Genomic DNA, 576716 nt, shown 5'->3' on the forward strand with positions numbered 1-576716 from the left:
TAGCCCCACTGCCTGGGGTGGCAGGCCTGGAGCTGCTGCTTGTCAAGAGGGAGAGCTGGATGAGCTGAAACCTACCAGGTACTTCTGCACGGGTCACCACATCTGACCACAATGACCTTCAGAGAAGAATAGCAGCTGCTCTTTCGCCTCTGCCTACAAAATCTTGTACAAGTTCCTCTTTTGCTCAACTCTGGCCTGGGACCAGAGTTAGTTCCCAACTAAACCAAGTTGACATAGCAAACTCCAGGACACACCCTTGAGAAGTAAAAGGCAGAAGTAAGGGTTCAGTAACATGGGAAGAGATGTCCCATTAGAGTGGCCTTGACTCCTCTCATAACTCCCACATGCCCAGTTTGTCATCAGATTCTACAGCTTTGATCTCCACAATGACAGTCACTTATCACGTCTTCTCTATCACCATGGTCATTACGCTAGTTCTAATTCTCCTTACCTTTTTTATTAAAAGTTGAACTCCTTTCAAAAACCCCATTCACACTGCTGTCTCTGGCCTATATGCGTCCTTTGCACTTGCTACTTCTCCCTAGAATATTCTTCTCCTCTTTTGTATCTCAAATTTCCATTTAAATATTACATCCTGTTGGAAGAATTTTTAGATTCCTCCTAAACCTGAGTTAGATACTTTTTATTCGAGCACTTATTACACTTTAGGTATTATTTAATTATCTGCCTTTCTCTGCATCTTCACCAACTAGTACCTGATATATAGGGGCTCAATCATTGTTAGATGATTGACAGGATGAGTGAATAAATGAGTGATTGAATGAACGAATGAAAAGTCTCTCCAGTATATCTTCTCTTCAATATCTTCTATAGTCTACATTGAAATTAATAGTTTTGATAGCCTGACCTTCTTCAGTGGTTTGTCATTGCCAGTGGAATAAGATCCAAACTCCTCATCTGAGTATTCAAGAACCACCACATCTGTTCCCAATCTATCTTTTCTAAACATCTCAGGATTTCTGTACATTTCCCTGCATACCAACCAAACTGATCTATAGGCTCTCCTCTGAAGAAATTATTCACAAGAATAATTTTAAATAAGCAGCTTTTATTTATTAAGCGTATATTATATATCAGGCACTGTGGTAAACATTTTATACACTGTATCTTATGGAATCATCGCAATAATCACGTCACAATTAGAGATGAGAACTCATCCCTCATTCTGGACATGAGAACAGTAAAGTTCAGAAAGAATGAGTCACCTGCCCAAGGTCACACAGCTAGAAAATGATGAAACCAGTATTTAAACTCATGTATTACCTGACTCCAGAGTCAGGAATGTAACCACTCCATCATAATACATCCTTCTGTAAGTGCTTCTCAATAACTGTTTAATTAATTAAGTAGGTGCTTACCATAACCTAGACACTTTGAATAGCTTATCATTTGAATGCTCAAAAGAGCTTGATGCAGGAAGAACTATTATTCCTGGATTATAGATGACAAAAATGAGGCCCAAAGAGGTGAAGTGACTTACCCGAGGTCACACAGAGGTTAAGGACAAACTCGACTTGAACACTGGTCTGTCTGCCTTCAGAGCTGGAGCAGCTAATCACTGTCAGAATCACCATAGCTGGAGCCGCCCCTAGCTACCCTCCTGTCTAAGTGCCAGTGCTTTACGGGGACAATTCCCAGGGAGGCTAAGTGACAGCCCCTGATGATAGGAAATTAGGACTCTGGCTTGCTGTCCAGTGTTTTCCCAATACAAGATCTGTCTCCTTTCCTGACTTGAAATTGATCCTAGGCCATAGCATGATGAGAGCCAAGCCCTGACCACCAGACGACGGGGAGCACACCCAACCACTCAGTTTGTGCTCATTCTGAACCCTCTGCCTATTAAAATTCAACTGCACTGTGCTGGTCCTCAGGCCATCTGTTTCCTGTTACAGGGAAGAGTGAGTCAGAGAGATATTGTGCCTGCCTTCTAGGAGCTTCAAAATAAATAGTGACCATACTGATAGGAACACTCAGTGACCGTTAGACAAAGTTCCCATGAAAATAAGCACTCAAGACTTTCCATTCATACAAGCTATGGAGCCAGTGAGTCCAGAAAGCTGCATGTTTATCCTGGGAAGATTCCAGGGGAAATTATCACCCTCCTGGAGGAATTTTAAGAAGAGTTGAAAAGCTGCAAGAGATGGAGTCTATCTACCCAGAAACGGGACGAGATGACGTGGAGGTGGGAAACACATTTCAGAATGAAGGGACAGTGAATGTTCTCGATTATTCAATCACTTTGAAAAAAAACAAAAACATACTTATGGTGAGTCAGCAATTGTATGAAGGCTTCAAACAGAGGGGCTTAACATAGACTAGTGCTGGGAGAGGACTTACATGTTGAGATCTGAAGCTAGGAGTTTGGGTAAAGACAGGGAAAGCATTCCAGGTGGGTGCAAACAGCAGATGCAATAGTCCTGAGGTGAGAGAAAACAGTACATTGGAGGAACTGAAAGAAGGCAGTGTTATCATGAAATCATGAAATGCCATAATGGATTGGTTAACTAGTACCAAATCATGGAAAGCCCTTCGGTTCATTTTATGGATTTCTTAAATTAAGATGTGGCACTTTAAAAAAATTGACCCCCCAAATTATATGTTACTCCTCCCATTGAGAGGAACTGTAGGTCACTCACCTCAAATCTAGGCTCTGTGAGGCTGTGCCAGATTCTGGGCTCGGGTCTTAAGAAGCGGCAGCTTCTTCTACTTCCTGTCTTTTGGAACCCAGCCGCCATGTTGTGAGGAAGCCCAAGCAGACAGCAGAGAGACCCACATGGGGAGGCCATATGGACAGGAACTGAGGGCCCCAACACTTAGCCCCAGCTGAGTTGTAGGCAACAATAGCCAGCACTGACTTGCCAGCCACATGAGTGAGCGATCTCGGAAATGGATTCTCCATCCCCACGTCAACCCACTTCAGCTGATGCTGCAAGAAGAGATGAGCCTTCCCTGCTGAGCCCTGGCCATATTGTAGATTTTTCATGTAAACAAATAGTTGTTATTGTTTTTAAAGTTTGGGTCACGCATCACTTAATGACGGGGGTATGTTTTGAGAAATGCACTGTGAGGCAATGATTTCATCCTTGTGCGAACGTCACAGAGGGCACGTACCCAGACCTAGATGGTACAGCCTGCTACTCACCTGGCATATAGTACAGCCTATTACTCCTAGGCTAGAAGCTGGCACAGCATGTCATGGTACAGAATACTAAAGGCAAGTGGAACACAGTTGGTATTTGGGTATCTAAACATAGAAAAGGTACAGTAAAAATATGATATAAAAGAGAAAAAATGGTACGCGTGTATAGGACAATTACCATACATGGAGCTCGCAGGACTGGAAAGCGGCTCTGAGTGAGTCAGTGAGTGAGTGGTGAGGGAATGTGAAGGCCTGGGACATTCCTGTACATGGCTGTAGACTTTATAAACACTGTCCCACTGGCCCTCCCCCTGCTCCCTTCTGACAGGGTCAAAAATAGAACATCGAAGCTGTCAATGGACTCCGTGAACAGGGATGTGTGCTGGATTGATTGACATTATCAAGGAAAAACTGGCTGGGTAACAGTGACTGCCAGGAGGGAGTGAAAGGTGGCCTGAGGGTCAGTAGGAAGAAGTCATCAAGATGGAGAAATAAAGGAACACAGGGGATTCAATAACAATGTGGTTTTGGCTGTTGCCTATTGGGGCAGTGGTCAGATTAAGGAATTTTGTGGTACTCATTAGAAAAAAAAAAGAGGACACTTAACATGGAAAGAGTGTAAAACTGAAGACTCAATATTTTGATTTTGGAAATTTGTTTTTGGTTCCATTAACTCTATCTGGCACAAAATGCTGTCTCTGGCATTGAATTCATGGGAGAAATAAAATTTACCTATGCTTTACAACATTACAACCTGAAAATATTTCCAAAGTACAGGGACAGGCTGGCTCCATACTAGCACAGAAAGCGTTCACTACAGTGACAGTGGCACTTAATACTTGTGAAGGTGCCTCCTGAGAACCTGTGTCCTCGTACAGGATCTTAGATCCTCCACAAAGAATGTACATCAATGTGCTCTGAGGACCATTAAGCTAGACCTGGGAGAGCTGCGGCACCCTCTGAATAAGTAGCGTTGCGGGGACAGGCTCCTCTGAGCCGAAACGGGTCCAGGGCTGACTGACTGGGATGTAATTTGTGTACTCAAAATTAGGGTGCTATGAATGAGGGAATCTATGCAATCACTTTGGAAAACTCATAAGCAGTATCTTCTAAAGCTGGATGTGTGCGTACCCTACGGTCCTAGACATATACCTAACAGAAATGCACACGTACTCGTATGTACGCCGTAAGACACATACAGGAATCTTCATAGCAGCTCTATGCATAATAGCTTCAAACTGGAAACTACTCAAATCCCTTTTAACCAGAATAAAAAAACTGGTGCTTTCTCTCAACGAAATACTCTACACCAATGAAAAGACTTGAATGACCAAGATCAAAACCAGGTAGAACAAATCTACGGTGCTATAAGGCAGGATATTAATTAGCTTTTGGGAGGGTAGTGCCGGGAAGGAGCCCGAGGGGCGCTTGTGGGATGCTGGCAAGTTTCTATTTTTTAAGCTGGGTGCTCTTTATACAAGTGTGTTCATTTTGTGAAAAATAACAATTTGTGTACTTTTCAGAATATTTGCCATTAAAAGTTCAAAAAATACAAGTGTAGGTGTGAGGTGTCATTAGCACTGGAGTAAAGTTGGAAAGGGGGCTGGAGATCTGAAAGGGGGTGATATGATTGGTTTCGTGTCTTGTATCTCTAAATCTTAGAACCCCAGAAATGGGAGGGACTAAATTAACCTAGAAAAGGGTGGTCTTCAGTGTTCGCTCATGAAGAAATGGCGGTTCTGGGTGTTGGGAAGCACAATGTGGGGCCTCCCTGACTGGGGCAAAGCAAGAACAATTCAGTGAAGCTGCCCGCTGCCCTCCCTAGGAGTCAGACCTTTGTGCTACCACTGGGGACCCGTGGAGCTGCGTTGTCACTGCGGCCTTGGTGGTGCCATCAGCTAGGATTCCTGCTGGCACTGGAGACTGCCTTTTAGGAATCGTTTCAGTGAACTTAGGAGAGTCTTGCTGGGAAAAAGCCCGAGGCACTGGGGGGCTTCAGACCTAGGCCTTGGAAGCTTTCTAATCAAGTCTTACTGCCTCTCAAGAATAAGCGGGCTCCCATTACTCTGCTGTAGAATTACTAGACGGAAGGAGCCCACAGGGCCGTGTGGATTCCAAGACTGGGTGCCTAAGGTCCAGTTTCTTCCCATCTTCTTCAGTTCTACTGTCCACGTGATAGAGTCAGTTCAGCCTCCCTTCCCCTCCTTCCTGAGTCCCTAGCCTCCCAGCTTCATGCCTGACTACTCTCCATGCACAGGGGAGTCAGAAGGATCCTTCTAACATGCAAATCCGGCCGTGCCGCTCTCCTGCCTGTAACCTTACATGGATCCTGCGGTCTTGGGTTTCAGTCCAAACTTCATCAAGGGGCACAAGGCCCCATGACCTGGCACTTGGTGACCTGTCCAATATCATCTCTGGCCTCCTTGCTTCCCTCACAGTCCAATCACACGAGCCCTGATCAACACCCCAGACAGCGTGTAGGGTGCTGGATGCAGCTGTTTCATACCTTTGTGCCTTTAGTCCAAACAGCCTTCCTCCTCTGTGTATTTAATACTCAGTTATCTTTTATTTATTTTTATTAGTTTCAGATGCACCAAACAATGTAATAGTTAGACATTTATCGTTTATACCCCTCACACAGTGACAACCCCCCTCCCCCCATCCACTACCCCTCTGACATCGCACACAGCCATTACATTTCCGCTGTCTCTATTCCTAATGCTGTACTCCACTTCTTGTAACTATATATATAAATAAATATATATAAATAAATATTTGTATATATATATAAATAAAATTGTAGTTGACATTCATTATTGTTCAGCTTCAGCTTCAGGCGTACAGTGCAGTGATCAGGCATCTACATCATCCCTGAGGTGGTCTCCCTAACGAGACAAGTGTCCATCGGATACCCTACAAAATCTTTACAACATTATTGATTACATTCCCCAAATTGATTTTCGTAACCCTGTGGCCATCTTGTGGTTACTGACTGTGCTTTCTAATCCCCTCACCTTCCCCCTTATCCTCAGCCCCCCTCCCATCTAGCAACCCTCAGTTTTTCCTCTATGTCTCTGAGACTGTTTCTGATTAGTTCATTCATTTACTCAGTTATCTTTTAAAGCCATACCCAGGCATCACTTCTCCTGGGAAGCTTTCCCTGAGAGCCCTTACTCCTTCTTGTTCTGACGTTGTACTTTTTTCACTGTATACATATGTCACACGGTGCTGTATTTATTCATTGTGTTTCAGGCGCTGAGTGGCTGGGGATGTGCCTCATTCATCTCCACCCCTACCTCTCACCAAGGCATTTGGTATATGGTGGGTTCTCTGTAAGGTTTTAACCAGTAGACCCTTCAAAGTGTAGCTCTATTGTTATCATTGAACTATAACTTTCAGGAGACTTTAGTATCATTATTATTTATGTGCACATGAGGGAACCAACTATAGTGACGAGCATAACGAAAGTCCTGTAATTGCTTGCTGAAGGATGCCATTTCCTATCCGCTTACAACAGGAAGCCTGACAGAATGGTTCCCTCGAGCCACCAGGCCCACCCACAGACCAGCACAGAACTCTCTAAAAAAGGGAGGAAATCGTAGAGCTTCTCTTGATATTTGTTTTTATCTCAGTTTTTTTTAAAGTTTAATTTTATGTTGCCTAAAGTACTTGAAAGTACATTAGTGCCTGTATGCCATTTATAAATAAGTAAATATACATGTATTGCAGGGGAATACTTAAAAATATCTCCCTGAGCGAGTGCATGATGAGAAGAGTTTGGAGGTACAGAGCTGTGGGAAAGAACATGTGCTTCACCTTCCAGCGATTGGGCAAGGAAGGTAACATGATCTGCCAGCTAAGTTACAGGGAGCATGTTTTATAGTTTGGTGACAAATCCCTGGCTGGTTTACAGGCCTGCATTCAATTCCCGTCTCCCCATTTTTCCTCTTCCTGTTTCCCAATTACTAGTAGTGGTGGCAGGAGTGGTTAAACATGTATGAGTCCTTGCTCTGTGCGAAGCACCGTGTTAAGGATTTTTATGCATTATCTCACTTAATACTCATAACTATGAGGTAGGCACTATTATCCTTGGTTGACAAATGAGGAAACAAAAGTGAAAAACTTGCCCAAGGTCACAGTGGCGGAGCCAGGACTCAGCTCCATCTGAAGGGACTCCTTGAATAAGTAGGGTGGGGTTGAAGGGTTCTTCTGGATTCAGACACCGACTTTGGCATTTATCAGGAGGGCAAAACAACAGTATTGTTGCTACTTACAGATCAGTGACATGTTGTTTCAACGTCTAGTCCAAACCCTGCAATGCCTCCCAGCCAGAGGCAAATGAAACAAACAAGATACTGCATTTCTGAACGATGTTGCATGCCTCATGGTACCAATGGGAAACCGCTCTTATAAACAGCATAGTCCTTCACCAGCACTACCTCGCCGCCACCCCATCATGGCAAACGCCCAAAGTCATCAGCAGTAAGTACATCAGTGTTTAAAGTGAGTCTCAAATGAAAAGCGCAGCAAACCAGCATGTGTTGCCTCTGATGGCGTGACCACACCACATTGTTTACTTGAAGCTGGCAACTGAGAGAAAGCAGGGAGGGTGAAAGATCTCCCAAAGCAGGTAACAAAACAAGCACCAGAGCAGCTGACAAGGCCTCCAACCAGCTGCTCCTCCAGCAGCCCCCGTGCTTATGGGATTGATCTAACCGAGAGAAAAAATGGAGGTATAAAGATAAAAGGAATAATTGGGGGGGGGGGGAATTCTTGAGAAGTGAGGAATAGATAGAGTCCAGATTGTGAGTGGAAGGGGCTCATTTTTCCTTAATGGAAAAATAATATTTGGGGCAAATAAATTTCACTTTGTGCAGGACTGCTCCAAGCCTCCCTGGCCATAGTATTTCTTCAAATCATTGTGGCAACAAAATAAAAAATAAAAAAATCCCACATGTCTCCAAGTACTCCATGTGGGGCCCAATACCCCTCTATTGAGAACCAACTAACACCTTCTTCCATACCTGCCCCCACCACTGGAGACCCAAATCTCCAAGGTAATAAGGTTTTTAAACAGAGGAAGGGCCAAGATAGTTTGAGGAAGGGTGATGCAGCAAAGCTCTGGGCACCCTGGAATTAGAACCAGCAGCTGGCAAAGCCCAGTGGGTAAGCTACTCTGCAGACTGCCTGAAAACCATGGCAACCTCTTAGAGTAGCTTCAGGATTTAATGGCCCATTGCCCCACTTCTGTGATAGAATAGCTTGCAGCTTCCACAAGAACAACCAGGAAACTGGATAAAATACAAGATTAAAACAAACAAACAAACAAACAAACAAACATCTGTTTAAAGCCATCAGGGAGGAACTAGGATTTGATGGACCAAGATTCTAAAGAGATAAGGGTTTTTCAGTCAAGATGGCAGCAGAGTAGGTAAACACTCCTCTTAAGACCACATCAATTACAACTAAACCACAGAACCATTATTGAGAATTACCTGAAATCTAGCAACTGAAGCCCTCCAGCTATGGACATACAGAAGAAGCCAACTTGAGACTGGTAGGAGGGGCAGAGACACAGGACCAGCCCTCCAAAACCCATGTGTGACCATTAAAAACCAGGAGGGCTATCTCAGCTGCAGACGTAGCTCCTGAGAAGCAAGGGGTCCCAGCTCCTTCTCAGCTCAGAGTTTCAGAGCTGGGGAGAGTAGTCCCCATAATTTCTGGCAGTGAAAACCAGCAGAGATTGTGAGTGAGACAGAGGGCGACTGCACTCCCAACTGCTCCTCTTATATGGGCCGCGTACAGACTTACTTGCTGATGGACTCACTCACTCTTGCTCTGAGCGCCAGCTTTGGGGCAGCGTCTTGAAAGGCGACAGGGACATACGGGGAGGAACTGAATTGTCTAGCTGCAGGTTGAGGGCTGGAGGGGCAGCTCTCTCCAGGACAGAGGAGCTGGCAGAAGCCATTGTTTCTTCGTTGAGCCCTCCCCCTCCCAGCGTGCAGATGCACGCACGCAGATGCCGATCTGAGTCTCCATCAAACTGTCTTTCACCTTTTGTATGCCCCGCCCTACTGATTCCCTGAGACCACAGCCCACCCAATTTTCCAGCATGCCCAAGCCACTTCCAGTGGCTTTTCTGTATAAACAGCCTGCCTTGAGTTATGCTGCAGACATTTCTAAAATCTCTCAAATGTTCACAAAACCCAAACAAGCAGCATCTGGCTTCAGCATGTCCCGTACCTCTGGCTGAGCAGCCACAAGCCCGTATTTGCAACAGCAGGCCTTGGTTTGCAGTTTGCAGTTTGCCCTCTCGAGGTGCCTCCAAGCCCAAGCAGGTGGAGGCCATCTCTGGATTGTTTTGTGGCTCATATCAGGTGGATTGTTTTGTGGCTCATATCAGGTGGTCCTGGGCAGAGAACAAGCTGCAGCTGAACTTGGCCTGCAGCAGGTCCCCTCCCAGGTGGCCCTGGAGCTGGCACACCCAGGGGCCAGCTTCAGGCCCAGTCCAAGCACCACCCACCACCTCCAGGATTGACAGACCCAAAAGGCACTGGGCATGTACCAGAGCCCTGCTAAAGCAAATCCTGCTCTGTAGGGTCAGTCCCTGCACCACATCTCCTTTGCTGTAGTCATGGTCAGTCCTCACAACCAATCAGCCTGAGGGTCAATCCCTCCTAGTGATATGTAAACAGCAATCAAAGCTCAACTACAACAGGAGGGTACACACAACCCACACAAGTGACACACCTAGAGCACCCAGCTCTGGTGATGAGGGAGACTGCACCACTGGGTCCCACAGGACACCTACTGCATAAGGCCACTCCACTAAGACCAGGAGGCATAGCAGCCCTATATAGAAGCAAACACAGGGAAGCAGCCAAAATGGGGAGACAGAGAAATAGTTCACAAATGAAAGAACAGAACAAGACTCCAGAAAAAGAATAAACAAAATGGAGACAAGTAATCTACCAGACGCAGAGTTCCAAACACTGGTTATAAGGATGCTCAGTGATCTCAGGGAGAACTTCAACAGATAGGAAACATAAAAATGGAGCTAGACAACATAAAAAAGAACCAGTCGTAAATAAAGACTATAATAACTAAAATGAAGACTACATAATAGGGAATCAACAGTAGATTAGATGAAGCAGAGGATTGAATCAATGATTTAGAAGATAAGGTAGCAGAAAACACCCAATCAGAACAGCAAAAAGAAAAAAGACTCCAAAAAAATGAAGGGAGTTTAAGGGGCCTCTGGGACAACACCAAGCATACCAATATTCACATCATAGGGGTACCAGAAGGAGAAAAGAGAGAACAAGGAAATGAAAAACTATTGGAAGAAATAATGACTAAAAACTTTCCTAACCTGGAAAAGGAAGAGGATATTGAAGCCTAGGAACCATAGAGTCCCAAACAAGATGAACGCAAAGAGGCCAACACCAAGACACATCATAATTAAAATGCCAAAGGTGAAAGACAGAGAGAATCTTAAAAGCAGCAAGAGAAAAGCTGTTAGTTACCTACTGGGGAGCTCCTATAAGCCTATCAGCTAATTTCTTTCTTTCTTTTTTTTTTTTTTTTTTTTATAGATTTTATTGGGGAAGGGGAACAGAACTTTATTGGGGAAGAGTGTGTACTTCCAAGATTTTTTTTTTCCAAGTCAAGTTGTTGTCCTTTCAATCTTAGTTGTGGAGGGTGCCGTTCAGCTTCAAATTGTTGTCCTTTCAGTTTTAGTTGTAGAGGGTGCAGCTCAGCTCCAGGTCCAGTTGCTGTTGCTATCTGCAAGGGGCACAGCCCGCCATCCCTTGCGGGACTTGAGGAATTGAACTGTCAACCTTGTGGTTGAGAGCCCACTGGACCATGTGAGAATTGAACCGGCAGCCTTCAGAGTTAGGAGCATGGAGCTCTAACCGCCTGAGCCACTGGGCTGGCCCTCAGCTAATTTCTTAACAGAAACTTTGCAGGCCAGAAGGGATTGGCAGGTTAATATTCAAAGTAATGGCGAGCAAGGATCTACAACCAATTTTACTTTATCCAGTAATGCTATTGTTTAGAATCAAAGGACAGATAAAGAGCTTCCCAGATAAGAAAAAGCTAAAGGAGTTCCTCACCACCAAACCAGTATTAAAAGGAATGTTAGAGGGACTTCTTTAAGACAAAAAAAAACGAAGAAGAAGAAGAAGAAGAAAAAAATGACAGTAACTACATATCTATTAACAATTATTTTAAATGTAAATGGATTAAAAGCTCCAATCAAAAGATAGGGTGGCTGAATTGATAAGAAAACAAGACCCTTACATATGCTGCCTACAAGAGACTCACGAGATCAAAAGACACACGCAGACTGCAAGTAAAGGGATGGGGAAAAAGATTTCATAAAAATGTAAGCAAACAAACAAATAAAAGAGCTGTGGTAGCAATACTTATAACAGACAAAATAGACTTTAAAACAAAGGCTAAAGCAAGTGACAAAGAAGGAGCCAGTAATCACACTTCTGGGTAATTATCCAAAGAAACCCCAAATGCTACTTCCAGGGACATGTGCATCCATATGTTCATTACAGCATTGTTTACAATGGCCAAGGTGTGGAGGCAGCCTGGGTGTCCGACAATGGATGAATGGATAAAGAGGAGGTGGTACATATATACAGTGGAATATTGCTCAGCCATGGAAGGGAATGAGTTCTTGCCATCTGCGGCAGCATGGATGGACCTGGAGGGTATTGTGCTGAGTGAAGTGTCAGAGAGAAAGACAGATGCGATGTGGTTTCACGTATATGTGGAATCTAAAGAACAAAATAAACAAACGAAACAGAAACAAACTCATAGATACAGAGAACATTTTGATGGGTGCCAGATGGGAGGAGGGTTGCAAATGGGTGAAAAAGGGGAAGGAATTAAGTACAAATCGGTTGTTACAAAGTAGTCACAGTAATGTAAAGTAAAGCATAGGGAATATAGTCAATACTATGGTAATAACTATGTGAAATGCCATGTGGGTAGTAGACTAGTCAGGGGGATCACTTTTAAATTATATAAATGTCTAACCACTATGCTGTACACCTGAAATTAATATATAATAATATTGAATGTCAACTATAATTGAAAAATTTAGAAAGGGGAGGGTGAAGGAGAATAAGAGGTTTGAATTTCCAGATATGAAACAAATAAGTCATGGGGATATAATGTACAGCACTAAAAATATATCAGTGATATTGTGATAGCATGGTACAGTGTCAGATGGTTGCTGGACTTACGGTGATCACTTCTTTAGGTATATAAATGTTGAATAACTATTGTGTACGCCTGAAACTAAAACAATATTGTATGTTACTATATTTTAATACAAATATTTTTTTAAAAAGAGATGATGAGCCCCCTTCTGTGTTTCCCCTTGGGGGCATTTGCCGAATCTTAAGCTATCACAGCAAGAGGCTAAAAAGCCAAGCAGGTGTTTGAAAAGCTTAGCAGAGGTTGTAGCATTCTCAGGTGCTGGGGAAACAAAAATCGGTGTCCAGGAGCAAGCAAGGCGGGCGGGGTCCTGGTGAACACCTTGAGGTCTCACTCAGAACCCCCGGAGGGCATATCCTAGAGATGGAGGTGAGGGAGCTGGCAAGCAAACCTAACAAGGGCTCTAACACAGCCTGGACTCAGCTGAATTCCTAACTGGATTGAATTCCGCTAACCACCTGCCAGGACAACATACACTGAATACACCTTGCATATCAAGACACAGGACCGAGAGGGGGAAAAAGACACTAATGATGTAGTCAAACAAACCCAGGGGTGACGCAGACGTCACAACGATCAAACACAGACGTTCAAATAATGAATGAATGTGTTCCAGAAAGGAGATGGCAAGCAGGAGAATGTCACCAGAGAACTGCAATCTATAAAGAAATCAAAAGCATCTTCTGGGAACGGAAATGTCCAATAACAGAAAGATGCTCACTGACCTGCGACATGCCCTCAATGTCTAGTTTGGGCAGGGGTATCCACTCCCGGTTTGGGGTGAGCGGGGAGAAAAAAAAAGAAAAATTGGCCCAGGTTCACAAGGGGCTCCAAATTCTGGCTTTCTCTTCTGCTCGTTAAATATGACATTGGTGTCCTGGTAACGAGGCCTCCAAGTTTACTTCAGCAGTGGTTTTCCAACGCATGTCCAAAAAGCCTTGGGATTTCATGGACATGAACCAGGAGCCACTGAGGGAGATAAGATGCTCAAGGGCTCTATTCACCTGCCAGCCTTGCAGGACGTTCACCTGGGTTCTTTATATCCAACACCCAAATCTTTTTAACCTTCACAATGAGCAGGCAGGTAGCCTTGCCTGCAGCCCCTCAGTTTATGAGGCAGCTCATTTTTCTCTCTCTGAGACGCCACCTACTAACACTTCCCTGGGGCTCTTGTCTTCAAGCGTCCAAACCCGCTGTCCAGGTGGTGGTTCGTGGTCTGGTCACGTCTGCCCGTCCAGCCTCGTCTCTGCCCAGCCCTCACACTCCACATCGCAGCCACACCAAATTTCCTCCCCTTCCTCACCGTACCAGGCACTGGTCTCCAAGCCCTTGCATGTGCCATCTTCCCACCCAGAACGCTCTTACGCACCCAACCTTGGCTCACATAATTCCGATTTGGCCTCTGGTCTTCTCTTTGATCCTTTGGTGGGGGGAGCTTTTAGTGATTCCCCTCCCCTCCATCTAGACTAATGCCTCTTATGTTCTCAGTGGCACCCTATATGTCCCCCATGATAACAAGTCCCACCCTGGGTGGTAACTGCCCAATTGCTTGTCTGTCTGCAGCAATGTGGAGGTAGGGACCACTGCTCGTGCTATTCCCTGGGGGCGTAGAAGCTGCAAGTACCTGGTGGATGCTAGGAGCTTAGTAAGTCTGACTGGCGAAGCACTTAGCACAATACCTGTCACATAGGAGGCGTTTATTCATGATTTCTCTATTGGAGCACAGAATTAGGAGTCCAGAAGCCGGGACAACTCCCAGATGTGTCATTAACTCTGGGATTACTGGTGACAAGAAAGTCACCTCCCTTTCTTGGGCCAGTTTCTTTGTCTGTAAAAGGAGAGAGAGCATCGTGCTAGCTCCTGAACGGCACTTCCAGGTCTCCTTTCTGTCGTGCACTCTGGAGCCTTTGGTGTCAGCTAGGGCCCCTGCAGCGAGAATGAGAGAGACCTGGAGCTCTGGACCACGGTGCTGGGCTGGCAGCACCAGCACATCCAGCTGCTGGCTGCCGGCCTCTCACTCTGAGTCCACTGTCTGCAGCCAGCTGTGAGACGGGCTGGTAACTTGCAGGAACATCCGGAGAAAATGCCACCTTCACTCTTCAGCAAAGGGGGCCTGTGTGCAGAAAGGAAGCTTGAGGTGAGGCCTGGGGACACACACCTTAAGCCAAGTCCCAGATACAGAAATAGCACTTCAGTTCTCTGAGCTTATGGCTCCTGTTCTTCCCAAGGAGACGCCGCATGTCTTAAAGACACAGCCACTGACTCCAAGCACAGCATTTCCCGTGTCTTCTCTGCTGGATCCCATAGTCATCCAAACAAGTTTAGAATAAGCTTCCTGCCATCAGGCCTGGACATTTAAGCAGGCTATTTGGGGTGGTAGATGGAAATGCATCCCTCTGGGAGATACGAAGCCGAATCGACCTCTGTCTCTGCAAATTAACCTATAATGCACCCCTAAGGGTAGCCCTATCCCTCTCTGGGCCTCAGTTTCCCCACATATGAAATGGGGGTGTTCTCCATCTGCCTTTCGGCTCTAACATTTTCAAATTCAACTTGGAAGGTGGTCCCTGGCTACTTTCCACACAAAACCCAGAGGGACATAACAATGGTCACGTTTCCATCCCCACCTTCCTTTACAGCCATTTGACAGGGCTGTTTCACCCCGGTCTGAGTTGAGTCTCCAAATAGTCCTATGGAATCGATTAAGGGGTACATGGAATCAACAATTTACATGTCTTATAAAATATTTGGCTCCCAGGCTTATAAGACAGGGTCAAAGACCATAACTTTATTTAATAAGTACAATGTACTAAAAATATCCTTTACGGAGACAGATGGGGGAAATTAAAAGGGCAGCAACTTAAGCATCAAGGAGCTCCAGACGCTGATCCTTGCTCAGTCACAGCCTCAGTCATATGGCCTTGGACAGGCACCCCTTCAGCTTGACCTCGGTTTTGCCATCTGTACAATGGTATCACTAAGTTCTTAACTCTTCTGGATTTCTGGGAGGTAGACAAGTCTTCCCAAAGCTGTGTGTGGCTTTCCCTGGTAGATGTGGGTGGTCTTTTGTTTGTTTTATGGTCTGTTGCTGTTGTCAGTGTAATTGTTTTGCTTATCTTGCTACTGCCAGTGTGCTCACTACTTCATGCAGATAGTAAGTGAGGAAACATTTCTCATCAGTCAGGTCGGACACTCACGTCTTAGTAGGAGCTTCAGACGCTCACTGTTATTGTCAGCAGGGTGTGAGACCCTGTTGCTCTACCCCCAGGTCAGAGTACACGTTCACACCCTGCTCACAACCCCTGACCGACCAGCAGTCCCATCTTCCGAACTGGAGATGGATGCCACAGATAGTCTGAGATTTAGATGGTGTCCCCCAAACACTTACCAGGAAAGTCATCACCTATTACCCCATTTTCTAAGTCCTGCGAGTGGAAAATAAGTCCCAGAGGCATGTGGGTTTTATTAAAACACATTCAAAGTTCCCTCAGAATGATGGGAACATGCTTGCTGAGGTTCCCTGAGGGTCCCTAGAGGGTCTCTTTCTGCAGGTATAGCTTTTAAAAACTGCAGGGAGTGACAGTGTCCTAAATATGATTAATGTACCAGGTGAGTGAAAATAGCCAGACATCCAACGGTACCTTCTGGAGGATCTCATGTATGCAACATTCTAGAAGAAGCCAAACCAAGCTGTAGAAATAAAAAGCAGGTAAGTTACTGCCTGTGCCTTCCGGCGGAAGTGGGGATTAACTGCCAAGGAGCCTAAGGGACGAGCACAACAGAACTTTCTAGGTGACGGAATTGGTTTTTATCTTAACTGGGGTGGTGAACTAACAAATGTCTTCACTGTCAAAAATCCCTCAAATGATACACTGAAAATCACTGTACTGTAATGCATGGAATTTATATTTCAGTAAAGTGATTTGAACATTTTTTTAAATTACCAAGCTAAACAGAAAAAAAAAAAGCGCTTTAGTGAAAGAAGGCCAATAGTGATTTGAAATAGGAGTGCCAAATTTAATGTTAAAAGGGCAGATGTTCTGAATTGCTGGTACTTTTTTTGAAGCAAGCTGCTTCTTACATGAATACTCTGGAGAGCTGTGCTCCAAGGAGAGAGACAGAAGGAATTGATTTGAACCCTTGATGGGTTGATTGATTGAAAAAGCAACTCCAGAGCTGCCACTAGGTAGCAGGGAACTCATAAGGGACTGCGCTGAGGGGCGAGATTTGTTTGTGGGTGAGACCCCCTAGGGCAGTGCTTCTCAAATCATCTGGGGTGAAGGACCAGGTGTTTTTGTCGGTGTTGTTGCTTGTTTTGTAAAATTTAAAAAAAAAAAAAAAAAAAAAACCTATGCCAGAGGTCACAGCACATCAAATTGCTACGCAAGTCTCTAAACACTTCTGCTCGGTGTGTGTGCTGGCCTGCTCACAGACCGTTAGCAAACATGCACAGACAGGACCCAATGCTCAGAGCACTGTCCTGGGGGTTCCCACAACTACTTGGGGTGCACTTTGGAAGAGACCGAGCTCCCATGTAAGCAGAGAGACGGGAGCCAAAGTCAATTAGGTTATGAATATGAACGTGGCCTTGTTTGTACACAGCGGATGGTGAGGTCTGAGGAAATGTGCTCACGAAGATTTCAGAACAGGTACACGAGGTCAACAAAACACTGTTATGGAAAGATTCGCCTGGCAGCACACACAGGATGGGGGGAAACAGAGAGGCCTGAATCACTGGATTGACGAGGAGGCTGTTGCAACCAACCAAGTGGGAGATGACCGGGATGTGAACCATCGTAGTTACTGCGGGACTGGAAAAGAGGGAGCAGAGACCAGAGGGCTGGGAAGGGACTGCCAGGGACTGTGACAGCCTGGAGGGGGCCTGGGGGATGCAGCCAGGTCAGAGTGGGTGCTTTGACAGGAGGAAGCTGTGAACTAGGGAACTAGGAAGGAGGCTCCCGGATGTACCCGGGCTCCCTGGGCCTAGCAGCCTCCGGAGGCCTGACTCTGCCTGCCTTGGCCTCTAGCCCAACAATCCTTGACCCACTGCCACCCACAGTTGGTGACAAAGGGAGACAGCCAGCGGGGGTGGGAGAAAGCTCCCAGCTTTGTGTGCCATTTTCGATGCTTGGCACGCCGGCTTCTTCCCACTCACACTCCACCTGCCGCTCCTCCTCACCTCCCAGGCCCAGCACAGGTGTCACCCAGGCAGAATGAATTACCCTGCTTTTTGCTGCCATGGCACTCAGATGGGTGTGAGCAGACAAGTCACATCACAGAGAGCTGCGCGGATGTTGGTTGGCCCGCCCACACCGCAGCGTCATCGGAGGGGCTGGCTCCAGGGTCTGCTTCACCAACTTTTAGCGCTCATCCGAAGCTGAGCACACAGCCCAAATGAGAGAGCACACCGAAGGCAGGCCCAAAACAGGCAGGGAGGTCACGTGCAATGGGCTCGACAGCTGTGGAGGTGGAGGAGAGCCAAATGTCACATGAGCTTGCTTTCCTCCGCCCTTGGATACATGTGTGGTAACCATTATTCGAAACTTTCAACTTCCTCAATCCCAAATACTGTAGGGGCTCCTCTCTAACTGAGAAAACAATTGGCAGCCCATCAGGGTAGGTCTTCTCGGGGTTTAGTCAGCAGCGCCCGGAGCAGTCTCACCTTTACATTCTGTAAGAAGCTGGACTAAGGCTGATCTGACCGGTGAACTGGGGAGTCACCACCTTTGCTGTGAGAACAAGAATTGAGAGGGAAGCTGGTTAGTCCTTCAGATCTGCTGGTCCTGAAGTCAGTGTTGGGACCACAGAAAGGTGGAATTATCCCAGACCTGGAGAGGGAAGCCCAGTTTCAGTGTGGGGCTACCTGGGGGTGGGGCGTAGCCGGCCAGAACAGCATGATGGGTTGGGGCCTTGCCACAGAGAATGTTACATGTTTGGAGTATCATGCCCACACCCCTTTAGGAGAAGAACTTACCCCCATGATTTTCTAATCCAGAGAAGAGGCTTCTATGGCACAGGGTGGAAAGGGTTTGAGACCCCAGAGGGAAATTACAAGAATAATCAGGGAGTAGAGATTTTAGTTAGAAGTAGGAATTCCTGGGCGTGAAATGTCCAACTGTAAAACCACCATGGCCCTGGGCAAACTGGGGTGGTTGGTCAGCCTAGTTGGAAGGGACCTTACAGATCATTGCCTAACCCTCTTTCATAAAATTTAGTCCCAGAGAAGGCAAGCCACTTGGCCAAGTTCACGCAGAAGCAGTGGCAGGGCTGGGCCTGGAGCCCAGGTCTCCAACTCACCCTACAGGCCTTGCCCCCAATGGCGTTTTCTGTCAGCATCTCCTGGCCACTTGCCTTCTTCACTTCCATGACTACAGCTACCTACCTGGTGCCACGCTAAGCAGGGGATTTTGCAACAGCCAGTTAACTGCTCATTGTTAGACAGGCAGGATATCAATATCCCCCATGACAGGAGAGGAATCAAAGCGAGGAGACCTCTGAGAGAGTTGTCATGAGCCCCGCAGCCCCTCCACCTTACAGGAGGCAGGCAGTGACTCTGGAACTCTTTTAACTCGTTCCATGGCAGCCTCTGTAGGGTAAGGAATGAAACTTGCTTGCCCCAAGCCTGGACCAGTGGGTCTGCTTCTCTCTCTCCCCCTTAGGTCCCCACCTAGACACAGACCAAAAAAAATCTCAACATAAATAAAATCCCCTTCGCGTGCCACCCTTAGCACAACTGGGCAAGAAGAGAAAGAATAAATGCACAAATGGAAAAACTCGGTGACAAATGGTCCAGAGCTCCTCTGGACCTTTGGTTTTCATCTCCTCTCATTCCTTGAAGGGCTGAGTGGTTAAGTCAGCAAGTTGTCCCACTATCCAACCCGAATGGAATCTGTGGTCCGGGAGTGGAGCCCTGGGGTGAGGTGGTCTGCAGGCATGTGGCAATGCGTGCTTCCCGAAGGATGATAAGGTCCAGTGATGGATGGTAGGGAACTACACCTCCACAGACTTCCCAAACAAGTGTACAGAAAACAAGCAACGTCTTCTCCCACCTCTCCTCAGCCCCAGGCTGTCTGTTTACAAAGGTTGTGTTTTGCACTTCTCTCTCCTCATGCCTGAATCTGTTCAGGAATGTCACATCCCAGCCTTTCTGGGCCGACCACATGTTACAGCGCCAGCATCGTAACGCCACATGTCCTGGAATGTGGCGTTTCTGAATGAGTCAGGCAGGAGCGCTGGCCCTTTGAGAGCAAACCCTGCCTCAGACAGCTTCATCGTGGGACCCCAATGTTTGTACCATTAGATGGCGTATCTCCAGATTCTTGAAGGCCACGCTCACTTTACTGGTCAGTGTGGTAAGTGACAAATTCAGAGAAGTAGGGCCGCAGTAATAATGAGTCTGCTTTCATCACTTTCCAATTTACAAAGTCCTTTCATAGCTGCACTCTCCATTGATTCTTACAATATCCTTATGAGGAAAGCAAGGCTGGTAAAGTTCAGAGAGTAGAAATGCCTCAGGTCAAATGGGGGCGAGCCTCAGGTCTAGAGGCTGAGTCATTGGAATCAGACATACTGCTGGCTTTTCCCACTGCACCGTCCAGCGTCTGTCGACTCCATCCTTTTTCAGAAGTGGACATGCTTGTTAATCTAGGATGTGGACAGGCCAACTCTTAGGGGCTTTTCTGAAGCAGTGAGGTGGAAACTTTGCAATAAAGCCAATGAGGATTTAAATGAGGATTAAATAAAATAAGGTTTGGGAGGCGGCAGAGTACAGTGGTTGAGAGCCAGAGTTTGGAGTCAGGAGACCTGGATTGGAGCCCCACGTTTGCCACTTGCTAGCTGTGTGACCTAGGATACTTCATAGCACCTCTCAGTTTCCTCAGTTTCGGTTTCCTCATCCAAAAAGTGGGGATAAAGTTAGTACCTACTTTATAGAGTCGTGAGGATTAAAAGTTATCATGTATGCAAAATAGCTTAGTCCCTGGCACAAAATAGGCACTTGATAAATTTGCTGAATAATGAGTTGAAATGATTGGCAAGCCTGGACTACGAGGGAAGAGCTGGCTAAGTCTGAAGCCAGGGCTGTTAACTTTTATGAAATGCTGGTACCCAAACATGCCAAGCACCTCCCCCCAGACAACTGGAGTAAGAGGCATTCTTGAAATAGCTGGGAGATTCTCCTTGAAGCCCCTTCCAAGCCTCAAATACCCATGCAGCTCACCTGCTTTCTTGGAGGCATCCCAAAGGCCTTCCGAGAACAGGAGGCTGGGAAGGGAATATAAACTCCACACCAGCGCTGTGTCTCCACACGAGGGAAGAAGCGGACTGGTAAAAGATTAGGGTACATATTTAGTGACAGAAGGGAGACTAAACTTTGATTGATGAGCACACAATGCAATACACAGATGACGTATTATAAGACGGTACATTTGAAACTTCCAGAACCTTAGTAACCAATGTCACCCAATACATTTAATTTTTTTAAAAATTGGTAGGTCTGACCCCAAGTTCTACACCTGAGATGGAACGTTCCTGTCTTCGGAGCTGTCGTGGTGTGTCAGGACAGGAAGAAACCATGGAGAGATGCTGCTTTACGAGAACATTGAGGCCCAGAGAGATGAAGCAACTTGCTGGAGACTAGACAGCCAGGTAGTGGCAGAGCCAGGGCTAGAATCCCTGTCTCCTGACTTCCAGCCCCAGACTCCCTGCCACCACTTTCCTGATTACATGATGGGCTTTCAAAATCATTTAGGCCCAGAATTAGTTCAGCACTAAGTTTTAAAAATCTCCCTAGGCCCTCCCACAGTTCCTTCGAGGACAAAATCACTCAGGGAGAAAACTGTATTAAAAAGTCTTTCGAAATGGCAGAGGCAGGCGTTCCCTCAGCCCGGAGCTTCTAAGAGAGAGTTGACATACTGATTTGATCAGCGGATCATGTGGGTTCCACCTCTTGGGCAATTTTCATCTTTTTCGGTATTTGGTCAAGTGTCAGGTATATGAGCCCGATGGTCTCTGATAAGTGCATTCTCTATGTACTTGCAACAACGCCAAAGACCTGGCAGGCCTCATTCAGCCACACCAGAGGTTTGGACAAACAGGTTGCTCCAATCCCCAGTCAAGTATGTTATTGGGAGGTACCCCACCCACCCCACCCATGAATTCCAAACAGCGGCTCTCCCTTCTCACTGTCCTTCACAATTAGGTCACAGGCAACGGATTCTGGAGGATTCTGGAACAGGGAGGGGGGGGGGCTCACAAATGTTCCAATGAAACTCTTTACCTCTTGGCTGAGGGGACGAAGGCCAAGAGAGATGGGACTTTGGGGTCAAGGTGAGAGTTTTGGTTGTTTGATCCACAATCTTCTTTGACCTGAGTGCAGTGGCCTGAGTCATTCAGATAACACAACATCTGACAAAGAAGCCAGGGCTCCAGGGCAGCGAGGAGCAAGGAGAAGCACCAGCAGACCCCTAGTGACTTAGCTTCCAGGAACACTTGGCATTGCAGGAGGCCTGTCTCCTGAGAGCCAGGTAGCAGGGCAAATAGCCAGGTGCTTGCATAAGGTGAAGCCACACCTACTTCAGGTACTTACCAAACAGAGAAGTGAGCTTTACCCCATTCACGTCTCCCTGCATCCCTGGAGCTGGGCTTCCTGAGCAGGTGTATCACCTGGAGAAGGGACACCTTAGTTTACAATAAGAGATGTGTAAGTTAGATACATAGAAAGACAATCCCAAATTTGGGAGCTGAGTGGCATTACCGGGGAATTTCCTCCTTTTGACATAACTTAATTAAACAGTCAGCATGGTTCCTTGAGCACAATATAGTTCTGGAATTGAATAATCTATAGTTTAAGTGTGGAAAACTTGCTTATAGTGAATCACTCGCTTTTGCTGGGATTTGAGTTTGGGGTTAGGGGGACTTTCTTCTTCATTTGTTTTGGTCTGGGTTGCAAGGGGTAGGTTCTTTCTCAAACAGTCCTAGACCTGGTTAACAAACAGACAAAACAGACCCCCCAACAAACAAAACAACAACTACCTCCCTAAAAAATTCATACATGGACATGAGTAGAAGCCATGTACAGAATCACAAAACAAATGCTGGTTCCTAACGCCACTTTCAGAAGTTGCTGATACAGGAAAACATTTTGTCTCAAAGATCAACAGCACGGGTACCTCTATGAATCAGGTTCTAGAAATGACCTTCATGCATCAAGGTACAAAACCTCGAGACTTTCGTGAGAAATGGTTCGTAGCAAATCCTTGAAGTTGGAACAGAAAAACAGGTGTGTTCTCCAGAGAACTGAGTGATGTTCTCAACTGCAACGGGCAGGAAGGTTTTACCCTCCCCTGGGCCGCCAGCCTCTTTACTGTAGTCTCCACGACAGGTGAGGGACCAACCAGGAAGGAGACCGGTAAACAGAAGGCACTCAATAAATGCTTGTTTTACAAGTAAGGGCAAGAAAGAGAATTTTTGTGAAAATGGAAAGTAACAAAAGCTTTGGGCAGTGGAAGGGAGATGAATGCTTGATATATTTCACTTTGAACAAAGAATGAGAGGAGCCAATACTGGTCCTGATGGCCATAGTGCAACTGACATTTACTGAGTGCTTTCTGTATGCCAGGCACCATGCTAAGCGTTTCATATTAACTTCCTCATTTAGTTCTCACCGTAACCCAATTAGCGAGTAACTGTCATTTGCCCCATTTTACTAGTTGGCTCACTGAGGATTATGGAAATTGAAGAACTTGCCTAGCAAGTGGCAGAGCTGGAATCAGAACATAGGCCATCTTACTTCAGAGTCTGTCTCTTAAATCATTACGATCTACTGCCTGCCATCCAAAGAGCTTCTTGTAATTTAGTTAATTAGGGCCCTGGGAGGAGGGTATTTTCTTCTCATAAATTAGCAGGATATAAGCCGCAAGCTCAGCATGTGTTATCGAGTGCTGATGTTTGGCGCTTGACCTGGTTCAGGGAGGGCTGGGATTCTTCATTCAGCAAACACCGGTTCATTCATTCAAACCCATGTCAGCGCCTATACCATGACAGGTTCTGTACTCAATACAGGAAAAGCAGAAAGAAGAGACACGGGGCCTGCCCTCAGGGAGCTCCCAGTCTGCGGGAACAGACTTGTGAGTAAATTCCAAGGTTCAGTTTGTAGGTGCCGCAGTAGGTGCACTGGACCTGTGAGCACCAGAGCCGGAGGCTGAGTGACAGGTGGTTACGGACATCCCTGCGTTACACAGGGGAAGAGGCCTGAGGTTGAACCCTGGGTCCTCCTCCATTTAACGAGTTGGATGCCAGGGACACGTACCTTAACTTTCCGAGCTTCAGTTTTTATCACTTTCAAAATGCTAAAACAGGAGGTGGCTGGTTAGCTCAGTTGGTTAGAACGTGGTACTAATAACACCAAGGTTGCCGGTTCAATCCCCACATGGGCCACTGTGAGCTGCGCCCTCCTTAAAAAATAATAATAATAAAATGTGGTTTAAAAAAAAATGCTAAAACAATATAATCCATACCTCACCCTCCTGTTACAGGAAGGAATGATATAATGTCTGCTCCAGCACACAGTAAGTGCTACCTAAAATTAGGGAAGACAGGTCTAGGGAATTAGGGATGGTTCTGCACAAGGCTTGGGCAGGAAGCGTGAGTAGGAAGTGGTTATTTCAGGAGCAGAGATTTGGAACAGAAACAAGAAGGGGTGACATGCATTGGGTGCTCAGGGAAAAGAGAGGTTTCTTATGGCAGAAGAGAACCAAGACAGAAGCTGAAGATTCAAGAAGTGTCAACACAGAGAGTGATGAGCAAGTGACCAATATTCTGAGCACAAGTGTGCAAAGATACACGAGTACGTGGAAGGAGCTCATTGCAGCATTGTTTGTAATAGGAATGAGTGCATGCATGAATGAATGTAGAAATAAATAACAAGTAGAAATAACCTCAGTACCCATCCAAAGAATAGTGGCTAAATAAATTATGGTATAGCCATATAATGGAACACTGGCCATTTTTTAAATGATATGTATTATATATACTCGCATGGAAAGACGTGCAGCATCGTATTAAGTGCAAAAGCAATTACAGAAGATATGTTGAAATGACGCAACGTTGTAAATTCATAAGCAACTGTATAGAGGAATTTTTACCAAATTATTTATAGTGGTTACCTCTGGGGAATGGCATGGGGCGCGTGGGGTGGGTGATGCTTCTCTTTCTACTCTATGATAAAAGGTATTATTTGTGGGTATCATTTTTATAATAAATTTCTAAATTAAATTTTAATGCCCCAAAGGAGTAGAATAGGATAAAAAAGGAACAGAGGTTATTGGGAGGACACGGGCTATCCAGGAAAGCAGGTTCAGGGGCAGAGTCATAGCACAGAAGACATTAACAAAGGTACAGAGGAAAGGGGTGGACAGTGGGGTCAGCAGGTGGCTGCACTGTGCCTGTTTGACAGATGGAGAAGAAGGAGCCAGACAAGAGAAGAAACTGGGGGTGCTGCAGAAGCCCTGAAGGAAGGTCCAGCGAGGGACAAAGGAAGAATGAGATCAATCTGGTAAAAGGGACACATTTAGTGGGGAAGGAAGGAAAGAAAGGAAGGAAGGAAAGAGGGAGGGAGTGAGGGATGGAGGAGAGAGGTGGTGATTGACAGTTTTAAAGTTCTGAGAAAGTGGTGAGTGCCTCAGACTTAGTAAAGGAGCAGGAAGTGGTTTCCTGATGAGGAGAGAGAGGCGCAGTGGGGCAGTGGTGAGCTCAGGTTGGAGGCTGACGGAGATGAGAGGACTCATCTCTGACTGTATCAGAAGGGATGGGAGCGACTTCCTCCGCCTCATTACCCCCAGCGCAGGGGCTCCCAGCTGGTAGAACTGACTGGCCCTCCCATTCCTGGACTCCCCGTTCCAGGTTTCCAGGCTTCCTTGTGCCAGCCCACCCTTGGCTCTCTCAGCTACAACTCTTTGTTTTCTATAGTGTCCCTGGGGATGTGAAGGTGAGGAAGGGCAGAGGGTGGGTGGCCTGTGGCTACAGCGACTAACAATGCTGCTTCCGTGTATTTTGTCCCTGGTGGAATAGGACTTTTTTGTTGTTAAGGGAGAGAGAATGGTCGAGGTTCTCCAGAGTACACTAGAAGTGCCTGAAGGTTCTCAGAGCCAAAAAGTCTTTCCTCACACCCTGGGTCAGCTGGGGATTATCAGACCACATGTCCTGATTTTTCTGTCTGAGACCATAACCAGCCACTCATCAGGACTGATGGTGGCATCATTGCTGAACTCGTCCTCAGCAAATGGTACCCGGAATGTGAAAGGACACATTCCGGAGGAGGAAAAAGAGGAGGAGAGAAAGGAGAACAAGGTAGGAGTCTCCAGATTTCAGAACGAGGTAAAAGGGACAGGTGATGAAGCAGAATAAGTGTCCTACAGCCAAACGACAGGGAGGATTTAGGCTCCTGAGTGAAGAATTTGAGTTACTGTCTTTAGGCCTTGAGAAGTGCTAGGAGCCTGAAGTTTCCATGAGGGGAGGCAGCCTTTTCCTCTTATAGTTGGAGGCTGGCTTAGGAGAATGAATGACACGCAGAGTTTCTACTCCACTGTGGCCACACTGTCTGTGGTAGACTTGTGTTCAGGAGGTGCATTGATTCCTACTTGGGGGTGTGGGGCAGACGCTGAGCTAAGGCGAGGTCGACGTCAGATCAAGGGTAGTCAGCTGACAGTCAGCTAGCACCCAATGACGGTGATATTGGACCTTCTCTGCTGTTTTGAGAATCAGATGGCTTTGGGCCAACTGAAACAAGAAGAAAAGATCCTGAAGGCACAGTATCTAAGAATACCAGCGCTGGAGGAAATCTCTAATATTGTATAGACAGAATTCATCACTTCCTCCTCCCTGTCTCTGTAGCACTTCTTACAGAGAGCATGCTATATTATAATTTATTGGCATGCTTCTATCAAACAAACAAACAACAAAAAAACAAAACCCTTATTTCATCCTGTTGCATTACCAAAGCATGACATCTAGCTCAGGGTAGATTCAGTGAATGTTTGTGAGTGTGTGATGCACCCGGTCTTACCCCCTTGTTTTACCAATGGGGAAAAAAAAAATTGAGTCCAAAAAGCTGGAGAGACATTCTAAGCTATTAACTTGCTCACGCTAATGCCATACTGGCCGAAGGTTTAGCTCCAGCCGGTGTTCAGGCCAAAGCATGAAGGCTTTCCACAGTGTCCAGTGAGATGGAGAGAAAGGAGGGCCAACAAGCAGTGTGTCCTGTGCTGCAGCAGCCTGGCAGCTACATTTTGGAAACAGCCTTGTAAGCAAATAATACGAGTATCTGGCTGAGGAGGTAAGTCCTGAGAAAATGCTCTCACTCTAAGGTAGGGTGTATAAGACACTGGCTTTCCTTCTTGCATGAAGGAGGGGCCCCATCTGCTCCCCAAGGAGAGTGAGTGGCCCTGTGAACCTTCTTAGATATGTTCAGAAAGCACCGTAAGTAGAGTTAGGTGTCCAGGTGAGTGGATGAGTTGTGTATCAGGGACTACAAAGGGTCAGTTTTTGGATTAACCCTTTGTATACACAGCCTTTAAACTGCTCAAATAAAAAGAGAGAAGGTGAAATCTTTCTGGAAGAATACCTACCAAAGTCTCCTCAGAACCCTGGTCCCTACGTATGCTCTTAGAAAGAAACACATGGCTCTGTGACCAGGAAGGATGGGTAAATGCTGCATTCTAAACCTGTTCTGGGGGAGTTACCATAGATATTAGCATACTGAGGCGCTGAGAAATCCTGCAGCAAGGAAGCAGGTCGAACTCTGTTCAACACTATTGCACAAAATTATGTCACCAGGGAACACTTTGTTCCATGTCACACTTAGAACAATGGCTCTCAAGCTTTTTTGTTCACAGTACACTTTCCAATTCTGGAATCTGGGGCAGCACACTTGAAATCAGTAACACGGGCAATGTACATGGGCGGGTCTAGTGTTTCAAAAGGTCTTTCCATGGGACGGTCAAGATGGCATGGTTCACTCAGGGCCCCTCAGTCCTGAGTGGAAGGTTGACTAGACCTTGGCTCTGCCCTGATCATGCGTTCGTATATTCCCCAAGCCAAGTCGCCACCTATTCCAGAAAAGTCTTCCTTGAAATGCCTTGGCATCACACCACACCTTTTGTGTAGTCAGTTGACCCCACTCTGCAGGACATCACGCCCACTCACTTAGCTCAGCGTTCTCCCCACCAGGCATCATTACAATAGTATGAGGCGCAGCTGAAGCAAAAATAAATTTTACACACACTGGAAAAAGTTTGGCAGCACATCCATTAATGATTGAAGGCACACAGGCTGAGCGCATGGGCTTTGGAACTGGTGTTCCAAGAAGCAAACTAGGAGGACTGTTGGGAAGCGGCATCCATACGACGTTATCTCCAGCCAGCCGTGGCTTCTCAAGAGGCATGTAGGGCTGGGGAGTTGGGGGGGGGGGGCTGCTGGACCCCTAGAAGCCACCAAAACCCTCTGAACACAGAAACAGAAAATAGCATATAAATCCTGTCCAAACCTGTAGAGAATTTTCATGAGTTTATTTTGAGCCAAACTGATGACAATTGCCTGGAAGCAAAATCTCAATGGATTGAGAAAATGCTCTGGAGAACGCCAGTTTTGCCTCTTGTTTTATACATTAGCATTAAAGGAGGAGATGTACAGAGGGTTACATGAAATCCATTGGTGGTAGATGAAGGGGGCTGGAAGAAAGCAAAGTGTGTGTGGGGGGTAATCTCTGGGATTGGATAAAAAGGCCAAATAGAGTAATACATCCTTCTTTTAAACTGGTGGGTACAGGATCATTAACATTGACAGCACACAGAGATGGCCTGTGAGCAACAAGATAGCAATGAGAGGCTCTGCAGCCTCCTGCATGCCTACCTTGGTGCCTTGAGCAGTCTGCAACAGAAGAGTACTCTGACATTTCAAAGGTATGTTATCTGAGATGTAAAACAGACAATAGACAGGCTCACCTAAGGTAAGACTGACCTTTGTCAAGGAAGCTACAGGCCCAGGATGTGACTACCTGCCATGACCCGCTTTTAAATTAGGGATTTTTATGTTCAGAGCACCCTACGGGGTTCATTTCAGTCTCTCAGTTCGTAGGGTCCACCACATTGACCACCTCTGAGCTTGTCAGGTTTAGTGGGTGGCCCCCTTTTTTGTCCACCACCCCATTTTCCTCTTTCCAATTATTTAAATAACAAATTTCATGGAAAAGGTTTTCGGTGGTTATTTATTTAATTATGTGCTTGCAGTTTGTTATTTTTTAAAAGCCACCTGCCAGAAAAATATGGTAACCCTTAATTAATTCTCGTTAGGGAAATCATGCTGTGTGCAGGGTATCAGTCAAGAGCAAAAACCCCTGTATCCTCTTCCTGGCTCTGCCACTGGATGAGCAAATAGCTTCACCCCTCTGACGCTCAATTTCCTTAGCACAGCATAAAGTTAGATTGGATTAAGAAGCGTCTAGAACCTTTTCAATGCCAACATGATTCTGATTTCTAAAGGGTGCAAGAAATAATTCGAAAATTAATACATAAAAAGGAAATGAAGGATTGCAAACTCTTAAACGAAAAAAAAGGGAGGCCAAAATGGAGTGATTTTTGCTAAGCCAAGTCACCAAACCAAAACTTAATAATTAACCTAATTAACTAACTTAATTACAGTTTCAGCCAGGAGTGGAATTTTCAATTACTCAGCCTGGAGTCTTCTGACCAATACTGGTGGCATAATCTGCTAAAACTCCCTGCCATGCCCTTCCCCCCAGAAGATGACCTGGCCACAACATAATCCTTTTTTTTTCTAATAACACCCCTGCCCCACCCTTCTGCTTATAAAAACGATCCATTTTGTACAACACCTTGGAGCGCCCTTCTAGTTGCTAGATGGGATGCTGCCCGATTCATGAATCTCTAAATAAAGCCAATTAGATCTGCAAATTTACTCGGTTGAGTTTTGTTCTACAACAGAACAAAACAATTATGTAGTGATTATTTTATTCATTTTCATTGGATAAATTTCACTGGATAAATGAATTATTGGAAATAACGTGTCGGGCATTGTTCTGAGTTTTTTTGCATGTTATTATCTGTCTAGTCCTATAGCATCCCTGTGAGCTAGATGTTGTCATTACCTAGCTTTACAGATATTAAGATATGAATAGTCTTGCAGACAGTAAGAGCTGAGCCAGGACAACATTGATAGCAAGTAATGGAGAGGGGATTTGAATCCAGACTCTAGAGCTGATGGAGTTTCCAAAATATCAAGCTTAAGCGTAGAGTAATAGATGCTTGTGTGTGTATCTTTTTGCCACATGGTGTGTGAAAGATAAATTTAAGAAAGAAAATATAAATACTTACAGGGGGAAGGTTTCTAAAAGGAGCTGATATGATAACAAAACTAAATTGTCTAGCCAGAGCACAGTCTGGAAACCATATTGCACATGCCCCAGCAGCATGACGTGTTGGACCGGGCGTTGGTAAGCTGCCATGGTGGTGGGGAGATTCCGGAGCTAGGTTCAGGAAGGAGTAAAGAAAGCTGCAGGGAGAGCCCCAGAGGGAGGGAGCTGGCGAGCATCCAAGGGAAGGTGGTATGAGCCTGACCATGGAAACAGAATCCTCGCATCCCCGGGCTACTTGGAAGCCTAGAGGTCATCTCATCACACCTCCCACCCAAAGCAGGCATTTCTTTTACAACAGCCTGGTGGGTGTTTATCCAGCCTTGCCTGAGCATTCCCAGAGTTGGAGCTTGCTTTGCTTATCAGACAGCCTTTTCTATTGCTGGACACCCAAAGATATTACAAAGCTGTGTTTCTTTAAACGAGACCAAATACGCCTTATGGTGATTTCTACCTCGTGTCCTGGTTCTGCCTCCAGGGAAACCTTTCCTGGGACAGGCTTCGGAAATTAGGAGACTCACTGAGTCTTTTGCCACCAAGCTAGAGAGACTGGCTCCTGCAGACATTCCTTGTGGGACAGGTCTTATCCCATGACCATCTCAGTTACTATCCTGTCGGTGTTACTAGACTGGCCAAGACCCACACCTCACTCACTCATGTTGGTGTCCTGTGGAGGACCTGGCTCAAGGCCTGCCATGTGGTAGTAGGCACACTCTGATCGATTATTTGAATGGAACTGAACAAGAAAAGTGCAAGAGGAAAAGAAAGCAAAAACTGAAAGCCTGGCCCTTGGAAGCATTGCATAGACAGCATCTAGATCCATCTCTAGATCTGGGGGCATTTTTCAGACCCTCCCTGGGAGGAACCACTTTTCCCACATGCCGTAGTTGGGGTCAGGGGACACTGATCCCTGCCCAACACTTGAAAGGGCTGTTTTTAGGGATCAGCATTATGACCCCAGTGCCAAGTCCAGGGCCTGGCCCACAGTAGCTACCAGATAAACACCAAACAAATGAATGAACAATAGTAGTTTATTGCATACTTACTATGTACCATGTTCTTATGCGTATTAAACATGTTGCCTGATTTAAACCTTACAACTCCATGATTAAAATATTAATATACCCATTTTACAGATGAGGAAACTGAGAATCTAAGAAGTTAAGAAACTTGCCCAAAGTTACTCGACTGGCAAGTGGAAAAGCCACGATTCAAACCCAAACTTGCTTATCTCTAAAGCCCATAGTTTTCACTGCATCTTATTGCCTCCTGAGGGAAAAAAAGGAAAGACAGACAGATAAGCAGGCAGATAAGAAGACACAGAGACAGGAAAAAGAGCATGTAAAATAGCTTTGTGAACCATAAAACTGTGAAAGGAAGCACTGGCATCAGGGTGAGAGAAGGGCCCTCTCTCATCCAGTCACACCCAGGTTTACAAACTAGAAATCAGGGTGGAAAATTCCAGATTCTGATGTGCCTGCTTGGCATGCAGAGACTGTTTGGGGCAGTCTGGAGCTCCCTGCCTTCACAGGCACTTGAAGACACGCATCTCTTTCTCCAACTTCAGGTTGGCAAGCCCAGCTTTGCCCCCATCCAGGTCAAGAGTCCTAGGCCGGCCAGCCACCCAAGTCCACCAGCTTGCACCCTGGGCCTTGGCAGCCCCTCCTCCACCACAGGCATTTCCTCCAGGCCCTGCCAGCTTCCACTGTGTCTCTTGAACACCAGCAAGGACACCATTGTCTGGCTTTTGTCCCATTCAGGCTACAAGGGGTTTACAGGGCATGTGTCCTGTGCCGGGCTTAGTGTTTAACACTTACTCTGAAACAAATCTCTTATCCCAGCTGTGCAAACACTAATGGCGGTGCTAGGGCATGGAGCCCACTTTGCACAGGGTAGGGAGTTGGTCTCTCTATCAAGAGACCGGAGCTCGCCAGCCCATTCCCTCTTATGCAGAGAACGGATCTGACTTACAAAGCAAACCGACCCTCAGGACTTCCCCATTCTGCATGACTTTCATTGCTTCTCCACTGTGTTTAGAATGTGCACTAAAGTCCCACCAGGCCTGCCATAGCTCCTGCCCCCGGCCCCAGCCTCACCTTGCCCCTCGTTCTTGCAGTGGCCAGTTTGCAGAGCCTCGCCTGTCTCCAGTACCTGCTGCTCCTTCTGCCCCCAAGAAGCTCTCTCCTACTGCTCCAAGCACGAAGTCTCCTCCTCTTTGTAAATTTCAGGGCCTCAAGGCAGCCATCCCTCAACCCTCGGCCAGGCTATGCCCATTGTTATAAGCCCTGAAAGCACCTCTACTCTTTCAGTGCACATTTTTATTATTTGTTTAAAATCCATCTCCCCGGATAGACTCGAAGTTCCATGAAGCCGCAGACTGTATCTGCTGTGTCCACTGTTATTTCCCCAGAGCTATACAATCATGGAAGAAATATTTGAGAGTATGGAGGCATTCTGGCTCACGCATCGGGTCTAGCTGGCTATACGCCTCCAGCGAATTGTTCCCAATCTCTAGGCCTCAGCTTCACCAACTATAAGAGCAGGCAGAGGGCTGGGTAACCTCCGAGACCTCTCGCCATGCCAATGTTCTAGGTTCAACAACTGGAGAACACCGAGAGTGTAGCATCAGCTACAAAATAATTTTAGAGAAATCCCACCCGTGAAGGAAGACCCTGGGAATGTAACTCCCTCCCATGGTAGGAGCTGTGTTTACAAAATAAACCCAAATCATCATAAATCATTCCAAGTGGAGCTGCCTGGGTTGAAGCAACAAGACAAAAATACCTCTGGGCACAGCTCCTCTGGGCCCCCACCCAGCTGAGGGGGAGCGGGGCCGGCCAGCGCTGTGCCTTCTGGATCGTCCGTGGCCAGATTTTCCTTTGCACTCTGGGCCCTTCAGTGGAGATTCTCTCCTACTGGTCAGACTTCTAATCCTCTCTTACCCCTTCCAAGTTCTAGGACGTTGCAAAGAGGAAAGCACCTGAAAAGACAAGAGACCTAGTTCTAGGTCAGCCGCTTCTGAGATGTGTGTCATCTTCCATAAATGTTTCCTTCCTTCTGATCCGAGGTTTAGGTTCTGTCAAATAGGGGTTATGACATCTGCTCGAATGAGCTTGAAGAAACACAGAGGGGAACTATTTGGAAAAGTTGAAAGGGCTGTACAAAGGCAGGGATTACTTTTGGCCATCGTTTCCTGCTTGCTTACTGACTAATCGGAAAACTCAGCCCAGGTCAAGGCATCTGAGGCATCCAAGTAGCAGGTGGCTGAATCACCCTAGTCTGGCTCAGTTGGCCGTAAAGGTGTCTAATTCAAGCCTTCCACAGTGTCCATGAGTTGAGAGGTCAGGGGCCCTCGCTCTGAGCCAAACCTAGTCCCAAGAGATGCTGCTGTAAGAATGTCTGGGTCCCTGTGATTCTGGGGGTTTGGGTTGGAGGGTGGCTGAGGGGTTCAGAGCAAGTACTTTGATGCCAGACAGGTTGAGTTTCTCTCTGCTGCTTAGCAGCTCTGTGAGCTTCTGTTTCCTCTTCAGGAAACAAGGAGAGATGCTGGACCTCCATATTAAAAGTGGTCATGCGTATAAAGCCTTCAACTATGTGAGCGTGCCCCGTGTTAGGCAATCAAAAAATAACGTCATTGTTAGTGTTCTTGCTGTTGCCATTTTTACTCCAGGGCAGAAGCCTACCTACGTTGCCATATCCTCACCTGTACCCCACCCCCTGTACATACCTGGTCATCGCTGAATTCCCTGAGTGCTCTTGCCGCTTCCTGCCTTCCTGGTTCCCTCTCTCTAACAACTCTGCGAGACAAAGATTTCTAAATTTACCTTATCACATAACTTTTTTTACTCAGGATTGCTCAGGTCATACCTCTGGAAATAAAAGTTCGGGACAAAGAAATCTTGGCCAATGGGTGTATCAAATTCAAGTGTCATTATGGAGACACTGGGGCATTCGGGCAACATGGCATAGGAAGCAGACTCCTGGACTATTTGGAGTTGAGATTTCTAGACTTGGCTTGGCCACTGATGGCGATTGCCAAAAGATTTCACATCCTTGCAATCTTAGTCTTCCTGTCTGTAAAACTGAAATATCTATTTTTTAAAAATGAATAAGCCTTTTCCCCATTCCTCTATGAAATCTTTTGCAGAAGCCCAACATATAAAATATCTAACAGATAACTGCTCTGGATATAGGAGGGGATATATATATATATATATATATATATATATATATATATATATATATATATATATAAACATATGTATGTATATATGTATTAACATATGTATGTATATATACACTCACACATATACATATATATCAGACTCGTGCCAAATTGCCTTCCTGGACTTCACACGGTCTTGCCTCTTCCCCTCATGCCCAGGGCAGCCTAGAAGCTCCTGCTCACACCCAACAGGTGTCACAGAGTCTTGCTTTCATAACTTTGTGCCTCAGTTTCCTCATCTGTTGAATGGAGATAATATCTAGCCTCTTCACAGGGCTGGTTGTAAGAATTAAATGAAGGACTACAGATAAAAGCCCCTGGCACAGCACCGGGACTAAAATCAGCGCTCAGACGTGGTTAAACCTCACGGTCATACTACTCCTGGCACTTGATGGTTACGGCGTCCGTCAGCCACAAGTGTTAGGAATCTGTGAGCCTGTCGAGGCATCACACACATGTGCCCACGTATCGAGACTGTAAATTATTCTCACCACCCACCATCCCACCTCCACTGTGTCTTCATGGACATAGGAGGAGATAAGATGTTATTTCACAAGATGGAAAAATTCTGTTTCTCCTGAAAGCTGTGTTTTATAAAACAGTGTTTCAATATTTCTTTCACTCCTTGATTCATTTGACAAGAATTTACAGGGCTCCCATTCTGTGTGCAAGGGTTGGTGTTAGGAACACAAATAGAAGAGACAAGTATGGGAAGAGAGAACTCGAATTAACAATGCCAGCCAGTCTGTGTTTAGCGGCTGGTGACCCAGACGACAGTCATTCATCCGACAGATATTTATTGTGCAACTAGTATATGAACCAGGCAGCCTACTGAGGAATGACAACAATGAAGAAAAACCAGTCCCTGTCCTTGTGGAGCTTGCTTTCTAAGGGGTATGAATCGGAAGGGCTAGAGGAATTATACGGAAAGAAAGAAGCACAGGCGCTGAGGGAGTGGGAGGTAGGTGGAGCGCGGGAAGGAAAGGCAACCAGAGAGCAGAGAACAAGAGAGTCTGTTTCAAGAGAGGAACAAGGGTGTAGCCCCAGGTGAAGTGCGGCTAAAAGGCACAGCGTGTACAAAATGAGTTATCCCGGGGATTTCCAAGAACACTACTGTTTGCTTCTACTAATTGGCTCCTATGAGGACGGGACACACACTACTTTTTTTGGAAACGAACTTTTTGTGTTTTAAATAAGCTCTTCTATAAACAAGTATTGAGGGGACATTTGGCATGAGCACTATGACTTGAAACGGATGCTAACATTAATCTTCCTGTCACGAGTAACAGGCGAGGGTCTTGTCCCACAGAACTTTTCATTCTGGTAAGCTCATCGGGAAAAAAATGCATTGCATTGAAGGGAACCCGAGCACGACTGCCATACAGTGCCCAGGAAAGCACTGAAGATTTGGAGAAGACCTGAGTTTGGATCCTTGATTCTTATTAACTGAACGTCCTCTCTCCAAACCTGTTTTATCACAAAACGGGACTAGCACATGATGACATAGCGGATGTGAAAGTGACCTGCAGATGTCAACACATAGAGAAGCCATTGGTATTTATGTCAATAACTTCCTTTCTTTGTTTTATGTTTTCCTTGCCCCCAAGCATGGTGAAATTGGATTACTTGTGTGGCTCCTGTGTGTTTCGTGTTCAGAAGGAAGGATCCATCTCTAACAATGGCACTACAGTTCTCTTGGGCTCACTTGTCACCAAGGAATCTCCAGTACAATCTATCAGGGAAGCCCATTCAAGCAGAGCCTCGGAGGGCTGGCTGCTCCTAAGATCCCAGGCCCGTAGGCTGCGCTCTCGCCTGCGCCTCTCTGATCCAGTCTAGGTTCCAGGACCCTCCTGTCTGCCCCCCTACACCCTGGCACTTCTACGCCTGTAGACCCCATCTCCAGCCTTCTTCCCACATCCTCTCCTTCTCCATCCCAACCACCATACCTGCTCTTCCCTTCTTTTTCCATGTCTGATTCTAACACTTACTACCTGTGTGTCCTTAGATTGTATAAGATCTCTGTGCCTTGTACGTATTCTTTATCCATAAAAAGGACCTGATGAAAGAACCTACCCCATAGGGTTGTTTTCAGGATTAAATATGATAATGCATTTTAAGGATTTCATATAATTGAAGGCAATTGTCACTACTCAGTATTTCTCATTGTTACTATTTCCCATATTTCCTTCCTCCCTGCTTCCCTCTTGTTCCCTTCTTCCCCATCCTGTCACTAACCCTGTTCCCTTCTTCCCTTCCACTCGCCCTTTCCTTCTGCCTTGCACACTTTCCCTTCACTGTCCTCCTGTGCCCCGTCCTCCCCTCACCCTGACAGCTTCCCCAGCCATGAGTCATGGGAGTTTGCCCCCACACTGGCTCCCGAAAGGCTCTGGCTACAGGCTGCAGAGGCAGACACAGGCCCCAGGCAGGAGGGGCCTGCTGCCAGGGCCACTATTTGCCAGACGGAGCGGCCTGGTACTTGACTTTAGGGTACTTTTAGGACCCGAACATGCATTTGTGGAGCCACCAGCCACTATTTTGGGGAACTGTAAGAGGCCTAACGTCCCTGAGGAGTGGAAGAGGATAAACGTTGCATTGCCCATCTTTGCTAAAAGGGGAGAAAGATTGTTTCTCGTCATTTTAAGCTGTTCTTTTAATATCTGGGAAACTCTCCACTAAGTCTTCTCCCAACCTGTGAGTGCCAGGATTCTTGGCCACGCCCAGACGTTCTTCCCATCTCCTTCTTCCATCCCTCATTTCTTTCCCAGTTTGAATCTGACATCGGACCCTGACACCCATGACTTTTTCTCTCTTCTCTGCTGGACAATTAGCTCCTGGAAGATAATCCTCTGTCCCATTACACTGAATTGTCTTAACTGTGTGCATGGGGGTTAGGGGCATGGCCCCTTGGGGACAGGAACTGGCTCGGAATCTTGTCTAGGTCCCCAGCCCACAGCACAGAAGCCAGGAGTCCTTACACACCTGGAGAACCTCCGCAGCGTGCATCTAAACAGTCCCCACACACAGACACGACAGGGGATAATCAAGGCCACGTCAATGACTCTGGCTTTGATTTGATCTCAGGTAGCTCCAGTTGGCACTGATTTGATACCTGATAAGTGAGGCTTTTTTCAGTGAAGAGTGAGGCGGCGCCTCCCTGCCCTGCTAAGAGAAGGCTGTACTCTGTGCAAAGCTCATTCCCCCGCAGGGAGTAGCTGATGAGAGATAATATTGCCTTTGGTCTTCCTCTTCTCCCTGAAACAATTGAAGGGGCCTTTCCTTTTCCCCTCCCGCGGGCGTGAAGCCCCTGATATGCTTGTGCGCTCGGATCGCGCCTCTGCTCAGGCTTTGTGGCTCAGCCAGTGGACCCAGAGGCAGTTATTTTCAGATTTCCATGCCAATCTGGGGTGAAGGGGTTGGCATCTTGTTGCCTCTCCTGTTCTTCCTGAGCACTTTGTGGACGGGTCTCCATCTCCACAGAACTGGACCCAATGTTCACAAGGTCCTTAAAAGTGGGAGACAGGCAAGGAGGTGAGAGTGATACGATGTGAGAAGGACGCAGCCTGCCTTGCTGACTTGGAAGATGGAAAAAGAGGCCACGAGCCAAGGAATGCAGACCAGCCTCTGGAGAGAAATGCAGCCCTCTGGCATCTTGACATTAGTCCAGCAAGGCCCGTGTTGGACTTCTAAGCGACAGAGCCATAAGATAATAAATTGTGTTGTTTCAAGCCACTACTTTTGTGGTAAAGGGTACAGCAGCAGCAATAGGAACTAACACGTCTTGCACCTGTTTGTGAAATGGGTGGGGTGGGCTTGAAGCTGATTTCTGAGGCTATTCTACCTCTGACATCCCTGAGTTTGGGCTCTGCACTAATAAACAGTTCTTTCTAAAACATGGGAAGGGACACAGAAATAAGTGACAAGAAGTTACTTGTCACTAGAACATACCATGTTTCCCTGAAAATAAGACCGAGCTGGACCATCAGCTCTAATGCATCTTTTGGAGCAAAAATTAATATAAGACCCGGTCTCATTTTACTATAATATAAGACCCAGTCTAATGTAATATAATGTAATGTAATACAATACGATACGATACGACACGACACGACACAACACATTATAATACTGGGTCTTATATTAACTTTTGCTCCAAAAGACTCATTAGAACTGATGGTCCGGCTACGTCTTATTTTCAGGGAAACACGGTGATCGGGAACCAGCTCAGGGCCAGAGCCTCGGCTCACGCCTGCCCCTCCTTACCCATTGCTCTTCCTGACCCACCCCCAGCAGGCAGCGCCCTCACCGCCCCAGCCCCAGGCTCCTCTTCTCAGGCTGACAGACAGCTCCGTGGGTCTGGAGCCAAGAGCTGGATGGAACAGCCATGCATTGATACTCACACTTTTAGCCCCTGCAAAGCTGCCTTGTTCCTGCTGCTTGACAGACATTGGTCCAAAGTGACCATTTATTCTAAAATATGAGGAATGAGAAGAAATATGAGGAACTGAGAGCAAGAGGCCAGGATTCTCCCCCACTACCTCCCTCCTTCTCTCTCCGCCCTCCCCCTGCAGCTGCTCCACATTCTGGCTGCTTTCCCAAACGCCTTGAAACAGAACCCTGCCAAAACAACACACAGGCCTCTTCAGTCCAAAGCGTGGTCCCATATCATATTTTCAGAAGCCGTGGGAGACTTAGGTGGGAAGGAGTCGGGGTGGGGGATGAGGTTTCTGAGCAGAGAGGAGAGGGGAGATGAGGCCAGCATCCCTCCAGGCTGAACCTCCTGGAAAACTTCTGGGGGGTGGGGGGTGGGGGTGGGGGGACACCTGGCAGCAGCAGTGGGCTTGGAGCTCCCTACAAAAAAACACCTACAGCCTTTGTCACTAAACCTGACAGTTCCAGAGGAGCAGATGGGCAAGTTCATTCTCGGCCTACCTTCTCTTTTTTGCCATAAGCATATTCTCTATACCATTCTTCACATCAATTTTTTTCTTTAAATGACTCCACAAGAAATTCATTTTTTAAAAAGACGGGTTTTTTTTATCACTCTCTGTGGTAGAAACGTCAAGAGCTCACCCTTTTCAGTCTTCCTCTCTTCCCAGTCACATGGGGCAAATAATAATCCCCCCTCCACGCACACTGCCTTAGGAAGCCTCGTGATGTTTCTGGCCAATGGACTGTGGAGGAAGTGACATATGTTGATTTTTTATTTCTATTTTTTTATTTTAAATTCTTTCATTATATGTTTCAGGTGTATAGCATTATAATTTGACATCTGTATACACTGCACAGTGATCACCACCACCGTTCTAGATGCCACCCATCACCATACAGTGGACCCCCTTCACCCATTTTGCCCACCCCTTCCTCTCTGATAACTATTAAGATGGGTGCTTATTAAAGACATATGAAATGATTCTTTATATTTCCTACAGTTTTATATACTCTTTAGGTGTATCCATAAATCTATAGATTTTAGAGATGTCTGAAAGGTGTCACAGCAAATCAGCTGCCTATTACCTCTGGGAGGCAGCTGAGATAGAGATGGGGAAGGGGGGACAGTGGCAAAAATTACTTGACATTTACTTGTATTGTTTTAAGTTTTCATAAGGAAAATATATCCCTGTATTACTTGCAGAAGTAATAATTAATTTTACAGTGAACGGCAAAATGACAAAAGGAAATAAAACTGGAAAGTTATGCCAGATCTCTATTTTGAAGCATGTAAAACGTCAAGCTAAGAGTGTGTGCCTCATGCTGCGGCAGCAAGAAGTTAAGGGAGAGTGTGGATGGTCGTGACACAGCCTCCTCCTCGGGTGGGCGTGAGAACTGGGTGAGGAGACAGGCACGTAGTACCCAGAAGAGCGTCTGACATCAAGTGAATGCTTTGTAAGTGTTCGCTGCTTCCGCTTCCCCTTCCCAGCGTAGCCACGTCGGCCCTTCCCTTCTCATGAACGGACCAAGTTGCTTCTGCCTCAAGGTTTTCATACATGCTGCTCCTTATTGCCACTATTCCTTTCTTCCCTCTCCTTCTCATCCTTCAGAGTTCAACCTAAATATTAACAACTCAGTGAGGCCTTCTGGGACCTGCCCGGCTAAGGAGTCTCCTCAGCCCACTGTGTGTCTGTCAAAGCATCACGTTGGTCTTCTCCAGAATACCTGTCACAATTTGTAACCACATCTGTGGTTTAAACAAATTTTTTTATCTGTTTATTATTTTTCTCCCCTGCTCACAAGTATGTAAACTTCACAAGGGCAGGGACAGAATGCGTCATGGTCACTGCCATTTCCTCAATGCCTGGTGGGGTTCCTGGCACAAACTAGAGGTAGAAGTAGCAGTAGTAATTATAATAATAGTAAGACCTACTATTCACTGAGCACTTGCTATGTGTCAGGCATGTTTTACATGCTTTACACACATTAACTCATTCAATGTCTTAATAAGCCTTTTGAATGGATTTTAATACAGTCCCCATTTTGCAGATGAAGAAACTGAGGTATAAGAGAGATTAAGAGATTTAACACAGCTGGTTAAGTATCAGAGCTGGGAGTCTATCCTTTAGTATACCATAATATTTTAGTGACTGATGAATGCATTAACACAGTGCTGGTTTGTGGTATTCCTGATGGCCTTATACTCCAAGTATAAACAGTGTGATTTGTTGGAGAATAAATGAGAAGGATTAGCCTAATTTATAAAGTGTCTGTAGGGAGGTCATAGCCTAGAGGAGGAGAAGGCAGCTATTTTCCACTGAGAGGCAATAAATCAAGATTTGTGTGACAGGAGCAATGCAGGGCTGCAAATGAGCAGCAGGGGATGCTGGCAGGAACATGGGGAGCGCACCCAGCTCCACATCCCATCACCTGGTTCTACAGAGAATGCCCTGCCAAGCCCAGTCATGGCCAGAGCTCCGAGAAAGGAGTTCTGGGAGTGGCGGAGAGAGCTGGCCGCCCTGAGGGCGATGCCAAGGAAATAAGAGAAACCAGCCTCGGAGTCAGGTGAGAGATTTCTGTTCTATCCTGGCCTTTAGAGGCAAGACCTTCCTGGAAGCCACACCTTACCTAGTCTTATTAGATGGATCCCAACAGCTGCCAGCCATGACTCTGGGTGTGCAGATGTCAGAGGAAAAATAATCATAGGATAAGGCAGCTAAATTCACTGCCTTCTCATCAGTGCCAGGGACTGTGTCAGGGGCCTTCAGAGAAATGATCTCCTTTCATTCTCGTAACAAACCTAAAGTTTCCTTCAACATTCATTTTGTAGATTAATATTTATCAAGCTCCTGCTATGTTGATGAGGTACGTGCTATTTTTAATTCTGTTTTACAGATGAGGAAAGATACTTGGAAAGATTAAGTAATTTCCCCAAGTCGAATATTGGCAACATTAGAACTTGAAGTCTGGTCTGCCTGATGCCAAAACCTTCCTTCATTACCTCTACTCTAAATTCTCGCTAAATGTGAAACCACAATGTATTTCTAGCTGTGTGTCAGGTACTGTACTATAATCAGGATTAGGAATTATTCAATGAGATCATGTTGCCTGGCCCATAAGTGGTCAGTAAATATTACTTTGTTATTCTATAGATATATTTATACGTTGCAGTGGTTAATTTTATGTGCCAACTTGGCTAAGCCTCAGTACCCAACTATTTGGTTAGACACATCTGGATATTACTGTGAAGGTTACCTTTTAGATTGGATTAACATTTAAATTAGTAGACTTTGAGTAAAGCAGATTACCCTCCATGATATGGGGGTGGGCCTCATCCAATCAGTTGAAGGCCTGACTAGGGAAAAACTGAACTCCCACAGGGAGAGGGAATTCTGCCTCCAGATGGCCTTGACTCAAGCTGCAACTCAACTCTGGCCTAGATCTTCATCTTGGCCTGCCCTGTAGATTTTGGACTTGGCCACCTCCACCATCACATGAGTCAATTTCTTAAAATAAATCTCTCTCTCTCTCTCTCTCTCTCTCTCTTTCTCTCTCTCTTCTCTCTCTCAATGCACAACCTCTCTCTATACATATACTGACATCTTCTATACGTGTGTGTGTGTGTGTGTATCACATCCCAGCGGTTCTGTTTCTCAGGAGAAGCCTGACTACCGCAGATACATACAATAATGACAATAACGGGATAAGCAGGTAAAAGCTGGGGAGATCTATATTAGAGGGAAAGAATGTAAACTGCTTGAATTCTAGAAATCCAGCTTCTAATGAAGAACACAGCCTATAACTGCCACAAACATTTTTAATTGTACAAAAAGAGCTGACATTCCTAATCTGGTTATGTATTAATTAGACATTAATTCTACTTCTGCCCGTTCTCTTCTCCCTGTAGGCCTGTTTCCTATCCATAAAACAAGAGCCTCAAGACACCTTCATGACAAAGGTGGGAATGAATGGACAAAAGCCCTGACAGTCGGGGTCCTCCCTTTGCCACCCCGGTAGCTCAGTGCAGGACGGGTGGTGGCAGTGCAGGTGTCCCGTTCTGGGAGCCGGAAATCCTGCGGGCTGGTCCCAGCATCACTACACCAGCCGGGTGACCTGGGGCACATCTCTTTCTCAGGCCCCAGCTTTAGTTCCTCTTTACCAAAACCGTAATGAGAAGAATTACGCTGAGGATCATTGCCCAAATCAACATGAAACCCTGTATGTGACATTATTTTATGAGTGGCAGTTTTTCACTCTCAAAAAGAGCCATCCCTCCATGTGCGCTGTGTGGTGTGAGCAGTGTCTGGGCTCCACGACAGCGTAGGGTCAGCCCTGGGCAGCACTCTGGAGTCGGCAGGATGGTGTACGGTCACCACTCCAGTGCCCTATAGCTTCTGGCAGGGTCATAACAGCCCCTTCAATGGCACAGTCATCTCAACTCTGGAGGCTCTGTCTTATTTTCCTTCCTAACAGCCCCGTGAGGTAGGCAGCCCAAGGAGGAAGGGGTTAAACTGGTGGCCACACACCAAAGTAGAGGCCAGGCTGGGCTCCAGCCCCATCAGACTTGAAATCCAGGGTCTGTCCCTCCCCTTCACCAGAAAGCCCAGCTGACAGTCAGAGCTTACCTAATGGTTCAGGGGCCAGGAGATCCCAGTGACTCAGTCACAAACCCTCCCTCTGAAGCCAAGGCCTTCTCACTATGGCAGAGGAGCCGGGAGACAGATGAAGACTGGAAAGAGAAATTGATTTGGGGGGAAAAAAAAGCAAAACAGGGAAAGCATCAGCAAGATTCTAATAAGAGAATCTGGCCGCCAGCAGAACTAAGAATCGTTTGTCAAATGTCCCCTAGAACTCGAAGTTGATGTATCACTTTTCCTGTTATCTTAGGATTTGGGGGAAATGAAACACATTTTCATATAACTCAACTTGGTCACTAACTCATTCAGTGACATGGAGCGAGGCATTTAGTATTTCTGAGTCTCAGTGTTCTCTTCTATTTAAAAAAAACCGAAAAGTGATACAAAATCAGTTTCCCCATCTTCAGGCACTAAGTTTTCCAGGGTCCTGATTTTTGCTGTTCCTAAGCACCACAGCTACTATGTTTACCTAATATTTTTCTCTATGTGTACTTATATATTCAAAAAGGACCTCATAAATGTAAACACAGAGCCCCTTGCATGAATAACTTATAATGAATACATAATTATTAAGATTTTTAAAATTCTCACATGCCAGATCCCGAGAACATTCCTCATGCTGTCTTTGAAAGTCACTGGCCTCCAGCTCTGGCATTCTGCCAGTGAAAGCCCTTCATTCTTTGCAGCATTGCTAATGCTCAGGGAAGCCTTCCTGATCCCCTGTATTCGGCTGGTTCCCTCTGCGCGTCCCCATCCCCCATCAGGCGTTTCCTGTGCTTTTCTGTTATCATCAGAGTCTGTCTTCCCGGCTGAGAGGCAGTGGCTGAGCCTATGGGCTGCAGTGCCAGACGACCGAGTCACGCGTGGTGCTGGCACCACGACACGTATCGGCTTGGTCACCTTACGGAACAGGGCTGCTTCACATCTCCAAGGCTCAGTTTCTTTATCCACCAAATGACGTTAATGTTTTCTTCACTGAAGGGAATCTGAAAAAACAAAAAGGAAAGAAATGTTAAAAGTAATTTGCATGAGACAGGCAGAGAGACTTAAGATGGTAGCTCAGAGGGTTGAAATCGAGGGAAGAATTTGTCAATTGGATGACATAATTCTCTCCATTCATGTTATTCAAGATAATTATCATGACCACAGCTGATATTTATGTAGTGGTTAGTATTGGGGTAAGTGCTTTTTAAGCATGCTTTCATTTAATCCACAATCATTATCATTCCCATTTTACAGATGAAGAAATTAAGGTTCAGTGAGATTGCATGCCTGGTCCCAAGACACAAGAAGAAAAGTGGCAGAGACTTGAACTCGAGTCTGTCTGACTCCAGGGTCCATGTTCCCATCCTCAGTGGCAGGGGTTTCTGAACTAGGCATCGTGGTCACTTCTCCCCCAGACCCAGAGCGGACCACCACTCCCCTCCATAGGTTCTGTTTCTCGTCCTATAACCAACTGAGTGTGATTCCTGATAAGATACTGCAGCACATGCCTATCTCTTTTGTAACTGTCAACTTCCTTTTGGGTGGTCTCCCTTCCTATCTTTTCCTTTCTGATCTTTCCTGCACGAATCAGCAGATTAAAGTACCCTAAGCACAGCCCTTCATCATACTGTAGGAAGCCAGCACCCCACCCCTTGCCAAGGAGTGACCTATGCCACAAAGCTCCAGCAAATCTAAACGCAGTTCCCTGGAAGGGCCTCAAGGAGAAAGCATCTGAGAGAGGGCGGGTTGGCTTCCTCTTTGTTATATAATTGCTCCCTGCATAAAGTGCCATTTGAATGAGGCTAAACTTGGGAAACTTACTAACAGAACCGCCTTTAAGCACAGAGTTGGGAGACCCAGCCTTTCTCCTGACCATGACACTAAGTAGATGTCTCTGGGCCCCAGGCTTCTCGTTCGTAATACGGACATCACCAGCCTGTCTTACAGCACTGGTGGGAGACCCAAGGAGAGACAGCGGACACCACTCGTGTACACACATGAAGCGAACATGAAGTGTACATGTCAACAAACCCATGTGAAGAATTGTGATTAAAAGCAATGCTTCTCTCTCGCATTTGAACCCACCTCTTCCTTTTTCTCCCTTCCATGGATCCTAGCTTCCATTAATGCTGCTCTCCTGTTTGTGCTGTTTTTATCTCATCTTTTCAGCCCCTCCGATGCCATCTCCACCCTCTCCATCAATGCAAATTATAGGAGGTCTTTGGGCCCCAAATCCAACCGATTGTCCTCTCTGATCCAACAGCCTGGGCTGCTGATTGGGCGTGACCTGCAGTAGCCACCAGCTTAACAAGACCAACTGCCTGTGGGCTTGTTTACGCTGTCATGACCCTCATCAGCCCCTCTATCTTTTCCCCAGAGATTTCTGGCCATCCTGGGACAGGTGAAAGCTGAATCGGTCAACTTCTCCATTGTTAGTCCTCTCTGCTCACAAGATCTCAGATGAAGTAGCCCCGTGAGGGTGGCTGCAGCTCTCAGGACTGCTGCCCTTGACAGCCTAGCCACCTGCTACAAATGCCCCCCACAAATGGGAGAATGATGGACAAGCCCAGGACTGGACTGACAAGGTCAACGAGAAAGGGTTCTAATTGTAATATTCCTTGTCAAGAGCCAAGACATTCGTCTGATGCAAGACTTCTCTGCCTGAGCTGCGTCTCAGCCCAGAACGAGGGAATCAGATCGGACTGGAGCATTCCCTGATTGTCCCAGGCAGGAGCCATGGGACTATAGCTTCTTTAGCAATAGCGAATTCAAGGTCATCAGGATTTTAGCCGCATTCAGGGGACACTGGGGCAGGGCTCACCTGTCCCAGGTGGGGAGTGATTACAAAGCTGACAATAAATAAGTGCTTAACCTGGAGGAGCTTAACTCTCAGCTTTGAAACCTAATTCTTTGTGCCTCTGGCCACGCCACAAATGTTCCCCATTTCCCTGCCTCCTGGAAATTAAGACTGCCGGTCTTCCACAAAGCTGAATTCTAGGTTTCTGATTAATGAATGAATTGGTCTGTGAAGCATAAATAGGCGTAACCCTTATTTAGGAAAATTAGCACACATGAAAGAACTCCACTGAAGTGAAAATTCACATCCCAAATGGTTGACTCTTTAAAGTGAGATCCCCATATGTGTTGATATCATTTGAGTCACAAAAATTGAGTTTAGCCACAACTTTTCTGGAACACACATAATAGAACATAAATCAAGGTCAACCGGAAGCCCGAGTCATAAACTCTTGGTACAGAAAGATCAAGGGTAATGACTTCCAGACTTTCGTGTGCATCAAAATCACTTGGAGACCTCCTGAGCATGCAGATTCTGGGGACTTCCTCCAAATCTACCGTGTCACTGTCCCTGGGGGTGGGGCCCAGGAATCTGTATACTTACCCAGCTCCCAGAAGCTTGGAAGCAGGCAGTCTGGGCCACACAGTGGGAGCCTCTGCTGGGTCTGAAGGCAGCAGTCCTCCACTGCCTGAGCTTGTAAGCCTTGGAGGTTCAGCCCAGGACCCACTGCTGAGTGGGAGCCCATCAATGCACCTAAGAGGGGGACCTCAGACTCCTACGACTGAGAGCCACGCCCACGAGCACCCCAGATATCTAAGGCACAAATCCCTCCTAATCGAAAGCTCAGATTTGAAATGCTTGTACAATTATACAAATGGGAGAACAAAAGACAATGAGGGAATAGGACCTGCCCAACAGTACCTGGCACCCACGTGGGCATGAGGACAGAAGGCCTGGTCTTCTGATCCCTCTGCCAGTGGCTGCTGCTCAGCCTCCGGGTCTCTGCTAAGTGGCTCTCATTACTCCTCTCAGGGTGAGCTCAGGAGACAATCAGCCTGGCCTTTCTCCTCACTAATCACTCTTGGTAACTACATTATTTCTCCATGTTTGTCTTCCCAAGCAGACAGCAGACTCCATGAGACAGCACCTAACCCAGTGCTCAGCCCGTAGTAGAAAGTCAGTAAATACTTTTAGGATGAATGGACAGACGGGAAAATAAGAATATTGAAAAAGAGAGAGGTTGCCCAGGGCTAGGAAAGAGTCTGTGCCGTGGGGCCAGTGAAGACAGAGGGAACTCACTCTCTTAGGTCTCAGAGTCCGGGATTGGACCAAACATACTCGGCAGGCCTTCCAACTCACAACACTCTATATATTTTTTAAATTTTATTCAATGAGTCTAGGGAATGGATAGAATAGAAAGTGACTCCACATTAGACTTCCACTTCTCAATAAGGGGCCGGGGTCCCTGAGGTCACCTGGCTTTATGGTTTCACATCGCCCTCTAGTGACCAGCATATGTCACTATGGTTTGTGATGTTCTGTGAAAAACTCAGCTTACATAAATTTATAGGCTTGACGAGCATAATTAATAACTTACTTATGTATGAAATGTATTAAATCCATTGAGATGTCATTTCGCCATTCAACAACTAACTGCCCAGAGCCTAATATGTGCCTGGGACAGTGCTAAGTGAAAAGGTGTAGTAATGAGCATGTCAGATCTGTCCCCTGACCTGCACACATCTTAGAGGGCGAGTGGGGCATCCAGCAGTCACACAACACTGCGACATGTGTCAGGAATGCGATCTGCAGAGCATTAATACAGAACATAACACGTGGTGGACCCTCTTTAGGAAGGCTTCTCTGAGGAAATCATGCTCAAGCTTGGGTCTGAAAGATGAGGAAGAATTAGCCAAAGTGGGGAGGGTATGAGAGGGAAGGAAGAGGCCACGGATTCTAGAAAGAAAAAGCTCTGTGAGCTCGAGGTAGAGAGAGAAGGCCAGGTGGCTTGGCTTGGAGACGGGCACAAGAAGAGGCTGAAGAAGAACGTGGCATTAGCACCCCCATTACTTTCTAATTAATGTAGAAACTGAGGCTCATAGATGTGACATGAGTTGCTCGTAGTGACACAGCTTCTGGGTAGTGATACAGAAAACGAGGCCGGGGTGGCCAGGGGGGATGCTGCAGGATAGAAAGAGCTGCGGGGGACAAACTGGGGGCAGAGACACAGAGGGGGAGAGAGGGAAGCACACAGTTCATCCAGCCCGACGAGAGTTCAAGTGGCAGCTGCGGGAAGGCACTTAAAAGGTCCCCGAGGCCTCCCTGTCGAAGTGACAGGTGAGAATGGAGGGCCGTGTGGGTGAGTGACACAGCTCCTCCTCTCTCATCCCATAATCCCATACGCTCATGTGTGAAGGCCCTCACTGCCCCTGAGAAGCACCAACCTGCCTGTCTCTCCACACCCCCCACCCCCGCCTCAGACAAAGCTCCCCTTTCTTTGAAGGACCCCACCTCTCTTCAGAATGATTCTCTCTTAGCCTATGAGTACTCCCGTCCTGGGCTCCACCTGCCATCACCCGGGGGTGGGGCTTCGAGGTCCACATAGACAAGCTGGGCATCCCGCTGCACCCTGCTCTCCAGGCCACTCCACCCCGGATCCACAGCTGCTGCCATTGTTCTTGGCGTGCTGTGCCCTCTCTCCCTTTGGGGCCTGCACACCAACTCTCCTCCCCCTTCAAACCCCTCTTTCTCCTTTCTCCTTGCCTGGCCAACTGCAGCCCATTCGCCAGGCCTTAGCTTAGCCATCCTCCTCTCCAGAAGCCGTCTCCCAGGATGCGCTCTCAGGCACATGCCCGCTGGATGCTGATCTCATTGCACATTCATTGCCTGTTTCCTTGTCCGCCTCTCCAGCACCCTTGAGTACCCAGAGGTCCAGGACTATGGAGATCTCCTTTCTCCTGTAGCCCCAGTAGCTAGAAGGTGCCCAGAACTATTCTTTAAATAAATAAATGAAGTAAAAGAGATTACGGATTCCCCTTGACTTACGATGGGGTTAAGTACGATAAAACCATTGTAAGTCGAAAATGTATTTACTACACCTAACCTAACGCACATCATAGCTGTAGCCTAGCCTACCTTACACGTGTTCAGAACACTTACATTTTTGGGACATAATCCCATCATAAGTGGAGAAGCATCTGTAATTGCCATCCTCTTCTTGTTCTAACCAAAAGCAGGAGACACAGATAGGTATTCTGTAGACATGATGGGATGCAAAAACAAAACATAATATCCAAAAAACACTGGCAACACAGTATACTGTAGAGTATCGGTTGTTTCCCCTTCTGATCGGGTGGCGGTCGCCGACTAGCATCATAAAAGAGCATTGTACTGCATACCGTTAGCTTCCGAAAAGATCAAAATTCAAATTACAGTTTCTCCTGAGTGCATATCACTTTTGTACCATGACGAAGTCAAAAAATCATAAGCCGAACCATTATAAGTCGGGAACCATCTATTCTCTAACCCAAATCACCGTTTTTTCACTGCCCGGCACCGCATTTCTCATTTCCATCACTCCATCATCCCCTGCCCTGTTGATGTCTAAAGGGGCCTGCTTACTGCTATTATCTGGCCTGAGAGAAAGAAAACAGTTCTGTGCCAGCCCAGGCAATGACTCGTCAACCTTCTTACTTGTGGCAGTTTCTGGTGTCCTCTAACCTCCCTGGGGAAAGCAGAGCAAGAAGCAGTAGGGAGCTGTCTGCGTTTCAGACTTATTAGAAATTCTATCCACCACCAACACTTGTTTTCCTGGTGGCTAGGAATGCATTTGGAAGTAGGGTTTTCTTTCTTGCCAACTTCCACAGCATTCTGAAGCTTGGCTCTCTCGGGGTGAGCCTCCGAACCATCACAGAGCCCCAGGCCCCAAATCCTATACAAGGTAGCCCCTCTATGAATCAGCTTGTTCCCCAGCCTGCACGCAAAAGGGATCCTGCTGGTTCTGTTCAAACTAAGGCGCAAATCTATCAAAGGCCTGTTATGTGCCTGGCTGTGTGAGGTGCTTTCCATCAGGGGAGGATAGTCAGGCTTTGTCCCTGAGCTCTGCAGAGCTAACATTCTAGCAGGAAATGCAGAATTAAGCAATTTAGTACATGATTATTCAACAACAATTGAGATGCAAACAGAGGAGGCCAAGCGCAAGGTGCCAAAAGAGCACAGCCTGAGTGGCCTGGCCTCACCTGGGAGGTCAGGGCGGCTGCCCTGAGCCTGTGACCTTTGGGTTGAGAGCTGAAGGATGAGCGCGTGTTAACTAGGCAAAGAAGGGGAGGGAGCGTGCACGTAAAATGTGTGTGTGTGTGTGTGTGTGTGTGTGTGTGCGCACGCGCACATATGTGTGGGAACATACTAACGTGTGTGAGTACAGCCATAGATGTCTCGTGTGTGTGCCTGTGTGTACATGCATGAGTGACCATATATATGTCACATATGTTAAGTGTGCATGTGTGTGTACATATGCACATGTGCACCTGTGTGTTACATCCAGGTGTGCAGGTACGTGTCCCCCAAGGGCATGTGTCTCTCTGACAGAGTGACATTCTTCAGCCTCTGGGCCTCTGTCCCATCGTAATAAGTCATCACTGTGAAGCAGATTTCAGGGCTTCTCTATATGGAGCAATGGTTCTCAAACCTCTTTTGGCTGGTGGATTATTTCAATAGCAATAACAGTTACTCCATGTTAACTGCGCTGTCCTGTGGTCATTGTGTGTGTTTTTACTCCTCCAGCAACCCCAGGAGGCAAGCATGGTTACTGTCCCATTTTACAGAAGAGGAAACAGAGACTCTGGGAGAGGGACGGCCTTTCCCAAGATCACCCAGCGAGTTAGTTTTGGAATTGTGATTTGAACACAGGTCTGTGACTCCAAAGCATGTACTCTAACTCACGGAGCTCTTTTTCCTGTCACTAGGACAAGGGACATGGAGGACCAGCCATGTGGCAGGCCTCCCCTCCCCCTATTGCTGCAACAATACCCTCCCAGCAGTAAATTGAAAAGGTCTTCAGTGAAGCCTTGTCCCAATGCAGAGTCACAGTGTGACCTTGGTGACGTCCCTCCCTCTTTGTGGCCCTTGAGAGTTTCCTGAGCTCTGGCACCACCCACACACTGCAGGCAGATTACATCGTCTCTCCAAAGCTCTGCTTCCTCATCTCCAAAAGGAGCTAATAATGGTGGCACACGACAGACAGTGCTGCTGTCAGGATTAACTGAGTTCTTGCATGTAAAATGCTCAGCCCCGTGACCGCCTCATAATGCAGGCTCAGTAAACTGCAGCTGCCATTGATACTGAGGAATCCCTCTGCCCTGGGTTCAAATGTCTGCTCTGCCTCCTAGTGGTCCTGTGACCCTGACGAATGTTACTTGTCTGTCAATCGTTCCCCACATGTAAAAAAGGAATAAAAATAGGACCTACTTCATAGGTTTGTTTGAGGAATAAATGAGATAATGCAATTAGCACAAAGTGATTGCCCTGCAGTGTCAGCTCGCGTTATTAGTATCTGCATGTATTGTGCAATATTACAAACCAGGATTACTTAGGGTCTAATTTTGTTCCAGTTCAGGGTTTTAAAAGCAAACGCAAGAAAGCATTTTGTTTGACCAGGTTTGCTAGATACTGGATTGTTTGTAAATTTTTTTTTTTTTTTTTTTAACCAGACCTGGCTCATGGGTCAATGGAAAATCAGTTTCCCTCTGGCTCTGAAGCTGGCAGTTCAATGCAGTTTATTCTGGTGCTGGCTCACAGTTTGGTTAAGTTCAAGGCCATGACCATGAGTAAGTGATTCCCCTTGCCAAAAACTACAATCATGGTCATATTCTAAATATTTATATTACAAGAAAACAAACCTGCCCAAACTTCAGGAGTCCCAGGTAACACTCATTCACTCAGTGGAGTTCATTCATTCACCCAGCTCAGAATTATTGACCATGCACCTCATGCAGGCACTGGGCACTGGGCACTGGGCTTGCTGGTGGCTGAGGAGATGGAAACCCATGGGCAGCCTTGGTAGATTTGGGAGGAAACTGAACCAGGGTCCTCAGGGAGGCTAACTGCTCCCAAGCTGTGCAAAGTCCTAGAGAGAATGCAGGTCCACCTGTTTGGTGCAGCTCACACTGTGGCCTGTCTGAGCTGGTCATCTCAACCAACACACGCATTGGACAGGTGCGGAAATGGGAGCCCAGAGAGAGAAAAGGAGCCACTGAGATCACAAAGTTGGGTTGGCATCCTGCCTGCTGACTCCTAGGTCACTGTCTCTCACAGTGAGCCCGCTCTTACCCCCAAGATTTCAGGTCCATCTCATACAGAATAGAGGGTTCCCAAGAAATGTTAGCCCCCAAACAGCCCCAAACATAGTGACAGTGAAGAAGAAAAAAGCAACCTCACTAAGAATGGTACTCACCATTTACGAGGTGATTACTTGGTGACAGGCACTTTGTTAAGCGTTTTATATGCCTATTATGTTAATACTCAAAATTACCTCATTGTGTAGGTCATTATTATTCCATTTTACAGAGGAGGACACTGAGGCTCAGAGCGGGGAAAGGATTTTCCCATGGTAACAAAGCTAGAAGTTGCAGAGCCACAATTAAATTTAACTCTGTCTGACCACAAACCCAGTAACGATGGCCTCCAGGCAATGTCCCTCAGTAAGATACAGGGCGCAGGGTACCAGCCCTGCTACACCATCCTCTTGAGCTCACCCAGGTTGGCAATTGTTTGATGCCTGCAGCTGGTAAGAAGACAGGAAGAGCAGCAGGTGAGCAACAAAGAGATTTGAAATCTAGTCCTAAGATGGAGCACAAGCTAAGATCCAGGACTGTGACCAGCTTGAGGGTGACGAAGATGGAGCGTGATGGAGAGCTCACTGTCTGGTGAGGAGGTAGATGGACAGGTGTAGAGACTCTTCTGGTGCCTGTCAAGCTAAGGGTGGTGCCACACTGTGTCATGTGACATAGAGCAAACCATTTCCTCTCTTCTAGAGAGGAAACACAGTACAGTGATTACGCCCATGGCCCTCTGGAGCCAGACTGCCCAGGGTTAAATCCTAGCTCTGCCTTACAAGGGGTGTGACGTCATGCAGGATTAGCATTTATTGCATGTCACTTCTCACTTCTGTAAAATCAGGATAATTGTACCTGTTTTCCACTGTCATTATGCAGACTAAATGAGTTAACTATCTGAAAGCATTCAGAACACTAACACATAGTAAGAACTGTATATATTTTTGCTACTTTTTGAAAATGACGTAAACTAGAGTTAATAGTACCTGATTTTTTGAATTAAGATACTTTGGGCCATAAAATAACAGAATACCTAACCCAAAGTAGCTTTAATAAGAAAGTTTTACTAGCATCTCCCGCAATGAGAACCACCTGAAGGGTAATGGTTCCGGGTTCAAGGATATCCCCAGGAACACAGGATTTTCTCATCTGTTCTCCTAATGTCCTCTGCATAACATTGATGCTTTCCCTCATGTCCCAAGATGGCTGCAACAGCTCCAAGCATCACATCCTCACAAAGCCACCCTCAGAAACATAAAGGATGGACACAGGAATCTCTCTTGAACATACTGTTTTCTTATAAGATAGGAAAATATGTCCTAGGAGCCTCCCAGAAGACTTCTTTTATCTGTTATTAGCCAGAATAGGATCACGTGCTCACCCAGCCATTATAAAAAGCTAGAAAAGCAAGATTCTGGCATTTTTAGTCACTACCTAGAGCTGGGCTTCACAGCAAGGAAGATGGGAGGAAAAAGAGCTGTTGAATGGGCGATCAACCTGCCTTGCAGGATATTCTTGAGAAGGAAATGTAAGAAAAGATACAGGAATATTGTGAAAGACATAACTACTTCTATGACACATATGTCAGATATTGTTCTCAAAAATAACAATGCTAATAACATTGCATTGCAGTAAATGACAACAGCAATGCTGATCCCCGTGGATTCGAGGTAGGGCCTAGAGTAAAGCAGGATGCCAATAATTCTGGATATTTCCCCAGAGACATGGCAGGCAAGGGAAAAATGGAAGGAAGCCAAGTGCCTGCTGGCCCTGACCACTAAAACTGACATTGTACAACCTTGTAATAGCCCAGACCCAGGGAACAATTGGTCACCAACTTCCCCTCTCAGTTTGGTAGGTTATAAATAAAGCCAGGAGAGAAAGAAAGTGAAGCTAGTTTAAGAACACTGGTAGAATTCCTCAGAGAGGAAAAAGCTTTTGTTTGAAAAACACTCTGATGGGCTGTTTTGTGGTGAAAAGTCAGCCCTCTGGCCACGGCCTACATCAGGGGTCTGCCAACTTTTTCTATAGAAAGCCAAATAGTAAATATTTTAGGATTTGCATACAATATGATCTCTCTAGCAACTACTGCACTCTAAGTAATGTGAAAGCAGCCATGGACAATCTGTCAACAAATAAGAGTGGCTGTGTTCCAATAAAACTTTATTTATATAATACAAACAGGTGGCGGACCAGATTTGGCCCACAGGCCGTAATTTGCCAACCCCTGTTCCACATGTCAAATTACATAAGACAACAACCTAGGCCAAGGGTCTCAAACTCAAGTGCACACGGGGCCGTGAAGGTGATGTAAAGAAGCGAAGCAGGCTGGGTGGGGTCTGTGACAACGTGGAGAACACATGACTCATGGACACGGGACAGTTACAAAAACAAGTGTTGTCAAATCCTCCAATTTTTTCAAGAAAACCAGGAATGCAGATAGCTTCCAATTTTTAAATGTGAGTGGCCAATTCAAAAATGTAAACCTGATGCGGACCAAACAAAACCCATGTGGGGCCAGCCAGTTTGTGACCTTTGGCCTTAAAGATCGTCCTTCTTGAGCAACATGCTATGACAACCAAGTACACATGACACATTTGAGTGACACGATCCAGGAAACTTAAAGCCAGTCTGATCTATTGGGAATGGAATGCATAACCGCTACTGTCCTGCCTGGTGGCCGGGCATATGTGGGAGGCCAAACACTGAGAATATGGCAATTAGCCTGTCTGCACCATATTTCTCTTCTTACCTCATCAGTGCCCTGCTTCCTCTCATTGGGGGCATCCGCAGTGTTCTGTGACATAATGCACAGGGTAACATTCCTCATGCCGACCTTCCCTCATACCTCAGAGGAACCTTGAGGTCACATGTAGAAAGGTACTTTGCAAACCATAAAACCACATATACATCAACTTGACTGGTTTCTGGGCCACAGCCCCAAACACTAACTCAAAGGCTCGGATAATGAGTATATTCTCTAGAGAGGTTGAAAACCCCTCCCCTCGCGGCATGGCAAGCAGGACAGACACAAAGCAAAATGAGTCGACAGACTTTCCTGCTGGTACAAGGCGCTCTCGCTGTGCCCACCCGACACCACTCTGAGGAAACCCAGGCACCACCGAAATGCCCCGGGCTGCAGACAGCTCAGCCTGTGACATGCTGTCCTTGACCTTCTTTTAGCTGCCATCCTCACCTACTCACCCACTGCTTTGCTCTCCCCACCAGTTCCTGTAAATCTGTGTGGTGTCCCAAGTACCTGCCGGGAGCAAGCCTGGTGCTCAGCCTCCATCTTCCCGTCTCCTGCCTGTTCTCTGCCTGCAGCCTCAGCTTTAAAGAATACACTGGCCTGCCTTTTCTCACCTCTCTGTAAATCACCCTCTCGATTCTCTCAGCCATAAAAGGGTGGGGGGTGAGAGGAGGCAAGGAGAGACAGAGAAGAGAGAAAAAGAAACAATGCAAACGTTCTAGCTCAGCGTTGTTTCAGTGCCACGTCCACTGAATCCAATTCAGTTCAAACGAGATGCCAGGCCAGCACCTTTCCCACCCACCCTCACCCCTGTGCCTCTTCAGAGACGCCTTGGGGACTCAGGTAGGAGGATGGAGGGAATGCCACAGGGCAGGGGTGACTTCCGAGGAGCAGCTCCATCTTATTTCTTTTGTATATTATAGTCCTGCTGTGATTGAAAACATCATCCCACTGCTAAAAAATAAAAAGTCTGAAAACTCTCGTGCCAGCCACTGTGCCCAGATGGAAGCTCCTGCACTGAAGAAATACGTAGGACAGCTTCAGGGAAGCAATATGATTTGGCAAAGGGCAACTCAGGAACAATTGGACTAAATTTTTGTTCAAAATAAAAATAGCTTTCCTGAGTCTCATTTGGGAATAAAGTGTTCACACAATTCAAATGATCTACTTTGTTGAATGAAGGGTACCGTTGAGGAAATGGGTATTACTTTTTAGCCACTGAAAGATGACTATCTGTTCATATCTGCCCAGTGGCTACGGGGGAACATTTCTAATCTTTCACACTACAAGTAGATTGTGAAGCATTTCTCGAATTTCCTATGAGGCTCTGCTTTTCACTGCTTACTGGACAGGCTACCCCTGGCACTCCCAGGGGATTGTCGAGGGGGCAGAAACTCTTAAGAGGTGTCTTCACCTTGTGCTCAGCTTCAGATTACTCCTAGGGGATGGTAGACTCTAGGTCTCATGGACAAGCCAGGGGACTAGGCTGGCACCACCTTACAATGTGAAGCCTGCAGGGAGAGGCCAGCGTGAGTCAAGGGATGTGTCTGTCAGCTGCGCTCAAGGCTCAAAGCTCTCACACACCCTACTGCTGACTCAGCCAACAGCTCAAGCTGTGGGATTTGCATGCGTGAACCCTAACCAGCTCGGAGAGAACAGAAAAGGAATCCATCATATCATATCGTTTTAGAAGCATATATTCTCAGACTTTCAGAAGCAGAGCCTCTTAGAACCTTGCACCTAGGTGGAAACACAGAGGCTTCAGCCTTGTATGATGGTTGACGCCATGGGCTCTGGAGGCAGACAGACCCGAATTCAGGACCCCTCAAAGGCGCTGTCTAAAAGGAAATTCACTGGAGGGTGAGAGACAGCTCTCACAAGAGGGAAGAGAAGGTTTAGGACGAACTGAGAGCAGGTGGCAGAAGTTACCTGGCATCTGGCCCGGAACTGGAGCTGGAAGCAGCAAGTCCTGAGCATTTCTTCTGCTCTCCAACGATAAGCTCGGGATTCCAAGGCCTGGAAGACAGAAATTCCAGTTGGACTTTCCCTTCCCTCGCCAGCGTGATTTGAAGAAAACTTCAGGCACCATGGTGACAGAGGAAGACATCTGATTTAATATTCCGACAACACTGAGGGAACTCTAAAGGGAAATCAGGCGTTCTTGGGAAGTGGGAATGCTGCCTGGGACCATAAACAATGAACGTTTACGACCACGCGCCTGCCACAGGGCTGCTCAGAGGACTGGCAGAGATGAGCCACATAAAGGGCCAAGTGTGTTGCCTGGCACAGAGTAAGTCCTCCAGAACCATCAGTGCCTTTCATTATGACTCACGTTCTGGTACAGCATGCCTGTCCAACAATTCTCTCTAACTGAGACCCCTGCCCCTTGGGAATCATGGTTCTAAAGCACCTTGAATGTAAAGACCATTCAGCTGGGAAACTTTAGAAGATTGACTGACCACAAGTACAACCCACGCCTTTGGGAGTCCAACAATATCCACATGGGACAGATGTGGCTCAGAAAGAGACGTTCGCAAAGATTTTCTCTGCATTATTCCTATCAGGTCCGATCTGCTGTCCCCCTCTACTCCAGTCAGTCTGAGTCAAGTTTGGGGTGCTGGCAGCTTAGCTTCATCATACCCTTAGGTCAGGAGAGGAGAGACAGAAATTCTTAACAGAGACACAGCGTCAGAGATCTTATCTCTCCTCTTTAGCATTTCACTAAGTCAGGAGCAGACTCTTTGGATCTTCACGCCAAACCTCAAAAACTCTAAAAGCATGTACCAAGCATGAAACACTCACCTGCTTCACTGCCCTCAACTACTGCTCTGTTAAAGGGCAGCTGCAAAACCCTGGTGTCTGAAGGCGTGTTGGCTTAATATGAGGCACATTCTAACTTCTAAATACAGAAAGGCAAGAATACATGGAGAGTCATTCTGAAGTTGTCTGGCCAATCAAAGCCACCCTGCCCTGAAGGCCATCAGCTCAACTGACAAGTGGCAGATCTAAAGCATTTTCTCTGAGCTCACGGTCATTTCTTTGGTATTTGATGGGAATATCAATACCCTAAGGCAGTAACACACATATTTGGCTTGGACACCCCTAGCTTTCTCCCTGTAAGACCGCCAGTTCCATCATTTGCTCACTCCACAAACATATTCTAAAACCCACTAGGAGCCACTTACTGCATGAGGAATTAAACAATAATCGTAGCTATTCTTTGTGGGGTGCCAGTGACGAGTCAGACATAGTCCCAATGCATTACCCACATTGTTTCAATTCATCACCACCACAGCCCTGTGCCGTATACCACCTTATTATTATTTTTTGTAATAACTATTTCTGTTTCTTGAGCACAAGAAAGTTTTGCCGTACATTGCAATAATTGCGCTTCCATTTCCGTCACCCTTGGTGCTCCTTGGTCCTCAGAAATGGCTAATTAATGAAACCAAGTGCCTGGAGTTGGGCTGCGAGAGCAGGGATGGCCCTACGAGGAAAATGATCTCAAACCCTCTGTCTTTCCCACATACAGGGACAAGCCTTCACCTGAAATAAGAGATGGGGCTGATGATAAAGTCCTGTCTCTCTGTTCCACTAACTCTGGACCAGAGACAGCAGCTTCTAATGAGTACTGGAAATCAGAGCGAACTGCAACTCCGTGGGGAGAAGTACAGAGAAAACAGAGGTGGGTGAGGGGCAGCGATGGCTCCCCTAAATCCAGTGGTCTCCCTTGGACCCCTCAGAGCCTCCTGCAGGGCCCAGGGCATTGTTTCTGTGGAATCTTCCCACCAACGGCTCTCCCAGCAGGACCAGCTGCTTGGCTGTGTTTGAACTGTCACCCAGCCAAAGCCTTGGTGGCACGCCCAAACTGCAACCCAGCAAACACACCGGGTCTGTAGCTCACGCCAAAACTTTTTTAAAACAGAATTTGAACCAAACAGCCAGTCAATTTAAAAATACTCCAAGAAGAGAGCCAATGAGATTTGGAAACAAGGAAAATTGAAAGTAAAAGGTAAATGTATTTGTTTATGTAGTCACTCACTCATTCTTTAAGCTTTGCCTTTTTGCCAGGGAGGAGCTGAGATGTTGAGAGTCAAATGATTTAAAACAAAAAAAACAATATTCCATATAGTCTTCAAATGTCAATGTTATCACAAAAAGTCAACTTGGTTTAACATTCGAAACAAAGTGTGCTTGTGTGTGTGTGTGTGTGTGTGTGTGTGTGTGTGTCCACCTGTGCCTTTCGCTACTCCACAGGGTCTACAATGCAAGTTTCCTACTCTTGCTTCCAAACGAAAAAAAGATGTCACATCCCGGTATTTTCCACCTGAGCTGTACATCCATTCCTTCAGAATCATTTGTTGAAATCCGACTATGTCCACCCACTAAACCAGATGTTGCAGATGCAGTGGCCCAAAAGCCACATGCAATCGCTTACACAAAGCTTACATTTAAGCCACACAAAGCTTACATTTGAGACAGCTGGAGACCAACAATGTGTGCTCTGGGGCATTCACAGCCATGGAGCCTCAGAGCCGGAAAGCACGTCAGGTCATCTAAAGCAGGGTTTCCCAAAGTGCAGCCATTCATGTACCAACCTCACAGTTCTTGCCACATGCCAATACCACCTTCATAGATTTCTTTTAATGTCCTCATCTACAGAAACACATGTATTTTAAGGGAAAACTCTATACCACTGCTGTAAATGGAAAGCCAAAAGCACCTGTCATAAAAAAAGTAACCATCAAAATAAATAAAATGGACACAAAACAACATGATTAACTTTTCATCTAGATAGATACATGCAGTCTAAGGAAGACAGCCTGAAGTCTGCTCTCACTTTGTAAAAAAGTATGACCAACAGGTGTTTAAAGGTGTTAAAAATATATTAACACTACTCTGAGACATTCTCCTTTAATCAGGAGGATTAAAGGATTCAATTGTGTACAATTTTCCACTGTGTGACTTAATTGTTTTTAATGTTGTGAGAATTAGTCACAGGATTTAGGAAATCACCATCTAATGCAGCCCTCTCATTTTCCAGCGACAGCTGGAGCCCAGAGACAGGTGGGACTTGACCAGAGACACACAGCAAGTGAATGGCAGAGCGGATACCAAACCCCAAAGTACATTTTGCTGCAGCAGCCTGCAGAGGACCTCACTACCATCTAAATACATTCTTGTGTTTGCTCTTCACCATGATTGAAGACCAGTCTTGATCCGCCGTATTTTGGATGAAGAAACCGAAATCCATATCAAACTGGCAGACATGGCGAGCCCCCTCATTAGCAAAGAGGGAAATGTTGCCTGTTCTGTTTTCACTACCCATCCATTTTGCGTGTATTACAGGAGTTCTTGTAGCAGAAATATACACCAAGATCCCAGATTAAAACCTAGAAAGTTTGTAGAGACTTCTGAACATTTAAAAGTTGAAATAGGATCCTTAGACAACCTGCTACAATAAGGAATTGGGGGTAGGAGATACCCAGCCCCACCCCTTAAGGACCCTTTGTCCTATAAAACCCTCAGCGTGCACAGCCTGGACTCAGCAGCATTCACATATTGACTGTTAGCACTTTACATCAGGCCTAAGAGAGAGAGGAGGGGAAAAGACTCTCTCCACCAAGAAGGTCACCGGCAATTTGCTAGTGCCCAATGCACCTCGCAGAGCAGCTTTTAGCAGTGGTCCCAGGGAAGTAACCAGACAGACGTCACACAGAAGCCATCAGTCTGCAGAGGAGGTGCATTCCGGCAGCCTTGCTCATGCCGCTTGTCTGAGAAGGTGCGGCCAGGGTTTCAAAGTTCCTATCGCAGGACAGGTGGGAGGGAAAGGGGTTGTGACAGTTCGTGAAATCTGGCCCCCTTTTCCTCTTTCCTTTGAAGCTGGCACAGGAAAACTTCAGACCCCTCAGAGGGACTGAAATCTACGTTTTAGGGTGACAAGTATCAAGTGCCGCTTTTCCCTGCCTGAAGGACGGAAGCCTGCTCAGCTCCCAGGGGACACGGTACCAATCTACCTAATGTGAGCAGCACGGTAACCATGTGCCCTCCAGGTGCCAAGTGAGCACCCAAAAGCAAAGAGAAGTGTCCCTTGTCCCTAATGTGGAAAGAGCAGGACTTCCGATGATGCAGCTGGTGTTTCCTGAAATAGAACAGGATTTGAGCAAATGTTTTCTACAAGGCAGGCAGGAAAGGCTGAGTGTGGCTAATGCTTCGTTATGATGACTCAGACCCTTGCTCCTCGGCACTCGCTCGTCCTGGTTGGGTCTGACTTCTTTCCAGTTATATCATGCTCAGCTGTCAGATGCCTTCTTTGTCAAGGCTCATTGTCTGCCAGCCTAACTGATTTTCTGTCCTTCCTCTTATGTCACTTGTACTCAGTTCCAGTTTCTATTTTGACATTGATTAGGTCTTGATCAACCACTCAGGTTTGTCTCCAGAACACCTCCTGCTCAGCGCTGCCGCCAGCTGGGAGAGATGGTGATTTGTGTTTCTCTCAACCAGAGGCAGCGCTTCTTCAGGAGCTGTTTTCAAAGTGGGGGCATAGGCCCAGTTACTACCGGAATGAGATGGGGAAAAGGGCACTGAGGGTGCTGATTCATCAAAGACTGCCTCAGACGTGCTGCGTCACCCAGACTCCATTCCCAGACTCTCCATCCCTGTCTCAAATTGGGCCTCATTCGATCAAGAGTTAGTGAGTCCTGACTATGAACCAGGCACTGTTCAGGGACACCGGACATGAAAAAGCCTGGGCCCTGATGCCCCGATTACACGCCAGCATGGACAGGACTTCGCAGAGTTCTTATCAAAGCACTGTGGGAGTCGGAGAGTCGGCGTGATGTACTCCCTGCCTGCCTTTCCTCCTCGGCTCACAGCACTCTTACTCTCCTCCTTCTGCTTTGGCCTCTTGCCCTTTGTTCGGTTGCTGGCTGCCCTTCACTTCGCTTTTGCCCATCTCTTCACTCGGTCAGCCCCTCATCATCAGTCAGCCTCGGCTTCAACAACCTCCCCAAAGAGGTCCTCCCAGCCCTCTTATCATCTCCTGCAGCCGCCACACACCCCCCAACCGTCGCTATCACATTACCTCTTTCCCCTTGGATGCATTTGTCACCATCTGACATTACCTTGCTTACTCATTTGTATAGTGCACATTGTCTGTTTCCCCAAATAAAAAGTAATCTCTGCCAGGTCGGGGACTTTGAACCGTGTGTCCATCACTCTATCTTCAATGTGTAGAACAGACTTGGCACAGATTAGATGTGTCAATAGTAAATACCTGGTGATTGAGTGAATGCCATCAGGAAGGGCTTCAGAAGGACAGCACTTGGAGAGGTTGCCAGGTGAACAGTTATGCAGGTGAGCATTTCCCAAACAAAGACAGGAAGCGTTAGGGGAAAGTGGGAGTGGGCAGGCAGTGGGAATAGCAGGCAGAAGGGTCCCTTATAAAGTAGGCAGGGACCCTTTGGATGCCACCCTCAGGAATGTTTTTTCCTCGAGGTCAGTGAAGAGTTCACTCATCAACTAAACCTGAAGCAGGCAGCTAATCATATTTCACAAAGTGTCTTCCACCTAAATGAGTCAAAGAACCAGAGTTCATGCTGTGAAACGGCCCGGGCTCTGCCAGCACCGTATTAAAGCTGTCACTACGACTGCTGAATACTCACGGGATGCCAGGCAGTGGCTCAGCACTTCACAGCCATTTTCTTGTTTAATCCTCACAACCACCTTAGGAGAGACCCCATCTTCTCCACTTGGCGGGTGAAGAAATGGAGATGGAAAGGACAGTGGCTTGCGTAGAATCTGCCACGCGGCACAGCTGGGCTTTGAACCCAGGCAGGATGATTTATCTTACTGCCTTCCATTCCCTGGGACTGGAGAGGGCTTCCCAACTTTGCATGAAAGGGTAGTAGAGAAGCAGTGTTCAGATCCTTGGCTGTCCCCATTTTCCAGCATGGACTCGGGTGCTCTGAATATAGCCCACCATCCTGCCTATTTATAATGGTGGCATTTTGCCTTTAGTTCCCTGCCGCCTGCATTTTGCAGACACTCACTGAGGATGACGTGTGTGACCGTGGTCTTGACTGAGTCACCCAGCTCAAACAGAATCTCGTTGGGTCTCTCTCCACTAAGGACCCGATCTCTACCTTCAAGGACGTCCCAGGGAAGTAAGAGAATAGGGCAAGATTAAAAAGGCAGAATAGGATTAGTGCTGAGGGAGTCGCCATGAAAATCGCACATCTGACCTATCACTGCTCCCCAAACCCTTCAGTGGCTAGATAGTACTCTCAGGATAAAGTCCAAGGTCCTCGTCAGACCCCATCCTTCAAATCTCAGCCCGGGGCCACATCTTCAGGGCAGCCTCCCATTTTATGTCGGATCCCCCTCTATGAAGCACTCATGGTGACATGTGCCTCTCCTCCATATCTTTTACCAGAGCAGTATTGTATTTGTCAGCATGATTATCTATGTGACAGTGGTCTCCCTCATAGAATGTGAGCTCCGTGAAGGCAAGGACTTGTCTATTTTCCTCAATATTGCATTCCCAGGCCCGGCACAGGACCTATTCATACTGGCTGCTCTGTAAATATTGGTCGAATAAATGAATTCAGAATTGGAAGGCAGTTACCACACAAGTGATTGTGGATGAATTACTTAAACTCTCTAATATTCTCATTTGCAAATTGCATAATATCTGTTCTGTGTCCTTCTCAAGGTGATAAACTAAAAGGAAGAGATCTATAAATTATTGAGTGCTATACAGATTGTTTGTATTAAGGAACGACTGGCAGAATATATCCCCAGGATTTTAGAGCACTTTTAGAAATGTCAGTAGCTGAAACTGAAGCTGAGAGGTTAGTGAAAGGAGCCATGACCTGCTCTCGGAGATAGCCTCTTTGTTTAAATGAGATGGCCACGGAAGACTTGCTTGAGACCAGCCGGGGATCAGGGCAGCTCCTCAAGAAGCCATGCCTGGAATAGGACACGGTGCTGAGATCTTTGCAACTGAACTGGGACAGGTTTGATCTTGGCTATTGTCAGGACAGGCTGTGAGCATGTGGTCTAGAGGGGAAAAAAGAAGAGCCCAAAAGATATGTATGTGTGTGCAGCACAGCTTGAAGAAGGGGTGCTTCTAATGGGTAACCAGCTCCAAATGCACAAATATCCTCAGAGAGGAGAAGTGAAGCTGTCACACTTCCCTGGGAATGCCACCAGCCGACTCCATCCACATTCAATTATTGCTAAACAATTTAAATCCTAACCTCATCTGCTAGCTGCGCCAAACTCTGGTTTCTACTAACCTGATGGACCGAACCCCAGCTTTCGAGTCGGAAAAGCTGGACGCAAGTCCCAGAAAAATGTTTTACCAGCTGCCAAATCTTGAGCCCTCGCTGTGTGCCAAGCATTATGCTAAGCACATGACATGCTTCGTTTCATTTACTCTTCCAAGAAATTCTCTGATGCAGGCAGCAGTACCAGCGGCCTCATTTTACGGATGAAGAAAATGAGCTGAGGTTCTACAGCTCAGTTTTAAGCTCTATAAAGTCTGTTTCCTGATCTACGGAATGTAAATAAACATCTCACGACAGCGTGATCATGAAAACCCAGTGGACTAATGTGCTGAGTGCCATGCAAGCTTCTGTGCAGCTTGGGCCAGCGGCATCAGCTTAACACTCGGTAGAACTGCAGCACCTGGGGTCCCACTCCAAGCTTATTGAATCAGAATCTGCATTTTAACAAGAATCCCAGGTGACGTGTATGCACGTCAAAGTTTTAAGAAGCACTGATGTAAGAGGTGATTAGCCTCCCTGCACCCCACTCCCCCCAACCCTCCACCCCCCACACACACACCCTCAGGTATTAACTGCTGAGCTGGCATCTGACTCATTGCTGTCTTCTCAGATCGGTTAGGTGGTCTGTCACTCGGTACCTTGATTACTTCCAGGCCAGTCCCTCCAACTTTCATGGGAATACAAATCCACTGGGCATAGAGATTCTGATTGTGTCCATCTGGTGTTGGCCCCCGGAGTCTGCATTTCTAACATGCTCCCAGTAATGCAGCAGGGGCTCACAGAGGCCACTCTCAATGACAAGGGGCGAGAGGAACCTGGCAGATCAATATCTGAATCAGCAAAGAGGAAAAGCAGACCTCGCACGTGGAATGACTATTCCGGGCAGGCCCCTCCGCTCCACATACACGTTTGGGCGGCGGGCACGTCTCCAGTCCTTGGGTTCCCAGCTCCTAGTTCTGCGTCTGTCACAAAGGAGGCACGAGTCATCGCTAAATGAATGAATGAATGGACAACAGTCAGTTCTCTCCGCTCCCCTGCTGAGCCCTGTCCAGCCGCTTCCTACATCTAGGGAACCCCATGACGCTCACCATGGCCCATGAGGCTGGATTGACCTGGGTCCTGCCACCTTCTGACCCTTCCCTTCTCACCCCCTCCCACGCACACACACTCGTTTCAACAACACTGGCACTTTGCCTATTTCTCAAACACACCAAGCTTTTCCTTGCCTCAGGGTCTTGGCACTTGCCCTTCCCCTCGACCTGGAATGCCCTTCCTCCAGCTCTTTCCGTAGCTGGCTGCTTCTTGTCATTCATACTGCAGCTCAAATTTCACCTCCCCAGTGGCTGTCCCTGGTTGACCTGTCTGACCTGATATACACACACTCCACCCCAAAAATCTCTAGCGTGCGTTTTCTTTTTTTCCTAGTAGTCTTTACCCACCTGAAAACATTTCATTTTGTTTATTTGCTTTGTCTTTCTGATTCTTCTATCAGAAAGCAAACTTGATGAAAGCAGAGACCTTGCCTACAACCCCTAGCCCATAGTAGGTTCTCAATAAATTGTTATGGAATGAAGGGATGAATGATCCAACACACCCAAAGGACCCATAATTTGCTTCTGCGATGGCAGCAAGGGAGGGAGAGACGGAGCGCTATGTGAGGCTAGAAAAGGGAGATATCAACTGGGGTGGGAATCAGGACAGGCTCCCTGAAGGAGGTGGTATTTAAACTTCACCTTGAAGGGTGGAAAGGATTTTAAAAGGCAATGAAAGGCAGAAGTGGCCATGCCAGGTAGAAAGAACATCTTGGGCAGAGGCTGACAGTGTGGGAGGGCTTAGGGAACAAAGTAGACAGCTGATGGGTGGAGACTCACTGCCTGCCCGTCCCTGCCTAGCCCAGGGCCCCAGGAAGAGACAGCTTCACTATAGATATGACAGAGCCTGGCAGGAGTCCTGCAGCTGAGCAACTGAGGTCACTGCCTGTCCCTCAGACAGGCCTTAGCCACACCCTTAAGCAAGACAACAAATTAGGAGGGAAAAGGTGGGCCTGCAGGTTGAGCCAACACCTCACTCCCGTGGGCAGCTCTGAGGCCTGCCTGGCTCCTGCCCTCTTGCCCATAAAGGGCCATAGAGTTGTGATTATTTCATTAACATCCTGTAATCATTGTATCGGGTCCGAGTCCTTGTGTATCTCTATGCTCTGTAAAAGAAGGAACCACATTGGTCAGCCTCATTCTCAGCTCTTCCCAGAGCTAAGAAGGGCAGGGAGCCTGGTACAAAAAAAGCTCCTCCAATAAGACTTGTTCATTCGCTCACCACTCTTGACCAAGCACCTACAATGTGCCAGACCTTGAACTACACATTGAGGATACAGGAGTGACACCTGGCAGTGAAGATCTGTACACTCTCAAGGGTACAATTCACTTTCTATGTGGGGGCCACACATTCTGGAGACTGTGCTCTGCCAGCCTCACTGTGTGACCTTACCAAGCCACTTCATGTTCTGGGCTGCATAGAGAATAGAAGGGGATAGGCTAGACCACACAGTCCAGAATTTGGAACCAACTTTTGAGGAATTCTAGGGTTCTTTGGTGCTTCCTAGATTCAGCAAATAATGATATGCTTCTCTTAAGGAAGATTGAATTAGCTTAAGTAAGCTGGATTTTCTTTTTCTATAGAGGGGTTCCACTTAAAAGTTCATGTGTAAAGTAAGTTCGTCTGCTAAAGTTGGTTGGAAGCCACAACCTTCGTCCAGCCTTGCTCTGGCCATGGCATAGGCCACAGTGGAAGAAGGTAGAAACTAGACATGCTTCCAGGCGGGGGGCAGCTGAAGGTGGTGGCAGGACACTTAAGGAAATGCAGTGGTGGGTGCTAGCCAGGGAGAGGGCAGCCAGATAAAAGTCCCTCAAGATAAGGTCCAGCACACCGCAGGTCTTGGGGACATGGAACTGCATACCTGGTAGCTCACTTTGGCCAGAGGATTTTCTGCGAGATCTAAGAGCAGGTAACAGGACCACGAATGGCCTCAAGGAGAGACAGGTGGGAGCTAAACCAGGTCTCCATCTGAGAGAAGCTGGGACCTAAATACAAAGACACAAGACTCATATCAGCACCAAAGTCCAAGGTGGGGACCTAGCTGGCGTCTGAAAAGGGAACCATGACCCATGGCTGAGGTCAGAGTCAGAACTGCAGGAAGCTGACTCTGTGCTTCGGATCCAGCTACCCGTCCAGAAGTCTTGAAGTCTCGCTCCAAGGCTAGTCCAAAGTCACGGACACAAGGGGTAGAAATCGAAAGCACAGCTCCCGTGACCTGGTCCTCTGAGCAGGGCACTTCTTACTGCTGAATCCATGTGATGCAACTGGGCTAGAGCCCAAATCCAAATGGGATTTTCTAAACCTATAGCAGACAATGAGTTGTTTATTGCGTGTGATGAAAAGGAGGAGATGGTTTCCTCTTAACTGAGGCCCGGCTCATGTCCTTGGGAATTTGACTGACATTTGGGTTTTTAGCACCAACCCATTAGGGGAACTGAAATGGTTTTTTTCTGTCTCTAGCTCAGCGCCTCTGGAGCAGTCTTAATGGGGATCAGGAAACAATTATTGTGGAGGGCAATTCAGCAGCATCTATCAAAGCAACAAATGCACATACCCTTAGGATCCTGCTCTTTCATTTTTTTGGAATTTATCTTACATAAATAATCACAAACATATGAAATGACATATGTATCAAGTGATTTGTTGCAGTGGTGTTTGTAATAGCAAAATGTTGGGAATCATCAAAATTGCTGTAAAGATGAATGAGGATGCTTTTATTTAATCATACGGAAAGTTTTCCAAGCTAAGCACGCGAGTGAAAAAAGCAAAATGTAAGGCAGAGTATATAGTATGCTCTAATTTGTAAAGTGGAGAGGAGGTCATTAAATTGTTTGTATATGCACAAAATATTCCTGGGAGAATACACAAGAAACTAAAATTGTTCCCTCTGGCCAGGGGAAATGTGGCCAGGGGAGAGAGGAAGGCTTTTTATACCATTCCCTGTCTAATTTTTGATTTGGGATCCATGAGAACTCATTATCTGTTCATACAAATTGCTTTAATTTAAAAAAAAAAAAAAAAAAAAAAGAGCTATTTCAACATTTTAGGAGATTGGAGCATGACATCTGGAAACAGCTGGACCAGGGAAAGGGAAAGATGTTGGTGCCGGGCCAGCTCTGACACTGACATGACATTGACGAGGTTAACTTTCAGGAAGTTGCTCACATCCAGGCCCCCGTGCCCCCATCTATAGGATAATTAGGGTGAACTAGTTACTGCTCTGGGATCTAATCTATGACTTGGCTTTACCTAATTTGAATTAAACTACATGCTCTGTAACATATGTCCTGTTAAAGTATTTCAAGTACTGTATTTTGTTTTGATTCATTTATTTCCTCTTTTTAATTGTCACTTACCTTTTTTTAAAATTTAATTGGGGAATATTGGGGAACAGTGTGCTTCTCCAGGGCCCATCCGCTCCAAGTCGTTGTCCTTCAATCTAGTTGTGGAGGGCGCAGCTCAGCTCCAAGTTCAGTTGCCATTTTCAATCTTTGGTGGCAAGGGGCACAGCCCTCCATCCCATGCAGGAATTGAACCCGGCAACCTTGTGGGGGCTCAGGCTCTAACCAACTAAGCCATCTGGCCACCCCTCTAGCAGCTCAGTGGGAGCTTGTTGTCTTCAGTCTAGTTGTGGAGGGCGCAGCTCACTGGCCCATGTGGGAATTGAACTGGCAACCCTGTTGTTCAGAGCTCACACTCCAACCAACTTGAGCCATCCAGCTGCCCAACCACTTACCTTTTTTAGAAGGAGTTCCTTTTGAGAAGCTACCATCTTGTCTCTGCTGAAAAAGGTCAACTGGGCCATGAAGATGACTATGGCCTGGGATACAGTGGAGGAGACAGGCCAGGTCCTGAGTGGAAGATGAGGCAAAAAGACACAGAGAGCAAGGAGTACCAAGGAACAAATTCACTGGGGTGGGATGGCCTCTCAGATGCATGCTGAATCCCTGGACTCAGTTTACCTGGCTGGATGTTACAAGAAACCAAATGCAGCTCCCTTCTCTCCACTTCCGCATACCTGGGAGCTAAATTGCTCTGAGTAAGCAGACTTTAGATGAGGTAACAAACACTGGTTTCGTCTCACTCAAGTGAACATTCCCCTTCCAGTAACAACATTCTACATTCCTATTTGGGGAGTTTCCTGACCCTTCCCAATGTCCCCCGTCCATGTGCTTCATCCTGGGTCCAGGTGTCTCAAGCTGGCCCAACAGTGGAAATCTACCCTGTCACAGTAACCATCAGGCTCAGGGCCTTTGTGCAAAGCATTGGGAAATAAGATGTTCCCTTTGCTATCTCAATCAAACCTGGGGGAGGAGGAATGTGAGATGCAGAGCTGCTGGTCACCACGCTGAAACTGCACGAGCTTAGGAATGGAGGAGGAAGGGAGGGAAGCAGAGACAAGAGATGGTGACATCTTTGAGGTACTGTCAACCTGCTCTTGGAGCTGGTTTGATTTTTAAGTCACAGGAACCAACCCATTTCTTTTCTTTTCACGTAATTATTTAAGCCAGTTTAGATGGCAACTTCTGTGTCTTGCGGTCAAAAGGACCTGCATACACACGCCACCTCCAGTGGACTGACAGTGACTGCCTGAAAAACTATGTTAGGAAGAACCCTGGGGTCTTGTCTGGGCTTGTGACTCAGGAGGAAGGTATGACAGGAAAGAGAGAAGGAGAAGATGGGTACATCGGTGCATCCCTTTGACTAACATGAAACAAACCTCTGACTCAGTCCTCTGCCTCACTCTGGACTGGGCAGTGTTTCATATTTGTCCAAGGCTTGGTCCTCCATGTTGGGATATGGGAAGGAATTTGTCAGCATGTGTCCCAGAGGGTCAATATCCACATTTGCATAGAGGCTTAGTGGGTGTTCCTGTCCTCAAAAAACTGTGCTTGGTGCCGTAAGGAAATTTGTTCCTACTACCGGCCCTCAAATAACTTGTATTCAGAAGGAAAAACCTGCTTCCTCTGTGACCTGCTGTGCTTTGGTTTCCACTCACTTCTCTGACCTCAGTTTGCAATCTATGTGTGGTCAAAATGAGTGATGATGCTGAAAGCATCATGGATTATAGAGGTAGCAATTTAAAAGTTTACAAAAAGGAAGACAGGAAGTGCATCTTAGGGACGGAAGCCATGAAAGGTTACTCGATTATTTCTATACTATTATTTTTCACGATTCCCCAACGTGGGCAAGCTGACCTGGTTAAAACAGAAATTCTTCTTGATGGGGCTATTATTAATTTGGACCCCTCTTGACAGCAGCAAAAAATAGACACGGCATAAGTAGGGGGTGTTTTTCTGACAGAAAGCTTACACTCTAAATGTTTTAAAATCAAAACACACACCGACATATATTATGACTTTTTTCTGAGGCAGTCAGGTTAGGAAGGTATAATTTACATATAGTAAAACAATGGAGACTTAATTTCTAGCAAATTTCCAGCATACAGTACAGCATCGGTAACTGTGGTCACCATGCTGTATATTAGATCTCCTGCACTTATTCATCCTGCAAGTCTAAAACTTGGTACAATTTGACAAACAGCTTCTCATTTCCCAAACCCCCAAGCTCCTGGTAACCACTGTTCTCTCTGCTCTTAAAAGTTCAACTTTTTCAAGTTTCACCTATAAGGGACATCATGCAATATTTGTTTTTCTGTGTCTGGCTTATTTCACTTAGCATAATGTCCTCTAGGTTCACCCACATTATAGTAAAGGGCAGAAGTTTCTTTGGGTTCATTGAGGCATTATTCACAATAGCCAAGATATGGAAACAACCTAAGAGTCCATCGACGAATGAATGGATAAAGAAAATGTGAGGTTACATATGTATAAACACACAACGGAATATTATTCAGCCTTAAAAAAGAAGAAAATCTTGTCATGCGAGTAGGGCTGTTTTGACCCAATTGTAATCACCTGTCATTCCTTAAGGCCCTGCTCAATGGACCCCACTTAACTGCCAATGTGAAATGGGGTATGTTACTTAGCTGCTTTAATCCTGTTTCTTCATCACTACCAAGTTTCTGTGAGGATGGCAAGAACAACATATGGGAAAGAGCTCTGGAATCCGAAAGCAATGAAACATTAAGTATTAATAAGACGATAGACGTGGCTACTGAAATTAAATTTCTATGGGCAACCTTACCAAGCCCAGGTGTTCTTAAAACCATGGGTCACGTGATGATTAAATGTTAGAACTAAAAGAAACTCTGCAATCTTCCAGCAAGTCCTGCCTCTTAACTATAGCCTTACTAAGGAAACGGAGGTCCTGAAAGTCCAAGGCCACACAAAGTGACCAGCCGCAAAGCCAGTTAGAGAACTCAGAACCTCTGACCCTGTACCCCGCACTCATTAGCCTGCACATTCTTCTTCTAGAGGCTGGTTTGAATAGCAATCAGACACAGCCAACTTTTAGGCCAGTCCCCACCACAATGGAATAAGCACCTAACTGAAAGTAACCCCCAATCGTTCCCTATCATGTGTCACAGTCTTACTTGACTCATAGCACTAATTCCCACCTTCACTCATTTGTTTTCCTGTGTCTCTGCCACACTGGAAGTTAAGCGCTGCCAGGGTAGCGACCTCCATTAGCTCTCCTGCCTGGTACTTAATAAGCCCTCAATAAGTGTTCTTTGAATGATTAGAAAAATGGACTTTAATCAAATTATGCATGATTACATCAGTCCTGAGTAAACAGGACTTCTTCTTTGAGACAGATATCTTCTTTGAGAACTTTTTAATCCATTTGTTTGGGTGAATTGTACGGTCACTGGCCAAATCGGAGGACAAGAACGGCTTCAGGCAACCAGGCGCCAGGGGCCTAAATCCCATTCCCATGCTGTAATTGCCCAGTCCTGCTCTGTCTTGCTCCTCTAAAGGACACGTTGTCTAAACAGTATCGAGTGTTAACTTGTTAAATCAGTTACACCCAAAAGGGTTGAGATTATTTAACAATGCAATAAGATGAGGTCATATCAAGAATTCTGAGGAGAAGCAGAGTTTTCAAAGACTCCAGTTCCACACCAGGGAGCTATTGTTTACAAAACGATTTTTGGAAAATTAAGAATTAACTCAGTAACTAATCTCTTTCATGGGAATTCATTATGCTTCGTTCTCTAATTCGAAATTCTTTATTTTAGATCCATTCCATAATCATCTTATTAGTCTCACTTTTTAGAAGAAACGTGTAAAGCAAATGCCTGGAAATTTAATTTAAATTAAATTTTAATCATTGTAACTCATCTGCCTGGAGGAAAAAAACACATGATTGCCAGCCATCTTTGTTCTGAACAAAGATTGGTTCCACTTGCCACCATTGGGAATGTTCAGGAATATCCTCACTGAACTGTAAATTCCTAGAGGTCGGGGACGGTGTGAGTTGTGTTCATTGGTATATTTCTAGAGCCTCGAGCAGTGCTAGGCTCATAGAAGGAATCTAATAACTATTTGCTGAGTACATATATAAATGTGGGGTTATTTACCCAAGTTGAAACCTTTCCATGGCTTGCTTATTCAGGGAGAGGTCAGACTGGGCCTAGAGTTCTCAGCCCGGCCCCAGAACAGACCTGTGTTCTGGTCTCAGGCTAATTTATGTTACTTTTCTGAGTCTCACTGTATACGAGCACTAAAATAACTAGGTGCCAGGAACAAAGGGAAACCTTACAGCAAAGGAAGTGGAGAGATTTGGTAAGGATCACCAGATAAGACTTAGATGAACAAACTTCCGGTCGCTTCCACCCTACCTAACTAGTGTGTAAAGCTCACCAAGTCACGTCTTCACTCTAGACATCACCCCAAACTTGAGGCGGTTCTCTAGATCATGGGTTTTCTCATTCAAAAATCTCCACTCTGTGGCCCAGAGCAAGTTTTTATACTGAGTGCACCCAAAGGTGAGCCCAGCTCCACTTCTGCCACTCCTCGAGATGCCCACAAGAAAGGCCTGAGAATGCCACTGCACCTGCCTCTGGCCAGGGACAGGGTCAGGCCTGCTCATTTGGGGACAGAGAAGGTGACTTGCCTAATATCCTTCCTGCATCTTTTAGTGATAAGACCCAGCAGATAATAAACCTACCTGTACATGCATGTGAGGAGCTACACGTGGAAAGTTCAAGAAAACCAGCTGGATTTTATGAGAAACAGGCAATAAAGCATCTTTCTTCTTTTTCCATGGAAATGAAAATAATTTTCAAAGATCCTACCCCAGATGGGAGTGCTATCTGGTCTCGTAAAGCCCATTTGGTATCTAGTCTTCAAAGATGGCCCCTAAAGAACCATACATCCCAATGTTCATGCCACTGAATAGCCCTGTCCCACACCAAATCTAGGTTAGACCTGTGTAACCAACAGAATGCAGCAGAAGTGACAGTGTGTGACTTCTGAAGCTAAGTCATAAGAAATTTTACAGCTTCCTCTTTAATCTCCTGGAATGCGAGTTCTTGGAACGCTCACTCCTGGATCCCAGCCACCATGCTGTAAGAAGCCCAGGCCACATAGACAAACATGTCTTGGCACTTCAGTTGACCACAGCCCCAGCTGAGCTCCCAGCTAACAGCCAGCATCAGCTGCCAGCTCCATGAGGGCGCCATCTTGGATGCCTGGCCCAGTTGAGTCTTTGGTTGACTCCAGCCCCAGCCACCATCTGACTATAACCACATGAGAGACCCCCAAGAGAGAACTGCCCAGATGAACCCGGTCAACCCACCAGACCAAGAGAGATAACAAGGTACTGTTTTAAGTCACACAGTGTTTTGTTAGGTACAATTAATAACTGGAAAACGGCCTCAAATTCCTTTACAAGTTTCTCTAACCCTGAGCTGCTGTCACAAGTCATTTATACTCAGTCCTAGGTCAGGTCACATGTTCCCTCTTATGGTTCAACAAACATAATCCTTATAACTAATTTTCAAGGGTTGTCACTTTGCTTTCTTCTTTGGATTTGGGATGCTCATTTATCTGGTCCACTTGTGCCCAACTGAGGTAAATCATAAGGGAATAAAAACACCCCCTAACCACACAAACAAAACAATGTCTTGGGTCATAGAAGTACTTGCTACTGTTTTGTAAATTATTTTCCTTCTATTTCTCTGGGTTCCTTTTGTAGTCACTAAATTCTCTTTATGAAAAAAATTTTTTTTTTTCCAGATGAAGGCATAGGCTTAAAAACAGCCATAATGTAGTAAGTATCTCCTGTATTCCAGGCACTGTATTGAGTGCTTTAGACATATTAATTCATTAATTATAGAACCTTGTAATACAGGTATTTATTATCCCTACTTTATAGTCGAAAGAACCATGGCTCAGCACAGTGATGTCATTTGTTAACACCTCACAGACACTCAGTGCCCTGAGTTGAGATCTGAACCTAGATCCGCCTCTCAGGCAGCAGAAGCATAGCTGGGACTCTCTCTGAATTCCCACACACCCAGAAGTCGCACCGTCGTTGAATCATTAGGTAGGAGTCATAGCTTGCCAACAAACTGTGTACCCTTGGGCATCACCCTGAGGGAAGGGCTTACATCTGAGTTTGGGGGACTGCAAAGTGCTGACATTTTCAGATGCTTATTGTTATCAGTAGGTTCATTGGCATAATTCTGTATTTCCCAGGTTGCACTGGTGGTTTCCCTGTCTGATAAGAGTTTGTGCCATCCTTCCAGTGCGTAGAGGCGAGGGATTACCCTTCAGGGGGCTTTGGGAAGGGCCCAACGGGCAGTCTCAGAGACCCAAGAGATTCAACAATCTGGAACTCAGAAGCAGGTGGAATGGGCTACAGCGGGAGAGTTAAGTAGCAATCAGGATATTTAGGAACTGTCACTAGGAGTCAATCCATGTGCATTGGGGAGAGATGGGCTACATGACAGAAAGGAACGGGTTCCTGGGGTGGGTGTGTGGGTATGTGTATGTGTTGGATTGAATAGGGGCTGCTTTTCCTGCCTGAGTCATTTCCAAGCAACCTTTCCTCTCACTCAATCTGCGCCCCCTTTAAACCCATTTTCTCTGCATTCTCTGATAAAAGAACCATCCTGGGGAAACAGAGACAGCCTCAAAAGTAGACTTCATGGCAGGACACTCAGGGGTGGGGTGGGTTGCTCTGTTTGTTCTTTTTCTCTGATTTATTCCTGTCTCCAGCCACACCTGCCATCCCTCTTTCCCTCTAGGACATTGGCCATTTAAACTGTATTCACATGAAGATGGTCACCAGCTCCTCTTTGGAAATACAAACATGTGACTCTCTGAGCCTCGGTTTCTTCACCTGTAAATGTCCATCCTTCCCCATACAAGTGGATCGGCCCTTGTCAACACACACACACACACACACACACACACACACACACACACACACTACTGTCGAGTGACTGAAAGGAGGAGATCTGCGTGTGATCAGGTTTACCTAGAGACCAGTCTGCTTAAGAAGCTACGTCAAGGGCAAAAGGGATCCAAGCAGCCTGGGGGGAAGGGCCTGGGCCCTGGAGTGAGACCAGCCAAGGCCAAACCCTGCCCGTGACTCACAGGTATGAGGTCTCAGCAAATTGTTGAACTGCTCCAAGTCCTGGTTTCCCCATCTGTAAAATGGAGTTATTCATAGTACCTGCCCCTTGGGTTCTTCAGAGCAGGAAATGAGCCAGTGCATGCAAGGTGCTTAGCCCCATGCCCGATATGCAAGTGCTTAGTGAAGATTAGCTGTTGTTATTCACTGTAGAGTACACGGGTAAAAATTATAATAGCTATTATTTATCGCCTGTTGTATGCTACTCTTCTTTTTAGACAGTAGCAGCACACGCCGTTCTAGCAGTTCTAAAATCGACAGTTCCTTCAACAGCAAAGCTAACCCCTGTCTTTATGGGGTCACCCTGTGTTCCCCAGTACCTGGTAGAATTCAGGAGCTTCTCAAGCGGGCTTCCACCTTAGTGTTTGCCTTGAGTCAGGTAAGAAGGTAATTGTGTCAGAAGGGCTTCCCCTAGCGGCTCCAGTTCTTTCAGTGGTGGGGACATTAAACAGCCTCCAGACATTGCAGTTGGGGGGATGAAATGCCTGCTCTGTGATAGGTGGCCAGTCTTGGGAGCTGAAGTCACAGAGGCCTTGCAATTAGAACCGGGGTGACTAATTTCCAGGTACAGTCAGAGGCTTTTGCAAATTGGTTTTGTAGAATCATCCCTCTTGGTGTCCCACCTGCCCTGATTCATTCTATCCTCACACACAGAAACAGCTGATGTCAGAGAACCCCACAAACACAGCCAATAATCACAGGGGACCTGGTCCGAGGGGGCGGGCCCCCTCCTGCATGGGAAAAGCTATGGCAATGATGTCATGTCAGTTGCCAGATTTTCCAGGTGTCTAAGGAAAGAGTCAGATGGCAACCCTGACACGGGTGTGTGGGGTGACCTCAGGTGAGGCCCTTCCCTTTTCTGGTTCCCTCTTTCTAAGATGAAAGAGCTGAATTATATGGTCTCCAACACCCACTGGCTGTAACAGCTACCACTTATGTAATAGAAAATTATCTGACCATTTGTTCATTTAAGAGGTCAGAGGCGGTGACTTAATTGAATGTCTAGCTGTTTCCTACAACAGCCCTATGACGTTGGTACCATTAATAGTCCCATATTACAGATGCAGAAACTGAGGTCCAGAACGGTTAAGTGCCTTGCCCAAGATCATGCATGGGACTGGGATTAGCCAAGCAGCATAACCCCAAGGCCTATGCTCTTAACCATTAATAATATTAATGAAAATACTAATGAACCAGCCATGCATACTAAGGGTTCCAGATTCTTTTGACATATATATACAGTTTCACGTACCTAAGTCCTGGCATGTCAATCCTGGACAGGTCCTGTCAGATCACCTGGGCTGCGTGTTCTGAACTCATCATCTTTGGGCATACGTTAAAGGGTCCATGAACTCTGAAGTTATTTGCAAAATGTGGGTTTGTGTACAAAATTCTGAGGGTAGATTTCATAGATTTCTTCAGATTTTCAAAGGTTTCTATGAACTTTTAGAGACCAACCCATCTTTTGACAGTTGGTAAAACCAAGACCGGGGGAGGGAAATGGATTTGCCCAAGTACACAGATCAAGGAGGGACAGAGCTGGGTTCAGATCACCTGGCCGGGAGCCCATGGTTCTTCGGCTGCATCTCACTGATCTAACTCAGTTCTCTCCAACATGCACCAAGGGCCTTCCAGGGTCGAGATGCCACAGTGGGAATTATATGCACAGCTTACGGGCTTTGGGTATGGTTTTGAAAATTGTCATGTTTCATGTATATCTTTGAATTTAAGCTTGGGCCTTTGCATCTCTCCATTTCTCTAAAGTTCTTATCATTGATAACTACCCCTGATCTGCCCGTCTGTTCGTCTGCTATGGATGAAAACTTAACTCACAGCATTTCACTCAGATCTGGTCCAGTCTGCCTTTACCTGGCCCCACGCCTGGTCTCCATAGATGCTTAAGGTGCTTGGATATTTTTATCTTATTTAGGAGTTGAAACAATCAATCCAAAATAAAACGGACAACAGCTAAATGACACAATGCAAAATGTGTTAATGACCAAACACTTGACAGAAGAATCAAATTGTCCTGACAAAGTTCAGATCAACCAAATGGGAACCAGGAAAATTGGACTTAGAAATCAAGTCACCATAGAAAATTCACTCTGGCAGATGCTAAAATTGACAGGATTAAATTTGATATAAAGAAGTCACCATCGATACATAAGCCTTCCTTATAAAAATTTACATGCAGAAGCATTAACCTCTTTAAAAGTGATTTTGACAAAATAAAAGGGAAATGGCAAAAAGTAGAAATGGTTTCACTGCACTATATTGAACATTGATCTTGAAATTAAAACGGCTTAATGAGAGTTAATTAAGAAAAACACTTTCCTGACAGAAACTCAGCTTTACATGTTGGTAGTTATAACCATGGATTGATCCAAAGCTTCCTCGGGGCCAAACCACAGAGGCCAAAATGTCTGACACATTAAACAGGAGGGTCCAAATGAAAGCAGCCGTATAGGGAGGGCAAACCTTTCTATAGCTGTTTGGTAAGTGAGGAGACAATCATCTCCAGGCGATGCTCTGACAAGGCAGGCAAACTGGGATAATCACTGCCTTTGCAAAGCTCACCTGGCCCGCCAAGCAACTAGCACAGACCACGTTCCTCTAGGTATGCTTTAACCCTACGAGGCCAACCAACAAGTGACACACCAAGGGGTAAATGTTATAGGACAGGTGAATGAAGAATTTCCCCAACCCACAGGAAGGTTACTGGGGAATCTCTTTCTTCTTGAACAACAGGGGTCTCTTACCTCTTTGCCTTCCTTTCCAGTTGCCCCATGTCATCTCCACTGGCCCATCCACCAGACCTCGGAGCTGCACGCCCACTCACTCTCTCCCCTCCTCATCTTCTTTGGCAGAGCTCGGGTCTGTGGTGTGCTAGAGCTGCTCTGAAGCTGCTCCTGAGAGCCGACTGGTAAATTTCAGGGACCTCGTGAGCGGTTGTTAAACACAGCCATTATTAAAAGTTAAATTATATAAAAAATATAAACTTATGATGAAATAGATCACGTTAAAAAGAGGTAATAAGTACTTGGAACTCATCCCTTCCTAATTAGTAACGGTTGCTATTCTCTGTGCTCTTGAGGTTGTACACACCTCCCACATCTGTATGGTGGAAATACTGCAGAGAGGTATACAACTCTTCCCCAGCCCCATTCTCAGTGACATCGCAGCAGGAGCTTGAAACCTGCCAAGGGGAAAGTATTTACAACACAGAAATTTGCAAATGCTATAAGTCAGGGCTTAATGTAGGGCTCTGGTGATTATACAGACTTAAGAAAGAGATACTGGTGATGCTGAGTCTACTTAGAGCTGTTACAGTGTAAAAAACTGAGGGAATGTTCTTTTCGGATTCAGCAAAAGACTCACTGGCACCACTGACAAATGGGAGCTTTTCTAACCTCTTTGCTGTTTCACTTTCATCTTACTTGTTAATAAAAATATCAACCAGCATTCCTGTCAAAACTATGCTTGGTACCCAGTGGTAGCCACAGTTGACTCTTACAGAAAAGTTCCACATAAATCAATGAGTGAGGTGTCTGAGTATCCATTGGCTATATGGAATTTACAATAAAAGCCTTTCTACTTTATTGTGATTTATGAATTGTGTGCCGCACCTCCTTTACAAAAGTAAAACTTACGATAAACCTGAGTATGCATACACATATGCACATTTTCTGTTTCAGAGAGTCTGAAGAGTTAGACACTGACCTCTGGCTTCCCTCAGAAGCCCCCTCATTTCTCCCCACAAGACCACCAGGGCCTGCTGCAAAGCAGGACATCAGGCCAAGTAAGGTCACAGTGGGCCCAGGGAAGTGCCTGGAAGCTGCAGGCCAGAGGAAAGGAAGACCAGTGTTTACAGTCAGGGCTGGCTTCAGAAAGGCCTTTGTGTGCTCAGGGCCTTTATTTATTTTCACACCAGCCTAAGGCCTTTGACCCCAGTTTAAAGTCAAAGAACAGGAAGAAAGGTCCCTTTTATTCCACAGGGATTGGCCACACAGTTTGGCGGAGAGAGAACTTCGGGATGCTGTGAAGGCCTGGCCCGGGTCCTCCCAGAGCCCTGAAATGACAGCTCATGTTAGAACTGAAAAGAGAATGATCCCATTTCTTCCTAAAGGCCCCACATCCTACAGAATCTCTTCAGGAAGCCCACACTCATTCAGGTACCTCTGCCCACTTAGGCCCAAAAATACCCTAAACGTGTCATGTGTCCCCTGGCGCTCTTTAATCCATGGAACACTCTGCATTGAAGGGACTTCCTGTGATGCATGATGGAATAATGCTTCTGTAAACCAAGTTTCCTGCCGCTAGGTTTCACGGTCATCCCTCCTCCTTAAGACAAAGGGGAACCATCAAATGTTTCTAAGGTAAATATTTCCCTTCAAGATGCTAAGTTCTAAAAGAGAAAGTGTGACACCAGAATTACATAGCTATTAAAAGCACTGATTTTTCAGGTCAGATAGAACTGGTTTTGAATCTCTGCAAGTGTCTTAACTACTGCAAGCCTCGATTCCTTCATCTGGAAAGTGGGGGTAACGACACCTTCTTTGTAGGGACTTTCAGAGGATCAAGTCATGCACTGCAGGTAGGTCACTTAGCACAGGTGCTCAGTGAAATACCATGTCCTAACTGCTCATAAGGTGTCATCACTGCTACTGCCTCTGAAAATCAGGAAGAGGCCAGCACATCTTTAGCAACTCAATCTAAACAAATGAAAATTATGCTTCTTGTTGTTCTTAATAGACTTGTACTGAGCACCTGCAATGAGTGTGCATAGCCCTGTCACCCAATTCCCTAGTCACTTGTGAGCAAAACGCAGGTAGGGTATGGTTTGCATACTTTCTCCCTCCCATACGTGATAAAAGGGGTCACAACCTGAGTCCAAAATTTCATTCATTTGGTTTTTTCTATGAACTGATTCGCCAAATCTTTCCTGCAAATCTACCATGTGTCAGACACTGGGCTCGACTCTGGAAATACAGAGGTGAGTGCCCCAGACAAGGTCCCTGCTTCCATGTAGCTTCCAATGTCGGTGGTATACAGAGATTATCCTTTTAAGAGCCACACAGATAGTATAACTACACACTGTGCTATCCGGCCTCAAGGAAAAGTACAGGGACCTGCAAGCACATGCAAAAGGGAGACCCTAATCTAAGGACACCAAGAGAAAGAAAGACAGACTTTATTAGCTGAAAGAAGAGAAAGGAATGCCACAGGACTTGGCGGAGGGGGAGAATATCAGCCTCTACAATCCCTTAGGAGTTTCAAACAAGCAAAAATACAGATCCTCCCAGTCAGCTCTCTGCTTGGCCATCCTTTCCTCCACCCACCGGACTCCCAAAGCTACATGTGCCAGGACAGACAAAAGCCCATTTTGTTTTGTTTCATGAATAAGTAGCTGTTTGATCACCAGGATTACCACACAGCTGTGATTTCAGTCTGGCCCACGGCTGCTTCCCTGGGAGGAAAGCAGATGTAGCTAATGTCACCGCTGTCTGGTACAACGTCCAGGGAAGTCAGAGACACTCCTATGAGCATCTCCATGAAGCAGATGTCCAATACATCCCCAGATGAACAAACATCACAAGTTCTCAATTTACAAGAAAGTTCAAGAACAACAACAACAAAAACCCTTCACACACAATATTTGGCCTATGCAAGAAAGGTGAAGTAGTTGAGAGTCATTTCCATCATGTTTAAATATCACATTCTACATCTGAAAGGTTAGAATCAAGAACAGGAGAGAGTACCTATTTTAAAAACCCTTTCCATAGATCGTGGTAAAAATGTGCAACTCCAAATAAAAATAAAATGGAAGATTCAGAGAATAAATAAGCATTTCTGAATACTGTAAGTGCAAAATTGTTTGTAACATTATTTGTGCAAAAGAATTAAGGCATCTCAACCTAAGCATGGGCTTCTCCCAGGCTATTTGTTTCCCAGGACACATTTGGAGGATGTGGTGTCCTTATCAGTTGTCCCATGAAATCCAAAGTAGGTAATTCTCTCCCATCTGCGACCTCCATTCAAGCCACAGTGCTACGATGAGTGAGACCCACAGAGCTCCACCTGGCTGCCTCAATGGCTCAGGTATCCACAGTCTTCTATTATTGGCTCTGGGTCTCTTGCAAATTCCCTTTACTCACCCCATTCCTCAGCTGGCATTTTCAAAATCTAATTTATAGCTTGTTTTTCACCTATCACCACTATGCCATTATATGAATATTCTGTTCCTCCTTTCATTTTCCATTGGGGAAAGATGTTTATCATTTCTTCTCGACTGAGTTACCTGACTGTGGTCAACACTAACCTCCATGTTTTTCTCAAGACCTCCTACAAAAATCAGGTCTCTCCAATCCTGTCTGGAGTAATTAATTCTTTTGACTCACCAGAATCAGAGTGTTGCTTTCAGCCCAATATTCCAGACTGCTGAAACAAGTTTTAATCTTGCTTCTATCTATGATCACATTAGTGATAATATCTGCCCCAGAGATGTGGCACCTGACAGACCCACATATAATATAATAGGTTAGTGCTCTAGTTCCGACATCATGAGGACATAAGTTCAACTCTCACCTCCACCACTTACTAACTGGACAGCAACTTACTCGTACATTCTCTAAACCTCAATGGAAATAAAAACAATAATTATCTTCCTAAAAATGTTGTTGGATTACGTAAGAGAGTCCTTCTCAGAAAAATTTTGCATCGAGCCTGCTACTTAATATTCATTCAACAATGTCAACTGTTATTTTTATTTTGATACGTACATGTTCCCTGGTCTCAACAAAGTTTCCCAGCAAATGATATGTAAGAAGGAACAAAGGCCAGAGCCCTCCTGTGCGTTTTGAGAGAACTCCTTCCAGATCAGTGCTTTTCAAACTGCAGCTTAGTGAATCTAGAAATCAATTTAGCATGTTATAAACTGGGTAGTTTAAAATTACAATAGAATGTAAAAAAATGAATAGAAACGAAATCAAAGTACCTTTCATGTTGTAGGAAGTACGTGGTGTTTTGTGAAACGTATATGTATGTCTGTGCATATGCATACTAGGATACAATGTCAAATGCATTTCTTACTGTCACAGTAAGGAAAGAAAAAGGGTTTGAAAGTCACTGCCATAGACTGATTTAACATAGAATGTTAAATACTTTCTTTAGGAGAGACATTACTGCCCCCTACTGGACCTATTCTTGATTTCTCACAGAGAGGGACGCCATAGATGAGCATAAGCCTTGCTTTTGGTTGCCCTGGTGACCTCAGCCATCCTCCCCTCCCCTGTCTGGAAGCTCACCTAAAGGGGACTCACCCCTCGAGCTATGCGGATGCCCTGAGCAATGAGGCAAAGGCAGCCGAGAAGTGGGAGCTGGCATTCTCACCATTAAAACAAGCACAGCATCCGTTCCCCCCACGTGCCTCCCAGTCTCTCCTGGGAAACTAAGCTAAGAGGCCCCATGAGCGAGTCTCAGCCACACTCGTTTTCCTTGGTCCCACCTCTACCCCATCCCACGTCCCAGCTGGGCAGAGCGTCCCCAGCCCCTATGCTTCTCTGGGGAGACTACACCCCTTAGAGGAATGCGAACCAACTGCATGTTCTCAGAGCCAGGACTGCCTGCAGCGTCCATCCTCTAATCCCCAGGTTCTGAAATAACTGACTGGGGTTGGGGCATCAAAGAGGCACACACTGAGAAAGATATGCTGTCCCACCCAAGAGGTCTCATCGAGCGGTAAAGGCCCAAAGAAAACAGCACTGCAAACACACACCCCGTCAACAGATGTAGGGCCCAGGACTAGATCTGCTTACTAAGAATCTGCTTACTCCTGCTTCATCACGATGCCTACCATGAATAGAGCGCTCATCCCAAGCCATCCACATGGGAGGTCTCCAGTACAAGGCCAAACAGAGTTAACATGGAGGCTAAGGGGGTAGAGTAACTTGCCCAGGTCCCTTGGTGGGGAGAGGTGGAGGCCGGCTTCAGACACAAGTGTCCCCGACGGCAATAGCAGCGTTCCACCCATCACTCTAGGTTTGGCTGCACTTTTTAACTCCAAGGCTTTCATCAAGAAACAAAGAAAATGTGATTACATTGCAAAGGGGCAAATAAAACCTAGCATGAAAAAGAGTTTAAATCTTAAATCTTAACTTTAAAATAAATAAATTCATGGGTGGGGATACTAAGTTTTTTGGAGAATATAAACCATTATATTAGCTCCCTTTAAAAATAGCCTCATTTGTTTTGAGTCTTGAATCAGGTTTCTTTCGTCCTTGGGTAAAGCTCTGTCCCTAAAGATAGATATGCTTCAGCCATTTCCTCGTCTATGAAAGAAGGTAAACAAGTCTATCAGGTCGTCTAATGTTTAAACTATGTGCCAAGCACTGTCTGTGCTCGGTATTTTTCACGTGTGCCGACTGATATAATTCTGACAATAGGCGCAGAGAAGTTAATTCATTTGCTAAAGGTCACACAGCTAGTAAGAGACAGATTCTAACCCAGGTATGCCTGATTCCCTTGCCAGACTCTACCTGAAACTACTACTAAGTGAGTGCAGGGCACACCCCTTGAATTTCTCCTTCCCCTCTTCCCCTCGTCCACACATCCCAATGGGCACAATTATCAAAAGGGACAGAGATCAAAATGGTTAAGTTCATGAAAACAAAGAGAAGACTGAGAAAGCACCACAGACCAGAGATGACTAGGGAAACGTGATAGCTAAATGCAATGGGGCTCTGGATTACAAAAAGGACTTTAGTGAGGAAACTGGTGAAATCCAAATAGAGGCTGTAGTTTGTTGTTGCAATAGCTGGGTTCTAATGGGTCTCCCATTTTCCTTCCTGCTGCCTTGTAACCCATTCTCATGCTGCTTCCTGGACCATCTTTCCAACGCACGAATCTGACCATGGCTCTCTCTCCTGCTTATTACCTTTCTGTGGCTTCCCCTCACCCTCAGGGTAAAGACCAAGCCCTCAGGGTCTCTTTCCAGCTCCCCTGTCCAGCCTCTCCTCTCACTGCCCCTCCCTGCCTCCTTGTCTCTGCTCCAACTTTGCTGAATGTGTGACTGTTCTCAGAAAATGCCAGGCCCTCTCCTGCATCTGGACCTTTGCTTGACACATGTCAACTTCACACCCCCTGGCCTGCAGATAGAATTGTAGATCTCTCTCTCTCAGGACTCAGCTGAGATGCATTTTTGCCAGGAAGCCCTGCCTGCTGCCCTCACTCCCATGCCTGAGCTCCCGTAACACCCTGTCTGGACTCAGCTCCCATCATCGCGTTTCTCATCCTGAATCAGATTCATATTATATAATGCGCCCTTCCTTCTCACACAAGTGAGTCCTCACTTCCCGGAGGGACGTACGAAGCACGTGCCCAGACACGGCATTGAATAGCATTGACTCCCATTGTGGGGAGGTTAGTCTTTTGCAGCTGCTTTCTCTGATTCTCTGATTGCTCAAGAACAATGTTAGTCTGTTTTCAACACTCCCTGCCACTTGTTAAATCTATTTTCAAATAACGCCAAAGCAAGCCTAAGCTGGGCACTTGCCATGGGCAACAGGACTTAGCTTGAATTTAGTGCATTGTTTGGCTTCCATTGTATTTATTTATGAAATACTATTTAGGGAAAGCAACACAAGTCCTGCTTGTACAAACCAGTCATCTTTTATAAAATTAGTTTATATGAGTAAGGGAAATAAATCAATTCAGAAAAAGTGTGTTAATGGCTGCTCAGGAGGTGTGTATGCAGGAGAAAAACCCTGTCATTACTGCAGCTCAGTCCTGGGGTCACGAAATGCAGGGCACCGCTGTATTTGCCACTAACTACCTGCATGACTGGGAGAAAATGACTTTTCCATTTCTTAGTTTACTCACCTATATAAAAAGACGAGAACAAAATTGGGCCATAAGACTATATGATTTCGTCTCTCTGATACAAATCTCTCCTCTTGCTCATACGATATGGAAATAACTTTGCTGAAAAGAAACCCAGAGGTGATCACACTTTCTATATGGGAGACCTAAGGTATACCGAGGTTGTGACTTACGCAAGGTCACTTTGCAATGTAAGGAAGGTCAAATTCAAGACCAAAATCCAAGCTTCCCTGCTCCCTGGTGATCTGCTTCTTCCCTGCATTCTGAAAGCCTCTACCCCCTTACAAAGCACAAGCAAACGCGCGCGCACACACACACACACACACACACACACACACCTCTTAAAATACTGGAAAAGTAAATAAGAAAAGGATAAAGACAATGTTGGATTTCAGAGTATTAACAATGGTAAGTAGGAAGTAACATACCTGAAAGCTGAGAAAACATGTCCCAGGGTTTTCCACAATGTTGTAATTCGCTCCTTGTTCGCTATTTAGGTTAGATACAAAGGGCCAGGAGCCAGGCAGGTCATGTAAGTTCTGGGGAATGATTAGCATAACGAGGCTGACTGATGCATCTTTGGCTGCTACACACGTATAATAAAACCTGCTTAAATAGAGAGCAGATCCAATCACCACTTCACCCTCTGTGGATCATGAAAAACTAGCTTCAGCACGATTCCAAGGGGAAGTCACCCACATTTTTAAATGGGATTTTTAAATACTTTTAAAGACTATGTTAGCAAACCAATTTGCATACAGGATGTAGTCATGGCGAGGATACAGCACAACGCTTTTCCTCATTAAAAAACCTTGTCCTACCTTTGTCTTTGGAACTGTGCGGAACATTTTTATAACTGACCTGTTAGAGGCAGATTTACCAGATTTAGAGGTGAACCAAAGTGCGCAGAATCAAAACATTTTAAACAAAATTCCCAATGAAATGTAAAATGAGTAGATATAATGCCCTTCACTTAAAAATGTATGTATATACATATACGTGCATACACATATATACATACATATACATATATATAAATTTTACATATAAATTATATATATAAATTATATATATGTAATTCATTGGTAGCAATTGAGAAAGATCTGGCCAAACAGAAGCTCATGTGTGAAGAGGTTTCACTGGGAGCATAAGCTCAATGTGAGCCGATGGTGAGACGAGGCCGCTATGGATGGGGGGAGGAAGACAAATTGTAATGCAACGTTAAAATACAATATTAAACAACATTAAGTACCGTAACATGCCTCTGTCCTCTCCACCCACCTGCCAACACCGAAAGCCGGGTGCAGTCATGGGAACCACACTGTCAGAGACAGAAACTGGCATCTGTCCAGGAGAGGCATAGGTCAGCGGGGAAGGGAGAGGGTCTGTAACTTGAGTCAAATGGGGAATGGGTCACGGCTCTGCTTCCAGGGCCAAGCACGCCTTCTTCAAATACCAGATGCGTAACTGTCCTGGGACGCACGTGCCCCTGACCCTCCCAGGAATGTTGTTGAAAGAACTCCGCAACATCCCTCCCTGCTCAGATTTTAGGGTTTGTGGTGGGAGCAAAATGACATCTATTTTACATGCTAGTGAGTTAGGTCACTTCACTTCCTTCCTGGAGAATACTCTGCAGAGTTGGTTCTGACAACCAACCAAGCTCCTGAGAGAAAACAAGATGTACTGGTGTGTAGACCAGCTTCTGACTACTCATAGAAGACGCAATGCTGGTGCAACGCACCACCCGCTTCCCACCCCGCCACACTGCCAACCCCCAGGTTGGGCCAAGGAGCTAGAAATTAAGGGTCTGACAGTAAAACTGAAGCCATAGGCATCAGGTGGCAAGCCCTGTGGCTAGATCTTCTTGTATCTTCTCTCAGTTCAGAGCAAGGCTGAGCCTTCATCAGAATCACTTGAGTTGCTCCTTAAAAATGCACGTTGCAGGGGTGTCTCCCAGACCTACTGAATCAGAATTATTGGGATAGGCAGCTTCTGACATGGCCCCCATTTCAAACCGTTGGGACTACCCTCCCTTTTTGTGCTGGCTGGACCTAGTGACTCACTTACAAAGAATAGAAGAGGCAAAACTAATTGGATGTCATTTCTGAGAGTGGGTGATGAGAAGCCTGTGACTTCTTTCTCTCACTCTGCTCACTTGCTCATTCTGATGAAGCAGGGAACTTGGGCAACCTCTGGCCAACAGCCGAGCAAGGAACGGACCCCTGCCCACACGATGTGAGCGAGTCTGAAAGCGGATCCTTCCCTTGCTGAGCTTGGGAAGACTGCAGCCACGGCTGACACTTGGATCGCAGGCTTCTGAGCCACCCTGAGCCGGAGGACCCAGCTAGGTCACACTTGGATGCCTCTTTCCTACAGAAACCGTGAGATAACAAATGGGCCAATTCCTGTGTGTGCTACGTAGTGATGGAGAACTAACAGAAATGCCTTGTCAAGGAGCTGCCCTGAAATCAACACGATACCCATCCTCCAAGTCTCCCATCCCGTCTCTCCCTGTTATAAAGGAGACAAATGTCTGTGTAGATGTAAATGGGCAATATTTAATAATAGATACTATTTACACGTAATTTACTATTACGTATGTATATTATTATATATACTAATAGGAAACTAGTTTATATAATAATATATACTATTTACACATCATAGTTTTCTTAGGACTCCATTTTTATGCCCTAGCCCTTGGGAAGCTTTCCCAGGGTTTCTGGCAGATTATGTGGGAGCAGAGCCTCAGGAAAGGATGGAGACGGTGACCCCAGGTCAGACCTCACGCCCGGTGCCTTCCAGCTGGCCATTCTGAGACTGCGTCTTTCGGGGTAAGAGCATGGTGAATTCCCCACCCCTCTTGCCCCCCAGGCCCTGTGAGCAGGAAAAGCAGCCCCTCCTTTGGTCCTAGCTGAAAAGAGAGAAGAAAGAAGCTACCAGTGTCTTCACTGGTTAGGGGAGGGTCTATCCCTGAGCAAAGTCCGTGAGGGAACAAAGTCCAGTCTGCTGTCTTCTCTCCAGTGCAGTTCCTGATTTCCCCACTGGGGGATGAGCTAGGTTTCCCCGGCGGCAACGTATCTCGTTTTCTCTAGAATTGTGTGTCAAGAAAGTGCATTTCCAAGGCCATATGTGTGGAAGAGCCACGGTCTGCTGGTGAGGCTCCAGACACAAAGCCAGGCCTTCGAATGCCTGCTGTGTCATCCACGGCTCATGTGGTCAGCCCAGAATGAGCTGCTCTCACTCTGGGCTGTGTTCTTTCCACTGTGAAATGAGGGGGCTGGGTCAGGTGAGGACTTGAACCCTCCAATTAGTGTCTAGAAGCCTAGGGCAGCGGGGCAGCTTCTGGCCATGCCAACTGGTCAGAGAAGGGGCAGCTTTCCTCAGAGGGCCAGGCCCCCCCCACTCAGCCACCGCGACCGCTCTGAGGAGCGTCCGGAGGGGCTGCTGTGCCACAGGGGGCTCTGGCAGATGTTGTCCAGCCTGTTCCTAATGGTATCCTGCAGCTCCTCGTCACCCAGCAGGACCGCTGCTGCCAGGGCCAGCCAGAAGTATTCAGTGGCATCGTGGGCATCCTAACCCCGTGGCAAGGGGGCAAAGAAGACACAGCATTAGCGAACATTCCCAGGACAGGCTGGTGGCAGTGCTGGGAGCCCTAGCTTTTGTCTGCCTGACATATTTTCCCGTCCCTTCTCCGGGTTCCTCCGGGGAGCTCCTCCCCCACTCCACTGCAGCCCCAGGACATTGCTAACCCCCAGTGGCCCTCATCCCCAGGCACAGGAGTGGCATCTTACCCAGGCTCTGCCAGTCATGAAGCAGCATCCCCCTGGGTACAGTGCTTCAGGGGTGCTGAAATGGCTCAAGCTGACCTATCCCGGCCCCTCCCAGGAAACTTTCTGTGTGACCGAGCAGGGTACCCTGTTAGGGGTGGGCTTGAGCTTGCCAATAGTGAGAGGGGAAGGAGACCAAGAAACAGAAGTAGAAGCACACAGAGCCGAGAGATACAGAGAGAGATGGGGAGATGCATGATGGTATTGGAGCACCAGCATCCAGAACTACCTGAAACTAAATTTACACCTGAACTTCCCTGTTAGTTAAGCCAATCAATTGCCCGTTTTTGCTTAAGCTAGTTTGAGTTGAGTTCTTCTCCTTGCAACCCTAGAGCCTTTAGTTGATACAATCCAATCACACACACTCTGTCCCTGAACGGCTCCCTGGGAGCTGTGGGACAGAGGGAAGATGGCTGTGGAGTCCTTCCCAACCCGTTACCCCTCCCTCTGTGGCAGAAATGAGGAACAGATGCTCCTTTGGGCGAGACTCAAAAAGGAATGTCTGGTTCCCATTAACCCTCCTAAGTCAATAATTAATTCAGGCCAGAAGCAATAATTAATTCTGGCAAATAAGACAAGGACAGCCAGTTGCTCTGAGGATCCCCTGAGGGCCAGACACAGACGTGACTCCCTCAGAAGCCCCTGAATGAAGAGACGGAGGCTTGTGCGGGAGCCGACAGGGACCTCTGGTAAAAGGAAGCCAAGGCCTGGGATGAGACTGGAGGGCCAGAATCGTAACAGAATCTCACACCAACACAGTTCTCCAAGGGGCTGGGAAATAAGATGTTCTGGATTCTACTCCAGCAGAGCAAACAGGAGGATCACAGCTAAGGCCCTGGGAGCTGCACGTGCTGACATTCGAAGACCCCACACCTCATTATCTCAAACATACTAACATACGCCCAGATTTCTCCTAAAGTACAGTTTCGTATAACTTTATCATAAAGTGAGTTTCAAGTGACTAGTTAATCTATAACATTCTGTAGACATACAGTTAAGCATTACTTTTTATTTTCATTGTGGAGTTCTGAGTTCTTTTGTTTTGGGTCTCATATATTTTCATAGGCCCTTCAGATGCTCGCAGGTACCAGGCAACGTGCCCATAGTGCTTGATAGATAAAATGGCCACAGAAACGAGAGCAGAGCAAGGAGAAGGAAAAGCTGTGATCTATCTCCTAGCAGAGCTGGGAACACCTTGGAAGCTTCCAATGGGGCTAAGTGGAAAGAATCACTGGGTCCTCAGTGGGGCCACTCCCCACCCTATGAGACGAGACTCCCCATCTGGGCCACCTCAACTCTACCCTGAGGGCTCAGGGTCAGGGGAAGGATACGGTTGGATGGCAACTGTCACACACACGACACTGCAAGTAAGGCTCTTACCTTCAGCTGGTGGAAGGTGAGTTGGCCCAGGCGATAATATACCTTCGCATAGTACAGCGCCTCCTTGGGACTCTGCAGCCAAGCTGGACAGAGGGACAGTGTCTTTAGGTAGCAGTCTTCAGCCATCTCACACATGTTCAGGGAGTAGTACACCGAAGCCAGACGGTGAAAGGCCACCAGCTGCTGCCTCTGATCTCCTAGGAGAGGACGACGGAGAGAGCTATCCTGCAGCCAACGCTTCCCATCATTCACCCATTCATTCTGGACAATGTTGTGAAGGTCTGTTAGGTGCCGGGGATTGTGCTTGGGACATAGAGAACAAGGTAGAAGAGGTCCGCACCCTCGTGAGGCTTACTGTCTCATAGGACACAGACATTCCTTAAAGAATCCCACGAACAAAGGTAAAATTACACCTGTGGTAAGTGCTGCAACAGAAAACAGAGCTCTGTGAGCGTGACTAATTAGAGTACACGTGCTGGTCAGGATTTGCTGGGAGGATTCTTGAAAAACAACTTCCTCCTCACTACAGATGTCACTGTAACTGGGAAATGATTATTTCCAAATCCCTGTGATGGGACATAGTGACAAGACTAATTTAATGGAGTAGCTAAGAATTCTTCACAATGAATAACTATATAACTAATGTCTTCACATAAAGACTCTCTCCAGAGCGCTCTGGGGCTGCCATCAGCAGGGGTCGTCAGCACTGCTCCTTTACCAGCTCGCAGTCTCAGCTAAGCTAGAGCCTGTTTACTTTTAACCCACACTGTAGAACCTTCGTTCTAATGAGTCTATGGCATGTTGTTTTGGGTTTGGGTGCATTTGTTGCTTTAATAACTAACTCCTTTAGTACAAAGTGGTCTTTTAAAGAGAACAAAGGCTTCCAATAGTTTTGGGGGGCTATTTGCAAGATGGCTGCTTGATGCAATCTAACAACATCACTTTTAAGGTTCAAAGGGCCAAAGCCCAAATTAAAAGAGAAAATCCACAGGAGAGAAAATTCTCTGATATGGAAAAATCCAGTCACGGGGAAGTACACGAAAGGGTGGATACAGCCTCCTGTCAGCTTCTGTCCAGGAAAGGATGAAGAGTGCCCGAGAGGAAGCTGCCTGGGGCCCCCAAGGCCTTTCCTGAGATTAGCCAGACAGTCGCAGAGATAAGAGTTTTTGCAGTACAGAAAAAGGGAGGAAGAGGAGAGTGCTCTGAAGTGCAATTAGACACAATAAAGTCCAGGACCATCCACATCTAATGTCATTGAGAATGCCCAAAAGTCCTTCCAGAATCATTACAGAAGATTCCATTTGCCTCTGCATCTAATCAAGCCTCCTCTAATCAAAACTGCTTTCCCTCAAGCACCAACTTTTGAGATGAGTTTTTTTTTTTAATCTTTTTAAAAGTCTGCCTTCTTTCTATTTTAATGACTTGTTTTGTGTCCCACTAGCTTTTGTAGTAAATGCAAACTATTTCAGATACACAGTGAGTTAATTAAATGGGAATCTGACCTTCACCTACATTTTAATTCCATGGGGAAAATATGCGTTTGATTAACAATCAATCCATTAAAAATTTAGGGCACAGGTTTTTTGGAAGGGGCATTGCCTATGCATAGGATAAAACACTATTTGCCCTGTACTCAGAGGAATACCAACTGTAATATAATAATTAGTGGGTATAGGTAACACTTACCAAGGACTTATTATGTACTAAGCACTATAGATTTTACATGGTTAATCAATAGTCTTCATACCAGCTGCATGAGTTGGGTGTTATTTTTAATCCTGATTTGCCGAAGACAAACTTGAAGCTGTTAGACTTAAGCAGCTTGTTTAATTAAGGGCTCCCTGTAGTTGGACCCAGAATTGAATCTGTGCAGTCTGACTCCAGAGCCTGTGCTGTGACCGCTTTGTTGTACCTCCTGGGGGAGTGTTTACCACTCCCGTTCAATACAGGGCCACCTACCTGTGACTGTGCTGAGCCTGGCCGCCAGGGTGGCAAATTCCAAAGCCTTGTCATAGCCTTCCACACTGATCTGCAGCTCCGTCAGCTTGTTGAAGACCCGGAGCTCGGTTCTCACTGCCTTCATCCTCCTTGCTAAAGGGACAGCCCCAGCCTGAGAAGAGAGGCACAAAGAACCGTCGTCTCCCAAGAAGCACTGGTACTTAACATAGGGGCTCACACTCCACTGACGGGTTGGGGGATGGTAGCGACGAAAACCAAGGGGATGGGTCATGTTTCCATGCATAGCTTTTCTCTGCTCATTTTCCTGGTCCTTGCTCTTGGTTGCTACGCCCAGATCTTAGCGGGGGAAGAACTAGAGGTCATCAGGCCTCTAAAGATTGGGGAAACTAAGAGCAGGAAAGTTATTCACCTTCCATCCATGTGCTCCCTCAGCACTTACAGTGCTAATCTATAAAGCACATATACAGCGCATGTGGCGTGTCTGAGTGTCCAGTAAATGGTCATTCCTATTGTTTTTATTATGATAGAATTTTAGGCAGGTCACTTCATGTTGCCTTACTTTTCTCATTTATAAAATGCCCATGACAATGCGCATCCCAATAGGGACGTGTTTCTTGTTCTCCCCACCCCAGCTCAGTGCCTGGCACATGCTGGCTGCTTGATAAATGTTTGATGACTGAATAAACAACTGAACAAGCAAATGAATGAATATCTGAATAAGTAAAATTTTAGGATAAGATAGTGATGTTTCCCTAAATTCAGTCAATGATAACAATTATGATTTTCTGACATATCTGCTTAACATCATCTGGACACTTATTTAATTAGTATTATTTCTTAAATCAACAGTCTTTTGTTATCTTGCCTCATCGTGACTTTGATAAGCTGTTATTATACATTTTTAATTTTTAAAAATATTTTCTAGTGCATACTTATTAAAAACTAGCAAAACAAAAGTGTTTGTCCATGGACCAGACATCTCCCACCATGCCATCAGTGGTACATGGAAACGTTAACATAAAAGTGTGATACAAACAGTAAAGTACCATGCACCCAAGAGATGTCATTGTTATGGGTTGTTTTCCCAGGAAGAATAATTTATCCAGCCTGAGAATGACAGAGTTTATCAGCACCTTCTTTTAGAGCCTGCTAAATTGAACAAAGAGAGGAAAAAATAAATACCCGTAAGAGAGGGGGAGAGGGGTCCAGGCTGAAGTTTATGTGGCCACGCACCCTTCTGTACCAGGGTCTGGCTGGGAGCGCTGTGTAGCTCGGACTTACTCGGTAATACTCCACTGCGCGATGCCTGTGGCGGGTTCCATTGAAGAACACGTCACCTGCTTCTTCGTAGAGCTTGAGAGCCAAGGAGGGCTCCTCTGACTTCAGGGCTTTCTGGATGGCTGCCTGGGTGAGACAGAAACGGCTGTCAAAGATGGAGGGAAGGAGGGGCCGGCCTGGTGGCTCAGGCGGTTGGAGCTCCGTGCTCCTAACAACGAAGGCTGCCTGTTCGATTCCCACATGGGCCAGTGGCCTCTCAACCACAAGGTTGCCAATTCAACTCCTTGAGTCCCGCAAGGGATGGTGGGCTGTGCCCCCTGCAACTAGAAAACGGCAACTGGACCTGGAGCTGAGCTGCACCCTCCACAACTAAGATTGAAAGGACAACAACTTGACTTGGAAAAAAGTCCTGGAAGTACACACTGTTCCCCAATAAAGTCCTGTTCCCCTTCCCCAGTAAAATCTAAAAAGAAAAAAAAAAAGATGGAGGGAAGGACCTCAAAGGTTCACAGGACTGGCAGGAGAGAGACCCTGACCACCTAGTTTAAGCCTCTGCTAAAGTGTCCAGAATTCTGAATTGTCCTCCACCCTCACAGAGCTGGTAAGAAGGCTTTGAGATTCTCTAGTCCAGCATTTCCCCATCATGTTATGAGTGATTACACTGTATGGCCCTAGAGTGATTTTTAGCAGTACACGAATATTTTAGGTTTCCATAGCTAAGTATTTACTTCAATGTGTTTTAAGAATAAAAGATTAATAATACATCAAAACCTGTGATTTCAGCTAGCATTAGTTTAGTGTAAAAAGCTAAGCTGATTTGAAATTGAGTCAAAAATAAGTAAATAGTAGTACACGGTACACAGATATGGCAAAACTGTGAACTTGACGTACAAATAACTGAAGTGTGGAAAGCAGTGGACTAGTCCAACACCTGCACTTTCCAGATGGAGAAACCGAGGCTCAGAAAGATTAAGAAACCGCTCCACGTTCACATCGGTAGCGAGTGGCAAACTAATGCTAGTGTCCTCCAGCCTAGTACCCTTGCTTCTCCTAGCCACCATGACCTCGTTCTCTCCAGCAAACTACTTCATATTGCATCAACACAAGAGGTGGTGAGAAGTTGAAGAGTGAAGAATGCACAGCATCAGCTGTGCAGCTACAGCACCTCAAACCGCCTCAGGGAGAGAATGATTCCTGTCAGTGGGAAAGACCTGCAGAATTTCAAGTTAGGTGGTACTCGGGGGTTGGCTGGGCCTGGGACCAGTTCTGGCCAGTGAGTCATTGGTGCAAGACCCCACAATTATCATTATTGCATATGCAGCTACACGCAGGGAGAGGCAGTGAGATGGAATCCTGGAGACAGAGGCTCTGCCACAAGCCATGAACCCAAAACAGCTCCTTCTGGCCTCCAGCTCATGGAAAGTCAAGGCAAAACGGAACTGTCTGCTCTCTAAAAATCCTTCCAGCTCTAAAATCCCAAGGCAGAATAGAGTCTGAGAGTGAAAGCTTTAAGTCTCACTGCCAGCGGGCAGTTTTCACCACTTAACTAGCTATTTCACCTTGGGCAAGTCACTTGTCCTCATTCAGTAGAAACTACTGCTGTATTTGTAACAAGGATTAAACTACATTACATGTGTGATGTGTTTCCCTAAGTTTCCTGCGTAGAGTAAACATTTGATCAACATTACACAAGCATTATTAAGTCTCAGTGGAAGAAAGTTTTTGCAAGTGTAGGGGAATAACAAGGGAGAAAGCAAGAAATGGGAAGGAAGGTGCATATTTTTGATGGAACAAATCCTCTTATATACCATTATAATATCAGCATTGTGCAGATAATAGTAATAACAATAATGGTGATGATGATGATGATGAAATACCATTTCTTAAGCATTTACTAAGTCCCAAGCACTTGGTAAATGCTTCCTATGCATATGTGTTTACTATGTAAGTCATATTCCCAATCCTTACTAAGAGAGGGCTCACCCATGAAGAAACTGAGGCCCAGAGAGCTCACGTGGCAAGCCCGAGGTCACGCAGTTCATAATAACAGCCCTGTGATTTGATTCCAGGACTGTCTTTCTCCAAAGCTCAGGCTTTAAGTCACTACTCTACGCCCTATCTCAGATATTAAAGGTACGCAAACAAAAAATCATAAGAGAACAATAACGTTAACACCCTACACACATCAACCTCAAATTGCAGCAAAACCCCGAAGTCGAATTACATGTCCAGCTTTGGAAAGATGGATATATTTGACGTGACAAGTGAGAGAGTCTCCCACCGGGTTCTTTGAGAGCTCACAGGTGTATATGGGCTCAGGGACTGTCCCTTTTCCATCTGTATTCAGCCTGCCAGGCTGCCCTGGTTTCCATCTGTGTGCAGGGAGCGGCCCCGAGTTGACCTACCCTCTCTCTCTCCAGATGGTCACTGTGGAGGGTCCAGCTGCCTCCCACAAATGGCCCGAGTCAGCAGATGAGCTCTGCGGGAGGCCTACCTGCAGGTACAGCTCCACCAGCTCGTCTTCCTGCAGGAGGTAGTGGAGTCGCCCAGCCGCAAGCCAGGCCTCGGTGGCCTTGTCTCTCGCCCCCAGGTCGATGAAGATCCGCAGACTCTCCTTGATGCAGGTGAGAGACTTTCGGAGGGACCTGAGGGGGCAGACATGGACTCGTAAGGTGTGAGGGCTCCAAGGGGCCTGAGTTCCTCAGCACCAGAGGAAACTGAGGCTCTGGGAGGGAACAACGTTGTTTCAGATCACATCGGCTGGTTGGGGCCTGGTTTGAATCCCAGCGCTGCCCCACCCAGCTGTGTGACCTTGAGAAAGTACAGGACTTCTCTGTGCCTTGGTTTCCGCATCTCTAATAGGGGGATATAACTGTACCTGTGTCAGAGGACTGCTGTGAAGAGTAAATGTGATAATGAAACCAGCGTGCTTAGTCAGTGCCTACCAGAGAGTAAGCACTTGATGAATATTTAAATGTTAGTTGTCATTATTATTATTACTTAGTTGCCATTATTATTATTACTTAGTTGCCATTATTATTATTATTACTAATCCATGATCCATCCATTTTTTGACTACTCTATGACATTTTTTTAATAAACATCTAACACACGGCAGAGGTCAAATGCATATCTATTGAATAACTGCACAAATGAATGACTATAGTGACTTTATATCATCAGAAGCATTTTGCTGTTTTAAGAAGAAAAATCAAAGAAGAGTGAAAGTTTTAAAAGATTGGTGTTTAATGGAGTCCTCTTAATTATCTGGGAAAACTGTCTTCTGTAGAATCCTCTTCCCCCATGACAGGGAATAATGAAGAAAGGGGTGATACAACGTTGCCCAGATTCAGAATTCTAGAACAAGAGGAACACTGGGCATCATCTAGATTCTAGATGGTAATTTTCAACTCCAGCAGTAATTAGAATCACCTGGAAGTTTTTTAAACACACATACACACACAAAGTCACCTCAGTGTGTTGGCATGGATGCTAGCCTGGGACACAGTGTGTGGCTCAGGCACCAGCAGTTTGTCAAAGCTTCCCAGCAGACTCTGTTGTACAGCTTGGGTTGAGACTTGCTGACTGAGTCTAATCCCCTTATTTTATAGAGGAAACAGGCCCAGAGATGGGAAGTTACTTGCACAAGGTTGCACAGTACATTAGGGGAAGACAGAGGCCAGAGCTCCTTGCTCCTGAATCCCAGTCCAGGACTCATCCCATAACACCCACATTCATAAAAGCTTGACTCATAACCCACCTGTATCGTCATTACCTGGAGAGCTTGTTAAGGAGCCGACTCCCAGAACTATCCCCAACGGACTCCATCTGAATCATCATGGTTGCAAGCCAGGCTTCTTTACTTCTCAATTCCTACAACTCTTTCTACCTCATACGGATATCCTGAGATTACACATTGCTTGGTAAGCAGTGCAGCTCACTGAATGCTTTCTGTTACTATGGTGACCACCACTTTCACTACGGATGCTCACTGGGCAATTTCAGAGCCCCACGGCAAACCCTCCCTGCCAAGCTCCACATCCCTTCCTAGGGGACAGACAGGAGTCCTCTCTCTCCCTCCGCACCCATATCCAGATGAACACCAAGCCCTGTCTGTTCAACCTACAAAATGTCTTTCAAATGTGTCCCCGCCTTCCCATTGCTACTGTTCTTCCTTCTGCCCAAAATGCTATTTTCTTGCCCTTCTTCACTGTTCAAAACCTTACTTATCCCTTGAGGGCATCCTTACATGCTACCACCTTCGTGAAGTCTTCCCACCCTTCAGCTGATGGCGTTCCTTCCTTCCCCTCCCAACCTTGCCCTGCAGATGTCGCCATCCTATCCATGAACAAACACTTCCTGCCTTTGCCTGCTGTGGCTTTGAGCTCTGTGAGAATGGATCCCTTGAGGGAAGTTCGGTTGAAGAAATGTGTCCATTACATCAAAAACCACTTAATAAATTCCTCCTAGAAATTGGTGCCAGGAAAAAAATTGGCTCCCGCAGTTACATTTGTTTGTTATTTTATGAGACAGTGAGAACGTCATATGACTTTGCCCCTTTTTACCTCAGCTACCCGGAAGCTTAGAGCTAAATTACAGTGACCACTCCTAGGTGCATGGAAACACCTGTTTTTCTATATCTGTTAGCAGATCTTTGTTCTTTTTTTTTTTTCCTGAATGCTCTGTAGGAGTGGGTGATTTCCACATGCTAAGTAGATATAGTATTACAGCATGTTCTCCTTGATGAACTGAGCATTCTGTAAAGGGATAATGAACTTATGTTTGCAGAGGTTTCCTCTGACACATAAGGTACTTCACAATCTTCCCCTCTGTATCACTCATATTGGTGGTAAAGCAGGAGAAGTAGATTGTTTATTTCCTCCCAATTACACAAATAAGAATCTCAGAGCATAGAATTATCGAATGTTAAAATTAAAAGATCCCCATCTGGATCAGCTTCCAGAACGATGGAATCAGGACCTCAAAAAATCCATTCCCCCATAAAAGCAATGAGAACTTTGGCAAAAATTGTCACAGTCCAATTTTTCAGAATTCTGGAAGTTAACCAAAGACTTTCAACAATTTGAGGAGAGTTTTTTCAAGAAACACAGCTGAATCGTGTTAAGATTGTGAGTTTCGTTGCTTTTTAACTTGCTCTAGAGCAGGGGTGTCCAAACTGCGGCCCACGGGCCAACTGCGGCCCACGATTCATTTTTTTATTGGCCCGCAGCAAATTCCAAAAATATATTTAGTTTACTTAAATAAACCAGGTGAGGCAATACATACTTCACCTCGAGTGAGTGGCCTGGCTGTCTGTGTATTTTACTGCATACGGCCCTTGGTGAAAAACGTTGAAAAAAGTTTGGACACCCCTGCTCTAGAGGCATTTCCTCTCCACAACTCTGTGGCAACCTTAAAAACCAAAAGCTTCACAACCACAGTTGCTGGGAAAAGCAGCAGCCTAATAGCCACTGGAAGGGGTACCCTAAATTTGGAATTCCCCAGCATTCTATCCCCTGGGAACTGTCACTATTTGACCTGTCTGGAAGTTCCCTGAAAGCATCCACTCACAGGGCTTGTTTTTACTTAACCTGACTCAGAGCTCACTCTGTGTAGAATATCCTTTCCCTGGGGTGTTTGTCCAAACATATCAGCAGCAGTTGTTTAATTTTGCTGCTGCCTGAGGTGGTGAAAACATTTGGAACAAAGAAGATAAATAAATAAATAAATAAATAAATAAATAAATAAATAAATAAATAAATGGGAAAGTTAGGGAACGAGATATCCCTAGGAGGCTCTGAAAAGCACCAGCATGTTCCCAGAAATTTAGAAGGCCACATGCAAGTGTAAAACTTGTGTATGCCCAGGACACCTATAACAGATTGTTATAAATTAAGATGTTAATTATAATCCCCATCATAAACATGTAAGAAAATAGCTGAAAGCAATAAAGTAAATGACAAGAAAGTTAAAATGGTACACAAGAAAATATCTATTTAACACAGAAAAAGGCCATAACAGAGGAATTTTTAAAAGATATGATATACAGAAAACAAACAGCAAAATGGCAGACATAAATCCTACCTTACCAGTAATTACATTACATACAAATGGATTGAATTCTCTGGTCAAAAGACAGAGATAGGCAGAAGGTTTTTTTTAAAAAGTGAAAAAAACCCACAAAAAACCATGATTGAACTCTATGCTTTCTACAAGAGATACACTTTAGATTCAAAGATACGTATAGATTATAAGTATGAAAAAAGATAGATCATCCACAGAGAGCTGAAGTGGTTATACTAATATCAGATAAAACAGTCAAAATTGTCACTAAAGACAATGAAGAACATTTTATGATGACAAAAGTCATTCCATCAGGAAGACATAACGGTTAGAAACATAATGCACCTAAAAACAGAGAGAGCCCCAAACTACATGAAGTAAATGATGATAGAATTGGAGAGAGAAATAGACAATTCATCAAATATATGGTGATGGAAGAAAAACTGACTCTGGGTGGTGAACACACAATGGGATTTATAGATGATGTAATACAGAATTGTACACGTGAAATCTATGTAACTTTACTAACAATTGTCACCTCAATAAACTTTAATTTTTAAAAAAAGAGAAATAGGCAATTCAACAATAATTGGAGATTTCAGTACCCCACTTTCAATAATGGATAGAACAACTACACATAAGAACAAAAAGAAATAGAAGAGTTTAAGTATGAATCAATTAGACCTAACAGACATCTATAGCACACTACAATGAATGGCAAAATACACATTCTTCTTAAGTGTATATGGAACATCCTCCAGAATCAACCACATGTTAGGGCTTTCTTAATAAGTTAATCCTTCTCAATAAATTTAAAAGAAATGAAATCATGCAAACTATGTTCTCCCAACACAATGGAATGTAATCAGAAATTGGTAACGGAAGGAAATTTGGGGAATTAAAAAATATGTGAAAATTAAACAATATACTCCTAAACAATGAAGGGGTCAAAAAAAATCACAAAGAATATTTAAAAATACTTTGAGATGAATGAAAACAAAAATACAACATACCAAAATTGGAGTGAGTGGAGTGTAGGCAGTGCTCCAAGAGAAATTTATACCTGTAAATATTGATATTAAAAAAGAATAAAGATCTCAAATCAATAAACTAACATTCCACTTTAACACACTTGAAAAAGAAGAGCAAAGTAAACCCAAAGCAAGCAGAACAGGGAAAATAATAAATGTTAAATCAGAAATAAATGATATAGAGAATAGAAAAACAATAGAGAATCAACAATATCAAAAGTTGATTTTTTAAAAAAGGCAAATCTTTGGTTAGTCTGATCAAGAAAAATAAGAGAAAAACACTAGGAATCCAAGTTGGGACATTACTACTAACAGAAATAACTACAGAAATAAAAAGGGTTATAAGGAATAGTATGAACAATTGTATACCAACAAATTAGATAACCTAGATGAAACAGACAAATTCCTAGAAACATAAAAACTATCAAACTGCTCAAGAAGAAATACTTGTAAATAATCTAAATAGACCTTTAACAGTTAAAGAGACTGAATTATTAATTTAAAAAAAAAATCCTCTTACCCTGATACCAAAACCTGGTAAGGATAACACAAAAAAAAGAAAATTACAGACCATATCTCTGATGAATACAGATGCAAAAATCCTAAACAAAATTCTAGCAAATCGAATACAACAATGCATTAAAGATATTATATATCATGACCAAGTAGGGTTCATCCCAGGGGCATCAGGATGGTTCAATGTAGACAAATTGATCGATGTGGTATACCACATAAACAAAATAAAGGACAAAAATCATGATTATATCAATAGATGCAGAAAAAGCATTTGCCAAGATACAACATACATCTGTGATTAAAATACTTAATAAAATGAGTATAGAAGGAAAATACCTCAACATAATAAAGGCCATATATGCCAAACCTTCAGCTACTATCATAATTAATGCTGAAAAACTGAAGCCCTTTGCTCTACGTTCAGGAACACGACAGAGCTGTCTCCTATCACTTCTGCTTTTCAACATAGTGTTGGAAGTCCTCGCCAGAGCAATCAGGCAAGAGAAAGAAATAAAAGGCATCCAAATTGGGAATGAAGAAGTTAAATTGTCACTTTTTACAGATGACATGATACTACTATATGTAAAAAACCCTAAAGACTCCACCAAAAAGCTATTACTAGAAACAATAAATGAATACTTTAAAGTTGCCGGCTATAAAATTAGTACAAAAGTCCATTACATTCCTATATATACTAACAATTAAATCTCAGAAAAAGAAATTTAAAAAAAATTCCTTTTGCAATTGCAACAAAAAGAGTAAAATACCTAGGAATAAACTTAACCAAGGATGTGAAAGACTTATATACTGAAAACTATAAGACATTTTTTAAAGAAATTGAAGAAGACACAAAGAAATGGAAAGACATTCTGTGTTCATGGATTGGAAGAATCAACATAGTTAAAATGGCCATATTTCCCAAAGCAATATACAGATTTAATGCAATCCCCATCAAAATCCCAATGGCATTTTTTTTAAAAATTGAACAAAAAAATCATCAGATTTGTATGGAACCACAAAAGACCCCGAATAGCCAAAGCAAAAAGGACAATGCTGGAGGTATCACACTCCCTGACTTTAGCTTGTACTACAGGGCAACAATAATCAAAACATTATGGTATTGCAGAAAAACAGACACACAGACCAGTGGAATAGAATTGAGAACCCAGAAATAAACCCACATAAATATGGACAGATAATTTTTGACAAAGAAGCCAAAAACATACAATAGAGAAAAGACAGCCTCTTCAATAAATGCTGCTGAGAGAATTGGAAAGCCACATGCAAAAGAATGAAACTAGACTGCTATCTGCCACCATGTACCAAAATTAAGTCAAAATGGATCAAAGACCTAAACATAAGACCTGAAACAATAAAATGCATAGAAGAAAATAGAGGTACTAAACTTATGGATCTTGGGTTCAAAGAGCATTTTATGAATTTGACTCCAAAGGCAATGGAAGTAAAAGCTAAGATAAATAAATGGGACTATATCAAACTAAAAAGCTTCTGCACAGCAAAAGAAACCATCGACAAATTAAAGAGGCAATCAACCAATGGGAGAAGATTTTTGCAAACAGTGCCTCCGATAAGGGGCTAATATCCAAAATATACAAGGAACTCATGCAACTCGACAACAAAAAACCAAACAACCCAATTGAAAAATGGGCAGAGGACCTGAAGAGACATTTCTCCAAAGAGGACATACAAATGGCAAATAGACATATGAGAAAATGCTCAACATCACTAATCATCAGAGAAATGCAAATAAAAACCACAATGAGATATCACCTCACTCCAGTTAGAATGGCTATCATCAACAAGACAAATAGTAACAAGTGTTGGAGAGGCTGTGGAAAAAAAGGAACCCTCTTACATTGTTGGTGGGAATGCAGACTGGTGCAGCCACTATGGAAGGCTTTGTGGAGGTTCCTCAAAAAATTACCAATAGAATTACCCTATGACCCAGCAATCTCTCTCCTGGGTGTCTACCCAAAAAATCTGAAAACATTTATCCATAAAGATATATGTGCTCCAATGTTCATTGCATCTTTATTTATGATGGCCAAGACATGGAAACAACCAAAGTGTCCTTCAATAGATGATTGGATAAAGAAGATGTGGTATATATACACAATGGAATACTATTCTGTCATAAGAAAAGATGAAATAGTACCACTTGTGACAACATGGGTGGATCTTGAGATTATTATGCTGAGCTAAATAAGTCAGAAAAAATCAAGAACCATATGATTTGACTGAAATGTGGTATATAAAACTGAAAACAACAAAAGAACAAGAAAAACAAATGAAGAAACAAAAACTCATAGACACAGACAATAGTTTGGTGGTTATCAGAGGGTAAGGGGGATAGTGGATGGCAGATGAGGAGAAACGGGGTCTAATGTAGGGTGATGGAAAGAAAACCAAACTCTGGGTGGTGAACACACAGTGTGATATATAGATGATGTATTACAGAATTGTAAACCTGAAATCTATGTAACTTTACTAACAATTGTCACCCCCAATAAACTTTAATTAAAAAAAAAAAAATTCTCCTTACGATGAAAAGACCAAGCCCAGATGGCTTCACTGGTGAATTCTACCAAATGTTTTAAGAAGAATTAACACTAATCTTTCACAAACTCTTTCAAAAGATAAAAGAGGAGGAAACATTTCCGAACTGATTTTGAGGCCAGTATTACCCTGATAGCAAAACTAGACAAAGACATCACCAGAAAAGAAAAATACAGACCAATATCTCTTATGAATATAGGTGTAAAAATACTCAACCAAATACTAGCAAACTGAACCCAGCAGCATATAAAAAAGATTATATACCATGACCAAATGGAATTTATCCCAGGAATGCAAGATCAATTTAACATACTAAATTTAAACAATTCAATCACCTTATTAATAGAACAAAAGAAAAACCACATGATCAGCTCAATAGATGCATAAAAATAATTGAAAAAGTAAACACCCTTTAATAATAAAAATACATTAAAAAAACTAAAAATAAAAGGGAAATTCTTCAACCTAATAAAGGGCATTTATGAAACATTCACAGCTAATTTTATATTTAATGGTGAAAGACTAAAAGCTTTTCCCGTCATATCAGGAATGAGAGAAGGATGTCTACTCTCACCACCTCTACGAGTATTAAATATTTTCCTAGAAAAAACATTGTACAGGGTGATTAGGAAAAAAAATGAAATAAAATACATCTGGGTAGAAAAGGAAGAAGTAAAACTATATTTGCATGTGACATGATCTTATATATAGAAAGTGTTGAGGAATAAACACACACACACAATTAGAACTAATAAACAGAATTGCAGTATGAAGGATTAACATACAAAATCAACTGTATTTCTATAAACTGTTAATGAATAATCTGAAAGTAAAATTAAGACAATTCCATTTGTAACAGCATGAAAAGCTACTTCAGAATATATTTAATTAAAAAAAAGTGCAAAATTTATATTCTAAAAATGACAACAGTACGTCGAAAGGGATTAAAGAAGATCTAAGTAAATGGAAAGCCATCCCATGTTCATCAATTGGAAGGCATGATATTGTTAAAATGGCAACACCACCCAAATTGATCTACAGATTCAACATCCTCCCTACCAACATCCCAGCTGGCTTCTTTGCAGAAGTTGAAAAGCTGATGCTAAATTTCATATGGAAAGGCAAGGGACCCAAATAACCAAAACAATATTGAAAAGCATATCTGAAGGACACACTTCCCAATTTAAACGTTACCACAAGCTATAGTAAACACAATGGTGTAATCGGGCATAGGCTAGATACATCAATCAATAGCCTAGAATTTAGAGTTCAGAAATAAACACTTATGTTTATAGTCAATTGATTTTAAACAAGGATGCCAAAAACATTCAATGTGGAAAAATAATTTTTCAACAGGTGGTACTTGGACAACTGAATATTCATGCAAAAAAGTGAAACTGGATCCCTACCTCACACCATATACAAAAATTAACACAAAATGACTGATTGACTTAAATGTAAGAGCTAAAACTAGTAGAATAGTGGACCAAATAACTATGGTAGTCCCCCACTTCTTCACAGGGGATAAGTTCCAAGACTCCCAGTGGATGCCAGAAACTATGGATAGTACCTAAACCTATAAATATGTACTATTTCATTTGGGGTGGGGGGCTATACATACCCCGAAAATAAGACCTAGCTGGACAATCAGCTCTAATGCATTTTTAGAGCAAAAATTAATATAAGACCCAGTCTTTTATATTATATCATATTATATTATATTATATTATATTATACCTGGTCTTATTTTACTATATATTAATTTTTGCTCCAAAAGACGCATTAGAGCTGACTGTCTGGCCAGGTCTTATTTTTGGGGAAACACGGTACACACCTTTTCACTTAAAGGAAGCACTTACGGGTTTTCTTTAGTATATCCACATTGCCAGCATCACTACTTTTGTGCTTTGGGGCCATTATTAAGTAAAATAAGGAGAACTTTAACAGAAACACTGTGATACCTCAACAGTCTACCTGGTAACCAAGACAGCTACTGAGTGACTAGTCGGCAGGTGGCATGTATTACATGGATACGGTGGACAAACAATGATACATGTCGTGGGAAGGATGGAGCAGGATGGCATGAGATTTCATCATGCTACTCAGAATGGCATACAATTTAAAACTTATGAATTGTTCATTTCTGGAATCTTCCATTTAATATTTTCAGGTCCCAGTTGACCACAGGTAACTCATACTATGGACAGCAAAACCGCAGCTAATGGGGGAACTACTATAATTAATCAACTACTGGGCTGACCTGCACAAACATGTATTGTGTGTCTCCTCTGTGCCAAGTTCTGTGCTAGAAATGATGTCTGTCCACGTGGAGTTTATGGCCACTACATCAAGACTTCTGAACCTACTGCAGTCTTTCAAATCCCCAAAAGCTTAGGCTTCTGATCTAAAAGGTCCTCTGTGAAGGCCCACAACTTTAAAAATCTGTCCCCCAAATTCACGAGTCTCCAGAAGCAGCAGGAATGGCCCTACCATGCCTCTGACCAATAAGGAGCAGCTGGTACTAAGAGGGCTACTGCCAGTGTCAGAACAGTAGAGCTGGCTGGTCCTAGGCTTAACACGTTAGAACTGGAAGGCACCTCTTTCCATTTAACTTTATAAATGGGGCAACCAAGAGGAGAAATGATTTAAGGACACGTTGCCAGCTCTTGGCAGGACCAGACTTCCTGACTCCTCATCCAGTTTTGGTTGCTCCTCTACCAGCTCTGTGGCTTCTGACTTCCTCCAGTCAGTTCTTGGACCAACTGCGGCCTCACTTCTTACCTCCTCTCTATCACCTCCATCACCTAAAAAGTACCATGATCCTTTACATTGGTTTGAATAAGGCCTCCATGGTCTGTGTTGACAGCACCCAGGGCTTTTTCTTTGGCTTTCCCCTTAGGATCTCAGTGGTGTTTAACAACTGGAGGTGGGAAGAGGGCTGGTGAGCCAAGGATGGCCGTGGGGTAAGTAGGTGATGGTGAGAACTAATCTGAGACTGAGCTTATACATAGTGAGAGGTGCAAATAAACCTGACACGTTATTTGCCCTAGGAGCTTGGAAGGTTCCCTTACTCCAGTCCCTTAAAATCCAACTTTCTCAAAGCCCATTCCCATGATGCCTCTCCATGAGCATGACTCTTTCATCTCTAAGGTTAATTCAAGCCTGCCTTCTGGGGCTGCTCCAGAACCATCCAAGCTCCTACAGTATCCTGGAATAGAAGCAAGGACGGGGCTGGGACCAGGTCTCCCGTCCCCTCACATGCTGCAAGGATTGAAAACTCCCCTCCTGGGACTGAAAGCAAAGATAATGGGAGATTTGCAGGACACCTGATTCTTGTAAGAGAGGGAAAGAGAGAGAGAGAGAGAGAGAGAGAGAGAGAGAGAGAGAGAGAGAGAGAGAGAGAGAGAGAGAGAACGTGATCTGATTGTCCAGGTACTTAAGGTTACCAGATTACCATGTTGCCTAGAAAAGAAAAATTGTCATTTAATTAGCTTCTCCTCAATCACCTCTCTGCTCAACACTAGCAAGTATCCCTGCTCTATTTTAGAAGTCATTCATAATTATGAATTCAATGTTACGATGCTAATCTGTAGCAAAATGAAATTGAATATCTTGCAAACCATGCAGAATTTAATAGAATGAATTAAAGGTTTGTTACAGAACAGAACTGCAGGCCATGCCACTGACAAATGAGGCTCAAGCAGATGAGACTAGTAAAGAGAGAGAAGAGAAAATAAGCAGGAAATGGCAGGATACTTTGAGAATAATTTAAATACCAAAGGTTTAAAAGAAACTTTGGGGTAAACAATTAGATTTTGGTCTATTTTTGCAAAAAGAGTGAGGCTCTTTAGGAGAGTGCTGAAAAGTCAATAAAACAAAGAACGTCTCATTGTGCCATTGTACCATTTTGCCAACACAATTAAGCTAAAAAGTCAACACTTCTTTTGTTATTTATTCCAAGACTTAGTGCATAGTTGCAATTTATAACCTAAAAACTAAAAAGTGAAAATAAACTTAATTTTACAATTACAATTTCAGTTCATTTTAAAGGTCAAGTCCCAAACTTTTTTTACCATGCAATTTTTCACCCGTGCTTTCAGTGCATTGATTCACTTTAAGTATCCTTCCTCTAATACCAATTGGCTTCTTGGTGTAACTGCAACGTCTCTGAATTATGTACCCTTGGCCATGGTCACGTGATGGGTTGTTAGGGAAACACACAAGTCATTGTAACATAGCCAACATTACTAAACCCTTTCTATACACCAGGCACTGTTCCAAATGTTCCATGTGCATTAACTCATTTATTCCTCACAATACCATCATTACGCTCCTCCTTTGGCAGATAAGGAAGCTGAGGCATGCAGAAATTCAATAACTTGTCCCGAGCCACACCGCTAATGGGTGATGGATGACGCTGGGTTTGCACTGTGTGGTGGCTGCAAAACCCATGCTCTTTTTCATAATGCCATAAACCTACCATGGGCATTTGGACTTGACTTCCTGAGGGAAAGAATATTGTTTCTCCTTCAGGAAGAAAAGATGTTTCTAGGACTGTCCCTAAGCCCAGACTCACCTGGCCGTGTTTAGGTTCCGATAGAGCTGCCCGAGGGACTCCAGCAGACGCCCCTCCATCTCCCGGTCCCTGAGTTGCTGAGCCAGGGTCAACCAGTGCTCGTGGTAGGTGATGCATGCCTCGGGGTTTGGGGACACAGAGCTGTAGAAATGGCAGAGGGATTTGGTGACCTGAAGCTGACCTGAACATAAAGCAGGGACATGAATGAGATGATCTGAGATAGGACAAGAGCAAAATGTGCCCTAATACTTCTCTCAAAAGCTTCCCAACAGCAGGGGACATACTCACTCTTTAGGTGTCGATGCCTTAAGCCATACAACAATGCCACTTCATAGCAAAGACGGCCACCGGCCAGCTGGCGCCCAGACACGAGGACTTGGGCCAACCAGAGAAGCACCTGTACTAGTTCCATGTCTGTCTCTACACTGGCCTGGAGTTCACAGTAGAGTCGGACGGCCTGCAGGAGGTAGTCCCTGGTTGGCTGCTGAGCCCAGGACGCAAGGGTCAGGTGGCCCAGATTGGCCAAAGTCACCGCCTGGTTACGCACATCCCCCGTCTCCCGGGCGCTGTTCAAGGCCCGGAGATAGTTCTTGGCTGCCCTGTGCACCCGGCCTTCACCTTGAAATGCAAGTCCCAAAAGGTTATGCACCACCCCCTTTTGGGTAACACTCTCCGTCTCCCTCAGGGAATGTAAGAGAGGATTGAGGATTTCCAAAGCCTTCTTGGCCTGGCTGGCTAAGAGGTAGGCCCAGGCCAGGCAGAGGGAAGACTCCAAGGCTTCCTGCTCACTCAGCAGCCTCGCGAGCATCAGGGCTTGGCTCAGGTAGTGGATGGCCCCATCAGGAGACCTGTGTTGGAGGTACACTTTGGACAGGATGAGACACAGGGCCCTCTGCGTGCGCAGATCTGCCTGTTCCTCACAGGCAGCCAGAGCCTGCCTGAGTGCTGGGCAGGCCATGGTGGAAACTTCATTCCAGCTTGGGGAGGGAACACCAAGGAGCTTGGTAGCATTCTGGAGGACAAGGTGGGCCTGCCAAATCGGAAGGGATGTCCCTTGGGCACTCTGGGGACCATGCTGCCGGACAGAGGCCACTGCAAGGTGTGGAAGATATTTCTTATCATACAGAAAACTCAGGATGGTGGCGACAGCGTCTACGGCAGGAGGGTGTCCAGACAGAAGCTGCAAACGTTCCGCAAAGGGCAGGACCTCCTCGTACCGGCCGAGGCTCAGGAGCAATCGAATGGCCAGGAAGCAGGCCCTGGCCTCCAGGGGACAGCTGCCCGCTGCAATGCCCTGGCGCAGCACGTAGGCCACCACGTCGAGCTCGTACTTGGCACTCAACTCCCGGTCAGGCAAGCAGGCCAACAGGGCTCCTGCCTTCTCCAGCAGGGCCGAGCCTTTGTGCCTCAGCCTCTGCCGCAGGTAGATGGCAGCCAAATTGATGTACAGTGCAGCCACCAAGCACAGGTCCGCAAATGCCCCACTGAGAATGCGGATGGCCTCCTCAAAGTACACCCTGGCCTGAGAGAGCTTGACCTTCCTGACACTCAGCCGGCCCAGGAGGAAGCAAAGCCGGGCATGGGCCCAGGTCATGTGGCTCCGCTTGGCCCATTTCCTCGAGGCCTCCAGGTAGGCCACTAGCTCGTCCTCCTCAGAGAAGTTATAAAAGGAAGACGTGAGGAAAGAGAAGGAGAAATCGTAGAGGCTCTTGAAGTGCTCAGCATAACCCTCGTGATCCAGAAAAGCCAATATGGGGGCGAAATTCTCAGCCTCCTCCTCCTCCTGACCAGTGTTGAGGTCCATGAGCAGTTCCGGGTCATCGAGGTCATCAGGCTCTGGCAGGTGATAACTGTCTGAGGCGGCGGAGAGGAGCTCGTCCTCCAGGTGGGAGTCCTCAGAGCTGCTGGAGTGCCTGGAGCCCCCGGCCTGCGGCTCCTCCCAGGCTCCACCAGGCCGAGCCTCCCTGAAGCCTTCGGGCTGCGACTCTGTAAGGGACAGGCAGAGTTGAGCAACCCTGAGCACCCGGAACTGTGGTGGCCAGCTCTTGGCAAGAGGACAGGGTGCTGTCCTGAAGGACGGAAGGTACAACATGATCTCTACTCACCGCTCAGATCGTTTGGAAGATTCTGGATGGATTCAAACCCACCTGAGTAAAGATGAAGGACAGACCTGTGTTAGATCATCAGGGGCCACCACTCCTATGCCTGCAGGTGTGCCCTTAAGTTTGTGTTTCAGACCATCATCCATCTCTAAGGAACCGGGCAGAATTCTCATCATCAGTTTAGAGTTGCGGGAACCTGAAGATTATCTTACTTAACCCACTCACTTTACAGATGGGAACTGAAATAGACCCAGAATCAGAGAAGAAAAGCTAGAAACATAAGCTCTATGCCAAGAGGAGGCCTGGGGGTGGGTGAATGATGGAATCTGAAGCCCCCAATCTCTCAGCAATTTTATAACAGAGCCGTAAACAGAACGCCAAGTGCAGTGCACTCTGTGGCAGGCGGCATTGCCTCCCGTTCCTGTGTGGCCCAGGTCCTTCTGTCTTCCTTCCTCCTTCCATTCATCATCCATCCACTCCACAGACACTGATGTAGTGTGTGCAAAGTGTTTGGACAGGACAAGGTGACCAAAGGTGAATAATGAAGAAAAGAAAGTCAGGAGGCATCTGAGGGTCCTAGTTGGCTGCCTGAAGTAACTTAGTGGGATGAGGCAGATGAAAGGACAGTCTTGAGCCCAGTTTTAGACATTTTGAGTTTGCAGTACTTGCAGGAGCTCTCGGTAGAGAGTGAAATAGATCCGGCAGGAGGAAAGTTGGCAGAAGGGAGCCAGTGAAGGAGACTGAAAAGGCAGCATCAGCAAGAAAAGGGGAGACACGGAGACCGGGGTGCCTTATGGTGCAGCCACGTAATGTCACAGAGTGAAACAAGGCTCGGTGAGAACCAAGAAGACCCCGCGACTTTGGCAGCAAAGAAGCGAACCCTCTTGGCTGGAGCAGACCCAGCTCCAGCAGATTGTACTCCACAGGGCAGCGGCTGCTCTGGAGAAGATCCTACCTCTTCCTGACCTGAAGCAGCCCCCTCCCACCTCCACCCCACCCCACCCCACCCCACTACCCCTCCCTGGCTCTCCAGTGACCTTGGAGGACAGCAGGGCCCTCAGGGTGAAGCCCCTGCCCTCTATTCTCTGGGGAAGGCTTTTTCTGTGAGTGCCATCGCAGGTGACTGAGCTCTGCAGCCCCCAAATGGTAGAAGGCCCTGAAGCCAAACACAGGCGTGCTAGCGTGCTGGGCTCTGCAGGGCTGTTCATGAGCCTGGCCCTCACTGACTCTGAGGAATGAGCCATTCTTACTGCAGCCGTGTTTCTCCAGGCCAGCGCAGAAGCTACAAAATGGTGCTCCTTCTGGAGGAAGAATTACAGAGAGGCCCTCCTTCCCCGGGGCATAGGCCTTGGGGGTGGGGTGAGGGGCTGGAATTTACCAATAGGATGCCCCCCCCTGCTGGTTGCCTTGGTACCAGGGGCAGCCTGCACAACCATAAGGCACAGCTCTGCATCCAGCAGAATTGCACTCCTGGTCTTTAGATAAGAGGCAACGGCTGCCTGGGACCTGCTCCTGCATCCTCTCAACCACTGGATCAAGAGTTGGCAGATATGTTACATCCAAGTCTGCAGCCCACTCTTGCCCCAAGGCACACCCCAAGTAGTCCTGGATTTTCAGACCTCAGCTCCCACCTACCAGGCAGCACCCATAGTTTCGGCTTCCTGGCTCAGCCTGGTGGGGCAGTATGAGCTGCTTCTGGTAAGAAAGCTCTTCTAGGGCTGGTGCTGATATCTGAGAACATGTGGTGCTCCTTACAAATGCTCCTTGTGCTGGAGAAAGACTGAAGCTCCCACCTCGGCTCCCGGGAGTTGACCTGAGGGTCCCTCCTGCAGAATCTCTGGCTGTACCCATGAAATATGCCCCATTTAATCTGGCCACACAGGAGTGGGCACAATATCACCATCACTGAAGAGATATGAGAAACAAGAACCCTTCCTCAAACCACTGTCAGTGGGAGAATGTCCTTCCTGACACAGAGCATGGGCCCTTCCCAAAGTAAGGGAAAGTAGTGTCACTCATTCACTCTACCCGTTACCTTGACACTACTGAAAACTGAGACCCCTCACCTCCCCCAAGTTAATGTACCCAACAGTCAGTCCACTGTCATTGTGTGTTGAGGCAGTGTGGTAAAGTACGGATTGTCCTGACTAGAAAATGGAGGAGGGCAGTTCTTATTCTGGCTCAGGCACAAATTCACTTGTGCCTCATTTTCCCCATCTGTGAAATGGGAGGAGAAATCATCTCTTGGAGTCCTTCCAGCTCTAACATTCTCTGCCCCCACCTTTATCACGGGGTACCCAGATGAACTTCAGTCCTAGAAGGAGGGACCACAGCCACAACTCAGGACATTTTTCTTGTCTAGGATTAGAATAGAAGGTTCAATATGGCGGCGCTCCCACGCTATAGTTGAGGTGGTTTCAACATATCTCACAGTTTCTAGGCAACAAGTTCCACACAACCCCAGAAATGTCTGAAATCTAAAGTGCTGATCAACAAATATGATCCAGGTCATCAACTGAATAGTGGCCACAACCCCCAATTCATGGATGGGATTAGACTTTAGAGGTATTCCATTCCTGGCTAGGGACACTCTCTTCCTTGTGAGGAGCCCGGGCTTTCAAAGGGGTCTGAGGGGCAAACACTCACTGAGCCGGTAGACAGACGTTATGTCCGTATGAGCAAGTGTGTGGAGGAAGCTGGCACTCTCAGCTTTCCTGTCACTTCCCAGGACCCACAGAGAGCATCTTTCCTCATCACTGAAAAAAGCGGAGTTCTTGCTCCTGCATTGAGACAAAAGACACGGACACATATCAGTGCAACATTCCAGACACGACCCCTTCTCCCTCCACCAGACGTAGTCAAGGACATAGAGAAGCCATCAACCATGTGGCCACAGCTGAACTCAGACTCCTTGTCCAACTGTTCTATGATGTATTTATTAATCACAGAACAGTTAGGAAGAAGCGCATTTAGCGTCGCATCCGTCCATGAAGAACAGAGCTATACGGTAGCCGAATAAGTCAAAGTGGGGAGAAAACAGCCCTCCTGAGAAAACTCCATCTCCCAAGGAAAACGAAGCCCCTTCGCTTGACCCCGACCCATTCGTCAAGAGCATGTGGTGCCCATTTGTAACGGAAAAGATAGGAATTGGCTTTTCCTATCTTTTCTGGAAAGGTACCATTAAAAGAAGTTTCTTTGTCAGGTTATTGCAAGAAAACACACAGGTCACGTGACAATTTAGAGGAACAATGAAGGAAGTTTGACTATGGTCAGAAAGAACCTTTCATAACTGTGGCCATTGGGTCCCATGACCCAGAGCAGTGTTATGTAGCATCGAGAGAGACAGCACGCTAAAGGATCGGACGTGGGGAGAAGGAGGGTAGGGAACTAAAAGAAATTACTATAAATAATGAGGATCTTTATATTCACCCTGTTTTATAAACTAATTTTTAAAACAAACTTGCTTGCTAGAGATCTGTCATAGACTCAAAGAATTTGAGTACTAGAAGTGCCTTAGAAAGTATACAAGCCAGCATCTACCTGAACAATTTTTAAGATCTCTTTCACTTGTAAATAAAGTTGTTTCTTTTTAACCTCGGAATCCATTTTTTAGACAAAAATAACTTGGAAGACCAAGAGTTAATAATAGTTAACCCTTTGGGTGGGGGGCTTATTATGAATCAGACACTTTTATCTCACTTAATATACATAATTTCCCTATGAGGCAGGTACTATTCTCATCCCCTTTGTAGAGAGGAAGAAAGTGAGGCACCGAAAAATGAAGTCGGTGGTGAGGACGTGGTAGAACAGAGTATAAGAAGCACTTCCCTAGTTCGAGCAGGGTTGAGAGACGGGTGGGGCTGGAGTGCCATGGCCTGCCACCTACCCTTTGTCCCCACCGCTCAGATAAATGCAGTTTGAAAGCCAGTGATGTGAAAATGAGCAGCTAATATGAATGACTCACACCACTAGTTAGTGGCAGAAATGGCACTGAAGCTGTGCCCTGACATCTGGCCCAGGGTTCTTTCCACAACAGTTACTGAACCCCCACCTCTCTGGCCTGACCTCCAAATTCTCCATGAAAGCATCCATCCTCAAAAGAGCATGCAATTGAAATCTACAACTAAACTCATTTGAGGTAAAAAGAATTATACGATCCCAAATTGCTGTAGAACTCTTCAAGTTTACAAAGCAGTCTGGAATTCACTATTTCATTTACTCTTCATAACAACCCTGTGATGTGGTATTTTTACCCACATTTGTAAATGAAGATTCAGAAAGTTTCAGTGATAAGCTCAGAATGGCACAGATAGTAAGTGGTAACACTGAGACTGAAGGCGAGGTCTTCTGTCTCTCGTCCACTGCCTTACAGCTGCTCTGCTAACATCCTGAGTCCCAGGTAGTCAGACAAGAGTCCAAGAAGCTTGACAAATTACTTAAGGGCTTTCCTAGCCTGAGGATGGGGTTAAAGGAGTGTGGTGGGGCTTCCAGAAATATCGCAGGCTGAAGTGCCCCCGACAGGGCTATTCTCACCCACATGCACAGACAAATACTGGATAAAATATGACAAAGATAAATATTTGAATAGATACTTTAACTTTGAAGAAGAAAGGGAATATCCTGGGAGCCAGAAACAAAAGAAAACAAAGACAAGTTGGTAAGGAGAACAGATGGGCCAGAGTCCCTCGGGCTTCTCAGCAGGGACCTGTAATGCCACCAGAGCTGGAGCTGACCTTGTAATGCCACCCAGGGACAGAAGTGACTGCAGACTTGTGTGAAGCAGGGAAGCTGAGAGCTCCCTATAGCCTGAAATCTGGAAGGGCTGCAACTTTTGTAAAGAGGGGATTGAAAAACCTGCCTGCCAAGAACACACACTGTGTCTATCTGAGTCCCTAGAAAAAATTTTAAAAACCTAGGTTTACACCATTAGAAGGTGTGGGATCTGAATTTACACTGCACAGTGTAGATACGACAATCAGAAAACTTAACATTAAAACACCAGGCCTTGGACCATTCAGTGCCTAAGTTTTCAGAGAAAGCAAATGCCAGAAACTGCTCTGCTGGGATGCTTTCTTCAGTCCAGGTTTCATGCAAAGACCGTCTTGTAAAATATTGAAAATTCATTCACATAACCAAAAATACTAACCATGAAAGAAAATGAACCTACTGACAAAGAGAGTCAGCAGATGCACAAATAGGTAAATTAACATGACAAAAACTATATAAAATAATAACCTGAAGATGAATTTATTAAATGCTGAAATAAACAGAGCAAATGGAAGTTATAATAAAAATATGGAACATTGTGAGTGGAAACAAGCATATGTGAAAATGAGCAAAATACAACTTCTAGAAATAAAAATAAAGGCATGGAAATTCAGGACTACATCAGTGCGTTAAACAATGGGTTTAGTCACAGCAGAGGGGAAAATGAGTGAAACTAAAGATTGTTCTGAGGAACTCATCCAGAATGCAGCCTAGAGTGAACAAAAGATAAAAAACATAAAAGAACTGATTAAGCAAGATGTGGAAAGAACGACAAGTCCAACACACCTCTAGCAGGCATTCCAGAAGAGAGACTGAAAACAATGAGAGAGGCAATATTCAAAGGGAGAATGACTGAGAATTTTCCTGTTTTTGGAGAAAGACATGAGTCTTCAAAATGAAGAACCACACCAAGTCCTGGGCAAAATAAATAAAAATAATATTTTTAAACATGATTTTCATTTCTTTAAGATTATAGGTCTTTTCATGTTTTCTACTTCTCCTAATCCTTCTTTCTGAGTTCAATTAGCTTAATTACTTAATTGTTCAATTTATGAGATAAAAGAGTCAAATATAAAGGATAAGAACACAAATTAATGAAATAAAAACAGAGAAAGTAATAAAGGTAAATATGAAATTCATGAAATAGGAAAGAAATAATAAAGGTGGTCAACAAAAGAAGAAGTGGTTCTCTGAAAAGACTAATAGACAAAACCCTGGCGAAATGGATTTGAAATTTTATATTAATAGTTATTTTTCCCTCTACACTTTGAAGATGCTATTCTGCAACTAGCTAAATTATCATTCAAGAGTATATTTTAAGTACATTTCAGACCAACAAGGATTAAATACAGAGTATTTACAACTCACAGGTCTCCACTGAAATAACTACTAGAAGACATACCACATGAAGAAGTGGACAACTTGCTATAAATATATAATAGAATATACCACATCGAGATGAATAGCAAATTGCAAAACATCAATAACAGAAAAGAAACCTTAAAAAAAAAAATCAACCAGTGAGGAAAAAACTGCCTACCTGCCAAGAAATGCTATGAGACTAGAAGCAAACTTCTCATCAGCAAAATTAGATGCCACAAGGAAAGGAATTACAAAGAAGACATTGATAAACAATATGAAGGACAAAAAAGGGGATGTAAGAGAAATAAATTTTTTTAATGTTTAATACTATGAAATACTGGCTTTTCTCCTATGTTCTTTTTTTCTGGTTTTGAGTGCATTAATTTTTCAATCTTAAATTTAGGCATTTAAGTATATAAATTTCCTTTAAGTAACACTTTATTAAAGTGAACTACAACTGCTACAATGGGAATAAATCCTAAATTTATAAAGTCAACTGAGAAAAAGGCCAGTTGCAGTGAAAACATTTAAATACACAGAACTATAGTATTTTTCGTGTATGGAACAATACCTATTTTTAAAATGTATCAGAATAAGGACTGGAAACATACATATTACCCCCAAATAGAGTTTGCCTCTGGGGTGGGAATCGGGGCCAGAGGATGAGAGTAGGAAGAGGGAAAAAAGTGTCTTCGGTTATATGCAAAGATATTTTTCCTTTAAAATACATACACACATGCACACTCACACACACTGATCAATTTAAAAAAAATAAAACTTTTTTTTAAGACACGAAGGGTGTGGAATTCTGTCCTTCTCAAAAGCTCTGAGGTCCCTGAAGTCACTTTGGCCAAATAGAAATACGATGCCTGTTAAGAAAGAATGCCTGCCTCAAGTTTTAAGAGCTGGTCTTCCAGATTCTGTTGCTGTGAAACTAGCTGATGTTGAAATCTGTGCTCTAAAAAAAGAAAACCACAAATTTGCTTCTGTGGACTAGCAGGATCCCTTTCCCACGTGTCAGAGGCACAGAGTAAATCTGAATCAGAAAATAGCTTCTGAGGAATTTCACTCTCAATATACTTCCTGTTTGGTTGCATGAATGAATGAATGAATGAATGAATGAATGAATGAATGAATGAATGAATACACACACACACACACACACACACTTTAAGAAGTAGTATACCAGACAGGGAACCTGTGGGAAGAGGATGGAGGCTTCGGCAAGTGCTGGACCATCTTCAGAAACCTGACACCAAACAAACATAGGCTAAGAGTGACACCCAGTGGCCACACAGCGGCATAGCACACAGGAATGATTCCCAGGACTTCCGCACGCTGGCTGGGGCGTGTGTCCAGGTTGTTGGTGGGGTTTTCCTGATCGTTGTGTTTCAGGAATGTCTGTAATTTAGAGAGCGCTTTGTGGGGATGCAATGAGCCAGTTCTCTCCTCTCCTCTTCGCTGCCTGTCTCCTGGCTCACTTTCTTCTTTCCTACCGTGTGCCATCTGGTGCATTGGGTCCCTTAGGTGACATTGTGGAAATAGGAGAAGGCCTCATGCCACCACTGCAGTACCGGGGCTGATGGCCTTCAGGGTGAGAGCGTATCCCTTACAACCAAGCCCGCTAAAATGGGATAAATTAATTTAGTGGTACTGAGTTATTGTCATTTGGGGTGAGGTATGAGGTGCTGAAGTCCAAATATAATTTATGAAATGCGACGCCTGCCCATGATATCCTATTAAAACGGCCTCTCAAAGATTACCACCCACAGCGGTAACAGCAATAACAAGAGCCAATATATATTCATCACACAAAGACACACCCACACACGGTTCCAGGCACCACTGTAAGTACCTTACATGTATTAGCTCCTTGAAACTCGCAACAATCCTATGGGCAAATACGAATATTGCATACACTTTACAGATGAAAATTGAGACATAGAGAGACAAATCCAAAGTCACACAGCGACTAAGCTAATGGAGACACACGATGTGCTCACATGCCCAGAAACGCCTTTCCGGCAGTTTTGCTCTAGAACTCACTCTTGATTACTAAGCTGTGCTGCCTCCCAATGACCAGTGACCTCTCAATGACCAGTGGCCTCCCAGAGGCCAATCCCAAAGGACTCTGACAGTGTTAAGCATCCCCCTTCTTCCCCTGTGCTGGTCGCTCCCTCTCAGAGGACGCCCCTGTCTCCTTTGCTATATTCTTTCTTCCTCTTCTCTGTAAATGGTTCTTTCCCGCCAAGGCTCTGTTCTCTTTAGTCTCCCTTTTTCTCCAGGACCCCGGCTGCAGCACTTATTGGATTTAAGGTCAGGATTCTGGGGTTCCAGACCCAAGGCCCTGAGTCCCGCCCTTTCACTCCTGTGTTGTCACTCCACTTCCACTTTGAGCAGTGGTCTCATCTTGGCCAAGCACTGGCCCCGTCTGGGGAGCTTTCATAACCACCACTGCCCAGGCCTCACCCAGCCCAATGAGATAGAACATCTGGGGGTTGAACGCAGGTACGTTTGCAAAACTCCCAGAATCTTTAAATTCTCCTTGATTGGTCCTCCGCAGTGCCCTCTCCTCTGCCTTCCTTCTGCCGCTTCGCAAGTGCCCTTGGTCTTGGCCTTTTCACTGCTCTCCTGCTCCAGGTTCTCTCCCTCACACGCACACCTCCCCCAAAGCCAGGGTCAGCTTCCAAGAGAGAAGTTCCAGCCACATCATGTCACCCCTGCTCAGAGACACTCAGTGGCTCCCCATTCTCTGCAGGACAGAGACAGGCCCTGGCACAGGCCTTCCCTGTCTTCCATATCATGGCCCCACTGAGACTTTGCCACACCAGTGCCCTCCTGGTGATACCCTGCTTCTCAAAAAACATGAGTCGTTACTCTACATCCCCTCACTTTCCCACTTGTCACCGCCTCTGCCCATTTACATCTGTTGAAATGTCTTACATGGTGCAGAGCTAAACTCCAATGTCACCTTGTTCATGAAAGTTCTCTTGATACCCTTTTCCTTATAAACTCCTACAGGACCCCACCCCCTCCCGGAGCTCAGTGAGTGATCTTCCTTGTTGAGAGCTACTTGGGTCCCCACATTTCTGTGGGAAAAAGGACCTATCGTCTCCTCCCCCTACAAAAGATAGGGCTTAGAGCTCTGCGCTCGGTCCACTCTCCTCAGTGGCTCTTTCCCACAAGAGAAGGGTTTCCAGTCTGAGTGTTGGGAGCCTTAGATATTCCGCGGGCATTTTCCTGGTGTGGAGGGTTATGGCGCCAGCGTTAGCAGCCAGCGCTGCATTCCCTCTCGTAGTCCTTCCTGGGCCCAGGCTTCCTGCCATTTCCAATCCCTGTGCAGGAAGCCCACCCCAGAGAGATTGCACAGTGCTGGGGAGCTCTGGCCCTCCGTGACAGGGTGTGTGGGGCAGGCTGGCTGTCTGGGCTCCTCAGAACCAGCTCTTCTGGAATCAAGGCAGAAAAGAGTAAAAGCTGCACTCTACCCTCCGGGCCAACACCGACTTCACACACTAAGGTTGCAGCAGACACACCTAATGGGAGGGACTCTCCATTGACTAAGCTGTAACCTACAGGCTCCACATGTGTTCTTGCCTAGATGGGCCCCTTCATCAGATAGGATGAGTGGCAGAACGCAAACACCAACACTGCATACTCAGTGCCCAACAGCAAGCCTTTGTCTTGGGCTGTGCTTCTCTCCTCACACAGAGGAGGGCCCCCATAACCACCTGTTGAAACGAACTGAATTGCCTTGCGCCTGTCACTCATGTGTCAGCTTTGCATGTCAGAATGTGCTCCTCTGGCTCCATGGTACCAGGGAGCCCTGAAGTTCCTCTGCAAACCTGCTCAGATGGGGCGGGAGCACTGGGGAAGGCAGCCCAGCTCCACAACTTCTCAGAGGGTCTCTCTAGCATACTCACATTGGGGAATACGAATCAGGGTCTACGTTCCTGGTGGGGACAAAGCCCACTTCTCCTGAGCACACAGACTTGCCAATGAACCACGGAAGCCCAGGGATGACAAAGCCGATGATTTCGATGCTTTCTCCCTGGTGGAAATTCAGTTCATCCTTTTCTGCCCTCTCATATTCCTTCCAGGCCTTACATTTTCCTCTGCCTGTGGGGAAATAGCACACAGGTCAACTAAATAAGGCAGAAAGAGCTGAGACTTCCACAAGCTTTCAATGTATATAATACAAAACGAGGGGCACCCACACTTTAGAATTTCAAGGACCAGTAAAATTTCCCTACTCGCCCCAAAAAAGAAATTGGCAGGGAAGACACAGGGTCATTGCCTTTTCATTTTCCCAAACTAGGACACTCAACAATACCATCCACTTTCACCATCATTTTATAAAACAAAAGATGTTTTCATAAATATAGGAAAGATCATCTTAGAATACTGGATATACCTTAAAACTGAATAAATTTAGCTTACGGAAAACTAGAAAGTTCATTCCCGTGTTTCCCTGAAAATAAGACCTAGCCGGACCATCAGCTCTAATGCGTCTTTTGGAGCAAAAATTAGTATAAGACCCAGTCTTATATTAATATAAGACTGAGTATAATATAATAATATAATATAATATAATAAATATAATATAATATAATATAATATAATATAATATAATATAATATAATATAATATAATATAATATAATATAATATAATATAATATAATATAATACCGGGTCTGGAGCTGATGGTCCGTCTAGGTCTTATTTTCGGGGAAACACAGTATATTGTCCTACTTAGTCTGACTCTGGCCATTATCATGTAAACACTTCATCGTGGTTTGCACAAATCCACAGGCCAGGGTGAGAACCATTGTAGGATCTCTCCATCTCCTTCCAGCTCCTTTGGCCACTATGACCCTCAATCTCCCCAACTGTAAAATGGGGATAATTAAGAACACTTGTCTTTCATAAATGTTAGGAAGAGTCAAAGAGATAAAGTGTAGAATGCCTGGTACCCAGTCAACCCTCAATAAATGTTAGCCTCATATCACTGGTGAACAGAAAACTGCAGATGACCCAAAGGGATCTTGAAGTCTCCCCTTCCGGTTATGGTCATTACCCAGCTTGATAAGTTGCCTAGCTAGGATCTAGCAATGACATATTTATGAGCATTGTAATGTCCAACATGTATGTTTGTTTATTCAGATTTCCCCCGGATCCCCAAAAGTTCAGGAGAACAGCTATCAGAATCCCCTTTTTATAGATTAAAAAGTGGGAGAGGCACAGAGAGGGTCTAGAATTAGAAGTATCCCTTCTTTCTACAAATCCTCCTTTTGTTGAGCTAATGGTTGTTTGTTTGTTTGTTCGTTTGTTTAATGTGCCTTGGTTTCCAGATTTGCTTTAGATCCTCTGCTAAAATTACTGGCCTTCTTGTTTTTCTGACATTATTTATCAAGTTTTTATTGATCATGTCTTCAAGATCAGAAATTCCCACCACTTTGCGGGCTAATAGAATCTACAATGTGTTAAATACTTACAATGTGACAAAACTGTACTAAGTGATTTACAGATGTCATTTAGTTTAGTTCTCATGACAATATTTGAAGTTGGTTTTATGGTAAAACTTACTAATGAGGAAGTTTTGGCATTAGTGAGGCATGTGAATTGGCCGAGCTCACACTGGTTTTAAGTTGTGGAGTCAGAATCTGAGCCCAGAACAGATTTCGCAGCCCCATGTTCCTATCTACAAGGCCATATTGCCTCAGATAGCTTAAAATCTTATTTACTGCCGACCATTAATTAGATGTAATGTCTGGACTCCATAATTCCCTCTACTTATTTTTTTAAGTTTTATTTGGGCTTAGAACTTACAAAATTGTACTTTGTGCTGGGAGACTCTAAGAATGACGATGAAAGGAATGTATATTCTAGATGACTTGAAAATATTGAAATTTATTATCTACTAGATACATATATATTTACAAGTCTATGTGAGTGTGTGTGTGTGTGTGTGTGTGTGTGTGTGTGCGTGTGTATTTCATTCATTTATTCAACAAATATTTACTGAGTACCCACTATGTGCCAGGCATTCTTACTCTTCCTAAATTCAAGATGAATTTCATAAAACACTAAGGGAAATTAAAAACACTTTTTTCAGAGATAGAAAACAGGCAGCCTGCACGCCCACACCAGGCTTCTTGTTCACCCATACACCTTTAAATCCCTGTTCCCTACCCATCTCTAACATCTTCCATCCAGGCTTTCACGCTTCTGTGTGTTCTGCCTGCCCCTTTAGGCATTTGTATCTATAGCTCTGGATTAAGACCTCTCCTTTCATAGGCAAGGAAACCCAGAGGTGAGACAGGAATTCAGATCAACTGACTCCAGACCTGTGGACAAAAGGAGGAGGCAGGGCAATGTTATCTCCCTGACAATATAGACTCTTCAATGTAGCCGTACCGATCTGATAGGAGCCTGTACCATCCCTCTTCCTGGAAAGGCCACAGCTTCCTGGATAATTCTTTAGGAACCATCTGTCAATGGAAACATGGGGTTTGTAAACATGGATTTCAAAAAATTAGAACAGTGAGCAGAATAGTCCATTTAAATAACAATTACGATGATGATGATAAGTATTATTCTTAATACTCTTATTCTAACGATGGCAGGCATTTACTGAAAATTTACTTTATATCGGGCACTGTGAAAAGGGGCGTTCAGATGGCCTGTCATGTTTCTGGCTCTGCAATTAGATTGTCAGTTAACTCACAAAGGATCCCTTCCATTCTCACTGTCAAATTCTCTGCCAGAGGCACGCACAGGCCCCCAGCCTGTGTAAGTTTTGTTGTTACTCTGTATGTTTGAGTTCCCAGTGTCTTCCAGCAGGATTTCTCACATTTTAGTGTGAAAAAACTTCCCTTATGTTTAAGGGGAGCTTATATAAAATTCCTGGATCCAATTCCAAGAAAGTCTGAGAAGAGCCAGGGGGTCTAAATTTGTGGTAAAATCCCCAATGATTCTGATACAAATGGTCCCCAGTCCTTACACTGATAAATACTACACTGGAGACCAGGCCGTATATTTCCTCTTAGGTACAATATCCAACGAAATTTAGAGTTGTCTCCCATTTCATCAAATGGTGCAAATGTTGACTAATAAAAAAAATAATAACAAAAGAAAAAAAGCTACCCAGATTTCCTTCCCTCCCTGGCGCCGTGGATGCCTGTGTCTGCAAGCATGCTTATTCTGTTCTGCAGATATCAGTATGCTCGGGACCCTCTCTCAGGAGGCGGGTGGCTACTCACTGGTGGAAAGGGAGCGGCAGGGGTTCCAGGGCTGACACCTGCACCAGGCCCCGCTGGCCAGTCACCAAAGACACGCCTTCCCACTCCGACCCGCCTTCAGCTATCTTCACTGAGATTAACTCGTTCTCACAAAGGGTCAAACACTCGCCTTCCTTCTCGGCTGGCTGAACCATGGAGCACGTGGCCCGGCAGAAGAAGTGGCCTGTAGAGAATGAGAAAAGCCCTTCCAAGGAGTAGCAGCAGGAAGTGAAAAGCGATTATCAAAGGATGAGAACGCTCTCCAGAGCCCAGACACGTTCCTTCCTGGGAGTAAAGTACAGTCAGACGAGGGGGAGGCACTACAGGAGATTCTTGCCATCCCGGGAAAGCTGGTACCAGGAAAAGAGCCACTGAGAGGGAAGTCACTTAAAATAGACACCAAAGGTTCTGAGTAATTCATGACACTAAAGCTTAATTGGGACTTCACCTTGAAAAAAAATGAAACAAAAACTTATGAAAATATATTTCACAGAACTTCAGTCCTAATTGTAATTTTACACTTAAATCTTAGGACCAACAAAGGATAAATAACGTTGATTTGTGTGAATGTGATTTCTCCGACTATATTTTACAGGAGCACAGTATGACATTCTTTCCTTCATGTATGATTTGTGCAATGCAGTCATAAAGAGAACCGTTTTGCAAAAGATCCTATGCAAATTGGGCTCTCTGCTGAGTCTACGACACCATCAGCTATTGACTGGTCAGATGGAGACGTGATCAGATCCTCCCTTGCAAACAGATTGGTGGGTGCTTCCAGCAGTCCCCCATTATCCCTTTCTGCAATCTCATGAAATCTTTTGGGTTTTGCAAGATTTGCAATTTTATATTACAATCAAGTTATATCAGATGTTTAGAAAAGTGATTCTCAGTCTTGGATGCACATTGGAATTACCTGGGCAACTTTCAGAAAATACAAAAGCGTGGGCCCCCACTTCTGGAGGTCTAACTGGCCAGGAGCCCTAGCACAGACACTTCTGGAAACTCCCCAAGTGATTCTCACATCGGACCAGCAGTGAGACTGGCCAGCATAGCTGTTTATATGATGCCCACGTCAAACTGAGAGAAAAGTCTGGAATACTGTAATAACAACTTGGTCATTTGTGACTATTATGATGTTTGAATGGCTTTTGCATCTCTTCGTACCCTAATTATCTCATGGACCCCGATAATAAATATCCAGATAAGACCCCCATCCTCACCCCTCCTCCATGCTCACCTTCATGTGTCAGGAGTCCCAGGAACATTGTTTCCAGGTGTTTATCATCTACTGACACTTGGATCTCTGTATCCTCCACCAACCTGCAGTTGAGCCAGTACTTGTGGTCAAAGAGAAGATGCTCCAGACATGCAGATACGAAGCCTAAGAAGTGAAGCCAACAATTTGCTGATCGACACGATCGCTGCCCTTAGCTGAGCACAGAGGAGGTGAGCAAACTCCCTCCTGACGTTCCCTCCCAGATCTCCATCCTCAACTCGTCCCCACTGAACTGGAATTAGACCAATGCGAAAGGGGTAGCTACAACATTTCCAGAATGAACTGACTCTTCTCAGCACCTGTTGGGAAATGCCAGTCGTATTAAGTGATATTTACTATTTTTAACATATTATGGGTCTCCATAAACGCATAATGAGATGACCAAACCCAATTCCTTTTTCTAAAATACATCCATGGAGGAATCTCCAAGATTACAACTTGACTCCGGGAGTTCCTGGCTCCCCCTTAAAGTTCTCCCGACGTGAGGCTCAAATTCCTGTACCTCTGACAATGCAGGGGCTGGGACAGGGGTTCTCCATGGCCCACAAAGGAGTCAGGATTTATTTCATCCTCCCCACTCTAACCCTCTGTCTCACCCATGCCCAGTAAGCTCTCCCTTGTTAAAACCAGACTAGAAACTATGCAAATTACAAAAGTTTAACAATTATGAATAGTATTGTAAACATGCCTATACATCTAAACTATTTGTATTAAAATTTTGCTTCTTTTTTATCATCTATAAATCCCATTGTGTGTTCATCACCCAGAGTCAGTTCTCCTTCCATCACCATATTTTAATAAAAAAATAAAATAAATAAAAATAAAAATTTTGCTTCTTTTGAGACTCCCTCTACTTCTTAAGTGGCAAAAACCCATCTCTTTCCATTCTGACTCTCCATTATATCGATTAGGCCTTGTGTGTCTTCTTTCCTTGTGCTTCTCGTACTTTAATGCACACAAATCACTTGAGGACCTTATTACAGTACAGATGCTGGGTCCGTAGGTGTGGGGGGAGGCCCAGCATTCTATTTTTCTACCATGTGCCCATGTGATGCTGGCATGGAACACAATGAATAGTGAGGGTTTCTAATGTTCACAGCAGAAGATGTGTGGCGTGGAGAGCAGAAAGCCGCCATGCTGACGGAAGGAGAACTTACACCTCCTAGCTGTGAGCCCTTGCACCAGATTGCTTCCTGTGTAAGTCTGTGTGGAGTCCAACATTTTCTGGGAGGTGTACAAGGTGCAGCAAGTCAGGTGGTCTCCTCTTGCTTGACCTGCTTTTGCTTAGTAACCTTACCTTTGCTGTCACACGTTATTCTCCATGGAGCAGGTAGGTGAACCATTTCCCACCACAGCGGTACTGGTGCTGTGTCCAATACCCTCCTTTGTTTTCTAGAAACCCTCCAACCTGAGGCCCCTGTAACAGATAACTCCCCATCACTATCTCTGACTCTTTCCCAAAAACATGGAATAAAATATCCAGAATTTTAGCATTTTAAGCAGCTACTTTGATCTTACTCAAGACTGATGCCTTATTGTTTTTTAAACCAAGTGCACATCCGTCTCAGTACTTTGAATTTAGTTGGTGACCAATAACTATTTGCTAATTGATTGGTGGTCTAGTAAAGAAGTCTCTCCATCAATACAAAAAAGCGTTGCACACGGCATTTTAGAGTAATAGTTAATATTTGCTTTAGATTTAGTTCTAGGCAGGTTGGGCTATTTCCAAAGTTAACTACCCAAGTTAGAGCTCTACTTCTTTTAATTATCTGAGCCAAACCAATTCCTTAATGTCAAGCCATCCAAATTGGCTGAACTGTGACCTAGGTGCTCTTGCACCTGTCAGCTCCGTGTCGTACCTAAGTTTAGGTAGGTGGAGAACCTCCAGATTTCCTCCATGGTCTTGAAGGTGATGAGGAACTGGGCCTCCTGGGACTGGATGTCCACCAACCTGGCTGAGAGGTCCTGAGGAAAGAGGACAGTGAGTCAGCCTGGGATGACAGTGTCCTGTTAAGACGCTCACATAGGTACAAAATGCTTTGTATAGATTTCTTGATTGTGGTGTTGAATTTTACATCACACACACCAAACAAGGAAACAACCTAAATGTCCGTCAATAGGAGTCTGGTTAAAATGAATCAGATATATTCTGGTATCATGCAGCCATAAAAATTTAAAAAATGAAGAAACCCTCAGGCACTGACATAGCCTCCAAATACACACTGCTCAGTGGAACAATGGCAGTGACAAAAAGAAACCAGAGTGTAGAACTGTGTGCAGGGAATGCTACATTTTGTGTAAAAAAGAAAAAAGGTGTATAGGGAAGGGTGGAAGATAAATCACAGGAGGCACCTTGGAGGCAAATTGGACTGTGAATCTATGGCTATAATTATTTTTATGAAGCTGGCAAACGGAAACACCAACACACAAAAGTAAAAATCAATCCCTCCTCCTACTACAGATGATCAATGTTAACACTTTTGTGAATTAACTTTGCATCTTTTTTCCTATATGTGAGTTTCTATGTAACTATTTTTATGTAAATAGCATCACATACATAAATTATTTTGTAATCTTTTGTCACTAAACAATATTTTGGGAACCCCCTCCCATGTCATTAAATGATCTACATTATTTTTAACGGTGACATATACCATTGTTGCTGTCACATAATTTATTCTTAACATTTCCTTGTGGATGAATATTTGAGTTGTTTTAATTTTTTTACTCCCCTAAACAGTACTGTGATAAACATCCTATACCTAAATCTTTGTACACATCTTTGATTGTTTTGACACAAGTAATTCCAAGAAGTGTAATTGGAAATGCAAGGATATGCTCATTTTCAATCCTAAAATGCAGGAGCCAAACTGCCTTCCAGAAAGGTTGCACCAATTTACATGTTCACAAGCAGAGCAAGAGGAGGCTTACAAGCCCTCCCCACCTTTTTCTTCCTTAAAACCCGAAAAACAGGCCTGAGTCACTGCCCAGATTTGGTTTTCCCCTAGAATCTTTCTCTGCCGCTTGCCCAAGCCTCTGGAGTTGACTGTAAAGAGTGTTTGATCAGAAAGTCCCTCTCCCCCACAGGCCAGGTCTCGCCATCAAAGATCAACCCCTGGAATCCTGAACTGGGAGAACCTTGGGGAAAGAAGAAGAGGGTAGGAGGATCTTCCTTTGGAGAAGTCAGAACTTGAATGCTCTGCCATGTCCCAGGATGCCGAGCTCCTTGGAGAATATAGATTCTGGTAACCAGGCAAGGGGTTCTAAGCAAAAACTGATTTACAGAGAATTTACTAATTGCCGAGCACTTCACCAAGAGCTTTTATGAGCAATACCTCCCTTAACTCTCACAATAACCCTAGGAAAAGAGTACCACGACAGTACTTCATCTACTCTAACATGCACTTTTACTACATTTAACCATTTCTGAAAAAAAAAAAAAAAGAAAAAATAAGGAAACATGGCGTCATACTTAATTGGCAGCATTTATTTACTTTCTTAGAGGTAAACAAAATAATGGTGCAATTTATAATCAAATGGCATTTCAGGTTTAATAGAAAACGGCATTATCCTTGTTTTAAAATCAAGAGACTGGCGCAGAGACCGGTTAAGCAATTGCTCGAGTCCCCTGTGAGCACGCTGCGGCACGCTGACGGGTCACAGGTCCAGCTGACTTCTGGGCCTCAGCTTTCCCCGCAAGCTTGCTGGGCTCCAGACTCAGCCCAGCCGCCAGCGTGCTCAACCAAACCAAGCTCCTGCCCACGCCAACAGTGACCCAAATTAAAAGCAACCCTGTGGTGACAGTTAGCAGCCAGTGCCCAGGTCCTGCATCCTGGAAATTTAAAAACAAAAACACTTCCCTATTTGTCATGTATCTACTATGTATGGAGCGCATACCACCACCCGTGCATGTGTCAAGCTCTCTACAGACACTGTCTCATTTACTCCTCCCAACGAACCAGACGTGAGCTTTTCTGTTCCATGACAGATTAATAGAGCACGTTTCTATTTTTCAAGTGTATCAAATGAATGCAGAGACTGTAAAAATAACTAGGACATAGTAGTGTATTATGCAAAGTAATATTCTCCTCCCCCCACTTCTCGGTGCAACAACTTTTAACCAATTTTGACTTTAGTTCTCCTAGTTAATACCTCCTAAACTGTCAACTATTTGATTACACTCTCTTCTTCCTTGGTTTAATAATTGAAGATACTATCTTCCCACTATGAAAGATAAGGAATTGGTTTATTCACTTTATTGCCTTTTCCTCCTCTCATTCTACTATGTATAGTTATTAATTTTTGATTGGTAATTTTGGTATTTGGGAAAAAAGTATACTTAGCGATCACCAGTGTCTGAGGGGAGTTATTGTTTAGTGGGTACAGTTTCAGTTTGGGATGATGAAACAGTTCTGGACTAGATAGTGGCGATGGTTGCACGACAATGTGAGTGCACTTAATGCCAGTGAGATGTACACTTAAAATGATTAAAATTGAAATTTTACATTAGGTACATTTCATCACAATAAAATTCAAATTCACCACATTTAAAAAAAAATCTGCTTAATGAGGAAGGTATCATAATGACTCCCATTCTACAGAGACTAAGTAACTGGGAGAAGATCATACAGCTAAGAGTGGCAGATTGGAACCCACATTTTCCCTGACTCTGCCACTCCACAGCGTGCCCCATTCCGAGTTCCTGCCTGTTCCTGTTGAGCAGAGAATGTGTCTATTTCCCTTTGTTCAGTCCGATGCTTTCAGAGGGCCTACTTTGTTCCGGGCGCTGTCCTCGGTGCTGCAGAGCCTGCCCCAGACAGACACAAGGCAGGGGCAGCGTTTGCATGGCCTGACACACACTCACCTTAAACAGAGCACACACCTCCTCGTCCTGATTCTCCAGCGCCCAGAGCCGCCTCCTGGCTGCTTCCTGCAAGGGGCCATTGACACATCTCCTAGAGCGGCTCTTCACACTGAAGGAGAGTGTCAGGTCTTAAAGAGAACAGAGGCAGAAGGATGAGGCTAGAAGTGCAATATAAGGGAAGAAGGAATTAGATAAGACCCCGTGCTTCCCACACCTAAACCCTAAATGGATTGTCCTCGTGAATTAGAGATTCCAAGAGCCTTCTTTAAATTGTCCCCCCAGGGGGAAAAACAAAAAAGATGAAGCTCGGGAATGTTCTGGAATCCCAAAAGTTGCTGCACTTGGGCTGGTGATTTCTGCTTGAGCGAGGTTTATTCCTACAGTGCCTGATACTGTGGCAACAGTGCTGACACAGAACTAGGACATGTATTTCCCCCTGTGGATAGTTTGTGACAGTTTTGAACAAATGCTATTTATATATTTATGGAAATGTGTTTATATGGCAAATTTATGAAATGTCATCGGTATTATATACTTTATGCATTATATATGCAGACACATACATTTTTTCTAACCTGTTTCTAATAATGCATTTATTAATCTTTGTCAGGGTTATTGGTTAATGCAGTAAAGTCTATCTTTAATGTCTTCAAAATGCACATTCATTCAACCAACACTTGAGCGGAAGCTGTTTTAAGTGCTGGGATACAGCAGGAAACAAACTAGATATGGTCCCTGTTCTCATGGCGCTTGTATTCTTGGCAAGTAACCAGTTCCATGAGCACAATAATTTCAGGTGGAGAAAAGTGCTGTGAAAAAAATCTAACAGGGTAAAGAGAAGAGCGATGGAGCAGCTGGAGGGTGGGGTACGACTTTGGCGAGTGTGTCAGGAAAAGCCACACTTGGAAGGTTCACCTTATAATCACACTTTGCCGTGTGTCTTCTTTGGACAATAAGTAGCAATGCTGTCAATAATTACCAAACGCAATAAACCAAGAAGGTGTTGAAATGGATAATCAGAGAAGTCTCTCTTCTAGTCCCAACTTGCCAGGGCCTTCTCAAACTCCTGAGCACATTAGAGACGGCCCGTCTCACGCTGGCCTGGGCCCACAAGGTACTTCGGGACTCCTGCCTTTGAAAGGCCTGTCTCTAACCTAGAAGTCCTGAGAATGCTGTGAGACTGCTGCAGAGCGGCTCCAATAGGACATGCGCCACTGACCTGCCATTGGTGTGAACTTTGGCTGGATGTGTGTTCCCGTCCATTCCTCCCTGGCCTGTGCTCTAATCGCACCTGAGCCCTCCATGTTCAGTCGTCCAGGTCCAACCCTCATCTGGCAGCCTCCCTGCAGGCTGATATCTAGGAGGAGGGGAAGCCCTGGGGGAGGAGTCACGCAGACCTGGGCTCAAGGCCTGGCTCTGCCCTGGTGAACTGTGCCACCTGGAGCAGTTAATTGCCACTCTATGCTTGACATTTCTCATTAGCAAAATGCCTTTTACAGTACCTATCCCACAGGGGTTTTAGAGGCTTACTAAATGACATTATGCATGTAAAGATTTTGTTTGCTGCCTAGTACCTACTAAATGTTCAATAAAAATTAGCTGTGCCCCTTGCAAATTCCCCACTCCCGCCCTAGTACTCCAGCAATTACTGCTCTCACTGCCCTCATTTTGTCACGCTGTAATTAACCTTGACTTTGGGTCTGTGATTCCTTTTCACCAAACTTGCCTCTCCTGCCATTCTAAAACATGATCCCAAATCCCCTCTAGAATCTCTCTCGGAATAGCCGCCGATGAATGACAGCCCCTTCGGTATAAATCCCATTGCCACACACGTGAATCCATGGATGTGGAACTCAAAATAGCTGGATTTCATAAGCAAACTTCTTTTGAGACCTCAACCAATGACGGCTAATACTCAGAGCCAAGCCTCCTCGGGGCTCACTGAGGGATCCACTCTGCCCTCTGCATCACCAGACGGAATAAATCAAGTTCACTCTAGTTTTAGCGTAAACTGTATTTGATCTTCTTTTTTTTTTTAATCCTTCTGAAAACTGGTTTTTCAATCATGATAATGTATCTGATTAATTCCGTCTGCGACTCTTCCGCATACAGGAGAGGTTGGCAGCAGGAGCTGAGTCTCCCCTTCTCACTCGCATGACCTTCCTGGAAACAAACAGCACCATGGAGGAAAACGCTGAAAGAGGAACAAGTTCAGCCTCGGTCGATTAAGTTTCACCTCCACATGCCCCTTGCTCATTGGCCTTCACGCACTGATAAAGCAAAATGCTGACTCCACTGTGTTCATGAAACAACAGATGGTGATTCAGCTTTTTGCGGGGCTGGCCCAAGCTGACAGACAGATAAGTAGATTGACACAATAGAAAGAAAGGAAGGGCAAGATTTTTCTCATTGTCAGCCAAGCAGTTTGACAGAATTTGAAGTTGGGAAAAGAAAGAACCCAGTGTGACATTTATGCGATATCTATTTAAACGATGTATGTCTTTGAAAACATTCATAATGTACATTTCTTTCACACATCTATATTTTATCTGCTGGAGAGAAGTCCAAGTCTGGACGGAGCATCGTGGTCTGAATGAGAACTGGGGTTTGAGTCCCTTTCTCCTCACGTATTAACTGTGGGGCAGTGGGGAGGTTGCCTCCCTCTCTGAGACTCTGTTTGCCACTTTTGAAATGGGCAATGTAGTGCCATGTCCTAGAGGTGAGCACGGGAGGGTGAGAATCACTTAGCATATGTTTGGCACATAGTTTGCCCTTGAAAATGGTGCCTGTTACTATACAACAGAAATTGAGTCTTCTCAGAGTTTCTGGTACCAGGTTCTGCCCAGGTGTAGCGCTCTCTGATGACAACTCTCCCTGTGCCAACTTCACGGAGGTCTCTTAAGGGGAAACCTTGGGAGAGGCGTGTATTGAGAATACAATCTTTTTTTCACATTAATTTCAAAATCTTTTTCTGCTTCTGAAAGATCATACAGATGCCCTTTTAATCAGCCAATGTCACCTCACATATTCAAGCTTTTATTCACTTATTCACTTATTCAACAAGTATTTATTGAGACCTACTATGTACAAGGTACAGTTAGGTATGATATAGAACACAAATGTGAATGTTCCATACGTGTATTTATTCAACGATGTATGTAAGTATTTATTTACCAAACATTTTCTGAACACAAGCTATGTACAAATAATTATTTTAGGTGCTACATAGAATACACAATTATTCAAAAGAAATGTATCCCTGCCCTCTGGCACCTTAAAATCTAATCTATGATATACTTTCCCTAATACAGGAAATACGTATGGTGCTCCTACTATGTGCCAAATTGTGAAGAGCTTTGAGTGTCAGCCTAAGAAGGTTTAAATGAATCTCGCAGGCAATGGAGAGCATTAGAAGATTTGTGAGCAAGAGAATATCGTAGTCAAGGTCATGCCTCCGAAGATGCATTTGGTGGTGGTCCTAGAAAGGATACGGGGGGAGGGAGGCTGCAGATGGGAAAGATAAAGGGGTTACTGCAATATTCTACACGGGAAAAAATTATTTAATAGAGTTTGTCTTTGGGGCTTAGATACCTGGAATCATGTTCTGTGGCAGGAAACATTTTTCCTTCTCTTCAGGTGAGGATGTGGCTGGATCCTTGGAAGGAGTTTCTTTACCTGGAGGAGATCGAATGAAAACTCATTTGTGGAAGTATAAGCAAGTTATAAGTAAGAACTGCAAGTTTTGGTCAAGTGATCATTTTTCTCCAGGGCTGGTGGCATGGATGAATTCTAATTGTTATCACCATTGCCTTATAATTATTTAGTACTCAACTGTTATCAAAAAACTGTCATACATGTTATCTCAATCCTAAAGCAGTCGGCGTGTCTCCATTTGATTAAAATAAAAACAGATTCCTACCCAGAGATCAGACTGAGTCCCATGGCTTAGTACACTGAAGGTGCTCAATACATGTTGAGCCTACAAGGTCATTATAGATCTGACTACAGCAAGGTTTAAGGTCAATGGGTGGATATCGGAAGTGCTGCACCAGAGCAAAGGAGAGTGGCATCATTAGAGAGATGGCTGGGGCATAGCTGTAGTGACCCTGAACTATATGATTGTCCCCAGACTGTCCTTCTGTCTGCTCACTAAATACCGTCCTGTATGGGACTTCTCTCATCCCTGGGTTTCCAAAATATTCCTCTTTGCAGCTATAGAACTGGAGTGAAAAGGAGAAAAAAGATTAGGGAGGAGAAAAGATGGCAAAGAGTTGAAAAGAGTAGAGTGTTACTATAAAACATGGGACAATAGATATAAAGGAAGGGAATTTCACATGTATTACTATGGATTGTAGGCCTCTTTCATGGTATCCCCAAAATACAACAAGAGAATGCAAGTCCTTAATACATTACGGTTGCTTACTCTGTTCTTTTGACTATGAAACTGCTCAAGGACTATACTATGGGGTCAGAATATGATATTGTCTGGTCCCGAAAAGAGGGATAAGCAATCTTGGCTCAACCCCTCATTTAATCCTCCCATTTTCTTCACTTGTACAATGGTGGTGGGTCAAAGTCAAGCAGGCCCACCAGGTGTGCATTCTGGACCTGTGCTTCTGTTGATGCAGCCCAAGCTGCATGTGCTAAGTGACAGAGCAATCGTGTTCCGTGCAATCACTGCCGGTTCGTGCTGAACCCAAATCCTCCTCTTGTTGCGTGGTGGCTACGCCTCCTCTGTGCCTATGCAGCTCGATTTTGAGATCCAAGTGGAAGACCTCCCATTTCGTCATAGCAAACACAGTACGTTTTGGTGATGAACAGGGAGAATAAAGTGGTTTTGGCTTAAATAGGCAGAAGGAGGGGCCCATCAGCTCACAGCTCTTCATCCAGTAAATCTCGTTAGGGTTCAGTGCTGAAAGCTAAGCAGCTTAGCTGGAAAGCTGGCAGTAATGAGCTCTAGTTGAACAGGATCTTTTCGTAGTTCTGCCCCCAGGAACTAAAAGTAACTGTAGCAAAAAGACACTGGCTTGGGAATCGTGAGATACGAGTTTGAGAACAATCAGATTCTCCCACACATTAGTTAAGTGACCTTGGGCAAGACATTTCATGTGTCCATTTTCTCAGATTTCACTTTTCCCACCCATAAAGGAGGGATTGCTCTAAATGAGTGCTTCTTAATCCTAGCTGCCTATTTGAATCATCCAGGTTGCTTTTTGAAAATACCAGTGCCTGGGTCTTATTTCCAGAAACGCTGATTTATGAGGTTTGTAATACAGCCCAGCCACAGGGAATTTTTTTTAAGTTCCCCAAATGCTTCTAATTTTAGTCAGTGTTAAGAACCACGTGTCTACATTGGTGGTGCTCAAACTCTAATGTGCAGGGACATTACCTGGAAATATTGATAAAAATGCAGATTCTGCCTCAGTAGCTAAGCCTGACGTCCTACGTTTCTAATGTGGTCCCAGGCGATATCCCTGCTGGTCCCAGGATCACACCTGGAGTGGCAGCCTGCTCCTCTACTCTAGCACAGAATTTGGAAACTGGTAGACCAGAAGCCACAGGCCATAGAAAACTCACAAACATTTCTTTTTTCTTTTTTTTTGCCCACACAGTGAAGTTTTAAAGTTTGAATTGCTTGATATTATTTAGAAATCAGGATGTTTTGCACAAGCCGGATGCTTGGCTGTGCTTTGAGAACTGGAAGATCTGGGGGCCTTCATTCTCACGTGGCAACAACAATCAGCGGAGGCTGAATGGTTGCTGCCCCTGTACAGCGCATTTGTTCTCTGGCCATCACGATGCCCACACTGACAGGTCACCCATTTACACTCAGCCTTGGCAAGTTTTGAGAGTGTGTCCCTTATGTAGGACTGCATAAGAAGGACAACAACCTGAGGATGATGAGGGCCCATGAAGTGAGTCCACCTTGAAGAAGGAAGTCCAGGATGACGACCCTGATTGTGGGGAGAGGTTGGGTACACAGCTCTGAAAGGATGGGTGAGGTTTACAGCAGAAAATCGCAGAGTTTCACAGAACATGATCTGTGGACTGTCTGTATCAGAGTTACTTACTTGTAGGTACTTGTTTTGTAAAAGATACCGATACAAAAAACTTATAGAAAAATATAGAATAACATCTGCATGACTTGGAGTAGCCAGTGATTTCTTAAAACAGAATGGAAAAAACACTACCCACAAAGAAAAAAAATGGATAAATTGGAATACATTAAAATTAGAAACTCCTGTCAATCAAAAGATGCAATTAAGAGAGTGAAAGGAGACAGAGTAAAAGAAAATGTAAAAAAGACGTATATTTATCAAAGAGCTAGAATCCAGACTATATGAAAACAATGCTAAAAGTCTTTAAGCAATAGATAGGCAACCTTCTACAAAAATGGGCAAAAGGCTTGAATAGGCATTTTATCAAAGATAATATTCAAATGGCCAATAAATTTATGAAAATTTTCTCACACTCATCAGGAAAATGAAAGTTAAACTCTCAATGGAACACCATTACATAGACTGGCTAAAATGAAAAAGACACAGAAAACCAAGTGTTTGTAAGGATACACAGCAACTAGAACTCCTATAATAGATATGGCAAGTGTGAGAATAAGTTTGAAATTTTTCACTTCGCAAAACTGTTTGACCGTATCAATTCAGGCTGAACAAATGCATACATACATACATGTATATGCATAAGATTCAGCAATTACCCTCCTAGGTACATACCCAAAATAGTACATACATATATTCACCAAAAAACATCTACTAAAACATTCAGAGCAGCAGTATTCATGGCAGCCAAAACCTGGCAACAATGCAAATGTCCATCTACACTAGAATGGATAAGTAAATGATAGTAGGTACAATTAAATATAATACAGCAATGAGAATAAACGAATTGCTGCCACAGGAAGCATCATAGATGGGCATTTTCATCTTGTAAAAATTCTGTACCAAGCTGTGCCCATATAATTCAGTGCATAATTGTGTGAATCGTAAATTTTTATAAAAATTTGCCCTTCTCTACCTATTCTACCTCAGAATACTTAGAAGTAGCGTCTAGAGGTGTATGTTTTTAATTAGCACCTTGGGGATTTCTGATGTCCTCTCCAGTGTGAGAGTCTCAGGCATAGAGAGAGCCAATTCACCAGATGTCCTGGGACCCATGAGCCAGAAACCAGCTCCTTGAGAAACAATAAGGAATCTGGAACATGAGCATGAGCTCTGCAATAGGAAAAGCAGTTAATAGTTGCACAGCGATTTACATTTTACAAAGCATTTTTACACATGGAATTATATTTCGACATGGAATTTGAACACTTGAGCTGGGCCTTGAAAAAGAACCAGAGACGATTCCAAGCAACAAAAACTGTCATACAGAATGAAGTACTGTAGGAAAAATACATGATGTTTTGGAAGTAACCCAAAAGGTCCATGGTGGCTATTGCTTAGCCATTTTAAATTATCTTTCCTATATTTTTGTCTACTTTCCAAATATTCTGTAATGGTCATGCCTTTGCTTTCTAACCCTAGAGGCAAGTAGAGAAATGGCTAGAAACAAAGACTTTGGAGTCCATCTGACTGTCCTGGCTAGGAACAGATGGACTTTGGAGTCCATCTGACTGTCCTGGACTCCACCCCTTGTTAGGCATGGGACCCATGTGAACCCAGTCTGTGTGGTTCAGATGGGGCTAACTCCACCCCTAGCTCCAAGAGTGGGCACATGACTGAGACACACGCCAATCAAGTTATGCTGTGCCATAGCCATGCAAACAATGGTAAGCCAATGAAATTTGGTCCTAGGACCCTCATCAGCACTTTTCAGGAAGAAAAGAAGTCTTTCCACTGCACGTGCAACTGTGATGATGACAGCCCGGAGCTGTGGGGCCCAACACAGGGAGAAAGCCTACCTGAGGTTGAGGCCAACCCAGTACAAACAGAGCTTAGGAAAGATAACTTCATGATAACATCATTTGAATATCTTGATCTAGCCAACCTGAAGCAAACAATCCCTGGACTTTTCCTTTTATGAGTCAATAAATTACTTTCTGGAAACTAGTTTCATTAGTAGTAGTAGTAGTAGTAGTCAGAAAAAGTTACTAACAATTCAAAAAACTCTGAAATTTATTTAAAAACTGCCAAACTACTTTTCAACGTGGCTGTACCATTTTTTATTCTCATTAGCAATGTGTGAGAGTTCCAGTTGCTCCACATCTGCACCAACATTTGATAGTATCAGTCTTCTCATTTTAATCATTCTATAGGTGCTCGGTTGTATCTCATTGCTTCAATTTGCATTTCCTTAATAACTGATGATACTGAGCATTTTTTTCATGTGCTTATTTGTCATTCGTATATTTTCTAAATAAAAGTGTCTATACAAACGTGTTGCCCCATTTTAACTGTTACATTTTCATTACTGAGTTACAAGAGGTGTTGTTTGTTTTCTTTTAATGTTCTGTATACAAGCATCAGATATATGGTTTACAAATATTATCCCCTAGTCTGTGGCTCCCTTTTTCTTTTCTTGGTAAAATTATATGGGGCGGGAAGCAGGATTACCAGTAAAGAGTTCAGTAGGATAGGAGTAAATGAGTTTTGGATGCACGTGAGATGGCAAAGGCCAACCTGTATGTTCCAAAGAGGTGGGTGACCATGGGGCTAAACTTGATAAATATGGTAAAGCCAGGACAGGGAGAGTATAGTAAGGAAGGCAGAGAAATTAGAATGGATACAGCAAGCAAAAGGGAGTCATGAAACATTCTTGAGCTTGGGAGTAGCATAATAAAAGTGGAAATTCTACCTGGAGTGGCACAAGAAGGACAGAACAAGGCAAGAAAGCCAATGGAAAAACTTATGGCAATCCATGTGGACTGTGATCTTGGCAAATGAGAGGTGAGGGAATGGAGTGAATGATATATTTTAATGTAAGAAAAGAGAAGGCATCTTGACATATTGAATATGAGAGATAAAAATAAGAGGCAATAATCAAAGAAAACGAATGTTAGAAGGAATTTAAGAGATCACTTTTTTTCCCTCCTAATTTTACTGTTGAGAAACTAAGGCCCAGAGAAGAGTAATGATTTTTACCAAAGTCAAACAGAGTTAGAAAGAGACTCAGGGGCCATACAGATCACTGGATGCAGACCTTGCTGTTTCCACTACACTAACCTGACCTCAGAAATCTGAGATCTAGAATCTTAATCTGGGAAACACCTAATCCACAGAAACTTGGTGGAAATGAGAATTCACTCCCATTTCTCCTCTCTGTTTCTTTTTGCTCCTACCCACCCACCTACCCCAACTTTAAGAGGAAAACTAAACAGTAAACATTTCCCTGCATGCTTTTTTTCTCCATCCACATATTTGCCTTCTTTGACCTGACAAGCATACCACCAACAGTTTTTATGATGTAAACCCACGCTGTTCTTATTGGGACAAATATCAAATAAAAATTATAGCTACACCTATCTACATGGAAATAGCTTAGATAATAATATTGGGGGGAGAAGCAAGTGGCATAATGATATGATTTTGTTTAATTTTTAAAATCTTCAAGATAAATTTTTTGCAATGAATATGTAATAAAAGCCCAAAACCACTGAATTCATGAAAGTGATTAACTTTGGGAAGGGAAAAAAGAAAACCAAATTGGGAAGAACTACGAGGAGACCCTTAATTGTATCTGTAATGCTTTATTTTTTCAAAAAGTAGGAGAAAAATAAAGAAGTTCTGAAGCTAATATGGTGTAAAATAGAAATTTACTAATGCTAGATGGTAGTTTTCTTGTTCTAATATTATCTATTATCAGTGTGTTCAAAATGCCTCACAAGTTTTCAAAAATTCAAATGTGAAGCATCATTTACTATTGCCAGCACTCACCTTCAATCTCCTATTATTATACTAATGGTTCATATTTACCTAAAAGGTTGAAAGGGAAGTTACAAACACTAACAATTGATGTAGGTAGGCGATTTGACAAGTATCTCTCCCACATCCTCTGTTTAAGGGTATAAGTCTGTCAAATTTCTTCAAGAATGTGTTGAAGATAAAGGGAAAGTGCTAGAAGCTTTTAAGCTGACAAACTTTTTTTTTTAAATTTTATTAGTTTCAGGTGCACAAGACAAAGCAAAACTTAGACGTTTATCATTTATATCCCTCACACTGTGTGAACCCCTCTCCCCCTATCCACTATCCCTCTGACATCGCACAGAGCTATTCCATTTCCACTGTCTCTATTCCTAATGCTGTACTCCGCTTCCTGTAACAATATACATACAAATATATAAATATACATACTATATATATTTATATAAAATTATAGTTGGCATTCAGTATTGTTCAGCTTCAGGTGTACTGTTAAGCTGACAAACTTTGACATGACTCATTCTATAATCGTAAGTGAGCAACTACACTTTATTAAACAATGGCAAGAACATTTAAGTCTGGGAAGTCAGAGATGATGGCAACTGACCAGAAATTCACCATCTCACCTCATGCAATTGGGAGATTTCCTTTTTTTTCTATGAACAAGCATGTTTATTGAAGAAATTTTATGGGACTACAAAGATGGACTTAACCTGAATGTCCACCGATATAGGACTAGTTGAATACATTAGAACTATACAAGGAGATATTAGACAGCTATTAAACCACATTGGCTCTATAATTATTGATTCAGAGGGATATTATGAAATAAGCAAATTACAGAGCCTTGTGTACAGTATGTGTGGCAGAGATTGCTAAATGTCCCCCAAGATCCATTCTCCCACTTTTCCCTTCCTTTTTTCCCCAAGTACCTCCAAATTTTAACCAGGCACATGACTGGCTAGCTAAAGTCTATTGCTAAGCTTCCTTTGCAGTGAGTTGTGTGCATGGTTCCAAAATCTGACCAAGGGGAAATGAACATTTGTGATCTGCTCTTTTTTTTTACTGGATCCCTTTCAGGTTTTTATTTATTTTATTCTATTTTATTTTTTATTATTAGATTCAGGTGTACAAAACAATGTAATAGTTAGACATTTATATCCCTCACAAAGTGATAACCCCCTCCCCCAATCTACTGCCCCTCTGACATCGTACATAGCTGTTACAGTTCCACTGACTCTATTCCTCATGCTGAAGCTGAAGGGGTACAGCAATTGGGAGAGTTATGTAAGCAAATAAGAACTAGCAAAGGGAGCAAACGCTGCTGGCCACATCCATGTGTAAGAATGTAGCATGCCTGGTGTCGTCAGAACCAACATTAATCATTGCGTCACACAGCAGCAAACCAGCTGGGCAGCTAGCGGTCCAGGGCTCAGTTTCATCAAGAACCTTCTCCTTTCCTGCTTCCCTTGCCCCTGAGGACTGTTGATCCTCGCTGTTTACTCCGACTTAGACAGACAGCAGCAGCCAAAGAAACATGAGCACAGACTCCTATTCCAATGGAGTCAGGACTTAGGAAGAAGGAATGTGAGAATGGTCCCTGTTTGCTAACAATAAAACAGCCCACATTTACTGAGAGGTTATCGGAAGCCAGAGCCTGTGCTAAACCCATGAGATGAATTATCTGAATTAATCCTCACAAAAGCTCCAGGTAATAGATACTACCATTAGATCCAGTTTACAGACAGGAAAACTGAGTTTTGAGGAATAGAGTAAAGAAATAAAATAAAGTCACTAGAGTCAAGCTGCTAAATTACTATTAGGTTGGTGCAAAAGTAATTGTAGTTTTTGCCATTGTTTTTAACCTTTTAAATCGCAACGACTTTTGCACCAACCTAATAAAATCAAGTCTGTGGAGGGATGAGGAAACAATTCTGTTGTTCTAATGAACCTGAGAACTTACACCTTTGGACTTCCCAGTCTTGTGTCATTACCTGAATATCCACGGAATCTCCAGATAATATCCTAATTATCCCCTGAAGTGCTAAGGAAAGAATCTTCCTGCATCCGAGTCAGCTGACTTCCATCATCTAGACCACTAGAGGATCACGGGAGCCTAAGGATGCAGGACTGGTTCTTCTCAAGAATGTCCTCTTTACTATAAGAACACTTGGCTTTTCTTCCTGCTCTGGAACCCTCTGGCTATTGCCTAGTTGTGTTTACAGTTTGCAAACCCTAAGGCCCTTGAATAAATCTTTATCATTTATTTCTAGCCAAAGCCTCATGTTGCATTTACGCTCAGTTGAAAGATTCAAAGAATATCAGAGATAGGCCCAAAGTCACAAAACTATTAAGTGACCCCAGGATGTATCTCGTACTTTGTTCCATTTCTCTAAGATAAATAGGGGCACTTAGAAGGGGATGTTTATATCACGTAGCCTCAGACCTACACCGCCTACATCAACAGCCCTAGGCAAAGGCCCTGACAAGTATGCAGAACAAAATGGAAGGATCTCATGAGAAGCCTCAATAGAAATAAACAGCAAGCTAACGCTTGGTGAAAAAGTGAATCTCAGATGCCAACCAATTATTAACAGCAAAGTGAGGTGAAACAATAAAATAATTGAGTGATAGAGTTGAAGAACTTTAACAATGTCTTTTTCAATGTTTGTTTGTTTGTTTGTTTGTTCGTTCGTTTGTTTGTTTGTTTGTTTTGAGCTATGGAATTCTTTTACATGAAATCTTGGGCTGAAGGACAGATGTTAAACAGAAGCAGAGCTGCTCCATTTGAAGCTGGGGTTCAGGGAGCAGGAGCAGAGGTCCCAAGACACCTCCAAAGGCCAAGTTAATTACCCCCTCATTTTATAGATGAGCAAAGAGAGGCCTAGAGAGAGAGTGTGTATAATATGCTAGAGCCATAGAAATGTACTTAATATGGCTAATATTTATTGTGCTTAATTAACTGTGTGCCAGGTTGTTTCAAGTGTTTCAGGGGAGTCTTAAGCCCCACCACAACCCTCTGAGGAAGACACAATTATATCACAAAATCCACAGAGGAGGAAACTGAAACTTAGAAAGGTTAAATAAATTGTTCAAGGCAAGTCAAAGAACCAAGATCAAACCCAGACATGATGGCCTCAAAGGCCAGGTGATTAACCGGGAGATGCCTGCTTCATGGTATTGTTTGGGGGGGTTGTTTACTTATAATTTTAGGTCCAAGGCAGCCTCAGTCTGGGAGCCTCTCCCTGTTGGACGTTCCAAAGTGCCCAGGCTGGGACTTCAAGGGGCGGAAGCAGAACATGGCTGCTTCCAGTTCGCTTTGAAGACCTCTAGTGTTTCCACATTGCTGAGCCCAGGTAACAAGACTCCCGGGGAAGGTCATCTGTCAGTGATCCGAAAGCCTTGTCTAGGGGTTCTCCTGGGCTCCCCTCCAAGGAACTATGGCAGTGCTCCAGGAAGACATGGAATGCTAACAAAGGTTGGGAGTGCTTCCTTGGTGTAATGCTCTTCTATCTCTCCACTAGTCCTTCCCCAACCCACTCTCTCCCCCAAACCCCCAAAGCTGCCAATCACTCTGATAAATGCCATTTGTGTGACGACAGGGCCCTACCTTGGTCTTGCTCTGAAAAGAAGCAAGGAGCAAGGGTGACCAACCATCTTGATTTGCCTGGGACTGGCCCAATTTTAGCACTGACCGCATCCTGGGAAAGTCATCGGTCCCAGGCAAACCCAGATGGTTGGTCACCCGATGTCAAGTTTCTATGACTTGACAATTTCTTAGAGCAACAACCCTCTGTGGCCTCAAGTTGACGTACCAAAAAAATACATCACATTGTTAACAGGTAGGAGGCAGGAAACTGCCTGTTTTTCTCCAATAACAGCAACCCTGACAAAAATAGAGTTTAGGGACTGAGGCCAAGTTTATGACCACCTATGGGCCCCAGAGGAACTCAAAGCCTGAGCTTTCTTCCTGACCTAGGGAATCCTGGGAAAAAAGGAAGGAAGGGCTTAGTTACACCCTGGGAGTGGCAGCCAAGCAGCACCGCTCCTTGCAAAGCCAGCTCTAAGCTGCTCTCTCAGGAAAGTAGATGTTGCCCAGGCTTTACTCCCTTTTCACAAAGCCAGAATGACAAATACTAACCTAGGAAGAGAAGAGGGAGCCAGAAAGCACAACCATCTCCCCGTCTTTGGGAGAGCCCTTTCCCCAAACCAGCAGACCCCTGAACCCTCACTGGACCTACCGAATCGGGCAAGACATAGGCCAGGGCCCCCCAGGAAACTCACCTGGGCCCAAGGACAGTCTCAGCTCCCCGGGGATGCAGAAGCAGCCACCCATGTGTGCACCATCCTCCCCGGGCCGAGAGCCCTGGGAACACCAGCCAGAAGAGCCCTGGGAGGGGACAGCCTCCCCACGGTGTACCTCCTCCCGCCTCCTCCCTGGCACACAGGGACCAAGGCCCCGCTGCAATGCACAAAGCAGCCTTTGAAATCCCGGCTGCAGCGGGAGGCCCAGGGAGGATGGGAGGGGCTGCCCAGCCCTCAGGCCCCATAGCCTTTGCACGGCCAGGCCTCTGGCTGGGAGCAGAGCTCCTCCCTGCCTCTCTGCAGATTGCTTCATGCCTATCAGGCTGTGGCACATTCCTGGCATTCTAGGATTGAGAGACACAGTTTGGTTCCTGTGGGGGCAGCCAGAGCGGGGGAGGAGGGCAGAGAGCATCCCAGGAATCAGACTGCTGTTCTTGCCCCCTCCCTGACTGACTTGGCCGGCTGACTCGCTGACTCCTGACTCCGGGTGCAGCAGCGGAGAAAGTGATCCCCACCCAGCCTCTCTCTCTGCAAACACCTCCTTTGGAGATCTGCATGAAGCCAGGAAGCTGAAGCTGGAGCTGTGAGCGCTGCATCTGACCTCAACCCCACCAGCATCAATGAGCCAGCTTCTTGCTGGGGAAGGTGCAAAGCCCCAGCACTGGCTCCCAAGGTTTTGGTCAGAAGGGTTCCGGGAAATCACCTGATGTAGCCCAACATCTTACAGGTGAGAAGGTGAAGGACCAGGTATGTTCAGGCTACAAGTATGCACAAAAAACTCGTCACACAGGCCAACCTCTTTTCCATTTTGAATAGTCAGCAGAGCAGGGAAATACAGTTGACACCGCGTGGCTGAATCTCAGAAAACTTCCCATGACATCTCGCAAAGAAAATGGAGATAATACGGCTGAATGCCAACAAAATTAGACAGAGGCATGAGTTGTCTAACAACCAAGCTCAAGGGCTAATTACTTAATGTTTCTTTAATGCCAAGAGCAAAGGTCCATGGTGAGTGATCCAAAGAGTGAGGCGGTGTGGGCCGAGAGAAGGCAGGGTCCTGACGGCTACTTAGAGGCTGAACTTGAGGTCACTCTCACAAGCATTTTAAGGAGGGAAGTGGCCTAGTGAAGTTGAAATGCTGGGAGCAGCACTGGGGTGACAGTGCAAAGGATGGCTCAGGGTCAGTCTCACTGGGCTGGTCAGGAGCATCCACCACACACCTCATCAGCTCAGCCCCAGGTGACAGCATCTCAACCATGTCTCTGAGGTCTGTCTTCAGTTTCAAACCTGACTCATCTTGATTCCCAGTTACGGAATGTTTACTACAGGCCAGGCACTCTTTACCCATGACTTCATTTAAATCCCAGAATATAGGCATTATCATCTCTATTTTGTAAGTGAGAAAATTAATGAAGAGGGTTGTGTAATGTGTCTAAGGACCTACCATCTACAAATGTCAGATTCAGGACTTGCACCAGGTCTAGTTGATGCCACAGCCCAGGAGCTTCACTTTTCTGATTACGGGCTCTTTCCATGAGCACAGTGAGGAAGGATCGGGCTGGAGCAGGGGCAGGGGACACCGGGGGCACAGACTCTCTCTGATCGCAGTGCCACCAAGGAGGATGTTTAAAGTATGCACTTCCCATAACATGTCCCCTGCCTTTTCCTTCACCAAAGCACAGTGTTTTAAGTATGAATTAAGATGTTTTCTTGGGCCCAAGATAAAAGGGGAAGGTTATCTTTAGAAAGCAGCCACTCAAAACTTTGGGAGGTACGTGAGAATCAGACAGTGTAGAGAAACCATGGTGTACCTTGCGACAACACGACAACAAATGCTCAGATTTACCATTCATCCCTGACTTGCCTGCACACCACTATTTTACAGGTGCAGCAACAGAGATCAGACACTGTAAATGATCAAGACCAATCAATGGAAGGTCATAGATGACACCCTGAGGCAGTTGGTTGAGACACACATTTTGGCAAATCTGAAATGAATGGTCCATACTGGATAAAGTCATCTCTTCTGAGATGCAAGAAACCAGTGCTGTTCTGCTTCCGGGTAGTTCAGATGAATTAGCCAGAACAGAGAGCTTTCTGGACAAGAGACAAGCAGTAGGTGCAAAAGCCCTGAGGCTGGAACATGCATGGCACATGAAAGGAAAAGCATGTGTGCTTGGAGTCCAGTGCGGAGCGATGCGATCAGAGAAAGCAGCAGGAGGTCAGATTGTGTACAACCTTGAAAGCCACGTAAGGACGTCATCTTTTACTCTCAGTGAGATGGGTGCCAATGAAGGATGCTAAAGAGAGGAGTCACATGACTGACTTATGGTTTTAAAGGGTCAGCTGGCATTTCAGGAATGCAGCCATTGTAACATCCAGGAGAGAGATGATAACGGCTTGAACCAGAGTGGTAGCGGTGGAGGTGGTAAGAAAGGCTTAGGTATTAGATATATATGTATTTCAATGAAGAGTGTATTAGTCAACGTTCTCCAGAGAGACAGAACCGAAAGGCTATATATGTGGTACAAGGAAGGCACTGTCCAGTCTAAGGAGAAGCCCTGCTAGGCTTCAGGCAATGAGGAACTTGGTGTAATGTCCCCTGGAGAGCTGACCAGACATTCGGAGTTGTCATGGAAACCAGACATCCAGATTTCCAGCTGAAGTTTCCCAACTTTTAACTATTTACAAACTAATTCAGGAAATCTTCCCAAGCACTTTGTGGGACAATGCTCCAGGGCAGAAAAACATGCCTGCTGACCAAATCCAGCCAAAAAGCGGCGGGATTGCCCCTTCAGATATACAATTAAATTGTTTTCTTGGAAATTTTATAATCTAATTGGGATATAAGATATGCTTGGGTACTATAATTCAAGGGAAAAACTGAAAGACTATGTTACGGGTAAAATTGTGGCCCCCAAAAATGATACATTGAAGACTTAACCCACAGTATCTCAGAATGTGACTTTATTTGGAAATAGGATTGTTGTAGATATAATTATTTAAGTTAAGATGAGTTCATACTGGAGTAGGGTTGGCCCCTAAACAACAGACCTTGTGTTCTTATTAAAACAAACAAACAAACAAACAAACAAAAAACCACCGTGTGAAGAAATAGAGACCTAGAGAAGCCATGTGACAATGAAGGGAAAGAGTAGAGAGAGGTACCTGCCAGCCAGCCAAGGACGGGCAGAACTGCCTGCAAACCACCGGAAACTAGGGAGACACAGCGAAGGGTTCCCCTTACAGATGTCAGAGGCACCGTCGCCAGGAAGACACCTTGATTTTGGACTTCTAGCCTCCAAAATTATGACACAATAAATTTCTGTTGTTTCAAGCCACACCATTGATAGGACTTTGGAAGGGCAGACCTAGGAAACAAATGCAGACGCCGTGAAAGATAAGAACAACGCATCACTTATTCACCTTCTGCTGGAAACGTTAACTTGTGAATCATCAGTAGATAGAGCTAATATCGCAGCCATGAGGAGAAAGCGAGCACATCCCAAGAGGAAAAGCAAAGAGAGCTTCATGGAGGAGGTGGCATGTGACGAGGGGCCTTGAAGCACTTTTGACAGGCAGAAATAGGCTGGGAAGAACATCCCAGATCGAGGAAAAGCCATTAGCAAAAGTGCTAGGATTACACTGTAAACAAGTGTAGGGCACAGTCATTGCATCTGAATGAGCTGTAGGAATTATGTTTAATGGAACCAGTAGCAGAAATGTAAGCCTCTTAATTTCTGGTTCATTCATCATTTGTCCATTTTTTCCCTCAAGCATTTATAATAAAATAACAATAAATGTTTACTGAGCTTTGATTATGTGCTCATGTGAAAAGTGTACATTTAATCTTCACCCACCTACTTAAAGATACGGAAACTAAATGTGAGTGACTTGCCCCACTCACTCAGCTGACAGCGCACAGGAGAGTCCGGGTTCCAGCCCGGGCAGGGTGACTCCAGGGCCATGGTCCCCACCACTCGGGTCAGTGCCTGACGCTCTCTCTGTCAGGAGGACCATCCAGCACCTGCGGCCCTATTGCCTGGCAGCCATGAGAAGGTGCAGAGGACCAGACCTCGAGTGAGGTGTTCTCCAGATTTTTCTCTGCAAGGGACGGGAAATGTGCCCTTGCCAAGGGCCGCTGAGGAACTGGCCCAGCAGCAACAGGGGAGAAGTTGCCGCAGACTGGGGCAGAAATCACCAAGCTGCTGGCTCTGACCTCACCCAGGAACTCTCACTGTTCTCTCCAAAATGTCGGTCTCCCAATAGTTTAGTGGTTGCCAGAGGGTAAGGGGGGTGGGGGGTGGGGGGTGGGAGATGAGGGTAAGGGGAATCGAATATATGGTGATGGAAGGAGAACTGACTCTGGGTGATGAACACACAATGGGATTTATAGATGATGTAATACAGAATTGTACACCTGAAATCTATGTAATTTTACTAACAATTGTCACCCCAATAAATTAAAAAAAAAAAAAAAAATGTCAGTCTCCCACTTCTTGGCTCCCACAGCAAACCTGGGGACAACAGCAAGCAGCCGAAGCCTCAGCTGGGAAGGTGAGCAGTAAAAGTGTCCTTAAACAAGTGATGTGTCCACTCCTCACACATCGCTCTCCTCCCGACCCATTTAAAGGTAAAGAAACAGGCTCAGAAAGACGAAGTCCTCTGTGCTACAATTTTAGGCAATTTTGTGGCAAAGCGTCTATTAGAAGTCAAACCTCAGGAAGCTCAGTTCCACGTGCTTCTCAAAACACGCTTCCACTAATCAGCTCACGTTCCACAATGAAACTCCCTAGTGAGAGCCTGGGATAGTGTGTGTGTGTGTGTGTGTGTGTGTGTGTGTGTGTGTGTGTGTGTGTGTCTTTGCCAAGTACAGGAGGCAAGCCCAGGACTGACACTCCCCACCACTCCCAGGGAAAGGAATGTCTCCCAGCCCAGCTTATCTTTCAGAGAAATTGAGGTTTCCAGCATCTGACCCAGTGAATGGGATGGGAAGGAGGAACCCTTCCATCCACCCAGCGAGTCCACCTCTGCTCTTTCCTCTCACCTGGGCAACAAGAGGCCTGGGCAAGCAGCATGGCTGGAAATAGTGAGAAATGGAAGCAACTTAAATGCCCATCAACATGGGAGGGGTCAAGTAATGATGGTGTATTTAGTCAGCAGTGAAAAAGAGTGAAGCTGGTCTCCATACAGAGCCAGGAGAGAGCTCTAAGGCATATTATGAAGCAAAATTAAAGAAATTTGCATACAGTACATACACTATGTACGCATCACATTTATGGACAAAAGTAAACTATGTGGATGCCTTTGAATGTACAGAAAAAGGATCATATCAGCCTGATGATGGAGACCCATTTATTCGCTCCACAAAATGGGAGCCCTCTCTGCGCTGCCAGCACTGGGCTGGGTGAGGGCATCAGCAGAGGGCAGAGCCGACACAGGTAAGAGATGGTGTAGGAGCAGGGTAAGGGGAAAAGGGACATGGCGTCTTTTTATTATATGTGCTTATGTGTTATGACAAGTTGTTCACCCAGAACGTTTAATGATGGTGTCATAATAAATACAAAAATACGTGAACAAAGGGAAGAAAGTGGAAGAAGATAAAAAGGAGGGGAAATGTACATGTAAACACAACATGTCGGAATCCGGTGGGAGGTTGCCACGGGCGCCTTTCAAGCTGTTACTCTTGGCCTAACGTGCAGGATGAGCTCTCGTGCTATTACCAGCTGGAGAAGGTCAGACACAATGTCCCCAGTATCTGAGAAGGAAGAAGGTGTACTCCAGTAACAGAAGGTCCCACAGCTCCCACAGTGTTTGACGGCCCTCCCTCAGAGGGCACTGCCTAGAGCTGAAAGAGGCTGCTTCTCTCCTCCCCTGCTCAAGTGTCTCCATCTGACCAGTGACCTGTTTAGAGGGCCTTCACTCTTGCTGGGAATCCTGGGTAATACCGTGTTTCCCTGAAAATAAGACCTAACCGGACCATCAGCTCTAATGCGTCTTTTGGAGCAAAAATTAATATAAGACCCAGAATTATATTATATTATATTATATTATATTATATTATATTATACCAGGTATTATAATATTATATTATATTATACTATACTATACTATACTATACTATACTATACTATATTATATTATATTATATAAGACCCAGTCTTATTTTTATTATATTAAAATATAATAATATAATTAAGTATCAAAATTCAGATACCTAATTTTTATTATATTAAAATAAGACCGGGTCTTATATTAATTTTTGCTCCAAAAGACTCATTAGAGCTGATGGTCCAGGTAGGTCTTATTTTGGGGGGAAAAAGGTAGCAGAGAAAGCCTCTTCTCTTCTCGAAAACGCTGCATCTCTGCTCAGTCTAAACAAGGGCTTGCACAGTTGTTCACCTGGATTACACCAGAGGACACACCCTTCCCTACCCCAGCACTTCCCAATCCTTGGGCTTGTCTTTTTCTCTGGGCAAAAGGATCAGAAGCTATTGGCTAAGAGGGTAACAGAAATCTTACCACCACTCTGATATGTCTCTGCCTCTCAGTGGTCTATTGGGGCATAGATTTGTGGTCAGAAGATCAGAGTTCAAACCTTGGCTCTGCCATTCTCAAATTGTATACTTTTTCACCTATTTCCTCTTTAGTAAATAACAATAATAATTATCATTATTAAATGAAGATAACAAAAAAGTTCTATGTCACAAAATGGTTGTGAGGATTTAACAAGTTTTTATAGGTGTTAGTTTTTCACTTGTGTAAATCTTGCAAATGTGTGTGCACATGCGTGCACGTGCTATCACTGTTCCACTAGTCTTCTCCGTGCATCTGAAGCTTGCAGAATTCTGAGGAGGAAGGGGCATCCTAGGCGAACAGAATGTGCCTGTTGGCTGTGACAGAGACAAAATCGCAGTTCCAACCAGAAAGCCTACAAGGAAATGCATCCAAGAAAAACCAGACCCTCCTGTCCTCGGAGATAGTCAGCAAGAACCCTTTAGGTCACCTCAGGCCAAGGCATCCCGCCTAGGCCGCCCTAACTGCATTTCTGTCCTTACTCCTCGACTGGCCAACAGTTTCAAAGACATGAGTTTTACAAGCTGTTTACTCAAGAAAGAAAGATAAAATCGTGTGCTCAACTGTTTTCATCGTTATGGTATTTGACTTTGTGATCTAACAAATCTGTTTAAAGCAAAAAGAAATGTTTTGTGTCTCTCTCTCTCTTTTCTTTCCTAGGTATTTTCATTGTTAAATGTCACTGGACGACCTTGAGCAAGTGAGCCATATCCCCTTCAATGCTTCCCCCTCTTCCTTATGTAATGAAATGTTGAGTCCCCACACCATTTGTGTCTTGCTCCTGTGAAGACTTTGTCCAAGTTCCTCTGGAAGTGAGGTACCCAGACCTGCATCCAACTGTCCAATACAGCTGTGCAATTTGTTCACAGCTCTGAGGCACTGTCCCCTCCTTTGTTCTACTTACTGTATTTCTGCTAATGGATCCCAAGCTTACATCAGCCTGAGGAGTCAGGAGATAGCTCACATTCTATTCACCTAGAGAGATTTATCAAAATTCAGATACCTAGATCTTGCCCAGGCCCAGTGAATCAGAATCTCTGGAGGCAGAATCCTTGGAGGTCTTCTTTTAGACCCTTTCTACATGATTCTAATGTGCATCCAGATTTCAGCAAGTAATGTCACAGTGGTTTCCTTCGCAAGGATGAGGGACAGGCCCAGGTGTAGATTTCAGGGGTCCATTCGCCCAGCTCTCATTTCTTAAATCTTCTGATCCATACCGTTAATTAAAAGCCTTAACCACAAGGGGGAAGCACACGCAGGGACACTCAAGCTTTCTCAGTGAAAGGAATCTGAGGATCCCTTTCATTCCTCAAGGTTCAGCATCCACAAATAACCAAATAACAACTTATTATTTGACAGGCGTTCCCTGTTGATAAAATCCTTCATCCCACGACATCTTCACCCCATATCCATGACAGAGGCGTTGTACCCACCATTTTGTAAGGGATGAAGGGTTGGCTGAGAGAAATCAAGCGACTTCCCTAAGGTCTTATTGCCAGTAATTGGCAGAGATGGATTTTCACAAACGTTCCAGCCTGTACCGGCACACACAGTAACTTTCACCACTTAAGACATCCAAGAGGACATGAAATAGATACATAAACACAGTACCCCAACGTCTCCCTCGAGCAATATCTGTCTAATAATAAAGATCAGAATTATTTCAACCTACACAGAACCACATATGTGCAGGTGTCAAGCAAATGAGCAAAACAAGTTTATCATATAGGCACTTAATTTTAGAGGTTTCAACAGGACATGAGCATCCAGGGAAAGTAGAAAAGAAAAACCATTTACATACAGTGGGCCACGGCTTCTCAAACTGTAATATGCATGGGAATTATCTGGTGTGGTAGGCAGAATATGGCCCCCCAAGTATGTGCTAACCCCCAGAACCTGTGAATATGTTACTTTACATGCTAAAGGGACTCTTGATATAATTCAGTTAAGGAATTTGAGAAGGGGAGATTGTTGGGATTATCTAGATATAATCACAAGTGCCCTTACAAGTGGGAGGCAGGAGGGTCTGAGTCAGAAGATGTGATGACAGAACTAGAAGCAGAGGTCAGAATCAGAGACAGAAATTTGAAAATGCTACTACTACAATGTTGGCTTTAGATGGGAGAAGGCACCATGAGCCAAGCCATTTGGGAAGCCTCTAAAAGCCAGAAAAATCAAGGAATGAATGGATTCTCCCCTAGAATTTCCAAAAGGAACACAGCTCTGCCAACCGACACTTTGATCACAGCCCAGTAAGAGCCACTGACTTCCAGAAGTATAAAATAGCAAATGTGTGTTGTTTGAAGCCAGTAAATTTGTAATTGGTTACAGCAGCCATAGGAAACAAATACACCTGGGACCAGTAAAACGCAGATCCTAACCTGGGTCTAGGGGGAGGGGTAAGAGGCTCCCACGGGAGCCTGCTGGGGGTGCCTGCGTGCTTGTCCTTGAACTACACTTTGAGCACTGAGGCCGCCAACGATTCTCCCGGCAGCCGTTCCTTCAATGTCTGGAGGCCTCCAGTTAGCATGGGATGGGATCAGTGACTCTGCAGACCTCTGAGTCCCTTATTTCTGACTGTACCCCAGCTTCTGTACAAGAAAACTGTGCAGATCTCTCATCAGTCTTACTTTCAATGTCACCTATGCTGAGAGGTGCCCCTTTTATTCCCTGTTTCTGCCCCCTCTTTATTTAGTTCACAGCCATCATAGTCTGGCTGTTTATCATCTTCCTCCTCATGTTTCTGCTGCCCCCGCCCCCCAAGGGGTGGGACAATGCCTGATGTACAATAGGTACTCCTACGTGAATGAATGAATGAATGAATGAACTACAAAATTAAGGAATCCCTTAGTTCTTTTTCAAATAAATGCCTGCCAAACTATCTTACATCTTGTATTTGTACAAATGAATTTTTTAAGCTATATAATCCAAGTTTACATTGATCCAAAAAGCTTTATCCTCTCAGACTGGGCTCTACATTCCAAGCAGATGAAATCAATCTGAACATTGATCTTTCCCATTCATGTTTCAGATTTCTTCCCAAATTTAGAAAGCCTGCGATAGTGGGTCAGTTCCCGAGAAGCAGACTCTGAGATGAAGATTGGTAGGCAGGAAGCTTACGGAGACACGCTCACAGGATCCATTGGGGTGGGGATGAGGGAAATAGGACTGGGCAGAGGGAGGAGTGGGATGCAAGGCAGACCCAAGAGAGTCCTCAGCTGGTTCCCAGGGGGCTCGGCAGTAGGCATGGCCCTTCAGAGGTGCCCTGGCACAGGGGCAACAGGTAACAACCCGTCACTGGACTGGTTGCTTCCCTGTAATGAGCAGCCATGAGGGCAGTGTGGCCCAGAGGAAGCATGACTTGGGGATGGCACGCTGCAGGTACAGGCAAGCCCCAGAAAAAGACTCAGCTGAGAGCTGCCCACCTGAAAGCTTCCAGGAGGGGGAAGGAGTGGGCAAGTCATGGTAGGTGGGAATCTCGGCAGCCTCTACAACACTCACCACGTATGCCTTGTTTCTCAGTCATCGGGGAAAAGAAACTATTAAATCAAGCTAAGCCCAGGAGAGAGCTCTGTGTCACAGCAACATGAGCTAGAGCAGAATATGAGGTCAGACAATTAAGGTCGCAGACTCATCCTAGGAAAAGTGCTACATACCTCATGGCTGAATATCACTGCAGTCACTTTTGAAGTACTCCTCTTGGAAAGCTATGCACCGATGCCAGCACCTAGTCCACCCTTCAAAGTGATTTTGGAACTCTTTCTGGAATGGCCATCAGAGCTGTCGTCATATTACCCTTGAAGACCTGAAGGTCATCAAATTGTCTTCCTTTCAATATTTCCTTTATCTTTCGGTAAAGAAAGAAGTCACTGGGGGTCAGATCAGGTGAGTAGGGAAGGTGTTCCAATACACTTATTTGTTTACTGGCTAAAAACTCCCTCACAGACAGTGCCGTGTGAGCTGGTGCATTGTCTGATTCAAGAGCCACAAATTGTTGGCGAAAAGTTCAGGTCATCTAACTCTTTATGCAGCCTTTTCAGCACTTCCAAATAGTAAGCTTGGTTGACTGTTTGTCCCATTGGTACAAATTCATAATGAATAATCCCTGTGATATCAAAAAAGGTTAGCAACATCGCTGCAACAAGTTCACGAACTGAATTGTCAGACCTCTATACACATATTAATTTACTCACTGCTTCACTCTCGGCACCAGAATTGCCACACATTGTGAGAATGACAATTCTGACTTGGCCCGTTTCACTTGACGGGTAGCTGGATCTTCAAGTTAGAAAGATGGGGGCTTTGGGGGAGAAGAGAGCCCTAGTGAGGGCAGCCCCGGCAGCCTGGGACAGGTGAGGTTACAGCCACAGGGGAAGTTGGCCTAGAAACCTTTCCTCGTTCCCCTTGATAAAGGCAGAACAAGTGTGGCCCAAAGCTGTCACCATGTGGTTTTCCAATATCTAGAAAATGCTTCCTGTTTCTGGGTGAGCGTTCTTAATCTCCCTTCCTGGAATCTAAGCGAAGTTCAAAACCAACTTGTAAACAAAGAGGTCCTCTGCTCCCCAGGTCTCCAGTCCATTCCCTTGAAAGGAGCTCTTTCTCTTCTGACTACTTTTCCAGCTGAACCCCACAGAAAATCCCCCGCCCCCCAGGCTGCCTCTTGCACCTTCCCGGTGGCCACCAACTGTTGTGGGCATTCTCAGGGGTGCAGCATTTTATTTCTCTCACCCTTTTCATCGTGTCCTATAATGGCGCAGGGAAAGGAAGATCGTTTTCCCAATAGAAGTTATCTGGGGCTTTTAAATGGCCCAGGGTTCAATGGTCTCCCCTAAGAACCTAATTCATCAGCATCCAGCTGGTGTAGGTGGAAAGAATTTTAGACAAAGAGAGATGAGGGCCCCACCTCCAAGCCTGAGGCTGCCCCTGCCTCCATGTGAGGCTGAGAGGCTGAGCAGCTGGTCCAAGGGTGGAGCTCATCAGCTATCAAATGGGAATGGAACCCTGCCTGGTAGGCTTTCCAGAATGATTGCCAGGGGAAAAATCAGAACTACTGTGTCTCCCTGAAAATAAGACCCAGCTGGACAATCAGCTCTAATACGTCTTTTGGAGCAAAAATTAATATAAGACCCGGTCTTACTGTACAATAAGACCGGGTCTTATATAAGACCGGGTTTTATATTAATTTTTGCTCCAAAAGATGCATTAGAGCTCATTGTCTGGCTAGGTCTTATTTTCAGGGAAACACAGTATCCCTGGGAGAATTTTGTTAGTTGTGAGGTGCTGGGAGGTACTGGGAGTGTGTCATTAAACAGTTCACACAACTGTTTGGGAAAAATGTTTGGTCAGAGAGAAGAAAATTAATCTCAGCCCGGAATAAAGGAAAAGGATTCAAGACCCTGTTGCCTTCGTGTATGAATTTCATGCTGCTTTGAAAATACTTTCATTCAGATCCTTACAAGCCTTTAGAAGGTCCTAGGAACAGACAGCATCAGCGCAAGGCCTTAGACCTGCCTGCCACTTTCTGCACTGCACCCTAGGACGTGGTAGGAGACCATCAACCCTCATTGCTCATGGCTGAATCTCATTGGTTCATAATGTAGCCATGCTCCCAAGTAAGACGAGCTGTCACTTGCTCATCGGTGCAGACCTGGGTTGAATTAAGAAGAGATGAAAATGCCCCTCCCCACAGTACCTTCTCTCCTTAAACAAAGCAAGGCCCTTCCCTTCACCGCATCCTTTCCTTGAGACAACATGATTCCCAACTTCAAGAGAAATGTAGGAGAGGTTACCATAAATGTAAAGGTTAGGAAGGAAAGGACCATCCAGTAAAATTGCTTTATAGTTAGGTGATTTAGACAAAAATCTAAGAAGAGGTGACACAATGTTGAGAAATCATGAAGCAAGTCTGACTCTAGTCAGAAGGAAGCTTGTACAACCGACAACAAGTTCATTGAATCATTGAGAAAAGAATAGAATTGCTAAGGAGTGGGAAGTGGGGTTGAAGGAATGTCAGGGCTGGAAGAAAACGATCACAAACAACAGAGATCTTTATGCCCACCCAAGCTTGGCTGAAACTAACTTTCCTACCGTAGAGTTGACATGGGAGTAAAGAATTTTCAAACTAGAAGTTCTTTTAGAAAGTATCACATCTAGAATGTATCTAGATAGTCTTTAGCCCCAGAACTGAACCATTTTGTTTTTTTAAAGAATTTTAACTTGGAGCTCAGTAATTAACAACAAAGGTCACTTACTGAGCCCTTATTGTGAACCAGGCACTGACCGAGTGTTTTCTGTATGTTATCTCATTTAATCCTCAGAACAGTCCTGGGAGGCAGCACTATTATTATTCCCTTTTCACAGATGGAGAAACTGAGGCACCAAATGATGAAGTCCTTGCCACACAGCTAGGCTGTTACAGAGCAGGACACAAGAGCTCCCACGTTTAAAGCAGGGTAGAGGGCAGGCTGTAGAGCGGGGAAGGTATCAGTAGCCTTCTCACTTATCCTTCTCTCCTACAGCTCAGATGACCCTGTTTGAAAATTCTCTGATCAGAAAACCAGAAGATAAACTGAATTACTCAAAAACAAGGTGGGATAAGAATGTGACAAAGGGAAATATATTAATATATGTTTATTAGGTTGGTGCAAAAGTAATTGGGTTTTTGCAATTATTTTTAACCTTCTAAACCACAATTACTTTTGCACCAACCTAATAGCTTTAAAGAAAGAAAGGGAAATCCCTGGGGTCCAGAAACAAGCACAGAGATCAAAGTTCTATGGGAGAATGGGAGCAGGTGCCGTGAACTCAGCCAAAACATTGGTCCTTGGAGCTGGGGCTGGTCCTCTAATGCTCACCCCACCTCTCTTACTAGAGGGAAGGGCCTATGGGAAATAGAGCTGAAAAGCTGATCCCTGCATAAAGCTTGAAGCCTGGAAGTGCTGCCATTCTAGCAAAAAGGAATTAGAACACTTCATTCCACCTTCCAAGGACACCCTGAAGAAGCTACACATTTGTCTGTCAAACACCCAGGCCAGCCCCGTGAGACAATATAGGACCTGCACTGACCATGCACTCTGCGGGAATCCCAGCCAGGGGAGTTTGTGATACTAATTCTCTAGAAAGACAACAAACAATTGCAAAAACTACTCTATACGGATAATTTAACAGTGTACACTTCATGAGAAGCTCATTTATTTTTTATATTGAAGCGTAGTTCAGAGTAGTTTATAGTTAAAAAGATACAGATCACACAATGAAAAGAATTACCGAAAGCAAAAACCAGCAGATGCAACCAGCCAGTGAATGAGCATTGCGATCATGGGAAATAAAAGAACTGGAAATGAAGGAGAACTAGAATAAGCAAGGTGAAGTGATTGAAAAGAATTAAAAAATTAGGAACCATAATGAAGGAATAGTGCATTATGGGGAAAGGAACAGATAAATTTGATAAATAACCAAATAAAACTCCTAAAAACAAGGCAACTGCAATTAAGGATCACTGGGAAGGATAAACTAAAGAGTCAACATAGCAGAGGGAAAGACAGTGAACCTGAACACACATGTGCAGAAATCACCCAGAATGCAGCAGAGAGAAACAAGAATTAACCAACCACGATGCAGGATAGAATGAGATGCCCAAGTAATCTAATATGAACTTCCAGGAGGAGAGACTGAGAGTCAATATTCACAGGAAATATGACTGAGAATATTCCAGAATTGAAGATACGAATATTCACATTTTTCAAAAAGCACACCAAGTTCTGAAAAAGCTAAATAAAAATAACATATTTTTACAAACATAATTTCTATTTCTTTAAAGATTTTATCTGTTCAGGTCTTTCTCCTAATCCTTTCTGGATTTAATTTCTATTTCATCTAACTGTTCAGTTTTACAGAATGAAATAATTAAATAAAAATATAAGAACCTAAATTGAAAAAATAAAAAACAAAGAATATAAAAAGAAGGAAATAACAATGCTGAATGACAAAATCAATGAAATATTTCTATGTTTTAAGAGCTTGTTTTCGCGCTGCTGCTGTACAATTAGTGACTGATGCTGGCCTCTGTTTGCTTCCATGACAAACGGGCTACTTTCCCATGTGCAGGTCAGAAGTCCGCGTCTGGGGTAATTTCATTCTCAGTATACTGCCTCTGGAGTCAGTAAAGCCTTCAGACAGGGAGGGAACCGGTGGGAAGAGGATGGAGACTTCAGCAAGTGCTGGACCATCTTCAGAAACCTGACACCAAACAAACATAGGCTAAGAGTGACACCCAGTGGCCACACAGCGGCATAGCACACAGGAATGATTCCCAGGCCTTCCGCACGCTGGCTGGGGCGGGTGTCCAGGTTGTTGGTGGGGTTTTCCTGATCGCTGTTTCAGGGATGTCTGTAATCTAGAGGGCGCTTTGTGGGGATGCAATGAGCCAGTTCTCTCCTCTCCTCTTCGCTGCCTGTCTCCTGGCTCACTTTCCTCTTTCCTACTGAGTGTGCCATCTGGTGCATTGGGTCCCTCAGGTGACACTGTGGAAACAGGAGAAGGTCTCATGCCACTCCTGCAATACAGGGGCTGATGGCCTTCAGGGTAAGAGCGTATCCCCTACAACCAAGCCCGCTAAAATGGGATAAATTAACTAGGCTACCTGGAGAAGGTAGGAGAACCACTTCCCACAATAGCCGTTCTGTGCTGTGTATACAGCATGTGCCCCAACACCCCTCTGGATAAACCTGCAGCCAGAGCCTGCTGGGAGCAGATAAATTCCCTCTCTCCTTCCCAGAGCTGTGGCATAGGGTCTCTGGGATTTTTATAGTTTGAACTGCTTCTTTGCTCTTATTTTTTAAAATCCATCAATTGTACATCTACCTCAGTGCCTTGCATTTAGTAAGTGATCAATAATTGTTTACCAGTTTTGTCTGGTTAGCTAATAAAGAAGGGTCTCCTTGGAGACAAGAAGCCACATTTTCACATGGCAGTTCAGAGGAATGGTTAACATTTACTTTAGGTTTATTTACAGGCAATTCAAGATCTTTCAAAAGCCAACTCTCCACATCCTCTTCAGGAATTTAATTCTTGCGATTTTTAGAGCCAGATTAATTCCTCCATGTCAAATCCCACGGATTGGCTGAGCTGGGAAGTGGCTGTCTCTGCCTGCCTGCTCCATGCTTGCCCAAACTTCTGCGTTTGACTGTAACTAGCCATAGTCCAAATGTCCTTTCTCCTCAAGGCCAGATCATTTCATCAACAATCACCTAACAGAACCAGCATGTCATAGGTGACACAGGAACCCAATTCAGTGGGGCTCAGGAGAGAGGAGGAGAGAGAGAGAGAGAAAGAGAGAGAGAGATCCTCAGCCTTAGCAATCAGAGGATATACACCACGAAGGAAAACATAGCTGAGCTGAACCTAGGAAGATTCAGGAGATACTGAAGATGTGGGAGGTAGGGATGGGGCATAGAAAGCAGTGGGAAAGAAATGGATGAAGCCTTGGCAGTCAAACATGCAATGTATGTTTGGCAAATCATACAGAGTCCATGTCCACTATGGCGCCCCGAAACCATATGGAGTATAATATTGTGAGTCATGACGATGGGCCGTGGTGAAAAAATGGCAGCCAGATTAGGAAGCATTTTTGTGGTCAGAGATTTAAATTAACTGTGTAGTTAATTTAACTACAAGGTTAGTTAATGAGTGAGGAGCATGATGGAAGATTTGTAACCAAGTAAATGTCATAGTCATTTGTCATAGACATAAAGTTAATGTCCTTACAAAGATGTATTTGGATGTGGTATCTAGACAGCAGATGGCAGATGAGGTATGAGTTTGCGCATGGGTCATATTCTTCCACACATTTGGTCTAGCTTGGTAAATGTACCGCATGCAGAGAAAAAATGGCCATAATTATAGGACATCATGTTCGATAAATATCAATTACGTCAAGATGATTGAGAGTCTTCAGATCATCTTTATTTATACTGACTTTTTCTGTTCTTTCAGTTGTGTGTGATTTTTTTGTTCTTTTAATTGCTGAGAGATGTTAAAATCCCCAGCTGGGATTATAGAATTTCTGTTTCTCCCTTTAATTCTCTCAGTTTCTCAATTTCTTCTTTGTGTATTTTAAATCTCTATTATTCAGCACACCCAGGAATGACTGTATGTCTTCTGTGTGCTGTTGTAGCCACTGCAGGCTTCTTGTCATTCGTTTTCACATCTTTTTCAATCCATTTGAAAAATATTAACCTATCTTAATATTTAAAGTATATATCTAGGGAATAGTGTATCATTGGGTCTCACTATTTTAAAAATCAACTCTGACAATCTCTCCCTTTTAATTAAAGTGTGGTTTTACAGTCTTCTGGCCCCCACGATTTGTGATGAGAAGTCAGAGGTCTTTAGACTTGATTATTTTTTAAACAAAAATTATTCATGATACTTGTTAAACCTTATCAAGAAGATTTTATTCAAATAGGACTGCAGTGGGGTTTTGCAATAGGGGAGAGAGAGCAGGCTCAACTCTGAATATAACCAGGATGAGTGGAGCTTTATTGAAGGCGCAGAATGGGGGTCAGCAAATGGAAAATTGCTAAGAGGAAACTTCAGGGATGGTTGCTAGACCTGCTCAAGAGGATTCTTGCTGAAGGCAAGCAAGAGTCCGCTAGGAAGAATTGGATCTGATAGGAAGGGTGATCAGATACTGTGGGGGCTTTTTGCTAAACTGACTCAGCAGGATTCTTGCTAAAACTGGACTAAGTGGACCCCGGACAGAGCCCAAGGGTGGGGTCTACTCAGAAAGAAGACTCAGAGGAGCTTCATTCCAGTTTGGTCCTACAGGTGAGAAGGTGCAGGACCAGGTATAAGGCTACAAGCATACACAAAAACGGTCGCACACACCAGCCTCTTTTCCATTTGGGACGGTCAGCAGAGCAGGGAAATGCAGTTGATATAGTGAGCCTCCCTAGAAAAGCCTCCCATGAGATCTCGCCAATGAGATGGAAAAACTATGGACTGAATGCAAATAAGGTTAGACAGATTTATGACTGATAATGACCACTAATAAGTTACTTAGTGCTTCCTTGGATGCGATTTTCTGAGCAACTTCTCAGTCTCAGCATTCATTCCATTTCAGGTCAAAATTTATTAAAGTCTTGGATGAAGTCTCAAATTCAGTCCTTTAAATAATATTGAATGAGTACCTACTCTGTACTGAGCACTAGTAAGACTGGGTGCAAACAGAGCTGCTGCCCTCACAGAACCCACAATTAAAGTGTCCTACAAATGACTGTGCAATAAGGGCTGCGCCAGGGAGGAAGGTAAATGCTACAAGAGCATATAAAAGAGGAGTTTCCTCTCGGCAGGGAAATTAGGAAAGGCTTCCCTATAGAAGTGACACTTAAGCTAATCTCTGAAAGATAAATCGGAGTTATATGGACAAAGAAAGGAGGAAAAAGAATTCCAGAGAGAGGGCCCAGCGTGCCCCTCAGCGGTCCTGTGCCAGGAGGGACAGTGACTAGTGTAAGGGAATGAAAGGCCAACGAGCAGAGGGTGCAAGAAGCCATGAGGAGCTGCGTTCATATGCTAGAATGGAAGCTCCATGAGGACACAGAATTTCTTAGGCGTTTGCTCACAGCTGTATCCCCAGTGCCTAGAACTGTGCCTAGCACATAGTAGGTACTGAGAAATAGTGAATGAATGAATGAATGAATGAATGAATGAATGAATGAATGAGGATGTATGAAGCTGGTGGAGTACACAGGGGCTATAAGCAATAGAAATGTTGAATGGGTTTAGGCAATGGGATGTTGTGAATGATTTCTCTGTTTTGCAGAGATTAGCCTGGCTTTGGTGTAGTGAAAAAACTGGAGGGGACAGGAATAGATGTAGGACCAGCTAAGATTCCATGAAGGCAGCTCAAACAAGCTGTGGTCGTGCAGGGAGAGCAAAGTGAAGAGTCTTGAGAGACGTTTAGGGGACTTGGTGAGGGAGTCCTGGACACAAACTAATCAAAGTTATTGGTGAGGGAGGATAGAGGACACATGAAAAAACAGAATCAGAATTCACCATGATCTCAAAAAGCTTGAAGGAAATGTCACAGGAAGATAAGCAAATGAAATAAATACAAAAATCTTAACTCAAAAGACACTCAAAAATACTACGATACAAGTACAAGTAGGGAAAATGGCTAAAAAAAACACCTAAAAGAAACATGTCAGAGTATTAGGAGCCTCAAGTTTCAAGCATGAATATTCCGTAAGAGAGGCTACTGCACACCAATGCAATTTAGACCCCACAGGGAGAACTACTGAGTAAGAAAACAAGATGGCAAATCCTGTTGTACTCTGAACCGGCTGATGGGACCACACATTCAGCTCTAGGGGACAGATATTAAAATAGACATTTATTGACTAGAACCCAATAAATGTCTGGAAGGGGCAACTAATAACATAGTAGAGCAAGTCAGTAATGAAGGAATATCAAAGTTAACAGAGGACGTTTAGCAAACATGAGAAAAAACTCGGAGGGATTAGTCACAGTTAAGTGTTTAAAGGCTCTCATGAGAGTGAGAGATTTACTTTGTGCTTTCTGGGAGCCTAATCCATGGTGGGTGTTACAGGAACAAAGATTTCCACTCAGTGGCAGAAAGAGTTTTCTAAATCAATCTGTCCCAAAATAGAAGCCTCAGCAAGCCTTGAGCCTCCCTTGGGGAGAATGCGCAGATGAAGGCCAAGAGAAGTCAGGGCGGGGTCACGAAACACAAGGCCTGTGTTTCCGGCTGCTTGGAGACTGACCTTGATCCTCAGAGCCACCCAGAAGCCTATGAGCATTTCAAGGAGGGCAGCAGCCTGATTCCATTTATATTCTGGAAGGACCTCTCCAGTGTTGAGAATGGTCTGGGCATCAGCCTCAACACAGTGGTTAGGAGTGTCCGGAGCAGGCACCAACCAGCTGAAGTTACAAGAGAAAAGGCTAGAAGAAGCAGCAGAAATGCGAGCCTTATTTCTCCATCATCAGTATCATCATCACCATCATCATCATCATCATCATCAAACATTTATTGCTTCCCTGGTACATACTTAACATCAGGGGTCGCAAAGTCCTAAGTCAACAAGGGCCAAGCAGGTGAGTAACGAGGCGGAGTTGGCTGGGTAACACCCGCTTTCACTTGCTTTCGCGGGTGTCAGGGGAAACAACAGGAAGAGGTACAGCGCTGATGCCCAGGGGAGGACAAGCCCGGCCTAAGGAGGAAGGCCCTGCCCTGCTCGGGGGTTGGAGAATGAGATGTAAAGCATGACCAGACCGTCTGATGTGGCACGAAAACAGACATCCACCCCTTCGAGTGAGACATCCTCATTTTTCAAGGCTGGACAGGTAAATCAAAAAACTGTCTGACACCCAGTGTCGGCCACGACTTCAGTGCAAACCAACTTGCCTCCAGGCCAAGTGCAGCCCAAAGGCCTCTGCTTTGCAACTGCAGGTATAAACGCTAAGTCCTCCTCCTGCAGAGCTCACAGTTTACTTGGAATAATAAGATAAGCAGTGGGGTTACACATTTCAAGGGAAAACATGGTGGGATCCATTGACAGATAAGAACAAAGGGGGATATATTCACACTTTTACTCATTCAACGTACACTTATCACCTACCATAGGCCAGTCATTATTCTAGGGAGTAGAGGTTCATCAGTGAAAAAACAGAGGAAATCTTTGTCCTCGAGGCTATTACAGTCCAGTAAAAGGATAAAGATAATAAGTACTATTTAAAAAAAAAAGATTGCAACTGCCGGGGTGTAATTTTTATTAGGGCAGAGAGAGATGTGGTCACTGAGAAGGTGACAACTGAGCAAGACTTAAGGACAGGAGGGAGGGATCCACGGACATCCAGGAGAAGGGCATGCTGGGAAAACGGAAGAGCCAGCGCAAAGGCCCTGAAGCAGGAGTGTGCCCAGCATGCTACAGGAAGGCTAGAGTGGGAAGTGTTGCTTGAACAGAATGAGCCAGGGTGAGAGATCGATGAAGGTTGGGCAGGAAGCAGAGAGCACCTTAAAAAAGGAGACATTGAAGCGTGTTAACTAAAGATACTACATAAAGCTGTGGACAGAGTTAAGGGAACCCCACAAGCACAGGCCCTGGCGAGTCAGCAATGGCTGGATGTCCTTAGCACTCCTAGGCCAGCAGGGCCCAGCAGAGGGCAGGATTGCTGGAACCTGGAGAGAGCTGGCTGAAGGTCTGCTGACAGGAGAAGGGGTCTTGGGTGAAGGAACACAGTCATGAATAGTCAGGCTTAGCGGAGACGACAACAGAGGACCAAGTACCCCAGCCTCCCTCAGCTCCATCTCTCCATCCTGTACCAGTGCCTGCCATCAACGGACCCAACTACAAGCCAAAAGGCAGAGGAGCATGTTTGGAGACTCCTGCAGCAAGTGTCCTGAGGAAGAGAGCAGGGTGGACAAGGCTGGAGCGCGCATCTGGAGGAACAAAGGAGAATGTCCAGGATGGAGAGAGTGCTGAGAGATGAGGTCAGAGAGGTGTGTGGTTTTGTAAAGACTGGTACACCCTTTGGAGAACATTGGCTTTTCCTCTAAGTGAAATGTGGGGCCCCTGCAGGATGTTTACCAGAAGATCGATATGATTGACCTATATTTTACAAAGAACCACTCTGGCTGCTCTGTAGAAATGGTCTGTGGGTGAGGGAAAGGCAAGGGTGGAGGCCATTGGCCTGACTTGGCCCACGGTGTTAGCAGAGGAGATGGTGAGAAGTGTTCTGGTTCTGGTATGTCCAGCTAGAGACTATGGGACTCTGGATGCATTGAGTGTAGGAGATAAGAGGAAGGGAAGCATCGAGGGTGACTAATGTTTGGACCTGAGCCCCTGATAAGATGAAGTTGCCTTTAGCTAAGAAGAGAGAGCCTACAAGTGAAGCTAACTTAGCTGAGTGGGTGGGTGGGTGGGTGGGTGGTGAACTCATGTTAAATATGGTCTATCAGACATCCAAATGGAGATATTAAGCACCGAGTTGGATCTACTAGCTTGGATTTCATAATATTTGGACTGATAATATACATTTGGGGATCATCAATAGAGAAATACGTTGGAAATAAGAGAAGGAAGAAGCACTTCCAAGTGGGGAAACACAGAAAGCTCCATGGAGGAGGTGGCCTGGACTTTGCATGTTGAAAGATGGAATTTTGACAGCAGAAATGTGAGAAGAGCATTCCAGCTGGAGGAAAGGTCACTAGTACAAATGCGAGGATAGGAAAGCGGAGACAAGTGGAGGAGCCAGTGGAGCCAGTGAAGTTGGAGGGGCTGTGGGCTTGCTGTTAAGGGAAATGAGAGGCAGAAGCGGAACTAGAACATGGGTCCTCAGTTCCGCTTCATTCGTGCACTTGTCATTTACTCATCAAACATTAAGTGACCACCTATTGGTCTAGAACAGGGCTGTGCTCTGTTCTGAACATTAATCATACACCACTTATTGAGCCCTAATTATACACTCAATGAAAAAAACTTCACCATCAACAAAATGAAAGGCAACCTATGGCATGGGAGAAAATGTTTGTAAATCATGCATCTGATAAGGGGTTGATATCAGGCAAAATATATAAAAAGCTCAATAGTAAAAAAAAAAATCCAATTTTAAAAACATGCAGAAGAACTGAATAGACATTTTTCCAAAGAAAACTGGGCCAATGTGAAAGGTGAAAGGTGCTCAACATCACTAGTCACCAGGGAAACGCAAATCAAAACCACGAGACCACCTCACACCTGTCAGAATGGCTGTCAGCAAAAAGGCAAGAAACAGGTGTTAGAGAGGATGTGGCAAAAAGGGAGCCCTTGTGCACTGTAAGTGAGAATGTAAACTGGTGCAGCCACTATGGAACACAGTATGGAGGTTCCTCAAAAAACTAAAACTAGAACTACCTTATGACCCAGCAATTCCACTTTTGGGTATATAGCTAAAGTAAACAAAATCACTGTCTCCCATGTTCATTGCAGCATTACTTACAATAGCCAAGACATGGAAACAACTCAGGGTCCACTGACAGATGAGTGAATAAAGTTGTGGAACGTATATACAATGGAATATGATATAGTCATAATAAAGAAGGAAATCCTGCCACTTGTGACAACATGGATGGACTTCAAGGGCATTTTGCTAAGTGAAATAAGTCAGACAGCGAAAGACAAATACCATGTCATCTCACTTATATGTGGGATCTAAAAAACAAGAAAAAAACCTCACAGAAACAAAGAACAGATAGCACAGATTGGTGGTTGCCGGTGGTGGGGGATGGCGGTGGGCTAAATGGATGAATGTAGTCAAAAGGTGCAAACTTCCAGTTAAGATGAATTACGTCTTAGGAATGTAATATGCAGCGTGGTGACTATAGTTAACAATACCATTGTATACGTGAAAGTTCTCATCACTAGTAAAAAATGTTGCAACTATGTCAGGTGATAGCTGTTAACTACTTATTGTGGTAATCATTTTCCAATGTATACATGTATCAAATAATTATGTTATACACCTTAAACTAATACAACGTTGTATGTCAATTATATCTCAATAAAACTGAAAATAAAAGTAATTTAAAAAGTGGGAAAAGCATAAGGACAGGGAAACAACAACAAAAGCAAATATTGCTATAAACACTGACTTGGTGTTTGACACTATTCCAGACACTAGCGTTAGAACAATGAGTGAAACAGGCTGAGATTCCTACTCATGTGGAACTTTCAGAATGAAGTTTGTCCAGTTAGCAAAGACCCGCCCGGCAGGTAAGGTTACTTTCTGGAGACTCCCCTACCACCCTAGTCCAAGAGGCTCTTATTCTCACCCTATTTTCTGCTCTACCATCTACCTCAAGACTCCCAGATGCCATCCTTTGACTTTTAATAACTAATGCTTTATTCCAAGTGTTACATTTTCACAATGAGTCTTCTTTTTATAATATGTATATCTCTAAAATAAATTTTATGTTAACAAAATAAAAACAAAAGTAAAAGAACTTCATTTAATCCTTACAACACCACATAAGAGCTAAACTAACATTATCCCCAGTTTAAAGATACGGAAACTAAATGTGAGTGACTTGCCCCACCCACTCAGCTGACAGCGCACAGGAGAGTCCAGCCCGGGCAGGGTGACTCCAGGCCCATGGTCCCCACCACTCGGGTCAGTGCCTGACGCTCTCTCTGTCAGAAGGACCATCTAGCATCTGCGGCCCTATCGCCTGGCAGCCATGAGAAGGTACAGAGGACCAGGCCTCGAGCGAGGTGTTCTCCAGACTTTTCTCGGCAAGGGACGGGAAACGCGCCCTCGCCAAGGGCCGCTGAGGAACTGGCCCAGCAACTCCAGGGGAGAAGGCAGGGCTGCTGACCTGCCCGCCGACCGGGGCAGAAATCACCAAGCTGCTGGCTCTGACCTCACCCGGGAAGGCTCACTGTTCTCTCCAAAATGTCGGTCTCCCACTTCTTGGCTCCCACAGCAAACCTGGGGACAGGAGCGGGCAGCCGAAGCCGCAGCTGGGAAGGTGAGCAGTAAAAGTGTCCTTAAACAAGTGATGTGTCCACTCCTCACACATCGCTCTCCTCCCGACCCATTCAAAGGTAAAGAAACAGGCTCAGAAAGACGAAGTCCTCTGTGCTACACTTTAGGCAATTTTGTGGCAGAGCCTCTATTAGAAGTCAAACCTCAGGAAGCTCAGTTCCACGTGCTTCTCAAAACACGTTTCCACTAATCAGCTCACGTTCCACAATGAAACTCCCTAATGAGAGCCTGGGATAGTGTGTGTGTGTGTGTGTGTGTGTGTGTGTGTGTGTGTGTGTGTGTCTGTGTGTGTCTGTGTTTGCCAAGTACAGGAGGCAAGCCCAGGACTGACACTCCCCACCACTCCCAGGGAAAGGAATGTCTCCAGCCCAGCTTATCTTTCAGAGAAATTGAGGTTTCCAGCATCTGACCCAGTGAATGGGATGGGAAGAAGGAACCCTTCCATCCACCCAGCGAGTCCACCTCCGCTCTTTCCTCTCACCTGGGCAACAAGAGGCCTGGGCAAGCAGCATGGCTGGAAATAGTGAGAAATGGAAGCAACTTAAACGCCCATCAACATGGGAGGGGTCAAGTAATGATGGTGTATTTAGTCAGCAGTGAAAAAGAATGAAGCTGGTCTCCATATAGAGCAAGGAGAGAGCTCTAAGACATATTATGAAGCAAAAATTAAAGAAATTTGCATACAGTACATACACTATGTACGCATCACATTTATGGACAAAAGTAAACTATGTGGATGCCTTTGAATGTACAGAAAAAGGATCATATCAGCCTGATGATGGCGACCCATTTATTCAGTCCACAAAATGGGAGCCCTCTCTGCGCTGCCAGCACTGGGCTGGGTGAGGGCATCAGCAGAGGGCAGAGCAGACGGCATCCCTGTCCTACTGTAGCCAGGTAAGTGATGGGGTAAGGGAGCGGGTGGGGGAAAGGAACTGTCTCTTCATTTAATGTTCTCTGTATTATCTGAAGGTTTTAACAATAATAAGTTTTGTGTGAATGTGTCCTTATAAATACATAAATACATGAAGAAGAACGAGAGGGAGATGAGAAGGAGGAGCGATTCGTGACTTAGTTTGGTGTGCCCAGGTAAACAGAGGAAGGAGGCCTGGGTGTGTCCTTAGGCTGCTACATTGCAAAGGCAACACTAGTTCCTAAGCAAGACGTCCACAGTGTCTTGGAAGGGAAAGGAAGCCAATGAAGTCATATTATATTTTCTGCAACAGGCGTCTCCCCGCCCACTGTGGTCTCCTGGGGCCCCACACAGAGCTCCACCTGGAGCTGGGGACAACCCTGGACGGGCTCTGTGGACCGAGCTCATGAAACTCTGCGTTGTCTTCTGTTAATGTGTTCACCTGGAGACATGGTTTCCATACTGTCCTCTCCCTGGTCATGCATCTCCTTCTGGACTCTGGCCTCTGTATGGAACCAGCCACTTAGGGAGCCGCCTCCTCGCTCTGCTGCCCACACAGACCAGTCAGGAGCAGGTGACAGAGGGTAACACAGATTCATGGAGGGACACACGCTTCCAATCTGACTCCCACCCTGTCCCTGTACTGGTCTACACCGAAAAAACCAGGAACATAAGCATTGGCCAATAGGGCAGCAAACATCTTGCTCCTCATTTGATGCTCTTACCTCTCAGCACCAAATTGGATCGTCAGAGTCCTCAGTTTGAATCCTGGCTCTGTCAGCGTCAAGCTGTATTCTCTTAGGCATATTTACTCCTATGTAAAAAAAAAAAAAAAAAAAAAAAAAATTATTAGTTAGTATTATTACCCAATGGGGATAATAAAAAGGCTTACCTCACAGAATAGCTGTTCAGAGTAAAAGCAGGATTGAAAGTGTCTTTTACTTGTACAGAGCTTGTACACATATGTGCGTGAATGTCTCAGTCCTGGTTCTGCCTGTTTTAGGCACTTTCCATGCACCTGGAATGTGGGGGCTGGAGGAAAAGGTGCTCAAGTGAGCAGAATGTGCCTGGCAGGCCTGAGAGAGACAAAATCTCAGTTCCAACTAAAAAGCCTATAAGGAAACGCATCCAAGTAAAACCAGACTTGCCTGTCCTCAGAGATAATCAGAAGATTCCATTTGGTTGCCTCTGACCAAGAGCACCCTCACGGCATTTCTCTCTCGCGCACCTCACTGACTGGCATCCCCGATGGACTTGAGTTTCGAAAGCTATTTACTTAGGAACAAAAAATAAAGTCACGGGCCAGCCTGGTGGCTCAGGCGGTTAGAGCTCTGTGCTCCTAACTCCGAAGGCTGCCGGTTCGATTCCCACATGGGCCAGTGGGCTCTCAACCACAAGGCTGCCAGTTCGATTCCTCGACTCCCGCAAGGGATGGTGGGCAGCGCCCCCTGCAACTAAGATTGAACACAGCACCTTGAGCTGAGCTGCCGCTGAGCTCCCGGATGGCTCAGTTGGTTGGAGCATGTCCTCTTAACCACAAGGTTGCTGGTTCGACTCCCGCAAGGGATGGTGGGCTGTGCCCCCTGCAATCTAGCAACGGCAACTGGACCTGGAGCTGAGCTGCACCCTCCACAACTAAGACTGAAAGAACAACAACTTGAAGCTGAACAGAACCCTCCACAACTAAGACTGAAAGGACAACAACTTGACTTGGAGAAAAGTCCTGGAAGTGCACACTGTTCCCCAATAAAGTCCTGTTCCCCTTCCCCAATTAAAAAAAAAAAGAAGAAGAAGAAATTAAAATTCTGGCCCTTTAAAAATAAATAAATAAATAAAAATTTAAAAAATAAAGTCACATACTCCATTCTTTTTATCATTATGATTTTTGGCTTCCTAGTCTAACGGATCTGTTTTACAGATAGGTGGCTCTGTCTTGTTCTTTTTCTGAGTTTTATTGATAAATTTCAGAGCATGACCTTGAACAAATCAAACATTTCCTCTTTCAGTCGCTTCCCCCCTCCCTTACCTGACGTAGCTGAGTCCCCACACTGTGCAGGTCTTGCTTCCTTTGGACTTTCACCAAGTTCATTTGAAAAAGGTGGGCCCAGATCTGCACCCAGGGGTCCCCATGTGTCCTGCCCTTACGCACTGGCCCCTTTGTCATTTCACTCACTATACTTCTACTGTAGCCACGTTTACATCAGTCAGGGATTCGAGAGATTGTCCTAGAATCACACTTTGAGCAACATGCCACAGACCAGTGCTTCTCCAGACTGGGACAGGTTTATTCAAATGCAGATGCCCAGACCTCACTCTATCCGGGGAATCATCAAAGCCTCTGGAAAGAGGATCCCTGGAAAAATGTTATATACTTCCTAGGTGATTCTGACTAGCTGAAATTTTGGTAACTACTGCTCCAGGGTTCCTTTCACAGGGACGAGGGACAGGGAACAGACGTCAGAGGTCTTCAATGCTAGCCAGGCTCTCCTTTCTTAACCGGATCCACAGCAAAATCAATTTAAAGTCTTCACCAGCAGGGAGCAGCCCAGGCAGGACATTTGCGCTGCAGAGAAAAACTGGTGAGCTGTTTGATTCTTCACGGGTACGGTGATCACAAATGACAACCTATAATGGTACAGGAGGTCCCTGCTTATGAAGCTCCTCCACAGTCATTGGCTCGTTTACAATCTTGTTCCGTGCCTGTGAAGCTGCAGGCCTTTGTGTAAGCCAAAGAAGTCAGGTGATTCCTCTATGACCTTATTTCTAACAATTGGTAGAAGTGGGTTTTCACACACATTCGCTGGGGGAGAAAGGGAATGACAGGGAAAGAACCATATACAGTAGGTTCATCGTTTAGAACTTATAAGAGATCATGTACCAGACACACACACATGCACACGGCACAACCTTCACTCCTAAACCTCACCCCTACCTTTAGCAATTCTGCTTCACAATAAGGTCCACATGCTTCTCACCTACACAAACTACATTCCTATCACAGTTAAGCAAACAAGGGTAACAAACTTATCCATATACTTACATATGCAGTCAGCAAAAGAGAGAGTGAGTGAGAGGGAACCATTTAAATACATAGGCTAGCTCTTCTCAATTCTAAAAGTATATTTTAATACCATATAGACCACTGCTTCTCAACCATTAAAGTGAAAACAAGCCACCTGGCAAGCTTATTAAAAATGCAGATTCAGATTCTGTAGGATTGAAGCAGGGCCTGAGTCTCGCATTTTCTAAAAAGCTCCCAGGCCACCGGTGTGATGGCTGCTAGTCCATCGACCACACTTTAGGTACTAGCAGCAGCCTATGTCACCCACTGCCACTCCTTTCCATGGGTGGAGCCCTCACGTGAGCATGAGATGGGAGCAATGGAACTGCCACCCCCCAGTTGCTTGCCTTTCACTGGGTGAGGATCTCTCCCCACTGAGAGTAACTCAGGTGTTTAAAGACATATAAGTATTGTTCACGTGGGGTCCGGGGTTCCTAAATCAAGCCCACCAATGAACCTGAAAGTCACCTGAACAAACTATGATCATACCATAGCTCCAGGCTTCTAAGTCGTTCCAAGGATGATTTCAACTAAGTGAGATTTTCAGGTGCTAACCTCGGATGTGATGTGAGTCCCACGTAGGCAACACTAATTGGCTTGGAGTCAAGTCTGTGAGTGTTTTATTTTGTTCTAATGTTTCATCACTCAATTCCAGTTATTCTTAACCAGGGGCAATTTTGCCTCCATTGGGACATTTGACAACATCTGGAGACATTTTTGGTTGTCACAACCAGCTACTCCATGCTAGTGGGGAGAGGCCAGAAATGCTGCTAAACATCCTACACTGCATAGGACAGCAGCCACGACAAACAATTATCCAGCCCCAAATTTCAGTGGTGCCACCATCAAGAAATTGTGCTCTATATAACTCATACCGATCCAAACTTTTGGCAACTTATTGAATGATTATTCAAATACTTCCACAGATGAGGGGAAAGGAAAATATTATAGGCAGCCATTCAAACTGGATACCTTGCTTTCCACTGGGCAGGAAAGTTTAGTGGCCAAGGGGTCCAGTGATGGGGTTTGAATGCCAGTTCTTCTACCAACAAGCTAAATGGAATTGGACAGGTTAGACAAAATCTCTCAACTTTAATTTCCTCAGACGTCAAATAACCTAAGCCTCCCAAGGACAGGGACCATCTCTATTTGGGGCAGCAAAGTATATACTTTCTCCTGGCACATAGTAAGTGCTTGTGTGTTTATTGAAGAAATGCATGGGACCTGACTTCCTTATAACAATCATTTTCTTAATCTGATGCTGGTTGCTACTTTTAAAATTTTGATTAGAGACTTGAATGTTAGGGATTCCTATTATCTGCTGTACCTTCTCCTAGCAGAGCCAGACTTGCATTCCAGGATATACGTATATAGGGTCCCGTACTATGTATGTCCAGGATTGGTACTGGGAAAAACTGGAGGCTCTAGCATCAGACCACCTGGGTTCAAATTTTAGCTCCATCACTCTGTGAGCTTAGACATGTGACTTACTCTCTCCAAACCTCAGTTTCTTCATTTGAAAAAACAGGGGTAATAACAATGGGATTGTAATAGCTATCTATGGTATCAGATGGGTAGTAAACCTGTTGGGGTTATCCCTTTGTGAAGTTGGTAAGTGTCTAATCACTATGTCGTTTTGTACACCTGAGACTAAAAAGAAAATGTAACACGGGGTCGTAACAATTCCTATCGCACAGGGCTCTTGGAAGATTTAAAGTTAAATGAGAGAATGGATGCAAAGTTCCTAGCACAGCGCCTGGCACACAAGTATCCAGTAAAAGGAGGCTTCATCATTCTTTTGGCCTCCAGCTTCCAAATGAACAGCACCTGCCCAGTGATCTCTCCAAAGAGAAGCAGAGGCACAGAACTGAAATCAGAACCAGGCCCCAGAGACCAAGCTGACCAGGCTCCCTTCTGCTGATGGAAAGTGGGGCACTCACCCCTCTCACTTCCCACTCCATATGCCTGAACGAGGGGTTTTGGAACAAATATCCCATACTCTTCTGCAGGCCCACTTAGTCATATTCAGAAGACAGCCCCCGTGACTAGCTACGCAGCATTCTCATTCTGCTATAGGGCCAAAGGACACCAATAAAGATGTCAAAGCTGAAAATGTTTGGAGAGCAAAGAAACAAATGAGGGGAGAAAGCTGCAGCCTTTGATTCAATAATGAATTTTGCATAAAGGCTCCGTGTTACGTGCACAAGAGAGTATACTGCCACATGCTCTGTTTCCATTTTTCATGAGAAGGAGGAAAATGGGGGGCAAAAAGCAAACTGATATTAGGAACATATTAAAGAAAGTGTATTCAAGCTTCTATCTGCATTTGAGCACATGGACCCAAACCATTTCTATTTTATAATGTAGTAAAAGCGTGGAGCTGAAAGGAAGCATCAGGTCCAATCCTTTCGTCTTTGAGATGAACAAAGTGAAGCATCTGGGCATTAAGGAAAAGGCCCCACACCTTCAGCCTCATGGTGGCCGACGTGGCATGAGGAGCCATGGGGCTTGTCCCTTCCTCCAATTCTGCCTGACTCAGGATTGAGCCCTGACTGTAAGGGACTCGTAGGAAACTCAGAGTCCTTCTTCTCCAAGAGCACACTTTTCACTAGCTTGTGAAGTTCACACATTTATTCCAATAATTTTTGCCGAGCACGTACTATGTGCCAGATGCCACTCTTGGTACTTGGGCTACAGAGGAGAACAGGACAGGGGCCTGCTCCTGCTGCACCTGCCTTCCAGTGGGCAACACCGTCGATAAAAGTGCACAAATAAAGTGTCCAGCATACTTTCTGGTGGTGTCCCACGCTCTCTGGGAAATAAAAATGCTTGCTGTGACAGAGGAGCTCATGGGGGAAGGGCAGCTTGGAAGGCCTCACGAGGAGATGAGATCTGAGCCATGAGAAGGAGCCAGTCCCATGGAAGTTAGAGGGAAGAGGGTTCAGGTCAGAAGGAAGAGCAGCCACGAACAGCCAAGCAAGCACGGGACGCAGAATGAACAGAAAGGAAGCCTGTGTGGCCGGAACAGAGTAGGCAAGGCGGAGATGCCAGGAGAGGAGGTCATAGCCGTGGGCAAGGCAGCATGCTGAGAAGGCAGGCACTTGCCTGAGGTCCCCAGGAGGCAAAAGCAGGACTAAGATTCAAACTACAGCCTCCAGGCTCACAGTTGCTATGGTTGTGTATCAGCTTTGCTGTGCAGGCCCTTCCCTCACGGAGCCTCACCAGGTCAGTCCCAGGAGGACCCTGCCACGCTGGACCTGACCTCACCACTCACAATCAGAACCTACCACAGACAGGCGTCCAAAGGCCCAAGGAGCCCCCGGGAGCAGAGTGGTTGGATGGCCGTGAAATGGAAAGTGGACCTCTCCCTTCCCTTTCGTCACTGTGACTCACGCAGGGCTCATGAATGAGCCCTGCCAGCCCAGAGGAAGGGCTCAATAAGTCTATGGCTAATTTTTTTTATCATTATTAATAATTTTTAATTACACAAAAACTCATAAATACAGAATGAAATAAAACATGATCCCTAAGGCTTCAACTCCTCTGTTCCAATTCTGGTCATCTTGCCAGTCCCCTACCTCCATCCCATCGAGAGCTCAATAGTATTATTATCAGTAAGTGTATAGTGTTCCAGACCATTTCTTAGGCCTTAAAATGCATATGTGTGTATTCCTAGAAAAGACAGTGTAATTGTTATGGGTTCGTTTTCATAAACTGTAGCATACTATATGTAACGGCTCTGCAGCTTCTCTTTGCCCTCATCAGACACTAATAGGACTTGAGTAGCTTTCCAGGTTATTACATAAGCACCCACCTCATTTAGCTAATTGCTGCACAATATTCCTATCATAATATGCTACTGTTTTTCTCCCTATGAATTGTACTTTAAACTATTTCCAATTTTCTTTGTATTACAAAATAACACTGCAATGAAATCTGCTCTCCGTCCATTTTGTGAGTGTTCCTCTACGGTACATGGAGGACTTTGCTCTCCGATGCAATTGCCAAATGGAAGCAGAATCAGTCGTGGGAACTTCGAAGCACCTAGTGGTTGTCTAGACTCCAAAGACCTTTCCGTACCATTACTACCCTCACCATTAACTCACTGCATGATGCTAGGCAGTTCCCAGTGCCCGTCGGACTTATTTCTGATGAACTCTAAGAACTCTCACAGTGCTAGCAATCTAGAACTGTATGATTCCAGGTAGTAAGCCTAGGGTGCGCTCTCCCAAGTACTGGTTCAGTTCCCATTCGGTGGTTACAAGGCACTTGCAGGAGGCGTGTGGATTGCAGTGAGTCACTCCAAGCAGTGGAACGCCCTTTACTGGTGTTCCTGGAGAAGTAACTAGTGCACACATTCCGCTGACTTCTGTTTGCCCTTTTCCATGGCCTTCCTGAATATCAGGGGATATGATGTCACCTTCTGCAAATTCTGTGTAAATGCCTGAGTTTGAATCTCTAATTTATAATGAGGGAAAAATAATCAACACCTACTTTGCATAGACTTTAGTTTTACAAAGCACACGGTTCATTTCATTCCTGGAACAACCCCGAGATATACACAGGAAAGGGATAATTGTAATACATATTATAATGATGTTTAATTGACACCGTTATTCATTACAGCTGAGTAGATTGAGCCAACAAGAATTAATTGGTTACCCAAGGTCACATAGCTAGGAAGTGAGGGCGAACCCAGAAACCAGGTCTCTTCTGATTCCCAGTGCTTTTCTCTTGCACAGGACAACACTGGACTTCCCAGCTGTGTGGCTGTGAAAACTCATTTGTAATCCTAACAACTAGGAAAAACACACATTCTCAGAAGATTCTAAAGGACTTTGTGGAAGACCATATTCAGAGATAGAATTTAGGTTTTCAAGAGCCAAGTGAATAAAGAGAGAAGAGAGCCAAGTTTAGGGGAAGAGGGCATGGGAGTTAATTTAACTAAACTCTAAGAAGAAATGAATAAATCCATGTTGTCTAAGGGGCTTTTACCCCACCCATGAATTAAAGATACTCTCTGGGATACTTTAGTTAGCTGGTCATGGAAGGCCTCCCTAAGTAGGTGGCAATTACGCTAAGACTTGGAGAGAGATCCAAGATGGTAGAGTAGACAAACACACTGTGCCTGCCTCCTCCCGTGAACACATTAAAATTACAACTAAATTATAGAACAATCACCCTGGAGAACCATCTGAAGTCTAGCTGAACAGTTTTATAACTAAGGATATAAAGAAGAAGGCTCGTCGAGACTCGTAGAAGGGGTAGAGACACAAAACAGGCCGGGTTCAAAACCTCTGTGTGACAGTTTAGAATCAGGAGGGATAGCTCAGCCATGGAGGTTCCCCTCAGGGGAGCGAGGGACCCCAGCCTCGCACCAGGCTCCCCAGCCCAGAGTACTGGTGCTAGGAGGAGCCCCCACAACACGTGGCTGTGAAAAACAGTGGGGATTTGCCCCATCCTGGTGGGATGGAAGGCTGCAGGAAACCCAGACATCCTCCTAAGGGGCCCGCACACAAACTCTCTTGCAGACACTCACCCTGGGCTCTGGCAGCGAAACAGCGACTTAGAGGACATTGGAGACATGAAAAGAGACTGAGTTGTGTGGCTTCTGGGAGTGAACTGGAGGAACTGTCACCATTTTACCCGTGAGGGGTCCTCTTCTGTGTAGTCAGCAGGCAGACGCCATCTTTCCTGAGTTGAGCCCTCCCTCACAGGCCAAATCTGAATCTGATTGGTCTGCTGAGCTCTGCTGCTCCACGCTGCTAACTCTGATGGGACTCCAACCCACCCAATTCCCCCAACTCCAGAGGCACTTTCTCCTGAGCAGCCAGCCCCGCCCACATCGCACTCTTTCTTAGAAAACTATCAGGGTTCATGAGCCCCAGGCAGGCAGTGTGCTCTGAGACATTTGCTGAGTAGCTCCAAGCTCAGCATGAACACCAAACTATAATCTATATTAACCTGGTGACCACAACTCTTCCCACTCTAGTGACTTCCTGAGTCACTGTCTCACCCAACTTGTTTATCACACATGGCTTTATCAGCAGCTGAACCTTAAGGGAGCTGGCAGGTAGCAGCAGGCCTCAGGGTATCCTAGCTTGTTGCAGAGCTACCCTAGGCCCAGTACTGGTGGCAGCCGTCCTCAGTTCACAGTATGGCCTCTCCCATGTGCCTCTAGGTTTAGCACAGGCAGTGAACAACTCTAAATCGCTTTGTACCTCCTACCAGGTAGTCCTTGGCTGCTCAGAGGCAGTCGGTGACCTGGGCCTGCACTGGAGCCCCTCCCAAGAGGCCCCGGAACCAACACACCTGGAGGTTGGCTTCAGAGCACAGCAGAACACTACCCAATTAGCCCCACAAGCAGCATACACATAGGGTGGTCTCAACAGGCACCAGAGCCTGCTGTGGCAAATCCTACTTAGTGAGGTAAGACCCCCACACAGCAGCTTGTGAGCTGTGGATGTAGCCAAATCCCAGAGCCAGTCAGCCTACTGACATGTCAATAGCAATCAAGGCTCAAGTACAACAGAAGAGCACACACGAACCACACAAGGGACACTCCAGGTGGGGAAATGAGAGCCTAGAGAGAGAAAAGGAGCCCAGCACAAGTGACCAGGGAGACTGTGTCACTGGGCATCACAGGACATAAGGCCAAGGGGCCAAGACTAGGAGATGTAGCAGATCTACTTAATACATAGAAACAAACGCGGAGAGGCAGCCAAAATGAGGGAACAAAGAAATACATCCCAAATGAAAGAACAAGAGGAAACTCCAGAACAAGAACTAAACAAAATGGAGGCAAGCAACCTACCAGAGATATAGTTTAAAACAATGGTTATAAGAATGTTCAAGGAACTTAATGAGAACTTCAACAGAGAGATAGCAAGCATTAAAAAAGGACATAAAACCCATTAAGAAGAACCAGTCAGAAGTGAAGAATACAATAACTGAAAGGAAGAATGCACTAGAAGAAATTACCCGCAGACCTGATGAAGCAGAGGATCAAATCAGTGATTTGGAAGACAAGGTAGCAGAAAACGTCCAATTGGAACAGCAAAAAGAAAAAAGAATCCCAAAAAAAATGGCATAGTTTAAGAGACCTCTGGGACAACATCAAGCATAACAACATTCACACCAGAAGGAGAGAAGAGAGGGCAAGGGATTGAGAACCTATTTGAAGAAATAATGACTGAAAACTTTCCTAACCTGGTGAAGGAAGTAGACATAAATGTCCAGAAAGTGCAGAGTCCCAAACAAGATGAACCCAAACAGGCCCACACCAACACACATTATAATTAAAATGGCAAAGGTTAAAGACAAAGAGAGAATCCTAAAAGCAGCGAGAGAAAGGCAACTAGTAACTTATAAGGCAGCTCCCATAAGATTGTCAGCTGATTTCTCAGCAGACACTTTCAGGCCATAGGGGATTAGCACAAAATATTCAATGTGATGAAAAACAAGGGCCTACAACCAAGACTTCTCTACCCAGCAAGGCATCATTTAAAATCAAAGGAGAGATAAAGAGCTTCCGAAACAAGAAAAAGGTAAAGGGGTTCATCACCACCAAACCAGTATTACAAGGAATGTTAAAGGGACTTCTTTAAGATGGGGGGGGGAAAAAGATCAAAATTACGAATAATAAAATGGCAATAGCTACATATCTACCAACAATTACTTCAATGTAAATGGATTAAATGCGCCAATCAAAAGACATAGGCGGGCTAAATGGATAAGAAAATAAAACCCTTACATGTGCTGAAAGACACACACACAGAGACTGAAAGTAAAGGGATGGAAAAAGATATTTGATAAAAATGGAAACAAAAACAAAAGCTGCGGTAGCAATACTTATACCAGACAAAATAAACTTTAAAACAAAGGCTATGACAAGAGACAAAGAAGGACCCAGTAATCCCACTTCTGGGTATTTATACAAAGAAATCCAAAATGCTACTTCGAGGGGACGTGTGCCACCATGTGTTCATTGCAGCATTGTTTGCAGTGGCCAACACGTGGAGGCAGCCTGTGTATCCATTGATAGAAGAATGAATAAAGAGGAGGTGGTACATATATACAATGGAATATTGTGTAGCCCGGGAAGGGAATGGGTTCTTGCCATCTGCGGTAGCATGCATGGGCCTGGAGGGTATTGTGCTGAGTGGAGTATGTCAGACAGAGAAAGACAGATGCAATGGGATTTCACTTATATGTAGAATCTAAAGAAGAAAATAAATGAACAAACAAAAGAGAAACAAACTCATAGATACAGAGAATATTTTGATGGTTGTCAGATGGGAGGGGGATTGGGGTGGCTGAAAAAAAGATAAGGGATTAAGAAGCAGAAATTGGTTGTCGCAAAGTAGTCATGGGGATATAGGGTACAGCATAAGGAATACAGTCAATAATATTGTAATAACTATGTATGGTGTCAGATGGGTACTAGATTTATGTGGGTGATCGATGGGAGGGAGATTGGGGGACAGGATGAAAAAGGTGAAGGGATTAAGAAGTACAAATTGGCAGTTACAAAATAGTCATGGGGATGTAAAGTAAAACATAGGGGATATAGTCAATGATATGGTAATAACTATGTGTAATGCCAGGTGGGAACTAGACTAGTCAGGGGATCACTTCTTAAACTATGTAAATGGCTAACCACTATGCTGTACACCTGAAATTAATATGAATAATATTAAATTTCAACTGTCATTGAAAAAATTTAAAAGGGGACAAAAAAGATGAAGGGGAATAAAAGGTCCAAATTCCCAGGTATAAAACAAATAAGTCACGGGGATGTAATGTACAGCATGGGGAATAGAGTCAATTATATTGTGATAGCGTGGTACAGTGCCAGATGGTTGCCGGACTTAGCATAGTGATCACTTCCTTAGGTATATAAATGTTGGATAACTCTGGTGTACCCTTGAAACTAATATAATATTGTATGTTAGCTATATTTTTAATAAAAATCTTTTAAAAAGCTAAGACTTGGAGGATGAGATTCCAGCTTTGCAAAGAAAAAGGAGAAGAGCAAACCAGATGTAGGGACCAGTGTGTGACAAATTCCCGAGATGGGCAAACTCACTGGGAGACCAGGGAGTCCCTCTGTGCAGGGAGCCAAAGGGAGAGGGGGTATGAGTTGAGGTGGGCCCCCTATGACTGACCTGGGAAGTCAGTGCTAGGGGAGTTCAGAGGATGGCTGCCAGGAGAGGATGGGCCTTGAGGGTAACTCGAGGAAATGATTGGCTTTATTCAAAGGAGGAGGGCACTACCAGCAGAACCGTAGGCAGAAGAGACATTATTGGTGGATAAGGAGTAAGACACAGTCTCTTCATCTGCAAAATGGGAAAGTAGGATAGAAGGCTCACTGAGGTCCCTTTTAGATACCAAGACGGAAACTGAGCCAAGAGCAGCTTGGCCAAGGGAATGGCAGGGCTGAGTCCAGCTCTCAGATCTCCCAGATTCCCATCCGGAGCTGGCTCCACCCCAGCTCCTGGCTTCCGCTGGCAGGGAGACTGGCAGGAAGGAGGCTCGGGCTGTGGTCGGATGTGAGCGCAAAGCCCCAGCAGAACCCCGTGGTGGGACTGTCTGCCCAGAGCTCCCTTGCAAACCCCCAACACTCTGATCTCAAAGCCAGTTCCTTTGTTTCCCCCAGAAGCTTCCCAAAGACCTCAGGAACCCCTTTGATTTTTTTTTTTTTTTAAATATTTCTCCACAAAACAATGTGAGGAACAGAGGAAAAGCATGGCCCCATCACAAAGCTGTTACAGCCAGAAAAACAGGCCTGTGTTCTGCTAATTCCATCTAGGTTTCAGGGCTTCCCAGAGAAGAAAAGGGGCGCAGACATGGAGTTAGGCAGCACCACACAAAGCACCATCTCCTGGTGGGAAGTCCACTGTTTGTCCAGGGCCTGGGTCTCAATGCAAACCAGTGGTGCCCCTGACGGAGCAAAGGTCCTTGCAGCAGCCTAGTATGTGCTCAGACTTTCTGCCAAACTCCAACCACAGGACACTTAGAAGCAAGAACATTAGAGTGAAAGGAACCTCAAGGCTCATCTGGTCCAATCCTCCATTATAAATGTTGAAACTCAGGCCCACAGTGGATCAACTTAGAAGTCAGTCAGGTTGTTCCAAGGCGCAGAATAGCTCAAGCGTATGAGCACTTCTGGCTTCCTGATACTGTGCTAAGCTGTTATCTCTGTCATTGTTGGCGACACTCATAGTGATGTAGGTACTGCTGTGATCCCTGCTTTACATGAGGAATCTATGGCCCAGAGAGGTTAAGTCACTTGCCTGAGGTCACACAGCTATAAAGAGTGGAGCCAGGACTCTAATCCAGACCATTTCATCCCACTGTTTCCAGCCTTCTTCACACCCTGCTGCATCCGAACTGTCAGCAGGACTGCTAACCTCCCGGCCCAGTACAGCCACTTCCATCCTGGGCCCGTTAATCCCGAACATGGTTTTGACTACCTGCAACCCACTGAGCATTTCCACAAAGAAGCCATGAGACCCATCACTGGTGTCCGGTCCTGCCTGCCCTTCCACATGATTCTCTCTTTGGCCACTTAGTTCTGTACCTCTCCTTTTCCCCCTCTCCCCCGATCCCACACTAACTCAGAATGGCTGTTCTTTCTTCTTCAGCCTCAGTTCAAATGTCACTTGTTGAGGGAGACATCTCTCTTTCAGTGTCTGTTACTGCCCTCTCTTCACTAACTTTACAGATTGTCATCAGACATCTATGTGTTTGTTTATGTATTGTCTCTTCCCCCATGTTTCTGCCAGGCACTGTGCTTGGCACGAAATAAACACTCAATTAGAAGTTGTTGAATAAATGAGCTAATGGAAGAATGAACTAAAAAAACCTTAGTTCTTTTTCAAATAAATGCTTGCCAAAATCTTGTACTTATTCAAATGATTTTGTTAAACCAACATAATCCAAACATTCACCATGACCCAAGGTAATTAGAAGTGTGTCATTCCAGATCTTTTCTATGCATTAGAGATATATGTATATGTAGTACCTATAGGAATCCCATTTGTAGAAAATGGTTTAAGTATTTTACATAGCATATTATATTATATGTATTCTATTGTGTTCTCTATATTATATATTATATGGATTATGTTATATAAATCCATGTGCCCACAAATATACAGGATCCTAAAGAACATACTGTGTATGTATTTTTTTGCTTTCCTTTTCTTATTTAATCACATACCATGAAAATCTCCCCCCACCACCACCACATGTAGATCCGCCTCACGTTGTTAACTACATATTATTTTCCAAATATAAAAGTACTCACTCTTGGTGAGATATTCATATAGTCTAGGGATGGCATGTAGAAACTGCGGAGACACAGCAGCGCTTCCCACCATTCCCACGCTTCATAGCTCAGAAAGATCTTGTATTCAAGATGAGCATGCATGAGAGCGTATTCTGGAACAGGTGAGAGCAACACAGGGGTGAGGTGTGGAGGGGCAGGCAATGTGCAGGACAGAGTGTAGGATGGAGCTGGATGGAAATGAGAGAACGGCCACTGGAAACAAAAGTTGGGGACTGAGGCCTGTGTTTCAGTCAATAATAGCAATGAGGGGGGCAGAGAGCGGGCAGGAGAGCTAGAGACAAGGCTGGTTAGGGACAGGAAAGCAGGAAAGATGGGGACTCTTTGAGGAGAAGACAGGCATCATGGGGTCAGCCCCACAGTAGCCTGGGTGAAGCTGGCCCTCAAAGGTTTCCTCTTTCCCCTTGAAGAAGGTGGAAAATTTGTCTTCCAATGGTTTTGCCACCTGTTTTTCCAACATCTAGGAGCATTTGCCTATTTCCAGGTGGGACTTGTTTATCTCCATTCTGGAGTCTTAAAGTTCAAAACAAACTTCCAAACAAAGGGGCCCTCTGCTCTGTGCTTCTCAGCTCCATTCTCCTGCAAAGGCAGAGCCAAGATTCTGCTTTCCTGATGACTTCCACAGCCGATTCCACCGAGAATCCCACCCCCAGCTTCCTCCTGCGTCTTTCCCGCCTGCTCCCAATTGTTGTGCACATCCTCGCGGGGACAGCTGTTTTGGCTTCTTTTAACCCTTTTCTACCTGTCCTCATAATTACGCAGATTGTGTCCCCAACAGAATCTATTTGGGGCCCTTAGAGTGGTCCAAGGCTCAATGGTTTCTCCAAAGAGCTGAATTCATCAGCAGACAGCTGGATTTATTATGAAAAAGAAACCTAGACAAAGAGAACTGGTCAATTAAGTTCCCCATAGTTAGAAAATTCTGAGGCAGATTTTCATGGCCGCCACTCTATGGAAAGGTCCACAGGTCTACCTACATGAATAGAAAATGACAGAACAGTCTCTGAGGGCAGGTATAAGTGAGGGATGATACTACTAATTAGCATACATCATTTTCACTCACGATGTATTACACTGAGTATTTTAATACATCCAACAATCCATGAGTTACCGTACTATATACTAGTTACCATACTATACCCATTTCCCATTTTACAGATGAAGAATTTGAGGTTCAGAGAGGCTCTTGCCCAAGGTCACACAGCTAGGAAGTGATGGAGCTGCGGTTGAAAATCAGCTAGGCTGGAAACTGTCCCTGGCCTCTTAACCAAACCACGATCAGATTTATCTAATATTCATGTTTTGCTTAGTTGGTTATTGTCTACCTTCTCCCCCGCAAAGAAAACTTATGCTCCAGGAAGGCATGGTCCTTTTCTGTCCCATTCACCACTATATCCCCAGGGGCCAGCACAGGGCTTAGCACAAAGTAGATATTCAATAAATGATGGCTGAGTGAATGAGTTAATGAATGAATACCAAGCATATATTGGACTATGTCCTGTAATCTGAACACTTCTAAGCACGGAAGCTTTGAGTGAGAACTAAATATGTTCCATGAACAGTCTTGTTAATTTTACATATTTAACTTACCTGAACTTTCTCCCAGAAAAAAAGTATCTTTTCCCAAGCATTAGAGCCTAGTAAGTTGCATGCAACAGGGTAATCGAATAAGGAACCCCAGTCTGAAAATGGAGGGGGCCTCTAAAGAGACCTTTTGGAATTATTTATATATTTCTTAATCACTCGCTATGTTTTCAAAGCTATTCTAGGCCTCTGCCTTTTTCAGTAGCAAAGAGTCGTCTCTGAATCACCTGGCATACTTGTTTAAAATGCAGAGACCAAGGAATCAGAAGCCTGGGAATCTGCATTTTTGCAGATACCGCAGGTGATTTTTACACAAACAAAACTTTGAGAACCACCGTGAGGAGATTAGCGTTATTCCTCCTCCAGGGGAAACAAATCCTATTAAGCTATCAAAATGTGTTTCAAATCCACTAACCCTTTGGTTTCTCTAAAGATTCTTTACTTTCTATCACGTCTTGAGATCATGGCCATATCAATTGTTTTAACCCAGTGTAAGGCAGAAACATTGTATTTACCTACAGGTGTTCTTTCCAAGTTTTAAGAGGGCGGCTACCTACTCTTACCCTGCCATCCCAGACTCCAGTGCATTGAGTCACTCTTACATGGGACCAAGCTAGAAATAAGGAGATCTGGTCCAGTTCTGCCATGAGATGCTGTGTGTCTTAGGGCAGGTAGCTCAGCCTCTCTGACCCACTGTTTCCTTGTCTATAAGTTGGGGGTGTGAGTGTTCACAGCTTTTTGATTCAACACATGCTCTAACCGAAGTCATTCTGTGGACAGGGATCATGTGTCCTTTCTTGTTTTTCCACACTCAAAAGTCATGCTTCTGTGGTCATGAATTAGGTTCAAAAGATGACAGGGTAAGTAATCAGGGGACTGTAAAGAACCCCACCCCACTGACTTAATCATGACAAAAATAAATAAATAAGAATATAGGTTTCTATAATACACACGTACAAGAACCAATCATAAAAACAAAACTAAACAAAACACTTTTGGACAAGAGCTAGTTGCCCGTACAAAAACTGGATGGACCTGTGAGATTGAGTCATGAGGCCACATACCTGCTGTTTGCCTCAGAAGGGGAAGTGTTTCAAGGTGGGAGTTCCCAGACCTTCCACTCTGAGTGCTACACAATAGTAGATCTAGAAAAAAACCTGGGGCATCTGTCAACAAATATTTACTGATACCTACCGTGTGCCAGGCACTCTTCTAAGTATTGGGGGCTCAGTGGTGAACCCTACTGACAAGACCCGTATTTTCATGGAGCGAACATTCTAGTGGGGAAGAGAGATGATAAACAATTGTCACACATGCATCAGTGATAAGGGGCGTAAAGGGGTAGGTAAGGGCATACATTAGGAGACTGAGAGAATCCCCCAATGTCCCATTCACTTGACCACCCGCTCCCTTCTACACATGAGGCAGAAAGCATGACTTGGTTAAGACCAAGCTGGTTGGGAGGAGGGTTGGAAGTCTTCCTACAAAGCCAATCCTTTCTTCACAGCCTCTCCCAATATTACTTTATTTCCCTGTCATTGTCTAGCCCTTAGGCCCCCAAACCGTGGAAGGGAAACAAGAGCTCAAGCACCCCATTGTTGGCCCCAAGACACAGACTCTCCTCCATTCGCCGCATCACACCCCAGGATCCAAGGAGAACCCCAGGCGGGGCGGGGCCAGGACACGCGCTGGCGCTTCCAGCAGGTGGCAGCAGTGAGCGGCCGCGCCCCCCGCGCTGGCAGCCCGCGAGCCCGCATCATGGATGTCGAGCTCTCCTATTTCGTTTTGCTCGCCCTGGAATTCGAGACCCCAGACGAGGACCAGGATTCATGAACCGGTCGCAGGGGCCCGGGCAGGGGCCTCTGGCTCCCGATGCTGGCCGAGAGGTGGGTCCCGGGGCGGGTCGCTGCTTCCCCAAGCCGGGCGGGGACGCGCTGCCCAGCAGAGCTGGCGCCCCGCGCACTGCCCCCGCCCTGCCTCCCTGTGGTCCACACCCCCTTTGGGCTCCTGAGCCTCTGGGCTGGAGTAGTTGAGGGTGCGTCCGAGCAGGCGCTGCCAGCCCCACTTCTGCCCCGGATTCGGGTCCGAGGGGCAGCAGGACCGGGGCGCCCGTGTCCTCTCCACCGCCTCTTCCTCCTTCCTCCTCTCACCTGCGCCTATTAGTCCACTAGCCTTCAAGGCCAGTGGCTACAGCCAAGGCTGAAAGGGGACAGCAGGGGGAGAGCGAGCACCTGAGGATACAGAACTGGCACTAGCCTGCCTTTTCACCCCTCAGGTGATGAGTGAGGTCGGAAGATCGGAAGATTTTAAAGGCAGCTGGGGCCTCCGTATTGAATGAAAGACCCAGTGCAGAGGCATCACCATGAACACGAGCAGTAAGTGGGTCCTCCTCTCCTTTGCCGTGGGAACAGGGTGGGGGCGGGAGGTGCAGGAGGCTGCGTCGCGCTGCCTGGAAGGAAGAAGGACGCCTGTCATCTGGGGGGACACATGGCCCCCAGACTCCTTCTTGATCCTTTCTGCGCTTCCCCGCAGAGGAGTATGAGACCAGCTTTTCATAATAATTTTGCTAATGTTTTACCGGCAGCGCCACTTGCCTCTGCAAGGAAGGCTGCCTGTCTCCTTCTGGCAATGCCTGGGAAGGCCTCGGAAGCAGCTGTGTGGCCATTGTCTGACTGTGGGGGCTCAGAGGACACCTCTCTGCACACAGCTGGAAAGCCGTGGAGGGCTCCCCTTGTCCTGGAGCTGGGAGGAGCGGGGAGTCTGGTCCTCAGTGAGTGGCTGGGTGGGTGTGGGCAGGCAGTGGGATGGGAACCAGCAGTTTGATAAACAAATCATCACGAAGCCACCTTGGGTCTGGAAATTGTAAAATATCCTCTTCTGAGTGCCTGCAGCCCCATGGGCCCAGAGCTAATTTCTCCACACAGCTATAGGCTGGTTAGCCATCCCCAGAAGGAGAGAAAAGAGACAAGCCTTTTGGCCAAGGTCTCTAACGTGCCAGAGGCAACAACTGCTTTGCAGAGCCAGGACCAGACATTTTGCTACTGGGCTGGGCCCCAGCTGTTGAGAAATGCAGTCAGGAATACAAGGAGGCCCCATCCATTTCTCTTCAATGTAGTCCCTTTGACGATGGGCACCTGCTGGGGCAAGTGGCCTGGGTGTCACCCTGGAAAGGAGCTCTGGGTCAAGGCCCCCCGGCCCTCCTCCCTTATCCGCTGAGTTTGTCTGGGTCATTCCAGCAGCAGGTGGGGTTACTGAACTGAGGAACCCCAAGGAATATTCACTTCCTTGGGTCTATGACTTTCCCATCAGCCTCCTCTCTGGATCCCAGATTGTTCCTCGGTAAAATAAGAGGAATTGAATTAGAGACTCTTCTGATCTAAGAATCGACAAGTTTCTTCTAAAAAAGCTAGAGCTGAGCAGCAAGGCCAGAAAAATCAGTACTTTCTGAGGCTATGTCCAGACCAAACCCACTATTTCCTCACCTTTCCTCCATTTCAAAGCTGCTGGCATGGAGGAAAGGAAAACAGAGCAAAAGCCACTGAGATAGAAATGAAATATATTTATTTACTACGCATTTGTATGACTCATCTCTCTGCTGCCTTCCTTTGTGTATTACATAGCTATGCTAAGCAAGCGAGGGAGGCTGGACTCCCTCTGCCTCTCACAGCCAAAGAATTTGCTACTTGATTTTGCCAGTCTGGAATGGTGCTTTGGCTTCTCACCAGGCTCAGGGAAAGAGCAAAATTCTGTAGCCCAGGTCACTTAGTGGTCCACATGTTTGCGTCTGGTGCTTTCAGACAAATAAAGATGTGAACGGCCTCTCACTTCTCTCTATCTCTAGGAAAAATTGCTTTTATCTGAGTCCTTTCTCACTAAATGACAGAAGAGAAAGATAGCTCATCTATTTTTCAAGGAACTAAGGAATAAGGAAACAAGCAACTGGGCCTGCCCATTTCTTCTCTGAAATCATAAGGGACTCTTGTCCTGTTAGTAACACTGAGTTTTCTTGAAAGAAAAAACAGAAATTTTACTTGCTGTTTTTGTTTTTGTTTTTGTTTTTTTGTTAAGAAAAAATGACCAATAGAGTTAAATACTGTAGAAGATGAGGACCGACAACGTCATTCCAGCCTCATATACTTTTTCAAACCAGGGAGAGTCTGTTTATCTTCCAGGAGTGGTGGAAAATAGAGTAGCATGACTTGGGCAGACTTGGGGGCCCCATAAGAGGAAGTGCTTCTCTAAAGGGCTGCCTTGGGGAACACTGTGGAGAGACTTGCTCAGGGCTCGGGGGCAGGGCTCCACCATCACTTAATCACTTAGACTCCTCCCACCCTGGGAGTCTACAAATGGAGAGAGAAGAAATCAGATCTCATTGGAGTGAAGGAGTGACAGGGTCATAAGGGCATGAGGACAGGGCGTTGGCAGGACATCCCTGGGGTTACCTGATCTAATAAGCAAAAATGCTTTCCTCTTCCTCTTCACTTAATCCTCGTGTCTGCAATGAACCTAAGAAAAATTCTTACTCAGCTTTTCTTTCACTCCCATTGATTGGGTCCTCATACTCTAAGCCACCGTGCTAAGCACTTCACCTGCACGCTCTCCCTACGCTCTCACGCCTAACCTGTGAAATGGGCATGATGCCTCCAATTGTACAGGGGAAACCTTGTAGCTAATGTTCACTAACTTTTTCAAGTCATGGAGCTAATTGTTGGACTAAATAAGGTTCGTGGATGCATACCACGTTGAGAGTGTGCCATGCCTAATCCACAGCTGAAATGTCACCATTGAAGTGGGGGCAAAGCGTGGGTTTGTTATTAACTTCCTAATTCCTTCATCTGGAGACAGGGAGTGAGGGGCTGCAGTCATGGGACAGTATGGAAGAGCTGATGGCGCTCGGGCCCTGGAACCAGGTGGGCCCCGGTTCTCGTGCTCCTTTTTTCACTTATTGGCTGCATGGTCCTCAGCATAAGGACCTCATCTACAAAATGGCAATGAGGGGACCTCCCTCAGCATGGAATGGAGACATGTGTCAATGTGCTGTGTAAAATATGGAGTGTGCTACCTCGGAGGTAGCTGGCATCGCGTGGTAGGGATGTCATCATTACTGCTGTGGTCATTTTGATTGGTGTCATCGTTGACTTTATGACATTAGCAAGCAGGTCGCAACCTCTCGGATGTCATACTTGGTCATAAATTGAGAGGAATTCCAGAAGTGTGATTTTTGAGGATTAAGTGGGATTATGAGAAAATGCTTTACAAACATATGTAAATGGTTTTTGTTAATAAGAAACACGTCTCAGATGGCAAAAACAAGGGCGTGTTCAGTCGGAGACGCCTCAGTGTGCATTTTAGTTTCATCAGAATCCTTGTTTCTGAAATCTAGCCGAGCTTCAGGACACCACAAAGCAGAAATTGGAGAGAAAGGGGTAATTTGGGAGATGAGGGAGTGGGGGTGGTTCAGACGTGGCAGAACGTGACAGGTGGGGTCTGGCCCTCGGAAGCAATAAGGGAGGGGAAGGAGGGCTGCTTTAGAGAGAAGAAGACATCAAAGGCATGAGCAGGACACACAGAGTTCAGGAACCCTGAGCTGACACTGAGATGGTTCACTCCTATGGGCGAAGAGCTTCAGGGGAAACTTGGCCTCTTTGGGGGTGGTCTACCATCCAGCCTTTCCTTCCCCCTGCCTACACCCAACTTAATTCCAAGGATCGATCATCTGTCTGCTGAGCTGCTGAGGCAGCCCCCTAACTGGCTCCCTCCATTCTCTCCCATCCACCCTCTGCATCACGCTATGCTTAAAATGTGGATGCCACTGCTCATAAAATGAGAGAGGAAGCCCCTCAGCAAGGCCTGCAGGAGCCCATGTGACCTGGCTCGGCCTTACTTACAGCCCATCTCCTCCACACACACTGCGCCATTCTCCATGTTCCCATCACATTGCCTCCTTCCATTCCCTCTAAGGGCCTGCTCCTGCCAACTCTGCATGTGCTGTTCCTTGCTCTTAGAAAGCCCTCTCCGTCCAGCACCAGACCCTCTGCCAAGCCTCACTCCCTTCACCCAGGCTGGCCTCCTCACCCTCAGGAGCTGCAGAAGCCCTCTCGGCCCCCAGTCCAGCTGACACACCCCTGATGTGTGCTGTCCATGTGCCTTGGCCCTGTTCCCCCACCGCTTTATCTCTGCCATCACACACTCATCCGTGAGATTGATCGCAGGCGAACGCAGGCAGGAAGGAGCTGACCCCAGACATTCGCCCTCACACAGTCGTCAGAGGCATGACAATGCAACCCCCTGATGTGCATGTTCTTAGGCAACAATACGTTTTTGGTTGTTCCCTGTCAGTGTCTCCCATTCTCATATTGATCCCAAGGTCTCCCAAGCCCTGGTCCAAAGCCAGGGCAGACTGGGTTGACCCAAGGATGCCAGAGGCCCTGAGCACCAGAGTCAGTTCTGCGCCCCATAAACGCTGTGCGCCTCACTCGGGGCGGAGCTCCCAGAGCTCCTGAAAGCTATGGCTTTCCTTGGCACAAAGCCCAGTGCTAGCTCATCCTTGAGGCCGGGGGCATCATGCACACCACGTACAGTGGTGCCAAAAGCCACCCTCCCTCATTTCATCGGCTTCCTCCTACCCACGGGCCCCTTCCTGGGTCTCTGTCACGGACTGGCTCGCCAACAATTCACTGGTTTGGAGGAAACTTTGTTTTGTTGAAGAGAGCATTCAGGGGTCATTCAACCCCCACCAAGGTGGCATGGGGTAAGCAACCCCACACTGGGGTGGTAAGAACCTGAGCTTTGGGGGGTGGATTCCTGAGTTCAGACGCCAGCTCTGTGGTGTACTCTGTCTGTGCCCTTGAACCCGATAGATCACGTGTCTGAGCCTGAATTTTATCATGTACCAACTGTGAGCAGTGCTGCCGGTGTGCAGGCTTGTTGGGAGGATTAAGTGAAATAACAGGAGAAACTCACTGGCAGTGCACCTCCGTGGATGGAAAGGACCCTGAAGTTGAGTTGACAACTGAGTAGAACAAAGTTCTGGAATGATTGGTATCATAAGAGCCAAACCCTCTGGTTGAAAATGAGCCTGTTTTTACTCATAGATACAGAGAACTAATGGTTGCCAAAGGGGAGGGGAATTGAGGAGCTGAGTGGAATAGGCGAAGGGATTAAGAAATACAAATTGGTAGTTTCAAAATAGTCACAGGGATGTAAAGTACAGCATAGAGAATATAGTCAATAATACTGTAACAACTGTCGTATTTCCCCCAAAATAAGACCTAGCTGGACCATCAGCTCTAATGCATCTTTTGGAACAAAATTAATATAAGACCAGGTCTTATTTTACTATAATATAAGACCCAGTCTTATATACTATACTATAATATACTATACTATACTGTAATACCAGGTCTTATATTAATTTTTGCTCCAAAAGACGCATTAGAGCTGATTGTCCGGCTAGGTCTTATTTTCGGGAAAACAGGGTATGTATAGTGCCAGGTGGGTACTAGACTAGTCAGGGGGATCACTGCATAAATTATATAAATGTCTAACCATTATGCTGTACACTTGAGACTAACACAAAATAATATTGAAAGTCAACTGTAACTGAAAAAATAAATAATTTTTCTAAAAAAGAAAAAAAAGCTGCCACTGAGAAGTTCCAAAAAAAAGTTAGAAAAACTAATCAGAAACAGTCTCAGAGACATAGAGGAAAAACTGAGAGTTGCTAGATGGGAGGGGGAGTGGGGATAAGGGGGAAGGTGAGGGGATTAGAAAGCATAATCGGTAACCACAAGATTGCCACGGGGAAACGAAAATCAATTTGGGGAATGTAATCAATAATGTTGTAAACATTTTGTAGGGTATCCGATGGACACTTGTCTCGTTAGGGAGACCACCTCAGGGATGATGTAGATACCTGATCACTGCACTGTACACCTGAAGCTGAACAATAATGAATGTCAACTACAATTTATATATATATATATATATATATATATATATATATATATATATATGTATATGTATATGTATATATATATATGTTACAAGAAGTGGAGTGCAGCGTTAGGAATAGAGACAGCGGAAATGTCATGGCTGTGTGTGATGTCAGAGGGGTAGTGGATGGGGGGAGGGGGTTGTCACGGTGTGAGGGATATAAATGATAAATGTCTATTACATTGTTTTGTACACCTGAAACTAATATAAATAAATAAATAAATAATAGGTCAAGTGGAAGCGTGTTAGGTTATGATCCTTAGGTATTTAAAAAAAACTCTTGTGACGATTGCTTACATTTGATCCTATTTATAAGTAGTCTAATTACAGTGTCTTTGTAATTGCTAATAAATTCACTGAAATAACCCAGAAAAAAAAAAAAAACAAGAAAGAAAACGAGCCTGTTTTGCTGGTATTGTAGCCCGCACTGGGTTCTGCGCATGGGTAAGCCGTTGCTTTCAGGAAAATGGTGAACCTGCTGATGTTTATGACATGGGTCGAGAGGTGAGACATAATTACCCTAGTTCAGAAAAAGTCTCAAGGCCAGGGCTTTGATGGTGGTAAGAATAGCAATAAGGGGAAAGATCCTTTAGGAAACGAAGTGCATGATCTAGCACCTGATTGCGTTATAGGGTAAAGGAGAAAAGGAGTCTATCAGTTAGAGTCCTAGCAGATGGGCAATTTGAGGGGAGTTAAATAGGAGTCTGCGAGCAAGTGTGTGAGAAAGGTATAGAGAAACCAACAAGGTGTAGAGAAACAAACAAGGAGACGCCAGGATGGCCCAGCACTAGGAGACTAGTAACCATGCCTCCAGGCCTGCTGGGGCAAAAAAAAAAAAGAAAAAGGAACACAGAGACCCAGTAAGCTGTAGGGTAAGGACTGCCTGATGGTTCCAGAAAGGTAACCAGCTCACCTGGCAAAACCCCAAGAAAGGAACCAGGGGAATAAATACCCTGACCTCTCTCTACTCCCTCCCCGGCATCTCCCATAGTGCTCCCCACTGGCCCAGTGCAACCAAGCGCCAGAGAGCAAGGGAGGCAGTTCATGGGCCTATCCTGGTCAGTCTCCCAGGACACACTGCAGGGCAGAGAAGCGGAGCAGAGTGGATCTGGAGAGGCCGGGAGTTCAGAACGAAGACACCCAGCAAGAGGAGCATGATGACCTTTCTCTGCTAACGTCATTGCCCCGTCAGGAACTCTAAGAATTCCTTGAGAAAAGTTTCCATTACAAACACAAGCACAGTAGGATGCCTCCTAAAGAAATTCTAATTTGAAAAATAGAGAAAATAGAGATGATTGTATACTTCATAAGGATAGAGATTTTAAAACAACAACAACAACAACAACAGTATTTCCCAAATGAAGGAAGCAGTTGCTGACAAAGGTTACTTGAGGTTAAGGGGGGGGGGGGGTTAGAGGAATAATGGAAGGAACAATTTAAAAACCATATAACAATATAATGACTATAACACATTTCTGCAAATCACAATGTGATTTCAAGAGTACTTGTATTGCATAAAGGAAGTGATATCAATTCTGAACTCCAACTTTCCTATCTGGCAAAAGCTTTATCTCGCTGGAAATAACATCTGCTGTGGTGAATGGTCGACAACTGGCTGAGACCCAGCATTAGCCAGATACTATTGTGAAAGAACAGAAAACAACCAGAAGTGTGTGAGCACCTTTTACTTTGTGGGTATTTCACCAATTGAATTGTTCTCCTGTAGTTCTTAAGGGTACAGAATGGAACCAAAGAGCTGGATTCCAATTCCAGCCCCGCCCTTTCCTTGCTGTGTGTCCTTGGGCCAGTCACTTAGCTTCTCTGTGCCTCAGCTCCTCCTCTCAAATGATAATCACAGGGAGGATAATAATAGCGCCTCTCTCATAGAGTTGTGATAAAGAATAAGTAAGTTAATAGTTGAAACAGTGCCCAGCATATAACGAGTGTCTATAAAACTAATAAAAATTGTGTAGATTCGTTTGCCAGAGCTTCCATAACAAAGTATGGCAACCTGGGGAGCTTAAACAACAGAAATATATTGCCTCACAGTTCTGGAAACTAAAAGTCCAAAAACAAGGTTTTGGCAGGACTGGTTCCCTCTAAGGGCCTTGAAGAAATGATCTGTTCCAGGCCTCTCTCCTTGGTCCATGGGAGACTGAGTTGACCCAATGATGCCAGAGGCCCTGGGTGTCAGAGTCAGTTCTGCGCCCCATAAACGCTGTGCGCCTCACTTGGGGCGGAGCTCCCAGAGCTCCTGAAAGCTATGGCTTTCCTTGGCACAAAACCCAGTGGTAGCTCATCCTTGAGGCCGGGGGCATCATGCACACCATGTACAGTGGTGCCAAGAGCCACCCTCCCTCATTTCATCAGCTTCTTCCTGCCCTCGGGCCCCTTCCTTGATCTTCTCCCTGTATCTCTTCACATTATCTTCCCTCTATGCATGTCTGTGTCCAAATTTCCCCTTTTGATAAGGACATCAGTCATATTGGATGAGAGCCCACCTCATGGCCTTGTTTTAACTTGCTTACCTCTGTGAAGACCATATTTCCAAGGTCACATGCTAGGGTGCTGGGGGTTAGGACTCCAACATATAAATTGGGACGGACACAATCAATCCATAACATAGGGTTTGTTAAGTAACACCCCTCCCCAAGAAGACTTCCCTGCGGATTGGTTTCCCCCGAACATCACACACTCTCCAGGGCGAGTGTAGGGTGCTGAGAGTTGATTATTAAACACACATGTCACAAAGGTTATCTGCCTAGTCTTGATGTTTAAACCCCAGTGTCACCGCCTCTGACCAGCGGAGATGGAGCCCCTCGCTGAGAACATGAAGGGAAGAGTTCATGCGTAGGAGGGCCCCAGAGGGGAGAACCGCAGTGGCTTAGTCGTCCACTCCGTCTGTCTGCAGAAAACACACTCCCCACCCAACCCTCCATTCAGGTTCTTAGGCACAGCTGTCACATTTCAGTCACGTACCAGAATTTACAGTCATGGTGTTGGTTGTCAATCTGCTTAGTTCCTGGGAATGTCCGACATAGGGAAGAAGAATTGGATTGTTCATTTGTTCACTTAACAAATATTTACTGGCCAAAAACTGCACTCGGCCTGATCCCAGGCGCACAGCAGTAAATATAACAGACATGGATGGGATGGCCCTTGCCTTCATGGATCAAACAGGCCCAGCAAAATGGGCCAGCTGGTGGCCAGCACCATAGGACATGTTTTATCTGCCCTACACAAGGTTTTCAATGAATTTGAATTTACCAACATTGAGAAACTGGAAAATCAAAATTGGGATTTAAAGCTTCTGTTTAAAAAAAAAAAAAAACAATTAGAAGATCTTGCATGCCTGGCCCTACTTCCCTATGTGGCAACAGTCAGTAGGAGTGCCTGCTGTCAGTGGGCACGTACGGGTCTCCGGTGTGCCATGGTTGCCACCACTTCCCATTAAGGTGCCCAGGGGCAGCTTAATATTTTTATGTTACCTTCCTACGGTAAGCATTTGAATTTTTAAACCCCTGTCTAGTAGATGACCAGTACAACATCGAACATGGAGAAGTGTATTTTCACACAGAGATCTGGAAACTGCAGCATACCTGTTAATTATTATGCCAGGAAGTCCTGTCTGGAGCTAGCAATCGATTAACATTGCCATGCTGTGAAAGTCCTCGAAGTGAGCGAAACTCTACTGCTTGTCCTTATTTCCCCAGCTGAGTCATTCCCAGAAGGGAGATATCATATCCTGTTGGATACAGTTGGGCAAACAATGGCCCACCCCCATCTCCTAGAGGTCGTTTTGTTGCCAGGGGAATGTAGTAATGGGGGGTGAGGCACAGACCAAAGAAAGGAAATTCTGGATAGCTAGTTCTAGTTCTGGGCACCTTTCCAGTCCGAAGGAAGGGACCCTGGGAGGCTAAACTATTCCAGAGATTGTTCTAGCAGAGGGGCCATGCCTGGCCCACTAGAGGATATCTGGTCAGCAGCATGAGCTCCATAACAGTAAGGTCAGTTTATACACCCCCTGAGCTAAGGAGTGATTACTGAAAGACCATGCATTTGACCCTCTATGGCTACTCAAGACCTCTCCTCTGTCCATATGGGATTCTCCTGCTTGAGAAAGACAGGTGAGAACATGGGTCAGGCCAATACCATTTCTTCAGTGGAGGGCAAATTCTCTTCATTCCTCTGGAAGAATTCAGGGTAGCAAAGAATTCATAGAAAGCAAACCACACAGTACCTAGTACATAGTAGGTGCTCAAAATATATTTGATAATTTATTGACGAAAAGCTCACTGTCTTTTTCTCTATGATAAAGACCTCTCTGCTAAGCTCCAGGTTCATCTTTCTATCTGCTAAGTTGCCTGTCTGAATATCCCAAAGAATTTAAAAATTCAACCTAAAATTTAATAAACTCATTCTCTTTAAAGAGAATAAAGGAAACACACGGCTTCAACTTTGTGGTTCCAGCTGATTCCTAAAACCTCCATCTATGCAGTCACCTAATTAGTAACTGGATGGTAGTCTTTGTCTGCGTTTCCCTTTCCATCACTCTCCCATAAGTCTGTGTCCACCTCTGGCCAGTCATACCTCCCAAGCATGACTTGAACTCTTCCCCTCCTCAACTGCCACGATTTCCCTACGTCTGCGACTTCAGGCATGACAGCCATTGGAGTAAAAGTTTGGGGGAGGGGGAGGTTGCTCTCGAGTGCAGTGGGAAGCAGTACAGCCATGTAGGCCGCTGGGCAATGTGATTCCAGGTTGCACGGACAAGAAGAGGTCGTAGCACCGCTCTGCAGGACCCTGATGAGGTGTGTGTGAAGCTTTGTGTTCAGCGTGGACAGTGATCGAGTGGAGCTTGCTCAGGAAAGAGCAGCCAGAATGGTGGAAGGACTTGAGTGTGCCAGGGAGAGGGCATTGAGGGAGCAGTGGGGAGATGCCAGAGTCAGCCCCACATGTGGGTTTTGTGTTCTCCTGAGAGCATGAGTGATCCCTTGGCAATTTCACACGATGCTAGTCTCTAGCCTCTTTTCTACGTGCATCCAGGCCGACAAGGGGTCCAGACAGGCTCCACTTTGCCTTCCTGTTGCTCCCAGTGCTGTGGTTACTGCTGTGTGCTCCTGTGACAGCCCTACCCCCTCTCCTGGCAGAATTCCACTCTCTCCTGCCTGTATCATTTCCAAAGCTTCTTCCTCGCATCTGCTTAATTTTGTGCAAAGCACAGGTCTTTCTTCATGGGCTGTTATCTCTTGCCCTCACCAGCACCAGCAGGGCCAATGAAACGACTGCGTTACAAGAGTCTAATGACACAGTTGATCTATTTTAAGCACCTGAAGCACCCTCCACCAAGTGCCAATCTTCTCACAGCAGGCTGCTCTCAGCATGTAGGAGCAGGGGCAGCCGGAGGCCTAGCCCTGCTTTTTGAAATCTGGAGAAACAGCCCAGGGATCCGGACCCTGCCTGTCCAAGGACAATCTAAGACAACCATAAAATTAGATATTTTCACAGTCTGCATGTATTGTTCTGGAAGGAAAATTGCCTGCGATGCCAGGATTATATGGCACAGGAACCTCAAGTGACCATAAGTCCCTCTTTGGAAAGGCAGAGACAGAGCCTGGGCCCATTACATGTCGCTGCCTACATGTGGGAGAGAGCATTTTAAGAACAAAGGGAAGCCCAACCCCCGTCCCAGATGCCTTAGCCTCAGATCAATTTTTTTCTGCTCCTAATCAAGAGACATTCTTTTCTAACGATAGCCTATCTGAGTATAAATGTTTTACATGTATTATTTTTTAACCCTTGCAACAATGCTTCCAGGGCCTTGCCTGCATTCCGTAGCTGAGGAAGGTCCCCATGTTATATTGACTCACACCATCCTCCACAGAACTTGCCAGTTTTAGCCAGTAGCTTGTTTTCTGCATCTCTGTATCTTATACCCTTTGACTATAAGCCACGTGATAGCTCTGTGACAGGCCTGTCTGTCAGTTCACTGCTGAGCCCGCCGAAAACATTCCAGCGCTTGACCCAGTGATGATCGATCGCTGATGACAGGTCACGTTTGTTGAGCATTTACTGTGTCCCAGGCACAGTGCTAAGCTCTTCACAGACATAAACTCACTGAACCCTCACCCAAGTCCTAGGAGGGAGACACTAATATTCTCTCCATTTTACAAAGGAGGAAACTGAGGCTCAGAGAAGAGGTCGTTGGTCCCAAATCTCACATTTAATAAGTAATGAAACCTTGAATGAATATATGAGTGGGTGAATTTAACGAGGAGTATTTACATCCCCATTTTGCAGAAAAGGGAAATGAGTTTCAAAGGTGAAGTCAACTGGCCACGGTCATACGAGCTAGGAAGTAGTGGGGCAGATGGTTGAATCCGTGTCAATCTGACTCTGAGGCTTCCTTTCACCCCTACCTGCTTCCTCTTTTTCACTGTCTCCCCATGTTACTGTGACGAAGGTCATGGGAGTTAGGGGGGAAGTGTGGGTTGGGGTGGCCGATCTTCTAGTCTCCTGTTGGCTGTCCCAGCACTGCTCTCCCATTCAGTGGGGCAAAGACACAAATCCCTGTGCTGTGCACGGCAACGTGCCAGGCACTGTGACAGCGGAGACGCACAGGACAGGGAGCGTGAGCTCAGACTGCCTCCTTCCAGCATCACCGAGGCATGGACACAAGTATGTGTGACTGAAATACGGGGGCAGCCATCATCGTGTTGGAAGGGAAAGGAAGAGTGAGAGGAAGACAGGCCAAATTCCTCTGGAAGAGCTAGGGAATCTATGTGGAGAATACCTTGAGACATGCACAGACTTTTGTTAGGTAGAGTGGAAGGGAAGGACAGAGCATTCCAGATGGGCTTATTCACTCATTCTCCCAGGCAGGCATTCCACAAACCCTTGTTGCACAACTTCTGCATCCTGGGCTCTTGGCTCGGGTGGAGGGCAAAATAAACAGATACAGAGTGTTTGGGGAACTGTCAGGAAGTCCAGCTTGTCTACACTCTCTAGAGCATGAGTAGGTGGACAGTGAGGAAATAAGGCTGGGCAGTGGGGGAGTATCAGATCTTCGAGAGTTTTAAATGCCAGGCTAGAGAGTATTTGTTACAGTGTACGGCCAATGGGAGGTTTTGAGCTGAGCAGTGACCCGACCAGATCTGTGCATTATTTAGGCCGATCTCCCCGGCAACACATACCTGATGGATTGGAGAGCCCAGAGGCAGCGAGAGGCGGGCTCCGTGCAGCGGTGCAGGTGTGAGCGGAAGAGACGGGGAGGCGTGGGGTGCAGAGAGGATGGATGGCAATGGTGCTGCAGCCCACTGTGCATTACTGGCAGCATTACTGCTCTGATGCCCACGGGTGGACCTGTTATCTGATGCGGATTTCTGAGACTGTGCGAACTGATACTTTGAAAACTAGGTTACGGACCAAATCGAGACGCCTAGGTAGTGTATTTGATAAGCACTGCAGCTATGGAGTCAGACTGCCTGGGTTCAAATTCCAGCTTGGCCACTTACTAGCTCTGCAGCCTTCAGTGACTTGATTTACCCCCAAAGCTTCAGGTTCCTCTCAAGATGGGGCTATTCAGGGAGCACTGAGTGAGGGAATGGACATAGATGCTTAGCGCAGTGCCTGGCACATGCAAAACACTCAACAATGATCAGTAGTGGTAAAGTAATGAAATACATTTGAATGTGTTGGGAAAACCTCTTTGAAAGATACACGTTAATTAACACATTGATTGTTAAGATACGGTTACCTCTTGATCATTCCGTTGGGAGAGGGGGAACAGAGCTATGTACCGATAACCCAGGACTTTTGTGTAGCTAACATTTCGGGGGTGCTTATTATACATCAGACTATATTCTAAACTTTCCATGAATTGTCTCTTTTGATCCCGGGCATGAGTCAGAGGTGAAATTAATGTTGTAGAGGACATTCCTAATTCAGTAGGGAGCATGTCATACTAGACCAGGGTTGCCTTTTTCTGTAAAGGGTCAGGTAGTAAATATTTTGAGATTTCTAAGCCATGTGGACTCCATAGCATGCAAGCAGCCCTAGAGAGTGTGTCATGAATTGGATGAGGCTACAGTCCAAACAAAATGTACTTACACAAATAAAGGTGGAAAGTGTTTTGGCCCGTGGGCCCGAGCTTGTTAACCTCTATACTACATGACCTCTAAGACCTCTCCCAACCTTGACGTTCCATCCAAAATGATGACACAGAAATGCTTCATCCTTCTTATTTAGTTCATCTTTGTAACTACAAGGGGAGTTGACCTCAAATATGATAGAGAAGATGCACTGAAAAGACAGACATAGAAAGGATTGTACAAAGCTGTCTGCTCTCTGTGTTGCCTTCATATTCAGCACACCCCATAATTCACACGCTGGTGTTATTGACTCTTCTCAAGTGGCCACTAAACGCCAGGCTGCTCAGCCTGCCCTGGGATCTGTTCAGTAGACAGCTCTTGGGCTGCAGGGAATGATACTCAGGCCAGAGACTCTACCAACTGGGAACATACAGAATTCCAGGCCTGTGCTTCAAGGTCCAGAGCAAAGTCTCCTCCTGCTTAGCACCCCATTCACATTTCCTACTCAAAGCCCACATTCCCGTGTAACGAAAGACAGCAGCCATACTGTCTGTCAAGGATCTTTTATCCCTCCTTCTGATTCTTTTGCAAGAACTAACCACCCCCCTTCCATGTAATACTAATGAGCTGTCAACTGTGGTGTTCTCTGCCTCCCGGGGGGGCGGGGCGAGTGGCCTAGACTAGCCAATCAGAGTGTCCTATCTACCTTTGCCACGTGGATTTGTTCATCAGTGGACATTAGATCCAAGGGCGGCCAGCCAGAGTGTTTCCTGAAATTGGATAGGGAGATATTGGGAAGGAGAAGGGTTCATTCGATTGAGGTTGCTGAGCTGTGGAGGTTACTAGTGACCACTCTTGTCTAATATGTGAGAAGAAGCTGTCTGAAAACAAAAAGTCAGAGCTCTGACCATATAGGAAAGCCCCTGCATCCAGCCCAACCTGAAGCCAGAGGCTACCCACCACACCACACCCCCAGATTTCCCAGTTGCAAGAAGCAAAAAATTTCCGTTTTGCCTAAACTAGTTTCAGTTGGATTCTAAGGTACTTACATATTTTTAACCATTCTTCCCATTGGCGATTACTTCCTACAGTTACCCCCACTTATCAAAATCCTGGACATCTTTAGGCTAAAAGCTCCTCCATTCTAGCTCTCGAAGAGATTGTATTCCTTCTTCTGAAGTCCCTGGCCCTTGGTTTGAAACATTCTTATGGTTACGGGTCATTTGCTCTAGTCCACGTGGTTTATTCATGTGCATTTCCGAGCACTCCTCTTAGATTATAAGCTCCTGGAGGACAGGAACCATGTGTCTGTAGGGTATAGTGTATTTGCTCCCCAACTGTAAGCCACAGATCACTGAGGAGCCAGCAGAGTATTGCTGGAGCTTACGAATCCATGTGGGCACCAAACTTCAAATGCATAATACGCGTATTCTGTCAAATGCACGCATTTGAGAAAATTCAACATGGCAAAAAGCTACTATTACTTAAATATAATACTAATATAGAGAGGTTAACAAATATTTCTGACATTAAAAAGGAGTCTTCCAATGATCTGAATGTAGCTACAAGGATATATACATATGTAAAAATTTTGAGTTTTACCCTTAAGATTTGTGCACTTGACTCTATGCAAGTTATGCCACAATAAAAAGTTAAAACTAAAATAAAAATAAAGGAGTCCTCATACTTGACAAACCTATTCATCACTAGTCAGTACACAAACATTAACTTGAAATAGATCATAGCTTAAATAAACTAAAGCTAAGACTATACAGCTTCTAGAAGAAAATACAGGAGACTATCTTATGATCTTGATCCCTCAAGATGACTTTTTGAAAACTTAGAGCACTTCTTAGAACACTTAAAGCAGCAAAAATGGGCAAGTGATTCTATCAGACACTTCACAAAAGAACATATACGAATGGTCAGTAAGCATGCAAAACAGTGCTCAATGTCATTAGTCATCAGGGAAACGCAAATTAAAACCACCTCTTATACCCACCAAAATGGCTAAAATTCCTCAGACAATGTGGTGGGAATGTAAAATGACACAACTTTGGAAAGCTCTCATAAAAACTCAACATACACCTACCCATGATCCAGCAATTCTACTCCTCAGTATTTACCCATGAGAGATGAAAACATATACCAGAGCGGGGGGGGGGGGGGGGTGCCAAAAAATGTATACAAGTGGACACTTTGGTCAGCGTTGCTCAAGCAGTAGTTCGCCATAATCAGAAGTGTCTGGACGCTGATGGTAACCACTTTGAGCACCTCTTGGAATTGCAGAAGTCAAGCGTGACTTGTATTCATTTTTTGTTATCGGAATACATTGAGTATTACAATTTTAATACAGTTTTCCTTTCTTAAAATGTGTATACATTTTTTTTGGCACCCTCTGTATCTGCAAAAAGATTTGTGCGTGAATGTTCCTGGCAGTTTAATTCATAATCTCCCAAAGCTGGAAACAACCCAGATATTCATTCATAGACATATAGATAAACAAATAGTGGTACATTTATACAATGGAATACTGCTCAGCAAAAAAATGAACCAACTGTTGATACAAGCCACTTCATGAATGACTCTCAGAAGCATGCTGAGCGAAAGGAGCCAACCATAAAAGAGCACATACTGCATGATTCCATCACATGAAGATCAAGAACAGGCAAAACTAATCTATGTGGATGGAAATCATAACAGAGTTTGCCTCCAGTTGGGAGGAGGAGTGATTGATTGCAAAAGATGGCAGCAAATTACCTGGAATGACGGAAATGTACCCTATCTTGATTGAAATGTTGTTTACATGAGTTGATATATGTGTCAAAACTCATTGTATTTAAGATCTATATATTTCATTATTTGTAAATTATATATATGTATATGTGTGTGTGTATGTGTGTACACACACACACAGACATATATATATATATATATATATACATACACATACCGTGTTTCCCTGAAAATAAGACCTAGCTGAACAATCAGCTCTAATGCGTCTTTTGGAGCAAAAATTAACATAAGACCCGATATGATATGATATGATATGATATGATATGATATGATATGATATGATATGATAGACCCGGACTTATATTATAGTAAAATAACACAGGGTCTTATATTAATTTTTGCTCCAAAAGACGCATTAGAGCTGATTGTCTGGCTAGGTCTTATTTTCAGGGAAACATGGTGTATATATACGAGAGAAAGAGAGAGAGAGGACAGAGAGACCTTTAGAAGATTCCTAGGCTTAGGAATAGAACTGACTCAGAATCTCAGCTCTCCTATTAACTCCGTCACATCTGCAGAGTTAACTCTGTAGTGTCGCCATTGATTCAACGGGCCCATCCTAACAGCCTTGTTTACCTAAAGGGCTGTTTTCCACTATAATAACACCTGGGAAAGTGCTTGGTACACTTTTAAGCATTGTACATTTCAAGAGCCTCCTCTCCAACTTCTTTTGTTCACTCTCTCCAAGGCCCTGACATTCCAGCAACACCGGCCTCCTTGAACTCACCATGTGCTTTACGGCCTCAGGCCCCTTGCACATGCTGTTTTTCCACCTGCATTCTTCTTGGCCCTAGGCTTCCATGGCTGGCTTCCCTGACTCTGCAGTTTCAGCTGAAATGTTTTACTTTCAGATTGCCTGTTCCCACCCCCACTCTGTTCCTTCATTCTATTTGTCACAGTTTGTAAATATCTATTTATTTGTTTATTTACTTACTCTGTATCTGTCCCATGGAATTGTAAATGCCAAAGGACAGAAAACATGCTTGTTTTATTTACCAGTGTATCTGCAGTCCTTAGCACATAGAAATTACCCAGTAAATATTGCCAAATAAATAACCACACCAACGAACATGAGCTTTAGTGCATGGACTTCGTTATCTGTTGGTGCTGACTTGGTACTTTCTGCTTGGAACCAGGTCTTCCCTAGGGCTTGGTGGGTGCCAGAAGAGTGACAGCAGGATGATGCTGGTGTCGCCGTAGTGTGCTCACTCAGGAAAAGCTTTTGTGTCAAGGGCCTCAGGGAAACCTCAGGATACCTTGTCTTTAGAAAGGCTGGGACACTTTCTATGTATAGCTAGCTTCATGGTCCCTCTGTCGGGCTGTAACCTGGTGGCTCTACATCTGTCTCCGGGATGCGAAGAATCGAAAGCACAAACAGGGTATCCAACATGCAGGAGCTGTCCTCCATCTCTAGAGCCCTCCAGAGCCCATGCCCAGCACTCAAGAGCATGTGGAATGAATGCCTGTGTCCATATCCATCTTATTGGGCACTTTTCAGACCTCTGGCTCATCGTGGGGGCTTTTAGCCCCAATCCCCTCCCTTTCTCTGCATCTAATAATCAAACCACCTTCTTTTTTGGGTTTTCTGGATCGGAATGCCATTGCCCACACCAAGCCCGTTTCTCTCCTTGGAGTCAAGCCCAGGCCAAGCAGCTGCTTACTAGCCCAGGGCACCCGGGCATCACCCACCACTAATCCGCCTACAGGAACATGCTGAAACCTTCTGTTTTACAACTGGAACGTGTTGGCTGACGCGGATTATTTTGGCTTCCAGGACATCAGTGCTGTGGGGAAATGCTCTGGGCCAGTAGCAAAGTCCACTGGAGGGTACGAACTTAGGGAATGCTCTGGTGAAAATGGTAAGGGGCTTTAAAACAGGGGAGACATGTACCCCTTCCCCTGCCTACTTCCTCCCTAGCCAAAATTCTGCTTTCTCTCCGCCTTGCTGTCTCCCTTGAAATCCGTATTCTTTTCAACAGATAATGTCAATAAGCCCTTTATGTGAGTGGGATTTGGGGCTTCTCTGTTTCTCATCTGAGAATCTGTCCTGTGCCAATGAGTTTGGCCTCTGGCCCACATGTTAATTATTGTACCAGGGTTCCTGGAGTCGGCTGGGGACAGAATGCCTCTTTGGCTAGAAGAGAGGTATTCTGGTAGGATTTTTTTTTTTTTTTTTTTTTTTTTTTTTTTTTTTTTGAAGTATTAATCTAGCTTAGAGAGGCTGAGAGTGAAAATGCTTGTATGCTTCACTGCTGTTTGCTCCTTTTTGTCTGGGCTCCATACTTAACCAGGGTTTGGGGATCACACGTTAATGAATCTCTTGGGATTTCTTGAACATATATTGGCAGTAATCATTTTTTGCTGACATTAGTGCCAGGAAATAAAAACAATATTTTAGGATGCAGAATGGTGGGAAGGAAGTCTTGTGGTGTGTTTCTGTGTGTGCACACGCATAGCAAAGAAAGCTCGCTGAACTAGGTGTCAAAAGGCAGGTGCTGGAGGCTGGGCACATGGCTTCAGTTCCCTAAGCCTCAGTGTTTTCATCTATAAAACGGGAAGCATGATCCTCGTCTTGCCTGCCTCATATGGTTAGTGACGATCAAATGAGGTAATGAATGAGAAGGCCTTTGAGTTAGGCTCTGCTTTGCTAGTTATTAAGTCGATGCCTTCCTATCTTGGCTGTTCTTTGAAAGAGAAGCCAGAAAATCCTTGAATTGGTTTTTTGTTGCTTTTGGTTTGCTGGCTGTTTCTTTTCATCATTAGAATGTAATACAATTCTGCACAGAAATTGTGCACAAGGCCAATCCAGCTTTATGTGGGTTATAGGTAAATGGGGCAAGGGAGAGTCAGTTCATTATAAGTTTAGTGTCTTTATGTACAATTGTCCTAATTTCCAATATTTCACCCCATTGTTAGGCTATGCGTTCAACCATGCATTTCAGTATCTCATTCAGAAACTGTGGTCTCTGTAATTAAATGATGATTTTAAAAAAGAGACGGAGGACAGTGGCCATAGGATAGAGGCTTTGCTCTTTTCTTTGTGTCTGGAAGTGCAGTCAGCAACCCAGACCCAAAAGAAAGGATCCTTTCATCATGCCCAGCAGAGCAGGTGACTCGTTTTGGCCGACAGGCCCACAATTTCACCCTTCAGCTCCTTTTACAATTCCCAGGTGAATATGCCTGTCACCAAGATCCACGCAGGTCTCGTTTGGGAAGAACATCCTGCATCCAGCTCGGCAGGCCTCACTTTGTACAACTCCCCTCGCTCAATGCCCTGACACTTTTCAGCTGCTCCTTAGTTCCTACCGGTGGCTAACCTGACAAAGGCAGTGAGGCATGAGCAGTCCAAACTTCTTCCTGCTGAAAGCCATCTGCCTCGAGATGCATTTTCCAGGACGTGTAACACATCTGCACATGGAAGGACCTCTGGCATGTCTGTTTTGGAGTGAGAGTCTCCCAATGTTAGTAAGACGGAGGGGGATGTGTTTGACGGAATAGAAAAAAAGCCAGTGTGGCTGTTATCTACTGCCGAAGGGGACATAGGTCTGGGATGAAATTGGGAAGGCTGGCCGGGCACAGGCCATGCAGCGCCTCAGAGACCATGGCAAGAAGTCTGGCTTTGTCCCAAGAGCACAGTGAAACCACTGAACGGTGTTAAATGCCGCTGGAGGAGGTAGGATCAGGGTTAAGCATCACTGGATTTGCGTTTTGAAAGCATCACTCTGGCAACTGTGTAGAAAATGAGGGAGAAAAGGAGGCCAGTTAGGACGTGTTGGGATCCTCCAGGCAGGAGATAATGGGGCTGAGGCTAGAGTGGATGGTACAAGGCATCTTCTATTCCAAAGGCATTGCATGGTCTTGATTCCTTGGCAGCTTTTATACCCTTTATACTATTTAAAATATTGATTTGGCATCTATAGCAGAGCTACCGTTACACAATACCACAGACTGGGTGGCTTAAACAACAGAAGTGTATTTTCTGATAGTTCTGGAGGCTGGAAGTCTGAGATCAGGTATCAGCAGGGTTGGTTTCTCCTGAGGCCTCTCTCCTTGGCGTGCAGATGGCCGTCTTCGCCTTGTGTCTTCACGTGGTCTTCTGTCTGCATGTCTGTGTCTTGATCTCCTCTTCTAAGGACACCAGTTATATTGGATTGGAATTCACCCCAATGACCTCATTTCTAACTTAATCCTTTCTTTAAAGACCCTATCTCCAAATACAGTCACATTCTGATTGCCAACATATGTTTTTCTTGGATTCCCTATAAAGGGTATTTAGATAACCGTAAGAGTTTCTGTTATTTGTTATTGTCCATCACACACACACACACACACACAGTGACCACATTATGTATAGGAAAAGTTGCATAACCGTTTGATGGATTTCATTTGGGTTTTGTTTGGTCTTCCACCAGAATGTTGAACTTGACTGTTGTGATTTCTAGTACAGCTTGGTTTAGCCACTGAAATTTCCTATACTGGTTATTTCTTGGGAACAAATCTATTGCATATGCCTTCCTTCTGGGCTCAAGAAATATCTGTTGTAGGAAACAGCTGTCAAGTTTATCCTGACCAAAAACTTAACTCCTCATCTCATCCCATGGGTGTGTCTCAATGTTTGCTGAGTTGCCCACAATACTCCAGGGTATACAGCCATGATTAGCATCCCTCCTTGAGCAATTTACAATCTGCTAGGGAAACAAAGGAAGCAGAGAAGTGACAGTATTATACGGTAGACTACGTCCTAGGTCCACAGCTTCAGAAATGTAGTCTCCAGACCAACCAGCAGTATTAGCATCGCCTGGAAATTCAGCCCCCACCACGACCTACTGAATCAGAAACCCTGGAAGTTGGAATCAGCAATCTGTGTTTTGACAAGACACTCAGGAATTCTGATGCATGCTCAAGTTCGAGAAACACTGCTTAATCATAAGAAGTATGTGCCATGAGGTTTTACAGAAAGAGCGCTCATATTTGGATGGGAGTGAGGGGAGAATCTGGAAATACTTCTAGACGTATGTTGCATATGAGATAGGCCTTGAGGAGTGGGTTGGATTCTGATATTTATATGTAGATGATCGTATTTACTACAATTACCATCTGCATGTTTATGTATTTATTTTAGAAAAGTAATTAACAGCCTGGACTCTTACTCGAAAGATCTGCTAGCTGTCCCTTCCTTGCATTTTAACTGGCTCACTATGAATTGTGGCTTCCACCAACATATGCTCAGTTCTAGAACTGGTAATTATGACTGAAGGCGTTTTGTTGGAGGATACTTGCCATTCAAAACATGGCTGGAATTGGAGGTGGAGATTCTGCCTCTATAGCCTGAGACAAAATCAGGCCAAAGCATCCTTGAATCTAAGGGTGGGTAGGGATCATCTAGTCTCATACCCCTGCTATATAACCTCAGCTGACCTTCAGAGCTGGGTGGCATCCGACGCTCAGCATAGACGCACACCTCTGCTAGCCCAGTGAATAATTCTAAAGCAGGAGTGGGCAAACTATGTCTCAAAGGCCAGTTCCGCCTCGCTGCCTATCTTCGTTTCAAAGTTTTATTGACAACAGCCATGGCCATTCATTTACATATTGTCTATGGCTGTGTTTGTACTACAATAGCACAAAATTTTAATCCCCACCTTAAGACTTTGCATTTGTAAGAACTTTCAAATTGCAAGTGACCACAACTCAGTTCAAACTGGCTCAAGGTAAGCAGGGATCTACTGGATCCTGGGCCTTTGAAGTCAAAGGACAGTCTGGGTGGAGTAGACCTTCCACCCAGGCCTTCCCCTGAGATCTAAGTGGACTGTCTTCTCTCTGTCTGCTGCTCCAGTCGTGTTACCTCCTGCTACTGAGCTCTCTCCCTGCTCACTTAGTCTGATTAACTCTACTGCCTCGCTGCCCGTTTCCATTTCATTCCACCCAGTCCACTCGGCTAAGTTCAGATCTTTTTTCTGGTGCAGTGGATCCTGCAGCCATAACATAAACACTAGACTTGGCACCAGAAATCCTGGGTTCTCGTCCTTACTGTGCTATTGAATAGAAAAACATGAGATAAGATGTCAAGACACTGAAAATCAAAAAGCCCTCAAGTAATATAAGGGATTGCTTTTACTCTCTTAGAATTAAAGCATATTTAAGCTGGCTAAGACACGAAAATTCATCTTATCTTGGTAGTCTGAGTGACAAAATGATCCATAAATGTGTTTTATTTGACTCACATGTGTTCTTTTATTATTTGTTTAATATTGGAGCCAAGCTATAAACACCGGGCGATTTTACTTTAAAATCCAGATTTCTGGTTTCACTGAGCTCATGACCCCACATGGCAGGAATCAGCTGAAACCAAGTAAGGGCCATGCCTCTTCGGCCATATCTCCCACTCCCTTTATCTCACCCCAGCCGCTTGCTCATATGCATGACCCACCTACCCCTTTAAGCACCGAGTTTGTGCTCCCTCATTTAATGCAGTTATCCATCCATTTCCAAAAGATCTGATTCCTATCTGTTGAGCCTGGTGACCACGCAGCCCCAGCCAGATTCCCACAGTGGGGAGCTCACTACCTAGAAAGGCAGCCCATTTCATCTCTGGGCAGCTCTGACTGTTGGGAAAGTTTTCCCTATAGAATCCATCCTCCTTAGCATCTCAAAATGAGTCAGTGACCTGCCCCAAGTGTCCCACTGTGTTAGAAGTCAAAGGTGTCAGTATGGCTGACCAAGCTAATGGTCTTTTTACTGCACCTGATGGAGGCTCTTTCTTTCCTACCTTCCTTACCCACTCACTAACCTCTAGTCCCATGTAGGGGTGAGGAGGTCCATTTTTTTAAGTCATTCATCACCAGGTTTGTTTTTGACTGAAACATTCACCTCTCCTTTGAAAATATTCTAAAGAACAGGAGTTGACAATGTTTTCCTGGGAAGGGGCAGATAGTGAGTATCTTAGGCTTTGGAAGTTCTGCAGGTCTCCATTGTAACGATAAGGGAATGTGTGCTTCTGGTTTTTGTTTTTTTAAAAGTTCTCATAGATGATTTCTAATACGATAAATATCAATCGATGCAACTTGCCTAAACAAAGGCTCTTTCATGTTCGCGATAAAGTTTCAGTGTGTAGAACAGTCCTGAGACCAGACAGTTTTAGAACTGCTGTCACTGTGCTTTTTTACACTACAAAAAGCTTATCTTGTAATATGGATTTTTCTGATCGTCCCCACAAGAATGTGATTTTTTTTGTAGACGTGAACTCTGCTAACTATTGTGTTTTATGATTGCACTTGAATTTGCAGTGAACTTAAAAACATTTTTTTTTAATTTTTATGAGTTTATTTGAACCAACTGACAACATGCCTAGAAGCAAGATTTCAAATGGTCCCTAAAAATGTTTATAGTAAACCTGCTATGGGCCAGATATTACGCTGGCATTAGGACTAGAGAAGGGAGCTCAGTAGATACCATCCCTGCCCTCATCGAGCTTAGGGGCCAATGAAGGAAACAGAAATTAAGGAAATGATCACAACTGATTCTATCCGTACATACTGAAAAATGCAGTCAAGGGATAGTATCTGGGACTGAGAACAGTAACGTAGGGAAGTCAGTGAAAGGCCCTTGACATGAGATCTGTGGGATGGAGGGGTCCATCTGAAGCAGGATTTGTCCACCTTGGCACTACTGACATCTTGGACCAGATAATTCTTTGTAGGGAGTGGGAAGAGCGATTTTGTGCATTGTAAGATGTCTGGCGGCATCCCTGGCCTCCACCCACTAGATGCCAATAACACACACACACACACACACACACACACACACAACCTCAGTTTTGACAACCCAAACTGTCTCCAGGCAATGTCAAAATGTCAAATGACCCCTGGTGGGTGGGATTAGGGGAGATGGGAAAATGGCCCCTAGTGGAGAGCCGCTGACCTCGCAAGGATGTGAGCTAGCAGGGCCACTGTGGTAGTCCAGGTGAGAGATGCTTGTCGCTGGGACAGGGCTAGTGGAGATGGAGAGAAAAGGCTAAATTTTAGAAGAGAAGAACCACGTGCCAGAGCTGAGTGACTTAAATGTATGTTTAACCTGCCTGTATTCCGGACATTATTCCATTGCCAGTTGACCTTTTAAAACATTTGTGAAGGTGGGCAAACACATCGGGATCGGGGAAAATATACTTTATAATACTCAGAAGAACGTTAGTAGGTTATCTACGACAGTACTTTTGATATGCATTCATATCAGACGCCAAGATTTCTAAAATTGCCACCTCAGTGCCAAAGACTGTGTGAGCCTGCTAGTCACTAAGCCAACCTTCCCAGCCTTTAGTGAACAACAGACTCTCCATAGGAGCTTATTTACAATGTAAAGACTGATGCCATGATAGGTCTGGGGCAGGGCCCAGGAACCTGCACTTTGACAATGCACGCCTCCTCCCCAGGTGATTCAGAAGCCGATGACTTTGAGAAACACTCATGCAGCAAAAAGCACCGTCATGAAGGGATTTGTTCCCGTTTCATTTCTGCTAATCGACCACTCCTCACCGCCCTCTTCCTTGGCTCATCTCCAGAGTGGCTCCAGGAAGGCTTCCCTGACGGCTTGGATGCGCCCATAGCATAGCACCCTTGGTTCCCTAGACCGCCTGCAGCAACTAGTGACTACGAGTGGCTTAAACATTTTAGACGCGTCAATTTTACTGAACAGAAAGTCCAAAGAGCGGCAGATCCAAGGCAGGTTAATTCAGAGGCTCAGCATCAGCCTAAGCACCTGGATTCTTTCTGGCTCAGGTGGCTCCCCTTAGAGTCCATCATGGGCAGCAGGGCTGCATTCCCAGCATCCCAGGTGGACAGCAACCTCCAGAGGCTGAAAAGAGCGAAGAACTGCCTCCCTCACCCCTCCCCTTGTGTCTCATCGGCCAGGAGTATATCACATGCTTTTACCTAAGTCAATCAACTGGCAAAGAATGAGATTGTTAGAATCAGTTTCCCCAATAAAGATGCCCTCCCCAAGTGTGGGAAAGGTCACAACCTTTGCTGAAAGACATGGCTGCTCAGGGGACGATAAACAAGAATGGGTTCCCTCCGAGAGAGAGGCTGTGTTAGCAGATGAAGCGATGAATGGCTGCTGGGAAGGCAGCAGTAGTGCCTGCTACCATTCTCCTCTCCTTGCACTTTCCCCGCCATTTCCCCTGATGCAATGCGAGCCCAAGAGCCCTTGTCATCACTGTATCCTCAGCTAGATGCTATGGGGCATGTTAGATACATGAAGTCCAGCATGAAGTAGTCCTAGAATATTTGTTTAATTTAAATTGATAGCAGATTATGATTTAGATGGAAAGCTGTGTTCAATTAGGACATAAAGTAGTTGCTCGCACGTGATAAGACCCCAACTCAAGCTAACTCATTTTTTTAGAAAGGGACCATCCTATGTTGGTTAGTATCATTGGAAAGTTCAGAAGTGCTGGGGCTGCAGGCCCATCTGGATCCACAGACTCAAACAATGCATTCAGGAACCTGTTCATTCTTTCTGTCCATCTGTAGTAGGCTCTCTCAACGTGGGGGGCATGATTGCACCAGACACCCCAGACTACCTCCTCCCAGATGGCTTGTCTAAGAGCTGCTGTAGAAAAACCCCAGAGAGGACTAGGTCATGTGCCTGACAATCACATGGAAAGGGGGTTGGGGTTCTCTGATTGGCCAGGCCTCGGCTACTTTCACATCCTGTGTTGGAATAGGGTCAGCCCACCCAAACCCCGTGGAATGGGTTCCCCACGGGAAAGACAGGTTCTCTTGCCAGGAGAAGCAGAGAGCAGATGCTGAACAGGCAAAACAACAGATGTCCACTGCATTTATGGATGAAAAAAAAAAAAGCTGTTTACAGGGCATTATACGTGGGCTAAACAATAATTGAGGTCTATTTGCTGATATACACAGAAAGTAAACATATTCCCCTACTCCCCCAGACTATACAAATTCAGTTTGAAACTGAATGATGCTTTGTTTCCTAAAGATAAAAAAGCAACTTCTTTTGATTTTTGGAGGGAGGATCTTTTTTTATAAAATCTTTTATTTCAAAAGGAAGTGTATTCTTTATCTTTCCTCCTATTTGAGTCTTTTTATTCTTTTTCTTGGTTCCTTATCATGTCTTGACTTCTTCATTCCACATATCATATATCAAAAACCTACTAAAAATATTAAAATGCCATCTCTCCTTGGTGTTTTCCCCAATTGTTTTTCTTTCTCCCTCTTCCCCTTCCCAACCAGATATGATTCAAAAAAATTTTAGTACTCCATGTTTAGACCTCTCTGATTCCTTTACCAAATTCTACCTTAGACTGTAGCATTAAGAGGTATATTTTCATCATTCCTGGTTTGGCAAGTATGAATTGAGTGCTTACTAGTACCTAGTATTGGGTTCAGCATTAGAGATACAATAAAAAACAATCTCCCCTAATCCATCTTAGAATTCCTTTGGAGTAGGAGATGTTTATTTTATTTTTACATCTCCACAATATTTAGCTTCATTTTATTATTGTTATTATTATCATTATTATTATAGCGAACTTTGGCAAAGCACTTACAATATACCAAACAATGTGCTAGGTGCTTTATGTATATTACTTCTACTCCTTCCAAAACTTCTGACAGGTAAATACTATTATCCCCATTTTACAGATGGGGAAACTAAGGCTCAGTGACACAGCACCTTGCTCAATCTCATACAGCCTGTGAGAGGAAGAGTCTAGATTTGAACCCATGTCTGACAGGTTCCATAGCCTATCCTCTCTCCAGCTCACAGAACTTACTCCATAAATACCCCTAGAGGGGTGGCCGGTTAGCTCAGTTGGTTAGAGCGCCATGCAAGATCTTAACAAGGTTGCCAGTTCGATCCCCACATGGGCCACTGTGAGCTGTGCCCTCCACAACTAGACGGAAACAACTACTTGACTTGTAGCTGATGGGTCCTGGAAAAACACACTTAAAATAAATAAAAGTTTTTAAAAAAAATACCCCTAGAGCAATGAAAATTGGCTTCTGTTCTTCTGTGAAGGTTAAGGTTCTGATCCACCACCTTGCAGGTTGAATGCAGGGTGTGGACTCTGAGTTGTGAATTCTGAGTGAGGATAAATCCGCCTCACTACACTCTCCATCCTGATTCCTTTTGTGGCCACTGGCAGGTATCGTTGAGGCTACATCCATTTGTCCCCAACCCACACATCCACAATTTCAAATGCATCTCTTTGAAGGGCCTTGGGCCTTGTTTTCTTCATTTCTTCAAAACTGTGAGGCTTGTTATAATACATCAGGGACATCACATAGAACTTTCTAGAGTGATGAAGGTGTTCTGTTTCTGTGCTATCCAGTGCCACTAGCCACATGTGGCTACTGAGTATTTGAAACGTGGTTAGGGTGACTGAGGAACTGAATTTTAAGTTTTATTTAATATTAATTAATTTTCATTTAAATAGCCACATATGACTCATGGCTACATTCTGTTCACCTCTGATCTTATATATATTATTGGGTTGCAAACGACAGTTTTTCATGAAATGGCATTAAAGTACTACAGTGGAATGTCATAGAAAAAAATATCAGAACATATCATGTGTACTAAGAGTAAGTTTTGCTTGTGAAGCTTTTGTTTCACATATTTATGTCCTGGATTATTTTGCAAAATTAATTTCTTCCACTGGGTCATGGTCCAAAAAAAGTTTAAAAGCCTCTGCCTGTCCCTGAGTAATATCACTGAGACCTTGAGAGTGACACACTTATATGGTGTTCTCTTATCCAGCCTGCGGCTTTGTAAGACCTCATTTCAGGAGTACTGTGTTCTTCCAGGCCCTACAGGCAGGCGGTAAGCATGTGACTTCTCTCAGATGGTAATTGGAAGTGACTTTCTGGTCATCTGTCAGGATGCAGAGATCCCAAACGGGTGGCTCACAGGCAGAATCCAGCCCCCAGAGATCACAACCCCCGTCCCTGCAAGGCCTTTTTTGGACCTTGAGGTGTTTTTGCAGGACAATCCGTTGGGGCCCAGTAGCTTCCTTCCCTTGAGGTGAGCCAGTCTTACCGGTCTGGTCCCCTTTGGTTGATTTTTCCACTGATATTACCTGCCTGGCCCCTGAAAGTATTTTGTGTTGCAACCATGTTTAATACGTATAGAATATTAGATCTGAAAGCAAGCTGAAAGATCACAGAATGCAACCTTTTACTTTACTGATGGGAAAACAGTGACCCAGAAACGGGGAGTGCCCTGCCTGAAGCCTCACAAAAAGTTAATGGCAGAGTAAAGCCTAGAAGGAACTGTTCCCTCTCAGGAAACAGGGAAGAACCAGATATCAACAGAAATCTTAGTAAGACAAAGGAGAGAAGAAGGAAGGAAGGGAAGGAGGGAGGGAGGAGAGGAAGGAGATGGGAGGTAGTGGAATGCTGGTAAACTATCCTCTCAGTCCTGGCCCAGCAAGGGGGCGCAGCTGGCAGGTCAGATTTCTGTGAGGGGGACCCCTAGTGTGGTATAATCACCTACTGTGGTAGGAGCTTCCAGTGAGTGGCTGACTGACTAAGAGGCATCGAGGCGAGCCCTGCAGAACTTTGAGCAATGGGGCAATCACTTGAAACACCAACAGGGGCCTCCAGCAGACCTCTGCCCTCTGGGAATTGAGGCGGCTTGGGAAGGCTTGGGAATTCCCTGACTGTGTCACCCCCACCTCATTTTGACCTGCCCTCAGGCAAACACCCGTGATCTGAAAGGAGGTATTTTCCTGCTGGTCCTGGTTATGGCCAGCATGATGGGGACCCTGAGCCATTGTTCCCCTCACTGAGCCTCAGGGCTGCATCCATAAAGGTGGGAATGTGGCTGACATGGGAAAGAAGGTGCCCTGATTGCTCCTTTGAGGAGAGGGGGCCATATGTAGGTGGCAGGCCAGGCCCTACCCCACTTCAGTCATAGCATCTCAACTGGCTCTAGGCAGGGATCACAGCCCCCGTGCCTGCAAGCACCTGGCATGCAGGAGAAAAGTTGGTCAGGGCTAAGGCCAAAGGAAGAGGCAGGAACCCTGGTGATCTGGAAGAACTGAAAAACAAACACCAGGCCACCCAAATAAAGCATGTCTGGGAGCCACATCCAATGCAAGCAACCCCTGTCTCGGGGATTTCCCGGAATGACCACCAGGTCATCGCGTATTTGCATTGCACGCAGGTTGGCAGCAGAATCAGTATAAGCTGGTGGTTATAATGTATAATCTGGAATCAATAGAACCTAAAGCCATTTCATTTCAAGAAAGGGTTCATAGCTTTAAAAAGAAAAAAAGAAATGGAAACCTCTAGACGAGATGTTTTCTATGTGCGTTCCGCTCTGATACTGAAAACCTGAAAGTCAAGGGGAGCCTGGGTGACAGCTGATGTTCGTGGATTTCCCCCCAATATATCAGAGCTTGATGACCTGCCAGAGTCTCAGGAAGCAAACATTGTATAAGTATTAAAACCTCTGGCTCAGAGGCCAGGAGACTGAGTCACTCCCAGCACACAGACAATTGCTGGCTTCCTGAAGTTCCTCTATTTCCAGCATGGTTTCCAGGGCCCCAGACGAAACCCAAATAGCATTTTTCAGATAAGCTATAGAGGTGCTGGAAAGGGTGCCCCAAGGTGCGCCGAGGGTGAGGCAGTCCTGTCCTCCCTGTGGGGGATACTCAGGGAGGCCCTCCTCTTCCCCTCAGGATACACTGGGCAGCGGAAGGCCCTGCTGGGGAGGTCCCGTAGGAGAGGGCGGGGAGGAGAGAAAACTAAGCCTCTCCTAGACCTCCTGAAGCCTGTCTGAACCCCAGCTCTAAAAGTTACATATGGTGTGACTTCAGGCAAATTAATTAACCTGTTTGTGCTTCAGATCCCTCGTATCTAAAATAGGGATCAGATGGTGTCTGCCTCATGGAGTTATTGTGAGAATCAAATGAAACAATAGGTACAAAGCGCGGACTTAGCACAGAGCCTGGCACATAGTAATTGCCCAATTAACGTTAGCTATTTTCACTTGTACAGCTCCTGTAAGGTGCTATCTGGAGGCTTTGTAAAGATAGTGAGGGACACAGCAGTGACGAGAGAATTGGTGTTGATTGACAGGAGCCACTCCAAAGTAGAAAAAGTACTAAGGCTGGCAGATACCCTGGGGATTTCCCCCTTCTCCATCAAATCTTGTCTATTCCTTGACCATTCTTACACAGCTCTGTATATCATATTCTTAAAATCCCTGGACCAACTGTAGCAAGATGATATTTTTGAAATATTTCATTGGTATTTCCCTCACCCACCCCTCTTGCCTCCTTCCCTCTATTCAGTGAGTGAGGCCTCAGGGCCCCGACCGGCAGCAGAAGACAGAGATAAAAGGGGTCACTTCCTGGCTTTTGAGTTTCAAAAGTCTGTGCCCTCAGAACAAGAAGGATTTATTACAAAGCTAAATATTCTGGAGAAAGCATAAATTAGAGGAAGCAGAAAGGGCTCCTTTACCCCCAGCTAACAAAAATGATTCCCTGGCCCAGAGGTGGGGAGGAGAACCTCAGAGAAAGAAATGAGAACATGGTCTATTTGAGTCCTTAGAAAGACACAACCCCAGTGAACAGCAGAGGGGCCGGGGCAGTGAGGCAAACTGGCTGAAACTTAGTTTCTGCTTGTCTTGAAATAGAAATCAAGTTGAGTTATAAGAAAGACATGAGGTTTTGTTTTTTAAATAATCCTAGTCTTTCATTGATTGTAATCAAAAGTATACAGTTGTTTTTTTCACATTGTGAGATTAATATAGAAATAGGTGAAAAGTTAATGCTATGACATTGTATCTGGACCAGCTTTCTGAATTTGCCAAATGAATTAAGTATGCAGTTCTCATGTTATCAGATGACTTCACTAACAAGTGACAAATACATCCTTTCTTTCGTGGATGGCAATTCAGGCCTCCTTGCCCAGGACACCCACTGTGATACCCATTTGGGTCTAGATCCTTCCTGCTGTAGTTAGAGCGTGGCAGCTGGCTGTCAGGCAAGCGCAGTCTGTCTCTGGCCAAGAGCGTGCTGTTCTGACACATGTCCGGACAACACATTTCTGGAGAAGGCGGCACAAGCCATGTTGCCAGCTACACGCCATGACCATGGAACAGGCTGATGAGTCTGCCAGAGAGAGAGAGGCTGTGGAGGAGTTTCTGCTGCAGCAAAGGCTTTACAATCTCGTCTTGGGTGACAGACTGTGTTACTGACCTGCTGACATGGGAAACTGGGGCCAGGCCAGGCCCATCTGTGCAGGGCACAGGGATTCCCAGGGTAGTCCTACCTCTGCTTTGCTGCAGCTGCCAGCACCTGCAGAGCCTGCCTCTCTCAGAGACCAAGCAGGCACACCTGTCAGGCTGTACCTGTCCACACCAGGGAAGATACTCAAGGCTGACATCCCTGGGCTCTGGCGGGCAGCAGTCACGGCTTCTTCATTATCTGCCTTAGATGCTGAATTCGTGTTCCCAGTTTCCTGGTCTGTACTCTGTTACCCTCCATCATTATTCTTAAATCTTTGTGAAATTGATAAACACACACACACACACACACTCACACACACTTTAAATCGGCTGGATAACTAACGGATGGATGATTACTGTTGGCAGAAAAAGGAGACATCCCTTTCAGCCTCCCCCAAGCCCAGTTCCTCGCTAGAGACACCACTATGGGTAGTTGTGTGTGGCAGGCAGTAGGACTTAGCGGTGAGCACGCAGGTTCTAGAGTCAGACGGCCTGGGTTCAGACCCTACCTCTGCCATTTACTAACTGTGCAACCGTGGACAAGTGACTCCAGCTCTCGGGGCCTCAGTTTCCTTATCTGTAAAATAAGGATAATAATATCCCCTCGCGAGTCATAGAAACTCAATGAAATGACATATGTAAATTGCTGAGCACCATTCCTGACTGAGTAACCACTATCTAAATTCTATGTCTTATCCTTCCAGACCTTTCCTTATGCATTTCCCCCCTCCTATTTCTTCCTGCATGGTTTCCTTAAACTCGACTATGCTTCTGCATCTTGGAACACTGACCCCCCAGCCCACCTACTCTAAGGCCGAACCTCAGCATGACTCCAGCTCTATGGTAATGCAGTCTTCTGTGAATTCTCTCTCACCTTTCCCTGATCCTGGGGCTTTGTACCAGCCCAGCCCACCCTCTAGGTCTGCTCTCTCTTTCATCCTGTTATTCTAGAACAGACACCCTCATGCACTGATGCAAGCAGAAGTTGCTGTGTGAGCTCAGGTGAATCCTTTCTCCCTCTGGGCCTCAGCTTTCTCATTCGTTAAGGGATGCTATTGGACTCGCTTTCTTCATTCTTTTATTTATTCATCAAGTACTTATTGAGCACTGATTCTATGCCGGGTCCTGAGGGTACAATGGCAAACAAGACAAACACGGTCCCTGCCCCGTGTTGTTCACAGTCTAGTGTGTGGATAACCTCCCACTTCCTTCCTGCGCTAAAAGTCTGGTTTTCGGTATTCACACCCTGAACATAGATATAATGACACGAGATCCACATGCATGATCCTTAGGGGTTACCAAACGCAGCTCTCACAATCTCCCTATCAGAGTTTTCAGAACAAATTACTCACTTATTCTAAGTAAGCACACACACCACACAACAAACGTGTCCCCTGGAAACAGCAGATGTGCCCAAAATACACTGCCCCAGGATAACATAAATCATAGCCTCTCATTCCCACAACAGGAAACACCCAATTCACGCATTCCTCTGCAGGATATATCAAAAATATGTCAGCCACCCACCTCTGGAGCCCACAGAAACCCATAAACAGAGGCGCAGAGATAGGGGAAGAAAGATGAGGCTGCTTAAGGTGATGAATGGGCTGGAGCCCAGGGTTTTATCCTAGACAATCAGCAAGGAGGGAGAACTGGAAAACCTTTGCCTCGGCTGGGCTGGTCCAAAAATGCATGTGACAGTGTTCGAGCCAAGCTCAGTGGCAAGTGCTAGGGATTATTTAGCAAGAATTCCAACACTGCCTTGGAGGTGGGGATGCATGGCTTCAGAGATCCTTTAATTTAATTATCACTTATATTTCAGCCCACGTTACATGCCAAGCAGTGTACTAAGCACTTTTATATAATTTCGGTAATTTAATGCTCACAAATGACCTGAGTTATTCCCGCTCTAGGGATGCTCAAACTGGATGGAACGGGTGCCATGCACTTAACTTGCCCGAGGTTGCATAGCCAGCAAGTGGCAGGGGTGGACCACAAACCCAGCTCTCCTGACTCAGCGTCCACACCACTAACCTCTGTCTGCACTTGTGACCCCTTCCGGTCCGGGGTCCCACCTCTCTGTGCTCTTATGACAGGAAACAGGATCAGTGTTATGGGGCTGCTTCAACTCCAAAATCAAACACAAGACCCTGTTGGTAACTACCAGATACTTTTATATACAGATCCCACCCTAACCTTTCAGGCAGACGGCTTTCTACCTGCGAGAGGCCTGGATCCACATTTGGGTCTCTTCCCGGGGGGCTATGGAATCCCTGTGAATACACCCAGAGTACTTTGGGCTCTAATGAAGCGGTGAGGAAGCTGACTTGCGACAGCTGCTGCACCCGCTTGTTTTCCTGGGCCCCGGGGTTTTGCGAGCTCATTGCTGAATCGGTTGATTCTCTGCTTGATGTTTCACTGTTCAACCAGAAACCCCACTGTTTTTATTACACTTCCAGCCAATTATTCACAGTTGTTATACTGTCTCCAAATCAGTTTTGTCACTCTTTTAATTATACCCCAGCATAATATAGGTGCTTCTACCTTTTAAAGACCATTTAAAGACAACTCTATTTGAATGAAGGAACATTTTTATCTACAAGGTCAAGTGACTCTCAGGGAAGGAAAAAATATTGTGCAGGCACCACCTCAGTAAAGAGAACATACCTTAGGTCATGTTGCTTTGAGAGAGGAAGCATGCCGTTATGTGCTTTTAAAAGTTATTAATAAATCTGATAACATACAACCGTCTAGTTTAAAAGGGAGATCAATTAGCGGAGAGAAGAGAGTGTGGAGAGAGAGAATGAACCTCAGAAAAGGACTCACAGAGCCAGAATCAGTTTTTAATTGGAGGGAATTTTATAAATCATTGTGTCCAAGCTCCTCCCTGACTCAAGTGGGAATTGAGGCCAGAAGTTAGATGATTTGCCCAAGACTATAAAGCTGGGAGACAGCAGAAAGGGAATCAGAACCCAGACTTACCCCAGTGCTACTACCAGAGAGAAACCCAGAAGATGAAGAAGAGAGAGAGAGAGGAACAGCCAGATGGGGGAAGTAGACGCTGACTTCACCTCTTGCTATGTTCAACTCACATGCTCCTTATAACTCACCAGGAGGCCAGTCACCCCACCCCTTCCAGTACTGTTGTGCTCCAACAATTTTAAATGATCTTTGTAGCACTTGGGAAGAGCTTTACTTGCATATTTATTTACGGAATTAAGATGTATTTGCTTTAAGTATGCTAAAGATGAGGTATGTGTATACAAAAGGACAATGTTTCAGACCCTTAATTTTTAATCTCATAGGCATGGACCAGCTGATTTTCTGCCTTAACACATCATACTGACAGCCATTACTAACTGATTTTCTTGCTTTTGTTGTTGGAAAGATTAAGATTGTTCGGTCTTGCAGTGCCTGAAAATTTGTGACTTTTTTTTAAATCAGTATTTATTTCACTGCTCAGAATTTTTTGTTTCCAGATCAAATTTAGGATGGGTGAATGCGTGTGTAATTGGTTCCTATTGTAAATTATTTTTTAAATACTTCTTTAAAACACTGCAGGGATAAAAAAAATTATTAATTTACATCTGAATTGGCATTTCTGAATTAATTTGTACATGTTATTTTTATATAAGGAGGTGTCAACCAGGTTTAGTTTCTTGCTCCTTATTCTCAATGCCCAGTGTTCCGTTTGTGAAACTATAGAATTTCAGTGTCCAATGTGGCAGCCACTAACTAGCCCCATGTGGCTATTTAAATGTAAATTTATATTAATTAAAATTAAATCAATTTAAAATGAAGTACCTCCGTCACACTAGCCATATTTCAAGTGCCCAATGGCCACATATGGCTCGTGATTATTATATTGGACAGCGTGAATAGAGAACATTTCCATAACTCAGAAAGTCCTGTTGGAAAGCACAGCCTAAGGACTAGTAACTAGCATTGTCTCTCCTGAATGAATGCCCTTTATTGGCCAAATAACATTAAACAGAAGCTAGAGACTCCCTACGTGAATTGTAGAAACATATCACATGATCCAGCTGTCTAAACTTTTTAAGTTTATAGATTATTTCATAAGAGCAGAGCTAATGTCCTTTGAGGCTTACGGCTGCTCTCAAATGTTGTTCTCAAGGATAGGAGGTTCCTAAAATATGAGGCAGTTCAAAAATTCATGTGTAAGTCAATTTAGAATTCAAAAGACGTTTGCCCATAAGACAAATGTTATAAATCATATGACTGAAACTTGGTACTTTCGGAGATAAAAATTAGTGGAAATCATAACCAGCAGGAAATAAAAAATAAAATGTCAGTGTTTCAGGGGGATTATAGATTGGTGGGAAGAAATGACACGTCTATACACACACAGAATAAGATTAAGTTGATGGTTTAATCAGCCATGGAAACGGAATCTTTTTGGAAATGAGGTGGCTTCCAGGGCGGAGCAGAGGTGACATATCTCAGCATAGCTTCCCTTGACCCCCAGAGTTCCTGATGGTACTGTCCGGATAAGGAAAGGTCTTCACATGTCTGAAAGCTCAAATGTTGCTACACCATGGCCCTTTTATAATCAGCACTCTGGAAGAACTCATACCAACAATGCATGCATTTCTGCTTATGGGACTACAAAGGGTAGCAAAAAAAGTATACACATTTTAAGAAAGGAAAAAACTATCAAAATGGTAATACTCAATATATACCGATAACAAAAGATGAATACAAGTCACATTTGACTTCTGCAATTACAAGAGGTGCTCAAAGTGGTTACCATCAGCATCCAGACACTTCTGATTACGGTGAACTACTGCTTGTGCAACGTTGACCAAAGTGTGTACTTGTATATATATTTTTGGCACCCCCGGTATATACAAACATCAGACATTTGGTGGATTTTCAGCCACAGTTAGCATCACGAAAGCAGCACCCTCAGCCTGAGGGAAGCAACACAGTCAGGGCTGAGGACCCATCACTAAATGGCCCAGGAAAGCCCATTTTCCCAATCCATCCTCTCACTCTGACTTTATGCCTTTTAATCTGAGTGGCTCAAAGACTGAGTTTTGACCGAAGACCATGATTACAAATTGCTTTCCCCAGAAAATCAAATAAGAAAAAAATCTAATTGGTCTTACAAGTTGGTTCTTCAGCAATAAGGAAGATTGAGTTAGAAGAGGTATATGAAAATTTGTGCAGTGATTCTGGAGGGACTTTCAGATACTTTTGGGAACTCTAATTGTTGATGGTGACAATTATACTACTTGTTCTTATTTTCAGACTCACAGCTTTGTTTCCCTCAGCAATAGTAGATCACCTCACTGCTCATATATACAGGATCTATATTTTTCTCACAAGTTGAAGGGAGAGGAGGGAAAACATATTTTCCAGGGACATTGAGCAGGAATCAGAAAAAGAAGAAAAGGAGACAGAATTACAGACAATGTTTGTGGACATTTCGGGGGTTAGGGAAGAATTGCTCTGAACTGTGGAGAGGATGTGAAGGTCATTATACCAGTGAATATTTGTGAAGTACGTAATGCAATTTTTCAAATGCTTTATATGTATTAGTCCATTTAATAAGTTAATTCATGATTTAGTTAACTAGCTAACTCACTCAACTTTTGTCTTCAATTAAGACAGGAAAAAAAGAGTTGAATTAGAGGCATGAACTCCATGAAAGAAAGATTGTGAGAATATTATTCTCGCATTTCAGATAGCAAAGTTGTCAGAAGCAACAGTCTTGGGGCTAAAGAAGCAGTTCTTTGCCCTGGAGCATGGGATCCATATAAGTGGAAGATAATCAAAAATCCTGATTTCCTGTTTCTTGTCTTTAAAAAGAGAAAGGTGTAGGAAATCAGTTACAGAGATCATCTCTGAAACTCTGAAGAAAACTATAGGGTAATGTATGTAACACCAAATTTTATATTTAGAGATAAGTATTAGACCCCAGATGTATCAGTCAGGACACGCTACAGTAACAAAAAAATCTTAGCGGCTATGACAACAAAACTTCTTCCTTCCCCAGGATAGATGTTCGTCAGGGGTGAGATGCTCTATGATTCCTTAGTCAGGGATCCAAGCTGATGCATCCTGCACACCATATGGGGTATCACCAGAAGCTGGGCTATGGGAACGGCAACATGGCAGATCACATACTGGCTCCTAGGGCTTCCAATCGGAAGTGACACACAATTTCCATTTACATTTCATTGCCAAGCAAGGCACCATGTGTAATACTTCATGTGCCTAGAATAAAAGATTCAAATTTCAGTGAACAGACATAGCAACTACTACACTAAGTCAAGAACCCTCGAATTAGGGGATCTCTAAGTTCCTTTGCAGTTCAAGCTCCTTTAAGACCAGAGTAACTTATAAGACGCTTATTCAAAGTTTAGTCAGTAAGTCTACATGTCTAAATGAGAGACACCAATTCCCCTTCAATCAGGTGCTCACCTTTATAGCCAGGATAAGAATGAGCCTTCTAATAGAGTAGAGCAGAAGTTTCTGGGAGTGAGAATGGAGGAACTGAGTGATTCTCTCCCTGGTGCCAGTGGGGGCTTCCTACAAGAGAGGAGGCGTGGTTCCTCACTGGCAGAGTTATCTCAAATGAGAAAAGCGTACACAAATGAGGTTGAATCAGACAGCTGCTAACATCCCTTCTAATCCTGAGATTTTGAGTACTAGACAGTGCGTACTGTTATTAAATACCAATGACCAGACTTTAGAATGGTCAAGCAAAGTATAGCTCAGGGAAGGGAGATTTTGAAAAGCAGCCATGAGAATGTCGAAGCAAGAGAGCAATAGACTCAACAGGCCAGTAGGGCTCTTAAGCTTCGTCACATGCTGACCGCTGAGCTCCCACCCCCAGTGACTTCAGCCCCTACAGATTTCCACCAACTCTTTTTTCTTAATTATGCACCTTTGATATTTTCTCAATGTTATGCAAAATGCTGTTCAAGGGCAGCTTTAAGATGAGCCCCATTGTCAATCTCCTTCCAACCAAAGTGCCCCCCTCCCTTTGTGCCTCTTTTATAGTCTGTGCTGCTATTGACCATGCTCATTTTATAGATGTGGAAACCGAGGTGCAGATAAGGCTATAACTTGCTTAACAAAAAAAGCCAGTTGGAGGCAAGGTCAGCCACCCATTTCTTTGAGACCCATGAGTCAACTGCAAGACCTAAATTCCCTTTGAAAAGTGTGGGGCCTGGTTTGGATCCAGAGATCACTCAAGAAATGGCATTTCTGGATTGTTTACCTTGAAATACTCTACTGCCTCTTTTATTTGTTTTCATTTGTGAATTTGGCCTCTATTATTACAAGGAAAGTGTATGCTTACTCATAAGTGTCTGCCTGCTTCAGGAGATTTATGGCCGTCCATCTTACTGCCACGCCCCTTTCTAATGCTGCCTTTGATAGGCATATTCAGCCTGACGATGTATTGAAGGTACTTTGCTAATCAGTTCCACCCTTTCTGCGTTTTAATTCCAGTTAAGATTGTAAGAATGTCTATGGCAGGCTTTTTAAAGAGTGAGGGCCTTTTGCATGCTGATCTCTCTGTTTCTTTCTACAGTTCCTTATCAGCAGAATCCTTACAATCCCAGAGGCAGCTCCAATGTCATCCAGTGCTACCGATGTGGAGACACCTGCAAAGGGGAAGTGGTTCGTGTCCACAATAACCACTTCCACATCAGATGCTTCACCTGTCAAGGTAGGAGGCCCCATTTCCCAACTTCCTGCTCAGATTCTTGGCCATGCTCTCACTCCCAGGACATGCCACAGAAGTAGGCAGAACAAACACAGGCAGATGAGCTACCTACAAAGGCCTAAAGAGACTTCCCTAGAGCCTGTTATGAGAACTCCACTTTAAGCAACGTGAAGAGGGAAGGCAGAGTGAGACAAGTGTGGGGATCTGGGGGAGAGAAGGAGCCTGGTGACTCCAGAGTGGTAGTGCTGACCCAGAAGGAAAGCCGCATTCCTGCAAGCGTAACTTACACCTCTCTAAAGACGCCTGCCTTGTGCCTTTAAGTCAATTGTGAGTGAAAGAAAGAACAAGCTGTCCTGCCTAAAATTCAGCGTGGCTCTGAGATGAGCACCTGCTCTATAGACGACAGTGTGACAATCCTCAGAGGTGAAGTTTAACAATGGAGAAGGTACATCTTGACTTCAGTAAGGTTTGTAATTTGGGAGCAGATGGATGTTGGTTTACAGCGAATTGTTACAGCTTATCTGTGGCTCATTTCTAGAACCCTAGACTTGACGGAGCTAAGAGTTCCTTAAAAGAAGATAGCTACCCTGTTTCCCCAAAAATAAGACCTAGCCGGAAAATCAGCTCTAAATCGTCTTTTGGAGCAAAAATTAATACAAGACCCGGTCTTATAGTATACTATATGAGACCTGGTCTTATAGTCAAATACATTAATTATATTACACTATTTAAGATCCGGTCTTATAGTAATATATATTAATTTTTGCTCCAAAAGACGCATCAGAGCTGATTGTACAGCTAGGTCTTATTTTCGGGGAAACACGGTAGCAGCTGGAAGGAAGAGGGACTCAGCTGGAAGAGTCTGAGAACCCTCTGGCCCAAACAGGGCAACGCTCCCTTCCCCAGTGCCCCTTACAAATGCCTCTCCAGCTCCACGTCTTGAACTCCTCTTTGAAGCTTCCTGTTCCACAGAGCAGCCATTCTGATGTTGGGTTGCCCTGCGGGTTTGGAAAATGATTGACTCAAACCCTGTAACATCCACCTGTTGGTTTTAGGTTTGTCCTCATGAAGTTGGATGAGTACTTTGTATTTGCTTTTCCCGGTGGCTGCCCTTCACATACGTGTAGCCAGGTCTTCCCCAAGCCCAGTTATATCGCAGGTCCTTAAATTCGGCCTCATGTCAAATGCTTCCCACTTGTATCATCTTCCTGAAGTCTTCCTCCTTGATCCATCTGGTTTATCACTATCGTTCTTAGAGCATAATGACCAGAACAGACCACAGTTCTCAAGGTCTGCCAAACACAGCAAGGAATTGCATTTCTGTTAATGTGACTGATATTGAATGGATTTCCCGAGAAGCCACTTCACACCATTGACGGGTATTGACCTTAAGGTCAATTGAAACCCCCAGATCTTTTCATTTTAGTAACTTCTTCCAACCTCAGCCTGGTGTATCTGAGATTGACTTCCTCTGCCATTGCAGAAAAATCCTAGATTTCTTTCCTCAAGACCTAACTGGACTCTGCACTGAGCAAGAAACTACGTATTCCCTAATTTGTTTATGAAAGCATATATGGGATATATTTTAATTAAACGTGATTTAAATTTTATCTTGAGAATTTGCAAACTCCTTAAATGCAAGTTGACCTGCAAGACTATCTTTGTGAGTGGCCATTTTTACATCCCCAGAAGTAGAAATAGGATAAAGGGTAAAGGTAATAAAATTGTTATAAGGAGGTCTGAACGATGACTCTGCAATTATAGTCTTAAGAGAGTATATTTGTTACCTTATGCCAAAATCTAATAGTTTAAAACAATCTTTTACTTAGCTCCCGACCCTCTGGGTTGGCTGGGCAGTTCGTTCAGTCTGAGCTGACTCTGCTTATATCTGTCTGCCTCGCCATGATGACACGGTGGGTCAGCTGGCTGTGGTTGGCAGGCTGTTGACTTGTGTGGCTCCATATGGCTTCTCATTTTCCAGCAGGCTGGCGTGAACCATTTGCATGGTAGTCTCAGAGTTCAAGTACAAGAGAGCAAGCTTCAATGAGCAAGACCTTTCAAGCCTCAGCTTGGGTCACACTTGTTAATGTCCCGTTGGTGAAAACAAGTCAGATGGCCAACCTAGATTCAAGATCATGGAGAAATAAACTTTACCTTTTGTGGGAGGCTCTGCAACATCAGATTTCATGGGTGCGAATGCAGAGAAGGGAAGAATCGGACCATGTTGACAGTCTACCACAGGGAAGTTGAATCTTTTTTAATGTAGCTTTTAAGGGGGGAAAAAAAAACTAGTCTTTTCAATGTCAACTTGCTTAGCAATGAAACCAATGAGAGGATTTTGTTTCCAGGGATTAGTTACCCTAAACAGGCTTGTCATTTGAAAAATCTAAAATCTCTATGAATTTCTTTTACAACTCTTTTACCATGCACAACTGTGCTGACATGAAAGGAAGGAATCTGAAGAGGTGAAAAACAAAAGTAAAAGCAGAAATCCTGCTGTGACTGTCAATGTCAGATTTAACCCCCATGGTTTATCTAAATCTTGAAGACCTTGACTTTTTACCTTGCTGGCCATATGGATCATGGAGAGTGGGAAGGAGGCAAAGCCTGGAGCCTGGGCCAAGTAGGAACCTAATAGGAGGCCTCTGACTGAAGCTGAGATTCCCCCTGCAGAAGTCTTATTCTCAGTGTATAGATGGATCAGAAATAAACTGGCTCTGGAGAAGGAGTCAGTGCTGACACATGCCTGCACCCACTTTGGCACTAGTTAGAGGAGAACAAAATTCGTATCAAATTGTCTGTTCATAATCCACCCCATATTGCTTGTGGATACATCACAAGTAGTAAAACTATAAAGAAAAGCAAAGGAATGATAAACACACTTGGGGACACTGTGGGAAGGGAATGCTTTAGGGAGAGGCGAACAGACTTCCCAGGTGCTGGCAATGTTCTATTTTGTAAACTTGGCAATGGATACCTGGGAGTGTGTTTTTTATTCTTCTTTAAACTGTACATACATATTTTACACATTTTCTGCGTGCATCATATATTTCACAATTTAAATATTTAAAATAATGAGCTAGATCACGCCCAGGGGCCCTTCTAACTCTTTGATTTTGAAATTTCGTAGTACTCGGTCTTGTTTGAAATGTTTGAAAACCAACAGAATGATACGACAGGAACCTGATCTCTCAGATCTGGATGTGTCCTCAGTTACCACCTCGCCCTCTCATTTTACAAATGAGGCATCTGAGCTCCAGAGAGGGGAGGTAACTTTCTCAAAGTCACACAGCACCTCAGAGGCAGAATAAGAACATGGACAAAGGTCCAGTGAGCTGCAAAACAGCACCTTTTCCACTGAAACATGCTAGGGCCGTGGGCAAGTCCTTCTAGGCATTATGTTTATCGTGAGCATTCATTCTGGAGTTTCTCAAAGCAGTGCTAACTTTTCATATTCTGTCCCATTGTCAAACCACATAACTACTTTTCTTTTAAATGAGTAGGCTTTATATTTTGGAGTCACAGAATAATGTCTGCCCCCAGTGTGTTGATTCCACAAGAGCTCCACATGCAGAGCCTTTCCATGGCCTTTCCTAGTATGTGAATGTCAAGCTCTGCTCAGCCGCAGATACATCTATCATGGGTGTAGCTCACCTTCCATCCCCGTGCTCCCCACTGTATTTCCAGGAGCCCCTGAGATTCTCATCAACCTTAGTACCCTTTCTAACAAAAACTTCCTCCTTCAGCTCCTTGGGGGGAAAGGAGGAACTGACTGTTCTAAGTTTTCTTGTGGCCTCCTGGTTTTCTCCACTGGGAGAGGTGGCTCTGGGGGTGGAGTTGGCAGGGGAAACAAAGGAGAGAAAAGAAGGGAAACAACAGGAGCTGTTTCCAATGAGGTCGTAGGCCATGACCTCACTAATTCCACAGCCATGAAGTCAATTGATCCACCACCTGCACAGCCCAGAACAGCCTGTACTCTGGTCTTGCCTAACCTCTAGCCCCGGCATTGTTTGATGTGATGAGTTTTCATGAAGCCTGAGGGAAGAAGAACCCTTCCCCACCTCCCACCACCACCACCACTTCCACCCATTCTCCCTGCCTCTCCGCAGGGCGGGTCTCCAGGGGCTTCCAGCTCTGCCTCACACAGTTTAAAATGTTTGGCACGTGGTGAGCCCTGAAGGAAGCTCTCCTTCTCCTAGACTCACAGGATAGCAGTGTCAGAAGAAGAGCTTAGGTCATTTTACATACAAGTGAACAGAGGCCCCAAATGAGAGAGGGCCAAGTTCATTGTCACCCAGAGAGTTAGTGGCAGGTGGTCTGATTCCCAGACCACTACATCTCCCACCGTGCTCACTAATCCCCCTGGTTCTATGACATCTGGGGCTGCCCTCCTCACTCAGCCTGACCCTTTAAGCCTGCCTCTGACTTGCAAAGTGAACAAACACTTGTGCAAAATTTCTTGCATTCACCTGGAAGTCCCTCCTATTTTTAACCTGGCTGCTTTTGCAGAACTTTCCTATCCAAGATGAGGTAGTATTTACTGGGGTGATGTCACCTGGTACAGGCCAGGTCCTCACACTTAACAGGCGTGGAAACTGTGCCTCATCGGTTTCCCCACCATTGGTCACGCTTGAGAAAGCTGACTCGTGCTAACAAAGTCCTTAGGAAACCGATGCAGAAAACCAGAGTGCCTGTTGATTAATGTAAACAAGAGCTGTCACTCTGCGTTGTACTAGTTCACCTCCTCGTGAGCAGCTGTTTCTCTCCCAGAGGCGATCCGTGTAGAAAGTCAAACTATCAGACCATCGCTTGGTGAATGCAGACTGAGACCAAGGACCTGGTCAGAGGGTCTGAACGGGCTCTCCGGCAGCCTTCCTTTGGTGACTGACCACCCCCTTCCTGGCTGGCCCATCCTTGCTTTAGCTGGATGGATACACTTAGCGGTTCTGGTGGCCTCAGAGCCATTCGATCTCTTGGAAGAAACTTGGCCTCTTTCTAGTCAGCCCATTATGTGTTGCTTCCGTAATTCATTCTCAGAGGGAAATCTCATTTCCCACATTTCTGTGTCCTTTGGGGAAGGATGGTCCCCCGTGATTCAGTTGCTCACACACCTATAATTATATCACACCCACTCTTCTATCTGTCTTACACATCTTTGTATTGTCCACAAGGATATCCCAAAAGACCTAATGAAATACCTCATCAAACCGCATTGTCTCTATTCAAAAGCTATCAAGGCAATGGATCAATTTTACAGCTGAGTGACAGACTCACTGTAATCTTCTCTCTACATTTATATATGTCTGAGTTTTTCGAAATAAATTTTTTTTAACTTTATAAAAACTAGAGCAGAAACCATTCATGGCCTTTCAGTATCCCACAAAACCTAAACTTCTTAAGTTAGACTTGAGCTGTCCTCTAACTGGCCTGTCAATGTTTTCCTTTATTACTGCCGTCCACTCCCTAAAAACACCACCCCTACCCCAGCTCCATCTCCATACAAATATCACTTGCAACTCCCTGCCTCTGTGATTTAGCATATTCTGTTCCTTTGACAGTCAACTCAAGTGCTGCCTCCTCCAAGAAGCCTCCCATGATCTCTCCCCTGCTGACAGCGTTCCCTTTTCCTCCCCACTCACAGTACTTGCTGCCTGCACCAGCCCGTGGTCTGTCAGCCGGGATATGTGATCTATACGGTCTTCTCTCTGCGCACATTATTAGCTCTTCACCATTTGGGGATTGTGTTTTATCATTCATGCCTGGGAACAGATGCACCCTTTATGCTTATGATGAGAATAATCTGTAAATCATCCATCCCACTGCCATCCTCAGTTGTCTCCAGTTTGGGATTCAGAACACACGCGCCCCATTCTGCCCTTCAGCTGGCAGAGAGTCATGCATGTAGGAAATGCCCAGAAACGTTTTAACTGAACGATTCTTTTACCAAATTCATGATACCTACCACCAGCTATACAGCACTGTGTGAGCCACAGAGCCTTCAACTTTTCATCCATGTATTGAGAGGGTGGTACGACCTCCGTGGGTGTGCATTACCATCAGCTGGGGAGTGTGGTAAAGTGCAGATGCCTGGGTCCCAGCCTCAGGGAGTCTGACTCAGACGCAAGCACCTGCATTGGAAGCCCACCAGGTGATTCTCACATAAGCGGTCTTCAGGCTATACTTTAAGGAACGCTGGCCCCAAAGGCCCAGGGGTCTGATGTCCACCATTCTCTAGCCACTCATTGCCAAGTCAGATGCCGGCCTTGTCCCCAGTGAGAACCCTGGGCTTGCAGACCCTCCCAGGACTCAGCCTGCTCTTGCTTCCCTCCTTGCTTCCCCAGTGTGTGGCTGCGGCCTGGCCCAGTCGGGCTTCTTCTTCAAGAACCAAGAGTACATCTGTACCCATGACTACCAGCAACTCTATGGCACCCGCTGTGACAGCTGCCGAGACTTCATCACCGGTGAGGTCATCTCTGCCCTGGGCCGCACCTACCACCCCAAGTGCTTTGTGTGCAGCTTGTGCAGGTGAGTCAGGGGCCAGCAGAGGCCAGGACCCTCGTCCTTAGCCTCTAGGGAAGGGAAGCAATGGCCTTTCTCGGGTTGATCTGGGGCTATACAGGGCTTTATACTGGACGCTTGGATTTTAGAATCTCAGGGGTGGGAGGATCCAATAGGCCAGTGGTTTTCAAACCTTTTAGCACCTGAACCCTTTCTGTCAAACGTGACCTAGTGTTAAACACTAGTTTGTCCTGCACTGAAGGCAGAGTGAGAACCCGAGCCCCCGCACTCAGCCTCCCATTTCCCATCACAAGGCCCAAAGGAACCACTGAGCATCCTGGCCCCTCAGGACTCAGTTTGGAAACCATGCCTCTGGCCCAGGCCCTCACGTCTCAGCTACGCATGCTGCAGGCATACCTGTGTATAGCCTTCCTCCATGACCCTGGCACGTGACCTCCCCTCTGTAAGTCTCAGCTTCTTCATCAGTAAAATGGGCATCAAAACCATTCCAAGCTCACTGGGTTTTCATGAAGATCAATGACACAATGCATGCAAAGACCTTACTTAGCTCAGTGACTGGTACATAATTGTGTCTGCTTCTATTATTCTTTCTATTACCATAATGATAACCATGTAGCCTCTCAGGACATCTGTAAGGTCATGGAATGCTTACCCCATCCTTCCTCCCCACCCCAGCATCCCAATCACTTGTTATCTTAGCAGATGTTCATTAAGGGTCCACTATATGCCAAGCACCACATGAAGGATGAAAAATAAACCTCAACCTTGCCCCCAAATACGTTAAAATTTAATGGACCGCTCTGATTAAGTCATAAGTAAAGCATGATTGGAAATGCATTTTTTAATTGGGAACGGAATTTATAGATAAATTATTCTCCCCATAAAATAACCACCTGTTAGTTACCAGTTAGAGTAACTAACCAATTAGAGTTTCTGATTGGGGCCAATGGTATAGTGTGTAAAAAGTGGAATCCATTCATTCTTTCATCTCTTAAAACCTGGGCCCTGGGTCCTGGAATCTCAGACCCACTGAAAGCTAACAAGTAGGGTCCATATGGTCTAAGATTTTATTAAAGCCCAACAGAGATGTAGCACCTCCCCGAGGTCACGCCGTGTCCTTTTACCGTGAGTCAGTGCCTGAACCATGAGGAAAACACAGCTCCCCGACTCTGGCCCCCACACTCCCTCCATCGACCCCCACTGCTAACGCAGGGGCAGTGGAGACACTGGCAGCCTATGTCAGGGGTTATGCTCAGAGTCTGTGGTGTCCCCAACTTCCTGTGCAAGAGTAGCTGCGTGATGGGACAGACAGTGTGAGGACGCTGGAGATGGTTTATATTTAGTTAGGGAGGCAGGCCATGGACGAGCTTGAGAGCTCCGAGCTGTGGAACTCAAAACTGCACAGATGCAGAGGAGGGGAGGAAGAGGTTATCTGCGGACTTCTAAACTTCCTGGAGGTGAAAGAAAGAAATTTGGTAAGTCTGGAGTGGAATGAGTTCTTCTTCTTGATAGATCGAGTTGGGATGGAAAAAGTCCTTCGAGGAAGAAGGAACAAGTCTCAGAGGAGTTACTAACCTCTTCATTTTACAGATGTGATATGTAAGTTCAACTAAGTGTCATGAGGTGCCCAGTGTTAAATTCAAGTAACTAGCCTAGTGGGCCTCCAGTTTCCAGTCCTGGCCCTAACTGAGTGGTTTCGCCAGCCTGGCGCTGTGAACGGCGCTTGAATTTATCTGGTGCTCTAGAAGGCAAGCTGTGTGTGTTCCCAAAGAGCTTTCGGCGCGTGTGTTGTCAGGTCAGCAGTAGACACAGAATCCCTCCAAAGAAGAGGCATTGAATTTCTCTCTCGTCCCCCTTGCAGGAAGCCTTTCCCCATTGGAGACAAGGTGACCTTCAGCGGGAAGGAATGTGTGTGTCAGACGTGCTCCCAGTCCATGACCAGCAGTAAGCCCATCAAGATCCGAGGACCAAGCCGTGAGTCTTCCCCACTGGGTGCCTCCCCGTCCACAGCGCTGTGTCCCAGGGCTCCCCCGTCCCAGCAACATTAACGGCTCCTGCAGGCCTGGAGGGAAGTGGAGGAGGTTCCCCCCCTCCGCCCCGGAGGACTCCTGAATCATGACCCAGTTGGCATACAGCCCAGACTCACAAGCTTCCCTAAGTACAAATGCAGGGAAAGCAGCGGCCCAACTCAAGCAGGGATGGCCTGTGCAGTCGGGCGGGGCTTCTCTGAGATGAGCTGGGCTCCTGACCTGATTCCCCTCTGCATCCACACTCCCAAGGGCACCCCAACAGAACTGGTCAAGTGCTTTGCCACCAGAGCTTCTCAATTTTGATCGACTCCACTGAAAAAGAATACTCAGGCACGTCTTACAAAAGAGAAACTATGGGTGCAAACCACAGGGCTGTGCTAGCGTCTCAGAGTGTGTCCCAGGGACTGATGCATCAGCGTCACTGCAGAACTGATAACAATACAGATTTCTAGGACCCCTTTGGCCTTCTAGGAATGGGACCTAGAAAGCTTCATTCAGAAGAAGCTTCCCGGGTGATTCATTTGCTGCCCTGAGATTGAGGAGCACCATCTGGGGTGAGGGGCTATCTGTCAGGCTATAGTAGATGTTATGTTTTATCACTGAACCATAGATTTGGGGGGCAAATTAAGGAGCAAGAATATACCTTGGAACAGTCATTCTAATTTGTGGCATGTCCATTCCACTCCGGTGTGTCTGGCAGTAAGACGTCTAAATCAGCGTTTCCAGACCCCTTGTTAGGCTGCTAATGGTATGTGCCCTCGCGGGGGAGCTGGCGGCTGCTACATGCGGTCCTGGCGCCCAGGGACTCCGGGAGCCGTGCTAGGCTCCACGGTGTTCTTTCATGGTTCATGATACTCGCTGGCCTCGTCGACAGAATCGATGAAAACCCATTAGCCTCCTGTGCTGCAACCCTGCGCCAGTGCGGGGGGCTGTCACAGTCAGCGTGCTGGGGCTGCATCCTGCTGAGGTGGCTGAGCATGGAGCACCCTAAGTCAGCAGGGCTTGGCTCCCAGTGTTCCAGGAGAGTCCAGCCAGCGCGGTGAGCCAGGGAAAAGACGATGGGAAGGCGCCCTCCCTCGCCCTTCCTTCCTTTCAGTCAAATCAGATCTGCTGGCGGAATGTGTACAGCCCTTCCTTCGGTATCCTTGGGGCTGCTCAAGAAGAGTGTGCTGCTCTGAGCAGGTTTCCATCTACAGGTGGCTGAGTGCATACACTGTTATCTTTCCTAACTCCTTGAAAACACTGTGCAGAATGAGCAAGGGTGAGATGCTGAGATGCAGGACCATGGCCCTGCGACAGATGCCACTGAGGTGGCGAGAGTCCAGCGGGACCATGTGTGAGGCAGTAGAGAGAGGGCAGCTGGGAGTCAGGAGCCTGCCAACCTTCTGCGGGATGCAGAGCAGTGGTGTAGAGGCCCTGAGACTCAGTCTACCCAGCTTTGTAGGAAGCAAATGCATTAGCATACAGGAGCCAGACTAACACATGGGAGTGTGTACAGCGCTCTCTACATATAAAGCGAGGGATTCTGTTGGCTTGGAGGTTTAATCTAGAAAGCGCACCAAAGGAGAACTAAGAGGAAGATTCCTGGATCTGTTGCTACTTCTCTCTGCTTCTGTTGCGTGTTACTGTGTGCACCAGGTCTCACACAGGTGAAAGATTCCTCAGCTAGTGTGGGAGTCTTGCGTGTGACTGTGTCCTTGAGGAGAGGCTACTCAATGTCTCCACCATAATTTCGTGAATCAGGAGGTAGAGGAAGGTGAGAAAGAATGAACAATGAGAAGCAAATGAGCACGTGGGCAGTATGCCGGGGTGGGAGGGTCCCCCAGGATCATGGCTCATCTTGTTACTCACTAAGTAAAGACATCAATCTGTGGATCTACAGGGCATGTGTTTCATAGAAATGTTTTCTCCCCAGAGGGGGTCACTGTCCCTACTACAAACGACTAGAGGAGATGATGGAAGGTCTGTTGAGTTCCCAAAGGATAGAGAGAACCAAAACCAGATTCTAGAGAATCTAAGATGGAAAAGGAAAAAGAAGGAGAAAAAAAATATGGTGTATTTTTAATCTATGGGAGTGTGAAGTTTCATCCCTGGAGGGTGAATAAACACTTTCTGGAAAAGCAGGAGGAGTATCTACTCAAAAAAGATCAAGAATAATACTCAGGAACTGTTAAAAGAATCGTGTTAGTTGGCACAGGAAGGAGAAATGTTTCCTCACAGACTTCACTGAGAAGAATCAGCAGCAGTAGCAGCGTCACCATCAACGCCACCATTTGTCACCACCATCACCATCACTACCACCGTCACCGTCACCCCCACTATCACCATCACAGCCACAACCATCACCATCACCACAATAGCTACCAACACCACCATCACCACCTGGTGCTACCACCATCGCCGCCACCATCACCGCTGCTAACGTTGATTGACTGTCACTACTGTCAGGCAATACACTAAGTTTTCTATATATAATACCTCGTTTAATCATTATAACTCTATAAGGGAGATAAGAGTAACTTATCTTTTAGATGAGTTTTATAGATGAGAAAACTGAGACTCAGAGAGCTTAAATGACTTGCCCAAAGTCACACAGATAGTAAGTAATGGAACTGAGATGTGAGCCTAGGCAACCTGGCCCTGGAGCCTATTCCCTTAAAACCCTATGCCAAAGGCATGATTTGCTCATTGAGAAGGGGCCTGTCTTCCTGGATCAGTTGCCCAAAACAAGGTGGGGAACTTGCTATGACGCACAAAACCCACTCATTTTTGCTGATCTAAATGGAATGAGTGACACAGTCAAGAAAACCTAAAAATGGCTGTCTGGGGTCTTTAAAGACCTCATAAACTGAAGGATTTGGGAGGAACAGGTGGCAGCCGCATAGTTTCTGCCAGCTGAAGGTTGTAATTTTGGAATAGAGAGGAACATATGAGGAGGAGACAACTGGCCCTACAGAAATCAACTCGGGACAGGGTGTGGTTTTCCTGACCTTGCTGATGACACAAGACTCATGGGCTCTTGGATGGGTGCCTGAGACTCCAACGGTGGCCAAGAGTAAAAGGAAGAAGAAGAGGGTGAAAAAAGGTCCTGATAAATATGAAGCAGGACAATGCAGGACCAAGCAGCTTAACATGAAAAGAAAAGCCACGTGGAGCTGGTGTCCCCGAGTTCTCAGGAAGGGTCAGCAGGCCTTCCCTGGTGCTTCTGGCCTCAGATCAGAGACTGGAGAATGCAGAGACTGTGGGTTGCAAACAGAAGAACGGAAAACAACTATGACAGTGACCACTGAGTGGGCACCAGTGCCAAGCACGGTGCTAAGTCCTTACAGACCTGATTTCAGTTCATCTCCACACCAGTGTTATAAGGAAGATATTCAGATAAGGAAGCTGGGGCCTACCGGTCATATAACTCGCCAGTGGGGGAGCTGGGATCCTCCCCTCAGCCAGCCTCTGACCTCTCAACCCAACCTCTCCCCACTGCACTACCTCCTAAAGTTTAACTCCAGGTGCTCAACTCATTCCAGATAGATCACTACAACTTAGAGAGATGGGATTCATTACTAGAATGTGGCCCTGAAAGAACGCAGCTCTTCAAATATGTTTTATTAGCGAGGTAGAGAACTGGGTGGTTGGCCGATTTCCGTGCCTGTCTCCATGGAATCCACAGTGAATTTGATCAGTGGAGGGATGGCCACTTCAAGCAAGGAAAAGCGAGTGTACAACAGGAAGCAGAAGAGAGACACTGCAGCTGTCTTGAAATATTGGAAGGAAATGCCAGGTGGGAAAAGAGGTAGATTATTCTTGGATGCATGAACTAGGGGGCGTCAGCAGGAGTTGGGTCTCGGCTCCGTATGAAGAAGCCCATCCTGACGATCTGGCCTATCCAGAGGTAGAGTGGACTTCCTCCAAAGACGTGAGCTGCCCACCCCTGCAGGTGACTAAGCAGAGGATGGTGCCCACCTGTTGAGAACGCTATAGATTCCAGCTTTGGGTGGGACAGTCACCAAATGCTCTGTGAATTCTGAACCCCTATGGAATCATTTAACCCTATTTGGGAGGCCCACAGAGACACAAGTGCAGTTATTTGTGGCCTGGAAAGCCAGACCAGACACCTGAACCCTCAGGTTCTGCTCTGCCGAGCATGGGCAAGTCGCCTCAGACTCCTGTCTGTCTATAAAAGGGGAGGGAGTGCCTGACCTCTCTAAATTATTACATTCTGAAGCCTATGATTACTGGGATGGGGGGAGCGGTAAGGGGAGGTAGACTTATCCCAGGAGAAAAATAAGGAAAATAAATAAACCCCAAACTATTTTCCCAGCCCCCCATCTGAAGGTCTGGGGCTTAAAGCGTTTTACAATCAGAGACCTGGCTGCCCCCAGCCTGTGCTCAGAGATGTTAGAAAGGTGCTGAGGGGCCGGCCCGGTGGCTCAGGCGGTTAGAGCTCCATGCTCCTAACTCCGAAGGCTGCCGGTTCGATTCCCACATGGGCCAGTGGGCTCTCAACCACAAGGTTGCCAGTTCAACTCCTCGAGTCCCGCAAGGGATGGTGGGCTCTGCCCCCTGCAACTAAGGTTGAACACGGCACCTTGAGCTGAGCTGCCTCCCGGATGGCTCAGTTGGTTGGAGCATGGGCTCTCAACCACAAGGTTGCCAGTTCAATTCCTCGACTGCCGCAAGGGATGGTGGGCAGAGCCCCCTGCAAATAAAATTGAACATGGCACCTTGAGCTGGGCTGCCGCTGAGCTCCCAGATGGCTCAGTTGGTTGAAGTGCATCCTCTCAACCACAAGGTTGCCGGTTCGACTCCCACAAGGGATGGTGGGCTGTGCCCCCTGCAACTAGCAACGGCAACTGGACCTGGAGCTGAGCTGTGCCCTCCACAACTAAGACTGAAAGAACAACAACTTGAAGCTGAACAGCACCCTCCACAACTAAGATTGAAAGGACAACAAATTGACTTGGAAAAAAAAGGCCTGGAAGTACACACTGTTCCCCAATAAAGTCCTGTATAAAAAAAAAAAAAAAAAAAGAAAGAAAGAAAGGTGCTGAGTAGCCAAGAGGCGGGTACTATGGGAGTCGCGTCGTACAGCTCCTCATCAGGGCCCAGACCCTTCCCACAGCCTGCGCAGGCACACCCCATTTCCTAGACATGCAGACTTTCCTCCTCTCTCAGGACTGGCTCCCAGCTGGATGGGAGGGCTTCCAGCCAGGCTCTCCCAACGCGATGTGCGTTTCTTTCTCCCTACTGCTTCAGTGTGTATTTGTCTTGTGGCGCCAAGAGTGAGGCTTGTCCTCTGGTAAACTTTGCCCCATGACCCTTTCTTCCTCCAGAGTGGGCCATCCGGTTGGCCAGGCCTCAATTCCCAACATCTCCCAAGTCCCTTGGACTCTGGCTCCATTTCCTGCCCCTCCCCGGATGTTGACTGAGCAGTAGGCAGCTGGCCCCGCATTCTGTGGCCCCTGCGTGTGTCCCAGGGTGAGGGGGATGGAGCGTGAGGGCACCTTTCTTGTTTGGGACAGTCTTATCAGACTCTAATCCTTGCTGCTTTGGGAGGCAAATGTTTGGTATAGAAGCACACTGTGGAGGGGCGGGCCTGGTACATTTTATCCTTTGCCTGGGTACCTCTAAGGCCCACTCATTCATACTTACTCAGCAAATATGCTTTGAGTTCCTGCTATGTGCCGAGCACAGGCGCTACGCGAGAGAATAGATTTAACCACAAAACACAGACCCACTCTTTGCCATTGAGCATCCCACCTAAGGGTGAGAAAAAATGGAGACTAAGCTAGAGCAGTGCTTCTCAGACTTGACTGTGGGCCGAGCTCTTGATAAAATTTGGTGGGTCTGGGTGGGGCCTGCGCTGCTGCATGTGTGCCAGTTCCCGGGTGGTGCTGACGCTGCAGGTTCCCAGGTCATGGAGAGTGGCATGAGCTTAGTGGCATGAGCTACTGAAGGGCAGGCCAGAAGCAATGCAAGGTCTGCTTTGGAGGAACAGTGGTCAAGATGACAAGCAGGGAACTTTCTGGAGGAATCCTGGGAAATCTTTCTTACTCCCTCAGGCCAAGACCCCTTGCTGAGAGGCCGAGGCTCCGGTGGCCTTTTCTCTCCCCTGGTAGAGCTCCAGATGGGTGCCAGTGCCAGGGTGCGAGCAGCTGTGGGAAAACTGGTGTTCGCAAAGGGGTGTCCTTGACTTGGGCATGAGATGATGGCAGTGTCAAGGGGCCCAGAATCCTTTGCTCAGTGGTGTCTTCTTGTCTTTGCAGACTGTGCTGGGTGCAAGGAGGAGATCAAGCATGGCCAGTCGCTCCTGGCACTGGACAAGCAGTGGCACGTCAGCTGCTTCAAATGCCAGACCTGCAGCGTCATCCTCACCGGAGAGTACATCAGCAAGTGGGTCGCTCTCCCTCCCCACCCCGGCTCCCCGGGCCTCTGCATTCTACCAGGCTGTCCCCTCTGGCCCTCACCTGACTGTCCAGCACCATGTCCCTTTATTTCCATCCAGCTACCGTACTTCTGCCACGAACAGCGTCTCACCCACCCTGGGTCCCTCCCACCGTGTTGCCTTTGCCTGAGATGCTCTTCTCCCTTCTTCACATGCTCCTTCCCTTCCCTCTGGTCTCAGGTCCCACACCCTCTCCTCGGAGGTAGCCTCATACCACCTCTTACCACCTCCAGTCCCCCAATACTGGCCCTCATAGTACCCGGTTTGTCCCTTCATCCAGACTAACACCGTTTGCAATTCTATAGTAGTATTTATCCATGTTCATGTTTTAATAATGGTAATATGACTATTTACTGAGTTTGTATTATGTACAAGGAACATACTAACTGCTGTATATGGATTATCACAGTAAACCCCGTAACGACCCCCATGAGGTATTTATACCCATTTTAAAAGCTGTGGAAACTGAGGCTCGGGGGGTAAATAACTTGCTTCAGTGATAATATTTCATGTCTGTCCTCGCCAGGGCAGGGACTTTGTTTTATTCGCTGCTGCCTTTAGCACAGTGCCTGACCTATAGTCGATAATATAGTTGCTGAATGAATCTCATCGAGAGGAGAGGACAGGAGAGGATTGGCACACACGATTATCAGCAGAGAGGGCCCAGCGTCCAGAGCCCTGCACACTGCAGCACCACACAAGCCCCCCTTGCTGCTAAGCCAGTGACCACAGTTATATACTCACGTAGATGGCCACAGACCCTCACAGCTTTGACTCTTTCTCACCCCAGACACTTCCCAGGTACCACTCTGTGGCCCGATGCTAGGACACAACAAGCACTAAAATGTAGCATCCATGGTTTCTGCTGTCAAGAGAGTTCTAGTCTAATAAGGGAGATAAGGCATATGGATGAAGAATTAGGACACCAGGGGATATGTGATAGAGAGCTCAAGACAAGTTTTATTCCTTCAGATCTTTTTGATCACAAGTGACAGAAAACCCAACTCCAACTCATTTAAAAGCAAAACTGGGAGTTTGCTGACTCATAGGAATGGGAAGGCCAGAGGCATGCGGGCTTCCAGCATGTCTGAATCCAGGGGCTCAAGATGTCATCAGCACCTGAGGTGTGTGTGTGTGTGTGTGTGTCTCTCAGCTCTGCTTCCCTCGGTGTTGAATTCCTTCTCAAGCAGGCCCTCCCCAAGTGGTAAGAGGAGTACCAGCAACTCCAGGCTAGTGAGCCCAGCAGGGGGGTCTCCTTTCCCAAGAACTCCAGCACAAGTCTCACGGCTTGGCCACCGCTGGGTCACATGCCCATTTCTGATCAATCACTGGCCAGGAGGAAGTGACCCCTAGAGCCAGAGAACAGCCCTCTATGGCTCAAAGTAACTGAGAGTAGAGAGGGTGACTCCCTAAGGAAAGCCCAGATGAGGTGCTGCTACTAGCAGAGGGGGAGATGGATGCCAGCCAGACAACACAGGCCAGGAATATTCAGAAAAAGGAGGGATTTTCTAACTAGCAGGAAGTGGAATCTGCAACCTGGGAGAGCTTCATGGAAGATGTGGTATTTGAGCTGGACCTTGGAAACAGGGACAAGATTTGAAAAATGCAAAGAAGGAAAGCTTCTAGGCAGAACGCCCAGACTGGGCAAGGGCAGGGAGGTGCTGGACGCATCCATCCTGTTTGCTGGAGCTCAGGTGTGTGCACAGGTGCAGCGGGGTCCAAGGCTGCAGAGGTGAACTGAGGTCGCGTCTCTGAGAACTTTGAAAGCCATGCTAGTAGGATTTTAGTGTTCTCCTCTGTACCTGCCAAGTAAGGAGTGCCCCTAGTGATTCATCAGCCAGGAGTCCTTGAGTCTGGGAGCCAAAGTCAGAATTCTCTGGGGGAGTAACGGTTTGCTCAGAACTCCTCTCAAGGAGCCCCGCCCAGACTGCCCACCACAACTTGGGCCTCTACAGCCTGGCTCTGGGCTCTGCATCTGTCTGCCAGCAGACGGGCAGGGGCTTAGAGGCACTGGCCCGGCATCGATGCCCAAATTACAATCCCAGCGTGCAAGTCTCAGTTTGCTCATTTATAAAAATAGGGGTAAGAAGGTGGCCTATCTCATGGGTAAAGGCCCAGTGATCTGTGCTTCATACCTAAGAAATACCTAGTAAATATTGATTTTACCATCTGCCTTCTTTTTAGAATCACGTATCCTACAAATTTCCCAAGGCTTACCAACCCATGGATCCAAATAACGTGGTGTTAGCATTTATACCCAAATTTTGCTGGCTCATTGTCCCCACCTTCTGACACACGACTTTATGCCCCTCAGAGTCACCCTCCCAAACCCAGAGTATAGAAGGGTTGGACAGGGTTATCGGTCTCAGGGGCCCACTTTGCTGGGCGTTGGTCCTCACTGTTGCCTCTCCTTCAGGAAAACCCTGACTGCCCTGCCGCCCAGCGTGGGCCCCTAGCAATCCCAACATGGCGGCAACTTGGAGGCGGAGCAATGACGTGCCTGACCCTTAGGCTTTCTGTGTGTGAGTCAGTTCTGTTAAACCCAGAGGTGGGGGGAATGGTCCTCTCTCCTCAGAGCTGTCATCAGCACTCCTGAGAGATACATCTCATCAGATAAGTCCTTAGAGCTAGGCCAGGCCCCAGGCTGGGCTGAGCTCTCTGATGACCCCAAATACCTCCACATGGGCACGTGACAGCTGGGCCCAAGTGGCCTCCTTAAAGACCCCTCTCCGCAGTCATGGGGGTTCACCTGGCAGCCCTAGGACACCCTAGAACCATGTCCGTTAATGCTCACAGCAACCTGAGTGAGAAACCAGGCTGCCTGGGTGTGAATCCAGCGCTAGGTCAACCGAGCTGGGTTTTCTCATGCACACAATGGAGGGACTGATAGTTCTGACCTCATAGGGACGCCATAAAGAGGAAATGAAATAATCTGTTTAAAATACCATCAGAGAGCCTGACACACACCCAGCAATAAATGTCCGTGGCAAGTAGTAGGGGGCAGGGTAGGAATAATAACAACCATCGTATTACTGCCTGGTAAGTGGTAAGTGCTAGGCAAAAACGGAGCTCAGAGGCGGTAGCCAGGAGGTTCCCGTGCTACTGACCCGGGAGCAGTCAGACGATTCTTTCACTACAGGTGAAATTTTTAATTAGAAGAGGAGCCCTAAAGAGATGCAAAAAAATTGATCACATTGATTACCTCCTGGTTTTCCTGGAAGAGAAACTGGGAGGCGCAGAGAGGAGGGTGAAGACTTTTTTTTCCCTTTATACCTTTGTAATTTGCCAAATGCAAATATTACCTCTGCTATAAATAAAAATAACTATTAATAAACTTAAAATAAAAAAAATTTTAAGAGCCTTTCGGGTAAAGGGAAGAGAAGGGGTCTGGCGATCACGTGGGGAGAGGGAAGGAGAGTGGAAAAGTGGTAGCTGGACAGCAGCAGACCAGTGGTTCCCAGGCAGGCTCAAAGAGTGTGTCAAAATGTGGGTTCCTGGGCCCCGCGCCCAGGGCTTCTCCTATTCCACAGATCTGAGGGCTGCCTAGGGAGTTTGCGTTTTTAACGAGCTTCCCCAGTGCTTCTAATTCTGGCCCAGACCCCATCCGTTGCAGGTCCTGGAACCTCCACATTTTACCCCCACAAACCCCCCAACTTCCTCTTCCTGTGTGGATTTCCTCTTGCAGGGATGGTGTTCCGTACTGCGAGTCCGACTACCATTCCCAGTTTGGCATTAAATGCGAGACGTGTGACCGATACATCAGCGGCAGGGTCTTGGAGGTGAGTGGGTACAAGTCACTGCGAAGATGTTTGAGCAGGATGGCCTGTGACTCCAAAAAGTCATCACTGAGGATGGAGAAAGTCACCACACCCCCTTTCTTCCACAGCCTCCACCTCCCACACTTCTTCTGCCCTAGCTTAGCTTGTTACTTGACCTTGAGCAGACAACCTTGCCTCTCTGGGCACCCCCAAAATGAGCAGCTGGATAAAATTATTCCTGGTTCAAAAATGCTATGATGGGAACATCGTTACTTCTCTGGATTCCGATCCAGATAAATCACAGAGGAGTAACAATTATGATTTTCTTCCTAACCCTGCTAGAGGATGGGAGCCCTTCTTTTTGTTTTGTTTTGTTTTTTTAAGCATTTGGTAAATGTGCTGATTTAAGAACCAGCTTGTCTAGCAGCCTGCTCCCTAAGCCCTTCTCTGGCTAGTACGTCGCCATGGCAACAGCTCTCCTCTGCCTTCCATGCACAGCTTGTTCTGCCAGGGAGAGACATCCTGCAGCACCCTTCCTGAGACCCTGTCCACAGGCCTTCCTGGCCTTCCTTCCCACACCTATGGGCCCAGGAAGCCATCTATGCTTTGGGAGCACCCACCTGGAGCATTAGAAACAGAAAGAGTTTGGTGTTAAGGAAAAACAATAGCCTAAGTGTAGGAACAACTGGATTCTAATATTGACTCAACGGCTAACTCATTCTCAGATTTGGCGTGAGTATCTTTGCCTGTCAAGGCCTCACTTTTCCCACTGACAAAGGCTGGGGGATGGCAAACTGCGTCAGCTCTTTCAAGCAGAATCATTCATTCTGACAAATCTGGAAAGTTGGTTGTGGTTACTGGAGTCAGCAGGTGCTGAGAAGGATTCTGTAGCCACATCTGGACTCAGCAGGAGAGAATGTGGCAACCAGGAAAGGAATCTCTGAGGAGATGCATTGAAAGAGCCCTGAGGATGAGGAGGCTGTCATGTGAAGAGCTAGAGGAAGAATGAGCTTGACCCATTCCAGGAACAGAGAAAAAGGCCAGGGTGGCTGAATTACGTAAATCGGGGCCAGGGGGAATGGAGTATATCGTACAGGGCATCCCACAGAGGGCTTTGTAAAAGACCGGATTTTATAGTAAGTGCAATGGGGAGCCACTGGAGAGCTTTAAACCAAGGAGCAACATGATCAAATTATGTTTTTAAAAGATTGTAGGGAGTTAGAAAAAGGTAAACAAATGCACAGAGTTGATAAACTATCAAGCATTTCCGGGGAGCAGTAAGAGTGCAATGTGGAGGATAAGGCGTGAAACAGGAGCACAGGAAGAGTACGGGGCCCAGGTTTCCGAGGGCCCAATACCAGGGCGAGGAGTTTGTGATTCACTGGGCCACGGGGGGGTTGTGGAAAGACCTAGCAGAAGTGACCTTGCTTAGCGCTGCACCTTAGAGAGGATAACACCTTAGTACACGGGCTAAATTTAGAGGCAAGAAACTGGAAGTGAGGAGACCATGACCTCAGAGGAAGGACTACAGTGGCAGTGGAAAGGACAACCACTGTGTCTCCAGGATTATGGAATTGGAATTGCCGTAGCTTTGCAAATGTGGGGCAACTTGTAGACATGAAGACTGAAAGACAAGAGGCCAATAGTTGGTCTAAAGTGTCAAGCCCGGGTGAGAGGAAGTCTGGTGTTGCCATCTGCAGAACTGGGAGTGGCAGGGAAAGAAGCTGGTCTGGGCGGAAACACAGTGAGTTCCTTTTGGGAGGGGTTGTGATTGAAATTCCAGGATAGTTTCAAGAAGGCTGTCAAAAATGTGGATCAGAGCTCAGAGACAAAGCTCAGGCCTGAAGGGACCAATTTTAATGATGCTAGGATTTGAATGATAGTCAGCATCGTGGATGTCATTAGGATTTCTGAGGGGGGCGGGGAGAGAGGTGATGGGGGGAGTGGGCTGAAGGCAGCCTTGTGGGGCAGCTGCTTAGAGGTGGCAGGAAGAAACTGGGCGTTATCACAGAAAGAGGAAGAGCAGTCAGGGGGTCAGGGGTGTTGGGGGAGAACGGGGGAGATGAGAAGCTAGACCTTCAGAAAAGATGGTGGGGTCAGTCAGTGTGGGTCAGATTCTGCAGAGCAGGTAAAGTCTGCTCGGGCTGAGAAAAAGCTGTGAGGTGTGGAGAATGTCGCCTGCCGGAGAACCATGTGTGGGGTCTGCAGGACTGTGGGGGAGAGGCATCAGGATTGTAGGGGGGTAAAGGGTCAGTTGGATGGGAGATCATAAAAGCTTACTTTTCTTTCAAGGAAAAGCTTTGATTACATGCAGAGCTGCAAATGGGAATCTGCCCCAGCATTTCCAAGCTGCTCTGAATGGATGTCAATGGGGTTGTCTTTTCTTGCCTGTTACTGTCTGTTAGCATTGTGGGAGCCTCCTTTTCGTGGGCAGCTGTGGTGACTGCATTTCAATTGATTCCGTTTGTACGAGGCTCCATTAGCATCTTGGACATATTGATTTTTGTTTTCTTAGAGCTGGGAGAGACTTTTAGCAATCAACTAGTTCACCCTCCTCATTTTACAGATGAGAAAAGTGAGCCCCAAGACATGTGATGCTTTTCCAAGGTCACACGCAGTGTTTCTGGTAGAGACAGAGCAAATTCTAGGACTCTGGGCTCCTATATCCCCACACCGCTGCCCATAGCTCTCATCCACTGAGGGGGTCTTTGAGGTAGTGGGGATGTCATGAAACATACATGGTTGGAGTGAAACAGACTTGGATCCCAATTTTATCACGTCAAGCCATGAAACCTTAAGCGAGTAACTTTCTCTGAGTCTTAGAGTCTTTATCTATCAATGGAGAATACTACTGTTATTTAACCCCGAATGGACATGTTAGAAAATATGTATATTGGTCCCTGCCCCTGGTTCCTGGCACAGAGCTCCCCAAACCCTTGTAATTTCCTAAGTGATAAGAGCACTAAGAGCATCTTTTGTTTTAATATTTGACCCTGATTCCTGACACCAAACTCCTACATCCCTTCGAATTGCCTGGGTGATAGGAGGGTCTTTTGTTCTAATGAAGCGACCCTTGGTGGGTTCCTGGATGGGGGCCAGTCACGAAAAGACCAGGCCATGATTAGATGCTGAGAATTTTCCGTCCTATGCCACATCCTCCTGGAAGGGGAGAGGGTCTGGAGACTGAGTGAATGATGGATCACGCCTATGTAATGAAGCCTCCAATATCCCAAAGTACAGGGTCTGGAGAGCTTCCAGGTCGGCGAACACAGGGAGGTGCTGGGAGAGGGGTGCTGTGCGAGAGGGCAAAGAGCTCCGCACCCCTGCCTCCCAACCTGGTCCTGTGCACCTCTCCATCTGGATGTTTATCTGCATCCTTTATCACATCCTTTTATAATAAACTGGTAAACATAAGTGTTTCCTGAGTTCTATGAGCCATTCCAACAAATTATCAAACCCAAGTTGGGGGTCGTGGGAACCCCGATTTATAGCCAGTTGGTCAGATGTACAGGAGACAACCTGGGCCTTGAGATTGGAATCTGAAGTGTGTGTGTATGGGGGGTGGGGGGGGACAATCTTGTGGAACTGAGCCTTTAACTTGTGGGGCCTGATGCTCTCGCCAGGTAAATAGTGTCAGAACTTAGTTAAATTGTAGGACATCCAGCTGGTGTCCCAAAGAATTGTTTGGTGTAGGGGAAAAAACTCACATGTCTGGTGTCAGGAGTGCAATGAATGTGGTAGGAGTGTGAAAGTAAAGGAGACACACAGGACTGTGGTTTTCCTTTATAGTTAGTCGGGAGTCTTTTCATTGCAAGTACAGAACCTATATTTAAATGGCTCAGGCCAAAACGGAAATTTATCAGTTCCCATAATAAAGAGCCCAGGGGTAGTTCTAGCTTCAGGCACAGCTGAATCCAGTGCTCAAACAAATGCTTTTAGACTATCTCGCCATCTTGGCTCCACTTTCTTCTGTGTCGCTTTATTGTCAGGAAATCTCTCCTTCATGGTGGGGAAGTTGGACACCTGTCACTCCAAGCTAACATCCTGGCTCTCAGGCAGCAATGGAAGGAGAGCGTCTCTCTTCTAATAGTTCAGCAAACATCCTGGGACTGACTCTTACTGGCCTCTCTCAGGCCCATCTCTGAACCAGTATCTGTGACCAGAGTGGGAATACGTTTATTGGTGGGGTTAGCCCTACTTACCCACATGGCCTGACGTGGGGAATGGGAAGTCCCCCCCATGAAAGGCTTGGTGCTATTTCTGGAAGAAGGAGGAAGGATGTTGGCCAGGCAAAAACTACAGCTGCCCACTACAGGGCCCACCCAGCACATAGCCAGGTACACAATAGGCACTTCATTAAATTCCATTTCCCCAGGACACCCTACAGTCCCTTCCTCAGTGACAGAGATGAATCTGTGTCCTCGCCAAGGAGAACCACAAACCTGGTGCCCTATGCTGCTTTTCCTAACCTTGTGTGTGGTTCTCAGTCGTCTCCGATATGGCCCCATTTTTCAGGTACTAATTCTTTGCCATTGTTCTTCACTATTTTCTTGATTTCAGTTTGTGAACGGACAGAATGTCTCATCTTGTCTCGCTGACTTGGTTTCCCTTACGCTGGTGCCAGCGGCTCTGAGAGCCTCCCTCCCTCCCTCCCTTTAGTTGTTTTCAATGCCATCTGTGGCCAGGGTGCTGAGGTGGGCGCGGAGCTTCTTTCAGCTGGTGCTGGGTGGTGGGGCATGACATTTAGGAAGATGCCAAGTTTAAGTTTTGCCAATGTGCTGTTGCCACCCTGGAAAACAGGTCTATAATTCAAATGATAAAGAGACACGAAGTAGGGAGAGACTGCTAATTAAACCAATTCTCCCTGTCATGGTACAGGAGAACCAGGGCCACGATATCTCAGCTGGGGAAAAGAGCAGGCTCCTTCCGAAGTGTGAACACAGTTTGCTTTGATGGCGGGAAAGACATTTTATCATCGGTGGGGGCCACGCAAACAACCAAGACTAAAAGCAAGGGATAGATAGTGGAGGTTTTTGAGGGGTTTTTTTCCTGTTTAAAAATCTGCCCTTTCCACATTCTTGCTAAGTTTTTAGAGTAAATCAAGTATTCCCAAACAGGCAAACCCATACTCAACCTCCCCCACCCCACCCCCACCACAAAAAGGCTTAGAAATCGGCCTTCAGCATTATGCAATTATAATTTTTGAATTTGAAGGAAACCAATAGCATCAGGCCAAGTGATAGCTTGGGGGTCGGGGAGGGGCTTTAACAACCCCCTATATCCTTCAGGATCCCCCAGGCATATTGCCCCCCAACACCTTGCCCTAACATGTAACATAGACCCTGAAAACAAGCCCCCCTTCTCACCTAGTCACAGCACCACGCTCCTCCCATATAGAAAAGCTGGAGCCACCCCGACACATCACGTCCTCTAGGTTGGGGCTGTAGTGTCAGACACAGCATGGAAGTGACGCTGGGCTGCTGGCTGCCCCTGCCAGGCCCAGCGCCAGCACTGCCACCGCCTTCCGGTGGCCCCTGAGTCACAAACTCTCTGAAGCTGTCTCTTCTCCTAAAGAAGAATTTGCAGCTACAAATCACGTCCATTTTTACTTTAAATAATGGTAGAACAGGAAAGCGGGTATAGGGAAGGGGCCAGCTAGGCCAGACTGGGTGAGCTGGGGAGAGGGGTGGAGGCACCCACGTAACCATCATGGGAGTGGCCTGGAGGTCAGAGGCTCCCCACAGGTCGTGGCTTTGTGCGTCTATTTGTCCCTTCCTGTACCACTCACAGTTTTTGCCATGTCTGTGAACCTTGTGTACGTGTTCTTAACTAACACTTTAAATTGTCTTAAGTTGGCTCACTGACATATACGAAAACTTATATAACATAACAGGAAAACTAAGATCACGTGCCATATTCCCAGTAACCAAAAAATAAACATAGTTCTAGCTAGATTCTATTGCTTGTGGAGGCTCCAAGCCTCACACCTGTTCTCCTTCTTAAAAAGGTAGATTAGTAAGTTTTGAATAGGTGTTAAAGACACACCGCACCAAACTTGTACTTTCTCCTTGAAAAAAATCAGAAGAATTGATAGAGGATTGAAAAGGAGATCATTTTTTTTTCATTGATCCAATGTTATTAAACCCTGGGTCCATGTACCACTTAAAATCATCTCCTGGACCACTAATGGTAAGGGCCCCATTCTTGGGGGATGCTGGGATATCCTCCAAGCAAGGCTGTTTCCTCATCTGGAAATGAGGAGGTGAGATCAGTGGCCTCCCAAGGGCCCTTATACTGCCAAAATGGAAGTGCAGGTGTCCAGAGAAATCCCCTGAACTGCCACCAGGGATCCATGGTTTGGAATCACCAAGCTTCCTGGGGGGACTTTTAGATGGCTCTAGACTCCCCTGGGTAGACTCCCATCAAACCTCAGGGCCGTGAACACACCAACCACACTAATGTGCCCGGAAAATGTTCAAACTCAACCCCACTGGGCAGTAGCCCCAGCTCTGACCTCCTGTTTCTTCCTTTTATTTCCGTAGGCAGGAGGGAAGCACTACCACCCAACCTGTGCCAGATGTGTACGCTGCCACCAGATGTTCACCGAAGGGGAGGAGATGTACCTCACAGGTAAGCAAACCTGACCCTCCGTAAGGCATTCCAAGCCACCCGTGACGGAAAAGAAGACACAGTCTCCTTTTAGTTCAGTGTTAATCTTTGCTTTTGGCTTCTCCTCAAAGTTGCTATTAATTCGCCCCTCTCTGGGTGGTTTGGGAAAGTTGCTGGTGTGGCTAATAGGAAGTGACATGTAATCTGCCTTCCATGCCTGTGCGCCTCCACCCGCTGCTCGGCTGGCCTGCTTCCCTGGCAGTGCTCTGAGCAGGCTCCCCGGCTCTGCCTGGCCATGGGAGGTGGAGCTGAACAAGGCTAAGGGGTCAGAGAACCTCAGAGGGACGCCTGGGTGGCAGTGTGTCTGAGCATCACAGCCTCTACCCCACCCCCCGTCCCCTCCTTTCTCCCACATCTCAAAGCATCACATCAAGATACCGCTCAGGTCTTCCCTAGACTCTCAAGAGGCACAAAAAGGAATGGGAGGGAACCAGCAGTCTCTAAGAAGCAAAGCAGGGCTGCTTTCCCTCCCCTTCCCAGGGTCCAGCCCTCTGGCTCCAGGATTCTTGCAACAGTCTCCCAATCAGCCTCTAGGCTGGGTCCAATCCCCATCCTCAGCCCAGCCACATCCCCAAGCATCGCAGTTCCCGACACAGCCCTGTTGAGAGGTGTCCCTGCCCACCAGTGTGGCCTAGCATTTAAGACCCTCTCACTAAAGTCTCAAACTGCCTTTCCAGCCTTGAACCAGCCCAACACTTCAGCTGCCAGCTTTCAATTGTTCCTTCTTCCATTCAACAACTATTTCTTGAGCCCCGACCATGTGCGGGCTCTGTGCTGGGTCCACAGGGAGTTCCAACCTCAGCCCTTCCCCCATTTCCCTACAGTGCAGTGCGGGAGATGGACTATCGTCCATAAGTCCATAATCACACAAATAACTGTCAACTGTGATGTTTTATGAGGGAGAGAAGGGTGGGACTGTGAGAGCACATAATGGGGTGGGGAGGGGCACCGGGGAAGCTTCTCTGAGGAAGGGCTGGGAGCTGGGATACAAAGCGTGAGTGGGCGTTCTGGGCAACGACAGGAGAGCTGGGCTGCGCCAACCTGAGGGGACAGAAACTGCAGGGTTCTGAGGTGGGCAAAGAAATGGCAAGTGTGGGAGACAGAGGGGAGCCCGTGTGGCTGGGGTGCAGAGGTCAGTGGGCAGGGCAGACCCTGTGACTAGAATGGTGTTCGGCCCCTCAAAAGAACTTGTGGCCCTCGTGCGTCTGGGTTTTGCTTGCGTACCTTGTCTTCAATAAGAACACTTGTCTTCCCGTGCCCTCCTTTGCAAAGCCCATCACTCTAGGCCCAGTTTAGTCACTACCACTTCATAACCCCCTTTGAGATCCCCCCAAACCCACCCACAACTTACACGCCCTCCTCCCTGAATCCCCACAGCCCTTTGCGCCTGGGCCCCTCCAGCTCGCACTGCAGTCTTGGGCTGCTCCCTGAGGACCCTTGCTCCCCGCATTGGCCCCACAAGTTTCACTCTACAGGAGACCCTTGTTAGCTGAATTGCTATGATTAGCTGTCCCCAGATGTTTGAAGAGCTGTCTTAGGGAGGAGTGAAGGCGGTTCCTTCCAGTTTCCTACCAGGTAGAACTAAGGGAGGCAGTGCCAGGGAGTGTGTCTTCTTATCAAGCCGCTGTAGCCACAAATGCCCAGGGCCAGGAGCTCCCGCAAGCTGAAGTGAGTCCCTGTGCCTACAGCAGGGTTTCTCCACCCTGGCACGACTGACATTTTGGGCCACACAGTTCTTTGCTGTGGGGACTGTCCTGTGCATTGCAGGGTGTTTAGTAGCCTCCCTGACCTCTACCAATGAGATGCCAATAGCGTCCCCCTTCCCACTGTGACAATCAAAAATATCTCAGACAGTGCAAAGTGTCCCCTGGAAGCAAAATCATCCTTGGTGAAGAACCACAGGCCTAGAGCTATTCAACAGAATTTCTTACCATCTGCTCAAATGCTGGAGCAGGACTCCTATGTTGGATTAGGCTAGATGACCATTTCTAAGATGCTGTGACTCTACAAATACTTTATGTATAGTCGCACAGGGGTTAGAGGTGGAAGGATCCTAGAGGTCATTCTGAACTGTAGAGTAACAGCCCCCATTATACAGGTGGGAAAAGTGAGGCCCAGAGAGGAGAGACGTGTGAGAACCAGAACATGCAGGGGCAGAGCAGGCCTGGACTATGACTCCCACTCCAGGGCTCTCTGCACCTCACCTCCTGGGACCCAGGTCCCGCCTGCCACACAGGTCCCTGCAAAGACCAGAACCCCCCCTTCACGGGAGCATCCATTGCTCGGTGCCTGGGCTCCGAAGCGGTTCCTGTGACGCACAGGGAAGCCCATGGGTATCTCCACCAACCACACAATGTCTTCACGGACCCTGACCACCTTGGGAATCTAGACTTTGCACTTGGTTTGAAAATGCGTTGCATGGTGTTCGTCTCCCCGTTTGTTCCCTGGTGAACACATTTTCTTGTGTTGAAACTGCCCTTACCTTCCCATCTCCAGAATCATCAACCTCTTTCCCTTCCTGCCTGAATTCCCAATCCTAATCTTTCCCCATTTGCTACTTTCAATCCTGGCTCCACTGCTTACTCAGTTTTGACCTTGGGTGAGTTCTCTTCACTCTCTGACCCTCAGTTGCCTAGCCTGTCAAATGGGCTTTTAACAGTCCCTGTAATACAGAACTATAGTAAGCTCCAGACACAAGGTACGTTTTCAGTTCATTCATTTAACAAATACCCATGGAGCATTGCCTGTGTGCCTGGTGCTTTCCTAACAACTAGAGACGCTGTGGTAAGCAAGTCAGAGAGGTGCGCTGCCTTCGTGGGGCTCCCATCCTCAAGTCTCAGTAGCTGCTGAGCCCTGCTTCTGACCAGAACGTCACAGAATGCTGCAAGAGTTCAGCGACGGAGTGAACAGCTCTGTGATCAGGAGAGAACCCACAATCAAACCTAGCGCACAAATGCCTCCGGGAGCTGGGAGATATTCTTGGTGATGAAGAAGGGCCTGTCGCCCTTCCCCCTAATTATCCCCATCCCTACCCTCCTGGCTCCTGGGAGAGTGGGAGTAATTGCAGGCCCTTCGAGGACCTGCCTTGAGAGACGCTGAGTGATCCTGGAATGAGGGGACCAAGCCCAATGTTAGTCATGCTGACTCGGGCTGTAGGCGTCTTGGGGTGGCAGCCAACCGGGGGCTTCCGCTACCACTGAGAGTGGGCCTGTGGATGCCTTGGTCACCTTCCCTGGGCGGGGGCACCAGAACTCAAGTGATATTCCCCAGGAATGGCAGGAAAACTGTCCTCCCAGGCAGCACAGGAGTGGTGAGAACTGGCTTACCGCCCGGAGTGCTGGGTTCAAGGGTCAGCACTTCCACTAATGAGCTGTGACCTTGAGAAGCGATGTCCTTCTCTGGGTCTCTTCCTTCACCTATAAAACGAGGATAACTACGCTGTCTTTCACTCATCCATTCACACGGAGGCGCGGCTCTATGGATCTCTGATGTGCAGAGCAGTCAGAAATGAACGAGGCAGGGGTGCTTGCTTCTGGGGTGGAGTTTACTATCAGGAGTGGGAGAGCGACAGAAGTGCAGAGATTCAATGACAAGCTGTGAAGGGGAAGTTTGGGAACAGTGGAGCGTGTTATAAGGCTCCTGATCTAGTCAAGATCTTGAAAGTGAGGAGGAGGTGGGAGGGTGAAGAGGGAGGGAGGATTGTGGAGGCAGAGAGAATGGCAGGTGCAAAGGCCCACGGCAGGAGGAAGCAATGCGTGGTGGAGAGACTGAGGCAGGCCCCCATACCTGGCGCTCAGAGAGCAAGCATGCTCCACAAGGTCCTCAGAATATTCAGGGGAGATGAAAGTGAGGGTGCTAAGTGCCCCACAAAGCAACATACCCGAGAGAGTGTGAGGAAGCCTGCAAAGTGTATAACCCAGCCTCACTGGACAGAATGCATGGTACTGACAGCGGGGGTCTCGGGAGGTCCTTTGGGCCAGTTTGTGTTCTAATTGCTGTGTGATGGCTTTCTGATGGGCTCTAATTGAGAGAAGTCTGACGTCTGTCTGGATGAGAACTTCCAAAGCCCCAGGAGACAAGGGCAAGTTTTCTTTTATTTCAGTTCTGTTGTGCATTCAGCCTTTTCACTGTTTTTACAAAGCTGCCAGATTTGTAATCTGTTTGTTGTCCAAACCCTTCATTTGGGCTGCACCAGGGATTTAGGTCACTGATTTTGTGTAGCAAAATGACAGCCAAATGCTGCTAGTGCAGGGCAAAACTTACACTGAAATGACAAAGGTTACAGTTGCTGGGCCAGTGGGAGTTTTTCTAAATCCAAAATGTGTTTCATGAGATAGATTTTGCCCTTGTTCTAAATGTGCCTGTACCCAGGAAAAAGGAAAGATAAGACTTTTTTTCCCTCTCCTTCTGTCTACAATAAATACCCCCCTGTTGTGAGAACCTGAGACAACGAATACCACTGGAAACACAGGACTTCAGCTGCACACTTTTACACAGGTCCCTGTCGTCACTTGTATACTCGTGTTTAACTAAACCCACCAGACAGGAAATCATTTATGAAATCCTAAGACAAACTGCCTGCTAAGGAATTACAGGTCCTGCTCATAGTAATAATAAGTAACAACAACAAATTATAGGTCCTGCCAAGAATAATAATAGACATATAAATAAAATGTCATCAGCTGATGTTTACTGAGTACTTACTATGTGCCAAGCACGGTACTAAAAGTTTTAAATGCAATATCCCTTCTTATCGTCACAACCTTATGAACCAAAAGTCATTGATATCTGCATTTTAGGGAAAAAGAAAGTTTAGAGAGGTTATGTCCCTGGGCCACGGTTAGCTAGTCTGTCTTGCTAGGGTTTGTTTAAGGCAGTGTTCTTTCATTTATTGTTTGAATTCTTAACCTGAGGTTGGTTCAAAGTGGCCTTCTGAATTCATGTATCCCCTGAAATTGCTTGCCAAAGTTTGCATGTAGGTATGTTTCTTTAAGGAGAGGGTCTGTAGTTTTCATCAAATTTTCAGCGGTGTCCATGGCCCAAAATAAATTGAAAGGCCTTAATTCTGTGTTAATGCAATCCAAAACAGAGCCCTGCAAGCTTGCTTTGATAATTACACCACACCCTTCTCTTGTATAACAGAGTCTATTTCAGATCCCTTTTTTCTTTTTTTTTCTTTTTGTAGTTCAGATGCTACAAGGTCTTGGTACCAGGAGGTGTATCTTCCTGGCACAGCTGGGACTGCATTGAGCTGAGGCCTCACTGTCCTCTGACAAGTACCGTATAAGAGGTGCCCTGAGCTACGTAATAGCTGTTCAGGAAAGGTGCCCCTCATTGTTTTGGATTGTGGGACACCAGCCATCAGTGGTAATTGACACATTTCATCAAACCACACTTTAAAAGGCACCAACATAATATTGGTTGCTATAATTTAGTAGTTTAACGTTATTTTAAATTGGCTCACTCTACTGACAGCTTAGGTTGTAGGAGTTATGCTTAAAAACTTTAAATCTTATGTTTCCCCAATCCTGCTACATAATTTTAGATTTTTCAAACATATCCTGCTACTGTGCTAAATTGATATTTCCTAAAGTCTGACTCTACTAAGCGTATTTCATTTTAAATAGAGTGCGTGTTAATGTTTGATGAGCTGCAATTTTTTTTAGATTTTTAGGGTTACCAAACATCTTGAATCCTATAGACAGTACAGCGTAGTTAGTAGTTTCAAGTTTGTATTTTAGATTCTGTTCCCAACTTGCTCCTCTCAAGTCGCCACCAACTCAAGACAATGTGGCCATTTTCTCCCTAGTTACATGTCACATCCACTTCACCAGCCAATCTGTCCATGTTGGTCAGAATTAGGTCCAGAGTAGCAATTTCCCTGGTTGCTTCCTCTATTTTCTGGCAAACAAAATTGCCCGCCAGGCAAGTCAAGAACTTGTCAGATGCTCATATTTTTAGCTCAATGAGATGTTTTATTAGTCTGGACTTTTTAGGTGGCAGAAACTCAACTCAAACTACATTACGCAAAAGAGGATTGATCAGCTCACAGAACTGAAGCGCGTCTGGGAACAGCACAGCTGGGTTGAGGGGCCCACAGGCGGACGGCAGTGGGTGGTTCTTCTCCCTGCTGCTTTCTGTGTGTGGCCTCACCCTCTCCCACCCCAGACTGGCTGCCTCCGTGTCAGGGAAAGGAGATCACAGCCAGCCCCTGGCAACCACAGGCACGGAGGGGCAGCATTCCCGCCAAGGGTCAGCAGAGAAGTCCTGGAGCCACTCCAAGGAGCCTGACTTTGTCACATGCCCAACACACCCAGGTCAGGGTGGGGAGACAGCAACAGACAGGTGGGCAAGACATCTAAGCTCCCTAAACCCCAATTTCCCCATCTGAAAACAGGGATAACAATGGGCCCCACCTCACCCAGCTGTTGTGAGGATTAAAAGTGTGAATGCATGGTATAGGCTTAGCGCAGATCCTGGCCCCGCCAGCTCTGCCAGTCTGAGCTCATGATCAACACCCAGGAATGTAGAAAGGGCTATTCCCCATGACGCCATGCACTAATAAATGCTGCCTATTGTCAAGATTATCATCTTTATTAATAACACTTAGCAGAGGGCTCAGCATATGCGCATGTGCTCATAAATGTTATCGTTATTAATCATTTTTTACTCTCATTATTAGTTATCATTATTATTTTTTAGTTAATTACTATTGTTATAAAGTGTGTAGCATTAGGCCTGGCACACGCACTCTCTATATATTAGTTATAAGAATAATTAAAATGCTTAGTGTCTAACACATACTAAGCACTCAACCCATTTTAATTACTGGCCTGTTATTCAGCAGTTATTATTTCCTGTGAATTACTCTGTACCTCAGTTCTGCCATTCTCCATTCCTCACCCCACTTGATACCCTCCGTGGTAACCAGCTTCATGATCGCTAAGCACATTGGTCCCTCAACCTCTTTATTAAGCTTCAAGCCCACTTGACCATGTCAGCTCCAGGCAAATTGGTCTTCTCCACTTCTCCTGAGCTGCTTTTGTCCCTGGGCACAAGCCCAGCCTCCCAGAAGGGCACGCTGGCAGCCAAGCCAGGCTTCTGCTTCGTGGCTCCACCTGTACAGCCAGCCCTCTGCTTACTGCATGCCCCTCGCTCACCCGGACCCCAGCGCCCGGGGTAGAAGAGTAAACACTACCCGCCCCCCTGCAAGTCTCTCCTTACTCCTTTCCCCTAACCCAGACTGCACCCTGGCAAACAGATTTTCTTTCTGGTGGGGAGGGAGAAAATAACAACTACTCCAGGCAGACACTCGCCTAAGTGCTCTACGTGTACAGTGGCCCCCCCTTGTCTGCGGAGCATACGTTCCCCGATGCCCAGCGGATGCCTGCAATCGCAAATACTACTGAACCCTATATATGCTATGTTTTTTCCTATACGTGCAAACCTATGATAAACTTTATATAGTAAACATAGTAAGAGATTAATCACAATAAGTAAAAAATAAAAGAGAACAATTATAACAACAATATACTGTAATACAAGTTATGTGAATGTGGTCTCTCCCTGTGCTGTACTCACCCTTCTTATTTTTGAGACAATGCAAGGTGACAAAAGGCCTTATTAAGTAGAGCACTTTCCCCTTTTCACTTAAAGGAAGCACTTGACGGCTTCTCTGTGGCATATCTGAATTGCCAGTATCACTACTCTTGTGCTTTGGGGCCGTTATGAAGTAAAATAGGGTGACCTGAACACAAGCACTGAATTACTATGACACTTGATCTGATAACCAAGACGGCTACTAAGTGACTAATGGGCATGTAGTGTATACAACGTAGATATGCTGGACAAAGGGATGATTCACGTTCTGAGCGGGATTGAGTGGGACAGCACGAGATTTCATCACAAGACTCAGAATGACACGCAATTTAAAACGTACGCATTGTTTATTTCTGGAATTTTACACTTAATATTTTCGGAGCATGGTTGAACTCAGGTAACTGAAACTGCAGAAAGTAAAACCACAGATAAGGGGGTACTACTGTATTAACTCATTAATCTTCACAACAAACCTGTGAGGCAAGTACTATTATTATCATCCCCATTTTATAGATGGGGAAAGTGAGGCACAGAGAGGTAACTGACTTGCGCTAGATGATGTGGCTAATAAGTGATGTGCCCAGGATTCGAACCCCATAAGAATATTACATTAAGTAATGCATAGGTGGCCTGATACGTGGTGAAGATTTCCGAGTGCCCAAGACTATACCAATGATGACATTGTTGTTATTACATGTCAGATTCAACAGCAGGGCTCACTCTTCCCCCTCCTACTGAGAGGGGAACCTTTAGTAACAAGTGAAGGGTACCCCCATGGTCTACAGAACTGGTCTACCTTCTAGTGGGGGGAGTGTAGCAGAGATCTTTTTATTGAAGTAAAATTCATGTAACATAAAATTAACCATCTTTAAATATACAACCGAGTAGCTTTTAGTACATTCACACTGCTGTGCAACCACCACCTCTATCTACTTCCAAAGCATCTTCATCACCCCAAAAGGACACCCCATACCCAGTAAGCATTTGCTTCCCATTCCCCCTCCCCGAGGCTCCAGCAACCACCAGTCTGCTTTCTCTAGATGTACCTATTTGGGGTATTTCATATAGATGGAACCATATACTATGTGGCCTTTTGTGTCTGGCTTCTTCCACTTAGTGTAATGTTTTCTGGATTCCTGTTGTACCATGTACCAGTGCTTCCTTCCTTTTCAGGGCTGAGTAACACTCCGTTCTGCAGATATACCCTACTTGTTTATCTGCGGGATTTTAAAGGAGCCATTCCTTCCAAGGTCCTAGCAAGTCTGTGTCACAAGGTAGCGCTGCCAACATCAAGGCAGAATTCAGAAACCGCACCCTACTGTGGTCAAGAGAAATTTGGAGAAGAAACTCCCATAAGAGAACACTCTGGCTGGGATCAGGGGTTGAAAACTGGCGGGTTAAACTGCTTAAATGCGTGAGAAGGGCTGGGTGGCAGGCAGCAGGGAGGGTCATTGCCACCTGCGGGGCTTAAAGCATTCCTATTCAAAAATACTTAAGAAAACGCTGTGCTGCCCAAACAGAATGTTTGGTGGGGCAGCTTCTGTCACTGCTCTATTCGTAACCCCGGCTGGGTATTCTGGAAGATTATGCCGCAGCTCTGGCTTTGGCATTCAAATCTCCACCAATGCAAAACAAAAAAAGAGTTGGAAAATTGAATTTCAAGGTCCAGCAGAGAGGTGGGTGGGTTCCCAAACATTAAATAAGTCCAAAATATTACAGGCGTGGGGAGTGCGATGACCATTCAGTTATGACTAAATGCTGACTCTGCTAAGGATTAAAAACAGCCTTAACACCCGGCTGAGGGACAGTTTGGGAGATTTAGATCTGTCTCTGAGTCAGCTGATACAGAAATCGGTGATCCTTCACTTCCATAACCTTTACAGGAGGTTGTAACGCAGAACCTGGAATTCTAGGTGACAGTCTCAGAGGATGAGAGTATGACTTGTGGAAACCAGGAGTGTAACAAGCAAAATATGTTGAATTTTTACAAGAAGTTAAAGAGTCCTGTCTTACAAACTTTACTTCTTTATCCCATGACGTTCCAAGGGAACAAAATTGGAGTGTTAACTGGTATTTAGCCCTGCGGTTCTCCAATTTAGAGTCAGAAATCACTTCGGAGCTTGTTAAAATCACAGATTCCCAGGCCTCATCTCCAGGAAATTGACTTCAGGGGCTCTTCTGGGGACCCAGGAATCTGCATTTTACCAGATTGCGACACAAGTGACCCACAAGTCACACTTCAACAAACCTCAATCCAGTGAATATTCTTATAACGCCCAATCTGAAACTGTACCATAGCTGTCAAATCAATCTAGATTCTACCACTTGTCCTAATCTCTGAGCCCAGCTTACAGAATTCAACTGGCCTAAAATAGAATATCATGTTTCTTTTGTTGATTCATTTACTCAGTGAGTATTAATTAAGAATCTGCAGTCCCTGCAGTTATATCTGTAGATAAGACAGATAATGAATCCCACTCCTTAAAGAACTTACGTTCTAGTCCAGATCATTGGACAGAGGCAAATAATTATTTTTTTACACAGAGAAGACTATTAAGACGGAAACATAGAATCTCCATCGTTGGGTGGGATAGTAAATGTCCGTGAGTGTAACTACCACGTGATGCATCTCCTCGACAATATCCCCAGTGAGCATTTACCCACCCGATGTGCACTTAAATACTTCCAGGGACAGGGAGCTCACTTGCAGAATGAGCCAATTCAATCTTTGGAAGTTAAATTTTCCTTCCCTGCAACTTCTGCCTTTGGTCCATATTCTACTTTATAAGACGTGATGCATGTGTTAACCCTTCTTCCCACAGAGACATATTAATATATTTTTTTTTAAAAACCCTCTTCACCCTTCTGTTATGTCTTCTCTTCTCCATGGTGAGGACTCTGCCTTATGTCCTAATTTGGGTCCCCTCTCCATCCTGGTTACCATCATCCTCTGCGTACATATCGCTCTGGGTCTTTTTTTTTTAATACAAAGGTGGGATCCAACCAGTCATTCATTCAATTCTTTATTAAACACACATGAGCCAGATGTGTCTTCGGCTCTGGGGATAATGCCACAGAACAGCATAACCTCCTTCCCTCTGGATGTTGCCTTTCTGTCAATGTCACGTTGTTGAGCTATTGACTAATGGCAGAGGCTCAGCAACCCATATTTCAGAGGGGTCTTCATGAACAAATCATCTTCTCTTATCTTCATTTATCTAAATTTATTGCTAACGACCAACAAATTCCTTCCCTCTTTAATGTAAATGATATAATGCCATCTCCAAACTTCTGATTTCTTTCCTTTCTAGTTATATTTTCTTTCTCCCTTTTGATCCTCCCCCCTCACTTCTTATATAAATCTACTTTCTTGCATGCAGCGTGCGGAAGCCATTTGTAGCTCAGCTTGATTTCAGAACAGATACGTCAATGGCATGGAGAGACCATCTCATCTGACCCCCTCCCTATGCACATCATTTCCCCCCATGACAACTTCTGACCGACCTTTTTTACCTTTCCTATGCCTCTTTCACTTAATCTCATGACCTTCTTAAACATCTGTGTCTATCTCACCCATTTCATTTCCTACAGTGACCTGTAACATGTGTTTCCTGCCAGAACCACAGTGGTAAACAACTCCCTGTGGATTCGGCAGCAACTCAGAGAGAACCCGGAAATGCTCTCTCTAAGGTTCCCCAAAGCAAGGATCCCCACCCACCACTTGGTGGTGGACACACCCTGAGGTTGCTGGATCGACCCACAGACCCAGAGTCCCTCTGCTGGGCTCTGCGAGCCATTGCACTTCACAGAGAAGGAATTACATTCCTGTGGCATCGTTAGGGACACCCTCGTCATTCAGATGAAGCAACTGGGACCCACCGAGAGGAGGTGTTAGGGGCCGGCCGAGCAGAGACCAGAACCCAGGGCTCTGTTCTCCAGGCCCATCCGCTCTTCAACGTGCTTTCTGCCTAACTGTCCAACCTTCCACGACCCCGTCGCTTAGCCAGGACTCCCGTCCCACGGGTTCCAGGCAACAAACCATAATGGCAAGTAGATCCTAAAAACAAAGTCAGACAAACAGATGCCATCTGGGTGCACAGGAATCCAGCCATTTGCTGGCTCCTTTCCTTTTAGGGATGCTTACAAGAGGAATGGCACCAGAGGGATAATATGGTCCTATTTTTTCTTCTAATCCAAGACACCTGTCCCTTCTTTGGGGAATGTGCACTAGATGGGGCTCCTTTTCAACATGTGACCAGCCACCTGTTGCTCATGCCTTTCCAAATTGGCCTCTCAGTTAGGGGTGGGCCAACTGGATTCCCACCCACACGAAAATGTGGGCATTCACAGTATACGAGATTGGAAGAGTCTGTAGTCTCGTAGGAATTAGCAGGTCAGGACAGTGCTCTTAGGCAGAATATATATCGTGACACTTCCTCCCCTTAAATGTGATAGCTCTGATGACTGTCGTAAGTCTTTGAAGAGAAAGGAAGGCTGGCGTTCACCACGGTTTGTCACTCGATTTCACCTCCACTGCCACTCATTCAACATATATTTATTGACCACCTGCTATGTGTCACTCACCGCCAATCATCCACTCATCTATTCACCCCACAAATGTGTACGGAGCCTCCACTAAGAGCAAAGTCCCACGCTGGATGCGGAGGGAGATCCAGCCATGAATAAAGCTCGGCTCCTGCCCAGAAGGAGCTCTTAATTCACATGGGGTCATCAATCCACAAGCTACTGTGATTTAAGGCTGTATGTATTGAGAGAGATACAAAGAACTATGGATCACAGAGGAGAGAGAAGTCACTCCCAGCCGGAAGGTAAGGAAGTTTGCAAGAAGATGTCATGTGAGACATGGACCTTGAGGAACGGGTCGGATTTGGACAGGCAGGAAGAATGTGTGGCTGATGGAATCGATGTAGCAGCAGCAGAGAGCTGGGAAAAGCAGGGGGTCCTCCTGGTTGTACAAAGGACAGCACGTAAGCTGTGGGGGGGAGTAAGTGGTGGGTGGTGGGGAGACTCGGAATGCTGGGCGGTGTGAGAGGTCTGAGCCTTTGTTCTCTTCCTGGCCCCTTAGGTTCTGAGGTTTGGCACCCCATCTGCAAACAGGCAGCCCGGGCAGAGAAGAAGTTAAAGGTAAGCAAGCTGGTAGTGACACCAGCCCAGCTACTTTCTGCCACAGGTTGGGGGCCCTGTGCTTTAGCAGAGAGTCATTCCTTAGTGTGCACGTGCCCAAATGTGTGCCTGTATGCTTGGATTTCCTTAATGGTGACACCCATCTGAGGAGATTAAGACGTTGCATGTGAGAGCACGTTCAAAACTACGTACAACAATGTATTATTGTGAGTGTTTAAGTGTTGCTGGGGCAAGGCTGTTCCCTAACCATTGCTTACCAAGATGGCAGCCTCTCGGACGCACTCCGGCCTGAAGTCATTACTTAATAAGAGTCAGTGCTGTCATAGGAATTGAGAGTTTGCAAAGCATCTTCACAGCCACTGTCTGGTTTGATTTCTTTAATTCCATGGGGCAGGTGGGGCAAGGACCTTTATCTTTGCTTTGCTTATGAAAAAACCAAGATCTAAAGAGGGCGGTGATTTGCCCACAGTAATGCAGCCAGGCAGAAGAAGCACAGCCAGTCTCCAGGCACACGCTGGACCAGCTGAAGCCCTGTGTCCCTCTGCGTTCCTGTGCTCTGACAAGTACCAGGAAGTCATGTGACTCAGGGTTCTTGATCCAAGGACTGCACTCCTGGGTGCTTGATGCTTTGGAGGGGATACCTGGGGTGTGTGTTGAGGGTACTCAATGATCTCCAGTGTGCCTCCACACTCTGGCACGCTAGGTATCAACTTGGTCCCTTAGGACTCTATTAAAATTTACCTGCTAGCATTTCAACAACAAAAACCCATGTGTACGGTTTCTGACCAGCTGGTTAAAGGTTATCTCCTGTGCCATATCCTTCACCTAATGCAAATTTTGCGAAAAAGCTGGTCTATTGATGCATAATTATTTTTGAGCCGTAATGTGTTTTTTCCCCCCTTGTTTCTTCCAAGGCCTCTCCCTTTTAAGGTGTTAAGACCTTACTTGTCCTTTTCTTCCTCAACTTCCTCTCGGCGGCCTTTCCCAAATTTCAGTTATCTTTCTACAACCCTGATGCTTTCTGCCATGTCTGTGTGCCACCTGTATCGTTAGACACAGAATGTTTCTTTTTCTTTAAATCAGCTCGCTACTTTTTACTTAACTAATTTTAAAATAAAACTGTATGCAACCAAGTAGAAAACCAGTATTACTTGCTGTAAATAGAAAGTAACCATAAAATAAATTTGATGAAAATGAAATCATTCTTAAGAGTAAATCTTAGAAATTCTAGCTAGATCATGTTGCCTGCACTCTCCTTGTTTAAAGGGAAGGAGGGCATGATGTTGGGTAATTAACAATTGTCAAGAAAGTTGCTGAAATGTATTAGCACCAAATTAAGACTTCGTCCTTGATCTAAGAGGGTTAAAACAGAATTGTGTATTTTACTCTCTCACTCTACGTCTCAGTATCATCAAATGTGCCGCCTAAATTCATCTCCTCAGAGCCACACTGACTCACAAACCACAGTGTTGGAAACACTGCTATACAGCCCCACGTAGAATGCTTTCAATTGTCGGATGAGCGATCTGAAAGGGAGGTTAGCAATCCCTAAGAACAGCCCTTTCATTTTACAGATCGCGAATTCGAGATCCCTAAAATCACATCGTTCACTAGCGGTTCTAGGTTCCCAGTATGTTTTCGTTTTAGCCACAACGTGCTGCCACTCTCTGAGCTGCACCAACGTTGGCACACTTGTTCTCTAAGGGAGCCACGGATCCATCACTGCTGCTGTTTAGAGATTGTTTTTTTTAAGTTCATCACTTAGGTTGATGTCAATTTGCAATGGACATACTATAAAGAATCAGTATATTGTACAATTACATGAAGTGTAACCAAGTTTTATATTTTGTATAAACAAACTGCTAAGAAATGAGTTCTAACCAATGTTATTTGTTTAAAGCAAATGCATTATTGACCAAGGTGACCGAAAATGAAGTTTTATGAGTAACTTCCAATCTAAAGGGCCAATTGCAAATATGTAAAAAACAAATCCATATCCACTCCAACAGCCTGAAGTCCTGTGCATTTTTTATTTCGTTCACACGCAGACAATGATTTAAAAGGCAGAAAATAAAGTACAGAAATAGCCAGAGAGTGCTTTTAATACTATTGCTAATGTTCCCTGAAGAGCTGCATTCTATACCCGTCTCCCTCTCCCCACCACATCAGAGATGCAGCTCCTCACCCCTTCTGTCTTTGTCTCTCCCACAGCACCGGCGTACGTCTGAAACGTCCATCTCACCCCCTGGATCCAGCATTGGGTCACCCAACCGAGTCATCTGCGTATGTATCACTTTTCAGATACCAAGAGGACTTTCTTGTCCCCCAGCCTGGAATCTAAAGAGTTTCTAAGGACAGCCAAAGACAGCTGTCAGGTTGTCATCCAACTGATATCTGCTGATATCGAGTGTGGCCTGTCATGTGCTAGGCTCTGTGCTAGGTCCTGAGGATACAGGGGGAGGGCTGTGCGGGGAGGACAGGGAGGACCTGGGCCCTGCCCTCAGGGAGCACACAGATTAGTAAACACAGAGTAACAGGGACAATATGGAGTTTAGTGGGAGCACAAGAAAGAAAGTGCAACCACGGCAAGTGCCCTTGATAACCTCTGAAACCAGTGCAATGCACATCCTTCCCCATTACATAACTGAGATAAGGGCAAGATACAAATGTGGAATCAGAGTGGTGTTCAGAGTGGTATTGGGTGGGATGTCAATGTGGAGACAGTGGTATGTGATGAAGAGGGAGAAAGGAGGAAGAAGCCATGTGAAAGTGGAAACACGGCCATAAAGAACTTGCAAACTTAGAGAACTTTCTAATCACATGAGAAGTCCGGGGATGGAGTCAGCCTCGTGCATGTGTCTGAGCGCCCGTTCCCAGAGGCATTCAAATACAGAGACACTCATCATTGCCAGGCATGTGGCAGAAGGGACAGGAGTTGAGTCAGATGACCCCAGAGGTCCCTTGGATTTGTACTTGACTCACTCGTTCATTCAGTCAACAAGCGCTTGCTGAGCGTCCACACGGCCAGCGCTCTGCTCTGCTCTGCTCTGCTCTGGAGAGATGATGGTGAGCGGCACCAGCTGCTGCATAGCGTGGACGACATAATCCCATGGCTCCTCGGTTGCACTTCTGTTACGTGCTAGGGAGAAACAGTTCAGGGCGCTGTGACGATACTGCAGGTGAACAGAGGGACCTGACCGTCTAGGACCAAGTTGGAGGAGAATCTGATGAAGAAACATTTAAGCTGAAACCTGAGCGATACACACAAGTGATAAATGAGGTGGGGAGGACCAGAGAGGACCACGAGGAGCCGAGGAGAGGACGGGCAGGAAGCAAACCTCCACCTGGCTCCCTCAGACTGTTCCAGCCCTTCCTCAAGTCAAAGGAGCGAAAAGACCAGAAACATCGGGGGAATGGTCTAGAGCTTGAAACCCTAATAAGAAGCTCTAGAGACCGGCCTCCAACCAGCCAGCCCTGAGTGGGCCCTGCCCATCGTGACGAGATCACTATTTTACTCCAAACCCGCATCCAGTTTCTTCCTTGAGCTCTGGATAATGCCCATGGACAGGACTGTTGCCGTCCCTCTCTTCCTCTGGGCAAATGAAGAAAGTGAAGTAAGAGTAATCACTGACTGCCACTTCAATGTCGGTCTGTACTGCCACGTGGCTCCCGCAAAAGACAGCGACTCGGCTGTACTGGCCAGAACAGGAGAATGACAGTCCCCCTGGTGTCATTCTCTTGGGGCCGGACCACAGCAGGATTAATGAGCTTAGTTTCAGGGCCTGCACCACGAGAAGATGACCGACGAGAGTGAGCCTGTCTCCAGGCGAGCGTTACCCAGGTATCAACTCCGGACACACAGAGCAGCAGTGGGTGATGCCCTTCATCCCTGCTGGTCTCCCCGGTGCCACTACGGGGCCTTGCTAACCTTTGTGAAACTAGGAGGCCTGGCGATGTTCACCCCGAATCCTGGAGGCAGCTCGTGGAGTTGCCCCTGTGAGAAGCAGCTCGACTACACGTGAGCAACAGCAGCTGGGACACCTGCCATTGTGCCCTCTAGCTGGCGGCTTCGGCACTGAGATCACTTCCCCCCACATTCTAGAATAGGCAAGTGTCTCCCCTTCTGTATCCTCCTGCTCTCCCCTTAATGGGACCTCTCCTTCAGCTGCTTCGAGGAATGGCTGCACATGTCATGTGAGCCATTCCAAACATGGCTGCCAAATTCAGGGAAGAATCCATCCAAACGCTTTGGGGACAGGCAGTAACAAGCAGAAAGATAGAGTATTGGTTTAATTTTCATAAATACTGAGGTTTGGTATTAAAATAGACTTGTCAGTGAACCTGGAGGGGACAGGTTCTTTCAAACTTTCAAACTTTGCTTCATCCCCCACTGACTGCTACACTCATCTTCAGGTGCCTTGACTTGGAACAGTCCTACGTGGTCTCTCCCTTCCTTCCTGGCTAATTATGTTAGGATGTCTCTGTCCAATCACTAGAAACCCTTTTGTAACCTGTGAACAAGGCAGTTACAGGAAGAAATATAAATTTAGTGTTTCTGAGGTTTGGAGTAGTGCTGAGATGAGTACTGATGAGTCGAGACAAGTTTGCAAGATGCCAAGAGCTCTCAAGGTCAAGGTCGAACACCCCAAGACAAAAGGCAGCAGTTACTTCAGCAAGTGGACTCTCCTAATAAGGTTCCCTTTGCCCACACTCGCCAAAATTGGTACAGATATGGGTGTCTGACCCAGGCAGGGTCTGGCAGACATGAGAGGCACACCTCAAAGGGTTTACCTGAGGGGAGTTTTGAAAAGGGAGCATTTGCAGAGGTGTGAGCAGCGTGAGGGGACCCACATCGTGCAGTATCCGGGGACTACAAGAACAGGAAGTTGTCACCAATCTCGGCCTGAAGGGAAGGGCTGCTAAGAGCTGGAGCAGTGGACGAGCAGCCCCAGACAGGAGCCGTGCCCAACCGCAGCCAGGCAGGGCAGGTGCAAGAGGGACAAGTACACAGCCTCTCTCTGCAGTCACCTCCCACTCTGCAGGTGTCCCCCACTGGCCAGGGAGCCTGTGACACAGTCCGTGGGGCCGCAGAGCCCCAGTCGGGCCAAGGAGGAGTGGACAGAGTCTAGAGTCCAAGGGAATGAACAGCACAGTGCCCAGACAGCCGGGGGAGGGACAGAGATGGCACAGTCTACAGTCGCTCTGTCTATAGTCTTGGCCGGAGACTCACCTGGCTGCAAGGCATTGGGAGGATGTTATGAGTATAACACAGTCTCCTTGGAGCCCATCTAGTGGCCTCTCTCTTAATTTGCCTCACCTCAGGACCTTGTGAGCCACAGTAGTTACGGGGGCAGATCCTGGTCAACCATCGCAGAAACCGGGTCACAGGAGGAACAGCTGGGGAACGCAGACCTAGAGAGGACGTGGCTGCAGGAAACATGACACATGGGCTGTGCCACGAAGGGGACGCTGTCTCCTCAGGGAGTAATTAGAGGCTTGGTTCAGTTCGATTAAGGAACAGCTTTCTGAGTGCAGCCCTTGACAGCTGTAAGCCAGTGAATGCCAAACCCTGGGGAACTAGGAGAGGTCACTGGAGAGGGCAGGCTGGCAGGTTAGACTTGGCTGGGTTTGAATTCTGGTTTTGCTGCTTATTAGCTGTATGACCTTGGGCGAGTTAATTGATTTCTCTGTACCTGTTTCCTTATTCAAAAATGAGGATAATATTAGTACCTACTATTAGAGTTGCGAGTTGGATGCATTGCCTAAGTTAATCCATATAAGGGACTTAGGATAAAATCTGGTTCATAAGTCCTCACCAAATATTAGCTAGTGTTTTCTATCATGATTATTTCTGTCTTTACCATCTTCATCATCTTCTTCAAGGATGCTGTGAGAATGGGGTGTCCTCACTCTGGGGGACCAGACGGCACTCAGCGCCCAGGCTGTATAGTTCAGGCTGGATTCAAACCTACTGGCTACATGGTACAAGTGGAAGAATGTTCTGAGTCTCGGTTTCCTCATCTGGAAATGGGAATAATACTGACACTTCACAGAGGCATCCTGACATGTGGAGGAGATAAATCCTATAAAGCATAGGGCCTCACACATCATATGCGCTCAGCCAGTGTTGGCCCTGTTGGAAGGGATGGCCTCTAAGACAGGTCTTATTCTAACCTGCTGTGAGTCTTCCATCCTCAAGTTTTGTTTTTAGTGGAAACGAGAAGCTCGTTCCCTCTGTGCCTGGATTTTGTCTCCTCTCTCCTTTCCCTCTTATCTTTCTACCTCTGTTTCTGTCCATTTCCCTCTTCCCCAGGCTAAAGTGGAGAATGAGATCCTTAATTACAAAGACCTGGCAGCTCTCCCCAAGGTTAAGTCCATCTATGAGGTACAACGCCCCGACCTCATTTCCTACGAGCCCCATTCCAGATACACGTCTGACGAGATGCTGGAGAGATGTGGCTATGGAGAGGTATGGCGTCTCGCTCCTCTCTCTGTGGCTGTTGGAGGAGAGCAGGGCCCGTGAGGTCTCCAGTCTCCTCCTTCACAGACACCTTGGCCCCTACGGTGATGGCCCCCAGGCTCTTTTAAACTGGAATTTATAGTCGACATTTAAAAATCAAGTGATTTCATCCAAAAATCTGGCATTTCTCGAAAAATTACAGCTGACAACACTGCACCAGTATTTCCACCATCTGGAGATGGGGAGCAATGCCCCACTGTAGACTGGACGTGGGCTTCCCCTTCTCCTGAGTCCCCCCCTGTCCCTGAGAACCCCAACATTGAAGCTGCGGACCAATAACTACTATCACTGGACCTGCTGTGTTTTCCTTCCAGTAGAGACACCGTATCCACAGCCCACGGCCATCATTCCCTGCCATGATGAATGGCCATTCGGGTCTACAATCCCTGGTTAGCAGGTTCTTTGGCTTTCGCATCCCAAACTCCTGACGTCAGGTCATTTGGAGAAGGATCCTTGGCCTGGGGGGCACAGACCCGAGTGCTTATCCCTGCTCCGCCGCAGTCCCCTTCCTCTCTAAAGGGATGGGGCTCCATTTGGTTTGACAGTCTAGTGCTGAGACTCTGTGGGTTCTGGCCCCTGAAATGGATCAGGAAAAAGGGACCAAATGTTTGCTGGAAGCTGATTCTCCTGAAGGCAGAGATGGCACACTGGGGCCCACAAGTCACAGCCAGCCCCCAGCTCACAAAATATCTTTTAAAAACGTAAAATAGTTTTCCACATTTAACCACTGGGAGATTTCACGTAAGAATCTGCATTTGTGACTTGTCTTGGAAAGTCAGAAAGCTGTGTTAACATTGGGCAGGCGTCCCAGCCTGGCGCTGATGTGCTGGGCCCAGCAGCCCTCTGAGACGGGACATTCCATCTCCAGCTTGCCGCACCACCCACTCGCCCAGCCCCCACAATGACGGCTTCAGCCTGGCCCTTGCTTGGCCCTACCTTTGGGTCCCCTGCCCTGGGCACTGTCCTCATGAACCACACAGGGGTCGGGAGCTGGTAGAGAGACAGGGAAATGACTCTGAGCTTGTGTTGGAGAAGCCCGGGTCCAGGTGAAGACCCTTCCACTTCCTCCGTAAGAGGCCCAAGCCATCCGTTCCCTCTCTGGGCCTTGGGTTTCCCGTTTTCAAAAAGAGCATAATCTCAAGGTTTCCTACTACCTGTTCACACTGCTGACATTCTGGAACTCTGAGTGAGGCTATTATCTGGAGGGAGGCGAGGGGCAGCTGAGGCCCTCTCTTTGCTGAACCATTTAACTGCTCTCCGTTCCTCTCTCTCACCCTCCTCTCTCTCCTTTCGCTCCTTCCACGACTGCCTTCAAACTCTTCGCTTCTAAGTCGCTGGGAACGTTATCTCCCTACTCCCAGGTAATTCAGCTGCTTTGGGAGACCTTTTATATAATTGTGTCCCTTTATGCTGACCAAGCAGACTCCTGATTTCACCCCCACCCCCACCCCCAGCCTCCCAAGGGGCCTGAGCCCTTGCCCCAGGTGCTCCCCCTACGAGGACAGCATTAGGGAGACAGGAGCATGACGTGGAGGAAGTGGGGGTGGCATAAAGGACAGCAGCGGCTGGGGGTAAAGCTGACGCACCCTTTCTACCCAGAGATAACCTCCAATGCTTCAGTGATCCTTAGCCAGGGTTCCAGGGGCCTGACCCACAGGTTCCATTCAGGGGCCTGTGAGTGATGGGTGGAGGCCCTGAAAATTCTCTGCAGCCTTCCTCGCGCTGTGCTGTGTGTGGGATTCAGGGAGGGGGTCCCTGTATTCAGAAGGGCAGCACCATGCTTCAGCCCCTGGGATCCCGGATTCCGTCACTCACCACCGGCCTACTAGACCCGTGGCCACAGGCCCCCCTAACTGCTGGCCTTATTCACAGCCCCACTTCTTCCCCCAGGACATCTACGAGAACCTGGACCTCCGGCAGAGACGGGCCTCCAGCCCGGGATACATCGATTCCCCCACCTACAGCCGGCAGGGCATGTCCCCCACCTTCTCCCGCTCACCTCACCACTACTACCGCTCTGGTAAGGAAGAGGGAAGACCCCAAAGGGACGGGAAGAGCCAAGGAACGACACAGTGGCTTGGTGTCTCCAGCTGCCGAGGCAGAACAGGGCTTCCCTGAGACACCCATCACAGCATGGCCCTCTGCAGGCCTGCGGCCACTCAGGTGACTGGCTAGCTGGGCCTCCCTGAGCCCCTGCAGATGCCCTTGGCAGGAGAGAGGAAGAGAAGTCATGGAAGATGGGTGGTGAGCTGCTAGGAGGCGGAAGTGACAGGCAGCCCGGTGGCCCTGGCTGGAAGACACTGCAGGCCTCATAGTTAGGCCTGCGCTGCCCAGAGGATAGAACCAGAGGACCGGAAATGGGCTGTGGCCTGGCCTCCACCCATAGCCCAGCCCCAGCCAAATTAGGTTGTCCATGGCAGCCCTGAGGTTAGGGGTAAAGGCGGCACGAGCAGTTAAGGGAAGGGCCAGGTGGGCAGGGGTGGGGCGAAGCCGTCTTCCTGAGGCTTGTGGAGTTGATTCTTACAACGCACAGAATCTGACTTTGCTGTGAAGCAATAAAACAGCGTCAAGCCTGTTTCTGCAGACACGGTGCATGAACGCACAGCTGCCTCCCCACCTTCCCTGCTGTCATCACCTCACTGCTGCCGTAACTGCTATCGCGTTAATGCCTCTTTTCTCTGTGCCTCTGTTCTCTCTGGGGACCACTGCCTGCGTGCTCCAGGGCCCGAGAGTGGCCGGAGCTCTCCATACCATAGCCAGTTAGATGTGAGGTCCTCCACTCCAACCTCTTACCAGGCTCCCAAGCACTTTCACATCCCAGGTAGGCTGCCAGCCCGGAATTCCCGGCATGGGTGCATGCTCCATGGGGCGGCCAGGCACCCTGCACCGGCACAGAGCAGAAGCCGGTTCTTGGGGACCCTCCCTAACCAGTCACCTGCACTAACCCACCCTCCAGCCCTGACACGTCTGTGGGCTTTAGTCCACCCATTGACAGGACCAGCCTTGGTCAGGACCACCAGGAAGCAGCCCGGGGAAGTGCCTCAAATGTCTAGGGGCCCTGATGGGATGTGGCAGAAACAAGGCTGAAAGTCAGGCGCTTTTACAACAAAACTCTTGGGATTGAATCCCAATCCTGCTGATTATAAGCTCGTAACCTCAGGCCAATTACTTAGCTTCTCTGAGCCTCTGTTAGTCCTTCTCTACAGCCGGGCACTGTTTGGGGCCATGAGGTTGCAACTGTGCTCAAACCAGCCCAGATCCTGCCTTCATGGTGTTTATGTTCTAAACACAGAGCTCATCAATGAGTAAACAAATAAGTAAATGGTTAATTTCAGGTAACCTTTTATTACCTGAATAAATATAATAAAATAGCGCATGTGATAGAGTGGGGTGGGAGAGGCTAGACGAGGTGAGGTGGTCACTGAGGGCTTCTTGGAGGCGGTGACATTGAGGCCAAAAGATGAGAAGGAACCAGACTTGTGGAGACCCCGGGGGAAAACATCCTGGCAGAGCAAACAGCAAGTACAAAGGCCCTGAAACAATGAACTGGCAGCAGGCCAGTGTGCCTAGAGGTGGTAAGCATGAGGGGGCATGATAGGTGACCTTGCAGGTATGATTTGGACAAGAACTCACCCTGAGTTACAGCAGAGCTGGGCCTGGACCAGTCTCCCACCTCTGAGCTCAGGTTTTCACTCCCCACTCACTTTTCCCCAGGAGCTTGTCCTGCTGTTTCATCTACACCTTTCTCAGCTGCCCCCAAATGGTCCCATCCTGTCTGTTTTTGAGGGAGGGGGAGGGAGGTAATGCTGAACCATGGCTGCAGCATTTTGGGGACTCTCCCGTGGGATGAGGAGTGGCCGCTGGGTGGAGGCAGAAGCCACCTTCCTGCATGGGGCCCTGCTGAGCACGTGCCCACCTTGTGCTTGCATGCCCGCCATTCAAGCCCCAGGTCCCTTCCTCAGCACCATTTGAATCTATCCATTCCTCTCCCCTCCCCTTTCTTGGAACCTGATGGTATGAGGTTGGTAGTTCAGTGTGGAAGAGGAAGGCCACCAGGGGAAAGAACGGGGACCCTTGGAAAAACTTGCTGACCATCTCTCTCTTCTGAGATCAACTGACCGACTCCGTCTCCTTTTCTCCTGTCTCTCTCTCCTCCCCGCTGTCCCTTCTGGGTCTGTCTGGCAGCTGGAGAAAGTAACATCTACCGGAAACCCCCGATCTACAAACGGCATGGTACGGTCAGAGGCAGAGAGAGCACGGCCAGGCAAGGGGAGGTGGCAGTTAACGTCTGTGCAGAGGGCTCTGCATGACTCACCAAGAGGGACACATGCAAGGCTGCACCTGGGTCCTTGTTGACTGCCCCTCCCCCACATCACTCCAGGTGACATTGGAGAGGAATCTGGTGTCATGTCAAAAGAGCAAAGAAGGCCTCGTATCCCCTAAATCCTTTGCCACCATCTCCCCAACTCCGCCTTCCCTGCTGCCTGGTGTCCTAAGTTCCATGGTCAAAGGAACCCTTGTGAAATGAACGCACCCAAGAGAGGCGCTCCAGGGCCTGATACTCAGTCACTCATCCCCGAGGCCTCTGCATTCTCGCCAAGCACTTACGGAGCCTCAGTTGAATGAGCACATCCCTTAGCTGGGCACACAGAGGCACAGCTGCCACCCTGTCAGCCTCACATGCCTAGGGTCTAGTTGGCTAACAGGAGAGCACAGAATTGGTGGGATGTGGAGCCGGCAGAAGCAGCCCTGAGCTGGCGGAGTGGGGGGGTACAAGTATGAACAGTGGCTCTGGGAGCTTAAGACCCAATAATTTAGACAAATGTCCTCAATTTTGGAGGGGGCTGGGCTGGGGTCCAGGTGAGTCTGAGCACAGGCGCATCTATGTGTGGCTGTAGAGGACACGCCACGTGCCCCATGTAGCCACAGAAAGTCACCAACCTGACAAAGGTAGTTTGACTTTATACCCAGAAAAGGCCCCCAGGTTTCAAGCCCCTCGGGACTGCGTGGGACATTGCAGAAGGCTGAGAGAGGCAGCACCAAGCAGGGAGTCGGGGGTGGAGGTGGACTGAGTGGATAAGAGGGCAGACGAAGGCTGAATGAGGTTGGCAGGGCTGGCAGGCGCTGCCCAGGACCCATCAAAGAGAACCGGAAAGCTTGGCCGTGCTGCTGGGGGAGGGGCACAGCCTGGAGCTGGCCGAGAGCCACCCTAGGACCCTCTGCCGCCCTGACTGCACGGCCTATAAGTTTGTCGCTATGGCTTCTCTCCTCAGAACTTACCTTGAAGCCCTGCACATTTCCCCAGCCCTCTCTCTGCCCTCATCAGCCTCTTCCAGTCTTTGGGACGTGCTCAAGTTAGCTCCCTGGGAGGTTTCGTGCCTGCAATAGGTTTGATGGTCACCCCATATTGTGGGCCTTACATGGAAGCTTGAAGCTGGATGGCAGCTGAGCCAACAGACCAATGCTGATACAGATGAGGAAACTGAGGCAGAAAGGGCAGGATCTGCCCAGTGTTACAACTGCGTCAAGTGGCAGGGCTGGGAGCAGCACCCAGGCCCTTTGGGTCATGGGGTCTCCCCACACGGGATGTGGCATTGCAGTGCGAGGCTGACCTGACTCGGCATGCAGCATGACCCTGCTTGCCAATTCCCACCTAGACGTGGCTCGAGTCCACAACAACGCAGGCGTCTAGCGGGCGAGGAAGGTAAGGGCAGGGGCACGTCTGATCTTACTTGGAGGAGCCACGGCCTCAGTGTTCACTTAGTCCGTGGGACGTGGCAGAAGGAACCCTGAGCAGGGCTCTGATCCAGTTCTGGTCTAACTTGCTGTGTGGTCCTGAGCAAGCCCCTTCCCTCTCTAGTGTTCAGATTCCCAGCTGTCAAATGTGGGCCCTGGGCTCAGTGTTTTTCCATCTCCCATGCTCCGTGTCCCAGACCCTCGCCTCGAAGTGGCCTCACTCCCCTGGGCTGCAGCCTGGCTGAGACGGGAAGGAGTGTATAGGACACTCTGCTGGGGCCCTCTGCCTCCCTAGAGCTTTCGCTTTGGGTCCTTTACAGGTGATCTGTCGACCGCAACCAAGAGCAAAACAAGTGAAGACATCAGCCAGGCCTCCAAGTACAGTCCAGCCTACTCGCCAGACCCCTACTATGCTGCAGAGTCTGAGTACTGGACCTACCATGGGTCCCCCAAAGGTAGTGTACCTTACAGGGGAGCCAAGGCCAGAGCCCTATCACCTGCACCAGAGACACGGGGGGCCAGGACAGTCACCCACCCCTTCACACGTTCATTTATTCATTTGGCCAACGTGTTGAGGACCAGCCATCAGCCCCAGGGAGACACTGGGAAGCACACTAGACCAGGTCCTTGCCCCTGTGGAGGAGACATAGATCCTAACTGGAAAGGGAGGTGATACACAGGAGGTAGGAGAGCTGATGACAGGGGCATGCTGTCCAACCTAGAAGATGACACAAACTTCTCAGATGCAGAGACTCGGCTGCCATAGGAAGGGTAGGGAGGAAGTAGCCAACGGAGTATAGAAACACATCTGCCAAGACTCAGGATGGGAGTGGGTTTCATTGGAGGAAAGGAAAGGCTGGCAGCTTAACCTTGAGCTCAGGGGGCAGGGGGTGGGGCAAGAAGGATGAGGGCCCAGATCCCATGGGGCCCTGTGGGGTAAAGTAAGGATTTGGGTGTTTATCCTAAATAGTAGGAAGCCATTAAAAGTGGTGACCTGATCAGATTTGTGTTTTTAAGAGACCACTGGGCTGTATGGTAGAAAATGGTTTGGAGGATTGAAAAGATAGGACGTAGGGAGATGGAAGGCTCTTGCAAGCACGCTAGCAAGAGGTCTTAGTGGTCCTCAAGGGGCCGTGCCACCCAATCGGGCATCCCCGGCTGTTTTTCTTCAAGTATGTAGAGGACTTTTCACCAAGTACCATTTTGATTCAGTACACACTTCTACTAATTAAATGTCCATTCTGAGGAGCTGAGATGACCTCCTTCCCCATCCTCAAAGAATTCTCTATTTAAAAAGGAGACAAGACACCAGCACAACTATAACCCAAAGTGGACAGTGATCAGTGTCCACGAGAGAGACGTTTACGGAGGCTGCACAGGCAGAGAGACCATTCATGAGGGGAGAGGCTGACTCTTAGATGAGACTGTTTCAATCACACACACATACACACACACACACACACGCACACACACAAGAAAAGAAATGGATCTAGAGGTGAATGGATGTCAACAGGACTTGTCCCTGGGTTAGGTGGTGCCCCATTCTCAGGCCTAACGCTGCCCTCATCATGGCAAGATGGGCTCCAGCAGTTCCAGGCTTACCTCCTCCGCTTGACAGAGGAGGACTTGTCTCTGCCACCAACACCAGGCTAAGCCCCAAGGCCGCGGCTTGTTAGCTCTGTTGGGCAGTCAGTGTCACGTGTACCTCACAGCCCAAGAATGGGCGGGATGCTGGGCATCTCCACACAGGGGGACCCGTAGTGGGGTGGCAGTTCACCACGTGCCCTTGTGCGGGTCACTCAGCTAGAAAGTGGTGACGCCAAAAGGAAGCCCCCACCCGTCTGGGCTCTACTGCCCCTCGCACCCTCTCCCCAGAGCAGGCGGAGTGGGGAGCACAGGCCCACGCTGATCCTAGCTGCCTTTTGACAGTGCCCCGAGCCAGAAGGTTCTCGTCTGGAGGAGAGGAGGACGATTTTGACCGCAGCATGCACAAGGTGAGCGAGCCACAGCACTGAACGAGATGCTTAGATGGTATGTTACTGAGGATATTTTCACGTGCAAGTGACAGAAACCAAACTCAAACTCACTTATGAAAGAAAAAAAAGGAATGTACAGTTTGGCATAACTGAAAAGTCCAATGGGAGGATTAATTCAGGTTTAACGAGATCCAACTGCTCAAAAAACGGGACTAGGGCGATTCTTCTCTCTCGGCCCTGTGCCGCTTGCCTCTGCATGGCCTCATGCCTGGGCAGGTTCTTCCCATGAAGTGGCAAGTGAGTGCCAGCAATGCTCATGCATGGCTGGTGGGAATGGAAAGTGGTGCCATTGCCGGGGAAAACAATTTGGTGATTCCTCAAAGAGTGAAATGTGGAATTACCCTGTGACCCAGCACTTTCACCTCTAGTTATATACCCAGAAGAATTGAAAACTGGCACCCAAACAAAGACAGATACACACATATCCATATCAGTACTATTCCCAATAGCCAAATGGTGGAAACAGCCCCAATGCCCACCAACTCACAAGTGGATAAAAAATGTGGCCTATCCATACAATGGAATATTATTCAGCCATCAAAAGGAATGGAGTTCCGATACGAGCCCCAATGTGGATAAACCTCGAAAACAGGATGCTTGGTGAAAGAAGCCAGACATGAAAGCCCACAAATTGTATGGTTCCATTTACACAAAATAACCACACTAGGTAAATCCATAAAGACAGAACATAAATGGGTGATTCCCAGGGACTGGGAGGTAAGGGATATAGGGAGTGACTGCTGAAAGGGTACAAAGTCTTTCTGAGGGTGGAACTAGATAAAGGTGGTGCCACTGAACTGCTCACTTTAAAATGGTTAAGTCTATGTTATGTGAATTTCACCTCTCTAAAAACAATTTGAGGGGAAAAAGATGGGTGCCAGCGACTCCAGCAAGAGTCCCGTGGAAGGCTGTCACTGGCCCAGCTGGAGCCCCTTGCCCGTCATGGAGCCAATCACCGTGGCCAGGGCAGTGCAGGCCTGTCACGTGCCAGGCCTGACTTTTGGGCCCAGCATCAGCCCCACCCAGACCACAGGAGCACTTGTGAAAGAGAGATGAAGTCCCAGAGGAAAATGCCGGTGCTTCCGGAGGGAGGGCACTGGCAAGGCGGGAGCGAGAGGCCGATTACTCAGCTTTCCCCAGCCTGGCCCATCGCATGCTCCAGCTTCCTCCTGACTTCATCTTGCTTCTCCCCCACCCCCAGCTCCAGAGTGGAATTGGCCGGCTGATTCTGAAGGAGGAGATGAAGGCCCGGTCCAGCTCCTACGCAGATCCCTGGACCCCACCCAGGAGCTCCACCAGCAGCCGGGAGGCCCTGCACACTGCCGGATATGAGATGTCCCTCAATGGCTGTAAGCACTGCTCTGGAGGCGTGCCGGGGTGGGCACTCTTCGCTCCCCATCCATCAGTGACTCTGAACTCCTACAGCCTCGCCAGGGTCTAGAAGGCAGGCTTGGTGAGGGGCTGTGTGGGGCACTGAGTAAGCCCACGCTCTGCCTGAGCAGTCACGTCTGCTGCTTTGGGGCATCTGAAGCCCAAAATGTGAACAAAAAATGTCTTCTAGTCGTAGGAAGGGCTCAAAGATATAAGGGGCTGCCTCTTGAGGTAGTGAGCCTCCCGTCACTGGAGGAACACAAACAGAGGCTTGGTTCAAGCCTTTGGCCCTGAGAGGCTCTCGCTGTAAGCTCCTCCCCATTCCTAGATGCAAACATGCTCCGTCTGCCTCCTCTCTTGCTTACCCCTGTGGGAGTCAGTCCTGCCAGGAAATTCTAGCTCAAGTCAATACTTAATGGATAATGACCTTGTCAAGGAAAATCCCCTTGACATACCTGCCAATACTTGATGGATAGTAACCTAGTTGAGAATAACCACCCTGACTCTAGGTGAGGCTGAAGGAGATGGTGATGGTGATGTTGATAAAGCCAGTTTTAGTCAGCATTTTGTGTGTGTCAGGCACTGTACTAGTACTTTTCTGTATTCTATCATGTATGCTCTACAATCACCCTAGAAAGGAGACACTCTCCCTCCCCATTTTACAGATAAGAATACCAAAGCATGATTAAGTAGCTGGTAGAAGTTAGGTATCTACGGATGGCAATAAGCCTGGTTCCCTGTTTGACCACTGAGAGGCAGTTTTTAACGCCTGCCTCTGGGCTCCGTGCAATGCACCACCAATGCTGCTCAAAATTCAATTGCATTCAATGGTATCTATGCAGCAAGTGTCACAGGGCACCTGCTGTGTGCCAGGTGCTGGGCTGAGAGCTGGGAGGGGAGGGAGGATGGGGTGCAGGTGCAGCAACTGGAAACTGGCCAATGGGAAAGGAGGCAGCGAAAGAGGCCCCTCCTCCCCACCAGCCAGGGTGGTCTGGATACGGAGTCTTGTCTATGTGTCCCCATGAACTGTCCACCATGTCTGTCTGTCCCCATGCACACTGATCTGGCCTCTTCTCTCTTGCAGCCCCTCGGTCCCACTACCTGGCTGACAGTGGTACGTTCTGCCCACCCCACCTTGAGTCCATGGTGTCCTGTGAGGGCCACAGCTGAGTCAGCTGCAGGTCCCCCACGGCTGTGATGCCCATACAACATGGATGGCCCAGCGCAGCCTCACGTAGTCTGCCCCGTTTGTTTGTCACATAGTGGACCTGCTTTTGGTCTGGAACCAGGGTTGCCACGCCCAGTAGCTCCCAGAGAGAAGGAAGAGCATGCGTCTCTTCCACCCCGGTGGGAGCTTGTCTGTCTAGGTTCTGAGCTGAACTCCAGTTCCAGGGCCTTTGTCCAGAGCCACCCTGTGGTCCGGACAGGAGCTCATGGTAGGAGACTAGACGTGTGCAGGAGCCCATGTGAGTGGGGGCTTTGGAGAGGCCTAGGATTCTCCCAGGGTGAGGCACACCTAAGATGGCCATTTGCAAGCCTGAAAAGCCATGGGAGGAGCTGGTGGTTTCCGGCTACAGCCCCTGCCCCGAGGTTGGGGACTCATATTGGCCATTTGCTGCCAGATGACCACATGGAGAGGGGCCTCCAGCTTGGGGCTCCTCGTGATTGTTTTGCTCCTTCTTTTCAGATCCCCTCATCTCCAAGTCCGCTTCCCTGCCCGCCTACAGAAGAAACGGGCTGCACAGGGTAAGAGAGGCTGTGTGGGGATATTGTCCCCTTGTGCAGTAGCTCACTGTCGTGGTGCTTATGGCGATTACTTAGGGGTGAAACCTGGGCAAAGGCCTTGGAGCTAGAGGAGGGTTAACGGAAGGAACCCAAAGGCAATGCTTGCTCTCCTCCCATGGCAGGGGCTGGCGAAAGCCGGGCACTGTGCTAAGCACTTTACAAGCACTAACTCATTTACCCTGCAAGATAGTTACTATTATTATCCCTATTTTGTGGATGAAGAAATGGAGGCACAGAGACGTGAGGTGCCTTGCTCAAGTTCTCACACCCGTAAGTGTAGAGCCAGGACTCGAGCTGACAGCCCACACCCGATTGCCTGCTCCACCCACCTGACATGGCTGGGAGCCCTCTGAGTTCTTTGACAGCCTGCAACATAAAACCTTCACAGAGGCAGTGAGTTGGTTTAAGGACCAAAGGGGAATGCAAACTACATCTTGTTAGCAAGAGGAGAGCTGCACACCTAATGGGGAAAAGCAGGGAAATTGAGGCAGATGTTTACTAACTGAGCATGTACTAAGTGCCAGGCACTGCTCTAGATGCCAGGGGTGCTACAGTGAATGAAGGTGCTGCTCCCAGGGAGCTCAAGTCCTAGCTGGGGAGACAGACAACCAACATGTAAAGGTATGATCTGACATCAGGTGACAGACCACAAAGCTAGATGGGAGGGGCAGAAGGAGGTCAGAGCGGGGTGGATTTAAGCAACAGCCTGAGTGCACAGAGGACCTCACTGCTCGAAGACCAGCAAGAGCCATCCAGATGGAGGGAAGCACAGTGTCAGAGCCCCTGGGCAGGGAGGAGGCATGGCCGGCATGGAGGGAGCATGGAGAGGAAGCCAGACGGGGACATCACTTGGGCCCTGCACCCTGGTCAGGACCTCGGAGGGTCTCCCGTAGCTGCGCTGGATGACCTAACTCGGAATCTAATGGGATCCCTCCAGCCGCTGTATGGAGTAGAGACCACGAAGGGAGGGGCAGAAGTGGAAGCCGTACACCTGTCAGGAGCACACAAAAGGGATCTGAGCCCCACTGGGGAATGGCGGTCGGTGCTAAGAAGCCTGTCCTCAGCACACTCAGAGCCTGGACATTCATTCACATCACTTAGTTATCGAAAGCTTTTGATATATGCCAGGCACGGCTGTGGGTGCTTGGAATACATCAGTGACCAGGCGCGACAGACCCTGCCCCTTGGAGCATCTGTTCTTATAGGGAGAAACAGAAAGCAAGTAGTAAATAGCAAACATGCCAAATTATATAGACTGTGGAAGGTAGTAAGTGCTACGGGGGGACAAGGGGAAAGGTAAGTAGGATTAGGGGTTGGGGTTTCAGGGAGGGGGCAACCTTCCTTTCCAGACAGCGTTGCCAGGGTAGATCAGATGAAAGAAAGGATGAGATGAATTCACCAGTAAATGAGTATTTGAGTGCCTACTATGTGCCGGGCCTGGGCACTAGGGTTATGGCAGTGAGTTCAATCGTCCCAACATGGGTCTGAGGCTGTGTGAGGCCCTGAGCTCCCCAGCCCCAGGGCATTTTCAGGAGCTGGGTGAGAACTTGGGGGAGGCAGAGGTGAGCGTGCCTCAGGCCAGCCTGGCTCTGTCGCCCCTGCAGACACCCAGCGCAGACCTCTTCCACTACGACAGCATGAACGCCGTCAACTGGGGCATGCGAGGTGAGTGCGGCCTCCTGGGGACACGCGGGGACTGTGCACAGCTGTGGCCTGACCCTCAGCAAACGATGGCCCCTCGCTGGGCTCTGTCCAAACCCAAGTTCCCACTGCCTTTCGTTTCCCATTCACTCCCTCCCCCCACTTCCCTCATCTTCCCAAGTCCCTGGCCTTGGGTGGTCGCCAAGCCATCCGTCCCATCTGGGCCCCCAGAGCCACCAGCGAGTACTGTGGTCCCGCTACTGCTGAGCTGGACTTGCCTGCCAGCCCCGGAGGCAGGAAAAACCCACTCCGAGCCAAATGCACGTTGTTCCCAGCAAAAATTCCATGAGCGTTGGGTTGTCTGCCAGCGATGTTCTCCCGGCAGCTTCCACCGCCCCTACGTGCAGGCTCAGGCAGGAGGGCAGCCCACATCAGAACTTGGAGACTCACCCCTGAGATGGCGGGGGTAGCCCATGTGCTTCACGATCTCAGACTCGTTTCTGTTATAAATATCTCAAAAGTCAGTTTTTCCCCTAAAAACTGGATCAGCTCCACCCCTCTCTCCAGCCAGCCAAGGTGCTCATCCTGGCCTTGATTTGAGATGATGTCAGCAGGAACAGGGTCTTTAAGACAGAGACCAGTGTGGTGATGCAAAGCGAAGACTGACGGGTTCCCATTTTGTGTATGTCTTTTCTCTCTACAGAGTACAAGGTACAGGAGATACATAGACCCGGGGGTCTCTGAGACACTGGGGGCCACTACATTGGGGACCAGCCAGAGGATGACAGCACTGTCTGGACAGGAAAGGGGACACTGATAAATCACCCAACGGTCCTCTTCAGGCCAGCATTTCCAGTCGCTCCTTGGTCCACTCTCCCTGAACCCTTCCCATCTCTTGCCTCCTGAAATCAGAGAGGCCCCCATGGGCCTCAGAGACTTTCTGGGGGCTTCCCAATCAGCAGATATGAGACATGTACATTCAGGAGGTCGTGTGCCCACATTAATGCCAAGTGCCACCAAGCTTATTCCTAAGCAGTATTAGGGGACTCTGGGCCTTGCCCTTTGGGAAAAGGTAGCTTAAGGCTAACTCCAAGGAGGGCAGACCCAGCCCTTCATCCGGATTTTAATCTCTGGCCCTTTTTGGGTAGAGGAGGGAGCCCAGACCCAAAATGTGGCTGAAGGGACAGCCCATCACCTCATCCAACCTGCAAAGCCCCACTCCTGTTCTTTCCGCTTAGATCTACCCTTATGAACTGCTGCTGGTGACCACAAGGGGAAGAAACCGACTGCCCAAGGACGTGGACCGGACCCGTTTAGAGGTAAGTATAGAAAACTGAGCAGGAGGGATCCCAGAAACTGCCTGGCCTCCCCCAGCTCTGGGGGAGGTGGAATGAATGGCTTTAACGTCACACAGCTTGTTGCAAGAGCAGAGCCTAGCCCAGTTTCCTTAGCCCCAGTCTGTTGCCTGATGTTCTATGCTGATTCCTCAATTCAATTAGAATCGGTGCATGTCCCACCTGGGGCTGATGCTTCTGCAGATGTAAGAGCACTAGATTTGGTGCCTGCTCTCTGAAGTCTGTAGTCTGCTTGGTAAGAAGAAACGCAGAGCTGGTTTTACGCAGGATTGTACGGAGAACCAGTGCTGTGAGCAGAAGGGTAGGGAGGCAGAACTGTGCAGAAAGTAACAGCACAGTAAGTCTTGAGTCAGACTCCCCAGGTTCCAGTCCCGATCCTGCCATCCTAGGTGGGCGTCTTGGCCAAGCAACAAACTCTCTGAATTTTAGTTCTCTCCTCTGTGAATTGGGGTGGTTGTCTTGCTTCCCTCAAGTTGCCAACCGACATAATGATACACAAAGCGTCCTTGGCATCGAGCCTGGCAGCGTCCTGGGTATAAGTACGTAGTTGTTATTCAGTACTTAGTGTGATTGCTGTGATTCAGAGAAGACCACCAAGGCTTGGTTGGATGACACAGGCTTCCAGCAAGAGGAAGGATTTGGCGGGACTTTGAAGATGGGAAGGTTTGGATGGATGGAGAGAAGTAAGAGAACGTCATGAGCTGGGAGACCCACATAGAGAAAGCCGCAGAGGTGGCCTGCACATGGCATTGGGCTTTCAAGAAGCCCAGTCCACTTGGCGTGCAGTTCCATTCCCTAGTTATCTCTGATCCAAGAGCTCGCTCTGCCCTTTCCACCCCAGGGTCTCTCCCTGCCACTCCCTCTCCCAGGAATGCCCCTTCCATCTCGCCAGCTCCCTCACTCCTCAGGGTTCCATTCTAGTGATGCCGGTGCTCCAAACCTCCCCGAACATTCCCCAGGATGTGTCATTCACCCCTTCCTCCAGCCTCCCCCAGCCCTCTGTCCCGAGTGCAGGTCCATTTCCGTTTCCTCCCAAAGACTGTGTACTGTCGACCACATGGCCTGCACTGGGAGAGGTGGCAGGAAATGTGTGTGCATTGAATGAAGGCTTCTGTGAGAGGAGGCTCTGACGCCTTGGGACGAACGTGTCTCCCACCCCTGACATGACCGCTGAGGAATTCACGCAGAGTAGGGGGTGGGGGCAGTAGGAGGGGGATGCACGTGGCCCCGGGAGCTCTGTGAGTCCTTCCAGCTCTAGCGTGCTGGAGTAGCACAGAGGAAGAGGACGATTCTCCCCTCATTTGTAACAAGGGCCTCCTTTCCCTGTCTAGCAGGGAGAGTGTCTTCCAGTGCTGAAGGGGACAGCTCCCATAGCAGCTCAGTGGAGCACCAGCATTTAAGGGATGGAAATACTCGGGAACCTGACTCGCCTGGGAGGACCAATTGCCCTCCTACATCCTCCAGGACACCCAGAAGCTCAGACCAGGGAGGCTCAACCTTCCCTAAGCATCAGAATCACCCAGGGAGCTTTATAAAAATACCAGTACAGGGCTCCACACTAGACCAATTAAATTGCAATCTGGGGAAGTTGCTCAGGCATCAGCATTTTTCAGAGACTCATAGGAATGTCTAATGTGTAACCTGAGCTGAGACCACTGGGCTAGAGACACTGCCCTAGCCCTGCACCAGTTCAGTTACGGGACTGAACTGACTCAATTAGCTGATATAATTGCTACCAACAGGTCATCTCAAGGATTCCAGTAAGTTTTCAGGCAGGATATATATCATATAGTTTTCTTTTATAACAAAATTTTAAATTTCATTCTATAAAATTTCAGAACTCCAGAAAAGTTGCAAGAAGAATAAAATGAATATCCATCTACCCATCACCTAAATGCACCAGTTGTTAACATTTTGCCACATTTTAAGTGCCATATATTTCTAACTCTAAAAGCATTTGGCAATGTATCAACTTTCAGGACTGCATGGAAGGGAGAGAGGGAGGGAAGTCAGAAGGGGTAGGGGGCACCCTGCTCTGGAATGCAGAACAATGTTTCATTATATGGCATATTGGGTTTCATATAAGAAAGAGATGAATGGACACTGCAGTGGGTGGAGAAAATGAACACTAATTCTTTTCACTGGCCGGAGGAGCAGCATCTAGATCATTTGTAAAAATAGGAACAAGAGGAAATATACCCTAACGTCTTAGCCATGCCTCCTTTTACTCACAAAGGAGTGTGTAACCCATACACACTCCTGAACACAGGATGAACGCACGGAGCAGGGAGGCAGAAAGGTCAGGTCAACTAGGACACACGAGGGGCACTTAGGGGAACTCAGGTCCCACCTGAAACTTGAGCGGAGGCAGTCTGTCCAGCCAGACCGGCTACAGAGGTCCATCCAAGGAAACATTCATTCATGCACTCATCCATTCAACAAACGTTCCTCTCACACCTTCTGTGGGCCAGACGCCATGCCAGGCACACTGCATCCAGAGGAAACATACAGTGACTATTCCTGCCTACACCTGCTCCCAGTCTACACCTCACATCTTCAAGCTCTTTCCTCTCTGTCCCCTCCCACCTTTCAGCGCCACCTGTCCCAGGAAGAGTTCTACCAAGTCTTTGGCATGACCATCTCTGAGTTTGACCGGCTGGCACTCTGGAAGAGGAATGAACTGAAGAAGCAAGCCCGGCTGTTCTAGGCAGAGGCTCTATAAATATATATGCATTTATATAAAGATATATGTAAAATCTCTATACTGAAGCTCGGTATAATCCTCTTGTGTAATGGGACACGCTGCCTGCCATGAGACTTGCTTTTCTGTACTGTCAGGCAAGCCCACGTCATCCAGATATTTTTATGCTCCCTACTTTATCTTTTCTAAGTGCAATGGGGTTTGGGAAGGGATTTGAGGGGACTCCCATCCTTTTACTGGGGATCCTTTTTATACTGAAACATCTGTCCTAACTTGAGTCCCCCAAGGTCCAACCCTCTTTCGAGGTGCTTGAAGAAGTCTCTTCTCTCTGCTTCCTCGCTCTTTCCCCAGTCTCCAGGGCGGATACTGACCCTGCAGTTTTCACATCTTACTGGTCCCACAGGGGCCTCCCATGGGAGGGTCCACGCGCGATCTCCCAGAGTCACCGAGTACCTTCGAAAGCCCCCCACTTAGGAGCTGGTGCTCTGGGGTGATGCAGGTAGCAGTGCGGGCCTCAGACCGAGTCCTGATAGCAGTAAACAGTGGTGGACATGGCCTTGGCCTCTCCTCAGCTCTTCAGTCCTCTCCTGTCCTTGATCCTAACCTCTCCCTGGTCCAAATCTGCAACTCCAGGTAGGAAAAGAAACGGCACTTCCTTTCCCTGCTCCCTTCCGACTGATCCCCTTGCCGGGCCATGTGGGGAACCAGAGAGAGGGAGTGGGAGCCAGAGGCAGGAGACAGAGCAGGGCACCGGTTAGAGCTGGAGCTGCAGGACCTCCCGGGATGCTCTTCTCCCCGTCGTGCTCCCCGCACCTCCTGACCCTGCCCCGTTTGGAGGAGAGGCCCATTGCTGCAGCCGGTATTCTTCAGCCTTACTACAATCTATGTGCCTGACAACTCAACACCCCACAGGGCTAACGTTCCCACCATAGCTCCAACGGAACAAGTGGACAGACAACTCCTAACACCCCTCTGAAGGCAAGATTGGCCATGTTCCAAAGAAGGGTCCCTGGTCCATGCCTGCTGCCCCCTGGCCGGCAGAGCAACCTAACCAGTCCCCGACTCCCACCGCATAGTTAGCCAGGTTTTGTAGGGAAAACTTTCTGAAGAATGGCTGCTTAGGAGATTCCAAAGTGAAGCGTTGGCCAGCACCACTCATGATGACCCTGGATTTCCCCAGTGGCTGCTTTTCCTGCCTCCGTTCCTTCCGGAACAGGGGTGAAAGCTTAACCTTCTCTCCCTCCTCCCCTTTCCAAACCTTCTACCCTGAGTTGGCAATGTGTGGTGGGGTCTGTTCCTCCCTGGAGACGACTTGACGTCTTGGAGGTAAGATGAAGAGGCAGAAATGAGAATGAGGACCCTCAGGAGGCGAGAGACGTGACACGGCAAGTGGAGAGCAGACTTCCACACTCCCTCACTGAGCACCTGCTGATGTGTCCTGAGCACTGGGTGTGGGAGGGCACGGGACACCGGCACGACCACCGTGGGCCCTGGTCTGGGGGGCATGCCTGCCACCAGTGGTGTCACCAACATGGATGCAAACATGATGGATGCAAGACAGTTGGGGGGATGGCACGAGAAAGTGGGTGCGACATTACTAAAAAGCATGTGCGTGGTGCAGATGAAGGAGAGCTTGGTGGAAGAGATCTCAGTGGAGCAAAGTTCAGGGAGGGTCCTGGTGAACTGGGCGGAGACTGTAACTTGAAAGGGTTCTAGGCTGAGGGGCTGGGAGGGAGGACTAATATGCTCTCGTTTAAAATGCCACCCCTCTCTGTAACTTCTCTTTTTGGCCAATGTCTTTCAACTCTCCTGACCCTTTAGGAAATGCCCCCAGCCAGTCACAATCGTTGAAACTGCCTCATTATCACCCGTTAAGAACTTGGCGAAATTTGAAGGGCTTTTGTTATTGTTGTTGGATATTTTTGTTTCCCATAAAAGCACATGATTTCAACCCAGACCTGTGTCCTTCTGTTGTTTGTAGTGTGAGTGGAAATGAGGGACAGGGGAAGAGACTAAATCAGATACATTTTTTCAAAATAAGAGTCTAGAGAGCAGCTGTCCCTTGGCCTCAATTTCTCCTGTAAAATAAGAAAACTTCACGAGGTGAGTATCACCCAGGTTGGTTCCTGCAGAACACGGGGGTCCTGCAAAATGGTGAGGTTGGTGCAGCCACAAATAAGATTCTGTGATCAGGGATTTGGTCTCTTTGACTCATCCCCAAAAAGCAACTAGGTTGGCCAGCTTTATTTATGAAGCAAGGAAATAAAGGCTTCTCTTAAAAAAGGAAATCAGTGATCAAAAAATAATAACAAGGATAGTAATAGCTCCTCATTATTAAGTACCCACAATGAGCCAAGTTCTGTGCTGAGGACTTTACACCCCCCCATTTCATTTCAGCTTCTGTAACAACCCAAGAGGTAGCCATATTCTTATCTCTGTCTCATAGATGAGGAAACAGCTTTGAAGAGGCTGCATAATTACTGTGGTGGAGCCAGGAACAAATTCCAGCCTGTCAGACTAGAGAGATCAGCTTATCCACTCTTACCGGTGGGTGTTTTCAGCTCCACGTAAAGAGCGCCATCTGAAAAGTGGCTGAAACAATGAGAACACGGATTATCCTGCACAACCAAGAGGCCAAGGGACAGAACTAGGCAACTAAGCAGCTCAGTGATGCTGTCAGGAGCCCAGGTGTTTTGCATCTCCTCACTCCACTGTCCTCAGTACCCTGGCTTGTGTCCTCAGCTGTGACTCCTCACATTCACGAACGGCTGCTGTGGCTCCAGCCATCATGTCCTCACACCACCACACCAAAAAACAGGAGAGAAATTTCCCTTTCGGTATCTCTTCTGATCAGAAAAAACGTTTCCAAAAGCCCTCAACAGACTTCTCCACAGGTCCTACTGGACAGAACTAGGGAATAGGCCCATGACCTTGCTGCAAAGAAGGTGGGAAACTGAGTGGCATTTTCAGCCTCAACAGTGGGAGGCAGGAGCCCTGCTGTTAAAGAAGAGAAATGGGGCAGACAAGCACTAGCCTCTGGGTAAGTGAATCCTAGTGTCTGCCACAGCCGCCGGGCCTCCTACTAGAGACTCACAATGCATATTGCCAAAACTCCTGCAAAGCCCTGCAGTACCTTTGTTTAATCCATTGTTTCATAAACTACTTTGACAAAACTGTTTTAGAAATATTAGACTTACTGGATTTCCTCTATTCTAAAACATACACGTTTTTCACATTTTGACATCTCTGGAGAGGAGATGTCACTCAAAAGTAGCTCCTTTCCTGACCTCTCCTTCTGTTTCTTCTAAGTATCATCTCCACTACAGCCCCTCCAGACGGGCGGCTCAAACGTGGAAAAGGAAACTCAAGAATGTTCCTTTGCTCTCTGCCTACACACGCACCCAACAAACATTTACTTCTTAAGCATGTGCCGCCAGGCAGGAGCCTGAGGATCCAGCACGTGTAAGGCAGGTGTGAGCGCTCACGTAGCTCTGGTCTAGAGGGGAACACAGACTGCACACAAGTAAGCAGAAAAGAGATGGCAGATGAAGATAAGTGCTACAGAGACAACAGATCGGGTGCTGGAGAGAGGAGCAGAAAGGAACTCACTACATACACTCACTGAGCGATGAAAACAAAGTACCCAAGGGGCAAGTGTGGGCGGGAGCATTCTAGGCGCCGAGAACAGCATATGCAAAGGCCCTGGGGTGGGTAAGAGCTTGGTGTCTTTGAGGAACTAAAAGTGAAGACAGAGTGAAGCAAGGGAAGGGGAGAGTGGGATTAGAGGAGGTGGGAAGGCAGGCAGGGACCAGAACACACAGAGGGGCTAAAGGACACCTCTTATGCATTCAGACTTTGCGGACATCGTCCGGCTTGCACTGTGGTTGTTGACGTACTGGATGCAGGGAGAATCTCCCTAAGCCTTGCTTCTGAAGTGAGGTCGGTCCCAGCCAGCTGCACTGGAGTGACCTGGGAGCATACGAGAAATGCCCCACTCCCAGCCTAACTCAGTGCACATCAGGATTTTAGTAAAACAACCAGGCAATGCACACCCACAGGGAAGTGTGAGAAGCACTGCTCCAAACCATTGTCTTTTTATGGACAGACACAACATTTTGTGTCAGACTTTCTCAAGTTCTAGAAAGGAGCCAGCCCTTTCCCCATGCACATAACCTTTTTGGACACTGGGGGGCAACCTTACATTAATAAAACAGAACACCACTGGGGGTGGGGCACAGAAATCACAGAGGGTTAGAGCATGATGCCAATACAATGGCCAGTTTGCAGCCGAGGAAACAGGCCCACTGAGCGTTTGAGTGATAAGGACACGCAGCCAGCTCTCCTGCACCCGGAACCATTCGTCCTCACTAGACACCTGGCGCAGAAACATGGGACCGGCTGTGGAAGGTGTCAGCAGCTGCAGCTGGCCACTGAACAGAGCCAAACGTGGAGCAGAAGGGCTTAAAATTCGAGGGGAACAAAACACTGCTAAAATTCATTGCAATTAACATCGCGAAATTTTGCCAACTCTGTTAATGCCCCATGTAAAATTAAGTTTCAAACGCTTCATTCCACATCAGACTTTGAGCTGCTGAAAACCTTGACTGCACACTGATAAACACCTGCTTTTATAGACACGGCTCTGAACTGCTGCCGACCCATTCCAAAGCCCTGGAGCGAGACTCTAAATAAATAAAATCCAAAAGCCGTGAAGATGAGGGCCAGCCTCTCATTACCACCCAAGAGCCCACTTGCCTCGTCACAGGGCCTGGTCCTATTGTCACAGGGGCACAGGCAGGAGAAACCAAAGGCCAGCTGTCACCCCCATGGCTAGTCCCTGGAGCAAACTGGGGCCAAGTGGGCAGATGAATCAGGTCCAAAAAGTAAGGTAACATTTATGCCCATGACCAAAAGTGTTTCCATCTCGGGGGGGAACTATCCCAGTGTTTCCCAAATTTCAGTCCCTCAAACACCACCTTCACAATTTGCATAAGATTATTTACTCATTCAGTGCTAGTCACATAAATTTTTTTCAATTAACTCATACTTGATGTTTCTTTTTTAAGCAGTATCAGTGAAATTACGTGTTTGTAAAGACTGGTTTTATGTTTTAAATACAAATTCAAACAAATTCATCACTCTTTAAATATGTTGGCCTGTGTAACATCTGAGTGTAACCCACATATTCACCAACATATTCCCAAGAGTTCCACACTTTGGGAAACACTGCTCTGTTTGAGAGAAGTGGTAAGGGAGGAGGAGATGTATATTCCCTCAATTGCTTCATGGTGACTGGTCTTTGGGGAACCAAAGGGGAAACTAGCTGAAGAGGCTAGAGAGAGAAGAAAGTGCAAGCTACTCTGTCAATCAAGCAAGGCCTGGTTCACCCCGCCCATCTGGTTGGTTGCTGGGGCATCATGCCAACAGTAAGTCCCCGGGCCTTGCTCAGGTGCCTTCCCTGCTGCTCTGGGCTGTAAAGCCTTTGCCTTCGTGGGCACCGCCCTGAGCTACGGCGGAGTCACAACAGCGCTGTGTCTAAACCCAGTCTCACTGTTTACCAGGCATGAGCTATGGGCTGAATTGTGTCCACCCCCCACCCCCCAAGAAATCCATGCCGAAGCCCTAACTCCCACTACCTTGGAATGAGGCTGGATTTGGAAATAGGGCCTTTAAAGAGGTGATCAAGTTAAAATGAGGTCAGTAGGGTGGGCTTAGCCCAATCTGACAGGTGTCCTTATCAGAGGAGGAGATTAGGAAACAGAGAGAGAGAGAGAGACCAGGGCGGCCTGCGCACAGAGGAAAGACCACATGAAGAGGCAGCAAGACGGCAGCCAAGCCAAGGGAGAGGCCTCCAAGGAAACCGACCCTGCTAATGTCTTGATCTTGAACTTCCAGCCTCCAGAACTGTGAGAAAATACATTTCCATTGTTTAATCATGCAGTCTGTGGTATTTTATTATGACAACCCTAACAAGCTCATACACCAGGTGCAAGTAGACTTTCAAAATAGGAATAAGAGCAGTTTCATAGGGTGGTGAGGACAGGTGCTTCAGGGACAGTACCTGGCTGCAGGGGAGGTGTGCATTTGACCCCTCAGCATCTCCCTCATTCTTCCATCTGGTGGTTTCCCCAGCCCATCAGTGCCTCCTGTGGGCCAGTGCTGGAACTACAGGGACAGAGGCTCTCCAGTCTGGCATCTCCACTGGAAGGGCAGGGAGGCCGGGAGCGGGGTGGCCCCTCTTTCCCACAGACTGGGAGAGACCACATGAAGATGCAAACTCAACAGAGGAAAGCGGAGTCAGAGAGGAGATGGAGAGAAAGTACTGACTGCTCTGTTTGCATTTCTGGGGCTCTGAGCTGGCCTTAAAGCCAGCTTCACCCCTTCAACTCCCCATTAACCTCAGGACAAATAAATTCCCTTTCTGTTTAAGGTGCTTTGAGTTGTGATTCTGTCACTTGCAACCAAGGAGGCGTGACAGAGTGGCTCTCAGAGTGAATTAACATGGACAGTGGAGTCTCGCATGTGTACCTTTGCTCTCCGAGTGAAGAAGAGTGATGACAGTTTAAATAGTGCAGACATCTGCCCCTGAGGGGGCGTGCAATGGGGCGTGGGACTTACCAGGGCAGCCGAGCGAACACATATGAAGGGGCCAAAATCTGCCCTGGTTAGTCACTGCAAAGTGCTTGCAGGGCCTGGACCCAAAAGCTTTTTTGTTCCCAAAGCCCTCTTGTGGATGAAGAACTGATTGTCATACAAAAGAAGTGTGACTGCCTGTCTAACACACGGGTCTTGCCCACCTGGATCAGGAGAAATCGTCCCAAGCAATGCGCCCTTCTGACAAAATAATAGCATTATTACACACACACACACACACACACACACACACACACACAATACCACCCCTTAACAGACTAGGTAACAGGAACTGGAAACAGGGGAGTCCTCGCATCTAACAGTACCAGGTGTCCCTGCAGAGGAGGAACCTGGCAGAGCCTCAGGGTGTGATTTACACAAAGCTCCCTGCAGAGGGCAGCCTGGGTGCGTGGCTGCAATGTCAGTAACCTTTAATATTCCCATACGCATCTGATGTCCCCAGAGGAAACCCACATTGACTAGCATAACTCACACTTCTGAGGGGGGGGGGGGGTCAGGCCCTGCACTAAGTGCTTTGCGTGTCTCATTTAATCCTCTGGGCACTACTTTTATCCTCATTTTACAGATGAGAAAGCTGGACCTTTGATAAGCAGTTCATTCAAGGTTTTCTAGCTGTCTGTGGTACAGCCTGAACCTGAACTCAGGGATGTCTCACCCCAAAGCCCATGCCCTTGGCCACTGCACAACAACTACCTACCTCAACAGAGGGATTTGGGGAGTGCTTCCTCTGCGCCGGGCAAGGCACCAGCCACGCTACGTACAACCACTGTGTGAGGGAAGTGTTATTAGCCCCGATTTTTAGATGAGGAATCTGGGGTTCAGAGGGATTGACTATCATGCCCTTGACTGGGCATGAAACTCAGGTCTATCTCGTTGTAAAGTTGTACTCTTGCCTCATGTGTCCCACAAACTAAGAGAGTGACACTTGTGGAAGCCGGAGGAGTGCGGTTCTGGTGTCATCAAGTCTGGAGCCCCGGGCACCACGCCTGTTTCCATCCCTAAGGTACTGCGTCGTTTCAGGCAAGACTTCTTCCCCTCGCTTCACTTAGTTTCCTCATCTGACAGATGAAGGGAGCAGGCTGGCTAATCTCTCGGGCTCCTCTCAGCAATAAAGTTTTTCTGGTTTTAGGTTTAAGAAATTCACTTTGGACCTCTGCAGCCTGGCGTCAGCCTGCAGCCTAGATAGATAGAGGTAAAGACGGAGCATGCAGCCAGCCTTCCAGAATAGAGCCCATGCTGCAGGATTAAGGGTTGGGCATCACCTCAGCCCTCTGGGTGGAGGCACCCAGCTGCACCGACTCCCCAGAAGTCTTCATGGGTCCTTAATTTCTCTCAGGTTTCCACATGGGTAACCGTAGGCCAGACTAAGCCCACGGGGGTGTTTTGCAATGTTTAAAACAATTGAAATTAGTTACCAGTATTTTTAAATCAAAAGAGATTTTCACTAAATCTGGAGTTATGGGCTCTCCTGAACATCTGGCCACGCCAGGCCCATGTTCCTATGGGCCACACTGGCCCAGGTTGCTGGCTACTGGCCTTTCAGTTGGGACAAGAGCACCCTGCTTTGTCACTGCCCTCGGGGTCCCCATGGCCAGCTCACACCACCTCCCCTGCCTGGCCCTGTAGACACTTCAGCCTGTGAGCCTCACTTAAGGAGCCAAGGGTGCTCTTTCCTTGAGGAAGGACCGAAAGGGAGGGAGGGCTTCACGCAGCATTTGGGCGTAAAAGCAAAAGCTCCTCTTCCTTCACACACGACCAGCGACCAGCGCACTGGGCTCTGCTGACTGTTGCAGCGAAGCCCTGCAGCCTGGGTGCAGGTAGGAGCCCTGCGCCCTGGAACAGAAACTGAAGGTGCGACAAAAGGAGGGGTTCACATCCATCTGTGAAACTCTCTCTCCCAGCAGCGGCCACTCAGATCTCTATCTGCTTTCCGGGGTCCAGGGTAGACCAGCGGGCATGTGTCACTTCCCTGGAGAGGGGCTATAATGGTAACATTGTGCTGAGTGGAACAAGAGAGGTTTTCATTCAGCGACCAGCATTGAGCAGACAGACATTCAAGCAAGGGGCTCTGGGGCTCACCCTGCACAAAGGAGCTCGGGAGAGGGGCCCTGAACCAAGAAGCAGTCCAGTGGGCCGGGCTGCATATCCACAGCGGAACGCAGCGGGGGTGGGAAGTACAGGGCATCATTCACAGAAACCTCATTGCCATCTCATGTCCCTCTGCAAACAGACGATCCCAGAGACTCAAAGGGACCCCCCAGGACATGTGCATTCCTAGAAGCCTCCTGAGTGCTTCAGCATATACCCACTGACTCTCCGTAAGACTTATTACCACTTACTAGGTGCCCGGCAGGGCACTAAGGATCAAGCAAGGAGTAAAGCACTGTACCCACCCTCATAGTTCCTGCAATCCGGGAGGCCAGGGAGAAGCAAGGGGGAGAGGTAAGTAGGAAATGCTGCATTGTCCACCCAATGGAAGAACAGTCACACAGTAACAGAGACAGCTCAAGAACCCAGATCTGAACCCCCATCTGTGGTTCCTCTTACTCTAGCCAAGGTCTCCTGAGATCACTGCCTGTCTTCTCTGAGGAATGATGGGTTGGGGATCAGTGAAGAAGGCACCACAAATACCATAATAAGGAATTTAGACTCTGTACTGAAGGCAAAGGGGGAGCCATCACATAGTTTTAAAAGGGATCTCATTGGGATCATGGAATGGTCACTCTGGTAGCCAGGGTGGAAGCAGACCTGGGGTCAAGGTGACAAGAGGCTAGAGGTATGTTTCTCCCACTGGGACAAAGAACCTTTAGCCTCCAAATTTTTCTTTCCCAGGGCTTCCCAGTTCCACCTGATAAGCTAAGAATGAGACAAGGGAGTATCATTTGTTTTCACAAGACTGGGAGCTTGAGGGAGTTGAAAGCTTTCTTCCTGGTATTGTTCACTGGGACCGAATTTGATATCTTTTTACAGAGCTAAAGCTCTTCACACAGAATTCTTTAGACAAGCACCAGGCAAACATGGAAGGCTGAGTCCTGATCATGGAGGAAAGGGAAGATATGCGGCAGGTCCTAAAAATCCTTTCCAGAGACCTGCACTCTCACCGGGAAATGGAAAGTGGAGGAGCAAACCAGGCATCCACAGTCTCCCTCCCACCCTCTCCCCGGGGCTTCCCACCCAAAGAGTCCGCGGTGCAGCCAAACCAAACGCGGTGCAGACACTTCCTGCACTCCTCTATCTCTGTGCCTCTGCTCTCACTGTTTTCTCTGCCTGTAAGGTTATCTCCTCATGGCAGGCTCACCCAAATATCTGTCATCCAGTGCTGTCTCCACGATAGGGAAGACATTCTTGCTTTGTCTTGATGAACCCCACGAATCCTTTATTTTTTCCATGATGATTTTCACATAATAATTTGTAATTAAATTATTCTGTATATACCTATCTCCTCTGCTAGATTGTAGATTCCTTGAAGACAGAGATTATTCTACTTTAGCATTTGTCCTCCCAACAGGAACTTGCACAGAGTGCAATAAATATTGCTAAGTGAACTAATGAAAAGTGGAGATAGCTTTTGGGTAACCATAGACCTCATTAAAGGAAAAATACATTTAAAATATATATAATTATTCCTTGTCCAAAACCCACAAGTAGCCTCCTCATCCATCAAATCAGTTATGGTAACAACCAAGCTGTAGTCAATTTAGTCAACAGTGCCACCTAGAGGACATCATGGATACTTATCTAAACCATAACCACTACACCTTCACAGCAACTTTTTTGTTAATCCTTAGAACTGTGCACAGACCGGGTTCGCCCATTTTTCCACCTTTCCCAAACTACAGCTCAGTTAATCCATTCCACAAATTCTTCTATAGATACATATAAATCCTCCTTAGCCCTTTTGACTTTTCTGTTCCAACTCTCTGACAAATCTCCAAAGTCCTTGATGGTTTCTGAAAGTGTATCTACCCAAGCCTCCCTCTGTTTTTGCAGTAGTTATGTTCTCTATTTTTTTAATTATTTCAAATGAAATATTATGTTTTTAAAAGTATTACTGGGCTAGCCTGGGCACTTAACTACAATTTATAGCCTCGACTCCCAGTGTCTCAGAGTTCAAACAGTGAGCTTTTGGAACTACATCCACTTTGTAAATTGTGGGTTGTCTGCTTTAGAATTTAAACTGACCTTTTCAAATTGGAAAAGTGGGCAGGAACAAAGAGGAACTTGGAAAATAATAATGGCTCACATTTCTATAGCTATTTACGGTTTATAAAGTGGGTTTGTATCATTATTTCATTTGCCCTCCGAACAGCCCTGTGAGGTCAGCATGAGGTTTCCGCCAGCGCAGACGAACAAGTAAGCTTCATAGGTTGAATATGATAAACTTAGTAAGTAGAGGAGCAAGAGTGACACACAAGTTTGACTCCAATCCCATTGTTTTTTTCACTCTACCACATTTCCTCCGAGTGCTCATACACAGGCACACTAAACAAACTACCCATGCAATTTTGCAAAGCCAGCGTTAATTTCTACCTGTCCATAATAGCAATGGAGAAAACATTCCCAATCCAGGAAAGTGCCGGATGCTCTTTCCCAGGCCTTTCTTTGCCTCTTTGCCTTTGCATGGGTGTTCTTCCCAGTGCCAGAGTTCTGAGTAAATGAGTGGCCTCGTCCAAACAAAACCCAGACCCGGCCCATCTGGGGAGGAGGGGCATCTAGGAGAATTGGGCCTGAACTGAACTTTATGAACGCTCTTATATTTAGACACTTCACATTGTCTATAAATTAATTAGACCTAGTTCACAGAGATACACTAATAGGATGAAAGAAGTTGACATGCTTCATACAACTTAAAACTTAAATTCCATTCCTGGACCATACTGGCTGTAGCAAAATTTTTTTCTACATCCTGTAATTATTTTAGGAAGAGCACACTTGTATCGCACTGTATTTTGTATGCTAACAGTGTTCACGTCCACAAATTTAACACTCCGTTTTGGCATTCGTGTTTTAGTACACAGGGAATCTCAAAAGCTGGAATTGTCCAAAGCTATTGCCCACCTATTGTCTGTTTCTCCTTTTCCTAGGCGGTTTTCTTTTTTTAAGATTATTATTATTATTATTATTATTATTATTATTATTATTACTTCTCTCCTCTTTCACACCATTACTGACATCTCCATAGCACCGGGTCCACTGTCTGGCACTAGAAGGTGTTCAGGAAAGACCTGTCAGATGGAGACGATAAACCCAAAGTCAGGAAACGAGTGGCAGCTGCAGGGTGAGAGGTTTTGATTACATGGGAGGAAAACACGTTCCAACAGTCTGGGAAATCTGAAGATGGAGTGGGTTGGGAGATGCGATAGTGAGCCCCCCATCACTAGCAGAGTGCAAGCAGAGCTGAACATCGTTTTGGTCCGGGCTGGGGTGGGAGGCGCGGGCGCGGGGACGAAACAGTGCGAACCGGGAAGTGGGTCCTCCGGGCCCCAGCGGGAGGGGCGTACAGGGCACGCGGAAGGCAGGGCGTGGCGCGGGCGTGTGCGGGACATGGGACACCGGTCCGCGGCCCAGGGGGCGAGGCGTACTCCGGGTCTATTCCGGGAGCGGCGTGGAGGGGCGGGCGGGGGCGCAGGGCGAGCATCCTGTCTGGGGGAGGGGACGTGCGGAGGGAGCTCCCGTGGGGCGGACTGGAGAGCGCGGCGCGCCCGCCCGCTGCCAGCCCCGTCGGAGCCACCGCGCCCTGAGCCGCGCGCCCCGGGGATCGGCCGGCGCCATGGACCGAGGCCGGGGTAAGAGGAGCCTCTGCGGCCGCACTTGTTGCTGCCCGGGGTGGGGAAGGGAGAACCGGGCGATCTAGAGGCCGGAGAGGAGAAAGAGGGGGACGGTGGGGCGGAGGGGGGGAGTGCAAGGCCCAGGGCTGTGTGTGCAGGTGCCTCCGGCTGCTGGGACAGCCCAGTGTCTGTTAGTCCCTCATGTCCTGGGGCTGAGTGGCCTCCTGTGTGTAAAACCAGAGTTTCATACACTCAGAGTCTTAACTTCATAAAAGAATCCCTCACAGGATTCCTGAGTCGGGCGAGCTCTCCCACCCCATTCCCCTGAGGAAGGGCAAAATAGGGTTGACATGTTACAGTCTCAAAACACCCCCACATGTGAAGCCCCCACTGTGCTCCTGGCGAGAAGCCCCGTTAGACTGAAGTCTGCAGCTGCCTAGAGCGTTGGGAGGAGGAGGCGCAGGCGTGGGTGCGTGTGTGTGTGTGTGTGTGTGCACGCGTGCGTGTGTGGGTGTCTGAGCCCTGGCTCTGTTCCTGACAAACTATGTGACCTTAGCCCAGTCCCTTCTGCTCTCTGGGCTAGTGACAAAGTTGGACTAGATGGTCTCCCAGGCCCCTTCCCGCTGGAACTCTCAGGAGATGAGTGTGTTTGATAGAAATTTCACAGAAGAGGTGGGGGCTTGCCAAAATTGGAACTGACAGAGAAAGGAGAGCAGCATGCATAGGGGCTGGGCTTAAGAAAAGGCCTGGACATCTCAAAGGGCACCTGTCTGTAAAGAAGGGGCCTGCTTGAACATGGGGATGGTGTCAGGCTGGGCCGCCAGGGTCCTAACCCTCCACCCTGGGATCCAAAGAGATCACAAGTGTGAATGCACTTGGTAAACGTGAGTGTTGTGCCAACACAAGAAACATTATTATTATTATTAAGATGAATATTAATGGAAAATTCCTCCCCCTCCCTACAAGAATCTTACACCTTTCCTCCATCTCCCTGTTTGCTGTGTTGAGGCCCCAGAGGGGAAAAAGGGAGTGACCACGGATGTGGAAGCAAGCAGGAGGGCACTGGGAGCAGAGATGAGTGCCTGAGCAGGTGTCAGGGTAAGCCCCCCGACACCCCCATTATAGATAAAGCCAGAGTTCAGAGGGCTACAGGGGAGTTCAAGATGCTACGGACAAGCTCCCCACACACCCCAACCCCATCCGCATCACAAAGTACTGCATACACCCTCTCCTTTCAGGGCCCAGAAGGGCAGGCAGCAAATGGAGGGGGCTTCTGTTTGGCTCTTTGGGGATTGAGACTGTGATTGTAAAGCAGTTGCCACCTGTTAACTGACTCCTGGACAAGTTTGCCAAGAGTCCACACACTCACCCGGGAGGGAACAAAGAAAGAGAAAAGAGGGACCTCCAATGTCCCTCAGACCTCGGTCCCCAACTCCTGCATCATATTTCTAAAGCAGAGCGCCACCCCCTACGCCATTCCCCCCCACACACACACAGGTTGTCACATTCCACCCTGCCTGGTCCCCAGGACAAAAATCCATACCTAGCTTACCCAGAATTATGGAAAGCAGACTATGTCCTCCTTAGACACACCAAAGGTGACAATAATTCACTTAGTTTTAAATACGTAAATACTTAATAACGGACACCTCACTTTAGAAAGCTGCTTCCAGAGCACTCTTCCTAGGAAGCCGGACTTCCCGGGAATCTATTAGGACTCGGAATGTTCTAGGGCTCTGGCTCTCTCCCCTACTGTAGGCTTTCCAAGCCTCCTTTCCTTTTCCTTCACACTTCTTGTCACAATGTGCCATTACTCTAAGAGTTAGTTACCCAACTACCTGTTAGTGTCTACCTCCCCTTCCCCAGTGCAAGCTTCTAGAAGGCTGGGAATGGATCTGTGTGGTCACTGCTGACACAAGGCCTGGCACACAGTAGGAGCTCACTAATAGTGGTTCGATTAGTTCATTAGTAATATGAAGCATACTTTATAGTATACCTCAGGTTAATTGTAATGCTGATTTTAAAAAAAAATAAGATGTTACTAAATCCTTACGTCAGAACAGCCCTTTGTGACTTGCAAAAGCTTTCCCAAATGGGAGCAAAATGGATGGGGCGCACAGGACCAGTTTATCTGTCTCGATTCTTAGGTGTAGTTGTCTACTATGATAGATTATTGAAAGCACTTTATGAATTAAAACATGACTAAACTCTGAATTAGAATGTAAAATCTGTATGTGTTTTTAAGATAAAACATGGCACCTGAAAAATCATTCCAGCAGAACTTTCTGGTTGTGCCCTTGTCCCCGGGGGGGGGTGCACACTCCTCCGTTGTCATGAAAGGATTCAGAAGGACAGGACGGGTCTCATTGCCACCCCCTACTACCCTGTGGTCCGTGGGACCGTCCGGCCCAGGACACTGGGGAGGAAAGCACACAGGTATAATAACAGTAGCATCTGGAATCATCCAGCTCGTCCCGTCCCATGCACCAGGCACCATGCTCAGCTTTTGACATGGCTTCTCTCGGAACGAGCGACGGGATGGGGGCTACAGCAGGAACTGTCACTAGTCCTCACCTCACAGGGAAGCAGCCTCGCCAGGTGGATTAGGTGCATTGGCCATAACAGTTCCCTAGGCTGGATGGCTTAAACAGCAAACATTGACTTGCTCACAGTTCAGGAGGCTGGAAGTCCACGATCAAGGTGGCATCAGGCTTGGTGTCTGGTGAGGCCTCTCTTCTGAGCTTGTAGACAGCAGCGTCTCACTGTGTCCTCACGTGGCCTCAACGTGGAGCGAGACAGCTCCAGTGTCTCTTCCTCTTCTTAAACGGACCCATCCGAGGGGATTAGGGCTCAGCCTTATGACCTCATTTAACCTCACATACCTCCCTACAGGCCCTGCCTCCAAATCCAGTCACACTGGAGGGCAGGGCTTCAGCATGTGAACCTGGGGGGATACAATTCAGTCCCTAACATCAGGGTTAGGTCTGAATTTAACTTGCACCTCCATGGTGGCAGGTGACCTGCCCAAGCCCTGCAGGTGACCTGCAGGGCGTGGACGCGGAATCTTCCTGCTCCAAGCTGCCACCCCCGTCACACGGCAGCTCACTGTTCAGGTCTTCAGTAGCAATTACGGCATCAAAGCCGACTGAGTGCAGAGTGGAAACAAACCTGGGAAGTAGGATTGCTTTCCTGACAGGATATGTGTCTTCCCGTGAATAAAGGAGGATTCATGGGATGCAGTAACGGACTTAGAAACCACTGATGTATTATAGTGAAATTCCTTCTAGCGGGAATTCCCGATCATGAATATCATACAAAGAGAATCAGCCATTGGTGAAGGTAACACTTTCACTACAGACTAACGTGGCTAATACACCACGTTCTACAGGACAAGGAATTAACTATCCTCATCTGAGGATAAAATATGGATACTGATCATTCCTATTTTGGGGGGGTTGTTGTAAATATGAAGTGCATGGAAAATACTTTAAACATCACCGAGCCACTCAATAAATGCTGGCTCCCGTAATAATTACAGTCTTTTAAAATCAGATTCAACACAATAAAATTGCTTTATAGAACTTTGCTTGGTCCCTCCACAAGCTGGTCTGACTCTGATGACACTTAGTGAGTCCCTCCTCTGTTTTAAATACTAAGCTAGAGAGCTGCTATACAACTCCAAGATGGGGCCATGTCAGAATCTTCTCTGTATCCCAGACCTCCTTCGTGGTGCTTGCCTCTTGGAAATCCATCTCTGAGCTTCAATAACTGGACCCCTGTCTGACTGACATTTCTGAGTGACTGAGAAAATACTAATACATAGGCCAATGTGTCCATTTGCTCTTAATTTATTCTATTTATTTGTGCCTGCTGACTGGCTGTGTCTTCACAATTTTGCTTTTGTGAACTTTGCAGTCTTCTCAAGCCATCTTGTTTTTAAAGTCTTTGCTCTATATTTTCTCTGATTTTTTTTTTTTAACATGCCTTCTTCATGGCCAAGGTTATGTCTGTCTAGCTCATATGAAGTCATTTATTTCCCTAAGATTCCCTTTCTTTCCACCTCACAACTCGTTCTTTTTCAACTAATTGGATTCATCCCAAGATGGGACTTTCTTTTGCTGCGTTCTAGAATCTTTTGGCGATCATATTGTCTATTGGGCAACTCAAGAAATAATTTGAAGCCCTTCTTTTCATTAAATGAAATTTTTATTGTTCAAGAGATGGTAGAAGAACGTATTCTGTGTCTTGCTCTCCGTTGGACCAGCTTTGAGATCCCTATCAGGAAAGCCACATCTTCTCAATCCATAGCTTCTTCCATTGACGAGCGGCGTGTAGCTATACCTACAACGAGCCTGTCCCATGGCTATGAATTCCCATACCTCTTCCCTGACATCCAAGTTCATTCTCTACTCCTTCTATCAGTCACTGACCTTCTAAAAGGAATACTCATCCATACTCATCTTTTCCATCCAAACATGTTCCATGAGGTCTCCTTCGCCAGCCTGGAAACTCAGTACAGCTGCCTGATTCAGAGAATAGACAAATTGGGTTTTGCAGTTTGACTGAAACTTCCTAGCTGTGTGGCCTTGCACTGTATGATTTGGGTACATTACTTAATTTCTCTGAACTTCAGTTTCATTTCATTTGGAGTATCATGGGAAAAGCTAGCTCTTAGGAAGCATTCAATAAATGCTAGATGTTATATTTTTCAAATATAATTACTTGGATTTTAGCCACACTCTGCAATGGGTGTATATAGTCATATGGGGCCATGGTATTGAACCTCACCCTCTTCCCTGGAGAGGCTTCTGCTGGTCACTGGGCCCCACTTCCATTTCCTTGTCCCACTCAGCCGCCTTAGTGTTTGGCTCTCCAGTTTGTCAGGGTTTTTTCTGCCTCTCCCTCAAATATCAGTTTCAAACACCCCTTCTCACGTGGGTGAGCACACTGCCAAGTAAGTTCCTCCCTCCCCACCCACTGCCAAGAGCCTCTCATTATTCCATTCTGATCTTTGTTTCAGAAAAACAATCCTGTTTTGGGATACCATCAGCTTCTCATACCCTTCTTACCCTTAAAAAAAAATCTTGCAACTGAACGAAAAATTAAACACACAGATACACACACCCCTGCCACCCCTAAGCATTCTCCTCCTTCCTTCCCTGGCCAAATCTCTCAAATAAATGGTCAGCACTCACAGCTTCCCTTTCCTTACCACACATTTCTCCCACTCCCTGAAGTCTCTCTTCCAATGACACCTTCTGCTGAAAGCGCAAACTTAAGGGTTGCAAATGGCTTCCATTTTGTCTAATCTTTCACCTCTTCAAGTCCTCAATAGAGACTTCTCTGTAGCTCTGTTGACCCTCTACTTTTTTCTAAATATATTCTACCTTGCAGAGGTGGGGAAAGCATGGATTTTGGAATCAAGTAAGTCTAGCTTAAATGACCACTGCTCCATCCCTCCAGGAAGCCTCTCCCATTGCCCAATCCCATTGTTATACATGTCACAGCCTCTGCTTCTCCTGCCCTAAAGCAAGTGACCCAACTAAGTTTTGTTCCTTCAGTCTGCAAAGCAGCAAGAATGACACCCAGCATTGACAGACTGAAATATGGTAAATTTGCCCAGCACACAGTGCCTGGCCCATAGTGGGTGCTTACTAATTGCTATGTCCCATCTCCCCCTATGGCTCACTTGTTTCTTCTTTTATGGCTCTTGCTCCTCTCGCCCTGTATCTCCCCCCCACCTCAGCCCACTCTCGACACTCACTCCTGTAGAGAAGCAAGCCCCTCTAGGACTCTCAATGTCCATCTTCAGCCATGAGTCGGGCTCCACTCCTGCAGGACCTCCTTCCTGCCTGTGGTACGTTTCCATTCAGAGGTCAACCCAAGCTCTCAGTGACCCAGTTTTGAACTCATCTTATTCACCACCAAATCAGATGACCCTTCCTGTTTCTCTTTTTCTGTTAACGACACAACCACGTGAAGAGCTGCTGAAGGAAATGGGGGTTTGTGAATGAGACTAAATCTGAAGGGGGACATGGGATGAGTTCTGTAGAAGAGGTAATAGAAAGACTCTCCAGAAGGCTGTATAAGAGGTTAAACAGGTCTAGCTAGGCTCCATCTAGAAGCACACAGATGAAAGAGGTATTCCATAATAGAGTTGGAGTTGCCCAGCATATCATGAAGCACAGGTTGAACGTCCACAGATCAGAGAAACCACGCAATGGCTCCTATGGGGACCACAGTAATATATAACTAAAGAACAACTGTCACTTAATACTCAAGATGTTTCCACAGACATGACTCTCTTGCAAATTATAGAGAACAGGACATCTAGGAGTGTACACTTCAACCTAAAGCATTGGTCTTTGATTTAAATACGCATCTACACTATAGCATAGATTTTAACGGAATTTAGGAATATCTCTGCCTGTGGATGAAATTTGGGAAAAGGGCCTGATGCAATTAAAGACAGTTTTTTAAAACTATAGAGCTGATGATGCTTAAACCCTTCAGTAGGTTCCTACTGTTCTTAAGAAATAGACTACAATCCTTGTGGTGGCCCTCACAGCCCTGCCCTGTCTGTCACCAACTTACTTTGGGCCCTTGTCCATTTCTGACTGTGGGCCCTCCTCACACTGACCTTTGTACCTTCACTGGTGAACTCCTGCTCATCCTTAGCAATCTGCTTCAACATTGCTTCTTCAGTGCAGTCTTTCCCAGTCTGCAAGCTGCATCTCCCTTTTAAGGTGTTCCTACCACCCTGTACTTCTCATCGGTTGCCATAATTAACTGTGTAATTGAAATAGCTATTAATGTGAGCTCTTGGAGGGCGCGGCCCTTCTCACCTGTTCATACCTCTTTCCCCAGCACCTAGTCACATAGTAGGTACTCAAAAAATGTCTGTTGAGATGATGAATAAATGAAAGGAAAAAAGCACATAATTCACAGAATGGAAGATGGATATGGCCACTTTCAGCTCCAGAGTTCTCCATTTCAATGATTCTCATTTCAGGAACAGAAACGTAGACTTCATTGTTATTCATCATTTCCTCTGCCTTCATCCTTTATACAATAAGACTCCAAATCCTATTGGCTATGATTGAAAACTATATCATGGTTGGCTTCTTCCCCTATATCCTGTCATCTCCTAGGAGCTTCCTCTTTCTACTCTCGCCTTCTCCGGCCTGCCTTAGGGACCCCTCCTAATTTCTCTAAAGCAGTGGTTCTCAAATCCAGCAGGGCTCACAGTCCTCTCCTATGGAGCCTACAGAAAATATACCCCCAGAGATCTGATCAATGGGCCTGCAGTGTCGTTTGGGAACGCGTCTTTTTTGCAAAGCTCCCAGGGGAGTCTGATGTGCTCCCTGTTCTAATGCACTGCTTTTAGCATGACCCTTGACCTGCCCAAACACTTCTGGGATTCCCTGTCGCTTATTCTAGCACTGCCTTCACACCTTTCAACCAAGTGGGACTCTAGGGTGTGGCTCTGTTACCCAACGCAGCCTTCTGAAATGTGTCATTTTATCTTCAAAAGCCCAAGCAAGTTTTCCTATTATAGTTCATAATACATCTGCACACACTCCTGCCCTCCAAAACTCTTTGTGCAGTGGACCTCCAGAGATGCACTGTGTTTTTCTGGGGGCTTTTCCTTCCCTACCCCACCCTGCCCCCCACCCCAGCCATGGATCCCAGGATATGTGAACTCTAGCCTGAGAAGACGAACCTCCAACAAATGTCCCAGCACACGGTGCTAGAGTGGAGATGGATTTGGACATGGAAGCAGAAATCCCACACCCTAGCTCTAGCTCAGACATGTACTTCTGCAATAAGAGAATATACGTTTTTATAAAGCTTTTAATTTTTAGAAGCATTTTCACATTCTCCAGTTGTGTCCATTTCGGCTTAGTGTCAGGGATGTTGAGCACCATGGCATGCTTCGTTCAGAGCCTGGCAACCTCTGGTATCGTACATGCTCTCCCTCAGCAGTCGTTCACGGAGGGCGTCACTATGGGCAAGAAGGAACCGGGGTTCCCTCCTTCTAGGAGGGATCTTTAGACAGAGAATTACCACTAAAATCCTTTCTCGGGGGACCCTTCCAGCCCTGAGTTTCTCTTCTGTGGCTTCTCTCAACTCTGGCAAAATCCCTGTAAAGTGGACAGCTGAGACATTCTCCCCATTGGACAGATGCAAAAACTGAGGTTCAAAAGGATGACTCTGCTATTCCTCCCCCCTGAAAGAGACCACTCAACATCACCTCTTGTGAAAACTCCCCTGCCACGTCCCCCCTTCGACCTTCTCTCTGACTTTGGGTTACCTCCACTGTTCTCAGTCTTGGCTTTTAGAAGATTTTACTGCACTAACTTAAATGCCTCCTCTATGTATACGTGAGTCCTGTGGTTGGAGACTGTCTTTTCATCTCATTTCCAGTGTCTAACACATAGCAGATGTTTAATAATAATCGCCAACGAGCGCTCACCATGACTTAGGCAGTTTCCATGTGGACACTGAGCCATTTAACCCTCTCAACAAGCCTGAAGTTGATGCAGTTTAGCCTTTATGTCCATAAAATAGGACATTAATTTTATTGGGGGAGAAAGTCCACCCAAAAATGTTGCCTACAGCTAGGAATTCAGTGTCTGTACAGTGTGTAGCTTCTATTTTCTAAAATCACAGGTAGGACATGTGAATTATAAATATATAAACATGACTTTGTATTAAAAGTTTTATAATTTATGGCAAAATCTGGTTCTATGGTAGGCTAGGGAGTACAGTCCCTGCGGAGGAGTGTTTGTGGCTCCTGCCAGTGTGTGAATGCATAGACTTTGTGAAGTTTTTTATATATTCGTGATATTTATCTTCCTTCAGCACTGCAATCTCACCCCCCAAGGGAATTCAATGGGAAAGTTTATTGTGACTTTGTCCTCTGTTGCATTTTAAAGTTATTTAAAGTTATTTCCTGTTATTTTCATTACATAATTACAAATTTGCCATATATATGTGTGTGTATATATATCCCCATTTTAGAGATGAAGAAACTGAGAGTTAGAAAGGTGGATTTATTTACCCAGCCCTGCCCGCCTCCAACCCTAAGTTCTTTACCATTGCTCTCCACTGCACCTCCATGAATGTTGGAGAGTCGGTCCCAGATCGGTTATGTGAAGGACTTACTGGGTAAGCCACCAGGTGGGGGCAGGAAGGCTGCAGAGAAACAGGACAGAAAAGGGATGGGAACAATTCCCTGCATCACTTAATGGTGTGGCCAGGCAGCTGACTTGAGATTTGATTTCTTACACTCCTCCTGCTGTGGCCCTTGGAGTTCTGGTGTTTAGCTTTCAAGAAGCTCTCATCTTCCTGGAATTAACAAAGAGGCTGCCCCAGGAGGGCCCAGGCAGGGTTTGTTCACCATCTAAAATTCCATTCAGGGAATCCCAGCCACACCCCGAGTGGGGGCGGAGGTGCAGAGCTGGTAGGCAGGAGCCGTCTCCCTGACGCAGCTGTCAGGCTGCAGAAGGGGCAGAATGTGGCACCGCATTGCAGTCATTCCAGCTCTGGGGAATTTGCGGACAGCATGTCCCGCAGGAGGCAAGCTCGGGGCTTTTTATAGCCCTCTAAGAACGAAGGGGAAAACTGATCTCCTGAGGGAGGAGTGGGGCACGTGTCTTTTCCAGGCACCATTCCCTCAACCCTGCAGTCCCAGGGAAAGAGTCATGGCTAAGTGAGCAGTGTGCAGGGGTGAAAGTGTGCTTGCTGTCTGGGAGACTGGGATCCCAACCAAACCCAGCTCTTTGAATCCCCTCCTTGGGCTTTAGTTTCTTCACCTGTCAGCCCGAAATATTGTAGTGTAGGGATGTGCACACCTCAGCCCATGGACCAAACCCATCTCTTTGTAAGTAAAATTGTATTGGAACACAGCCACGCCCATTCATATGCATTGTCTGGGGCTGCTTTCTCTCTACAAGGGCAGAGGTGACTAGTTGCAACAGACGTCATATATGGCCTGCAAAGCCTAAAATATGCACTATCTAGTCCTTTACAGAAGGAGTTTGCCAAGCCCTGGATTAGACAGCAGAGTTGGGAGTGTCTGCTCGTAGCACTGTGGTGAGAAGGAGTCTGAGGGTGTGTCCAGACCGAGGAATGGAGCAATGTCTTTAGACCATACAAGAGTATGTATTCAAGAGTAGCATTGGACAAATGCCATTTACCAGTGTTTTTCAAACTACTTTTAGCCCCAGAACCCTTTTGCAAACAAAATCTTAAGCAATAGAGCTGCTTCGGGTGCAGTAAGAGTGAGAACACTGAGTACAGCCCACTCCGTCCTTCCTACGCCCAAGGCGGCCTGTAAGGAAGCTACACACATCCCACACCTCCACTAGAGCAGCACTTGAAAACCACCTATCTAATCCTATGCCCCCCCATTTTACAACTGGGGAAACTGAGGCTCAAAGAGCGGCATCTTGCCTAAGGTCATATGATCAACTCCCAGGTGGTTTTCCACAGAACGACTATGTGGTCATGAGGTACCAGCAGAAGACAGACAGACAGACTCCCCTGCTGGGGAGGAAGCCTGTCCATTGGCTTTGAGGGCCTCAGGGCTGCCATTAGTGTATGGGTGGCCACGCCGTGTCTGCACTGAGCCAGCAGCCCACTGGGCTCTCAGGGCTCGGACTTGGCCAGAACACATTGCTGAGGCCCGTTCATGCTTCACAGCGGTTTGGTCAAGGCTTGGGAGCCTTTTATCTGAGACCAGAGCCAAAAGAAGAAAATAAAAATTAAATTGGACCCTGTTTTTAAAATTTCATTGATACCAAGACACATTTTTTAAAAATCAAAACATATCTTACCATTGCTACATTAATTTGTTCCTTGTTCTCTGTTTCTTTTTTTCAAAAAGCTATTTTTTATTAGATAAAACATCTTAAAATCAGTGACACTTTAGAATGGAGAAATTATGATAATTTATACTAAAGCTTTCTTTTGAAGATGGGATCAGATTTATTCATTTGTAGAATAAATATTTATTCTTCCTGCCCATTCTTGTTGAAGGGTTTGCTGAGAGCAGATCCAGCTGATATGAAACCAAAGGGAATTTTTTTTTTTTAGCTCCAGTTGAACCAAGAAGAAAACTAATCTAGGAGTCTGCTGGGAAGCCAGAGAGACAGGTTGCATTTTCTCACCTCCAGCCAGCAACCAGGTGCATAGGAGAAGCTCAGGGTCCCTGCACCCTGGAATCTCCTAGGGAGGCAAGAAGTGAGACTTGGTCACCAGTGCCTGTGACATGAGGTCATATCTGGTCATTGTCCATCAAAGAGAATATATAAAGGACCAGAGGGCTCCAGGGACACTTTCTAGCCAGGAACCTCAAACACGGGGGCAGGGGGGGACACAGCACTCCAGGTGGAGAAGATGGGAGAGTAGAAGGAAGAAAGAGGCTCAGAAATGTGCTCAGGCGCAAATTGGGACAGCCTACCTACAACAGAGAAGCAGGTAGAGGTTAAATGGAACCTCGATCCTTCTCAAGAAAGGGGCCTTATCGTCCAGGTCCCTAACTGGATGTGTCCCAGTCCCTGAGAGACTGTGTTGCTCGAGATTTGTAACTAATAATAGAGGCAGCATAATGTAGGAGCTGAGTGCACTGGCTGTGGTGTCAGGTTGCCCGGCTTTGAATTCCAGCTCTACTCCTTCCACTTAATCCCAAGTCTGAATTTCTTCAACTAAAAATGGAGATAACAGTCTCCTGTCCGCCCATGGGGAATAATTGAATTCATGCAAGGAAAGCACTCAGCACGCAGGAAGCATTCAATTGAAAAAAAAAAAAAAAAAGCTAATGCTTAAAGTACAGGTTTGTAAATGATCGCCTTTCTTAATGAATTACAATGGAATCCAAGTTCTCTGTAACACTTTCCCTGGGCTTCTCTCCTCTCCTCCCCATCCCGGGAAGGGATGGAATTACAGAGGAACTGGGGATAAAACACAGGGAGTGCATGCAGCATATGGGGCTCTTTCATCCTCTATGTCACAAAGGAAACTGGTGCTCAGCCCTGGGGAGCTCTTGATGGGGTGTGAGCAGGAGGGGGTTATGCTAAGTTGTTGCCATTTGGGGGAACTGTTCAAGCCAGCAGTGAGCTCACTGTAAGAGTGAGAAGGGGAGATTGCAAAGAGGTGACCTATTAGGAGCTGCAGCAGATACTACAGGTGAGCAGAAGGCTGTGTAACATTAACTCACCTTCATGTTTCAGTTAAGAACAGGGAGACATAAAACTTCAAACTCTGTCCATTTTCAGTAAAGTTAATTGTGTACAATTGTTGGTCGAATGGGGGAGCACAGAAGACATTTGTCTGGGGCTCTTCGAGACTCAAGAGATTCATTCCCAGGACCTTTGACCATCATTTCCTTGATCCCCACCCCTAGTCTTGGAGGCAGGAATCACCCCTGGTCTTCCAAAGCCTGCCCCAGGGTGGCTGAGCTCCCTGAGGGGCTGGATTTCTGGGCACCTGGCCTAGAACCAAATCCAGGGTTAGCACCAGGCAGCTTTTGCAGGCGAGGGTAAGGAAAGAGGAGGGACTTCCTACCTGGGCAGAAATCAGGGCAGCCATTCTGAGCCTGACCTTCAGCCTCCCCCCTACAACATCTGGGCTAACCTCTGGGCAATGCTTGATCCCCCGCAATGCTAACATCAGTAGTAATAACCATCCTTTACAAAAGGACTCTGTGTGCTTGGCCCAAAGCTTAGCTCTCCATACATGATCTCCCTTTCTGCTCACCACAACCTTCTGAGGTGAGTGTTCTCATGATCTGTCTCACAGATGAGAAAACCGAGTGGACATCACCTGCCTGGGGTCACTGGGCTAGGGGGGCGCAAATCCAAGTTTTGATTCTAGTCGCCTAGTGTCTCAATTACCGACTCTACTGATTCACGTCTTAGAAGGGACATCTGCCTCTCTTCTTAGTTCAGATTCCTGGAACATTCTTCTATACGATGAACCTAATACTGTGGTCTTGGAGCTGCCACTCCCTGGTCCAGGTCTGCCCTGCAGGGCCCCCAGTGGCCCAGGGAACAAGTCTGCCCACCCTCCCTCTCCCCACACCCATTTGAGCCCTTCTGCTCTTGGAGACAGTTGTCATGGGCAGGATTTACAGCCTCCTCCCTGGTCTGTGGACCTTCCTCTGAATTCTGGGTTGTCTGTTAATCCCTCCGCAATCACCATGCTATGTACCCATTATTGTGCTAGGGACTGGGCAACAGTGGCAGATATTAAATCAGGCAACATCTCTGCCCTCATGGGTTCACAGTTTAATGAAGGATTTTGAACAAGTCCTCTGTTCTCGAGGGTGTAACAGGATGACTTCGCATGTCCAGGAAGGCAGGACTGACCTCCGGGAGGAAGCAGCTTCTAAACTAACTCTCCAAGGATAAGTGGGCAATATCTGGGGAGTAGGGGGGATTTTAAATAACAGTCAACTCGATATGCATCAGAAATTGCTCTGAGCACGCTATGTAATACCTTACTGGATCTGCACAACAACCCTATAAAGTCGGTATCATTATCCCCATTTTACAAGTGAGGAGACACAGAGAAGTTAAGTAACTTGCCCTAGGTCACACAGCTAGTAATGGGTAGCAGTTGGAGGAAAACAAGCCTGCAGAGGAAATACCATGAACAAAGAGTGCTGGGGTAGGGTCTCAGATATCGAAAATAGGTAAGAAATAATAACAATAATAATTGAACATAACACAGATAAATACATACTATGTTCCTATCAGTGTAGCCTGAGGCATCTATTGATGATTTTTCTGGGGTGTTTTTTTTTGTTGTTGTTGTTGTTGTTTTGGGGTTGTTGTTGTTGTTTTTTTATCACACTGAGGTTTCTGTGGGCTGACTGTCAACGTAACTTCGGTCTCATCTCCTGAATCCTACACAGGTTCTGTTGTTTGGGGAGAGGACGAACAGATGGCACATACACTGCTAATAAAAATTTACCCATTTACAAAACTTCAGGGGACAGAGTGCTCTCGCGTTTCACAGACATTGTCAGATTTGAGTCTCACAACAGGCCTGAGAAGCAGGTAGGGGAGTTATCATCACCCTGCTTTCATGTTAAGGACATTGAGGCTCAGGGATGTGAAGCAATTTGCCCAAGGCCACACGGCCAGTAAGTCTGCAGCTGGGGCTTAAGCCCCAGGCTTTTGACTCTAGCTCCTGTGTTCTCTCCTCTACACAGAAACACAGTGTACAGTCGGAGGCCAGAAAGATTCAAACATGGCACCTTTGACCTCCAGAAAGTTCTCAGCCTCTCTAGGCCCCTGTTCCTTGTCAGTAAAACGGGGACAAGAAGAGCTCCTGCCATATAGAGGTGATACAAAGATTAAATTATTATTATTATTTTTTTTAAAGATTTTATTGGGGAAGGGGAACAGGACTTTATTGGGGAACAGTGCACTTTCAGGACTTTTCTCCAAGTCAAGTTGCCGTCCCTTCAATCTTAGTTGTGGCTTAGTTGTGGAGGGCGCAGCTCAGCTCCAGGTCCAGGTCCAGTTGCCGTTGAACTGGCAACCTTGTGGTTGGGAGCCCACTGGCCCATGTGGGAATCGAACCCTCAGCCCTCGGAGTTAGGAGCACGGAGCTCTAACCGCCTGAGCCACCGGGCCGGCCCACAAAGATTAAATTAATAGGCACAGAGAATGTTCCCCAGTGGACTGTCACACAACACAGTGAATAAACACAATGACAGGCAATGATATGGCTAAATCTTAGCAACATAATAGTAAAGACAAAAGCCACAAAACATTACCTATAGCACTACACCCTTTTAATGAAAAGAACTGGAAAAAGTTGTATGGGTACATCTAGTTGCAATGACACTGTATACAAGGGAAAGGAAGCAAGGATGTGACGAATACAGCCTTCAAGATGGCAGTTAGGTTAGGTAAGGGAGGCGGCAGTGTGGGATCGTAGTGGGATGTAAAATAGGGCCCAGATCCTGGCTTTTGCTTTGAATGGTAGACTCACGGGTACTTGCTACAGTAGCAAGCATAACTGATTACATAAATAAATAAGTGAAAGTGGAGCATGTATGGGCCAATGATGACAGTGTCGCATGAAGCAAGGGTGAGGATTAACCCAAGTTTTGTCTGCCTGAAATCCTGTATGTAAAAAGAAATTAAAGTGCCAGGCACAGCGCCCAGCTTGCAGGAAGTGTTCAATAAACGTTCTGTTTCATTCTTGGATACCTTTACTATTATCTGCATTATCCATATACCCCTAGCCAGCCCTTCTCAATGTCTGCCCCAGGCTATCCGTGAGATGGGTCCTGAAACTCAAATTTCTCAGAAGCAGGAAGCCCAGCCCCCTCTAGGCCTCTAGGCCAGGCACCCATCCTGTGAATGGACACCAGTGGGAAATGGCCATGAGGTGCTCACAGCTGGTTCCAGCAAGCTTTGGGGGTATGGAACCCCTGTTAGAAGAAGGCCAGAAGGTATTACAATGCAGCAATGGGAAGCTTAGGCTCTAAAGTTAGGTCTACATTTGACTCTTGGTTCTGTTCGCTACATGCCTTTAGACAAACGACTGTGAGCCTCTCTGCGCCTCACTTGGTTCGTGTGTAAAACAGAAGGTAAAAACAGTGTCTACCTCACATAGTCATTGAGGATTAAATGAGGTAATCCATGCAAAACGCTTAGCACAACATCTGGAACCTCACTTACGAGCTCAACAATACTACCTGCTTTTATCATCGGGTATCCCAGGCTACTCCCTGAGACTGCTTCTATTTCCTCAAGCTTTGGGTGAAGGAGATGGTGCAGACTACTAAAGACGGAAACAGCTGCCATCTTGTGTGTGGGGGGTGAATGTATGTGTCACAGTTTTCCACTTCCTCCTGGAACCATTTCCTTTGTGAGCTAAACAGGGAGGAATCTGTAGACAAAGGAACAATTCTGGGAGAGCCCAGTCCCACAGCCAAAAGTTATTTCCTTAGAAGTCAGTGGCTTGCCCCACCCCCTCCTGTCTGGAAATGGCTTGTTGAGGGGGACCTATGGCTTCCCTGGTGGCCCAGGGCTGAGAAACAATGTGCCCAGAAAGAACAAGTGCTCTGCTGACGATGACAGACCTGTGCAGAACTTCTGCCAGGGACGCCATTCAGATGCAAAGCTTCACTGAGCTTGACTCCTGGGAAGAGAATCACCTAGAAACAACCCCATGACCTGCTTCCCCACTGACCTATGACCTCCTTGACCTCTGGCCTCCCTGTCTTCCGGAAATAACAGTAGATCACAGAATTGTGCTACTCTACCATCCCTAATAATAATCCCCACGGTTTACAAACTTCCCAACCATTCCCCATTTCCACTGACACAAACCTACACATGGGCATTCCAACCCCCTCATCACAGAAGAAGAAAATGACACTCAGAGGGGTGAAAGGACTTACCCCAAATTCTACATTAGTAAGTGGGAGGAGTTAGAACCCAAACCAGAGCCTCTCGTGCCAAATCCCAAATCTTGCCACTCTTCTTTCCCACCTCCCTTCCTCAGGATTCTACGTTTCTGTCCCATGGAGTCGTACTATTCTCTTCAGCATAAAGGATGTCCAGTTTCCTGCCAGAGCTGTACTCAACACACACAAAAGCCTTCCAAGGTGACCTCACTCCCCCTCGGCCTCCTCACACCAGGGCTAAATTTAACTCCTGGAAAGCGGTCCGCACTGAGGCTTTGGCTTTGCAGCTGGGGATTCTTTGCTCCTCTTTTTTCATTCTTTTCTAAGCCGCATGAACCATGGTCTTCCCTGTACATTCTGGGACAACAGGAAGTGTTTGTTTTGGTGACCGACAATGCTGTCCGACCAGTGTGGTCCCCTCCGACGTTCTGCACACTGGCCTTCACTTGGATACAGATAGAAGTGCTTGTAAATGCAGAGGAAGGAAGTGGGACATGCCCATGGCCCCCGATGAGTAGATATGCAGCAAGTTGGAAGAGAAGGTGGGCAGGGGAAGGGGAGAAGGGGCCATTCTACTGGCCTCACCTGGGTTGCTGGGGGCCTCTCTGCTGGTTCACCCAGAGCTGGCCTTAGACAGAAGCCGCACCCTGCAGGAGCACTGCAGGAGGCCTCACCGAGGAGCTCCTCAGATTCTCCCCATTCTGAAATCCTTCGTTCCCACACTTGCAAAATGGGGCTAGCCCACCTTGTCATAAGAATTATGGAAACAAAAATGATGTAAAGAATACATGTCAATCTCTTAAAGCAGGATGTGACTTACATAAGAGTAATGGAAGAGGAATGGAAATAGCTAACACTTATTGAGCACTTAGTACGTGCCACTGTTCTAGGCACATTCGCATCTAGTGGTGCCCGTTCCCACTGGTGAGGTGGATGTGCCCATAGGTCCCCACCGATGAAGTGTATGAGGCATGCGGCGCTTATGCAAGTGTCCCAAAGGAGCACAGCTAGGAAATGGGGCAACAGGACTTGAACTCAAGTAGTTTGGGTTGCTCGATATGTCAGTTATCATTTCCCAACTTGTATGTTCAGAGTAAAGGCCAACAACCACAAAATGGGCATCACTAAGGAGATGCCATATTCACACGCGGAATCCAAGTTCGATCAAGCAGGGTTTGGGGAGCTTAGCCCAGTGAGAAATTGGGCTTCTGGTTCCTTTTATTCCCCGGGGCCTTTTGATCCCTCTTTTTTTCTTTTCCTTAAGCGTTTTTTTTACTATGCTGAGCCACTTTACTTTGCTGAGCCATCGTTCTAAAATCACATTAGCTGTTGCACATTCTCAACTCGGAAGAAAAGTTTGCTTCCAGAATTCATTCATTCCACAAATACTTAAGCACTTATCTGTGTCAGGCACTAGCAAAAGCTGGCATTTTTCCTGCCCTCAGGGAGTTCAGGCTCCTGTGCGGGGGCAACTGATGTTCATCAAAGAAATGCTTAACTAAGTCTAACATTTCACCGTGATAAGTACCACGAGGAGAATGATGCTCTGAAAGCATACATGGGGGGTGGGGGGCGATGTGGTCAAGAGGACAAGGAAAGTTTCCCTGAGGAAGTCACAAGTGAATTGAGAGCTGAAGGGGGGGCATTACTGGTGTCAGGAGAAGGGCATTCGGATAAGCAGAGGGAACAGTATATGCAAAAGCCCCCGGGTTAAGAGCCTAAGGAACTGAGCAAGGAGGCCTGAAAAGAGGTGTCTTTGGAAGGGCCTGCAGGGTGGGAAGGCCACAAGGAAGGTTCCTCTTCCTATGTTCCCCCCACACAAACACTGAGGTAACACCTGCTAGGTATACTGCTTTTCTTTCAGGGTGACGTGCCTCCCCACTGCTGTCTTGGGTCATACCTCATTACTGTGCTAGCTTGTTGAAACACAATATACAGAAAGCCATCTCTAAACCCATGATCAAAACATTTTAAAGTCATATGCTGGTTGTGTCTCCAGGTCAGGCGCCTTTACAAAATGGAAATGAGGTTATTTTGCTGTTTGGAAATGAGAAAGGAAATTTGAGTCAACCAAAAGAAAAATTGTAGGCTCTTCATAAAACCACATTCTGACAACGCTTCCTATTTTCCATCTTTAAATCGTGCGGGTTGCATTCCCTCTGACTTCGAAAACAAAGAAGGATGAGTTCTCTTTGTCCTAAAGAGGCTTGTCTAATGGTGAGATGGGGAAAGGAAGCATTGTGCTTCCTCCTACTGCTTTGCAGTTAATGAAATTGTAACTTTCAAGCTGTTTTCAAGCATTTATTTTAATTCCAGAGTCTAAAAGGTGACCAGAAATGAGATCAAAAGCCAAAGTGCCCAAGGGGCTGACCTGGTAGGAGCCAAAAAAAGGGTTGTTATTCCTGTGGTTTGCTGAAGTTTAATTTATTCACTTCTCTTTTGTCATGGAAATTAGACTCATTACCTTTGAAAACTCTAAATATATCCGACCTTCCCTGCACTAGAACCCCGACTGGCTGCGCAAAAACACCTTCTGTTTGAAGGTTTCACTCAGGCCCTGTCAGGGGTGTGGGCTAGAGATGTGGTCCTGGGCTTAATGTTTTCCTGTGGCTTCACTTCTGCTCTCCACTTTTTTATTTCAATTAGGTGGGGAGGGTGGGGGAGCAGAGAAAAAATTGATCTTAGTCTCAGTTGGGTATTTACCAGGAACAATAAGCACTTTGTGCTCTAATCTTAGATATATTTTTAAATCGGTTTCTAATTTTATTTTGCAAACGTTTTGTGCATCCCAGAGAACAATTATCGCCCATCTTGGGTTTCTGTGCCTGTCTGTCCCACACAGTGAAAGATTGAAGAGTTATAAACAATGATTAAACCATTTCTTCCTGTTTTTTTCCCCTCATTGGAATTCACTGTACCTCCCGGAGGCTCAACTAAACCAAACAAGATCAATGAAATGTATTCATGGTTCTAAATAAACGTTAGATGTCCTGCTGCCCCAGCCTGTTCTCACAAAGCAGGAATGAACTGGACCAGGAGCGAAGATGGGAGGGGGTGGGTTAGGAATTGGTGTAGGAGATCTCTCCTGACTGGGGATGGCAGGACCGGGGTTTTTGAGTTGTATTCCTGCCCTTCCGACTGGACGATGTTGTCCCTTCACCTGACATGGAGCGGTTCCTTAGAATGTGAACACCTGGAGGGAGGGGATCCACTACCTCCACTGACAGAAGCACCCCAAGCTTATGTGTTGGCCCCGAACCGTGAACAGTCCACGTGATGGGCTTACAAAGTCCATGAGTCGTCTTGCCCCCAGATCCCCACCTCCCTGTTCCGACCACTGCACCTGGAACTGGAGGGCAGTCACATAGGAAGAGGGTACCTGTCAAGTGCACTGAGGGCCAAGTACACTGAGCGCTGCATTTCATCTTCACAATGACCATGTGAAGCAGCTACTGTTAGAACCCACGCTGTTTGCAGATAAAGAGCTGGAAGCTTGGCATTTCCCCAGGAGCCCATAGCTGGACCATGGCAGAGCTGGGAGGGGGGCCCAGCCGTGCGCAGCCGGTGCTTTTCTGTGACTCATCTATGCATCACGTTTTGTGTGAATTTAATACTAGATACTTTGATTTTCAGTTGGTTGTGTGGCCGTAGCTGAGTCAAATAACCTCCTTAACCGTCACTTTCCACATCTTTAAATTGGAGAGTTAGAATCCTGTGCATTGAATAAATGCTCGCTGGGCTTCTACATGATTGAGACACAGTTCCTGTCTTCAGGGAGCTTGTTACAAATACAGCAAATCAGTTGCTAAACCCTAGCCGTCAATACTCTGGCGTCTGCATAGTTCTGGGAAGTGTTAGGAGCAGTAGCAGCAGCACTGCGACCTCCCTGAGTGACTGCAGGCCTCAGGCACAGCCCCAAGTGCTTCCCAAGCAGGACCTGACTGACTTCTCCCACCCTCGGAGGTTGGGATGCTATTATTCGCATTTCACAGAGGAGAAAACAGTTCTCTGACGTGCCCATCTTTGTACCGCTCGCTCGGAAGTGGCGGCACGGGAATTCTGCTTCGCCCAGGTCTGACCCCAAAGCCTAATCACTGTGCTCTTCTGTGTCTTCCGTAGGGCCCTTATTCCCACCGCAACTCTCAGGTATCTCAGAAGGGGTGTCTAATGATAATTTGTTGAAAAATGAGGACGGTTTTCCCGAGGTCCTTACGTTCACAGACGTGCCCCGGAGTGTGTTTTCTGGTGGAGTGTTTTTCAAAGTGTGAACTTTGGACTGGCTACATCAGAATCAAATGCAGATTCCTGCGTCCCTGTACAGGGTCCTACCGAATGAGACTTTCTGGGCAGGAGGTCCAGGAATCTGCATTTTCAACAAAACCCCTGGGAGAGTTTTATTCTTGCTAAAATTTGAGGCTGCTGTCCTAGGACGACATATGAGCCTTGGCAGAACCATCCGTCATATGTTTTACATGCACATGATTGCTCTCCAAATTAAATGTTCTGATGGTTTAAATCCCTGTGGTTTGAATTCACTGGAGTTAAAAACAAAACTGCCATCAGAGGCACTTCTGTCTTCACTCCACCTGAAAGCTAGCTTTTGGGGGGAGTTCTGTATTGTCCTTGAAGAGCCGAGCGCTGGCTGAAAGCTATCCTGCACCCATGTGTGAGTGTCTCTCTGGGCTGAGGTCCCGCGGTTGTTAAGTCAGGTACTCATACATGCTTTGGGGCGCCTGTTTTTAAGATCGTCAGAATTAGGACTATGAAGTTCAAAGGGGTCGGTGGGCGGAGGCCCACTGAGCAGGAACTTCAGCTTCATAATTTCAGTCTCCCACCCATCAAGTGGGGGACCCGCCCCCAGGTCAGCAGCCCCAGTGAAGTCATAGCCCAGAGCCCTCAGCAGGAAAGCTTTGAGGAGCTGCCCGCCTGCTCCCGCCCTGGCCTGGCCTCTGCCGCTGTGAGCCAAAGTCTTCTGATGGAAGATTCAGGGGCAGGGGGTAAAGCTTTGAAGTCAGACAGACCGTGGCTCATGGCCCAGCCTTACTGCTTGCTGGCTGAGGGACCTCACTTCTCCAAGCCTCTGTTTCCTCCCCTGTAGGTCACAGAGAGCTTGTGCGGTGTATGAAGAGGCAGTGAGATGATGCACGAGGACTGCCCAGCACACTGTACCTGCTCAGTTCTGGGGAAGTGTCCTTGCTCGTTCGCTGCTACACGCTGAGCTTTCCCCCATGGCTCCCTCTCCCTCTGCCCCCGCTGCCTGCCAGCGCCTTCCAGGCTGCAGAAACCACCACCAGCATTGGGCAGTGCCTCACGCCCATCTGCCCATCTGCTACACTCAGATTCCCTCAGTTCCCTCCTTCTCCTCTGTACTGTTTGGACTTCTGTGATCACACCTCAGTGAAACAAAAACACTTAGAAGTCAAGTTCCTGTGTTAGAAACCCCATCAAGGACCAGGGAAAAAACAAAAGGGGAAAAAGTGTTACAAAGCTTGTATACTATATAGCATAGCTCATGTTTTTAAACTGCAGAGAACTCACTCACAACCTAGTTGTTCTTACTTTAGAAACAATTATAACAAACCTTAAATTAGAAACAGAAGAGTTTTAGAAGCAGGAATGCTGCCACACGGGGCACTTGCTGATAGCAGCAAGAAGAAATCTTTGGAACATCACAACATAGAGAAAGAGAGGACAAAAAAGGAAGGGAGAGGCAGGGAGAGAAAAAGGGAGAGACTGAGGGGACAACTGGTAGGAATGTTATTTATTAATTAAAAGGAATAAAATACTGATTCACACTATAACCCAGACGAAAACTTGATGCTACCTAAAAGAAACCAGTCACAGAAAGCCACATAGCATTTTTTTTCTTTAACTTATATGAAATGGTCAGAATAGGCAAATCCATATAGACAATAAATAGATTAGTGGCTGCTTAGGGCTGAAGATGAAATAGGGAGTTGGGGATAATGAAATGGTTTTAAAATTGATTATGGTGATGGTCTCACAACTCCGCAAACATAAGAACCAATGAATGTACACTATTGTAAAAAATCCAAAAAGTTTAGCAATCTGAGGTCTTTCATTGAAGATCAGTAATTCTCAGAAAGGTGTGGTTGGGAATAGGGGATGCCTGGAGGTCCCCAAAATGTTTTCAGAGGGTCCACGAGGTAAAAACTATGTAGCACTAAGGCCTTCCCTGCCTTTGCACTTTTCCTGTCTCACTGGTGTACAGTGGAGTCTTTCCAGAGGCTGCATGACATGTGATGACGTGTAGCTCTGAAGGCTAATGTAATGTGTGCCTGTGCATTCTTGTGTTTTAAATTTTTCTCAGTCTTAATTCTTAACATAGTATTAGTAGACGTATCTCACATAACACAAAAGCTCTTTGGGGTCCTCAATAAATTTTAAAAGTGTAAAGGAGTCCTGAGGCCAAAGTTTCGGGACCACTGGTAGAGGGATAAACAGCATTGCACCCAGAGCCTTGACATTCCTGCATGACAGCAGAGCACTGTCATGAAGTTTCAGGGATGAACCATGGCTGCAGGCCACAAGAAAGCCTCCATGGTCCCCTGTCTGCAGTGCCTTCCAGGCAGCATTTAGCACGGCCTCCCTTGTGAGGAATTACCTGTGGGAGGGCAGGGGGTGGAGAACACCCACAGGAATGGTATTCATTTCCTCATTCCTCCAAGTGGCACCAAATTAGTGTCCGGTAAGCATTAAGCATTTTGGAATTGAGTTAACTGACTTTTGGTGTCTCTGCTGAGGGTGCCAGAGAGGTTTGTGATTCCATTTGAAAACATTTCCTTCACGACAGCTAAAATTTGGCTAAAATGATTTAAAATGATTTCCTACTTCAAAGAAGGACACCCCCCCCCCCCACACACACACACACACCCTATCCAGAAGCCTCCATCGCATGGCGTTGCAAGGGTTCAGGCCCTGGAGGCAGCAGGGCCGCCAGGCACCATTCACTTGGGCTCTGAGGTGAGCGGTGCCCCCTCAGTTGTGTAACTCAGCAGCTCTAGGAATCACACAAACCAGCAGTCAACCTGGCTCCTCTTTCAAGCTGTGCGACCATCTCATCGCTTCTGTGTCATCTAGAACATAGGTATCCCAATAGGACCTACTCACAGATGTGCTGTGGGGATTAGACGAGACATTGCAGAGAAAGCCTCCTCCCTCAGTGCCCCAAGGCAGAGAGAGCTCATGAGGTGGTAGCTGTCAGTATCAGCCCTGCGCTCATGTCCAACAAATTGGAGGTGATGATGGAATGCCACAGAGAGACTGCAATGTCACATTTTCCCTTCAAGTGCCACTATACCTAAGATTTCTATTTTCAAAACAGTCCTGTATGGTCATCTGTTTGTTCTCTCTCTCATCAACCCCATAGAGAGCACCCACACTGAGCAGGCCCCAGACTGGATGCCCAGGAAGCTGAGATTCACAGTACAGTCTACAACTTCTAGAACCCCACAGCCTGCTGAGGGAGACAGACGCTCACACAGACCCACACAGCACAGACCAGCGTGTACATGACAGTGATAATAGCTGGCTTGGGGTGAGCCTTTACTATGTACGGGGCAAGGCACTTTTTAGGCATGGCATACTTCTTTCCAACAACCCTATCAGGCAGGTGCTGTTATTACCCTCCTTTACAGAGGAGGAAACTGAGTCACAGGCTAAGTAACTTGCCAAAGGTCCCACAGCTAATGAATGATGGAGCCTGAACTTGAACCCAGGTGGTCTGGCTCCAGGGCCGGTTCTCTTCTGCACAATGTTATACCTCTCTTAGTCATCCAGACCCTGTATCTATAAGTGAGAGTCTCACCATTTCTTCAGAGGGGCCAGTGTGGGGAGAGTCAAGAGACTGGAACTGACATCCTGGCTCTTCTGCTTGCCTCTGTAACTTCAAGCAAGTTCCTTACCTTCTCTGAGCCTTAGTTTCTTCATCTAAAGCATAGGGATGATGATGGGACCTATCTCAAAACGTGCTGGTAGGACCGTATAAAATATTGCAAGGCAATGTGGTGCTATGGTGAAAGGTGCAGGGTGAGGGAGCCGGATCCAATCTCTGCTGGCTGTGTGACCCTGGAGAAGTTATTTAACCGCTCTGAGCCATAGTTTCATCCTCCAGATAATAGAGATGATAAAATGCTTGATATGAGATTTAAATAAGACTCTAAGTAGGAAGGGGCTTAGCACAGCTCACAATAACTGTTCAGCACAGGTGAGCTTTTATTATTATGCACAAGTGACTGGGGAGTTGCAGAGCAGGACAATACTAGCACTGCTGAAATGAGGCTGGTCCTCAGCCCTGAGGCAGACCAAGTCCCTGTTACTGTTTGGGACAGGGAGACATCATGACATCATGGTCTTGGCACGCTTGTCTTGAACGGATTCTGTGCTCTAGGATTTGGCGACTTCCTGGGGTCTCAACCAGCAGCAGCAGCAGCCGCTGAGAGCTGGTCAGAAATGCAGACTCTCAGGTCCCACCTCGACCTCCTGAGTCAGAATCTGCATTTTGACAAGATCTCCAGCTAATTGCTATATACACTCAAGTTTGAAAAACACTGGGATAGCATGGAAAAAAAGAAAGGTGAGGATAGTTTTGGGCCTGGGGTGAGAAGGGTTAATGTTTAGTTTGGCTCCCACCAAGGCACCGGAAACAGAAGGTTCCAGAGATTGAAGCATATGAACTGATGGACAGGAAGGCTCCCTTCCTGCCTGTGTCCTGGATGGCCGGGGGCTTCAGCCTGGGCCCTGCGCTGAGCCTGGAGCTGCAGTGAGGAAGGAGCCCTGGGCCTGCGAAGCAGAGGGCATCCTGGGACAGGGCAGCCTAAGTGCCTCTGCTCGGGATACCTGGGCCCCGAGTGGCCGGGGTGAGCCCGGGAGGTTCAGTCCTCAGGCCAAGGCTATATGAGACCTGAGGCAGAATGGGAAGGCCCAGAGGAATGTCACGGTTAAGTGAGCAGGGCTCTCCCAAGGGAGGCTGGGAAGCCAGCACTGGGACAGCTGTGTGAGGGCCTCTGAGGTCTCCCGTGGCGCCCGGCCCTGCCCTCTGCTCCCTGCTTCTCTGGCCTCTGGTGGGTGGGGGCAGGGCCAGGAGCCCAGATGCAGAGCCAAGATCCTGCTTCCTCCTCAGTGCTGGAGCAGCTGCTCCCCGAGCTCACGGGGCTGCTCAGCCTCCTGGACCAGGAGTACCTCAGCGACACCACCCTGGAGAAGAAGATGGCCGTGGCTTCCATCCTGCAGAACCTACAGCCGCTCCCAGGTCAGCCATCAGCACTCTGCCTGGGGCTCCGCGAGAGCCTTCCGTAACTCCCCAGGCCTGCGGGCAGGGGAAGCACAGCCTCAGAGCATGGCGTCCAGCGCTTTGCACGGCCGAGCCACAGTCACGTCCACTTCGGCCCTTCCCCATCACAACCCTGGCTGTGCTCTGTGCGTCCTCCATCCTCAGCCCACTACAAACACACACACAACGCACATGCCACACACACTCAGGTACCTAGCACATACCACACTCACATACACCACACATTCTCACATGCATAGTACTTCCTTCCATAGCAAATATACACTACATGACACACACCACATACAACATATAGCATGCCCTCACGTACATGCCAGCACGCACTCACGTACACAGCACACGACACACATCTCAAACCCACACTCTCACATCACACACACTAACATACGCATCATATCCACATAGCACACGTGCGCCCATGCCCACCCACATGCAGTCTAACATACATCAGATAGACACACAGCACACACATCACACACTCCTTTACACAGATGCACACAGACACACACTCACACCCGCCCCACATCGTTACTCATGCCCTTCCCTCTACTTCCCGCGGCTTCTCTGCCTCACTGTGTGCCCAGCAGCAAGCTCCTCACCTGCCCCAGCCTTTCCTCACCCTAAGTCAGCCCGTGAAATCATATGTGTAAATCAAGAGCTCAGGGAACTCTCGTGCGCTGTACCCACGTCCCACTCTGTGGGAGGGGTCTGAGTGATGTGGTGGGAAATCGCTACTGGGTGACTCTCTGGGCCTCCCTCACAGACTGTGGGAGGCGGAACGGGGTGGCGCTTGCCCGAGCCTGGCTGTCTCCAGAGCACCCCCATGTTGTTTTCCATACTGGGCTCTGGGCACCCTTTCACTTGAAGACAGAGATCTTCCGTAACAATGTAAAAATGAAAACAAAGTTGGAAAACCAGGGAAGTCATTGCAGTTGTGCATGTGCTCTGCAAACCGAGTGCTGTACCTATGGGTGTAAGACGGATGTCTGAGTGGGGGTGGGGAGACCTGGCCCCTCCTCAGTCAGCAGCCGCAGGTCTCCTCCTTCCTCACAGCAAAAGAAGTGTCCTACCTGTATGTGAACACAGCCGACCTCCACTCTGGGCCCAGCTTCGTGGAGTCCCTCTTTGAAGAATTTGGTAAGTGACCCTCTCCCAACCTCAGTCTGTGGAAGAGAATTACCTGCACCGACCGGGGCCTGACTCCAACATTACAACATGGAGTCATTTTAGGTAAGTCCCTGGGCCTCTCTGGGCCCTGTCAGGTCTGACAGTCTAGTCAAAATCTGTACGGTTATGGGAAATGATCCCCAAGATTTGAGGAAAGGGAGGCATGAACACACAGGCCAAAGAAGGGATGGCACACAGGGCGCTGTCTTGCCTGCTCCTCGCTTCCATGGGTTGTGGCACCGGGGGCCCTGGGTTGAGCAGTCCAGCAGGTCAGCAGAAAATGGAGCTGTGGTGGGCCAGCAGTGGCACCACGGGTGTGGGAGCAGCTAAGCTGGGCTGCGTGCAGGGTGCGTGCGATGCCTGCTCTGTCTCGAGGGAGGACAGCACTACTCCACACAGCGAGAAAGTGGTGGGTCAGGTGGGAGAGTGTGAGGGGCTGACAGACTGGGAAGGTACTGCACTGTCATAACATAACCTGGAAACATTTCCAACGCACTGGACCAAAAATTATCTCATTTGATCTGCTCGATAACCTTGGGAGACAGACAAGTCCAGTTTACAGATGAGAAGACTGAGTCTGAGAGGGAGGAAGTCATTTGCTCAGGGTACTAATGGAGGAGGTGGTAGAGGCCTTCTGACGCCAAATCCAGCCCTCTTCCTGCTCTGCCATGCTCATCCTCGGCTTTCTCTACCCAATGGCCTGACACTGCATAGACTGTGACCTGAGCGACCTTCGGGACATGCCAGAGGATGATGGGGAGCCTGGCAAAGGAGCCAGCCCTGAGCCAGCCAAGAGCCCGTCTCTGAAACATGTGAGTCATGGCCTGGGTTCCCACACCCTCAGGCTCTCTGTCCCTCTGGAAGGGGCAAGGGAAGCTCTCGCCCTGACGCAGGGGACACTCCTGGCTGTACAGGACCCTGATCTCTCTTCTATGCGTGGTTAAGGGCGGAAACACCACGAGAACATTTCAATGACTCATGCTCACTGTCCTGTGCTGAGTAGGGATAATGTGGTGAACTGACCTGTCCCTTCAGGCCCAAAGGACGTCCCCACCCAAACTTCTGATTGCAGTAATACAGGTGGAGTGATGGGGAAAACTCTGGACCACAAGTTGGGTGACCTCTGCTCTCCTCCCTGCTGCTGTGTGGCCTTAGGAAAATCACTTCCCCTCTCTGAGCCTGAGTTTTTCACCTACAAAATGACAGTATGGATCTAGGGTTCCCAGGCTTGGGGCCGTGGAATCAGGGCCCATAATCACATCAAGCATTTTCTGTTAATTGCATAATTCACCGTCAACATCACCATCAACAGGACTAACTGTTGACCACTTATTGTGTCCTTTACATGCTCATAGCAACTGAGTGAGGTTGGTAGAATTGTTATCCCCATTTAACAAGTAAGGAAACTAAGGCTCAGAGAGAGTAAGTGACATGTCAATGTCCCACCACTAGCAAGTGACAGAGCTTAGCTGGAGAGCCAGGGCTCCCTGCCTTCAGAGTATAAGCTCGCAGCCACAAGGTGATACAGCCTCGCTAAATAACATCTCCCAGCTCCTTGTCCTGCTGTTCCTCACATGTACATGGATGTGGTTGCAGTGGATTGCGGAGCTCATGGTAGCTTTGCCGATTCTGCATGTGGTCATCAAGTGTATAACTACTTCTGTGTGGCAGCCCACATACAACTGTCAGACATCACAGAGGAGCCCTGATGCTTAAATCATTTCGATCAGAAATGTAAGACCAAGTAAACTCCCAAGGTTTCCCACTCTGCCCTTCCGCAAGCCTGTTAGAAGCTATGGCTTCACGTTCAGACGCTGCGTCCTGCCTTGTAGGAGCTCCCGTGTCCCTCTCCCCTCCCAGCCTCCTGGCCTTCGTGGTCTCACACGCCTCCTTCGTCCCCTCCAGGCGGCCGACCTGCCCCCACCGCTTCCCAACAGGCCTCCGCCAGAAGACTACTATGAGGAGGCCCTTCCCCTGGGGCCAGGCAAGTCCCCCGAGTACATCAGCTCCCACAGTAAGTTCCGGGGCCCCTGGGAGTCAGGGCCAGGGGTAGGAGGCTCCTCTCCTGAAGCTCCAAGCTCAGCACCCACACAGCCACGCCCACCTCCTAAGGAGGAGCCACCTGAGCACCTGGCCTCTTTCGTGACAAGCTGGGTGGGCCAGCGGGTGTGGTGCTGGGGTTCAGGGACTTGGTTCTAGTCCCAGTTCTGTGTGGCCTTGGACAACCCCCTTGCCCTGAAAGCAGCTTTTTGTATGTGGAGCAGGTGACTCTATTTTATCCACCTGAGAACAGGGGAGGAAGGAGGAGATAAAGTGCTGCTGGGCCATGAATCCCCGGTCAAGACCCTCAGCTGGATGAGGCTCGTCCTGCTCCCCGGAGAGCTCACTCCCAGAGACTGAGAAGCTGCCTCCGGGGCACAGCTGGGGTCCTGGGCAGGAGGGAAGGGAGGGCCGCAGGAAGGGCCAGGGGCCTGTCCAGGGCGAGCGCGCCAAGCCCACCAGGAAGCATCCTTCCTCCCACACGCAGTGTCCAGCCCTGCCAAGTGTTTGAGCACTTTGCCCAGTGCCCCCGCCCCCTTCCCCATCACCCTCCTCCTCCAGCCCGCCTCTGGCCCTGACTCCCCGGCCACCTCACCGGGCATGTCACCAGCCTCTGAGGCCTCAGAGAGCCTGCTGGGAAAGGCAGGCTCTGAACCTCGCTGGGGAGATAGACCTGGATGTCCCAGGCGCAGAGAATTGCAGCGCTGCCATCCTCCGGAAACAGATGGACGGTAGGGGCTGGAAGCCCAGAGCAGTGCTCTGGAGAACAGTGTGATATGCGAGCAAGTTGGACTGGGTGAAGGAAGGCTTCCTGGAGGGGGCATGGTCTCTATTCCCTAAGCTGGCAACCTCGGTTCTCATCCAGGCTCTGTCACTAGTGAATTGTGTCTGGCCTCAGTTGCCCCATCTATAAAATGAGGCTGATACCTACATCCCTGTATTATGGAAATCGAAGGAGACAATAATAATAATACTTGGCGTTTTTCTAGCACATTCTGTGTCATGCACTGTGCTAAGAGTTTATATGCATTATATCACTAATCCGAGGTAGGAACTGTTCATGTCACTTTAAGATGAAGAATCTGAAACTCAGAGAAACTTCTTTCCAAGGTCACTCAGCAAATGGTGGAGATAGATTTGAACCCAAATCTGATCAACCCCAAAGCACATACCCTTAGTCCACTGAACTTCAGAATATGCTCCAGAGACCGTCTACATCAAAAGAACCTTATTTTTTAAAAATCCGATTCCTTGGAGTTCAGTTTATTTTCTATTTTTACGTATGTGTTTAAATGTCCTATTAAATAGTTGGGTTTTTTTAACGCACATTCCTCAGCCCAGCCCACACCAGTGAATCAGAATCTCTGGGGATACAGCCCAGAGATCTATATTTTAAAAAGACCCTTCGTAATTCTGATGCAGGATAAAATGTGAGATACCCCCCAACCCCTGTACTATGCCGCCCCCTGAATGGGAATGTGTTGTGAAAATTCAGCATAGGCAGCTGTTGTATTCACTTTTATTTGTGTTCTGATTACCTCCTCTGGTCCATTTCCTCCTTTGTAGTTGCAGAGGCTTAAGAGAAACAGTTTGACAAACAGAGGGAGATGTGTTAGGAATAAACGGAAAGGCCGAGGTAGCAGAAAATGAGGCAGAGGCAGCGCAGGAAGGGGGTCTGAGCCCAGGTGCTGGGACACCACTCTGCGCAGTACAGGGACCAAGCTGTGACCAAGACACACATACACACACACCAATGCTCTGGGGACACTGAGGAGGGCTGACCACTTTTTGCCTGGGAAGGTCAGACGAAAGATCTCTGAGCTGGGTCTAGGAGGGTGAGTAGGAGTTCTCTGGGAGAAAATAAAAGAGCAAAGGAATAGCGTGAACGAGGCCTGGAGGTGTGACAGGGCCCATCAGGGCAGTTCCTGGTGACAGGAACACAGAGGGCATGTGGGGCACCAGAGCAGAAGAGATGAGAGGGAGACCCCACACCCTGACCAAGGGGCTACAGGAGTGCCACCCTCTCTTCCCTGAGGAGGGCACGGTAGGGAGGGTCTTCCCCAGCCCTGCCTCCGGGAGTCTGCCTGCATCTGTTCAGAGCACGGCTCTTTCTGCCAAACCCACAGATGGCTGCAGCCCAGCCCACTCCGTTGTGGACGGCTACTACGAGGACGCAGACAGCAGTTACCCTGCGACCACGATGAACGGGGAGCTGAAGAACTCCTGTAAGTGCCTAACGGGACTTCAGTCAGGTTCTGTCCTCGAAGGGCAGGCCTGGGCACGCACGTGCCCGCCAGCCCCTCACCCCGCAGGGTCACCATGGAGGCCCTGAAGCCCTTGTTCTCCATGGGCCTGGGGTTCAGGAGTCAGGAGTTCCTGACAGAGCCCTTGCCCTGACTCGTGGTGACTGACCTTAGACAGTTGTTTATTCTCGTTGAGCCTCGTTTCCTTATGTATAAAATGGGCATTTGCTGGAGTGCTGTGAGAGTGACCTGAGACAATGGATGTAAACACGCTGGGACAGTGACAGTTGCTGATGTTTACTGAACACTCACTGAGTGCCAGACACTTGGCTAAACACTCTGCATCACTGATCCTTACAACAACCCGATTAGGTAGATACTATTATTCATTATGCCCATTTCCTAGATGAGGAAACTGAAGCTCAGAGGAGTGAAGTCACCAAGGTCACAAAGCTAGTGGGAAATCTGTAAAACACAGCACCCATGTGGGGGTTTAGTCCTTTCCACAATCACGCCTCACCCCTTCATGGTCCCGGGAGCCCAGAGCAGGGATGCCTGCAGAGGGGTGAGGAGGTGCCCCCGGGGTAACGGCACAGTGACGGGTCCTTTCCCATGGTGCCTGCAGACAATGACTCTGACGCAATGAGCAGCTCCTATGAGTCCTACGACGAGGAGGAGGAGGAGGAAGGGAAGGGGCTGCGGCCCAGGCACCAGTGGCCCTCAGAGGAGGCCTCCATGCACCTGGTGAGGGACTGCAGGATATGTGCCTTCCTGCTGCGGAAAAAGCGCTTCGGGCAGTGGGCCAAGCAGCTGACGGTCATCAAGGAGGACCAGCTCCTGGTGAGTGGGTGCGGCCATGTTCCTCTGGGCCTCACGTGGACTTGTGCGCGTGTGTGTCAGTCTGTGTGTGTGTGCAGGCGTGTCTGCGTCAGTTCCTCTGGGCTTGCTTTGTGCACAGAGGCTCAAAGCCTCTGCTTTGAAGATCGGTGCTCTCCCACTAGAGCATAATTTTTAAAAAAAACAAAATAAAAAAACTTGAAGCCCTGATATAGACTTTACCAAGTTTTTGTTTTGCCAAAGATAAATTTATCACCTTAAAACAATGTTTATTGTTTTTCATTATGCAAGTAAATGTGTTTATGTATAAAGCTAGAGAAAAACAAAATTAAAAATTGATTTTTAAAAACACCACCTATAATCCTACTGACCAAGAGCTAACAACTATTAATAGACATACGCGTATTTCTACCCTCACTTTCATACATCTGTCTTTTCCAAAACTAAGCCCACTCAGCACTTGCTTTCTTAAAGCTTTTTTTCTTCAATTCGCCATCTCTCATCACTACTATTTCATAAAAGAAAATGTAGCCTTAATTCCAAAGTAGGAGGATGGACATAATTTCAGAAAAAAATAAGAGCTAAACTTTACCCAGAAATCTATTGACAAGGCTTGCCTAACATATATCCATTTGCAACATGACCTTTTCTCACCCTGGAGCAGTGAAAAGCTAATCCCAGGCCAGAATGAGTCCAGGGGCATGACTTACTCTTCCCACTCCTCATGCCCTCTGTTATTCTCGACTTACTGTACCGGCGAGGACCCCCAGCACAATGGAGACAGAAGTGCTGAGTGCAGCCTTCCTTGTCTCGGTCCGGAACTCAAAGGAAAAGTTTCAGGGATTCCCCATCAAGGCTGTTATTTGCTGTGGATTATTTGTAGATGCTCCTTATCACATTAAGGAGGTCCCCTTCTATTCTTAGTTTGCTAAGAGTCTATGTTACAAATGCGAGGCGTGATCTAAAAATACAGTGAATGATTAAATTTTAAAAACTATCACAGTAAAAGACACATTGCCACGAATCCCCCTCAAAATACTCCCCCTTGCTTCTAACACACTTATCCCATCATTCTTGCCACTTTCTGGAGCAGTTCTGGAAGTCCTCTTTTGTGAGTGTCTTTACTTCATCCTCTATCATGACAACACTCTGTGTCACACATCACTTCTGGTGTGGCAATTTCTGTCAAATAAAAACATTACAGTGTGTCCTCATCCACCTTATTCACTGGATCTGACACTCACAACTTCTGGCTCTTCCCCAAAGTCAAAATGACCATGAAAGGTAAATGTTTTGAATCGATTCAGGACATTGAGGCAGCCATGACAGCGTAACTAAAGATACTCACAAAAGAGGACTTCCAGAACTGCTTCAGAAAGTGGCAAGAACAATGGGATAAGTATGTTTGAAGTGAGGGGGAATATTTTGAGGGGATTAATGACAATGTTTCTTTTACTGTAATAAATTTTTTTATTTAAACATTCACAGTACTTTTGATCACATCTTATAGGTACAGAATTTTATCAAATACTTTTTCTGCTTCTATTGAAATAAGTGGTCTGTCTCCTTTTTTTCTGTTATCCTGTTTCCCCGAAAACAAGACCTAGCCGGACAATCAGCTCTAATGCATCTTTTGGAGCAAAAATTAATGTAAGACCTGGTAGTGTAGTGTAGTGTAGTATATAAGACCCGGTCTTATAGTAAAATAATACCAGGTCTTACAGTAATTTTTGCTCCAAAAGATGCACTGGAGCTGATTGTCCGGCTAGGTCTTATTTTTGGGGAAACACGGTAGTATGATGAATGACATGGTTGGTTTTGGTTGCTAACCCCCTCTTACATTCCTAGAACAAACACCACTTGGTCTGATGCACTATGCTTTACGTGTCTGGATTCTATGTGTTAGTATTTTGTTTAGGGACTTTGCAACTGTTATAAGAGAGATTAGCCTATAAATTTCCTTTTTTGTAATGTCATTGTCAGTTTCTGGTCTCAAGGTAATGCTGGCCTCATAACAAGAACTGGGAAGTGAGAATCATTATTGATAAACTATTGACTTCCCAAGCCCAACCCTCTGTCTCTGCCAGAATTCTCACTCCCATGTTCCTGCCAGTAGCCCATTAGTAGCAGGGAGCTGACTTCCTCCCAAGCCAGCCTGTTTCTTCTCTTTAAGAGTTCTTTACAGTAGAATGTCTCTCTAGACTAGAATAGTCTTCCTAGTGTTGTGCTAAAATCTACCTTTTCCTAATAGGTAGTTGTGCCCCGCAGGGCCCTCAGTAACGCTGGAGATCTGAAGATTACTCAAAGATACCCCCTCCCAGGCTTCTCTTCTCTGGGGTGAACAGCCACAGCGCCTGTCTTCGTGCAGTGCCCACAGTTGAGCTGGGTGGGGGAGGTCTCTGTGGGATAAGTCGAGCTCCCCCAAGCCTTTGTGTAAAGGTGTCCCCTCCTCACCCTCTACTCCAGGAAGCCCTGACCTCTTCTCTCCCTCCCCAGTGTTATAAAAGCTCCAAGGACCGGCAGCCACATCTGAGGCTGATGCTGGATGTCTGCAACGTCATCTACGTGCCCAAGGACAGCCGGCACAAGAGGCATGAGCTGCGCTTCTCCCAGGGGGCTACTGAGGTCTTGGTGCTAGCACTGCAGAGCCGGGAGCAGGCCGAGGAGTGGCTGAAGGTACAGGGGCCTGAGCTCGCCTCCCTGCCCTTCCTCCCTTTCCCGGGCCCAGCACTAAGGCCTCCTGTCCCTGGAAGAATAGGCTTTGTTCAAGGGAGTGGGATCAAGGCCTGTGCATGGCTAAGGCTTATGTGTGGAAATGGGCCTCGGACATCTCCAGGAGACAGACAGACCTCAGGCTGTACCTCCTCATGATTTGAATCTCCTTTCTAACATCCCGACTGTGGGCTTGTCCAGCCTGCATTTGTACACCGCTTAGAAAGGGGAGCTTAATATCTACCAAGGAAGCTGATTTTATCATTAGATAAACTAATCCTTTTTTTTTTTCATTTAAAAAAGGAAAAATCCTTCCTTGTAACATCCACCTGTGGTCGAACTTCTGCATCTTGAAGCTACACAGCACAGTTAGTTACTGCATATTGAACACTTACTTTGTGCCATGCATTGTGCTAAGGGGTTACGTATATTACCTCATTTACTCTTCGCAATGGGACTATTATTGTTCCCGTTTTACAGATGAGGAAACTGAGGCACAGAGAACATATGTGACTTGCCAAAGGTCATGTAACCAAGTGATCGGGGCCTGGATTAGAGGCTAATAAGGAAATCTACTCCAAAAGCCATAGGCAGGGTGACATAATGAAAATGAGGGAGGCCTTTGGTGAAATAGACTTCAGTTCAAGTCCCAGGCCTAAATGGCTGTGTGACCTTTTGCGAATGACTTCGCCTCTCTGTGTCTGTTTCCTCCCCTATGAAATGCTTCTTGTCAGGATTCTAGAGACAGTGGACATAGTGCCTGCCAGGCAGTAAGTGCTTAGTAGTCATCAGTGATTGCTGTGCAATGACGGTGAAGCCCCCACCTCCAGTCCCTTATAGGGGGCCCTCCAGCCCTGCACCCTGCCTCCATTTCACTGTGATACCTTTCTCTCTCCAACTATGGTCTTCCTGCTGGAACAAAGAAACCAAGTCTCTCCCTCTCCATCCTCCCTCCCTTCCTGTGATAACCAGCTCTCCCACTGGAATGTTTAGTGTTCTCATTACTGCCTTTGTCTCAGGAAGGGAAGGAAGGGAGAGAACCTGCTTGCTGGGGAGCCTCTGTCCTTCAAGGGGCCAGGTGGGTCTGAGAAAGGAGCCCTAGACGCTGCTGTTAAGAGGCCTGTCCTGACATCCAGTCCCGGGAGGCTCTTAGCCCCGAGGTTAAGGCCCGGCAACCACGGCTCCACCTCCTGGAGCCTCATCGTCCTAATCTGTGCCTTAGGGGCCACAGTCACCCCTGCCCCACAAGGTTGCTGTGGGGATACAATGGGATATTTCATGGAAAGCCACCTGACAGGTGAACCACAAATGGTGGCTGTTGTTATTTCGTGATCTGGATGCTTATGCTGTGTGACCTTGGATGAGTGAGTTAATGCCTTGGAGTCTCAGTTTTCACATCTCTGAAATGGACGGGATAAACTTGGCTGCCCCACAGGCTGTTGTTAAGGCCCAATACACTCATAGAAGCGAGTGGCTCACCCCTGTGCAGGGTATCCCAGTTTACGTGGCCCTTCATACCTATCATCTCATTGGTCCTCAGACAACCCACTAAAGTTATAACCCATGTTACAGACGGGGAAATTGAGGCCCAGAGAAGGGAAGTGGCTTTCCTCAAGGCCACACAACTAATCAGCAATGGAGCCAGGTCTAGAAGCCAAGCCTCTTGGTTCCCAGCCCCACATCTTTTCAATTCAAGGGCCTACAAGAGAAAGCCTTTTTCAAATGCAGTTGTGCCCCCACACACGTGGCAGGAGGCCACATCAAGCCATGTCTTCCGTCCAGTGGCCTAACCCCTCTGCTCAATGGCCCTGACAGCACAGACTACTCTTCCTTCTGCGTCCACAGCATCCTCGCCCACCTGCTCACACCTGTGCATGCTCTCCACAGGTCATCCGAGAGGTGAGCAAGCCCATCATGGGGGCTGAGGGGACGGACGTGCCCAGATCCCCAGTCCTCCTGTGCAAACTGGACCTGGACAAGGTACGACTGTCTCCATGAGGTCTCCCTGGGCCAGGCAGCGGGGACTCAGCACAGGCTCTGCCCTGGGTGGGGGGGTTGGGGGTCTCAGACTGGTGGTGAAGTGGGCACGCGCAGTGGTGTCGCAGAAGCCATGAGTGGCCAGCAGAGTTAGTTGGTACAACAGTAGGCACTCAATACATTTCTGTTGAATGAATGCCCATGTCCATGGTGCAGTACAAGCCAGAATTGGGCATGAATAACACTGCCAGGTCAGGAGTGGTCCTGTTTATATGGAGCCATGAAAATTAAATTACATTTGTCAATCAGAAAAAGAGTGAGCCCCACTGGGACATGAGCGAAGCACTCATTTAGCAGTTGGTCAGGCCGTCGGCAGACATGTGCTGGTATCTACGCTTTGCCTGGTGCTGTGGGTGAGATGGGGACGCAGCCCCAAATCCTAGGGCAGGTCTGAGAGTCCCAGACATGGGTTCTGCAGGATATAATAAAGGCCGGCAGTTACAGAATACGGCTGTGTGGCCAGCACTGTTGGAAGTGCTTCACAGGTCTTTACCTGGTTTAATTTCTACAACTCTTGGATGAATTATATTTTCAAATGAGGAAGCCAGGCACAGAGAGATTTACAAAGTCACAAAGTTAATAAGAAACAGAGTTAGGATTTACGTCGGGCAGCCTGATTCTCAATGACTCTGCAACCTGGCCCCTCAAGGGGCATCCTGAGCTCTACTCAAGGAGTAGTGAGTGAGCATCAAGCGCTGTGCTGGGCCCCAGGTGCGATCTTAACACAAACAGATGCGCGCCGCCCACAGCTTAGCTCCCTAAAGGGAGAGGGCAGCATGCTATGCAGATGCTAGAAATGACAGTTTGCTGCCTGCGTAATTCCACGTGGGCTCCCTGGGGCCCACGGCAGCCCACTGAAAAGAGTGTGATTTGGAAGAGAAAACCAAGCCTTGGGGAGATGAAAGGATTCTCCCACATTCCTGCAGTCACAGAAGCGAGTCCCTCGCCCTTGGGCAGCGTGTCCCCGTCCCATCCGACAACTCCGCACCACCTCCCACAGGACCTAGTAGGCACTTAATTGACCTGGCGTGACTATTTTGAAAATGCCAACTCATCTCTTTTTCTCCATCCTCACTATCATCCTGGTTCATCTCGTTTCTGAGTCTCGTCTTACCCAGGATGACACTCTCTTAAGTAGGTCCTTTGCTTCCAGTCTCGCTCCCTCCTGTCTGCCCTCCATGGTGCCACTGGAGGCACCTCCCTAAACTGGTTGCAGAACGGCAGTTTCCCACTGAAATATCTTCCCAGCTCCCTGTCGCATGCTGAATATGGTCCAAACTACTAAGTCATTTATCTCAATGTGTGATAATTAATTGCCTCGCTCTCTAAATCGACTGTAACTCGAAGACACAACCATCCTAAGTCATCTTCGTCCCCCCGCCCCCATACCTGGTACTTAATAGTTGCTGACAAATATTTGTTAGTTAGTCCTCACGTGCAAGGGTCAGGGGGAGACTGAACCAACAAAGGGGACTTCTGAGCGTGCCCTCTGATGTGGGCTGTCTGTGTTCCCCCCAGAGACTGTCTCAAGAGAAGCAGACCTCAGATTCCCACAGCCTGGGCATGGGCGACAGCTGTTCCACCCTTGGCCGCCGGGAGACCTGCGAACAGGGTAGGAACCGCTGGGGGCTCAGGCAAAGGATTCCAGAGCTGGGACAGGCCTTGGCACAGGCCCACAGGCACACAGTGCAGAGCAGGTCCTGAGGGAAGGGGTGTGGCCCATCCACCCCGGGAGCTGCAGGCTCCTGTGTGCGGGCTGAAAGGACCAGTGGGAGGGCTAGGACCGGGTGCACCTGGGCCTCAGGGCGCCCTCCCCTCCCCGACCCATCTCTGCAACAACAGGCAAAGGGAAGAAGAGCAGCCTGGCTGAGCTGAAGGGCTCCATGAGCAGGGCCGCGGGCCGCAAGATCACGCGCATCATCAGCTTCTCCAAGAGGAAGGCGCTGGCGGATGACCTGCAAACGCCCTGCACCGAGGAGGAGGTCCCGTGCTGCGGTGGGTACCAGGCCTGCACTGGACGAGAACTCAGACCCTGTCGACGGAGGGCCCTAGGGCCAAGCCAGGAGGCCCTCCAGGCCCATCTGCCGGCCCCCAGAGCAGAGGAGAGAACCCTCCCACTGGATAGCTAACCCCCATGCCACCAACAATCCATGCCCTTCCATCACTTCTCTACCATAAGGCCCCCAGGCTCAGCAGAAGGAAAAGCCAACTGACTCCCATATTTCTGTGCTTCCTATGATTCTAACTTCAACCTCAACCCTACTTGTCTCTCAGCCTCAATCTCTTCCACTATGATGAGAGAAGGGTATCTTATTTCCCAGCACACATCGGGTAGGTGTGGAGCTTACCACCCAGTCTTATAAGGAAATTCATTGTATAAAAATATTTTAGTACTTTTCATTATAAATGCATTCAATGTGAGTTAAAAGTGGTTTGGAAGGGAAAACATATTATCCTGTTCATTTAAACGCGTGTTCCATGTACTGGAATTCAACAATCATATATTTCAGACATGCAGTAATACTCTCACCCTGAAAGAATATTATAAAGGCACATGGCTATACAGAAATATTTTATAAGCAGTGGATCAGGTCATATTATGGCAAAAAATAAATTTAAATCTAAAATGTTAAGAGGGAATTCTAAACCCATCAGTCATTAGACTGGACCTCACTCATTTTATAGTTCTTTATGTTGGTTGGATGGCATTGTTCTTACATGCTGCCACCAGGTGTCAGCATCATCCATTACCTTCTGACTTTCAGTAAGAGTTTGGTATTTTAAGGGGAAGAAAGGCGAAAGCCATGAGGGAGAGTTACGTCTTTTATTCATTCTATATAGTAGTTCCGGCCCTTTTCATCAAGCTTGGTATGGTCCAAAGGCTGTGTGGCGATGTAGAAATGGGATTATCAGTCCCCATTTCATTGATAGGAAACTGAAACTTAGAGAGAAAAGAGGATGCATGAGCTCACAGGCCAGGAGAGAGCTGATCCGGGGCCCACAGGCCTTGTCTAGCTAGAGTCTAAGGGCTGTCCAGGAGCTTTGTCCCTGGGTATAGACCCATGCACCCCAGCTCGCATCCACCACCTGGGTTTTCCTCAGGGCTGGGCTGCCGGGAAATCACATTGCTGGTCTGCCCCTCCCAGGCTATCTGAACGTGCTGGTGAACCACAGCTGGAAGGAACGCTGGTGCCGCCTGAAGTGCAACACTCTGTATTTCCACAAGGACCGCACAGACCTCAAGACCCACGTGAATGCCATTGCCCTCCGAGGCTGTGAGGTGGTCCCAGGCTTTGGGCCCAGACACCCCTTTGCCTTCAGGATCCTGCGCAACCGGCAGGAGGTGACCATCTTGGAGGTGAGAGGAGAGAATCCAGGTTATCCTTGGAGGTGGGAGCTGAGGCGAGGTCTGGCCCGGATGTTGGCTTTTGTCTTAGGGGCCTTGCTACTGATAATACAGGGACTGAGAAAAAAGGGAAAGTAAGCCAACTGCTGCCGAGTGATGTAAGATTGCCAGTTAAAATACAGACCATCCACTTAAATTTGAATTTCAGATAAAAAACAAATAATGCTTTTAAAACAAGTATATCCCATGCAACATGTGGGACATACCTATGCTAGAAAATGTTTTATTGTCTATTTGAAATTCAGATGTAACAGAGCATTCTGCTTTTTATTTGCTAAGTCTGGCAACCCTAGAGCCAAAGTTTATTTATTTTTCTCCCTTATCTTAAAATCCAAAGCCTGAAGGTGTCTAGTCTAATCTAACCCAGACCTGATTCTAAAATCCCCTCTACCTTTCCCACCAGTGGCCGTCCACCTCAAATAAACCACTGCCCTTCAGTGTAGCTGGCTCCTTCCACTGAGCAACTCAAATTTTTAGAAAAACTTTCTCTATGTTGAGATGAAATCTTTAAAGCTGGTAAGCCTGTTCTGCATACCTTTGTTTCTCCAGAACCCAGTATGATGTCCAGCACAGACTAAGGCCTCAATTAACATTTGTCGAAGAAATGGCTGAATGAATATGTGACTTCATTTCAACCATTCATTGTCAGCCCTACATGGTGGCGCATGCCATCCTCTCTGAGATCATACAGAATATGCTGACTCTCTCTTCTACATGTCAGTCCCTTGGCTATTAGACTTTACAATGTTAACACCGGAAGAAAACCTAAATAACTACCCCCCCCACGTTATAGATAAGGAAACTGAGGCCAGGGCAGTCAAGTGCTTTGTTCAAAGCTCCACAGAGGGTCAGTGGCCTCTTGGTCTTATCCTAAAACTAAAACCCAGCCTCTTGGTCTTGTTTTCTTTGCCCAGTACCTACTGCCTCTCTCGGTTCTTAAATTTCAAGAAATATTAACCCCAGTAACTCACTTTTATTTTTGATAGTTTGAGATGGGTCTATTACTTCTCTTAAATTATACACAGAGCTTTCTGGCAAAAAGTATACTGCCTTTATTCAAGTTTAGCATTTGCAGGCTAAGTTGATTTTCTAATAATGCTCTTCAAATGACAACTAACATAAGCATGTTTAGTTGACCAACAATTTCTTGGAGATTTTCCTACAAAAAATACTATAAATAATTAGCAATTATAATACAAGAAAAAATTATTGAGTTATGTGAGAAATAGCCTCCTCTCATAAAAAGTACATATTTTTGAAGAATTTTCTGGGAACACCCAAACGTTTTCACACCTGAGGTTCAGGAAGGCTGTGATGACAGTGAGCAGAGACTTGAACAGAGGGGAGTGGCAGCCACGTGGGTTTCTGGATGTGTATTCTTGTTCCTTGTGGATCCCTAAGTATCGGCTCCATAACGGGTCCCACATGAATACGGGTTTGGCTGAAGGAGGCAGGTAGCCAGACCTGACAGTGCCAAAGTGAAATGGCTTGTGCCTCCTCTCCGTCAGGCAAGCTGCTCAGAGGACATGGGCCGCTGGCTTGGGCTGCTGTTGGTGGAGACCGGCTCCAAAGTCACCCCCGAGGCGCTGCACTATGATTACGTGGACGTGGAGACCTTAACCAGCATCGTCAGCGCGGGGCGCAACTCCTTCCTGTAAGAGACGCTGCCCAGCACCTTCCTGTCTCAGCTCCTCTCAGAGGCTGAGTCTGAGCAATGGGAGGGACGGGAGGAAGGGCTGCGGCGGCCTCTACCAGCTCGGGAGGTCAGAGTGTGTGCCTTCCTCTTCCACCCGGCAGCAGTGAGCTGTCTAAAGGAGGCAGCCCACACCAGGGTCAGGGGAAGCTGTGGGTGAAAGGAACAAACGTGGAGCAGCCCTTTTGCACAGTGCCCTGGGTTTTGCTCTCATGCTACGGGACCTTGAGTATCTGGGCGGATACAGGGCTGGTTTGTGGAGTTCAGCACTAGAAGAGCTGGGTTCCAGTCACAGCTCTTTCACCACCAACAACCTGGGCTGGGTGCTTACCAGCTGGGAGCCTCTGATTTCTCACGTATAACATGGAGGTGATGAATGACCTGTTTCCTGTGTTGTGAGAATCACATGGGTCCCTGCCTATAAAGCCCTTACCACAGCAATGGCCCAGTGTTGCCTGGAACGGTTGCTATTACTAAGCTTCCAACGTGCATTATGAACTGCTGCCAGAATCCAGTGCGAAACTGGACAGGAAAGCACTGTAAGCTGCGAAGTGGCATCGTCATTGTACCTTGTATTTTCCAGATATGCAAGATCCTACCAGGATCAGTGGCCTGAGCCCCGTGTCTACGATGATGTTCCTTATGAAAAGATGCAGGTATGGTCTCTTGGCACTGCCCAGGAAGGTGGCAAAGGCCCCTTCTTAGCTCGCCCTCTCTGTCTCCCTCGCTACAGTCATGCACCGTTTAACAGCAGGAATACGCTCTGAGAAATGCGCCGTTGGGCGATCTCGTCATGGTGCGAGCATCCCAGAGGGCACTTACACAAACCTGGATGCTACAGCCTACCACACACCTGGCTGGATGGCGTAGTTATTGATCCTAGGCTGCAAACCTGTATGCGAGTTAATGTACAAAATGACACGACATTACATCAAGCACAAGAGAAAATGATGCAACCGAGAGACGCGGTAAACACGAGATGTATGAGGCTGCTGCCGGTGTAACACGGCGACCAGTTTTACAGCAAACTTTTTCTTATAAGTAGGAGTACACTCTAAAAGAATGATAAAAAGTGTAGCAATAGTATAGTATAGTAAGTATAGTATAGTATATACATACACAAGCAACAGTCGATTATTATCAAGTACGATGTACGTGCTGTACTTTTATACGACGGGCAGTGCAGTAGGTTTCTTCACACCAGCATCACCACAGAACCGTAAGTAACGCGTCGCTCTACAACAGTAAGACAGCTACGACACCACTAGGCGATAGGAATTTTTCAGGTCTGTTATAATCTTAGGGGCCACTGCTGTACGTGCCTTGACAGAAACATCACTACGGAGCACACGACTCTCCTCCTCTTTCCCTTTGCCTCAGAGAGATCATTCTCACTTACCCAGCGGCTGGCAGGGGAGAGAGGACCCTTCTTCTCACAGACTGTGGCATAGGAGGTTGAACGGTACAGCAGAAAGCTCCCAGATTAGGAAGAAGAAGGGCTCCGTAAACTGCAAAGCACAATTCCAGTAGGAGGAAGACGCTGGATTCTGTGCCCATTGAAGGCTCTGTGAATTAATGCTGCTGATTCAGTGGTATCTTGGGGTTTCAGAGGGGACACTAACAGAAGGCCAACCCCGTAGGCCTTCACCTGGTGGCATCTACAGTCAGGACTTCATGTCCCAGGACACAGTCTCCCTGTCGTGCGCACGAAACCAAGGAGAGGCCAGCTCCTGAATTTACAGTGAAACCTCTATAGCCATCACACGACCTGGACTGCTCCTGGTGTGTCCTATGCCTTCTCCTCCCACAGGAGAGCCAGAGAACCACCCTGGGATCAGACATTGGTGGGTGAGTCAGGCCTCACAACTAGAGGACAGAGAGGGAATCAAGCTGCCAAGGAAAGCCTGCCTTGAACGGTGCTAGATGATATTCTGAGCTTGCACCTCTAGGACCCCCTGTTAGAAATTTCCCCAGCCGTCCTTCTTCTGTTTACATGGTCTTTCTTCAGACACAGATGAACCCGTGGATGCAGCTTGAGATCTTTCTCAATTGCAGAGCTTAGTAGCAAGATAACTTGTACTTACGGACGCAAACTTTGGCCTCAGAGCTCAATCTGAGCTACCTTGGGCTTCACTTCTCTGGTCCTCACTTCCTGGCTTCAAATGGTTATGTTAAAACCTACCTGGTTGGCCTACTGCAAGAACTAAATGAAATATTTTATGGAAGGAACTTAGCACAGGACCTGGACATTGGAAGGTCACACATAGAAAAGTACGAGTACATTGTACTGCTCTTATTAATATCATTATTATATAACATTATTATCATATTCCACTCACAGTTTTCTGACCTTTGACAGGATTTTGTGTGTTCTTAATACTGTCCATGCACAAATGCATAGTAAGTCTAAATTATGTAACTTCTACCATTGGCTGATCTCAAACACAACTTTTTTTTTTTTTTTAATAATTCAGAAATGTGAAGGATACTTTGAAATGAGGCGAGGACAGACATATCTATGACAAATCAAGTATGGTCATCCACAATCTTTTACGTCTTAATTTTCCTCTTAGCAAATATTCCAATTTAGGGTTGCCTTCTGCTGCCCCCCACAGGAAGGTATGAGGATCAAATGGATAATACTGCTAGTGAAAATGGTATATAAACTTTTGAGTGCTGCGCAAGTCTAAAAATACAAGGCCAGTATCTCAGAGGGCCCACAGCACTCTCCCACCGGCACAGACCAGACCACACCGCTGCACTGGTAACTCTGCGCCTACCTGCACTTCATCTCCTTCCTCCGTCTCCCACCCAGGACGAGGAGCCGGAACGTCCCACGGGGGCCCAGGTGAAGCGCCACGCCTCCTCCTGCAGTGAGAAGTCCCACCGAGTAGATCCGCAGGTCAAAGTGAAGCGCCATGCCTCCAGTGAGTTCTGTGGGGGAGGAAGGAAGAGAAGGAAACAGTCCATTAGGGGAGGGAGGCCCAAAAGCAGATTCTTCCCAGGGATCAGGCAGGTAAATAAATGAGTGAAGTGAGGGGTAAGAAAATACTCTCCCAGGAGAAAATAACATCACGGGCACCCTGATAAAGGGCAGCTGGCATGTGGCCTCCGAGGACAAACGACAGGAGTGGGGTGTGGGACATGGTAGGAAGCTGCGTGCTCAGGCTCCCACTTGGAGGAATGGCCACTGCTCAGCTCCACTGATGGCCCCCACGCTGCAGTGCCGCCCAGATTTGCACTTATTCAAGAGAGACCAGAATTCTAGATTTTATATGAAATCTACTTATGTGTTTAATATTAGCAACTAATTTTTTAAAAATTTAAGGCCAAATATACATACATATATACATACATACACATGTATTTAAATATTTATAAAGTTCACCCTCAAGCTGTGTCTGTTCCAGTGGCTAACAATTTATCATTTCTGATCTGGGATAGTAAGTGGAAAACTGAACACCTCCAAATACCCTTGAGGCAGCTGCCACCCAAAGTGTGTGGTTCACCTCTGTCCCAGCCCAAGCTCTGCCTAGCAAGGGGCTTAGTTAATTGCCTAATGGCCACACGGCACAATAATGTCTAAGTATGCCAGACAGCTCTCTGGTAAGTTCTGTTCGATTTCCAATGCTAATCTCTGCTCCTGTGTGATTTATCTTTATGAGCAAGCCAGCTTCCTGTTGACAGCATGTTCCAAGAGTCTTATTTGTGGTTGTACATTTCTTCCCCCTGCACCTGACCAAAGTCAAATTCTATTCTTTGCTTCTGGAAGATTTATTTTTTAAAACACTTTTTAAAATTACAGCTCTATTTCATCAGTATAGATAATCTCTTCTGGGGGTCAGGAGACCTGTATTCCATTCCTAACTTGATCAGTAAATTACTACGTATCTTTGGAGAAGTCCCTTCCCCTTTCTGCATCCGAGTTTTTCCCTCTGAAAAATTAGAGGATTGTTATGTAACACTCCTTACACTCTACTCTCAAGGGCACTGGAAATACAGGGCCTTACCGAATGCCCATTTTAAAGTGGAAAACAAAACTGAAAGAAGCATGTAAGAGTCAAGAAATCACAAAATGTGTTTTTAAAAAGCCTAACAACAAAGATAACAAAAAACAGACTATTTTCTTCAAATCAAATCTTATGTTGAAGCCCAGTTGTAAAAGATATGAAAGTGGAGCTTCTCTGGTTGGCGTCAGGAGACCCACCTGACCTACGCGTTGCCCCCTAGAACAGGAGCCTGTTAGCTGTCCCTGTGAAATCGCAGGGCTCCTCGTAGCTGGAAACCACAGATCTCTTCCAACCACGTTTTTCAGAGGAATAAACTGAAGAAAACGAAAGGGAAGGGTCTTCCCCATGATCATGTATGAATTACCTACTGCTATCTAATAAATGACCCAAAATTGAATAGCTCAAAAAGAAGTGTGTGTTATGTCACAGACTGGATAGGGCAGGAATCCTGGAGCAGCTAGTTAGGTAGTTCCGGCTTAAGGTCTCTAGTAAGGTAGCAGTCAAGATGTCACGGTCATCTGAAGTCATCTGAAGGCTTACGATGCTGGAGGCTCGGCGCCCAGGGTGGCCCGCCCACAGGCCTGGCAAGTCTGCACTGCTTGTAGGAAGCCTCAGTGCCTTGCCATGGGGACCACTCCATTGGACTGTTTGTCCTCATGACAAGACAGCTGGCTTCCCCCAGAGCAAGTGACCCAGGAGGGAGGAACAGGGCAGAAGCTGCAATGTTTTTGTAACCTAGCTTTGAAAGTGACACTCTGTCATTTCTGCCGTATCCTAATGGTTACACAGGTCAGCCTGATCTAGTGTAGGAGGAGACTACAAAAGGACCTAAATACCGGAAATGAAAAGTCATGGGAGCCAAGCAGATGGCTGAGAAAAATGGTGGCGTGAGAAGCTCCACAGACCCACTCCCCAGCAAAACTACCATAACTGGTGACTGTTACTAAAACAAACAATCATCTAAAGACTCTGGAAAATTTCTAGGGCATATAGCAAATGAAGAAAGGCTTTTTCTAGAAAATGTACTAAATTTTAGTAAGAACAGGACTTTGTGGTGTGTGAGCCACACCCCACTCCTTTACTTAGTGGACAGAATCTCCACTCCAGGTAGGTGTGGCCAGGAAAACAGGGCTCCCTTTCCGCCCAGCTACCAGTCAATGGCTGTGACATCTCCCCAGTGAGGGCAGGCCAAGAATATGGAGGCTCCAGTTGCCCTCACCTCAGCTCACTCATAAAACACAGGTTCCATGCTAGGAGAAGCAGATTAAGAAGACCAGAGGTTACCCCCATGCAGCACCCTGCTCATAAAGCAGAACTGTCACTCCAAGAGAAGCAGGCCGTTGTTTCTACCCCTAGATCCAGAGCAGTGCCTCAGAGATTTTGCCCAGGGTGAAGGCAGGCAGGCCATAGAACAGAGAACTCCAACATTCTTCCTCGGAAGAACTTTAGTTGGAACAGAATGTGGGGCAGTTCAAGCCTCAGGTACTTTAAAAAACAATGGGGATTTGGCGGTAACCAAGTAAGGAGGCTAGTATTCCCACAAGCAAACTAAACCATAGGTCAGCTAATTCACGAGAGAGAACCAGCGAAACAGACAACTAAGAACAGCCCTCCTGGGGTCAGAACAAGACTGACCATAGAAGACTGGCCTCATAAAGGGGCTGAATTACCCCATCAAGGGGCTGAATTACTTTGATCAGACCCTGGAGTGACGGGTACTGCAGGGCATTGTCAAAAACAACAGAGCAATCCAGACAGAGGAGACTAACAGCTCTGAGTGATACCGACAGAGGCAGACAGTTGAACAGAGAGATCAGGGACAGAGTCCGAGCCCTGTTAAGACCACTATCCTCTCAGGGTGACTGTACACAGGCCCAAGGTTGCACCACTAAGAAGCAACATCAGAAGCTTCACACTATAGGGGGAAATGGACGTCACTGAACAAGCCAGCTAAGTCACTAAACAAACAACCCAGGGATGGGGGGATCAGTATCCAGAGATGCTACAATGTATTTATATAAAATGTCTCATTTTCAACCAAAAAATATCAAACAGGAAAGTGTGACCCATACAGCGGGGAAAAAAAAGAATAAAGAAAAATAAACAGAGCCTCAGAGAAATGTAGCACCCCGGTAGCGCAGTAACATGTGCACAAATGGAGTACCAGGAGAGGACAAAAAGAAGTGTAAAAAATATGACAAGACATAATGGCTGAACACTTGCCAAATGTATTGAAAAATATTAATTTATACATCCAGGATACCAGTGAAGTTCAAGTAGGATGAAAGCAAAGAGATCCACAAAAGACACATCATGGTCAGAATTCTAAAAGCCGACAAGGAGGAAAACCTTGAAACCAGAAGAGAAAATAGATTCATCACTTATAAAAGATCCCCAATAAGATTAAAGGCTGGCTTATCAGAACAACGGCGGCTTTTCCCCTAACGTCACCTGGAATACTATTCAGCAATCAAAAGGCATGATGTACTGATATATATGCTACATTAGTAACTTGGACACTAAACAGTCCTTCTTCACCCCCTCCCCCCCACCCCCACTATGGAAGCCCAGATTTTTCTGGAAGGTGCTTGGGCAGTTCTGAAGCAAATATTTTATCACTAATACTATGAGACCCACAGACTTATAGCTCCTTAAAACAATCTAGCTTGCTTCTTCACCACCATTTGAGTGACTCAAGTGTTATGGCTCTGTGTGTGTGTGTGTGTGTGTGTGTGTGTGTGTGTGTGTGTGTGCGCGCGTGCGTGTAAAATATGCTGCTCTCCATGGTGCTGACAGACTAAGGAAAACCAGGGCAGTGGCTCCCAAAGGTGAGTCCACTCCCTGGTTCAGTCCCTAAGTTTTTGTTTATCTGCAGTGAAATGAGACAAATAAGCATGGTGCATGAAGTTTTTCATAAAGCTAAATCTATTCAATGTAAATGACTATTCTATTCTGCATCTGTGTCCTTCCAATTCTGGGGATGTTAAATATTGTTTATTTTATAAATTATTGGGAATAATAGATGGGAGTTGGGGTTTTTAAGGTCGTTATCTGATATAATATGTTGGCACCCTTTGCTGGTCTATGCTTTTTTTTTTTTTTTTTTTAACGAGTCAACAAAGTCCAAAAGTCTGGGAGCCAACTCCCCTGAGATGCCACTGTATATCTGGGAAATTGGGGGAGACAGGGGTCCCCTTCTCTGCCTTCCATGCTTCATTTATTATCTGGCTTGAATGGCAGGGTAGCTGTGGCAGGAACTGATTTTTGCCTGGTCACTGGGTAACTACTTGTAATCCATACAAGAACTGGAGACCCACAGTTATCAGTAAATCATGGGAATCACTCCATGCCCCACCAACTTAAAAAGACTGCCGGTAGTAACAAAATAAATAAAACGTTCCCTGAGAGGCTGGACTATGGCCTTGCCCCAGCTAGAGCAGCACTGCATGGCATGGACCCTGAAGCTGGATGTACATGGGTTCAAACCTACGCTCTGCCATCGCTAGCAGTAAGACCTAATCTCTCTGTGCCTCTTTCCTCAACAATAAAATAGAGCTAATAATAGTAAGTTTTTATGAGGATTAAATAGAAATGCATATAAGTGGCCTAGCATGTAACAAATACTCAGCCATTATTTTTGCTATAACGCCTTGCTGTTTTTGTCCATCATAATGGTGTAGAGCCCACAGTACGAGCAGATTAATAGGTCTCTCTCTTCCCCCACCCATTGCCCAGTCATGAAATGGGCAGTGCCTGACTTTAGCCCAAGGTCTCAGTTCTCTATGGATCTGAGGTATATTTACCTGTCTCTTTGTTTTATATATACCTGAGAGTTGACAATAAAACAAGCCCTTTTAAAACCAAAGTGTGTTATACATCACAAAATGTGTTTTACAATTTTATTATAATCTAACATTTGCTAAGCACTAACTATTTTCCAGGTGCTATATATTATACTAAGTACTTTTCATGAATTATCTCATTTAAACCCTACCACAATGCTAAGAGGTAAATTTGATCAATAGCCACATTTACAAATTTACAAACTAGGGCTGAGGAGGAAGGCACAAAAACACAACCATTCACTTTTGCCTGAAGTCACACAACCAGTAAAAGGCCAAAGAGAATGCAAACCTTGGTCTTCCTGGTTCCAAGGCCCTTGCTCCTCGTCTCTGTGCTCTACTACCTCCCTTTTGCTCCTTGTTTCCTTAGGGGAGTCACACTAAATATGTCTAGGGATATAGATCGAAATATCCCCATTTTGTGGATGGAGAAGCTGAGGCTGAGAGAGAAGCTAGCACGACCCAAGTACCCTTCTCAGAGGTAAGAACTGAGGGCCTTTTCCTGCCTCGCATCTCCACAGGTGCCAATCAATACAAGTACGGTAAGAACCGAGCTGAGGAGGATGCCCGGAGGTACCTGGTAGAAAAAGAGAAGCTGGAGAAAGAGAAAGAGATGATCCGGACAGAGCTGATGGCACTGCGGCAGGAAAAGAGGGAGCTGAAGGATGCCATTCGGAACAACCCAGGTACCTGCGTGAGTGTGGTCCTAGCGCTTGTGTGGCTCACACATTCCCTAGCTTTGCTCACCTGGTTTCTTACCAGGACAGGGGAGCTTCTCCTTCCCTGCCTCTTTCCTCTTCCTCCTCCTCATCATCCCTCCTGACTAATGGAAGTGCCATCAATGTAATAACTGCTTTTGGGGTAAAGGGATGAAAAAGCATCACAAAAACGTGGTAAGATGCAATCTGATTTTAGAAATGTTAAAATGGGGAGAACAGAGTGTGTCTTAGAATCAAGGGCATAACAAATCATTGTGAACTTCACATTAATTCAGTCACGGACAGATGCTGAGCACCTGATTGTGTGAGACACTGGTCCAGGGGCTGGGAATGATGAACAAGTGACACTCTGCCAGGATCTTCTTCTGAAATCCAGGGCCATGACCTCCCTAGGCCCTGCCTGCTCTGGGCTCCTCTGCGCCCACTCTCTGCTGTTTCCTTTGAATTCTCTCTGTCGTTGCAGTTCAGCATGCTTTTGGTCCTGTGTGAGACAGGTGCTGGGAATGGTGGACAGTGCCTGGTACATAGCAAGCATTCAAGAAGCATTTGCTGAATGAAAAAAAGTGAATGAATCAAAAGAGTCTATGATTATTAAAAACCCTCCAGTGCAACCTCCCTCAGAGCAAACAATGGAACTAATGTTCAAACTTACTAAGGCCCAACACAGCTCTTGGCACAAAAAAGGTTCTACTATAGGTTTGCTGGGTTACACTGAATAAACAGCAAACTCCTAGTAGGAAACCCTGGTCAATGTAAAGCCCTGTGTTATGAGTCTTGATTATAAGTAACAGAAGCCAAAGTTAAACTGGCTTAGAAATGCAAAAAAGAAAAATGTAATTAAAAAAAAATTAAACTATCAGGTATAGTGAAGTCCAGGGACTTAAGTGATATCATCAGGAAGCATATTTCTCTAATTTTTGCTTCTGCCTTCCTCTACATTGGTTTAATTCTCTGTCCCTCATGGTGGCAAAATGGCTGCATAGCTCCAGCCCTCAACCAACCCTCTCAGCCACCCCCGCAGAGAGAACTGCTCTTCCCAATGGCCCCTACAGATGGCCACCCCAGCATCTCAGATTCACTCTGACCAACTTTGATCCCTAAACAAATCACTGTGACCAGAAAATGAGATATGATTATGGGCCACGACTAAGTTAAGTGCCAACCCTTTGAACTAGGAGTGAGGTCAGCCCCATCCAAATTATAGAGAATGAGAGAGGAAAGGTGTTTTCCCAGGGGAAAATCAGGGTTCTGTATTCAGACGATGGGACAATGGGTATTGGGCAGGTAAAAACCACACTACCAGCATGGAGCTAGAACCCCAGGCCCAAAGTCCATCTCTTATCCAGGACTGAGGACCAGAAAGGGCGTCCAGGAGGGGCCCACGAGGGCCCATGGCCCTGCCAACCTCCTGGATGTTTCAGGCCAGGTCCAGCTGTTTCTCATCAGTGTCTTTGAACACAGGAGCAAAGTTAAAGGCTCTAGAGGAGGCCGTGGCCACGCTGGAAGCTCAGTGTCGGACAAAGGAGGAGCGCCGGATCGACCTGGAGCTGAGGCTAGTGGCTGTGAAGGAGCGCTTACAGCAGTCCCTGGCGGGGGGCCCGGCCCTGGGACTCTCCGTGAGCAGCAAGAACAAGAGTGTGGTGAGTCCACTCTCTGCTGCTCCTTTATGCCCTCACATGCTACCGGTCTTGAGCATATTTGGGGCTAGGAGTTATGGTCATTGACAGATGACAAAACAGGCCCTAAGGGACATGCCATAGGTGGGACAACTAGAAAGCGGACTCTTGGAGCAAGTTCTCTGCCTATGTTCTCTCCCCTGACGCACCACCATTTGACTTTGGATCCTAAATGTGATCTTAGAAGTGACCTTGTGATTATGGATAATAATAACTACCATATGTTCAATAACAAACTTGTGTGGACCGATTACCACAGACCAGTACAGAATCTTAACCTGTATTATCTCACATGCTCCTCACAGCAGTCCTGTGAGGTAGTGCTATGTGTATTCACCCCATTTGACAGACCATTTGACAGACTGAGGTTCAGAGATGTTGAGTGACGTGCTCAACATCAAGGTCACTCAGTTAAATGGGAGACAGGATCCCAAATCCAGGAAGTCTGACTCCAGAGCCCTGCTTTCACCACCTTGCACATGCCCTCTCCTAGGATGCCCAGTGTACCAGGCCCTGTCCCCGGGGCTTTGCATCCATTGTTCTAACATTCCCAGCAACCCTGCAAGGTAGATCCTACCTTGAATGAGATTTCCTCAGGGAGAACTTAGTTAACCTCAGTCTATGTCAGTGTCTCAACCTCAGCGCTATTGACATTTGGGAATAATACCATGTTTCCCCAGAAGGAAGACCGAACTGGACCATCAGCTCTAATGTGTCTTTTGGAGCAAAAACTAATATAAGACCCGGTCTTATATTAAAATAAGACCTATATTAAAATTTTTGCTCCAAATGATGCATTAAAGCTGATGGTCCGGCTAGGTCTTATTTCCGGGGAAACATGGTAATTCTTGTTTATAGGGGATCGTCGTGCGCACTGTAGGATGTCTAGCAGCGTCCCTGGCCTCTACCCACTGGATGCTATTAGCTCCACGCCCCCATTATGTCTCCAAAAATTTCCAAATGTCTCTGGAAAGGCAAAATCGCCCCCATTTGGGAACCACCAATGGCCCCATCTGTTATTCTTCCTCTTTAACACTGAACCACAATTTGCCCATATATATTTGTATCATTACTTGTCTAATGTCTATCTCCTCAACTAAATGATATTTTTATTAAGAATTGGACTATATGTATTTTATCATTATAGCTTTTCACAGAGTTTGAAAAATAGGAATGCAATAAAATGTTTGTCAAATGAATGTTATGCTTTCTTTCAGACAAGGAAATTGAGACTCAGAGAGATAAAATAACTTGTTTCACAAGTGTGAGTTCTCATTGAGAACTGTGATCTTATTGTTTGTTGTCCCAGTTCCCTGTGGCCTGGTCAGACCACACCCCATGACTGGGAAGCTAGAGCTGTTTCTCCCACCTACATTTCCTCTCCAGAGGGTGGTTCCAACCTCATTTACAGATGAAGAGCTTAAGGGCCAGGGACAGAACAACTTCACAGTCACAGAGGGCTGGTGGCCACAGCTGCTGCTTCCTCCCACCAGCATACCCTGATGTTCACATTCTAGAAGACTTTTCCCTCTACTCCTCATCCTTTTCATGGCCTTTGGAGAGAAAGAGACGTCGTCTCTGAATTTCCTGCAGGCTTAGCTGTTAATAGGTCATACTTAGGAACTACATCCAATAAGGTCCTAAAAAATGATCTGGAAACTTTAAGGGGTGAGGGCAGTACGGAAATGAGAAGGAATACAGGAGAGAGGGTAAGAGATAGCACTGTGGGGTCTGAATCCCAGCTCTCCCACTCACCAGCTGTGTGACCTTGAGCAGTGACTTGACCTTCCCATTTTTTGTATTTGGAAAATAAGATAACTGATAGTACCTACTTCACAGGCTTGTTAAGGCTAAATGAGCTACCATGTTTCCCCGAAAATAAGATCTCACGGGAAAATAAGCCCTAGCATGATTTTTCAGGGTGACATCCCCTGAACGTAAGCCCTAATGGGTCTTTTGAAGCAAAAATTAATACAAGACCCGGTCTTATTTTCAGGGAAACACCGTAATCCACACAATGCCAGTACATAGTGAGGGTTCAGTAATTTTAGCTGTCATTACCCTTATTCCAAAGGCCCTCGAGGGTCTCCCTCCCCTCACCCTATCTGATGCTGGCATGTTTGCGTAGTGCCTTCTATTTGCATTCTTTTGAGGGCACGCCAGGTGTGGGTAGCCAGCACTGACTTCCCTGTGTAATTATTTCTCATAATCAACAGGAAACTGCAAATAAACCCCAGAACAATGCCTCAGAACAACCTCTCCCTGTCAACTGTGTTTCTGAGCTGAGGAAGAGGAGCCCATCCATCGTAACCTCCAGCCAAGGAAGGGTGCTACAAAAAGCCAAGGTAAGCAATAGCTCAGCTAATCAAAATTCATAGATCTGGCAGCTTCCTTTCTGTGGAAACTCACTAAGAACCAAAAAAGTCAGCTAATGAGAAAGGCAAAGAATTGCCAATATATCCATGCAATAAAGCTCATGAACTTTGCTCAGAGGGGAAGACTCTCAAATTTCATTCAGAACCTATTTACTCTTTCTTAACACATACTCCCAACAAGCTCTGGTTTCTGAGCCTACACCGTGTTTTGAGAAAAGAAAGGCCCAAGTCATAGGTAAGGAAACTGAAGATCAGGGAGTGAAGAGACTCACCCAAGGTTATACAGGGCACCAGTGCAAGAGCTGCCTTGAAAACCCGCCTCTTCCCATTCTAAGTGCAGGGCTCACTCCATGATACTGGTCCACAGTTCTGGCTCTGAAACTCCTGGAGCCAGCTGTGCTTCAGAACTTTTTGAATTTTAGAAAGGTAATACGGTGCATATACTATATATGATGAAAAACCCCAACAAGTTCTCAGGAGGTACCCTGTAAGCAAACACATTAATAACTCTATAGCAAGATACATGAGTATTCACACCACGTGGACTAAATAGATGATAAACAGCCTCATATCAGTTCAGGTCAGGTTTACCACCAAATGAATTTGTGCCAAAACCCTTGAGAAAAATTTGGTTTCAGAGCTTTCTGGATTTCAGAATTGCAGACGAGAAAGTGTGGTCCCAAAAAACAAATACCTGAACATTACAGAAGTCACCAGCCAGAAGCCAGATCATCTAGACCAGATATCCGCAAACTTTTTCTGTAAAGGGCCAGACAGTGAATATTTGAGGTTCGAGAACCCCATGGTCTCTTTCACGACCACTTCACTCTGTGACTGTAGCAGGAAAGCAGCCATAGACAATGTGTAAGCAAACGATGGACATGACTATGTCCCACAGACCCAGAGATTTATGGACACTGAGATTTGAATTTCATATAATTTTCATGTCACAAAAACATTATTCTTTTGATGTTTTTTCCAAGCATTTAAGAATGTGGAAAACATTCTTAGCTGATGGAGCATACACATCTGGCCCCCTGCATGTTTTCATACAAATATGATCCTTGATCCTTGTGGGCCATTGGAAGAACTTTGGATATTTTTCTAATGGAAAGTTATTGTCAAGTTCTGAGCAAGGAATTTGGGGACATGAATTACATTTTTAAAAGACCATTCTGGCTACTATGTTGAGATTGTACGAGGGGATAAGAGAGACCAGTGAGAAATAGATGAGAAAGGTTTAATGGAGGGGATATGAAGTGGCTGGCTACGGAGGTAGAGCCAAAGGATTTGCTGATGAGAATGTGGAGAATGAGGAAAAGAAAGGGATCAAGGATGACTCCTAGGTCCCTGCCCTGAGCAACTGTGATTCAGGTGGCGAAGACTGGGAGATAAGTAGGCTGGGACTGGAGAATCCTCCCACCAACAATTTTCTTACCGCCACGTTCTACCCTGGTTCACACCATCACCTCCAGGGCTGGCTAGAATCCCATGCATCGTTTATGGGTGAAGAGCCATCCCCTGCTGGCCATGACTTCAGTATACCTCTCAGATGAATTCCTAGACAGCCCCGAGAGAAGGGAAGGACCGTGTGGGCTGCCTGCTCACGCCTCCTTACCAGACTGCTTTGGCTTCTCTCCCATCAGGCTCCTCCTCCACCCCAAGGTCCTGTGGAAGTCCCCACTCCCCTCCTCCTTCTGGGCCTCAGTTTTCTTGTCTGAGAAAGGTAAATGTTGTGAGGTTTGAGCCCCCTTGGAGATGAGACCCATTGCAGAGAAATGATTTACCCACAGCCTAAGAAACAGAGGAGGACCAGGAAGGACCTATGGTCTCTAACATGGTCAGTGGGAGCTTTCTATGAGGTACAGTGGAATGTGTTTATCCTACAAGTCACAACAGACTACTCAACAAACTGATTTGTCTTCTCTTTCTGTACTTCAGGAATGGGAAATGAAGAAGACCTAGAAACAGGATGAGGATTTTATCCAAAGAAAACATCAGCTTGTCCATCTAAAGCGGAAATGCTTTTTTCACAAAGAGACATCAGAAGACTGGAAGTAGCCCCCACTTTCTGGGGCACCCAGAAGACCAGCCTTTATTGTCTGCATGAGAGGGGGTATAGGGAGGGAAGAAGGAGGAAGAAGGAAATGTAGGACATCCTCATATAACTTTACAGAGGGTGGAAAATGGGGGTGGAGGGAGACAGAAATCTGCACAGTTGTAAAGGTTTTGTTAAATGTCTTTGTCTTCCCTTCTGAAGAAGAAATGAAAGCATATGTGAATAAGCCATTCCATCCCATTCTCAGCATCCCATTCCCAGTCCTTCAGGCAAAGGAAGGCAGTGCTAAAGCATCAGTGGTGCAGTATGGAGACAAGACTTGATCCTCTGATGACATTTGCGCCAGCTGGATTCATGTCGGGCATTACTGAGAGCCCTGGGCACGATAAACAGGCTGAAACATCAATAGAACTACCCCTGCTTGCATAAGAGGGAATGAAAGCTACAGAGAACATGCAAACTCGACAAGCATTCCTCATCTGCTTTAGGCAGATGCCGCTACCAGAACCTCAGATTTGAACTGTTTTCAAATCAGAGATCTGCATATGGAACAGGCAAGGAGGTTCAGCCAATGACATATTTTTAGCTCAGAGTGATACTCAATGACAGGAGCATGGATTTCTAATGTCCACAAGATTTTGCAGGCTTTGTTGGGTGGGGTCATTTGCTGTCAATCAAGTCCTGTACCTATTTTTATGACACTCCAGCTCCAGGAGCTATAGTTAAAAATCTAATTGACACTCCGTGTTTATCCTTATCTTGCACTCAGAGGCCCAGCAGCCCTTCCATATCTGCTATCAAGTAAAACTATCAGGGAGAACTAAGAGGACAGTGGCTCATTTATGCAACATGAGTGCCTTTTACAAACACTTGATACTTTTATAGGAGAGCAAGGACGTCAAATCCTGGACAGTCTCCTTACTGCGCCACATACTACTTTCTCAACATTGCAGGCACTTTATAAATCTTTCCCACATTCCCCTCCAATAAAGACAAAACCATTTAACTGTATAAGCTTATAAGTTAGCTCAAGGGCAGAGAAGGGAAGTCCCAGAATAACCTCTGGACACTTTGCTAGAGGCTTCACATACTTTACCCTGTCTAAGGCTTTACATACTTGAGCCTCATCCAAGAGTTTCCACCCTTTGAGACAGCTGGAGAACAGAACAAGAAAAATAACCTGCCCAAAAGCACCTAGCTGGTCAGTGGCAGAGCATAAGGCTTAGGGCTTATGAGCCTGGATCCAGGCAGGGCTGGGTTTGAGCCCTGCTTCTGCCACTTAACAGCTGTGACTTTGGGAAAGTCACTTGACCTCTCTCATTCTTATTTTCCTTACCTATGAAAACCTGGTTAACAATTGTACCTTCCTCCCAAAACTGTCAGGGGAACTCAATGAGATAACAATACGTGGGAAGCATCTTGTGCGGTATCCAAGAAATAGTAAATGCCCGGTCAATAGTGGTTCTTTTTACTAACTAGATAAGATAGGTCTGACTCAAAATCCTGTGTCCTTTCTACTGGAGAAGAAATGACTTTTATATGGTAATTACAACCACCAAAAGCTATAAGGCAACCAATCGGTAACTGACAGTTTTCATCCAGATTCTACCTGTCTTCAATGACAAAGGTGCTCACATAATCTGGATGGTCAATGTTCTTTTTTAAATGTGGATCCTGGAATGTCACCTAACAACCCAACTGTGTCTTCATTCTTTCTCATGCCGTTATTTTGAGGCTGTCTTTTTCTACCAACAGATCTTAGACCCTTTGAGAGGTGGGGCCCTAGAACATTAATAACTAACATTTATTGAGCACTCACCATGTATCAGGCACTATGTTAGCCAGGGCCAGCTTCACAGGCAGGCAACCTGTACAGTCACGCTTAGTAGGGCCCTCTGCTTAGTTGATTTCTCTGCTGTTGCCCTATTAATAAGTTTAGAACAAGGGATTCCACGTTTTCCTTTTTCCTTTTAAATTACATAGCAGGTCCTGGTGCTAATCACATTTCTAGGCATTAGCCCTTTAGTTTTCATTAAAACCCTGTGAGATTGGTTCTATGATCCTACTTTTCAAAGTTTAGGAAATGGAAGCCCAGAGAGGTCAGGTAACCTGCCAAAGCCCACAGTGAAAGTGGTGGAGCCAGTACTTGAATATAGTAAGTGTGACCCTAGAGCCCTTCTCAGGTCTAAGCCTGTTTCATCCCCTCGCACTCAACATTCAGAAGCACACTACCACTTAATAAAAGATGAATGAATGGATGGATGCACGTATGCAGCACATTTGGTAAGTTAGACAGCTAAGAGAGGTGGAGAGAAAATAGCTAAAGCATGGATGCCAGTTCTTGCTTGTTAAAATGCCTTGTTTGGTTGTTTTTCAAAGTATAGGCTCATGGATCTAAGGTAGTCCTGAAGTTCCATCCTTCCCAACACTACCAGATGTTTTGACTATGGGATTTGTAGTGTCACTGGATCCTCAGTGGGGGACCTTAAGCAGGGTCACCAACCTCAGCTTCAATGTTCTCATATGTAAAAGGGTATCATAATCCCTCCTTAAATCATGTTGCTCTTCTCCTAAGGCCAAAAAGAAACATAAGGCATTTGTTGGCTATAAGCCATAAGGCAACCAACACATAACTGACAGTTTTCATCCAGATTCTACAACACATCTGAGCTGGGCCTTGGATAGAATATAGACACGCAAAAGACTTCCAGCTCTGGCCTCGTGGAATTCATAGACAAGCAGAGAGAAAATCTTATCCAAATAGCTACAAGTAAGTCATGTTATGGTGAAGATTCAGAATGATGAAGGCACATTTCCCATCCCTTAAAAAACATTTTTTTTTTTAACCTTAGAGACTATCCAGAACTAGTCTGGCAACTCCAAGTAACCTCAACCCCAATCACCAGTCCATCCTCCTATCCTGTCAGCTTTCCATACTAAATCTCTCTAAAATTCATCCTCTTCTTCCCATCTCCACTGATTCCATCCAACTTCATTAATTCATTCAACAAACTTTATTGAGCACCTACTATGTGCAGCTACTGTACTAGATATCAGAAATCATAGCTGTGAGCAAGACAGACCCTCATGAAACACACTGTAGCTGGGAGAACAAACAAAAAGAAAACGAAACGAAACAAAATAGTTAAGATGAAAACAAAAATGTGCTGGACACACCTAAAATAGTACCTACCTCAATTAGGGTGGTTACAAAAATCTCTATGGAAGTGACCCCAGGACACTTGGCATGGACTTTTCCAACAGCTTGTCTCCCTATTTCCATTCATCAATCTCTTCCCTGTAGCAAAATGACTCCCTTAAACATTTGAAGGCTTTGAAACACATTCCCAATTCAACCAAAGTGAGACTCAAGTTCATTCAACAACAAAAATTTAAACTGTATCAGAGCACTGGTCATTGAAAATGAAGACCTGTCCCCCCCCAAAAAAAAAAAAAAAAAAAATATCTCCCCTAATGGAACTCCCGTTTTAGTGAGGGAAAATAAGAAAATTGGAGGGAAAAAAGCAGGGAAGTGATTGGGGGAGGAGGGGGGTCAGGCTCCTATTTTTCAAAAATCCCTGTGATCTGGCCCTGCCTAACCGTAGTCTTATGTTGCCCCTCTGCTTCCTCTAATATTTCAGTCCCTTACTCGCAATACTCTCCCTCTTCACTGGGTCTTTGCAGATGCTTACTTCTACCTGAACTACTTTCCTGCTCTTTTCATCTACTCATTCTTCAGCTTTCAGTTCAAATATAATTTCCTTTAGGAAAATTCCCCACACGGCCATACTGTATTCTAGGCTTCCGCAGTACCATGCCCCTCGCCTTTAAACCTCGGTCCTATTTTACTTTTATATTGTGTTTGCATTTGTTTGTTGTTTATAACTTCATATAAGCTCCGTGAGGGTACAGCTGGGATCCCCTTTGTTCACCGCATATTCCAAAACTAGCAACGAACCTATATCGTTATGACAGAAACACATCTTACGCGTGGAATACGCCGCGGACCGGAAATGTCGCACTCCGGAACACAAGCACGGAGCACAAGGAAAACCAGAAGCGGAGCGTTCGTAGCCCTGAGGAGGAGACGCCCGCGAAGGCTGCCGGGAAGCGTGGTTTTTCAAGTGAGGGTATCTCGGCCTTGGAGCAAGTGCGCGTGCGCTGCCTCCGTCAGCCTAGGTCCTGAACATGGCGGCGCGTGCCTTGTGGGCGGTCCGGCAGCCGGTGCAGCGCTTCTTGGCCTCGAATGCAGCGTCCGATGGCAGGTAAGAAACCAAGGCAAGCCGCCGGGACGTGAGGACAATGCCGGACGAGCAGGCTGGGGCCGTTGTGGGCGAGAGGCCCCATTAAGCCTCGGCGGCTAGGATCAGGCGCTCATGGCCCCATTCTACAGTGGGGCAAACTGAGGCCGACAGCGGCGCATCTTTGCCAGGCGGGGGAAGGTGGGAAGGTCCGAGGTCACGTCCTCGGAGGTGGGAAGGCTCTTAAGACCCGAACAGAGATCCAATTGGGGAGGTACCTCTTCCCGCCTCTTCTTCCCAGCTGTGGTGTCCGCCGGTAAATTAGATTCTCTCACCTGATTCCTGTGTTAGTTTAGACCAGTCCCTTCCCAAATATCCGGGTTCCACTTTACCTGTCGGAAAAGGAGGGCATGGACTTGGTCTCTCCCCAAACGACCCTTTCACCTACTTTTGGGATTCTGTGAAGTTGTATTTGCTGCTTTTGCCCATCGGCCGCGGCAATTTTTATTGATCACTTGTAATGCCAATTGCAGAACTGTGGGTAGTTCTTTTTATTATCCCCCGTTTAATTGAGGGAACTGAGGTTTGGAAAAGTTGGGTAACTTCTTGGGATAATAACTGGGGTAATGGTGAAACCCAGATTGAAACCAGTCAGAGCTGCAGGATGGGCGCTTTTAATTAGTGAGCGATGTTAATTCACAGGAACAATTCCCTGTTGACTATTTCTTCCTGGGAAAGAATAAAATGGCTGAGTACACTGGTGGGTCAAATTCGACCTCTGAAATGTAAATTATGCTGCTGGAATCCGAGAATTTCTGTATGCATAACTGTCACCTTTTTATCTTACACCTGACCCAGCACCCCGCTCTAACACCTAGATGAGAGGGTGAATTCAGGGATTTCCGCCTTTTTTTAACAATCACAATTACTTTATTGTAAATCTTTTTGGCAGTTTGTGATGTAGGGAAATGACCAGAAGAAAAATTGCTCCTTCTGATAAAATTTCCCTCCACTCCAGTTGTGAAGCAGTAGGAATTGAAGGGATAGTCCATTATTCTCATCTGTTTCACGACGTGGGCTTTGGCCATTATCCCTTTAAACTGGCTTTGATAATATTATGACTTAATTTCTATTGTATAAATGTGTGGGTTTTTTTAGGAGGAAGGAGATATTTCACCCCATGTGATTTGCTCCAGATCTGTAGTGACCCTATTTTCTAAACCAAAAATTTAGAACCATATGTATTTCAAGACTGGCCTGGAAAGGCAGAGATAAAAGTTGTCTTGCCCACACCTTATTCTTGTTGTTCCTGCTTCCCTTTCTTGAGGCAAACTCCTTTACCCTCTTTAAACCTTTGCTCAGATGTCACCTCAATAAGCATTCTTCAATATATGCCAGTTTATATAAATAAACTATTTTTTAAAGAGCGTTTATACTCACAAATTGATTTTCTTGATGACTTTACATCAAATTATGAGGATCCAGGAGGTGTATTTGAAACTTCATTGAAGGGAAGGGGTCAGAACTGCAATCCAAGATCTACAAAACTAGCCCCTACTCCAAATGTCTTTCTATGTAAACTGAACTAAATGTTAAACATTTTAGCTGTACAGAAATTGCAGATTATAAACATAAGTGAATACAAAGATCTGTTTTATTCACCTGGTTATAATTCACCATCCATATACAAAGTGTTTCATACGTATTTAATTGACTTGATTTTACATATTGGCGAGTTACGATCTTAGAAGTTTCTTTTTCAGCACAGGTTCTCTTCTCTAAAAGCCTTACTTATAGCTTGCAATCAAGAAGATTTAGAATTCTAGGCCTAACTCCAGTTTGATAAAGTCCCTTTATTTGGCTTTATTTTCCCCACCTGTAGAATGAAGGATTGAACTAGAACTGTATGGCTTTGTGTTTTGAATTCTGCCTGCTGATATTGACCCGCTGGTTCTGGGTATCAGAACTTGGTTTTTTCTCTTGCTGACTTTTGTGTCCCCACTTCTGGCTATTTATTGCCTCATGATCAGTATCCTGGCTCAGTCGAATACTAGCTGTGTGATTTGAACAAGTCTTAAGCCTCTCTGAGCCTCAGTTTTCTCATCTATCAAATAGGGATGATATTTATCTCAAACATTGTTGTGAAATGAAAAGATAATTTACGTAAAATCCTGAAAACAGTGTCTGGTACTTAAAAAGCACTTTAACTGTTCATATTATTACTGTGACTGAAAGTCCTTTGTCTAAAGTTCAATCTGGAAACTTCCCAGTCTCTGAACTTTGTTGTCACTTTGGCGGTTGACAATGGCATTTCTTCATCATGTGCCACCTCCCTCCCACTTTAGGGGATGTCTGCATTCTTTCAGCACTGCCACCCAGAGAACTGCTGGTGAGGATTGCGGTTCTGAGGACCCTCCTGACGAGCTTGGGCCCTCTCTTGCAGAAAGAGCCTTAAAGCTAAAAGCTGTTAAGCTAGAGAAGGAAGTCCAGGACTTAACAGTGAGTGGATTTTATATTATCTATTCTTCACATATTCTCTCTGGTTTAAATATCCAAGTAAAGGTTTTTATGTCAAGTTTTTAAAGTAAGTTTCTTCTAATGGGCTGTTAACCTCTCCACTTCCACTCTCTTGCTAGGTGTACTAGGCAAAATCTGTAGTAGTTCAAAAATTTCACTGAGTAAGAATAGTTATCTCTTTCAGTTCCCTGTTGTGTTACAGTACTTAGATATCTGATATTTTGGTACCTTCAAAGGAGGTGCAGTGAGTGTCTGGCATGTGGTAGGCACTCAGTAAATATTTGGTGAATGAATGAGATCATTTATCATTTTTTTCTGCTGATCAGATTCCATTTGGCAAACTGTCCTGTACTGGGTTGATAGACACACTTTGAGGAAGATAGATGTTAGAGTAATTACAAAGCAAGACCACCCAGAGTGGTAGAGAAGTTGGAAAGCATGTTTTATGAGAAAAGTTAAAACAACCAGGGATTATAAGAACGAAAGAGAAAAAGACTAAAGGGGCTGAAATAATTGCCTTCAAATAGATGACGCACTTTTAAAACATACTCTTGGTTGTCCTAGAGTTCAATTCAATGAACAAAACCTGGAGGGTGGCAGTGTTGGCTGAATGTGAAAAAGAAAGCTTTTTCTCAAGATGAGCTTGAAAACTGTTGTTAAAGTGTTCAAACTAGCAGGCTAAATGACAGCCGTTTGGGGCTGCGGTAAAGGGGATTTGGAGTAGCTAATGTAAGATTCTTACAACTCTACTAATTTTTTTCAAATTAAAAACCTATCACAAGGGTAAAATTTGTAAAGTAAGCAAAAACATTCTTTCCTACCAAAAGGCGTTTGTTGTCTCATCATTTTGACTTTGCTTTTGATGGTCAGGTGAGATACCAGAGAGCTGTAGCTGATGGTGAAAACTTAAGAAGGCGAACCCAGAGATGTGTAGAAGACGCTAAGATATTTGGTGAGAGATTTAGTTACAATAAAAAATACCTTTGACTTCAAGGCCATCTCCTAACAGTTCTTCAAACTGAACATGTTGAAAACGCATCTGGATCCTTAACTGATCCCTTCAATTATTCCCATAGGCTTTCCATGCTGCTTATAGGGAATGTTCTCAAGTGAACCATTTGCTAAAATAATGCTTCTCTTTATTTTGACCAAACCATTGTTATTTTATTTTTCAAACATGTATATTTAATATTCTAGTGCTTATACAGACAGTTCTGTTTAACTCGTTAACCAACAAGTGAATCATTAAGATGTTCAGAGGAGACTCCAAAGAACAGATACACACAGGCAATAAGGAATGCTAATATTTGCTTCCTAGGAGCAAAATTGGCCTGTCTCTATAGTGCAATAATCAATTGTATCTCCAGCAGACAATTTTTGCTACCATGGACAAGAACTATTTGCATCATTTTCAGTATTCTAGAACTTGCTAAGTTATAAAATAACTCAAAGACAAAAGCATGGACCATATGGAAACAGATTTCCCTGAAGGCTGTGCTAAATCACATCTATTTTTGCACTGATGACACAGAATAATCTTTTTGGTCTGTTTCAAAGTCTTTCAGAAATTTTTCTCTATATGCACCACATCCTGTTCCAAATGTGTTCATGAAAATATTAGTTGAGTAACGGATTCATGGGTAAAGGGCAAATCTATGATTATTTGCTGTGCTCTCAATTTAATATGGAACATGGTACTTTTGCTACACTTAGAAGGAAAATGCCCAAAAAAGTGAATTTGTGATAGATATAGAATGAGTCCATTGTCTCCTGACCCTTTATCTATTATTCTTTCCCTGTATCACACTACTTCCTGTTCTCTGGATTTTATTTGTTTGTGTACAGATTCATTTCATTCCTATCCTGTCCAACCCCAGTGCTTTGGTATAGCCTTCTGCTTTTCATTCAGTGCTGTAGACGTCATGTTTCAAAGCTTCAAGTATCAGCTAAGTAATGACCTCCAAATTGTATCCCTGATCATTTCATCCAAGTTTTAGTCTCTTACTTCCAGCTATCAGGGCCTAGCAAACTACAGCCTGCGAGCCAAGCCTGCTGTCTCTTAATCCATAAATACAGTTCTGTATTTCGTCATTAAAAATAAGTGGAAAATTATTTTCTCTTTTGTTATATAAAATCTTTGATTTTGCTTCTTGTCCCACAAAACCTCAAATAATTTACTTACAGCCCTTTACAGAAAAAGTTGGCTGACCTCTGAGCTACAGGGAATTTTTGTAGCAGATAAACCAGTTGTGATAAGTGGGGAAGAGTTCCTGCCTGCTTGAGGGAGCAGGGTGAATTGGCTTTGAGTTAGGAACTGGCTTATGTCAGTTTCCTTAAGAATTAAAAAGGTCCCCAGAAATAAGTACATATTAAACAAGTACATATTAAACTCAAAAGAATTTAATAGATTATCTAATTTATTTGTTTACAGAGCAAGATGTGTCTAGCAAAACATGCCATATAAGTCCTTTCCTTAGGTCATTTCTTCCTGTGGCCAGGAATACTTAGAAAAGTGAAGACTGCTCAGTGAGCAGGGAGGTATGAAAAAAGTAGAATGTTTTTAAAGGGCACAGCATGATGACTGTTCTCCTGTCTGTCAGTCACTCCTTCCTTGGTCATCTCTTTTATTGCTTGCCGGTAGCTGGTCTTTTTACCTCTGAGAGCAGTTGAGATGGTGTCTGTTTTGGGACAGGGCCTTAAAGCTGTCCCTGGATCAATGCCAGATGAAGAAAGTCCTGTGACCCCACCAGCCCCTACCAGGGCACTGGTGTTATCATAGACATCTGTAATAGTGACGTCCCTTCTCATAATTTTTGTCGGAAAAATCAAAGTGCAGCTTTTGGGAATCATGAGATGTCTCAACAACCAAGTTAGCTTTTATCTTGTCACAGTTCTTGTGATTCTAAAAAGGTAAGTTTTGGCCCAGCTCCAGCAGTTATGTGTAACTTCATAGCAGGCAGTTGGAGACTCATTTGTGGATGTGTCTTACTTTCCCGTTCCTATTTAGCCAGTCCTCAAAGTAAACCACTCTTTTGACTCCCCCTTAGCACAGTCTTGTCAACCATTTTTTTTTATTATTGCCCGCGCCCCCCCCCCCCCGCCATGAAATACTAATATCTTGTCCCTATTGAGAACGTATGCCTCAGCAAACTGAGACAGGCAGGAATTTTCAAAATGTACATAACTCAGTGCTAAAAATAACCAACAAAAGTACCAGAAGCATAAAAATGGTCAAGTTTTTAAAGAACAGGTTCCTGAGCCTATTGTACAGTCTTTCGTAGTTCTTGGTTCTGACCATCTTCCCCGTTTCCTCGTAGGTTTCCTACAGATTCCGAAAGTATCTGGCTTGTCAGTTGGGTTGGGGTGGTAATCATTGATCATGGTCCCCGGGTCCTGTGTGGCAATCTTCCCTCTTCCTGGGGTACCCAGTATACTAGCTACCTATCTGGGCCTTCCCCAAATGCAGAGTGATTTCCTCACAAACAATAAAAGTATCTGGCTTTTCTGTAGGAATTCAGAGTTTCTGTAAGGACTTGGTAGAGGTGGCAGACATTTTGGAGAAGACAACAGAATGCATTTCTGAAGAGACGGAGCCTGGGGACCAGAAACTCACTCTGGAGAAGATCTTCCGAGGGTTGTCACTTTTAGAAGCAAAGCTGAAAAGTGTGTTTGCCAAGCATGGCCTGGAGAAGATGACACCCATTGGTGACAAATATGACCCTCATGAGCACGAACTCATCTGTCATGTGCCAGCCGATGTTGGGGTGCAGCCTGGCACCGTGGCATTAGTAAGGCAAGATGGCTACAAGCTTCATGGCCGTACCATTAGACTTGCCCAGGTGGAAGTGGCGGTGGAATCTCAGAGAAGACTGTGAACGGGCCATGAGGAACTGAAGGTTCTTCCGGAGTGCAGTCCCCTGTGTTTTCTTTATTTATTAAACTAGGTTTATATTGTACATGAGGTACTTCATGTGACCTGTTTTGGATTTAGTCATATTGGCTTTATTTCTCAGATACTCTGTTGATTTAATGTGACCTGTTTGGTCTCATCAAAAGTCTTGCCACTGGGCATTTGAACAATGTGACAAGTGTTCCTATGGCCTTTATCAAAATACGTTTAAGAAAATTATTTTTAAATTAGTATTCTGATGACTTTCAATCCAAAATCTTTTTAAAAGGTGGAAATTAGTATATGTTTATGTATTTTCAACTAATTGTTCCTTTCGAATAGTCTATAACAGGAATTGTATAGGATCTTGTGTTTTGTGCGGAAAGGGGTTGGTTCAACATTTTGGTGCTTAGATGATAAAGCTTTATAACTATGAATTTAGATCATTTGGGTTGATTTTTATATACACTGATTTTTCAGGACTTTGCCTTTTTATTTTATTTTCCATATAGCCATTTTTTTGTCCTTTTAGTCCCTGCCAGGTAGATTTTATATTCATACTCAATGTCCTATTCCAGTTCCCATTTATGAGGGATGAAGGCCCAGGTAAGACTTGGGAGGCAGGGAATATCGAGAAATTTGAGATACCCAAGTCCCTTTCAAGTAAGGATGGCCTAGAAACCACGTGCTTTCTTTGCTGAGTTATCGTCAACTTATTTTCAGCCTCCTAGGTATATAATCATTTCAGGGAAACTGAGGCAGCTAATGACCCAAATTGGTCTATATTGGTGATTTACTTACAACTTCTCTTTCTAACAGCCCTGAAATTCTCTGCCACTTGGTCAAATTTGCCTTATGTTCCTTTGTTAGATTATTGGGGGATGTGGTCTGGACAAAAAAAAGGTGTTAAGTTCCCATGATTTCTCATTTCATTAAGTTGAATTTTTTTTCTTTAATTGGAACTCACAAATCACTACCTCTCTTACATTGACAAACTTTGTTTCCTAGTTTTTATATCTGTCTTAATATCACGTGTGTGTAAACATCTCACTCCCCTTTTATGTATTGACGACCTAGAGATAATGAGCCTATGTGTTTATTTTGTATTCTTTCAGTCTTATTTCTTATAGCTGGTGTTCTATAAAAGATTTGTTCAATAAATGAGTTAGTGAATGAATGATGCATCAGACTTTAGAAACTAGGTCACTTACGGCTATTTTAATGTTAGAAGAGGCCTTAAAGATGGTTTAATCTCACCCATTTTGCTTCTTCTGAAGTATGAAAACAGTCTTTTTAGAATTGAACTCAAAGAAAAAAGAATCTCTAAAACTAGTGAACTAAATTTCAGTGAGAACTTGAATAAGGAACAACTAGATATTAACTTCAATCAATTAAGACTGAACAGTACTTTAAGGAACATACAAAGATGTCCCCAGCAGACAAATGTTCGCTGTCCAGATCGCATAAGTTTAGGTTTAAGTTAGTTACTCATAAGTCCATTTCTACTGGAACTCTGTCAGCCTTTCAGTGGAATGCTGAAAGTTATTCTCTTAGACATTGTATATAATTCTGGGACACTACACAGATCTATATCAATAAAGCCATCCCCCAATGGGCCCTACCACCTCCATCAAATGTAGACTCTTAAAAAACACATATATATATATGCTTTTCAAATGCAAACAAAACACTGGTAAGATTTTTAAACCAGAACCTCTTTTGTCATTCCACTAAGTGCATACTGTAAGTTTAATGAGCAGCTTTCACAATAGGAATTTGTCTTTTGTTGCCTGGATTACTTTGAGATTGACAGATGGTGACAATGAGAAAATGAGCCAGTTCTAATTACCCATGTGTTCTTGGATTACTAGCTATCATTACCAGTGTATTAGAATAACCATAATTTTAGATATGGAATGTTCTGATTACTTTTAAGTTTTCTAATATTCCTTGCAACCTCCTGTTTTAGCAAATAGGTTGAGAATAATTTTAGGTTATTTTATTCAGTAGTTTTGCAGACTTAAAATTGTAAATTTAGAGGATGGAGCTATAACAGTAACAATCTCAAAAAAGTGAAGGGCTTTGTGGAGTTAGAGCACCATAATAGAGCATAAGATTGGTAGGCAGAAACTTGAACATGAATCCTAGCTCAGTCACCTATGTAACCTTGGGTCCCAGTCATTTCACCCTTCTGAGCCTGCTTCCTTGTTTGTAAAATGGTTATAATTCTCTCACAATATTGTGAGGATTAAATGAAATGTGTAAATTGCCTATTACATTAGGCCGTCCAATATTTTTGTTGCTTTTTATTATACACATTTTTCCTATGTTTTTATAGCTGCCTAAAGTCTAGGAAAAGGGTTAAGAGGTGCTTAGCTATTAAAACTTAAAAGCTAATCAGAGTTACTTATTTTCCTTCCAGTTTCTGGTTGTTTGGGTTTTGTTTTCTAACCATACACAAGGAATACACATTTTTAGACTGAAAGAGCAAGAAAATTGTGTCAGTGCTCTGAATTTTCATCTTGGTGGTAAAATGAAAAGACATTGGCTTGCAGAGGATATGTAAGGAAGGTTTGCCTCACTTGAAGAGGGGATCTTCCTGTTTTAGTACTTGGATTCTACAAATCTTATGGATTTTCCTCACTGCCATAAAGGAACCAGTTGGTAATTATTTGGTGCTTTCGTGGCAAAGGATTTGATAAGTGACTAAGGGTTCTTAAACACTAAAGCAAAATCAAATAGGGAAAACTAAAGAAGATACACGATATTCAGAAATAATAAAACCCTACTTGAAATTACTGCAGTTCACTTGTTGAGTGTCTTTGTTTGCCTAATTCATACTGTATGTTGACATGCATTGACTGCTGAGTCACCTTGTTGATGCTCAGTAGAGATGGCTTGAGATTTCACAGCAGCCCAGCCAAATGGATGTAGTATAGGCATTCCACACCCTAACCCCGTGTTGAAGTCTTTGTTTCTCTTTCGTCTGATTCCTATGTATTTCTTAGATCTGGACTCCTGTTTTTGCCTTCCTTTCTGGAATTGCCTTATTTTCTTGTGCTTATTTCCTGGTTCTAATTGTCTTATCTGTTTTAACCACTTTACTTGAACTGCTGAACTTCTGACCGTCCTCTCCACCAGATGACTGACACATGACGTTGTTCTCACATGTCCTTCCCAATCTTTGCCTGGCTTCCTTTACCTCTGCTCAGCTGGCTTCTACATACCCAGCAGCCTGGCTGATTGGCCCTCTTTGGAGCCAGCCTTTCCTGCAGTTTAGCCTCGCATTTGCATTATTCTTCCAATCTTGCCTATACACCCTGGCTCCATAACCCATTGTTTCCATATGCTCAGTGATAGTCGGTAAATACATTCCTGTTCCTATGCACTCAGACTTCGTCCACATTGTCAACTTCACTGTGGAGGTTTTAAAACATGGCTCCAAATCTTGAATCTGTACTTTGAGATTGACTCACAGAATATCGTGGACGTGACACTGCCAGTTTCTGAACACACACCTTCCTGTCTCTGGATGCTTACTTTTGGAACCTAGCCACCAAACCCAGAGCAAGCTGAAGCAGCTTGTGAAGTGAAACAGGGCTCTGGCTACACTTTCAGCTAACAGCATCACCTTGCCTGCTATCTCAATGAGACATCTTGAAGGTGGATCCTTCAGCCCCCGGTGGAGCAGCCCCACCTGACACCACGTGGAACAGAGATAGCTGATCTCAACCCTGCCCAAAGTGCAGATTTTGGAACAAATAAATGATTATTGCTTTTAGCCACTAAGTTTTGGGGTAGTTTGTTTTGCAGTAATAGATAACTGAAAAGTCACGCAACCTCACTCCCAATCTTACTAGTAAGTTGTTTTGTACCTCAGCCACTAGAGTTATGCCTCTGCCTCTCACAGTTCTTCTGAACGCATCCTACAACTTTGATGTACTCAAACACTGCCAATGTGTTAGTAGGATTGAAAGAACTTCCTAACAAGAAAACAGCTCTAGATTCTAGAGTTACCAAGGACCTTAAAATTAAACGCAAAGTAGAGTCAAGAAGCTGAATTTTAAGGTTAACATAATTTACTCTACCAAAAAAAAAAAAAAAACCTGCACTATTGAATTAAGTCAGCACATGAGAGAACTTTGCACAGTTATCAATGAATGTTGTTTTTTGTTTTGTTTTGTTTTTAAAAAGGAATATTTTTGAGTCTTAGGAAGTGACCTTAAAAGGCTTTGCATTCTAACGTAAACATCATCAAAAAATTTTGGTTTTTGTTTTTTGGTGTTTTTTCTTTTAAAGATGAGGAGTGCATGTTCATCTACCACTTCACTACTAATCCAGTTTGGCCCTGTTAGGAGTAACAAAACTGATTTAGGACTCCACTATATGCTCTTTTACTATTTTCTGAATCCCTTCAGTTTCTTAGCCACAATCTGACTGAATAAATATGGATTTTACTTATCTATCCTGAAACTCATCCCCCAACTTTATTTTCTGCTAGAGGAAATCTGTCTTGCAGTGTGGTAAACTAGCGACACTAACTAGTCTTGTTTTCTTAGTGAAAATGGGAGTTTATCCCTTCTTATCTTTCCTCCCGCTGAGTAAAGTGTGGATGAAACTCTTCCCTTTCGTTTTTTAAGTACAAAGCCGAGGTATAAAATGTATGTAGAAACTGCAAATAAACGAAAGTAACAGCAGTGTCGGAAGCACCTTGTTTCAGCATGTACATAGGGTAACCCTGGCTGCATGGTTGGTCAGCAATTTCCAGCACTTGGGAAGCACTGCCAAGCGTTTTCACATTCCGTATCTCCTGTGATTGTCATCACCACCTAAAGAGGTAGAGCAGGGAAATTGAATGAGACACAGAGTAGGCACGTTACAGAGCTAGTAACTCAGAGGCTGGACTTGATTCGAGGTCGTCAAAGCTTCATTTCTCTTCCATCAATCTCCCTGCTGCTGGGCCCTGGTCCTGATGCTGAGCCCCGAAGCGCGCACACCTCCGCGGGAGCAGGACAAGCCAGCCAATGAAGAGCCCGTATCTAGGAGGCGGGACGGGGGAGCTGCCAGTGACAGAGCCTGCCCAGAAAGAGATGCAGCTAATGGGGGCCTGGGGCTGGAGAGAGACGGTTACTCGTCCAATGAGAGGCGGTGAGCAGCCAGGCTGGAAGGCGGAACGGCCAGTGGAGCTCCGGGGCGGGGCGGTTAGCCTAGCGCCAACGCGCGAGCACCCGGTCCGCGGCGTGCTACCCCTGTCGCCGCCCGTCATGGCCTGTGCAGCCCGGCTCCTGGCCTCGCTGGCCGCGCTCCTCGCCGCCACCGCTACAGGCGGAGACGCCCGGCCCAGCAAAATCGGTGCGGGAAGGACGGGGTGGGGTTCTGAGCTGGGGAGGGCTGCGCGGGAAAAGGGTTCTCAGCCGGCAGCTGCTGAGTGGGGGATGGGGAAAGCAGCTGGGCGAGGGAGGGGTCCTCGGGAGTGGAACTGGATGGAGAAGAGACGAGGGACTGCGACTGGGCCCAGAAGGGGACCACAGTACGCAAGGTGCTGATGCGGAGGGTGGTAGGGGCCTGGGTCGAGGACTACTTGGGGCGGAACGGGGCTTGGGACAGAAATGGCCACTGTCCCAATCTCTTACTGAAAGATCCATCCGGAAGCATTGAGCATCTGCCATGGACCTGGCTCTTTGCCAGGTACCCCGATGATAGAACAGGGTCTGGGCAATTGTCGTTCGCAAAGGTTTATTGAGGGCTGTCTGGGTAGCAGGCATGGTGCTCTGTACTTCCTGTATGGAGAAGACTGCACAATACAGGGGAAGTTAGTGCTAAGGCTGTAAGTATCCTGATACAGAGGAAGGGCACTTCACCCCAACCTTTGATGGCTCTGGGAGGGCCTTGGAGGGTTTCCTGGAAGTGCCACTAAGCCAGAACCTCAGGGAGAGGAGGAAACAGTCCTAGTGGAGACAGAACCCATGGTAGGTCTGCTGGAGATAGGTTTGCTGAGTGACAGAGTGGGGAACTTTTAACAGCAGTTGTTTTGTTTGTTGTTGTTCATTCCAATATTTTATTCTGAAAATTTTTAAACTTACACCAAAGTTGAAAGAATTATGCAGTGATCACCTACATGCCTACAACCTGGATTTTGCCATTAACAAACTGCTACTGTACTTGCCTTATCATATATGTGTCACACCTCCATTAATCCATCTTACTTTTAATGGATTTGCAAATAAATCGCAGACGTCAGGACCCTTGGCTAAGTACTTCATCGTGCATATTAGTTTTCTTCTCAATTGTCAATTTAACTCAACATGACTCAAAGATGTTCACGTCCCTCACATATAAAATTCCCATAGGCAGAGGTGTTGGGCTTCTAGTGTAAGGAAGTAGGAGTCCCTACTTCACTCCTCTGCCCTCTGTGCACCCCACATGGCAGGGAGGAATGTCCCATGGGGACACCACAGACTTATTAGGGTCAGTGCAATGCTAAGGCTTCTTGGGTTACAAAACCACAGCTTGGGCCACAAAGGGTTAAGACAGACTGAAGCGTGCCAAAAATCAGTTTGGGACTGAGAGTTGAGGGTTTTCAGAGGGCAGAGATTCTCGGCCAGAGTGGTCAGAGAAGCCCTCATGAAGTCATAAGGTGGACTTCAAGCCAGGCTTTGAAGGATGGGGAAGAATTAGGCAGACAGTGTGTGGAAGTGCCAGGCACTCCCCAATCTCTTGGGAATGGGCAACAGAGCAGGATACTTCCCACTGATCACTGGAGAAGGCTCAGGGCCTCCCAGCCCTACTATTTCTGATAATGCAGAGCTTGCTGCCTGCCTCATCCCAGCTAGTCCTGCCTACCTTACCCCACAGGTCATCTAGAGCAGGACACTTGGCAATGCCAAGCTGTCCTGTAGCTTCCTGATTGTCCTCAGCCCTCTGACAAGAGCCTCTGTCTGCCCTTGGTGGTTTGGACTCTCCCCACAATGAGAATGAAGAGCTTCCTGTTAGGATGGCTTAACCCTCAGACTGCTGCAGGATCAAATCTGAACACCTCCGTGTGGCATTGGACCCTTTAAATCCCCCATAGTTCCACACGCTGCCCTGTTCATGCTCTTCTCTCTATGGAGAATGTGTCTCTGCTCACAGACAGGGCCGATTATCCTCCAGGGTTCTGACCAAATGTTCCCTCTCCTGTGAAACCTGTGTTACCCCACCCTCAGGCAGAACTCATTGCTTCCTCCTCAAGATTCCCTGGAATGCTCTTGTCACATTTAGTCACACATTGTCATAGCTGATTGTGCGTGAGTCCGTCTGCCCACTCCCCGCCTGGGCTCAGGAGGACAGAGACCTGGTTTGATTCCTTGTGCCCCAGCAAATCTTACCATAGACCAGAGAGTGGGTGTCAGTTCTTGGGTGTTGCGTGAGCTGGTTCTCAGTGAGGTGAGGTCTTCTGCTTCCCCATAGCCCGTGGGCAGCTTCCAGGCCTTGTGATACCAATTTCTCTGGAAAAATGGGTAACTGGGGGCTCTCACAAATGGAGGGGAGGGGAGCACACTGGTTTAAAAAGGTTAATGGCATTCTTGGAAGTGGCTTTGTAAACACTGAGAAGGAGGAAGTGGTTTGTTTTCTCAAGGTGCAACAAATACCTAATGAATCTACTGCCTGCTGGGATCTGGGGGCAGAGTGACCTGCTGTCAGTCCTTAAACAGACCGTTTGAGTAGAATGTGCTGAGGACCAGGCCAGGGGTAAGGAGAATGCGATGTGGAAATATGCAGGAGGGACACTTGAGTCGTCTTATGTGGGTCAGACAAGACAAGCAATGACATGAGGGCCACAGAAGTCAGGGAGTGAGGCAAAGGGTGACAGCACATTCCTGACAAAGGGAACAACGCGGGCCAAGGTACAGGCATGAGAGAGCAAAGTCACGTGCTCCACAGGAGAAGCAGTCGAGATAAAAAAGTGGAGTATTGTGAGGGTAGGGCAGGGAGTGGAATAAGTAAGTGGAGGTCAGATCATAAACAACCTTGTCTTTTTGCCTTCTTGACAGGAGTTGGTGGTCTTAGGGTCCAGTATGGGTCCAGGAAGGGCAAATCACACCAGATTTATCTCGTTTTCTTTTTGGATAGGGTTACTAGACTGTTAGATGAGAGGACGCCATTACTCAGGTACACGGTGGACAACAATGGGTGGTGTGGCAGGCCAGTTCAGCAGCTTCACCGCTGCTTTACTGTCCTCTCACAGTCTTATTTAGTATTAGTGTCTAGAATGCTATCTGTCTGGACAATGGCTTCCTGCAGCCTCTCACAGCCCTGTGCAGTCAAATGTGTTTATCAGTGACTTGGATGAGAACACTGATGGCATAGGAACCAAGTTTGCAAATAACAGGAAGACGGAAAGTGTAGGAAAGACAGTGGATGATAAGACCCAAAAAGACCTCAACAAGCTGAAACTTCATAATAAGAGTTCAAACTGGAGTAGAGTGCCCTATATGGTAATGAGCAACCTGTCACGGTGCATTCCAGTGTCGACAAACAGAGATGTGGAAACGATTTAAGTGTCTGGTGATAGGTTGGACTGGACCAAGAGTTGGCTGACGAGTAAAGGATAGGAGGGTAAATATTTTCGACTTCAAGGGCCATACAGTCTCTGTTGCAATTACTCGACTCTTCCTCACATGAAAGCAGCCAGTGACAATAAGCTAAAGAAAGGGTTTGGCTTCGTCACAATAAAACTTTGTTTGCAAAGATAGGCATCTGCCTCGATTTGGCCCATGGACTGTAGTTTGCCAACCCGAGGATGAAGGAGTGGTTTCCAAACGCTGATCTACCTAACATTACCTGTCAGTGACCAGGTTTTCACAGAGTTCTGTATCAAACGAAATGCATTCTCTTTGAATGATCATCCTGAATTTTGAGATTCCAGCTTTTGTGCTGCTAATGTGTCTTTTTCTTTATAAAATGAGGGTTACTGTAGATGGACAATTTTCAAATTGTCCTTTGCTCTTTATTAAGAGCTTTAATAAAATCCAGTCTGCAGATTTCCTTTTGAGATGTTATAAGCCTATGAAATGCAAGTGCCTGGGAACCACCAGCCCAGGCGGCTGCCAAGGTGAGACCCACAGTCTGATGCCCGTGCTCTGTCTCTCTCCTTGCCGGCCTCCTGGGCCTGCTGACAGCCGTGGTTGGGGCTGGAATCGGGGGCTCTGCCGTGACCCATTTCCTCCAGCAGCACTTCGGCCCCCGAGTACAGATCGATGTGTTCGAGAAGGGGACGGTGGGCGGCCGCTTGGCCACCATCTCGGTCAACAAGCAGCACTACGAGAGCGGGGCCGCCTCCTTCCACTCCCTGAGCCTGCACATGCAGGGCTTCGTCAAGCATCTGGGTGAGTGCACCTTCCTCACTCCCTGTCGTCCAGCCCCCAGAGCTGGCGGCAGCCATCCGCCCTTCCCAGACTACCCTGATGGTCAAGGCCGGAAGGTCATGGAGCCCAATCTCCTTTTACAGATGGAGCAGCTGAGATCAGAGAGGGGAAGGAACTTGCCTGAGGTTACACAGTGAGTTAGTCGCAGAGCCGGGATTAGAACTCAGGTTTGACTCCCAAGCCAGTTTCTTTCTCTTTCAATTCGGTGCCTCTTAGTAATTGGAATCGTAATGGCTTCCACATGCTGTGTGTGCTTGCCAGGTACCTGGCATCCTTGTAGGTGGTATGTAGACCTTCCCTCTAATTCTCCCTACAAGCAGGCAGGATGGGCAGTTATATTTCCTCCTGGGGACATTGAGGCTCAGAAAATGTATGCACCTTGGCTAAGGCCAAGCAGCTAATAAGTGAAAGAGCAGGGATGCCACCCCAGCAGCATTTATCAGAACCACAAATATGCAGACTGTTTGACCCAGAGATTGCACTTCTCAGAAGTGATCCTACAGGTGTATTTGCACATGTGCAAAGGGGCACACACACAGGGTTCCTCATTATAGCATCATTTGTAATAGCAAAAGGCTGAAAATACTCTACGTGCCCACCCACTAGGATCTGAGATTAAATAAGTTATTGTTTAAATACACAGACTGCACAGCAGCCAGATGAGGACGTCCTTTACGCCCAGGTATAGGACAACCTCCAAGACACAGCATGTCAGTGAGGTGCAGACCAGTGTATAGCATGTGGAGGTGGGGAAGGAATAACACAGAGAGATATACACACTTATGGGTGTTTGTACAAAATATCTGTGGAAAGATGCTAAAGGAAGGCACTTACTGGGTAGGGGAACTTAGTGGCTCAGGGACAGGAATGGGAGGGAAAGAAACAAAACCCAATGACTCGAGATAGGTCCTATAACCTCTAAGCCTCAGTTTCCACGTCTTTGGGGGTGCTAACACCTATCCTGCCTCTTCCCAGGCTATGAGAGGATGGAGTGAGATACACAAGTCCCAGCGCTCTGTAAGTCGTAGAGTGGATAGTTACAAGGACTGTGATTCTTTACATGTGGTCCTAGTGCCCGGGCCTGCCATCCCAGAGCAGGCCGTGCAGCTGTCCCCCCCGGCACATTCTGGGATGACATGTGAATTTCCCTCACTATGGCTGAGTGGATCCCTGTTGGAAAAAAATGTAAAATGGTACATTATTTCCATTTTCATCTCCTTATTGATTAACCAAGTCAGACACTGCCCCAGTGCCTTTGTTTACTGCTCTAAACGAACAGCACAGATGAACACACCATAGTATTTATATTCCCTTTAATGGAGCCAGTCCATTTGCATCCTTCAGGAAGGCCCTGAATTTCAGCTTCAGGCAGCTAAGTCTCATGGGGGGCCCTCCGCAGGGAACCTGAGGGGTTCCTCCTTTTCTCCTCAGGACTGAAACACCGGCGAGAGGTGGTGGGCAGGAGCGCCATCTTCGGCGGGGAGAATTTCGTGCTGGAGGAGACTGACTGGTACCTGCTGAACCTCTTCCGCCTCTGGTGGCACTACGGCATCAGCTTCCTGAGACTGCAGATGTGGGTGGAGGAGGTCATGGAGAAGTTCATGAGGTAGGGTTAGGCGGAGCTGTGGGGTTTCCAGAGGGAGACAGAAAAAGAGGTGGGGAAGGAACCAGCTTGACTGTAAATTGTCGAAAAGGAACCGGTACTTACTGGGTGTGAAAACCCAGCACGATTCAGCCCAGGTCACTCAGCCAGCACTCTGCTAGAGCCAACGGTGGCCATGTGGGAATGCCAGTGTCATGTGGCTAGATCTTCCAGATTTTCCAGAAGAAGCCAGAGATCCAGAGTTACATGTGAAATCTCCCAGTTTTTCAAAGTATGCAACCAACTCATAAGCCAAGTGAAACACATCTGTAGGCCACATGCAGCCTGTGGGTCATCGCTTTATAAACTGCTGCTCCCCCAGCTTCCCCATCTAGAACAAACACCTTCATCCTTCTCTCCTCCTTAGCTCCCGGCCCCTGCCCCATCACCTCCAAATAGTGACACGTGGCCTATTGTCACTCTGTCTGCTTCTCACAACCTACTCACTTGCCAGGCTGGCACCCCAACTCCCCCAAAGTTCCTCCTGAAGGTTCTCCCTGCTTCCTGGCCCAGATGCAGAGGCTTCAGTGTCAGGCACTCAAGGATGGCCTCCAGGTCTTCCTGGTCTCTGGTGCTTTTCCACTCTTTGTACTTTCATAACTCTGCTTCTTATGGCACTTCCTCATATTCTCCAGCTGCCCCAAAGGTGATGTCCTTACCACGCCTCCCTTATATTTTCCTCCCTTGTCGATTATATCCAACCGACAATGCTGAATTCTCCCATTTGTGGGAGATGATTTCTACCTGTCAGCCTGTTTCCCCTTAAGTTCCAGACCCACATTCCTAACTGCTTTCTGGACACCTCCATTGGGGTGCTCCATTGATAACCAAACTCAACCTATTTACAGCAGCCCAAGCAGAGGCACCATTTCAAAGGCCAGCACATCCACCAATCCGTCAGCACATGGTTGCAGGCAAATGCGAGTGCCTGAGATTGGGGGAGCTGTGGAGGGAAGGACAAGACGTGAGCTTGCTGGGCGCCCCGTTGGATCAAGCAGAGGAGCAGACAGGCTGGGCGAGCAGAGAGGACAACGACCCTCGCATGAGGCAGCTGCTCTCGGGCCCAACACAGTCCTCTCAGCCAGGACAGAGCCAAAGCTGCTGGAGAGGGGGATGTGTCAGGGGTGTCGTGGACTACTGCCTGGCAGTCCCTGCTGGATGAGAAGAGGACCGTGCCCTCAGGCAGGGAGTGTGGCTCAGAGGGCTTTTGTAACTCATTCAGTAGAGCCACAATGTGAAGCCAGGTCTAATGAGATTCTGTGTATTTGCCCTTCCCCTCTGCACCATTCATGTAGGTGGGACAGGCCCACCACAGCCAGCAAACAGGCCCAGGGGAGAGTAACCAGCCTCCCCTCCACACGTCTACATGGAGAGGAGGGTGGATCCCCACTGGGCCTCCCAGGTGCAATGACCCAGGTGCAGGTGGTCAGCCCACAGGCCTTTCTGCACAAGGGCTCTAGCTCCGCGTGTCTCCCAGGATCTATAAGTACCAGGCCCACGGTTATGCCTTCTCTGGCGTGGAGGAGCTGCTCTACTCACTGGGGGAGTCCAGTTTCATCAACATGACCCAGCGCTCCGTGGCCGAGTCCCTGCTTCAGGTGGGCGTCACACAGCGCTTTATCGACGACATAGTCTCCGCCGTCCTGCGGTCCAGCTATGGCCAGTCGGCAGTGATGCCCGCCTTTGCTGGTGAGCCTGCAGCCCTCGGCCTGCCCACCCGCCTTCCCCTGGCCCATGGTGCCCAGAATGGGCTGAGCTCCCCATAAGAACCTCACATTTACCTGGCTCAGTACAGAGCATTTTGTTGCCCCAGGCTTGTTTGATTCTGGAATCAGTCCTCCGAACTGGCAAGAGATAGAATTGACCCCACTTCACAGGTGGTGCAAGTGAGGCTCAGATATCAGGTCCAGTGTGTTTCTACCACCCCTGACTGGGTTGGTTTCAGGAACTGCCCCGTGGGGGCCTCTGGACCCTGGGTGTCCCTCGCCTGGATTACTCCCACCAGGTCTGTCCACCCCACCCCCACCCCTTACCCCCTATAGGCTATTCTCAATACATCTGCTGTATGATCCTTTTAAAACAAAAGATAGATCACGTCAGGCCTGAGTGTAAAGCTCTATAAGGGCTCCCGCTTTCCTTCAAGTGAAACCCAGAGTCCTCCCAGTGTCCTGCAAGGCCCTACATGGTCCAGGCTCCCCCCTCTCCCCATTCACCCACCCCAGTCCAGCCACTCTGGCCTCCTTGCCGTGTCTCCAATGTTCCAGGTGTGTCCCCACTTTAGGGCTTTTGTGCGGCCACGCTCGGCCTGGAACATTCTTCCCTGCGACGCAGTCATGGTAAACTCTCCATATTGTGTCTTTGTGCAGTTACCTTTTCATGGAAGCTACCCTACCTGCCAGTTTTAAATTACACCCTCCCTCTCCTCTTGCCCTCAACAGCCCCAGTATCCCTACTCTGCAGATACCATCTTCTAACCGACTGTTAAATTGACTTATTTTATCTCCTCCCACTAGAATGTATGCTTCCCAAGGGCAGGAATCGCTGTCTCCCTTGTTTACTGATGTGTCCCAAACACTTAGAATGGTGCCTGGGCCATTGTAGGCACCCGGGCCATTTTTGTTGAATAAATGAATGAAAAGGTTGATAATTAACAAGCATCTCCCACGTACCCAGGCTACTGTTGTTCTGGCTCTCGGCACAGCGAGCGCCTTTCCAGCCTTCAGATTCTGCCAGGTGTCTCCTCAATGGGGCTTCCCTGATCACCCTTTAGGATGTTGTGTGTATTCTTCAAGATATACTTCATATATCACACAATTCACCCATTTAAAGTGCACACTTCAGTGGTTTTGAGTATATTCAGAGTTGTGCATCTGTCACCACAATTTTAGAACATTTCCATTGCCCCCAAAAGAAACCACATATCTTTAGCCATCACCTCCCCAAAACCTCCCAGCTCTCCAGCCCTAGGAAACCACACATCTGCTCTGTGTTCCTATGGACTTGCTCATTCTGGACAGCCAGTAGAAGCAGAATCATACAATCTGTGGTCTTTTGTAACTGGCTCTTCCATTGAGCCTGTTTTCACTTCATAGGATTGTGAATTTCGTTTTATTTATTTGCGTGTGTGTCGTCTCTCTGTGCCTGTGGGTGGGAGGAGTCTTGGTCTGGAAGGAGGCCCAGGTACTATAGTAGTGGACTCTCCAGCCCCACTGCCCACTAGTTCTGAGAGCCCGCTGGCTACCTTTCCCCTTTGCCTAGGAGCCATGGCACTAGCTGGGGCCCAAGGCATCCTGTGGTCTGTGGAAGGAGGCAACAAGCTGGTTTGCTCCGGTCTGCTGAAGCTCACCAAGGCCAACGTGATCCATGCCACAGTGACCTCTGTGACCCTGCAGCAGACAGGTGAGTGGACAGAGCAGGGGGCATGGCCACTCCCAGACAGTGAGCACTTCCACCTCTTCTGTCCCTAAAACCCAGTCTGGGATCCTCCTGGGAGGATTCCAAAAAACCAATGGGAAGCCCCAGCACTGCGGAGTGACACCAGAGGGCACTGTTGTCCCAATTCAAATGTCAGAGCCAGAAACCTGAGATTTGCATTAACCTAGCCCCGTTTATTTGACCAGTGAGGATTTTGAGCCACCGTCAGCAGCAGAGGCGCTCGCTCTCCTAACTCCCAGTGCAGTGCCCACCCTGCAGCCACAGCAGCATGGAAAGATGAGGACCCAGCATCCGGACAGCCCAGCTACCCTGAATACTGGGCCCCAGACGGGAGGTCAGTGGGTAGAAGCCAGGAAATAACTTGACTGTTATGCTACCTTCTCTCTCCTTCCAGAAGGGAAACCCTTGTACCTGGTGGAGTATGAGAACGAGGTGGGCACTGGCTCCGACGTCTACGACATAGTGGTCATCGCCACGCCCCTGCACCTGGACAACAGCAGCACCATCACCTTTGAGGGCTTCGACCCGCCCCTTGATGTCACCCAGGACTCTTTCCAGCCCACCGTCGTCTCCTTGGTCCACGGCTACCTCAACTCTTCCCACTTTGGTTTCCCCGACCCAAAGCTTTTCCCCTTCGCCAATATCCTTACCACAGATTTCCCCACCTTCTTCTGTGCCCTGGACAACATCTGTCCTGTCAACATCTCCGCCAACTTCCGGAGGAAACAGCCTCAGGACGCAGCCGTTTGGCGAGTCCAGTCCCCCAAGCCCCTCCTTCGGTCCCAGCTGAAGACCCTCTTCCGCTCTTATTATTCCGTGCAGACCGCCGAGTGGCAGGCCCACCCTGTGCACGGTTCCCGCACCACCCTCCCACGGTTCGCGCTCCACGACCAACTCTTCCACCTCAATGCCCTGGAGTGGGCGGCCAGTTCTGTGGAGGTGATGGCTGTCGCTGCCAAAAACGTGGCCCTGCTGGCTTACAACCGCTGGTACCAGGACCTAGACAAAATTGACCAAAAGGATTTGATGCACAAGGTGAAGACTGAACTGTGAGGGCTCCAAGGCAAGGCTCAGAACGTCCATCCCCTCCTAAAAATGGGTCACCCCTGCAACGGCCAAGGCTATGAAAGCTGCACTCATTTGCCAAGCCTCTTTCTGACCCCTCGTGTGTCGAGTGTCATCTCCCTCCAGTGTAGGTCCAAGTGGTCTGCTCTTTGCCTCTTTATCTTAAAGATTCTCAGAGTGGTTGTTTCTTTTTAAGGGGGAGAGTCAGAGAAGGGAAAGAAATTCAAGCCAGTGTATTCATTTTATTTATTTTTTTTAAAGAAGAAATAAAAATCGTCAGCTGCTTCTGACTTGGTTTTCTAACTAGGAGACAGGAATCATTAGGGAGGGAATATAAGACTCCGAATCTAATTTTGTTATTGTTTTTTACTACCTACTCCCAAAATGTACCTGAAGCAACACCAACAATGGAACATGTAGCCAGATGGTTACAAAGAAAGCAGAAGGGAAGATCAGAAAACAGAAGACATGGTAATAGCTCCTGCTTACTGTCAGCTTGCTGGATGTGTGGTACCTAGTTAAGAACTTATTAGATACTATCCAAGCTTAACAACACCACATGCTGGGGGAGATGACAGGTAGGACCCATGGAGGAGAGGACTGGTAAGACCCCAGCGAGCTTTCAGTATAGCTCTGAGCTTCCTGGCAACCAGTAGAAAAAGGGAAACATGCCAGGCTATTGGAAGAGGAAAGCTTTTCCTTGGAACTTGGAGAAATTGACCCTTCTGCCGTTATGCCAGGGTTCAGGAGTACTATGATGATCTGTCTTGCGAAGAGACAAGTTCCCAGATGGGGAGGGCTGTCATATCGCACCCCAGACATTCACCCCAGCGGAGTAATGGAAGGAAATAAGGTGTCGGGATAGAGTTCTTTAGAGGTTAACCTGATTGAGGTGTCCAAGTCTCACCTAGACCTGCTAAATCCGGCTCTGGGGTTGGGCCCAGGAGGACACAACACTGCCCAATGACACCGATATTGTGACTTTCCTAACATGAACAGCCCCAGAAGTCATTCAGCTAATGTCTGTCCGTTTGCAGAGATGGAGATAAAAGCCCAAAGTGAGGAAGTAACTTGCCCAAGGTCTTTTGGTGAATTCATAGAACAGAACTTAAATCTGGAGTTTCTCCTTAAAATGAATTGAATTCAGCATGGGACAAAATACCCTTCAAGTAGGAGGAGGCCCAAATTGGCTTTGAAGTTGTTTTTACCATGCCAAGGTGATAGTAATGGGAGTGGAAGACACGGTGGCTTTGAAGTGCAAGAAGCATGTACTTGTTGGTTATTACGGGAATTATGAAGCTGACACGTCAGTAAGAATGCTTTTGGTTTAAGTCATAGAAAACCAAACTCAGACTGGCTTAAGCGATAAAAGTGTTTTATTGTTTATCATAAAAGTCCAGGCACAGGACACTGTGCAATGCTAGCGCCATTACTTCTCATGGTCAAGGAGGGCTTCCAACAGCTCCCAGGGTGAGAGGCTTCTCCCATGACCTCTGAACCATATTTGGGCTCTGGGCCAGTTAGGTCCCTGCTGAACCAATTCCTGTGGCCAAGTAATGCCACATACTGATTGGCTTAGCACACAGCTAGACCAGGGATGAGATGAGGCTGATTGGCTTAGAACAGTCAGGCCCCACCCCTGGAACAGAGGCGGTCTCATCCAAACTACAAGGTCCGGGGGTGGAAAGGGTGTTGGTAGAGACAATGTCAAACACACTCAGGATGGGGGTGGTACCTCCCCCTCCTCTCAAGTCCAGTGAAATCAATGTGTAATAGTATCTTTTCGTGGTCTGTGTTAGAAATGACGCTACAGGTTGTCATGACGTAACTGATGATCATTGGTATTGGGCCATAGGACCAAGGCCAATACCAAATTTGTCCCTGATGACCAGCCTTCCTTTGTGTGCCTAAGGATGTGCGCAGGAGAGGCAAACCAACGCAGTCACACTTGCTCCCTAGTCGTTGGCCGGGGCTTTGGCTCCATGCCACAGCCTGACTGCAGTGGAGCTGGCTGGTTCTTCAGAAACGTCCTTTATCTGGATAGGCAGGCCTGAACAGCTCAGAACCACATCGGGCCAAAATGCCCACACTGCCTGCTTCCCCAAGCCCACACCTGATAGTGAGATCTCACCACTTCCCCACCTGCAAGAAAAGGCCACAGATTCCTGAAGACAACGGAGGGGAGCATGGAAACCAGCAGGAAGCCTTTGCCCCCAGGCCCACCCTAGCCTTCTTAGGCTCCAACAGAAGCCCCCATGGGCCCACAGTCCTCTGGGAGAAGAGCAAGTGCTTGCAGAGACAGAGAGCCCTACAATCTGCCAGACAAAACAGGGAAGAGGCCACACTCATCCTCATTAGTCCTGGGGGCACTGTAGTACACATTTAGAACTCGCAGGTACTCCACCCGTAGAGCACATGACCCAAGCAAGATGTCAGCACTTTGCGAGGAGGGGGGCTGTGGAGGGTAGAGTTAAGAGTGGGTGAGGAATGGTGGGGAGGGAAGAATGCCTTGCTCCTGACCCACTTTTGAAGAAGCAACAGAGGGAGCTGGAGCAGATCTTGAATTCCCCCTAGAGGCCTCTATGCATGAATGTATGTATTCATTCATTCATCAAGCCCTGCACCCCTTTTTTTGCACCTGACACTGTGCTACGTGCTGGGGATACAGCACTGAAGGGTGCAGATGAGGCCCCTATTCTTAGGGAATGGGGGTTTCTCACCAGACAGTGGAAAACATGAAGCATATTTAAACTCAGACCAAAGGGAGTTCTGCTGCTGCTGCCTATAAAGCCAGAGACAGGGAAGGGCCAGCTGCCAGCCAGCCCAGGCTCACAAGACCAAGCTCCTGAGTCGCAGAATGGTAAAACTGCAAAAGACCCTGAAGAGCCCTAAACCTGTCTGCTTATTTCACAGATAAGAAAACTGAAGCCCAGAAAGAGGAAAGGGCAACATGTCTATAAAACTAGTAATAAACTAACCGGCGTTTATTGAGGATCTGTCTGTCTGACGCTCTGGCAGAAGTAGGATAACCCATCCAAACAGATGAGGAGTTGCCACATCCAATCTCTATGCCCCAGGGCACCCGGGGTCTCCACCCGGGACTAGAGCACCCCTTGTGCTGCTAGAATCTTCCCACGCCCTAACCCCACAAAAAGGCCTGGGAGGCTGTGGGTCCCTCATGTGTGGCTGAAGTCTTAAGGCCTGGAGAGCAGGCTGTGAGGGCCTCAGAGACAAGCAACCCCCAGGGAGGAAAAGTGGCTGCTGAAGGCAGCTTGGGCTGGCACAAGAAGTCTATTTTCCATGTATCTGGAACCAGGCCGAAGCTTTCTGGGGTAATTTTAACCAGTATCCACTCTAGAACAATACCAAAAAAGGTAAGTTACTTACCATCCCAGACAGACACATACCTAACCAATGCCCTTTCATGAATTAGACCCTTAAAACATTCAGAGCTAAAGCTGCTTTAAGCACTGAAGTTAGAGGAGCCAAGTAAAGTATTCCTATACTGGCTGTTGGCCCTCTTATTGAAATTAACTCTAAAGTGACAGCTATTCTTACCCTCAGAAAATAGCTTGAGCCCCTCAGCTGTCCTGGGGGAGGGAAGGTATTTTTAGACCTAAGAGCAGCTGATTTAGGATTTGTTGCAGGGGCTAGGAGGGTAGGGGGAGGATTAAATTGCAAGGGGCAGATGGGGGGTAGGGAATTAGCATCCAGGAGGCCGGAATCAGCAGAAGCTTTGACAAGTCAGTCACACTGCCTTTTTGATCAATAAAGCGTCTTGATATAAGCCAGAGGTTCTCAAAGTGTGGTTCCCAAATGAGAAGCAGCACCACCTGGGAGCCCCTGTATCAAAAACGCGAGTCTCAGCCCCCATCTCAAACCTCCTGAATCAGAACCACTGCATGGAGGCACCTAGCAATCTGTGTTTTAAGAAGCCCTATGGATGATTCTGGTGCTAACTCAAGTTTGAGAATCACTGATGTTCAGCAAACCTCACCAGACCCTCTTGTGGATAAGGTTGGATAAAAAACGATCTATCTTGATGCTTCTCAGCTCTTGAGTGTGTGTTCAAAGCCAGGGATCCCCAGCCCAGAAAAATGTATCCCATGTGAAAATTTCAGGGGCTTGCTGCCCCAGATTAAAAACCCCTGTTCTTTGGCAACCCAGAGACTCTTCTCTGGGTCTAAGACTGACCTGCAGAGAATCTCAGAGTTGAAAGAGACTTTATAGATTTTCTAATCCACCCAAAGCAGGAATCTGCTCCCCGGTATTCTTAAGAGGCTCAGCCTTAGCTGGACCCTTCAGAGACAGAGAGCTCACTGCTTCCAAAGAGCTTATTTGCAATGGTCGTTGACTTAATTGGGGAGAGTTACAGTCTGGTCACTCCTATATAGGTTTATGCCAACCAAGCTCCAATAACATGGCTAAAATAAAGCTTATAAACCCAAAATAGAGGAAGTATGTGATTGTCCTAAACATAGAAATGAATGCAGTATTTTTAAAAATAACCCATCTCAGCGTTGGAGAACTCTGAGTGATGGAAAATCGTCCTTTATATTGATCTGAAATCTCCCTGCCAGGAACCGCCTAGCCCCACCCTGGTTTTGGCTCTGGAGCCACAAGGACCAAACCCAGAGTCTTGCTTTAGGAAAGACAGCGTTTACTTTTCATTGGCCTTGCGTGGCTTGGGAGTGCAGGGAGGGCGGTCTCCCGCTGCCCGCAGGCTCTAGGCCCGGGCCCTTCAGAAGATGCACGTGCAGCCCACAGCGATCGTCTCCATGACCGCGCGCTGGCGACAGGGCCCGGTGCGCGGCGGCAGCGGGCAGAGGCGGCGGCGCACAGGCACCTGGCTGAACACCGGAACGCTCACCATGCTGCGGTCCTCCTGCATGGTGAAGGGGTTCACACAGCCCAGACACAAGCATCGCGCCTCCGGCAGGTCGGCCGGGATGCGGCTGGGATCGTGGTTGATGCTGCGGGAAAGCAGGAGAGAACGCAGGGCAGAAGGTGATGGGCAAAGAGCCACTCAGTGTCCGCGCCCCACACCCCAGCTTATCCTAACCCGGGATTTCATTCCCACTGCAAGACTGTGCTAGGCTGGAGGAAGGGCCGTACTCAACTCCGTGTTTTCGGAGAGAACACAGATCTTGGAAGGCAAGGCAGGTGCCCCAAGGTTATCCAGGTTCAAGGTCACAGGTCAGTAACCCAGTTTTCCTTTTTCATCCAGGGAGATGCCCGTCCTAGAAACTAGATGGTTCTGTGCATTGCAAAGGAGCTACAGACCCTGTTTCCCCCACCCATCCCCCTTCTTTACAGTCTTGAGACACTACATCCAGGGGAAATAATACATGAGTACATTGATGCCCATCCCCCCCTGGAAGGGGCGTCAGGAGGCCTGCGGTCTGTTCTGACTTAGTTTCTATTCATGCAACAAATATTTTCCACACGCCACCATGTGAGTGGGTCTGTCCCGGACATGTGGTGCTCACTGACGGACAACACAGAGGAGTTCCCGCCCAGAGCAGAGAGTATAGGGACTTGCTTGGTGACCTTTCCTTGGCTGTGCCTCCGTTTTCTCATCTGCTAAATGTGGGGAGTGAACTGAACTTGTGGACGTGCAGCGTCAGCATCACCTGGGAACTTGTTAGAAATGCGGCATCTGTCCCTCCCCGCAACCTCCTGAATCAGAACCTGCATTTTTATAAGATCGCCAAGAAAGTCGAGGGTGCAATAAAGTGAGAAGCCCAGCTTTGGAGGATTTTTAGGGAACCTTCCAATTGCCACATTCCACATATGATAGCCACTAGCCACATGTGGCTATTTAAATTTAAATTAATCAAAATTAGCTCCTCGGTTGCTCTAACCCCATTTCAGGAGCTCAATAGCCACATGAAGCTAACGGCTCCCTTGTTGGACTTTATAGCATCACAGTAAGTTCTACTGAACATGCTGTTCTTGAGTCTCAGGACATAAGTTGTGTGGCTAAAAAAAATCTTTGGTCTGGGTTTGTGAGTGAAGACCCTTCAGAGTTAGTTTATTTCTTCATGATTCATTCAACACATATACATGTGGCCCCTTCTGTGTGCCAGGTTCTGTGCTAGGAAGGGGAGCTACAACCAAGGTAAGACACCTGTCCTGTCACCTAGGGGCAGCAGGTTGTGACTCCCAAACCTGGCTGTGCATTCTTAACGTGGAGCTGGGCCTCAGCCTTGGAGGTTTGGATTGGGTGGGCCCTAGAAGCCTTAGATGATTGTGATACAGACATTGGGAAGGTCCTAGTCTGGCGTGAGACAGATTTAGACACAGCTGACTCAATACTGCCTGCAAGTACTGTAACTGAGAGGTAAAGGCAGTGACATTCAGGGATGGCCTTGCAGGCACTTCAGCAGGGACTTGGAGAACAATAACAACAGTGCTCTACGTGGATGTGTCATTTAACAACAAGCCTATGAAGTAGGTACTGGTATCACCTCCATTTACAGTTGAGGAAACTGAGGCTCAGAGAGGCTAAGCAACTTGCCCAAAGCCACACAGCAAGTAAGCAGAGTCAGGATTCAAACTCAGGCATTCAGGCCTCTGCATAACAAGGTTTTAACTATTACAATGACAAGCTGTGTGATTGTCATTGTGTGTCCCCCACACTCCCAGAATGCAGCTTGCCCATGGCTGCCGAGCCTGGCCTACCTGTAGCCCCAGGGTGACAGGCTCCTCTTGTTAGACAGCCATAGCTGCAGGTTGACCTCACACTTCCTCCTTGCTGGCTCGGAGCTGTTTCTCAGCTGGGCCACCATCTCCCCAAGGTTCCTTTCGTATTCCTCCATGCGCGCATATGGCTTCGCCCGCGATACTAGGTCCAGCGGCACCTGATGAGGCCCAAGGGCCAGGGTCCCAGGCCGCCCTTGCCCCTTCCTCTTGCTTTTGGGGTTCCTGGGCTGGCCCAGCCCCAGGAAGATGCAGATGGTGAGAAGAAACAGCTGGGGAGGAAGGCCACAGGTCGAAGGTGAGAGCACCAGATCTCCCTCTGGACCAAGACTCGAGCCCAGGGAGGGAGAAGGAAGAGGAAAGGCTTTATGGGGGTGACCCTCACCTGCTACATCCTGGCCTGTTCCCACCAGCCCCACACATGTACCAGCACTTGTGTATACCATGCTCATCACTAAGTCCTGTCTGTCGCATCTCTTAGAAATCTCCCCACCCATCCACTTTGCTCTCTCTGCACCACCATCCTCACTTCCCTAGACAGCTCAACAGCCTCCTACCTGGTCTCCCCAAATCCCCCCTGGCTCCTTCCAATCAATTCTCCACACCAGGGCTCAGGACAGCTGTTTGAAATGCAAACCTGATCACGTCATCTTTCCCTGGGCCTGAGCTCTCCCTCCTCAAATCATTCCTGCCGTCCTCTCATACCTGTGCTTCAGCCTCTGGCCTTCTTTCAATCCCTTCCTCTCACCATGCTCCTTCCTGCCACAGAGACTTTTAACAGGCTGCTACCTGCAGAGTCCTGCCTCTCCTCACCTTCTAACCTCCTCTCACCCCTCCGGTGACACTTCCCTAGGGATGCCTTTGTGGACCTTCTTGGGCTCACAACACCACATGCCTCTTGCGTGACTACAGTCTTACAGTTCGTATGTGTGATTCCTTTATAGGTCTGTCCCCAGCTAAGCACAGACTCCATGAAGGCAGGCAGACTCCAGTGCGTCAGTTTCCACACACTGTCTTATCCCGTGTCTGAGTGAATGAAGGAATGGCTGTCACCATCCCTGCCTTCTGTAGCTTATAGTCTGGGAGAAAGAGCAGATGGTGAACAAGAAAACAAGCACCTAATCTCACTAGAGACAAGTGTAATGATGGGACCATGCAGCTCATTGTTAGAGAAGAGCAGGGCCACCCACTTAGCCAGGACTGGCCCCTCCAAGTCTTTCTGGGAAGCAGACGTGTCTGGTGAGGTTTGAAGGATAAGAAGGAGACAGATGTGGGCAGAAGGAGTCTAAACCTCTTACAGGGAGGGGGAACAGCGTGAGTGGAGGTTTGATTTGGTTAAGAGCTTGGCTGAAAGGAAACAGGCTGAAATAGAGTGTGCAGGAAGAGAGGGCATGCGATGAAGTTGGGGAGATGGGCAGGTCTCGGCCAAGGATCCTTGTTGGACTCCATGACACCTGTGCTCCCCTCTTCAACACCGTACACCCCCTGCCTGCCCCACTCCTCGTCCATTCCTCACCCAATCCTGTCCACCCTCCCCCGCCGCCGTCCACTTCTCTCCCCAGAACTAGAAGTGTCAGGAAACCCTCTGGCTCACACAGGAGAGGACCCAGGGGCCTGGCAAAACCCAGACTTCTCAGGAAGCCAGAGAGAGAAGGGCCAGGACTTGGGTGAGGGCCAGGGCTGGCCAGAAGGGAGGAAACTTCAGGGGGAGTTTCAGCGCCTAGTTGAATCTAGCCAGGCTCCTACCTGCCCTGTGTTCCTCATCCCCCCACCCGCATGGAATGTGCCTGACTTATCCAAGCTACCCAGCAAGTCTTGACCCTTGGAAACAAGTTTCAGCATAGCCCCTCCTGGCAGAGCCATTTCCTGGCGCAAAATCTGTGACAGAGATTCAAGTCGCTAAACTCTTCCATTTAGAAAATGTCTCCCTAACAATAGGCTTTCTCATCTCATCGGAGCTCCTCACTTGGTATCTTAAATTCTGGTTCTTCACTCACAGAAACCCAGAATGGAATTAAAGCCCCCCTTCTCTCATGTTACAGATGGCGAACAGAGACACAGAAGGACTTGCCCAAGGTCACACAGCGTGGCTCTCAGGACCCAGGGACTCTTTGGAAAAACCCCGATGATTGAGTTTGCCAGAATCTCCCCAGATGCCTTTGGCCTGAAAAGACTTCACTGGGGATGGGCCGAGCCCAGTTCAGAAGTCTGAGCTACTGGCCATGGCTGCAGGATCTGAGGCCAGTCTGTTTCTCTCTAGTCCTGGGGGAGAGGACAGAGGGAGAATTTGCTTCTGCAGATTCCAAGGCAAACAGAGCCAGCCATTAATCAATAGGAAAGAAGTAAGGAAACACTCAGGCCCCCAAAAGGGGTGGGGGTGGGGTGGGGAAGCACCACGTACCAGGTTGTACGGCCAGTCCATCCCGATGAGCCAGGCAGTAGGCCTGCAGCTGCCGCCCGCCTGGAACCCCAGATGCTTCCGCCAAGAGAATGGCAGCAACAGGATGGAGCAAAGCAATTATAGCTCATCAGGGGGCTGCTGGGGATGGGTGGGCTCGTCATCGGCTGGGAGCCTTGGGCCCCCAGCTGGCTGGGCCTGGCGCAGTGGCAGGCGGTGAGGGGCGTGGGGGCAGGCCAGGAGCTGGGCCGAGGTGCCCAGGGGCTGTTGACTGAGGGACAATGCCCTGTGTGTCTGGTGGGGCTCTGGCGGGTGGCACCTCCGCCTGTGGCCTGCGGCCTGCTGGCCGGCCAGCACCCACAGAGCCAGCTAAGACAATCAGCTTCGTTTGCTTTGGGGATGGCAAGGGGGTGAGGGCAGAGGAGGGACAGGCTGTCCGTTGGTCAGGAGAGCAAATGTTCTCAGAGTGTACTGGCCAGGAGCAGGATATAGGCCCCATCTCCCAGGGAAACAGCCTCAGGCACGCCGGCCTCAGCCAGTCTCAGGTGAGCTCAACCGCCCTTAATGACGAGAGTCCCACTTCTTAGTATGCAGGCAGGGAAACTGAGGCTGGAGCAGAAAGAGACTTGTCCAAGATTACATAGTGAGTTACAGATGACAGACCTGGGCTTCATACCTGGTCCTGTGCAGGGCTTTATCCACCAGCCCAGGCTGTTTTCCTTGGGATATTTTCTGTGCAATTCTGTCCTGCTGGGAACATCTTTCTGAATCTCTATTCTCACGTGGGCCAAGTCTCAGATCCATGAGGACTTCATAGTTGGTTGCTTTGGCCTTCCTGGTGCAATGCTCCCCCCTCACGTAAAGAAGATTTCCATTCCAGGAGTCTGGCCCTGTGGGACTGTCTGTGACTTTGATTCTCTTTCAGCCTCAGTTTCCATCTCTGTAAAATGGATGTCGTGTCCAGGAAGCACCAGCGGCCTGGCCCATTTCTCCCCGAAATCTTTCTGAGCCTCAGTTCCCACATCTCTAGAATGGGGATCATCAGAGCACCCACCTTTGGGGGCTGTTATAAGGAGTAAAGGAAATAGCCCATGTTAGACAGCTGGCACAGTGCCTGGCACATAGTAACTGCTCAATAAACATTTAACTGTTTATTATGAAAATTATTATAAAATAATTTTATAATTGTTTTTATAAACATAGCTGTTCTAATTAGCCTTAGAGCTAGCACAGTTGGCATTGCTCAACCAAGTCTCCTTTCTGCCCTCTCGGGCCCACCCTCCTGGCTGAGAGAGAGTTCTGGGCTTCACAGGCTCCGGCAACAATTTTGTGAGCTCAGGTGACCCCGAGGTCTACATGTCCTGGAATCACATGCTGAACTGACCAACCCCACTGGTCGAGGTCTCTCACTCGAATGAACAGCCCAGCTGATTGTGAGTGAGCGTGTCTACCCAGGAAGGTGGAGAAGGGTGTGGAAGGGAGTCTGAGGAAGGACACTGTGAACAGACGCCCAGGACTGCACTGTCTTGCTAAGGGCCACTCTTGGCCATTTACAGGAATCGGCCGAGGGGAATAATACGGGGTGCGAGGCACTCCTGAATGTCACAAGATTAATCTGTCCGGGGCAGGTTTCCACAGCATAACCGAGAAGCTGGCTGAGGCTCGAGCTCATTGAGAGATACCACCATATTTGGTCAAATACTAGACAGGGCTCTATTCTATCGCTGGAAACTCCAGAGGGAGGGGAACTCTGAAAATACCTCCTCAGGCAACCAGGGCCCCCACTCCAACCCCAGGCTGTCCCAGCTCCACTGCCACTGTCCCTTGAACCAGTGAAACAGCCAGTATGAGGGGGCGAAGGAGGGGCAGCCTGGTTGTATTCCGGCAGCCTCATTGCTACCCCTCAGCTGTTGCTGGCAGTGGAGTCTGACAGACATGCAGCTGAGGTGATCCTTCCACAGAAAGGTGGGGAAATTAAAGATGGGGACTGGGCTGCAGGGGGTGCCTCTGCGTTTCAGGACCCCTGAAAGCACCAGACTTTCCTCATCGTTCCTTTCTCCCAAAGACAGGAATTATCAGCTTCCCCAGCTTCTATCCTCAGTGCTTGTTGATATAAATCCCACCATTCTGGCCCCAGCGTTCTGATGCAGCAGGCCCCGGAATCTGTACTTTAATAAGACCCATCTGGTAAAGTACAGCATTGGGAATATAGTCAACAATATTGTAATAACTATGTATAGTGTCTGGTGGGAACTAGACTTATCAGGGGGGATCACTTCCTAAGTTATATACATGTCTAACCAGTACGCTGTACCAGTGAAACTAATATAACATTGAATTACATTGTAATTGAAAAATTAAAAAATAACTGACCCAGTCTGGGAGCCACAGGGTTGTCACCCATCATCTACCTCAGTCCTCCATTGTACTCCAAGGAGACCAAGGTCCAGTTAGGGACAAGCCTTACCCAAGCTCACACAACACGTTAGTGCCAGAGCTGGGTAAACCTGATCTGTGCACAACTCAGTCTCCTTATTCTTGCTACACTTCCCCAAAACTTTATACAGATAGCTGTGGGCTGGGCTGGGCCTCTGTGCTGGTCTGGAGGGGGCCCAGAAGCCAGGCCTGTCCTTCTGCGGACCCCAGTCCCCTCCCAATGAGGAGGGTGATCTGTGGGGTACCCAGGCAAGTGCTGTGGGGAGGCAAGTATGGGCTCAGTGATCATCACTGGATTTCCCATCTCGGCCAGCTCAGACTGGGAAGGAGGCCCCTTTTTTCAGCCTTGGTTTCTACTAGGTTGGTGCAAAAGTAATTGCAGTTTTGGCGATTATTTTTAACCTTTTAAACCGCCTTTACTTTTGCACCAACCTAATAGAAAGCACTGAAGGACCACCTGCCTTCAGGAACATACTAAATGCAAATTCTGACTGACCTCCATGGGACTCAACCCTTACAGCCATCAGAGCCCTGGCTTCCGGCCTGACCTGGAGCAGTGACTGCATTCACCGCCAGGTGGCACCACCAGAAAGCCAGACATCCCTGAAGACCTTGACAAATTGATGGGACTTCGACGCCAGCCACTTCTTTTCTCTGGAATGGGTCCTGGGGCTGAAAATGAGGGGTCTGGGTAAGTGGGTGCAGGTCCTGTGCCTGCCCTTGGCTGCCCAAGTGACCCTATTATTAATGAGGGCCAGTGCCCAGGACATCTTCCACAGATAGGAATGGCACAGCCAGCCATGAGTTGTGGGGTGGGGCAGGAAGATGGCTGCTATCTGCTGTGTGAGTAATTCCCTTTACTTGGAGCACCGACTATGAGCTGTTGGGCACCTGGACATGGTAATTTTCAGAAAATTCGTAATAATAATAGCTGTTACTTAATATCTACTTACTGACTGCCAGACATTGGGCTAAGTCCTTCGTGTGCATTGCTTCATTAAATCCTCCCAACCACCCTGTGGTGAGGTCCTAATTTATCCCAAATCTAGAATGTGGGAAACTGAGGTTTAGGGAGCCAAAGCCATAGAGGAGTCAAAGCAAGTTTCCCTGGTTCCCGCACATGCTGTTCCCTGCAGTGGGGGAAGGAGAGGAACATTGTAACCAGGACAGGAAGGGGAATATCCAGCTGTTCACTTGGTCATCGAGGGGGGCCTATACTTGCATCAGCCCCACCCTGATATCCTCAAAGAAACTGGACCCTGCATATTGTGGAGGTCACTGAACCCAATCCCAAACAAGAGTCCTCAAGGGGATCTGAGAGCTCCCAGGGTGTGAGCACAGCACCCAGCAATGTTTCTGACACACAGTAGGCATTCACTAAATATTTGATGCATTGAATCAAACCGGCTGTCTGCCATATTGGGTGACAATGCTGGGAGGCCGGATAATAATGGGAGGCCAGCAGCAGGGACCCGGAGGAGGAGATGCAGCCCACAGGCTAAGAGCTCAGGCTCCAGAGATCTACAGATCTAAGTTTTAATCCTCCTTCTACCAGTTCACAGCTGTGTGACCTTGAGAAAGTTACTTGACTTCCCTGAGCTTTAGTTTCTTCTGCACAGTGAGATGATAATAACTTGGCTCTCAGTGGATTGTTGTGAGGATCAAATGAGATGATGCATGTTCATGCACTTAGCAGGGTGCCTGACAAAAGTAAGTGCTCAATGAATGGTAGCTGCAATTGTCACTGTTCTTGTTAAAACAAGTTTTGAGTTGGACCTTCAGAGATGTTTCAGGAGTATTTCTAGGCATTGCTAGGTGAAGACAAGAACCAGCAGAAGAATGCAGAGGCCCTATTCCCAGTGGGCCCACCCTGGGAGCCTCCGCTAGGACAAAAGGACCTACGGGATCTAGGTTAAAGGCCTGTCCAAGCGGACCCAGTAAGGTTGGGGGAGGCAGGAGGAGGCTGGCTGGCGCCTCTGCTGCCAGATGGAGGGGGCTGTGGCCAGGAGGGCGCATCCTCCACAGGAGGTCTTGGCTCTCCTGCCATGCTGCCCACCCCACCCTCCACCCTCCCGGGTAGGAGTCCTTCTCCCAGGCCCATATTTGCACAAATGCCTGCCTCACTGCTCACTCCAGAGCCCCAGCCAAGAGGCACTATTTTAAGCTCCCTGGACGGGAACACTGTTGGTGGGAACAGACCCAGCCAGCAAGCTCCCAGTTCTCAAAAAAGGGAAAGGCCTGGGTGAATGGGCGGCCCCTGGGATGTGCAGAGGGGCTGCCACATCCACATGACCCTCTGCCCAGGCTAGGTGCCAATGCCTCCTCCCCCACGGGGGGTTAGTCAAGGAAGTGTGAGTTGGGGTAGGAATCCAAGAGTTACACTTGTGCTCTGGGATGGGGTGATTGAGGCCTCCCTTCTGCCCAGCATCCAGCCTTGAAAACACCGAGTTTGTTTCTGGGTTGCGTATTAACTGTACACTGTACCGAGTCTCCTGTTAGCGCTTGCCATCCACAGAACTTCAGAGTTGGGGGTTATCTTGTGTAGCTTCTACCAGAGTAGGAACCCCTTCTAAAGCACATTTGCTGGATACTTCCAATATGGAGAGATCATTTCTCTCTGAGGACACACATCTCACGTGTTAACGCTCTAGTTGTTGAACACTGTAATTATAAAAGTTGTTTCTTTCATTATGTTCAAGTTCCCTCCTGTGATGCAATATGGTATGGTGGGAGACTGCAGACTATAAAAATGGTGGTTGGACACTTGCTATGCCCCTACTTATGTGACCATGTCCACTTTTTCTAACCTCAGTCAGCCTCAGTTTCCTCACAGTGTTGTTAAAATGGATTTATCATAAAAATTATGATTTGCCTGGCACACAACTGGTACTTAATATTTGGCAAGGTTAGGCTGTTTTTATTGTAATTTGGTTGGTTTTGTGTGTATCTATTTATTGCATGGTGTTTTTGTGGGTGTGTGTGCTATTTTTGCTTTTGATTGTGAAGACTAAGATTTAAAGTACAGGCTTTAAACACAATAATTGGGTGTTCAAAGTGACCTAATTGCTCTGAACCCCTGTCCTCTTTAAAAGGAAGGGGGATTTAACAAGATAATGCATGTAAAGTGCCTGTCACATACTGGTACTCACTGAATGGCCCTGCTATTATTTTGTTGTACACGTTGTTTTTAGCTCTGCTCGATCAGGTCACACAGAACAAGTCTAGGCAGCTCTCTTCTAGAACTTTCTAACTGCAAGATCTCAGTAATAGAATGGAATGCCCTGGGAAAGAGTGAGCTCCCCATCAGCCAAGGTGTTTCAGCAGAGGCCAGACCAGTTGGCAGTGCTGTGAGGGAGATTCAAGAAGAGGAAAGGGTTGGGTTTGTTGGGCTTTAATAAATAGTTCCCTTGCAGCCCTGAGAAGTTCAAATCATGTCCAATGCCTCAGACCCCCATATGGGGCTGTCCTGCCTGCCTTGACTTGCCTAGACCTGCGGCAGGAAGGAGCCCAAGAGAGCCCGTGAGAGACAAGGAATAAACAGCCTGTCCCCAGGGCAGACAGAGGCCTGCAGTGGTGCGGGGGGAGGTCTGTTCACCGGCATATCCTTCCCTCAGTCCCTGGGGATGTTTATACTCTGGTCAGAGTTTACAGGACGTCTGGATTTACAAGCTCCAGAGTCCTGGCTTTCCCCCCAGAGCTGTCAGCCCCTCCATTTGCAGGGTGGGTCTGCATCTATTTTGGGTGGGAGGCTCCATCCTCCATCAGAAGCAGGAAGAAGGTACAGAATGAGAAATGTTCTCTTCAGACCCCCAGAGTGTAGATCCTGGTGGAGTAAGCCTGGGCTTTGGAGGATGGGAAAAGAAGGGGGTTGATGTCTTCTGACTATTTATAGGAGCGAATTCCTGGGAGGGGGAGAGGAGTAGGGGGCAGGGGAGAAGGGACTTCCTTTGCAGCTTGGGTTCAAAGGCCTGTTCCCCTGAAAAAAGCTAAAAATGGATGGTACTTATCAGTCTGCCTTACGTATTGGTTTCAGTCATTGCCTCAGACAGCGCTGTTTTTATTACGCTTGCTTTGGTGTATATTTGCGTGAGTGTGAATTTGTTGACGGTGTCTTGTATGTGCGTGTTTTATTATGGTTTTGAAGTAATCAGGCAGAAGCTTTTACAGGCAGCAAACATGTCTTATTCAGATGTGTGTTTCTCCGTACATGGCTCAGGGGCCTGTGACCAGACCGGACTTGCGAAGGAACAAGAGAAATCCTATGAGCTTCTCACTACCCACCCCTTGGGGGACAAGCAGGGATTCTGAGATGCATCAAGTCACACTTCAGCAAGGAGCCTTGATGGCCATAGCCAAGGCCTATGACCCATCTTGCCTCCCCCCAGAAAATGGCCTCAAAAACACAGGTTCTTAGGGCTACAGTGCATCCCAACCCTGGCCTCCCTGCAGAAGCTTGTCTCTGTGGCCTGAACGTGTTGGGAGGTGATCCTGAGAAACTGCCCCAGGTGGTGATTTAAATATCTTGCCTAGGATGCGCTGTAAGTTTCTATGAACTGTGACCTTCAAGGTATGGGCAGTGAGAAGCCTTGAGAGTTTTTGAGGAGGGTTCATTCACCTCATTTGACAAATATACATTGAGCATCTACTATGTGCCAGGCACTGAGCATAAATCAGTGAACAGCTGAAACAGTTCCTGAGCTTATGTTCTTATAGTGGATGGCAGCTATAACAATATTGACATTTGAGGACCAGCATACAGTTTAGGGACTCTTACTGGGCCCCTCTCCTCTCAGTTTCTTACACCTCCTGCATCCGTGGGAACTGCCTCATTTCCTGGGAAGCCCATGACCTCAGCCCTCGGGGGCATGTGGAAGAAGGTACAATGTCTCCAGAATGTGATATCTTGCCAAATTTCTATTGGAAGTTTTGTTCTCATAAATATTGCATTTGTAAAGAAAGGAAGAAAGGCAAATGTGGAATCTGACCATTTCCAAAGCCTGGTTCCCAGGAAAGAAGCCTCTATAATTGTCCTCATGTGAGAAGACAGTGTCAAGGTTTCTGGCCCTGGGAGACAGAGGTGGTCCAGTCCAAGGACTCAGGCAGAGGCTGCTGAGCATTACCTGTTGGTAAGAGTGATACCTCTTGCATGTGTACAGCATGCTACAATTCTCAAAGCACTTTTATATCTGTGGCTTTATTTACTCCCTGCATCAACCCCATGTGAATATAAAGCTTTTTACAAAAGAGTAAATTGAGGTCCGGAGAAGGAAAACAACCTTCCCGTGGTCATATAGTGCAGAAAAGGGAGTAGAGTTTAGGATGAAAGCCTGGGTCCCTGAGACCACCACCCACCTAACCTTTGCCCCAGATTAGGGAATGAGCATTGGAACTAGGCAATGATTAGAGGTGAGCACACCTCTCATTAGGCAGCATACACAGAGTGCCAAAAGTCATCCAAATGATTTCTGAAATGGCCTGGCTGTGCTCTATGGACAAACCTATACTGGAGGGAACTATGTCTGGTGAGAGGACTTGGTGCCAGGAGGACATGTTTTCTGAGTCAGCTCTAGAGAGAATTCAAGAGTTGGGCTGACCCCAATCTCCCTCTCCCCAGTAGTATGCTCTTGAAAAGTTGGGATGGTTTGGCTCTTCAGTCTGGTGATCACATAGCTATGTCCATAATTTTTTGTCTTCCATATTGGGATTCCCTTGCATGCTATCCTATTATCTCAACCACAGAGCTAGCTCTGACTTTGTCATTTTAGAATTACACACAAATCTTCTCATGTTTTATAGCATTTCTTAGAGTCTGAGGCCCAATGGGACCTTACTGGCCATTTTACTAGCTTCTCAGTGATACTCCTATTAAATATTCCTGAGTCTCTTATTAGTCTCTACCTGTTTTAAATATCCAGCTTCTGGCTCCTTCCATCGGCTGATGACGAATTTGCTCTTTGAGAATACACAGAGCAAAGCTGCTCCCTCTGCCCTATGACAAGGAGTATCAGTCAGGATGGGCTGCAGTAACAAACAGCCCCCAGATCTTGGAGGCTTAGCCCAGCAAAGACATCTTTCTCATAAGTCCTCTATAGGCTGCCAAGAAATGCTCTGTTCATCAGAGTCACTCAGGGACACAGAGTGATGGAAGCTTCATCGCAACACTCGCTTCCACAAACACCACAACAGGATCAGAGATTTGTAGGCAGTGGATTTGCAGAGGCCAAGAATGGGTTCTGGAATCTCTGTTCCAACCATTTATTTCCTTTGGGCAAATTCTTTCATCTCTTTAAGTGTCAGTTTCTTATCTGTAAAATGAGGATAATGAGATGTGCTGTGAGGTTAACTGAGACGATGGATGTGAGCCGTGAGCACAGAGTCTGGTTCATAGAAAGACCTCAATAAATGTCAGCTATTATGATGTTAACATAATGTTAATATTATGATGTTAACTTAATAGTGGCTACTGTCTCCAGACAGCACAACCCTGGCTCTTTCCACTGCCCCTCATGTTGACCAGTTTGAATTCCTTCAAAGAGTTAAGGGGTTCTTTTTCTTTTTTCCACAAGTCATTTGCACATTAGTTTGTGTGCATTTTATCTCATAAGAGAGGCCCTTAAGGGTTCAAAGCTGAGGGAGAAAAAGGTATATATCTGTGTGTCTTGCCAACCCCAAGTCCTTTTGTGGAGTCCAGAGAAGGGAGGTCAAATTTGGAGAAGAATCCTTGCTTGATACAAAACCCAATCGTAGAGAGACATAGAAGTCAAACTGCAGAATGTCAGAGCAACTTTTAGAACAAGCAAGTCTCATCATCTCCTCTTTTTCCAGATGGAGAAACACAAGTCCAGGGAGGGAAAGAGACTGATACAATGGTACACAGCAATTCAGTGTCAGAGTTGGGGCAGAACCCACTTCTTGGGGCTTTCCACACACCACATAAGGTGACGTGTGGGATAGGGTGAGGCAGGGTAGGGGGGAATCTCCTTGGAATTACGGCTTGTCCTCAATTCATAGAGTTGTATTCTAGCAGAGTTGTAAAGTTAAGAACTTTATAAACATTACCTTATTAAGGCTTCTTGGAAACCCAAAGTCACAGCTCCTCTGGGTCATGGGACATGCGTTGATCATCTAATGAACAAACAGAGGGTAACATTACATTTTTTCACTTCGTTTAGGAAACCTGGCTTCTAATTATAGGATTTGTTTAACAATCCTGGGTGGTTTACAAAGGCTTGGAGTCAGCCTGCAGTCCTTAGGGCTGGCTGAGGAGTGTCAGATGGGAAGACACGAGCAGGGGTGGGGGCAGGGAGGCGGGGAGGGGGGCCTCAGCAACAAAGGGGAGAGATGGGCAAGCAAAAATCAGTTTAAACCAAGGCCTAGAGGGGACATGACTTTCCCTAATCCCACCAACCAGGTTTCTCCCAGTTGAAAATTATCCCCAATAACACCCCTCTGTTACCATAACCCTCTCACACATTGGCAATGAATATGAATTTGCTCCACGCAAGCAGACAAAACAGTGATCACATTACTCTTGGGTTCTCTGTCGAATTGAATCCCCTGCAATTGCAGTCATTATTAGCATATCCCCCCTTCCCCTTCCTGGGGTAAAATGGACTAGGGGCTGGCTAGATCTCCATGTTTATTTAAATAAATAAATTTTAAGTAAGTTATTTTTAAAAATATATTACCTTAACACACACACACACACACACACACACACACAAAGGAAATTAGAAGAGATACAAGTAAAAATAAAGGTCCCTAATATTATATATAACTAAGTCCCTATAGTTAAGCTCATTATCTTAAGAGGCAAGGGGCTTATCTAAGGGGACTCTGGGGGTGGGGAATGGGATCATGATGAGGCTGAAAGGCCCCCGCCACTCATGCAGCCCAAATTGGGGTGCAGGTATCTTGCCAAGCTGCTCCCAAGCCAAGACATTTAAGGTCCAGCCCATCTACCATACAGCCAGGCCCTCTCCTCACTCAGGGTTCCAGTGCAAGCTCAGCCCAAGCCCCTGCCACTCAAGGAAACCCCCACCCCAAAACCTTCCCCATGCCTCAAGTCTCCCAAATCTCCCAGCACCTCCATTCCTGAATTAGCACATGTGCTCGGGCACACACATGAGCACGCTCACACACATATACACACACACACACACACACACACACACACAGCCCTCTAAGTCCCTGGGACAACCCGGCTTTGTGCTTTCTTGAAGCTAGGTCCGTGGTTTCCAAAGTGGCGTGTGATTCCAGGCTTAGGAAAAATATTCGGGACTTCTATTTTTACTTCTATCTTTTCTAATTTCTATTTTTTATTTGTGTATCTGCTCTCCTCCGCCCTGTACTCCTCCCAGGTTCTCCTCCTCCTCCTCTCTCTGCCCCCAGGCTTCCTGGAGAGACTAAAAGGCCTCTCATTCCTGGCTGATGGGAGGACATATGGGTTACAGCCTCTGTGGGGGAATAGGGGACAATATGTATCAGAATTACAAATGCCTAAGACCTGTGATACAACAACTGCTCCTCTAGGCCTTCATCCCACAGAGACACCCCCACGTGGAAATGACACAGGTAGCAGGACAGGCTTGGCAGCGTTGTTGATAATAGGGAAGGAGAAGAAACCCACTAAGGGCTCATCCATACATTCATGCGGAACTGGTGGCCTGAATCGTGGTATCAATGGGACACAGCCCTCTTTATAATGATAGGCTGCAATAGCTGAGAGACATGAGTAAGTACATGAAGGAAGGTTCAGAACAGTGTGAACAATATGCTCCTATGTGTAAAAAAAGAAAAAGAAAGAAAGAAAAGAAATGTGGGGGCCGTGTATGTGCATATGCTAGCATTTGCCTGGACTATCTCTGGAAGTAGACACAAAAAATTGGTAACAGAGATTTCCTCTGGGGAGGGGAAGTAGGTGAATAAGGGGGTGGGTTTGGGAGGAAACTTACTGTTCATCGTACGCCATTTATACCTTTTGGATGGTGACAGTGTGCAGATACTATCGATTCAAATAATAAATACTATTTTTAAATACAAAAATGAATACATAAATGCTTGTCACTGTATGATGTGGATCACTTCGTTCCTTCTCTTTCTCTCTCCTCTGGGCTGGGCCCTGGAGACCTCACCTTTATGAGTCAACAAAGTCACCTAGAAGCGAGTCAGTTCTCACCCCTCCAGATGGGAGCCGTCACCTCGGAGTGTGTGATTGTTTTCTCCATCCCCTCCTCAGTAGCAAGCTGTCCAACCCATTATTGTACAAATGGAAAAACCGGGGCCCAGTTTGGAGAAATCGGTTACCCAATGTCCCTCAGTAAGTAGGGGCAGGAAATTGGTCATGGTTGGGAGAAGACAATTAACTTTTTAAAAAATCCCAGGGTAGCAAGAGAAAAATAAACAAATTTGGGTGGGACAGCCTCATGGAAAAAAGTTATGAGATTAGTTACCAGCATGTGGCACAAGGTTCCAGAACGTGGTAACAACTGTGAGCACCACAGTATATGAATGATGGATGGTGAGACTTTCTGCCATTGGGTTTTGATTAGGTGTGGCTGTCGCCACATGAGTAAAGGAGAGGTCAGGGCTCTGACTCCCGTCTCCTGAGGGCAACGCCGTTTCTAGTCCCCCAGTTCATGTGCTCAGGGGTATGGATTTTTCCCAGCTGCAAAATGACCAGGGGTGGGGCAGTAGGTGGAGGGTGTTGGATTTAGGTGGGGCATTTGGTGGATTGGCAGAGCATCCATTCCAACCTACTTCTAGAGTGTCTTCATTACTGCAGAGTCTAACAAGCTAAAAATATTTCCCAGACCTCCTAAGGCCCTGGATGGAGGTGACAGACCTGCTTCTTCCCTGCAGCTGACATCAGGCACCACCATATTGGTTTTTCCTCAGCAATGTTCCACTACTCATATTATAGGCTGGATTGCATCTCCCCCCCCCAAATTCATATGTTGAAGTTCTAACCCCAACACCTCAGAAGTTGACCTTATTTGGAAATAAGGCTATTGCAGATGTGATTAGTTAAGATGAGGTCATACTGAAGTAGGGTGGACCACAATCCAATACGACTGGTATCCTTATAGAAGAGGGAAATTTGGAGACAGACACACAGGTTGTGAGCAGAAAGGGAGACAGCACGAGAATGCATCTACAAGCCAAGGAGTGCCAAAGACTGCCAGCAAACCACCAGAAGCTACAAGAGAGTCCCCCTCACAGATGGAACAGATGCCCCCTCACAGCCTCAGAAGGAACACAACCTACCAACACCTTGATCTTGGACTTCTCGCCTCCAGAACTGGGAGACAATACATTGCTATTGTTTAAGACACCCAGGCTGCGATACTTTGTCACGGCAGCCCTAAGACTAATATAGAGCCTTTGCTGATTTTGTGGGTATCCGAGGGCCAGAGGTGAGAGAGGCTTCTTGACCCCTGCACTCAACACGGTGGTGTGCTCTCAGAGTCAACAGCGGAACTGCCCTTTGTGATTCTGGCACTTCTGGTGACAACAGAGGCAGCAGCTGCCTTGGAGGGACAGCTCTGTGATGTTGTCAATCGAGGCATTTCCGGGGCCCTGCTTAGAGCTTCTCCAGCCTTCCCAACAATTGTGTAAGCACCTAATTCGCTATAGTAAATCCCTTTCTGCTTAAATAACAGGAATGGTTTCCTACAACTGAACCCTGACTGGTCCCGCTTCATGGAACATTTAACACTGCGTTACGTTTTCAATTTTGCATGCCCGGCATATGCACGTTCTAACACAAAGTAAATTGTCAAGGACCTGTTATTTGTCCTTTTTAAAGTGATGTGAAAACAACACATGCCCAGTGTAAATCAGCAAAAAAACAAATGCAGAAAACGATAACGAAGTAAGCCAGAATCATCCAAATTCCCACATTCTTTCAAACATCTCACAGTACAGTTTCACATATGTGCGCAATCACACGCGCACACACATGTGTTACTGGGGTGATCCTTGGCAGAGCTCAGGGTGCGATTACTGTGGCCCAGTTGGCCCCAAGAGCTTCGATATTCAAGGCCCATATGCTGGTAACAAGCGGAGGTCAGACATGCAATGTAGCGGCTCTTTCCAAACCTCGCACCAGCTCCATCTTCTGCATCCAAGGGTCTTGGGTGAGGGCCAGTGTCCGGTCCCATCTGGTGCTGTATCAATGCACTGACTGTGGGAGGATATGAACGTCCAAGCAGAAGCTGGTTTTGCTGAGTCATATCCCAGGTGGTGGGTCAAGTTCACAACTCCCAAAGCAGCAATCGAGGTAGAAGTTAATAGTCTTCCTTAATAGGGAAGGGCTCCAAGCCAACCACCCAGGGTCCTTCAAAGCAAGCAGTCCCACTTCCTATTAGCATTCGTATGCCAGGGGGGTCACAGAGATTTGAACTGTGCACCCCATTTTTCCCTTATTCACCGACATTCTTCCCTGGTGATCAGTACAAAAGTTTTGTTACATCCTTCGCACTGGACTACAGAAAAGTTGCCCTCCCTGCCTTCCTCAGACATATTCCCTTCAGGCATTCCACAGTGACCTGGCCTGGCCTGTCTGTGCAGTAGACTAAGCGTCAGACACACTCAACCTTCAGCAGGGTACCTGGCTCCATTCACACTTAACCCCACACACAGACACATCATTTTTTTTAAATTATGGTAAAACATACATAACATAAATTAACCAGTTTAACCACTTTTAAGTGTGCGATTAAGTGGCATTAATACATAGTGTTGTGCAACCATCATTACTACCCATTCCCAGAACTTTTTCATCATCCCAAATAGGAACTTTTTCCCTATTAAACAGCAACTCCCGTCCCCCCCCTTCCCCTAGCGCCTGGCAACCACCATTCTACTTCCTGGCTCTGAATTTGTCTGTTCTAGCTACCTCATATAAGTGGAATCGTGCGGTATTTGTCCTTTTGTGTCTGACTTATTTCACTTAGCATGTTTTCAAGGTTCATACAGGTTTTTGTATGTACCAGAATTTAATTTCTTTTTAAGGCTGAATAATATTCTATTGTATATATGTACCACATGTTGTTTATCCATTCATTCACTGATGGACCCTTGGGTGTTTTCACCTTTTAGCTATTGTGAGCAATGCTGCTATGAACATCAGCATACAGGTGTCTAAGTATCTAGGAGGTTCTTCTTTTTTCTTCTTCTTCTGTTATTATTATTAGTTATTATTATTATCATCCTAATGGGTTTGAAGTGGCATCTCATTGTAGTTTTGCAGACACATCATTTTACTTAAAGAAGATTATACCATATACTTTCTTCTGTAACACGATTTTTAATCTCATTAATATGTTGTGAACAGCTTTCTGTAGAACGACGTTTTTGAGAAATTGGTTTGATAACAGTTATAAGCATTTCTTCCCTAATTGACTATTACCTCTCAGAATCAAAAATTAAATCAATGAAACAAAGGTCTCATGCTCATTGAAAAAAATATATGGAGCTTAATTTGCAACTCAGGGTTGTATGGTCCTTTCCAATACATAATTATCTCCCACTGATCACGTCTGAGCTGTACCTTTTGGGTTAAATCAGTGTGAAGTCAGGGCTGGGGTTGGGGACAGGTTGGGGGTGAGAACATGAAGTGTGAGACAAAAGTTTATAGGCTCTCAGTGCCAGAAGGAACCCGCAAGTTGTCTCCAGCCTCTGCTTGCAATCCTCTAATAACAAGAGCTCACAACTTCACCAAGACAGCCCTTCAGCCCATTTCATCCTTGAGGAGCTCCACTGACTTACAAATCCCTTTTTATTTTTGAGAGTTACAAATTTCTTTTTGATTTGATTAAATGTATTGAGGTAACATAGGTTAATCACATTATGTGAAAGTTTCAGGTGTATAATTCTAAATACAACGTCTATACATTGCGCTGTGTGCTCACCACCCTCAGAGTCCTTCTTAGGTAGATCTAAACTCTATCTCCTTGAAGGTTCCAACTCAGCCTCTTCCTTGATCACCTGCAGAGGTGAGGCGGCTCTCCCAGGCCCCATGAGACCCCATTTCCCAGGCCCCCTCACCCTCCTGGGTTCCTTGGCCCCGACTGCACACACCCTCCAAGGACACAGAACTCAATTAAATACTCTCATACCCAACTCCTAATGAAAGCTCCCCCAAGATGCCTTACTCACGCATACTAAGCCCGAGTATCAATGACCTGTTTCCTCTGGGAGTGGGGGGATTGCAAGGCTGCTTGCCACAGTCTGGAAAGAAAAGCCACTTCACATAGCGATTAATAAACATAAAGCTCTCATAACTCCCAAGAGATGGTATGGGAGGAAACAGAAACGACTTTGAAAATGTTTGAGACAGATTTATGGAGACTGAGTCACAAATGGCTACCATGGAGTTAGCCTTTTGAGATATTTTGGTGCCAGGACACCTCCTCCCCTCCGATGTGCTAGGACCTGTGTGCAGATCACTTCAGTTCTTTGTCTTGGCCTCTGGTAATGAACTTCCTGATGACTTGGCCTACTGCTGCTTAGCCAGGCTCAGACTTCTCGGGCATTTAAGTGCTGGCTCTCACCACAACTGACACTGGTAGTTTTTCTGTTTTTCTTTTCCGTCTTGATGAAAAATCTCTGATGCGTATAGAGTAGGAGAACTAACGGAAGCATAATTTAAGTTTCACTGTCTCCAGAGTGGATTTTCCATAATGTTGATGGTTCTGTTGGGCTGGCTTTATCGTTGCCCTGGGACTGTTGGTGGTGCTTGGAACCCTGAGCATGGGTGGGGAGTGAGGGTTACAAGCCTTCCCTGCTCACCCTCTTACACCCCAGGCGTGGGTTTATGAATGGAATCCACCTTCTTGGTTCAGGAAGGAAGGGGATGACATGAATGGTGAGTCTGCTATATGTCAGCTCTGGCATCATAACACTGAATAATATCTATCATTCACTGAGCACTTCCTCTGAAGCTGGCCCTGGGCTAACCGCTTCATAAGCGTGGTCTCACTACATCTTCACAACAATCCTGGGAGGCTGTTTCTCATTCTGTTCTACAAAAGAGGAAAGTGAGGTTCACCGACATTAAGTACCCTTCTCAAGTCCCCCCTCTACCCCGTGGGCAGTAGCAGAGCCCCTGCCTGACCCAACCCCACGACAGCAGGGGCATTCCCACCTGACTTTATTATCCCCATTTCACGGAGGAGGAAGGTGAGGCTCAGAGTGGCAGTTAAATAACTGCGCCCAGACCTCAAAGCCAGGAAGCAGCAGGGCTGTAACAAGTGCACAGGCATCCTGACATCAAGAACATTATTGCCTCAGAAAGAAGGAAGCGTGGGTGAAGGTGGTCCTGTCGGACTGGGAACCTGGTAAGGTCAGGGGTGGTGTTGGGTTCAGCATCCCACACTCCTCAGCGCCACCCACCAGCCCCACACAGGATGGGACAAGGCCTTGTGCTAAAGGGAATCCTGGAGAGGCATGGGGCCACCAGGGGCCTGGGGGACTGTGAATGAGAATGAACGGAGGTCACTACAGTCTAGCCAGCCTGGCCACAGAAAGGAGGGAGGCTCAGAGCAACAAAAGGCAGGGATCAGGTAGCAGCTCTGGGCGCAGGGCACAGCTGGCCACTGGGCGGAGCCCTCTGCTGGCCTCAGAGCAACCACTCCAATGCTGGTGGCTGCCCCTCGGCAAACACTACGTCCTTCTGGCCATTCGACAACAGCATTGAGGAAGGCCTGGGGAGACAGACCCGGCCCAGGGGAGTCACCTTTCCTGGAAGAGGTAGACAATGAGCAACAAACCAGTAGATACATAAAATAAGTACAGTGTGTGGAAGTCCTGGAGGGCAGTAATCACGGGGAGTGGTAGAGAATAATACAGTGGCCAGGCAAGGCCTCTCCCAGAGTGACTTTTGAACTGAGACCAGAAGGAGCTGACTGTGGGAAGCTCTGGGAGAAGGGCACTTTTGGCAGAAAGAACTGCAAGTGCAAAGGCCCTGAGGTATGAAAAGTGCTGAAGTATCTACAGGAGGACAGTATGGCAAGAGACAGGCATTTCACAACTGGGACTGCAGGGGAAAGCGACTGCCAGTGGGGAATCTGGGGATTTAAGCTCCTGCCCCGTAGTAGCCCCCGGTCTGACTGAGGCAGGCCCATGCCTCCGCCTCCTTTGCACAATGACGGGGTTGGCCTCCTAGGGTCCCCACTTTCTGGAGAGACGATTTGCTTCCTCACTGTCCCTGTCCCTTGCCATTCCCGCCACCCCCTGGGCCCCAGGAGCCAGGACCGGTGGCTTTCCTGAAAAGCCAGAAGTTTCCCAGAACATCTCAGAACTCCCACTCCAGTCTTGGGATACAGTGGCTGGAGAAGAGGAAGGAAATTCTCACACACAGCTTGCTCCCAGGGATGTGCTCATGTTCCCAGGCTGACAACTGGCAACCCTCAGAACGCTCCTCCACCCCCTTCCTCCTCCTCTCCCTGCCTCCCTCTCTCCCCCAGCCCCCCTTCTTGGGCTTAATGACTTCCACATGGGCCTCTGGCAGCTGGAGCCAAGCCTCCCAGCATTGTCTGAAATCTCCAAATTTAGAAGAAATATGAAAATTGTCAACCACTCCTTCCTTAGGGGGTAAAAGCAACATTCGGCACCGGGGGCAGGTCAAGGCGAGGCGGTCACGTGGCAAGCGCCTGGGCCAATGGGGGGCCCTAAGAGGACTCAGCACCCGCCTCACCCCAACACTGGGCTTGCCTCTTCAGCTCTTATAAGGTAAAAGGCAGAGGGGCCTCTGTGGCCAGGGAGCAGCAAGCAAGGGGCTAAGGGGAGGGGAGCCCAGTGCCAGCTGTTTAAAAATGCCCCTGTGGCAGTGACGGGTGCCAGAGGCCCAGTCAAGTGAGTTGAGAATCAGTGACACCCCCAACCATCCCCCAAATGGGCTGGCCCCTATTTCCAGGCTGCAAGGAGCCACAGCTGGACCAGACACCAGGAGAGGTAAGAACCAGTGACAGACATGGGGTCTGCGATTGGGGGTCCTCGGTGGCATCCTCCCCAGGCGGATGCTGTGCTGTGTCCGGAGGTCTGGGCCTTGTTCTCTTGCTGACCCACTCTGTGCCTTCTGCCTGTCTGGGCCTCAGTTTCCCCATTTGTGCAGGGGCTGGATGCAATAATCTCTAAGCACCCTCTCTTCCCTGACCAGAGGCGCAGAATCCAGGGTCCTGTTGGCTCGAGGACTTCTTGCGGCTGTGATTAAATGGGGGGTGGGGACAGAGGGAGTGGACAGAGTTAATGTCCTGCCAGTGTGAGCTTTACCCTGTGCCCTAGTCTGGCCCGCCTCCCTGGCTTCTCTGTAGACAGTCCTTCTTGCATGTTCTGTGAGGTTTGATTTCACAGTTCCAAGAGCCTGGGGCTCCTGGCAAGGAAAACTGTTTTCAAATAATGGTTTTAAGAAGCAAAGCTGGAGGAAAAGCAATGTCAGCTTAGGCTCCAGCACACAAGCAGGCAGGCGGGAAGGCCGGGGTATTGGCTGGGCCCGGGGCAGTGGGATGGGCACACTGGTTGGGGGATGGGGCCTGGGCTCCAGCCTCAGCTCCACCTCTCACTGCTTGGCCCTGTGACCTTGCGCAGGCACCCTGCCCTGTCTGGCCTACAGTTTCCCACCTGTATCATGAAGCTGTTGAACAACATAGTCTCCACGCAGGATGTGGTTTCTGAGCCTAAAGGGCAGCCGGTGTCGGGAACTTCCCCAGAAGTCTCTGGGCTGAGTCTGCCCTTTGACGATAGGCTTAGAGTCCAAGCAGATACATGGAGCCCGTGGGAGCTTTTGGAGGTTGAGCCTCAAGTCATGCAAAGGAGCTGAAGGGGCTTTGACTGCAGGCTTGGCCAGGGCACAAGGGCCAGCCCACACTACTGAGGCCTCAGGACAAGCCTGGCCCAACTACACAGCCTCTGGTGGGGAAGGGGCTGATCTCTGGATCAGGACCTCAGAGTGGGACAGGGATGGAAGAGACAGCACAGGGCTTCAAGGGGGTGAAGTGGTGGGGCTGGGGGCTCAAAGGAAGGCAGGAGGCTCTGGACGAGCATCATGGGAGACAGGGCTGGGATCAGGGCTGGAAGATGTGCAGGCCACATCGCTCTTCTGAGCAAGCTCCGGCCACATCTGTGGTCCAGAACGGACACAATTGCCCAGCACCGGCCTGCCCAGCACCCGCACCTCCTTACTTCTGGTCACACATGACCCAAGGCCATAATGGTCCAAAAGGAGACTCTGGAGTCCAACGGCCTGGGTCCAATCCTGGTTTGTTTTCTTACTGGACCAGTGACCCTGGGCAAATCACTTGCCATCTCTCAGCTTCAGCTTTCTCTTCTATCAAATGGGTATGGTTTTGGCTCTGACCTCATTTGGATGAGGTACATATGCACGTAAGAGCAGGATGCATGGCGCTGGTGTGACATGACAGTGAGGCCCTACTTCTCTTGTGGGGCTGGATGACCTTAACAGTGTTTAGAGAGAAGTGGGAATGAGACCCGGCCAGGGAGCACCCAAAGTTGCTGAAGAGAGAACAGGATCTGGAAAGAGGCAGAGGGAGTGAGTTCAGAGGTCGGCCATTTAGGGGCACAGAAGAAGGATCAATTTGAGAAACTTAGAGGGCTCGGTAAGGTCTCCTTTCCTGCATCCATAGGGCACTGTGTGGGCATCATGGCCCAAAGAGTGGTGCCTGAACCACTGCATGCTTATCTACTGATAGGAAATCAGAGGTGGGGCCCAGGAATCTGCATTATAAACTCCCAGAAAATTCCCACGCACATGGAGTTTTGAGAACCTTGTTCTGTCAAGCAGCCTGGGACTCTTGCAAACACAGCCAAGGCAACTGAATCCCCAGAAAGAGAGCCCTGCTCTAGGTCACAGAGAGAGCTGGTGGCAGAGCTGAAATAGAACGAACCTCTCTGCCCAGCCTGGGGCTCCCTACAGTGGTGTGAACAGGAGAATTAGATTGTGATTATGATGGTTCAGGCACCATCATAAGGTGAATTAATTAACCTAATCCTCACAACAACCCTGTGAGATAGATGCATTTGTTCTCCCCATTGTACAGATAAGGAAACTGAGACGCAGAGAGGTTAAGTATCTTGCCTAAGGTCACACAGCTCATGAACTGTTAAGCCTGGACATTTTATGTGTGCCAGCTGCCCCAGCTTCTCTTTCCCATGGGGTCTCTCACCTCCTGTCCTGCCCCTCTTCTACCCCACCCTGGAATTCCCTGGGGACCCCCAAAGTTCCTCTAGAATATGTGTGGGAGATTTCCTGGGAGCCAGGTCCTGGGCTGAATCTCTTGCATTATCATTTAATCCTCCCAGGATTATCATGAGACAGGAGTCAGCATCATTCCATCATCCCCAATTTAGAGGGCAGGAAATCACTGGAGCTCACCCCAGGTCCCACAACTAGAAAGTGGCAGAGGAGACTGCAGCCCAGTCGGCGACTCCAAAACACATGCTCTCAGCCTGCCCCCCACTGCCTGTCTGAGAGCAGTGACAAGTAATGACACTTCGTAGATGAGACTGTGGCTAAGAGAGTGGCCATGTCTGAGCTTGAACCCAAGTCTTTTAGTTCCAAGGGCACTGCTCTCGTTCAGTCCCACTGCTGCCCCAGGATGAGAAAGGAGTCTGCTTGTCACCACTGGTCCATAGGATCCATCCTGCAGCTCTTTGGGCAAAGTCAGCCCTTTCCCAGCCTGAGGGAGAGCTGATTTATATACGGCTCTGAGGAATAGAAAGTTTTAGGTCCAGTGCTGCTACAGACCCTCAGACTACGTCTGAGTCACCACGTGAGCCCTGCGGGGCCAGAGGAGATGGTCTCTGAGGTGCTCACCTCTGGGCTGTGTCTGGGCTCTGCCTCAACTGCCATTTTCCAACTAAACAATCCCTGGGGCTCAGGGCCACGGGCTCATGCAAAGAACTGTGATAACAGCTTTTTCCGATCATTGTTATTATGACCATTTTTCATCCACCTCTCCTGGTGCACATGAGCCAGAGTTTCTCCAGGGTTTATACCTAGAGAGGGATTATGGAGTCCTGGGGTCCATGCCTGACAACTTCACAGGGGAGTACCAGATGGTTTTCCAAAGTGGCTGAACTAAGTTACACTCCCACCGGCAGTGCAGGACCGTCCTCTGCCTTGACAGCACTCGAAATCATCAGATTTCTTAAAGCGTCCATGTTACACACTATACATTGTATCTATCAAATTTGTATAAATAAAAAATGTAAGGAAGAAACAAAAATGCTGCTATGCTCCAGTCCACAAGGGTATCGGGAAATCGGCCCTACATGCACCACATGCAGACTACCCCGCAGGCCCTGGGGAGGCAGTGGGCACTGGCTGTGTGGCCCTCCCCCCACCCAGCAGCATGCTGTGGCCATGGTCCAATCAGAGGTCGCCTGTGGGATGATTCTGCAGGAATTCAGGGGAAAGAGCCCAGGGCTGCCGCCTCCTAAGGGCCTGTCTAGACAGGCCCCGTGGGGCTTCACCACATATTACCAGAACCAGACCCCTCCCCTCTTGCAAAAGAGGCTTGTTGGTGGCAATGCTTCACCACCAGAAACCTTTCTCCAATTCAAAACATGCTTTAATGCACAGCATGAATCACCCTCTATCGTGGCCCATGGAGACCAACTCATTCAGGCCCCTTTTGTTCGGGTGAGGAAATGGAGGCTGACTTCAGAGCCCGGGGGCTTTCAGATGTGGGGTGCATCCCTGTGCCCAGATGATGAGGTGACCAGGCAGGGGTCAGACTGCCGCTAGAGTGGGCCGAAGGTGCAATAGGCTGGCGGTTAAAGGTGCCAGATGGGAGTCAGGCTGCCCGGGTTTGAACCTCAGATCTGCCTCGTAGCAACTGTGTGACTCTGAACATGATAAGAATACCTGTCTTGTTAGGTTAGTGAGCTGCCTGGATTAAATGAGTTAAATTCATAAGGCCCTCAGAACAGTGACTGGCCCATAGTAAGCTCTCCATGAAAAATTAGTGCAAAAATGGGATGACTAAAGGAGTGGGGTAGGTTCTAGACCGGGCTTCAACTCCCCTTTCCATGTGGAGGGATAAACTGTTCCTTCAAAATAACGATCACCACCTATCACCTCTTCCCAAGTGCCCTGCCTTTTGCCCAGCACTCTCTGAGGTAAGTACCATTATCCTTCTGGGAATCCAGAGGCTCAGAGAAGTTTCATCTTTTGCCCAAAGTCACAGAGTTTGTAAGAGGCCAAGCTGGGGCTCAAACCCAAGTCTAGCTGACTCCAGAAGCCATGTGCTTGCCCTCTGGCACCACCCCAATGAGTCTGTGAGCAAGAACTAGCTCTGGTTCTGCCCTGCCTAGTAGTAGGACCAACTCTTGGTATTTGGCGGGGGGGGGGCATTGAAACCTGATGCTTCCTTCTAGATTAGGCATTCTTACGGTAAGGGAATAGACAGAGCACCCCTCCACCCACATACCTGCTCAGGGGTAAAAATTCAGATGCTGGCAAAACAACCCGCACCAATGAGCAGCGCTTAGTGCAGCTGAGAACCCCGAGGGCCTCATCAATCCTGAGCTGCCCCTTGCCTGGCACAGCCCATTGGAGATTTAAGGAACGGGCAGTCAGCTCGGCCAAGGATGGAGGCAGCAGCCGCACCCTGGCTCCTCCCCAAGAGCTTATACCAGCCACAAGCCTAGGTCTCCCCCTCAAAGACCCTCCTCTGACCCAAGCCATATCCCAAGGGAAATGGAAAGGCCCCAAACTAGAAAACACACTGGACTCTGCAAGCTTCCCGGAGACACTGCGCAGTTGCCACTAGCTTTGGCCCCATACCCTCCATGTGCTCCCTCAGAGAAACAGGGCTGGGGCGAAGTGTCCAGAGGGAGGCTGTCACCTCTGCATGGCATCCATAGTGGCCATGACACCACCCCTGTCTGGGCTGCCGGACTCAGAGGCCACTGGTCAGTCTGCCTGGAGCCTGCCAGACCTCAGGCATGTGACCCAATAACCCTGCTGAGTCCAAGGGCGTCTGCTAAAATAAGCGGAACAATCCTGTTTCCCCGAAAATAAGACCTAGGCAGACAATCAGCTCTAATGCGTCTTTTGGAGCAAAAATTAATATAAGATCTGGTATTATATATTATATTATATTATATTATATTATATTATATTATATTATATTATATTATATTATATTATATTATATTATATTATATTATATTATATTATACAAGACCTGGTCTTATAGTAAAACAAGACTGGGTCTCATATTCATTTTTGCTCCACAAGACGCATTAGAGCTGATTATCCGGCTCTTATTTTTGGGGAAACATGGAAGATGGGGATAAAGGGAAAGAATAGACGTAGACTCACTCTGGGCCTAGCTCTGCAGCCAGTATCCTCAGGTCAGTGCCTTCATTCCTCTGAGCCCTTCAGGCTGAGCTGTTGCATGATTTGGGATGGAAGGTGGACGGCTCAGGTCATCCAAGTATGACAGTTGATGCCCAGACTCCCAGGGGGGAAAAACCTGGCGTTGGGGTGGTCAGAGTAGCAGGGGGCACACTTTGGATGGACAGAGAAGAAAGGAGAAGCCATTCCAGGTGCAGAGCTCTGTGCACAAAGGTACAGAGGCAGGACTGAGAACACGGTTTCAGGAGAACAGCAAATAAAGCCTATTTGGCTGGAACTGCCAGTAGGTCTAGAAACTCGGTGAGGTTTGCGGCTGGAAAAATGGGGAAGGCCTGGTCGTTGAGTGGCTTTAATAGCCAGAAACTAAAGCACCAGAAGGTGAGAAAGGTCTTCCTGTGTATCTGTCTCTGGGAGAGAGTCCCTTTCTTGAGCCTGTTTGCCCCCTTTCCCAAAACACCAAGAGGCTGAGAGCATAGGAGACCTGGGAATTTGGGCACTGCTGACTGATATGTCACGTAAGGGCACAGGAGAGCTTGGGTAGGATCAGGAGGGGTAGGAAGCAGCAAGGCTGCAGTCACCATCTTCAAGCCTCTGAAGAGATTTCTGAAGAATAAGAACTTGTGTTTACAGCCCCAAATGACAGGGAGTGCAGCCGCAGAGAGGCAGATGTCAACAGGATGTTAAGAAGGCGTCCCCCCGCCCCAGGAGTCATCTAAAAAGAGGCAGGGGATTGGGAAGCAGTGAGCTCCTCATCACCAGAGATATGCAAGCTTAGTAACTACACTGTAGAAAGAAGTCAAACATTAGAGGAGGTTGGGCTTCAGGCCTTTCCCACAACCAGTCTGGAACTTTACATCACAGCCTTAGATGCCTTGGGACAATCTTATGGGGCTGAACCCCCCTGCTGCCTGGATGTCAGATTCCCAGCGAGGCATGACATCAGCTCTGCCCCGACTTCACATAAGGGCCTCTAGGGACACCCCCCTCCCTCCTACTTCCTTTCACCCTACTGTTGCCTCTGCCCTTCTCAGGGAACACCAGGCCTGACCAGAGAGACCTAGAGCCTTGTTGTGAGACTGGGCCCCTGGGGAACATTCTCCTGATGGCCTTCCAACCAGCAGGAATGAGGCAGAGGGGACCAGGACCCCTGGGAGCCCTGTTCACACGCCCCTGAGAGTCTACATGGAAATTCCAGGAGGGTCACAGGGAAGCTTCCAATTTAGAACCACATGCTTTATTTTTGTCCCCCTTTCTTTTGTCCCTCCTTGCCCCCAGCAGTGGGTGCGGGTGTCACAGGAGGCTGGAAGAGGAAAGCAAGCCTTTTCATTGAGCTGACTCACAAAAAGACTGCGAATGGAGAAAGGGGGGAGCAGGGAAGACGGGGAGGAGAACCAGGCAGGGCCTGGGGAGGTGGGCAGCCATGTCGGATAGGGCAGAGGGACGGGCAAAGTCAAGGGGATAGCCACGCCTGGGCAGGGTCCTAGAGAGTGGGCATGAACTTCGACCAGGTCAACAGGCATTCCTGGACACTCAAGACCAGAGCTACTGAAGCTCTGGATTCAAGCTGGGGACAGAAATAGCCCAGGTTCCCAGGAGTGACAGAGGGTCTTGCATTGGGGCTGCCAGGAACCTTGGGCATTGGTCCCCTCCTCAGAGAACTGTAAAGCTACAGAGTACGACTAGATCCATCTCGCCCACTCTGGTGAACCTGGTACCTGCTCTATAAACTTCCCTGAAGTTGAATCGTGAACTCACAGTGTCGGTCCTGTTAGAGTGAAGGGACCTGCAGAGCACCGCCATCTCCTCACGATGTAAATGTAGAACCCAAGGCTGACAACAGGGAGAGACTTGCCCGAGACCACGCTGCCTGAGTGGCCGGCCAGCCATGCACCCCTCTTTGCCTCTTCCCTGCCTTCTAGCCAGAGAGGGAGACTATGTATGGTATGGTCCTCGCAGCCAAGAGCGGGGACAGAGGACAGGTGGTTGCCCTGCCTGGACATAACTATCTTTAAGAGGTAGTCAGAAGATGAAGGCATATCTTGAGTTCTGGCGGCTCTGCCCAGGAAGGTCCTTTTCCTGGCCAGAGATGGTCCCCAAAGTTGTCAACTGCTGCGGATGGGAGGCATCCTGTAGAGGCAGGGAGGGAAAGGCCTGGATTCTATCCTGGCTCTGCCCCATCTCTCCACGTGACCTGGAGCTCGATCTTGAGCCTAAGGTCTTCTCTTGCTTCAGGGTCCAGGGAGGGGCAGGGCCCAGTCAGCTTGGACAGTTGGAGATTCCATCCATGATCTACCTCAGTCTCCTAGGGGGCCTCCTCTCTCTCTGTCTTGGTTCATCTCAGCTTTTGCCTCAGCACAGGAAGTAGGCCGGACACCGGAAGAAAGCAGCAGCCTGCAGATCCCCCTCTGCCTGGCAGCAGCATCCTCTATGCCCTAGCTTTGCTTTCCAGCCTGGAATTCCCAGAGAGGCAAAAATCTGGGAAGGCCCTTAAGATCATCCCAGTGAGGGAATCTGAGACCAGAGAAGTTCAGCAATTGCTCAAGGTCACACAGAAAATCCTGCGCACACTGGGGGTGGCCTTGGGTCTCCTCGCTTTCTCCACTGACCACACTGCCCTCCAAAGTAACAGGCACGTAAGCCATGCTCATGTGGAACTGGGCACCGATTTACCTTCACACCTCTAACTCGCACCTGGGGAGCCCATAATCTCTTCCACTCTTTGGGACTCAGTTTCTTCTCCTGTAAAACAAGGAAATGGGCGGACCTGATGTTTCTCAGGAGCCCTTCCATCCCTACACTGGGGCTCCAGTGTTGCCACCTCGGCCCTTTCTTCACAGGACGTGGGGCCACCCAGGCCAGGAAATCCAACCAAGTCACAACCACCACCCAGCAAGTCCCATCCCAGACCCCAGGGCTGGGCTTCATCCAGAACTACAAGCTCCAGCCCAGCTCCCTCTTGAGGATCTGGAATTTTCTTACCATAAAAGGGCAAGCGTGCCTCTCTCAGCCCCTGCTGCCAGCCCTGCTGGGGGAAAGGCTGAGCTATTTTTAGAAAACTGAAGGGTTTGCTCCTGGACTCAAGATGGAGCCTGTACCCAGGAGCCCCGTCCCCATCCCCTGCACCCACCTTCTTTTCCTCTTCCTCCCTCTTCACCCACCGCCCGTTCTTCCCTCCCTTTCCTTGCCTCTCTCTGCTTCTCTCTGTCTTGCTCTCACTATCACGCCGTCAATCTCTCTTTGTCCTCTCCCTCTTTTCACTTCTCTCCTCTCCTCTCTCTTCCTTCCCCCTTGCTTCTCCCTTCTCCCCAAATCTTCTCAGAGTCAGCTTCCCTCCCACATTCCCTCCCCAGATCTTGTTTTTGGTGGTTGTTTTTGGAGAAAGTCACACATCTGCACCCCCACTCTCTTCTTAAACACTATTTACAACATAAATTCCAAACATCCGCCATCTGGTTCTAGGAAGGGCCAAAAGATATTTGGAAAAGGAAGTCCTGATTATTCCTTGTTCAAAGCCAAAGGAACTTAAAGGCTCTCCCCTCTCCCGCCTTCCTCTGGGGCCTCTTTGTCAAGATCTGACCTATTAGGATCACTCAGTGAGGAGAAGGGATCGCTCCCAGCTGGACCGCTGACTGACTGCATCACTTTGAGCTCCTTGCTTCTCCTCTCCTTGCCTCAGTCTCCTCATCTGAACAATGGGTGAGAAACCAGGGTGCCTCCAGCACTAATGCTCTGAGACTTCAAGTCCTGCTATAGAAAATCCACCTGGTCCAGGTCTCTGAGACCTGCTTTGGGCTGAGCTGTAGGGGTGGGATGGGGTCAAGAGAGTGAGAGGCAGCTGGGGAAGCTCCAGACCCTACACTTGCTGCCCCGTTTCTCTCTCTCTCTCTCTCTCTATCCACGCAGATCTATGCAGATCAATCAACTTCCTTCACACTGATACTCATACCAGGGGGATGAGGTGGGATCCAACCATAACCCCTTATCTGACCCTGGGAGGACTCCGGACACCATAGAGTCCATTCCTCTCCCCACCACCAAGGTGAGGCACAGAGAGGGGAAGACACTTGTCTATAATCGCACAGCATGTCTACAGGAGACCTGGTGCCTAACCTGCTGCTCTTCCCATTCAACGCATTTCAAAAGAAACCAACATTTGTGTTATCCAGAAGGCATCACCCAGCCTCAGTTAACTGGGACCCTGAAGTTCCCAGTCCTGTGCCAAGAGGACAGTGCAGAGGGAAAACAAACTCCATTATCATGGCATTTTTTGGTTTAGGGTTTTGTTTTTTTAACAAACAAACAGCATGTGAGGGAGAAATACTGTGGGAAAGAGGCATAGCAACAATTAAGATGAGAAGTGCCCTGGCTTCTGGAGACACGTGGCCCTTGCCAGGGCCCACATGGCCTCCACTGATGCTGACAACACTTTCTCTGTTGACAAACCGCTTTCCATACAGACTAGCACACGCCTGACAAAATGCCATGAGATACTGACTCAGGTTGTCCCTCTATAAAAATAGTGCCAGAAGAGTTTGGTCTCACAGGGGTGCCATGAAGATGCATGGTTTGCCGCCTGGAGCCAATCCTGATCCCAACACTTAGTAGCTGTGAGACCTGGAGGGAGCCTGTTTCCTCAGCTGTAAAGTGGGGATAAGAATGGTACCTAACTCGTAAGCGACTGTGAGGATCAGATAAGAAAAATGATGTGAAATAAAGCACTGAGCAAGTGGGGAGCACATGGAAAGCACCCAATGAGTTAGTTGTCACACCCAATGTTACCTACAGCTTAATCACAACACGCCCCAGTGTAAGCCTGACACAGGTCACTGTTTCCCCAGTTTTTGTTCTCACAGGAAGGACAGGGTGATACGGAGTCATGGAGATTCTGGCACTACCCCCCACCATCCCGGAGCCCCAGCTACTCCAAGCAGGGCTTTGGAGTCTAGGCTGGGCAGGTCTGAGCCCCCTTTCTTGCCCTCTCTGCCCTTTTTCCTGCATCACTCCTATTTCCGCCTCAAACTGTGTTCCCAGGGCTTGCTCAAAAGTCCCAGGCAGCAACCCTCCCTGGGGAGGAAGTGGGGATCGTGTGAGGCTGGTGAACTCAGCTGGGGTATCAAGTCGGTGGGAGGGCACTCTGGGAACAGAGGCCCAAAGAAGCCACGTACAGAGGGGACATGGAAAGGGCCCCACTCAGTGGCTCCCTGCCCAGCTTCCACGTCTTCTCTGTGTGGCTCTTTGGGCCTTTGCTTCATCCTTCCTGCTTCTCCTCCTCCTGTGTCTGGTCCTCACTGTGGGCCCAGCCTCGTGCTTATGGTGGAAAGGGCAGCCATTTATTGTGGGTTTACTATGTTCCAGCAACTGTGCTTACACTTGACATTTGACCTTCACACACAACTGTGAGGTCGGAAGCCAAGGTTCAGAGAGGTGAAGCCATCAGCTCTGGATCACACAGCTAGAAAGTGCTAGGGTGAGATTCCAATGCAGGTCTGCCTGGCTCCAGGGCCTGTGTCTTCTCTATTCTTTCCAAACATGGTGGAAACCCTAGAGCCCTAGAGCCCAAAGAGAGCATAGGCTATCATAGGTGCACATGTGTCAGGAAGCTGAGGAAGGAGTACAGTCGGCAAGGAAGCCCCTCCAGAAAGAACGAGTGTGGGCGTGGATTCGCCAGTCGGCCGCGAGCCCAAGCCTCACCCCTCTTCCACTGCAGTGCCATCTGGCTCGCAGATGTGGCCCAGTCCCTGGCCCTTGTGTTTCTTGGAAATGAGCAAGGCCAGGAGAGGGCACAGGGGCTTTTGCAATGACCACGACGATGTGAGCTTTGTTTAGCAGTCGTCCAGCCGGCCGCTGCCCAAGTTCAGGAGACAGCTGGATTAAGCATGAGCAGCCCTGGTTCAAGCTGGCTTTTGATACACACCAGCAGATGAGCCTGGGCACCTATAAGAGCCTGTGCACATGAAGCTCAGTAAGTGGGGACGTTATCCCTACCTCCAGCGGTGGTTGGGCGTGTATCTGGAGTTATAGCAGGGAGCTTTTTGCAAGCTGAAAACCTTGTGTGCCCCACGGCTGTCCCTTCAGTCTTGGCTACCATATCAACCCCAGGTTTTGATCTACTCCAACATGGCTGTTTTCCCATGTGTGAGGCTAGAGGTCGGATCAGAGGAGCCTCTGGGAAATTTCCTTCCAGAACTGTTCTTTTGCTGATAGGGCTTGGGTGGGCTTGGGGCAGCCCCTGTATCTCATGGAGCTTGGAGCAGCGCAAAAGACCCCTTTTGAAAGCCAGGCAGGCAAAGCCTGAATAATGGCTGCCTAAGGGCCTGAGGTGCAGGCCCTTTGAGGCCTGGAAAATCTCAGCAGGTTCAGCCTGAGGCTTCCGAAGATCCAGGAGGCCCCCAGGTCCATCCTCAACTCTTGGAGCCTGGCAGCCCAGTCAGGACCTACAAAGGCCCGGGCCCTGGCCCCAGGGCACCCCAGCATTCTCTGATAGGTAGTATCTTTGTTCCTTTCAGGCAAGGGCACTAGCTGGTGGGAGCCATCCCTACCACCCTGACGCTGGAGGAGCAAGCACCCCAGAGAGGGGCTCCTGAGGACCAGAGGAGGGCAAACAGCAGGGGCCCTGGAAACAACTGTGTGTGTCTCCCACCTCCACTCATCCAGCAGCAGCTGGAAGTTCCTGCACTAACTCCAGTCTCACAGGACGCACTCCCAATCCCAACCCTCAGAACAACCAAGAAACCGGACCTCAGAACGGGAAGAGTTGAAGGAAGGCCCCTGCTGATTGAAGGGGTGCGGGCAATTCGGGGCTGATGGATCTCGGTAGGCGAAAACAGGTGAGGCCAAAGGAGGGAAAACCAACCAGGGGCCAAGAATCCACCCCACCCCATGCTCCCTACAAACTAGCAATGCAAAGGAAGGAATAAACAGGATCCGACTCTACGAACAGGCATCCCGGGGGTTGTGGGGGCCTGGTGATAATGGAACCTGCTCGCAGGGCTTTGAGAGGGTTTGTGAGGTCAGACGTGCGCCCAGGTGCTCAGTTCTTGGTGCACGGTAAAACTCAAGAAACCGTAGCAGTTGTTTTTACCATCTCGTTCTCCCCACTTTTGCCAGTTTTCAGTTCCCTGCATGTGGAGCAGGCAGGATGACGTAATGGCTCCATAAGACAGGTGAAGAAACTGAGGCCCAGGGAGGTGAAGAAACTCAGAGTGGCGCGGACAGGCAGTTGCAGAGGGGGGTCCTGGCACCTGGTCTCACGAGGATGGAAAAAGTGGAGGAAGACTTGGAGGTGAACAGAGGAGGCAGGACTCCAGCAAGGAGCTGTCACTCTGGGAACATGTGATGAAGCCCAGGCCTGGTTTACATAATGCAGCACACCTGTTCACCTCTGCATGCCCCACACGTGAGTGCAAACGTGCACCCCAGCACAGAGCACACATCCAACCCCCTCTCTCTAGCCAGTGAGCCTCAGAGACTGGGTCTAAACAAATTGGATTAGGAGGCTGCAGGCGCCTCCTCCCTGCGACTGCCCCGCTCAGACACTGAGCAGGCCCACAGAGCTGCCAGCTGTGGTGTCTCGGCCATGCTGACAGTCAGTCCTCGGCCCCCCTCGACCTGCCCCCGGGCCCCAGGAAGACAGCCAGGGTCCGAGAGGATGCCACAATGATGGATGAGCTGAGGAGGTTCCAGGGCTAACTCAAGAGCACACAGGATGTTAGTGCTTGTGCGAGGCTCATTTCTGAGCTGTTCCCAGCAACCTACCCCCACCTCCCATCCCCTCGAAGCCTCTCCCACGGTCACTGCTGCCAGAGCCTAGAGTCCAGGCCCTGAGCCGATCCATCCTCATCTAAGTCGCACAGCTGGGCTAAGTTGGAACTAGTGAGCTCAGGGGACAATGGCCTTGAGATGAGACACAGGCAGGCACTTGAGAGGGAAGAAGGAACTTGTGAACAGAAAAACAATGCGACCATGAAGGCAGCATTTCAGTGCTTTCACATCTATTTGTTGTGTTTAATCCTCAAAATGTGCCTGGGAGTTAGGAGATTGTACCCATAGCACAGATATGACTACTGAGGTTCATTTAGTCAGTGATTCTACAACTCCCCTTTCCTGAGCCCTGAGCCTGTATGGAGTGCTAGGAACATGGAGATAGATGAATGTCTTAGAGCCTCTGCCCCTGTTCCTCTGCCTTCTTTGGGCTGGGCCACTGCGCACTGGGGACTCCCTGTTCTTCTAGGGAAGCAGCTCCAACAGAATCCCTTTTCCATACTACACACGTGAGTGGTTGAATATTATCACCAAGAGGAGCCTTAGCAATTTTCCCATTCAAATCACAGACCCCGAAGTCAGACAGCCCCAAGTTCAACTACTGCTTTGCTCCCTGTTTGCTGGATAACTGTGGTCCAATTAACCTCTCCAAGCCTGCTTTCCCTTCTATGAAATTGGGATACAAAAGCTCCGACCTAAGGGGGCTGACCGTGAAGCTTAGTTAGGGTTTTACATATCCTTTTTTTTTTTTTTTTTTTAACTTTTTTACTTATGTAAGTGTGTTTTTCCAGTACCCATCAGCTCCAACTCAAGTAGTTGTTTCAATCTAATTGTGGAGGGTGCAGCTCACAGTGGCCCATGTGGAGATTGAACCAGCAACCTTGTTGTTAAGAGCACAGGGAGAAATAGAGGCTAGAAGAAGGGGCATGGCCAGGGTCACACCATGAGTTGGGGGTTAAGTCAGGACCAGGTGGATCCCCTTTCTCCTCATGCCTTGTCCCAACATTAAATCCCCCACCTGCTCTAGCCCAAGCAGCCCAGAGGCCACGACAGTAGACCAGGTTGTACAGGGGATGACAGGCCCATGTCCTGGGTCCTGCTGTCCACCTTCAGCCCTCCTGCAAGCTCTGCAGCCCCAAAGTCCCAGCTGACCAGCAGTGGCCCCCAGATTTCAGTGGCAGTGGAGGGTGGGGAGTGTAGCCCCGGCTCCCAGCCCAGAGCGGCCTGGCCATATAAGGGAAGGAAGCAGGGAGGCCTCCTGGCGAGAAAACCCAGACAGCCACTGTTTATTTTCTCCGTCCCAGCCCCCCTGGAGCTTACCGACAGAAGACAGAGGTTCCCCCAGGCTCAGTGACATTTCCTGAGGAGAGTGGGGAGCAGGGAAAGGAAAACAGCCCATCCTCAGGGAGTTACCACCGAGACTGCCGACAGTCAGCACCAGGTAAGGTTCTGCCAGGTAAGATCCTGAGGCCACCTGCTCAACGGACTCCTTTGACAGGAAGGGAAATGGAGCCGGGCAGCAGAGGAGGGAAGCACCTGTGAGAAGTGATGGCACCAGTTGGTGATAGAACCGGAGTCTCCCAAGTGGCCCCCTGTCCCCTGACAGGACCCAGAGTGAGAAGGAGCCTGTTGTGGGGTAATGGAACAGGAGGGCTACCAAACCCCTTCTCTGTGAGGCCCTCGTTTGAAGGGGACCAGGGGTCGGGGCCAGCACAGCAGCTACTCAAGACTCAAGGGAAGAGTTCCTGGGCCAGAGAGCCAGGTCCTCCCAGCCCAGCCGCACCACCACCTCAAGGAAGCCCTCCCAGCTTTTGCCAAGGGCAGGAACCTTTGTCCTCTAAGCCCTTGGCAGTCCTTTCTGGGGCTCTCTGTGCCACCTGGGTCTGTCCCCTATATGCCTTGCCAGGGGCATTTTCCTTCCATTTCAGCCTGACTGCACGTCTCCAGGGCAAGGATCACATAAGGTTCAGTCCCCTCTCCTCAGCACGTACGTAGAAGAGGCACTCAGTTTGCTGAATGGACGGGTGAAAGGATAAGATCCTGCCTCAAACCCAAAGGATTGGTAAATTGGTCAGGGGATGAGGCTTTGGGCATAGAGGCTAAAACTGAGGGCCCTGGGGCCAGCTGTTCCAAGTTAGGAGTCCCAGCTTGGCTCCTACCGGTAGCTCCCTGCCCTTGGAAAATTCCTGTCCTGTGGTACCTTGGGGATGCATGGGGGTTAGCACAATTAAAACCTTTAGTACCTGACTGTTCTTAGTACAGTCAGCACCACTGTGATTCTTCTAGATAGAAAGGAAAAGAATTAGGCAGCCTGTTGCCACAGAGGAGATGGAGTCAAAACCCCTCCCGTGGTCAGAGGCTGCGCCTCAACCCTCTGTCCCTGCGTCAGAGTTTCTCCCACAGGAGCGTGGGACTGCTCCCATCTACTTCCTGTTTCTACACCCAGGAGATCTTTGAGGCCATATTCTGAGCCCAGTGGAACAGGGAGCTGTGCTGGAAATAGCCTTTGACTCCCCCCAGTTCAAGCTGGGCTGTGCCAGCCTTCACCAGCTGTTCTGATGATATGACATGGGCTGTAGCCCCTCAGATACCCCCTTTTTTATTTTTGCCATATCTGCAAACAATCATAAGTTTAAAATTTAAGATGAGTTATTGTTAATACCTCAATGTAAATCATTACTGTAAATGCAAAACTATAACACTGTCCGTAATTGGGAGACAAAGGTAAGAACACAGACAGTAAAAATGAAACAGGGTTATTACACTTTATCCTGGTATTGTGGCCTGAGAGGCCCTGGGCCTGAGGCCTGAGGGAGATAAGCAGGATGTAGAAAACTGTCAGAGACAGGAGAGCACCAAACGGGAGCTTTCTCCCCGCTGATAAATAGGACTGAGAGCAAACTGACAGACTTGAGATACCCTGTCTTCCAAAGTTAGTGCTGAGGCCTTGGACTCCCCCCAGATCACCACTGCCTGGGCTGCTCTCGGGAAGTCAAAGATGGGTAGGGTAACAGGGCTTTGGAAACAGCAACACACCAAGGAACACAGGGGCTGGCCTTATCCGCCAGGTTCCAGACAGCCCACCATCACTTTAGCGGGACAATCCTCCCTGGCTCCTTACTGAGACCATCACATGGGCCAGGCAAGCGTTTTCTCTCGCAGCGCTGGTGGGAGCCATCGAGAGAGGAGACAGGCCCTGGGCTGTCCAGGGCAGGGGTGATGTTGGAATCTCTCCCTAGCCAAATGCAGTTTAGAAAAAGTTCCTACGAGAGGCCAATGTTAGAAGATGGCAGTTCTTTGGTTGAGAAAGTCTCAGGAAGGGGCTGCCCCCTCAATGGGCCATTGGGACTAACCTGCCCCAAGTGACAGACCAGGGGGAAAGACTCTGGATAAGAGCCTCATTTCAGATTTCCGCTACAGGTATAGGAGACACTTTATTTTTAAGAAGGTGTGTGTTTTTTCCTGCTCTCCTAGCCCTGAGGAAGGGCTGCTGCACCCCTTCACCCTTCAGACATCCCTGAAAGTATGTGTTATCTGACATCAAGGCCACCACAGCAGGCATCCAACAAAGCAGGAGGGTCCTCTGGGGGTGCCCTGAGGTCGTGAGGAGCAGGAGGGAAGGGAGACTTTGCCTGCTCACTCAGGTCTAAAGAGGAGAATGAATTAACTACATGGCCATTCAATCGTCCACCAAATCGCACACCATGCACCCATCATCATGTACAAAGGTGTCAGCAGGGCCCAGGGACACCCCCAAGTTAACATGATGTGGGTGCTGTCCCCAGGGAGCTGGAGATCCAGCCCGGTCAAACCAGATGCAAACAGCTCTGAGAATAGAGAGAATGTGATTGAGGAATGTGATTCAGCCATTCAGTCAATGCTTTGGAGGCATCTACACGGCCTGGCCCTGCTTTCAGTGGGAGTACAGTCAATAGGGTCCCTTCCTTGTGGGGGGGTCATGCAGTTCACAAGTGGAAGTGGACTTAAATGAAAATGGCTGTGGTAAAGGATTAGAAAGAGGGCATGGGATATTTGAGGACGAGACCAGGGTGTTCTGATGTCTAAGGAAGTCGGGGAGCGCCTTCCAGAAGAAGTGGCCATTTGAATGGACACTAAGTACATGAAGGGGAGCGGCATGGCACCTGGGAGCTTGAGGGGGTGGGTGCAGGGCTCCCAGGGGAGTGGAAGGACTGGGCAGTGGCCCAAGAGGAAGAGGTTGGCTGTGGCCAAATGGGGCTGGCGCCACAGGCTTCAGTGAGGGTTTCAGAGTCTAGCTGGAGGGCAATGGGAGCCGTTTCAGGATTTAAAGAGGAGAGAGATGAACATATTTGCATTTTGAGAAATCACTCTGGGAGGATGTCTGGGAGGGGTGGGTGGGAAGTCCAGGGATGGGGGGAGGGTGGAAGAAGGGAAACCAGGTAGGAGGCCAAGGCAAATGTTTGATGGCATAAAATATCAAGTTCCATGAATGTGTTGTTTGGCTGGGATGCACCGAGCATCCCAGGGCATGGGATCAATATACTGGATGACTCTCATTATTGAAATGTCGAGAATAGGCAGCTCTATAGAGACAGAACATGGTCCGCTCAGAGCTAGGACTGATGGGGGGCTGGGAGGGGCTGAATGGTAAGAGGTTTCTTTTTGGAGGGATGAAATATTCTAAAATTGACCGTACTAATGGTTGCATAATTTTGTGAATATAGTAAAATCCACTTCATTGTACACGTTAAATGGGAGGGGGTGGGGGTGGATTTTATCTTCATAAAGCTCTTTCTTTAAAAAAGAAAAAAGGAAGGTTGAGGTTTGGTCCTAGAGGGCTCAAATGCCAGGCTGAGGATGGGACACACAGAGGGGTACTTACAGCCATCTCTGGGGCAGGAGCTGGACGGTGGAGCCAAGGTCCCCCTAATGCCCCTTTCCTGCCTAGGCTGGACTCCCTGCCATCGGGCCCTGGTGCAGAGCCACGTGGCACCCTGTCTCCCAGCCTGAGGTGCAGTGCTGCATCTCTGGTCAGTTGGGAGTCTGAGATGAAGCACTGTAGCTCAGGAAGGGAGAAGTTGTTCTGCGGCCGTCAGCCTGGAAGCGGTAAGTGGTGGTGGTGCTCGTGGGCACTGGGATACTTGGGAGCATTTCCACTTTCCACACTGTCAGCTGCTTCTGCTGAAGAAGTTCCTGGACTCAAGGCCTACCCGTGCCACCCTGTACTTCGTGATTCTGGGCAAGTCCTGACTCCTCTGGGCCCTGCCATTTGTCCATCTGTAAAATGAAGTGCTGGAGCATTCACTGGTGGCCATTACCCAGCACCCTTCCTCTGCTTTCTCTTTCTAAGCCCACAGTGGACGCTGGTAATCTGTCAAGGTGTCCATTCTTGAAGCACACAGATGCAGCTTCAGGATCCTTCTCAACACTGAGTCCTGGATAGCGACTATCAATGATTCAGGGCTAAAACCCATTCATCATTTGTGGATTGGACAAAATCTTTCAGTCCTAAAGATAAAAGTCCCGGGCTTTGAGTCAGTCTCTTCAGTCTTCAAGCTCCTAACCTTAGCTCCAGGCTATTGCCTAAACCAGTGCAAGCATCTCACAAATTTCTGACCTCTCACAGAGTCTTCTGTGACAGACAAGTAAAGAACAGCAGAGGAGAATCACTTGGCTAAGCACAATAAGCTTGGGAGGTGGGCAATGTAATTGACCCATTTTATAGATGAGAAAACTGAGGCTCAGTTAAACAACCTGCCCAAGGTCACAAATTGATTGTGTTGAGCTAGGGTTATAATCTAATCTGCTTTCAGATCCATATTCTTACCCACTGCCTGTGACTTTGAAACCTGGGGATGGAGAAGCAGGAGGAGAACAGAATAAATTCTGCTCTGGTCTTGTCCTTACCTCCTGAGTCACTTTTAGCAAAGACAGGCCCAGATACTTTCTATCAATCCGATGGACTTCCTTCTTCCTACCCCACCCCCCAATTGTATTTATTTCACTGTACCCTCTAGGTCCTATACTATCCCATTTTACAGTTGAGGAAAGCTGAGGTAAAGTGACTTGCTGGAGGTCACCAGCGAGGAAATTGCCAGAGACAGGGATCTGGATCTGCCCCGTCTGACTGGAGACTCAGGAACACACATGACCCACGCTGTCACAGGAAGGGGGGACTGGACTGCTGGCTGGTTGCTGGTCGACAACCTGGCCTTTGACTTCAGGGAAGGCCCTTTCCAGAGCACTTGAAGTTCCAGTCACTCCTCCTCCTGGAGCAATCAGCCACATCCTGCGTTCCATGGCACCCACGCTGGCTTCTGCAGACGGGGCTGGATGCAGAAGACAACGCCCGCTGGTGCCTAGGGACATGGCAGGGCCTTGGTGCCGAAGGCCTCTCTCTTACCTTGTCCTCACGGTCCAGTTTTCCCAGGAATCCCTTAGATGCTAAGATGGGGATTCCTGGAAATACTGTTCTTGAGGTCATGGTTTAACTGCTGGACTCGCCTCCTTCCCATCCCCAAGTTGTCCCTGTGGGGCCTTGGCTCAGGCACGGCATGAGGGTCAAGTGCAATGCCTTGTACTGGAGGTAAGAGGGCTTGCGGTCCGCGTGCTTGACCTTTCAGTTGCTTTTCTTTCCATCCTGTTCATTTCGTAACATCCTGTGAGGCTGGCTATGGGAACTTCACCACTGTTGGGCTCTTGGGAAACTTGTCCAGGCGCTCAGCTGAGCAGTGGTTGAACCGAGACACAGTGCAACACAAGTGTCTTCCCATCTCCTCCCACCCTCACCCTCCTTCCCAGCACGCCATATGGTAGGGGCCACAGTACAGTATCTGTATCACAGATACCCCAATAAATGCACCTGAATTTACTTTAAAAGTTTCTTAAAGCAGTTAGGTGAACTGAAAACTGTAAGTCTTAGTTCAATTTGGAATGCTGCCATAGAGAAATGAAAACATTTTTCATCAAGATAGAGAAGACCAAAAAGTTTCAAGTGCCCTCTTGTGGTGATGTTTGCCTCTGTCCACTCCAGGAGCACTGGGGCTCTACACACACACGCTGAGATTCCTTTTGCCCCAATCACTTTTGAGCCAGTGACTACTTAAGACCCATCCATCATGTCACCAGGGATGCCTCCCTCCCTTACAGTGTACTTTTCTTTCCATAGCTTGGCTTCTTCAAAGCTCCCTGAAGGTCAGTGTAACTGAGGAGGCTCAGAGAGGAGAAGTGACCAGCCTAAAGTCACCCAGACTGCAAAAGGCAGAGCTACAACTGATTCCAAAGGCAGTGGCCTGTGGCAATGCCTTAGCCAAAAGCAGAAATGACAAAAGACAAAGACTCCGTGAATAGACATAGGGAAAGCTAATGACTTCATGCCAAAGACCGGGAGTGGGCCAGTTGCAAAATGAGAACTTTTCACAAACTCTTCCAGGGCTTTTCATGGGGTTGTTAGAGACAGTAGGTGCTGTGGGCCCAGAATCCTCACTTTGGGGTCTGGTCCCCACATTCCCAGGGACCAGGGGGCTCCCACACGTTTCTCAGGCTGTCTTCCTACAAGGCCTCATTGAAGACATTTGCGAAGTATGAGACCCTCCCCTGCCCCTCACACACAGAGGTTGGAGCTGGCCTAACCACAGAGAAATAGGAGTTGCTCCTAATAATAATAATAGCTTCCACTCATTGACTAATTGCAATATGCCAGACCCTCAACTAAACACTTTCACAGGCATTGTCTCCTTCAGTCCTCACAACAAGCCCTGTGAGGTAGGTTCCATCATTTACTCCATTTCACTGATGAGGCAGCCAGGCCGAGAGGTTAAGAGTCTTGCCTAACGTCACACAGCTCTTAAGTCGTGAAGTTGGGATCAAATCAAGCCTGTGTTTTTATGCTTTTAACCTGCCCTTCCCCCTTTCCTCCCATTGTCCTGGCCTGGTGACTTCCCCTGGGGGAAAGGGTAAAACAAACCTTCAGTGAGACCCAAATGGTCTCTTCTGTCTTCTGTGACTATAATAAAGTTCTGGACCCTTGACTTGTGTCCTGTTTCTTCCTGGAAACATGGGGAGGGGCGGGGAGGAAAAGGCAAGGAAAGAAGCTAAGAGCTTGTATTGGTCTATTAGGGTTGTCATAACAGAGTACCACAGACGGGGCAGCTTAAACAACAGAATGTTACTTTTTCATAGTTCTGGAGGCTGGAAGTGTACGATCAAAGTGTCTCAGGCTTAGTTTCCTCTGAGACCACTCTCTTTGGCTTGTAGATGACTATCTTCTCCCTGTGTCTTCACTCTGTGCGTGTTTGTGTCCTATCTCTTCTTATAAGGACGCCAGCCATATTGGATTAGGACCCACACTAAAACTCATTTAACCTTAATTATTTCTTTAAAGATCCTATCTCCAAATATAGTCACATTCTGAGGTCCTGGGCGTTAGGACTTCACCATGAATTTGGTAGGGGGTGGAGGGACACAATTTAGCCTATAACATAGCTCCAGCTGAGGTAACCCCCAGGTGCCTTCACGTTGCCAGAGGTCGGCAGAGACAGCAGTGAGGACCCACATCGGGGTAGCCAAAAGCCCAGGAAGTTGCCCTGCCGTGTCTGGGGATACGTCGGTACGAAGGCTCAGAGGACCGAGGTAAGGTCCATTAGGGTGGGAGCAAGATAAGGGCCGAGCAGCCCTTGGGGCCTAGCCACACAGCAGCTGCTCACCTTCAGTCCCAAAGGTATGACTGACCGGGTCAAATAGGAAAGGGTCTGAAATCACACCCCACACAGGTATTAGGGTTCAGAGTGAACTCTGCACTTTAGCTGTACCATAGGCATCCTGGCCAACAAGTGGAGACATTTTAAACACAATTACCCCACGTTTGGCATGATGCTCCAAGCTCTGCTACATTTTGTGGGGGAAAACCCAACCACCTGACAACTTCTTACATGACAATTCCCAGATACACAAAGGCTCCCCACATCTCTCCTTTGCGCCCCAGAACAAGCTGAGAGAAAGGCCTGCGGTCCCGTGAGGGTACCATTGTGAGGACAGACTCCATCCCACACACAGAAATATGAGATCCTGCGCTCCCTTGCAGAATTCCAGCGTTGAAACCATTTCTCAACATGGCCCTAAAGTAGTAACAGTTTCAAACACAACTATAAATGTTATGCCACGGACTTCCATCCTGTAGGAAGAAGGAACTGGCACCCCTGGCGACAAGACCAGTGACAGATCCTTAGGACTAGGCCCTGGCTCTTCCAACAGTGAGCGAGGCCTCCACCAGGTCCCTCCTGGGAGAGTGGTCACTGGGAAAGACATGAGCAGGGGAGAGGGCTCCCTCTCGTGGCCAACCCTTGAAGGACGGTCCTTGCTTAGAATAACTTTCCATTAATGTTACCAGTGACCATTATGTAACACACCTGTGTAGGACTTTGCATTTTTTTTCAAAATGCTCTTTCTATCCCATGACCTCATTTGATCCTGCTATGAGATGTATATGGCCATCGCACTTTTACAGAGAGGTTAAGCAATACGTATTTAAAAATAATAAGAGGGGAGGGACGGCTGGATCACTCAGTTGGTTAGAGCGCGAGCTCTCAACAAGGTTGCCAATTCAATTCCCACATGGGATGGTGGGCTGTGCCCCTTGCTACCAAAGATTGAAAATGGCAACTGAACTTGGAGCTGAGCTGTGCCCGCCACAACGAGATTGAAGGACAACGACTTGGAGCTGATGGGCCCTGGAGAAGCACACTGTTCCCCAATATTCACCAATAAAACTTCTAAAAAAAAGTAATAGCACCTATAACTTATTGAACCCTTACTTTCTGCCTGACATTGTACATTTGTTTTATACATATTATCTGATTTGTGAGTGTAATACAGGGTGTCATGCAGGGTCTCTGGTCCTGCTCCCCGCACAAGAACACAGGATATGGTGAGGCCAAAAAGGAACACCCACGGAGCCATAGGTAAGGGAGTCATACCACTGTAGTCTCGCTGGCGGCTGGGTTGGAGACATAGGAAACAGGAGCCACACGATCTGCAACCTGCCGTCTGCTTCTCTGCCAACCAACCAACCCCACTTGCTAACTGCAATCCGCGCTTACTAGCTCAGCCACCATTTGCTGCTAGCGTAGCCACAGCAGTTATATTAGCGGCCAATGGCTCACTGGTTATAGCTGATGGCCATCCAATCACAGTTGATGGCCATTTACTAACCAAGCTAGCACCTTTCCGTGTGAAGCTGAGAGCCTGGAAACTGCACTCCTGGCTCTGTCCCCAGTCTCCACCCCTACAGGGTCTCGCCTCACAATCTACGCGACAGGTGTCTTCCGCTAGGGGCCCTGTGCGAGGACCCTGGAGGTGAATGCAATATCCTGGACACAGCCAGGCTCTCTGGGCACAGCCAAGGTTTCTCAGGGCACTGCCAGTCTTTCTGGGCACAGCCAGACTTCCTGGGCTTCTTAGGGTACCACCAGTCTCCCTGGGCACAGCCAGGGCCTCTCAGGGCACTGCCACTCTTTCTGGGCACAGCCAGACTTCCTGAGCATAGCCAGGGTTTCTCAGGGTACCACCAGTCTTTCTGGGCACAGCCAGGTCCTCTCAGGGCACTGCCACTCTTTCTGGGCACAGCCAGACTTCCTGAGCATAGCCAGGGTTTCTCAGGGTACCACCAGTCTTTCTGGGCACAGCCAGGGTTCTCAGGGCACCACCAATCTTTCTGGGCACAGCCAGGGTTTCTCAGTGCACCACCAGTCTTTCTGGGCACAGCCAGGGTTTCTCAGGGCACCACCAGTCTTTCTGGGCACAGCCAGGTTTTCTCAGGGCACCACCAGTCTTTCTGGGCACAGCCAGGGTTTCTCAGGGCACCACCAGTCTTTCTGGGCACAGCCAGGATTCTCAGGGCACCGTGCTGGAACAACAGTGGCTCACAGCCAAGGTGCTTACATAGTCTCAATGGCAGCCGGTCGAGACACAGGAAGCAAACATCGACCAGTTCCACTGCATGGTGGTACGTTCCCAAGCAAACAGTCAAGCGGTCCATCAAATCAGGGATGGAAGGCAATTCCTCATAGTCCACAGTCATTCGCCAGGGCTGTGAACGGGCCCCACAACGTGTGCCCTCTCCGCAAGGGGAGGGCTGCAAGTCCTCCTCAACCTGGGGTGAGGGACGACCTTGACCTCACCCGCATCTCCCATGGAGGATTTCCTCCTGGGAGCATTTCCTCCTGGGACTATAAGTCCCGCATCCGCATCCAGGCTGCCTCAGCAAGCACTTCCCAGCCCACATGGCCACAACGACCTTTGCTTTCTCCAGCCTATGCTGTTGGAGAACCATCCACATCTTTCCACCCCTCCACGGGGGTCCAACCCTCTGGCAGCTGCACGGCTTTCCCTCTGCTGGTCGGAGAGCCATACGCGTCCTGTCCTTCCGGTGCCACTCCTGCTGGTCTTCCTGAGACTGAGTGTTCATACGCACAGACTGTTCCACCGCCCTTCGGAGTGCTTTGGCCGGCACTGTACCCTGCTTGCTGTGCCATGTGTCGTGCAGGGTCTCTGCTTCCGCTCCCCGCACAAGAACACAGGATATGGTGAGGCCAAAAAGGAACACCCACGGAGCCATAGGTAGGGGAGTCATACCACTATATTCTCAATGGCAGCTGGGTTGGAGATACAGGAAGCCGGCTCCACACGATGCGCAATCCGCCGTCTGCTTCTCTACCAACCAACCAACCCCACTTGTTAGCTGCAATCTGTGCTTGCTAGCTTAACCACGGCAGTTATATTAGTGGCTAATGGATAACTCGTTACAGCTGACGGCCAACTAGCCACAGCTGATGGCCATCTACTACCCGAGCCAGCACCGTTCCACGTGAGGGCGAGAGCCTGGAAACTGCTCTCTGGAACTCTGTCCCCACAGACCCGGTCTTGTTTTCGGGGAAACACGGTACATGAGGTAAGGACTGCGGTACATGAGGTAAGGACTGCAAAAGCCTCTCAGGAATGGAAGCCGCAGGTGGTCAACAGGCCCAGGCTATAGAAACCCCATCACCTCTCTCATTTTGAAAGCTCATCGTCTGCTCATGAAGCCCAGGCTGCAGCTGTGACTCAGCTTGGGAAACGCGGCTTTCTCCCATCCTACACTTATGGAACCACTTCTTTGAATCTAAATGCAAGACTTCTCATCTCCCACCCGAATTTCAGAATCCCTATGACTAATCTTTCCACATAATTCTGCCTCCAAACCAAACAGGATAAAATGCTTAGCGTGACCCCCTTTTTGTGGGGGAGAAAAACGACTGCGTGTGTGTGTGTGTGTGTGTGTGTGTGAGATGCTAATCCTCACTGAGGCTTTCTGCTGAGCACTGCACACTTTATTTCATTTAATTCTCTCAATTAAAATTTGAAGTAGGTGTTATCATTATTCTCATTGCACAGAGAAAGAAAACGAGGCTCAGAGAAGTTAAGTAACTTGCCCACAGTCACACAGCTAGTCATTGTTGGGACTGGGACTTGTACTCTGGTCGCCCTGGCGTTTGTGTCTAATCATTACTGTCCCCCCGTCCTCCTTTATCCCCACTTGTGGATACCAATGCATATTAAAAGTTCAAGGAGACACCTACGAAGCTGTGAATCGTGGTTGGTTCTGAGAGGGCTGTGGGAGGGAGTACACACGATACAGTTCTGCTTGGAATCATCTGCAAAGAATATGCTCCTTTCATTTAAAAATATGCATCTGCTCATCAAAAGAAAAATCTGGAAGAACATTCACCAAAATGCCAGTAGCAGTTACCTCTGGGAACATGAACACAGGAAACTGCTTACCTTCTACATTCTATAGCTGTGTTGTTTGAACTTGATACAATGAGCACATCCTGCTTTTGTGAGCAGAAAAAAGTAATTAAGACTTTAAAAAAACAAAAGGATAAAGAGGAGGAGGGTGACTCAGCGGCTCTTCTGGGATCCCCAACAGCTTCCAACAGAGGGCCCGCCTACTTCCAGGACCCCTTCACCACTTCTCCCCCTCCACCCCCCTTGCACACATCCTAACTAGAGCAACCTATGCCAGGCCTCGGCTGTACCTGTCCTGCTTCTCCCTCCTCCGAGCCGCTAAACCAGGCCACTACTGATCCTGACCCCACACAGCAATAATCTCCCTTCCTCTCTATTAGCAGCTTTGTTGTTTATGGAATGCCTTCCCATGTCAGCTCACCGTAATCCTCCCAGCAACACTGTGAGCTGGATAGTCTCATACCCATTGTATAGATGCCGAAAGAGGCTCAGCAAAGCTAAGCTCCTTGCCCAAGGTCTATGATTATACCTGGGCCCAAAGCCCCAGGCTGGGCCTCTCCAACACGGCATCAGTTCAAGCTCATGTCAGGAAATGGAGTTTCAGGACCTAAAACCAACCTGTTGAATCTTGTTTAGCCACATGAAAGAGCAGCTGTGTTCCTCTTCTCTAAAGAACTCATCCCTGTGGCTTCCCAGCATGCTCAGCGCAGCCAGGCACCTGAGACTCACCAGAGCCTCGCCTGGCACTGTCCAGGCCCTGGGGCTGAGCCTGCAGTGAGAGCAGTATGGAAGGGATTTGGGGCCCAGGCGAGGAGGGTGGGAATGTGACAGGAAAGGGAACAGACAGCTAAGGTGCTTACAAGGCAGGAGGAGACAAACCCTACAGTCTAGGGCAGTGGGAAGTGCATGGGCTGGGGTAAAATCCTGGATATGTCTGACCAAATCACTTAGAATCTCCAGACCTCAGTTTCCTCATCTGGAAAATGGGCATTATAGTAGCACCACCTTATAGAGTAGTTCTGAGGGTGAAGTGGGGAATCTTTGTAATACATTCAGCACAATGCCTGGACATAATACATGCTGACCAAATGCTTCTTATTCTTATTAACGGGAGTGAGTTGATTTGCTCAAGCCAATTTATACCTTTTGGTGAACACTTACTGAATGCCCACCCTGTGCCGAGCCCTGGACTAAGTACTGGGAATATAGAGATAAAGCAGACACAGCTCCTGCTGTCACTTAGCTCCCGAGCTGTCCTGAGAGGCCCACATAGAAGCAAGGCGACCATTCCTGTGGAGGAATAATGGCTGGGATGGCGTTAGATGGGATGGTGTGGGGCTTTGAATGCCAGACAAAGCCAGCAGGTCTTCTTTTGTCTTCCTGGGAATCATGGAGGGTCTTAGAGCAGGGGCGTGGCTGACCCAGCCGTCTCACTTATAAATGGAATCTTGGTACCTGCAGCCTGCAGGGCTCCCGAGCTGTCACTGAGGCAGGCACTACAGGGGAGGGGGGTACAGCATGAGGGTAAGGCATGGACCCCCACCCCTGGGGTGGGACGATCTTGGCTGGAGTGATGGTTACAGGTGGACTGGGTGAGGTCCACGGAGAAGTCAGGAAGGGGGTTCAGTTCCAGAGGAAGTATCAGGGGAGGAATTTCTTTAGACTGAAGCACAGGCAGCGTTCACAGGGCTGTTTAGGTGGTGGGGCTGATCACTGGGGTGATTTCACTTTCTTCCGCATTGTCTGTTTTCCCTTTTTCCACACTGAGGAACTAGAAGAGGGGCCAAGCTGTCATTGTTTGGGAGCCCTGGGAAGGAAATCGGGTGGCTCTGCCTCACCCGAGGGCACAAGAACAGCTCCCGGGGAGCTGGAGAGAGAGCTGGCAGGACTCCTGGGGGCGTTACCGGGTAGAGTGGGAGATGCTTGGACACGCAGAGCTGTGGTCGTGGGCCACTCTGGTGTCCTCATCTGTCTGGGGGATGGCGACAATGTGACAATGTGGTGGAAGCAATGGGGAACGTGGAGGCGTCAGAGGCCCCCCTCTGGCTCCCAGGTGTGTCTGTGTCCTTGTCATCTTCCGCCCAGGTGTGGGCCAGCTCAGCACAATCTGGCAGGACCAGCCTGGCTGCCAGCCCTGGATACCCGCCTCCCTCGCCTGGCCCAGTTGCCCCAGTTTGGGGACAGACAGCCTATTTCTCCCAGGGTAGCCCAGTCAAGTGAGAAAGTCTGACTCACGCTGAGCAGGAAAAAGCTAGGACTCACTCCCCAATGAAGCCATAGCAGAGCAGCCGCTGGGCACTTGGAGGGCTCTGTATGAGTCCCGCATGTGTAACCGGCTCACTGAGATCCCCTCGCTGGGCCTCAGTTTCTCTTTTGCCTATTGAACCAATCCACACATTCATTTTCTCATCTATTGAGTGTCAGACCCGCAATAAGCATCAAGGAGACAGTGAACCCCATCCCAGGCCTTGGGAAGCGTCCAGCCTGGCCTCCGACGAGCTGTGTGGCAAGAAAGCTGGAGGGAAGCTGCTCTTTGCAGTGAGGGTGGGGGGCTTGGCCTCCCTCTGCGTCTGCCTGGGCAGATGCTCAGAAGAGGGCGACAAAGAGCAGAAACGAGGGGAAAGAAGCCCCGACCTTGGCAGTCCGCGGAGCCAGAGGCCTGGGGATTTTCAGTCTCACTGCTGTCAGGAAAAAGTTTCACAAGTGCCTCTGGCACATCAGCGTTCTCTCAGTGCGGGGCCCCCGGTGGCTGACACCCCCACACTCTCCAGTCCCAGGAGGAGCCTTCCCAGCCAGGGCAGCTTTAGGACCACAGCGGGCAGTCCAAGGGCAAGGAGGGAACAACCAGCTGTGGCCAGCGCTGCAAAGGGAGGAGGGTGCTGAGGGCAGCGGAAGGCCAGGGAGGGCAGCCAGGGGCACCAGGCACAGGGTGTAGGCTCATATTAGGAGCAGTGGGCATCCCGTGATCCCTGTGTGTTTGCTAAAGATCATGCTGGTGTGGTGGGCAGATAGACTCACGCGCACACACACACACACACACACAGCCATCTGCACACTCTTAGACACACTAACATTTTCACAGAAATCACACCAACTCCGACTCAGACACACAGACACCAACCCACTCACATACACATGAACACACACATTTTGTGATCACACTCACACGCGAACACACCCATATACCTGAAGGCACACCCATTTTCACATCACTCTCACACACTTGTGTAGACACACATTCTCTTAACCACATGCTAATGCACACCCTCTCTCACAAGTACTTCCGTGCACAACTCTTACATATATATTCAGCCGCTCACACTCTGTATACGCATATACTCACACATGCACACACGGTGGCCTCCCCAGAAATGAGCAGGTAGAGCCAGGTGGGGTCTGAAGGCTCTGGCCCCTCATGCCGGGGTTCCAGAGATAATTCCAACTTTCAGGCATCTGTGACCCACTGCCACCCACCCACTTCCAAAAAGGATTTGAGATGGCTTCAAACATCACATCCCAAATAAAGCAGAAGAATGAAAAAGAAAACCAGGAGGGCAGAAGCATGAAAAGCATAACCCTTGTTTCTCCAAGTTTCTAACCTTGTAAGGACCCAGTCAGTGGTCCGGGATTTCAGAGCCCCAGGCCCAGCCCTGCCACCTTCTGACCATCCCATTGCACTCTAGCCCTTGGGGGCCTCTCTCTCCCCACCCCTCCTGAGGGGGTTGTGGAAGGGCTACTCCCTGCCAGCATATCCAGCTCTGCCTGAGGTGCTAGGGCAGCCCAGTGTCCACAGATTCCAGCCCATGCGTGAGGCTTCAGGCTTGCAGGGAGGTTTTGATCCTGTGAGGCAATATATTATATGTCAATGCAGCTTGAGACACTTGGAATACGTGATAAGAATTCCTCACATTTGCATAGTAGCTTACTCACTCGAAAGCAGTCTCCCATATTTTCATAATGGTAATAGTAATAATAACACTGTCCCCTTTACAGGAATGTAAAGGTACATAAAATGTAACATGAAAATGTGAATTAAAAACAGGAGCAGAAGAGTAATTATAAAGTACGATCAGACCAACAGATTATAAATAATATATGCACAGAGCATAACGAGATACTTTGCTGTCATGTCCTGAGTGCTTATTCTTCGTTAGGCCCTGCAATGAGCAGGGCACACTATGTAATCAAGTCCTCATGAGTATCTTGCAAGTTAGATATTATCACAAATTTGCAAATAATGGCAATGAGCCTTGGGGGCAGGAAGGGCCCCCTTTTTTTTTTTTTTAAGATTTTATTGGGGAAGGGGAACAGGACTTTACAGTGTGTTTTTCCCAGGACCCATCAGCTCCAAGTCAAGTTGTTGTCCTTTCTATCTTAGTTGCAGGGGGTGCAGCCCATCGTCCCTTCCGGGAGTCAAACCAGCAACCTTGTGGTTGAGAGCCTGCGCTCTAACCAACCGAGCCATCCGGGGAGCTCAGTAGTGGCTCGTTGTCTTCATTCTAGTTGCGGAGGGTGCAGCTCGCTGGCCCATGTGGGAATCAAACCAGCAACCCTGTTGCCCAGAGCTCACACTCTAACCAACTGAGCTACCCATCTGCCCCAGGAAAGGCCCTTTCTAAGGTCCCATGGGCTCTAATGGTAGAGTCAGCTCCGTGACCCTCAGGCCCCCTATCCAGTCTTCAGACGGACTAAGCCCTAAGCCTAGAATGCTCTTTCCTGCCCCTGTCACGATGACATGGACACTATTTCCTCCCCCACCTCTCCGCTTAAATGTCCCCTCCTGACTCCCATCTTTTCCCTTTCTGATAGTTCACTTGTCATGAGTCTTCTCCACCTTCGCACGCACCACACTTTACACCGAGGTGTTTGTTCAATGCCCAACTCTCTCACAAGGCCCCGGATTGCAGCTGGCTTGTCTGCTGCTGGAGCAGCAGCACCGGGGACATTCCGGCACTGACACCTTGGCGAACAAGTGACAGCCTGTGCTCATAGCCATCAGATCACCTGCCTTCCCAGATCTCACTGAAGCTCTGACTCCTGGGGCTGAAGGGTACCTCGGAGCTGACCTTATCCCATCCCTGCTTAATAGAAAGAGGAAGCTGAGGCCAGAGAGGGCAAGGGACTTGTCAGGGTCCCACCGCGCTTAGACACAGAACTGGGGTCGGGGGAGGGCCCTGGTTCCAGGCCAACTGAGTCAGGTTTATATCTGTGGAGGGATAAAGTGAGGCAGAATGACCCCAAAATGTGGCCGGAGGAGGAGCTGCCTAGAACGATACGGCCGCCTTGGGGAGGAGGCCTGCTGGCCTGGCTGGGAAGGAATCCAGCAGGGGCCTTGCTCAGTTTCCTCCCTGCACAGGGGGAAGTAAACACATTCCTCGGCTGTGCAGGCATCCCCCAGCTCCAGACGCCCCACCAGCTTCCAGGGCCTTGGGTCCTTGGTCAGTGACCTGTTGTACTGCGGAGGGGAGGGCCCAGATAGGGTACATGACTCACCCAGGGTCAGAGTGGTGTGCAGTGGCTGGTACCCTGTGCCAGGCTGCCTCTTGCCCCAGCACACAGAGGTGAGAAGAGCAAGGTTGTCTCCCCACTCCCAGTCCTGACTTGGGTCCTGCAGACACCCAGGAACAGCTGGGGTAGCTCCCAGCAAGGCTGGGCCTCACTGAGGATCAGCCCCTGGTCCCCTCCACCAGCCAGGAGAGAAGAGAGGAGCACTGGGGACCCCTGACAAGGAGGAATGGCCTGTAGTGAGCGCCCCACCCTGCCTCCTGTACAGGTGGGGAAAGCAAGGCCCAGAAGGGCAGGGACTTGCCCCAGCTACCACAGCAAGAGGCTGACTAAGCCAAGACCAGAGCCCAGGTCTGTGGATGATGGCTTCATGTCTCTGCCACCTCCCAGCCCCTTCCGCCCCCACCTCACCCCCCTCTCCCTTTGACTCTGTGTGGCCCTCTGCATATGCTGAGTATTTGCCCCAGAATTCCCTCCTTGAACTTCTTGACCGGACAAACTCTTGCCTGTACTTCAAAACCATGCTGAGCTTTCCCACCACACAGAGCAGCCGGCCTGGGCATGGGGTGGGTCCTGCAGCAGCCCCTGTCCTCGGATGCCAGCGCCAGGCTGCAAGCGCAGCAGCTGTGAAAACTGGTTCTTGGCAACAGCCAGGAATGATTCACGGGGAGTGGAAAGACAAGAAGGCTTGGGTGTCACCCTGTATAAGAAGTCTGAGAGTCACGCAAAAGTGCCTGGGATTTGGACGGGGAGACCCGTCCCTGACCCACCTCTCTTTTCCAGCATGGGACCTGGAGGGAGTTCTCCAAACCCTGGCGGAGATATCATGGAGGCTCAGACTCCAGAGTCTGGAGGTAGAACAACAGGGCAGATTTTAACTCTTGTGACAGCTCCAATCAATTCGATTGGTAGTGGCTGCGTGGGGTGCTGTGTTGAGGAGATTCAGAGGAAGGGAGACTGGTGGCAGAGCCACCATTTATGTGATACCCCTGGGCCGGGAAGTCTCCAAGGGCTCTGCCTCTCTTGATGAATGTCCCCCTGTGATCTGTATCAGCCCACCACACACACACACACACACACACACACACACACACACACACACACCCTCTCAGAGGCGATAAGGGCCCTTCCTGGGCAAGCAGGGCTCCATCCCTCTCTCCCTTCTGTTGGCCCCAGATAAACATTCTTCTCAGCTTGTTCCAGCCATTGCTTTTCCTCCTGAGTTCCTGCTGCTGCTGCTAGTTTATTCCCGCCAGGTCAGCACGAACAGACCTTGGCCAGCATTAAGCAAAGCAGCTTCCTGCCTGCTGCTGGGAAGGGATGAGGGGGGTGGGGAGAAAGAAGGAGGGGGCGCTGGGAGGCTGAAGTCCAGACCCTGGGCTGATAAGCAGCCCTGGTCATCGCCCTGAGAAGGATTTCCTATTGCTGCTTCCCTCTTCCTTCTGAGTGTGGCTCCAGTCCTTCCTCCATTGCCATCTATAAAATGAGAGAAGTAGCACCAAATCCATTCTGATAGGCGATGGCTAAGGCATTGTACTGGGTTGAATTATGTTGCCCCCCAAATTTATGCCCACTCGGAACCTGTGAATGTCACTTTTTTTGGAAATAGGGTCTTGGCACTTGTAATCAAGTTAAGATGAGGTCCTACTGGATTAGGGGGGCCCATAGTACTGGAGTCTTTATGGGAAATTTGGACAGAGACAAAGCACAAATACCCACAGAGAGAATGCCATGTGATGGAGGAGGCACAGGGTTGAGTTACGCTGCCACAAGCCAAGGCATCCCACAAGCTACCACAGGCTGGATGGGTCCCAGAAGGATTCCCCTCCACAGTCTTTGGAAGGAGCACGGCCCAGCGGACACTCTGATTGTAGGCTTCTGGCCTCAAGAGTTGTGCGAGGATACATTTCTATTGATTTGAGCCACCCAGATTGTGGCACTTTGTTGCCACTAGACAGCCCTAGGAAACAACACAGGGCTGTCTACACGTGTCGGCCACACAATGGCCACTTCACAGAGGGCCCCCCACGACTGCACCTGGTGTGTTAACTGGCCTGGCCTTCCTTCTCCATCCTTGTGCCCCGCTAAGCTGCAGGGGGCTTCCTGATTCACATTCCTGAATGCCTCCCTCCCCTCGGGCACAGACTGTGATGTCACCACCACACCTGCAGGCATGTGCCAGCCTGGGCTGGGCAGGATGGTTGACGCGGGACTTGACGTGTAGGGGCGATGTCAGTCTCACCAAGGCTGGCTGAGCCCAAGCCCAGAAAAGACCAGTTTCCCACTGTGTGGAAGACAAAGGTGGGCAGGGACCCTCGGCGGCCACTGAAGTCTCAACTCTGTTAAAGAACAAAACTCGACCGAGTAAATTTGAAGATCTAATTGGCTTTATCAAATGATTCATGAATGAGGCAGCATCCCATCTGGCAACTAGAAGGGTGCTTGGAGGAGCTGTACAAAACGAAAGGTTTTTACAGACAGAAAGAGGGTGGGACGAGACGGTGAAATGAGTGGATAATTTCAGGCAAGTTTACCTTCCCTTAGGGGAAGGCAGGGGGTCTTACAGACAGATGACCTCACTAGTGCTGAGCAGGAAATTCCAGACTGATTGGTTTAAACTTCCATTTCTGGGAGAGGCTGTAATTGCAATTAGGTTACCAAGACTAGGTTAAATCTTGGTGGGGCTTAGCAAAAGTGACTCCATTTTGGATCTGTTGTTTCTTTTTAACAACTCCAGGCTCCATGAGAGGAGGGGCCAAACTTACTTTGTACCTTCAGCACTGGGCACAAGCCTGACATTTAGTAGAACTATGTGCCAGGCCCTGCTCTAAGTGCTTATATTTATCCTTCACAGCAATCCGGTGAGGTGCCATCATCGCTCCCATTTTACAGCTGAGAAAACTGAGGAGCAGAGAGAGCTTACTTACATAACTTGCCCAAAGGCCCACTACTGGTAAGTGGCAAACCCAGGATTCAATTCCAGGTGGTCCGGCTGGAAGCTTCTAAACTACTCACTATCAATATTTATTGAACTAATGAAAAGCTAAAACCAGACTGCAGCCTGTGACGAATTCACACGTGTTTGTTCTCTTAAGGCCCCACCCTCAACTGAGATCTGTGTACTAGACCTTGTACGTGAGGGCAGGTGTTACAGGGAGGATGCCATCTGCTACCCAAAGTGGCTCAGGAAGCAGCACAAGTTCCAATGAAGTCGATCATCACTTTAATCAGCCCCACTCGGTAATCTCAAAGACATGCCCTCCGGAACCCGCCCTGACATCACGGCCGGAAGCTGAGATCCAAGCAGGCTTGGAGGGTCATTCCCAGCCCTCAGCCCTCAACCCTCAGTACAGGAACAATTCTTTAGGCCAGAAACAGATTCACTGGGTTAATGAGGACCCAATAATTGATAAACGAGCATGCGTAGGCTTTACCTTCCCATCCTGCCCAAGGGACTCCCTGGGGGCTGGTGTGTCAGCTGCAGGAATTGAGGGTTTGTCATTCCTGGGAGTATCATTAGCCCACTCAGTTTCTCTCCTCTCTTTCTCTCCACTTTGCTGATCTTACAGTTTCTGTTTTTGTGACCAGCTGTTATACTCTTTGCCTTGAATTCACGTTCCCCAGGAGGATCTACTACATGGTGTGGTTAACTTTCCCACCAGGTCACTTCAAAAGCTGGTGAATCAGCCTATAGACTGGGTCTCTAACCATGGTCCAATCGGCTGCAACCGGGGAGTTGGGGTCACATGGCACCATCATGACTGCTTGTGAGGCGGCGGCTGTGGGAGTGGCAGTCTGGCTGAGGCCGGCTGGACAAGGTGTACCCGGAAGCTTGTGTCTCAACTATCTCCTTCAGGCCTCAGCTCCCTTTATAAACTGTAGAGCCCAGTTCCCTCTCATGGGCTCCCCTCAACCTCAGGATGGGCTTCTGAACCGACCCCCAGACGAGAGCCAGGATGTCATTTGGGGCAAACCCACCAGCCCTTCCTCTCCAACCATGGCAGGCCTGGCCCATCAATCCTAGTACTTCATTCTGTTCACTGAGCTGAGCACAGAATCAGAATCAGAATCAACAGTGTGCTCCAGGAGGCCGCCGCCAAGCAATTCCAGCTGACAGGAAAGAACTAGACAGGATGGCATGATCGCTAATGTTGCCCAAAGGCACTGGCGTGGCCCACGCCTGCGTCAGCACTTAAACCGAAGCAGAACTTGCAGCCTGGGAGGGGTCAGTAGTCCCCCAGGAGGTTCTGATTGCTTATAACCCCCAGGATATTGGCATTAGCCAGGCTTGTGAGGGGGTGCCCAGGCCAAGGGCAATACTGGAGATGAGACGCTGACTCACTGGCCCTGGGTTTGAAGTTCGTCATCTGATCTCCTTTTGTCTCTGTCTCTTCTGTGAGTCAAACGGACATCTTTCCCCATATCACAAGGTGCACCTCAGCCAGCTCACCGAGACCTGCCCTCTGTGCTTTGAGAAGATACCAAAGCATCACCCTGTTGGGGTGTCTGTCTGCAGAGGCACCCACTACATCAAATGGGGACTATCATGCTTTGGGAAACAGCAGGACTTCTCAGAGCCTTAATACGTTTGTGTGGACTATGCATAAACAAGGACAGGGCAGAATGTGCAGGGCTTCCTGGAATTATTGGATTTATTTTGACAGATGGACTATATAGGAGTTAAAAACAAAAGTTCACCCACCTGTGGAAGGAGGCAGATAACAGAAATGAGGGAAGTGGGCTGGGTATAAGGAAACGGGCCATGTGTAAAAGGATCGTGAGGGAGCAGCTTAGGGCTCTGTGTGTTAGAAACCAGTGTTTAGGAGCTGGTGGTAGGATGACGTGATTGCCACCCGAGGGCCCCGAGCTCACCCCACAAAGGGTGGGGTTAAATCCAGAGGGGTTAAATCTCCACGCAAGAAGCACCGCCATGCAGTTACAAGACTCCGATGGAGGAAAACATTGTTGTGACCCAGAGGCAGGAAACAACTCAAACAAAACTCAACAATATAAATCATAAGGGAAGACATGTTGACGTGTTTGATTCTTTCAAAATTAAGGATTTGAGTTCAATGAAGAACACGTAGACACCTAGAAGAAGGTGAATAGATAAAGGAGAGACTCAAAGAGATGCAGGAAGTGTCAGACCTGGCAAGGTCCTAACACAATGAATACACATGCAAACCAAGGAGAAACAGAGAGAAAGCCAGTAAGCGGTGTCAGAGCTGAGCTCAGAACTCTGGTAGGCCCCCTACTGCACCCCAATCCCCCAGTCCCGCCAGCACTCCATTCTTGAATGTTAGAGATGGATAATGTAGCTTAAATTCATCCAATACTCACTTTGGCCTGTTGGCAACGCCTCTCCCCAACCACTAACTCAGCCCTTCCTTCTTGAAGCCTTTAGGATGAGACTGAGTGAGAGAAGCTGCTGGGCTGCAGGCTGTGTTTGGGCTGTGACACTCCCTGTGGCCGCAGGAGTGGACGTCCATAGCAGGGGAGGGGGCAGGGACATACAGCCCCTCCGGAACTCTCCTAGCCCCACTTCAGCGCCTCCATCATCCCAACTGTCCCTCTAAAGTCCTGGCAGAATCAGTCAAGCCTCAGTTTCTCATCTGTAACATGTGGATAAAAATGGCACCCCCCGTAATGACATGCTAGGGCTATTATAACAAAGTACAGCAAACTAGGGTTTAAACAATAGAAATTGTCTCCTATTTCTGGAGGCTGGACGTCTAAGATCCAGGTGTCAGCAGGGTTAGTTCCTTCTGAGGGCTGACAGGGAACCATCTGTTCCAGGATTCTCTCCCAGATTCTGGTGCTTTGCTGGCAATCTTTGCAGTCCTTGGTTTTCAGGTGCATCACCCCGATATCTGCCTTCATCATCACCTGGCCTTCTCCCTGCATGCGTGTCTGTGTCCAAATTTCCCCTTTTTATAAGCACACCAGTCATACTGGATTAGAGCCCACCTTACTAACCTCATCTTAACCTGATCCTCTGCACAGACCTTATTTCTAAATAAAGTCACAGTCACAGGTACTGGGGGTTAGGGCTTCAGCTTCTTTGGAGGGGCACACAATTTAACCCACAACACCACCTCACAGAATTGTTGAGTGGGTTAAAGGAGCTAATTCATGAAGTGCCTGCCACGCAATAGTCATTCAACAAATGTTCTTTATTGTCATATTGCTGTTTCACTGCATACTGGGTGCCAGCATGCGGCCACGTGTCGCATGGGATGAGGTGACTGCCGCAGGGTCAGTGCGCGTGTACCCCTGAATGTGGCCTCTTTACTGTGAGGAGGAATTTGGGGGTAGAGGGGAATAAGCACACATACTGAGGGTTCTCAGATCTCATAATACTCATCCACAAAGACAGCAATGGTTCCTGAAGACGTTCTGCGTCCCACTTAATGTGACTGAGAAACTGTCAATTGTTCACCCATATCAAATACTATAGCTGTCGTTATCAATCCTTTGTGACGGTTTGTAGATGTCATCGCTGGCTGTGGGTGGGGTGACTAAATACTCCCAAGGCACCCCTTGACACAGCCACCGTGTGTGCCACATCACTATGGCCAGGCTGGTAGTCCCAAGGGGCTGAGTCATGGGTGACGTTGGGATCCCCGCAATGTGCTCAGGCCCCCTCAGTGGGGCTGTGCTTCGTGCGTGGCTGCGTTGGTGGGGATGGCAGCTTTCTAGCTGGGAGGCACCAGCCCATTGTGAGTGGGTGTGAGTGGCTCACGCTCTCCATCTGCAACAGCAAATTGAATCTCAACTTGATGCCTGCCTTCTACACTTAGGCTACTTCTCCACTCAGCACTCTGTGAAGCTCAAGTTCAAAGTCCTGACTGAAAGAGCTGATAATGAATCTTATCCAACGAGGATACAAAGCTTTCATTATGGTGCTTGTAAATGGTCCCTATACACATGTGTACTTCCTTGTATTTCTTCTGAGTTCCAGTTGCTATCTGTGCCCATGTATAAACGTGTTTTGAAAGTTGGGGCAGTTGAGGTGTGAGCAGGCAGACTGGTAGGGGTGAGAGGAGACAGCTGGTAAATGGTTATGGATTCACCTGTTGGGCAAAGATCCCAATAAACACAATGATGGAGGAGCGTCTGGTGTCTAAGCCATAATAAAAATAACTAGCATTTTCAAGCATCTACCATCCCGGAGTAACAGACTAATGGATCATTTTCTTTCATCTTCGCAGCAATGCCACATAGTCAGTAGTATAATTATATCGGCATTTTACAGGGGAAGAAAAGAAATGAAGGATTAGTGACTTGCCCAAGGTCACCTTAACAAGAAGTGGCAGATGAACAATTTGAACCTAGGCCTGATTCCAAGGCCTGAGCCCTTGGCCATGATGCTGGCCCACCTTCGATGCTGGGTGTTGAGGTCCTCAGGGCTGGGGAGTATTCAGGAAAAGCCAGCACCCACATGGCTGAGCTAGGAGAGTGTGGCTAGTGGCTCATGTATCCTTGTTAGGCCTGATGACAGAACTGGCCTGGATCACGCAATCCACACTCAAGAAGACGTGGAGAGGAATATAGATACCAATAAAAAAGCAAACCCCCATGGCATAAGACAATGGGGCGAAACCTCACCCCATTGCTGGGCAAAAGAGGTCCCTCCTGCGTGATCCCGTTAGGTGAAGTTCTAAAGCAGACAAAGCCAGCTGACGGTGATAACGTCAGCAGGGTAGTTGCCTTTGAAGAAGCCTCCTGGGGTGGTAGAAATGGCTCACATCTTGAACTGGGTGGGGATTACCCAGGTGGACATGTCCGTAAAAGGTCATCGAGCTGCACGCTTCAGATTTGTGCTTTCTAGTGTACCGAGTTTGTACTGCAGTTAAATTAAAAAAGATGTGAAGAAACCAGAGAAGATTCAGTCAAGAGTGACGATTGCGACCAAAGGGGTGGGGTAAGCTCTCTTTTAAAAAATGGAAGAAGTGTGTTTGGAGGAGCAGAGTGGAGGTAGTAACTGCACCTAATGGTTTGAACAGCCAAGGAAAGTTCGTATCTGCACTTTTCAGCTGGGAGGGAACTTCACCTGCCCAGGAGGGCAAAATAGCTTCTTGTTGCTCTCTTAATTCATGTATGCATTTCCTCATTTATCCTTTCAGTGTTCAACAGGCATTTGTAGAGGGCTTGCTATGTGCCAGGAAGCCGTAAACAGACTGACAAAAACATCTGCTGTCATCTTAGCCGAGTATGGGATTATTGTTACTTTAAAATATGTAAAGTATACAGTATGTTAGTTGGAGAAAAATAAAACAGGGGAAGGGGTGAGGAGTGGAGGGCAGGTTGCATCTTCAAACAGGGTGGTCTGGGAAGGCTCCCCTGAGAAGGTGCTATTTCAGCAAAGATCAGAAAGATTCTGGGGGCCATGCTCCAGGTTGGCTGCAAGTGCAAATGCCCCCAGACCATGGGGTGTGTCTGGCAAGAGGGAAGCAGTGAGCCATGAGCATGGCTGGAGGGGTGACTCAGGGAAAGCCATGGAGCTGAGGTCTGGGAAGTGACGAAGGGTGAGAGAGTGCAGGGTGTTCAGGGGCTCTGCTGGACCGAGGTGAGGTTCTGGCATGATCTGGCTGAATATTTGTGAAGGGTGGCTCAGCTGCTGGCTGCAGCTGTGTTGGGAGGAGACTACAGGAGGGCCATGGTAGAAGCGGAGAGGCCGCTCACTGCACCTCCCCTCCGCGCCTCTGCTCTCCCACCTGTGCTTCTCTGGGGGGACTTTGACCTTCAGGTCAGTGAAGAGAAGAGGAAGGGTCCTTGCACCCTCCACTGTGGAGGCCACCAGGACAGGCTGCAAGCGGGTGAGGAGCAGCCTTTGGAGAATGTAAAGTGCAGACGTGGACTGTTTGCTTGTAATTGTTCTGGAGGCTTTCCAAGGAGGCGAAGGTTGCCTGGCAAGGTTCCCGACTATACCCAGAGCTGGAGAGATTAGGTGGGGATCATGAGCTCATCTCAGGCACTGCGGTTCCCTCCTCTCCCTTGTCCGGGAACTGCTAACCCCACCTCCTCTCCCCGAGGTGGAAGCCCATTTGCTATGGGGCTCTTGGGCCTAGGAGAGGGATGAGGAGTCCTGTTAGGGCGGGACAGAGAGGTTCCTCCTTGCAGCATGGCCTTTTCTCCAGGGGCTGGCCAAGGTGGAAGGCTGGACTGAAGGGAGGAGCCTGCATGTGTAGGCCTGGCTCGCCCACTGCCTTCTGCGTGACTCCCTTCTGGGCTGTTCTCCCTCCTGCAAAATATAGGGCTGTGCCAGAGGCTTGTGTGCTTTCCATTCCACAAGCGTATCCAGCGCCCACCGCCCTCCTGGTCTCTCCCCGCGGGCTGGGCCTCACAGAGCTCAGTGCCGCAGTGTTCTAGAGCTGAGCCTTGGGTTACCCACTGGCCCCTAACTTCCCTGAGGAGTGAAGTGTGGGGGTGTTACCTGCTTGTGGGTGTGTCCCAGGTAGGCTGTTTTGCCTAGTCTTCATGGGCCATGTCACCTCCCTAAGGAAACATGCCAAGCCTTATATTTGAAGATACAGTACAGCCCTGCCTTCCAGAGCCCTGAAATCAAGCTGAAGTCAACCTACCCCTGCAGACCCATTGACGGGCTCCCTGTGGCCTAAGGAGTAAAAGCCTGTCTCTATAATCTGGTCTGCGTGACTCACAGCGGAGCTCTCCCCCCCCCCCCCCGCCCCTTCCCTTTCCCACCTGCGCTCACCCTTTTGGCCTCCTCAACCCTCAGAAGGACATCACTTTCCAGCCTCAGGCCCTTGAATCAGTGCTGCCTGGAATGCCCTCAACTCCACTAGCTAGACATTTACAGAGTCCTTTATATTGACCTGTGTGACAAAGCATTATTGAATGTTCATAAAATCCCCATGGGATAGCTGTCATTCCCCTCCTTTAGAACTGAGACATTGAGTGAATTGCCTCAAGTCACACAGCTAGTCCTCGGTGGGATCGGAAGGCACAGCAGCCAGACCTCCCGACTCAGCGTCGAGATCCAGACCACTCACACTGCTTCTCCCGGCTCCCGTCTGCATGTGGATCTCTGCTCAGATGGACCACAGTTGCCTGAGGCGGGGCCTGGGCCTCCTCAGCCTCCTGGTGGGGGCCACAGTTGTTTAGCACATGATCTTTTCCTTCTCCACCGGGAGCATTCCCACTGTTCACCTCATAGCTGGGAGAGCAGGCTCTTCCAGCAGCCACCCCGGGGCAGGCATGGCTCTCCCAGGTGGCCTCAGCCTTACCTCCACTAGGCAGGTAAGACTAACTGCTGCCCAGACTTGCAGCTCCTATGACTCACTCACAGCCGGGGCACCACCCTGCCCGCCCCCTGAAAATTTCAGAGCTGTGGAAGCCAGCTGGGTGGGTCCAAGCTGGCAAAGCAGCCTATCCACCCACTTTCCTTGCCTGTCTAGACCTCAGCAACATGGTCCTTGCTATTCCCACTGGGATGATGGATTTACAGAGGTAACGCTTTAACCCACTCTTCCTCCATCAAAACCCACCTAATATATGTGTTCCCTGAGATCATGAGAAAGATTTCCTTGCAAACCAGGCCTCAAATTCTCAGGAGCATCTTCCTCTTGGATATTAATCAAGGCTGCTGTTTGTCAACAGCTAACTGCATGCTTGGCATTGTCCTATACATAGCAAAGCTGTTGCCCTTCCCTTGATCCTAGGTAGAAGGGTAAGACAGAGCAAAAACTTGTGCACAATTGTTTAGCTGCAGGAACCGAGTGTCAGGGTGGAGAAAGGCGCTAACTTGGGTCACTGTCAGTGACCAGGGAAGTCTAGGGACCATAGTCTTCTGTCTCCACCAGCTTCCATGCTATTTCCAAAGCATCAATCTGCCTTCCAGGAGCAAAAAAGGATTCTGTTTCAGAACAAAGGTTCATGCAAGAGGAAGTTAACCACGTTCACTGCTTTGATGTTGTGACTTTATCTTTTTTAGAAATGGGAGCCAGCCAAGGAGAGGGTCCTGGTGAAACCTGGGCTAATTAATGTGGTCAGAAAGAGGCAAGAATCCAAGTAGGCCCAGATACAAAATCAGAGCTAATGCCCTGAACTAAAATGCTAACGGAGGTGAGTTGGGGCCAGCGCCACACAATTTTCTAGAGTGCTTTAATGAATTGGGTAGGGCCCGCTAGTTCCCTACATTGTGTCAGAGCTGACTGTAAATGGCTCAAAAAGCTGACAGTGAAAGATTTCAGCAAACTTGCCTTTTAAAAAGCACAGCATTTTGAACCCGGGAGGTGAATATGGTAGGTCAGCTTTCAGAGGCTGTCTCTCTGTTGATGCTGTTTTTAAGAGCCGCACCATTTTAGATCGCTGGATGGATTTGCTAATTATACAGGGTCTTTGTCCTGCGGAGATAGTCAACTCAGGAAGAGGGGTAGTTAGAGTGGGAGGCAGAGAACAATCCTGACTTTCAGCTCCAGGGAGTTTCGGGCACCAGATCCAGAGACTGAAACCCGGAGAGGGAAAGGAATGAGGTGAGAATTGGTAGAAAACTATCGGGGGCCCCAAGCAGGCTTAGGACCCTGAAGCCCAAGGGCAGACCTGCTGGGCCCTGCTGGGCCCTCCTGGGCCTCCAGCCAGTGGGCACCATACAAAACTGTTACAGAAGCTCCTTCAGGGAAGCAGCCTTAGAGAGACGAGGTCGCCATGGTACAACATTGAAGGACGATCTAATGCACTTGTTCCCTGACTTTCGATAAAAGAGCTCTAAGTGATTTGGGGGATATGCAGGCCGACCTCAGAGATATTGCAGGTGCAGTTCCAGACCATGGCACTAAAGGAGTCATAATCCTCTTGCTGCTGGAATGTCTTGCCTTCAGTTTGTAAAAAAAAACAAAAACCCCACAACATCTGTAAAGTACAATAAAGCAAATGGCAATAAAGCAAGCCTGCATCTTGGAAAGAATTCAAAGAATGGAGAGACACTGAAATAACAGAACTCCTTCCAGTTCCATATAATTATGTGAACAAAGCTTCTGAACTCATACATGGATTAAAATGAAAAAACGGGGATAATACTGACAGCGATTCCTGTCTCAATCTAGAAATAAATAACATTTATCAACGTATACATGAACATGCATTTAAAAAAAATCTATCTTCATAATTTTTTTTTTTTTTTTTAAGGTCACAGCTCACAGTGGCCCATGCGGGGATTGAAACGGCAACCTTGGTGATATCAGCACCACACTCTAACCAACTGAGCTAACTGGCCAGCCCCATACATAAAATTTAACTCTCCACATTCAAATTATTAAAATTTGTAATGCACTTATGTGGCTTTGATCAATTCGGTCTAATAACTCTAATGACAACTCTAGACAGAAGAAATAACACTTCAAGGATTATGGTCACAAGAAACTAATAACTGAAATTGGAATTTAAGTGCATCTTTTTGTTCAAAGAAATACGGTACGGCAATCATTGGAAGACAGTAAGGCAGGAAAATAAATTGCCTGTATGATTAAATCCCGTGGGGGAAGTGGAATGGAAATAGGAGTTCAAGGAGAAAAAGGAATGATGTAACATTTCTGATCGGAATTTGCCCATGTGTTGTTTTCAGAGGAGGATGGTGAGGAGAGCTGCCCCCACAGGGTGTGGGTGTCACTTCCTCAGTAACTGCCACCAGCCCAAGATAATCCCACGTGAAAGGAGGTCACGCTGTGGTTGCCTTTTTATTGAACCCACTTTTGGCTATAATTGAAGACAGAAATTTCAAAATTGAATTCCAGGGGTGCTCAGAAAAAAGAACTCAGTGTGCAACGCCCTGTAGAAAACCTCCAAGCACATCCTCTGCAACTACAAGTTACGATGGAAAAAAAAAATAGATGTCAACTGAAAAGTGTGCAAAGGGATGCACCATTTTTCAAATTTCTTGTAAGGGACGTGTGAGGTGAGCTAAAGAGTGTGAAGACAAAAATCTAAACCAGCAGTGGCGATCAACAAGAGAACCATCCACATTTCACTTTTCTCAAGAAATTCTTACCGATTAGATGAATTACGTCAACGGGTTTGTAGTGCCTATTTTGATGACAAAATAAAAAACTTACAGACCAAAAAAAGAAAAGAAAAGAAAAGAAAAATTCTTACTGAATTTCCAGCCCCTCATCTTGGAGAAATAAGAACCATTTCCTCTCTCTGCTTTCTGATCTAAATCCAATTCACAAGAGAACAATGGTAGAGTGCAGAAAGAGATCAGGCTTAAGAATGAAGAAATCACTGGGCACTAACTTGTTTTGTGGCCTCCATGTGGTCAGTTCCCCTTTTCTGGGCCTCAGTTTCCTCAACTGCAAACAGTACTGGATCATATTTTTAAAAATAAGCCTTAAAAGGCACAATCTTGTCCTAAGGGTTTGTGATCTCGAATGTCCCTTTGATCAGTAACATTTTTAGACTCCGCTTTTTCAATACTTGAACCTTGTGTTCTGTATCCGTCTCCCACCTACGTCCCTCCCGGAGAGAAATGAACACATATTAGCGTGAAATGTATGCTCAGTTTGAGACCCTGTGTCCTATAAATCTGTTTCTTTCTGATTTTAAGTCCCTCACCCCCACCCTCAAGACTGTCGTATCTTAGCTCTGAGCTGGTGTTGTCCATGAGTCCATCAGTAAATAAATATTCACTAAGCATCTACTGCCCATGCCATTCCTCCAGCAGTAAGAACACAGACAGAAATAAGAGTTCTAGCCCTTGAGATCTCAGTCTGGTGAGGGAGAAATGCATGTCTGAGTAATTGCAGAAATACAATTGTAAATAGTTAGGAAAGTGAAGGCACAGAGAAGGAAGTGACCTGCCTCTGGCTGTTCTGGTGGAGTTGGTGAAACTTCCTAGAGATGTTTGAATTGAACGAGCAGGCGAATTGGAGGAGAAAGTGGAAGCCATTTCTAACACAGAGCGGTCTATGAAGGCGTGATGATGGGACAATGAGACCTTGGAACTGCAAGTGTATCTGGAGTGTATGGTGTTGGGATGGTGACTAGGGCTGGGGACAGAGGCCGAGAGATGAGGTTGGATAGGCTGTACGCAGGGGACAGATCATGCAGTTTGGTCATTACCCGAAAAGCAAAGTTGGGAGAGGGATGGCACCTTCAGGAAGAATGGACTGGAGATGTTAAGACTCAAGGCAAGGACTTGATGAGAGGCTCCTGCAAGAGTTCAGAGATGATACAGTCTATAAGCTAAGGTGGGACCAGCGAGGCCAGTGAGACAGACTTGACAGAGGGGTCAAGGGTGGCTCCCACATGTCCTTGGGAGTGCCCATTCATCGAGAGAATTATATAGGAGGAAGAGCAGGCTTAGCGAGGCCAAATAGTAGGCTCGTGTAGATATAGTGAGTCACTTAGCTAGCCATTGCAACACATGGATCTCTGCGCTCAGGTTGCACAAAAGCCACAAGTAGGAGTTTATCACACAATGTATGTAGGGTACACGAAGGAAACAAAGCCAACAGGCCACCTTAAGTATAGGCTCTGGAGCCAGCTATGAAACAGATCCAAGTAAGTTTCCAGGTCATCTTCCACAGTCTTTTGCAAAGCAAAAGGCGTGGCAAGTTCTGAGCAATAGGTAAGCACAAGAAAGCAGTTCAGTTTTAAAGTCGGCTTGAAGGGTCAGCACGGTTTGGAGGAAGAGAAAGAATGACTTGTGAGATTTAGGCCTGAAACACAGACCTTTTGAAAAACGTACTTAAATCCTTCTACCCCACTCCCACGCACACCGAGTCACATATTGATAAAATTGCTTTTACAGGTAGGGAGATGATTGCAATTCTATTTTCTAGGAGCCGAATCTGGAGAGCTTTTGCTGATCTCTTTTTGGGGTAGTACTGATTAATGGTGGAGCCATTTAAAAGCTTTGAATCTAAAATAAGCACACAGGATTTTTATTTTTATTTTTTGCTGTAGGTCCAAGATGGATGTGGCCTGGCAACAGATCTTGAAAAAGAGATAATACAGAATTTTAACTGACCACAAATCCAATGGATCAGTAGTACACTGGTACTGAAATAAAGCTAATACTATCCTGGTCTGTATTAATATTCAACAGTGGTTTTACCAGTCACCTTTTTGTACTAGACTATGAATGCAAGGAAAAAATTACAGCTTCTGCCCTAAAAGAAATTCCGCTTCAAGCAGGGGAGATAGTCTTTTCTTCCTAATTTCTATGCCAAAATGGAGCTATAGGCCCAGCAAAGGTCAAACAGCTGTTGGTCATTTATGGGAAAGTTGTGAGGCTAAATCCTCAGCAGATAGCCAGATTATTTCTTGCTGTGTTTATACATTTCCTAGCAACGGGGATGGCATGGCTTGTTTTCCTGTGTGACAAGCCCTGACAGAGGAGTGAGGAGCCTATGCCACCGAGCCATTACGGTTTAGCTGCTCCGGGCTCTGCCTTCCTACAGATCTTGCCTGGATACCTGAGAGTTCCAACAGCCAGAGGGAGGTCTCTGACACACCCAATTTTCTCTGCAACAGAACTGACAATAATCAGTGACCAAGAAAATTAGGAATTCCTAAATACTTGTCCTCCCCCCTACATTTTTAAGCCGCCTTTGCAGATAGATTTTGGGCCTGATTAGCACTGTGACCAATGGTCTGTGAAAAACTGTGACATGTCACTCTCGCGGAGCCACCAGTATCTTTCTGAGAAATGCATTTTGCATAAAGCCACTATTCTAGTTTGTCCGTTCCAGCAATTAGCTAGATTAAATACCTAGATTACTAGTTTCCTCCTTGACCTCTCCCTATGTGGCACTGCTGACTTTCTAGATGCCCTGACTACTGCCCATTCTTCAGCAATTCCTTCTTTATCCTTGTATGCCCCAGTTGTTTCAACCTTCTTCACACTTAGTCCTGGAGTTTCAGCTGCCACCAGTGTACTGACAATTCCCCAGTCTACACCTCTTGCCTGGGGCACTTCTGATCCCAAAGTCCTAAATTATTCAATGTAGGGCTTCATGGATTCACTGATCCTGGCTTGGGTAGAAAATGAAGTCTTAAGCTGTATAAATCAGGCTTTTCTCCTAAATTTTTTTTCAAAGTTTGCAACTCAAAAGGATCCTAATCGTTAATCATTTAAAAAGTAATTTCAACCAAAGTTCTCAGTTACAAACCAGGACAAAGAAACCTGATGAGCTTTGTAATCTGGACTAGGGGTGTGCTGATAGCCCGACGGGGTGGGAGGAGAATGCTGGTTAAGCAGGGCTTTGCAACTTCCCACCACAGCTAATTTTGAGTTAAAATCATGTCCCTAGATGAGTTGGGAAGAGATGCAGTTTTTCAAGAACTAAGAGGGATGCGTGCTTTCCATTATCCGGAGCAATTTTTTTTTTTTTTTTTTAACCTATGGGGTTTTGAACATTGTGTATTCACAACCACCAGCAGGGTGACAACCTACTGATTATTCCTGTTTATAGATGAGGAAACTGAAACCATAGGTCTTACATTCAGGTCCCTTCCCAATTCTCTCTTGGCAGTGTTTCTCCAACTTTACTGTGCGTGAGAATCACTGGAGGGGTCTTCTTAAAACAGACTGCTGGGCTCCAGCCCGTTCTGGGGCAGCGCATGAGAATTTCGGACAAGTCCCCAGCGGCAGCTGCTCCTGGAACTACTTAGAAGAATCACTGCCCTGTGCTTAGTTTACTGACAAAAGGGCTCCAGCTGGGTTCTAAGCCCTGCCACTAATCAGCTCTGTGACCTTGAACAGGATATTATTTCAAAGGATAATCAGCTTCAAAATTCAATGATCTTTACTTTCCACACATTCCAACTTTTCTGTTTATCCGTCTTTAGCCTGTTATCACTCCATATAAAGTATCTGGAAACAAAAAAAGCATAGGGTTGGGTATCTCCAGATTTTGCAAGCAGCAAAATCCCCTTAATCAGGTTCTTCTCCTGGTGACAGTGCACTTGGAGTAAAATTAATGGCCGGAATTTTCCTTCCTGATGTCCAGTTAAAACTATAGCACATTTCCCTCTAAAGGTAGAAATTGGAGACCAGAAATTGGCACTTAGAGAGATATTAGAATATATTTAGCCCATAGGGGCAGATTATCAGCCTTAAAATCCTACAATGACTTGCTTCAGTAACTAAACCCAAGGAATCCTCACCACCGCTAATCTGAGGTTGGCCTTGGTGTAAAGGGATGAGGAAGAGACTGTATTGTTGGGACTGCTGTCTGCTCTGAAAACCACCCCCTCTCCCCAAGGCATTTCCCTAGTTGTTTATGCTTGTTGCTTGGATTTTCTAACACTATCATTCTCCTCTGCCCCTACCTTTTATCTCATCATTCAAGTCTCGTAACTTACAGACCAATAAAACTGTCTTTGGCTAGACATGGCTGGATGGGACGTCTCTAAATTTACATATGCCTTACATATTACTCAGGGTCCTCTCATCTGATAGATGGGAACCTCGAGCACTCACCACCTGTATCACTCATCTGGCTCTATGCAAGAGTGGGTACTTGGCTGGATTCTATTACTCATGTGGCTGAGGACTGTCTTCTCTGCCTGGTAAACTTACTCATCTTTCAAGATGTAATTCCAAGATGATCTTCTCTGACCTTCCTCTGCGCTAGTATTGCACCCACCTTGGTAACATCCCTATTGCATGTCCTCACATGAACAACCCCCTCTGAATTCCCAGGGAATAGCACAGTGCCTGGAACTTAAGAGACTCAGTAAAAGCTCCAATTATTAGATAATCTATTTGTAAAATCCCCATCACTGTTTGTGCAGAACTTACACTTTTGTACACAGGCTAAAAAAAGGCATCTACTATATAAAATCCAAGGTAAAGAGGCAGTAACACATCCCTCACCATTTCGCAGGGGGTAGGCTGGTCAAGGATGTTAAAAATTATCTAGTGTATTTATTATCATGTTTTTTGGTGGACACAAAACCTAGAGGCTAATTATTCATTTTTGTGTCTAAATCTAGACTAAAACATTCCTCCTAATGGAGCCGCATGTTAGCACAGTGCAAACCAGTTTTGCAATTAAAATATTTACTTAGCAACGGTTGAGAGCAGCTTCTAAAAATACCCACCTCCCCCTTCTTCCAATCCTAAATATCTAATGCAACACTTAATCACCACTATTTGCGCCCCTGTCCACTGGCAGAGTACCAATGGATGGCTGCCTGACATCCCAGAATTTGTTTCCAATGTTTATTCAAACTACTTTACTTCTCTGGATAACTAACATTGCAGACTTAATATGGTAATGTTGAGAAAGACTACGTTTTTCTACCTACATTCTACTCCATAAATGACATTACCAGGTTTGGGTTTTAATTCCTAGGCTGACATCTTATTTGATAAAAGTACTATCATGGGGGGTGGGGGGGAGAGAAAACCCTTTCAGTGAATATACTAGTATATTACAACCATCTATATAACCCTGGTTACATGGAAATGTTCCAACTGTAAATGACATTCACAACCACAAGCAAAAACAATTTGATCAATTTTTTTTATCTAGCAGAATGCAAATTAATGCACCCTGCTCTTGAATATTAGGTATGGATTAACATATTTTTAATCCAGTACTAACAATTTATTTTAATCAAGTTTTAAGCTGATTTTAAGAAAAAAACAATTTCAATTTTAATGACTGTTTAGTAGCAAAACTGGCCGACCTTTTAAAAATCAACACAGATGAGGTGCTTGGTGGTAACTAGGTAAAGGCTGGCTGACAAACGCAAAACATGAAAGGATTCCTCTGGCTTAAGGGCCAGTGCCAGTAGGAAATTGTTTAATGTGACCAGTATTATCTGGCCGGGATTCCGGTCTTGGTTGTGGGAACTTGGAACACATCCATGCATCTTTTGGGGCTTCCCTTTCACCAAGTGATCTCCAAGAGGCCAAAGAAAACAAGCTCTCGTCTTTGGTCCTAAATGTGGACTCTACCAACAGCCAATCAGTTGAGTGTGTACATCATATACGAAAACCCTATCACACTGTTTCGGATTTTAACTCCTAGGCTGCCATCTTACTTGATACTTAAGATACAGACACTATAAATTATTTTAAAAGAGGAAAAGTTCTCACTTGAGAAATCGAGAACTTAAGTACCTCCTCCAACCCTGTGCTTCTGTATCCTCTAATGTAAAACTGAGATAGGATTTACATCATGGGAAGGTCCTGGATAAGGCAAATTAATACATGTAAAGCACTGAGAAAAGTACCTGGCCATAGCACTCAATGAGTTAATATCAATTTCCAAGTTTAAAATGGTGATAAAAATGAAAAGGGATGGACACCATGCTTTAACTGCATGAAAACTAAAAACTGAAAAAAAAATCAGGCTTAGGTCCCAGCTTTAAAAAATTTACCAACCTCTCACCTTTAGTCCCCTCACGTTTCTGTTATCTAATGGGAATAACAGTAACTGTTTCCTGTAATTATGGGGATTAAGAGATGTACATAATTTTGCAAACCTTAGTTCTATGTGCTCAAATTCCTTAATTCTGCAAGTCTATGAAACAGTATTGTAATCTTTAAAATGGGGACAATCATACCTTTCTGAGACTGAGGATCAAAAACGTGTCTTTTTAAGTGTTCAGGCCAAGTAATTTTAAGAAAGTCCTCCAATTAGTAATGTGTAAAGACAATGTAAATGTTCTGCTCATCAAACTTGCACTGGCCACTTTTAGCAAAGTGATTTTCTAACACATGACTTTTACCTTTATTAGCTGATATCCTACTTTGGCACTTTCCCTTCTCACCATTTTTTGTATCAATGGAAATCAAGGATTCTCAGTGAGTGATGTTGTGATCACCATTTTGATAATATATTCTAGACTTGACTGGTAAGAAACCTTCAAGTGGCTCCCTGTCCTGACATGTACCCATCATTTTTTGAGATTTCCTTTCTTCCTAGTAATGACAGAATGTCCCAGGTTTACCTTGTACTTTCTCTGCCCAGCCCTGAATTCAGACATTTCTCCAAGGAGCATAGTTCCTTTTAGTATTTAGAAGTCAATACCTGGGTGCTAGGTGTACTCACTGCTATTGCAGTATTACGGTTGTGGGCTCTCAGTGCACACAGCTGGGAAATTAAACACTACACATACAATATTAAAGTCATGAAAGACTAAGGGTAAAGAACTGTTCCACATCAAAGGACACTACGTAGGCCCAACAACTAAACACAATGGATGATCCCTGTGTTGGATCCTGGACAGTTTGAAACAAATGTTATTAAAGACACTGGGATAATTGATGAAACTGAAGACTGGACTACGTCTGCGACAATATTAACATATTCTGATTTTAATAACCGTACAATTGTACTATGGTTAAGAGGAGTATGTCTTTGTGCTTAGGAAACCTTAGGAAAAATTTTTAGATGTGATTCTAATCTACTCTCGAATGGTTAAAAAGTACATGTTTACAGAGCAAATGTGCAAACAGTAGAGTAAATGGGGCAAAACATTAACAATTATTCAATCTGTGTAGAGTTTAAGGGGAAATCATTGTACTATTCTTGCAATTTTTTTTTTAAACATCAAAATAAAAGGTTACAAAAAGAAAAAGCTTAAAAGCACCTTATAAACTGAAGACCTATCTAAAACACGTTATTTCTAAGGGTACTGACTCGGGTCACTGAGATGACCTACTATTAAGCTCTTGGTTGTCTTGTTCAAGTTGAACCATGATCATATTCATTATTCAACAGATAAATGGGCGATTTATTGTTTCATCAATGAAGAGACAAGTTTTTATCTTAACTCTAGGAATAAAGTTAAAACAATCTATATGAACAATTTAAATGGCATCAAAAGAAATGTAGATAGAAACATCTAAATTTTGCTATAGTTTTTGAGGGTAACTGAAAGTAGTTTCACACAGCTGTTCAATTTCACCTTAATATGGACAACTTCCTCCAAATGAGATAATCAAAGCACAGTTCTTGTCGCCTTCAGTAAATAAGATCCTCCAGTATATTTCATGATTGACACAATATATGGCAAAATCTGCAGATTCCACCCGGTTCTGTTTAATATCAGTGGGTGATCCAGTCCTCCCACAGCTTTTGCCTATATTCAAATGGGTTTCCGTCTCCAATTTACTCCTTAATGCTTTATGATCCTTCCAAAGGGAACTTTCAATTTTATCTGTCTTTTTAATGGCTCTGTAGCTATTTTCTACCTGCCATACTCAGTCCTATCCTTACTTCAAGATTTTTCATTTGCTGCTCCCCATCTAATCCATCTCCTCCAACATTTATTTAGATTTCTAACCTGTTCTTCCCAAAAGCCTTAAACAACTTCAAGACCGAACTGGCCATCCCTGCTAAGTGCTCCCATAGCACCCAAATGCTCCCTTTTAGCAAAAGTTACAGCGTGGTATGAAATTGCTCTTCTACTACACTGTAAACTATTGTCTTGGTCACTTTTTAATTCCCTCTAGCTGGCACAGCTCCAGACAGTCTAACATCAATTTGGAAGGTACACTGTGATGCCAAAACAGCTCAGTCCACTTCTTCAAACTCTGCATGCCTGGAGTGACAAATGACTAGGTAAAATATAAAATCTTGAATTTAAATATCAGATAAATAACTATGATTTATACACTCTGGTTGCCCCACTCACTATGAAGGACTTGGATCTACTGGTCTCTAAGACTTTCACCCCCACTGTATTCTTCTACTCATGCAGAAATCATCCAATGAGGCAGGTGTTTTGTCTCAGGTGTTGGGTAGTACTGACACCAATTAACTCAACAACGCTCCCAATACTTATTCACCCCACCAGGCTGAAAAAAAGCAGAGACCAAAAAGAGGCGTGAAATTCCCAGGTCTCTCAATCCTGCTGGGTGTGGTCTCACTATAGAACTGTAGCCACTGTGGGTCCACAGCCTCAGCAACAGACACGACGCATTTGATCAACAACTCGAAACATGTCTTGAACAGCTAGTTACTCAAATATTGCTCAACATTTTCATCACACTTTTGCATCTATATTCAAAACTGGTCTAACAAGTCAATTCAGAAAACGAATCATTTTTCTTTTAACTACATACTGGTTGATTAAATACAGAATGCATAGCCTGACTACATCAACTTGACTCACTGCCATCTTTGGCTGTTTCGGAAGATGATTAGTATACTCAAGTTTGTCATTATTAGATATATACCAGAGGAGTGGAAAAGACTTTGGGGGGGAGGGGATTCCCCAAAATGTTGTGAGCAATAGTAACATGACTAAAGAAAGTATAGTCTCACAGTCTCATTTTAAAGGGGACAGCACATCTGAGACACATAAATTCTTCTGTTAACACATCACATAGACCTATGCTCACATCAGTTAGTGTTTAAAAACAAAGAAAAACCTAAAATATTGCTACATATCAGTTTGACTCAGCAAGTCACACACCTGACTACTGCTGCATTTATAGAGCTGAGCTACAAATGTCTAGGCCACCCCTTCTTAGAATTCCCATGGTACATTCAACTTAAAAGAACCTATTCTTGACAACTACTTCAGCAAACGTTAGGGAAAACTAGCTTGTTGGCTTGGGTTCTAAAAATCCTTGTTTGGTATTTTTATTATAGTTAAATTTATAACTATTACAGTATACTCTGCTTGAAACATTTAATAGTACTGCAAGGACCAGTAGAAATAGGAGAAGTCTCTTAATATTTGTTGATGAATAAAAGAAAACCTCCAAAATTCCATTTATAGGCCATAGGAGCATGAGCACAACCATATGGGAGGAGATAACGAGTCTCTCCCTTCATAATATTCTTTTTTATTTTGTTATACCTTCCCAAAACAGAGACATTCAACAGTAGTTAGAATGGCCATCTCCCAACATTTAAAAAAACTGCACCCCCAAGTGGGTAAACAAAGTAAAGAGTAGTAACCTAGAGTTCAGCTGAGTAAGCCACTGTGGAGCCTTAAGTGGTGAGGTCTTCCAATTTCAGAGTGATGTGTCTTCGACTTGTATCATCATTTTAGTGGAAAAACATAATTTAATTTTGGTGAAATGAGATTCATCTCCCGACAGGATTAGTAACAGCATTCACTGAATTTCACACTCTTCTTTTGTGAACTGTGAAGAAAATGAATGGTAGCTAGAAGATCAATGGGATTCCAGCTCCAGCTGCAGATGGAATGAAGATAGACCAGGACACAAACACCTATATTTTGATTTACAAAGCTAACAGCAGTTATAAACCTGCAACTTAATTACAGACCAACTACACCACAACCTTTTCAAATGGCAAAAATACAAAAAAGTTAAGTGTTACAAAAATATTTCAGAAAAAGTGCATAGTCTAAGTGCATAGTAAATAAAAGCACTGAAAAATATCTTGCTAGAGGGAGTTCAGCTCGGAAGTTATTACCAAAGCTAAACATTTTTATTTTACACAAACTATACTTAAAAATAGCTTTATGAGACTGATTTCTGGCTAAAAGTATCAAAGGGTTTATTAGTCAAGAAACAAATACCTTAACTGACATGGATGGATAGAAAAGAAACAAAGCTGCCTACCCAAAGTTCATACTCATTAAGATTTCTGCAGTATGATGGTGTTAACATATCCTTTAATGGCAGAATGTGGCAATCATGGAATTAATTATTGCTAAAGTAGTTTTCAAATGAAAAAGAGAATTAAGCTTGACACAATCTGACCAAACGCGTGTCAATTTACCGTTTCATGGTTATTTTACAAAATACCTACATTTATACAATAGGCTCCTGGCAGCATTTTCAGACGCAAGTTCCTTTAATTTATCCTGACATGCTATGAATGAATAAATTATACTATTTTAAAAAGTATTGTCAATAAGTCCTTCTGTTGGGTCAGAAAAAAAAGAGGCAAATAAGACTGAGAATAGCGCAGGTAATCACAGAAATGGGTGGGTCAGAGAAGGTCAGCAATCCCAGGAACCTCACTGATGTGATGTTCTCCAAGGTTAAGAGTCAATCTGCTCCAAGCCAATGAACAAACATGGGATTTAAAGAAAAACTTCATCTTGTAGTTAAACCCTTTAAAGCTTTCATTCTTATTCAAAATCAGTCCAGCTGTTAGTCTGAGGCTGCAGGAGTTATAATACCAAGTCCTGGCAGATGCAGCACTAGGTATTTGTGCCTGCAAGTCATTAAAAAAAAAAAAAAAGAAGAAAAAAAAAAAGAAAAAAGGAAACAATGCCTTTCCCCTTCAAACAAAAAAACAAAAAAGTTTTTAATAAAAAAATTTGAGGAAAAGTTAGAACACTAAACCTAAAATGATTTGCAAAGGAGTATTATGTAACAAATGGCTTGAAGTAGTCTATTAAAAAATTGGGGAGATTTGATTTCATAGTGAGTCAGCAAGGCATTTTTTGTTGTTTAAAAAAAATCTCATTTCCTTACAGAAACAGTTTTTAGTTTTTAATGAACTTGTAAACAAAAAAGCTCCCATTTCAAAATAAAAACGAAATCCCAGATCATATAGATGTTTACAGTGATTACATTTATCTAAGCAACATACATACATGTTCAGTTTTAAGATGTTAACTAAATTTCTGTGACAAATGTTTTTTTGTTTTTTTTAATACCAAGAACATTATAGAGTTAATGCAGAGTCCTAAGGATAATCTAGTAGTCACTAAGTTTTTCTTAAGTCTTCACTTTAGATGCTGTTATTTCTAGCACAGGTAAGCAGGCAGTCTTTCATATGCTCAAACACTGGAATCTTTGGTTGCTACCATATCAGGTGGCTTGCAAACAAGAAGCCGACCGTTTTAAGAATGTTTTAAGTGAACAACTTGCAAACCCCAGGATGGATAAACCCTAAGAACGCACAATTGTGAGCATTTACAACCATCACAACTGTGGCTGAAGACTGTTCATGCCGTTCTTCTGAAATGAGATCTCAAAGCAGTATAGTTCAAAATAAAAGATTTTAACAAAAAATTGGCATATGCACAATTTCTCCACCAATTTGTGTGTGTCAACCATTTAGTTAACTTCTCCACTTGAAAAAATGCAATAGAAAACTGGACACCATGTTTCACTATCTCAGTTAATATTCACAATTACAGCGGCTACAACTCGGGACACAGCATCAGCCATGCTGCCCAGAGCCAGTTTATACTGAAATTAAGTTCTTTACACCAAGTAAATGGTTGTCCACAACCACTGGCTAGTGTACATATGAACTAAAATTTCTAGATTTGGGGAGAAACAAATGCTGCTCCGATCATCTGCACTGCTTCTTCTGTTCCTCGATTCATGTTTAGAAACCTGTTTTAAAAAATCAAAACAGAAAAAAGAGGTTAACATTCCAAGTTAAAAAAAATTTTTTTTTAAACTACACCCATTGCGCGGACTCGTGATTTTCATCTACTCGAAAATCACTAGCTCAATTTTTTAAAACAGAAGAACAAGAAACCTTCCTATTCTGGATACTTCTAGGTAGCAGCAGTATACAGTGAAATCAAAGCCTGCCAATCAGCATACAATTCTCAAGCTAGAGAATTACTGTTAATTCCAGTAAGCCTGTTTTGTTTACTTTTGCATTTCTAATACCTAGAACATATATGTTCAATTATAAGTCAAATGAATGAAAACTGTACTGCTTTAACTAGAAAGTATAGTTTTAACCATACTAGGAGCAGGAACTTTTCTGTACATTATTTCTGATACAAATAAGGAATAAGTTTTCATACATGTATTCAAGGCATAATTATTTGAGTTATTCCACTGAACACAAAACTGGTATGTTTTTTATACAGAAACCTCAGACCTTAATTCTTTACCTCCAACAGTTAAATTAAAAATGTTAGGTTTTGTCCCTCATTTCAAAACATAAATGAGGTGCTTTTTTGGCTTTCTTTATTTCTCAAGCCTCCCCATCCTGTAAACACTCCTGCTGTCCTCGGACACAATTGGACTAGGGCTTCCTCAGAAAGGCTATCTATGGCTACAAGAAACCACAGGAAATGTGCCTATCTATCCCCTACAAACTTAATCTGTGGCTACAAGGCAGAGAGGAAGTCTGTCTGCCTCGCAGGAATAACAAGAAAATCTCATCACCACCTCCTTTCCTTCAAGGCATCAATGCCCCTTGGCCCACCCCCTTCCAAATGCTTATAGCCAACCTAATTATAGCTTATTCTAGTCCACTCTTTTCTCTTTTCTTTAGCACAAACCACGGTCATGTCAATCAAAAACTGCTCCTTTCTGGGGGCGCAGGCAGGGATGGGTGGCTGGTTAGCTCAGTTGGTTAGTGCGGTGCTAACAACACCAAGGTTGTGGGTTTGATCCCTGCAAGGGCCACTGTGAGCTGTGCCCTCCTTAGGAAAAAAAACAACACTCCTTTTTTTTGGTACTTCTCCTTTGTTGGATCATCTTCAATGGATTTGGGGGGGATAAAATACTTCCATAATTTATTTCCATGCATATATGCCTTTTTTCAAAGATAATATCAAACATTTACATATCATTTCTTGGTAAATATTCCTCCACTTGTTAACTAGGAGTTTTTTCCCTTGAGGGCAGGAATCATTTCCATTTACTTAATAAACACACTGTGCTAAGCCCTGAGGACTAGATGTAAGCCCTGTACTTCTTGCCGCTCCATAGTGCCTCTCACCAGAGTAGGGACAGAATAGATCTTTGTTGCCTCTCCCAAGTGTTATGTTCATAAAGCAAATGCCAAAAAATGAAAGATAATAAAACTTTTTGAAAATGTACTTCACCACAAGGAGTATTATCTATTTGATATATATTAAATAGGATTATCAAGGTAATAATCAAAAGAAAAAAATCAAACTGAACTAAATTTTTTAAACCTGACCATCTGCAATCTAATCCCAATTCTAGGTTTTCTTTTACCACAGCTTGCTTATGCAATCACATCATACTGAATAATTACTATGTTGAATATCCAACGGCTTTAAAATGGAAACCACTGTCACTAACACATGAAATGGAAATGTAAGTTACACTGGTGTTCAAAGTGTCAGAAAATTGTCATGTCTTTAATAGGGATAAGAATTATACCTAGGGAAGAATTTTATTTGTTCATCTTTTATCTGATATTTGAGAAATTGCTGGGTCAACTAGTGATTGTAATTGTTTAACAGATTGGTTAAAGGCTAGCCTAACAATATTCCCGGTAGAAAACACAGCAGTCAAATCCAGGTTTAACTCTTCAGATCGGCTAGTGGTAGGACACTCCACCCAGGGATCAATGCTTCTCCAGTGTATTGTCCTAAGATGTTAGTGAAGTTTGTTTAGAACAAAATCTCAATAGGAACATTCAGCAGGTATTCAACATTCAGTCTTCATGTGCTAAGCATGCTTTTTCCCAGTATGCATTAGTCCTCGGTTTTAATCTTGTAGTTTAGGTGGGGTCTCCTGGCTTCTAGAAGTCCAAAAAGTCATCTTCAATGCAACAGTAGTTAAAATAAATGGATCCCTGTGTTCCTAAAAAAAAAGAGGGAAAAAAAAGTTAAAACGGGGTTGGAGGATTAATTTGAGATTCAGGAGTTATTAGCTACATCTAAGTTTCTTTTCAAATCTGCAAAAGAGAAAAAATGTTTATTTTTATATAACTAACGAGGAGATTCTGCCCCTCGATCTGAAAAGTTAATGTATCTGCTCCGATTTGTGAATTAACTTCAGATTACCCTGATTTTTTTGATAGAACTACAAGCTAGTTCAAAAGGATATTTATATAATAGTAAGGTGTGAACATTTCTGATGGGCTTTTGAAATGTAGAATCCTTTCATAGTATAAGACATAACTCTTAAATGTAAACATAATATTTATATTTGTCACTATGCAATGCTATTTATATAAATTAATTTTTCCTATAACATGCTTATCTGTTTTTTTGGCTGCATACAATCAGAATCAAGCTTAGAGAATTCTGAATCAGATTGGCAGTATAAAAATGAAAGAAGAAAAATAACCAATACCCCTCCCCACAATAACTTCCTCCTCCACAATATCAAATTAGACAAAGGAAACAGATTTTATCACTACAAATAAGATAAATGACAACTTAAGTATAGCAGGTACACATCATCCCTAAACTGCATTAAAAGAAAAAGAAACCAGACAGAGGATCTGATTTCCTTCATCTTCCCTATTACAGAATTCATTCTGCCAGAGAGTTGAAGTTGTTGAATTTTAAAATACCTGTTACAAGTGATTCCTTCCCCAACGGGCAGACGGTCTGCATTTTACACCAGAGTCACAGCGACACTGAACTCTTCTAGGTCTTCTGGACTGTCGCATCATCCAGACAATCTGACAAGTTAAAAAGTTTGATAGGTCCAGCAAGCCTTGGAGATCTGGACTTCAGATCATCACAGATCAACTCTTGCACACTCATCTTCATTTCGAGTTATTTAGTTCTTTTCTCTCCAGCTTTATTGTCTGTCCACAGTGAAAAAAGCTGACAAAAATTTCAGCAAGCAGGTGCAGCTCCCTGGCACTTCTTTGAACTGTGTGTATTCAGAGTGGATCAGTCTCTCCAGGTATTTCAAGGTCTTCCCCTGTGATTTGGGCTACGTTGCTAAGTGACCAGCCACGTTCCTAGCAGCAATTGGTGAAGTCAGAAAAAGTTAAGCTACACATAAATGGTAGGTGAAGCCCAGTAAATACTGGAAGGTAATTCAAGGAAGATATGGTAGAATAATGGGATGGAAAGTTATTTCTCATCTCTTGAATGTCAACAGTTGGACATTCAGTTACCTATTATGATAATACTATGCTTAGTATTGATGACTGAAGCAGTGAACAAATGGGTTAAGATGATGAGAATAGCAGACCTATGTGAGGATCCACGTTTGGTTTCTCTACCTTCTGAAATTCTCCCCTTCTCTGCCCTTAACTATAAAGAAATGATGGACTTAATTGGATTGGGAAAGTCCTAAAAATGTTTTCTTTTCCGTTAGTACTACTTATGTCTTGACAAGTACTTTTCTGATAATCCCCCATAGTTGAAGAAAAGGGAGTGAAATGTATTTGGAAGTGTTATCAAACGTGAATCTTTTTATTTTTCTCTTTAACATGTATAAAAACAATTATAACCGTGTAACAGCTGAGCACTAAAAATTAGTATAGATCACAGTGGGCATTAAGAGAAACTCCCTGTTTCTTATTCTTAGTTTTTTTGATGGGCTTTGGAATGAACATTTCAAAAGATCTTTTCTTTAGAAAAGTATTTATTAGGATAGAAGCCTATTACATATAATTAGCCCGTCTTAGCTGAATTAAGTCAGACTTTAAAGTTTTGGACATTTTTAGTGAACTGCTAAAACAACTTATAGCTGTCCATGGAACCTTCGTTATAGATTTTTTTCAAAAATAAAAATGATCATAAAATATACTAGTGAATGCCACCATTTGGGGGATTTTTCTAGAAACCAATATTCCTGCAATATAGATTTACTTGCTGAAGATTCATTAAAGAAACCGAATTCTCTGATGTGGAAACCTCTGAAAGTATAACTCTGTGAATAACACCTAATATAATGCATTTATAAAAGCACTTTTTAAAATTTTAACTAGAAAAGTGAAATATGGTGTTTCACCGTCACTGAAAGGATTTCTTAGAATCAAATCATTGAGCTGCTCTTCCTTGAATAAAAAACTGTAGTGGACCCTAAGATAGGATGCTTTTAAACACCCTTACTTAGAGGTTGACCCAGAAAACGGGGTTAGAGGTAGACGTTAGGATAACTGGCTCCCCCATACCTATTTCATGCCACCTGCTCAAAACCTGCTCAAACTTCCATGGCTTTATATACTTGTATAGGGTGTTTTGTGTAAAATTTGTTTGGGGCACTAAGTTCTATATCCAAAATAAATATGTTTTCAAGAAATCAAAGATCAAAAAGAATTTTGTTGTTTGTATTCTGTGGAGTGGCACATTTTAGTTGCAAGCAGTATTTTGCCTGGAGTCAAATTACAGTGTCTGGATATGCATCTCTGAAAGTAGTCAATGAAATGTGATGTGTTTTATGAAAAGTCCAATTTTTCCAAAAATTTACAAGTCCATGTTTATGTAATAATTTGTATAACCTCTGTGTCTAATAATGCTATAAGATTTTTATAAGCTTTTAAGTTGCTTTTATGAAAAATAGCTACAATACACAGTAAGGATTAAACTTAAGTTTAATTACAATTCCCCCCCACCCCAAGGAAACATACTAACTCAGTGGGTCCAACTTCTCATCTTTAAGACCTGGATAAGGTAGGACAAAAATTCTGCTTGTTTTATTGAGTAAGAGAGACACAGTAAACCAACAATGGAATTAGCTCAAAATAAGGTATAATTCTTTCTGAAGGCTGCTGAATGCCTGAAGTGAAATGTTCTAGGTCAGCTGAGATTTCAATCTAATTTTAGTTCTAGAAACTGCAACTCATGATGATCCTATTATCCCAGCTAGCTTTAAGCAAAAATTGGTTTCATTTTGTGAGAAAAAGCAAATATACGATAGGTGTCAGGTGTAACAAGTCCTCTGTTTAGAGATTCTATGTCATTTTACCTAAATAGTAGGATCATTTCTCCTACCTTGGCACTATGATTAGTTATACAATGATTGAAACACTCAAAAGGGGCAGTTAAGTCCCAACTGAGAGGCACAGGCAGAGTACTGGGCAAGCATTAGTGTTTGCTATCCTGAGCTGAAATCTCATCATTTAAGGACCTTCATTAGATTAAATCTTCAACCGTGAATCCTTCCCAAATACAGAAACATGGAAGTATCTCAACTTCATTCCTAATGGATGAGCTGCTGGGATGAGGATGACATCAATTAATTATATTTTGTGAAAAGTATCCTCAGATTAGAATCTATTTTTAAATTATAAAATAGTTTAAATACAACACTAAAGATATGGACCAAAGACCAAGTTCAGACTAGAGCAGTCATTCAGAAATTAAATAATTAGAAATCAAACCAAACCTTACCTGCCCACCACTTCCATAAAGTAGGCAGGTATCAATCAGGAGTAAAGCCCCACAAAGGGGAAAAGAAAACAAACAACATGAAACACAGGAGTCGAACTGTAAGGCACCAGGGATAAGAAATGGAGCTGTGCTCTAACAGTTCTACTCCTCACAGCACCAAGAGTGCCAGAGAAAGGAAACAGACTAGCAGTTCAATGGCATTTGCCCCAATTTTTTTTAATTTGCAAGGCCTAACTGCAGAATTCAATTCCACGTCGGAGCCCTAGACCCTGAATATCAGTAATATTTTAAAAAATAAAGACAATTAACAAAAGAATCATTTTGAAATTAAGAACATATGTAGTCAAATAACAACTAAAAGAGAAATTTATTTTTTGGACTAGGAAAGATGTGTTGAGCTTTTCAGTTATTTGAGCATTTAAGAGCTTAAAAACAAGGTGCTCTCTAACTGAGAAGATAAACACTTTGGGGGCAATGCCAGACTCACCTCTTGAAATCAGATCATGTTTACAAGTTTTCATTTTAAACGCTAAAGCATTACCATGCAGAAAAAATTCTTTAACACTGTTAGTCTGCAAGAAAGTCAAGACATCATGGCTAACCAAACTCATTATTAAAAATCAACAAGTGTTAGGTCTAGGATTTTGGATTGATTGATTATACCATATTCCCAACACCAAATATTTATTTTGGAAAAGAGTTAATGAATGAGTAAAAAAGATGCAGTTGTTAAAAATGACCCAAAATCCCAAGAGAAATGATATAATATATACACACATATATGTATATACAAATACATATACATATATATGAACAAGGACATTTGGGTTTAAAGTTAGTAGTCAAATTTTCCAAGGACGTCTTTTTTTAAAAACATAGAGCCAAATTTTTATGTATTTTAAAACCACCTCCTTGATCTAACACTGTTAGAAATGAATGAATTACCCAATTTTGTGTTCAATTTTTTTCCCTCTAACGTCACTTGGTTCTTGGCTACTAACCTTTCATGTTACTCTTGGTTTTGTCAGTTTGCTTGCCTGTGGGGGTTTGGGCCTGCTGACCCTGCCCACTTGAAGAGGCTGCCTGCTGTGCTGCTTTTTGCTTTAACATTGTCCAATCGAATGTGTAGTCATATTGGTGGTTCAGGGTCCTGGAAAATAGAAAATTGTATGGTAATCCTTTGATAAGACTAGTTTAATACACTACAGAACTTTCAAGACAGTGAGGGAATTTTTTAAGGAAATGATTATTTTCTCCAAGTGTGGCAGATTTCTAATTTTCACTATTCAGAGTTTTAATTAATTCTACTTTTTACATGTCATTAGAGGAAAATGTCAGCACTTTGGTCTGCCGTATTCAGTTAAGAATAAATCCTCTCCCTTTTCAAAAAGAAGCTGCCTTTAAACTATCTTAAAGGGGGAAGGAGGGTGGGAATGGAAGGCAGCAGGAACAAAACACTGTCAGTTATGTGTTGGGGGTAATCACCATAGGAGGTACCTCCTAAAAACAAATCAGAGTAGGAATGGGACTATAAATTTGTGAGGTAGGTATTTATGCTGGTGGCTTGGGAAGACTGTTCTGGGGTTAGAGGATTACCTCCAATTCATATTCACTTCCAACTAGTTTATGAACTATGTTGTACTCTCTTCCCCCCCATTTTCAAGACCAATTCTGGGTTGCACCTAGGGAAACCTAGAGTTTGGGACTGCCTCCACTATCCAGGACTCCATGACTGCTTGATACATTAATTGCTTTTCATTTTGCTTCTGTACCAAAGTTGGAGAGTTCCCAGGGCCACTGACAATCACTTAGGTCTAATGTGAAATACAATTATTGTGGAAAAGTTAGATTTTACTTTGAGTTTGATTCAACTGCCTCTCCAATCCAAACTAATTTCAAGCACATTTACACTAATGGAAAAGAGCCGAAAACTCAGCTTTTCAAAATTTTATTCATGTTGGCTAGACCCACTTTAATTTGCCACTTTTCAGAATAAATATGTTGGGTGGATTTAACTAATTACCCTCACTGGAGTTCATAGTGTTAAAATACCTTAAAAACTGACCTGAAAAGAATGCGGAATAGCTGCCTCAGATACATATAATCGGGAGCTTCCTCAAAGCGCAGCCCACGACAATAGTTTAAGTACATGGCAAATTCTGCAGGAAACCCCTACAAGTTCAAGAGTTAAAACACAAAGTAAAAAAAAACAAAAAACTTATTTCAAGGTAGAAAAATAAATGTATTTAAATACAAGCAAAAAACGTTATTTGAGGCGTGTTTACTACTTTATCGGAAGATCTGAGAACTAAAATAACTGACTTGATATCCTCATAAATTTAACAAAATTTTGTCTTGAGCACCTTATTATGTACAGTATTGTTTAATATTGGTAGAAGAAATATATATCTTTTTACTATGGTATTATGTTCTTAAATACCCCACTTGTTAATTTATTATTTTATTAATGTCTAATAATTCGATGGCAACAATGATAAAATGGAGGCCAGTAATGTTCTTTCCTAGAACATCAATGAATGAGCATTTTCTCCCCATTCTGCAATTACTTTCTTTTTTATCATAGTAGTACTCTACCTACATAAACAGAAAAGTAAAATCAAGAGTGCAATCATACAAAGCAACCACCATTGTTACATAGATCAATTCATTGATGCATCTTATAAATACTTTAGGTTTGCCTTTTCCTTTCCCTGTAATTGTTATTATTATTGCATATGTTATATATTGTTTTTTTTTTCCATTAACATTATATTGCAAGCACTCTTCTATTATTTCCAACCTCTTCACAAACTTCTGAATGGCTGCATAATAGCTGACCTAATGAATACACCATAATTAACTTGTTTTCTATAACTGGATATTTAGGGGTTCCAATTTTTCTCTATTGTAAGTACTAGTAAGTGTATCTATGGGCATAAACCTTTTAAAATGTTGTTTCCTAGGAAAGATTCTCAAAGATGTATACAAACATTTTTAAGACTGCAGGTATTAGTAACCAAAAGTATTTTGCCATCAAGAATGTAGATATATAAAGTATTAAAACAACAGAAATCCTTACATCTCCTCTCCTTGAGTATATGTGAGGGGAGGTAAGTTAAGAGGCAGTCTCTTGCCACAACCTCACGATTTTGAGGAATCTCTCATATCCAGAAGACCAAGGTAGGATAGAATGTGTGTGTGTGTATGTTGCACACACACACATATCTGCAACGTTTACTTTAATGATTGCAGCACTGATATAAAGATTTTTAATTTTTACAAAATACTTCTATGCTATTTTATTTTTCGGGTGGACATCTGAAACTAATGCCATGAATATAGTGTACATTTTTGTCTTTTTAAACTCTTAATCAGACTTAAAAATTTTTAACATACATTCATGATCTGTGGTAATGGCAAGCAACAATTACCAAATGAATTTGCTTTAACATATATTACAGATGGAGTTACAACAACCAAAACTGAAGGTCAAGTAGTATACTTCATGTGTTGCCACCTTACGAAAACAGGCAAAACCCTTACCAAGAGACTACCAGTATAAGCATTACAGATGTGACATAAGTACAACTGGACCATAAGACTGAAAACAATCTAAGTACTTTATTATCTAATACTTTTGTGTTCATGTATCCTGAATCACTTATATGTAGCTAATCCAAAAAGAGACATAGCCTACAAGCAGAGACTATACTCAAGTCCTTTCTTTTCCTGTAAAAATGGCTGACTTTTCTGATAAGCCAAATGAATCTTTCCATTGCATGAAACAGTAACATAGAAAATATAATGTTTTGCTTCCTGAAGTACACAGATTTTAAAGTTATTTGGGTGGATTTTAACATACGAACATTTTATTCACTACCTTAAAATTTTATAACTTAAAACAAATCCTAGAGCCTCAGAAAAGGCCACAATCTCCCACCCCGCCCTCTCCTTTACTATAGATATGTAGAAAAGGAGAAAGCAAATTTGTGGATGGGGAGACACATGAAGACACAACCACTTCCCACCTTCCACAATGTACTATTTCAACATGAAGACACAACCACTTCCCACCTTCCACAATGTACTATTTCAACTCATACTGATTTCTACTTTCTATCACCCAATGATGTACTTATATACTGTTTTCTAATTATTTCAAGTATGCAATTGTCTCAAAGATAACCATGTGGTCTTCTTTCTATGAAAGACCATGGTTATCCATCATGATATAAATATCTCTCCATTCTCAACTCATGTGCCTCTCTATGAAATTTCAGAGTTCAGAGAAATGAGCCTGATGATTCAAACTGTCATCTATTATTGTCAGACATGTGCCATTTTATATTGTTCCAATCCTCCTGCCTTTGTTTCCCCACTCCTGGATATACATATTGCTGACATCTTTTCTTTTCTGGCACCAGTTCAGGGATAATAAAAATGGTTTTAAATTTAATTTTTCTCATAAATTGCTGAGGTTCTATTAGGAAAGGTAACCTGCCCTCTTATTTTTCCTCTAATTTTTAACAGATGGCAGAGCCCAAACAAACCAGAAACAATAAAACATTTATTTAAAATGTCATATGTTCAAGCCCTTCTTAAAGATAATCAGAATCATCAATAAGTAAATTTAAAATGGCAAATAGCTCCTAAAATGATGTTTTAAGTTAGAGGGGCGGCAAACAAATGTTCCTTTTTGTTCCTGGATCATTTAGATGGAAAAAAAAAAAATTACTCATCACACACACTTACCTTACATAAAACTTCAACGGGAGTGGACATCTTCTTTTCACTAATCTTTTCATATTTTTGTTTCTTTGTTGCAGCCTATGGAAAATAAGAACCAAACCACACAGATATACTCAATACTACTGAGAAAAACCTTTTTAATATAACACACTAGACATAAATGTAAACTTCAGATTCAAGAGAAATCATAACCTACAAAAAGAAATCAAAGTAAAATACATCTACATTCCCCCCCCCCTTAAATTGTTAACTTTTTATATGAGTTTCTACTTTAAGAACATTTTTAGCTATTAGGAAAGGGTGAGTCTAATAGGAACCTCAATATGAATAACTTAAGTAAAGGTAGGTGGAGTCAAATTTGAAATGAGTTTTCTTAACCCATATTCAACACAAGGGGCAAAGGAATAAGCAGATAAAAAAAAAAATGCCCATCATTCAGTGACATTAATACACGAATAACTGGTGTTAAGTCAAAATATTTTCCAAATAAAATTATTCATATTAGATAAAGCTACCCACACAAGCACTCAGCAACTTGTCTACCTCACAGATGCTCAAATAATAGAGGGACCATTTTCCTTTAAAGGACCAATAAAATATCAAAACAGCCATTAAATTCTAGGTCATAGTGTGATATGTCATTAACACACAAACACTCAACAAAAGTAATGGTGAAACTAATTAACAGAAATAAAATTTTAGAATAATCACATAATATAGCTATTATTTCTGGATAAATCAGTTTATATACACTTAACATAATGGCAACATATCAAAATGAGAAAGTCTCCACCTAATTTCTTACGCCCATGTCGACTCCCACCCAGATCAAGTTACTGGTTACCAGTGGGTACCTGCTTACTGTCTCCCCAAAATATTGTTCCTCAGCTTTGTCTGTGGGATTCTGTTAACTTAATGATCAGATTTTATCTTCCTAATACACGGTAAAAAATTAAAGTTAATTTACTTTTAGAAAACCTCATATTTGAAAAGGACCTTAAAGATCATCTCCAATATATATTTTTATTCTTAAAACAAAACAAAATACTGGTAGTGTGAGTCTAGTTTACCTTTAGTCCTTGCCATGGCAGGCTGGTTCTATTAAAATACATCAAAACATATCCTAATGATTCCATGTCATCTCGGCGACTAGAAAAGAAAATGTAAATTTTATGAGCTGAAACTATTATGGAAAACGTGAAAAAAAAGAACAGGTACACAAGAATACATTCTCAAGTGAGAGAGACAGAACAGTTTAGTGTCTTGTGAAAGAGGGTACTTAGCTAAGGTAATAAAAAAGCTCATAATGGGTTACACTTCTAAATAAAACTTTCTCATAGACTCCAAAATTATAAAATCCAACACAGTTCTACAACTTAACTTTTAAAGAGCAAAAAGGATTTAGCTAAACAAATCTCCAAATAAGATTCATGAAGATGGAAGAACCAAAGAGCAGGACACTTGTTAAGTTTTGCAGAAGCTCATAAAAAACTTTAGGGATGCTGAAATAAATTAACATTTTAAGCCTAATTAAACTTCTGTATGAATATATACATATACACACATATACAGTTGATCCTTGAACAACACAGGTGTGAACTAAGAGGGTCCACTTATATGCAGATTTTTTTCAATCGACCCAGAGCAGTTCAAACCTGAGTTGGGGATCCGAATATGTGGAGGTAGGTGCCTCTAATCCCCAAGTGGTTCAAGGATCAACTGTATATACATATATACACACACATACATATATATTCAGATAGATACATATATTTAAAGACTGGTAATACTTTGACATACAGAAAATAAGAAATTATAGTTTAACCCAGTGTATTCAGATAGTCGTGGATATTTTCGAAGCTTAAATCTTCTCATGAGGTTCCTTAACCTGGAAGCATATCATTTGTCATTTCTGTTTAAGGAGCAAAAAACGATTGAAAAAGATGAAAGGAACGTGAAAAACTAGTCATAGAGTAGAGATGATGAAAATTTTTACTTCAAACCAGATCCTATTAATTTATGTAGGAATGGAAGAGTAGAACAGGAGACAGCCCACCCAAACCCCCTTTTGGTTCATTAGGACTCAGATAACATTTTCCTTGTAAAAACCAATACATTCTACCCCAAAACTCAACTTACACCACTAAAATATAAAAAGCCCAAGATCAGCATTAAGAAAATAAGTATTGTCTTCAGCTGCAAAAATAAACATCATGATAAAATTGCATTTATGCTTCTGATTTTTCATCATGCAGTATTTTTCTCCCCAAGAGATAACCTTTAACAAAGAAAACAAAAGGCCTCATTTAATCGGTTTCTCGGCACTGGCTAACACAGCAGGTGAAAGGATTAATGAGCACCCTTCAAATCCTAGCCAAGAGACATCGTTAGATATTGTAAGAAACTGAGATATTTCAAAAACCCACCAAAGGCTCCTGTTACGGACTTCATCAACATATTCAATTGTCAAACTCACCTCTGTTCAATCCCAAGATGTGCATTGATGCTAGCGTATCGGGCAGTGCCAGTGAGATTTTTATCTTCTCTGTATGGTATGTGTTGCCTTGTCCTGTTGTCTCTGTACTTTTTGGCCAAACCAAAATCAATAAGGAATAACTTTAAAAGAAAATAAAGAGACATTAGGTTTCCAACCTTGTTCAATTAAACTACTACTTATTCATTAAATGGCATCTATTTTATTTGTTCAAATATATCAAGATAAAGTATCTTAAGTAGAACAGATGAGTAAACATAACACTCCAATAAGCTTTTACTAGTCCTCATCAATAAAGTTAAAAAAATACTGTTAAGTCAAATGGTTGATCCTGTCAACTGAATAATTTCACAGGCCCAGTTCATCACACACCCAGGAGCCCATCTTTAGAAAAACAGTGGAGAAATGTATAAATGCTTGAAAGCAAAGTTGACAAGTGTGCTGTGTGCCATAATGAAACCGGATATCCTTTACTATTTGTAAATAACACAACTCTCAAAGTTTGATACTGACAACAAAACCAAGATTTTTATTAACAAAAAATAAGCATTTTAAAAATAAGCATGCATTATATTCTACTTCCCACTGACATTTATGCATGTGACCAGACTAAACTTCTAAAGACTGTAACCAGTTGATCTAAAATCTTAAAATAGTACTTAGTATCAAGGCAGCTTACTTACAAGTAGCAGTTTAAATAAGATAACTAAAAACCAAATTAGTACTTTGAAACAAAGTAATGTTTACTGCTGTCTCATATATATGGTACAGAGAATAAGATACTCATTTATAATGTAGTTAATTAATTCAGGTTTACACTCTACGATTAAAACCTTTAAAAGAACAAACAAAACTATTGTGACCAAAAAAATAAAAAAAATAAAATAAAAAAAAACCTTAAATATGTTCACATTTTCCTACCTTCTAAAGCAAAATAAACAGTATTTACTTAAAAGTTTAGCCTCTATCATAAAATCATTTAAGATTATTAAGGAAAGTAAGTCTGTGTACCCTTACACTAACGTAGCCATAGACTATTGTTTTCTGGTTATGCCTAAATTGTATAGTTCTTCTTTTCATTGGGTCCCTTCTGCCACAGTTTATAATGTGATGTGCTGGGAAACCTGAACACCTAATCTGTTTGAGTTTGTGCCATAAATTAAATTAAATAAATGCAAGTTATTGATTTAGGTGAAAAAGATCCTGTTAGGAGGATGACAAACACCTATTTCAGGCAGGCTACTGTTAACCTAGTCTTAGGTATACATTGGATGAAAAAGACACCGACTGAGGTTTGTGCTTCTGTAACCATGTTAACAATGTGATACTTGGTCTATTACTATAAAAGAATGAAAATTAAATTTTTAGCAAAATGTAATTGGATAATGAAAACTTTCTAAGATGAAACTTACTTCCCAACTGAGTTACAGGAACATGAGAAAGTGTTATAAAACAGAAGAGAAATAAAGCTCACACTTTCCCTTGGTATGAGTATCAGCTCAATACAAATATCAAAATGAGCAAAATATACTTGTTAAACAAAACAAAAATTATGACCTAAGTTCTGCATATTAATATTGAAAATAAGCCAAGGGAAAAATAAACACAACAGGACATCGAGCTTCAAGGTATTTCAAAAATACCCCTAAAAAGTATGTGGGTTTTGAATAAAAAGTGATAAGGACATGGGTCTCTAAGGGATATTTTCTGGGATTGCTTCCTTTAGCACTTCAAAGTGGAGGAGAAAACAGGACCATCTGACACGATTATGTCTGACATCTTCATTCATGCCTAAATCTACATTCAGTCGCTCCATTTGCAATTCAATAACCAGACACTTTCTCATAACTAAAAGACTGCTTTATAAAAACTCAAGTGTTTATTAGAGTTCTTTCCTTCCACAACTCGAAAGGATGAAATGTAATTAACAAAACAAAAAATATATACAAACACTATCTTCTTAAATATCTCAATCTTTAGTATCAAAACAAAATACTATAAAGCAAATAAATCAATTAAAATTTTTCTCTTCTAATAAAAACTTAAAGTCAGGAAAAGTAATGTCACTGCCAACCAAAGGTATACATCCTATTTTGAGCAAACAACTGAAAGGAAAACTATTCAAAATAAAAAAATTTTTAAATCTCTTGGTAATTCATTATCTTCTGGACCTATGAAGCCTCTTTATAACTCTCTATGTTTGGAATTTAAAAATGAATGTAAACATATAATGGAAGTAGTTACACGAAACCATGTGATACCAAGGATATGATCAAACAGCCGCAAATATGTAAAAGAAGAACCAGCAAACATGTAAAGGTAGAACCGAACGGGGACGTCAGTAAGATAATGTATTTTTATAGGTTTGCATGTGCACAGAGAGGCCTAATCTCTTTGGTGGGTCAAGCTGCTTTTCCGTAGATTTTAATTACATGTTGTGAAGTAAAATTTGTGCCCGTTTTAAAGAATACAGGCTATTCTTCAAAGGCATGTGGAATGAGTTAATGTTGGATATACTGGGATAACTAAATGCATTTTCTTCAGAAACACTACTGCCAATTTTAGCTTTTAGTATTTGCAGCATTTTTTTTCTCCTAACCAGGGGCCCACCTTCCTCCCCCCATCCTTCCAAGATCACTTTTCCTCACAGCCCAGCTAACCTGTGTGTAGGGAATATAAACATTTCAATAAATTTTATGGAGAGTATTAAATGATTATGCTACAAAATACAAGCAAAATGTGTGAATGAATGGATAAGTAAAAAAGGGGCACCAGAACTGCCTTACAATGTGCCTAATTACCCACCACCCTCCCTCTCTCCCCAACCAATATCTAGTCACCACAGTGGGTATTTCTTTGTGAATAAAAATGAATCTGTATTTCTGAACCTTTGTAACAGCAGAAGGTGGTCCCTAGAATTATGCTGAGCAGTATGGACAAAGATTAAAGGATTACTCAGTGATCAATGTGGTATTAAAGGATTACTCAGTGATCAATGTGGTATTAATGAACTACAAAGTATGCTCACATATCAAACACAACCTTTTTCTTTTTTTTAAATTACTCATGCCAATACTTCCTTCTCTAAATTGATAAAAATTCATTTGTTCTGGAGCTTCAAAATTTATGTACCTAAATTTTGATTAAAAAAACAACAACTATTTTCCCTTGTTTGAAAAGCCATCCAGTTAAAAAAGCTACCCAATTTCTACAAAAGTTAAAGAACGTGAAGAGTTCTGCTTACAGTTAAAAAAAAAACTTAGAAAATTATTAGGGTGTTTATCTGGCCTGCTAAACACGAAATAATCAGGTTATGCATTTGTTACTAATGATAATTGCTCGAAAAGTGCTTCAATTATGTTATTGTTATACTGTTAGAATGCAAATATCTTCTAGTTCTAGAGCATATAATGCTTTTAAGTTCAGAGAACTCACAGATAGAGGTAAGTCAATTCTAGAAGCACTAGTCTGCCATCTGCTCTCCACTTACCGGATGTTCATTAGGAAAGCGGAAGAGAGGAGGCAGAACATATTCACCACACAGCACCGGTGCAACTGAAATTTCGATACAGTTCATGTATTGAGTTCAGCAACTCCAAATACATTTTAAAAACCTGAACAGTCTAACTCAAGTTTACCATTAGGTAAAGAATTTCAATACTGACTCACATATTTCCTCGTATGGATGTCAGGGATCTAAATATAATCCTGTTTTCATTTCGGTTTTCTCTAAACTTTAGAGGTTTAAGCAAAAGCCACAAAGAAACATCTTAGTAATGTTATATGTTTGCCAAGTATGTCTGAATAATGCCAACATAAGAGGTGCTTGAGCAAGATAAGATCTACATTCTCCAGAATTAAAACAAAACAAAACAAGAATAATCAAAATAAAACAATAAAAAAAGAAAAGCACATGAATTTGGGATTGAGGTTGGAATAGGAGACAGTTTCAGACCTGGTTTAATCCTGAGAAAGATGGGTCCTGAGAAGTACTAACAGTCATGCTTCTTTTCCTCTTCCCCACTGGAGATTCTAAACACTAAACAGACAATAGAGGGTGGCAGTGCATCAAACAGTATTGCTTACATTGCAACAATGGCCGGCGCAGACAGGCAACACCGAGGCATTAGAGAAAGAACAGGGTAGCCAAATGCCATCCTTCTTCCACCAAGCACTGTAGCTTCTCAGTTTTCCAAATAAGAATCACATGCTCAAGAACATTTGAATTCTGGAAAATACTCAGGTTTTTAATGCCACTGTAATGTGTCACTGTCTGAAACAGGGATAGCAAATGGTGACATTTGGCTCTTTAATTTTTTTAATTAAAAATGGGGAATTTGGATCTGCAGTCTTTGGTACCACAATCTGCCCTTCCCCCAAAAAAGATTGTACAGGGGAAAAAAAAATCTTCAGTAAGGAAGAGGTAGAAGGCATTTAGTCACCTTAAAATTTATTTTCATAAGCATGCAGGGCGGATTACTGGAAGAGATGAGCAAATTCACTAAGATTGGAGTGGCCACTCCTAAATATCAAATTCAGAACAATTTTCAAAGTAAGAAATTTGACTTTTTTTTAACCTCAAAAGCCCCCCAAAATTCTGTTTTTCCCCACAAATAGAAAACCATTGGAACAAGCTGACCAAAGAATCCAGTCTCATACAACTGGCATTTTTCAAACTACAATACAGAAAACACTAAAAACCAACTACATAAACAAAACACTAATCTAAAATGTTCAAGAACAACATTTAGAATTTGAATCTTAGTTAAGTAAAACACTGCACTTCCACCCTAGGGACTCTCTGAATCTGAGTAACAGCAAGCAGCTCCACAATACTCTTTTTAGTAGCTCTAAAGAGGACACACGATCATAAAAAGATTTCCATCACCCAGCAAGTTGGACTTCCTGACACAACTATGTGATTAGCAAGCTATTTTTAAGGGGGGGAAAGGGAAGCAAAGAGTTATTATCTAGGCCATCATTTAATTTTAAGGAAAAAACTGTGCTGCAATGTCAACATGTAGAATACGGGATCACATGAGGATAATAGGTCTTTAGCAGGGGAAAAAAATGGGAAGGAGAGGGCTGGGAAATGGCCAAAAGATTAGGGTCAAACTGACAAAACTGCTCCCAAAATTAAAATCAGTAATACTTTTTTCCAATTAAATTACCAGGTTTTGCAATAGCAATTAAGAACCCGGGTGCTTCACAGACAGAAGCTATATAATATTTAAAAAAAAAAAAAAAAGAAAGAAAAAGATGCAATTTGGGAATGACAAGGTAAGTTATACGTATATTTGAACAGCTTTATTTCGTAAATATTAAAGCTCAGCTTTCAATAAAAAAAATTTAATTTCCTAAAACTTGGTCAGACCAACATTAATGTCTCACGCATTAACAAGTAACACCAGTTCTAATGGCAGTAGCTCCAAGTTGGCATTCATACAGGCAAACAAAGGTAAACATTTATAGCTAGACCTAAAAACACCAAACGCTTCCTAATGGTTTATAAAAACAAATGGGAATCTTCCTTCCAAAAACAAAACAAAACAAAAGAACATAAAAAACAAAAAGCCCCCAAGTTGTCCTGAAGTTGAGAATTTCTATCAGATCATTAGATCATATGCTTAGTGCATTGCCAATGCTGCCTGTCTGCCCGAGCTCAACATTGAATTGATAAATAAAGCAATTCACTCAATAAAACTAATCATTGCAGGAAAAATTTCAACACAATTAGTTTCTAACTGTAATCATGCGTCACCAGCTAAAACCCAATCACCCCATCAAGTTCATCCATTCTGAGACCCCAAGGAACACTAATTTTGTTGTATGAATGCTCATTTCACTTGTTAATATTTTCCTTTAAAGGGCGAGGAAGGATGGAGAACCCACCCAACTTGGCACCCAAGTAAGAAACTGTCAACTATTTTTGAAACAGGCCCAAAAGTTATCCTTTTGAATACACAAATCCAAGGACTGAAGAATTCTCATTATGAACCATGCTCAGTCAGCAATTGTTAACACCATGGTGACAGATAGATCAGTGGTTCCCACACTGGCACAAGCACATATGAATGAAAAGTAGATAAAACTGTTGAACAGTCAAATAATGTACATGATTACATTTCATTATAAAGCCCTTGGAAATTTTTATTTCCATATAGATAACTAACCCTGGTTGGGCAAATTGGAGAGAATTTGTTCCAGTTACTAAATTAATAGTTAGCGGATTATCCTGCTAGCACAATCTTTTAAAGCAATTATCAACAGCAAGTTAAATGTACTATGACTCTTTAAAGACTGAAAGTTTACCAAAGCAATCCTTGGAGTTTTACTTTGTTCTCTCATGCAAAGAACATGTGACTAACCTTATTACAGTGACGCCCAATACCCATTAGGAAGTTATCTGGTTTAATGTCTCTGTGTATAAAATTCTTTGTATGCACATATTCAATTCTACTGATCATCTGGGGAAAGAAAAGGAGAGAGATAATTGAGTTAAGCGATTTGCATTAAGTGATAAAAGAAAGCAACACATTTCTCAATTATTTTAATATCTCAACTATTTTTTTAAGATCACAGGTGTATTTTAATAACTTTAGAGTTCAGTGTTAGACAAAATTAAATGGAAAGGGCAACCAGGCTCTCCATTTATCTCTAGACTGATATATATCCAAGTATAAACCCCTAATGTCCTTTGACTTGTTCTTCCAATATTAACAATTATAAACAAGACATCATCTAACCTAACAGGAAGAATTAGTGTTTGCAATTTCTAAATTGCAAAACTAATAATTCAGAATTGTTTCCGTTGTCATAAATTATATAAAGTAAAAACTAAATAATCACTTTTCATTCCCAATCTTATTCCCCCTGAGGTAACTTATGTTAAAATAGCCTGGTATTATTACCCGGATGTATTTCCACACTCATATATAGACACACATAAACTCGGACACACATATACTTGGAAATAAGCGGTGTTGGCCAATTGAAAGATATAGCTATAAGTTGTTAAGTGTTTTAAACTGAAATAGAAGCATTCTATTCATTTTATTCTTGTTTGCTTATTTGTTTTTAACTACACATATCCCAAACATTCATGGACGTTGGTAGCATACAAAATAACCATATAACTTTGATATAAATGGGGTTGTGTATATTCCTTTTTTGCATGTTTTTTGGACTCGCCCATGTTTTTTCTCCACTTATATAATCGCATCAAAAACTGAATAGTAAACATGTCATTCTAACAAGTTTTTCTTGGAAATTCTGCCAAGTCAAATGGTATAGGTCTTGGCATTCTTTTTAATGGCTACAAATATTCTATGGTATAGATACACATTTTCCCCAATCATCCCTAACCCCCAGTCCTCTCATTGTTTCCAGTATTTCCCCCCTGTAAGCAATAATGCTATTAATAAACTTAAATATATCCTACCTACTGGTTCTTCTATTTCTATGGGCTATAAATCCCACACAATTATAGAGAGAGTTGCTGGGTTGAAGGGTATATATAGTTTTCATGTTGATGGGCTATACCAATTTGTTTTTCCTGGACTACTTGAGAGTAGTGTTTTTCCCACTAGCAAAGTGATCTTAGTTCTTTCTAAATTTTGCCAATTTGACAGGTACTGACCTCACCTGTACTTCCCTAATAATACTTAGTTTGGAAATCTGCTCATTTTTACCGACCATTTGGATTTATTATTCTATGAAATGTCAATATATATATACTTTTTTGTCCATATCCTTTTGGCTTGTCCCTCTGTCAATTTTTCAAAATTCTTTGTACACAAGAGACAGTCTTTTATCTGTCATTTGTTACATAAACAGATTTACATTTTAAAAATTTGTCTATTAACTATTTATGGTATCTCTTCCAAAACAGTTTTAATATTCAAATTATCAAATACGCCTGTTTTTTGTTAAGATACTTAGAAGGTGTACTTGAAATGTTTTCCATATTCAGAGACTGCCAACATTATTTTCCTACCCATGTTCTTGCTCTTCTCAGTAGCATGTGTCAGGATTCAATTTTTCATTTGTCCCCATTCTCCCAGAGCTTTCCTTACCATGGATATACACATTCTAAATCTTACTCCTTTATCTTGACAAATGTTTTTTGAAGTCAAATCTGTAATCTTTGGCTTAAAAACTATTTATACTCTCTAGAAAGTAGATGTATACAATATCCAAATACCACCTTGAGGTACAGCAGCAACTTGTACATTAAAGGAAGTGAAACAAACACTTGACTCACAATGTACACATTTATGCTAGCTAAGTAATACCCATCATTAAATTCACTGGGAAAACCTTGGGCAAAAGATAATTAATGGCACAAACTATAGACTTCAAGTGTGGTCTATCATCTACAGAGCAAAAGACTTAGTTGTTACCTCCTAAACAAATGCTTTCCTGCAACCCTGAATTACATTCTTTCTCCTATGTGACCAATGTACCCAATACAGACTTCTATCACAGAACAGTAAATATCGTGTTTTTCTATTTTTCTCTACTAAACTCTATGCTCTTGGAAGGAACTAGTTCTTACTCTTTGTATCCCAAAGTGCTAATTACAGTAGCAGGCCCTAAATAAATGTTCACTGTATGAATACCTATGTGTTACTGAGCCTACAGAATATAAACTTTTATTAGGATTCACCCACACGTTAAAACATATTAAAAGATTTTTAACTTTTTAATGGTTGAGTCCATAATGTGCCACAAATAGAACACTGTCATTTGCTAATATTTGCTTGAGCCACCCAGAGTTTTTGTGTTCAGCTTAGGGAAAAGCAGGTCCTGACTACAAAAAATGAGCACTACTTTCTAATCCTTTGAACATATATTTCCTAAAATTCTACCTCAAATGCCAGTTCTGTTTACCACCTCATGTACTTTCTTTTTTTAAGATTTTATTGGGGAAGGGGAACAGGACTTTATTGGGGAATAGTGTGTACTTCCAGGACTTTTTTCCAAGTCAAATTGTTGTCCTTTCAATCTTAGTTGTGGAGGGCGCAGCTCAGCCCACCATCCCTTGTGGGAGTCGAACCGGTAACCTTGTAGTTGACAGCCTGCGCTCCAACCAACTGAGCCATCTGGGACACAGCTCAGCTCAAGGTGCCGTGTTCAATCTTAGTTGCAGGGGGTGGAGCCCACCATCCCTTACAGGACTTGAGGAGTTGAACTGGCAACTTTGTTGTTGAGAGCCCACTGGCCCATGTGGGAATCGAACCAGCAACCAGCAGACTTCGGAGTTAGGAGCGTGGAGCTCCAACTGCCTGAGCCACCGGGCCAGCCCTCCTGTACTTTCCTAATGATATCTAATCTAAATTTTCAAAATGTTATTCTCTTCCACAGTATTTTTATAAACACATTGAGTTTAACTTGAAGTGTTTCCAACACTTTGCAACATTAAAGGTATCTTGATCAAAATAAGTTACTTAACCCTCACCTATTATCTTTTTACTGTATTATCTGTTTTCTCAAGGCTTGTTCCTGTCCCCATTCCATCTTTAAATTCTTTAAAACTAATTTTCTCAAGATCAAAAAATCTAAGCTCTGGCTTTAAAACAATTTAATCTAACCGCCAGCCAATGCATGAATTGAATTCATGACATCTCCAAAATTTCCCTGGTTTTGCTTAAATGTTACCAATGGCTGAGAATCCATTACTTCAAAAAACATCAACTTGGTCAAAAATTCTTCCTTATTTCAGTACCTTATTTTCCTCAAAACTACAGCTTTCCTAATCGTTCCACACATAATACATAGCATTCAACTTGCTTAATTTAACCAAAATTTCAATATGTATGTGCATATTTATACTTACATACATATACTCGAAACCCTTTCTTCACACAAAACCTTGTAAGGAAACCTGCTATATTCAACACTAAAACAAATACACTCCATCTCGCAGAGCAGCTTGAAAACTACTAGTTTATAGGTGAGTAATAAAGTAATATAATGTTTCTGTCCTATAACCATAGGGAAACATCTACAAGTCATACCAGAGTGGTTCACTTGAATGAGTACACCCTACTATTTTATCTTTCCTAAGGTTAAACAGTGACGCACAGGTTTATAAACATTTAAACTGCAGTTAATGGTGGTGAACAGTCGTATTCTCAGTTTTAATTCTCATCAAAATTTCACATACCTGGTCAGCTAACATAAGTACAGTTTTCATGGTGAACCTTCTTGAACAGAAATTGAAGAGGTCTTCGAGGCTGGGTCCAAGAAGGTCCATGACTAGCACGTTGTAGTCTTTTTCCTGACCATACCACCTAACAAAATAAAAGGGGGAAAGGAAAAGGCAAGGCATTATGAAAAGCTGATAAACCTGAAGAAAAAGTTTTCCCTCTCTGGTTCAGATGATGAATCCATTGACTGATTACATTGCCCAACACAAAACAATGGTAAGGAGACTTTTTTTTTTTTATGTCAAATGACCCCACTGTCCTATTAAGACAGGGCTTGCCTGGCAGCCTTAACATTCCTCTTATTAGGAAATGTGAATTTTATACCCATCTGCCACTGACTCATGTGACCTTAGGCAAGGTCCTTAATCTCACCCCGTCTTACTACCTAATTAAAGAAATGAGAAGACTGCATATCAGTCATTCCAAAACATTTCAGAAAGCAAAGATCCCTTTTATTATATCTCCTGTCCCATTTCCCAGCAAGTTGCATTTAATCAATAATTACTTGTGCTTTTTTTTTTTAAGGAATCACATTTTTGCTTAGTTTCAGATTACAGAAAATAACCAGTATTGCCACACAACCGACCTTTGCTTTTGCTAGGAATCATGTTTTCACTATCCCATGCTGTATTACTGTGGATATACACTCTGTCCTCAATAACTCAAGGGGTATCTACTGCTCATTTCTGAGATTCCAAGGCCTGGGAATCACTGCAATTAATGATTTCAAGTTTCTATATGCCTGTAATTCTGGTAAGAACACTTGCCCTAAAAATACACACCATTTTTACAACTTATCTAGATTATAAATTCTTCTTGAAAAGAGATCTGTGAATATTTAAACTTAGAAAACAACAGCAACAAAGCAAAAGCAACTTATTTTAAAGCTAGACTGAAGTCATTTCCTTGTTAAGTACAGTAAGAACTGATACCAAGGTCTACCATATTTTTAAAGTTTGTGGTTTTAAAATATTCAATGGGGGGAAAAGGCTTTTAAAAAATCTGTCAAAAGCATTAAGTATCAGTCTAGTGGGAAACAGTGCTATTTCTTTTTAAAAATTTTGCTCTAATATGTTGTTTTGCTGATATGTCAGTTACTTAAGAGAAAAATCAAGATTAAAACTAGAATATGGTTATTTAATATTTTGATAATTCTATTTTCTAGAAAATGCAAAGTCAACTACATAGGTGTGGGTCCCATGTGCAGATATAATGAATATGCTCCCTAAAAACTTATCTGGAGAGTAAAAGATCCTAAGAGGACTAGGCTTAAAACGTTCATGTTCCTTTTCACACTTTTGCTTCTACTGTTCTTAAAAACTACTCTGCAAACATGATACATGAAAAACTGCCATCAAACTCACAAAAAGGAATTCGTTTCACATCCTCTTTGCAGACAAAAGTAGCTTGATGGAGCAAGTTTCTGGTTAACTTTCCAGAGATCTTGCTCATGAGCCTAAGAAAAGCAATAGAGATGGGCCAATGGCAGAGCTGGTCTGTCCTTATTATACCTAAAACCGTGACTTAACACAGGTTCTGTGACTTTAAGTTAATTAAGCAAAATGACATATAATGAAACCAATTTTACCATAGGCTATAATAAACAAGATATAAATAAGAGTTACAACATCTAATCAATGTCATAATGAAACAACATTGAACAAAAGGTTATTCAAGGACCTGCTGCACAAGGACGCTATTAATATTCCCTCTTCCATCTTTTACTTTCCATATGAGAATTCAACATTCTTCACATTTATTTAAACGTTTACTTGAAAGAAAAGCTTACAATGGAGAAATGGGAAGAGGTGGATAAAACAAATAATATTAAAAGGTAAACGATGAACAAACTGAATGGGTTATGCTTTCCTTTTCTTTATCCTATTTTCCTTCCCTTTTGCTCTTCTATTACTTAACTGCAGAGGCAAACCTGTGCTAGGGAGCTGTCAGCAACTTCAAAATCAGTTCTTGCTGTTACAAATATCCAATACTAAGAGTTACAGCATCTTTTTAATATAGATCTAATTTATCTAAGCTTTAAAGAAAAAGGAATGATTGTATACAAGAACACCAAATCCAGAAAGAGCTAACGCAGTAAGAAAAAAGCACCAGGGAAAGCATAAATCAACTCTCATAAGACCACCTCTTATCTCCACACCAGCAGGTCTGCACCAGTGGCTCTCTAACAAAACTACAATGAACAAGCAAATTTTACAACCACCCGACTAAGCTCAAATACAAACTTGAAATGTAAAAGGCACAAATTCATACTTCATTATTTTCATGTAATTACATGATTTCATAAAGCATTTTTTGAAAAGTCATCTGCAAAGTAAACCTTTAACACAATACTCCCATAATAATTAGAAAGCTGAAAGAGTTAGATGAATTTGAAAACACACTTAAAAAAAATTTTTTTATTGGGCATTTAAAAAAAGAATTTTTTTTTTAAGTGTGTTTTTCCAGGACCCAGCAGCTCCAAGTCAAGCAGCTGCCTCACTCCAGTTGTGGAGGGCACAGCCCACAGTGACCCATGCGGGGAACAAACCAGCGACCCTGTTAAAAGCACCATGCTCTAACCAACTGAGAAAACCGGCTGCCCCTTTTGTTGGGCATTGTTCTCCTTCTTGCTGAATTGTATGGGTATAGGGCATATCCACTATTCTTAAAATAAAGATAAATAGCCCATAAAAACAGCTAAAATATAAATGTCTCCAAGGCATTTCCCCCATGGAGCAACCATGCACTTCTAAAATAATTAGGACTTTCCGCCGTGTAGAGATTAGTACTGTAACTCCTTAAACCTAAGTGACAGGTGTTTCTTTCATACTTCCTTTTGGTTTCGAGGCACATAGAGCTTTTCTTACTTAAAGCTAACACCTCATATCCTCCCCCTCTGCTTTCCACCTGTCTAACTCATTCAGACATTACTACACACAGACTAGGCGCCAGAACAGTCTTCTACTTACCCAAATTCTACTTATTCACTTTCTGCCTTCACTGCCTTCCATGCTTCCCACTTCTATTCTGAGAGCTTCTAACTCTCTATTTGCAATCCCAATGTCCTAATACCGAGATGCCAAAGAAATCTCCCTTCAGGAGCCCATCCCACATTGGTCTCCCATCTCACAGAATTTCCACAGCCACTGACTATTGCCGGTATCCACAATCTAACCCCTTGACAATACAATATTCAGGTGCTGTTACTTTGGTGTCTCTGTAGCTTGGTAGGCTAGAGCTTACTGTTTAAAAAGTCTTTACAAAACATAGGCAACAAGATTCTGAGATCATTTAAGTTTGTAGACAATCTGAAACATACCAACATGAAAATCTCACTCCTATTCTCCACCTCCTAGATGCTTTCAGCCTAGAAACTCAGATCAATGCCTTTAGACTTTGGGTATTGCCTGACCAATCAAGGAAGTAGGCTGAAGAATAAGTTCACAATTTATAAAACCACCATTACCTTCTTAGAGCTTCCAAAAATATACCTTAAGGTCTGAAGAAGATGGTAAGGCAAGATCCATCTCTGTTCTCATTTCCTTTCCCGTAAACGCATATTCGAACTAAAACTAGTTAAAAAAAGAATTAAGACACACATAAAAAGCAAAAGTATAAGATGACATATTCACAAGTCATCTTACAGAACAAACATTAACAGAATTCAGGAAAGCGAAAGGTAAAGAGAACTAAATTTGTCCAAAGAAGCCTTATGAAAATGGTCTGCTACAGGCCAGATCCCGAAGGATGGACAGTATTTTAAAAGAGAAGGTAGAAAGGGGCACACTAGGCAGGGGCAAGAACAGACCTATAGACAGGAGTGCCAAGGTGGCTGATAGCTTCGGGCTACGTTTTACTCTTAAATGGCAGGCTAAAGAGCTTTAAATTCTATAAAGAACTGGTGGGAACTATCAATAGAGTGTGACTGGAGTATAATCGAATCAATATTTTAAGGGATAGCTTTGGCATGAGTATGCAATATGGAAACTGGGAGTAGGGGAAGGAATGACAAGGACATGAGGACTAATTCTAAGTGCTACATCACAGCTAAAGATTTGAAGCTAGGGGTCTCCTTTTTCTGAAAAATCTCTATAAAATGGCAGTATCTTAGAAATTACAAAATAAAACATTTTAAGTATCGTTATGAAACCTAAGGACTTCCAAGAACAATAAATCACTATAATTATCATGAGTATGCAGTTCCGATTAAAACACCCAAATATGTTCCATTGCTATGACTAGGGCAATAACAACAACAACAAAATTTATTTATTTTGGTTCTCCCATTCAGACTATTAACTTGATAGATGTGATGGTTCATTTTGTGTGTCAACCTGACTAGGCTAAGGGATGCTGGGCACTCAGGTAAGCCATCATTTTGGGGTGTGTCTGTGAAGGTGTCCCTGGAGACTAGGATTTGTATCAAGATGATTAGCATCTGAATGATAGACTTAGTAAAGAAGATCACCTTCCCTAAGGTGGAGGGCCTGAATAGAACAAAAAAGAGGAGGAAGGGAGAATTGACTCTTCCAGACCTCCATGCTCTCGGTTCTCAGGCTTTTCGGCTTCTGTTTCTCTAGAACCTTAATCCAACAGGGGCAGCCATTGTACCTGCCTTGTTCACAACACCATATTCCCAGCATCCAGCACAACGCCTTACATGCAGGAACTGCTCAGTAACATTTGCTGAATTAAATGAAAAACCATGTAAGAGGCGGTAAAAGGCCAGGGGAGTACTTAATAGTACAGATGAGGAAAACAAAGGAATGCAAAAACCCTCCCTGCATTGCAAGTTTAAAGTTAGCAGCAAACACATACCCACCACCTCCCAGTCACACAAGCCAAATAATTACAAGAGTTTAAAAGTAACAGTTTTTAATTGGCAAGTCTCTCATGCCATTTATCTTCCCATCTTTGGGTTATTAATGTCAATCCGCACTGAACAACTGAAAAGTATAAGTGCTGAATCAACGCTATAACATACCCATTTTGTGCTCACTTAGGCAGCACATAGACTAAAATTGGAAGGATACAGAGATTAGCATGGCCCCCGTGCAAGGATGACATGCAAATTCGTGGAGCATTCCATATTTTTTTGGAGTGATCGCTTTGTGAGGTATATAAATGTCTAATCACTACTTGTTTTGTACACCTGAAATGAATATAATACTGTATGTCAATGGTAATTGAAAAATACATTCTTAAAAATTTTAAAAAAAAAATGCCCACTTTGATAACATCTACATTTTCAAGAGACCTTCTCTTAGACTCTTGCCAAGACATCGTCATGGAACCTTTAGGTTCCTTTTGGAGGGTAGCAAAGGACCTGGTCTAGTACAATCTTGCTCAACTGGAAGAACCGGCTCAAACCCCAGCCCGCTTTAGGTTGTTATTAACAGTTCCAGCCACCCTACCCATTTGTCTATATTCCTTTTAATGTTCCTATACATTAATATTTGTGTGCCATTCTTAACGTGTAATTTTGCCATTAAGAGAGAGATTCTTAAATTACGGACACCTCTTCCCATTCTTAAACAGAGTCCAAATGACCATGAGCCAAAGAAAGTACCTACAGGCAATTCTTGTTAACTTTTCTATACTACTTTTTCTACCTGTTTATTGTAAACATGCCACATTGGTTTCTTTTCCCTTTGTTTGTTTTTGGTGTGTGTGTATGGGGAGAAGAAGAGTTACACAGCAATCTTGTTTACCAAGAATTAACAGAAAACCAGGAGACAGCCTGCATTTAGTCAGGTGTCTAGTTCTCTTTCAGAAGGGCTGACTACATTTTGATTCACGCTAACTCTTTTCAGCCCTTCTCCTTAAGCTCCCCTTCCTTGCCTATACTTGCTCCTTAGATTTGTGGCCTTCCTTTTCCTTTGAATAAAAGGAACCTAGAATTCAATGATCTAACTCGATTTCTCCTGCCATCAAAAATTTAAGCAATCTATTACCTCTTGCAATTTCACATTTAACATACAATTTAGATTTTAAAATGTCAGTAACACATAATCTTTATCCATAATCCTTTGTTTGGATTTACAACTTGCAGAAATATCTTTGAAATCATTTGGGACCCAGAGCATTTTCACGAGAGAAAGACATTCAGTGCTATTTGGCTACTGCAGGGAACTGGAAAATCAGGTTTAATAAAGAAAACAGACACTGTAGAATACAAGCAACTAAAACCAAAAATACAAATACAGGTTAAGCTGATTTCTTCAGTGACAACTGATTTAGACATGAAGTAACTGAAAAAGGCCACAGTTTTAGTTGTGGGTATGTTGATCAGAATAATAATTCTGACAATGTGATAGTTTCAAGAAATTTTAGACATTAATTCAATCTTTTACTTCACTGAACCCCTCCCAAGACTATTCAACCTTTTTTAACTGGGGAAGACATTATAATCTCACATCCCTGGGGAAGACATTAACAAGCGTGGAAGTAATTTAAAACTGAACAAGACTAGGAAGGGAAATAAATATTAGAAATCCACTGAGAGACCAATGCTGCATCAGATATATTTAGCCACAATGACCAAGAACTTGTGTAGTTGGCATGGGGATTGAAGTAACTCACTCTATTATACACCAAGAGTTCTAAACCTTTCTGTCGCCAAGGACCACCCCCACCCCCTTGGTAGTCTGATGAAGCCTACAGATCCCTTCTCAGGTTTTAAATGCATGAAATAAAATATACAGCATTACAAAGGAAACCAATTAAATGAAAATTCAGCTACCATAAAATTATTTTTAAAAATCAATTTTGATATAGTAATACACATGCAGTTTATAATGCATTAAATAAGATATAGAGGCAGGTCTAATTAGTACTATAATTTTGAAATCGTAATGAATGTAAGTATTTTGAGATACCTGTGACAATAATGTAACATGAAAATACCTGTGATTTCTATTGGTGACAAAGCCATAGGTATTGCTTAGTGAGGGTTTCTTGCCTACATTTATAATAGAAATAATAGATTCAGTTAGGTTTATGAAAAATGAAGATATTAGGCTGGTGCAAAAGTAACTGCGGTTTGAAAGGTTAAGAACGACTGCAAAAACCGCAATTACTTTTGCACCAACCTAATACAATTTTTTTCCTATCCAAATTAACCGACCTCTTGGAAAGTGGGACTGGGGGATATCTCTGAACTATGCTAATAACCCATGCTATACACTGAGATTTTTGAGGTAAATTGACGGCAGAATAAGATTTAAAAGTCGGGCATCATGTGTATGCTTTACATAGAATACTGTCAAGTAGGATGACATTTTTCTTCTTCATCCTAACTCTCCTCATTGTTACAACTAATCCTTTGCTCAAAATATCATCCCTAAAATCCTTGAATTACACTGTAACATTCTCGTATTTTTCAGTCTCCTTGTTGCTGGCCCTTTGCCTTATAACTTGAAAAGTTATAAACACACAAAACAAAACAATGTGCTTTGGTAAGTGTCACCATCTACTACTAAAGTTACTATTCATTTATTCTTTCCATGGTGGCCACCAATATTTAGGGTGGCCAACAAGACCAAACCAAATAATTTGTTTTCATAGCTTACAGCTCACCGTGGTAGGCAAATGAATAACATCATGTGATGAAGGCGAGAATGGTGCTGAGAGGGTACAAATTATGGGGACCCAGTGTATCTTTTAGAGGGAAGCATTAGGGAAAGCTTCTTTGACGAAGAATGGTTGATTCTTGAAGCATAAATGGAAGATGGCCAGGTGAGGGAGTGGGTGGGGGTTAGGAGGGAACCTGACGCTTGGTATTCATAAGAAACTGAAAGTGGCCAGCATGGCAAATACACAGTGAGACAAGATCAACTTATTTTCTTCTTTACCAATTAACTTGTTAAAAACCTGGTTTGTATCTACCACCTCTACCACCTCACTCTTTTTTTGTTGGTTCCCAGTAAAATGGTTATTGTGCTCACCATACTACCCCAAAATTGTATTTCCAAGACCACAAATGATCTGATTTGTGTCAGTCCCTGTCACTGCTAGTGGTAGTGGTGGTACTGGAAGACAGCATGTGGAGAACTAGAAGCTTCAGGGGGATACAGTATCAAAATAGACTTTTCCACTAAGAAATGGAAAATATAGCTACAGTTTTCACAATACCAATTATAAAGGCATGATCAAATCTTTTCTGATAGGCAAATATATAGACAGAAAGTAGATTAATGGTTGTATAGGGCTGGCAGGATATGGAGAGTGATTGCTAATGGGTTCAAGACTTCCTGTGGGGATGATGAAAATATTCTACAATCAGATTATGGTGATGGTTGCACAACTCTGCATATACTAAAAACCAATAAATTGTACACTTAAATGGGCAAAGCTTTATGTATGTAAATTATCTCATCAAGGTGTTAAAAAATCTTTTTCCAAAATCTACTCCTCCAGTCTGATTCAACACTTACTAAGCACCTATTTATTATGTGTCTGATACTGCAGGTAAGTGCTATAGGCATCGTAAGATCTAGAACAGATAAATGACAAGTGCAATATGAGAGCATCAATAAAGTAAATACAAAAATACAGAGGAATAACTTATTCAGAGAAAATAAAAGGGAAGGTTTCCTAGATAAGGTGGCATCTGAGCTAAATTTTGAAAGACGCCTGGATTATTGTTAGCTTCCTAAACAATCAGCTCCAGTAGCTCCTCTATGGTTTCATAGTGCCGTTTTTTCTATGAAAACCAACGTCCCTCCCCCATCACCTACCAAAAGAGAGAAAAGTTTCATATATATGAGGACCTCCAAAATCTGGCTTCTGCCAGATTCTTCTTTAATTTTATATACTTGTTCCCTCACCAGACTGCCCTCAGCCTGTACCACTGAGTCAGCAGTTACTTACTGCTGCATCAATATATACCGGGCTCCATTCCAGACAAACCCAAACCTTTTAAAAATCTCATTTGTCTATCCCTTGGACGTATATTACCTTTTCCTAAAAACTGACTTCTTTTTTTAACTTCAACAGCCCATTATCCCAACTCTTCTCTTGCTTAATTCTGAATTTCCATCAAGGGGTTTAGTCCTCACTTCTCAATTTACTTTCTCCACTACCACTTCTAGGCTGATCTTGCTCAGATCTAACCCCAGTCCTAATTCCCTGGCCTAAGTTTAGTTCTGTATTTTCTGCTAACTTAACTATGTAAGAGCTAACTATGTAAGAGCTATGGGATACCCTGTCACTCTAAACTCAACATGTCCTTTCCACAAAAGCCACATTAAGGACAGAACAGTTTGAGAGGAACCAAAGTTTTGCCACCCCAAAATATTCCTTTTGGAATGCTGACTTTAAGCTGGTTAAGAAACAAAAGACTCAGAAAGAACCTTTCACCCTCCCCCTTACTTGCGTGAAGAAATGCAGATAGAAAAACTGCTTAAAGGGAACAGCACCTTAGCATCATAATATAAATGTAACAGACTGGGAGAAATCTAGCAAAGCCTGTTGAACTTTCTTCTGTCCTTGTACCATTGTTTCTGGGTGGCCCAGCAAGAATGTTTACATTTGCTCTTTCTGCCTACGTGCAAATTGCCTGCTTTTCCTTTGAACTCCCAGGCTCGTGCCCCCTTTTCTCCTTTGTCCAAAAGGGCATATGAACCTCAACTGCCCAATGTGTCTTCCGGTTTCATATTTTTATGGCACCCCCCCACAAACACATCCATAATAAATTTTGGACATTTTCTGTTAATTTGTCTCCTGTTAATTTGATTATGAGCCCAGCTAGAACTTAGAAGGTAGGAGGAAAGTTATTTTTTTGACCCCATCCGGCAGTATAGGGAAATGAACTTCTGATGTTGCTGAACTAGAATCAAAATAAATTCCCAAAGGCCAACACCACTAAGATGCTAATAGATACTTAAGCGGATGAATGTCCACAATAGCAAGTGTTTACTGTGAAATTAATGGACATTAGCACTTAATGATATGTAGTATCTTTATACCAGCATTCAAAGCTAAATGAACTAGTACAGCCACATTTCCATTTGTAAATTGGCTGCCAGCTAGTGAGTTCAGCAGAATGTTTAAGAAATAGTAAGTACTACAGAGATGATGAATATTCCTATTAGGAACTGAGAAACCATGCAGGCATCAGGTACTCCTAAAATTCTATAAATGTGTATGAGCCGCAACTGTCTACGGGGTTCCATTAAAAAAGCAAACGCACACAGATAAAATAAAAGCAGAATCTTTATTATGAATCATTAGTGCCTTTTCACCCAGCTCTATGCTAAAGAAACATAAAAGATACTTTCATAACCAAGACATGGTTCTTTTGCTCAAGGAGTTTCTAGAATGCTTTCTTGTAGGAATGTATCTGAGAAGTGAGTAGGAAAACGATTTCAACATATTGGTTTTGGATAACTTTCAGAAATCAAAGCACTTGATTATATCAGATTACAATGCACTTTCCAGTACCATGTTTCCTGGTATAGGATTTCCTGAATTAACCTAATTCATAGGAGGGGGTAGGTAAGTTAAGAAACCTGCTGTATCAAATTGTAGCTCTAGGAAAAGATGGGAGTCAGTGGGTATGGACAGGGAAGGAAGCACTACTATTAATCTCTAAACTATGGTACAGTACAGCGGTTCCTGAACTTTGCTGCATATAAGAATCACCCCAGAGCTCATGATGCCCAAGTCATACCTCAAACCAATCATATCAAAGTAAGTGGCTCAGGTTAGTTAGGATCCCGCCATCAATTTTTTAAAGTTCTCCAATGTGCAGCAAAGTTTGGGAACCACGGTACAGCTGAAAAAGGCAGCAGAATCTATTTAAATACCATATTAGCTATGTGGCGTTAGGCAAATTAACCACAGATCCACAATTTATATGAAACCCCAACTTACAGGATTGTTGTAATGATTAAACGAGACCAGGTACAATGCCTAAATAATGGTCAACTATTTTTTTATTCTTTGCATGTCGATGTTAAAAGGAATGTTTGGCCACAGTGAATTCAACCAACCACCTACTTGTTTCTATAATACATATTAACGTATGAATAAAAGGCAACTATACATTACAGTCAGAACAAACTAATACTGCATCAGAGAATGACAAAGGCATCTTTTACCCTACTGAGCCTATCAATTTATATGATGTATTAAAAAAACACTTAAGACATAGTTGGTCTTACCAAATCACTTTTATAAATGAAAGCTGACATTATAAATTATAGAATTCGCTCCAGGTTCAAATCTATATGACATCTCAGACAGAATGTGAACTCCTGACACTCACTGTAACTTTTCCCACTTCCCTTTACATTGAGGATCAGAAAGTACTCTCTAGTTAAACCTTTTTGTAGAGCACTTCCTCAGTTCCCATTAAAACACACCCCACTGGTGACTTACAGATGAGGAAAAGGCAGTATTCTAGTTCCTCAAAAGAGAAGAATAAGGCAAAGAGCTCAACTGCCACTAGGTATTCACCACTCCCACCTGATTATTTTATTAGGTAAATCTTATAGTGACTTCATGGCAATAAACAGATTACTAACCTGTAGTGTTGCATATGGACAAACATCAAATCCAGAAAAAATATGTATAACTTTGATCCAAAAGATGAGCAGTATTTACAAAAATCAAATATTCTTGATCTCAGTAGGGGGTAACACCAGTGTATGCATTTGTCAAAACTGATTCAATGGCATTTTAAAATCTGTACATTTCACTCTATGTAAATTACATCTCATTTCTCAAAACTCCCAGTAAGACTTGCACTAGTCCATGGTGTGATTACCAATCATTCAAAATTTCAAGAACCATCTAAGACGGTACTGAAAACAAAAACAGTAACAAAAAGCATCATTTAAAGTAGGTACTGTATTTTGCCGTGTATAATGCCCATTTTTTTGCCCAAATTTGTTAAGGGGAAAATAAGGATGCACTTTTATACATGGGTCGTACTAATTCCATATCGATATGAATGTTTTTAATTCTCTTACTTATGCTTATGAGTTAAAAGTATAATTCTAGAAATCAATAGGTATCAGTATTCAAAATACCCTGGAATACAATAATCAGTTTTATTGAACTTATAACGAACTTACAACAGTTCGTTCTTGGCCTTCTATGATGCATAAATATCATAAACTTGTTACCTGCACATAAAATGTCTTGTACCATAATATGCTAATAAATAAATGCCAAAATTCCTTTCTAATACAAAAAAACAAGTACCCAAATGTAAACAAATAAAAATTTGAATTAAAAAGTTAAAATGAAAGATTTTCCCCTGAAAGTTTGGGCCAAAAACATGGGTGCGTATTGTGCATGGGAGTGCATTATACATGGCAAAATACAGTAACCATTTATATTATGAAAGCTACTAAGGCACTCATTTAACCTCACAAACAGGATAAGCTTAAAAGATTCAATTTGTAACATCTGTTTTAAATTCTAGTTTTTTTATAGACTTCTTGACATTAAAGTTCTTACTAAACTTTGACAGATTAGAAAACCTTATTAAATAATACTTTAAGTGCAGCTTAAATATACTTTGAAACAAAATGATCTAGCTCTAAAAATAAACCAAGGTAGTAAAATCCATGTACTATATACCATGCATGGGTTCACAAGTATTTACGCCAATTTAAAATACAAATAATGTCCAACAAAAGCTCTCCTCCTGCAATCTATGGATTCAAAAGGGAGAACAAGAATTATAAGCACCTAGTTAAAGAATACAAATAGGTTACTTACATTCATAGAAGAGCTGTATGAGGCCACATGCCATAAAGCGATGGAAGCAAAGTATGGCTCTGCAGCATCAAATGAAAAAGTTATGGGGCATGTGAGCCAGCATGATTTGACCTTGACATAAAGGTGAAAATGGCTCACAGGAAAATTCAGTTGGGAGACTCTAGTAACACCTCTGAGGTCAATAGTCTTTAATTTGTATTATGAGGTGTTGGGCTCTTTCAGGTTTCATCCAGCTCAAAAATGCTACCTACCTAAGCATCATTACATCATTCTATAACTAGTAATCTATTGTAAGCCAATATAAGCATCCTTAGTATACTGTGGATTCAGTTACCCTGTGAGTTAAAATCACATTTCTCGTGCATATTAGTGATCTCTCTAATAAAGACATACCTACCCAGTGCAGATGTCCCCTTTATTCTCTCTGATAACAGCATTAGAACTTATTTACAGCATATATGTTCAGTGCCCAAAAGCTAAGATTAAAATTTAGGCTGCTTTTAACACTTAAGAGTAGGAATTAACTAGTACTTTATAACTATCTTCTATAGTAATTGACATTCAGAGGGCAAAAAAAAAAGTTAATAAACAAGGTTAACAATTCTCCTATGCCGCCTCCCATCTTCTATAGTCATGATTTCCTTACAAAAGTTTATTCCTTTAATTTACTTCCTTCTAAATAACCTATGGTTTTTACCTGATGCAGATGGCATTTTTAAGAATCTCGAGTGGTATCTCACTACTAAAATAATATTTAAAGATCCAGACACAATCTATCTGAAAAAAAGTCTTAAAATTTCAGAGCTGAAAGTTCTGAGATCAACTAGGCCAGTGACTTTTAAGTAGGGAAACTTGTTCAAACAAAACCCTACCCAAAAGCTCATATTCAAAATTCTTTTTCCAGCAGAAGAATAGGAAACCTTTAAACCTTTCTGTTTAGCACTCTCCTTTCCCACTCTAACAAAATAAGAAAATTATTACTAATAACTCGGTAAAATCTTTTTTAGACAGACCTTAAGGACCAACAGACCAGATCACTCAGTCAATACCACTTGGCATACCTAGAGCTTGGTTATACCATAACTGCTTCTTTAGAGACTGCATTAATTCAGCGGCACAAAGAAAGGGAGGGTTGTAACACAAATACAGTAATTTTAATTGAGCTCCCAGAGGGCCAATTCACAAAGTCCAAGGATTTTAGTTTCTTAAAAATATCAAGAAACTGAATGTCATCCTCTCATTCTTGCTCTGTACACGGGATGCTATGCCTCTATGTAACAACAGATTCCTCAATAAGGCCTTTACATAGTAAGGACCTGATTAGGCAGGTCTGTTAAGTAGGCCAGGGATTTTTCAGCCCTTGTTTTAGAATATAGCAAAGTATCTTAAAGAAAAGGGGGATGAGGGTGGGAAGGCGGGATGGGAATTAGTGAAGCATAAAGGCAGCAAAATCTAAATTTTTAGTGTCAACACTTCTAAAACAATGGTAACACATCGATTGCCTTATTTAATCTAGCTAAACAGTCAATTTAATTAAACATTCTCCAAGTAAATATTTATTGAGTATCTACAATATATAGGTAATGTGGAAATAGTGGGGAACAAATTGAGGGGATGCGAAGACGCTGCCACCCAAATAAAGAATGCTTATTGAAGTCTTTCTTATTCTTTCTGCTTCAGTGGAAAAAGTTCTCACACTTTAAAACCAATAAACCACTTTTGTGTGTTATGTACTGACTCTACCACTCCTAAAACAAACGTACTTGGTTCCCCACCCTCATCGAATTACTACATTCTGCCTAAGAGACTACTCCCAGAGGCCAGCCACACACTATTCTTGGATGCCTGCCCCAACCAGTTCACCAAGCTTTCTTCCTTAGAGCCAGATCCTGAAATCCCACCTTCTCTCCCAGGAAGCCTTAACTTGAAAGCCAGGTTAATCTCCCCAGCTCCACTCACAATTTATAACTACCACAACTCTCTGTGCACACATCTTGTAACAGACGCCTATTATTTTGTTCACAAGTTAATTTCCTGTATTCATGTTCTTATTCAGTATATTAACTATTGCCTCTGTTGGTGTGTATCAGTGTTGTCCTTAAATAAAAACTACTAGATAAAAGGGCATGTATTTCATTTGGATTTAGCACTGAAAATGTCAGATGCTCGGTGCTTTTTGAAAATGATTTCAAATACATTAAATTCAACCTGATTTGTGAAATTAAAACCTCCCAACATGGACAAATCTCAAAAGCATTATGCTAAGTGAGAGAAGCCAGACACAAATGACCTCATACTATAAGACTGCATTCACATGAAATTCTAGGAAAAAACTAGTGATGAAAAGCAAATCAGGGAGTGCCAGGGGTGGAAACATGGGATTAAATGAAAAGGGAAAGATGTTTTCAACGTTTAGGTGAATGCAATTGACAATTTTTTATTTTGAAAAAAAGCTAGATATTTTAATCAAAATTTTCGTTCTTTTAGGGATGGGAATCATTTAAAAACCTCAAATCTGGATCATCTCAGATATCTCAAAAAATAAACCTGCAATTGTCTTCCAAATAATTTACTTTATTACATGTTTTATCATTCAATTTCTCCATTGAAAATTCTATCAGCACTGGAAATTTTTAAAGAATAGTTACTTTGGTTGTCTCCACATCAGAATTAATGTATGTAATCTAGTTCTTAATGCAAGATTTGAGGAATAGAAATTGAACTAGAAATAGAGGCTACAGTAAATACCATTTCACTTAATTCTCAACTATCTCTGGACCTTTTTGCAAATATTATTTTTGAGTAATCGTTGGAAAATCGCTGGGTTTTAAGCCACATTTTAGTTTCTACTGCAGGAAGAGACTCTTTAATCTCAAAAGTCAAACTACTCTAGGAGTGGCTAAATAGCTCAGTCAGTTAGAGCACGGTGCTAATAACACCAAGGTTGCCAGTTTGATCCCCACATGGGCCACTGTGAGCTGTGCCTTCCTTAAAAAATAAATATACACACACACACACACACACACACACACAAAAAAAAAACAAACACATAAATATATATGTGAAAAAGCCAAACTATTCTAAAATCCTTTCAAGTTAACTATTTAAAAACCCAATGTCTTTACCTGGTTATCTTTTATTCTCATTACTATGTACCTTCACCAATATCCTGTCCTCCTGTCCAGGGAAAGGCCACAATTTCCCTGATATGATGAGTTATTGACCAAGTTAATTCAACAGGTTAAAGTTACTAGTCTATCTGTGGTACCGTGTAAGCTTTCTTTTAATACAACTGATTTGAGGAAATTTCAACATAGTGCTATGCTCAAACTGCCTTTGCCATTGCCCATAAAAATTTAGTACACAGACTGAAATGCAGCCAACACTGCCATTCATGAAAGCGTAATTAACACCTTTAAAGGACTCTGAAGGGTTTTGTATAGTATAATTTAATAATTTCACGTCGCATCCGCTGCAGAGATCACAAACAGACTGTCATTATGCCATCTCCTTCCTTGCACCCCACCGTCGCCAGCAGCTTTATTCTTGGCTTTTCAAAGGTTTAATCCACTCAGGGCTACTAAAGGGAGAATCAAGGAGGCTTAACTTGTGAACCCAAGCAGAGAAAAGGTCAGGAAAATGCGGTTGAGTCACGTCGTTCCGCCATTTTCTAAGCGGAGGAGGAAGACATGTTGGAACAAAAACACAACAAAAGAGCAGCCATTTCCCAAGCCAGCTCCAATAGCAATGCGATCTGGCCGAGCCCGGTCACTTTGGCACCTTTAAATCCACTTCTCTGGACAAACCTAAGGACATCAGAGGTGCAGACGTACAGAAAGCAGCCGCCAACCCTTCCGGGTAGTTATCAAAGATGACCTGCAGACTTAACTGCAAATGAAAGCCTCGGGAAGAATGACGGAAGCTAAACGGAGCAGAGTGTAACAAATTGAAATTCTAAACTAAGTTGGCAAACTTAAATTTACTCAGTGATTGTGGTGACTTATGGCTCAAAGGAAACCATAGGCTCAAAGAAACCCAGGTAACTCATACCAAGACCTGGATGCAGCTGGTCGGTTACCTGCCTCAGCCCAATTTCCCCATTTCGTACTTCCCCCCGAGGATTGCCTGTGTGCTTTGGGGTTCTTACCGTATGTGGGGGATGCCAACCCCACCCTGAAGAATCTTATAGAGTTTGCTCTCGTACAGCAACTGGGGATGCCTGGCCTTCTGAGATTCTAGCTTCACTGCCACTTCCTGCAGGGGGAAAGAGGGGATAATGGCATCAACATCCTTGGGGATTCAATGTCACTTGGGAAAGCAGGGGGGGGAATGTTAGCAAAGCTCCAACTCGCGACTAAAAGGTGAAAGTGAGAGGCTGGGAAGCGAAAGCTCTTTGTCATTATAAAACGAGGCAACCAGCCTCAAAGGCCTCTTCGGGGGTAGTGACGAAATCGGCACGTCCTCTAAAGTGCAGGAAAATGATTCATCCAGAAAACGTAATGAGAGGTTATGGAGGAACCAGGCGATCGGAAACCGTCCTAATTGGAACAAGAAGCCCAGTAGAATTAAATATAGAGAAAAACAAGGGGTCACAGAAAGACGGTTTTACCGTTCTCACCTTAAGCGACGGTTAAAAAGTTCAATTACGGTACATTTTTGTAACGAGCTGGGAAACTTTCCAGTTCACCCAAGCTTTCTATCGGGTTCTTTCCCTTTTAGGGAAAGAGCGTGGGAGAGGTTCCTAAGCCAGGAAAACTGGCTCCCTCTGGGTTCCCCCCAGTGCGTACGTGCGGTGGGAAAAGGTCCGAGCAGCTTGGGGGTTGGGGAGGTGGGGGCGCAGCGTTGTCGTGACCCCACCCCAGGTGATTACCTCGCCATTGGTGATGTTGATCGCCAGATAAATGTCTCCGAAGGAGCCAGAGCCGATCTTCCGTACCAGTTTATATTTCCCTCCGACAATGAACTCGGCCTTGGAGCCGCTGCTGCTCGCCATCCTGAGAGACGAAGACGGAGGCTGGGGCCAAGCCCCGACACCTCTGAGAGGAGGACGGAGGCCTCTGGGCTCGTCCCCGGAGCAAGGCTGAGGTTGAGGGCGACAGGACGCAGAAAACGTTGGCTCTTGGCGTTACGGGGTCCAGAATCGGCCAAGGGGAACCTGATCACCGCCGATCAGTCAGGTTTCTTTTTGCCAGGCCGCAGTTTGTGAGGGGTTCTCGCGTTTACCAAGCTGGGCCACTTGTTTCTGAGCGGCCACCGCTGCCTCGCTTTCGCGGCGATGTCGCGGGCTGGAAAAGGGGCGCGGTGAGTTAGGGCAGCGATACGGCTGCCACCACTGCTGCCGGCTCCCGCCCGGAGGGACCCCTGTCACTCCGCCGACGCCGCCATCTTGTTACTTCGGCTCCAGCCAACGCAAAATGCCCCCAGTCCCCGGGAGCCGCTTCTTCACGGCGCTGAGCACTCTGGGAAAGGGATCTCGGGCGCTAGCCCCGGAGGGTCGGCAGCGAAAGGGAGGGCGGAACCGGATCCGCGAGAGTCGCGGCCCACGCGCCTGGCGTCACCTAGTCACCGCCCAACTGTTCATGCGTATTGCAACCCTGCTGACTGCGCGGGCGCGAAGTGGCTGCTCCTCACCCCAGTCCCGGGCTCACTTCCACTTCCGGTCGTTGACTGTTGCGCTCTTGGTACCTGTATGTGAGCCACCTCCACACGCGTGGTCTCTGGAAGGCCGCGCGGGCCCAGGCCTCGAGAGCAGTTAGAGAGGCGTCATCTTCATTTTTCATGGAAGATGGAAGCTTCAGGTCTCCTTGGAGTTGGGTATTGACCTTTGCTCTTTGTTTGAGGCGGTTTGATCTTTGATCTTTCCGCCACGCCCCCCTACCGGTCTGTTCCAGCCCAATTTCTGTTTTGAAAGAGGCTGGCGCCTCTGGTGGAGAGGGTGAGAAAAGCATCCTTGAACTGGCTGGATTTGTTCAGGGCTCCCTATTTTAACAGTGTAACTGATTAGTCTTTAAAATTCTGCTCTCTGCTAAGTGTTGGAGACCCTCTTTTCACAGGAGGCGAAAGAGGGAAAGCAGGAATCTTGCCCCCTGTGTCTTTGTGTTGCCCCACTGATACATTTGATCCCCAAGAAAAGAACCTAATATCTGATTCATAGTTTTAGTGGCAGATACAGTTAACAAAATAAAATTTACAACTGTAAAAAAACTGCACATACAAGTTGTTATATCTACCCCCCCAAAGAAAACCTGAAGAATCATATCTTGATCGTGTTGAAAACTGCAGCATTTGACACCCCCAAAATAGGATGGAACTAGAAATAACTATTACAAGATGAAATTGATGATGTTTAAAACTTTACACAGTATATATATATATATATATATATATATATATATATACATATGTATATATGTGTGTATATATATATATACACACATATATATCAGCGGTGTCCAAACTACGGCCCACGGGCCAACTGTGGCCCGCAATCCATTTTTAATTGGCCCGCAGCAAATTCCAAAAATATATTTAGTTTACTTAAATAAACCAGGTGAGGTAATATGTACTTCACCTTGAGTGAGTGGCCCGGCTGTTTGTGTATTTTACCGCATATGGCCCTCGGTAAAAAACGTTGAAAAAAGTTTGGACATCCCTGATACATATACATTTTTTTTTTTTTTTTGCTTACAATTAATCAAAAAATTAAATCTTGACTGCATTTTGGTTTACAAAATTTGACCGTCTAAAATCGGGCTTGGTAGTAGTAGTGATCACAAAAGAAAATAACATGGTTAACACTATCATCTGTAATATCAGTCAAACACTGAGGAATGAATTCAACCGTGAATGAATCAAACCTCAGTTGTAAAAATTTAAACAAAAACTATCCCAAATAATTTCATTAAATGGAAATGGGGGAAAAAAATGTAGACTTCACTGTGACTTTGAAAAATGACCAAATAATTATGATGGAGTTTATCCTGGAAGATACCCTAATTACAATTTCTCCATGTTACTCTAATTCTGACTTAAATGTGTGTGTCAGAGCTTTAGTCTAAATGTCTTGAATTGGAAAACGGGGAAAGAGACTTCCCCTAATGTTTAGTATAAAGTTTTGAGGCACTACCAAAACCCAGGCTGGCTAGCTCCCAAATCAGCACTATTAGAAATTCTCCTTTGGTGACTCTAAAGCATGTTTGTTTGGCCTACTTGAAAATCTCTGCTGTTTAATTCTGGTTGAAAAATAAATAAATAAAAGCCAAGTGTAAGCCATCCAAAGTTTAATGGATTCCTCCGCTTTTGGAGTTCCCCATGGCGGGGTGAGGTATACATTAAGGGAGTTTTTGGTGTGGTGAGGATACAAATGCTGGATTGGGAGTAGAGGTATGTGCATGGAGTGGACTAACTAGATCAGTGATTCCCAAAGGTTTGTGTATAGACAGGAAAGTTTAACAAAGGTTTCCATATAGATATAAGAAAAATAAGAGCAGTATAATGCATTTTTTCTTTCATTTATGTAATTTCAAATTGTACTTTATTCTGAGATTTTTATCTTCCTATATATGTGACATTAAAGGGCCCTAAAGTGCTGATGGTAGATAGTTGTTTTGTTAATATATTTATTTGGCAAAATTAAGGTTCACATTTTATGTCTGCCCTCTTTTTTTCTTTTTTTGAACTTTTATAAGCTTTTGAAATCCCACATTTTGGGACCCACTAGTATAAATGACTTCAGAAGCCCTTCCAATCGAGATTCTATGATTTTGTGTATCTATTTGATGTGCCTCATTCATTTCCAGCCTGCTATAGTTACTATTCCAGCACTGACGATACCCAGCAAAATGTCATTGACAATACCCAGCAAAATGTACTAAAATGCTATATGCGTGGTCATAGCCTTTTCAAATGTGATTTCAGTTGATCCCATCTTAAGGTTTAAATTTGTCAGATTTAAGAAGGACAAAAGTTAAGACTTTTTTAATGTAGAAAAGGAAGTTTCTAGGTGTCGGCTGTGACTCAGCCTTTTCCTTAAGATCATGTGTCATTTGTGGTAGCTTTCAGCCTCAGCAATTGAAGAATTACCTGTTTTAGGTGTTGCTGTTTTAAAGTTACAAGTCATTCTCTACTTATTGAATCAGCAACAGCTTTGGTGTAATGGAAGGAGTCTTCTAAAATGTGACAAAATTCGATTCCTAACTCCTGGATTAGATGAATTCACTGAAAATATAATAAAGTATAGGGTAAAAATTTTAGACTTTGAGGGAGATTTAGAGATCATCTAGTTCAACAATCATATTTTTAAATGCTTTGCAATTTACAGAGTGGTTTCACACATAACCCCATTTCCCCAAAAATAAGACCTAGCTGGGCAGTCAGCTCTAATGCGTCTTTTGGAGCAAAAATTAATATAAGACCTGGGTCTTATGTAATATAATATGATATAATACCAGGTCTTATATTAACTTTTGCTCCAAAAGACGCATTAGAGCTGATTGTCCGGCTAGCTCTTATTTGGGGGGAACATGGTATCAATTGTGCCCTGCTAGGACAAAGTGGCTTGCCCAAGATCATACAGATCTTAGTGGCAAAGAAAAGACTAGAATCCCAACCTTTAACCAAAAGAAAAAGGAAAGGATAGAATGTAAATTGGGGCAATCATGCACCAGTAATGACTTCTGTGTTCATAGAGAGGTCAAGATGCATTGAAAACTTTTTTTTTTAAGCCACAGTGTTTACCCAAGAAAAGGTCACTGGTAATCAGAGTATGTTTTCAGTAAAATGATAAGGACAAGCACGAGAAGTATAGGTGGATGTTGTAAGGAAGGGAATAAAAACACAAGGGTGGCCTGCCAATCTCTAGAGTTGTTAGGTACAAATAAATAGAAAAAATGGAATGCCTTCGGATGTCAAACACTCTTTCAGGTGTTGTTTCACTGTTACAGAGCCCTGTGCATAAGCAGCATCAGATAAGTGAGTTAGTGGAGTAACTGAAGAGATGAGGACATCAGAAATGTCCTGCTGGGTCAGAGTGACAATCCATTCAGTCTGTCTTCTCGTCATTGACAATGACAGCAGTTCTGTGTCCCTTTCTTGTCTCAGTTCCCATTCTTTTCCTCTGCATTTGTTCACAAGGTTTTGTCACAGTGGACTGCTGCGTCTATAGTAGCCACTTCAAACACATTTGAGACATTCTGTAAACATTTTATGTAGTCATTAACCACACATTTATTTCAATTAATTTTATTCTTTGAACTTATTTATGCTTTTGACTCATAAGGCTTCGAGACTCTAAAGATTGGTAAATTCCATATGTATGCTACCAGTGACCTTTTAGTAATCACATAGGCATATAAAGTGTTTCTTGTTTTCTTTTTGTTTTTTTATGTGACAAATACTCATTTGAAAAATCTGGAAAATTTAGATAAATCAGGAAAAAAAAATCTTAGAGATAATCGCCACATAATAACATTTGTTGTATATAAATATCCAGTCTTTTTTCTGTGCATTGTGTGTCTGTGTGTGTGTGTTGCTTGTGTTATCTATCAGTGTATTTGTGTGTATACATTTCATTTTATTTCTTAAAATTTGCAACAAGTCGTCATAGTGCACAGTTTTGAGACTTGTTTTTTTCATTTAATGATTTGTTGGAGACATGTTTCCATATAAGTAAATAATTTTCCAAAATATCACTTTTAATGTCAACATATTAAATATGTATCATATTAACAGAACAACATTTAACCAATCCCAACTGAGTGTTCTGGTTAATTCCAAACTTTTGCTAGTATAAACAATGCTTTAATGAATATTCCTGTAGCTGAATCTTTGCTCGCATCCAAAATTAATTGGTTAGGATATATTTCTAGAAATGCTACTGGTCTTAAAGCCCCTTGTATCATGACAACTTCTGATTCTGTTTTGGTACAGTTTGTGATGATTAAACCTATATTCATGGGCTAGCCTATCTTCTTATTCCTTAAGTTTTTCTTTTCAAATTTAAATCCTAATCCTTTCATTCTGTCCTTAAAAGAGATTGTTAGGTTTTCTTTTTTGACCAGCATTGTTGTGAAACCTGCTAAACTTGGAAGAGTTCTTTTCTTTGCAACTCCCCTAGTCCCTTCCTCACACATGTCAAAATCTCAAGAATTCTCCAAGTCAGGTTTGCAAGCATGTGCTCATACAGTTGAAAATGTCCCTTTTATGGACACAGCTAACAAGACACATTTGTTGTCCATTGGTGAAATAATTATGTTCTGTAGATATTTAGAGTTAGTTGAAGGGGGGTAATTAATAAGAGGTCAAAGGACCCTCAAAATCAAGAATATGGTTAATCAAGTCTGAAAAACAGAATAATCTCATCTATGTTCAAATCTCTCATATTTTGCATGAGCTCAATGCTTTCCACAGAAATCAATATTTATTCTCACAGAAATAAATGTGCAAGTTTTTAGAGATGGGGGAGAATCAATATGTCACTAACAAAACTGAGAATAAGCAGACTTTTCTACAGAAATCTTTTAAATGCTTGAGTTAGGCTTTTCAGTGTACTTTGTTAAATGAGAATGGGTCCTTTTCTGTAAGTAAAACATTGCCATCTACATTTAGAGTATTAAAGGACCTGGAAGTTTTCCTAACTTTCAGCAAGAGCCCATGAAACAGTGCCAGAGTTGTGGACATTTATTTTATTCTAAAAAGAATAGTTTGGGGTGGGAGAGAAGCCAAATTATCCCTTTATTTGGGTATTTAAGGGCTAGGTTAAATGGTGTAAGGAAATCTAAGTAGTCAAGAAATCTGAATTTTAGTTGCGACTCTACCTTAAATGTTTTCCTAGGTTTTAACGTTGCAATCTTTTAAAAAGAGAAATCAGATTCTAAGGTTCTTTCTAGTTTAAAAATATTGTGCTATTCACTGAAGATGACTCTCATATTTTGATGTAGAAGGAGGAAATTAACATGCTCTTTTTACAGCTTCTTAAAGTTAACATAATACGTGAAACTCTGATGAGCAGGTCCTCACCCATGCTCCTTAATACTAGATTGTAAGGAAAATCAGATTCTCTAACAGTGAAACATAGCAATAGAAAGTTAGAAATTAGAAGAGACTTCCAAATTAGAAAGATTGGGGAATACCTTCTTTTAAACATATTTAAGAAAGGCAATACAGTCATCCTTTGGTATCTGCAGGGGAGGGAGAGTTGATTCCAGGATGCCCCAGGATAGCCAAATCCAGGATGCCAAGTCCCCTATAGGGAATGCTGTCGTATTTGCATATATCCTGTGTACATGCTCCTGTATACTTTAAATCATCTCTAGATTACTTATAATACCTAATACAATGTAAATACTATGTAAATAGCATTTACTGTATTGTTTAGGGAATAATGACAAGAATAAAGTCTGTACTTGTTCAATACAGACACAACCATTGTGGGCCGAACATATGGTTGAATCCACGGATGTGGAACCTGGGGGTACAGAGGGCCAACTATAATGGTATCTTAGCTTTAGGTAAAGGTAGCTCTCCTTGGAAGTGGGGGAGAGGCCTCACTTAAATGACCTCGATAGGTCCCTTTTAGTCTAAAAAAAAATCTTGCTTGATTCTCATAGAGGAAAATCATGAAATGATCTTACTCTTCAACAATCTTGGCAAGGAATGAGAGTTAACAGTGAAAATCAAGCAAAGTTAGTTTCTTGTCCTTTTAGATTACTGTTTCCACTAGCCCCACCCCTCCCTCTCAGAGTTGCATTGAAGTAATGCCTGAGGCTTTAACTCTTGTCTGCAATGAACATTCTGCACTGTAATACTTAAATGGCAGAGATATGTCCTGACAGGGAGAAAATTCAAATCGTTGATGTTCCTTGTACTCATTGAAAACCTGACTAAGGCCAGGACTTGAAAAGTACTATGAAAGATGAATGGCCTGAGTTTCCGCTGAGTTCCCCACTCCACCCCCATTATCTTATTCTGGTCAATCTGTCTGACCTGGCAATATTTAGATAATTAAATTATACTTTAAAATTTCTATTTTAATCAGATGAACAGTTAATTCCGGGAAATACACTGTCATGAATGGCATTTGGGGATATTTGTGTTGGCTATTTTTGTTTGGAAGAGTCTTATTAGTGTTTTGGAGTTTGTGCAATTTCTGTGTCCCTTTCTTTCTCAGCTGCTGTTCTTTTCCTCTGCATTGTTCATTAGCGAGGGTATGAAACTGCTCCCTGTGACTCATTATTACTCACTATAGTAATCTACTTTTCTTTGTGAGACTAAATTTGGAAGATGCTTGAGTTGCCATTCCCGAGGAGAGCCAGTCCTAAGAGCACATCCTGTTAACTCTCACCTCTCCATGCTCCTGCATGGATCACAGAAAATGGAATAGCTGCTCCATTTGATCCTGGCGAAATCCAATACCACCCAAAAGACTCTGCAGTGAACAGAGCCAGAGGCTTGATTGGGCAAAAATGGAACTCTGAATCCTAGGGCCCTACTGCACAAAGCAAAGTCAAATCATATTTACGTAGCCCTCTACAGTTCATCAGGTATTTTGTGATGCACTAACTCCTGCTTTTCATGACCCGTATTAAAGGTAGGTAAAGCAGCTACCGTTCTATTTGTCTTGCATGTGAGGAAGTGGAAGGTCTGGAAAGATGTGGTGACTTACTCAGTGCCCCCAGCTTGTGAGAACGCCCCCCAGTTCACTCCCCTGTTCTGTGAGGTATGCTTGTTCCTCCTCACAGTTAGCCTTGCCCTGTCCAGACCCTATGCCTGCTCGAGGCCTGGATAGGAGCTTGTTAGCAGTAACTACCTCAGTACACCCACATTTGACGTAGATCACCCCCTCCAACTAGCCGGCTCAGTCCATCTGCAGCTTAGTTGGTCTGTCCAGTGTCTCCATTTTGCAATTGGGTGCTCAGTCAGGGTCTGGGTTTTGACTTCCAGCCTGAACTCCCACTTTTGAGAGCTGATACCCATCTCCGTGGCTGAGTCTCAAACCCAGTAGTCCCTGGCTTTCTAGCTCATTCCTTGATCCTGTTTATCGAATCTCAGTTATGTACCTCAATCTTCCTGTCCCCACCAGCCATCCCTCCTAGACTATGCTGCTTACACCTGCCTTGCCCAGTGTTAATTACTTGTCTTCTCCCCCTTTCAGATTCTGAAGCCAACTGACCTATTCAATAATAATTGTAGCTATCTACTGGACTTTCCAGACCCTCCTTACTTCCTGTCAGACTCAACCTGATTTGAACTCCTAAGATTACTTACCTGTGTTCTCTAGGCTCTAAGCAAATGATAGACATAAAGCCCTTTATATTTACCTTACAGCTCCCTCTGACCTATGTGAAACGCTTATTTTTAAATATTTTGTTGCTTACATGTAAAATTTCAAATTCTGTTGACCTTCTTAGCCTATATTTTCTTGTCCCACACAATCATTGATTGCATAGCTTCTGCCCTAGTGAAATAGGATATGTAAAAGCACTTTGTTTAAACCATAAACCTCATACAAGTATACCCTGCTGCTGTTATTATTAGGCAATTCAATCCGAAGGTGACTTTCTAACCTTTCTGGTGGAGGGAGGGAGACTGTCAGCTGAAATAGGAACTTCACAATTATTGTCCAAAGCCCAAAATAAGAGAAGTATAACAACTATGACACTACCACAACTGACTGATTTATGTAGATTATTTCTTTTGACAAGATCACCACTATAGGCTTTTAAGCTATGTCACAGGAAACATAACAAATATTCTAGTCTATTCTAAAGGCTTCAGAACCTTCTAATCAACTTAAAGATACTGAGTTTTCAGATGGCATTTACCCTGATTGATTTTCCCATGCTAATTACTTTTAATATTTATACGGTATTATTCTTACCTATATTATTTTATGTCAAAAAAGATTTTGTGGGGAGGGGGGTTCACACAGTGTGAGGGATATAAATGATAAACGTCTAAGTTTTGCTTTGTCTTGTGCACCTGAAACTAATTTAAAAAATAAATAAATAAATAAATATTAAAAAAAAAAAAAGATTTTGTAGGGAAAGTATTTTCATTGTTTTAAATTTTTAGATAGGAGAGCTGAGGCCCAGAGATCTTTGTTAACTTGCCCAAGTGCAGTAAATGAATCCAATTTTGTACTTAAACTCAGATTTTTCTGATTCCCCAAGAAATTGCTTCTTCATTTCTCCAGTCCATGTATCTCAGAACTGTAAAACACCTTGGGAAGGAAATTGCTCATATATTTCAAGATTAAGTGTAGCTATAAAAACAAGCATCCACTTAGTAGATCGCAGAATATGCCATCTACATATTCTACATATTGAGGGGTATATTCTACATATTCTACATATCCTACATATTGAGGGGTACAGTCAAGAACCTGTGCCACATCATGGTTTTCAATAATGATGCAATGCTGCCATCTTGTGGATAGGCACATTGGCTGTTACTATGTTAGCCTGCATCTGTGGCGTAGCATCGTGCATGGCTAGAATTACCTGGTTGAATCTGAACAGTCAAATATTAAATGCCCAGCAAAGTGCTAGAGTCAGGGAACTTAGAATAGTATTTGAGGGGCTCCCCAACTTCCCTGCAGAATTGCCCACTCCCTCCTGCAGCAGACGCGCTTGGCTGCCTACTCAAGAGCATTCCCCCTTGACCTTCTTTGCCAGCAAACCTCCAGTTTTGTTAAGGCTGCATGATATATGCTTCAGAGGGGGGCTGGCCCAATGTTGCCTTCATCCATCTTGCCAATCCATCAGGCAGTGATTGGCTTAGGTGTGGACATGCTATTCTAGTCAATGGGACAGCAGGAAGAGTCTGCTGGAGAGCTTTTGGAGGGCTTGCTCTCTTGAAGAGACATACAGGCAGAGATGTTCTTTTCGTCTTTGGTCTTTGGTCCTCTAATGGACATTATTATTTCTGGATGAGTTGGATTTCTAATACTGGGACCAAAGGAGTCCTGACTAAACAAAGAATATAGTAAAAGCAAAGAAATTCCCCAAAACTGGACTTAAAAAATCATGATGGTAATGGTTTGTTGGGTTGCAACTTCTTCAGGACTTCCCAGATGTTATCTGAAACTTCCCAGCCCCCATGTGCAGAGGGCAAGGAGAAACCCAAGAGAAAGGCAGACCACTCCAGATTGGTAGATGGCACGTTTAATAAGCAATAGAACTTATGAGGCTAAGACAGGACGACCACAAAACGAGTAGTTTCCCGCACCCACCCTGCCAAATTTTAAAAGTTTATACAGAGCTCTTAACTGGGGGCAGTCATATATAGGAGGCCTTCACAGAGTTCAGTCATGTACCCAGTCCAGAGAGTCTCATCACCACATTGCTAGCTCAAGGCTGTGTCCTTGCGCAGCGTCTAGCTTGGGGAGGACAAGTGGCATGCACAGAGAGAGTGGGGAGCCTCCAGTTGCCCAGGTCCAGCTCCTGTGTCACACTGGCGGCCATCTGTCTTCTTGATGACCTTAAAGTCAGTTGCTAGAACAGAGGCATTTATTCAGTGATAGAGTCCTAGTAAAGTAGACTTGGAGGGAATCTCCTAAGCTTCAAAGCTAAAGTTCCGCATATTTCTACAGATTGAGAACAGGACTGTTCCACAGATACTAAACGGTGTTTCTCAACACAAATTATAAAACTGGCCCAGAGGGTGTATGACATGATGGGAAAAAACACAGGCTTTCTCAAGTCCTACTGCTGGGATTGCAATCCCAGTTCTCTCACTTCCTAGCAGCCCCCCCCCCCCCCAAGTTTCTAACTCTCTAAATCTTGGGTTTCTCATTTATAAAAAGAAGATGGTAATACTTACCTGTTAGGACTGACTAGCAGAGTACATAGTTATAATTTGGGCTCAATAAAGCAGACATTCTTGTTATAAAAACTTTTATGCATTGCTAATGGGGTTACCACAATAGCCTGTTATCTAACAAAAGTTTAATTCTGCAAAAGACATGACTTGTCTTTCTGACAATATTTCAGAAAATAGAAATAATTCGCAAAACTTATATTTGGACTTAGCAGAATTTTAAAAAATGGTGATGCTAATTTGGAGAAAGCAGCCACATGAGAGATAGTATATAGTAGTGGACTTGGCTATGACCTGTCACCTATGAGCCATGTAATCTTGGACAGGTTGCTTAATGCCTGTGAGCTTCTGTTTCCTCATCTATAAAGTGCAACTAATATATCATAGAGGGTAATTGTCAGAATTAGAAATAATCCATAAATATTTTCTGACACGTGTTAGGTACTCAGTAAATAGCATCTATTTTTATTATTACTGTAGAAATTAGTGGTAGATTTCACAAAGTTGAATGAAAACATAGATATGATCCCAAGACTGAGACTCTAAAAGAGTAGGCGGGGTTTTTTTAATTTATCAGAAAAGTAGATTGGATTTATTAGGCTCCTGACACTGCTCCCCTGCTGTGCCGCTAAGGAAGCATTTGGCACAATTCACCTTTGTCAGCCTTTCTCTGCTCAACACAGCAATTGCAGGTGATCAACAAGAAAGAAAAGGAGAGGCTTGGGAAGACAATACTGGTGCTCTAAAATCCTTTAAATTGAAAGGTTGAGTAACAAGTGTGACAGGCACTTCTTCTGGTGGTGAGAGTTCAGCTCAGGTGCTGTATTAAGCATTTTATACAAATTATTTTTTTCTTTTTTCTTTTTTTTCTTCTTCTTTTTTTATTAGTTTCGGGTGCATTTTATACAGATTATACTTTTTAATTATTCATATTATTAGCAGATGACTGCATAACGGACATTTGTCATATTTCTGGTTGCCCAGTCTCCAAACTCCTTTTGTAAGTTTGGGGAACAGGACTTTGTGTGAGGCAGGCCCTGCATCTCCTTCAAGCAAGACAAAAGGCTGTGGTATCAGTTTTTCCTGACCCCTGACTGCTTGGAGCCCAAGCAGGACTGGTGAGCCAATCCCTCCCGGACTGTGATTCTGGAGACAGGAGTCAAGAGAAACAGGCAATGTGTAAAATTTATTCTGGTAGCGGTGACATTCAGTATCTGGTGGCAATGATGGCAGGTGAGTCAGCTATGGCACCAAGTCCCCAGGGCATGGCCAGTGTCCAGCAGCAGTGGCATGGTTTCCTCTGTGGGTCTGGCTACCCAGGTTCCCTCGGTGCCCACCTGTATTCTGGTTCTCCAGCCTTTTCATTGATCTTTGAGCTCCCCACTACTCTTTCAATAAATTCCTTTTCTGCTTTTGTTACTTGCAACCAAAAGACTCTGCCTAGTACATAGTCTTTAGGAAATATTCAACCCCAAAGAGTCTGCTGCTGATGGTACAGACCTCTGGATAAAGTCATGGTCAAGTTTGCAAGTGGTCTGTAAGTTTTGTTGGGTTTCCTTTAAACCCATGCACCTCAGGCAAAATGTCTGCTGCCCCACCCTAACCCATCTCTTTCTCTGTCTCCTACAACTTCTTAATTCACATTTACTCATCCACCCAATCAATAAACACTATTCAGCACCTACTATATACGAGGCAATAAGCCAGGTACTGAGAGAACTCCAAGATCAGTAAGCTGTAGCCCTGAAAGTATACTTTTGAATTTTGAACCAGGTAAATATATTTTGTTTTCAAAAAAATATATAAAAATTGATCACTCTGTTGAGGGTAGAAATGAAAAGGAACACTTTTTGTCTTTGAGTTAGTGCAATGGGGGACAAAGTTATATCTATTTCTTGGTAAATGTTCTAGAAATCAATTCCGAAAGGCAAATGGATTCCTTTGTTACAGGTTTCCAGTAGAAAAAAACAAGTAGCTCTCTAGAGCACTGAGAAAAGAATGCTTCTTGTGAAGATGCAATGGATTGCTGCTCATCAAAATATTTGTGACAAGGTTGAGATTGCATTAGAAATTTAACTCGAGATAATCCAGAGTCGTAAAGTAAATCAAAGAAACATCAGTCTTAGATGGAAAAGCTATCCAGCTTGTCTCCCTTTCCTGTAATTACCAAATACATCTCTAGGGGAGTGGGGACCCTGCTACCTCTGGGACCCCTATAATACAACAATTCCCCCGGGGGGGAAGTGGGGGGTTGACACTTGTATCCGAAAACACTCAACACAAGCAAGGAAGAAAGGCACACATTGGTAATGTAAAGTAAAATAGGTAAAGCAGATGATTCCACACACCCAGGAAAAGACACACACACACACACACACACACACACACACACACAATTTACAGGAGCTTAAACTGAGGGGCTGAGCACTCACAAGACCCTCACCTACAAACGAAGTGTGATCAAGAAGTTAGACTTGGTTTTGAGGTCAGGTCTTCACTCCCTGGGTGACTTTGGACAAGTCACTTAGCTACTCTAGGACTCAATTTCCCTTCAGACTTCCTTCAGAATTGGAACAAAATTTAGAGATCACGTCAACCAGTCTTGAACTTCTACATGACTTTTCTTGAAAGCGTCCCCAATAAGCCTCTCTGTTTGAATGCTGACTTTCAGTGACAGGTTGTTCACTCTCTCCAGGTAACTGATGTCATTTTTGAAATGCTCTGGTTATTAGAGAAGTTCCTCCTTACCTGTTTGCAGTGTGTCTCCCTACAGCTTTCCCTAAGCTACCGTAGTGACCTCTAAGGTCATATGGTTAAGTCCAATCCATGGACAGCTCTTGAGGAAAGCTCTCCCTTCCTTTGCTTTTCTCCTCTACAGGTTAAAACCACCCCCTCCTCTTCCATTGTTCTTATCCTTTGCATTCAAGACACACCACCACTCGGTCTCCGTATTTTTGTGGATGTAGAGTAGTGGTTAAGCACCGTGAGGCCTCGGTCTGGATTTGAATACTGGTCCTGTTATTGAGCTGTATAGGCAAGTTACTCTCATTTCTCTAGCCTGTTTTTCTCTCTAAAATGAGGATAATAACAATAGCAGCAGCAGCTTTCCTATTTCTTAGAGATGTTGTGAATGAGATAAATAAAAAAATACAAGTAAAATGTTTAGTATAGTACCTGGCATTTAGTAAGCAATATTAGTACCACTTTATCACTAATAATAAATAATAAGCTCTAATTATGAGATTAAGAATGAATGTTAGAACTGGGAGGATTTAGAAAAATCAACCTAGTCTGTGATTCCACAAAGAAGGTTTGGTGGCCCTGATATGAAACTTTCCATACTTTTCATAGTAATTATCACTGTCAGTTGTGTATTTGATGTCTGACCCACCCAGGAACTTGTCTGTCGGGTGGCCTGCTGAATCCTTAGTGCCTAGAACAGTGACCCACTCACAGTAGTGAGAGAAGGGACATACTCCTCCACATAGAAAAGGAAACGGGTGTAGGGAGACTGGCAGATTTGTCTCAGATTGCGCAGAGGGCGCCCAGGAAAGCTGGGACAAGAACCCAGAGGTACGGGGTAGCCCACACGCAGAATTAAATCAATGTCCAGCCCTAAAGTTTATTGATTTGGGCCGGAGCACAGATATCCAATGATCAGACGTCAACACCCCCCCCACACCCCCGGGGGCTTAAGTGCTGGCCCCTGTTTTCTGGGTGAGGAGCCCAAACCAGAAAGCTGCTTAACGAGAAGCCACGGGTGGGTGTGTCCCTGGGTGTGGCGCTAACACCCACTTGGCAATTTCACGCCGCTGGCTGCGGGCCAGCTCAGGGCCTTGCTGTTACTGCGCTGCTGCGAGTGGAAAACAACCTGGCTCCAGATAGACAATTAACAAAGGCTGGAAACCTCGCAAACCCTTCTTGACGCACGCACACAGCGTGGGCAGAGCCGCGCCCACCCACGCCCTCCGTGGGGACCGCTGAGCAGAGGCCCGGCGTGGTGCGGGTCCCGGGAGCCCGGCGCCTCTCCTGCCCTGGCTGGGCAGTCGCGGGGCGGCCGAGCTCTGAGCTAGAGCACGCGCACCTAGCAAGAGCGGTGAGTCCGCCTAGCAGGACACAGGGCGGGGGAGGGGCGCGGGGAAAACAGCTGCTGTCAGGTCCGAAAAGACGAGTGGGGGAGTGCGGGAGCGATGACGCCAGGTCCCATGCTGTTTGGTAGCCAGCTTTGTGTCTTGAGCCTTAGGGAATGAAAGCGACCTGATCCATGTGACCCAACGGAGTCGTTTTACAGGTGGCAAACTGCGGCCCAGGGAGGTAAGCTGGTCTAGTAAAAACTAGTTATTCCTTGTGTCTGTTTAAACCTGCCTACCTCACTATAGGACTTGGGGAGACTTCTAGTAAGAATCCGTATGTTAAAACAGTGGAATAATCGAACAATGCTAAAGAATCCTTGCCAAGGGAAGTCTAATTATAGACAGTCAAGGCCAGGGAGAAGAGAACGGAAATCTGTGGTCCATAAGGTGAGCTGCCTTGGCCAAGGGTCCTCAGAAAATTAGTGCCAAGGCTAAGAGTGGAAGCCAGAAGGTCAGGCTTTGCTACAGTGCTCCCTACCCAGTCAGCGCCTGCACCTTAGGGGTGATGGAAAAGCTGACAGCCCTCCCCCGGCACTGGTTCTTAACCTTGTTGGGCTCACTGACCCCTTAGAAATCTGGGTCCCCTCCCCACAGAGGGGTTCACACATAACAGTTTCAGGTTTGACACGAAGCATTCCTGCTATCCGGAATGACAGAAGTCTGGCACTCAGGCTGTGCCATTTCAGAGCACTTTATTTGCTCTTTTAAAAGGAAGAAGCTGGTGAAAGAGTGAGTCCAGACAGCGTCCTGGTGCCACCAGCTGTATGACCTTGGACACATAGCTTACTCTCTCCAAGGCCCAGTTTTCTTTGTACAATGGAGATAGGATTGCCTGCTTCATCCTTCAGGCTATTTTCAGACTTAAGAATATGTATCCTGGCACATAGTAAGTGCTCAGTAAAAGTGCTTGTAACCCAGTGACTCATAGCTGTGCCAGTTGGAAAGGGTGGTGACCTGGAAGAAACTGGGCGGTACCTGAAATAAAACAAAATTTAAAAAGTTATAAATCTGCAAATATAAAGTCAACCCTATAATGACTTACTTTGGTGATAGTAATCTAAATTAGAGTGCCCTTATTTAGAATAATACACTACATTCAATATTTGATCAACTGCTGAAAGTAGAAACTACCAGACATTCAAGAATCAAACAAAAAAACACAACAAAACAAAACTATCAGGCATTCTAACAAGGACTGTTTATTGGGCCTCATTTGCGTCTTTTGAGAGGAGCCAGCACCTGTATGGTTTGTTTTTAAATGAAAGGAAAGAGGAAGACGTACGTGGGAACCTGGGCAACACCCAGTCGTACCCAGTGATGAAGGCTCAGCTGAGTTTCTGCCAGGGTACAGGAGTTGCTGGCAGTTGGCTCACGTCCCTCTTGGATCAGCAGCTTACTGTGGTAAACAGTGCTTTGGTTGATTCTGCTCTAGATCAAATAAATGGCTTTTTATTTAACTGATGAAGGGGGATGTCTTTGGGTGCTGCAACTGAAGCAAAATGGCATTTGTTGACCTTGATTTTCCAAAGCCTATTGCTTGTTTATCGACAAGCTTAAGAATTTAAAAATCTATGGACCCCAAATTGTTGCGACAGGGTCTGGACAGATCTACTTATCTATAAAAAGGACTGCTCTTACAAAAGACTGTGTTTTCTCTTTTCTCTACCATTTTAGGCCTTGCAAATAGAGCCAAGGAAATATGGCTTAGGGCAAATAGCTGCTATTTAATTTGGGTTAAGACACATACTACCTGTCTGATGGGTTACATTCCTCTCCATGTATTTATAAAAGGAGAGTTTTTCCTTGGGGGGGGGGGGTGAGGATGGGGGGAGAGAGAGAGAGAGAGAATGAGAATGAATGAATGTGTATGTGTGTGTCTGGGATTTCGCTTGTCCTCTCTCTACCTTACTCCCAATCAGTCATTTTCAACCCAAAGAAATTCTTTTTTTCTGCAGCCCGGTGACTTTGGCAAGTCAAAGTCCCTTCCTGGATCTGTGGCCTGATTTTGTTTCACAGTAACTCTCAGAAAGTTTTTTCCAATTTGACTTTTAGGTTCCAAACTTTAGAAGCTTCATGGTACAACATAGCAAACGAGCTCACTCACTCAGGCATAAGCTCTTCCTTATTTGAAGGCAATCCGTTCACTCCTGCGTATGTTTCCCCTCCAGTTGCACCGCCGTAATTCCTTCAACCATTCTTACGTAGGAGAAGTTTAAGAGCAGAATTTCTCAAGAAATGATCTACAGACTGTTTGCATCAGAATCACGTAGGGGCAGGGCATCCCAGTTTCGGGTACTCCCTCTTGCAAGAGAGCTGTACTTTTGCTTTAATAAAAATCTTTGCCCCTCCAAAAAAAAAAAAAAAAAAAGACAAAGAAAAAAAGAATCACCTAGGGCTTGTTAAAAATGCACCATCTCTGACCTACTGAACCAGAATCTTTCAGAGTGGGGCTAAAATGTGCATGCCTTAATAAGTGCTCCTGGTTATTCTTATGTACCTTTGGTAGCTTATGTATGTGTTGGGGATTGGTAATGGGAGCTATTCATTCTTTATGAATTTCTGTATGGTTCGTCTAGTAATGTAATGAGCAAGAACCTCTTGTAATTTCAACAAACAAACAAACAAATGATCCATGATGTCCAACAAGGGTAGCAAATAAGTACTTGAAAAGATGCTCAAGATCATTAATCATTGGGGAAATACACCTTCAAACCACAATGAGGTATCGCTTCATACCTATTAGCATGGCTAAAATTAGAATACACCAAGTGTTGATGAGGTTGTAGAGGAACTAAAACTCTTACACACTGTTGGTGGGCATATAAAATGACTCAACCACTTTGAAGAAGTTTGACATTTTCTTTCTTTTTTTTTTTTTAACTTTTTATTTATTTAAGTGTGTTTTTCCAGGACCCATCAGCTCCAAATCAAGTAGTTGTCTCAATCTAGTTGTGGAGGGCGCTGCTCACACTGGCCCATGTGGGGATCGAACCAACAACCTTGTTGTTAAGAGCACCGCGCTCTAACCAACTGAGTTAATCGGTCATCCGTTGACATTTTCTGAAAAAGTTAAATATACACCTATCATGTGTTCCAGACATTTAATTCCTAGGTCCAACTTTATCGTAACAGAGAAATTTAGCCAGTGTACAGCTAAACAAACTGGTATATCCATATGATAAAATACTGCTCAACAATAAAAAGTAATGAATTATTGATGCATACTACAGCATGGAGGGATCTCAAAACAATTTTTATAGAAGAAACCAGACACAAAAAAAGAATACATGCTGTATAATTCCATTTATATAAAATTGAAGAGGAGTTGCTATCTATTACCTGACCTCAAACTTTTTGGTGGCTTCCTAGAGTTGTACATGATCGTGTTAATCTAACTGCACTTGTAATAGTGTCACTGGCTGTTTGATCATTATTCTGCCAGTGTTCATCCATGTCATTCACTCATTCATTCATTCATTCAACTAACTGAGCACCTACTATGTGTTAGATCTAGAGTAGACACTAGGTAATGTGTTGATGAATAAGAGAGACATGATTCTTGCTCTTGTGGAGCTTATACTCTTGAATGAACCAGTAAAACAAATAGAAGAAGAAAAATAACAATTGGGGGAAAGGAGTGGTGCTTTGGAAGGGGGATGGGAGTGGACCAGGGAAGTAAAGCAGTCAGTTTCATGTTGTGAATGACCACTCCGTTTGGGGCTGTGCATCGGAAAGTCAGGAGGCTGTTGTGCTGCTCCAGGAGAAAGGTGGAAGGGGTTTACACTCAGGTGGTCTTAGAAATGGAAAGCACTGAAAGAACTAATGGATATCCTTAATAAGACAGAGCAGATCCCAGAGGTTGACACTCATCCACGCTCTTTGGATTAGGTAGCTGTATCAGTTTTCAGTCCATGTTATTGTCCTACTGACTCCCACCACCTCCACATCTTAGTCCTTATTTGTAAGGATGTCACGAGAGATTAACGTCAACACATTGCTCGTTTAGTTACATTAGCCTACAGCACTCCCTTGATCTACTGATCTCGTTAACTTTAAGTAAGGGAATGAAGATAGTCTGGCATGTCCTGTTTTTTGTTGTTGTTAACCTATGCTGGCTCCATGTGATCTCTGTTTCCCTTTCCAAGGGCTGACCATCTGTTTTAATCAGGTGGCAGACACCCAACTCAGTGTGGCTTAAGTCAAAGTGTCAAAGCAGGGTGGGGAATGAAAATATATTAGCTCCTGAAAAAAAATCCAAAGAGAATCAGAGTCCGTCATGACTGGATTGAGTAATGCCATCAGGGCTCAGTCTCACGGTCTCTCCATCTCTCCGCTCCATTTCTTTGGTGTTAGCTGCATTCTCAGTCAGGCTCTGGTGTATAGTTCTGATTACCTGTTCTCGCCATTTGCTTGCGTGTGATCAGCCACGTGTCCTTAGACAACTTCTTCCTCCGATTCGTGGTAATGTTCCTGTTTCCAGTTTAAAAATAATAGTGACAAAAACAACAGCTACTAATTATTGAGAGCTTACAGTGCACCAGGCAGTGTCAGACATTTTACATGGATTATTTAATCTTCAGGAAGGGTATATAATTACCCCAGGAAAGCCAGAATCAGAATTTGATCGCAGAATCAGAATTTGAAATCAAGTTTTCTGGCTCCAGGATCTGGACTCCAAAACTTTACAGTACTTCCTGCAGTCACTCTTTAGGGCTAAGAAGAGGAAACAAAGCCATTAAATAGGGTACCTATTTCTTGCTTTTTCTGAACATGAATCTTAAAATATAGTTGGCGGTCATAGTAGGGGCAGAGCTTTGGAGGTTCTTCTTACCATTTTGTTCATCGCAGATTCTTCTGGATTTGAGAGTTCTAGAAGCTCTTTCATATAGGACCCTGTCCTCTGACTAGTGTATCTTTATAAACCAGGCTCATTAGCTAGGATCCCTCTGTGGCCACTCTTGTTTCTATAGGTGTTTCCTTTCTTTATTCTTCTACAGGGTCTTTTGCTGTCACCGTGCTTGAACTTCACCTTTCACAGCCTTCCCTAATCTCCACAGTCTCAGACCAGAGGTTTTACTCTTGACTGCCTTTTCCCCCCCTTAAATGTTCAAACTGACTCTCCTCTAAAACTTGAGGTGGGAGGATGATGGACGTTCAACTTTCCCTGCCATGACAGTTCTGAAAGAACCGTCTGAAAGAACTTGAAGATGATGCTTTCACTTCCCCCCACTGATCTGCTTGCTTCCATTTCTCCAGTTCTTCCGATTGGTCAGAAGTAGATTCATATTCTCATTTCCCCTTGTTACTTCTTCTGTCTTGAAAGGGATGGAATAATCGGGATGTCTGTAACATTTACTTAGATCTTCTGCTTTTAGAGGAATGAAACTTAGAGCAAATAACCAGATATTTGAAATGCCCTATCCTTTTTTCTTGATCATTGTATCCTCCAAATCCAGGAAAATGCTTGGCATTAAGTTGCTGCTCCAAATATTTGTTGAGTGAATATGTGAATGTCCAGATTCCCCTGTGCCAGTGTGGACAGAGGAGAAGAGAGGGAAGGCAATTAATTGTTTTATCCCAACCTAGAATCAGAAGCAATTGCTGCAGAATATTCAATAGGTAATTTTTTTTTTTTTTAGCACGGACTATATACTAGACTGATTTGAGTTCTTAATTGCCTGTCATGGGGCATCAAAGAGATCTCAGGACTGAGCATGGATTGGATTATAAGGAAAGCCAGGTATCCTGCAGTGTGTTCTCCAAGACAAGCCTCCTTATCACAGAAGACCAGGAAATGGAATACGGGCACCCAGCGTGCTCTTCCAGGCTTTTAAGCCGCATTTGCCCTGAGAGCGTTGCAAAGATAGTGGATCACGTATGCTATCTACTATGTTGTTTGTTTTTAACTTTTTATTTTGAAATCATTATAGATCAACATAAATTTGCAAGGATAGTACAGATAGGTTCTGTGTACCTTTCACTAGCTTCCTTCAATGGTTACAGCTTATTTAAATATAGCACAATATCGAAACCAGGGAATTAGCATTGGTATAATCTATGTGTATGATTGTTCTATGCCATTTTATTACATGTGTAGATTTGTGTAACCACCACCTCAATTGAGATAATAGATCTATTCATTCTATCACCACAAAGTTCCCCAGTGCTATTCCTTTATAGTGACATGCACCTGCCCTTCACCCTCATCCCTAACTAGGTGGCCACTGCTCTGTTCTCTGTCTCTGTAATTTTGTATGTTATATAAATGGGATCACACAGTATGGAACCTTAGATTGGTTTGTTTCAGGCACTGTGATACCTTCAAGAACCATCCACATTATTGCAGTGTATCAATAGTTAATTCCTTTTTAATTCTGAGTATTCAGTGATACTGGATGTACCCCAGCTTTGTTTCACTTTGTTTTTTTAACCATTCACATACTAAAGTCACCTACGAAAACAATGTTTTGGCTGTTGACAGTTTTTGGCTATTACAAATAGACCTTCTAGGAACATTCATGAACAGGTGTTTGTATGGACATAAGTTTTCAGGAATAGAAGGCTTGGGGTATGATTGCTGGTAAGTGTGTGTTTAGTTTTTAAAGAAACTGACAAACTGTTTTCTGGAGTGACTGTACCATTTTACATCCCCACCAGCAATGTATGAGAGATTCAGTTTCTCCGCATCCTTGCTAGCAGAGAAATAAAGCAGTAACAGCTTTATTTAATTCACATCTTATAGTTCACCCATTTAAAGTGTACAAATTAATGGTTTTTAGCATAGTCACTGACTTGTGCAACCATCATCACAACAAATTTAGAATATTTTCGTCATCCCCAAAAGAAACACTGCACCCAGTAGCTACCAGACTCTAAGCCTCTATCCCTTCAACCTAGAAACCACTACTATACTTTCTTTTTCTATAGATTTGCCTATTCTGGACATTTCATATAAGTGAAATCATAGGTGGCCCTTTCTGACTGATTGCTTTCACTTAGCATAATGATTTCAAGATTCATCCATGTTGTATCACATATCAGTATTTCCTTTTCATTGCCAAATAATATGTAATATTTTTTAAGAAAAAAAATGTATTTCATTCCATTACATGTGCTATACCCTAAGAGATAACAAAATGCTGCTACAGAGAGGTTTTTCCAGGGCTGCTTGGAGGTCTAGATTGCAATTAACCTGAGTACAAATTAGTGCTACTTTAACTATTTAGCAGCCCCCTATAAAGTATTACTTAGGCTTTTTGCTTGTTTAGCAACAAGTGGGAGTAGTGGGACCTGAGTAGCTCTCCTGAAATCCTATTGGGATCTTTCTAGAGAAGTTATGTACCGGGTGGTGAACGTCAGCAATTTAAGCCAGGGACAGGTCAGCAGACCCTAGGCAGCGTTCGGGAGCTGGAATAGAGCTGTGCAATAGACAGATGCATTCTGGGATCTTTCTGGGCTCTTTGCCTTTTGGACAACCTCGCTCTCCCCAAACACTCAGTTTACATATTGTCTGGTCCCTGAGTCAGTGCTTATGGCCCAGGACAGAAGCTTCTACTAATACATCCAAAAGGACCATTAACATATACAATTATGTAGTCATCATCAGTATTGGGGGGCACAGAGGAGGATACAAGATGAATCGGTGCTCATCTTGCCTCTGAGAGCTTAGTGTCTAGCAAGGAAGATGAGGCATAGCAATAAATAACCTGAGTGTAAGATTGAATGGGATGCAATGCACTATAAATGCTAGGAAATATTTTAACCATCCAGAAAAGAACAATAAAAAATACAGCAAATTCCCATGACCTTACCACCTAGCTTTATTTAATTCGAACGTGTTTTTTTTTGCCATATTTGCTTCAGTATCTTTTTAAGCAAATAAAACATCAGATGTTTAGCAATAAAAAGGAGGCAATGATTGATGCCTGCCAACAGCTTAACGTGAAATCTCCAGGGAATTATGCTGATTCAATAAAGTCAGTCCCCAAAGGCTCCATCCATACTGTATGGCTTATATATACATACGTATGATTTACATAATTCTTGAATGGACAAGATTACAGAAATGGAGAGCAGATTCCTGGTTATCCTGGTTGTGATATTGTGCTGTAGTTTTGCATGATGGAAAAATTGGTGAAAGCGCACATGGGACCTCTGTACTATTTTTACCATTGCATATGTCTATAATAATCTTAAAAGTAAAAGTAAACAAAAAATGCCTCAGATACTGTTAAGTCTCCTTTGATACCTCCCCAATTCCATTCCTCTACCACCTTTTCCAGAGGTCACTACTATCCTGAATTTATTGCTAATCACGTCCACAAAAGTTTTAATACCTGTGTTACCTATGTATGTATCCCGAAACAATATCTAGCACTGTTTTACATATTTTAAACTTAAAAAAATAGTATCATACCCTATGTACCCTTCTGAGACTTGGTTTTTGTTTTTTTTTGTTTTTTCCCCTTTACAATGTTTGTGAAGATATCGATGTTGATACATCAATATATAACTTATTAATTTTCACTGTTGTTCAGGATTCTGTTACATGGCTATGCCACAAGTTATTTACCCACTCTCCTTGGGGCATTTAGGTTGTTTCTATTTATTATCAAAAGTGCAATAGTGAACATTCTTATCTACATTCCTTGCGTATGTGTGGAGAAGTTTCATGAAGTCAGGACACATCTCGGACTAGAACTCCTTGGCCTAACAGTGGGTGCATTTTTAACTTTTCTAGGGCTTGCCAAATTACCCTTTAGAGTGTCTGCAACATTATCATGTCAGTATATGAGACTTCCCATTCTCCCACAATCTCATCAACACTTGTACTTTGAAAACTTAGAGATACAGAAGAAAAGGGCCTCTGGCTGGGAGGATCAGGAAAGGCCTTAGAGGAGATGAATGTTGGAGGATAGAGACTTGGGAGGGGGCAGAGCAGGTGCAAAAACACAGAGGCAGGAAGTGACCATGCAGGTATGGAGACAAGCCCGTGACTCTCTTATTACTGGAGTGTGTCTGGGAAGGGGAAGATGAAGGTTGGAGCTGGACCACGAAGCTGCAGGGGGCATCTCACAGTAGGGACTCCCAGAGTCACAAGCTTTCTTTCAGGAAGTTTAAACTGGAAGCATGTCCAGGATGAATGGGGTGCGTGGCAGCCGGGAGGAGAGGGGTTTGGATTTGGGAAGATGATCCTGGAGGCTGTGGCAATAGCTCAGGGGACAGGTAGTATGGTCTGACTAGGGTATTTGCGGGGGGAGGAGGGAGCCAACTGGGAGGGAGGAAAAGAGGGAGGGAGAGACTGACTCAACTGAACCAGATAAAGAAATCTGGGTCAAGAAGAAAAGCCAGGCAAGCACATTGTCTGAATCCTGGGAAATGAATTTAAAATGTCAACAATTTTCTGATCCGTGTTCTTTTAAGGTTCTTTTAAGGTTGTTCAGATACTGCCCACGAAGACTAATACACAGTTCATCTTGACACTGTATGCATTAAAGATGTTTTTAGGCCGCTTAATGAATAGTTGTCTTTGGATTAGAGACAGCATGTCCCACCCAGTAGAGCTTCTGGAAATGAGTCAGGGTGTTTGCCTTCCCCAGAACCTACTGACATGGCCAATCATGGGGCTGATGAGCCCAGGACAGAGAGTCCAGACGGAGAAAGTCGGGTCTCTGAGGACAGATGGACGCTCCATCAGAGGCTGGCTGTCAGGGAGCTGATCCACAGCGAGGTCTCGTACGTGAACACGCTCCAGCTCTGTGCCTTGGACATCAGGAGCCGCCTGCAGCAGGTACCCAGGTGGAGCCACACACAGCCCTCTTTCTAGGGGCCAGTGTGGTCCCAGGTTCCCAGACCTGACATCTGTTTTTGGGGCAGGCTTGATGGAGGGGAAGGTGTGGTGGAAGTGAAGTTGCCTGGATGTAAGCCCCGTACATCCATTTATTGGCCATATAACCTTCAGCAAGACCTTGGAGTCTTAGTGTATTCATCTGCTAAATGGGGAGAGGAATAGTCACCTCACAGAATTAAATGAGCTAATGGATAAAATAGCCCTTTATCAAGTTTAGAACAGATTGGATAAACTGACCTACATTCTAATTGTCTCATTTCAGGGCGGGGTTGACATGGAGAGTTACCACTATGATGGGTTTCTATTTTAGTGTTCATTTTTATACCTTTTTTCCCCTGATTTCAGAAGTTATACAGGCGCTCTCCATAAAATTTCAAGCACCCTCTAGCATGTAGGGTCCATAAGGAGAAAGACTATTTTATTCCATATACCCCAGTTCTTGACACATAAACAATGGACTTCAATTAGTGTTTCTTGAATGAATGAAATACTAAAGTAGATAATATGGAAGGTAAAAGTCCTCTCATATTTTACTCTCCAGAAATTAGGATTTTTCTCTGTAGGCATTAAACAAATATAGATTGTTACATATTTTAACAAAAAATAAGGACATACTCTGGATATTTTTCTATAGTTAGCTTTTCCCATTTGATCGTGCATCAAATATCTTTCTACATATCTTTCTACGCATCTATCTCCTATATGTAGAAAGATGCATGTAAAAAGTGCCCTGTTAAAAAACAGTGGTATAGCCTAGTCAAATAGGGACTGGAGTTCAGAATACACCTCAAGGTCATGGTGGTAGGGACCAACTATGTTAGAGCTGGAAAGAAGTCTAACTTCCCTCCCTTGTATGACAGATGGGGAAACTGAGAGAAGAAAAATGATAGTAGACCTAGGATTAAACCCCAGCTCAGCTTTCCTTCCATGCTGAGCGCCCCATTTCTTCCTCTCTCCTTGTAGAGGAAGGGAAATACCTAAATTGTAAAATTTCCAAGTGCTTGCAAACATCCCGCTGGGGCAGTCTTCCAAAGACTGATGGGCCCCTGCGGGTATAAGTGTTCTGGATTGTCCTCCAAAGCCTGCAAATCAAGTCCCTCTCCTGACCTCCCAGTTACCTGCCGTGACTTCTTTGTTCCTTCCAGCTGCCACAGGGAGATTTGGATGTCCTGTTCTCAAACATCGATGACATCATCAAGGTGAACAGCAAATTACTTCAGGACTTACAGGAGACAGACTCCAAGGAAGAGGAACAAGTCCAGCTAATTGGTGAGCAAAAGACGAGGCAGCCGTCGGCCTTAGGTCCCCATGGAGTTAGCTGCCCTCGGCATGTGGTTGTTGCCAAACTGTCTCCAGAGTTCCAGAGAAATGCAGCTCAGTGGGAGTCGGTGTTTGGGATCCCTGAAACATAGCATGCCAGCACTGGCAGGACCCTCAAATAATATCTAGTCCTACCCCATCGCTTTACAAGATGGAGAGTATGAGTACTTAACATGTGGTAGCCATTTTCATTCTCACAACACCATTACTTATTATTATTGTCCCCATCTTACTAAAGAAAAACCTGAGGTTCAGAGAGGTTAAGTAATTTTCGCAGGGTCACACAGCTTGACAAGGCAGAATCAGGATTTGAACCCAGTTCTTTCAGACTCTAGAGTCCTAGCTCTTGACCATCCTGCCCCCCTTTGTCTTCTTTCTGACTAATCCCAGCTAGAGGTAGAGTGCGCATTAGATGCGGGGAGTAGCTTCTTTGCTGCTGTGACTCTTTACAGTCTGTGACTGGAGACGGATAAGAGGAAAGGAAATAAGTCTTTACTGTGGTATCCTGGGCAGTCCTACCTCTTTTGACAGCTCTGCTCTCTGGGAGTTTGCTTTTGTCTGCCCTTCAGTTATTGACAAGCCCCTGCCCCTGGCTGTACTGGTATCCGACAAGTTTCTTTGGCATCAATCACATTTTTGTGGAAACACCCATGTTGAGGAGAATGTGGGAACTGCCCTAGGTTTCAAGGCTACGCCCAAGTTATCTGTTAGCAGAGATCATCTCGGCAGTTGGCTGATCTCCCTATCATGTTGATTCTTCCTACCGGCAGTTTTGGGTGACCTGTCCTGGTCACATTCCTCTTAGTTCTGGGGGCTTCTCCTGAGGGAGTTCTCTCTGAGGATTGGCTGGACCAGCACTGGGGAAGGGGTTTGGTCCTGGGCTGGTAATCTCGCTGTGGGAGTCTATGCTGAGAACTGGACCTCACTGGTTTAGGCACCATCCGATGTGTCCCAAGGGGGGCCTTGTCCAGGTCAGTAGTCCAGCCCACAGGGTCAGCAGGCAGTAGGGCCAGTTGGGCTTCTTGTGGCCCATAGCTACCCACCTGCCCTTTTGTGGTTAATACATTTCTCTTTACCCTCACCACTTCCTTCCAGATGGACAACCAAATACTCTTGCCTGAGTATTTGTAGCATCCTTGAACGGCTATTCCCGTTACCACTTTTGACCCCTGGTTTAGTCTCAACATAGTGTGGATCTAATAGACTTTATTTTTCAGAGCACTTTTAGGTTTCCAGAAAAAGTAGGTAGAAAGTACAGAGCGCTCGCATGGACTCCCTCCCCACCCCCAGAGTTTCCCATTGTTAACATCTTGCATTAGTGTGGTATATTCATTATAATCGATGAATGAATATGGGTATCTCTAGTATTCACTGGGTTCACTCTTTGTGTTGGGCAGTTATGTAGGTTTAGACTGTTGCATAAGGTCACGTATCCTCTGTTACAGCATTAGATATGCAGTTTCCCTGCTCTAAAAAGTCTCTGTGCTCTGCCTGTTCATTCCTACCCACCCCCCCCAACCTCTGGAGACCACTGATCTTTTTACTGTCTCCATAGTTCTGCCTTTTCCAGGATGTCATATTGCTGGAATCCTACAGTACGTAGCCTTTACAGTGACTTTTTTTTATCAGGCGATATGCATTTAAGGTTCCTCCATGTATTTTCCTGCCTTGAAATCTCATTTTTGTTGTTGTTGTTGTTGTTAAACAACAGAAATTCACTTCCTCACAATTGTGGAGTGTGGAAGTCCAAGAGCAAGATGTTGACAGGCTCGGTTTCTAATGCGGCCTCTCTCCTTGGCAGGTGAATGCTGCCTTTTCCTCCTGTGTCCTCACATGGTCTTTTCTCTGTCTCTCATTTCTTTTTTAAAATCACTGACTAATACTCCATTGTATGAATATAATACAGTGTATTTATCCAGTTACCAGCTTGGATGTTTCCAAGTTTTGGCAATTATGAATAAAGCTAGTATAACCTAGTAGGCAGGGTTTTTAAAAATCCTTTCTTAAACTTTATATATATATATAATAACTTATAAAATTCACCATTGTATCCATTTTTAAGTGTGCAATTCAGTGGCATTAAGTACATTCACATTGTGGTGCCACCATCACCACCATCCATCTCCCAAACTTTGTCATCATCCTAAACTGAAACTTTGTATCCGGTAAACAATGACCAGTCACTAATCTACTTCCTGTCTCTGTGAATCTGACTACTCTAGGGACCTCATATAAGTGGAATCCTACAGTATTTGTCCTTTTGTATCTGGTTTATTTCATTTAGCATAATGTCTTCAAGGTTCTTTTTACACTTTTTATCTTGAAATAATTTTAGATTTATAGAAAAGTTGCAAAAATAATATAGAGAGCTTCTATATACCCTTCATCCACCTTCCCTTAATTTTAACATCTTACGTATCCATAGTGCACTTGTTGAAAAAAGGAAATTAACACTCTTTAACTCTAAGACCTTATTGAAATGTTGCCAGTTACTCTTCTTCAGTCTGTGACAGTTCTTCAGTCTCTGTCTGTAGTGACCTTAACACTTCTGAAGAGTTCAAGTTTATAGACTATCCTTCCATTTGAGGTTTTCAATTATTAAAACTAAAATTACTTTATAAAAGTTTATATAAGAATGTATACTTTATAAATTTGTATTATAATAACTTTTATATTTTATATGATTTATAATATTAAAATTATTTTCATTATTAAATTAAGGTTACACATTTTTGGCAAGAACATCAAAGCCTATGTCATGTCCTCAGTGCATCATATCAGGAACACGTGATGTCACCATATCTTATTAGAATAATGTTAACTTGGATTCCATTGCTGACAGAAGGTGGTATCTTCTAGGTTTTCCGCTAAAAAGTTATTTCTCCCTTCGTAATGAATAAATAGCTTGTGAAGAGAAACGTTGATATTATGCAAATTTTCTGTTTCTTCTCAAACTTTCATCCATTAATTTTAGCATCCATCCATGGTTCTTGCCTACAATAATTGTTATCAGTATTCTATGGTAGTTTTCTATTTCCCTTATTCCTTCTACATTTATGAATTGTAAGTGTTCTAGAAGAAAGAACTGTCCTTTCTCTCCCATTCATTTCTTTGTTCAATTATTTATTTATATCAATACAGACTCATGGATTTTACTTGATTCTATGAGGCAGAAATCAGTACTACCATGATTGATTTTCTTGCTCAAATTGTACCAGCTTTGGCCATAGGGAGCTGCTTCAGGTTGGCACCCGTGTCCTTTTATTATGCCTCCTATAACTTCTGTGCACTTTCTTCCTTTCTGACACCACAAGATGTTCCAGGCTCATCTTGTAATTTCCCAGCCTCGTCCTTGGAATCAGCCATTTCTCCTAGGAATCCTGGTTCGTATCTTTGAAGAATGGTATTTAGACAACCAAGTTCTAGACTAGAGATGCGTTCATTTCTCCTGGGGTGTCATTGTTCCTAGGCCCTCTCAGCTAACAGCTGGGAAATACATGTTTCTATACTAATACATACATATACACATATCTATACTTCCTTATGTATCTATCCATCTATATTTATATATGTATATTTAAACCCATGAGTTCATGCTGAAACCTCCAATTCCACCAGCAAGATTCATTGGAACCTTCTCTTTTTTGTTATTTGTAACAGGGAGAAATGGCTGTCATTATCTACAATATATTTACTTACTTGCTCAAAGTTAGTAGACACCTAAGTAGTTTCAGAGTTATTAACCTGTAAAAATAGTTACATTAGTTTCTTCCTACACCCTTCAGTGTGGTTATGTTGAATAACATAAACATTTGTTACAGGTTTAGGTTCATTCCTATTGTTTGTATTCTATTTGGGGGTTCCCCCTCCACATCCTGGTTCATTTTAATTATATATATATATATATATTTTTTTTTTTTTTTTTTTGAGGGGGAAGTGTGTTAAATACTACCATGGTTCCAAGAGTCAGTGCTATACCGAAAGGTATATTTAGCAAAGCATTGCTCCCCTCTCATTCCTGCTACCCCATCCCATTCCATTATCCTTTCCACCCCGTTCCATCTTCCCCTACAAATACCCCATCTCATAAGTTTCCGATTTAAAAATACGGGCCACTTCACAAATTTGCATGTGCTACTCGTGCAAGGACCATGCTAATCTTCTCTATGTTGTTCTAACATCAGTGTATGTGCTGCTGCAATTGAGCCCTGGAGCGATCCTTTTGAGACAGGAATCAGATCCTGGCATCTCTGCTCGGAACCCTCTAGTGGCTTCCTGCTACCATTAGAATACAATTCAAACACCTTACCGCGCCTTACCTGCTCCCTCTGAGGCCCTCCGTGATCTGGCTTCAGTTTCCTATTTATTCGCTCTGCTTTGTGCCCTTGCTTTGTCTGCTCCAGCCACACCTGCCTTCTTGCTGTTGCCCACATGTCAGGTGCTCACATGCCTTCGGGCCTTTGTAGTTGTCCTTCCCTAGGCCTGGAATGCTGCTCTCCCCCTAGGAAACAGTCTTCATAGAGGCCTTCCCTAAATAGATGTCCTACCACCCTCTACCTCTTTTTCTGGCTTTGAATTCATTTCAGGCACTCATCATTGCCTGGCGTACGTATTATATTTATTTATTGACTGTCTGTCCCACTAGAATGTAAGCCCTACAAGGCAATGGCTCTGTGTTGTTCACAGAGCTTACAAGAGTGCCTGGCACATAGTCAATGAGCAGTTGGTAAATAGTTGGTGAATGAAATTTGTGTCAAATGCTTTACGTGAATTATTTCATTTAATCCTTCCCACAAAATAGGTGAGTACTATTTTTATTCCAGTCTATTGATGGGAAAAGGGAGGTCCAAGGGGTCACCTGCTTGCCCCAGGTTACAGGACTGGGAAAGGGTTGGCTGGAGACTTGGTGCTAGTTCTCTCTGAGCCCATGCTTCTAACTTCCGGTGCTGTGCTCTAACGTGTGTTTGTAAACTGAGGCTTAGTGGTTGCACTTGCCACACACAGTAATTGTAAAGATAGAACATGAGTGTATTTTGTAAACTGTAAAGCAGTGTCCCAATCTGAGCATTATTGGTATTATTGCTGTAACTATAGCTACCGTTTATTCAGTACTCACAGTGCGCCATCATTCTGTCACCTAATCTTTACAGCAACCTCATGAAAGTAAAATCAAACAAATGGAAACGCAGGAAGAGGAGGTAACTTGCCCAGGGTGACAAAGCTGGTTAAGCCTGACAGTCTCACTCTAGAGCTGGAGCGTTCAGTTGTCTCACTCACCACTTCCCTGTCCCAAGCAACGGGACATAGCAACATGCCTTTGTGAATTCCTTGTTGCTTTTTCTCTATCAGGGAACCTATTCTTGGAATTCCAAGAGGAGTTGGAGCGAGTCTATAAGGTCTACTGTGTCAACTACGACCAGGCCTTGCAGCTGGTGGAGTCGTACCGGAAGGACCCAGAGCTGCAGCGGGAGATCCAGGACACCATTGCGGCAGTGGTGTGAGTACCGTGACCAGTGAGCACCCTGGCCTGTGGCGTGGACACCCAGGCCACGGGCCGTTAAGGTCTCACCTCCATGTGGTGCTGCTCGCACTGCTTCAGGAATGTCTCAGTCAGAATAGGCTAGATTCTGCTGCAGAAAAACGCAGCTCCCAACTCTCAGTGGCTTTAAACCACAAAGGTTTATACCTTCCTTTTGCTCCATTGTGGGTTGATTTGGGGCTCTTTGCATCATCCTCACTCTGGGACTCACTCTGGGACAGCAGCCACCATCTGGAATATTGCTAGTAATTGTGGCAAAGGGAAAAAGAGCTGGGGGGTGGGGGTAGGGGGGTGGGAGGAGGGTGGGGGAGGGTCGGGTCTAATGCTGGTAATCGAATGCTCCAGCCCAGAAATGAGATCTATTGCTTCCCAGAATTCACGGGCCAGAACTAATCCCATCGCTTCATCCAATGACTAGGAGGCCATAGAGTGCTATCTGCCATGTGTCCAGAGGGGGAAAAGCAGAACTAGCTGGTGAACAGCTCTCGTGACTACCATGGGACGGGCAGTGAGATGGAGGGGAACCATGTGCCATAAGCAGTAGTGTCAGGAAGCAGGTGTGGATCACATGGCGAGGCCTCTCTCCAGATGGCTGAGGCCCTGCCTCATGGAAAAGGATCACGACTGCCTTCACAGGCTGGCATCACAGCCAAGCTGGCACCATTGCATTGGGTGCAAGCTTCAGGTAGAGATATGCAGAGAATATTTTTTTTTAAATTAAAATTTTGAATGGGTGACATAGTTACATGGTTCAAAAGCTTTAAAAGATCCCAAATTATACAGCAAAAAGAAAAATCTTCCCAACCCTGGCCCTTCATCCACCCAATTACTACTCCCACCCCCAAAGTTAAGGTGACCACTTTTAAGTTTTTTATGGATCTTTGCAGAGTTCCTTTATGCATAGACAAACAAGTTCAAATATATACTCTTTAATAGCTGCACAGAGTTCCTTTCCAGGGTAGGTTTATGGTTTATTTAACCGTTGCCCCCCTTGGTAGATACTTGGATTGTTTTCAGCTTTTCACTGTTCATAAATACAGTTGCTGAATAACTTCTACCTTGCTCTCTGGAGTTGATATTTCTGTAGGTAGTTTCCTAGAGCGGGATTGATGGAACAAAGGGTTTGCATATTTCACATACTACCAAATTGCTCTCCCACGAGATCTCACCAATTGATACTCTTGCCAGGAGAATGCAAGAGGGCTTGTTTCCTCACATTCACCTAGAATTGGGTATTATCTTGTAATTTTTTTGCCTGTCTGAAAGGCAGCATACAAATTTTTATCCAAATTTCCTTAGAAAGGTTGTTCATGTACGAGGCTTCCATCATTCTATAGCGATGCCTTGAGGATTGTGGAAAAGTGATGTGATCAGTTTGAAGACCCCTGCCCTCGGATTTGTGAGGTGACAGTTGTCCCCATGAGGCGGTTGGCTCTTTCCCATGGAAAGTAAGCCCAGAGGACAGAGTTTTGCAAATATCTGGCAATTGTTTCCATCTCCCTTGCCCATGGTCAGCCAAGCGCTAGGAAACCCTTGGTGAGAGCAGATGGTCAGCGTAGGTGTGTCCTTATGATTGATCCTAGCCCTACCTCCCCACTCCCTGCAGGTGACGAGGGGGCTTCCACCTGCTCTGCCTATTTTTAGCCTCATGGCTGACCTTTCCTGGCCATTTGGTCTGGAGATTTTTTCCTCAGGAAAAAGAGCAAGAGGCTAGGGTATCATGGAAAGGGGGCCAGAAAATGGTCGTGAGCAGAGTTTGTGAGTCTTTTCAGAGGAAGTATGTATGGACATTGAGGTTTGAAACCCTCAATGGTTTCTTGAAAGGCAGGGCTGAGGGCTACGGGTCATGATCAAGGTAGGACTGTCGGGGATGTCCCACATGTCATGACTTGGACACTTTTTCTGCAAATTCCAGCCGTCATCAAGAAGGGGATTAGAGAAATAGTTATTCATTCATGCAATAGTGCATCTGGAAGGGACCTTGACACTACTAAGTCCTGTGTTTTGTTTTTGTTTTTCACCTTTTTCAATGGAAAATTTCCAGCCTATAGAAAAATAGAAGAATGTAATGAACGCTTGCATACTTACCATCTGAAGTGAACCAGTGTTAATCTTTTGCTGTTTGCTTCATCCACTTATGCTGAACTACTTCAGGGAAGATACCAATATTATGACTTTTTCCTCTTAAATAGTTTAAATGCATCTCTAAGCATTAAGTTCCTGTAGTTTTAAAGCTTTTCTTTTTTAAAGCAGCAGCACCATTTTATGAAATGCAATATCCTGCGGGTGCCCAACATAGAGAGCTATGCTTGGGCCATATCCAAGTAGCAATGTCAAATAGGCAGTCGGCTGCGTGAGTCTGAAGCTCCGGGCAGAAGCTGTAAGTGGAGATTTGGGTTTGGGATGCGTAAGACTAAATGAGGTCGCTCAGAGAGTGGAGGAGAGGAGGCCTTGAGCGCTCCAGCACTGAAGAAAGGACAGTGGAGTTGGCCACGAGAGTGGCCTGTGGAGTACGAGAAGTAGGACAAAGGGTGTCTCTGGGGCCAAAAGAAGAAAATGTTTCGAAAAAGAGGGCATGGTCAGCTGTGTCTGCTGTTGAGTGAGCAAGTAAGCTGAGGGCAGAGCACTGACCATTGGGTTTGGTACAGATGAGGAACCAAGGCCCAGGAAGGGGGTAAGAGGAGAAGGAACAGCGTCTGTCTAACCCTCTAGACCTTACAAATTACAGATGAGGAAACTGAGAAACCACAGAAGGAGGTGACTTGCCTGAGATCACTCAATGAGTTCAACAGCAGAGCTGGAACTAGAGCCCAGGCCCCCTGGTGTCCAAAAGGGTGAATTTTATCTGCCTAACACCAGCCTTCTCCCTCAGGCCGCAAGCTGGACCCTCAGGCCTCAGTTTCTTACTGGTAATCCCTATACAAAGGATTACCAAGTACCCACTGCTGCTGCAGAAAATTCTGGAGAACACACTGCCTGATGCCAGTGCCTACCCTGTCCTTCAGAGGGCTACCTCTGCCCTCCAGGACGTGAACAACAACATTAATGAGTACAAGAGGCGCAAGGAAGTGGGTAAGGACTTGGAAAATTTAGAAGATACACTAGTGAGCATACTTCCACTTATTAAAAAAGCTAATCTCAAATTGGCTTCACCAATAAAGGGGATGTAGTAGCTCATGTCACCACAAGTCCAGAGGTAAGTGGTCTTCAGGTAGGGTTTGATCAAGGTGCTGGCTCAGTTCCCTGTAATTCTCATCTGCTCTTTACTGTGTGTCACCTTCATCTTCAGGCTGCCCTCCCTCATAGTAGTAAATGGCTGTTGCTGTTCCAAGACTCACATCTGCATACCACAGCCTCCAAGATAAGACAGAGCCTTTCTCCCTTTAGCCATGAATATGAAATTGGAGTTTCACTCTGATATCACCTGCTTGGGTCATATGCTCACCCTGAACCAATCACCATGGTTAGGGAAATACCATAAGCTGATTGGCCGAGGCTTGGGTTATATATACTTTTCTTTGAACCAATCCCTGTGGCCAGAGGATGGGATTATGTGGATTGGTTTATACCATTCAGCACCCACCCCTTGAACTATAAAGTGAGGTCAATCCCATCCTAACCACATGGCTGGTGTACTGTGAAGGAGAAATGAATACTGGGGAGGCAACAGGCTGTGTATACACCTTGACGGGGGGTGGGGGGGAGGGTGGTAAGTAGAGATCCTGCCTTAGGTTGATAAAACAGAAAGGTTTAGAAAATGAAGCAGTGTGCAAAGTAGAGAGAAGCTCATTTGCACAACTGAGGAAGTATAATAGTGATCATTTAGCTAATGTTTATTAAGGGCTGTGACACATTTTTCATTCATTATCTTGTTTGACCCTTACAGTAGTCCTCTGAGGTTGGCACTGACACAGCCTCATTTCACACTCGAGTAAAATGAAAGCTTCAGTCATTTGCTCCAGATCACAGAGCTGGTACGGGGCAGAGCCAGGTTTCAAACTCAGGCCTGGGTTAGACAATCAGTAGAAAGCTCTGAGCCAGCAATGGGAAAGTATGGTCCCAGCCTGGCCAGGCTAACAGCGACTGAGGGACCTCAGGCAAATCACCTCTTGCTTGGGTTCTTATTTACAAAGTATTTTCAGGGTCATCTTATGTAATCCTCCCAGCAGTCCTTCGAGCTGGCTGGCCTCATTCACAGAGGAGGAACTGGAGGCCCAAGAAGTGGTAACTTGTCAAGTCAAGCAGGCAGGAATCTCTTCAGGCACGGCTCATACCTCGGAGTGAGGGTCTGGCCCTGTGCTTGTCCTTGGTGACTCGCCCTTCTAATGGGTGTGACCCTGATGTTTGAAAAGAGGGCCCAACAGGGTGCCTAGCCAGGTGTCAGGGACGCCTACATTCCTGGGTCAGCTTCCATCCCCATGCCCTCCCTCTCTGTTGGTGCAGCCTCCAAGTACAGCAAAGTGGAGCAGCTGACCCTCCGGGAGCGACTGGCCCGCATCAACACACACACCCTATCCAAGAAGACCACTCGGCTGGGCCAGCTGCTGAAACAGGAGGCAGGGCTCGTGCCCAGGGTGAGCCTGAGTGGGAAGAAGGGTCACATCCCATCCATCCCAAGGGGCAAGCAAGACTGTGCCGTGGGTGAGCCAGGGGGCTTAGACTGCTTTCAGAGATAAGGAAACTGAGGCTAAGGGAGCAAAGTGACGTTTCAGCACTAGTAGCCAGGAAGAGGCAGGGTTGGCACCTCACTTGATTCTGAGGAGCCAGGATAGGGCTTTCTCCACTGTACCTTATGCTACTCTCTCTGTGAGGCCTCTTTACCCAGATAGGAGAAGTAATCGCTGGGTCTGGGCATGGAACCAGCCTTGAATAGTTACCAGTAGCAGCTCAGGTCGATCAAGTACTTACTGTGAACCAGGCATTACTTGATCCACACAATGAAGTAATTGTTTTGTTTGTTTTTTATGAATATTTTTATTTCAGTCTTTTTTTTTTTAAGGAGGGCGTAGCTCACAGTGGCCCATGCAGGGATCGAACCGGCAACCTTAGTGTTATGAGCACCACGCTCTAACCCACTGAGCTAACCAGCCACCCCTAGGTGTTTTCATTACTCCTGTTTTGAAGATGAGAGGCTTAGAGAGGGTAGCACACTTGCCCAAGGTCACACAGCTAGGTAGCGAGTGAACCAGGACTCATGCGTTCCTGTGGACTCATATGCGCATGTGCCTAATTCTATGGTCGGAGTACAAAGCCACTAAGCCGCAGTCATTCCTTTCACTGTCCCACTCACCTTTGGGGCTGGAGGGACTGGCTCTGGTGGGCGGGTCTGTGGAAAGGTGGTCCCCCAGTGAAGACTTGGGGCCTAGGTACGGGGTGCACACTGCCCCATGTGGATATTCTCAGCCCTCACAAGCATTACTTTACTCTCAGACGGAAGATAAGGAATTTGATGATTTAGAAGAGAGGTTCCAGTGGGTCTCGCTGTGCGTGTCAGAGCTGAAAAACAACGTGGCCGCTTACCTGGATAATCTGGAGGTGAGGATCCTGCAGTTTATAATGGGCGGGGCTGAGCTGCGTTCCCTGGGCAGGGGGTAGGTATTCGGGACCCCTCGGACAATCTGACAAAGGCACCAGCTGCAGGAACCAAGTGGAAAAGGTCATCCAGTGGCTGGCTGCAGGCCAGAAGAGGGCCCATTGGGAAGCTTTCCTTAGCCCATCGGTCATCAGAGAGGGGCAGCTTCTGAGCCCATTGAGGTCTCATGGTAGGGTTCTCACTGGGCAGGGGCCAAATTCTCACTGGGGTGAGATCCCTCAGACCAGCCCCGGAGCAGAGATGGCGTGTCAACTCAGGGGCTGCAAGGGGCCAGGCAGGTAATATTACTGACTGAAGTGTGCAGGTCAACAAAGCCTAACGTCTATTTATGAGACTTTTTTGGTAGTTAAGTAAGTACTAATACTGGGGATTTGCATGACTGAATAAACGAATGAATGAGTAAAATCTAAAGGGGCAGTTATTTCTTGACTCGAAAGTTGTTGCTGTGTGGGTATGTGGGCCCAGCGCAGCCAGTTCTGATTTTAAGGAAAACTAGGAATTCAGACTTTTAGGTGAAATCTCATATGTATCCATGTGAACAACTAATGAAACAAACATTTAAATGTTGTGCAGGCCCAAGAAAATACATTTCTACGCATTGAATTCAGCCCACAGGAATAGCAGGTTGCATTCCCATCTAGCACGTCACTTTTCTTGTGCCAAAATCCCTCTCTCATTCTTGTCATCAGTGCTGACTCATTCTACCCACTGTCCCTTTTACGTGGTTTTATTCTCGGTCGTGTCCATTTGCGCAAACCGTCTCAGTCAGATGAAATGGGCTGTTTGGATCATTGGACTTGGGGTGGCGTTATCGGAAGTATGTACAAGGAGGGAGGTGGCAGTTTCATATTTCTCTGAGTTGGCACATCTCCCTGCTTGTTCCTGCTCCACCCTCAGAAGGATCTGAGCAATACAAGGAGCTGGAAGGGGAAAACACTCAGAGCCACGTCAGGAGCAAGAATGGAGGGGCCTTGACAGAGAGAACCCGGAGGCACATGAGAGACACATCTGGCTTTTCAGGAGAGGAAGCATATTTGGAAGCTTTCAGGCTGCATTTCCCTAGACTCAGGACTTACAGGAGATACAGTGTTGACATGGAATCCCAGAGCGAGAAAGTGACTCCCTCTGTTAATCCTCTGAGTCCAGGAAAAGCCTCTTTGGCTGGCATGGCTTTGACACAGGCAGGGCCAGTCTTGGGCTGGCAGCCTTCAGCGGGCAGTGACACCCAGACAGGGCTTAACGACTTTGTATTTATAGCAATCATTCTTACGTGCCTATTTATGGCAGTGATGACTGCTTTTCCCTTTATGGTAGTGTCAGAAGGTTGTTTGTGGTTCGTTTGTTTGTTTGTTTTAATGCATTGATTTAAATAGGAATGCTTAGTTGATACAAAGAAAAGTATTAATAAAACATGTGGGGGAAAAAACATGTGGACTATGGATATGGCAAAAAAAAGTCACAAAGGAGGTATGCAAATGTGTGAAGACTGCGAAGTGCTGGGATAGGGAGAAAGATACTGATGTAGTCTAACGAAGAACTTTCGAATCAGCCAAGTTGTCCAAGGGTAGAATAGGCTATATGCTTCCCTGTCACGGCGGGCATACAGACAGTCTGGACAGCCTCTCCGGGCATAAGGTAGAGGGGGATTCAGGTGTGAGATAACCATGACAGGTTGACTGTCTCTCATTTGCCCGGGTCCAGGCTTTCTTCCGCTTCCAGCCGCAGGAATGGGATCTGGACATCCCCGGGGGCGCTGTGGTGCAGTACCGCAACCTGGCAAGAGACCTTCAGCTCCACGCCTTCCCTGAGTTTGTGAGTGGGACTTCTGCTTGCCTCTTTCCGTGTTGGGCAGGTGACAGAGCCTGTAAGAATAATATTTAGATGTCAGGCCCTTCGCACGATTGTCACATCCATATAACCGCCCTGGGTAGTCAACAGGGCAGAGATTATTATTAGTGCATTTTACTGATAAAAATAGCCCCCGCTAATGTTTACTGAGCCTCACTGTCTGCCAGGCACTGGGCTAAGCCCTTTACATTCTTCACCACATTTAATCCTCACGGCATGGCTTACGGAGTAGATACTATTAATAGTTCCATTCCGCAGATGAGAGCTGAGGCTCAGAGAGAGTGACTGCCCAGGTTATTTAGATGGTCAATGGCAAGCTGGGATCTGAGTCCCAAAGGCTATGCTTTTGACCACCCACTCTATACAGAATCTTTTTTAAGGTCTGTGCAAAGTAACAATATTAAGAAGTGGCATATTGAATACCTGTTCCGCGCCAGGCACTCTGCTAACCTCATTGCCTGCATTGTCCCCATTTTTCAGAGGGGTACATTGAGTCCCAGAAAGGTTAGATAACATGTTGGAGGTCATAGCTAGTCAGTGGGGGTAGGACTGGAGCCCAGGCCTGCCTGCCTGGCTACCTAAAGCCCTTTCCCCATTGCCCACCCTCTGCCACCTCTTTCCCGGACTCCCAAGCCTACCTCTCCTCATAGAAGCAGCGGCTGGAAGGCCTGGTATGGCAGCCACTGTGCAGCCTGGCCAAAGCCTTGGCTGGCCCTCAGAACCTGATCAAGAAGCGTCTGGACAAACTACTGGACTTTGAGCGGCTGGAAGAAAAGCTGTTGGAGGTGGGCAGTGTGACCTGTGAGGAGAATGAGGCCCGGCACACATACCAGGCACTCAACTCCCTGCTAGTGGCTGAGCTCCCGCAGTTTAACCAGCTGGCCGTGCAGTGGCTGGGCCAGATCCTGCGTACGTTCATGGCTCTGCAGAGGGACCTTGCAGAGCAAGTGCTGCAGAAGGCAGAGGGCAGCTTGGCCCAGGTAAGGCCTCTGGGACTCAGGCGCCTCTGGGGAATAGCGAGACAAGGCCTCCAAGCCCCTTCCTCTGGGATGAGATGGAGGTTGGGTTTTCCAAACGGGTCATCGGGTACTTAGGAGGAGGTTATGGGGACCTTCTGGATATCCTCATGCCTGTTCTCCTTCCAATAATGGAATCAGACCATGAAAGCAACGATAGAACTGGGACTCCAGGTCATTGCCTGGCTCTGGAACTCAGAAGCAGAGGAGGCTTGGCTGGGAAAATAGCAGACCTTGAAGGGCCGTTCCCTGGAGTGCATTAGAAGTTGGTGGCAGAGATTAGGTCCCTTGTATGCAGTCAGGGGTAAATGTTCCTGCTCCTATCACTATTTCTAGCAGCCGCCTCCTCGTGAACACTTACTATGTATCTGTTTGGAGTTCCTTCTGTGCATTATCTATCTCACTCCTCAAACAACCTAAGTTTTATTATTATCCTTATTCAAAAGGCCGCTGAGGCACAGAGAGGTTAAGCAGTTTTCCCAAGGCCACACAGCTAATAGTGAGATGTGAACCCTGACAATTCAGCTCCAGAGCCTGGGCTCCGGACTGAATGCTCAACAGCCTGTAAGAGGAGCTTGCAAAGAGGGTTACACAAACCTCCAAGTGCAAACTTTGATTTTGGAGTTTGGAAGGCTGGGATCAATATATGAAAGAATGCTTAGGTGCTTTCATATCCCTCTCTGATGTCAAATCAGAGTTGAGTGGCCTGTGGGTCCAACCTTGAGAGCGGTTTCAGTACGCCTCGTACCACATGGTGCCTTCTGTGCTTCATGTTCCCAGTGCAGCTTTCCCATCCAGTTCTTTGCGTGAAAATTCCTCTGATGTGTGCCCCCTCCACTACCTTTCTGGGGTGTAGTCCCACTTTATGCCTGTAGCCCCCATGTCCAGCATATCACAATGGTTCCTGAGCACAGACTCCTTCTTGGGTCTGGATGCCCCTCCCCATGCCTTTCACAGTGTATGTCATGTGATAGGAATTCCCCAAATATGTGACAGGCAAACGAGTCTCTCCACGAAGCTTTCAGAATTCCCCTCTCCCAGATGGAAGATTCCATCTCCCCATCCGCTACACTCCAGCAACCTTAGGATGTGCTTCAGCTAAGCACTTCTGAGAGCCTGCCTTTTGCTGGGGTGATGGATGAAGCTGTTTCTCCTCATTGAGGGGGGTTGAGACTATTGGCTTTTCTCCTTTTTCGCCCTCACAGCATTTAGTACAGAATTCTGTCTCAGACACTCTTTTTGAATTGAATTAGGCCTGAACCATCTGCAATAAGAAACATTTCTCTTTCCTGAAAGCAGAGGGTAAATCCGATTAGATGATCTTTTTGCTCTCCTCCCGTTATCCAGTTTTTTCTCCAGGGCTGCCAGACCCTCTTGTATTTAGGCTGGAGCGTGCAGGACTGGGTAGTGTTACAGGATGCCAGGGGGAAGATCAACTTTATAAAAGCTTAGAGGGCCTTTCTTGGGTGGTCCTGTAATGTGTAATGTTAGGGCCTTTAGTGATTGATGCCACTTTCCTTGTTGGTCGCCCATGGCCCATTCACCTGGACTTGTCCTGTGGAGCCTGGGAAAGGCCTGCAGGGAGAACCTCAGTCTGTTTTCATTGGGGGGAGGGGGGCAGGCTTTAAATCAGAACCAAGAGCAGGAGAGCAGTGGATTTGGTGACAAGCAGACAGGACCCATCTCTGTTCGCTGTGGGGTCTCACTCCCTCCTAGGCTGTCTGATGAGAGTGCAGGAGATGCCTGAGTCTCCGGATGGAGTGTTACTCAGAACGCTTGGGGTTCCAAACCAGCTGAGGCACAAAGAAGAATGTATGGACTTGTATAACTGGGACGCCACGAGGGGATCAAGCCTGAGGCCCAGCTGCATACAGTACAGATAATGTCAGGGCTCTGACTTTCATTCCATCCCTAGTTCTGTTTCTCTCCCTGGGTTGGCTTTCTTCTCAGGCAGGCCTTTTTGTGCACAGTGGGAAAGATGGCTCCCAATAGCTCCAAGTATTTATCTTTAATCTCAGAACCCAAAGGAAGAGTGACCTCTAGTTCCCAGACGTCACATGATGCATCTGACGGGAGGTTCCCATTGGTCTTGCTCAGGCCCCCTGTCCAATCCTTGGATCGATCACGGTGGATAGCAGGGACACCACGACTGCCAGCTCTGTGCCCAGAGCCCCATGATGGGCGATTCTATAGAACGTCAGCAAAGGACACTTTCTCAAAGGAAAGGGGGGCAGTAGGGAGACAAAAAGGCCAGCTGACCAAGACAAAAAGGCTCATCTTAGCACACCTGGGGCTAGCGTGTGGGCTGCCAGGGGCTCCCTGCTCCCTGTCCCTCGAAGAAGGCTCTGATGAGACACTGTCTGTCCCCACCCAGCTGCCCCACTGCCAGCTCTCTGAGCCAGCCTTCAGGAAGCTGCTGGAGGATGCACTAGGCCAGGCTGGTCACCAGCTTCGCTCCTTTCAAGAGAACTTCGAGAAAGTGCTGCCACCTCCCACCATACAAGTGAGTGTCCCCCTTTCCCCCACAAAGACTGTCCAGTCCGTCACCTGCCAGTGGGGCAAGGCTCAATCTCCTATTTCCTCTCCCTTTTCCCAGTGTTTCCTGTTACCCACAGAAACGTTCTCCTTTTCCCTCTCTCCTTTCTTTCTGTGAGCTGGGAGAGAGGGGTCTGGTGGGATTCACACACCCATACACACATCCTCTTCATGACCATAAGCATAAGAGCCAAACATAAGAGCCATACGGGTCGAGAATAAGAAAACTCAAACATTTTAATAGTAAGCGAAATTAGGCATAGTGACATTAACTCCAAAAACCTAGAACTTCTTCAAATTTTTCACCAAAATTTACTGTTTCCTCGCCACCTTCTCACTGAACCTGCTTCCAATACCAGCCAGCATTCAGGATGAACGAAATGTTTGAATAAGAAGTCATTTAAATGTTCTTTTCACTATGGAATTTTGTTTTAATTAAAGTATAGTTGACATATTATGTTAGTTTCAGGTATAGTCAACATTTGTATACTTTACGATACAATCACCATGATAAGAACATCTGTCACTGCACAAAGTTATAATATTATTGAGTATATTCCCTGTACTGTACATTGTATTCCCATGACTTATTTATTTTATAACTAGAAGTTTGTATGCCAAAGAATTTTTAATTGCAAAAGACAGGATTTCAGCCACAATATGGTTTACAAAACTTTGGCTGGCCAAATGCCTTTTTTGGTGAAGTATTTTTATCTAAAATATAAGGAACAGGTGGGTACCCAGGTAGTGTATGTTTTAAAAGTAACTGAAGTAGCCGAAGGGAAAAGGGGCTCCTAGAATATGACAAACCTGGATTTGAGAAAACTGAAACTGTATTCAGTCACATGTGAGATGTGAAGTTAAGGGTTAGGAGACAGCCCCAAGTTTCCCCAGAAGGGAGAAGGGGGCCCAGAGACACACAGAGACAAGCACAGGAGCCCAGCATTGATGGGCAGATACAGGTAGGCTTCACACCTGGCCAGAGTGCAGAGGACGTCCAAGACCATGAGAGATACAAGTCTGTTCCTGGGGCCATAGCTGTCCCCACCACCTCCCCCACACTTAGGCTGCCCCAGCAGAGGTCGCGAAGGGGGAACAGGATGTGTTTGACATAGGCCCTTCAACTTGGGGAAAGGAAGGATGCAGAAAATGAACAGAGCTGTTCCTGAAGTGAGTCATGGGAACCTCCTCTCTACTCAAAATAACAGTTTTCTTATTGGAAAAGCAATCCATGCTGAGTGTAGAAAAAAGACTGGAAAAAAACAAAAAGAAGAAACAAATGGGAACATAACAATCCCAGTGTATTTTACAAATTGGTAGGAAGAGAAGAGACCCCTTCTCCCCTCTCCCTGCCCCGTGTACCCATGATGCACGCGCACACACACCCTCCCCCCACTCCTCTAAATTCCTGACTTCTTTGGCTAAGGGTACAGAACCCATAGAAGTGAGGTGGCCTCCAGGACAGGAGCAATCCCAGTGATATCTTCACATGCCTCCCCCTGTCCCCCCCCCACCCCCCGGTCCGTCCAGGGAGTGCCGGTGTTCTCTGCACAGGGAGGGGCTGCCAGACTTGGGGAAGAAGGCACGTGTTTGCTACCTGACTGGCTTTTATGCTCAGGTAAATACCTCTGGTCTGGAACAAAAGCTGGCCTGTCTCCACATTGCCATTTAAGGGCCTGTTTGAAACATCAGGTTTTCCTGGTTCTCGATCCTGCCCAGTGAATCCACTGGAGTATGGGTACAGCACAGTCTGTGCCCACATGTCCCTGAAGGGCACCTCTGTCTACCTCCGTAAACCCAACACCTCCCCACCCAGAAACAACTAACAGTGTAGAACATGGGGAATGTATACACATCTATATATGTAGTAAGAGAAAGAGACTATATAGTAAATCTATATTCAACATTTTTAGTTTCTTCTTTGTTTTTCAAAAAGGGGACACTCAACCCTTAGTCCCTTCTTGTTGATTCTTTTGCTGGAAGCAGTGAATGAAGAAACAAAGGTCCTGTCAGGAGATTTTTTAGATGAGCTTGAAAGCACCACTGAGAGAATCGTTCTTCCTAACTAGATGGCAGTTTCCATCAGGGCAAAGCTCTTTCCTATGTTTCTGCCACACCATTCACAAGGCTTACCATGCCTGGCAAACAGTAGGTGCCCAATAAATATTTGTGGACTGAAAACAGCATTTCCTTCCTTCACCTGTGTGGGAGGGTCTACCTGGGTCTGTCCTGTGCTGGCTGAGATGCCGGATGAGGAAGTCTGGTGCCTGCGTGAAGCTCACAATCTAATGGGGTTGAAGACCTCCGCAAGGCATTTTCCTGGGGGATAACGTAGCTTGGGGGTACGGGCAGAATTTAGGGCCCTGTCCTGGAGATCTGTAACCGAGCAATCTTAGAACCCGAATTAGAATTGTAGAAAACCCCAGTAGTTTAGACCTGGAAGGGATTTTAGAGGCTAAAATACAGGTTTCTTCTGAGATGCCTTTGGATACTGAGCATGTGTTTCTCACCCAGTCCAGATATCTGTTGGTGAGGGACTACTGTCCCCGTCGGGACGGGCCCCTCAGGGATGGGTAGGGTGGTGTCTGCCCAGGACTCCTGGCGCTCAGCATGAGGGCAAACACTGGCCCAGTTTAGACACGCTAACTCAAGCACCTGTCTTTCTCTGTCTCTCCTCTTCCCAGCCACTCCTTCCAGGGGCTGAACGCCAGGTGCAGGCTCTCCTGAGCAAGTATGGACCAGGAAAGCTGTACCAGGTGACAAGCAACCTCAGCGGGACAGGGACCCTGGACCTGACGCTGCTGCGGGGCCAAATCGTGGCCCTCCTTCAAAACAAGGACACCAAAGGGAACAGCACCCGCTGGCTGGTGGACACCGGGGGTACGTGGGACTTCCTGGACTCGTCCCCTCCCTCTGGGAAAGCCACTAGTGGGGCGACATGGGCACCCTCATGCGCTCTGGCAGTGCAAATCCAGGATGGGAATGAGCACGGGAAAATGCAGGGCTAAGGGCACAGCCAGCTTAGTGTGGGGCATGAAATGCCAGAAAGAGGAGTTGAGTCTTTCATTGCAACATCCGTTATGAAGCACCTACTGTGTGCTGGGCGCTGTGCAAGGAAGACAAGGGCCTTACCTCGAGAACCTCGTAGACCATTAGGGCGGACAGGACTCAGCAACACCCTGAAAGATGGAGATTGACAGAGAAGGGTTGCTTGGATCCCGGCTACATGGACAGACGTCTCAATTCTGGTGTTATCTTGTTCCCCCTACACGGGTTACACCCTAGGGGTGTGCTGCTCAGGTTTGGGTGCCCCAGTGTAACTGGGCAGGAGGCAAGTGGCAGCATGAATCCAGGAGGAGATGGCCCAGCAGAGTGTGTTCCAGACATGGCATGTGAGCCACGGGATGAGGGTTACACAAGATTGTTAGGAGGGGATCTACTGACAGTTTCCCCTCCTTCGGACAGTTTATCATTACGATTGTTTCTTAAGGATTTTAATGTGTATTGGAAAAAATATAAGTAGTACATAAACTCATGATTTTATTCATATTGTAAAGTACAAGACAAGTTTTAAAAAGTGAGTCTATTAAAACATTAAGAAGACAGTACTTAATCCAGCAGAAATCATGATTCACGTTGAAAAACAGCTGAATGGGGGTTCACGCAAGACCCCTGGGGTCAAAGGGCCTGGGTGTGGATCCCAACTCTGCCACTTTTCCAATCGCATGATCTGGGAGGTTACGGAGCCTCTCAGAGCTGGGCTGGCTCTCCAGTAAAATAGAAACGACAATACTGACCAGAGGTGATGTGAAGACCAGATAATCACTGCCAGTTCTGGCCCCGAGTGCGCTCTCGGGAAGCGGAAGCCGTTCATAACGAGAGCAACCAGAACAGCCCTGGAGTAGTTGTGACGTGAGAAGGATCTGGGGACATTGAAGAAGAACAAGGCAATTTTCACCTCCTGGGAAAGGCTGTCCTGGTGCGAGGCAGCAGCCTGGCCCAGGGCTGCCACTAGAGGGGAAGGGGACCCATGTCCCTTCCCCTCTAGTGGCAGGAAAGCAGTTTCATCCCAGTCAACGGAAGAACTTCTTCTCTGTCAGAGGTGTTCAAAACGGAGTGGGCTGCCTCCATAGGGAATGAGCTCCCTGTCACTGGGGCTGTGCAAGCAGAAGGCAGAGATGATGCAGGGTGGGGGGTGGGTTTGGGAGGTTCCTAGACGTCCGTTTCGGGCCCTCTGGAGTGCCAATAAGCTGCCTTGGTACATTGATATTCATAAATGGTGTAGACTTACTCTATCACTAAAAAGGGATGGAGAACGGGGCCCATAGCCAGATAACGGTCTGCATGTCCTGTAGGACATCGAGGGTACGTGCCAGCTGGGAAACTGGAGCTGTACCATGTCGTCCCTGCTGAGGAGAAGCTCAGAGGGCAGGCGGGGCCTCCAGAGGACACCCGACATCTAACACCAGAGCCCCCCCCAGCTCCCTGCCCCACTGTCTCAACTGGGACCCAGGTGAGTCTGGTGAGGGGGGAGGCTTGCCTTCTAATGGATACCTAGAATGGGCTTTGATTTTCCTCTTGTCCAGAGAGGCCAAACCCTGGGAGGCCAGGGCCTTGCTCAGTGGCCACACCAGTGTCCTGGCCAGGGGTGGGACCTGGAGAAAGGAAGTGCTGATACATGCTGCCACGTGTAGTTAGACACAGAAGGCTGCGGATTGTATGAAGTGTCCAGAATCGGCAAATGCCTAGAGACAGAAAGTAAATCCGTGGTTGGCAGGGGCTGGGGGGGCGGGGGAATGGGATGTGACTGGTAACTGGTGTGGGGTTTTTTGGGGGCGGCTGATGAACGTGTTCTGGAATTAGACAGTAGTGATAGTTGTACAGCCTTGTGAACACATTTAAAAAACTACCTGTGTGATTTTGGCTAAGTTCCTTGACTTCTCAGTCTCAATCTCCTAATCCAAAAAATGGGGCCAGTAGAGTTACAGAATTGTGAAAATCAAAACCAGGCAAAGTGCTAGAACAGAGCCTGTCACGTAGTAGGTTTTAGTGATGGAAGCAGCAGAAGCAGCTGTTGTCTTCCGCACAAAGGATGCACGTGGGAGGCGACGACTGGCCAGCAATGGGACCGAGTTGGCTGGGAGGGGTCATGATAAATAGCTTCTCCGGGTTGGGTCTGTCTGTCTGGCCACCCTCACCGTTTCTGTGTCACTCCTCGTGTGTTTCAGGTGGTAGCAGTGTACCCCTTTGTGGCCAGAAGCAGCCATGAAGTGAGTCTGCAGGCCGGCCAGCCCGTGACTGTCCTGGAGGCCCACGACAAGAAGGGGAACCCAGAATGGAGCCTCGTGGAAGTGAACGGACAGAGGGGCTACGTGCCTTCCGGCTTCCTGGCCAGGGCCCCAAGCCCAGCTCCTTGGGGCTGGAGTCTGCCCTCCTAGGGTGCCTGCCTTAGAGCCCTGTGGCCAAAGGATGGGGAGGCTTAGAGGCTGTGACCCAAGGAGGGAAGACAAGCTGGGGTGGAAGGAGAGATCAAGCCATGGTGGGGGGAAGGGCACCCAGAAGGCAGACAGAAGAGATGGGCGGGCCTTCACGAAAGCTCTAGCTGGGACCCGTTTTGCTATCTTTATAAAGAGTTCATTCCAACCTGAAGTCAACATCCTAGATGGCAGGCCAGGTTGGTAAGGACTTGCCATAGCTAATGGCCAGTCTTACCTGTGCCCCCCATCTGGGCCTGCTTGTGGAGTGGGTCACCCAGGTGAATGTTACCTGTGTGCTGTGTGGTGGCGGTGAGGGGCGCTAGAGAATCCTGGAGCTGCCTGGCCTGACAGTTCACTTTCTACAGTGCATGTGGTATCAGGAGGCAGCAGTCATCTTTTACCTCTCCATACTGGGAGCTGAGTTATCTTGGGCAGTGAACTCCAGAAGCCCTCTGTAGCAGGGGAGCGACGGCTTGTCGGGGCAGTGGAGAGGTTCCCAGGAGACTCTTGCCTGGGCCTGGGAGTGGGTATGACCAAGTCACAGTTCTGGAATGTGTGTAGGAACATTCAGAGCCTGTTCCAGGGGAAAAGGGATGTTGAGGATGATTAGTTGGGGTGTATGAGGCTGTTGGCAGCAGTTGTACTCTGCTGCTGTGTTCTCTGGATTAGGGGACAAAGCGGCATGCAAATCACAGCGATGATAGCAGGTGATGACAAGCCTGGTGGGTGGGGGAGATTAGGTAATGGCTTGGTTTCCTGGTTATGGAAGAAGGGGAGCCAGGAGAACCCCCAGTAGTTTCAGGAGGCCGCCAAGGGCCTGGAGGCAACAATGGTCATGATGTCAGTTGGCTGTGGGACCTTAGACATAGGACACGACTCAGTTCTCCCACCCACAAAGACCTAGCTCACAGAGCCGTGGTGAGAATGGCAGGAGGTGAAAGATGTGGCAGGCAGCTCCTTGCAAATTGTGAAATGTATACACATGTAAATTATCCTCAGTAGCAGGATGTTTGGGAAGTGGCCCCAGCATTTGCATCCATGCTCCACTTCCCATTCCATGCCTGTGGCAGATGTCGTTCCTCAACGTGGTGTCCATTCCCACCAGCCCGGGTTCTGCTGCAGCAGCCTTCTCAGTACTGCAGTCTAGGGAGCCAAACTCTCGAATTTGGTGAGATCAAACCTATTATCATCCCTTTCTAGAACCTGGAAATGGAAGCCATTCAAAACAGCTCCTGTTCAAGAAAGACTGACCCATTGGGGCAATTTTGGGTGCAGCTGCTGTTCAATGGTCATCTCGAGGTTGTCACTTGGGGCTAAGATCGCGAGGTTCACAGAAGAGCAAAGGGGTCCAGCATGATCTTTAATACAAATGACAAATTTTGGAACCAACCCAAGTTAGAGCGTGCGTAAAAGTAGCTGGCAGTTAAGACTTACGTCCAAGACATCTCTATGTTCTTGTAACTGTAAGTTCTGATGTTTAGAGGGCATTTAAGAAATATAGACATGTCTGCATCAGACAGTCTGTAACTCACCTCCTCTGGGCTTGTGAAAGCATGAAGACTGCATAATGCTAGAGAAACTCAGTCCCCGTAACCCCTTTCCCAGCCCCAAATTCACTTTACAGATGCTTTTGACTCATTTTCCTTTCCTGCTCAGATTTCTGATACAAATAGGAAGCATAAGGGAGCAGATATTAAAATAAGAAATCCACTTGTGGTTCCACAATACTTACCGAGAGCCTGCGGTGTGCTAGATCCCTACCTTGCTCAGAGTTTCTCAACATGGCTCTTTACTGCAGTCACCTGGGCTGCTCTCAAGTATGCCAGGACCCCACCGGAGATTCTGATGTCATTTGGGCTGTGGCCTGAGCCTCAGGAGCTCAGAAAGCTCTCCAGAGGCTTAATGTGTGGCCAGGGTTGGGGACCTCTGCCCATACATGCAGTGGTGGACAAGAGAGAATTGGGGATCAGAAATGGCCACAAGCTATAAGCAGGACATGCCCCATCTCAGCTTTGTACTAGCTCATGTTTCGAACAGGCAGCTTTAGAGGTGGTTTGAAATAGGACAGCCTGTTCTGTCAGGTCCCAGAATGTATATTTATTAAGTGCCATTAAAAGGGACCTGAACAAAATTGGATGTTCCTGTAGGCAGAAGTGAGAAAACTGAATTACACTTGGAACCAAATCTATCCCGTGAAGGGAAAATAAAAATGTATTCAGTAGCACATGGGTTACGGTTTCTTGTGGACCAGGGGATGAGATTAAAAGTCTCTGAAGGGTGAGAAAATACATATTGAGAAGATGGAGAATGGCCTGAATGTTCTCCAGGGGACTCTGTATAACGTGCCTTTCCCCCCCAAAATGCCTAGAACCATTGCACTGTCTTGTTTATTTCACCGTTAGGCTGTCACATATCGAACCTGCTAAGGTATTTGTCTAGGAACCAAACTAGACTTTTAGGAGTTGAAGACTGTTTCATAGGGGTGCTCCTTGCTTCCAGCAGTGGAATGAGACCTCTTTAAAATTTGGGGCCCAATTTTGGACATGAGGACAAGATTACAGTATGAAAGGAAAGATGAGTGAATTTTTTGTTAATATGATGGGCTCTAGCTTGGTGAATAACTGAGGTGAACTAGTTGGTGAATAACTGATATGAATAAAGGACTTCAAAGAAGAAAGTGTCTCTGGAATCTGTGTCACTCTAACCGCTGGATAGTCAGATACCCCAGTGTGACATTTGTTCACTGAACACCTGCTACACATAAAAATGGCCCTCATTCATCGATGTGTTCATTTAAGGAGTGTCTACGGCACACCCTTGGCGCCTCTAGGAGTTGGTCTTCACTGCTGCGGATACAGCAAGAAATCACAGAAGGGGGCTCTGTTCTCCCAAAGCCCACCGTCTGGTAAAGGAGACAAGTGAACAGTCAGAGGCAGTGTAAGTGTCAGGAGGGGGCAAGAACAGGTGCCACTGGAGCATAGGCAAAGGGCCAGCTAAGGAAGATTTCCTGAAAGAAGTGACGTCCAAGCTGAGACCTGATGGGTAACTAGCATTAGGTGATGTTGAAAGGGAGGGCATGTGCAAAGGCCCAGTGGTAAAGGCAAGTACTCATAGGATTTGTCGGGGAACAGAAATGCTGTAGAGCTAGAACACAGGGTATCGTGTAGGGGTGGTGGGTGCCGTGAGAGATGGTTTAGAGAGGTCAGCACAGTAAGGAGCTTTGGGTTGTATTCTGAAGGGGGTGGGGGGGCACTAAAAGGTTTGAAGCAGGGGAGTAACTTGTCCAGAGCTTCTATCTTAGGATGCAAGCTCTGGTTCATCCTGGAATCTCCCTAAGCATCTGTCATGTGCCCTAAGTAATAGATGTTCTATACATATTGTTCAGATAAACATCCCAGAGGGGATGGGAACATGGAAGCCCTGCCCCTGAGGAATCTCCCGGCTAGCTGGAGAGGCAAGACATACAATCTTCAAGCAGTTACCTGGCACCACAGGGCAGGATACAAGAAGGAAATTTGGGAGGTGGGGGGAGGACTGAGGTGGTTAAGGAGGTTTCCTGGAGGAGGAGGGGCAGGTGCTGGGCCATGTTAGGATTAGGGAAAGCAAAGGGGGAAAGAGAGGCCTTTGCAGGCCTGGGGAGGCAGTGTGGTGGTGTGAAAAGTGGCTGGCACTTGGCCTTGGAAAACCTGAGTTCAAGACCGACTTGACATCATAGGCAAGTAGCAAATGCTCTTACCGTGATTTCTGCATGTGAAAGAGTTTGATGAGGGTCCCCAGCCTCCCCTGTTCTCCCCCCTCAGCCCCCAAAGTACTCATTGCAGAGTTCTGACTTATCTCAAGGAGTCACTGGCTCCCTCCACCAGGACCTAACTTCTAGAGTAAAGAATCATGTTAGGGCCTGCGGTGGCAGGGAAGAGACTAATACATCCCGGACTGGGTGGGGTAAAGGAAAGAGCCAGTTTCCACTCCTGGTAACATCGCTAGGAGCTAGGATCTTGAACAATCCATTCACTTAACCTTGCTCAACTGTTTTCTTTTTCTTTCTTTTTTTTTCTTTGCATTTGAAAAAGATTTTTATTAAAAATATAGTTAGCATACAATATTATATTAGTTTCAGATGTACACCATAGTTATTCAACATTTATATACCTAAAGAAGTGATCACCGTGATAAGTCCAGCAACCATCTGATACTGTACCACGCTATCACAGTATTATTGACTCTATTCCCTCTGCTGTGCATTACATCCCCATGACTTATTTGTTCTATACCTGGAAAATTGGACCACTTATTGCCCTTCACCTCCCCCCCTTTTTAATTTTTCAGTTACAGTTGACATTCAATTTCAGGTATGCAGCATGTGGTTAGAAATTTATATAATTTAAGAAGTGATCCCCCTAACGAGTCTAGTACCCACCTGGCACTACACATAATTATTACCATAGTATTGGCTACATTTCCTATGCTTTACTTTACATCCCTATGATTATTTTGTAACTACCAGTTTGTACTTTTTAATCCGTTCACTTTTTTCAGCCTTCCCAACCCCCTCCCATCTATCACACCAACAAATCGAGTACACATCTGACACCATACATAGTTATTACAATATTATTGACTACAATCCTTATTATATGACTATAACCCTACATCCCCATGACTACTGTGTAACAACCAACCAATTTGTACTTTTTAATCCTTTCCCCTTTTTCACCTACCACCCCAACACCCCTCCCATCTGCAACCATCAAAATGTTCTCTATGAATGTGTTTCTGTTTCATTTGTTTATTTTGTTCTTTAGATTGCACATATAAGTGTAATCACATTGCATCTGTCTTTCACTGTCTGACATACTCCACTCAGCACAATACCATCCAGGTCCATCCGTGCTGCCGCAGATGGTAAGAACCCATTCCTTTCCCTAGCCAAGCAATATTCCATTGTATATACGAGGTGCGATCAAAAACTGTGGTGAATGTTTACATTTTAAAAAATTATTACTAGAAGACACATTGCCATTAATCCCCCTCATAATACTTCCCCTTACTTCAAACACACTTATCCATTGTTTGCCACTCTCTCAAGCAGTTCTGGAAGTCCTCTTTCATGAGTGTCTTTAGTTGTGCTGTCATGGTTGCCTCAACGTCCTGAATCTATTCAAAATGTTTACCTTTCATGGTCATATGTATCATCTCCTCTTTGTCTATTCATCCATCGACGGACACCCAGGCTGCCTCCACATTTTGGCCACTGTAAACAATGCTGCAATGAACATATGGATGTACACATCCCCTCTAAGCAGCATTTTGAGTTTCTTTGGAAAAATACTCTGAAGTGGGATTACTGGGTCCTTCTTTGTCTCTTGGTATAGCGTTTGTTTTAGTCTATTTTGTCTGGTATAAGTATTGCTACCCCAGCTTTTTTTTTTTTTTTTTTCATTTCCATTTTCATGAAATAAGTTTTTCCATCCCTTTACTTTCAGTCTGTGTGTCTTTCAATCTGAAGTGAGTATTTTGTAGGTAGCATATGTCAGAGTTTTGTTTTTTATCCATTCAGCCACCATATTTTTTTGATTGGAGCATTTAACCCAGTTACATTGAACACAATTGTTGATAGATAGTTATTGCCTTTCTAATTTTTAGCAGTTTTATTATATTTGGCTTTTTTTTAAATTGGGGAATATTGGGGAACAGTGTGCTTCTCCAGGGCCCATCAGCTCCAAGTCAAGTCATTGTCCTCCAATCTAGTTGTAGAGGGCGCAGCTCAGCTCCGAGTCCAGTCGCTGTTTTCAATCTTAGTTGCAGGGGGCGCAGCCCACCATCCCATGTGGTAATTGAACCAGCAAGCTTGCTGTTAAGAGCTTGCGCTCTAACCAAACTAAGCCATCCAACCACTCCAGTTATTGCCATTTTATTATTCATATTTTTTTCTTTTTTATTTTTTTCCATCTTAAAGAAGTCCCTCTAACATTCCTTGTAATACTGGTTTGGTTGTGATGAATTCCTTTAGCTTTTTCTTGTCTGAGAAGCTCTTTTTTGTCCTTCAATTTTAAATGATAGCCTTCCTGGGTAGAGTACTTTTGATTGTAGGTCCTTGTTTTTCATCACTTTGAATATTTTGTGCCAATCCCCTCTAGCCTGCAAAGTTGCTGTTGATAAATCAGCTGACAGCCTTATGGGAGTACCCTTGTAGGTAACTAACTTTTTCTCTTGGTGCTTTTAGGATTTTCTCTTTATCTTTAACCTTTGCGATTTTAATTACAATGTGTCTTGGTGTTGGCCTGTTTGGGTTCATCTCTTGGTGGACTCTCTGTTTCCTGGGCTTGTATATCTATTTCCTTTGCCAGGTTAGGAAAGTTTTCAGTCATTATTTCTTCAAATAGATTCTCAATCCCTTGCTTTCTCTCTTCTCCGTCTGGTACCCCCTACTGATGTGAATGTTGTTATGCTTGATGTTCCCAGAGATCTCTTAAACTCGCCTCATTTTTCTGGATTCTTTTTTCTTTTCACTCTTATGACTGGGTGTTTTCTGCTACCTTGTTTTCCAAATCGCTGATTCAATCCTCTGTTTCATCTAGTCTGCTAATGATTCCTTTTAGTGCATTCCTCATGTCAGTTATTGTATTCCTCACTTCTGACTGGTTCTTTTTTACAGTTTCTATATCCTTCTTTATGCTTGTTATCTCTTTGTTGAAGTTCTCACTAAGTTCCTTGAACATTCTTATAACCATTATTTTGAACTCTGTATCTGGTAGGCTGCTTGCCTCCATTTTGTTTAGTTCTTTTCCTGGAATTTTCTCCTGTTCTTTCATTTGGGACGTATTTCTTTGTTTCCTCATTTTGGCTGCCTCTCTGTGTTTGCTTCTATGTAGTAGGTAAGACTGCTCTGTCTCCCAGGCTTGCCAGGTGGCCTTATGTAGTAGGAGTCCCTGGTCACCTGAGCTGGGTGCTCCAGGAGTGTCCATTGTGTGGGTTGTGTGTGCCCTCCTGTTCTAAGTGAGTCTTGATAGCTATTGCCATTTCAGTGGGTGGTATTGACCCTCAGGCTGACTGGCTGTGGTGTTTGGCCACAACCACAGCTGATGGGCTGCTGTGGCGGGGGGGGGGGGGTGCTTGCCCCAGGAAGCGGGATTCACCCCAGCAGGCTCTGGTGCCTGTTGAGACTTCCCTTCATGTGGTCTCTTGTGGGGTCAGTTGGGTGGTGCTCTGCTGCGGTCTGAAGCCAACCTCCAAGTATGTTGGTTCTGGGGCCTCTTGGGAGGGGCTTCAGTGCAGGCCCAGGTCAGCCACTGCACATGACTGGCTGGGAAGTAAGTACCTGGTAGGAGCTACAAAGTGATCCATAGTTGGTCGCTGCCTGTGCTGTACCCGGAGGCGCGTCGGAGAATCCACACTGTGAACTGAGGACTGCTGCCACCAGTACTAGGTCTGGGGTATCCCTTTAAAAAGCAAGGACACTCTGAGGCCTACTGCCACGTGCTGGCTCCCATAAAGTTTTCAGCCGCTGATAAAGCCTCCAGATACACAGGTTGGGTGAGGCAGGGTCTTAGTGAGTCAGCAGGATGGAGCAGTGGAGCTCATCAGGCCAATCAGATTCAGGCTTGGCCTGTGGGGGCGGGTTCAACCCAGGAAATATGGCGCCTGCCTGCTGGCTGCACAGAAGGAAGACCCAACACAGAGAAAAATAGGGACTATTCCTCCAGTCTTCGCCCTGAAGTAATACAACTCATCCGCTCCCCATATGTCTCCAATGCCCCCAGAGTCACTGTCCCTCCGCCAGAGCCCAAGGTGAGTGCTTGCGCGGGCCCTTTAAGAGGATATCTGGGTTACCTGCAGCCTTCTGCCCCACCCAGATGGTCGGAATCCCTCATTTTTCACAGTCAAATGTTGTGGGGTCTCCTCTTTTCGGCACTAGTACTCCAGGCTGGGGAAGCTGGTGTGAGTCTGGGTCCCTTGCTCCTCCATGGGGAACCTCTGTGACTGAGATATCCCTCCCAATATTCATACACCACACGGAGATTTGGGGCCAACTTGTTTTGTGTCTCCGCCTCTCCTACCAGTTGTGATGGGGCTTCTTCTTATATCCTTAGTTGTAAAACTTCTGTTCAGCTAGACTTCAGATGGTTCTCCAGGGTGATTGTTCTATAATTTAGTTGTAATTTTGATGTGTTCATAGGATGAGGCAAGCATGTTTATCTACTCCGCCATCTTGGCGCTCCTGATCAAAACACTTCTCTCGTTCATCTGTGTCCTTATCAGTAATTTCTGAACTTGTTTTTTCTGTTTTGTCATCTGTAAAATGAGTACAATTCCTGTTCTCACTGGGTGAATGAAAGGAGTAAATAAAACAATCAGCATGAATGGCTGCGTCAGGAGAATCACTACTATACAGTGAGGGAATATATGAACTATGACCACCAGGTGGCAGCAGGGCCCCACCATGCAGCTGAGGGAGAGCTGGGGCTGGGGCGCCCTGGAGTCAAACTGAAATGCCCACTGGTGCTGGGCAGGTGGTGCAAATGAGAGGAAGGGCCAGGTGAAAGACATTAGGGAGTGGTGGGGACTGTGTTGGACCCAAGCACATATACTCAGTCTAAAGGAGCAGCTTCTTCACTCCAATCTATGTTGCCACATCAGAATGAAGACCCAGTGGAGCCAGACATTCTGACTTTTTCAAGAGAAGTCAGAAATGAGGGCTTTGTTTGTTTTAATTTTGAAGTGAAGTCTTCTGTGTGAAGATTGTATGGGCTACAACAGCCCACTCTTTGCATCTGTCTGAGTGTAGGGTGACTTTCCTGGGTGGAGGGTCTCCTCTGAAGAATTAGATTCACATCTTTTTTTTATATTTTTTAATTTTTATTGGGGAATATTGGGAAAGAGTGTGTTTTTCCAGGACCCATCAGCTCCAAGTCAAGCTTTTTTTTTTTTTTTCAATCTAATTGTGGAGTCGTTGTTTTCAATCTAGTTCTGGAGGGCGCAGCTCAGTTCCAAGTCAAGTCCTTGTTTTCAATCTAGTTGTGGAGGACGCAGCTCACTGGCCCATGTGGGAATCGAACCAGCGACCTGGGTGTTATGAGCACTGCGCTCTAAGAACCAATTGAGCCAACTGGCCACCCCTAGTTTCACATCTTTATATTTCCTGTGAAATCCCTTCCTGTGTCTGCATTTTACTCCTTCATCAGACATTAATTTCCTTTCCTTACCTCTCTGGGGAGCACTGTTTCCTTTTATGCTATTGTTACTGTTGTTTTGTCTCAAGCATTTATTAGATTGTGGGCCATATTTTCTGACTCACCCATGAGGATCTCCATAGTGCCTGTCTTACAAGGGTCTTTTGAGGATTAAATGGGATACTGATATAAAATCACTTATCCTGGCATTTGGCTCATTAGTGATCAACAGACACAGTTATCATTATTATGGCGACGTTAGAAGAGATGGCATGACATTTGGAGGAGGTTTTCAGGGCCTATCTTTCTCTGGGGTGGTGCTGACAGGGCAGGGCCTGGCCACTGCCCTGTGTAGATGAAGACCCCTGATCCTGGCTCCTGAGGGCCTGGCTGGGGTTGACTGTTACACCCCAAAGACATTCCAGGGAGACTCCCTCCTCTGCCATCCCTGGTGCTGCCAGCTGGGTCAGGGTGGGTATGTTTCCCATCCAGACAATGCTCATGGGCACAAGCGCCCCAAGTTCTCCTGCCTCTCTCCAGCCATAGGGCTTTCTACTGCCCACTACACCCAGACATGTTGGACAGGTACTCAGGTAATAATCAGGCATAGTGATACTACTGGAACAGCAATACTTTGCAGCCAGGAACATCTTCTCGGGGTGTTCCTAAGAGACCCAGCAGCTTTGGGGCCCCAGGTTCCTTGCTAGGGAGCAAAGAAAGGGGGGACCAGGTTTGTCCTGGCCTCTGATTTAATGGCTGGGCTCGTGAGCACCAGCTGCTGCTATTCAGTTAATACTGAGGTCTCAGGCAGCTCCCCCATGTTTCTAGGACTTCTCAGGGGCATTCTGGGTTCCCCACCTCAGGCATCAGGCATCTGGACATCCTAGGGCACTGTGAGTGGAAAGAGCTCTAAATAGTGCTGCAGGTTTGTGATAGCCCTGAGCCCCAGAAAGTTTGGACCAGAGTGGATATAGGAGTTGCCGCCACCACTTCCGAGCAACTCACATTTCCAGAGGTTGGTCATTTGGTTGCTTGCTCTCACAGTCATTCCCGCCCGGCTCTGTACTTTAGGGAACTGTATTTCCCAGGCTCCTTTGCCCTCTGGTTTCCTGGTGGGTTTGGCCAACGGGAAGCACTGGCAGGAAGGAGGTGGGGAGAATCCAAGGTATGTCTCCCGCTCAGCTTCAGGCAGCCTCTACGCCTGTGGCTGGTGTTCTCTGTGGCCCCTCCTTCATGGTCTCAGGTTCTGTTGGACAGGCCCTGCTATGCTTCCCATTTCTGTCAGGTGGCACCAGATACTGGACACTAATAACACTGTCTCTTCCCTATGACCCTCCGGCCTAAAGATTGGAGTGTCTTTTTGCTGTTGTTAATCTCTGGGGTGCTTCTCAGCTCTTCATTCACCTGTGTAACCTGCTCCCTCTATTAAATTTCTTCTGTTCAAATAGAGTGGTTCTCTTTCCGACTGGACAATGACTGATGTGCTGCTCAGTGGCTACGGGTGCAGGGAGGGACTGGGTAGTAGAACTACAGGGTTCCCAGGAACCTCTGCCTCTCAGGCTGCCCAGCCCTCAGGGAAGATTGGGACCATCACCAGGTCTGCTGCACCTTCCCTGGGTCAGGGGACTGTCCTGCTCTCCCGATGTGGAACTCTTGGAAGTGTCTTCAGCTGCAGACAGCAGCTGAATGGGTCACACTCCAGGGTCAGTGGCTATGAGAGTCTGCTGAGCCATCCCTCGTCTTGACCAGCTGAGGCTGTTCCTGCAGGGTCCAGAGCAGACAGACACAGAGGAGGTCCCAGGACCATTGTGTGAGAGCAGAGTCAGGCTGTGGGCGAGGAGTGAGGGTCCCCTCCTTACAGCCATGGTGCCTCAGCAGCACGCATCTGGCCCTGGCTCAGGGGCAGTGAGCCCCAGGTCAGGGAGATGGGGAGTGAGGGTGGGCCTTCTAGGGAAGAAGCCGCTTGTCTTGATTCTAGGGTCTTAGGGTTTCTGGGCACATCAGCAGGGCCTCTGGCCTGGGGGAAAGACCAGAGCGTTAATAGTGACCACCATAGCTTCTATTCACTACTCACAGGGCTGTTGGAGAGTATGAGGGAATCCACTTTGCATGATTAATTCAGCACCTGGCACAGAGGAAGCTCTCAAGAGCTGTAAGCTAAAAAAAAACACAAAAACACAAATCTCACCAGCAGCCAGCCACTATGGACCTCTTTCAGTAGGCATTTCACCAGACAAGCTGGTGTCGCAGTTGGGATTGAGGTCCTGGCCTCTCCCATGGGGCAGAGCTGGGGCTGGGGACACAGATTCAGCTGCCCGTCCTAGAAGAGGGTCAAGTCAGGTGAAGGAGTTTTGAGTCTGGGAGGCACCGTTATCCCAGACACTCGTGGGGGGAGGCAGTGGGTGCCTAGTAGGCAATCAGAGCCCCAAGGGGGCAGTTTAGGACAGGTATCTCCTAGTATCTGGGCAGGAGAGAGATCAAGACCAACTCACAGAGTGGGCAGTAGGGTCCAGGTCTTTGGGTTGAGGTTCAAGTATCAGGTCCTGGGGACTCCAAGATGAGGTCCACTAAAGACACAGAGATCATGGCAGGGGGCAGGATTGAGACATGGGCATATGTTTAGGGTCGGCTTTTAATGCAAGCAACTTTATATTGAGCTCTGAGGACTGCCTGAAACCCCATCTGAGTCCGGGATTGGACCTAGGGAGCAAGGTTGGACTGGACCTGGGAGAGGGTCTGGGCTAGAGGCAGGGTGAAGTCAGGCGCGCAGATTCACATTGCAAAGTGCCTGAGTTCAAATCCTGACTCCGCACTTATCAGCTGTGTGCCCTTGTTTGAAAAAGTCACTTCATCTCTCTAAAACCTCACTTTCCTCTTTTGTGGGTAAACTCTGGAAATAACCCTACCTCAAGGGTTGCTGGGATGTTGAAATGGAACAAGGCCTGGAAACATTTGGTACTGTATCTGGGACATATGAGTGCTTAAAAAAATCATTGATCCTTGATCACACAAGCCAATATTGCTCCCTCCCACCCCTTCCACAGCATCCTTCCAAACTCTGCAGGCAGTGACCCCACACCCGAGTTCTCTTTTCTCTGGACTAACACTCAACCTTTCCTCTAATGTCTGTGTTCCTGACCCTTCACCACCTCAGACTCTGAAAAATAGCCCCTCACTGCGTGATCACTTTCAAAACTGAAAACAAGTGTGTGTCATAAGAGGCCAAAGGTTGTTCCTCTGAGAATGTAACTGTGACCACGTCCTCAGATACTCTCTGGTGATTAGAGTCGGCCATCTTGAATTACTTCATTCTCTCAAGAAGCTTTCTCATCGGCCACAGAGTATTTGTAGATAGCCTTGCTGATAACGCCTGTGTTTGTGGGTCTCCCTCCCCCTGCTCTTTCCCCCAAAATTTCTAAATGTTTTTATTACAAATTCTTTTTCATCACCCATCCCCTGCCACACACACACACGCACACACACGCACACACACACACACAACGGCCATAGGTCAGAATAGCAACCATAAAATAAAAAAACAAACACAATGACGCACACACAAACTATTGAAAAAATTTCAACACCCGTCCTCTTCCCCTTCACATCACCCCCCTAGCCACCTCCCAGGACAGAGAGTCCAAGGTGTGGCACTCTCTTTAGGAGTCATGTGTCCCTTCGCCCCACCTGGAGAATCAGAGCTGCTAGCCAAAACCACTTGCTCCATATTTACCTTCTGTAGTTTGTATTGTGACAATAATGTGCTCTTTGTTTTTCTTAAGGTATTACAATACCGTGTTTCCCCGAAAATGAGACCTTGCTGGACCATCAGCTCTAATGCATCTTTTGGAGCAAAAATTAATATAAGACCCGGTCTTATTTTACTATAATACAAGACCAGATCTTATATAATATAGTATAATGTAATGTAACGTAACATAACATAACATAACATAACATAACATAACATAACACAACACAATACTGGGTCTTATATTAATTTTTGCTCCAAAAGACGCATTAGAGCTGATGGTCCGGCTAGATCTTCTTTTCAGGGAAGCACGGTATACACATAATACATTATTTTTAATAAAGTTAAATATGGAATTCGAATTATATCCCTTCCTCCCCCAAGAGTCTGTCACACTTCTTTGCCTTCTGTAAGGTATAGCGCCAACAAATACCTAACCTGCAACCGCAACCCCAAAGCCATTCTTCTCAGTCTTCCCCTCTCAGTAAATGGTGCCATCACCCACTCAGTTGTTCATGCCCCAAACCTGGGATTCACAGCAGTTCCTCTCTTCCTCTCGCCCCTTTACAGTCAATCCTTCAGCGAGTCCTCCACCGCCTTTCCCAAATTGACCCACTGCTCCCGTGTCCACAACCTCCTCTCCTGGCTGAACCGCGTCATGTCCTACCTGCACTCCTGCGGGAGCCTCCTGGTGGTCTCTAGGTTCCCACCCCTGTCCTTCACCCTCAGCCTACTCTCCACAGAGTGATGAGTGATTCTAGGAAAGTAAATTAGAGAATGTCACGCCTCTGCTTAAAACTGAACAAAACCCATGCTCCTTACTCTGACCTTAAAAGCCCTCGTGATGGGCCCGTCTCCCTCTCACCATACCCTCTGCCTTGATCACTGTACTATGGCTTTCTCACTGGGCTTGCTTGCTTGCTTTCTATTCCTCAGTGACTTGAAGCTGGTTCCTGAATCAGAGCCTTTGCACTGGCCCTTCGCTTCCCTGGGACGCTCTTCCCCCAGATCTACCCAAGGCGGGCTTCTTCCACATGGGTCAGCTCTCCCGTGATGGCTTCGCTGGCCACTCCATCTGGGAAGCCTCTGACCCTCTCCACCCTGACCCCCATCACTCACCAGTGCAGCACCCTGTCTTACTGTCATTGTAGACTGTGTTATTCCCTCTTACTTTCTTATTTATTTGTGTTTGTTTGTTGTCTGATTTCCCCATTAGAAAGTAAGCTCCTCAGGGTAGGGATTTTATCCATCTGATTCAATACTCAATTCAATCTTTAGTATGGCCCAAATGGAACATGCTTATACTAAAAGGTTACTGATGGTTTATCTGAAATTCAAATGTAACCCTGTTGCCCTGTGTGTTAGCCGGTAATCCTACTTGAGGCCCATGGTCCCACCCTCTTGGCTCACCCCCTTCTCCACCCACCCACACACATCAAATCCATTCACCTCTCAGCCTTGCAGACCTCTCAGCTGCTGCAGTCTCTTGCAGAATAAAAGGGATCCAACTCATTGAATGCTGTGGGGTTTGAACAGAAAAACAAAACACTGCTTCTTCAACAAGAAGATTTTCAGGATAGAGGCCTTTCTTGCTGGTGAAAGGAGGAGGGAACGAACGTCAGGGCCTCAGCCCAGTTTCAGGGCGGCCCCAGTTGGCCCTGGACTGACTAATAAAGTGTGAAATTGACTTCATCCTCCAGCAGCACTCCCCAGCCAGTGTGTCCCTCTGCTACAACTGATGCAAGCACAACTGCCATCCCCTCTGTCACTGGCAGACAGGCAGCTCATCAACGCCCACGCAGTACCCGGGTCCAGAGCTCCGCAGATCCCATGAAGCCATTTGGTCTCGCGCCAGGATGGGCTTTCAAAGTCAGAAGCATCCTATGTGGCAAGTCTGTTGCACCCTCTAAGTCAGCCACTAGCCCCTCCTGTCCCTATTTATTTCTCTGGCACTGGCTTCTAAGGCAGGGGTGGGTGCTGGAAAGAAGACAGCATTAGGTGAACTCTTTGAGACTGCCCCCTGCCCCAACAACCTGCTCATGCACCAAACGCAGGATTGGAAATCAGAGTGAAAGGGATCTCAGAGAGCAATTCTATCAGGGAGCTCAGGGGAGATTTTGGGATCTTTGGGACTGCTTGGGGGATGATGGGAGGCCCCCAAACACCTCCATTCACCCGCACGAGGCCACTTTGGGGATCTATTTTGTTCACTTGCTCCTGCTGAAGATTTTCTAGAAAGCAAATGATTCCATGGCTCTGAAACCAGTGTTCTATTCAGCAGTCTTTCCCAAATGTGTCTATGCATCGGAATCCACTGGGTGACTTGGTCAGAAATATGGATTCTGAGCCCTGTAGTGCATTTGCCTGCTCAGCACCACTTCCTCTTTCCCTGAGGACAGCCTCTGTGTTCTCTTACAGAGCCCTCCCTGCCCCACACACAACCCATGTGGTTTGGGTAGAGACTCTGCTTGCTAGGTTTCCGGGGTTGAGAATATTTTTCAGTCACGGCTGGGCCAGTCATGGACAGAATGATTAGCCCAGGGTCATAGCTTGGCTGGAGCAGCAGCCCCGGGATCTTGGCAGAGCTATAGCGAAAGAGATGCTCTCTTTCAGAGGCCCTAGGCTGGTAGCTGTCAGCTTGGAACTGCTGGCTAAGAATGAAGCCAACTCAGAGGCAAACCATGACCAGGGTGTGTGTGTGGGTGTGTGTGTGTATGTGTGTGTGTGTGTGTGTGTGAGAGAGAGAGAGAGAGAGAGAGAGAGAGAGAGAGAGAGAGAGAAAGAGAGAGGCAGACATATCTCCTGACATGTTATGGCACCTGGATCCAGCTTTGTCTGAGGTTTATCCCCCTGGGCCATTCAGATACATGAGCAAATAAATTGCTTTTTTGGTTTTTCACTTCAGCCAGTTTGAGCTGGGGTCCTCTGCCACTTGCAAGTGAAAGAGTCCTGACTAATCCACAGACCCCATCTCAGATCTATTGAGTCATGGTCTCCAGGGAGGGAGTCCAGGAATCTGGACTTTTCAAAAACCTTCTGAGGGAATTCTGATAAAATGTCACCACTTTACATTGGGTGTGGTTGTGGGGTCCGCTAGGAATTTGGGGAGTGCAGGCCAGAGTACTTCCCTTGTAGTCATGTCGGCCTTGGTAGTGTTGGTCATCTTGTAGTTCTTGGAAAAGAACTGAATGTCCATTCCTCAGTGTCTGAAGTGGCTGGATGCGAGTCTCCTGCATATCCTGCTGACCGGGGCGCTGCAGTTTGGCTATGGTCTCCTCATGGGGACCTTCCCCTTCAACTCTTTCCTCTCGGGCTTCATCTCTCAGGTAGGGAGCTTCATCCTACTGGTTTGTCCGAGAATACAGGTCAACCCACAGAAAAAAGCAGATTTCCAAGGCATTGCCTCAGAGCGAGCCTTTGCTGATTTTCTTTTTGCCAGCGCCATCCTGCACCTTGCTGTCATGAACTTTGTTAGCGGAAGCACTCCCATTTGCTTAATTGAAGAGTGGGATACTAGAATGTTCACTTTTTTATTTCCCCCGGAAAAGAGCTCTTGAAATAACAGCTTGTTGGACACATGGATTTTCTTTAGATTTATACCTGTTAACCGGCTCTGATCTGGTATGCTGGCAGAGAGCCAGAAATGTTCCCTTGCTTCTGCGTCAGAATAACTTTATAATGAGCATTTATTAGAACAACCTCGCCCTTCAATTAAGTGGAACATTTTTGCCTTTCAAATTAAACTCCATGACACTCCTTTCTAAAAAAGAAAAGAAAAGTTACCACTTTATAAGTCATTGTTTAGACATTGAGATCCTGGTCTAATGATATATAGATAAACACTATCCTTCCATAAATGGTCATTATAATGTATGTCAGAACCCTATGTGTGGTCTCAATCCTCACAAGTTGATGAAGTATAGGTTATTCTTCCATTTTACAGATGAAAACACTGAGGCCTAGAGAAGAGAATTAATGTATTCAAGGGCATGGATCTAGGAGTCTTGAGTTTCTGAAGCTGGTCCTCTTTCCATCACCTACACTTTCCAGAATGGCGATGCCACTTGCCTAGAGCCTCAATAGCTGGTGTTGAAAATGTCCTCTCTCTTCAATAAGCGAAACCTATTTGAGTCACTTAGTGTGCCATGGCTGCAATAAGAGAGGATGCCAATGCGATTGGCCTAAAGAGTAAGGGAAATTTATTATACTACATTCTAAGAATTCCCAAAGTAAGATGGTTCTAGGGTTGATTAATCTAGTGGCTCAATGTCGTAAGCCAGGGCTTGGGTTCTTTCCATTTTTCTGCTCTGTCCTCTATGGGGGTCAACTGGCCTATGTGCTGGCTCTCTTCTTGTTACAAGATAGATGCTGCACTTCCAGACAAGACAATGCCCAGCTTAGGGGTTGGTCTGCTTCTTCTTTTGTGTGTGTGTGTTTTTTTTTTTTTTAGTGAAGGAAATGGTTCTGGAAAGGCCCCTGCATATCATTGGTCAGAATCACATCACATGTTCATACCTAATCCAGTCATTGGCAAGAGGGGTGGGAGCATCATGACAGACTTGGACCAATCATGATTCACCCTGAGGCTGGGCTGAGTGGACACCTGAATACAGTACAGAGCTCTTCCAGAAGGAAGGAAGGGATGAAAGGTGTTTGGTAGTATCTGCACACAATGCCTCTCCTCTCCTCCTGGGTCTCCCTGCCTGATTCTGGGACTAGGTTCTGAAGGCATCTCTCTTTTCATTAGTCATGATCCTTTCAAGGCGATCAACTTTCAAAGTTCAAAATCCTCCCCATGGCTCCCTTGCCCTTTCTTTCCCCTCTCCCGAGGGACTTTCCCTCCAGCTCTGAGAGGTGCGCTTCCTGACTTTACTTCCTTTACCAGCAGTTAGTTCACTGGGCTGCTGGGAGGACTGATATGGCATGCGTGGTGGCGGGCATGTGCTGCTGCCTGCCCGTCTCCTGTTTCTTCCGCTCCTAACTGCAGAATGCACATTGTCCTTTAGGGACTCACCCTCCTACTCGCAAGCCCTGTGGTGTAAGCAACACTGACCCTGAAGGTAACTCCAATTCTTAGGAGGTCTCTTCCTCTGCATCCTGGGGCATGTGACTTAGGTCTGTTCAGTCACTGTATTCAATGGCTCTTGCCATAGGACTTGATTTCCAGGGTACAAATCTCGTTCTGTCACTCATTTTTTAACTTTGGGAAGGTCACTTAACCTATATGTGCCTCAATTTCTTCTTCTGTAAAATGGGAATAACAGTTTTTCTCACAGAACTGCAGTCTGTTCTATGAGAGTCAGTTCCTGGGCTTTGGGCTCAAACTCTTGGAGGAAAGAAATTCTAATTTCTGTTAAGGTTGGTGAGCTGCAAGCTTTGAGTCTGGGGCTTTCAGCAACCATTTTGCAAGTTCCAAGGGGAAAGCTGGTCTGAGAATGAAGCTAACACAGCGCTGAGAGACTGAGACCGAGAGCCTCTAAGCTGCTGGATCTAACTGGGCCTGATGCCAGACAACCTTGTCCATCTCAGTCACATGACCCTATAAATTTCCTTTCTTGGTCAACTGGTCTGAGTTGGCATTCGGCCCTAGCAATGACAAAACAACTAATACAGCACGCGTTTTTGAAAAAGCTGAACTGTATTCTCCTTTGGCTGAGTCATATATGTGTAAAGGGGATAGTGGGAGATAAGGTTGGGAAATTAGGCTGCAGATACATGGCTAGGGGCCTTGAAGACATTGAGATGGACCATCTAGTCTCTGAAACCAGTGGGGGATTCAGGATCTCCTGCAGCCGGGTGATCCCAGGAGTTACCAAACAGGCTAAACTTTGCCCCTGGGGATCAGGTTAATGTTTTTGTAGCTGCTGATAAAGTAGAATTCTTGACCTGCCAAAGAACTCATTCTCCAGGCATACTTTCACCAGGGGAGAGTTGTATGAGTACTGCATAATTGAGAAGGTTTGGAAGACAGGAGCTACTAGCATTTATCAATTGCTCTTAATGGCCAGGAATAATGAGAGTGGGGAGAAACCCAATGCAACTGATGAGAAGGTCTAGGCATACCACCAAATGTGTCGACATTCCTCTTGAATTGCCCAGAATAGGACATGCTTAGCCAGAGTAGAGAGAAAGATATCACCTCCTTCTTCCTACAAGCCCTACTTCTATTAATGCAGCCTGAGATTGTATTCACTTGGTGGCAGCATATTATGCTTTGTATTTAATAATGTCATACATGTGCTACTGTGTCATGTCTCCCCAGTCACCTCAAGTTTTCCAATCCCTCTCCCACCTTGGGAAAACTGATTCCACATTCAACTCCTTTTCAAGAGTCCATGAGTCAAAAATCTTCTCCTCTTCGGGAGGTGGAGTGGTCAAGGAAGAGACAAGAACCAGTTCTTATTCTTTCTTATTCTTTAATAGGAGCA

The 576716-nt window shown here is 45.9% G+C and overlaps 8 protein-coding genes, 2 long non-coding RNA genes, 2 other non-coding genes and 1 pseudogene across 42 annotated transcripts; 8 read left to right on the top strand and 5 right to left on the bottom strand.

Moving 5' to 3' along the window:
* Positions 1-14079: 14079 nt before the first annotated feature.
* LOC109448708 (uncharacterized) lies at positions 14080-78093 on the bottom strand. Of its 9 annotated transcripts, none has more exons than XR_012489823.2 (13): positions 69094-78093; positions 67219-67342; positions 65123-65227; positions 56905-56991; positions 43704-44098; positions 43101-43204; positions 39118-39218; positions 38445-38514; positions 32607-32802; positions 21984-22060; positions 20616-20719; positions 18060-18126; positions 14080-17856 (listed from the first exon to the last, which is right to left on the bottom strand). It is a non-coding gene; the product is annotated as an uncharacterized LOC109448708 (long non-coding RNA). The 9 variants fall into 9 exon arrangements; XR_016021366.1 differs by having other exon boundaries at positions 14080-14510; positions 17620-17856; positions 67219-78093; XR_016021365.1 differs by having other exon boundaries at positions 14080-16087; positions 17620-17856; positions 67219-78093.
* A 10217-nt stretch (positions 78094-88310) lies between these two features.
* On the bottom strand, positions 88311-196513 carry SH3TC2 (SH3 domain and tetratricopeptide repeats 2). Of its 5 annotated transcripts, XM_019734346.3 has the most exons (18): positions 196366-196513; positions 170573-170661; positions 134232-134315; positions 130641-130768; positions 127636-127741; positions 125738-125881; positions 124480-124681; positions 123635-123708; positions 121140-121335; positions 113737-113870; positions 111094-111135; positions 109277-110974; positions 108989-109169; positions 96720-96870; positions 94229-94351; positions 92948-93098; positions 90989-91185; positions 88311-89353 (listed from the first exon to the last, which is right to left on the bottom strand). In XM_019734346.3, exons 3-18 carry the CDS (start codon positions 134239-134241, stop codon positions 89162-89164), a joined length of 3729 nt encoding a protein of 1242 aa, XP_019589905.3. In that variant the 5' UTR covers positions 134242-134315; positions 170573-170661; positions 196366-196513; the 3' UTR covers positions 88311-89161. The 5 variants fall into 5 exon arrangements, 4 of the variants coding, with proteins under 4 accessions (XP_019589905.3, XP_019589904.3, XP_074169843.2 ...); XM_019734345.3 differs by lacking the exons at positions 170573-170661; positions 196366-196513 and adding an exon at positions 144797-145056 and having other exon boundaries at positions 90989-91182; XM_074313742.2 differs by lacking the exons at positions 170573-170661; positions 196366-196513 and adding an exon at positions 144797-145055 and having other exon boundaries at positions 130659-130768.
* On the top strand, positions 187556-290936 carry ABLIM3 (actin binding LIM protein family member 3). 6 transcript variants are annotated; one of them, XM_019734351.3, is made up of 24 exons: positions 187556-187728; positions 188118-188217; positions 227540-227677; positions 234016-234199; positions 236055-236167; positions 242487-242613; positions 246351-246444; positions 252966-253053; positions 265778-265836; positions 268048-268119; positions 272150-272305; positions 273688-273717; positions 274247-274376; positions 275079-275177; positions 276542-276589; positions 278413-278547; positions 280022-280086; positions 281330-281477; positions 282584-282613; positions 283187-283245; positions 284889-284949; positions 285629-285636; positions 286164-286244; positions 288874-290936. In XM_019734351.3, exons 2-24 carry the CDS (start codon positions 188205-188207, stop codon positions 288985-288987), a joined length of 2052 nt encoding a protein of 683 aa, XP_019589910.1. In that variant the 5' UTR covers positions 187556-187728; positions 188118-188204; the 3' UTR covers positions 288988-290936. The 6 variants fall into 6 exon arrangements, 1 of the variants encoding a protein (XP_019589910.1); XR_012489830.2 differs by lacking the exon at positions 285629-285636 and having other exon boundaries at positions 284889-284953; XR_012489831.2 differs by lacking the exons at positions 275079-275177; positions 285629-285636 and having other exon boundaries at positions 284889-284953.
* A 10223-nt stretch (positions 290937-301159) lies between these two features.
* Positions 301160-358202, top strand: AFAP1L1 (actin filament associated protein 1 like 1). 5 transcript variants are annotated; one of them, XM_088798700.1, is made up of 20 exons: positions 301217-301421; positions 325229-325396; positions 326981-327109; positions 328205-328288; positions 329033-329130; positions 330224-330332; positions 332485-332583; positions 333227-333441; positions 335935-336114; positions 338038-338130; positions 339706-339799; positions 340030-340182; positions 341334-341545; positions 343102-343247; positions 343870-343942; positions 346102-346213; positions 351660-351824; positions 353319-353497; positions 355750-355878; positions 357850-358202. In XM_088798700.1, exons 3-20 carry the CDS (start codon positions 327067-327069, stop codon positions 357871-357873), a joined length of 2208 nt encoding a protein of 735 aa, XP_088654826.1. In that variant the 5' UTR covers positions 301217-301421; positions 325229-325396; positions 326981-327066; the 3' UTR covers positions 357874-358202. The 5 variants fall into 5 exon arrangements, with proteins under 5 accessions (XP_088654824.1, XP_088654826.1, XP_088654825.1 ...); XM_088798698.1 differs by lacking the exon at positions 325229-325396 and having other exon boundaries at positions 301160-301421; XM_088798699.1 differs by lacking the exons at positions 301217-301421; positions 325229-325396 and adding an exon at positions 326277-326434.
* A 745-nt stretch (positions 358203-358947) lies between these two features.
* Positions 358948-371417, top strand: GRPEL2 (GrpE like 2, mitochondrial). The gene is made up of 5 exons (XM_088798703.1): positions 358948-360737; positions 361943-362232; positions 364554-364707; positions 365596-365677; positions 368236-371417. The coding sequence occupies exons 2-5, from the start codon at positions 362156-362158 to the stop codon at positions 368598-368600; spliced, it is 678 nt and encodes a 225-aa protein (XP_088654829.1). The 5' UTR covers positions 358948-360737; positions 361943-362155; the 3' UTR covers positions 368601-371417.
* A 1521-nt stretch (positions 371418-372938) lies between these two features.
* Positions 372939-384453, top strand: PCYOX1L (prenylcysteine oxidase 1 like). Of its 2 annotated transcripts, XM_019734415.3 has the most exons (6): positions 373752-373966; positions 377776-377982; positions 379453-379627; positions 381141-381352; positions 382922-383062; positions 383493-384453. In XM_019734415.3, exons 1-6 carry the CDS (start codon positions 373753-373755, stop codon positions 384149-384151), a joined length of 1608 nt encoding a protein of 535 aa, XP_019589974.2. In that variant the 5' UTR covers position 373752; the 3' UTR covers positions 384152-384453. The 2 variants fall into 2 exon arrangements, 1 of the variants encoding a protein (XP_019589974.2); XR_012489835.2 differs by lacking the exon at positions 383493-384453 and having other exon boundaries at positions 372939-373966; positions 380512-381352; positions 382922-383060.
* A 4353-nt stretch (positions 384454-388806) lies between these two features.
* On the bottom strand, positions 388807-393563 carry IL17B (interleukin 17B). Its single transcript, XM_019734293.3, has 3 exons — positions 393267-393563; positions 390848-391137; positions 388807-389136 (listed from the first exon to the last, which is right to left on the bottom strand). Exons 1-3 carry the CDS (start codon positions 393285-393287, stop codon positions 388905-388907), a joined length of 543 nt encoding a protein of 180 aa, XP_019589852.1. The 5' UTR covers positions 393288-393563; the 3' UTR covers positions 388807-388904.
* A 17954-nt stretch (positions 393564-411517) lies between these two features.
* Positions 411518-432854, top strand: LOC109448766 (uncharacterized). Its single transcript, XR_012489836.2, has 5 exons — positions 411518-411656; positions 423591-423911; positions 426150-426286; positions 429773-429930; positions 430842-432854. It is a non-coding gene; the product is annotated as an uncharacterized LOC109448766 (long non-coding RNA).
* A 32982-nt stretch (positions 432855-465836) lies between these two features.
* CSNK1A1 (casein kinase 1 alpha 1) lies at positions 465837-509848 on the bottom strand. 6 transcript variants are annotated; one of them, XM_019734331.3, is made up of 12 exons: positions 509114-509692; positions 508391-508497; positions 491469-491595; positions 487669-487767; positions 485256-485339; positions 481283-481422; positions 479877-479955; positions 478810-478884; positions 476123-476229; positions 475059-475207; positions 471276-471386; positions 470420-470557 (listed from the first exon to the last, which is right to left on the bottom strand). In XM_019734331.3, the coding sequence occupies exons 1-11, from the start codon at positions 509234-509236 to the stop codon at positions 471352-471354; spliced, it is 1125 nt and encodes a 374-aa protein (XP_019589890.1). In that variant the 5' UTR covers positions 509237-509692; the 3' UTR covers positions 470420-470557; positions 471276-471351. The 6 variants fall into 6 exon arrangements, with proteins under 6 accessions (XP_019589892.1, XP_019589891.1, XP_019589897.1 ...); XM_019734333.3 differs by lacking the exons at positions 470420-470557; positions 471276-471386 and adding an exon at positions 465837-468370 and having other exon boundaries at positions 475095-475207; positions 509114-509704; XM_019734332.3 differs by lacking the exons at positions 470420-470557; positions 471276-471386 and adding an exon at positions 465837-468370.
* On the top strand, positions 496503-496606 carry LOC141567410 (U6 spliceosomal RNA). The gene has a single exon (XR_012489993.2). It is a non-coding gene; the product is annotated as a U6 spliceosomal RNA (small nuclear RNA).
* A 14034-nt stretch (positions 509849-523882) lies between the features above and the next one.
* On the top strand, positions 523883-560047 carry ARHGEF37 (Rho guanine nucleotide exchange factor 37). Of its 4 annotated transcripts, none has more exons than XM_074313745.2 (14): positions 523883-524155; positions 524297-524373; positions 533792-533982; positions 535188-535311; positions 540712-540859; positions 543774-543973; positions 545345-545475; positions 546332-546436; positions 548196-548306; positions 548993-549322; positions 551733-551861; positions 554578-554773; positions 556249-556406; positions 557122-560047. In XM_074313745.2, exons 3-14 carry the CDS (start codon positions 533803-533805, stop codon positions 557329-557331), a joined length of 2022 nt encoding a protein of 673 aa, XP_074169846.2. In that variant the 5' UTR covers positions 523883-524155; positions 524297-524373; positions 533792-533802; the 3' UTR covers positions 557332-560047. The 4 variants fall into 4 exon arrangements, with proteins under 4 accessions (XP_074169846.2, XP_074169845.2, XP_074169844.2 ...); XM_074313744.2 differs by having other exon boundaries at positions 524303-524373; XM_074313743.2 differs by lacking the exon at positions 524297-524373.
* LOC141567419 (U6 spliceosomal RNA) lies at positions 539464-539571 on the bottom strand. The gene has a single exon (XR_012490001.1). It is a non-coding gene; the product is annotated as a U6 spliceosomal RNA (small nuclear RNA).
* Positions 560048-573425: 13378 nt separating the features above from the next.
* LOC109448712 (dolichyl-diphosphooligosaccharide--protein glycosyltransferase subunit DAD1 pseudogene) overlaps positions 573426-576716 on the top strand; it is a 4288-nt pseudogene continuing 997 nt past the window's right edge.

Source organism: Rhinolophus sinicus, chromosome 5 (genome assembly GCF_057876585.1).
Source record: "Rhinolophus sinicus isolate RSI-liver-muscle chromosome 5, RSI-T2T, whole genome shotgun sequence".
NCBI classification, from domain to species: Eukaryota; Metazoa; Chordata; class Mammalia; order Chiroptera; family Rhinolophidae; genus Rhinolophus; species Rhinolophus sinicus.

What these genes read in the sequence shown, in the direction of transcription:
- AFAP1L1 (XM_088798698.1), top strand. An exon ending in AGAGCCCGTCTCTGAAACAT is followed by an intron (nt 329,131 to 330,223) that starts GTGAGTCATGGC and finishes CGTCCCCTCCAG; the next exon opens with GCGGCCGACCTGCCCCCACC. An exon ending in GGAGGAGGTCCCGTGCTGCG is followed by an intron (nt 340,183 to 341,333) that starts GTGGGTACCAGG and finishes TGCCCCTCCCAG; the next exon opens with GCTATCTGAACGTGCTGGTG.
- SH3TC2 (XM_019734344.3), bottom strand. Translation starts at nt 144,848, where the DNA reads ATGGGTGGCTGCTTCTGCATCCCCGGGGAGCTGAGACTGTCCTTGGGC. An exon ending in AGGTGTGTGCTCTGTTTAAG is followed by an intron (nt 127,742 to 130,640) that starts GTGAGTGTGTGT and finishes CTCTTTCCTCAG; the next exon opens with GACCTCTCAGCCAGGTTGGT. An exon ending in CCTGATTCGTATTCCCCAAT is followed by an intron (nt 113,871 to 121,139) that starts GTGAGTATGCTA and finishes GTCTCAATGCAG; the next exon opens with GAGCAAGAACTCCGCTTTTT.
- ABLIM3 (XM_019734351.3), top strand. An exon ending in TCACCACTACTACCGCTCTG is followed by an intron (nt 274,377 to 275,078) that starts GTAAGGAAGAGG and finishes TGCGTGCTCCAG; the next exon opens with GGCCCGAGAGTGGCCGGAGC. An exon ending in CCACTACCTGGCTGACAGTG is followed by an intron (nt 282,614 to 283,186) that starts GTACGTTCTGCC and finishes CCTTCTTTTCAG; the next exon opens with ATCCCCTCATCTCCAAGTCC.
- GRPEL2 (XM_088798703.1), top strand. Translation starts at nt 362,156, where the DNA reads ATGGCGGCGCGTGCCTTGTGGGCGGTCCGGCAGCCGGTGCAGCGCTTC. An exon ending in AATGCAGCGTCCGATGGCAG is followed by an intron (nt 362,233 to 364,553) that starts GTAAGAAACCAA and finishes CTCCCACTTTAG; the next exon opens with GGGATGTCTGCATTCTTTCA. An exon ending in AGGAAGTCCAGGACTTAACA is followed by an intron (nt 364,708 to 365,595) that starts GTGAGTGGATTT and finishes TTTGATGGTCAG; the next exon opens with GTGAGATACCAGAGAGCTGT.
- IL17B (XM_019734293.3), bottom strand. Translation starts at nt 393,287, where the DNA reads ATGGACTGGCCGTACAACCTG. An exon ending in TGGACTGGCCGTACAACCTG is followed by an intron (nt 391,138 to 393,266) that starts GTACGTGGTGCT and finishes CTTCCTCCCCAG; the next exon opens with CTGTTTCTTCTCACCATCTG. An exon ending in CTGTCACCCTGGGGCTACAG is followed by an intron (nt 389,137 to 390,847) that starts GTAGGCCAGGCT and finishes GCTTTCCCGCAG; the next exon opens with CATCAACCACGATCCCAGCC.
- PCYOX1L (XM_019734415.3), top strand. Translation starts at nt 373,753, where the DNA reads ATGAGAGGCGGTGAGCAGCCAGGCTGGAAGGCGGAACGGCCAGTGGAG. An exon ending in GGGCTTCGTCAAGCATCTGG is followed by an intron (nt 377,983 to 379,452) that starts GTGAGTGCACCT and finishes TTTTCTCCTCAG; the next exon opens with GACTGAAACACCGGCGAGAG. An exon ending in AGTGATGCCCGCCTTTGCTG is followed by an intron (nt 381,353 to 382,921) that starts GTGAGCCTGCAG and finishes CCCTTTGCCTAG; the next exon opens with GAGCCATGGCACTAGCTGGG.
- CSNK1A1 (XM_019734331.3), bottom strand. Translation starts at nt 509,236, where the DNA reads ATGGCGAGCAGCAGCGGCTCCAAGGCCGAGTTCATTGTCGGAGGGAAA. An exon ending in CCGTTGAAGTTTTATGTAAG is followed by an intron (nt 476,230 to 478,809) that starts GTAAGTGTGTGT and finishes TTGAACTTGTAG; the next exon opens with GGGTTTCCTGCAGAATTTGC. An exon ending in CTATTCCGCATTCTTTTCAG is followed by an intron (nt 475,208 to 476,122) that starts GTCAGTTTTTAA and finishes TCTATTTTCCAG; the next exon opens with GACCCTGAACCACCAATATG.
- ARHGEF37 (XM_074313745.2), top strand. Translation starts at nt 533,803, where the DNA reads ATGGCCAATCATGGGGCTGATGAGCCCAGGACAGAGAGTCCAGACGGA. An exon ending in TGCCACCTCCCACCATACAA is followed by an intron (nt 551,862 to 554,577) that starts GTGAGTGTCCCC and finishes TCCTCTTCCCAG; the next exon opens with CCACTCCTTCCAGGGGCTGA. An exon ending in CTGGCTGGTGGACACCGGGG is followed by an intron (nt 554,774 to 556,248) that starts GTACGTGGGACT and finishes CATGTCCTGTAG; the next exon opens with GACATCGAGGGTACGTGCCA.